The sequence below is a fragment of the Xiphophorus couchianus genome, chromosome 20 (assembly GCF_001444195.1).
Source record: "Xiphophorus couchianus chromosome 20, X_couchianus-1.0, whole genome shotgun sequence".
Classification (NCBI taxonomy): Eukaryota; Metazoa; Chordata; class Actinopteri; order Cyprinodontiformes; family Poeciliidae; genus Xiphophorus; species Xiphophorus couchianus.
Genome location: NC_040247.1, coordinates 27,049,314 through 27,587,763, shown reverse-complemented (window position 1 = coordinate 27,587,763; position 538,450 = coordinate 27,049,314). Strand labels below are relative to the sequence as shown.

Here is a 538,450-nt window from a genome sequence, read left to right as displayed (position 1 = left end):
TTTTTGGTCATGTAATGTAGTATGTAAAAGAATTAGCAAAAATTACGATTAATTTTAGAGTCAAAAATTCAAATTTCCTGCAGAAGTGAAAAAAAGGGTGGTATAGTGTAAAAAAGAGAATATATATATATATGTGTGTGTGTGTGGGGGGGGGGGGGGGGGGGGGGCGTGTGTGTGTGACTCATTATGTCATATATTTTTGCTTGTTGAAAACTTTCAGCTCTTGAAACCAAACTAACCAGATTATTCTAAAAAAAAAAAAAAGAATGTCCGAGTTGTTTTGGCAGAAATGTACTCCTTTAGTCTCTGCCTACGACGCCCCTAATACGATATTTTACTTTAATTTCTGGTGGCTGGATAGAGACAGAAGCAGTGACCCTCCTCCAACCTGAGCACTCTTCATGAAGCCATCATGACACACAGAGAGTTCAGCTCCCCTGAAGCTACGCTAACAGTTTGGGTGGCTGCCTGGCTTTGCACAAAGGCCAGGAAACAGGGGAAAGCTCCACAGAGGAGTCCTGGTTCTACCCTAGAGGTTTCAGGCTCTTCGCTCTTATTCCGATTCAAGTATCCTGGAAAAGTGTCACCGAATGGCCCTGCTGGGACTTCGCGCCCCACAATCACGGCTGCTGAGTCTGCTCTAATTGAGCGAGCGCGACACAGATGTTCCTGTCCTGGCTGGAGGGAGGAAGCAGAGTTCCCCACTTTTCTCCAGAAATAATCCTAATTGGCTGAAAAACAGGCGCCGCATGAGGTGGAGAAACGACAGGACCCAAGCAAAGAGACGGAATCGATTTTTTATTACTGTTAAAGTCATCAAGTCAGTCAAGGAGCACATTACAGAGCTTTACAAAAACCAAAATGCAGGACGGGAGCAGCGGGCGACCGCCGGTTCCTGGCAGAAACACCACATGAACAGTAACATCTGTTGGAGCATGAACACAGACAGGAAGCAGGGCTTCAGAGTCTAACAGTGTTTATTTAACATCAAACACATTCGACCGTCAGCCAATGAAATATCTCTCTGATATTTTCTGATTCAGGCTCTAAGGGATTATTTACCTGGCAAATATATTCACCACCTCCGCCCCTCCTTCCTGGGAACTTACTCAGATCTTCTCACATTTCAGCCTTAAGATTGTAAATTGCTGGGTTTTTATGAGTCAGACTGACACAAAGTGAGTAATAGTTGTGAAGTTGTAATGAAATGTTCTTTGAACACCTCTGAGGCTTGTAGTTAGCCGAGTGAAACCTGTGGAGATGTTTAACCCAGTAAGGTCCACTGTTGTGATATTACATCATCTATAGATTTTAACAAAAACAAACAAACAAATGTTTACTTTTCTTCTGTTTTTTCTCCTCCTAAACCTAGAGATTGAATCCTACAATGTTTCGTAAAACCTTACAAAAGCAAAATATTTTCATCTCTAAAGTGCTCCTGCAAAACCATTTTCAAGGTTCTTCTATGTTTTTCTACGTCTGGGTCTTCCAGGGTTAAAACCAGAGAAGCAGCCGATAGGCCCCTTGGTGACTTTGGAGGAGCTGCGCAGGTCCACTGCTCAGGTGGGAGGTTGAGAAGACTTAAAGTTACACTAAGTGTGGGAAGAAGAAAGACAAATAGTCCCTTTTGAAATTTGTGACGCGCCATGGGGAAAACCAGGAACAAGTCACCAGAGAAGGAGGAAAAAAACAACAACATAAAAATACTTAAATTTCTAAGAATACAGTGATTTTTGTTTTACCGCTAAATCGTAACTAATCCATCCTCTGCTTTAAAAAGCAGCTTCAGAGATATTAAAATGGTCACATTTGTGTTTGGATTCAGAGTGAATCTGAGCTGTTTTGGAGTAAGCAAACGGCTGATTAACATACCGGGCATAATTGGCTATTCACACGTTTTTGGTTTTGGTTTCGGCCAATAAGACGAAAATATGACAGGAACATTATTGGGAAGCATCAATTCCACACTTTGTGAATCTGTAAATAACTTCAAACGCCTCTCAAGGAGATTTATTCCTGGTTTCATTGTGGTCAGTCACATTCAGCAAAAGCTGTGAAGAGGTCACAGCAAACATGGAGGGATGTGTCTGGTCCCTGATGATGACTAACAGTTTTCCTGCAATGATAAGATGTTTAGCCACCATTAGCATGTACACGAGATTGATTGACAGCGCTAAGACTTTCCTCCCGGGCTCTGATTGGTTGTTTCTGTCTGGGGAGGAGCTTAATTTTTTCTTTTTCAAAGATTGTCTGTCTCATAACATACTGTCATGGCATATTTATTGTGACATTTACATACTGCAGTTACAGTTCTTAGAAAATCCATTAAGTTTGAGTGAAGCAAGCCACAAAAAAAAACACAATTCTCTCAATGTCTAATAAAGCACAATAAAGATGCTGGTATAATGTGAGAAAACGTGAAAAAGTTCATGGGGTTTGAATATGTTTGCAAGGAACTGTTAGCATAACAAAATGCACGGTGACATAATGACCAATCAGATTCAATATAATAATAAAAAAAAGATGTTAAATGAACTGTAACTTGAGTATCAATCTTATAAAGCTAATAATAAGAACAGTAGCCTGTTTAATTCAAAATGTACATTTTCATCAAAATTCAGATGTATGTACACTTTTAACAATCAAAGTGACTGTGTGTGTGTGTGTGTGTGTGTGTGTTTGTTTGTAATACCTTGTGGGGATCATTTTCCTGACACATACTGCATTGTTGGGACCGACGCTGTTTTTGGGACAGGGGTCAGATTTAGGACTAAGGTGTGAATTGAGTTTTGGTTTGGTTTAGTATAAAGGTGAGGTTTAGGCTGTAGAAATGAATGGAAGTCAATGGAAAGCCCCGAGAAAGTTAGCCACGCAAACGCGTGTGCGTGCGTGTGTCATCACCTATTGGATATAAATGAAGAAATCGGATCATTGTACCGACAGGCTGCTCTCTTTCTGTGGCCGATGGGGCGGGGGGAAAACATTTTCAGTGTGTGTCAGAACAGGCCACCCACACAGCCACCTACACACACACACACGGACGCGCATTTATCTGACATCAACCTTACGCCGGAGGCCGTGTGTGTCAGTGACGCTGCTGACAGTCGGGGAGGACCACAGACTTCTGCTAAAGGTTACGTGGACTGGATCCAAAAGGACACAAAGAATCACAGTTTCTGCAGCCAGTCAGATATTGCTCCTTTCTTTTTCTTTGTGGTGCGATCACAGAGATCTGGACCTGTTGCTCTGTATTATTAATGCTCGACTGGACTAGAGACAGGAAAACATGGTTCTTATTACTGTTCCTCAAGAATAAACTGAAAATAAGTTGAAATAAACTAAACACACACAGTGTCCCTCACGAGCTAATAAGCACCCATTGTAAAGACAAAGTATCACATGGGTAAATTTATATTAAAAAAACATTAGAAAATAAATGAATAATAAAAAATAAAAGAAAAAATATTGGGAGATAATTAAATATTTTTTTTTAAAATGTTAGAAAATAAACAAGTACATCTAAACAAAAAACTATAGAAAAATAAATGTTACTAAAATTAATATAAAAAAAAAACAATTGAGGAAATAAATAAAATTAGGGGAAACATTATATAGCCAACATATAAATAAAAAGGGGGAAAAAAAACATTAGAAAACAAATTAATTAATTAAATTGAAAGAAAAAAAATAGAAAATGAATAAATGACATTTTCTACAATTATTGAACTTCTTTCTTATGAAAACAAAGAAAGAAATATAAAATAAACAAACTACTTAATAAGTAAATAAAATTGAAAAATACAAAAAGAAAACAGAGAGAGAAAATGTGTGTGTCTTTCTTATTTTTTTTAAAACACAATGTTTTTAACAACATCACTGGTGTCTCACTCCTGGGTGGTTAAAGAGGTGGAAAAAAAATATCCCAAGATCACTGTTAGAGAATTAGAGAGGCATTTTTATAAGCAAAGTGTTAAATATAAATCCGGTGGCTTCCACTAAACACCTAAATGGTCAGCAGGACAAAGTGTTAAAATGTGGCCCGGTCGACCCAGAAATGGTCCAACATGCAGAAAGTCTTCACAGCTCAGCCCACATCACTGTCAGGTGAGCTGAAAAGAAAAGATCATGCTGAAGGAAGATCTCTGTCTGTCTGTCTGTGCCGAAATGTGAAAAACGCTCCGAACCATCCGGCTGGAGCTGCAGAAGGTCTGCGAAATGCTGCAACATTACTAATTATGTATTTTTATTTAAGGCTTTTAGCAAATCTTTACCAGGACTGCCATGAGCGGGAGGGCACTGTTGATAAAACAAAAATTGCAATAAAACGAAACAAATAGCAAAAAGAAAAACTTCAATGAAAAAAAACAAAAACCTTTCCTCACATTCGCCTGGTTAATGTTTTTTTTTTGTTTTTGTTTTTTTAGAAATTATTTTACAGTTTCAGCCAAATATTAAGACATGTGCGGCTTTCAGAGCACAAATGTCAGGATATCAAGTAAAAGCAACGAGGCAAGCGGAGATCTAGCAGAAGAACAGCGGCTGACATCGGCTTATTGAAGGCGTCGGGATGTGGCGAGTTGAGGAAAACAAACAGCTGCCGATCATTTCGATGCTTAAGAACTGCTATGCGTTAAGAACCGTGTTGGTCCTGCTGTGACCACACGGGGGCGGTAATGTGCCACAGCGCGCTCTATGGATGAAGCTTTCGCGGCGTTCGGTTAGACGGAGTCGGCGACAACGTAGCTCTCTACGAAGTGGGAAACGATGCATGCTGTTTTTAGCTACTTCTACAAAGGTCTCTATGTACAGGCTCTTTACATTTAACAGCCAGGAGATTCTTTCCTGAGCAAAGTAGCAAAGGAAACATGGCGTCTGTGTGCTTATGTGTGAAGCTGCCTCGTTCAAAGGTACAGGACCGGGTGTAAGAACTCCCAGCCGCCAGTCTGAGCTTCCGGTGCTCAGTGGACAATAACAGGAAGTAAAGACGCTGAAGGAATGGACAGGTACAATTATTTCCCATGTGGAAAGAAAACACACATTATGCCATGAAGAAATATTCACACCCTTTGATCGTTTTTTCTCGAAACGTATGGAGCTAAATTGTGACCATTAAGTTTTAGATTTTTTTCCCCCACCCCCAACTTGAAAAAAATTGTTTTGAAAGCTGAAAGCAAAGTTTTGAACATGACAAAAATAATTTTTAAACTGACAGTTTTGAAATTGAGAAGTCTTCAAAACTGCTTTCCAGATTCAAGATTTTGAAACTCCCTAAATCATTTTGAAGCTGAAAAATAATTTAGAAACTGACAAAAAAGTTCAAAACTACATTTCAGATTAAATGATTAAATATTTTTATCTATCAAGTTCAGTTATTTATTTATTTTTTAAACCAACTTTATGGCCCCAATTTAGCTCCATACAAACACAAACTCATTCAGTTGGGATTTTTTTTGGGATTTTATGGAGCAGAAAAGATAGAAAGTTCAGACTTAAAGCTGGAGCCAAATTCAACTTTCAGCAGAAAAATGACCCTCAACAAAGTCCGAGCTACGAGAGAGTAGTTCAGAACAAAGCGTATTCGTGTGTTTGAATGGTCTAGTCAAAGTACAAACCTGAATCCGATTAAGAATCAGCTGAATTTAATGTTAACAGATGGTCACCAGTCAGTCTGACTGAGCTTTTTCAGATTTTAATGTAGATATTTTGAAAGCCATAATCACTTCCTGCCGTATTAGTTATGCATTGTTTCACTCTGATTTATCAAAAAAAATCCACTGCAGTTTGTGATGATGAGGATCTGGAACGGTTCGAGGGTATGAATGTTTTTCCAGGCGCAGCACCTTCCTCCATGTGTTTTGTTGATTAGTATGGTGGCCTACAGGGGACCATTTCTGTAATTTCCCCCTTGTCGGCTTATTAAGCGCTAATCAAAATCGGTTTTAATACAATGTCACTCATTTATTTACACTCTCATTACGATTTGCAATGGCAGGCTTTAGGTGTGAGCCAACGGGTTAACAGATGAACTCGTTTGACTCTCTAAAGCTCAAGTTTGAGACACATTTGTTTATTTAACAAGAAAGAGCTTTACAGGTTAGAATAAACAGAAAGGCAGCGCTCAGGGAAGGAAGCACACAGCCTTCATGAGATGATGCTAATGCTGCAAGTGAGGGAGAAGCAGAGTCAGTGTCACCATGCTAGCAGCTAATGTACAGTGTGCAGGAGGAGAGTTCACACAGGGCCGGTACCGTGGGGGATGTGGGCGGGGCTTTAACTCTGCTCATCCATCGCCTCGCCCGCCGTGTGAAGCGCAGCGGAAGCTTCGCCGTTGCAGCGTGACGTGGGCTCGGCCGCCTGCGGCTCCTCGGCCGGGGCCGCCACCTCCTCCGCCGCCGCCTGTTGGCTCTTCTCCTCCCCGGCGGCATCGGGAGCGCCGTCGGGCCCGGCCGCAGACGAAGGCGCTGAGGGGTTGGCAGAGGCCTGGGGAGCCGTGGGGTCAGCAGCTGCTCCGGGGACGGCGGGCTTCGACACGCTCTGCTCAGGCGCTCTTAGTCTCTTCATGATGGTGGTGACTCGCACAGCTTTCTGTAAGAGGAGGAATGGGAATTTTTACACACATACACAAAAAGTATATATATATACTTTTGTTTTTTCCTTAAGCGTGTCCTGTCCAGCATTGTGCCACTCAGAACAGTTGTCCGAGTGTCAAAGTGAGGCCCAGCAGATTTACTTTCATAAACGGAGCATTACGGCTTTTGCCACGATACTCCACTTAATATGCGTACATAAAACTTTGGTAGAAATTGCTTTGAGTTCATATCAAGTGTAAAGGACACGGAGATGGAAAAGAAAGAGAGAAAGGTCAGGAAATGAGGAGACATGCACAGAGGAGAGAAAGAAGCGTAGAGAGAACACAAGTCAACACCTTATTGGTCTGACTCTAAACCTGCAGAAAGAGAGAAAAGAAAACAGAGAAACCATAGCAACAAACAACATGTGGATATGCAGGTCCTTCAGAGTCACCAGGAACCTCTTAGCTCTCTGTGCCGCTCCAGTTAGGAAGGACGGCCATGTCCTCTGAAGAGAGTTGCTTTCTTTGTGTAGGATTAGAGTAAATGTAGCTCAAGACAAATGAGCACTGCTGATTTCCTTTTGTGAAATATGTCCTTTTCTTTTTATGGAAGAGAATTAGGGCCAAATAAAAAATATATATATATGTATTCTGACTTTTCCTCAGAATTCTGGCTTTAATCTTCTGAGAAAAAAGTCAGAAATTTAAGGGAAAGAAAGTATATATTTTTTCTTCCATCAGTGGTCCTGATCATCTTCCGTACCCTTTCATTCTACTTTGTTTTGTTTGTTCAAATAAAACTCCAGTATCACTGTAATTTGTGGCTGTAATGTGACAACATGTGGAAACCTTAAAGCGGTACGAAAGCTACGACAAGGAGCCGTTGGAATCTTTTTCTTTAAATTCACAGCAACGAGAAGTGAAACCTGAAATGCCTTCAGCTGGTGGAGGAAGAGAACAAAAAGGGCTCACCTTCCATTTAGCTCTGGCGAAGTTCTTTTCTATCTGTGCACACACATTTTCCTTGATGTTCTTATCTGAAGCTGCGCCACCAGAGATCCTGCAGAGGAAAGAGGAGGATAGAAAACGATGGGTTACACTCACACCAAAAACAAGTTGCAGATTGCTAATACTTTTTCATAAACATGGGATATTTTAGTCCTATTCTTTCGGTGCAGTCCTAGAAGGTTATAATATTACTAAAGGGTAAAGGTTGTTGGAAATACCTGTCCAGTACAACTAAGCAGACCAAGGGACAATCTGTCCAAAATGTTCAGGATAATTTATCTTGGATTTTATTTATTCATTTTTTTATTTTTTATTTAAAACCTCTTGAGAGGTTTTTTTAATCATGTTTAGCACACTCAGTTCCCGGCACTCTGATTTAGTCTGCACGATATATCAAAAAGTCCTCCGCCTACCATTCATGGTTTATGGCCTCCTGGGCCGTCAGCCTCTGGTCTTGATCCACCTCCATCAAACGAGCAACCAGGTTCTTAGCTGTCAGAGAGAAGTCAGAGGGAAGGAAACGCAACGAGAGACAAAGGGTTTTACTTCCTGACGGCATGACAACACAACCGTAACGGCTTTGAAAAGTCAACAGGAAGGAAGGAAGGCAGACAGGCAGGTTCCTTCTGGAGTGTGTGAAGTGTGTGTGTGTAAAAAGCTGCCACTGAGAGTACCTGAATCGGAGATTTCATCCCAGTACGGAGAGTCGAACTCGTAATCGCCCGCCAGGATTTTTCGGAACAAGTTCTTGTCGTGGTTTTCGTAATCGTCATCATCGCTTTCGTCGTAGAACGGAGGGTTGCCTGACAGACTGTGGTAAAAAAATAAAAAATTTAAAGCAGTGGGGGTCATGAAATCCTTGTAAGATATACAGACCACATTTGAGAACGTCAATGTAGAGATGCACCGATCAGGCCAGTACTGATGTTCCTAATTATTTTGTTCATGTGTGTGATTTTATATTTCTATCATGTTCGAAATAAATAAAATGAATACATTTCTTTTTTATGCCTGATCTAGTAATTCTGATGTAAAAAAAAAAAAGTTTTATTTCAAGAACATTAAAAAAAATTAATAAATTGTAGAACAGGTTGTTTGATAGAGGTGATAGTTTTAAATACAACTGAGATTTCCAAGACTTTTTCCGTTTATGCATCAAATCTCAGGTCCAAAATTAGACTTAAATTTATTTCACACGCAGCTTTGTTTCTGGGAAAATAAATAAAATAAATACATTTTTTATGCATTCTGACCTTTCATCCACACAAAAACATTGTTTAAAATCACTAAAAACAATGATTTATAAAAAGTAATGCGCCAATATATCAACGTAACTGCTTCAACATGATTCCAAATCGACATCATCTTGGGCTTTTAATAACTTTACATAATCAATCAATTAATCAAATTTTATCTGTATAGCTCATTTCAAGAACAAGGGACTACAAAGGGCTTTACGTCATAAAATTACAAATATCGACAATTGAAACATTAAATTATAATAGGCTGTCTAAAAGTATTTCAGCCTGCATGTCTGTCCACACAAATTAACTTCCTTGCATCATGTTTAATTCCAAACAGGAAGTTGTGGTTGGTTTGAAGCAATCTGATTGGCTGACAAGTTTTAGCTCTGCGCTACACTGCCCCCTATGGGTTTGGCGTGTTTAAAACAACAGTCAGGGAAGACTTTGTTTGGGTTCGTGTGGATGAAAACTTCTCTCAAACTGATTCCGTGCGCATGAAATAATTTCTTCTCAACAATATGGCGGATATATTTATTTGTTAGAAATACTCACCTATGTGTGAACAAGGGCTTAGATATTCAGACCTATTAGATTTAGGTCTAAAATAATTTTTATTCAACACAGGAGGTTATTTCTTGTAAAAAAAATTTAAAAAAAAAGAAGAAAAGACAGGCATTAAAAAGAACTATCAAAGAAGAAAAAAAATCTTATTTACATTTTATTAAGTAAAAGACACATAAAAATACCAGCTCACTCAATTTCTATGCTAGTAGTTGACGTGTTTGTTGATCAAAAATAATATAGGTAATTGGTTTTGATGCATGTAATGATTGGGGTAAAAACACACATTTTTCTGTATTTGGACTTCAGATGACTAATTAGAGACGATTCTGATAACTTACAGTATGTACATGATGACACCCATGGCCCAGCAGTCCACAGGCCTGCCGTACCGCTGTCTGCCAACCACTTCAGGGGCTGAACAGGAAAAACATCATCAATGACCCAGAACCTCGTGCTACATTATAACTCTTGAAAATGAGATCTAGATCTCAACGAGGTTTACCTGGTTAAATAAAGGAAATAATTTTTTTCCTTTTAAAAACATAACTGATTCACCACATTTCATAATCTCACCCAGGTACTCTGGTGTCCCACACGGGTCTTTGATCAGCCCGTTCTCCAGCTTGGCCAGGTGGAAGTCACTGATGACGATTTTGGAGTGCTTTAGACGGTTGTAGTACACCAAGTTCTCCAACTGTGGGTGAAGAACAAATTACAAAAAGTGCCGCGCTTACTATGTTTAACGATTAAAATGAATATTTTTGGTGGAGAATCCAAGTAAGTCAATGACAGAAAAAAAAAAAAAATCTGTTTTAATTTGTACTTCATTATAATTCAACTTTGAAACAAATCCTTTTAATATTCCAAAATGTACAGCCACAGCAAGAAACACTTAGAATCCGTCAGATCTGCACAACATTCACGGCTTTGCTCACAATCCTTTCAGACTATGAACTTATTTTCAGACTGTGCTTTAACAGTGGTCTTAGCTCTGTCAATCACGCTAGTGTACGCACTGCTCACACCCTCCAGCTTGCACTCTGCTAGGCTACGCCACAGCTAGCCTGTCGGGAGTGCGAAGGCTAGTTATCATGACCACAGATGACGACAGATAAACAGTTCTCCTGTAACAGTAAGATGAGAATACGCATACACGAGTATGATTGACAGCACCGAGTACCTCCTCCTGGCTCTGATTGGTTGTTTTTGGTCGGGAACGGTTCATTTCTTCAGAAGGCAATAACACCTCAGGGAGGAGGTGGACGAGATCCGTCTTTTCAGATTATCTGTCTCATGTTAAAATGTCACAACATGGTGACAGCTTTAACAAATACCATCACTGAGGAGGGTGACCATATGTACAACATATGTTGTTTATAGCAGTTACATGCTGCAGCTTTAAGAATATTTTCATTTTTTATTTGAAACTTGTGAAAGTCTTGCCTTGTAAATAATAGTAATAAAAAATTTAAATATGAATCAATTACCTACTGTATGCCACCAAGTAATAATTGATACCATTAAGAGTGGGCCTCTCAAAAACCGTTCAGAGGGCCACAAATGGGCCCTAAGCCACACTTTGACCACCCCACAGTTAGACGCTATAAACATAGAAAATAGTAGATTATGTTTTCTGCGTTGCAGACGTGTTTGCTGAAAAACCGCAAAATCTTACCAAGTATTTTTATCCAGGTTCACTTGAAATAAGACAAAACTACAGGTAACTTTTTTTCAAAACATAGGAGCTTGTTTTAAGTCAATAATGTGTTAATATTGATGAAAAAGTTCTAGTTCCACTATCAGATTATTAGCTTATAACAAGACATTATTCCCATCCTGCCAGTGAAATAATCTGGCTGTGGAATAAATATGTTATCATCAATATTAAGGAATTATTGACTTAAAACAAGCTCCTGTATCTTGCTCAAAAGGTTAGGTTTGTTTTGTCTTATTTCAAGTGTGCAGAAATGTCTGCACTGGAAACCAAACCAAAAGAATACGTGGTAAGGGTTCAGTGTTTTCTCAGTGTTGCCGCTGAGCCGTTAACCTTCAGGTTTCTGTGAACGATGTGCAGGGAGTGCAGGTAGGCCACGGCCTCCAGGACCTGCCGCACCACGTTGCTGGTGTCCCGCTCCGAGTAGTAGCCCTGGTCCAGGATCCAGTCGAACACCTCTCTGCCTGTCGCGCTGCGGAGAGGTGGGCAGAAAAAATTTCAATAAAAGGTTTGTTCATTTCTGCAAGCCAGCTACATTTTGCTTTACCTTTTTTTTTTTTTCCTTTCTTCTTCAGTTCATTTGCCACTCAAAAACAAAAGCAATAAAGTCAAAGAAAATCAGACAAATAAACGTGAGAGAAGCTCCTCGTAATTTAGAGAACGCAGAAAAACCGACTTCAGCTACGAGAAGGTATTTCTGTCTTTCTAAGAACGGAGGATCGTCCACGGGGTGAGTGATAATTATCATTTCCCCACGGATGACTCTTGTTTGCTGAATTTTCTGCATAACCAAAAAATCCCTCAGGTCTTCTCAGTGGGAAACATTCATTTCCACATTTAGAATTTCCACAGAAATGCACCCAATTCCCCTAAAACCGGGGGGGCGGGAGAGATTGGGGAAGAAGAGAACGGAGCGACCAAAGCGATCGCATCTGAATACCAAATGATGCGGAGCCGAGAGCCGCTCTCTCGGAATCCGCTCGGGCACCGGTGTTGCTCGGGGCCCGTTCCCCCAGGAGAGCTCCATCTACAGAAGCGGCTCGGTGGGGGTAGAGACGAGCTGGAAGCCTTTTATTCCCCCCCCATCAGACGTCTAAACTCACAGCTCCAGGAAGAGGAAGTACTCCTTTTTGGTCTCGAAGACGTCAACCAGCTGGAGGATGTTGGGATGCTTCACCCTGAGGAAGGCAGAAGGCAGGGAGAGACCGATGTCATTCGATGAGCCAAAGCAGCAAGGCGAGGAAACCACAGTTCAAGAATGTAATTTACGACGTTTATTATTCAGCAGCAATGTTTTGCTGAACTCCCTGGCACGAAGCGGACCAGCCTCGCCTGAGTTACAGAGAGCAAACGGAATAAAAAGTCGTGTATTTCTCTGCCACCTCTTCGGAGGTGACAAGCGGTTTCCTTCGTGAGCGCAGAAGGAGATTTAGACGCGCAGCGGCTGAGTCCTGAATGAACCCAGAGGAGTCATTCAGGGAGAGAAAAATCCCGTGTTGGGACGTTTATGCTGCGCGTCGGCCCCTGATCGGTGTTACTGATTCATAACTGTAATTAAAACATCAGGAGGTTTGAAAAAACAATGGTGAGAGGGAAAGAAAACTTCATTTCCCTTGTAATAGACGAATATAAAGACAAGCATTTTGTATTGAAGGAAAATGATGCTTTGCAGATGCAGCTGAGAATTGTTCTCTATATCATGCTTGAACATGTAAAGGTTGTTTCAGCCCAACTCATTCAATCGAACCAATCCCTGCAACTTGGCGTAAAAAATAAATAAATAAGAAAATTCCAACTTTTTTCATTTCTCACATGTATAAATTCATGCGCCACTTAGATTTTATCAAACAACTTAAAAGTAAGAGCGCTGACAATAACAATAATATTAGATACTTCAAGCTTTTTAAAATATTGGAACAATTGACTGTCTACTTTGTGATGAATGTGTTCTTTTTTTTCCTTGATGATTTGTTTTGCCTTACTTAATTTTTTTTCCCCTAAATTGTACGGACTGCTTTTTGTTTCAAAATAAAAGACTTTCAAAGGTGCTGCAAAATCAGCAATTTTAGAAATGTGGCTATGTGTTCGCAAAGTCTTCAGAAAGAGAAAATAACACACTTATCTCTCTGTCAGCAACAAATAGTCCAATAAGATTATGCCACAGCAGGATTTACTGAATGCCAGATAATCAGGAAAACCAATTTAGATTTAAAAAAAAACAAGTTTAGATGTAAACTTTTTCACTTTGAGCTGCTTCTTTCTATTCACTTTTTATTATCTTGCTTAAAAATGCTATTTAAAAAGGCAAAAAAAACCCAATTTGACAAAGTTTAACGCTGTCCAATAAAAAAACCCCAACTCACATCTTCAAGATGAGGATCTCATTTTTGGCAGCCTTCCGGACTTTCCTCCCGTCTTTCTTCAGGAATTTCTTACACGTGTACATTTTCATGGTGGCTTTGTCCTTGGCCCTGAAGATCTCACAGAACTCCTCCCTGAAAAGAAGCGTTTGGTGTTAAAACGCATCTCTACACCACAATAAGGCAGACTTAAAGATACTCACGATTTAACAATCTGACCCAGGTCATATTTATCCGTCACGTCCGAAGGATTGTGGTATTCCTTCTTTTCCCCAACCGTTAAACAGCCAAATGGCATGGCCACGCCCGACCTGGGAACGACAGAGAGAGACAGAAGACGGGAAAACTTCAGAGCCTCCAACTGCATTGTGATACTTTGGATGATGACTTTGCAAAAAAGAAAAAAAAACAGTTTTTTACTTTTCTTTTATGCTGAGAACGCTACCATACGACGTAGGCCACCAGAGGCAGTTTTAATGCTGCATTTTGTCTCATTTAACTTTCTGTAGCCAAGCTTTCCATAATCCTGTAATATTAAAAAAGAAAGACAAAAAAAAAAACCACAAGACGATATCGGCTTCAGTCCCACAGCTCTGCGCCGCCATCTTTTCCTCAAAGCGTTAGCCTGACAAATTTCTCTCTGCGGGCAGATGGCGAGAAAAGTCGGGGAGCAGGAACCGCAAGAAAGCATTCTAGTGTTTCTATTACTGCATTTCTAAACAACCGGGAACAATACAAGTATGGGACAAGATAAAGAGATGTTCATCAGTCAGAAATCAGTGAACTACTGCGGCAGCTCATTAAAATTTCTTCCCAGACTCTGGTTTGTGCAGCTCTCTCTGAGGTGTTCGCTGCATGTCTTTTTACTGATTCATGCCTTCATCCTAATCTTTGTCGGCCATTCTGTTGCTCTGTTTGGGATCATTGTTCTGTTTGTGACTCTTGGAAACTTTAGCATCCAGAGGAGTTGATGATCCCAAATCAAATCCTTCCTCTTAACTGGCCTGTCTTGAACTTCTAACTTGCAAACTGAGGTCTGGAGTCAGACTGTGGTTATTCTTCGACTAGCCGGGCAAATTCTCTTTCTGCGCAATTCTCATCTCCCGTCAGAGCTCCGTCTGGGATTTCTCCCATTGAGCTGGATTTCATCCTGGCCAATCAGTGAACAGAAGGACTTGTGGTGAATGATGATGTCAATTTTCTGCACTGTTTAGAATTGCAGTCTGCTGGTGTATGATTGTAGTTTGGAAATGGCAGCGGAGGAAGTGAACAGATCCACTCAGTCCGTGTTGATCCATGGGCTTTTAACAAAAGTCTAATTTTGGATGTAGTGTTCGCATGTAGTTTTCGGGAAGCTTCACAGCGTAACTTCCTTCACGGCTGAATACATCACAGGGAAATGCTAGCGATTGGGTAAAATCAGATCCAATTTTTAAAAACTAGCAGAGTCCACGCCTCCAGCAAGAAATCATTTCCAAATGGTCGAGGCCATTCTTGTGTTTCTATTACTGCAACAAAAAACCCCGCAAAACAAAGGGTCAGTTTTTAACAAGCTACTCTGGGAGAGCTGTAGAAATCCAACGCTCAGGTAAGTGAGGACAGCAATCTGTGATTTATTTAATAAATTACAGCTTTATGAAAGAATAGATAGAATAGATAAAAGAATACTGTAGTCTGCCATGGTAGAACATGGCGGTGGCAGCATCATGACACAACAATGTCTTCTGTCGCAACGTGTTGGTCCAGGTAGAGTGAATGCCGCAAATCAACAACTGGATGCAGTCTGCTGGGTTTCCTTAGAGAGAAACTTTTTAAACTACTTTGAATAATAAACTGAGCCTAATGTTGTTTGATTTCTATTGGCGGCAGCCACAGATATATTTGTTATCTAACAGATATAACATATCTGTTATATTTTTGACAGATACAAAAATATAAAATAGTCAAAGTTCAAAGGAAGACTGATATACAGCGAAACTGGCTGAGCTTATGAAAGGGTTGCAAAAGATAATCTCAAAGGGGCTGAATACAAATGCATGCCGCACTTTTCAGTTTTATTTCTCATTTTACTTCCACTTCACCCTATCATCTATGAACTACACCAAAATGTATAGTTCTAACATGGGAATATTTCCAACTAATTTGATGCTACTGATCAAGCGAACATTAACATGCCCTATTTCAGTCCATATTATTCACATTCTTCATTCTCCACTTCTCCCACACAGTCCTTCATACAAGGTGAGGTTTGCTCTTACTACGTCTTCCAAGAGAATGTTTTTTATTTTTATTTTATCACTCTTACAATTATTAACAACGTAGTTGTAACATGTTGTTCATGTGAACCCGACTGAAGACTTAAGAACACATTTCCTAAACAGCGAGTACCAAGTATCAGTCATTTGTCCTGGAATAAGACTAAATAAATAAATAAATAATACTAATATCTCTCAAAAGCTGCACAGCACAGCACTTCACTGATAAGCATCGGATTGCTGAAGGTGTTTGTATGTAAAGCAAAGCAGCGCTGAAAAACTTCAGCACAGCAGATTTTCCTAGAGGGAATTTGGGGTAAAAAAAAAAATATATATATATATATATATATATATATGTGTGTGTGTGTGTGTGTATTCATTTCTTAGCCTTTTCCTTTTCAACAACCATCTGCACTGACACTCTGGGTGATGGATGCTTGAATGTAAAGAAGCACAGCCAGCATGAGAAGTGTAGCATAACGTGGCAATCTGTTCACGGCGGCGCCGCAGCATCACATCTCAATCCAATCTGGATGAACGAGGCTCGGCGAAGGAAGCCGCTCGGGCCGGAGCGAGGCGACTACTGTCTACCGTCTCTCTCTCAGACGAGGCCTGAGTCTGCGTCGTGCAGTCACAGAGCGAGAGGCTGACCTTTGGTTCAGCTGTAGATCAGACAATTCAGCTCAAGCTGGGGGATCTGAGCAGATATGGCAGCTGTAGAAACCATACACTAAAGAAATACAGGGCCGGATTTACAGGGATGTGGGGCCCTGGGCTGGGGACTGTTTTGGTGCCCTATTCAATCAAAAATAGGGTTAATGCTAATTACAGTAACCGGGAATGAACTGATTATGCAAAGTTTAACATGTCCCTTTTGTCAGCAACTCCACGTTGTTCCCCCCCAAAAGAAAACTACAATGACTTTATTGTTTTTAAACACTCGAGTATTGCTCATATTTAGAAAATGAATGATATGAGCCAAATGAAGAGCCCACTGCACTGAACCCCTCTGAAAACCTCTTGGCTTTTCCACCAAATATTGATTCCTGAACTCTTCCTGAGTTAAAACATTAGTATTGTTGTCTCTAAATGAACATGAACTTGTTTTCTTTGCTTTATTTGAGGTCTGAAAGCGCTGCAACTTTCTAATTTTCTGTAAATAAATACTAAATTTTTGCTTGAATTTCTTTGAACTTCCTTTACAAGGTAACAGTGATCGTGTAAAGTTAAAGAGAAACATTCTCATGTTCAACAAGCCGCTCAAAGCCGCTCTTATTTTATTTTATTCTTTTTAAAACACAGAGCTCGTTGTAAGCTGTGCAATAAGTGAACATTTTCCAGTAGCGGGGTGCTGGCCATGTCATGTAATGGAGACAGGATAATGGCTCCATCAGCAACATTAGAGCACTAAGTTCTGACTGCTATCCCCCCCTCGGGAGCGCCAGTCAATGACTCGTAATGCGTTGCAGCACAGAGTGTGACCCGGTCAACCCGCGGGGGCCACTCGGTCCCCCATCTGGTCTTTACGGGAACGGTGAAGCCGTAGGGCTCAGAAAACGACGGCGGGGAAACGTTTGGGGCTCCTTCTTTTCTGACATCGGGTTGGAAGCTTTTGAATTGCTTAGCAATGTTTCGGATTAGGGCAAATGCAGTGCAAAATATGCACTGTCAAGATTTTTTTCAAGGAGCGGTGAGGGGGATTAGTCTACCTGCAGCAGTGGTATAATATGGAAATGCATCTTATAGAAATAAGTTGTTTTGGGTGGTAAGCCTCTATGCAATGAAACAACCCGCTGCATTAATCCGATGAAATAAAATCCTCCAGGACTGGTGGAGGTGTTTTCAGAGGCAGGTTCTGTTTGCACAGGATTCACGACTTCCACGGTTCTCAAGCTGTGGTACGCCAGGTGCAGGACAGTGGCGACTCCAGAGCTTTCATAACTCTGTTTTGCAGCATATTAAACCTGATTTAATAATCCTTTCTTAACTAAGTGGTATTATTCTTTTTTATTCAAAAGATCTCAGCAAGTAAAATACAATTCAGTTCTCTCTGATTCAAAGTTAAGCAGCACAGTGGCCCCCCAGGGTTGCGTCAGTTCGCCTTACCTTTTTATTTTGTACACAAGTGAATGTGTCAGTTTTCAACCCAATCAGCACATAATAACATTTTCAGACGATGCTGTTATTCTCAGTCTCTTAACAGACAAAACCAACAGTCATAAAGCTGCTGTAAATAAGCTTGTTTTATGGTGCGACTCTCATAAGCTACAGATAAACACCTCCAAATCTGTTATTATTTCTGGATCCTAAATCAATCAGTGATCGGAGTCCTACAGCCATCAAACAGGTTACATCTTTTAAATATTTCGGTTTGTACATAGATGGCGATGTGAGTTGGTGCACACATGTGACAAATGTATGTGCAAAGGTTCACCAGCATCTATTTTCTTAAGACGACTTCGATTGTGTGGCATTTCTAAAATGATGATGTTGATTTTTTTTATAGGGCAACCATCGAGTCTGTCCTTAGATATAGCATTACTGGATGGTTTGAAAATCTTACTGTTAAATTAAAAACTCAAATTCAAAGTCTGGTGAAGATGGCAAGTAAGATCAACACTCCGGATCCACAGCCACCATCAGGCAAGCTCAGAACATCGTGTCTGATGGGTCACATGTGCTCGCATCAGAATATGTTCTTATGAACTCTGGGAAAAGGTTCAGGGTTCCCCTGTGCAAATATAACCGTCTGAAACATTCATTTGTACCTCTCTCCATTAACCTGATAAATGGCAGACTAGCGGGGCCTGGACAGAATAACAGGAGGTCCAGACGATGACCAAGAGTAGCATGTAGAGGATGCATTGTATGTGAATGGAAATGGTTATGGGGACTGTACTGCCAATCTGACATTTGTGCTTTTATGTATTTTTTTTGTTTTTATGTATTTATTCATGGTTACTGTCCTTTTGGATGGGCTTTTATTGTCGTATTGCAGTTTTTGCCCCTGCTTTCCAGATAAATTTCTCCTATGGGAGACTAATAAAATTATCTTATCTTATCTTGATTTAGCTCATTTTTGGGATGTACTCATGACATTTGCATTATTTCTAATTTTAATTATTTAAAAATAGTATGGCTTCCCAGCTAAAAAGGCAGCTCAAACTTATTGTCAATGCTAATAATTAAAGTTGTCCTGCTCGCTGCTGGTTGCCTTTCACTGCTTGTTTGACATCACTTCCTCTGGGATGTGAATAAAAGTTCATGCCATAAGAGCTTTGGACCTTATTTGCAGTTTTTATTGTTTTTATTTTGTAAACTACATCCTTACTTATTGTGTTCGTCACACATTTTATTTTTAAGTTGACTGTATTGTATTAAAGTAATCCATATAGGATTATGAAGCTGAGGTTGATAATCGTATTTCTGACTTCCAGGGTAAACTCTGTTAGTTTTTTCATCATCAAACCACATTTTTTTAAATTTCCGTGCAAAGGGAAAATAGATCAACTGTTACCTTCCACCAATCATAAAACTTAAAAAAAAATGTTTTTATGACACTGGACAATAAACTACAAGAGTACAAATTTGGTAGTAATACCATTTCAAAGAAGTACTCTAAAGAGATTCTAACATCAGTCTGAGTGTAAAAGTATCAGTGGCTCTGTGCAACTACTTTCACAGAGCCCGTCAAGGTCTTTACCATCTGATAAACATTTCATTCAACGTTTTCAGCTGTTGTCATGGTGAGCTTGCAAGCTGCTGGAGTCAAAAGGAACCTTTTATATATACATATTTGTCAGTCTGCCTGTCAGCAACGTTATATTAACAGTATGTTTTATATATCTTTCCTGTTGGTGTTTTGTTTTAGCTTTTACTTTATTATTGCTGCAAGATTCCTTTCCTCTGTCAACTGAATCAGTGTGTTTAAAGGAGTGAAACTCAGCTAAATTACCTCAGAGAATTTCATTTTTCCCCCCCCCCTGATAAGCTTTAAGCTAAAACACCATAGTATCTGGGAATACAGAGCACTCCCTGATAAAAAAAGGGAGACTTCTACACTACAGACTAAAATCCATAGAGGTTCTTTTCTGCTTAAAGTGCCGTCATGTTGACGTATCTTTACACAGTAAATAAAGGCAAGTGTTGGCAGGTCCAACATTCAAATAAACTTGCACCAAGTTAAAATTCATCTCAAACATGTCACAGCTAATGCTATTGTATGAACTTTTACTGCAGTCATGTTTGCATTGGATGATTTTTTTTTTTTTACACAAATTCCAGTGATTAATAAGGAGAAAATGGAGGTGGGAAACAAACGTTCACTTCCTGCGAGAAACACACGCTCAAAACAGACACACAACGTAGGTTACAGGTGTGATTAGCTACCTAAGAATCAGCAATATGTTGTTCACGTAAACCATTCAAATATAACTTTTTCCTAATGAGACGGTTATTCTGAAAATCTGAAACATTTCGAGTACGTGTTTCACTCAGGAAGATCATTGGTGTTGCGCCAAATTCAGCCTCCTTTTCCTGGAGGTTGAAGCTGCCGGCGAGAAAATTACTGGATTAAAAGGAAGGTGACATTATAGCATGATTTACCCCAGATATAGAAAAACAAGACAGACTCAACAGTAGCTGCATTTCCAGTACGAATATTCTGCTAATATTCTATGGTCGATGGAAACAGCGAGTGAGACGTTGCACTATGTTTCTCTAGTTAGAAAATACTTTGAATTCATTCTGAATATATGCCAGAAAGGTTGGAGGTGTTGAGTGAGCGTTTACTATAACTCACAGATTCTTGCATTCTCTTCACCAAACAAGGGATTTTCTTCCCTTAACAGAACCTTGCTCAACAATCTGAGGATTGTTACATTAAACTAATAAGATTTCGATCTTATTAGTTTCCTGCTTTAATCTTCTGCTTGGATTTAAACACAATTCAGTGGTTACTGCAAAAATCAAAACATTAATATAGTAGTACGGCCCTTACAGTATTAGAACTCATCTCTAAAACTGGGCAGGACTTTATTGTTTCAAGTCTTAAATGAGTGTTTGTACAAGTAAGCTAATAATTCTTTTAAACTGACCTCCTGGCAGCCTTCAAGAGCGTCACACCGGACCCTCTACTTATCATCCTGCCATCCTGAGATTAGCTGTGACCTCAGCTCCACTCGGAGAACCTCTGCAGCTATTAGGAAACAAACGTCTTTGACATAAATTTTGCTTTAATACCTTCTGATTTCCTGATATTTCCCACGAGAGCCATGAGAGCGCTTTCGCCATCGGCTGAAAAGAAAATAAGGTCAGCACACGCGAGCGTGGCAACAGTCGCATAAATCTCCGCAGCGGGCGGCAGAAGAAGGATGGCTTTCATCGACTCTCTGCTATTACGAGCGAAACCGTTCAAGAAAGCGATGTTGTATGTATTGCAACGGGGGCAATGAATACGAATGATGAGTTTATTTATTAAAGGGGAAAAAAAGTATATTCCCACCAACTTGGCCATATTTGAAAAGTATGGTTGTTGCTGCCAATGAGTGTTTTATATCGATGTGGAGAAATATTGGTCCATTGTTCTTTACAGAATTGTTTTGAGCCACAACTGGAAGGCTTTCTGGTTTCTAATTGAAGACTTTACCAGGCAACTCCAAAGCCTTAACTTTGCTTCTTCGTGTGTGTGTGTCATTCAGAGGTGGACCTGCTGGTGTACTTCCAGACCCTAATCTGTTGCAAAACCCCAGAGTTCCTCAGCTTCTGGTCATAAATTGATGGCCAGACATTTGCTTTCAGGATTTAAGACAGCAGAGCAGAATTTATGATTCTATCAATTACGGCATGTCAACCAGGTCCTGAAGCAGTAAAGCAGTAAAGCAGTAAAGCAGTAAAGCATCCCCAGACCATTAATCTACCACGGCAGCATGTTTGGTATTTAGTATGATAGTTTTTCCCCAACCCCACCCTTAATTTCTGTGTAGATTTACCCCAGATTTAATGGGTGGGACATCTTTGAAAGAATCTTTGTCTTATCACTCTACAGGATAATCAGTCTTGGGATCATCGGGATGTTGTCATGTAATGGTGGTGTGAAGGTGGTGAGGCAAATGCTGTAGACCCAGGTTGAGATGATTAATGGTTGTTTTAATGATAAATAAAGTCAAAAACAGTCAAAACCTAGTCCAAACAACACAGGCAGCATGACTGAGCGGAAGCCAGGGCTCAACGTCGGTAGCAACTGGTATAAAGAAAGGGCAACACGAAGGACTGAGCGCACATTAGACAAGGATCCGACAAAGACACAGACACACAGGGGGTAATTAGGGAACGAGAAACACCTGGGAGTAATCGAAGGGAGAACAGGACAACACGGAGACACAGAAAACTCGAAATAAACACACAGAAAAACACGGAACATGACAGATGTTTGGAAGATGAGCTGCTGGTTTTCCTGGTCTGCAGTTGTTTTTGCCATTGAACTCTCCTATGGATGACTTTTTTGAACATTGTCTTTCATACTGATTTTAACTGAGGCAAGTTAAAGCCTTGAACTGAACTCCGGTGCGTTAGATGCGTTTCTGGGTTCTTTGTGACCTCCTGGATGAGTAGTTGATGGGCTATTGGAGTAATTTGGATAGGCTGCGGACCCTGGTTATGGGTCCCCACCGTTCCTTGTTTCTTTCTTTTGTGAGTAATGGTTCCAATTGTTGGTGGCAAGGTCCCAGGGGTGGATGTAATGGTATTTGTCCGGAGTTCCTTTAGGCTCTGAACGTTGTAGGGGTGCTTTAGTTGATGCCCATCCGCAACATCGCATGGACATAGGGAGTGGTTCCTGGACTGGCAGACCTGGGTGGTAGTGGTCCCCTGGTTTAAAAAGTGGGGCCGCAATGTGTATTCCAACTATAGGGATCACACTCCAAAGCCTCCTAAGTCTACTCAGGGAGGATCATCCACTGGATAGTCGAGCCTAGGATTCAGGAGGAACAGTGTGATTTTCAAACATTGAACCAGCTCTACATCCTCCCTATGGTCTTGTAGACTCAGATGAAGATCCAGGACACGTTGCAGGGACTATGTCGCTCTGCCTTGGTATTCTCCCAGAGAAGTTGGCCCAAGTGGCTTGGGAGAAGAAAGTCTGGGTTTCCCAAGTTAGGTTGCTCCCTCTGCAACTCAATCCTAGATTAAGCAGAACATGATGGATTATCAGATGAACAATTCCTACTGTGGCTCACAGTAGTTCAAAAGCTTTAGAAATGGATTGTGCAGCTCTTTCCAAATGAAAGGATTTCATATGTACACATGTGTAGGAACATATATTTCTCCTCTGGTCTTATATTTGTTTACTGTAGATCATGGCATGATATGATTCCTTCATGCTACCTATTTAATTGGTTTGTTGCCGTTGTAACAAGATAAAATCTGAAAAAGTTAAAGAATACTTTCGCATTACATTTTAGCTTAGATGAAGAGAATAAATTCCTTTGATTTGACAGAAAGCTGTGTTTATTAACTAACTGTAAAGACAAAATGGGACACCAGAAGTAGAGACAAAGTAACACATCTTTACATATTTTACATTATGAGGTCCAAGCTACATTATTTCAGTGCCCTTACACAAAAAACTTCATTCAGTGACTTCTTCCTTCTGCATCATTACAGTACCTCATGTGAATTTATATTTCTTTTTACTTCTGACTTCAAGAAGAAATAGCTTCATGGGAGCACTGACATAAAAGTTTGCATTCCCAGTCTCTAGGGTTCTTTATAGTGCTGATTAAAGTTTAAATGCAGGATATCAAATTTTTTATCTATTCTTATTTTTTGCCGTTTCAGCTTTTGGACGATCAGCGGAGGAATACGGACCTGAACGCTAAGCCAAACCAGCACAACAAGAGACAGAAAGCTGCCTTCATTGTTGGATCGGAATAAAGATGGTGGCAAAAATTTTTAAAAAGTGGGCGAATACATAGTCGAGTTAATTATTCATGTCTGGCGGTCTCTTTTTCCTCTGCTTGTCTCGCTGGGCTGGTGATTCATGTCTTTCTTGTGTCGAAGAAACTGCCGAGTCCCGCGGTGCCTGCTTAGCGGCGCGCTCGGAGCAGAAGCATGGCGGCTTTGGCAGAGCACTAATAATTACCAGCCTCCTCTCCTCAGCCCTCGCCTAATCCCAGTTCAGTGAACCGTCCCGCCTGTCGGTGTCAGCGCAGGCGTCACAGAAAACACAAATCTCCAAAGGACGTAATACAGCCCTCATTTTGTCAGACGGCGCTGAAGAATGGGGGTTCTGTTCTGAGCCAGGGACATTAAACCATTAAGGCACCTTTTAGGAACAATCGCGCCGTTTGTGTCATCGCTCATTCCGAGCTCTGCTCTCCGTCTGAATTACACTGCAGCATTATTCTTATTAGAAAATACTGCAGCGGCTCCTGACTGAATACATTCAGTGCAGATTTCAGGTCAGTTTCTTGCAGCAAGAGGCGACTCAACCAAACTCCTAATAATCTTCTCTGATCAGTTTGGTCAAAGTTCTACAACCATCATCTCAATTACACTGGTCAACATCCCGAAAAAATTATCTGGGGTTTTTCAACTTTCTTAGGGTCATTTTGATGAGCTGAATCAAAAAAAAAAATCACATTGGATTTGCTCAATCAGGTCAACTTTCTGAACTATGGATGCAACATGACTAGAGCCCGGTGGCTGGCTGCTAGGGCAGTCATTCATTCAGCAGCCCGTCATGTTTTTGAGTTAAAAAAATGTTTAAAGTTGACAGGAAATTTTAAAATATCACTTGATAATTATGTGTTATTAAAAGATTGGAAGATTAATACCTGAACAACAACTGTAAAATCTTTAAAAAATACAAACATTTTTAAAAGGCTTAAGACTTAAAACAAGCAATCTTAGCCTGGTGGGGCCACAAGTAAAGCCTGGTGGCCCCCCAGGCTTATAGTGCACTGAGGGAAACCCTGAAAATGCACGACTTGTTCTCACATCTGGATCGCTTTCCTGAGAATCTGGATCAGTGAGTGAACAGCAGGAGGAGAGACTCCATCAGGACAGAAAAGGGACGGAGAATTTTACACAATGAAGACGAAATGTTTGATTTACATGTAATTACCCCTATCAGCGTTTATTATTCAATTTACAGAAATCCAAGTTTGTAACATTTAATTAACACACTCTGTTAGAAAACTTTTTTTTTTTCTCCTAAAACCTTTTTTGGATGAAAAATATTAACAGAAATGATCTGATAAAGTCACAAAAATGTCATCAATTTAGGCAGAAGATCAGATTTCTCTAAATCAAATTAGAATAAAAACCTGACTGAGAAAAATGGATGTCACTTTAGGATTCGGCGGTGCAAAATAATCCTAATTCAGTTGACAAAACACAGACAACTTCCAAAGAATATTTTTTGTAACCCGCTGTTATCATTGGTGGTTTGAAAATAGTTTTGTGGCAAACGCCCTCTCAGTTCAACCCTTACCTAAAGAAGTGCTGCATTTTGCATGCAACGCCCGCAAGTCATGCAGATACGGTGAATATGCGGTTGGGTCACATCAATTATTAAAGCGACTCAAACCAGCAGATAAGCTGACTCTGCCACAACCGCTTGAATAGTAATAGTAAGCTGTGCTTGCATTTTCGGAGGGCATCTCAGGTCTTCAGTGTGGATATTTTTATTTAATGTAGTGTGTCACATTCTAGAAAGTAAAAATAAATAAATAAATAAAATAAAAGATTTCAGCAAAAAAGGATTTTCTTTAGCAGCCACCAGCCTATCACATTGCTGATCAGATTTGGGGAATTCAACCAGAAAAGCTCCAGTGCTGGTGCTGAGGGTTTATTAGAGAAGAAAGGCGGAGCTAGCTCCACCCAGGCGTTTTGCACAGCTGAATGGTTGCCATGGAGATGGAAGGATTTCTCAAAAATGCACGAAAGAATCAACTCCAGGTATTTTTTATTTTTTTGATGACGGAATAACATTAACAGATGATGTAAAGCTAAAAAAATTTTTTTTTCATAATACTGCCTTTTAAGTGTTTTTTTCTGGCAGACATTTAACTAAGTGTTTTTTTTTTCTTATTTCTACTGTTGGATCCTATTATTGTCTTTTCTTGTGATGAGGTCACCTAGTTAGTTGTTATTAAAAGCCATAGAAATCAATAATCAATCACAAATCAAAAATGTTTTGTCAGGATTTCAGGTGATTAACCAAATATCAAGTAGAGCACAACAGTGAAGTGGAAGGAAAATCAAATATAGGTTTGAATAAAAACCTCAAAACACCTGACACAGTAAAATCAAACCTCAGCTCTTAAGTAATGTTCCTGTTGGAAAAGAAACAAATGCACAATTCTCAACCAAGCTACTGCTGTGAAATCAGTGGAGAAGGAACAGCACGCTGCTCACAGCACGTCCTCTCACACGTAACACCATTATGCAGCCGAGATGCATCAGACATGGCTTAATCTCAGTCTGCAGTACTTTCTGCTCCGCTTGTTTTTAGGAGCTCCTGTTGTTGGCGAAGCAACGCTAACAAACTGCTGTAAACATCTCTGTTCTCTCTGAAGGCAGAGGTTCAAAGATCGTGATCCGAGGAGGAGAGAACCTCGACCCGGTTGACTGTGCCGTGATTAAGAGACTTTATTTTTAAAAAACATTATGCCTGTCCATCACCTTAGGCGACATCTGTGACCTGTCTTATTGTTGCCTTAGAGTTTAGAGTTAAAGAAGCGCATAAAACCCAACTGGAGTCAAAAAACAACTCTGGTCCACTAGTTTAAAGGGGCGGTGTTATGGATTTTACAGGCATATTTAGCCAATTTATACCACAGTCAAGTAAATATGTTACCTTCAGCTCTTATAAAAACACTGTAAATATAAAAATTACTTAAAAGAAATTTGACTTTGCTTCTTAGCCATGTCTGACAAATTCCAATTGGGCTTCTGTCTCTTTAAGAACCTCCTACTACTTCTGACACTCCCTCTTCAGCAAGTTGTCGCAACAGGGCTTGTTGCGGCTTAGGAACAGCTCTTCATTGACAACCTGTTCCTCAGAACAGCATCAACCGGGGGTGCTGTGGTGGCACAGGGGCAAAGCACAACCCACGTATTGAGGCCTTAGTCCTCGTGGCGGTGGTCACAGGTTTGACTCCCAGCCTGGCGACATTTGCGGCACGTCTTCCCCATCTGTCATTAGCCTCTTTCCTGTCAAACTACTTTCAAATGAAGGCCACTAGAGCTAATAAAACCTTTAATTAAAAAAATGAACCGTTCTTAGTAGCGTTGTAGTTTGCATGATAAGTTCAGCAGACTCTCAGCTTCACCAGGCGTTTTCTTACTGTTGCTGCCACTAGTCTTGAGGAGCTGTGTGGAGGAACCCTGGGGTGGAGTGCTCTATTAATCTCAGCATTGTGAGAAAAAAGATACAAATCAGAGAAAAAGGACAAAATTCTGATACTAAAGTCAAATTTGAAAGTCAGAATTCTTTGTGTTTTTTCAGTGGCCCTAATCTTCTTCCGTACGCTGGCGAACCAAAGGTGGCTCTCACGTGCAAGTTCATGTTCCATCAGACATTATCTGGGGAAAAAATAATCAAAATATACTTCATTTAAATGTCAGAGAAAGATACTTGTAGAATTATAAACTTTAAACCTACTACTTTAATACTTTCTCTTCAGTAAGTGTTTGTTTCATTGTTTATGTTTTGGTTTCTTCACTGGAATCCATTTTCATAATTAAAAAGTGATTTCTAAACAGTCTCAAGAATTAAATGTAAATTAAATTGAAAGTGAATCTAGGAATTTTTTAACTTTAAGTAACATGCTGATATCTAATATTCCAGTAAACGCTACCAGCGCTTTGAAAATAGCTCAAAATTAATCAAACTGACTCATCTCCATGTCAGCCTACAAGTTTAGTCAGCAGCGAAAATATCCGGCGATTATTGATGATTATTATTGATGTACCATCTATTTACCACTGAATGACCACTTGTTCACCTCCAGCAGATACCCAAGGTTCCTTCTGTTCACACTCAACACACACATTAGATTCCAGCAGTCGATGTCTGATGTTTTTTTTTTTTATAAAACATCTGCTGACAATTCATCCCCAGGCTGAACGGTGTGGTAGCTGAGTAGATATGAGCCCCCTTTATTTATTCCCTACTATATCTGCTGTAGTCGGAGCGTTTTCTGTCCTCTCCTATTTGCAAACAATGCACCCACTATTTCTAATTTTAGCCTGGGAAACGTCTCTGCTGTCAGAAGCAGTGTACCTTTATGTCGTTCCGGTGTGATGCAAGAAAGCGCTGTGAGCGCGGCGAATGAAGGAAAAAAAAAACAAAACCCAACAACAAATAAAACAAAAAATAACCGGATGATAACAGTATTGTCTGAATGTGCGACTGCGGATCCGGCTGATGCCGGTTAATGTGTGGCGGAGGTCAGACCGGAGCAAGACAGACGGCGGACGCAAGAAACCTGGAGCAACTTTAGAGTGAGCGACTGAGCGCTCCCTGATCCATTCACAGGGATAAACAGGGAGAAGGATTCCTCCATGTTCCTCAGATTATTCAGATTTTACGGATTATAAACACAGACTGCCGAAAACAGGCTTTTGCATTAAACAGAAAGGTCAACCTGAGTGATTGGTTCACCGAATGCATCGCAGTAATACGACGGAGGCTCCCACTCTTCGTCCAGCAGAATTACGTTACATATTAGTTACAGATGGAGGCTCTGAGGCAGGCGTGTCAAACTCAGCTTCATTTTGGGCTGGCCCTTTAAGAACCGCAACATTCTTAAAGGGCCGGTTTTGCCAGAATGTATTGATAAAGCCCATTAAACTGTTAAGATATTAATAAATAGTTGTGCCTCCAGGATTTTGCGATTGTTTTGGTGGGGGTCTTTTTGTAATCAAAATCATAGATTTTGAGGCGCCAATTTAGAAATACTTGCAAGGAATTTTTTTTTACAATATTTGCGCTAATGTGTGATGTTAAGTGTGACTTTTTATTCCTCACTGTATCAATCACGGATTACAACTTGACATCAAGTGACGATGAGGCAGCAGTCAATAAAACCCAATGTTTTTGACCAGTTTTGAGAAAAAATGTCAATAAAGTCAGAAAAAATGTGAGGATCTGCTGATTTATCGGGGATTTTGTGTGAATTTTGCAGATCTGTGAAAAACCGGAGGGACTTATCCAGTTGCTGGAAACTGGAACATCAGCAGTTCCAGTTCCAGCAACTGGAACTGCTGATCAACATATTTGATGTATATTTGCTTGACAATTTGCGATGATGCGACGCTGTTCACTGTTTGTTCCATAATTGGTCAACAATTGGTGTTTTTATGACGTAAAGAACATTTGCAGTGCCTTCTCGCTGAACTGTGCTATAAAAATAAACTTGACTTGGTCAAATTTTTGAAGTAAATTAACTTTTGAATAATATTCTAATTTATTGAACGGGTTTGTATTTTGTCACGTTTATCTTGCATGCGGTTAATTTTGATGGAAATGAACATTTTTAAGCTTTATGCTTTAGCTTAAAACTGCTAACAGTTTTGAGCTGATGCAAAATATCAAGCAACACCCTGCAGTCTGAGAGTAGTGGGTTTTCAGATAATTATTTACACTTTGGAGTGAATAAAATTTAATGTGATCTCTGTTCCATTTCCAAGCATATTGGGATTGGCGTTTCTTAGTACATGAGCTCTTGACTCAAGCTCCAAATCATCCTATTCTGCTTTAATCAACATTTTTACGCACTCCCTCACTATCCTTTCTTTCTTCTTTTTTATTGTTATTTTCCCGGGAAGTGACTTACACATGAAGAAGCTTAGCGCTCGTCTGCAGAGCACGAGCCAATCTCATTAGCTCCCTGTTCCTGTACGCTGCTTCAGTGGACAGAAATTTTAATTGCCTCGCTTAAAATCGACATTACATGAAAAATGATCATCCAAAGGCGGGGATAAATAAAACGGGCGCCGCTTTAATGTCCGACCAGCGCTAATTGAAAGTCCCTCCGGACTGCTGACGGGGGAATTGATAGAGCACAGGAGAAACAAATTATTGGCAGTGAACTCGAGAAATGCTATCTATGAAAATAACAAGAGCCGACGTTAAGTGGATTGTATTTGAAGTGAGGGTTTTGGTGCGACGGCCACCGCGGGAAGAGCTGATGCCCCGCGGCAAGGCGAGGCTGTGTGAGTGTTTGGAGACGGACTGCAGCAGAAGGCGACAGTCTAGTGCTGGATCTTCTGTTACAAACACACAGCGGCCCACTTTTAGGACAGTTCTGCCTCACGTCAGGTGTTATACAGTATCCCATTATCTCTGAATGAAACTCAGCACAGTGAGAAATGAGAGTAAAATCACTTTTTAATCATATTCTCTGCTATCGGTTATGTTTGACCGTCCGCTCCTTCAACAAACTGAGAGCGTTCATCTGTGTTTCACCTGTTAGTTTTACTTCACAGTAAAACGTTATTGTATTTTCAGGGAAATTATTGTACACACATCATGACCAAAACAACAAGCCTATTGATGGCTACAGTCAGTTTAGTGTTGAATAGCGCCTAACAGGCACTCAGAGTTTTGTGGCGTCAGTATGGGATGGATTCATCAGCAGCCCCACAGTTGCTTAAGGCTAATGTGTTCTTCATTTCTTTTCCAAAACAGATGCCTTCAGGGTTCACAAAAAAACCCCAAAAAACTCTGACATACAGTAGAGACAGGTTGATTACAACCACACATTTACAGAACGGTCAAATTATTGTATATGTGGCTGTTTTTTGGGATTATTGATTGTGTATCGTACATAGGGCACACTTATCGTACAAATACGATAATTATTGTACACCTGGCAACACTGGCTTCAGATGTACAGACACACTATTCCTAAAACGTCCCGTTTGGTCTCGTTAGTCCAGAGAATGTTTTGGAGGATCATCCATATGTTTTTTGACAAATACAAGATGGGCATTGTTCTTTTTGGTTACCAACTCCGTCCTGGAGGCCATTTTTCCCTCTCTGGAGCCCAAATGCTTCAGAAATTTTTTTTTCTAAATCTGTCTAGCTTGACAGGTTTCAGCGACTTTGTTCTTGAATTTCTTAAGATTGAACCAGGTTTGTTGCTTTTTGAGACCTTACAGCCTGCTTTGTGTCGTTAGACAGATTCTATTTAAAGGATTTCTCAGTTCTGATGCTCTAAAATCAACCCTGGGTTTGGCTAGTGAAATTAAACTTAAAGGAGACAGTTAATGACATATTCTGATCTGATCAGATTGGTTTATTTCATATAGGATTAGTTTTGTTGTTTTTTTTATCCTGCAGTCGGCTAAATCAGACTAGGATCTGAAAGTTCTTTTCCATCCTGTATTTTTATTTTCCACGTTATCTGGTTCCATCTAGTCGTCACCTGCAGCGACAGCTAATCTAATTCACCTGTTAAATGTGTTCTGACTCCCTTCTGGGAAGAGCATCTCCAGCATCCAGCTATATTACTTACCAAACCCGACTTGCTGCTGTGCAGTAAATGTTTTCTGTTTTCCATTGAACCACTAAGTAAAACTTTGTTTGTAAACCTTTGCACCCTGCATGATAAACTGAAGCATTTAAGTTCACAAAAACAAAATCCCCAAACAAAAACACGTCTTTATCACCTCATCTTTTGCTGCCCCGAAATATGGAAATGATTTTTGATTAACTTCATAACCTTGTTTGAGAGATGAGATAACAAGACAGAAAGGAGCAAAATGTTTGGCTTCAAGCATGTCTTAAATGTTATATTTATTGACTTTTAAAGCTTTGTTACAGTGCTTTGCAAAAGTACTTAAACCTTTCTAACTTTTTTACCTTTGGTCACATTACAACCACAAACATCAGGTTTGTTTTTTTTTCATGTTTCACAGTCAGGTCTGTGAAACGTCTGAGGTTTGCTGCAGAACGTCTGTAAACCAACAACATCGTGAAGATGAAGGAAGATAGCAGACTGGAAAAGAAAACATCAGCTGGCAAAAGAATATCCTGATATTGTCGAAAAGAAACACGATTTTACAATTGCTGTGTTTCCATTAAATAAGAAACGCAATTAAAATGACACACAAAAATGTTTGCTCACATGATAAGTCAAAAAGAAGAAAAATGCTGCGCCATCATCCTTCAACTACTTTCTGTCGTCTTCTTCTTTGCGGTTTGTGCCAGTGGCAACATACGGTTGTTGATCATGTGACTCGTGTGATGTGAAAAAAAAGTGTTTCCATTGCAGTTTTGCAAAAATAAACCTTATGAGCCAAAACAACACCTCATCATAGCGTCAAAATGTTTTATCGAACAAGAGCTTGTTTGAAATTGCCGCGTTTCCATTAAGCAAATGTATTTTCAAAATGTCAAATTGCGCTTATGACGCTGATGGCCCAATCTTTGCAGTCATCAACTCCTATGTTTTCGATGGCAACTGTTGACGTTCATCTAGAAGACTATATATAAGGTCAGACACTAATGTTGGACAAAATGGCCTCTCGAAACAGATGAGACCTAGATCCAACCCGGCCCGCGCCCGAACCAAACCAACTACATAGCATTAATTAGAGGCCAGAGCCAGAAGTAAGCCCAGCCCAATTTTAATTAAGCTATTACTGCTTCTGTTTTTAGACCAAAATTTGAGTAAGCAAATTCTCCTGTTCTTAGCTTTTGTTTAACATCTTCCAGCTCCATTTTGTCGCTTGTTGTAACCGTAGGCTGAGTCAAGTACAAACCATTTGGGAGCGGAGCAGGATGGAGCTACGTGTGCATTTATTGTGCTGTGATCTGCGCTTGTTACAGTCTAATGAAAGCCTGCACCTTTCTGCCTTTCCTCAAAGGGGAAAGCTGCCTGCTCCTATCCTCATTTGGTTTTATTCTCTGCTGTATGTATTTAGGCCCAATTTGTCCCAATTTTGGCTATAAATCTAAACTGTAGTGAGATAAGCTCATGTCTTTATGGAAGAACCAGGTTCAAATAGGAAGGAGCAACAACCAAAGCACCGATGAGTCCTAAACTCATTGGTAGAAAATGCAAATGTAGCTTGGCTAATCAGTTAATGTCACTGATACAAGATACAATAAAATAATCCATACAAAGTGACAACGGGTTGACTTTAAAATGTAGCAAGCAAAAGGGCAGCCATTGTTTTCCTTAACTTTAACACAAAAACAAGGTATTTTTTTGCCCCATCTCTTTTTTTCTGTCGCACCGAGTTACACGTTTCCCCGTCTCCAGTGAAAGTTTGTGTCTCATGCTCTCATTAGCTTCTACTCCGTCTCTACTCGCGCTGGCTCCGTCTTCCACTCGCTCCTCTCATTCAGTTTGAACAGCTCTATTCTCCATCTGGGAGAGGATGCTCCTTTTATTCCTCCCTTATATCATTGTTTCACTGAACTGAAAACAGGAAGTTCACAGCTTGAAAAGGGGCTTCTGAGAGAGAGAGAGAGGGGGAAGCTGATACAGAGGCTGAGGCTGATACACCCAGCAGCTGTTGGAGTTTGAGGCAGAGCTTCTCAAAACCCACTTTTTTTGAAAGATGTTTCAAATTATGTCATGAACAATATGTAGCATAATATAAAATAGGATGATTTGTCTAAAGCTGCTGTCTAATGAAGATGGGATTTTAAGAAACGTGTTGCATTGTTAAATTGTTGGCTAATTGTGAGAACAAAAACAGTATTTTGTGGAAAATCAAGTCCTGTCTTTCATGTCTTTGAAAGGTATGTACTTCTTTTGATGTGCTGTTATTCTGAATAGTGCATGTGCACTGGGATCAGTGCTGTGGACTTCACAGTGTTCAGCCTCATCAGAACTGGTGACATTACTTTTCCTACTTTTCACTGTCTTGTTTAATTGTTTTGCTGTCCAAAAAACTCACCGTATGCAAATGAAAGGGTATGTTTTTCCTTACTGTTTGGACACATTCTGTCAAATCAAACGCAGCGCAAGAGTCAATAACTAAATGTTTGACAATGACCAAACACCTAGCATTGCACACCTACCTGTGAGTGCATTCACAGCAAAAACATTACTCACTAATTTATCTTATCTTCACAGACCTAAAGCAATGTGGGGAAATTAGAGGCAAGGAAAGCAAAACTTTATCTTTGACAAACTAAAACTTTTTCAGTCATCATTCTCCTCAGGACTTGTTTTCCCACATAAACAGGAGAGTTCATCTAAGCTAGACAATTGAAACACTCAACAATTCATTTCATATAATGAACATACTTGTTTCATGCGGGACACTGTTGTAAGTCCAGTTTGATGTTTTATTCAGGGTGCTGGCCCTTTCTATCTAGCAATTATCTCCACAGGAAGTTCATTTTTGATTAGAAAGTAATCTGCTAAATTTAAAACAAAATCATTAGATTTATTTTGATGTTTTTTATCCTATGCACTCCAAACACCCTCTTGTAACAGCAGCATTTTTTGACAATGTCAAAGCGTTGTACAAAATCGACATCTAGGAGCTTTACATTATTCCCTCATCCAAAACATACCTGGATTGTTGCCTTAATTAAAGGATTTCTCAAACATTAAAGGATGTTTGAGAAATCCTTTACTCTCCTGTGGCAAACAACCGTTCAGTTGTGCAAAACGCCTGGGTGGACATAGCCCCGCCTTCAAGGTGCAATTCTTAAGAGGAGCCATGTTGTGATGACTTCCTGAAGGCGGAGCTTCAGGAAGACCAGAAGCTTCTAAAAGAAACAGAGGCCCAATTACGAGGTGTTGTATTACAAAGTCTAGTGATATATAAAGCCTCTTTATAACAACTTAAGGTAACATAGCTACTTGATTGTGCTATAAAATAGAATTACACTGCCGCTTTAATGGCAGCAAGAGGAAGTAATAAATACTTGTACATTTCCTCTTATGGGATCCTCCAACATCCTGAAACAGCTCTGACAAATACATCAACTCCATTACACTCGTGTTTGTAGTCACTACTCTGATTTGTCGTAGTTAATAACGATGATCCAGTTACATCTCTCACTCATGCTCATCATCTATTTTTCCAAACACGAAGGAGGCAAAAACTGATTTGCATCAAAAAAAATTATAAAAATGTCAGGATTATGAAGACGAACGATGCAAATTACAACCAAACTCAGCTGAATGCAGCTGTCTATCACTCTGGATTTGAGCGTACATTCCTGAATGCTCACCCCATAATTACGAAGTGAAGCTGCTCTGAGTTGGTGTTTGAAATGCTAAACCACCTCGCTACCACCGTCCCCCACTTTTTCCCTCTGCGTACTGAACACTATCATGAACACTTTGAGCATTTCTCTACCGTTCACTGTGTTTTTTCAGGCAAATGTCGTTGATTTGCATTCAGATTTGAGAAATTCTCAAAATAATTAATCATGCTTAAAAGATTTCCTGCACCATCTGTGACAACCGTTTGCATGGCGAGGCAGAATATTTTGTAACAATATTTCACAGTCCAACCAAAATCACTGAAACTTGTTTCGTTTTTTGTTTGTTTGTTTGTTTTTTTGCTTATAGCCCGAGGAAATAGCGCTGACGAGAACGTCTAATTTATCCCAAACACCGCAAACTGACAAACTGTGAAAATAATGTGTGAAGGAAGAATATAAACTGCTGTACTGAGCAGTAATTATATAAAAAAAACTAAATATTAGCTAGTGTTGTTTGAAATGTGACAAGTAATGCAGTGAGAGGGGAAAGTATGAATCCTGTGGTTTGTGAACTGTGAACAGACGTTTTGAATTTAAAGATAAAAATACATCACAAATGTGCTAAAATGTTGACTATTTTTAAGTCTTACAAAACAATCGATGCCTCTTCAATTTCTTCATATTTTGTCTCCTTTAAAACACAAAGCTGGTGGAGATGTACCGCAAAATGTGAGTCTACAAAATACTGACTCCACGTTTTTGAAAAGCACATATAATTGTCCATTCACTTCACAATTATCTGGTACACTGCATACAGTTTCATACAATATACATGGCAGTTTATGTTTGTAATGTTCTAAAAAAAATGATTAAAGAATCAGGGGGAATGACGCTGTTTACTGAGACAGGACCCCCAAAAAAATAAAATCACCTAAACACACCTTCTTTTTTGAAATGCCAATTTTTTATGCATCACTCCCAAAGAGGTTCTTTTAACTCGTCTGTTCAAAATATTATTTACTCATTTTAAAGGATAAAGCTGATCTGAGAGAGATTCAAAGAGAAACAGACATAGTTTCATAAGTAGGGCACAATTAGGATTAGAACCATTTAATAAAAAATAAAGAAAAAATCATGACCCAAGTATTTGTTGAGGAAAAAAATGCTGATTTTTATTGTGTACACAGATGAACATACTCCTAAAAACAAATCTGCCTCAATAGCTGCATTTCCATAAATCTTAAACTTGCACAAATTTAATTTATGAAAATGAATTTATTTAATGGAAACATAATTAAAAGAAAAAATAAACTCATGTTTTTCGATAAGACGTTTTTGCACTAAGGTGAGGCGGTTTTTCCAGCCATATCGAAATGAGTGTATTTCGCAAAACTGCAATGGAAAGACTGTTTTCGCATCACACGAGTCACCTGATCAACAACCAGATGTTACCACCGGTAACAACCGACCGACAAGTGGTCGGGGGATTGTTTTTATAATGACTTATTACGTGATTCACGTGTGGTTCTAATTGCGTTTGTTATTTAATGAAAACAAAGCAATTGTTTGTTTTTTTTTGTTTTTTTTTGCGACATTAGCGAAACCTGGACAAGGTTTTGTACACATTTCTAATGGAAATGTAGCTACTGTTGCAAACAGAATGACTCTGCAGCAGATTTCCGGTCTGCTGCAAACACTGACCCGGCGAGGAGCGCTGAGCAGTGCGGCGTTTAGCCTCGACGGTCTGGACGGAATCACAGCACTGTCTGCCCAACGGCTAAGCCCACCTGCTCATCAACGGCGCCAAACCAAACTTCATCCCCATACCGGCAACACTTCTATGTACACACAAAATCTAGTTTACATTCCAGCCAGTGCTTAAATTGTTCCAGGCACTCATGCATGTTTTACACCCACAGTGTGATCACTTTTGTCCTTCACATAGGTAGAAGGTTCCTGCTCTTATAGGTCCAGCATAGCACTCCAGTTCAGCTTACTGTTTTATTCAGCATGTTGCAAAGAGGGTGTTATCTAACACATATCTGCAATGAAGTTTTCTAAACTTTCCCCGTTTTTTTTTGTACTCTTTTTTTTTTTTTTTTCACCTCATAACTCTGAAAGTAGAAAAGAGCAGCAGAGAAAAACTGGCAGCAATAAAAACACATTTGTCTCGCGAATGCTTTGTATCCACTCAGCAAAGTTTCGGAAGGAAGTGTAAATCACACACAAACGTGTTTTCAGCAGCTTCTGTCTGGATTTCTAAGAAAAGAGGAAACACTATAATATTAGCAAAACCAAACACCACTGTTGGCATTTTTGTTATTTTTGAGCCTGCCTGTCTCAGGAACGACAAAAATCCAGAAGTGGGAGGCAATAAAAATGAATCGAGTTAAAGCTGCAGTATAACTTTGTTTTTTTAAATATGTGTTTCACACATTTGTTAAAACTGTCACCATGTCATGACAGTATAATACGAGACAGATATCTGTGAAAAGATCGAGCTCTTGCACCTCCTACTGCTGCTACTATTGCAATCTGAAGAAATGCTCCGCACCGCTCCCGACCCTCATCAGCAGTGGCGCAAAAAGTGGGTATGCACTGTATGCAACGCATAGGAGCGCTGCACTAGAGGGGGCCCCAAAACAATGTGGGAACATTTTTTCTAGTCGGCATTTTCTGTATTTAACAGCAGTTTGAGCATGCATGAAATGATCAGCAATAGAGGAACGGCACTGATTATCCCCTCCCCCTATCCCCTGTCTCTTCACCACCCCTGCCGCCCCTCCCCATTACACACATACATATACAGGTAGCTTGGGCAGGCGTTCCTTTGAGAACGCACTGAGGCGCGTTTGTTTTTCTTTTAAATTTGAATAGTAGTAGTGTACTCGACAACAGGGAGCTAAAGATGGCGCGGCAGAAAAAAACTCTGGGGCACAAAACAGAATAAGGACAAAGGGGAGGGATAAAGATGATGGAGGGATGAAGAAAAACTTTTCAAAGTGGTTGAAAGACAGTAGGTAAGTAATGTCAGTGTATCAACAAGAGAGTTGGAAATATTCAGGTTAGCTTAAGCTAGGCTAAAATGACAGGCGACTGTTGTTGTTTTGTTAGGGTTGCCAACCGTCCCATAAACTACGGAATCGTCTCGTATTCGACTGTTAATTGTTGTGTCCCGTATTGAACCGATACCGGGCGCAATTTGTTCCATATTTCTATACATGTCTGATAGACACACCTGTCACACAGATCTCAACAATAATGACCAAAACAAAACACAGGAAATATTAAAGTCAGCTAAATTGTCGTGGTGGGAGCTAAATAGGACCCCCGGACGCTGTTGCCATGGTTACCCAGAGGCGGATAGCAGCTGCGGTGAGCTGCTATCAACCCGCATCTTTTTAAAATGCCCATGGATTCTCCACCGTCCTTAGAAGCAAAACCTCTCGCAAAAATACAGACGTGAGGAGGAAGACACACATTCCAGGCTGAACACTTTCAGTGAAGTTAAATAGGGGCAATTTAAAAAGAAATGTGTCGGTGACATTCAGTGACGCTGACACACCGACAGACCCATTCTGTCTGTATGACAGTGGTTCCCAAAGTGTGTGGTATGGATGAATGAAAGAAAAAAAAAAAACAGTTATACAAAAGTGTTTCACTGTAAAGATGGTTTGTAGTTTGTTTTGTTGCAACCTGAAGTGTGAAATAAACTTCAGTGGAGTTTGAAAACAAACTACGTGTATAGGTTTATGTCTGGTTGAACAATGTGTGTGTCCAGTTGATTCTTTTTTTGTTTGTTTGTTGTTGGGGTTTTTTTTGGGGGGAGGGGTTATTGTAATCCATAAGGGGGCCCAAAAAATCTTTGTGAACCACTGCTGTATGATATCAGACAGAATGGTTCAGGACAGGAACACCGCAGACCCGTCAGAACCTAAAGAACCAGACATCAGCGTCTCTTCATCCCTCAATCGTCTCCTGAGACCGAAAAATATAAATGTTTAATTCTTTTTTAATTGCTTTCTAGCCTGCAATTTAGTCACACATCAGGTAGGAATAATAACATTAGGGAGGCAACAAAAAACTAAATACCATGATGGTTTTAATGTAATTACTGTATTTCATAAGTGCTTGAATAAGGGAGAGCTGTATGGACATATTAAACCTGGGGGGTGGGGGGTGGACGATGTTCACATAGACCTCAGTAAGTATGTAGTTGTGCCCCTGCTCATCAGTGACTAAGTAAACTAGGGGTTGAGGGGAGGAGGGGAAAGCTGTGCGCACATGAGCATGATTGACAGCACCATGAGCATCAATAACCTTTTCTGCTGCTAAATTATTGAGTAAATAGATATATGAGCTGCACAACAATATTTATTTTTTAATCTGGAATTTAGATTATTTAACCATCAGAGTGATTGATTGATTGATTGATTGATTGATTGATTGATTGATTGATTGATTGATTGATTTATGGAGCACTTAAAACAAATTACAACATGGATGACCAAGGCACTTTACAGTAGGAAGTACATCACAAAAGAGAAATACAAAACAAGAATAAAAAAACTAGATAATTGTATTAAACGCCTAATAGAGCATGATTATTCCTATCCAGCTCTGCAGTGTTTCAGGAACTCCTGATCATTCATGGAACTTGATTAGAAATGTGAACTGTGGACGCTGACATTAGGGTTGGTGCCGTCTGTGCTGCTGCTACATGTTTAGCACTGAAATGCTATGTTAGTCTTTATTTTTTAGCAGTAAAGCCCTGTAATGTTTGGCTCTGTGATGAATGCTTAGCCTGTCTCGTACACGCTAACACAACTAGAAAGCAGCTCCACTGCTTTCCAAAAGCTTCCTCTCTATCACAAAAGTCGGACTGGTGCTTCTTTTCCTCCTACGCGGATGAAAAACAAAAGCGGCCCTGACTCTGAACGGCTTCCTCAGATCGATAGTAGCAGTCTGAACCTAAATATACTTCCCTTACTTTGTCTATGCTAATTGACTCTCAATGTCTGATGATGGGAAGAGCGAGAGAGAGTCCCAACAATTGGAGAGCGCCAGGTGTCTCAGGACATGTGACCGGAGGTCAATGCACTGGGAGGAAGTGAGACGAATGACTGGGGTGCGAATCCTCTCCGCTAATGGAGGCATCCATTAGCGGAGTTAATGGTTACAAAGCCACAGTCCTCGGCGCTTTGCAGGATTGTCTGCGATTTCATCATACTGCTAAATTAAGAAGATTCGAGTTCAGTTTTTGTTCAAGTTGTTTGTCGCTGAGGAGGTAAATTATCATATGAATGGGAGTTTTGCTGCCGTCTCTTTCATACAGGCTGAGCTGGAACTGTTGTTCTGAATGATTTTCATTAAAGCTGCTCATTCATGACTACCACCTGCTCTCCCAGCGTATTCTTACTCTTCCTTAATCTGCTGAGCGACGTGTATTTCACAGGTTGAGAAGTGAGCGTCTAATTATTAAAGCAGTAAGAAAATGTAGTAAAAATCGGCAATCTGTTTTTTTCTTCTTAGTGTACATAAATTCTTCTCTAAGTTACTACATGACACAGGTGCCTGACAGATAGGGATTTCAATGCCAAAAGTAGAACTACATAAAACTTAAAATCTATCTTGTAGATCCTTAGAAGCAGTGGAGACATTTGTTCACGCTCTACACAATGAACTAGTTATCTGTTGAGAATTTCTGTCTATTTTTGTGACGTAAAAGTAATTCTGTGATTGAGGGTGTAATCAAAAATAAATTTAAACTCATAATTGTTCATACCCAGGCGGATTTTGATTTTAATCAACTAAGAAGCTTACTTTTTGGGGGGGAAGGAGACAGAAATCTCTCAACAGATAATAAAAGCAATGTGAAATGATTACTGGATATTATTAGATTTTATCAAAGACATTCCAAAATTCATTTTGCCCTTCTTTTAATAGGTGTGTTAAATATATTACATATTGTAATGTTATTCCCTCATCAAAAACAGACCTGGAGTGTTGCTTTGATTCTCTCTTGCATGTTTGAGAAGTCCTGTAATCTCCCATGGCAACCGTTCTGGGGTTGCCATGGCAGTCTCCAGCTGAGCTTCCGCCTCACAGAGCAGCACTACTCGCTTAGCTCCTCCAGACTAGCGTCAGCAGCAATTAGCAACCACCTAGTGAAAGTGTGTATCTGCTGAGCTCATCATATGAACTATTTCTCTGTGCAATGCTCCAAAGAACTTTGTTAGAGACTTTATGATGGAGCATTAGTGTGAGAACATCCTGAACGTGTTGGAAAGATTATCAACTTCTTAAAGACACAGAGGCCCAATTTCAAGATATCAAATTGCAAAGTCAAATTTCTTTTAAGTCATGGTTGATATATACAATATATTATATATTTTTATAACAACTGAAGGTAACATAATTACTTGATTGTGCTATAAAAGAATATTATATGGCTAGAAAATACATAATACTACCCCTTTAAGCTTGGAAGTCCACTTTGCCATCACCCTATTCTTTTGCTCTTTCCACTGATTTTCTATTAGATCCCAGTCAAGACTCTGGCAGGATCACAGCAAAATGTTCATATAACTTACACTCAGAAGAAACATATTGTTTAATTTAACAGTTGACTTTCAACCTAAACCTGCCAGGGGTATGAATAATTTTGGGCCTGACTCCACATGAGCTGCACCAGCCTTACCTAACTTCTTTCTTTCTTTCAGGTTCACAACTTACATTCACCTGAACACGTGAGGTTTCTGTTCCCTCCATCAGAACTGCCCACGGCCACACGCACGCTCGGCCTCTACAGTCAATTTAGTCCTTTATTATTTATGTGACTCTTTTCAGGACATGTTCAATCCATAAATAGCCAACGGTCTGCTTGATTGTAAATACCTCTGTCCTGAAGTGAATTGTCAGGATGTCTGGAGCGTTAAGGTGAAGGCTTTTCTACATTCCCATGAGATGCTGAACTGTCCAAGAGTTTTTCATGCCTCGGTGGAACTGCAGGCACGTCCTTTGGATGGCTCAAAACATTTAGTCTGTTTTCTTTTGAAAGTGCCTCTTTGAGACCAAATCAATGTGAAGGTAAGCGAGCTCCTCGTAGATATTCTGAAGCTGGACATGTAGTAGTCGACCAACACACGACTTCTTTACGAGAATGTGTCCGCAGCGTTTAAATGATTTATTTTCAATTCAGTTCAGTCAAGTTATATGGCGCCAATTCACATCTCAAGACACTTTATACAAAATGTCATTTCAATCCAACCATGCATATATTCCAACTGACAGTTATCAAACACTGCAGTCACTTCAGTTCGTTATTCAAATTGGTTTAAAAGGTTTTCTATCGGTAGTGCAACATTTTATGACTGTAAATAATCTTTAATAATTAAGCAAAAAACAAAATTACCTTCTTAACCCCACACATATGTTTTTCATATTTCACATTAGCCACTTTAATTTTAAGACAATATTTTTTTAGCCTTTTATTGCCATAAAATGTTACCCATTTTCATGACTTGGGGGGCAAATTTATGCTCCATTATATGTTTTTGACTTTGCTCATCCTATTCGTACAACTTTAAAGTAGCAAAATCCGATATTAATACTGAAGCTGATGACTTTGTTGCTTGCGTGTCCTAATCGTTGTGAACTGTAAGGAGATGAAGATGTGAAACAAACTGAGAAACGGTTATCATGATGGTTGGCGTTACCTACCGCTAATTTTGTTTTATGAGTTTAGTAGTTTAGTGTTAGCTTCTGCAGAAATGTATGCGTTTAGCATTAGCTCCTGCTATTTTTTATGTGTGTAATGGTTTAGCGCTAGCAGAAAAAGTTTTTATGTATGGTAATTTATTCTCAGCTTCTACTAATTTTTTCGTGGTTAGCAGTTTAGCATTAGCTTGCGCTATTTTTATGTGTTTAGCGTTAGCTTGCGCTATTCTTATGTGTTTAGCGGTTTAGTGTAAGTGGAGCTAATATTCTTGTTCAGTAAATGAGTGGTTAGTGAACCTAACATTTTGGCTAGCTGAGCTCACCACTGGCAATAACTACCGCCAATTTAAGTGCAAACATATATTCTCTGTTACCACCATGGCAGCCATTTTGAAAGATGTTTGCCAGAAAAAAAAGAACTAGAACCTGACTCAAGCCACGACTAGGGGTCTGAGTAAACTAGAGCAGTATCTATCTTAATGAAAAATAAAAAGTTAATAGCGGTAATCTTTCCGTGAGTACTGAGAATAATTCTGCTAAGACCCTCAAGAGTCACCAGACTGCTGCCTCATAAGAGGGCATTATCATTGGACATCTTTCTAAGTCACATCTGTATTCCAGTTGGTCCATGTTCATTCAGGACACTGCAAAAGGTTGTTGCTCTAATAGTGAGGACTGATTATGCCCACAGGAAATGCTGTTTGCGTCTGTGCTAATTCTTTTTACAGTACAGAACATCTGCTTCTGCTGTGTTTTATTAGATGCTGACATTTATGCTACAACTGGTGCTTTTTTCTTCAACTTTCTTCTCATTGTCTCCCATCTTTCTCCATCACAAACAGTAAAATAGTGTGACTACAATAATTTCCCCTGTAAAATGTGGGAACGCTGAAAGAGGAACTGTCAAATGAAATAAATGAATCATCAGTTTAGAGATTATGTCAGTGGGTTGCTCAATGAGTCTTTTACATCGTCACTCAGCCATTTTCCTTAGTTGTCCAAAGGTCAATGCACACAGGCGATGCCACACACATCACATGTGATCCCAGAACCCACACAAGCATCATCTGGTTGCCGGCTGATGCTTGCAGCTCTTTCTGAACCTGTACGAGGTATGCTACAATACTTTTTCCTGTCTCGAATGTCATGTCTTTCGTTTGTGCACTTTGTGTCCTTAAGACTCCTCTACGTATGGCTTCTGGAGCACTAGAGTTTAATATTGAAAGTTTATCTTGACAGGGTCAAAGATGAACTTTTATCTTTTAGTTCCAGTCTCTTTGATCCTGTCAGAGTTCCATAGATTTAATGCAGTAGTTTAATGTAGGGACTTAGAGTTCAGCAATTCAATAAAGAAATTTTATTATAATTAGAAATATATTTGCAATTTAGCTGTAATGTTAGTCACATTCTCAACAACTCATTTACAGTCAAGTTTATGCTGCACAACATATCCATGATCCCGGTCATATGTTGTACAACTTAAGTTGGGAAAATGCTTCTTTTTTTTGTCTTACTTTCAAAATATGAGTCTTGTCTAAAGAACACATCTTAATTTCTCAGGCTCAATAAAAGCTGAAGCAGCTAATAGAGCAACTTTACAGTGTTTCATGAGATGGACTTAACTGGTAAATACTGTGGGATTTTGTCTTGTTGGATATTTTTGCAATAAGATCTTGTTACATGCAGTGCTTTAAGATGGCCAGTATGAACCGGTATGCAGTACAACCACTTTTAAATTTTGCCCCTCAGCATACTGAGACTTTTACCGGTCTCTTCGCTTCTCTGTCAACATGCATTCCCCCAACAGCGCTGCACACAGGGCTCTCTCCGCACCGCCCAGGCGGCTCGCTCCCGGCCCGTAACTGCCGCGCTACGCTCTAACACCAGAGGACTACGGCAACCATGAAAGCTAAAACATCCTGCTCTGGTGAAGTAAACCCACTGTCCTCCCACCGCTGTCCTGAGGTAGTGTTCAGTCATCGCATAAAACATTGGATAATACTGCTAAGTGGCCATGGGTTTGTTGCGACCAGGCTTAACACTGAGAAAAAAAAATAAAATTGCGTATATATATATATATATATATATACGCAATTTTACTTTTTTTTCTATATATATAAACATATATATATATAAGGGAAGGAAAAAGAAACAGTAGTAAGCTTACTAAAATTTTAAGTCTTAAAGGCACTCATCACTACTTTGTTTTTAATGAGTTTTAGTTTATTTATTTATTTATTTCAGTGTTACTACTTTAACGCCATGAGGACGCCAATAAAGGTGGATCCATGACATTTTAAATTTGGCTCATGAGGAGTTAATTTAGAATTGGCTCTGTTTTTTTGTTCTTTGTATTTTCTGTATAACAGAAAAAAGTACATCCATATTGGTATGACACTAAGCTGAGTATTGGCACTTATTTTTCCACTTAAAGGGGAAGCTTTATGTGTTTTCCAGCCACATAGTGCCATTTTATAACACAATAACTATGTCACCTTCAGTTGTTATAAAAGTGTTCTATATCAAATATTATTTAAATGAAATTTGACTTTGTAATTTAACACATTGAAAATGGGCCTCTGTCTCTTTAAGAAACTTCAGCTCTTTCCGACACTCTGCCTTTGGGAAGTCATCACAACCTGGCTCCACCACTAACCCTTTAACAACATTTTTATCAGCATTTCACTGAGAAGTAGCTCATATTATGAACTCAGCTGATGTTCCACCGGGTGTCTGCTAATTGCTGCTGGCTAGTCTGAAGGATTTGTTTGGGGGAGGACTGCTCCGTGAGGCAGAAGCCCAGAAACTTGGAAACTACAGTTCTGAGGAGGAGCTTCGTCTTAGTCCCTCCACGTTGTGATGACATTAGTCCTCCATTATAACGCACAACGGTATAGGATGAGTCAGATCTGGACCACAACAAACGACACCACTTGTTCTCCATACATGAACGGCTCGCCCACGAAAATGCCCAGAGTAGCAACACGAATTGATGCAGAGGTGAAATATTAATCCGTTTCCATTTAAAATTCCCCTTCAATTTTTCTATCTGTGGATAGTGGGCAGGGTGGCTCTTTGATGCTGCACGCTAGAGCAGCCCTTACTCTAACAATGAGACGCGACCACAATAAAGACACCTTCTGTCTTGTATCTGCTGTGTCTCTTGGGGTTTCATTCAGCACGCCAGGCTACACTCCTGGTTTAATGCACTCTGTTTCCTCCTTAGAAACTGAACTGGTACTGCTGCGTGTCATTGAAGAATAATTACCGCTCAAGCCTTCTCTGATAGAAGCTCGTTTATGACAACAAAGTCAAACTGAGTCAGCAACTTGTTCGGCAGAGCGGCAAGGCTAGAGTCAAGCGGGCAGGAGGCGGTAAAAGGTGAGAGGCAGATGCTGCATCACTCACCGACACGACACAAAACATTTTAACAAGTAAAAACAGGAGGAGGTTAAACGTCATAGCAGTGATCACATTTAACGTTTTTCTTCCAGGTTTCTGTTAATTCAACAAACTTAAGAGTTCGTAGTGAAGGTCTGTGAAGGAGAAACATCTCTTGGTGAGGTAAAGAAATGATTAAAAGCTGAGGTGAAACCAGCTGTTTCTTATGGAAACAGATATGGCTAGCCACTGCCGTTTGTTCAGTGCTATCTGGCTTTCTCTCTGCATATTCCCGTAGACTCTTAAATGTCTAAGCTTCCACTCCAAAGGCTGGTGTTTGCAGCCTGATCTGGTCGTGCATACAGAAAGCATAAGGCAAGAATCTCATAAGTATTCTGATGATCTGCTGGTTTAGGGCATGAATGCCGATGTAGCATAATTTATCCTTTTTAGATTCATCTGTCATCTTTCATTATGTGAGCATCCATCCTTTCATGATGAGATTAGAAGCTCACAGGCAGATTTCAAACAGCCATTTAACAACTACAGATTGTGTTTTTTTTTCTAGTTACCTAACTCCCTTTTCATCTCTTTTTAATCTCCCACTTCTCACAGCGTGGTATTGATCCACTAAAAAGCAGATCACTCTATACTGTACGCCCATCTGCAGGATACATCCCATCTCTCCCTGTGCCGTTCCTCTCGGTGTTCTCCCGTTTCTGTGGCGACGGCTTCGGTCATGTGAGGACAGCTCTGCTTTCTATCTCATGGAGCAACAGCAAACAGCAGCAACGACATTTCAAAACTCAATCAAACAGCGTCCGGCTTAACAGCTGCTTAAGTCACGGCAAATGAATCAACACGTGGAAGCGAGAGTCGACTTGATTCCCTCCGACGGTTTACATGAAGCATTTTGCCCGAGATGTCTGGGAGTGTCACATCGCATTTGCACGCCATTGCATTCTCTGAAGCAGAATGCCTCCGCAGGCTGTTTGAAAACGACTTCTAATGAGCAAATGTTTAATTATGGAACTTCCTTTATTTTACTAACTCATGTAAAATGAAGGAGGCATACTTTGTGTATATGAGACGAGCCTCGCATGCGGGTTATGCAAAGTCAAAATGAGTCGGCCTCTGCAGCGGCAGAGCTTTTGATTTCACTCTTCAAAGCAAGAGACTGCACCCAGAGTCCACACTGAAAGGAGCCGGGTCCTACCTTATTACTGCGGATCTAACTTTTCCACAATCTGGTGGATGTTGTCTCTGCTTGATTTCATTAGGCTTCGCTCTCCTCCATCACACGGAAATCCTCACAGTTACTTCCAAAGGCCCTCTATGGTTACGGTCTCATCGTTTCAAGTGTCAAAAAGTGTAATAAAACACCGCCTGGGGTGAGAGTCTGTCAGCAGCAGTTGACCTAATGGGTGACAGTTCCTGCTTTTGGTATTGAACTATCACGTTCATCCTCCACACGGCAAAACAGCCAGCCTTTTGCACGGATGGACGGGAAAACGTAGACATAAAAAAACAACACAGCCGTATTAACACACTTCCCACTTTATATACGGCGGAAACAATTAATCGGATTAATTGCGATGAATCGATTATTGAAAGAACTAACGTAGTAGTCGATTAATTGTTAACTGGAGTGTACAAACTCAAAGCAAAAGCCATTTGCTGAAAAAAGGGTTAAGCCAGAACTGTGCGTTTCAGTTAAGAACATCTTTGTCAGTACGTTTTACCAAATACTTCTCAAGTGGCTTCCCGCAGTTCAATTTCACTAAAGGAATGCTACGTTATTGAATTTAAGCACTATAATGTTAATCTTCTTATTTAAAAAAGGAATTGAAGGTGCAAGTTAAACAATAAATCAATATAATGTGCCAAATTTTTAATCAGATGAAGCAATTAATCGTTAGCATAAGCAATAGGATACTCAATTTCTAAAATATTCGTTAGTTTAAGCCCTAAATTTATCATGTCACAAATATACATTTTAAAGCATCTTAGTCCAGTGTAGAGAATTTTCTCAACTTTTTTAAGAGAAAAAAATCTTAAAAGTGTTGTGTATATTTGTAATCAGACCCCTTTTACTCTGATGCGGCTAAATAAAATCAAGAATAACAAACTGGCTGTTAGTAATTTAATGTCAGTGTGAATACTGCTGTTGTATGAAGTACTCAGAGGTTTGTTTGAGAATAAAACAAACAGTATCGTAAAGACCAAGGAACATGGGAGACAGGTCAGGGTTAAGGATAAGGAGAAGTTTAAAGCAGAATTAGGTTAGAAAGTAACTACCAAGACATGGCCGTCCACCTCTGATGAGAGGCTGGGCAAGAAGAGCATTTATCAGCTTACAAAGAAAACATTCACACAAGCCATGTTTAGTCCGCTTTAATTAAACTCCAGTCCATTTTTCCTTGAAAATCTGGTTTATTTGGGGAGGGTTAGGGTTAGGGAATGCATAAATCACCAGAAAAGTTAACTGTGGCCCGCCTAAAAACCTATGTCTCGGTTTGGGTGAAGTGAACTCTGGCACGGTTTGAATGTCTATGTGGATGCAAGCGGACCAGAGACCGCTTCTAAAGCAGGAAGCGGACTATAGCGCAGGGAATTCTGGGTAAATACAAACAAAACCAACGCACAAGTCTAGCGGGAGAAATGGCTTTTGATCTTTCACCAACAATGACTGCTAAAATCTGACGCTGCTCCATTTTTGGTGACATTTGGTAAAGGAGGAAGTTGCATTCAGGGTCTTCCTCAGAGTTTTTTTGTGCTGTTTCCTTCAGTGGTTCTTGCCGCGGCGCCACCTCAGGTGAGGTGGGGGGAAGGTTTCTCAAAGGGTTTTGTTCGTTTGACACCGTGCGGTGTGAAAGAGAATCGCACCTCTTGAAAATGTAACAAATGTTGCAACTCCGAGTCTACCGGATTATCAGGTGAGGAAAAAAACACCTGATAAAAATGACATCCGAATGACTCTTTACAATTCAGAATTATACATTATTGTCTATTGGTTTGTTACATATAATCTGAATAAAAAAATTATTTTGTAGAAGCACATTTGTGCTTTTGTAAATCTGTGCTAACAGATCCCAATGCCATCTATCCATACAGTGCAGAAGAATCAGTATCCCTCTCCTCCTGTTCTCTTGTTCATTTGAAAACGTCTCCATTGCCCTCAATAAATCAGCAGCTATTGCAAATTTGTACCCTGACAGTCGCATTTGCAAAGCACTCCTCAAAAGTGTTTCCTTCTCCATATTGCCAGCAGCTCACAGAGAATTAAGAGCGGATGACGAGGGAAAGTTGGAGTCGTTTTCCCCGGAGACCTAATTGTGTACAAACTGGGAGGCCGTGGTGGTACGCTGCCGTTTCCTGTAAGCGGCTGGCTGCGGCTGCGGCCTCGAGGGACACCTGGGGGTCCAAAGGAGATCTTCTGGGTTTGTAAGAAAAAAGTCATTATGCTCAGCTCGCTGGCAACTTGAGGGAACGTCAGAAGGAGGAATGCCATTATAATCTATAATGGTGATGCTCCTGCGGGTGATTTCTTTTTCCTGTGGGACTCAAAGCACGTGGCTTCGCTGCCAAATATACAGTTAGTGACAAACCTCACAAGCAGAACAAATGAACGTCTTATACGAAGATGGTCTCTAACATATTATAGCAGGGCTGGTGGAAAGCGGCACGAGGCCCTAAACAACTGGAATTCATGTGTGTCAAACTCAAGGCCCTGGGGCCAAATCTGGCACGTCATAGCTTTTTATGTGGCCCTCCAGACTCCAAATTACACCAATAAGTTCTTCCAGTTTTTCACAAATCTGTAAAATTCAAACTAAATCAACAAATCTCCACATTTCTTTCCTGATTTTACCACAAATTTTCCCCAAATTGATCAAAAACATTGAGTTCAAGTGACCGTTACCTCAGCCTTGATGTGAAATTGCTGGTAAATTTGTCCAGTTCTAAGGTGGTCCTAATGTTTGTTTGTTTTTTTTATTAAACTGTGAAAATGCTCTCCTTCACAAACACAAGTTTCTGTTAAAAAAAACACCTCAACAGCTATGTAGTAGCAAGTCAAGCCGCAAGCTACACGCTAACTTTAGCGGCTACTTATTAGCCAGCCGTGGGATTCTTTGCTGAAAAAATCCGTTGTATCTCATCACTTCACCATTTCTTCTACATTCTGCCAAGCAAACAGTATAGAACTAGTAGGAGTTTCTTTACACAACAGTCTGGCTAGCCATCTTTATTAGCTAGCTCTGCTAATTACAGCACAGCATCACAGAAACTACTTCATTCCTGCATTACTTCAATATAAGAGTCTCAAACACATGCCAAACAGTTTCAATCTAAACGCATTTTCATATCCAGGGTTCATAATAGTTTACACTCGCCTCACTGTTCAGAGCCACACACAGAGGAACAGGATAGCAGTTTACAAGAGAGATTTCACTTGGCTGATAAATATTGCAGCCTCTTAATATCACGAGATCTCAGGCCACTAAATCTCATTACTCGTCTGTTTTGTGTAGAACTGGTGTGTTTCTAAACCCGTAAATTCAAGCACTCTTGAGGCACCTGGTCAAGCAGAAGGAATTCAGAGTTCACTTATACCTCAGGCCGACTCTGGACTGCATCTTATTCTATTTCTTCACCTGTTAGTTTTCTTTTCCGATTTAAGTTTTTCTTAGAACACTGTTGACTTTCTTCGTCCTCTATATGTGCTAAATAAGGAAACCATCAACTCACTATTTTCTGATAATAAAAACCCTAGCTGGACTGGCAGACTGACAGCTCCTGATCTGTTTCACATTTTAAGTAATTCTGCCACATTCATCCGGAGGATCAGAATATAGATGAATGGATGGAACTCATGAAATAAATATAATCGTGCATAATTTTAACATGGAAACACCTCCAAGAGTTTACATTTTAATATGTAATTATGCAGTAAATAAATTTCGACATTAACACAATTATAATTTTACTTTTAACTGCATTTATTTCCAGTTAAGCATAAATTGTAAGGTAGATAAAAAATAACTATTCTGTTTAATCACCTATGGCGTTCAGAAATCCTGTGCTTTACTATAAAATAATTGAAAATAATTGAAGTTTATTCAATTATTCAATAACGTATCTGTCACTAAATTCCCCCAAATGTATTCTAACTAATGACTGGCTAATCTACAGTTAATCCAATCAATTTTATTGACTGGGTCAAAATAAGCCACGGCCGTTAATTCCGATGGTTAAGTCTTAAAGATTAAATCAATTCCTTGAATTTATTTACTTACCTGATTATCTACTTGAGAATTGATCTCTTAATTTGTTACTGATTTTATTTATTTATGAGATTGTGTCACTTTTGGACTTCCATACGATGCAAAGTTATGAATTTTCATTCAACAACATCAGCCTTTTTTTTTTTTTTTTTTTAGCAGACGTCCCTAAACGCGATGGTTGGGCGGCTGACAGCAGCATCCTCACCGGGCTGCATCATCAGCACCAAACTGCAGAAATGCTCCCGCGGAGCCACGGCGATAATGAAGAGCTGCAATAAACTCCTGATCAGAACTTGCCGTTCCTGAGCCAAATGACGGTCATTTGGACCCTCGGCGATACCTCTACTTATTTCAACTTCATCTGACATGTTGAAATGAATTGGGTTTTCAAGTAAATTTATCAGAACCGGACACAGTTAAACCACGTGTTTTGTAAATTGGTTTTAAGTTGAATAAACGTATCTAATGGTCACCACTGCAGTCAACTTGTTTTTCACTCAAACATCGATTTAGGACACTGCACTTGTACGAAAAAGTGTTTTATGATCCAAAAATGAGAGGACTCGCTTCCTGTACGCACCCAACAAACATTTTGAACGCCTTTCAGGAAGAATCCGAACTTACCTTGGCAGATAAAAACTGCGCCTCTAAATGCGGGGGTCCAGTGACTGTCCGGAAAGTCGACTTTTGTCAACGGAGAATCCCGCCACTTCCGCTGAGACTCAACGTTCCGGCGAAGTTCGGAGGTATAAAAGTACTTCTGAGCCAATTTCTCGCGCTCCTGCAGCCTGTGGTACTGTACCATCTGTTGTGCCTGTGCGCGGCGAGCTCTGCGCGGCGAGGGCAGAGAGAGAGAGGAAGGGGAGAGGAGGAAGAGGAGAGGAGGAAGGAGAGAGGAGAGGAAGGGGAGAGGAGGAAGAGGAGAGGAGGAAGGAGAGAGGAGAGGAGGAAAGCTGGCTGAGCTGGGGCTGGAGCGCGAGCGCGGACACCGGTGGATGTGACAGGGCGCGCGCGCATGGGAGATTCTGAAAAGGGAAATCGATCGATCGACGTATCGCTAATAATTAGCAGCGCGACCACAGAGTCCGTGACTTCTAACATCTTTTATTCGGCGAAAGGAGTCGAATGTTTGCGGGCTCAGTTTGACTCACGCAATGTTAAAGAAGAAAAAATGAAAGAAAAGAAAAAAAACGTTAAAAAGAAAAGCTAGATTTTATTGCAGTAGCATAATCGCTCTTTGAAAAATCCAACCGCACTTTGAGAATATGTCTAGAAGTAACAGGTAAAAGCCAACAATTTTCTTTAAAATAAGCATAATTTTTATTTGTAATTTATCCTCATTATGATGTTCACTTCCGCTTCTGTAGAAGCCTAATGAGGTTCATAATATGAATATTGTAATATCAATAATGTACAGTATAATATACTGTAAAAACAGCGACAGCACGTCCCATGGAGCACCTCCATAGTGTCTGGTCCTACAGACCCGAAACTGATGGTGAAGGTGCAGAAACTTTCTATATTCATAGGTCAGTTTTAAAAGAACAACAAAGTACAAAAAAAGTGTAAAGAAATAAGATGTGTGGAAAAAACCTTGACAAGGTATAAATGAGCAATAGATCCATGATCGCACTTATACTACAAATAGGTTTTCCATATTTGCAGCCCGTCGATTGTGGGCTGATGCTAACCCCAGGTTAAGGAGAGATTTCTTTTTATTGAAAAAAACTAGAAAATATTTGATTTAACCTTCAGTGGCTTATATAAAAAAAACGCTTTATTGGGTGGCAGTGGATTCTCAGACAGCAGATGGTTTCTTCCAACTGTGATAGCTCCCTGTATGAGATCTTATAGTTTCACATTTAATAAATCAAAGATCCAAACGGTCCAGTAGCCCTTAGAACAGGGGTCTCAAACTCCAGTCCTCGAGGGCCGCAGACCTACAGTTTCTAGATGTGCCACAGGTACAAAACACTGGAATGAAATGGCTTAATTACCTCCTCCTTGTGTAGATCAGTTCTCCCAGCCTTGCTAACGACCTAATTATTCTATTCAGGTGTGGAGCAGCAGAGGCACATCTAAAAGTTGCAGGACTGCGGCCCTTGAGGACTGGAGTTTGAGACCCCTGCCTTAGAGAAACCGTAACACCAACAGCTCTGCGCCTGTTGAGGTGTACGGCAGGGTCACGCACATGAGAAAAGCAGGGAACCGAAAACACCCCGACCCCGTCTCTGTGTCACGGGTCTCTCTCTACTTTTTATGCCTCGGCGTTTTTGTAGCTTCGGAGGTGAGAAGTAATGGAAGTTAAGTGTTGCGCGAGAGCCTGCGAAAAAGTGTGAAACGTGTCTCGCGCGCTGACCGAGAAGTCAGCAGACGTGCTCTTTGCAAGTGAAATGAATTGAGTCCCCAGATGTAAACAAATCATTTGTAAGACGCACCGACAGCCAGCTCCTTATCTGTTGTTGTGGAGTTAAGTGGTTTGTGCTGCAGTAGCAGAGATGCAGAGATTCCTCTAACACAGTACAAAGCAAATTTATCACTTATTTTCAAATTGTGGTGCTTTTAACCTGCAGGAGGGTGTGGGAGCAAAAAAGCATATGCAATTTTATTTATTTTATTTTTTTGGAGGAACTCTATTCTGTCTTCTTTCTTGATGCAGCATGGCTTCCATATTCTGCTGCTCTATTTCCAATCTGAAAAGTTATTTCAGCATCGTTCCACCGTCTCCATCTTCCTCCCCGAAGTCTCTTTTTGTCACGGCGTCTCTCTTCAGGCGCCTCGCATCGCAGCGGCATGCGCGGCCTTGTAGCATCGCAGCACTCGAACTGGAGTTGCCATGGCAACGGGCGGTTGGAGGGGTTATTTTTTTGGGCCGGCCGTTTGTGAACATATCGAGGATATGATGGGGAGAGGATGATTTTTCATAATCAGACAGATGCAATCCCACCACACCAGTTTGTTGGTTTGTTTTGGGGATTTTTTAAAGCCTGTTGAGTAAAAAGAACTGCTTTTCGTTTGTTCAACAGTGAATCACGCCAGAACACTGATGTAATCACCATGAGGACGTGGCTGCATATTTTTGGTAGCCATCTATGAATGAATGGCTCTTTTGGCAGCAGCCTCCTGCTGTGCAGATTCCACAAAAACAGGAATTTTAAGAGGGAGACGCGGCTTTGTGGAGGGATTTGACAGCACCGCAGCGCTCAAAATTAATGTCACAACACACCTTCTGGAAGTATTTATGCCCCTTTTAGCTTTTTCACAGTTTGCTTCATTGCAGCCACAATCTTGATGAATTTCATTCAGGGCATGCACCGATCCACTTTTTCCACTTCTGATTCAGACATCTGAGGTTTGGTATTGGCTGATCCCGATCCGAGACAGAAAAATAAAGCTGGATTGACTTAAAACATTTCTTTTTTTTTTTTTTTTAAAACACAGACATAAATGTACTAAATTACAAATTTAGTTGATAACTCTGCACCACTACAGCACACTTTAATACAACAATGTCTTCCCAAAGCTTGGTCAAACATGTAAAAACAACACAACTTTAATGCCGTGAAAGTGAAAGAAAATACCATTTTTGTAATAGTTTTATAAATTGCATCAATTCAAAGGTTCCCCAAAGGTTGATTTGTTGAGTCAGTGTAATTAAAACAGTCAATGTAAAATAAATCATAAAAAAACTGATAAAAACAACAGCTTGACTACATTGGCGAAACATGCCAAATTAAATGCGACAAAACGTCTTTCAAACGGTTCAGAAAGTGCGATTAGGAATTCTCCACGTAATTTAAAATAATAATAAAGCACGACATCGCTCAGAGCACAAAGTATAGAATTCGACTAAATAGATCTGCCCGTAAGAACTGTGGAGCATTGTCATCAATATCTGATCTAGGATTTTTTTTCCAATGTCGGGGCCGATACGGATGTTAATATCGGATCGGTGCCTCTCTACTTACAAGTTGTAATGGGACGATGTTAAAAAGGTTCAGTCAGTTCGAATACTTCTATATCAACCTGTGGGATTCAGCAGACTCTCTCTGCTGAGACGTAGATGAGCATGTTTTGTTCAAATATCCACTTAGAGGACAACAAATCATTCATTTGATGTAAAGCCAAAACATTTCTATGATTGTTGGCTTGTAAAGGGACGTACTTGTATAAAAACTGAGATTTGGTAAAAAAAAAAAAAAAAAATCAAAAAAATTTGATGAACAAGCCGCACAACAGACATCAGCCCGCTGGTAAAAGCCATAAATCATAGACCATATTTGACACCCAAACTACAGTGGGAACATGAAACGCAATAAGAGGCCGCTGAAACCACAGGGATTTTTCTTCATGTTCCCTGCTTCACTGCTCTGTTCGCAATAAGTGCAAGACAAACATTAGATTTTAGATTTGCAGGCTTGTTCGTCCGGCACTACGGCAGCTCATAACAATAATGTCGTCTGGGATCGTTCCTCCTTTCCTCAAAATTGCTCCCCTCGTGATGCATGCATTATTTCACAATACATAAATGTATTTGTCTTCGCTTAGCTCAGCGCGCCAGTGGGGTCCTAACACAACGCCAGACTCCAAAAGCATCCTGCAGATCCTGCAGAAGAGTGTGACGAATGACTGTAATGCCTTTATGGATCTTGTTAAAATGTCAGATTTATGCTGTGCTGGTTGAAGATGTGGCTGCAGATATGCGTCCATCTCTTGTTGAGCTATGTTCATTAGGAAAATAATATACATATAATAGGTGTGACTATTTGAAGTTAGTTACGGTGGACGATTAATCGGATAAAAAAAAAAAAAAAAAATCTGCTGATTTTTTTATTTAACTACTTAAGCCTTTTTAGACAATATTAGAAAACATTAAAATACTGAAAAAGTTCAATTCCTTTTTTTAAATAAGAAAAGGCATTTTAGTGCCTGAATTGCATAATCATAGCCTCCTTTAGTGAACACCTAAATCGTTTGTAGCACAGGATGGATAATGTTAAAATCTCAAGCCTTTCTGCTTGAATTAATATTAATACCATGCAGGGCTGACCTGCTGATTATTTATTGGATCAACAAATTAATAATTAGGTAGCAAAAGGTGCAAAATAGGAGATTTATTCACATAATTTGAGCCAGGTGAAGCTAAAATTGCCACTTTAGTAGTTCTGGGTAGAACGTCATTACAAAAATTTTTATTTTATTTTATCTTAAATATGAAATATATTTTTGTACAGTTTTGGCATAGTTACTGCCATGGGTTGTCATTTAAGCAAATGGACTTTTTTACTCTCCTTTTTCCTCTTAATAAGGATAAATCAATTACTAAATTAGTTGACAATTATTTCAGTAACCGATTCGTCACGATTAATCTGAGTAATCGTTTCAGCCATTCCTTACTTCCATGCATAATATGATTTTTTTTTAAATAAATAGGCACTCTGAATAACGGTGAAAGTTCCAAAGACAACAAACATGTATTAACAATCACCGTTTTACGATTTCGATCAGCAATAAATAGTTAAAATAACAATTTCTGATTTCTTTCACAGAAGTATGAAATTGAACCGAGATTATTTTGATTACAACCGTAGTGATTCATTACTTGTTAAATCACACATGCTAATTAACTACCATGTACGATGTAATTAGTTAAATGAATTGTGATTTTTGGCAGTGAATTTGAAAATAATATGAATGTAATGTATGACTGAAATAGAGTGGAAAAGGGGAAGTAGCACAGAAAAGGAGCCGGCCTTTGAGGTTGTTGGGGAGCGATGGCGGTGTCTGCAGTGGCCAGGGAGTGAGCAGGTGAAAGGTAGAAAATCGTAACATTCTTCGCTGCTAAATTAAGCCGCGCCGGCCCTGGGGAAGCATCAAGGAGCATATAAAATTTTAGAGAAATTGTGGATCTTCGATTATTTAACTCACCTTTAATCATAAGTGCTTCTATGGCGGTAGAATTGTCTTGGCGCCCTGTTTGTAAATTTACAGGAGGTTTTAAAAGATGACCTTAAGCCTAGAGTTAGCAAAGAGACATCTCTGGGACGCCACACTGAAGAGGACCTGGATCAGAGTCGAGAGCAAGTAGAGCAAAAATAGATAGAGAACAACGGTCAGTGAGTGATCTGTGAATCCTAGTTGACTACAGTGTTGACTAATTCATATAGGACGAAGCCAGATGAGTCTTCCTCAATAAAAATAGATTCCCTACAAATCCTGAACTCAGCTAGTTTAGGAGTCTTGTTATGGAGAGCTGGTTAAGTGTTAACCTCTCAGAATGGGGAGGTTAGTTTGGGAGTGGCTGAGCACTTCACACTACAAGCATTTTATTGACTCACATGTAAAACCATCAAAAACAAGTTTTCATTGTGTTGATAGTCATTTTCAATAAATCAGAATATATGTCCCGATGAGTTTCGTTTGTCAGATTAAAAGTTGAGAATAACCCTAAAGTGCGTATTAAACATACTTTTCATTAAGTCCATACTTCTGCTTTTAAAGATAGTTTTTTTTATTGGTCTGATGTAATATTCTAATTTTAAATGTCCTGTTTTCATTAACATTAAAGCGTAAAACCATCACAAAGAAAGGATTTCAAACAATATATCTATCGCACATTATATCTATATAATGTGCTTCACTAGTGATAAAGTTTCTTAACTTTTCAATAGCATTCCTTTTTATCAAAAGAGTCTAGTAGCTTTTGGACTTCACAACATTATATCATGAAGAATACAGAAGGTTTAAAATGAAATATTACACATCCCTATGTTACATGTAGAACATAATGTCTGTTGTGTATAAAACAATAATGTAAAATGGAGATACTGCAAAACGTGCAATGTAAGTATATTTCGTGCGAACCTGCACAGTCTGGTTGAAGAAGAGAAAACGCCACATTCAATTATTCTCCAACACAAAGGCTGAAACTATAAGATCCATCTCTCCAGAAGAAGGATAAATGTTCCCACATCAGAAGCCATTACAGCACTAAAAGGCCTCTTCGCAGCACGTAGATTGATCCACTTCTCTCATGGCAGCTTTTTTTTCTTTTCTTTTTTGTTTCCTGAATACGAGCTAATGGTGAAATCGAAAATAAAATTAGAACAATGGAGAGGCTGTAGAGTGAAGATCTGCTTGAGTTATATAATGGACGCTTTTGAACAATTTCGGTGGCAAACAATTGGGAGCAGCAGAGGAACAATGGCAGAACACATATAGACTTTATTCACCCGCGATGCGGCTAAGCCCGTCGTGGGTCCGTTGTTGATAAAATGCAAAAGAAAATAAAATAAAAATAGGAAATGTGATACCGGCATTGTGTTTTTAATCCTTCAAAGGAATTAGACATGCCATCTCTCGAGTGTCCGTGAATGCTTCACAAATCCCAGTGCGTCAGCATTTTTAACGTCGTCTGAGCAACAAAGACGCTCTCACTCCCCGCTGCACAATGGCGCCGAGATTCAATAATATATGATTGCAAACCACAGATGAAGTTATCGCGTTCTGAAAGTAAATACTCGCTGCGGTCAGTGAGTATTTACTGGCCGGTCTGTCTTTTCTGTGGCCGACTGCTCTGCAGCAGGTTAGCATTTGCAGCGTTTCAGCGCCAGACCGCGGAGGGGTTTCAAGTGTGGGAACACAGCCAAATGCACGAGCAGCTCAACATTCAAATATCTTCATGTCTGTTTATTTTTAGTTTTTCCTCATGCCAGGTAGTGGATGCGAGTGCTCACCAAGGATTTCTGCTATTTCAGACGGCCCCAAAATAACACAGTGAGCTAATTCCTGTGAAAGGCTTGGAGGATTTACTATAGATTAAATGAATGATTAATCATGGCCAGGCAGACTTAAGACTTATAGATTTCTCTCAGAAACGTAACACAGACGCAACTATGTGAAAGCTGTAAAAAAAAAAAAATCATTAAGTCATGATTGCGTAAAAACAATTTTTGTTACATAAAGGTTTATATTTCAATTCATGTGTCTGCCTGAAGAAGCAACAACTGTCCTGGTTATTGAACACAATAAAACAAGTAAGAAAAAGTAATGAGCAATTTGTTGTTGACATCAAAGCTTGTCCAGGGAGTAAAGATGGGTTAGCAAATTTCTTCAGACACGGAAGATCAAGCAACACTTTGGACATGAGCTGCAGCCGACTCATCTTATGACGGCCAAACTGTGGGAGAAATCAGGAACCAATGGCTGCGATTCCATTGACCAAATAATTACGCAATTTCACATTTTGAGAAGAAATTTGATTAGTGGAAACGCAGCAAATTCGAAAGAGCAAATCTTTCAATAAAATTTCAATTAAAAAACATTTTTAACGGTAGGATGAGGTGTTTTTCTTTTGTCTGTAAAGAAATTGGTTTATTTTACAAAACCGCAATGGAAACGTTTTGTTCGCATCACACGAGTCACATGATCAACAACCAGAATGTTGTCAGTGGCGTAAATCATAAAGAAGAAGACAGGAAGTAGCGGGATGTTTTTTAAGACTTACCACATGAACAAGCTTAATCACGTGTGATTTTAGTTGTTTCTTATTTAATGGAAACACCTCAATTGAAAGATTGTGTTTTTCCGACATTAGCCGAATACTGACAACGTTTTATATGCACATTTGTAGTGGTGCGACTTTTTAATCAGCAGTGCCTCTTCTCCAGCCCATATTTAGTCTCCATAACAATTAGGTATTGTTATGAAATGCATCATAGCATCAGGATGTAGGATTTACAGCAAATCCACCACTTCTACCAGCAAGGCAAAGATTTTATTCAAGTAAGTTACTCCAACTGAACAATGGCTCTAAATATGTGGCAAAATTAACTACAAAGTGGTAAATAAAAAACAATGTCATCATTTTTAGAATAAGCATCACAAAGCTTTGATTTCCATTCAATAGAAATTGCTTATGTTCCTTGTCGGAATCTACCCGTTTCACTTTTAACTCTTATTTTACACGTGTAAATAGTGAGACCCCTGAAGATCTCACTGCACGCAGTGGCGACGTTCACTTTTACAGCGACTGTTGTTCTGAAGGAAACGAGTTGGTTTTGAAAAATATTCAGCCACTTATGCAGCATTGCGTAAAAGCCACCTGCAGTGCTGGAGATCCATCTGTCACACTGAGATCATACCAGAATATTAGACAAAATGCCAGCATTTGGTTTCAGTCCTCTTGTGCAAAGCACAGGATGGCAAAAGTCTCCATGTACCAACTGCAACATCCACAGCATCTGAAAATCTGAGTTATAATCTTCATAATTTAGCTCCTACAGTCAAAGATGACAATTAATCGACCGTCATCTGCTTCAACGCTAATTTATTTTACGTTTAGTCACTAAACGTCATGACAAGCAGTTGCTCGGGACCTGGTTTGTTTCACGTTGTTACTCCTCTTTGAGAACTGAGCTACTCAGAAAAGGCTTCGACTTCAGCAGAAGTAGGTAGAAAGTCCAAAAACTGCACTCAAATGAACTCAACATATTTTTACTTGAGTAAAAAGTATGAATCCAAGAAATTATGCAAGAGTAAAAATGTATTTGGTAAATAATAATAAAAAAAGCTACTCAAGTACTGAATAAAAAACAAATAATATTTTAAAGTTACATCTGACGGACCAAAATCTTGACATTTTAAAGACCAACTTGAAAACAATTCATTTAAATGAATTTAAATGTTTTTTAAAGACACACCTTCTCAGATTGGCTTTTAATTTGAGAGAGCACTTGACCAGTTCTCGTTTTTTTTATGTTTCTTGACCGATTTGTGCAGCACTTTGGTTGCCTTTGGCTCTGAGTAAATAAACAAATGAATACTTACAAAATAACAAAATCAGGCAAAAATAAACATTTCCAAATCAATTTCTTTCAACACAAAAATGATGAAACTTTGAGAAAAACTGCAGGCGTGTCTCTGTGTCTGGTGACTTGTTGGTTAAAATATGTTTGTCCTTCATTCAGTGAAGTGACTCAGTGAATTGAGAAGCCAGAAACTTTACTCGAGTAGCAATACTTCATAATGAAATTGTAAAGTACAAAGTAGTGAAAAATACTCCTAAAAGTACTTTTTTTCCCAAAACGTTACTCAAGTAAATGTGACTGGTTACTATCCAACTCTAGATTTCAAGTTGTTGCTTGAGCGATAAAGTTACATATTTTAAAAAATAAATTATGTGAAATTGAGCTTTCCCCCTCAAAGATAGATGCGTGTTTTGTTTATTCTGGAGGTGCATATGGCCGTTTCCTCTGGAAAGGGCCTGTTCGTGGAGAAGACATGGCGTTCACTGCTGGGTGGCGACCATCTGCAAAGGCCCCAGGGAGGAACGGGTCGACCATGTGGTAAATGCGGTTTCTGCTTGTGGTTCCGCTAAAGCACGACTCAAAGCGACAGTGCTTGTGTGTGTTAGCTACCAAACGGCGCAGTTTCATCCAACAAGGGGCAGGATTTTGCTCCATTACGTGATGAGCAGGGTGGGCCAACCCCCTATAGCATCTATTAAAGGAACGGGGGAGTTCAAGGGCTTTTAGCCACGTCAGCAGTAATATAGCAAAATCTGAGTTCAAGCAATGCTGGTGGCTCAGCAGAGGGGATGAGTCCATTGATGAAATGAAATGAAATCCATTAAGTCCGGCCTGAGTGACAGATCATTGAGTTTGAAGGCGGCTCAAATGACGAATCAATGCGTGCAATGTCAATAGCACAGAGCCGCTTTTCACGGGATAAGTTATGATGACTCTCACATTATATCATTCACAACGGATAACTTTGATGAAGCTCTTGTCTTTTTAGCTTCAATATATTGAAAGCCCCATGGTTTGTAGCTTTAACACCCTTCAACCAACCTGCTCCAGTGTAGCGAAACATGCATCATGAGTACATTACAATTAAATGACAGAAAAATAATTATTAAAACAATTTAAAGGGGCAGTATTATGTAAAATCAACTGTTTTGAGCTTTACATTATGTTATAATGTTATTCCCGCATCAAAAACATACCTGAAGTTCTGGCATTTTTGAGAAATACCTTAATCTCCCGTGGCAACCATTTATGTATGCAAAACACCTGCTTCGTCCTAGCACCGCCTTCAAGGCATAGCTCCTCCTCTGAGTTGCAGTTTCCAAGCTTCCGCTTAACAGAGCAGCTCTTCCCCCACTCAGCTCCTTCAGACTAGCCAGCAGCAATTAGCAATCTGGTGGAACTGTGCATCTGCTGAGTTTATTATATGAGCTACACCTCAGTGCAACACTGGTAAAAGCGTTGTTAAGGGGTTAATAGAGGAGCCATGTTGTGATGACTTCTTGAAGGTGGAGTTTCAGAAAGAGAAGGATTTTTAAAAAAGACAGAAGCCCAACTTCAAGGTCACATTCTTTAAAGTCATATTTGAGATAGACAGCATTTTTATCCCAACTGGAAGTAACATCGTTACTTGATTGTGCTGTAAAACGATTCTATGTGATTGGAAAACACATAATACTGCCCCTTCGAAAACAAACGCCTTCATAAATGTGACCTTCATAAAGACAATGCATTAATGAGTGCAATAAAGTACTAAACCTTTGTCAGTTTCATTCCAGAAATCAGTTTGAGTCCAGCTTGTAATGCGTTCCAAAGTCCAACGCCCAACGCCCAAGTATGCAGTAGTTACCCCCAGTGCTTTGTCATTTTAAATGACTAAGAAACACATTTAAACGGTTTCTTTCAAACAGAGTTTAAGACTATGTTTCAGCCACTGATGAGTAATACATTAGAAGAGGTCTCTGGTTTGTAGTTGGCTGCAAAAGCACTGGGTCAAACATATCACATGGTATGAAGAAAGATACAAAACTACATCAGAGAAGTCTACCAAAATATGAGAAACATCCAGCCGAGGTTGAGCAGACACAAGGTAGATGAAATGCCGCAAGAGTTGCCAGTTAAATGAATCGCCATGCCACTAAATAACAGCACTGTGCATTTATATATATTCCTTTATTTAACCAGGTAAACCCCGTTGAGATCTAGATCTCATTTTCAAGAGGGACCTGGTCAAAAGAATTTGCAATACATTAAATTTCCTGCTTTAATATGTCAATAACGTTCATTGGAAAAATAAGCAGAATGTTGGCATCTAAAGCTCATAAATGTGACTGGCATGGATTGCGTTGTGTTTATTGATACAGTGGCTGGGTCTCAGGATAAAGCGTTGCTCATCCCCAGCTGTTAGACTCTCACCGGACTCTATGACGGCACTTGTCAAAGTCTTATTAAAAAAGAAAGACTCTCAGATTTTAATCAGACGTGGAAGGCAGATGCAGTTTATTGCTGTCCGCCTTAAAACCGGTGGGCCACCAGCTTTCATTTTATAGAGACGTTTCTTCTGAGGCCACCAGTTGTGTTTTGGAAAGCTGCACGGCGCGCGATGAAAGCCTGCAGCGTGGCAGGTTGGATCATACTTGACTTCATGAGAGAATTTATAGTTAGATGATCTGAACTGACCTGTTACAAACTACCTCTGAATCACAGCTGCCTCACCAGCAAGGGGTTCTCACACACACACACACACCCACACACACATGCAAACACCGTTTCCATGGCGACTTTATTTGATAAGCGCTCTCGTAGCGATCAAAAGGGGGAATAAAGAGCCACCTTTTTAATAAGTAGACTGGTGAGAGCTACTCTATGACTGCTTAGCAGTGTTGTAGAACTCCAGACCATTTTTTGATGGTCTCGGTCGCTGAGGACTCGGGATTTCATTTCAAGACCAGTCAAGACCGCAACTGTGGAAATATCACTAAACTTAGAGCATACTGTCCACTTTATTTGTTAACATGTTCCCCACCTTTCACTCTGAGACAGACATGCGCAGTGGTTTTCTTTGAGCGGAAGAAGACGGCTGTCTACTTGTCAGGGCTCTTTGCACCTGCCGCTCTGACGTCACAACCGCATGCGCAAATGCGGCTCTCTTTTTTCCGCTTATGACAGCTAGAAAAGACAAAGTCTTATTTCAGACGCAAATAAAACAATACTATGAACATTGCTGCCTTCCTAACATAATGGGCTTTTAAGTTTTCATGGATTTCCAAACGATCCTGAATTAAGAAGACGATGGCTTGTAAATAATATTCGTCGCTGCCAGTAAAAGCTAACACAGCACAGCAAAGTTTACAGCCTTCACTTCACTCCGGATCAACTTCTTCAGCCTAAAGCAGAAGGTAAAGGAGCCTCCTGTGTTATTTCCATGGAATCACTTCTGTATTCAGCCTGAATGATCGAGTTTATGGGAACCAGAGAGCAGACCAGAGCCAGACAGCCGAGCTACTGATCCGCCTGTACACACTGCTGTAAACACCGTCCTGCTTCACAAGAAACATGCAAAACTAATAAAGCGAAATAACACGGAGACCTTAAGGAACACGGCTATATTTTTCTAAAAGCAACAACTTTGAACCTGAACAGTCAGCTGAACTAGAACTCCAACACCAGAGCTACTGTTAAGCTATGGGCTTGTTGTTCCTCAGGCTTCAGAAGCAAAAAGCCTGAACCGTAAAATCCTCGTTACTTGGTCTCTGACACTAATGACAATAAATGTATGTAATATACTTGAAAACAAGGTAAAAACATTGTCCGTTAGAATGGATGAAAAATGTTTAGATACTTAAATAGCATTTTTACAAGAAAAATGTCAGAGAATATTGACTACTAGCATAAGCTAAAGCTAATAATGTTAGCCACAAAGTTTAAAGAAAGTAAAACTAACCTTTGTATCTGTGAATGTTTAACTAGGCATGCATCTTCGGATCGATGTACATCATTAATTGTTACCTTGGACAAGCCCTACCAGCATCCAGTGTAAAGAGCCATTTTCAATAGCTTGGAAACGATCGAGCCACTTTTCCCCGAACGCAGAAGCTGAGGTGCAAAGAGCCCATAAATAATAAATCATAACAAATCCAATGGCGACAGCTAATCCAGCAGCGCTTCGCTTTCACACACGGTGGGGACTACGTCTAACTTTTACCGTCACTTAGAAAAGAAGCTCAAAGAAAGCTAAGCTCCGTTGACGTGATGTTAGCAAAGCTAGCTGTACAGAGACACAAACATTTGTGATGAAAAAAAAAGTCACTCACTGCGGTGAATTATTGTGTGGAGGTGTTGATTAACGTGTCGCACATATGGGACAATAATGTGTCCAAAAGTCTGCAATTTAGTGATGAGACATTCACGAACCATCCGAGTCTCCTGAACTTCTCTTTACTAAGAAGAAAGGACTGGAGCCTCACTGGGAGCCATTCTTTGTTCTTGTAATGCTCTGCGTACACTGCAGTAGCTATCGTTATTTTATTTAATTATATACATTGATATTTATTTAATTAGCAAATAAATAAAACACAAGAATGAAAGAACACGCAGAGCATGCGCATTGATCTTTGATTGTTTTCGTTCAAAATGGCAGCTGTAATGTCTGCCATGATGGCATTTAGTGCTGCCTGGCTTCATGCAGTGGGAGAGAGGGTGAGAGCAGTCATGGTGAGAGCAGTCATGGTGAGAGCAGTCATGGTGAGCGCCTTGTGCTTGGTTACTTCTTGCCTGTTGCTCTTTGGTCAGTGTTCATAGTTGAGCGCTGTTTAGTGTCAGGGTATTGCCTCAATTGCTATGTTTAATGGTGCAGACAGTGGTGATGTCTGACATGGGCAAATGCCCAGGGCATTATCTTTTTAGATAAGCAGAACAAAGAGTTTGTTAATATTGGTTAAATTTATTTCAGCTCTAAGTATTTAATATCTAGGTGTTTTTATGGGAATGTGAATCTTTCAGATCATTTTGATTATATTTTGATCATATTTCACATTTTATTGTGTCATGTAGCGCGGGGCGCTGGTCTTGGTCTTGTCTCGGTCTTGATACACTCTGGTCTTGGTCTTGTCTCTGTCTCGGGTTAGGTGGTCTTGACTACAACACTGCTGTTTAGTGCAATTTGGAGACTGGTGTCCAGTGACAGAGTTTATTCAAGTGGAGAGACAAATTTATGAGTCAAATTAAAGTCTACTTCATAGGTAAGTACAGCACAGTGAAAACATATCTGTGTCCTCGGTTTTCTCTTTTTTTGTTAAATATTTCAAATTATCCCCCCAAAAATGTTGATAGACAAAGAGAACGTCAGGTCATAAATCTGCGGATAAGTTTAGGATGTACTGAAAGTATGAATGTCATTTATTAGTGAGCTCATGTGAACAGAACAGTAGCTCTGTTCTGTTCCCTGTAGGTGAAACTACAGGGAATCATGTTGATAGTTCGATGCTAGAAATGCAGAGAGGACAGGACCTTGATGATGAGCAAGAGACAAAGCAGACAAGTCGGGGAGAAAGATCAAAGGTGTAGCTTTTCTATCAATGTCCTGAGCATTTGGACACTTCCAGACTCACCAAGACGTGGCCATCTACCTAAACTGACCGGTTGGACAGGGAGAGCATTAAGCAAAGAAGCTACCAAGGTCCATACATAGATCCATTACTCAGATGGAACAATCTGTCAGATGGTCAACTAGCTGCCAAGTCTGGTACTTATGCAAGATGGAATATAATCAAATGCTAAAATGTTTATTGGGAGTGAATATGTTTGTCAGAGACTATTAGACTATGTTTACAAAGCAAGCCAATGCGACCCATATCCAATCTTTTCACAGACAAAAAAAAAATCTGATCTGTGCCACTTCCATATGTGCTTCTGTGTTTTCAAAGTGTCTCCGGTATGAATGGCCATGTCGCATCTTATCCGGCTTTTGCGTCACCGACGTGAGACGTGCGTCATAATCCTGCACCAGAAAAGGCCAGAGAATTATAAAGCTGAATAATCATGAACTTATGAAGGAAGTCTGTGTCACTGAAGCGCATGACTTTATAATCCCACAACTCTTGGCTCCGACTGCACATCCAAACAGACTTCTCTACAGAAATTGTAGTCAATGTTCCATGGAAGGCAATCGCTATAAGCTGTGTTTTCTTTTTGTTAGCTTCCTTCGCGTTATGAGCTTGTGATGGTACTGTCGGCTCCCATCGCTGTGTGAACTTTAAAACTGATCCATAAACCCCTCTATCCCTTATTACTTCTGCAAAAGGTGCGCTGCCAGGTGGCGTCTTATGCAAATGCAGGTTGCTTTGGGGACGTAAACTGTTCACACAGAAATCTTATTGAGAATGGGTTTACTTAGTTACATGAATGGCCACACACACACAAACACACACACAAAAAAATCTGAATTCAGCATTAAGGCCTGCTGTGTGAACAGAGTCTTAGTTCATTTTTCAAGAACAAGGTTCTTTCATGTATTATTCTTATTCGATTCAGAATCGTCCATAAGAAAATATTTCAGCCTAAAAGATATGTGACCTTGTCCCGTTTTACACCCTGAAAATAACTCCAATCCCTCCATGTGTGAGGCATGATTTGTCACCATCAGCAAATAAATGCAGCGATCACAGATTGGATGACATAATTTGACCGACGCAGTCATGGCAACCTGAAGAGGCGGCTCTGGCATCTTGATAGGCTGTCGTCTCTGTGGCTAGGCGGCTCAGTTGCATAATGTTCTCAACCTTGATTTTTCTGGGCTCCTCTTTGTGCCTTTGTACCTGCGCTGAATATTTATATAACGAACAGAGAGAGGAGAGGACAGGAACAGCTGCATTATAGAGCAAGAGTGGTGTTCTATTTTCTTTTTTTTCCTAAAATCCAATGTTCTCCTGCTAGTGCGCCATGCAAACTACAGCACACCAAACTCCAGCAAGCAATTATGAAGAGAAACGGCAAAGTCCCTCCTGTTTGGATGGAAGGTGGCCCAGCAAGCACAGCAAGTTTAGCTTCTGTCAAAGCCATCTGCTGGCCCCTTTAATCAAACACGTTTGAACCGTGTCACATTCGTTCGCCCGGCCTCACCGTTTACTCCACCAGTCTCAGCGGTGAAAGATGACAGAGAACGGCGGCATGGGTGGGAAAAAGGATGCGAAAATGTAACGTGTGTGAGAAAGAGCTGCTGGCAGCGGGTGGGTAGGTGGGAGGAAGATAGGGGTGCGAGCAGTGAAAGAAAGACTAAATGTCACTTTAAAATGCAGCGTGTTCCTGCTAATGACCGGCATTACAGCGAATTAAAATGCGAGCGGCATTTTGTCCCTTGTTAGGCAGACCTTTGCTTGTTTCTAAAATATTTAGAAATGTGCTCAAAGAGTTTATAGCAGAGGTCCGCAAACTTTTTGAGACCAACATCTACTTTTTATGTCACCGGCTGGCTGAGATCTACCACATGACACGAAGATATACAAATTGTAAATGAAACTTTTGTATGTGAATACACATTAGCTACAGCAAACACATTCAAGCGATACAAAACCTAATGCAGTTTCTTCCAATTAATGTAATTTCACATAATTATCGCGGTAAGAGGCAACTGTTGAAATACTCCATGAAATATATTTGTAATGTTTGGTGTGAATGGTGCACACTAGCAATCGAACGAGGTAATTAGTCCGATTTTGACGTTTACTGAACATCCAGAAATCACAGCGTCTGTAGGAAAGGTAAACAAAGGTAAAAAAACAAACAAAAAAACCCAAACAGGTGATCAGCTTAAAACCACTGGGACCTTTTTACTCTCTTTGTCGTTTAAGCACACGCGTTGCCTTGGCAACCGGAGTTGTTTGGAGAAACAACTTCTTGACTAAACAAACTAAATTTGAATGAATAAATAAACAATTTTGGACAAACTCCGCATCTATAATATTGTTAAAATAAAACCCTGTTACAATTACACACAGTTAGATGTTTGAAAGCCTTTATTTCTGTAAACTATGAGTGTTGTAGCTCGGTTCGATTGGGGGCCAAAACTGCAACATTTATTACGTTCAGCGGTGCGGTTCACTTTCACACTGCACTGTGTCAAACTAAGACCAGACGAGTAATTAAAGTGTAGAAATATTGCTTTTGTAATATTGTAGATATATAGTACATATGTGTATATATTATTTGTAAATATACAAAACGTGAAGTGAGCTCAAAGTGCCACAGTTAGCATCATCACAATAGATCAAAGAAGTTCTGAGGCTTTGAATGCTTGAATCTCAATACATCAGTTAGGATCCAAACGGTTCTCTGAGATTCGGCTTTGTGCCTCGTGAGGATGTTAAGTCCCTTTGGTTTTCCCACTCGGTTTCGGGCTTGGATACCTAGTGACCACAGGAATGAAGAAACTGTGTGACCATTTCTTTCCTGGAAAGGATTCGGATGAAAGTAGCTCTCGGGATGAGAGCAATTTCTTTTTTAACAAATTTTCATCCGTTCCCGAAGAGCAAACTTACCCGGCTGGGGAGGTTTGTCTTGAACAAGCGACAGATGTCTGTGGAACCACAGACTTTGACTTGACTAAGACTTTACAAGGCTGTACTTAGGACGATCGTACCGTCTTTGAACAAACTAAATCAGCTGGGGAAGTTTGTTCTGAAAGTCGGACAGCTGTCAAAACAACACCAGCGGCTTTACAAAGACAACATGACATGACGATCTTGACTGAGAGGACAGCGGCCAAAGAAAAAAACTGACCCGGCTGGGGAAGATTTATCTGCGGCTGACCTGACAGCAAAAGCCTTTGCTGAACTGACAACGCAAGTTTTGGCTTCATCGATTTCATCTCTGTCTTTGCCAGAGAAGTCTCCATTAAAAGGCACATACACCAGTGTGTTTGAATTACCAAGTTCTCCAAACGGGAAACTTTTCTCAGAGGCAGAGAGTCAACAGAGATGTCACAGCCATGGACTCTGAGTTGTAGGGTATCCGTTGTTTTTGAGAATAACTTTTCCCCGGAAGGAATAACCAACCCGGACGGGGATGTTAATAATTTGGAGCAGACCGTTGGTGCAGACATCCCAGATGTGGAGAGGATGGAAACTGCACAAGGACAAACTCTTGTCCTTGTTGTGCAGGACAAGAGAAAAAAAAATGCATTGTAACATTTCAATCTCAACAACACGGATCCTAACAAATCTAAATAAATATAGTATGGTCACTTGATTTTTATCAAGTGACCTACAACTCATGGACTCGGAGTTGTAGGGTATCCGTTGTTTTTGAGGATAACTTTTCCCCGGAAGGAATAACCGACCCGGTCGGGGATGTTAATAATTTGGAACAGACCGTTGGTGCAGACATCCCAGATGTGGAGAGGATAGAAACTGCACAACAAGGACAAACTGAGATGGTAATCAAGGAACAAATACCAAAACAATTGGGTGAATGCCACTTTTCAAAGTGTCCTTAACCTGAGCATTACCAGGAGGTGTCTCACTCGGGAAAGGGTGTTTGTAGAGGCTTCACTCATCCCATGTTGTGCGAGTCTGATCCACTCAGCAGTTGGACATCCAGGCTAATACCTTTCCCCAAACAAAATCTCTCCAGTTCTGTTGGAGCTGAGAGAAAACGGTCATCAAAGATGGGGAAAGAGTTTGAGATGAAATGCCTTCTGGAGTCTCTCTGTTGGTCTGGCTGGACTCATTTGGTGGTGACACAGATAGGGAATTGTACACTAAAAGGTCTTGTACAAAATGTGAGACAGATTCCCTGGAGCTCCTGAGTAACGGCCTCTTGTTGTCCTTCCACTGGCAACAACTCCCACCGACATACAGTAGCTTCCCTCTTTATCAGGTGGGTATGTTTGGGGAGCAAACGTTACTGTTCGGGGTGCGGGTCAACCTTGAAGAAAAAACGCTTCCTCACCGACAACAATGTGCTAGCATTTTTTCTCCACCGGTCGGCCAGGTGTCATTATTTGAGTCTTCAAGTGATTCCCAATAGCACCACTGGCATTCCTGGAGCTTGTGGGACTGAGCAGTACCACCTGTCCTCGATCATTTGTGGTGATTCTGAACTGGGCCACTTTTATAAATATTTAGTGATTGGACAGGAGACACTAAAGGCCAATGACGAACACGTCTTCGCTGCAGATAGCCACTGCAGTGAAGACATGTACAAAAGATTCATTTATGTTTATGAAAAGGACATAAATGGAGAGGAATACACCACTCAACAAGATATGATGGTTTCTCCTGCCGACAATGACAAAGGTGCTGTTGTTTTAAAATTATTTTGGTAATGGAACCAAAACGCACAGAATTGCGCAACACCTTGTTGAAACTATAATTACTGAGATAATTTTTGTTGGGTCACTAATTTGAAAATGTTTTGTTGAATGTTTTACTCTTTAATAAAGTTGTTTGTCACCGACTGCCGAGATCGACAAAACCTTCTGCGAACAACGTATTGAGCACCCCTAGTTTACAGTGAGACGTTTCTATTCATGAATGGATTTTCTGCAGTGGAAGGTATTAGCATGAACTCGCATACAAGTATTCCTGTGCGTCCGTGACAACAACAAAAAAAGAGGGGTTAGCAGCAGTTACATCCAACAACATCTCTTAAAAGTTGGGAATGTATCCTTCACTATTGTTACACCTTGCACTGTGCGAGACGGTAAAAATATCGACATACTGCAATGCTTCAAGTACGACTTAGACCCAAAATTCACGCCACACCACAGGAAGGGTTAAATGGATTTTCCAGTCAGTCAGAATGTGAGCAACAGCAGCTTTTGATTACGATTGTGTTAGAATGGCCCTTAGCGGCTGGATTAAGTAGGAGTCTTGAGGCAGAGAAACGGTGCAGAACCACTGGGTGTTTATTCACCAACATTTAACACACAAACAACCCTGATTCACAATGGCCTAGGATCTCAGCAGCAACCACTCACAATGTGACTAACATGCAGCCTTTTATAGTCCCTGGCTGCTCCAATTAAACCCACAAAGAAAACAGGGTAAAACAAAATACATACACACAAACAAACTTTGACAAAAATAACCAAATCTTCAGAATAACATATGTTAGCAAATAGTATTCATTTTAAGCACCTCTCAAAAACACATTTCTACAAATATAAACGTAACATTAAACTTCTAAAGTGCATAGTTCTATTGCTCCCCTCTTCCATCTGCATTGGTCTCTTCTGTAACCTTTAAAATGCTCAGACCCATGGGGAATCTTTTAGCCTGAACACCCTGCAGACGAAGCGACGGAGGTAAGACACACAGCTACGCAAAGCCTTCAAACATTTCAGTGCATTCCAAACAGTCACAATACTTATATTATCCATTTGTTTGTTTTATTTTAACAGGACACCATCAGTTCCAGCTGAGATGACACTGCAGAAAAACACACAATCAATAAAATACTTAAATCTGTTTGTCCATGTTTCTTTCATCATTCAATACACATTTTAAGTGATTCCAGCTAAGTGATGAAGACCTTCATTACAGATTGCCTCTCTAGTCAAGACTCTGAAGCAAAATAGGTCTGTGAGTAACCAGCATATTAAATAGGAAGTACTGAAGAGTCAAGAATTGGTGAGCTGCTCATAATTGCACAACTTGACATTTCGAAAATAAGTTTCTCTAATGGAAACGCATCAATTTCAAAAAACCTCTTGTTTCTCGATAAAACGTTATGCCGCTAGGAAGAGGTGGAGTTTTGACCGTACTGAAATTGGTTTAATTAGCAAAACTGCAATGGAAACACTGCATCACACAAGTCACGTGGTCAACAACCGCATGTTGCCACTGGCTCAAACCACGAAGCAGATGGCAGTGGTTGTAGGATCATGGAGCTGCGTGTTTTTAAATGATGAGTTGTCACGTGAACGAACTTTTTCACGTGATTTTAATTGTGTTTATTTAATGAAAACACAGCAATTGCAAATCATGGCCGTTTGTAAATTTGAGCAATATTGACGAAGTTCTGCACACTCTTGTAATGAAACTATATTGAGATGGGTTATCATAGAAAGATCCCAATTAAATACTGTGAATTTTAGCTGTTGTATGGCAAGATGTGAAAGGAATAAGGAATGTTTTTCATAGTCTCATGGGTAAGAAAGAAATAGCTGCAGAGAAGGTTACATGAGGTTAAGATAGGATTTTTTTTCCTGCACCTAAATGACTAGTTCCTGTGAGAAAATAAAAGATTTTCACATGCACTCAAAGACTGTCTGCTTAATACCCACAATCCTCCTTTAGCTCCAACACTGCTCCATTGACAAAACGCGACTTCAGCCCCCTGTGGCACTAACTTTTTTTTTTAACAATGCTCCTGAGGACCAACTGCACCAATATAGTTATTAATACCTCAGCTGTGCGTAAAGTATGCATTCTGATCCGTATGTAAGCGAAGGAAACGGACTGGATCAGCACTTTATCCCGACTGTTTTACAATAACGCCGGAGCTTCACGCTTCCGCGGCATGGTGGGGCTCGAGCCTGTCAAAACACTGCAGTAATGGGAGAACATCAGGTACGTTTTTGCAGAACCTAAGTGGAGATTCTTATTCACAGTCCAAAAGTGATTCCTACATGAGAAAGACGATCTGCATACGCGTTGCCACTGCTTCTCGTCTTCAGCAACTCATGGCGCCTGATGAGTCTCATTAGGAAACGCAGATGGAGCTGGACTGATCTCGGCCCTGCACTTGATGTCAGGGGGACGTGTTGACCTCGTCACCTAACACATGGCAAATTCAATATGGCCCTAAGTGGGATGGACACTCGAACAAATTGCCCTGCAAATAATGCATCAAATAACGGGACTGATTCAATTTTTTACACACACACTCCCTGGAGATGGATTTGGAGAAGTTGCCTGCTAATCCTCGACGTGAACACACACCAAGAGGGTGAGAAGGATAGCAACAACAATCGTTTATTGTGTTCCTGCCGAGAGAAGAAAAATTTTACTCTTAGGCCTGCCAGCATCTTTTTTTGGTTTGCCGGGATCTGTCTTACAATGCCGGCTCACAATGGATTTTTCTATCTTTAAATGCTCTTTTTTTTCCCACAGAAAAGCAGGCGCACAGAGGTGAGGCACTGCTACGCCGTCAATATGCCAGTATTAGCCTGTTAATCCCAAAGCACGGTGATCTTGGAAGCGGGATTACTTGCTGTGTTGACGCTGTGTTTTTTTGGCATAGTGAATTTAGTATCTGGTGGGAAATTGTGAATGAGGCTCACGCTGCAGGGAGACATGTGTGTGTGCACTGTTAGCAGATGAAGATCGTTTTCGCCGCAAATCAGATTTATAAAGTCTCCAGCAATTCACAGAAACTCATCGGCGCTCACCCGTTCTTCCACCCTGCAGGAGTCAGGCCTGTGTTTACCTGTCAGCGAGCTGTGAAATAAAACTCCAAACTCCTTCCAGCCTGAGGTCTCAGTGAGATGCTCAGGTTCTTCATTTCTCCTGGCAGAATCTGCCAGAGGAAAGTTTAAGAAGTGGGAACCTGCACAGACAGGTGGATGATGTGTTTTTCACCAGTGTGTTGCAGCTCTGCAGCCAGAGAAATTTCAGGCATATTTAGTGTGGCATTCAGTTTATGACTCCAGAATTGCCGCATTTGCTACGTTTTTAGACAAAATTTTGCGCACATTTGTAATGGAAACACAAACTCTTCTCGTTTTGACAGGACAGATTGAACAGAACCCACTGGAATATTGTTTAATAACTTAACTCTGCTTTAAACCTCTTCACATCTTCATCACCTACCTCTCCGCCGTGTTCGCTGGTCTCCAGGGTGCAGGAGACAGAAAACTGATCTGTTGGTAGTATAATTTTAATCAGCGAATTTGATTCGTTATTGAATGTCATCTAAACTAAATTGAACTATAAAGTGGCATTTTATTTTGTAATATACTTAAATTATTCATCTCCTTTCTATAAAAAAAAAAAAGCTAAACAGTCCACAGCAGGAAGCGGTACGACTGGGACGCATGATGTCAATCAGGAACTTCCTGCAGAGACCTGGAGGGAGGCGGCGCTCTTTGTGAGACAATCGCTTACAGCCATTCCTGACCTTATTTCCAAACCCAGTAAAGATCCTCAACCTTTTCTGATCCTGAAGAGAAACAGTGAATTAAACCTTCTTTAGTGAAAACTACATTTCTAATTCAGCTTCTTTCAGGCCACATGCATGCAGGCATCAAATAAATATAGTCTCTTTTTCCTGTGTTGTGCTACAATCCTCACATGCACCTGCATCACACACACACACTCCTCTTGGCTTCCTGACTCTGGTGGAATCTATATAAAGCAGCATGACAAACACAGCATACAGAAGATCCACCAGAGTTTTGCAGATGTGTGAACCAGCTGACTTGTTGCGCCTTTTGTTTTCCTTCGTGCCCTGTGGTCACAAACAGCTACTGTTTCCTCAGGCAGTCCGGCTGCAAGTGGTGGGGATGAAACGCCTGCCCACCGTTTTCAGTCGTACTCAAGACTTTCTGTTTTGTTGACTCATCATTTCCCTGGCAGCAGTCCGAATGACCATTGTAAAGGAAGAATTATTTATTAAAACTTTGAACAAAACGTTTGGCTCGTCTCTTCCTTAAAAGACCCGGATCCTCTCGGCGAGCAGCGGCCAGCTGTAAAACGAAACTAAACAAGGCGTGTTGACGTCACAGCTCACAGAGTTTAATTCATACAAAACAACGCATGAATCAGTTAACAAAGCTGCAGAGGTACAGAGATATGCATTTTATCACAAAATAACAACAGACAAAGACAAACACGAAACACACAGACAGACAAAGGCACCCACGTGGAGAAAAGATGGAAAAAACTCTCTCTCTTTCTCTTTACACGTCATCTTAAACAAAAGGGGTGTTTCCGTATTTTAATTTATGCAACGAAGGCGTTCTGTTGTTCAACCAATCAGAGACCTGTTTCGGCCCCCCAGAGAAACTTGGAAACTCCCCTCATTACAGCTCAGATGTCTGGTTTTTATCTAAGTAAGAGGGCGGACCACTTCGTGCTCATCTCTGTCTGGCACGGGCGATCTCGGGCGGAAGAGTCCCTGTTTTGAGATTTTCCAGATAACTCTAACGTCTATCCCCCACATTCCAGCGCCGTTTCCATGGAGATGCTAATTTTATGGCCCTTGTATAGGCGCCTGCTTGTCTCGATCGGGCCATCTCAAAGGGTCACACAAAGCCTGTTTTTCCAATAAGAGTGCTTAATATTCCTTTACACATGTTGTAAGTATTTTAGCACTTAAATAATCATTTTCCTTAACACCACGCATCTGTCGCAACAACTGAAAGTAAAACCTGAACATGAAAATTGGACTTTATCGCATAATCTCTCTAATTTACATTATGATTAAAAATAATGATAAAAACAGAGCGATGACAATCATGTTTAAGTTGTTATTTGCATTTCCAATAATTGGAATGAGTTTCACTTGCTCATTAACCATAATTCATCTGAATTGTAAACTGGAAAACAGACAACATTCCTAAGAAATATTTCATCTCAAAAGTCCAAGCTTTTAAAATTCATTGTGTTTCACGATTTTCATCACGTTTGTTCATGTGTATGCAACACACTAGGTAGCAACTCAATGCTAAATTTATTTTAGAACTTTTTGGACTCCATGATTCATTTTGATCCACCAAACTCATTCTAATGATAAATTGCTGCTAGAACTTAATTCAGCTGTGTTACGGTTTTATTCAGAACTGGAAAATTCTGACTTCCGGGCCTTAATGAAAGCTCAAAAGTTATTTTCATAAGGGACTTTTAATCTGTCAAAGGACACTCATAATTTACTTTTAGCTTTTTTTGGGGGGGGATCGTTTCTAGCAGTTAATTGTTAAATGACGTGCCATAAGCGAGGCCGAGATCTGTTCCGCATCTCTCTTTGTATATGCAAGACAAACGCAGCAGCTCACAAAAAAAGTACAAAACCAAGCAAAGATTTAAAACTTTTCAGGTCACATTTACATCCATAAATAATAAACAGTGGCGGCATCTCTTCTGTCTTGCTTTGGTTCGCTGGACAGTCCACTTACAATCACTGTAAGCAAACTACAGCAGGGATCACCAGAGAGAAAACTGAGACTGACTTTTACGTGAACACTGGTTTAGCTATTGTAAAGGAAAATGATTATTTAAGTGCTAAAATACTTACAACATGTGTAAAGGAATATTAAGCATTTTTATTGGAAAAACAGGCTTTGTGTGACCCTTTGAGATGGCCCAAGGAGACAAGCAGACGCCTTCCACTGTCTGCTTAAAGAGCACACAAGGGCCATAAAGTAGCATCTCCATGGAAACGGCAGCTGGAATGTGGGACGTCAAAACTCCAGGGGAGTCTGCGAGATTTATCTCAGGACTTCGGTGCTGGGGACAGTCGTACCCAGTACCTCTGAGATTAAGTGTTCTTCCCCTTCTGGCTTGACGGAGACCAGACGCCCGTTCGAGTTGGGTGTAAAGGGGGAGACTTCTCAGGTTTCTCTGGGGGCCGAAACAGGTCTCTGATTGGTTGAATTACGGAACGCCTTCTTTGCATATATTAAAGTGAGGAAACGCCTAGTCAGTATAAAGTACAATGTAACGCTAATACAGGGAGAGAGTTTTTCCATCTTTTTTCCCTCTCCACGTGGGCGCCGTTGTCTGTCTATGTGTTCTATGTTCGTTTGTCTTCCCCTGGTGTGTCTTTATTTTATTTTATGAGTTAATGCATATCTCTGTATCTCTGCAGCTTTGTTGTTCATCGCTTTCTATGAATTAAACTCTGTGATCTGTGACGTCAACACGCTGTGTTAGTTTCGTTTTAGCAGGACGCCGCCACTCGCCAAGGACTCGGGAGAGAAAAGAGGAAAGAGCCAAAACTTTTTGTCCAAAGCTAGCATTAAATGATCTTCTTCTTCAACACTATTCACACCTTCCAAAACAAAGCGCACTACCTGACAAGATGTGTACTACAGATTACGCATCTTGAGCAAAAAACCAAACAAAACCAGTAAAATGGCTCTGTGAGCCTGTTCTTTATCTTCAAAAATCCAATAGTAGGGAAAAAAAGTAAACGTTTTGTTTGGTTACTCAAAGATAAAATGATTAGTTTAACTAAAAGAAACATTCTAATTTGAATTCATACCTTTTGCGTTGTGGAATGAGGAAAAACTTATACAAACTTGGAAAACGATCAAGTGAAATTCTGTACCTTTTCAGACTGCTTAGAAACCCTGTGCAGTGCACCAAACCTTAACTGAGCCAATTATGTCCTCCATACAGCTCTCAGAAATAATAAGCTTAAAGCTGTTAAAATGTAAAAACCTCAGCCATTTATAATGAGGTAAACACAAGTGGCTCTGGATTTAAACTGTAAATCCACGCACCCTGACTTCATAAAAGTAAAAGGTAAATTCTCTTCACGAGGCAGTGCCAGACTCATAGGTAGATAATCGGGATTTGAGCATTTGTTCCCCTCCCGCAGCAAACTTCGCACATCAAAACAGGTAAGAGAATGTAAAGTGTTTCAATTAAAATGAATATTAGCGAGGCAGATGGAGGGAGCATCAAGCCTGGTTAGAACAGCAGCAGATTAGATCTGAGTCATACGATCTTTTTTGCAATAACATCACTGCCTGTGCCTCCCACTCTGCTCTGACCTCTGGATAGTTGAGTGCACTTGTTTCAATGTTTTTCTGCCACTCGTCCTGTTGGTATCCAACAGCGCAAATATGTGATGCACACAGTCACTACAAACCCACAAAATGACCTAAAAATACCACCAGCCTAAATTCAAAGGCATATACAGCAAAAACAGAAATGTGGCATCATTCGTAGTTGTGTTCAGGTCTGAGTCCAGAAGGCACAACAAGTCGAACCTCTGAGAAGGGCTGTGTGGTGGGAATGGGTGGCACCAGCGCCAACGGGCAGATTCCACGAAGGGGGACGTTGCTATTTTAGATTCAAGTGGACCCCTGCTATGTGTGTGTGCTCGGATGTACATCATAAGCTAAATGTTCCTACATACAGGAAATTTGTAGTGAGATTTGATGTTTTTCCTGTCCTTTTACACCGATAGTTTCACGGCTAGTTGGAATTCTGCTTCCTTTCAGGACTGTTTTACTTATTTTGTGGCCTGCTAAAAATCAGCGCTTTGTTCTACGCTCCGCTTCGTACAGAGTGTTTGGACTCAGTTATCAGAAACTATTGTTCCTGCTTTGACCTCTAGGACAGCAAATCAAAGCTACGTTCGATGTGCTACGAGGTTCTTGTTTTTTTGAAGAACTTCTTACAACTGTTTTGCTTCCTCTGATAGTATTTTAGGCTGTCTTCACATCTGATAGTCTTGCACACTCGGTTTGATTGGGGACCGAAATTGCAGCATTTGTTACATTTTCAGCTGGTGCGGTTCGCTTTCACACTGCACTGTCAAACGATCCAAACCTTTTTAAATGCATTGTTACAACTGAGGATGGCGCTACGCCACGAACCACTGAAGGAAATAACATGAAAACCTCTGAAGAAGACACTGAGCATAACTTTCGTCTTTGCAAAATGCAAACAAAAATGGAATGGCGTCAGACGTTGTTGTTTGTAAAAGACAGTGAGGGATTTTTCCCAAACCTTATTGGCGATGCTGAGCCAATAAGATTGAGAGTCAAAACCGTCTTGTGGACGAAATAGAGTAACATTTTGAAGCGTGTCTAGAAACGTGTTCTAGAAAAGACGAGATTAGAAAATATAGAAACTTGTTCATACGATACATCAGTGAGGGACTATAAGGACTTTCAGGGAACAAAATATATGTTGGAGGAAACAGCTAAGACACTCGGTGAGGTTGAGTCACTGTTTTGAGTTACGTGGAATTGTTGGAAATGAAGGAATTTGTCTTAAGAAATTAGAACACAGAGTACACACAATATGCCCACGTATGTGGAAGCCTTTATTGTCTTCTTAACATGGCACCACCTGCCTATGTTGTGCGCATTGATCAGAAAAATTATCCAATTTCTGAAAATGAACATTAGGCAAAAACAGGCTAAAAATTACCTACCGTATTTTCCGGACTATAGAGCACACTTCACTATAAGCTGCATCCACAAATTTTTGGGAAAAAACTGGAAACTTGCATATGTTAGCCGCATTGGGTTATAAGCCGCTGGTATCTCCGCCGCTCTCGGTTTTCCACTGCCTCAATAAATCTGCTATTAAGGCCCTGCATCTCCAACACCGAACCATGGATTCGTTCAGGCCAAGCTTGCAGCGGCTCTATTTCCCTCCTGTCCTGCCAGATCGATAGCCTTCAACTTAAAAGCGGCATCTTTTTCTTGGTGTTGTTTCTATGATGTGGGGGTTTGAGTTTGAAGAAATTTCTCCGTCGTGCCTACTACTAGCATGTCCTTGTTCTAAAACAAAATTAGCACTTTCTTTGATTTCCAATTTTGACTTCCAACGATTCACGTCCTGCTAAAGAGCTCCGTGGCGGTTGAGGAAAAATCCACAGAAAAGCCGCACCGGGCTATAAGCCGCATGGTTCAAAGCGTAGAGAAAAAGTAGCGGCTTGTAGGCCGAAAAATACGGTAATTGCTCTGAATAGATATTTATCGGCGCATCATATGGTGTCTCTTGAAGATTAGATTGATTTTGATAAATATACATCTATTTCTGTGCTCCTTCTTTACTTGCATTGTGTTTTGTGTTTCTCTCGTCTGCCTTTGTATCTAAACTTCAAGTCCACATGGTGCATCCAGCAAGTGCTCACCTAAAGAGATGCAGGAAAACTAACCAGCTGAGGGAACTCACAGGGCAGTGAAGCATACCTACTATCACTGAAAAACACAAATTAAGCTCCACAACAGTGGGAGTTGTGGGAACAGAGAAGCTAAAACGATCCTCTCTGTTGGGAGATTGCATGTATTGTGTGTAGAAGAGGAAATGTGAATTAAGCCTACTGATTTACAACTCTGCTCGCTGCACCCCACACAGTGTCTGCACTACAATCAGCTGGTAGGTGGTGAGATGCAGTTGGCGTCTGCTTGTGGGCAGATAGTCTGCAAGTTTTTCTTTTCCAAGGAGACGAGAGCTTCTTCATTGACTCGGAAGATGGACTGCCTTCCCAGAGCCAAAAGTCACATGAGAACATCTGCTGTGAGAAAACAGTGAAAAATATTTTTATCTTCCCTATATTAGAGCGCTCTGATCGGCCCGTTGCCATAGTTATGTGAGGCTGGGGGACCAACATGGCTGAGTAATGAAATTATTAATAAATGAGCACACAACAAGACCAAGGCAGCACACGGCCCGCGTACATACACATTACAGGATGTGTGCAACATATTTTCCTGGAGAAATAAAAAAGAGAAGAAATGTTGGACCTGTGGATTCATTAAAATTTCATGCCGACTTTCAGCAAAATGATGCGCAGAAGATAAAAATGAATTTGAGTAGCAAACCTTTGAGCTTTCCACAGAATAGCTGCATTTATACTGATTAAATTAGGCCTATATTAGGTCATATGGGTCATTAGATTAATTAGATTTGCATTAGAATATCAGATTTTATTCAAATGTGTCTGATTTACTTCTACGTAACAATGCACTAAATTGGGCTGGTATATCACATAAAATCCCAATAAAAGAAAAACGTTTGTGGTTATAATGTGACAAAACAGGGAAGATTCAAAGGTTACGTATTCGTTTACCTGGCACTGTGTGAATTGGACCTACTGTTAGTTGATGAAGATCATGGTTTGTCTGTGCTGGCCATTAGCACAAATAAGATAATGTTACCCTTGGCTACTCTAACAATTAGCATGCCTAGATTGGTCACCTGCAACTCATACATTTTTCTTTAAAGATAACTTTATCGAGAAAAAATGTTTGTCATACAATATCTGTAAGTGACATACATTAGATGCTTTGACGAGTTCTTTTGACATTCCACTGGGTGACATGGACACTAGGCAAGTCTCCATAACTGGTCTCATAGCATCATTTTTGAAAAGTAAGAGTTTCAAAACCACCAAAACTTTTCACCAATTTGTTTTGTTCATTTATTGAAAAGCTCCACAGTCCACAATCACATGCTGACAGCGCAAGTCAGTTTCCCTAGCAACGCTCCCTTCCTGTCTATTTGTTTTTCTCATCGTGAAAGTGGAAGATCCTTCAAGGTTGGACCAGAGTGAAAAGCCACACTCCAAAAACACACATTTCAATGTCACGTAACTTTGTTATGGACTTTTGCGATGCTGTGAGAGCTCTGGTGGAGCCAGATGCTGTCTGGAAAAAAAAAAAAACACAATAACAAACATCTTATTATTACCTTCTGTCGTTGTCTTTTTCATGATTTTTGCTAGTAGTAACATCTGCCTGTTGATCATGTGACTTGTGCAAAAAAAAAAGCTTTTCCACTGCAGTGATGTGAAATACATCTATTTTGATACAGCTGAAAAACCTAACGCAAAAACATTTCATCAAAAACCATGAGTTTTTTCAAAATTGCCGTGTTTCCACTTAGCTAATGTATTTTTGTGATTTCAATTTGTACAGTTTTATGGTTAATGGAGGCACAGGTTTCCAGTTACCAAATGGTCAGCCTGCACTGGAAACCAGGAAAAAAAAACAAAACTAAAAGAGTTTGGGACTCTTCTCTGTAACCTCTGCTGAACCCAGAATCAAGGGCTCTACAGCGTCTCCTGAGCCTCACTTTTCTGTGATGATTTTCTCCATTCACAAGAGGCACTCAGATCAGCCCATGTAACAAAGTGGCCACTCGAAAGCGACAGGACACGAGTATCTTCTGTAGCCTACACACAGAACAGAAGAGCCAAAGACGAAGGTGGTGATGAGGATGATGTGAATGATAAACAAACTGGAAGCTGAATCTTGGCATTAATTTTGCTGGATGCTGCCTTAATATTATTATCCAAGCATATTTTTGAGCTTTGTGAATATTATCTGTTGCTGTAATAGCTGCATCTCTGCAGAGATGTTCCTTTGCTCTAGGGTTGTTCTTTTTTTTTACTCTGACTCAGATGATGGTGATACGATTGCCTGATCTGTCATCCCATTCATTCAGCAATGAGTGCTGTGTTTTCTGTTTAAGTAGTTTCATTGAATTTAAAAAGGAGGAAGAGGTTTTAATCACAGCATTTAAAATAGAAAACATTATATAACCTTTCCAGGTTTGTGCAGCTATGCAAGACTCAAGTTTTCAAAACAAAAATATGTTGTTGTTTATAGAACAGATATAAAACCAAAATGGATAACATTGTAAAAAACTATGTACACCCTAGATTTCTATGTACAAGATGTACTAGATGTTAATGATTTATTCTTTTATTTGTTTTCTAATGTGTCCCATACAGACTGTGTTCTTGAGTGTCAAGGAGAAGCCCAACTTTTACTTCCACAAGTATATATATATATAAACAAACGCTTTGGGTTTACTTCTAGCGCAAGAGGAAAAACGAGGGGAAAAAGAGAGAAATAAGTTGGAAATCTAGACATTCAAGTTTGTACTTTCTTTCTTGCATGACTGCGAAGAACCGTAGGCTAGAATTCAATGGAAGGTCTGCTTTCACCACCATTTTACATGTTTTAATTACTTTAGGGGCTTTTGGGGGGAATTTGTTAATAGGTTCTAAAGTAGTGGATTTAATTTAATTTATCCATCCATCCATCCATCTTCTTCCACTTATCCGAGGTCGGGTTGCGGGGGTAGCAGCTTCAGAAGGGAGGCCCAGACTTCCCTCTCCCCGGCCACTTCTTCCAGCTCTTCCGGGGGAATCCCGAGGCGTTCCCAGGCCATCCGAGAGACATAGTCTCTCCAACGTGTCCTGGGTCTTCCCCGGGGCCTCCTCCCGGTGGGACGTGCCCGGAACACCTCACCAGGGAGGCGTCCAGGAGGCATCCTGACCAGATGCCCGAGCCACCTCAACTGGCTCCTCTCGATGTGAAGGAGCAGCGGCTCTACTCTGAGTCCCTCCCGGATGACTGAGCTTCTCAGTCTCTAAGGGAGAGCCCAGACACCCTGCGGAGAAAACCCATTTCAGCCGCTTGTATCCACGATCTCGTTCTTTCAGTCAAGCTTTGTCTTGTAGTGGTATATAACTGGTATATGAATGTAAATAAAACTCCATATTCCCTCAGTGGGAACATGGAGTTTTATTTAAAAATATCTGAGGCTGGGTAATAGTAAAAATGCTTTTTAGCTCTGTCGCCAGAACACAGACATCTGTATATAGCTGGTCACCTGAAAGAATTTGTCACATAAATATGATATAGACAAAACAGTGAGTGTTCCTATCACTCTCACTGTTTGTCCGTCTTAATGAACATCCTGTCAGTCTTTTGGTGGCTTCATTTCACAGCCAAAAACAGCCATTAGCTCCAGGTGTATGGCACACTGTTGTACTTCCATGTTCAGCTTAGCATCATTTTGCCTCTACTCCTCTCTCTTTTCCTTATTTAGTTTGGGTCGTCAACCACTGATATTATTTCACAGTTCACCAATAATATTTTGTTTTAGCAAAAAAGAAAAAGGCCATTTAGTTTATCACGCTTGAGGCAGTTTATATTATGAGTTTTTTTAAGTGATGTTAACTGGTTGTTAATAAATCTAATCTGGTACTGCGAAGCCTGAGTGGTTGCCTGTTTTAAAGTAAAAAAAACAGGCAAAATGAAACATAGTTTATTTCACTTTGAAGCAAACTATGTATAGTTGCTGTTGTACATATTATTTTGCATTTGCTCAGTGTTGTCTATAAAAAACAATGTGCGTTATGTAACGGTTTGCAGGGGGAAATCTGTCACCATTAAGGGACAAAACAGGTCACCTAACAGAAGAGTTTGTTTTTCAGTCATTGAGCTCATGCCACCTATTGAACCTCGTGTGCACATTTTCAACAAGTTGAGTTAATTCGTGCGATTTTAGTCTCAAGTGATTTAAGATGAGGCCACAGTGGGAACACTTTACTTATCAACTTCTGCCACTTTCCAAACGTCGACAAGTGGAGTTTCAAAGCTTTCCACACCCGTTAATTAAAGACAAGCTGGACAAGAGTTGGCAATTAAAGTGTCTCCTGAACCACTGAAAGTTCCAGAGGACACGCGACTCACTGAATAATTCAGCGCAATAAAGGCGGTTTAAAGATTAATGGGTGAGCAGGAGTTCCTCATGGCACCTCCCTCGGGACAAAGTTGCTACTTGTTGCCTTTGGTCTCCAGTCCTAATGGGAAGCAGTAGCTTTGCTTCCCATTGGGACTGGAGACCAAAGACTCCACATGTCTTAGGCTACAAGAAACATGAGGAAAGTCTGTAGACAACAATAAAAAGTGAGAAATCCAAGAAGTTTATTTTAACTTTGAAATCAGATTTATTTATTTTTTTCTTCATTTTGAGTCTGAAACATCTGACTTGGAAAGTCAGGCCTGGCTTAGAATATCAGCCATGTTAGATTTTCTCAACCCTCAAAATCAAACAGATGTACAGTATTAATGAAAAAGAAAAAGTGGCGACTGCAGAACTAAATTATTCCTTTCCTGTTTTGCTATTTTTCTGCTTATAAATTATGCTGCACACACAGTATTTTACGATTTCCATTAGAGCTTATGATTTCATTGTTTGAATACATTAAAAAAAATTAAGATACCAACACAGTGCCTTGATATTAAGATTATTACAATGAGGAAAATTAGCAGATTTTTCAAACTGAAACCAGAACACGGTTGAGTAAATATCATTACTGCAGGTGAGTGATGACAAACAGGCCAAGAAAATATAACCTTCAAACAACACATCATGTTGAGACAGTGGAGGCAGAAAATACAGAAGCCAACTTAAGTAATAAAAAGCAAATTTGTTCAAATGAAAAAAATTGTAATATCTACAGTTTTGAAACTTTTAAACTAAAACGTCAATATCAGTCGATTGATTTGTATACATAGGTGTTTTAGGGTAATTGTAAATTAAAATAGGTTTTTAAAAAAGGAGTGAATTTCCACCAAACACGTAAGAAAGTTTAAGAATAATTTCATAAATTTTCTAAAAAATAAAATAAAATATATTGTTTTGCAGCTGGTCTTACATCAAATTGTACATCTTGTTTTTTTTAATGCAGGCCAAACACCATAGTCAAAACAATCTTACAGAAAATCCTTTGTCGTTTCAGACCTGTCTAGTAGAAACTCAAACATGCATATTTTCATGAAGACAATCATGGCAGCTATATTTTTGTACATATAATGGTAATTAGTGAACAATAATGTTGATTAGATCTAGTTTAGCTTAACTCAGCCTGTCTGTGGTCACCACTCGGTAATGTAGAGCAATGTTAAGAGAGAAAATGCAGGATAGATAAGGTAGTAGTGGAGGCATGGATGCATAAACTGATTCTAAATGTCATTTTCAATTCCCTGTGGATGCTAATAACCAGTGCTGGCCTTGAGAAAAACTCATCACAATGGCTCCTGCTCTTATTTATGCTATCAACATTTCTCACAATCAATAAACCCCCCCAAGATCCAGAAGTTCACAACATACACACTCGGATGCATCGTGTTCACATATTTCTCCATAGTGGCTTAATTTAGTTTTTCCTAAACACAAAGGTACGGATCGTGCTTCCAGAACAGATTGTGAAGTGACACGCTGCTCCAGCAGACTACACCATAGAAAATGGAGTTAATAAAGCTGCCCTTAAAACACCTCGGTCTCCTCATGCACAACTCCTTAAAATGCACACCTTACCACAGCAGGGTGTGAAAGAACCAACTGATTTAAATAAGCAAAGTACTTCGTCTTCATAATGTACGAATTTAGAGCAGGAGACCAGAATACAATTCAGAGATGTTTGTTTCATTGAAAGATTCAGTTTAGTTTGTCGTCTCCCAGTTTACTCTAATTGTGTTGCACTAAACGCATTTCATGAGCCAGTGAAGCTTATGCAAGACTCCGGCAGAGACGCAACGTTGCCTCTGGTCCGGATCGCTCGGGCCGTGCACACACAATGTGCGACATAGCTCACACCGATCCTAATCCATTATTGACAACATCCATTTCTCTAGCAGATTCTACCAGAGAGGCCCATTTTAATCTGTGGGTTTTTTTTTTTGCTGTTTATTCCTTGAACGCCGAATCTGGCTGACTCCGACCGACTCCGACCGCACGTTCCAGCTCTAACCGGAGCCGTTCGTAGTAGCTTATTTCAACAGCTCAGCGAAGACCCGTTTACCTTTATTAAACCGAATTCTGGCAACGCTTCTGGCATCCTACACGTTTTCATTGTGAAAACAGCGGTTACCGTGGTAACAAGAGGCACCACAATAAGGGCATGTTAGAAGACAAACAAACCGTGCTGCGCCGAGGAGGCTGGGGCCGAATGATACGTTTATGTAATCAAGGACAGCTACTGTACAGCCACTTTTTTTTCTGTCAAATAGAGCATTGCCATGGCAACACATTTGGTCGATCTGTTATTCGGACTCATCCATGCTTTCTTTTACCACCTAGCTCATAACTGACCAGGTCATCTCTCCCTATTTTTTTTTTTTTTTGCAAATGCTCCAGGGTGGAAGCAGGTAGATAGAGAGCTCTGACATCAACATGGTGAATTTCCTCAGCAGTGAAATGGATTTGTGTCCTGCTCATTCACATGGATGCCACTGGCACTTTTCCTGGAGTAATTGGATGAATTTGTACACTTAAGGTGACACATGCACCTCTACAGTGTAGAGATTTTAAAAACCACACAGATTTCAAGTGATACTACCTATTAAAGGGGCAGTGTTATGTGTTTCCAGCCTTACAGTATCATTTTGTACAACAGGTTGTTCTGTCACCATCAAGTGTTATAAAAATGCTGTATATATCAAGCATGACTTAAAAGAAATTTGACTTTGGAATTTATCGCCTTGAACCTGGGCCTCTGTCTCTTTAAGAAGCGCCTGTTCTTTCTGAAACTCCGCCTTCAGCATGTCATCATTCCTCTATTAAGCGTTTACAAACGTTTGTCAGAGCACTGGACTGAGAATTAGCTCGTATAATGAGCTCAGCAGATGCACAGTTCCATCAGATGTTTGCTAATTGCTGTTGGCTAGTCTGAAGGAGCTGAGTGGGGGAGAGCTGCTCTGTAATGAGGAAGCTTGGAAACTACATCACCGAGGAGGAGCTTTGTCTCGACGGCGTTGCCCCAGGCGTTTTACAATCCAGAATGGTTGCCATGGGAGATTCAGGGATTTCTCAAGGTAACACTCCGGTTCTGTTTTTGATGATTGGATAACACTATAACATGATGCAAAGCTCTAAAAAGTCGATTTTACATAATAGTACCCCTTTAAAAGTAAAGTTCAGCTATAACTTGTGAAAACAGAAACACAAACTCTCCATATGACCTTAAATTCTTCCAGATAAAAGAAAAACAGAACCCCTTCCTTACAGTTTTGATATTTGTGGCTGAAATCTTCTGAGTGAGCAGGACTGAATTCTGGTGTGCTGGTGTAAAGATACCTAGCTATTGTGTCTAAATTTAAATATGGCAAACACAGGTTTTTAGCAGCTTTTCAATTTATTCCTACAATATGTGCATTGAATTTCCACAAAGAATAACGCTAAAAGTACTAATGATATTCTTTTATATCTATTTTTCTGGTCATTAGGTTGGAATCTATGTGGCCTTTTAATTTTTTTTACATCCTGTTCCATCCCACACACACACAAAAAGAAAGATCCATCCTCTTTTTTGCTAAATTTTGCGTTTCTTTGTTTTAAATCCTAAAAATTTACAAAAACACCTCCAAAATAATGAAAAATTATCATTCACTACAAATCTTGGAAGGTCATAGTTGCAGCCAAGTGAATCTTGTAACTCTGCAGAGGAAGCCCTGCATGTGTTGACCCGGAGTGCCGCACTCTGTTCGCCTGCGTCAGCAGCACCCATCCAGGAATGTAATAAACCCCACTTCCCCCTGTGCGGCGAACTGAGTTTAGATTGTGGATAGTGCATCGCTTCAAAAGTTCAATGTTAGGTCATTATTTTTTTTTTTTCTTGCCGCAGAAAGCTTTGAGCTTTTCCTCTGATGCTGTGGCATTTATTATTTAGCTTTACAGTTATCCTAAAATAGAAATATATCCCACGAAGAATTACTGACCAACGCAGAGTCGTAGCTCTCTCGTACTTACACGACCAACTGAACAGATTCAAATTAGAGACTAGTAAGTAAATTAGTAATTCAGTTCTTTTGTATGTGGGGGGGAAATGAACAAATGGCACACAAAACTGTCACCATTTGAGTTATTATTAATATCAGCGAAAGGTGCAATTAGGACCCAAATTAAAAGCTTTTCATAAAACGTAAAGAACAGCTGAACAAATACTACTGTTTGCAAGAGTCCAAAAAGGTTTGCTAATGCTAAGCAAATATCAGGATAGCTACGTCTGGCCAATTTAGTTACATAGGAAATTTTTCCTGGTTTTGAAGCTAGTTTGGTCGCCAAGTGAAGAAATTCTGCTCTTAAAATTACGTATTGCACATTAATACAATCATATATACATTTTCTGTAATTCTTACCTGTGAAAGGTAAGGCCAATGGATCTAGTTTGTACTGTAAAACCCTGGAACAATTCGGAGTGAATTAGGGACATCCGTTCACTCTACATCCAACATGGCGGCAACGGCGACGCAGGCCTCAGCGCTCAATGAAGCGCCTGCCTGACAATGGCGCCACCTGCAGGAGGCTTCTCTCTGTCGCCTTTCTTTCTGAGACATTTTCCTCTGGAACTGTTTCGGGTTGGTTGGTTTGTTTTATTGCTGAAATTTTACTCTGACGCCATTTAGTCAAAGGTCTAATGTCTTTTTGTCTATAGTTTGACATCTGAGCCCCATTGTTCAGACGTCTAAGACCTAAGAATGTCCTAAAACGTACGCCGTAGTACGGAGAACATTTCTAGGTTCAGAGTGAACAGTTTTCACAAGGAAATATTACAATACTTCTTGTGGAAATAATGACAAACAAATTTTTGTGTGTGGCTCCGTTTAAGAGGATTTAACACCTCCTTTAAAATTTCACACTTCTCGCTGCCCTTGTTTACTCAGCCAACAGTTTTAAGACTTTTAAAATCAGCTAATTATTTACACGTTTAGAAATGGTGGTCCTCATTTGGTGTCACCCTTGAATTCATTTCTCAGTGCAACGCCGTGTCTCACTAATGAGACGCTTTGAGTCTGAGGGAGTTTAGCGTCGCTGCAGTGCCACTTCAGTTCCTCCTCCTCCTCAAGTGTAATGGTACCAAACATGTTTGGTCCATATTGGCATCGAATTATGAAGCCGTTGAGTTTATTTTTGTTTTACCAATAAAAATTTGTTTTTACATACTGAACTGTAGCTTCCAGAAGGAAAAACTCTTCAACTTTTTCACATTATGCCAAGGTGCAGCTAAAAGAATGGATACTTTAGCGAGTCGGTAAGTAGGACTAGATGTTTTATTGTGGGAAAAATAGAAGGCAAAAAAAAATTAAACTTTTGTTTTTTCTTTTTTCATTCTTTCTTTGTTCACTGAAGATATTAGAAGGAAGTGTTATTCTGGATCAGAGTGATGCACAGATAATACTGCTGAGATCAAATTACTAAAGATGTTTCCATTTAATTTTCATTTTGCTTTTTTTTTTTAAAAATCTCATTCACTCAATAATAAATATGAATAGTTCATGTAACCACTCAAAAAAATCATGACTGAAAAGGAGCAGAAAGAAGGATAAATTTGTAATATTCATCTGAAAATAAAATTAGCTATTCAGTTCAGAAAAATATTAAACATATTTCAAATGCACAACACAACATAGCTTATTCAGTGCCATATTGCTTTGTCATAATAATTTTACATTTTCTAATTCATGCAGAAAGAGATTTAGATAGTTTCATATAATTTTATTTGAACTGCACCTTTCCATCGTCGCCGTCCTGAATTTAGTTTTCTTTTTCTATTATTATTATTTTGAAATCTTAAAGCTAAAATTGGCTACGTTTGTTCCAGTGTCTATGAACCTTTTCTCAAACACCTCTAGGCCTCCTTTTTTGTCGAGACATAACTATCTTCTCCAAACATGCAGAAACTCGCGCGCCATTTGGGAGAGATTAAACGTGAAAGCCCGGCTGAGCGTTTGACTTTGCAGAACAGTTTGCGAGAAAGAGGGCCTGTTTTAATTGGCTCAGGTTGAAAACAACAACACAGCAGACGTTTGCTTGGCTGTACAGACGGAGACGTTTCAGAAAGGAGCTGCCGAGCGTACAGCGGCCGCAGATACAACGCGATCTTTGTCGGTCACATTAAGCTGCTTTTCTCCGATGTGGAAAAACAAAAACTTCTGATGGAAAAGAAATTATTTTCTTACAAACAGGCAGGCATTTCATGAATTTTAATGCTGTGCGTGCTCGTTCGGCTAGATAATTGTTCTGTATTTTTCGTTAGCAGCACTGCCAGCTACTCATTCTGGGGTTTTCATTCATTAGTCCCTTTACAGAATGTTTATCTAAGACGCTCTAATTTCTCTCTTGCTGAAGGTGATTCAGCAACGCCGAGATCCCAAACAGACAAAGCGGTCAACCAGAGCGGCTGAAATGACTCCAACACACTGCCGTGTGCACAAATATGGCGGCGCGTTGGAGCATTACATATGGAAGCACAAACAAGTTTCACGTTGCGATGCAAGACGAAAACATACTCAGAGATAGCCTGAGTTCTAAGACTTTAACTTGTGTTTTGTCTTAGTAATAATACCGTCAGCAAGACTAAATAACATCTGAATGAGAAGAAAGAAGCTTCTGTGTTTTCAAACCACGAGAGGGAATACGTATTTCACACTAGAGACGCAACGATAGCTAGTTTAGAGCAAAGAAAACCTGACTAGCATCTTATATTAGCAACTGGCACTGTTAGCATTACTAGGGCAAGTCAGACTCTCAGAAGGTTGCCTGCATTTCCCAGTCACACCATGCTCCCTGACAGACAGATATTGCACTGTTTTGTCCATTAAAACTGCAATATGTAACTTTTATTTTAAAAAGTATATATATATATTATTTTGTTTTACCCCTCCACGGGGTCTTTTGTGGGCTCTAGTGTCCTTTATATGACAGTGGGCTGACAGGAAACGGGGAAGGAGAGAGGGGAAGACATGCGGCAAATGTCGTCGGGTTCGGGAGTGGAACCCGCGACGGCCGCGTCCAGGACCGAAGGCCTCCAAATATGGGTCGCACTAACCCCTACGCCACCACGGCACGCCCATATATATATATACATATATTTGTTAAAACTGTCACCATGTCTTGACAGTATAAGTTGAGACAATATGTGAACAAGTTGAGCTCCACTGCCTTCTCCCAGTGCTGCATGCGGAAATACATTACTCGGTCAGAAACCAATTGGAGCCAGGAGGAGGGTCTTAGTGCTGTCAATCACCCCCTCCCTTATTCTGCTACGCCACAACATAGCCTGCCAGAATGCTAAGGCTAGTTAGCATTCACGAGAGCCCAGGGAGGAGGCTTAAATTGATCTTTTTACAGATTATCTGTCTCATATTCTATAGCCAGGACATAGTGACAGTTTGAACAAATATGTAAAAAAAAAAAAAAAAAAGAAAACCCCATATGTGATTACGTCCGCGCTGACAGGAGACAAGTGTCTCATCCTGTCTCACAATCTGATCCATCTTTCCAACCCTGAAGTTTGAGATGAGAAGGATTCCAATGTCTGCTCATATCTTTAACATTGATGTCGTCCCTGTTTGTAGAGGGGAGGGCTTTTGTTGTGCAGCGTTGGGAAACGGAGTCTTGTTTTTACATTTGGTTCAAATATAGCAGAAACCTCGGGCGTGCCGTGGTGGCGGAGGGGTTAGCGCGACCCACATTCAGGCAAAACTTAGCCTCGACGCGGCTGTCGTGGGTTCGACTCCCAGACCCAACGACGTTTGCCGCATGTCTTCCCCCCTCTCTTTCCCCCTTTCCTGTCAGCCTACTTTGAAAAAAAGCAACACTAGAGCCCACAAAAAAAGACCCCTTGCGGGGCAAAAAAAAAAAAATTTTAATATATAGCAGAAACCACATTTACGGTAATTACTGCGAAATGTAGGACATGCTCTTAGCTGAGGAAATATATTCATACAGACATATGCAGTGATTCATATTGGTGTCAGGCAGCAACTGAAAACACAAAGGTTAAATGAAATATTTAAAATATGGATCATGGTGGTCACAATGAATGAAAATATTCTAGCAACATTTGAAAAAGTGCAAAGAAAGCAACTTGCAAACACAGTTTCTTTACGGATAAATAGGAAAGTAGTAACATATGGCAGTACAAGTTTATCTTTTTCTGTTCCGGTCTCTGATTTATTCATGTATCTCTAATTATGCGAGTCAAGCTCAGTTTTTTCCCCCTTGGAGTCCCTGAGAGAGCCAGCATGTGTTCAAGGTGAAACATGTTCATTTACACAGCTTTGCTCTTTAGACGTGGAGCAGCTTCGGTGTGTTCCACTCGCCTTTCTGCTCGTTCCCAAGCTTTCCGCAGTTTCAGTAGATTACTATCGGCAGCCAATCTTGACATTGGCTTCTTTTTTCTTTTTTGCAATTGCCGCAAAATTCTTCAGAAACTTTCATCATTTTAGAAGGCTGGTTTTCACAGTGACTTCCATGACCAAGTGCCATGAGAAAATGTAAACCCAAGACAGAGGACACCGCCAACAGTTGCAATAGACATAGCATTATTAGATCAAACTTAAATACTTTTATAACTAATAATAACTTTTGGAAAGTTAAGGTTCACGAAGACAACAGATTTCAAGTTGGGTTAAAACGAGTAACAACATAAACACAATAAAGTAAATGCAACAATGGGGAGTATAATCCAGAACCGGGTCTCGTCATGTAAACCGCTGTTAGAATAAAACTTGCTGTTTTCACATCTCTACTTGTTTGATGCAAACCCCTAAAACCAAAAGATCTGACTTTACAAAAGGCGAATGACCCATTAATCATAACAGGTTTTGTTTTCCTGAGAAAGATTAATTAGGAGGAGCTTAAGAAAATCCCTCAAAGTTTTAGAACTTTTTCACATTAAGTAATTATTTTAGATTACCGGAATACTGGTCAGAGTAAATCATTCTTGAAGTGGGACAGGTGTAGAAAGGTTCAACCTGGGATCATTTCTCATGTCTTTCTTGCTTTTGTAACTATAATTTTTATTCTTATTGGGTTCCAACCAGTATATGTTTGTTCCAAGAGTGAATGACTGCATGTAAATTGACGCTTTGCTACATTTGTTTCTGTCTACAACAGTAAAATAATTTCAGTTATACATCTTGCTTCTCTCCCTTTGAACTGCCTTGGTGCTGAAAAAGTGCTATATAAATAAAACTTCTTCTTCTGTCAGCGCTATCTCAGCACAATAAACCGCAACAAGTAGGAGAAGAGGGCGAGGGAAGGAATTTGATGGATGTGCGAGCAAATCGTAATGATTATTGTGAATTTTAACAAGTCTGATTTTTTTGGTGAAATACAAACAAACCAGCAACTGTGTAACCAGAATAGCCAATTTCATCAGTAAAATGGTTGCTAGTCTCACTTCTCTCTACATAAGGCTGTGCCTCACTGGTGAGGTTTTACTTACACCACAGTGGTCCAGCTGTCAAAACTTCATTGTAGAGGCCCTAAAAAGTCACTTACAGGTGATGCCACACATGTAATTAAGAATTTTAGATTCTAAAACTCAATCAGACGGAAGCTATAGTCAAGCACTCCTTCATTTTGCTCAGACACAGAGAGAAAAAACTGACAAAATGCATCTAATTGCTGTAGCTAAACATGCAGTAGGAACATTTTCAAATTTAATTGTAATCTTGTGTAAAGACAACATATTTCTTGCAGCTAGAGTCTCAAATGGACAAGATAAAACCTGCAGAGCCTTTTGTGGACTAATTATTCTCTCTGGGCCCGACCGCGCTCTCATCCACCTGTGATTAAATCAACAGCTGTTAATGTTTCCCATCTTAAATTTATCAACATTGTAAATTTCAACATCATATGAAGACACAAAATTGCTGTAATGAGACATGAGCTTTGTGTCTGCATTGAAAAATGGTAAAAAGAAGGAAGAAGATAAGGTTTCATTTCATAATTTAAAGAAAAAACACCACCACCATGTCTTTCTTCAGAACAACAAAGCATGATGTAGAATTGGGCTGAAATCTGCATCCACTGTGAAACGTGACATATCTTCTGTTAGGAAACCAGAAGACAAACTGCTGGACGGCACAACGCGGATAAGTAGGGACAAACTGAACTCTTAACTCGTGGCTTACGGACACACATTTCCAAACCTGAAGCTTTTAAAAGCTCACAAACTAAACGCACAGTCGCTTTTCTCCGCTTCGGCATCTACTTGGCAAGAATATTGCCTCGTGAGTTGTCTGTGTTAAGGCAGAATCGTCATGCACTTCTGCTGCTGCCCCCCACAGCTGATAAGCTTCTGTGAAAGTGCAGCTATATTACATGGCTCTCCTTCCCAGAAAGCACAAGTTGAGAGACTGAGGCACTTTTGTGACTGCTTGAAGAAAAAGGATTCAAGTAGGTGGTGGTGCTGGGGCGTGGGGGCCGCATACAACCTTTTGAAGTATAGATTTTCTTGGAAGTGTCATAATATTTCTGCAGAGCTTTAGATGCCCTGCATAGTGTTTTTGGTTCTTTTTTTTTTTTTTTTTTTACAGTTATTGTTCCTGTATATGATTTATTTTTCTACATAAAGTTAAACTCTCACAGGTCTAGCAAGATGAGCCAGTCGCAGCAGTCGATCTGGATACAACGGCAGAACAATGTTGGTGACAGGCTAAACATAAGCGCGGTTAGCAGGGAGTTATTGCGGCTTTATTGTTTTAGACGGCATTGATTGTGTATAGGTGCGGCAAATAAACTTGAGGGAGAATGTCCATTTTTCCTTGTAATAAGTGTGATGTTGCGCAAGTGACAGTAATGCATAGTTGATGAAAGTGTAACTACGTTAGCAAGAAACTGGCCAAGTACACCGCTGTTTCATCATTTCCACATCCAAGCGTTAGCAGCGCAGAGCATTTAGCGCCGTTGCTATGCGAGTCACAAGACTCGGCTGGTTTACTGACTTTTACACTTCAAATAAAACAGACATAAAGAACGCCATTATTTCAGATCAGATACCTGCACTAAAGTGTCTCGTGCACGGTTAGTTGGGACGCAGGGCTAATGTTTGCGATCACTGATCACCATGGTGACGGTTAGCATAACTCTTGCTAAACGCTTTTAAACAAGCCTGCCAGGGTAAGGCTGGAACTCAAGTCTCACGTAACATATAGCACGTAGGTTTTGTTCTTTTTACATTTTCAGTCAGCTTTTTAATTTATTTTCCTACTTAACTGGGAAATATTAATCCTTACCACAAACCAACTTCCACGTGACTTATTGACAAAAACTATGACTTTAAGCTGTGTTATTATTCCACATTTCAGAGGGGTTCATGTATTCTGTTTACATTTATTTACAAGGCGTTACTTGGGAGTCCTGAAGTGTTTACTCTGATACTTTAAGCTTACACGACTTAGGGTGAGAAGGTTTTCGTTTGCTCTGCTTCCTTTTCCTGGAACTTGCTACTGAGCTGACATTGAGATTGACTGAATTTTTGTGTCGCTTTGTGCTTTTACATCCAAACTAAATGTTCTTGATGCTGTTTCAATGACATGTGCCTGTTTTTTTTTTTTTTAATTAGCTCATCATTTTCAACTGTGTTAGGTTTTATGTTGTATTTGTTTTTAAATGGGAAAAGAGGCTTTTAATTTCAATGGGCTTTTATCCTGGTAAAATAAAAAATAATAATAAAAATAATCTCTGAAACAACACTCAAACAAGTTTGCTGCAAGTCTTAACAGAATAAGGTGTAATAACAAATCCAAGCAAAAAATAATAATAATCTTGCCACTGGTGTTTCTAATTTGGGAGACAACAGACCAGGAGGGGTTTTAGTCAGCAGCAATTGTTCATCATCAAGGACAGCTGATGACTGACAGGAATCTTTTAAGTGGGAGGCAAGAGGTGAGATTGTGTGAATTAAAAGCGTCAGAGGAGCTGGAACGTTCACTCCGACCAAACGAACAACGGCGTCACGAACAGCATCGCAACCTGAGGGAAATGCAGCTGGCACGTCGCTCCTGTCCTGCTGTGCAGCTAAATGGGCAACGTTTATCGCCGCTCGCTGTGAAACCATCTGGTGTCACCTGTAGATCGGAGCTAACACCTGGTGACTCAGTCTGCATATTATAACATTTATTATTACATTTAAGAAGTCTACATTTGAGGGATTATCTTTTGTCTGGTCCTCTTAAATGTTTTTTGTTTTACCGTATTGAGAGTAGCATTTACTACATTTTGGTTGACCTTGGGTACTACCAGATACCAAATGCATCTACTGTATTCAGTTTCTGCCTCTCAGAAATGGTTCTGGCCACGCTGGTGGAGCTCAGCCTCGATGGAGCTGACACCATCTCACATTCACAGTTGATGTTTAAGGAAGATTTTTTTTTTTTTGCCACCACTGGTGTCAGGTCTCATTGTGCCCTTGGCTAGTTCTGTGGGCCTGACATAATGTCATCTACACTTTGCAAGTTGAATTCTCTGTATGGCAGTAAAAATGTCTCACGAAGCAGCTAACCCGATTACTGGAGTGAGTCGAAAAAATATACTGTATATATCACTCAGTCTGACACTGCTCATATCATATCCTTTAAATTTGATTATCTTTGTGGAGTCCATTTTGATTGATTGAAGCACTAGGAGTTTATAGGAATTAATTTTCAGAAATGTCAACACAGTTAAAATAAGATTGACATATAAGATTAGAGTCAAAATTATACGTTTATAAAATAAGGTGATTCACTAGTACTTATGGTAGTTAAACATTAAAGCTGCAGTATGTAACTTTTACAAAAAATCTTTTTTCATATTTATTAAAACTGTCACCATGTCATGACAGTAGTATGAGACAGATGAGTTTTTTGAAAAACATTAAGCTCCTTCACCTTCTGCTACTATTGTGGGGAGGTCTGCAAAAAGGCACTGCTCCCAGTCAAAAACACCCAATCAGAGCCAGGGAGAGGGTCTTAGCGCTGTCAATCAACCTCCTGTATGCTGCTCAACAAGCTAATTGTGGAGAAATAACTCACCTTTACAGGAAATCCACTTATCCGGTGTTATCTGTGGCTATGCTAACTAGACTTTGGATTTTTTGGCAGGCTACGTTGTGGTGGACCAGATTAGCAAAGAGCAAATGGGTGAGCACAAGAGTGATTGGCAGCGCTAAGGTCCTCCTCCTGGCTCTGGTTGGTTGTTTCTGACTGAGTGGTGTACTGGGTGTACTGGGAGCAATGGAAGAAGGAGCTCAACCCTAACCTCTTTTTCACATTTTATCTGTCTTATACTGTCAGGAAATAATGATAATTTTAAGAAATGTGTTAAAAAAATATTGACTTTATATATATATATATATATATATATATATATATATATATACATATAAGTTTCATTTCAAAAATAATAGGATTTATTCATTTTTCAAAGCCTCAACTGAACTAGTGACAAACTTCAAGTGCAAAACTCAAATTCCTGCCTCTCCAGATATATCTGGGTGGCAGTAGTAACCAAGTGTCTGGATAAGAAAAACAAAATGGAGGCCTGACTTTTTGGGGAAGTCACAGCTTTTTTATTTATTTATTTTTGTGCCTAGTGAGCTGGCAGGGGCTTGTTTTGCTGTCCTCCCCCTTCGTCCCTAGCAAGTTATAATTATTTTACAAATTGCCGTGGTAGAGCGTGAAAAGCACTGGCTTTTTATTAGCTTCTGGGATGAGTGCTAATTTTAAGGGGGAAAAGGTCTTGCATAACTAATCCATTCTACACAAGATCAGAAAGGCGTATTTATAAGTCAGACGTGGGCTGGAAATGTCTCGGTGATTAAACATCTCCACACGCTACAAACATGGCTTAAGAACAATACAACTTGAGTATTTTACTACCTTAATGCTTAATTATCAAGTTTGACCCATTACAATAAATTTGGGTTAAAAACAAAAAAATTAGTTAAAAGTTACTACTGTCTTATGTTAAGGTTACCAAATAATGGTACGAAAAGAATAACTACTAACCTTTATTACTAAAGATTGCTAAACCCCCCCCCCAAAAAACCATAACATTTGGGTCGAATAAATATTTTTATTGATAATAATGCTGTACTGTGGCTTGTTGTATGCTGCTGTGTTGACCTTTGCACCTAGCAAGACTTAAGGAAACTCAGCCAAAAAGTAATTAAAAATAACTTTTTACCAATCTCAGGTCAAAGAGTGGTTGAAGTAAAGACGACAAAAATCAAAGTTAAAAAAAAAACCCTCCATTTTTGTATCTCGAACGATGCTATTTGGTCTTGAGTGTGAGTGTTTTTAGCTAGCACTACCTTACGCTAACAGGCAAAAATGTAATGCTAACAATCAACAAACTGGTTCTTCAGAGTTCTTTAGTGTTAACTAAAGTCATGAACACAAACGATTTACATTAACATTATCATGTTAACATTAACTATTATTAAGTTAACATTAATTATTAGCATTAGTATAAAGTTTTTCTGGTTATCTTAACCTTTCTTTTTACATTCTCTGGAAGACACAGGTTGTTGTGTGGTTCAAAATGGAAGCCACTGAAGAATGAAGCCTCTTCTCTTAACCCAACAAACTGGGTCACAATTTTTTAAAGCAATATTTAGTTAAAGCTACCCAACTTCTGCCCCACTATGTTAAACCATGTGGGTCAAAGATGCAGCATGGCAACAGTTTATGTGCGTTTGTTCTTTCATTCGGATCATGCGAGTGATTGTATTTAGGCCAACGGGCAAAGCAGCATTGTGTAAAAGGGAATAATTCATTTCAATAATATTCTCTCGAAATTCAGCTGCTTGTTTTGTGTAATTCTCTGTCCTCTCACAGGGTGTGAGGAGAACAAACACACGGGGTCCTTTGACAGGTTGTCATCTTTATCTGCCTGTAGAAGCTGTCTGACTCCATCCATCTGCTGTTTCCATGACTCCCGCTGTCATCTCTGCATCCTACCGCCCTAACTGGCGCCTGGACTTGAAAGACACTCTTTTTAATTGCGCTCTGTTTTGTGACGACCATCTTATCTCCCTGAGGACTTGCTAGTAAACCGTCAGAGGGAGCCAGCTTCAGATTGAGGCCTTTATAGCGAAATTAATGAATCTAAGTTTCTGCTGATTTATAAGTTCCTCTTTATTACACGCATATTTCATTCACTCAGCTCTATATTCTGAATAGTCATGCGTTTTTATTCATATTAATAAGATAACTCTTGCTTTACAGTCTTAATGCAGAGATACTGTATATCATTACAACATTTATAGATGTTACATTTCTATTCCCGTCAAGTTAGGTTGTTTACACTATGGCGATCTGGTACAATAAGTCTTTTATCACGTGTAAAGTCTTTACACAATTGTAAATTGAAGTAAACTTTTCAGCTGAGAACAATTATTTAACCCTTTTTTTTTCCTTTGCAATGTTTGGTGTTTTCTTCTGAATGAAAAGCAACTTTATACCATGACAAACAAGGGCCACAAATTGCTGTCAGAGTTTGCCTGGCATTGCTGTCAAAACACAGGTTTATATGGGCACAGAGTCTGTGGAAAGATTGGACCGTCATGTGGGAGCAATGTTTACACCATTTGGGGTTCCTGTTGCAAAGAATGGCCACACATCCCTGTGCTTCAGAGTTAGAATAACTCACAAGGTGCCCCATTCTTAAAAACGGGAGCAATAGTTACGTTTCCCTTAACCACAAAAATTGTGCGAATTGAAATTATGAAAATAAATTTGCTTAACAGAAGAATGGCAATTTAGAAAAAATTCAGCTGTATCAAAATAGATGTGTTTCACAATACTGCAATGGAAAGCGTTTATGTGATCGACAGCTATCAGCGAAAACACTGAAAAAGATGCACAGGAAGTAATTGGAAGACGATGGATTGTTTTTGCACAATGTGCAGCTGACTCCACCAGCGCTCTCACTGCATAGCACAGTTCATATAAAGTCACATGACATTCAAATGCGTTGTATCCATAGGTTTTCTATAAAATCGCCAACTACAACTTCTCCAAAACGCCGAATGCGTAGCTGCTCCCAAATAAGAAGGACTTGTCCCTCAAACACTTTAATAAGATGCTAATGTCTCCTCCGATGGCTGATAGATGCAAGATGCACCACGACTGAATTATGAATATATTTAATGTACCGTAAGTCTTTATATCCATCACTACTGTGATTTTTAATGATTTCTTTGTCGCGTGAACAAGCTCATTCAAATGTGATTATAAATTCATTTCTTATTTAATTTAGCAGAAAATAGACAAATGTTTGCGCACATTGGTAACGGAAACACAGTTGTTCCAAATGTAGAAACCTACACAAACACAGGCAGATTAATGCCTACCCTAGCAGGGCTAAATGACTACAAATGGTATGCCTGATGATAACCATGTGGGTAGCCTGAAAATAGACCTGGATTAGCACATTATGTTCTATTAACACACCACCTGTTCACTCAAATCAGTCTGAACCAACAGCAATAGTAGCTAGAAGCTCTGAATGTGCTGAAGACAGACGTCTTGAAAGGACAAGTTTTTTCAAGGTGTGTGATGCTCTTGACACTGACGAAAATGAATACAATATAGTGCAACCAATTTCCCTCAGTAAATAGTCTCCACTTATAGCCAACTCAAATGTTGGTTAGAGAATATTAGTGAACGTCCAGCACCATGAAGACCAAGGAACGCAACGGTCAGGTCAGGGAGAAAGTTTAGGCAGATGTAAAAAAAAGTTACTTGTTGATAGGACTGCTATTAGTTATGCTCTTTACAAATCCTTCCTTTGAGGAAGAGTGACGCAAAGGTAGTTGTCGCTGAAAGAAAGCATGTATAAGATTTTCTACTGCTGTATGGTAGAAACTAACGTTGCACATCACCATGAACGCACCATCAAATCAGCAAATTGGGAAATAGGGTGATGGTGGTAGACTGTTCTTCAATTGTGACAAGGAACCTACTAAGAGCTATTGGAAAAAATGGATGAAGCAGTGCAATACAGCTCAATACTGAGTGGAAAAGACTTGAGACTGGACTGGTGTAGAAATTCACCTTTAAACTGGACAATTACCATAAATATACAGTCCTGAGGTACAATTACAAAGTCTAGATCAACGTATATCTATATGTTGGAGTGGCTTTGTCAAAGTTTAACCTAAATCCAATGTGTGCTTTGTAATACGTTGGAAAATTTATGAATGTGAGCAATTTTGGAGGAAGGAAAATGAATGGGCAAAAATTTGAGTCAGTAACCTTGCAAACCTTCCAGAGTCACACCCACAACAATTTGAAAGGCGGTTGTTGAAAATATTTGTCATGTTCCTTCCACCTCACAGTAATGGCAAAAATGTTTTCAATGTTGTGAGAAGAGCAGCTTTAAAACATGCTTTGATGATGTCACTATGTTGGAATGCATTGCATACCTAAAAACACAGGAATCACAGGAATCCATACGAACGTAGACTGATGCAGCTGAGTGTAACCTGTCTCCTTCGTACATTAAGTTAAATTTGCTTCCTATTTGACCTTTCATATTTTCTCTTTATATTTTGACTATGATGATTGTTTTCCAGTCTCATCTGTTTCGGTCCCAGTAATCACTGTACCTTGGACATCTTCTTCAATGGTGTGTTAATTTGTAATCTGGTTGTTGCCACAATATTTCTCATTGCTCTTTTGTTTGGATTTTGCTTCTGCTGTACACTTTGTGATAGTAGGTTTCAATTTTTAAAACATTTTAGTCTTCGGTTCCCTCTTCTTCTATTGAAGAGACATAGTTTTTAAACTGTAGAGAGCAATGTGTGTCTGGGAGGTTATATTTATAATGGCAATAGCTAGCTGGAGATGTGACAATTTCTTTAAGTAAAGTGACAGGCTTATATTTTTCTAGAAGACCTGAGGCAGGTGCCGAGGTCACAAGTTGAATTCTTTCAGTTCTGATGATTGAACCGCCGAAGAGTTAAGCAATGTCCTCCGCAGGACCTATACCGATTTCTCTTCGCCTTTTATAGGAAAGCCTTGTTAGTTTCTGGGAATCTCTCACAACAACAGCACAATAACAGTTGTAGACATAGCATGAGAATCCCTGCGTCAAAAAACTGGAATCTGATGGCTGAACTTCTTCATCGGTACGTCTGCAGAGGTCTGATACGTTCATAAGGAAAGGCATTTGATTCAGGTGTGTTGGAGAAGTGAAGCATCGAAAGGTTGAAGGGTGGTATCACTCGAGAGCCGGACTTGGGCGTGACGCATTTAGGGAGACGATCTGTAGATATCTACTAAAACTAAGACCTGGATCAGTAGGATGTCATCTGCATAGAAACAAACCATTAGGATCCTCTCTGAAAATTGGAGCAATGTATGAAAGTGGCCAAAAATTGTGTTAAATTAACATTATTATTTCATCACCAACTGATGTGTTTTCCTGGTAATGGAAAAATTATGATGGTGTCCAAATGTGTATCCTAAAATTATATAATTTATACACATGGCGGTTGGTACTGTTCCTTCTCAGCTATTAAACATATCAAGTCTCGAGAGCGAGGCTCCAGACTTTTCCAAGTTCTTTCTGTAAGTACTGCAACATTCCACACAGAGAGAGGCTCTCTGGCCTTATAAATTTTGCAGAGTACATTATGGGGCTGAAACTATCAAAAATAAGGTTTCTTGTTGAGTTTGCAGGTTCCTCCACTGATATTACCCAGGTTCCCAACGCATCTCAATATCTCTGAACTGGAAACACCTGAAAAATGATGAGTTTTGGAACCTCAGAAATCTGAGTATTTGTATTCACAAAAGCACACACATGCACATCTTTACTTCGTCTGACCAAAAATGCCACTAAGAAAAGTTAAATCACATAGGTAGATTAAGCGGAAAGATCTTTTATCCCGCATGTGTTGGGTCTTTAGATTTTTAAAGGGGAAATATTATGTGTTTTCCAGGCACATAAAGCCCTTTTACCACATAATTAAGTAACTATGTTAACTCCAGTTGTTATAAAAATGCTAAATTTATCAAACATGACTTAAAAGAAATTTAACGCCATAAAATTGGGCCTCTCTTTCTTTAAAAACTCCTGCTCTTTCTGAAACGGCGCCTTCAGGAAGTCATCGTAATGTCGCTCCTCTATTAACCCTTTAACAACGTTTTTACCAGAGTTGTACTGAGAATTAGCTCCTATACGAGCTCAGCAGATGGTCCACCAGGTGTTTGCTGATTGCTGCTGGCTAGTCTGAAGGAGCTGAGTGGGGGAGGGCTGTTCTGTAAGGCGGAAGCTCAACAGCGTGGAAAATGCAGCTCTGGGGAGGAGATGCGCCTCGAAAGCAGAGCTAGGTCAACCTAGGCGTTTTGCACAGTTGAGTGGTTGCCATGGGAGATTAAAGGATTTCTCAAACATGCATAAAAGAATCAAAGCCAAACTCCAGGTGTGTTTTTGATGGTGGAACAACGTTAAAACATATGTAAAGTAAAAAAAAAACAAAAAACTCAATTTTATCATAACTCTGCCCCTTTCAACCATGTCCAAATATAAAGTTTATCAAAAGACAAAATGCTCTTTGGAGTCAAATGACCTTATTCAGTAAGTTTTTTAAAAAATGATCTGTTGTTAATTTGTGATCAGTTGCAACGTCTAGTGTTAAACTGAATGCATCCTTGTCCGTTGCTTCTTAAGGCACGTCACAGATTACATCCCCCGCAGGTGATATCCTCATTTAGCCCCTGTTTTAGAAAATTTGAGTCTGGAATTTTGAAACCGGAAAATTATCATCATCATCATCGCTCATTTTCAAACCACATTTAGATTCAGATTGAGCGATATGTATAGATGCAAAACAAAGCTGCACCTGCACATCGACTTTGAATGCAACTGTGAGAAAAAGAATTTGAAGTAAAACTTTAAAAATGTGGAGGTAGGAGGTGGGGGGTTAGAGTCAAAGCGTCAGTCAAACTGACAAAACAAACAGTTGCAGATGGAAGAGTTGGGAGCTAGAAGCGGCTGTGGAAATTTGGGAGGACACAAAGCTCAAATTATACAAAGAACTTGTTTGTGTACAGCGGGGAAAGAGACGGCTTTTTTTTTTTGCCGATGTGAACGCCTTGCGTAATAGTCACCCCAGCGCTCTGCCACTTCCACAGATGCTGCAGGGAGAGGTGGGCTGCTGCTTCACCAGCACATCTATTTCCACAGCGCAGCAGTAAGAGCTCTTATCCCCTCTCCGCAAGCCCACACTGACAGGACCGTGAGGCTCTTGACGAGCTGCGGCGAGGCCAGATACCGCGATTAAAAGTGGATGCTGATGTGTGAAAGAGAGAGAGAAAGAGAGTCAGCATGATGCTGCCATATGAAAAAAAAATAAATCCAGTCAGCTCCTTGTCTCTGGATGGAGCGGCTTTCGCAAGCGTCATTGATTAACCGAACGGAGATAAGACTGCTGCGGCTGGAGGTTTTGCGTGGTTTATGCATTCTTTACGAGCCTGTCCCATCCTGTGCATCAACGTGTCAGCTCAACGAGGGGGAGAAGAGGCGCGCTGTCCCTGATGATGAATGGCAACTTGTTGGGATGGGGATGAATCCGTATGCAGCCGATGGCGGCATGAATTGCAAATGTCAAACGCCTGAAAAGCAGGAGGTTTGTGCAGAGGACCGCTTTAGTTGAGCGATAAATACAGTCGGATGTGTTTGGATAGGCTGATTGAAACAGATGCTTTCAGCTTCTAGAGAAGTGTGAGGTCTGCTGCCGATTATTGACGGCACTGATCTCTGATGGAGATATTTTTACAGTAAAAACATTCATATCCTTAAAAATAATTTTATTGACAGAAACTTTCGTGTATATCATCTGGGATTTTAAGTGATAGGCCAGCACCACGCTCTGTGTAATTGTGGCAGCATACAAAGTTTGTACTTTTTTCATGTAAAAATCAATCAATCATATCAATCAATCAATCAGATTGATACTGACAACACTTATTGACAGAAAGTACAAATCTTAGGAAATGTTCACATTTTCACCCTGTTTGTTTTAACGGTTATGAACCAATCAATGCTCGTCTTCCAACTCTTATTTTGTTTATCGTCTCAAACTTAGCTCAAAATATGAAGTGTCTTTTTTATCATAAACATTTTTTCTAAAAGGAAGTTGTCAAACAAAAGCATTATTCATTGCTGTGTGAACTAAAATATCAGCTAAGTCACACAACCACAGTGGAAGATATTGATCATTTTAATCTTGACTTCACCGATGGGTCCCTTCCAGTCCTGTATGTCTAAAGACGATTTTATTTGTCACTCTCTGACCAAAAATGAGCAGAATCCAATCCATTTAACTAACTGGACTAAAAGCTTACATGCACACACACACACACACACACACACACACACTGTTGTCACTGATTAACTGCTGTAAAGCTTTAGAGGAAAATTACCTACTCTGTCACCTCATTAGTTTCGTATAAACTAAAGGATGCGAACTGAAAAGATAGTAAAGACGTATAATGGGGAACTTCCGTTATCAAGCCTGACAGCCACACAGATAAGCCAAATGTGTGCCTTCCTGCTCGCTATTGTGCCCGGTGTTATCACCCTGCGCACCCTTCAGCCCAAATTAGAGCCGCATATGTCCAGTAAAGGCCTTCTTTTCATTACAATGCTTGAATCGAGGATTCACAAAAAAAGCCAGCTATAATTGAGCTCTGCCTCCCGCCGCTTGTACCAGACTTTTGTCCCACCGGAGGCTATTTTCGGTCACCCGTCCTTATGCTACGTGCCAAACAAAGCCCGTCCTCGGTGAGTAAGTCGGTAAAAATAGTGGTGAAAATGGGGGGCGGTGGGGGTGAATGGGAGCATTTACGGTGCGAGGAATGTTTCATGGATGTTCCTGCAGGATGGCGCACAGCTGGGAGTCTTTGGAAAAGGCAGAGATGTAATGAGAGGAACGCTGATGGCAGCTTGTTTCCAGAGAGGCAAAAATTACATTTAATTTGTTCAGTTGGTCACAAAGAGCAGTCGGGAGATTTAGTCGCGTTTTATTTGGCAAGGTATTAGCTAGTAGCGCCTGGCAAAAAGGCTCCACGCTCCCTGACGTTTTTGTCACATTACAACTGAAAACTTTCATCGATTTTATCAGGATTTTCTGTCCCGACGTTCCACAAAGAAGTGCATGTTTGTAAAAGTACGTTTCATCAGGTTTGCTAGGTCTTTTAAGTGTGAAATAGCAAAATAATTTGCCGCTCTTCACCGCTACTGACGCTTTGCCTGAACGCCCGGTTGGGACCCGCAAGGAATTATGGGATGTGGTGGGCTGTGAAGGATACACCGGACCCATCCTTCAAATTTGGGGAAAAGAAGGACGCATTTGAAGAAGTCTTCGAATTCGGACAGGCCTTGTCGCCACATGACGTAATCGGCCTAATAAGAATCAATTTTATGTAATTAATCTATTGTTAATTCTAGTTAAATTTCATATTCATAAATGCACATTTTCTGGCAAAAAGCCTCTATTTGATCTGTTTTTATCTGAATTACAACACGATGCAGTAACTATACAGATTTCTACCAATCCCAAAGCTGTAAAGACTCTTGAAGCCCTAAAATTCTTTAACTATATTTCCTGAAACATTGTCTTATCTCTGTTTGTGCTCCTTGTATTATACTTTCTATTGTTTTTATTCATTGTAACCCCAGGCTTTTTTTTTTTCGTTTCCCCCCATTCTATACATTGTATTGACATTTTGATGCAATAATAATAATTTAAAAATAATAATAATAATAATAATAATAATAATAATAATAATAAAGGATGCAGACCCTGAATTCGGACTCAGCTAATATCAGTGTGGTTGTTGGAGGACTGCGCTACGTCCACATGGGGACGTAGCGCAGTCCTGTCAGTCCTGTGTGTTTCAGTTCAGTTAGAAAATAAAAAAGGCAACTTAAACAGCAACTCTGACAGATCATCAGTGGAGCTTTAGCTAATCTACCACATTGATCACTTATTAATAATCGCAAATAAACTGGACTGCATATTCTGTTTTTTTTTGTGTGTGGCAATATTAATATTACTATTATTATTATTATTATTATTAAAAACAGTAACAATAACAATATTAAATTATAATAACTTTATGTTATATTATTACTACTATCACTACCAATAGTAATAATAATTATCAATATAAATAATACTAATTATTATTTATTATTATACTGATAATTATTTATTATTGTTATTAACAATAATTATTATGATTTATTAGAATTATTTTAGTATAGTACTTAGCAATATAATAATTACTATATTACTACGTATCATGCTAATTATATTTTATATAATTAATTGTATATTGATTAACATACTAATATATTCATATTAATATTGTTATTATTATTATTACCTCTAATAATAATAATACTTATTAATATAAACTAGTTAAATCTTTTTTTCCATCATCCATTTATCATCTAGTGTGCACAAAATCTTTTTGTACTGTGGGAGGAAGCCGGAGCACCCGGAGAGAACCCATTAATGCACATGGAGAACATGCAAACCCCATGCAAAAAGAACCAGGCCGGGATTCAAACCCAAGACTTTATTTGCTGCAAGGCAGCAGTGCAATCGCAAAGCAGAGGTTGAGCACCAGAGAACAAAGGAGATGATTGCTGATTTCAGGAGGAACAAGATTAAATCAAACCCAATTTCCATCAAATCTCCCAAGGCCCAAAGACTCATCTTGATCCAGTCTGTTGTCCAGATGAACACTGAGGTGTTCATATTGTTCAACAACCATCACTTCTTCTCCCAGCTAAAAACTCAACCTCTGCTTTTGTTAAAGAGGTTGAGTCTTTGGACTCAACCACTAAAGTTTGCTTCTTGCTCCCCAACCGGGGAAGTTTGTTCTTTGGGCTCAGAGAAATCGATCCCTGGGACAGATTTCTCTTCGTGGGTGCAGTCTTCTAAAGCTGCTTTTGTTAAAGCAGAGGTTGACTTTTTAGATTGGAGAATAAGTGATGGTTGTTGAACAATATGAAAACCTCAGTGTTCATCTGGACAACAGACTGGACCAAGACAAAATCAGGAGGAGAGTGACAGATGAAACATGGTGTCGGTCAAAATGCGGTGTGTATTTCCTTAACAGGTGCAACAAAATTTTTTAGTGCAACATCTGAATGAACATTTGCTCATTTCTGCGCAATGTCTTTCGTCTTCGTTGCAAATGTTGCAACCGGGTAAAATGGGTCTTTGGATCTTGGGAGATTTGGGAAGATTGGGGTAATTGTCCCCTACGACACATCTGGTCTGGTCTTTTAAGGCCGCTTTCGTCAGATCAAAGGTTGAGTCTTTGGACTCAACCTCTGAAGTTTGCTTCTTTTCACTGCAAACTTCCCCAGCCGGGGAAGTTTCTGCTTTATGCTCAGAGAAATCGATCCCTGGGAGAGATTTCTCTGCATGGGTCCAGTCTTCTAAAGCCGCTTTTGTTAAAGCAGTGGTTGACTTTTTAGACTCGACCGTCTTTTCCCCATCCGGGGAAGTTTCTTCTTTGGGAAAATTAGCTAAGTTGTTCCCTAAGAGGACAGTCTCTACATGCGTCTTGTCTTCAAATGCCTTTTTCTCCAAAGTTGAGTTTTCAGTCTGAACTCTTTGAAAACTCCCACAATGGCCTGATAAGTCACAGCGTTTAGAAAGATTGGAGATGTTGTTCTGTACTACAGTCGTATCTTCAAGAGTATCCTCTTCTGAAAACTCCGTTTGCTCTGAGTTTTCTCCATCCAGTGTAGTTTGCTTCCCATTGAAAAGATAAACATCGTAGTCCATGCTGTCGTCTTGAGAATTATTTATATCAAATTCGACACCAGGAAATAGTGTCTTCACAACCTTCCTCCAGTGGTTGTCAAGTATCCGGCGCCAAAAGATAAGGGAAAAAACAGGGATTTTAATAATTAACTATTAAGTTTAGATTGACAATAGTATATTAAAACCAGTAATTTAAGGTAGTTTTTATCATTCTATCAGGTTTAAAATTTACTTGACTTAAAAATATCTTAAAAGTAAAATTAAATGTTTGGGTTATTTTCATAACCTAATTTCTGGGTAGAAGCTGTTGGGTCATAGGTCAAAGGTCTCTGCCAAATTTGCACATCTAGAGGCTGAACCTGACTGAAGCCAGTTCTTAATGGCGCAAAAACTCAAATCTTTTGAGCCAAGACATATGACAAAACATACTGTATGTTGACAAAAGACATAAAATCTTGCTGCTGATTCTCATGGGATTGAAGTCTGGATTTGACGGGCTCATCAAGGCCAAGTGTCACTGCTGGTGTTCAACTTTTTACATTCTGTTTTTTACCTGACATAAGAACAGGTTCTGACTCAACGGTTCGTCAACAGACAACTGGAGTCCAGAGAGAGTGAGCATTCACTTGAGAGTACATGCCACAAATCCCTCCAGCACACGCAAACGCTGGTCCGGCAGTGAACTCAAAGCTGCTCAGACAAGATTACTACTTCGTTCTTACTTTTTTAAATACTTCTAAGCTCCTACTCACTGTCTTTTTTGGGAGTAAAATATTTAAGTTTGTATTTCATCCCAAAGCGGAAGCATTTTACTTTGGTTGATTGTGGTCTGCAAGGCCCCATTAACTCTAATTACTCTTCTAATTTCTGTGTATATCATCCAACGCAACTTTCTGTGGGGTTAGATGCCAAAGCGGGTCCAGTGTGTGTTAGCACTAACACACGAACACGTTTTGATCCTAGCTAATCCACCTCTCGGCCTGCAGAGGAAGCTAAGGGTGAATGTGCAGGACATTAAAGCAATAGACCCAAACATCATCACTGGAAGGGTGCTGAAGGAGTGTGTCCAATTACTCACCGAGATGCAGACTGGTCTTTCCAACACTTTGCCGTCCCAGGCTGTGGTCTGAGTATGTCTGAAAACACACTCTGACCACTCTAATTACTCTAATGACCAGTGGTTTCTGGTTTCTGGTCATAGCACAGATAAAGAACAGCAGCCACAGAAAGGTGGACCCAGATCAGTTTGCCTTCAGGACAAATCACTCTTTATCAGATGTAGTGTCAATAGTGATCATCTCAACCACTTAGAAAGTCGGGCCCGCTACTCTTTAGCTCTGTATTTACTATTATAGTACTGCAGAGACTGTAAGACAGACTCTTAATGCTTGGTATAACACCGTCTCTCTGGAGCTACATCCTGGGTTTCAAGACAGACAAACTACTGACTGTCAGAATCCACATAAATCCATCTGCCCTGTCACTCTGAACGCTGGTGCACCTCAGGGCTCACTAAACACACCTGACTGCTCAGCTGAATATCCAGTCTGCTGAAGACAACACAGCAATAAACTGATACTGAAACACCACAGAAATGACTCAGCCTATTGGCAGGAGGTCAACAGGGTAGTGGGCTGGTGCCTATAGAACGATCTCTGCTTCAGTGCAAGGAGGATCAAGGATCTCATCATTGACCTTTGGAGGACGGAAACCACCCTTGTTCCAATATTCATTAATGGGAGTCTTATGGAAATGGTTCAAAGCAAGTACCTTGATGTCTAGATTTCCAAGGACTTGACATGGGCCATCAACACCTTCAGTGTCAGGAAGAAGGTTCTCCAACAGCTTCCTCTTCTCTGAGGCAAACTGGATTGCCCCCCACACCACAAATTTCTTGCTATGCTGCATTTGTACTGTAATTTTTTCATGCATGAATGATGGTGTGAGATACATAACCAAACTTTGCTCTCCATAACTTCGACCTCGATCTGTCGACTTGATGCTGTTTGTTCTCTAATGTCCTCTCACAAGCTTCAGAGGCCTTCAGAGAACAGCTGGATTTAAATTACACACAGGTGGCCTCTAGCAATTTAGTTGACCTGTTTGACTTTGACACGTCAACAGCAAGATACTTCCTGTTAACCTTTCAGAAAGGTTGTTGATATTGTTTATCAACTTATGAAGCAAATATGTTTTAACTCCACATCGGACCACAACAGTCATTTCACTTCAAAGCTGCTCCAGCCTTCAGAAGACGTTAAATAATTGAAGGGTTGAATTCAGAGAGGTGCGGAGGAAAGCTACCAAAGGGATGTTCACTCTGCTCAGGCAAGATGGACTCACAGCTTCTGCACATGAAGAACCTTTGATGGAGTATTGATTGGTGCAAACCTTCAGCTTTGCTTCCTGCCAACAGGCTCCAGCGTCTGGGGACTACAAGTTCCTGCATCTGTACTGTATTTTCACTGTTCCTCATGGAAATTTATCCTTTTTAAAGGATAGCTGTTCAACTTTAAATGTTTGATGGAGAGCCTACATCAAACAGAAGAAGGAGATCCTAGTCATATTTAGAATATCCATACATTTCATTTCACTCATCTATGTTTTCTCTCACCGTGCACACTCTCTTTTTTTCTTTGTTTTGTTTTTTTTTGCGAGAGCTAAACATTACATGATGTTATGTTCATGAAACTTCCACCTGTTTTCAAGGAATTCAGGTTTGGAAGCATCTCTTCAGGAAGGCGATGATTAACTCAACCCAGCATGTTGGGAACTTAATAGATGGCGTAGCAGACTTTTTATGTTTTTAGCAGCTGGATTAATCTCCACAATAAAACCAAAGACTAAAGATTCTACAACCAGCACCGTGCAAAACAGAAGGAAAGCTGCAAACTCCACAGTGTTTATTTTTAAATGATTTGCTCAAATCTAAAATAAATTTTTTAAAAAACAGATAATTTTGGGTACATTTAGCTTGTTATTTGTGTCTCTATAAACTTCCATTGATAACTTTTGATTGTATGAGCATAAAGATTTGGAGCTAGATTCACAGGAAGAGAGCAGTTGATTAAAGTAGTTTGTAGTTGTGGTTTACAGTCAGCTTGTTGGCGCTAACTGGTTTTTAAAAAGGGGCTTGTTGACAAGCCAAACACTTGCAACAGTCAGTACTACTCACAGAACCTCAGTCCAGTTAAAGCACTCTGACTCATCCTGTTTCTGCAATTTTGTATGTTCTTTCTTTTCTTTTCTTTTTTAGGATTTGTTCTATTTCTGTGCTCTCCTGTGGCAGACTTCCAGACCTTCACACACAGACCTGATGAAGGGAGAGCACACACCATTTCTACATTTTCAGCAATTTTGAGAGGATTTTTTTTTCTCTTCTTTGTGGCTCCCCCATTTCTTTTTTTAATCGTTTCTCAATTGCCCGCATGTTTGGCACTCCCTTCACCCAGCAAGGTCTTTTTTTGGTGTGTGTTTTTTTTTGTTTAGGTTTATGGGGTTTAATACACTCTTCACCCCAGCAGGGGAGGCGTAAATGAACTCTCCCGTTTTACTTCCTTGTTTACAATTTACTGCCGTCTGAGGGACGGCCAAGGCTCCTGCTGCAGCGCAATAAAGATTAATGGCTGCAGGAAATCATCAATCCAAACCACCGTTTAAAATATGGAGATAACTTAAAGTCCCGCAGCAAATGGCTGGCTTTCTGGACGGACAGGGCCATTCTTTATATTTATTTTTGTTTTAAATGATTGCGTTTGGCTGGAATGAGAGTGATCCACTGAAATAAGCATGACTCATCAAGTCTTATCAGACTTGTAGTCACTTGTGAGAGATCGAGGCAATGTAACACCTGCAGATGATCTTTGCTGTTCCTCACATGAAGAACTAAATAATACTGGTGAGATTATTTCCTCCGAACTCAGCTCACCAGTGTCGGTTGACAGAGGTCAAAGGTGAAAAGGCAAGCTGTTGGAAATGGTGTAAATACTTGGATCGAACATAACGTCTTGCCTCGGTGTTTCAAATAGGGTTGGACGGTAAATGTACAGTGCTGTGAAAAAGTATTTACCCCCTTTACAGCCATACGTTTTGCTTTCTTTTGTGTGCGTCTTATTTAAATATGTCAGATCGAAGCCAAAGGTTCTACAAAGGACAGCTTCATGCAAAAACATAACTCACTTTTTAGATTTTTCTAAATTAAAAAAAAAGAAGAAAAATCCTGTTTCTCTTTGCTTTATTTTTCAACCATTTCCTTCCTGAGTCAATACTACTAACACAGAGCTCAATAAACTGTACTGTCGTAAACTGCTTTACAACCACATGTTCGGATGCCAATTATATCATAAAGAAAAACAGAGCAACAACCTAAGGTGTAAGTAGTGCTCCAAGCAATTAAGGTTGTAGCTATAAAGCTGTACATTAACTCGATGTTAAATTAGCAGGGGTAATTTATGCCGGGTGCTGTCTGCAGTATTCCTCTTACAGTAAGGTGACTTGGTGCAGCCGTAATTAATGCATCAGTTCTATTACATCCAGATGTTACACCACAAACGCCAGTAACGTCACGTTGCAGCAATGTCTTCGGACGACAACGGATTAATTACCTGGCACAAGCCTGGACTCCGTGCATTATATTTTACTAATAAACCAGGAAGCTCAGACAATGTTTTATGCAAACGGAACATGAAGGGATAGAGAAGCATGCACAACATGTTTGATTCCAAAGCTAAGCAGACATTGAGTTAAACTGTAAATATCAAGCGGAAAATGAAGGGAAACCAGGAAACTTGTTCCCAGTATACAGATGTTTGTTGTTTTTTTTAAAGCTTTTACAAAACGCTTTCTTCTGATTTTTTTCTCTCTCCCAGGCATGCACACTGCACAGCCATAAAGACTAAAGACCCACCCTGGGACCTTTTTCCCTGCAGAGAAATGAGCTCTGGAGCCTTTTTTCCACAAAATAAGCCTGAAGCGCAGCGCCTCTGACAATACCTGCCGGTTTCCGAGCAGCTAAGAGGAAAACACTTACCGGGGTACACAGCTCACTGCTGCACAATGAAACTTTAACACAGCAGGGAATAATTCCCTTTTTCTTTTCACAAAAGTTTGTTTTTTTTAAAGGGCATTATTTTATCACAGAGTTTTTCGCGTTTGTGTTGCGATAACAGCGCTAGAGCAGAATCAACAGAATCCCACAGACACTTTACTTTGGCTTTGCCATTTACTTGCAAATGTGCCACCAGCGCGGCATTCTGACGGAAATAATTAGCATATCAATTTCTGAAAGTCTTATTCACATGGCCAATCTCACAAATTGCTGTTTCCTCTTTCTCTCTATTTCACTCTGAAGATCTGGCACAGGAGTCCAGCACCGGTTATTTATGTTTTCTCAAATCTGGCTGCCGTCTAATTCAGCAGCTCATAAACCGCCAGGACGAGAAAAAAAGAAAAAACATCAGTACGTAGTGGATACGTATTATTAGTAGTAGGAATAATAACCTGCATTTTGTGGGATATGCACACAGGGGAGAGGCCATCTGCAAAGGAGAGGATGTGGAAAAGCATGAACTTTTTTTTCTTTACATTTTATCTCATTACAACCCCAAAGTGTATTTTATTGAGACTTAATGGAATGAAATAATACAAAGTAGTTCAGAATTGTGATGCATTGGGAAAACAAAAAGATGATTTTCTTTTTCCCTGATTCCTTGTTGCTATTATTGTTGTTCTTAGGCTTCTTTTTTTTTTTTTACTGTACAGTGTCTTTGAGTGTCAGGATAGGATTCAATAGAAGGTGATGTCTATTTACATTGCAGGAAGTTGCTGCTGCATGTTGGTGAGGCGTTTCCTACATTGATGAGATTTCTATAGGCTGGTCAACCTTGCATCTTATTAGTTTGAAATTTAAATTGTTCTGTCCTGACACAGTGTGAAGAGAGGAAGAAATTGAGTTGTTGAAAGTGCTCTCATCTGTTTTAGTACCGTACACGGGGCTTACAGTTTGTCTCCAAAAGAAGGGGCGGAAAACCTGATTCAGTCATGTTGCAACACTGCTGTGGAAATGATTAGCATACCCCACAAAATGACAGCTTGAGCTGTGCAGCTGGGAAGCAGCGTGTTGGTGCCAGTAATGCCAATAATGTATCCTTATTGATACATTAGTGACCTCTGGTGGAGAACTGGGGAAATCTGTAGTGTAACACTAGGCACACAGATACAGAAGAAGAAATTAGAGTACGAGAAGACAAAGTGGCTGCTGAACTTCTCAGAACTCAACAACACGACAGCCAACCTATAAACAAATAAATATTTTATTACACTATTTCAAGGACAGAAATATCAACAGACTAACTTGCTCATCTTTTATTTACACTGGAAAAACGGCAGAAAATGTAGGAATGCATTTAACGTGACGCTATTGTAAAAGTGAACCACGTAGTGTTGAATAATGTTTTACTCGCCGTTGTGTGGAACAACTGACGCTACAGTCGTCATATTTACACGAATAACAGTAAAACAGCAAAGTTAAAAATATTTCCATGCTATTTGCTTAGCACTAACAAGTTTTGTAAAAAACAAAACATGGCTAAGAGCGGCTAACCTTTAAAAAAAAAGCCATCATGCTAACCATTAGCTAGCTAAGTGAGATGCAGTCTGACTAAAGGCCAGTGAGGTGCTACAAAGCTGTGCTAAAAAAAATGTTGGCAAACTAACATATTTTTCCTTTGTTTGCATATTGGCACTACATGCTGTAATGTGTTAAACTTGTACTGTATAACTATACTACAGTGCTGTTTAGCAACATTAAAACTGATTTTCGCCAATACCGATTTTTTTTTTTTCTTTGTCTGAAAAGTTGTTAAATATGCTGGCAGAGGTAAACGGGACAGTGGCTGATTTTAGATATGATCTGTTTCACATGCAAGTACATTTTGGCTGATCTCCAAAATTTAAGGAAATTGGTGCGATTTACCAACCGGCTGATTTCTCTGGGCATACCCATTTCATTCTTTTCGTTTTGATAATTACTGCTCACAACTAATAAAAAATTACTAATTTAGTTTATTACAAAATAAAAATTTTACAAAAGACCAAAGCAAAGAAAGTTTTTTTAATACGGAAATATTGTGGCCTAAAAAAAAAAAAAAAGAAATTCAAGGTGAAGTGCTGACTTAACTTTTCCCCAGCTGACAGTCAGTGACACACTCCACAGGCAGAGGAAGCAATAGAAGTTCAGCACAGAGCTGCGGTAAAGCAGATTCATGGGAAATTTAGTGGAAGGAAAATGTGTGGTAAAAGCCACTCCCACTAAAGTCCATGATTAAAACAGCTTGGGCTTCCTTAACACCTCCACATCCATTCTACACAGAATCGATGCAGTAATGGGTTTAAAAGGACGCACAAATACTTTCTTTCTTTGTTACAAATATGTTTTAGGTGTAAAACATGATCATCAAAATTAAGAGAAATAAGTGCTTGAAATATATACCCGGGAGTCAAATGAGTTTCAGTCTTTGTCTTGAATTATTTATATATATATATTATGGAGGTGCCGCTTTATGAAAAATACACAAAGTATGATACTTTGGCTCACAGAGGCAGTTTTGAGACGTGACTAATGTTCCTACGTTTTCAAACAGAAAAACTAACGGCTATTGGTCTTGTTCAGGTAACCTGCAGTCTCTTATTATCACATTCATGTTCTCAGACAGTAAGAAGGTACTTTGTTTTTCCTGCTTTGACATAAAACACACGAATGTGTCAGAGGAGAGTGGCTTGTTTGGTTTGCTTGTTTGTTTGTTTCCTGCATCAGGAAGAGTCCGAGTCTGAGCCGGAGTCTTCAGACTCGTCTGTGGAGTCATACTCATCGGGGGAGTCTGTGAGGGCGGGGTACGGCCGCGGCTGGTCCAGGTTCACGTAGGTGACGTTCAGGCTGATGTAATGCTCTCCCTCCAGGCTTGACAGGATGGTGGAGACGGCCAAAACCAGAATGGCGAAGCTGGGCCTGAGCTCCGGATCAGGATCCCAGCACTGCAGCATGATGCGATATCTGGGGAAAAGCGAGGACAGAGTGTAGATCAGGGGTGTCCAAACATGTGGCCCGAGCGCTATTAGCAGCCAGAGGAGTGGCTTTGTCAGGCCCCTGACTGCAGTTCAGGAGTAGTCAAGGCAACACGGTGCATCCCACCAGCCCCGTTTAGTCCGCTTCAGTCGGACTCCAGCTCGTTTGTCTAGAACACGTGTGTCAAATTCGAGGCCCATGGGCCAAATCTGGCCCAGCATAGTTTTTTATGTGGTCCTCTAGATTCCAGACTAAACAGGAAGTTAGTCTTAAATATTTTGTTATCAATCAAATCAATGCAGTTTTTATCTATTTGCTGCCAAATTATAAATTCACACAAAATCAACAAATCCCTGCACTTTTTTACGCTGATACGTAATTGGGAGTTTAGTGCAGATTTTTCTCAAAAATGGACAAAAACAGTCTTACTAAACAGCTGCCTCAGTCTTAATTCACATCAGATTATAGTCCATGATCTATATAGCGAGTAATAAAAAGTGGCTTTTACCATCATAAATAAGTGCAGATATGGCAAATATTTTCAGATGAGTACCACAAATACTTTGATTTTTATTGCAAAAAATCACAAAAAGAATCACGAGGGACTGAAGAGATGTTCAATAAACCATGTAATTTTAAGAATTCATTGATATTTTAACGGCTTGTGAACAGGTTCTGGCACAACTGGCCCTTTAAAAGCCTTCAGTGTCTTGATTTGGCTCAAAACGAAAATAAGTTTGACTGCCCTGGTCTAGAAAGTCCGGTTTGTTTGGGGATCTGTGAATGTGCAATTGAACTCAAATGCGAACCAAAAAAGCAAACTCTAGTCTGGATAAGGCTGCACAGTGGCGCAGTTGGTAGCACTGTTGCCTTGCAGCAAGAAGGTCCTGGGTTCGATTCCCGGCCGGGGTCTTTCTGCATGGAGTTTGCATGTTCTCCCTGTGCATGCGTGGGTTCTCTCCGGGTACTCCGGCTTCCTCCCACAGTCCAAAAACATGACTGTTAGGTGAATTGGTCTATCTAAATTCTCCCTAGGGGTGAGTGTTGTGTGTGAATGGTTGTTTGTCCTGTATGTCTTTGTGTTGCCCTGCGACAGACTGGCGACCTGTCCAGGGTGTACCCGCCTCCCGCCTGGAACGTAGCTGGAGATAGGCACCAGCAACCCTCCCGACCCCATTAGGGACAAGGGTGAACAGAAAATGGATGGATGGATGGATAGTCTGGATAAGAACTTAGGTCTGGGTTTAATAAAGGGAATCCTGGCGCAGTTGGAATTCATGTAAATGCTAGCGCTCCAAAAGCAGGAAGCTAACTGTAGTGCATGGCATTCTGGGCCTGTGTTTAGCTGCTTGTGACAAACTACAACCTGGATTAATTACTTTCCTCCAACAGTGGGTCTGTACTTGTGACTCATTAGTCATGAATTTATTGAGGGATTTGTGTAATTTTGTGAGAATGCTTTTTGACGGAGTGTGCGACAAAACCTCGGTGGAAAATACATGTGAAACGATTGGCTGGTTAGCATTGCCTCTCAAAACGGTCGTTACGGCTGCTAGGAAAAAAGTTTAGTGCAAAAAAAAGTATCATTAAACCTGCTAAAACAAGGAAGTGTGTCACTGAGTTTGTTTTCAAAGTGCGTCGTACACATTAACTCCCCAACAACATTTCATAAGCATGTTAGAACAAGAGTAGTGGACAATTTACCACTACTGGGTTACCATTTGAACTGCTTGTTTCCGCTGGTTGGACTTTGTGTCCAGATCTCCTGCGCTACGCTTGCACGGGGGGGGGGTACTTTATTTCCTATTGGGAATCCACAGTGCTAGCGGCTAATTGCTATCATTCGTGTTACTCACAGTGGGTCAGGGCAGTACTGTGGCTGGGGAAGCCTCCTGCCTTTCAGTAAGTAATGCGTTATGTCATAAGGGTCCACCTCTGGGTAGGGGCTCGCTCCTCTGGTCAGCATTTCCCACATCAGAACACCAAAGGACCACTGCAGGAAAGAACACGGGGGAGCAGCCAGTAAGACACATGCAGAGTCCCACATAGAGGTCCTTGCAGAACCTCTATGTGAACCACACACAGTTCATGAAATGTTTTCAGTGGAATTCATTGCGACCTAATGTGACAAAATAGTACATAGATTTAAGATGCAAGTAAAAGGGCACTTGGTTTTATTTATTTATTTTTTCTTAGAAATTAAAATAGGAGAAATAGGAAAAGATGGACATGAATACATAAATATTTTTTGTTCCACTTCACAAACATGGATATCTCTGTGGTGGTTTATCACATATTATTATCCCAAAAATAAACACTGCAGTGTGTGATTGTTACTGAGGATGATATATTGGCACTAACATCGACATCGGCGGAAATTCAGAATTTTTTAACCGAAAAAAAAAGCGATATTAACAACCAATATTTATCTCCATCTTGTTATCCTTTGTTTCTGGAGATTGTTTGGTCATGTGGTTTTTGTTTGGTCATGTGACGCTGATAATGATGCAGCAAAGGATTGTGGAGAGTTTAACTGTAGCACAAAAACATTGTCAGTGGTGTGGGTATTTTTTTTAAGATGTCGAAAGGATAGTGAAATATGTATATTATCGGTAAGTATTGGTTAATAACAATGAAGTTAATATGGGATATCAATATCAGCCCAAATTTTCATATCGATGCACTCCTAATAGTAACAACACAAAGTTAACTGGTTATGAATACTTTTGTAAGATATGTCAGATCTAGAATAGACATCAATAAACAAACATATTTAACTCTTCTGCCAGCACCGGCATCTTTAATCCCACGTACCACGTCTGACTTGGTGGTGAATTTCTGCGTCTGCAAACTCTCGATGGCCATCCATTTGACGGGCAGCTTAGCCTTCTTGTGATCCTGTACGCTATAGTATTCCTTATCGAAAACGTCTCTGGCCATGCCAAAGTCCGCCACCTTCACCGTGTACGACTCATCCAACCTGAAGGCGGAACAGTGAGCTCATCATCTCTTGAGTCGCTCATTTTAACAAGAGGTCAAAATCTAATAGCGCTGACTGATGTTCGTTTCCTACATGCAGTTGCGCGCAGCGAGATCTCTGTGGACAAACTTCTTGGTTGCCAAATACTCCATCCCCTTGGCGACCTGCAGCCCAAATCCGATGAGATCCTTTACAGTCGGGTTCTAAAAATAAAAATAATAAAAATTCAACAAAAGAAATATGTTACCCATTAGGTAGTTAGCAGATAGCTTTATGAAAACAGACCAGTTCAATCAAATAATGCATTTCCATATTTTGAATGTTTATTAATTTTATCTGTACTGTTCTTTGTCGCAGCAGTTGCTGTTGTTGTTTTTTTTTTGATGCTTTATAATTAAAGTAATAGCAGTACATCACACCCTCTTCTCGCAGCGTATGAAGTGCCGTAGGTCTCCGTGTTTCATATACGGAAGCACCACCAGGGGGAGCCCTTCCTGCGGCAGGAAGATGCCCAGCAGAGACAGGACGTTGGTGTGGTGGAAACCCTTCATTATGATGCCCTCTTTCAGGAACTGCTCCACCTCTTCCACATCCGTTATTCCTGGAGAGTGGATAGATAAAAAAAAAAAAACATAAAACATTATAGATGCTTAGACAATTTGTTCCACTGGATTGACTTTCTAGTTCTCTTGTTAAATCGACATTACTATTCAAAGACTTGACAGCGCAGTGAGTTTCTCTGTTGTTGGAGTCTGATAAGTAACCATGGTAGACAGTTCCAAAATGACCTGCGGGCAAAACCACAAACAGAATGAGAAATGTTGACTTTTTGTACCCTTTGACGTTAATTTTGATGTGGTTCTTCTCACCCTTTCCGATGATGCGGTGGTGCTGCACTATCAGCATCTCAGCAGGAATGAGAACGTCCTTCACCTCCTCCAGCAGCTCTGGTCTGAAGCTGGAGATGGAGATCTTCTCTGTCTGCATGAGTGGGGTGAGGGTCGGATCTCTGTTGCAGGCGGAGTAGGCCAGGCCCCGAAACACCACCGGCCCAATCAAAGGGGTTGGGGGGCTCAGGGAAACGACTGGTGGAAGCGCAGATACGGAGGAGTGTTACTGCTGTATCACTGCGGTTTTGATGTGTAGCTTATTACTGCAAAATTATTAAAACCCCTTCAACTTTTACACATTTTCTCACGTCGGCAACCACAAACTTTAATGTAGTTGACTGGGATTATGTGTCAATGCACTACAATGTGTGTCAAGCTGAAGGTCTGGGGGCCAAATTGCTTTTTATGTGGCCCTCTAGACTCTAGAGAGCATTCACTTCAAAAAGACAAAATCTTACCAAGTATTTTTGGTCTAGTTTCTAGTGGACGATATCTTGGTACACTTGAAATAAGACAAAACTAACTTACAAGTAAGTTTTTAGCAAGAAATAAGAGTTTGTTTTAAGTCAATATTTTCCTAATATTGATGCAAAAAGAACTAGTTCCATTGGCAGGTCATTTGACTTATAACTTGGGAAAAAGGTCTTGTTATAAATAAAATAATCTGCCAGTGGTACTAGTAATTTTTTTCATCAATATTAAGGAATTATTTACTTAAAACCAGCTTGTAGTAATGCAGCTTTTTTCTTGTGATGTTATGACTTTATATGTGTAATTTTATTTTATTTTGTATTTTCTTGTTGTGGCCTTAATACTCCATTGCACAGTAAAGTATGTTAGTCACATTAAAAAATGTGCAAAGGTCCAAGGGGTGTGAATGTGTTTTCTAGAATTACCTCTCCTGTAGTCTCCCGTGGGAGACATTTCCACAGTGTTGGTCACAGAGCGAGTGGCAGAGTGGGACAAACGGGCTTCTATCATTGAGGCTGAAAGACAAAGCTTTTGTTGTTGTTTTGTTTTTAATCATCAACCCCGTCGACCCCCAAAAAGTAAAGTGCATGGACATCCGGTCAAAAACTTGCGTTGTTCTAGTTGAAAGACTTTTGTTACCCATTCAAGACTCCAATCCAGTTTTATAAACAACTCTGATCAAGGTCCACACAAGAAAGAGAGAGATAGAGAGGGAGAAAGAGAGAGGGACCTACCTTTCTTTTTCTTTCTCAAATGTTTCATCACAACAAAGGCCAGCACGGCCCCGGCCACCAGAGCCGCCAGGATTCCCAGAACTACTCCCACCATGTAGTGATTGTTGACCCTCACCACCGTGCCAACATTATGAACCTGGCCGTTGATGGAGATCTGGAGCACAGAAATACACACACACACACACTGCAAGTGTTATTATTTTTGCACATATCTCCTTTTTGATGCTAAGCACTACCTTGCAGTCCTCCAAGTGTTTAAAACAAAGCTGTGTTTCCTGAAGCCTAAATGCTTGACCTGAAAAATTAGACGTTTTTTTTAATGTAATTTGTTTTTGCATTTAGAGGGGAGAAAATATCAGTCATGGTTGTCGTGGTATTTTTAAAAGAAAGTACGCTCTCAGTCAGTTCTAGGGCTTAACAAAAAATAAATAAATCAAAGATCAAAAGACTAGTGTAAAACACGTGGGTGAATTTTCTACTGAGATATAATGTACATCTAAATCAATAAAACTCTGGCGGGACTTGATTAACATTTTTTATTGAGTTAATTGCGGGGTCTACAATTAATTAATCGCAATTAATCAAAAACTACCTCTATTGACAAAATGAGCAACATTTTCAGTTCTAAAACTCTTTTTGCTGCTGAATCATTGAATAAACAGACATGTGAGCTTAATAACAAAGATATTCATTGTTTTTATATGTTGTTTAGATTATTCAACCATCATATTGGTGCAAAGTGGTATGATACCAATTTATCTATCAAGTGTTTCAGGAACTCCTGATCATTCATGGAACTTCTTTAGAAATGTGGACTATGGATGATGCTGACATTAGCGTTGGGGACATCTGTGCTGCTGCAACGTGTTTAGCACTGAAATGCTATTTTAGGGTTGAATATGTTTGCTAGTAGGTCAGGTCCTTTTTGCACAGACTGCAAGTGACAATAGTCTTCTCCAGCACATAGTTTTTTGAAGCAAAAATTAACCCCCAATGGGCCAAGAGGAGCAGCTTTTTCATATACAGCTGTTGCATGCAGACTTGCGATAGATTTACGGGCGTACCAGAAACATGCAAACTCAAAGATTCCAGCTGGAACCTTTTGGCTACAGCCAAAAACTAATCCAGCTAAATATTTCATCAGCCACTGTCCTCTTGTTCCCTGTCACGCTTAAATCTGAGTCAAAGGTCAACTAACAGAGTGTTCAATAAGTGCCTGAGCAGATCGCCTTCACAACATGATCCTGGAGGGCAACTATTCCATAAAAACACAACCTGACCAACCTTCACTGGAAGTCCCTCGCTGGGAATGGTGATGTTTTTAGGGATCCTGCAGGTTATCTCATTATCCAGGACTTTGGCATCGCAGTCGACATCGGCCACCATCATGATGATGGTCATGCAGGAGCTCACCAGGTTCAGTTTCTTATGCTAAAAACAACAAGTCCAACGAAGAACATTTTAAAAGACATTATAAACTCACCGGCCACTTCATTAGATATTCAAGTTCAACTGCTCGATAACACGAGTAGGGAAATAGCAAATCACATGGCAGCAATCGGATACCCTTGGGCATTTAGATATGATAAAGACTTCTGTCTGAAGGTCAAACTGGGCATTAGAATGGGGAAGACAGAGGATTTAAGTGACTTTGAATGTTTCAGAAACTCCACCATCTTTCAGAATTATAGAGAATGGTCTGAAAATGAGACAATATGCAGAGACTAGATCCCTTCAATGGAAGAAATCCCAGACCCAGCAGTTTAATGGGATTAGAATCCAGCGGAATTGCACATGAGGGCAATGGCCATGTTAGCAAAGAACTGAAGGCTGTAAGGAAAGGTATGATTTTCCTTGCAAAAATTGGACAATAACCAAGTAGAAAAATGTCTCCTGGTCCAACAAGTCTCAATTTCAGCTGCCATTTTTTCACAGGGCCGGGTCAGAAAGACGGTGTAATGGAGTGGAAGATGCTGTTTTGGTGAAACTCTTAGCAGCAGCAGCTAAACATTTAAACACCACCGCCTGTTCCTACTGATATTCATCCCTTTGTGATGACAATGTACCCGTGTTCTGATGGACACCTCCAGCGGACAAAAATACAAACCCATACCCCAGTACTAGTGAGGTGTACCTAATCAAGTGGCCGCTAAGGATTTAATTCCAATAGAATATTTTCAGAGTAATTATAAACAAGCTAATCACTTACATGAAGGGACACTTCGTCAAACCCAGGATACAAACTGAGCACATGTCCCTCTGTTTCAAAAGGAATGGGTTCTCCGTAGGGGTGATAGGAGAACTCTTTGTTCCAAAGGCCCGGGGCGCCGTCCATGTCAAACGACAGCAGGCCCTCCTCGCTCTCATCCCTCTGGAACGCCGGAGTGACGCATTCCATCTGAGTGGGCAGGGACTTCCCAATGCACTCCTGGAGCCAAACACCGTGGCATTACTTTAGCTCTCAGTACATGGTAAAAATTAATAACCCAAAAAGATTTTTTAGGGTCACATGCCCCTTAACAAACACAGTCAAAATGTACCGTTGTTACTGCTCTGAGGTGGCTCTCGTTGGGCTTAAAGCGGATTACGGTGCGGTAAACCGAGTCGAGGTTCTCCCCTTCGATCACGATCTTTGAACCTCTACGTTCAGAGAGAAGAACAAAGGCGTTTGCGTTTTCATTCCTAGATTGTCAAGTCCTGTTAAATTCGACATCTTCCACGGTTTGACGTCCTTTTACGTTCCAGATAAAATTAGACACAAGCGCCGGCTGCTTGGGCTGAGGTCTCTGTGTGGCCAACCTGTGAAAGCTGCAGGCGGGCAGCACAGCCGTGATCTTCGGAGTTTCCTTGTAGTAAAACACCTTTGTGGTGTGGACTGGAGATTTGTCGATGAAAACGCTCAGCGGGACATCCCTCACCTCCGAGATGGCCTGGGACAAGCAGATGATGGACGAAACATTGGCTACTGATTTGGACCTGAAGAAACAAAAATGTGAATTCAACTGAAATGCTCTCCACATTTGACCCCAGTTTCCCCATTAAGTGAAGATTACAGTAAAATGAGTTGAATTATTCCTCTGCCTCAGTCAACAGATTCCTAACTAGTAATTAAAGCATGTTTTAACAAGTTTGACTGTTAGGTCACAGCAATAAAAATGTCTGAGCAAATATCATGTCTTTTAATCATCCAACAATTCAAGGCCTTAAAGGGATAGTTTAGACATTCATAAATGAGGCTCTCCCTGAAGGTTATAAGCAGCTAATATCTTTTCAGCAGTATATAACTCTTGGTGTTTTAGTATAAATCCAGACTGAGGCTGGTTATAGGGGCCAAGACCAAAACATGCTTTTTATGGTCTTTAAACAACTCGCAACTTTAAAAATTCAAAGGGGATTTATGGAAAATACCTGCAAACGACTGTCACGTTTGCATTGGGTGGGTATGTACATAGAAATTGATGATTATTTACTGAGAAAATGGACGGGTAGGCTGTGCGCCACCAATGATCTTCCTGAGTGAAATATATACTGAGATGGAAACATGTAAAGCATCTCCAGTCAGAGTAACTATTCACATACATATTCTGTTCTTGGTACGCGTTTCACACTGGAAGGTCACTGATGGTGTACTACACACAGGTTCCGCTCTGACTCTAGATTTTCTGTGGGAATAGCAGCGCTAATGCAATCGTGGAAATGCAAACATGGAAATGGTTTAAAGGTCCTTAAAACCGAATTTCAACAAATCAGTGTTCAGTTTTTGGCCCTTTAGTTTTTGTAGATGCTAGAAGTCGGCCTTCTCAGATTAGCTGTTAGCTTGAGCCTCTGGGACCAAATAATCTGGATGAATAGCAAGTGAAGCCATAAAAAGAGTTATTGAAATTTCCAGTAACTTGTTCAACGCATACGTGAAAATTGTTTGAAGGTCATTAAGAAAGCATTTGCACACACCAATGTGAGGTTCTTGTCACTGGAGTTGCTATAAGATGGTACAGGCTTGTTTGGTTTTGGTCCCGGTGGAGAGAGACATAACCTTAAGCCTCTGGAACCAACTTATCTCAATGTTTTTTGACATTTAAGAATATCAAAATCCATTGTTCACCTTCTCATATGGCAGGGTACTTCATTCAGAGTGACTCTTCTGTTTTTTCCAGCATCTAAGTGGAACCCAGTGATCGTGATGAGTGTTCCTCCGACACGCGGCCCGTAGTTAGGCTGGATTTCTGTGATGTTTGGAACCTACAGGGAAGGTGACTCTCTGTTTTGGTTAAAAGGTTACTTAAAACAATTTTATTTACATTTTAGTCACTATGAACATGTAATTTTCCGGGTCTGACAGAAGGATGAATATAGTTACCACAAACGTGAACCCTGGTACTTCAGCCTTGCCATCAATAGAGTAGCGGCCCTCCACCCTGCCCTCGTGCACATCCACTGTAATGTTGACCGGCTTGAACAGCTCGGAGGTCCCAGAGCGAATCTTACATACTAAACTGACAGAAGCACACGACAGACAAACATCAGCAAGTCATCAGCAAACAACTTGCATCTGATTTTAGCAACAATTTCCTGTTTTAAAAAGAAATTGGGTAAAGTTTTTCTATACACAGAAACATTTAATTTTTTGTGAGTACAATGTAATAAACTATGATAATGGTCAAGATTAAAAAATAAAATTGTAAGCTGCCATGTTGATTTTTTAGGTAACCCTATGAGCATGATCAAGGGCAATAACGTGGGAAAAGTAGTGTACAGCGATCTTGTAGTGTCAGTCCTTTGTACATGTTTTGAACTGGAAAACACAAAACTGTTATGTTTTTTACAATAACAAGTGGAGTGGGAATCGGATTACAGGTGTAACCTTTAGGGAGAAGGGGCGGACATGTTTGGGAATATAGCTGTGGAGTAAAGGACAGCTTTTTTGTAAAGTTATCGAAACTTATAAAAATTCCTAGTACAATCATACTTCAGTGTGTACCTCCTCAATTCAAACATCCTCTGAAAACCTTTGTAGTTCATAAATTGTAATTCTTCAACAGCTTCCAATAATTTCTTTTTGTCATATTCACTTGTTGATGCCTAAATTAGTTTTACTTTTTCATGTTGCTGCTTCAGAGCTCTTCATACTCAGCAGATATGTTTCCCATGTCTCTTTAATGACCATCCTTTCACAATGATAGTTGGCACAATTGCTTCATTTTCTCACAATCTGCCAAGTTTCTCTTTATGTATGACATTAACATGCATTGTCCTAATTTAAATAAATAGGGAATAAAAAATTTTGATTTGTCTGAGTAAGAGTAAAAGTGAGAGGCATGCTGGAGACATGAGAGCTGGCAATCCTATGAGAACCAACAAAGGTTTCTTTTTTTCTGTCTAGAGAAAATTTTAGTTTAATGTTTTGTATTCTTCTAGAGAATACAAAACTATTAACTATTGACTATTAAACAGAGAACGACAACAGTTAACCCTTCAGGTTCACTCACTGCGTGTTGTTGCTTTTGAGTGGAATCACAGAGCAGGCGGTCTGTCCCAGTCGGACCTGGTGGGTCTTGGAGGTGATAGCAGGTCGAAGCGGCGACTGAAACTCCCATCCGCACACCGTAAGCTCCGTTTGTCCATCAGGGGGAGCAGTCCTTGGAAAAAACTGCATAAGTAGGAGGAGAAATTAACGACCTCAATATACAAAGTCAACACCTTGCATTGACATCGCAGCGCAAACCTCACCCCACTGATCCCGGGCGGACAGGATTCATTCCTCCAGCGGCTGTGGCACTCGCTCTTCCACGAACACACTCCGGAGCACCAACCGCAGCCCATGAACTTCGGGGCCGTCAGGCACGTGACGCAGGTCATGAAGTGCTGGCAGCCGGGCCCCCTCTGGGGCACCTGAATCATCTGAACAGAGAAATCAGTCGACTCGTTCAAAGACCGCTTCATTCTGCAACAGTTCATTCCAAACACAGCTTTTCTATTTTAGCTTGTCTAAAAATAATAGAATAGAATAGATATACAGACTCACACAAAGATAGGATAAAGTACATACATAAAGCTGAATAAAGAACAAAAATACTGTACAGTAAGGGAAACATTTCAAAAGTCATGTAATTATAAAAAACACTACTACAACTTATAATGACATAATAATGAGAGTAAGGACGTGGTTGCATGTTTTTCTTGACTTGCAATCAGACTGAAATAATTTTGCAACCATGATCCCCAAGAATTGACGTTCTGATTACTATCTGTGTGAAACGTTCTGTTTTAAACACAACATTTGAACTTAACTAAGCTAATTAAATTTACATTTTAACTACTTTAGTTAAATTCAAATGCATTACTTAGTCATAGACAAGAAGAGGAAGAAAAAATGAAATGTCAACAAAATAGTTTTCTAAAAGAAAGCTGTTAATGTTGATAGCCAGCGCTCCTGCATAGTTATGGTAGAAAAGCCTTGAAAAGGACCAACATGTTTTCAGGATTCCATTAATATTATAACAAAGCCTTTCTGTTGTTAACAGTGCTAAGTTTGACAAATGTAGTAACTGATCTGGTATTTTACATCCATCTACATAGACTGTTTTGTCAAAACATTCAGGAATGGACTGTAATAAAACCTTACAGGAATGTCTTTAAACCGCTGGAGAAAAGTTTTACTCCTTCTACCTGAGAGCTCAACTAAAAAAGGGACAGTAATATAAATTAATTACAATATTTGACCAGAGAAACGGGTTGTTTTACCATACCTTGTCTCCAACTACAAATAGCAGATACTCCGAGGAGTAAACAGCAGCAATAGAAGACACCCTCTGATTCTCGACCAAGGAGTAATTGGCAAACATGTCTGGGCTGGATCTTGTCAACACAAGCTGCAAACACAGACATAGCATAGCATGTGCTAAGAAATTATATATATATATATATATATATATATATATATATATATATATAAGGGTGAATGGGTGAATATATTGATCATCCATCCATCCATCACTGGTACCTATTACTGGGCGAGAGACAGGTCACCAGCAAGAATACTGTTGATCATATCTACTTCTAATGCTGCACTAAACTTGTTTTAAACACTGTTTAAGATTTATTAAATTTTATTCTACTTGTGAAAACACAAGAACCAAGTATTTTTACATGTTTTTTTTTCACATTAGATAAAGATAAAAAGCACAACATAAGGTCTAACTAATCATAAGGATGCACCAATCCACTTTTTTTCCACTTTCGATACCGATGCTGATATCCGAGGTTTTGTATCGGATCGTATCGGCCATTACATTATTTTGTATCGATATGATCCGATACAAAATAATGGCCCTGAATTGACTTAAGATGTTTCATTTTTTTTAAAACAAAGAGATAAATGTACTGAATTACACATTTAATTGATAACTCTGCACCAGCACAGCACACTTTAATAAACTGATAGCTTTACAAGCTTGGGCAAAAATGTAAAAACAACATAACTTTAATTTGTTTTGTCAGTGCAATTAGGAAGAAAATAATAAAGAAACTGACAAAAATAATAGGTTGATTTTCTTGGCCAAACATATAAAAAAATAAGCTGCAACAAACCAAACAAATGATTCAGAATTATATTTAAAATTGCAATAAGCAATTTTAAATATAATGTAAAGTAAATTTTAAAAAGCATGACATCACTTATATACATCACAATTATACTGAATAGATCTGCCCTTATCAATCGGACACATCGTCACTGAAACTCAATCTAGAATTTTATTGAATATCTGGACTGATAGTGATATTAATGTCGAATCGGTGCATCTCTAGTCAATAGTATACTGGATTATTCTAAACTAATGATTACAGACTCTTTTAAAGACAGTTTGTGAAGCCGTTACTCTATTTGTGGAAAAAATCCTAGCTTGGTTTTCCCAAATCTAGTGCTAAAATCTCATCTCTTCTTGTTCTTATGAATTCACAATGTATTGCACCATCTCAGGAGGCGAATGTACTGTAACCCAACACAACCTTGCAATTTGCAAAGCATTGTTATTTACAGTAGTTGTGTTTTATTTTTTGAAACAACGCGACATACCTGAAGCAGACGTCCAGTTGAGGTGCCAATGTGAGCAACGGTTTTGTTCTCTATGGTCGTCACCAGGAGAGAGGTGAGCAGGACGTTGGTCATCTTCCTGTTGAAAAGGTCCACTCTGTAGTACGGCTTTGACACCATGGTGGGATGGTCGTTGCACGTGGCGTTGTTCTCCATGCTCTGACGCCACCAGCAGGGGGAGCAAACAGAGAGGAAACAGTGACCAGAAGTAGAAAGCAGGCAGTCTTTAAGTTCTAACATTGAAATGCTGACAATGTCTGCAAACTTCAAAAACTGCTGAAGTCTTTGAAGTTCAACTGTCAACCCCGCTACTGAAAGAACGAGTCTGTTTTTACTGGAGTTGCTGCTTTCAGGGTCAGATATTACCGAACATCATTTAACATCTAGACAAACAAGCCCATCTGCTACTAAAGACTGCCTGTTAATACTTACAGGCAACTGTTTATAGGAAACTTAAGGACAAGTCAGCAATAATTTTTATGTTAGATTGACGAAAACAATACAAGCCTGACAACTGGGCATGTCATGTTTAAAGCCAGCGTCATAAAAATGATGCACTGTCCACCTTTAGAAGCTGATACGTGTCCAGGCTCAGATGGGGACGTGGGGCAAGGTGTGCTCGTCACCACGACGACCATGAGAAAAAGACCCGGCACACCAGATGCGCAAGGTGATAATGTGATTTAGTAAGAAGCCGTGATCAGATGATGCATCGTCGACAGAGAGATCGCCTTGCAGATAGCAACAGAGCACAAGTTAGATCTAAGCTTGACTAAAAGCAGCTCATTAAATGAACAAATGTTTGTTTGTTACAAAAGAGGGTCAAAGTTAATGATATGGTATGAACTTTGGTTTTAGTAATGTCCATGGAGAATTACATTCCAGTATTCTGATTACCTTATTGTGATTGATCAGTGGATTAATGGGAGTATGCGGGTTTCTTTTGGGAAATGGTTTGTTTGTTTCCTCTATGTACACTGGTTGCTGTGGGAACACTGGCATGCAAAGAACACAATAAAGAGACTTCAGAGATGGATGTTCTCACATCAGGAGAACCTCTTAGGCTCTTTAGCATTTGTGTTTCTGTCCAGTCCTTATTGCTGACAACACATATCTGAAAGTGTGTGCTTAAAAAGTTAGGAAGAGTGGATCACAACATGTCCAAAGACAAAGTGTCAAAAACACTCTACAGCAGATTCTGTTCTGCATTTTGAATCCTTGCAAGGACTGCTCTAAGCTGCTTTTTATATTGACAGCATGTTATATTTTATTTTTATTTTGTCTACAATTGCTACTCAGTGGTGGATGTTGTGTGTCTTGTCCCTATTCTGCTGTAACTGTGAAATAATTTCCCTGCTGGGATGAATAAAGTAATTCTATTCTATTCTATTAAATTACAATGCATTGCTCTTTAGATGATCATTGACTGTATTTCTAGTGTTTATGCTAGTTTAATTCTGCTGTCGGTGTTGTTTTTTATATAGCTAAAGCGGGATTGATGGAGGCTATGTTAGAACTGGTTCTTTGATAGAATTTCTGTTATGTGTAAATGCGACAGTGATACAGCTCATACATTCAGTTTATGAGTTTATGTTCAATAGGTCTAAGTTAAGCGACTTAGCAAATACACAAAAGGTTCCTCCTTAATCAGTGGCCCAAAACCAAAATTTAATTACTTTGTGAGGACTAAAACTAACTCTGGACACAACTGAGTTTTTAATTAAGGATGGACATTTATGTTAAGAATATTTTATTTATTGTAAAAACGATACAATTATTTCCTTTTGCTTAGTCATATAAAATGTACATAAAACACATTTACATTTTACATGTAATATAAAATGTTTTTCAGTTGCAACATGACAAAAATAAAGTAAGGGGCGTGAATACTTTTGCTAGGACGTGTCCAGTTGTAAATCTGTTTGGCAGAGAAAGAGTGAATGATTTTTCATAGAGAAAATAAGACAGTCAACAAACACATTTCAGTCTGTAATATTTTCTACACTTATTGGTGGTTTGGACTTTAGAGTGCATTAAAGAGTGTTGGAAAACACACGTGGCTGGGTAAGAAACACTTAGAGCAGAGGAAGCCTGGGGAAAGGAGTTTTCATTCTAATATTAATAAAAGACAGAATATCAGAAACATTACAAACACCGTTTAATTGTAACATAACTGCATAACTTCAAAACAGACCATTATGAACAATTACTGATCAAGTACTAAATATTAGTTATGAAGTTACTATGGATGTTTTGTTTAAATCACTAACTAAAATGAAATAACATCCCAACTATTAACTATTGTTGCAAAGGTTTCAGCTATAAAAATTCCCCATGAATTCTCCAAGACAACTGTTTACATGGGACTTAATGGAAAAGGTTGTCTCACCACAATGCCCACTTTGTTAGTCCTCCTCCCTACTGGTAGCACTGGTGCCAAAGCAGAGAAAGCATGTATGCTATGGGAAATATGCATGAGAATTGGGAAAATAAGCAGCCTTTTTGTAAGCTTTCCCCTGGAGAATTAACACACCATATGCTGTGAGATGATAATATCCTTAAAAAAAACAGAAGCAATTTTCTGTACATCACTCAACTGTTTCATAAAACAATAGTAATAATAATAACAGTGTGCAAGTAGTGAGACTTTTTCATGACATTTTTTTAACCAAAAATAAATCTGTAGCCCAGACTTCCTCTTCTCCTGCGCTCTAGAAAACTAGAGATAAATGAAGTAGATAAGACAGACAGACAGACAGACAACTTCACTATAATTTTAACTGTTATGAAAAATTTCTTATGATGAAAAGAGTTTGCATTTATTGTTGTCTTTATAAATTCCAAGTAACGATGTTAAAATACAACAAAAACTGACAGCCTTTTCAGAAATGTTATTTTTACTATTTTCCCCGCCTTAACAGGTAAAGAGCTACAGTAATTCTTATAGTTTTTTTCAGTCAGAAATACTTTTTTGGCTAAAATAATCATCGTCGAAATTTTTTGTTGCTCCACTCATTTCAACCAGTCAAAAGCTGTTAAAACACAAAGATACTTTAAAAATTCACATGCAGTGATGATTCTTTATCAAGCTACTGTACCTTAACAGTAATTAAGGAAATATGTATTCCTGTAAATACAATCTTATCGATTATATGACCTCATTCTCATCTTATCATGTTCTCTCTTTCCAGCATAATTCAGATCAGTCACACACACACTCCACCCCTCTGCCGACCAGACTCTGTCTTTACATAATAATACAGTCATGAGTCCCAAATCAATTCTAATGAATGAGGCAAACATTGCATCACATATATGCATGCAGTTTAGTGTCTGAGTTATGAATGTAAATTATGTTCAAATCTGCTTTTTCATTAAGCCTAATTTTATGCAATAACATTTAAACATTATCTTTTTCAGAACCTGTGATGAAGTGCTCCAAATTACTCATACAATTACATTTCCTGTTTTCCTTATTGTCATGTGACAAAACTGGCGACCTCCTCAGGGTGTGACCTGCTTCTTGAACAATGACAGCAAACACACACACACACACACACACACACACACACACACACACACACACGCTCACACACAACAATGCAAGAATACTTAGGTATAGACAATGAATAGATGAATCTTCCCTATCAGATTTTTATGACTTTATGTAAAAAAAAATTGTATGAAAGATATAAACAACAGTTAATGCTGAATTTCAAAATCAGTCAAACTGCAAGTCCTTTTATTTTGAAGAAACACAATCGTCTTTGAAATGGTTTCATGTTAGTAATAATTACACATTTCCCACTCCTTCACTGGAAAGTGAAAAAAAACTAAATATTTCTAAATATTCCAATTTGCCAAATTGTATTAAAAAAAAAATCTAAATCTGCATTTATATTTTCTTATCAAGTCTAAATAGCAAAAATATCCCAAGGCACTTCACCAATTACAGATGGAGGCACAATGTAACGAGTGAGTAAGAGAGAAAGTTGAATTTCCACTAATTGCCAAAGTTAAAGGTTGTTGATGAGAACTGAGTTCCGGACAACAAGTCTAAGTCAAGCTACCATCTCTGCTGTCCATAAGTAGAACTGCGGACCTTTCCGTTACATCAAGTATCACGTCAATGAGGTGGATTTGTTCTGTTGTTGTTGTGAACCGACAGACTCACCTCGTGTGGACAGCTTTCACATGGCTGGAAGTGGCAAAGCCCTCTGGAGAGTTGCTCTGGCCCAGACTGACAGCAATCATCAACGCCGTCAACGATTGCCTTGTTCACACTGTCCATAGGAAAGGCGCACAGAGCCGAGTCGTTCTCCGTGACCCCATTGTCATCAGTCACAGCAAACACCCCATAGAGGATGTCGTCTTCCTCCTCCGCCCCCAGTTCCTCCGCCAGCTCCCTGCCCGCCTTGCCGAAGTACGCCGCCTGGACCACGTTGTACACGATGTCCTTGTAGGGCTCGCGAACGTTCCTCCTCCTGCGCTTAGGCTCAAAGCGACACTCCAGGATCAGTTCACGATACCTCTTCACCTCCCACTCGCTCCGGGGCAGACGTCCCAGACGAGTCTGAAATGGAGATGACTCCTGATCTGGGCTCTCTCTTTGGACCGAGAGGAAGTAGACAAACTCCTGAGTGAAGAAGCTGTAGACATAGTCAATATGGTAAGTCCTCCGGAGGGTAGGCAGGACAGTAAGGCCTCGCACATCACTATAGAAACCATCCTCTGTGGCCAATGGTCTGCGAACTGATATCGACTTCCTTCCATAACGTTGGGTAACGCTATCATTGATGGAGGCAGCAACAAAAAAGTAGACTGCCTGACCCTCCTCTACCATTGAGACTTTGGTACCCAGAGGGCTCGCCACGCAGTCTGGACAATAAGCAGCAGAGTTTGCACTCTTCCTGAACAAACACTTAGAGCGAGAAGGTAGTCCTCCGTTTGAGTTCAGCTCGTGAAAATAGCAAACACCATACTGAGAGCTTCCACAGGAATATAAATACATAAAAGGAGTGTCCAGCAACAACACTTGATTGTCTGTGTCCTCCAGAAAGTTGTAATCCTTATCGATATCGCATAAGTTGCATATGCGACACTTTGGGCTTCCAACCGGCCCAGTGCGGAGCTCCCAGGCCTTTTCCAGACTCCTGTTGACGGCTTCGATGACATTCCGTGAGGCCACGTAGACTTCCTGGTAAATTGAGTTGTTCACTATGTTCTGGATGGGTCCCTGTGCCTGAAAGAAGGGCATGGTGTAAACGACGGAGAAGTTGAGCGGGCTGGGGGTCTGTGAGGGACAGTTGGCCAAGGCGAAGGCCAGCAGAGTCTGGAGCCGGATGCATGTCCCCCACACTGTGGTCCAGTGGACCATCGCCACTCCCAGGTTCGGAGGGGGAACAATTCACAGATGATGTAGGACTACCTCCACGCCTGGTGATATAACAAAAACATCCTTAGCACCAGCTAATGACACCTAAAAGGACAAGGAGAAAAAAATGTAGTTCAATTGTTAAAGGCATCAGTTTAATTTAGGAAATATGACATAATTCTGTTCCTGTAGCCCTGGTTTAGTAATTCTTGCAGCTTATTTTTTACACATCACCTGGCAGGTGCCAGGTGTTCCACAATTTTTTAAAGATTGATCAGAAATTTGAAGTGGGAGTGGCTACTATACCAACAGAAGCAGCAGTCGGCGGTCCCCATGAGGACTTTCCTAGAGTTCTGAACTGGAGTTGTAAAGTATGAAATATCCTGACCAGTTTTTGCTACCTCAAGTAAACAATCAAATTTCTTTGTAATTGCACACGATGCACTGGCCTGTACTCAAGGTGGCAAGAAGAACAATTGTTTTGTGCTTTTTTTTGTATTAGGAAAGAATTGTTTTTTCCCTCTGTTCATCTGCAGTTTATTCCAAGTTGACATTGCTGGCCATCCTGCAAGATAAACAGAAGCTAAATCGCTGTTCTAGTCTGTGAAGATAAAAGTTATAGTCCTAGAACTTATGATCATATTATTCATATTCACTTCTTCATTCTATTACAAATGGGACCATAGGTATCATCACTCTGGTGGAGACTGATGATAAAAGCATCTGTAGTCATAAAGAAAAGAATTTCCTGTGGCTCACCGCAAACACTTAGAAATGTTTATGTATTCCAACAGGGAGCTTCTCCAAACACGACTAAATCTGTTTCTGTTGGGACATCCTGAAAACACTAATCTATGAGTGCTTTGCAAAAGTATCCATACCCCTTTGGAAATTCCACATTTTGGCAGATTAAGACACACTTTAAAGCATGCTCCTGGAATTTTATATGACAGTCCAGCATGAAGGAGTGCATAAATAAGTGGAAGAAAAATAATGCGTGGTTTTCAAGCAGATTATTTCTCTTATAACAGGGAACATGTCTTGTTATAAGTGAAATAATCTGCCAGTGGAACTAGAAGCTTTTTAAAATCAATATTAAGAAATTATTGACTTAAAACAAGCTCCCCTAACTTGTAAATTAGTTTTGTCTTATTTCAAGTGTACTTAGATATTTGCACTAGAAACTAGTGGAAAAAAATACTTGGTAAGATTTTGTGTTTTTGCAGTGTGTTCAGTTTTACTGATCTTGTTTTGAAGATAAGAATTTCAATCTGTCAATGTGCAAAACTCTTAAAAACATAACCAAAAATAAATGCAACTATAATTGTAGTAAAAGATGCTTCTGGAAAATATTGACCACACTCAGCAGGTCTTTGCTTTGTAATTCTGCACTGCTCTGTTTCCCCATGTCTATTTTTGTCAGTCCAAATATGGAAATTCTCCAAATTAGTCGCTTTATGCAGGAGAGCAGAGAACAGGTTAGTCACCGCTGCTGAACTCGAATCCACCGAATCCAAATGTTTCCGTTGGCTCTCTCTGACCCATCTCTGCACAACAACCAACCACGACCCTTCCCTTCATTCTGCACAGACGTTCTCACGTGGATCATTAACTCGACACATTACAGTAGAGTTGCATTCAAGAACCCCCGGCCTCTTTAGTTTGCATTCCTGTCACAACCTCTACGTGCCTCGCGGAGGGGAAAGATGTGCGTGAACTCATGGCAAGGAGACACAGTGTACCTCCTGAAAACTCCCAGGCGGTGAAGAAAGTACTTTTCCGCTCGTGTCACTGAAGGTAATCAGCTCAGAGCGTTTTGTTTAGAAGTAAACAAACTTTATTCAGACCAGAAAAAGGAGATTTTACTCCAGAAAAAAACCCAAAACACTCGTCCTCTACTAAGCAGCCGAACTGAACATTTTGCAGAACAAGAACGTCCTTGCATCAATAATTCATAGGATGCCACTTATGTCGTGTTACATTTTAACGTTTTCATCTCCATGTGAACCTGAGGTTAAAGTGTGAGGACATGGGCGTACATAGTAATGGCACTGATTGACTTTCTTTCTGACTCACGGTGAATAAAGCGGGGAAAATGGTTGCAAACCGGTTTCAGCTCATTGTGCTATTTACAACGCGGCTCCGCAGACGTTTTTTTTGTTTGTTTGGGTTTTTTTAGACCGTTATATTTCCTCGCTCAAAAGATCGGTCTCAAGGACGTGACCCGTGGATCGAAAACGAACCGTCCACCGCGATATTCCGCAGCTTCTCCCGATAAATGGCACTCAGGCGGGCGAGGACACAAAAAGGGAGGACGACGCCGTCACCAATCAAAGCAGAGAATTCCACTGGGATTAACAGAGATGAGTTGTGATTGAAACCGCGTCCCGTTCACATCGTACCCAGAGGACTCACTGAGTCACAGGCAGAAATTGAGTTCCTGATCATTACAGAACCTGCCTGTCGATTTTCACCGTTTTATTCCATTCTACAAAAGGCCTGCAGCAATAAGCAATAAATCAATTAATCGCGTGAAAAAATAAAAATAAACTCAATCATTTCCATTTGCACGATTTATTGTTTTTTCTCTTTTCTCTCTTTCTACCAAAAATTGGATGACAAAAATCTTCAGTCTGGTGCTTTGGTCTCAGCTAGACCTTTTTTTAAGGACAGTTTTCGGAGACCTCATAATTAATTTTATTTGTCATTTCTGTTGTCTTGATTATTTACTTTGGATATTTAAAATGTATTCAAGTTCCAGTGTTAAATGTTCATTAGATTTGAAAGTTTATTGATCTTTATATTACTTGAAAATGGTCTCAACACACCAATATTATCATTTATCGCAATAACTTCTGGTACAATTTATCATCCAGCAAAATTAGTCATAGTGTCAGGCCTATTCCATAAATCAATTCAAGATTAACACCAAAATTCAGATCAAGACACAAAGTTCTTCTGTTGAAAATATCTAAAATTAGGCGTCATTAGTGTTACTCTGCCTTGTTTGTATCACGGGTAAAGTCAGATTGAAATTTACTTTATATAAAGACATGTTTCTCACTATTAAGAATACAAAAGTTATTTTTAAAAGCTGATTTCCAAGTAAATAAAAGTTATTTTTTGTTTAACTATCATCAAACTGAAAGGTTTACTCACATTCCTTTTACTATTTGCTACAATTGTCTTTCAACTGTATGACTTGGGTCAGATGTTTCGGGTTTCCTTGCACAAGGTCATCACATGGTTTGCTGGAATGTTGGCCCATTCCTCCTAACATAACTGGTGTAACTGGTCTGTAAACCGCGTCAATCACACAAATCCCCTCTGGCGCTGAAATTAAAGTTTTATCATGATTTGTCTTCATTAAGCCACTTTAGAACTAATTGAATTGCTTTCTGAGGATTATGGTCCATTTGGAAGATCCGTTTGTTCCGAAGCTTTGCCTTCATGATTGATGCCTTGAGATGTTGCCTCGACATTTCCATATAGATGTGCACTTCACATCTATTTTGCGAAGTGCACTAATCTCTCTTAAAGCAAAACAGGCCCGCAACATGATGCTGCCACCACCGTGCTTCACTGTAGGGATGGTGTTCTCGGGATAGCAAGCTAGCCACTCCAAATCAGGAGTCTACGACCTCACTAAAGCTGAATAAAACTGGTCTAGGGCCACAAATGTTACATGGCCCTTAGAAAAATGACAACCTAATTTTTGTTGCATATCTACTGTAGAAAATGTGATGTCATTTTTAAAGAACAGCCATTTTATTTCTATTTCTAGGTTTTAAAATAAAGAAAGAGTTGAAAGTTTGGCAAGAAAAAAAAAAAGGATACATTTCTCCTATGGGATGTTAACATTTGATGAAATTTATGTGGAAAAGTACATTTGAACAACATCACTGGTACTTTTATTGTCACTGTGTGGTGGAAATTCAGTGTAATCGTTCCTTTAAAATACAGAGAAACAGCAGAAGACCTGCATTTGTTATTGAATTTATATTTAAAAACATTAATTGTTCCTTTCTCATTATTAACCACAGTTATTAAGAGCCATTATGGAAAGTCCAAATGGCCACTTGCGGTTCTGTAAATCCCAGCTCCAAATGGGACATTATGCTGGCCAAACAGCTGCAGTGTTGATCACTGTGATCTCTTATACTAATAGCTTTGTCGCTTTAAGAATAACGGATTCTTCCTCTATGAATAACATTCACATATGGAAATTGCGCCGAAGGTTGAGCTAGATCAATATTTCTCTTCTTCACATTGTCATGATGAAGCAGTGTGTTTGAGATATTGCATTACACAGCATCCACAGGTCGTCCTCCGTTTTCCTCGAATGTTGTTAATGAACCTATCAGAAGAACCTGTCATCCTCATCTGAGCTTCCCGACATTGCCTAAAGGCATAATGACTTTTAGTGTAAATAAACTTCTGAGTTGAAAAAAAAAACCCAAACAAACAACAACAAACAAACAAAAAAAAACGCAATAAAAAATGTAACGACCGGTTATCCTAAAAGATCTAAAACAGGAAAGGTTTAGTGTGATTTTCAGGGCCTGTGAGGGAAAATGCCTTTCTACAGAATGAACTTCAATATTTGGTTTCCTTGTGATAAGGTGTAAGAAAGTTAAGATTCATAAACTGTTTTCCAACTTTCTGCTGAGCTCAGCACTCAGAGAGATATCTACACCTATCGGCAAAAAACAATTAGATGAAAATTTGGAAAATATTTTTGTTCGCCCCAATGTTGTTTTTAATAACATTAGGACCTATTTTAACTCTTTTTTTTTTCTTTTTTTTTTACTTCTGAATGCATACCAGACAGACACTAGTATTTTCCCTCAAGATTACCATAACATGTTGCAAACTGTTAGAAATTAAACAGGGCTTTAAACTAAATTGTCTTCTTCTCGTGGTCCCCACTGTTTCTTAATCCAACAATCTACCTTGAGCACACTTGAGCCACGCCAACGGATCCTGGCTGCAGTCCACAGACAGGATGCAAACATCTGAGCCAACTTGAAATAATAAACCAGGGCAACACCTTATTCTGGGAATTTATTGTGAGTCAGTGATGTTTGAGGTATGCTGCTGCTGCTGCTTAACCCACTCAATTGCTATCGAATTGATGCAGAGAGATAACAGTAGAATAAAGAATAAGTAGAAAACACAGAGACAAACAATGCTTTTCATCTCTGTAATACGTTTATAGCAAAATAAAGAGTTTTAATTTCTTATTTTGTTATTAAATTGTTGTACAACACGAATATGTTTGACATTACGAATTAGCTTAGTTTATTTCATTTTTTAAAGCGTACCTCCAACATCTTCGGATCCTCCGTCCCTGGCCGAGAGCGCGCGCGCGGGGTTCTCACCGGGTCGGGAGGAAAATCACCGCCCGCGTGGGTTGTTGCTTCTCACGTCAAAACTTCAAAAACCAGCAAACCTTCATGTGTAAACTCCTGGTGTCGATGGAAAGCTCCTCCGCCGTTTCTCCGGCTCGCACTCCTCGCCTCCTCTCTGTCCCCCCCGGACTGACACCGACTGCGAGTCCGAACCTGGATTTATCCTCCTTCCGCCGTCTGCGCGCGAGGTCCAGGGGCGCCGCCACGGGGTGGGCCGGAAGAGGGGCCACTGTGCTAAATGACATATATTTGTTAATGTAACAAATATTACAGACATGTTTCAGTTAATGCACTGTACATTGTATATGCACTCAGTACCTGCTTGTTGCTTCTGCATGAATTATGACATTAATGCAGCACGACTGTAAACAGCCTGAGGCTTTGCAGAGGCATTAAGGAAGACTAACCTTCAGTTTGTTGTTGGTTCATTTCTCTCCTTTTTAGGTCAGACGAGTTAAACCAGACATAAATGTCGCAGCATTTAAGCCAGGTATTTTTCCATCCATCCATTTTCTGTACACCCTTGTCCCGTGGAGGGGTCGGGCGGTGCTGGTGCCTACTTCCAGCTAACAAGTTTAAAGCAAATTACAAAACTGTTTAAAAGAAATGACATGGATTAATAGAACCACGTCATTGCGTTTGACAATAAGGCAAGCTCTGGAGTAGAATGAAATCAGAAATCTTGATAAAGCTCACCGGGAAAAAAGCATGTGGTGCATTAACATTTATTGAAGTTCGACTCTCCACTCCTGGTACCTTGATTATTTATTTTCCTATTGAAGTGCTGATCACATGTTTTTATGTGAAAAGGGACTTTGGACATCTCAGTCCTGGTGGAATCCATCTAAGGTTGTCTCTGGTTTTGGAATGGCTTAACCCAATGTAACCAGTAGTTCCCATACCTCTGATGTATCCCCGCTAAACTCTCAAAATGGGATTTGCTTCCCAATCCACTCAAGGATGCTATTTCTGTACTTTTCCCCCCTTTACCACACTTTTTCCTTCCACTAAACTTGAAATTAACATGCTTGGATGCCATCAACTCAGCTGTCTTCCGACTGTGCGCGCCATGACGTAATATTTGTGCTAAAAGTATTTTCTACTAGTCTAAAAATAAGTCACTTTTCCACAAAAGCTGAATTTAGGGTTTTCATCTGTGGCAACCAATATTAGTCAAAATTTCAAATATTCAAAATGCATCTGTTGTTCAACCTATTTAAGCCTCACAATTTGAATTGTACGCATCTTTTAGCGTTATTTTAATTGTGAGATGCATATGTATTGTTGTTCTTAATTAGCAAAATGTGAATTTGTCACTCCCTTCCAGTCCTGCCTTAACCATTTTAATCCAATCTTTATGTGAAAACTACAACTAATACACTTTCTTTATACTAACTTGTCTCCTCCAATCTAAAGTCATATTTTGGAGCGTCGGGGTCTCTTGTTTTCATCGTGCTTCATGTGTGTACAGTTCACCTACCGCTTAAGGCAACAGCAAACATAGCGTTGTGTTTTGTACACGTTTGCATCGGGGCGGAATTTAAGGATGACGAAAGCTTGGATTGGGCTCTTATTTATTAACAGACAATTGTTCTGAGAATGCGGCTTCAATAAATTATCAGCTTTTGCACAAAACTAATGAGTTAAGGCGTGCTTAGTGGCAAACCCCCCCCCAAAAAACAAGATGTAGTGAAACACAGAGGACTCTCGTGGTGTGGCACATGCATTAAAAGGTGTTTTCTCAGGTGAGAGGAATGAAACGGCACGATAGCATTTGAACACTGGAACAGTTTACATCGAGAAAAACAACGAGAAGCTTGAAAACACAGTGAACAGTTTCCAGTCTCTTACATGGAGTATTTTTTTAGAAGAGAGGAGTGCATAGACGGGAAAACGGCAGCGTTTCCTAGAATCAACAGGGCTCAACAGGAATGTGGCCAACAGCCTTGGAAAGACAGTAAAAGGTGTTGCTGCAGCTTGTTAGCGCCACGTTTGCAAAGCCTGGTTTTTTTTTATTTATTCTAAATTCCTAAGAAATGAAATTACAGCTTTAAAAAAAACTGTTGTGCTTTCAGAAGCATGACAGCTCTGTTACAGTGAAATGAGTCTTTATTATTAAGAACTTTCACAACGAACAATTTCTATCTCAAGCTGCAGCAGTCTCTCCTAATTCAAAATAAAACTATTTAAAATCTTCCCAGGTAAAACACTGCTTTAATTCAACTTCTATAGCAAAGCCTGTAAAATAACAAATGAAGGAATTAAATCGGGGGAGTCCCAGAGTCTTGAAATGCATAGCTCTGACAATCAACTTGTCTACGGTGAGATGATTGTGGTTTTATTGTCCCGTGAGGCTGCTGGCACCATGCCAGTAGGTGGCGACAGAGTTGTCTACGATCTCGGGAGGTTCGGCTCAGTATGTGAGAGGACTCAGGATGAAGAGGCGATCCTCCTCCCTCCGGATCCACTTTAGGAGCTTGTTCACGGCAGAACACGCCAGGGCCTTAGTCGCCAGCGGACTGAAGCAGAGGTAGAGCTCGAAGCCGCTCGTCACCTGCAGGCCAGGAAAAAACAACAAAAATGCAGAAAAGGTGGCATGAAAAAGCAGCAGGATGTAACATTCACTTAAACTCCACTACCACAGATATTTTCTTTTTCCTTAAATGTAATGTTTTAAGGAAACAAGATGGTAAAACTACAAGACATCTTCCCAGATTTGAAATAACAGAAACAGCTTGGACTGGTTTCAGCAAGTTCTCATTACACAACTGAAACACTGAGGACATCATACTTTATAAATGTCCTGCTGTGGGATGGCAGGCTGCAGGATTCATCAAGCCAACTAAAACCAAATGAAAGCGTCAAACTCCAGAGAGGCAAAGTCTGTAAGGTAAACAATCCCACCAGTAGGTGGCAGTAACAGAATACTCTCAGAATGCACTCCCACATAAAAAGTTGAGAAGCAATTTAAAGTACTTTATTCAAGAAGTTAATTGATTCAAATAGAGTTTTGTTGTTTCTCAAACTTCTGATGTTTAGTCTTTGATTTTTTTTTAACCTATTTATTTATTTTTAATATGAGGTTGTTTCTGAGTTTTGGAATTACTTTTGATGTTGGCTTCATTCTAAAATGGCATTCTGGGGCATGTAGGCAGAGGAAAGGCTTTAACTGCTGAAACTCTCACCATGAACTAAGCAAGGCTAGTGGCATCAACTGCAGTATCCAGATGCTGACTGATTATGAATAATTATGCAATTATTTTTTTATTTAAAAGAACAATTTTATTTAAACATATTTTATTTTTGTAGAAATCAGCTTTTAGTTTGACATTAACAGAGTTTTTTGTACTTTTTTTTTGTCAAAAAAGCCAAACTGTGTTGATCATGAATGCCTCATTAAGCCAAAATATACTTTCTTTAGCCACTGTATGGAGCTTGAAGTAAAAACAATCAGCTTACTGGATTCTGTGCTCCTCGTGTTTACGCTAATGAATTGAATCTACAATCTGTGCTCCACTTGAAGCAGTGTAAAATTCCTTAATAAAAGCAAAAATGCAGCTTCTGCTGTGATATTTTTACATTTTGACAGAGACATCCACCCACCATGGCCAGCAGGTTCTCAGCTTCACCGCAGCGGTAGAAGGAGCGCAGCGGTCTGGTCGGGTGGTGTAAACAGCTGTGAAGGTCCTGGTAGAGTCCCATCAGCCTCTCCTGCTCCTCATCAGATTGGTACACCTCAGGTATCTCTGGACTGGACACAACCCCCCCCCATAAAAGTACTCGAAAAACGTCCAACATCTCAGTTAAAGGATAAAAATGAGCATTTTCACTAAAGATGCACCGATCCAATCTGAAATACTACAAAGGTGTTGAAATAGCACTAAATTATGTATAATATTGGTAAATATCGGTTACCGGTCATAACAGTAATATTTGACCAAAATTTTCCATATCGGTGCATTGATAGTTTTTCAGTGTCAGGTTGGTGTTGGCTGATACTAAACCTCAGATATCGGTATCGGAACCAAAAAACAAAACAAAAACAAAAAGTGGATCGGTGCATCCCTAGTTTCCGCCGGACGTTGACCTCTCACCTGGTGTACAAGCCTGAGCTTTTCGACTTGTACAGGAAGTGCCGCAGTTCTGGGATTCCAACCTGCACCACCGAGTAGCTTTGGCACTTGAGTGCCTCCTTCATGGCCTGGTAAGCGCTGCGCTTACTCAGCCTCTCCATGAAGCGCTGCTTGCAGTCCGACATGTTGAAGAAGTCCTCCCTGTCGGTGGAGACCAGGATGAGGCAGAGCTCGGAGCCGGGCTCCAGGTAGGAGATGTGGGCGTGGAAGAAGCCGGCCGTGTTGAACTTGGGCAGGCAGATGGGCGTCCAGCCCTCGCCCTCCCGGAACGACGAAGACGAGCCGACGAGGTTGAAGACCAGGTGCAAGTCTATGTGGTGCAGGAACTGGTCCTTCTTGCGGACCAGGGTGACCAGGCGGTCGCCGGCCAGCAGGATGGAGAACACCAGGTTCTTAGCCTTGGCCGCCTGCAGGCTGGACGACACCACGTCCCTGGCGGAGCTGGCCAGGGGCAGGCAGGTGACGGCGCTGAGCAGCAGGCCCGGGTCGCGCTCCAGCCGGTGCAGCAGGTTGTCGGTGAGGTACTCGGAGCCGGCCAGCAGACGGCGCAGGTCGTAATTCTGCTTGTGCTGAAAGATGTGGTTGAGCTGGGTCAGGGTGAGCAGGCTGACGATCTGGTAGTAGATGTACTGAAGCTCCCGGAGCAGCTCCTTCTCCGACTGACCGCTCTTGGTCACGCCTACCAGGACCAGAGGACTCTTGGTGAGGAAAACCACCTTACAGCCGTCTGGGAGCCGAGACACAGAGGGTCAGGTCGATTGGCTGCTTTGCTGAAAGCGTTACCAATCACCAATTAATCGTCCCTGACGAAACTCAGCTTCTATCCGACACAAATCTGGAACAAGTTTCCACAAAACTGCAAAACTGCCAAAACACTAAGTTCCTTTAAATCAAGGCTAAAAACCCACCTGTTCAGAGCTGCTTTTGATTCGTAATAAATGGAACGCTGACCAACACATTTAAAGTGTATTGATGATTTTTGATTATGGCTTTTGATTAATGGTTATGTTTATTGCTTGTATCAAAACCGTATGATGTTTTGGGCTGAAATGTGCTAAATAAATCCTCTTGGCTGCTACCTGTTGCTGGTCAATTGTCGAAACTGTTTTTCATCGTTTAAAACGAGGATCACAGTATGTCGTCTGACCTGATCTGTTCTCAGATTAGAGACGCACCGATCCGGTATTAATATTTGTATCATTCCCAAAACTGAAAAAAAATCCTAGACTGGGTATTAGTGGCAACGTGCCAGATCCATAAGGGCAGATCTACACGGTCTAATTCTTTGTGCTCTCAGGCATGCTTTATTATTTATTTTATACTAATATTTAGATTTCCTAGTTGCACTGTCTGAACCATTTGAAAGAAGGTTTGTTGCAGTGACCGAGACAGACAACCTACTGTTTTTGTCAGCTTCACTTTTTATATTATTTATTTTATATTGGCTGTTATACTCCTAGTTGCACTGACTAAGCAAACTAAAGTTGTGTTGCTTGTACATGTTTGACCAAGCTTGTGAAGCTACTGGTGCATTTAAGTATGCTGTACTGATGCAGAGTTATAAGGTAAATTTGTAATTCAGCACATTTACGTCTGTGTTTAATATGAAATGTTTTAAGTCAATTCAGCACTGTTTTTCTGTATCAGATCGATATCGGCCGATACTGAACCTCAGATATCTGTATCGGCACCAGGAGTAAAAAAAGTGGATTGATGCATCCCTAAATTGAACAATAAAAAATAAAACATTTTTGATACATAAATGAAACTGTATGTTTTAGTCACACAAACAAGCCTCCCAAGAACACATACTAATTACTGAAAATGACTGAAGTTGATATTCAAGCACCAAAAACTAATAAGAACTCATTTGCGTGCATGTTACGAGTTTTTGCTAGATCAAACTATGTAGAAGTTGTAAAAACCTTCATTTAAAAGTGAATACCTATGTTATTTTAAGAAAATTTAAGATAAGCAAGCATTTATTGACTTTACTAAAGTATCACACTCAGCATATCAGGGACAAAACCTGATATGCTGAGTTAAAACCGAAGCGTCCTTTGACCTGCGTGGATGGAGCGGATGATGTTCTTCTCCGCCTCTACAAAAGACACCAGCGCCATCATCACCCCCATGGTGCTTGACAGGGCCTCCTCCGTGCCGTAGCGGGTGTAGATCGGCTTTCCGGCCTCACTCAGCACAAACACGTGCTTTTTGTGGCTCCTCCATGCCTCGCTGGACACGTCCTCCTCTTTGGTTCTGCTCTCGGACGAGGCGTCGCTGTTGAGCCGCTCCTTGGCGCTTTTCTCCCCCACCAGGGCGTTGAACTCCTCTTCATCATGTTCCGCTGAACCGTCTGACCCTGGCGCCCTCTGGGCTTCTTCCTCAGCCTGGGCGGTAAGGTCTTCGTAGGACTGTGCGTGATAGAAAATAGCGCTCTGCTGACCAGCGCCTGCATTGATAAAAGGGACATATTTAATGGAAGGCGTTAAGAGGCCATTTCTACTTAAATAACACAAAAAGACCTGAAATCAAAGTGGTTAACCAATGGTGATTTCTCAAAACATCCTCTTAGTCCCTAACATAAGAACTAAGATTGTGGATCTCATCCATTTGAGATCCACAATCAAGATCGGATTATGACAGGTCTTCATATTCCACAAAAACGAAACAGAAACAACCGAGTTTAATCTGAAAAAACATAAATATTTCTCCTAGTGGAAACATCCAAAGTGATGATATGTCAGGCTTGCATTTTTTTTATACCATACGTGTCATTTGAATAAGATGATGAACATATTAAGGAGTTCTGACGTGGACCAGGTGGGGGCGCCAAACACCACAGAACTACTAAAAGTAAACTGGGAGATAGAAGAGCTTTTTCTTATAACTGAGTATTAAGGCCACTGTAAATAGAAAAGTTTTTTTGTAAATTTCCACCAAATAAATCATCTAAATTTAAAAAAAAAAAAAAAGTCTGAAAAAGTTTGAAAAGTCAAAATTTGGTAGAAAAAAACCCATGAAATCGAGATTTATCTCAGGGATTTTTGAGAAAAACAACAAACAAAAAAAAACCTGGAAATTTCTGAGGTTCCAGAATTTTCCAAGTTTTGAACCTCAGAAATTTCTATCGATGTCTCTGATGAATAATGGGACACAGAAAAATGTACATATTCCACAGATTTTTCATTTAACCACTTTTACCTCTTTTACAGTATTAGAATTACATTAAAATATGAATATAAAACAAATACTTCAGTTCCTTTTTAAATATAAAAATAAAAAGTTTATTTCCTAGAATGCAGTAAGTTTGAATTCCTTTAATGAATCTGGACAAGGCAAAGCTAAAACATTTCCATTTGAGGAGATTTGGCTAAAACATATTTACAGACAATGGTCTGTTCATCTTAAATGCGAAATGTATCAATTTTATGTACAGTTTTTGGCTTAATTACTGCTCTAAATGTGTTATTTTTTTCTGTAAGTCTCCCTTTTTTGAGTCTGTATACTCCAGATAACGATTAATCATTTACTGAGTTAGTTGACGATTATTTCATTAATCGATTAATCATGATTAATAGTTTCAACCCCAATCTAAAGGTTGCAGAATGCTGGAGAACTGGATCGGTTCTCCAGAGCCAGCCAGCTGTGTTGTAGGACGTCTAATGTGAGCCTGCAGAATTCCTCCAGCCTGCTACCAATTCTCATCCCTGGAAAAGTTCTGTGTTAGCATTAGCAGCTGCTCTTCACCGAGTGCTGCCTCCACTTGCGGAATACAAGTGTGCTCTTATGAAAACACAATGACTTGCTATAAACGTCCAAGTTCAACTCATCTCTGCATGTACTGCTGTCTTTCATGACAGGAAGAGCTAAAGCACAGTGTTCTGCATTAATTTACACAACCCTAGAATGTGCACAATCATGCTACTTCACACCCAAACCACCTTCAGCATGACCTCATCAAAAAATATCTCTAGGTTCAAGAGATAAGCCAGCCTAACTACAAATACATTCTTCATTTTTCAAGTTTCAAGTATATGTATATATGTCTTTCAGGTCAACAGTTATTGCTTTTATGTATTCTGTCTTTGCTTTCATCATCTTTCTTTCATCTAGGTCACAAATTCTGTGGACAATCCCACTGAAACCGTGAATAAAATAAAGTTATGGATTTTAAAATCAACTCTTAGCAGACAGTGGCCAGTAAATTCATCTATCAGATGTGGAACTTTTGCACCTAAATCTGTATTACGTTCTGATAAATGAGGCCCTAGTCTGGCAAAGTGGGGAGTGGCATATCCCGAAAGACCTGTAGCAATTGGTGGTTCTACTAAAGTGTTGGGGGTCAAATACAAATCCAAACGAAGCTTTTTGGGTATACAGTCATTGAAAATTCTGAAAAGTTGCTACCAAGGCAGTAAAATACACTTAACATAATCTAATCCAGATTACTCCAAAACTGACCTGGAGTCTACGTGATGTCGAAGCCCTACTGCAGGAGGGGGGAAAAAACAAACATCTGTCTGGGAAATACAGACATGTTGATGTTCACATATAACAGTTTCACGTGAATCCTGAAACAAAAACAAACGAAATCACCCCGGAAATAGTTTCAGATCGGTTTTGGAGAGGTGAGAGCGGGCTAAGCTCAGCTCACCTGGTTCCGTCCCCTCCACCAGACCCGGTGTGGGGCTGTCCGCCCTGTCCGAGCGCAGCCGGTCCACAGGCGCCAGCAAACCGTTCTCCCAGGACACGGTCGCCTTGCCAGTGTCTCCTTCCATCCCTGGGTCAGGGTTAGGTTCACACACCTGGACAGCAGGACCGACACAGACTGAGAGCTGGGTCCAAAGGTCGGGGCGGCTTCGTGACTGCGTCGTTTAAAGATGCACGGGGTTATACCCTGCTTTACTTCTACAGTGACTAAAAGCTACAAACTAGTACCAGCAGTAAAAAAAAAATGAAGTGAAACTAAATTACGGAACCAAAACAATAGTGTTGGGGGGGTATATTGTTCTCTCACATCCTTTATTTAGCTGGAAGCGTTCCCTAAAGGAGAACTTCAGAGGCTACTCTGAACTGCTAACGCCAACGGACGTCAGTTATATCGGAGGCTCGCGACGTCTACTCCAACTTCCCACAGCAACACGAACACTTCACGTCACAAGACGGACAACTGTCAGATTTCTACCTCTCATTTCCACGGCTTTCGTGTTTCAGTCCACGTCTCCTCCACTCATGTAGCTGCCGCAGCAGCTAGCTGCACGAAACTAAAGTACTTCTGCTGCCTGCCAACATGCTAGGTGGTGGAAGTGGGAATTGTGGGATATGAAGTCCCTAGTCCAGAAAAAGAGAAGCACGTGAGTGCTGTGAGGACGAAGTCACATACTTGTTTGTTTGTTTGTTTACGTTTAGTTGATTATCTAAGCTACTTTATGTATTTTGAGTCGAAGTTAGTAAAGAAAACATAAAAAAAACATAATTATTGAGTCAATGACTGAATGAAGAGTTAAAAATACTTCAAATACAAATAAATTACACTTTAAACAAATAAATATTAAAATATTCACCAGATTATTCTTAAAAATTAAAAATAAATAAATACAATTATATGTGATTTTTTTTTAAATGTAGACTGGAAAAGTATGCATTCATTCTTACCTACAGTATAATACATGTTTGTTATTAAAAAATAGAAAGTATTTATTTTATCATATGCCAAATTAACATATGAATATGCATTTATTTTACTGTTTCATCATTCCACGTTTCAGTACATTGTGAATTTATTTGCCAGGTTTATCCATCCATTGGAGATGTTCAAGGAAAACTTATTAATATCTACTCCTGGCTAGTTTTGTCTATTTTCATTGAACAGAGAAACTTCTAATTGAAAACGAGACAATGTTTCAAAATATAATACAAAAAAAATGAAGATGGAATATCAATTTCGTAATGAAATAACAGAACTATCTTCATTTGCATAGGACTTAAAGCAAAAATAGTTCTTGTCAAATATTTGTATCCTTTTTCAAATTGAATGCAACAACCTTTTTAACCCAAACCCAAACTATGTTGATTACTGTCATTATGTGTTTAATGTTCAAAGGGGTGGTATGTATTTTCAAGGCAGATGGTGCCACTTTATAGCACAATCGAGTAACTATTTCACCTTCAATTATTATATATCAAACATAAGTTATGAAATTTAACTTTGAACATTGACGGCATGAAATTGGCCTCTGTCTCTTTAAGAAGCTCCTGCTCTAACACTCAGCCGTCAGCGCGTCATCACAAAATTGCTAACACTGTTGCTAGCTTAGCAACTTCGTTGCTACATTTAGCAACTTTTTTGCAAACGCAAAATCAGCATGTTGTTGTTATCGTATCCATATTTAAAAACAATAGTTGGAATTTTATCATCTTAGCCAGAGTTATAAAGACCCATTGTGGATGATCCAAAGAACCACTCGTGGCTCTGGAGCCGTGGGTTGCAGATCCCTGCATCAGAGGCTTGAGAAGAGTACTTTCACTTTCATTCAGACAAGTTGGGTTGGATCTTTACCCCACTGCCTTTTGACCAAAGTTCTTTGTTTTTACTATCCATCTACACTGTAAAAAAAAAGAAGAAAAATCTTTAATTTATACTAAAATACAAGCAGCTATGGTTGCCAGAATTCTACCATAATTATACGGTACAAATACGATAAAATTCCTGCCGATAGCTGCTGGTATTTAATCATAAATTAAAGACTTTTTTTTTTTTCTTACATACAGTATACATTCAGACTATCACCTATGGTCACAGGTAGTAACTGAACCCCCTGACCCCCATTCCCCTGGCAGGATTAACCTTTAGGGTTAGGGTGAGGATTATTGAGATATTTAGGGATTTGGTCTGATTGCAATGATCAAAAGTAAGCATTTGCATTTGAACAACAACAACAACAGCAGCGCACAAACTCTAGTAAAGATGATAACTTGGGTTTCTGAAAACTTCATTCAAGTTCAAATAAAAACAAACTGTGTAATTCATGAAGTGAATCCGTTTAGTCGCCTCTAAATCAGTCTTGTCAATCAGTAACCTTGTTATCACTGTTCTTTGCTCGCTCAATCATTCACCGGGATTGTCTCTGTATTTTATTCATGGTGACTCTTCATGTTTTTCATAGGACACTAAAACGCTCCAACAGCTGCAGATTTCTAGTTCGGACAATCAATGCCCACTGTATTAGAAATGGTTGAGTTAAAATCAGTCTATGCATGGTTTAACATGGAAAATACATTCGTGTGCTTTACATTGGCTCGATTTAATTCCTATATTATAGCAATTGAACATGGATTTTGTGTAACACTGATTGGACCAGTTGAAACATCAATGGATGGGAGAACCTGCTTCAATGCTAGTTAATGTACATAAAAAACTTTAGATATCAGATGACTGATACAAATGTTTACTTTTATTCCTTATGAAAATGTTCTTCTTAAAACTTTTTACTGGAGGAATCTGTCCTGAGCATGTTGAGAGGCAAACTTTCACTTCCGGGGCAGAAAAAGCAACAACAATGTGAAATACTCAACACTGCGGTCACACGCTGGTCAAAAAGTTTAGGTTCAGTGACTATTAGTCATGAGGTTTCAAAAGCCTTGCCTCCAAACAATTTGAGGTTTAGCGCTTTGATGTACAGAGTAGAAGTAGTAAGAGCAGCCACAAATCACTTCAGTATATTTGTACTCAAATAGAAGCAAAAAAAGTAGTCATCTGGGGGTGGGGGACGTATTAACTTGCTGTTTACCGAGTATCTCTCTCTGACAGTATTTTCTGTTCTTATCATGACCCCTGCCTTCATTCCAGATGACCTGTTGCTGGACCGCCACGCTGCTGCTCACCCTTGTTCCCAGCTGCTGTCAAAGCGGCAACATCTTGGTCATTCCCACTGAGGGAAGCCACTGGTGTGTGCAGCGCCTTCTTAAAGCGCTGCACTCCAAAGGACACAACATCAGAGGTGGGGACTCGAGTCACATGACTTGGACTCGAGTCAGACTCGAGTCGTTAAAATCACGACTTGAGACTTGACTTGAAAAAATGCTCAAAGACTCGGACTTGACTTTGACTTTCATGCCATTGACTTGGGACTTGACTCGACTTGAAGCTGTTTACTTGAAAAGACTTGATATTTTTTACTCAAAGTCTTAAAATTTAAAACACATTATTTATAAAGTGGCGTCATTAATTAATTTTACTCATTCCGTATCAATATGCGCAGACCGTCACTATGGTTTTCCTCCAGTGACGTGCGGTGAGGTTCATAGCTGGTGAGGCACTGACGTCATCAGAATCAGATTTGCAAATAGATGCATAGATTGACAGCAGTTTACAGGTTATGTTTCACTTCTGCATCCTTACACATACAAACTGTAGCTCACAAAACACACATTTCCTTAAAAAACAAAACAAAATAAATGTTATTACTGTCTTACCTTTACTTATAAATGAAGTCCATGCGTCGCTCCTTCTGCACAAAAACATCCGTCACTTTGCGATAGAAGTCCTCCTTATCTTCCTTCAGTTTTAAAAGTCTCTCTGTCTCAATGGAGATTACTGCCAGAGAAGAAAGCCTTCCTTGAATGTAGTCATCCATGTCGAAAGTCGGGATAAGCGAGAGGAAAAAAATCAATATCTCTATTGCTTCCCGAATCGTTTAGCCTAGCTCGCTGTCACTTACTCGGCAGTTGAGGAGTGAACAAGACGAACGTCTGGGATCTTGAGCGCCCCCTGCCATGAGGCAAGAGAACTGCCTGCCTCACCTCGAACCTGTTCTCTGCCGTTTATAATCGCTCATTACACGAAACACGTTACACAAACACAGTTGGTGACAAAAAGCACTGTACATTATATACATAAGCTAAATTATTGGAAATAAGTTCACATATTAAATTTGTTTAAACCATTTTATTGACACCGTACAGCAACATGCTCTCTCCGCTTAGCAGCCAGCGCAGAGCCAGGGGTTGCGCAATCCAAGGTGAGGCAGAGCTCGCTGCTGCCTCACCGGCATCGCTTCCAAGCATTTGAATGGGAAAATAAGAAAATTCAGCGATTTTTAACAAATAAAAATCGAAATTGGTGAAGCTACATGAAAAATAAATATTTTTTAGTACAAACCACCGGATGAATATAACGATTTAAATTACTTTATGATTATATATTTTCTTTCTTTCCATGATGGCTGGTGAGGCACTGCCTCACCTGCCTCCCCTGACCGCACGTCACTGTTTTCCTCTCTCCTTATGTATGTATGTGTACGTAGCTGCAGCACAACCAATCAAATTAACAGGATTTGGACGTTTAAAAAAACGCGGCAAAGCTGCAGAGCTCAGGGAACGAAATACGAAATAACCGCTCGAATATGCTTCCGCGAGTAATTTCTTTTGGCTACGTAGGTTATGAACTTTCGACTAAAAAACGAACTGCAACTTGTAAAACATGCAAGAAGAGAATATCGGATGGAGATGCCACGACGTCCAACTTTGTCCGGCATTTGAAGCTTCACAAAGATCGGTAGGTGGCGCTTTTCTTTTGCTGTAAGATAGCTGACTTTAGCTAACTTCGTGTTAGCATGTGTACTCCGGGTTAAATTGGTGATTATTTACCATAAATCCGGTCCTTCAAATGCCTCCACAAATAATGTGCACCGTGTTAGCTCAGGAAGCCGGTGGATAGTGAGCGGGGCTCCGGAACAGAAAGCAGATTCTGGACCTGAACACAGGGAACAGAGTCTCTCTGTCCCATCATGATGATGAGCCGGGTCTAGTATCATCTAAGGATGGTTGGTGTATTTGAAGACATCTACGTTGGGAAATTATATTGACAATATATTGTTTTGACAGGTATTGAGGAAGATGATCATTTAATGCTAGCTTTGGACAAAAAGTTTTGGCTCTTTCCTCTTTTCTCTCCCGAGTCCTTGGCGAGTGGCGGCGTCCTGCTAAAACGAAACTAACACAGCGTGTTGACGTCACAGATCACAGAGTTTAATTCATCAACAAAGCTGCAGAGATACAGAGATATGCATTAACTCATAAAAATAAAATAAAGACACACCAGGGGAAGACAAACGAACACAGAACACATAGACAGACAACGGCGCCCACGTGGAGAGGGAAAAAAGATGGAAAAACTCTCTCCCTCTTTTTCTTTACACTCCGTTTTAAACAAAAGGGGTGTTTCCGTATTTTAATCTATGCAACGAAGGCGTTCCGTTGTTCAACCAATCAGAGACCTGTTTTCGGCCAGAAGGGGAAAAACACTTAATCTCAGTAAGAGGGCGAACCACTTCGTGCTCATCTCTGTCTGGCACGAGGAGAGGCGCCAAGAAGTCTCTTGCCCCCTATCGGAATGTAAATTTATTACTCTGTCTTCAGCGGGGGAGGAAAAAGCCCTGCTTGTTTAAATGTCTGCTATTGTCAGCTCCTCCATGCTCAACAGAAAACTGTTCCAATAAAAGTGTTAGCTATACCTTTACACATGTTGTAAGTATTTTAGCACTTAAATAATCATTTTCCTTTACAATCCCCCTGTTGAGGTCTGAAAACAACAGACCTCAATAAAAATCTATCAAGCCGCGCAATACACAACCAAAACACAGAACAAACAAAAAACCCAAAATATGAAACAAAAAATAAAACAGGGACATATACAAAAAATTAATAAGAAATGCTCTGCAACTTAAAAGACAACATACATCACAAAATTACAATCTGTCAAAATGAAAAACACACAAAAGTACAATCTGTTGCTCGTCTTTTTCTGTTTTTTTTTTTTTTTTTTTTTTATGTCCATCGATAGTCTCTGAAAAACAAAATATGCAGTCTTCATCAGGAAATGTTCAAAAATATGCGCGCAAAAACGAAAGTCCTTTTTCAGAGTTCGCAAAGAACGAAAACACGCAATAAAAAGTTAATGATGATCCTCTTGCAGCCTGAACCTCCTCGGATGGAAACCTCAGGTTTCCAGCCGAGCGGCCGTTGCTCACTGAAAATTGGATTATTATGCCAATATAACAGTGAGTTTCAAAAAGAAGGTGAAATCTCTTCCTGAGAAACTAGATCCTGTCACGTGACCCGTCACCGGTTTGTAAAACAGACATTTTGTTTCAACATGAGTTTCATTAGCATCAGAAACACAATTACAACATTCTGTAATATCATCATAATCAAACAATGGCCTCACTTAAAAATAAATTTGTGCTTTGTCATTTTCCATCAGGAGAATTACTTCTTACGCTTTTTATCAAATAACGCAGACTTTGAAGGAGATCACATCCAGACGGCACCAGAACACAGCTGCAAACTGAAATGAGAAAGCAGATGTAAGAGTCTCCAAAAGCATCATTCATTTGTGTATACCACACAAATATCTTCAATTCACTCGTGTCCGAGTGAATCCTCCCCGCTCGTGGCTCTGTGGCTGTTATCTTTGAAAAAATGTGAAACCGCTCCTCCAAGCAGCTGCACACCCCCTCTAAGACAACAGCATTTGCCGTAAATTCCAGAGTCAGACTTAGAGCTCGGAACTTCAGTCCAGTCTGTATGTAGAAACCCGTGAGCAGATCTCATACCTGTCTCGTTCTGCACATTCGACGTAGGATGTGATCCATTCAACCTACGTTTCAATTATTTCATATCATACCTCCAACTGGTGGAAAACGCCAAAACCTTGTAATCACTTGCTTCAAAAGACATGTGTCCAAAGTAATGTTTTGCCAGAATGTTAAACAAATGCAGATCTTTTCTTAAACCAATCTTGTAAAAATAGGATTAAACAAACGAAATAAAACAATAACAAAAGCTTAAGATCGTAGTCGTAAAGCTTACATTCACCATCAAAAAATGAATATCAATATGAATTAAACAGTCCAGTATCAATTACTTTTATAGAACCAACGAGATCTTACTGGTTGTTATTGTCTAAAACATTTTACATACGTTCTTCAAACAAAATTCAAAAGAGACAAACCTGGAGAAATTATAATGTCAATGTATCAGTGAACAAATCCAGACATTTTCAAAATATACCAATTTTACCTATGTCTTTTGCCTGTCGAATTTAAAGTTTTATTCAAAATCGTTTTAAATGGATATAAATCAAAACAAAAATCAAATTTAGAAAAATCATTATAATCCCTCATCTCAGGCCCCCTGAGTGCTTCTACTGATTAGTGATACTTAATCAAAAAACAGATTCTTCAAAACATTTATTAAGACGTTTTACTCCATTAAATTAATGCTCTGAAAATGGCCAGCGCAATAATATTTTTTAATTTCTATAATTATTTTTTCCCAAGTTAATTAACCAAAATATGCTTCATTCTCACTATAAAGTTTTCTATTGGTTTCAAAATACTTTAGCCCATTGTCAGAACATTTTCAACGGAGAACAACTCAAATCCATTTAAAATAAGCACATATATCACCAGACCATATTTTCCTTTCACTTTTATGTATAGCACAGATCAGACATGTTTTTCAAAAGTTTTGTTTAAGTACTATAAATTTCAGTAATCTCTAATTAAGTAAAATAAACCCATAACATATTTTCCCCCTGTTGATGATGCATTAGCTATTAAATGCAACATCATTCCCAGTACCTGAAATAAAAATGTTGATGAAACAGGGTTAACATGTTAGCTGAGAACCCCACCGATATGCAATGCTGCCTTTTTCTAAAAAGTAAAGTTTGCAAAACAAACAGAATACGTCATTTTAGCATGTGTTAAACCGTCAAGAATACGATGTTCCCAAAATACTTCACATTACAGTTTTAAAGCTCATTATGTCATCGTATTCTTATGACTTACAAATAATTCAGTAAAAAACGTCTCAAGAAGTTTACTAATTAAGACACTGTGCTGGTCTCGCCTACACCAGCCAGAGAGACGTTGAAGAAAATTCAAAACACAGTTAACAAAGAAAAATCCAAAAAATAAGAAATTGGGCCCAAACTGAGATCAACAGAACAAAACACAATTCAGGTATGTAATAGAACGACTCAAGGCACAAACGGACTTACCAAGACACGAGGGAAACCTAGATAATGGCTGATCAGACCATTAACACACACCAAAGGGTAAGTAAACACACAAACTTAACAAATACAGGTCAGTATATCACTAAATTTACAAATGAAAGAAATTAAACTAAAGACCAAAGTTCCCTGTCCCCTGATGAACGGGTCCAGGAGAAACTAGTAACTCCAAAGAAAAAAATTAATTTGTTATACTCAACAAAATAGACAGAGAACTGACTCGAATAGCTAAATAAAAAGTCAGACTAAGGAAAACAAATTGAAAAAACAAAAATCTAAACTATTCCCTAAACAATATAAAATAATATGAAAAGAAAACAGAAAATCATTATAAAAGGTTTCACTAAATGTAGGAAACCAAACTGCATCAAAATCCGGCGTCATGTGATGATAGTGACTCTCTACAACTTTCCACAATCTATAATGTCAAAGAAAACCCCAAGATTTAAACAGCCAATCTCTATGCACCTAAAAAATGAAATCCTTTGTACTTTTATATTGCCCAATTTATATTTTAAAGCCGCTACACTAGTCCGAGCAATCTCTATTGTCAGACCATAAAACAAAGTCTTAAGCCCACCATAAAACCCCCTTTTGACTTCTCGGAGGGGCCGACTTTATGGCAGGAAAGAGAGCCAATAAGGATTTCAGGAGGAACTCCCAATTCTTTTAATACTTTAGTAGGCTTTGGCACTTAAATCATCAGATATGTTTTAGTTTCTTCTAACTTTAAAATTTGAACTTAAAAACCTTTTTGGGATACTTCTTGTCGTTCCACTACTAAAATTGAAACTTATATACTGATATTTTGTCAGGAGGTACTTTAAATGATGGGAGAGAAAATGATTTGCCTTACAGTTGCTTGTTCTTGTCTGCTGAGCTGCCGTGAGCAGAGGTTACTTCGCGCTTAAAATTAGTGGTATGCAAAGAGGCTTCACATGTTAATTAGTTGAATCCAGTGGGGGTAGAAGTTACAGCCTGAGAAGGAATTATTAACATCTTCATCCACTATGTTAGTTCTCAATTCTATATAAATTTTAGTTAATTTACTTTATTGCTCTACCCAATCATTTATGTACTTATCTATTAATTTGCCAATACATCATTTCCACAATCCCCTGAGATCACAATGTAATTTTATTTATGTATTTCATCCTGTAATAGAACCCATAATTTATTTTCAATTTGTTCAGATGTTTTTATTTTATCCAGATTCTATCTTTCAATAACCTTCCAATCTTAACACTGCAGGTCACACTAACTGCTGTTATTGCCTAATTTTAATAATTTAGTCCAGTTTAACACATAGGGTGTTCTAAAAACTGGAGATTGTTACACCACGAGACAGCACTAAAAAATACTCTGTAGAGTAATTTCTACTTCAACTTGGTGTCCCAAGTGAGAAATTCTTGCCTATGGCATCTGCTGACAGAGGCGCTGTTTACCTTCTCGTGGTATTTAAATGAGACAAAATACCAAGTGGTATCCTATCTGCAGACACACACTTTCACACCAACATGTATTACAACACAAACGAGGACATACAACACATCTGGCCAGTTTTATAGTCAGTCCAAGTGTCAGTCCGTCCCCATTATTTTATCAAATTGCAGTCTTATTTTAAATTGTAGTGAAGCTTCAGGAATTTACCAATGTTTTGTCAACATGTTTCAAGATTTAATTTAATTAATTTTAACTCTAGCCTTCAGGAGCCTGTATTAAATATCGTGCACGTTCACAAAGAGACATGTCAAAATTGTTCAGCAATGAGTAATTTCCCGCTATCTGGTACCAGTATTTTACTTAACCCTTAATTTAAAACCAAAACAGCACGTGTTTTTCTGTACTGCACTTTCAAAACACCACACAGCAAAAATCAACTCAAATCCACACAAACTGCTCCCTCTTTTTTAAAACACAGCGTTCCGCTCAGAGCGATCACACAGATACACACGCAGATACAAACAGCCCCGTGCCGCGGCAACAAGCACACAAATCACCACACAGATACACACAACGTAACACTCCGCTCAAACACACAGCCAGCTCGAACTCGCACACGCGCACACACACGGCCACGCACGCAGACACACACTCAGACACACACGCAGATCTCTGCACACACTTCACACAGAAGAGCAGCTGGCTGCAAAAGCACCACAAACAGACAAACACAGATAACACTAAACAGAATGATAGACAAAATAGAAAAACAGAAGGAGAAGGAAAACAAAAATACAAAGAAAGCGCCGGCTAAAAATAAAAGATGCAACATCAATGCTTACCGCAAGCTATGCTAAGAATTCACCGCAAATCCTTTCCGTCGGTCTATCGCAGACCTGTCTAACTCAAAACAAAAATACAAACCAAAGCTTCCCGCAAGCTATTTTAAAGTGTACCTCACACTATTTTCAAAGCTTCCCGCAAGCTATTTTAAAGTGTACCTCACACTATTTTCAAAGCTTCCCGCAAGCTATTCCAAGAATTTACCACAAATTCTATCCATTACAGCCTTCCCCAGACTTGTCTATTCCAAAAACAAAACACATCAAAGCTTCCCGCAAGCTACATCAAGAATTTACCGCAAATTCTTCCCGTCGGTCTACCGCAGACCTTTCTGATTGTCCAATTATTAGTCCATCGGAGATGAGCCGAAATCTCCCAGCTGATGCAAACTCAAACTAACTTTTAATACACAATTTCCTTTCTATTTGGAAGTCCAAGACTAAACATTCCGGGGAAAAGAATACTACTAAGAAAAACCCGACCTTTACAACAATAGGGTAGCAAATCCTATGTTTGGAACCGTCACGAACCTCTTGTTTCACGTGTATTTCAATCCAATTATCATAAAGACTCTTTTAAAAACACAATCTCTGCATCCCTGCAGCTCCGACAACTCCGCGTGGCTGCACACAGCCACAACAATCAAGCACCCCTCCCCTTTCCGAGCACATGGCCCTGTAGACAACAAAGGAGTAATTAAAACATGTCTTACCGCACGAGCCGAACGGATCGATCGGGGAGAGACCGCCACCCGCCAAGATTCCAGAACCGGACGAAGCCCCCAATTATTGAGGAAGATGATCATTTAATGCTAGCTTTGGACAAAAAGTTTTGGCTCTTTCCTCTTTTCTCTCCCGAGTCCTTGGCGAGTGGCGGCGTCCTGCTAAAACGAAACTAACACAGCGTGTTGACGTCACAGATCACAGAGTTTAATTCATCAACAAAGCTGCAGAGATACAGAGATATGCATTAACTCATAAAAATAAAATAAAGACACACCAGGGGAAGACAAACGAACACAGAACACATAGACAGACAACGGCGCCCACGTGGAGAGGGAAAAAAGATGGAAAAACTCTCTCCCTCTTTTTCCTTACACTCCGTTTTAAACAAAAGGGGTGTTTCCGTATTTTAATCTATGCAACGAAGGCGTTCCGTTGTTCAACCAATCAGAGACCTGTTTTCGGCCAGAAGGGGAAAAACACTTAATCTCAGTAAGAGGGCGAACCACTTCGTGCTCATCTCTGTCTGGCACGAGGAGAGGCGCCAAGAAGTCTCTTGCCCCCTATCGGAATGTAAATTTATTACTCTGTCTTCAGCGGGGGAGGAAAAAGCCCTGCTTGTTTAAATGTCTGCTATTGTCAGCTCTCCCATGCTCAACATAAAACTGTTCCAATAAAAGTGTTGGCTATACCTTTACACATGTTGTAAGTATTTTAGCACTTAAATAATCATTTTCCTTTACACAGGTCAGAGAAAAGAGGAAAAAACTGCTGTTATGGTTCTTTGTATTGTGCTGTGGAAATGTCAGCATTTTCGTCTTTTTTTATTGAATATCAAGTTTAACAGAACTGGGCAATAAAGTGGTCCAATTTAAAAATGTTTTTTATACTTTGTGTTCAGCTACACATGTTCTATCATTTGAGATAAATACATATTTTAAAACGAACAAATGGTCTATTATTGGAATTTTATGTATAATTGCAAATTATAAAAAAAATATAAAATAAAAACGACTCGAAATGACTTGAAATTAAAGGTTCCTGACTTGAGACTTGACTCGACTTTTGCCTGTCTTTACTTGAGACTTGACTCGGACTTGAGGACAGAGACTTGAGACTTACTTGAGACTTGCAACACAGTGACTTGGTCACACCTCTGCACAACATTACCATTGCGCGCTCCAGCAAAAGCTGGTACGTCAAGGACAGCTCCCCGTACTACTGCACCTTCACAGTACCTGTGGAAAGGAGTTTTGATAAGAAGTACACAAGAAGACTCGTAACCGAGTATATCAAATTTCAACGGGGGCCTTCACCTTTGGTCAGTTTTCTCCATGTAACCGTGGGGATGATTGATAAAAACGTTGAGGTTCACAGAGCTGTGAGTGAATTTCTTCCAGCCATGTTAGACGACACGGAGCTGATGAGGAGATAAAACCAGAGCAAGTTCGACCTGGTCCTTACTGACCCCTGGTGAGGAAATGGAGCTATTGTGGCAAAATATCTTAATCTTCCTCTAGTTTACAATGTCCCCTGGTTAAATCCTGAAGAAGCTCATTTTGCCGTCGCTCCTTCACCCATATCCTATATTCCTGTCACATTATCCGGCTATACTGATAAAATGAACTTTTTTCAGAGAACCAAAAACATGATTATATATTTGATCACCCAGATCCAGACTACCTCTGTGAGCAAACTGGTATACCAGCCACTTTGTTCCAAATATCTTGGACCTGATGTGGACTTTGATCAGATAAAGTCTGGTGCAGACATCTGGCTGATACGAACCGATTTTGTGTTTGACTATCCGCGTCCCACCATGCCTAACGTCGTGTACATGGGAGGGTTCCACTGTACGCCTGCGAAACCGTTACCGGAGGCTCTAGAGGAGTTTGTGCAGAGTTCTGGAGAGCACGGCGTCATCATCATGTCTTTGGGAACTTTTGTGCCCAACCTTCCAGACGACATGGCAAAGAAGATTGTGGCCTCTTTTGCCGAATTGCCCCAGAAGGTCATCTGGAGCTACAGCGGAAGCAAATCATCCACTCTGGGGAACAACACTTTACTGGTGGACTGGATGCCGCAAAAAGACCTTTTAGGGCATCCAAAGGTGAAGCTGTTTGTGGTTCATGGAGGAACCAATGGAGTCCAAGAAGCTATCTATCACGGAGTCCCAGTGGTGGGTTTGTCCTTGTTTTTCGACCAGTATGACAATCTGCTCCGCCTACAAGACAGAGGGGGAGCGAAGGTTCTCACCCTGACGACGGTGGACAAAGACGACAACTTCCTGGAAGCTGTGAAAGAAGTCCTGAATGAGCCGTCCTACAGGGCGAACATGCAGAGACTCTCCAGACTGCACAGAGACCAGCCAATAGAGCCCATAGACAACGCCCTCTTGTGGATAGAGTTTGTAATGAGGAATAAAGGTGCTGCTCACCTGAAAGCACAGTCCCATGGAATGCCCTGGTACATCTACCACTCTGTAGATGTTGCTCTGTTCCTAACAGGGGCAGTGCTGCTCATGCTTCTGACTGCTGTCATGTATATCAGGTGTTTAAGTAAATCGGTGTGCAGGGGTAAGCTGAAACGTGACTGGTGATGGAGGAAATATTAGAAGAACAGCAATATATTCTTCTACATTAGGATTGGTTTAAAAGAAAGATTTCACGTTTCAATATGTTCTCTTTGTACTGTTGAGTCAGATTTTCCGTTCACCAATATTTAACGATTTGAAGCGACTACTTTGGACATCACAGCTAAATTCATCTCATAAACCATATAGTTAATGTTGGATTATAATTCTTTTATTTTCTTTGAGAAATTTTTGTTGGGAGTAATGTACTTTATTGCAGCTATAAACTATGTTTTTAATGAGGGCTTTTCGTGTGATGCTATACAACTTGAATGTATTTTTTCTTGTGTTCTCAGCTACATTTTTGTATTTGAATGAGTATCTTAGGTGGATGTTGCAATTCCCCAAAGCTGGATGGATTCTCAGAGTTTTTTATAGCTATGTATGTAGTTAATTTTACTATTATTAAATGACCAATGACATTAAGTTGTCCAACCATCAATCATTTCTTTCAGTGGTTTAAAGCCTTTGGACACAAATATTGTGTTAGAGTTAGAGTGTATGCACCAAACATAAATCCAATATTGTATCGCAATTTGTTTGTAATTTAACTAAGATCTTGTTTCACACTTGTACAGTAGATATTCAAAATAATTTTTTAAAAGAATCATTTTGATTTTCCAGAGTAATTAATAACTGGGGTAACGGCTCTGTAGAAAAAATTAAAAGATTATCATTGACTTCGATTTTAATTCAGTATTTGAAGAAACACAAAATTAAAAGATTAGAAACAAACTGTTAGGATAATCTGCTCAGACAGTAAAATTTTTCTAATGCTCGCATAAATAGGTATACCTTAAAATCAAATATTACGTTTTGATTTCGTCTTCTTTGTATTTTTTTACGATTTGGCGTTTTAAAAAGTGATGTATACAATTGCAAATAACCCCAGGTTGAGCTCCTTATTTGTTGTATTCCCTTTTGCCTTTATGTCGTTTTGTTTTGTGTAGTATATGGTTGACTTCCGGTTTTTGATTTGATGCTTTTATTTTGATGGGAGAGCTTCCGCTGTTTATGTTGTGGAGTGGCAGCTTGGCGGAAGACAAGTTGCAACCAGTGTTATAAAAATGAATCTTATTAGCGGCTCCCTTTGATAGGCACAAGCCATGTTTATTTTGTGAATGAGGATATTTCTAATATTGATCGGTTGGAATTGTGAATTTGTTTTACTGTAATCAAATAGGGTATAATTTTTGAATCAGTCGATTATTTTTAGTAGTGAACGTTATTTTTAGTTTTCAAACGTGGTTTGTTGTAGCTTACACTTTTTGTGTGTATTTGTACAGCTCTTACGGTGAAACTCAGGGTTTACTCCCAATAAACCTTACTGTTCATCGGTAAAGCCACAATCCTACTTTTGGGCGGGGGGGCGGTAGGATGGGAGGCGTCTGCTACAATAATAGTATCGCAAAAAAATCCCATAAAATCTACAACTGGACAAACTGACTGCGACAAAACTGACGCACAAATAGCACCGTGAACGCACCATGTGGGGGCGGGGCTTCCGTTTGAACGTCTAGCGGGGAAACACACAGATGGAGGAAGTGTTGTGTGACTGTTAGCTAGCTATGGTTTGAGTTACAATGTGGCGCTAACTAGTTTCAAATAAAGCTTTACGGATATGTTTAGGGATGCTTGAGGTTGTTACGAAGGACTGTGCTGTAACTTAGCGTCTCTATTTAGTAAGTATGAACACCGGTAATGTAGGTGCTAGCTACGCTGCTGTTGTAGCTGTCACTACGTCTCATGAGACGAGACGACAACACTCATTTTAAATTATGTCCTGTTAAGCACGCTGATAGTTGGTGAGATAATAACGCAGTAAAGTCGTATCGTGAACCGTTTGTTGTTTCTTTCATATAACACGAACAGGTCGAGCCTTTTTTTCTTTTCCGGCTTTTTAAAAAAAAATGCCCATTCGAGCCTATTGTACAATCTGCTCGGACTTCTTTGATCACGCCAGAGATGTGGCTGCCATTCACTGCGGACACACTTTTCACTATGAATGGTAAGACGATTTAAACTGCCCAAATCCGTCAATATTCTCCACAAATGTCAGCACATTTTTTTTGTGTGTGTGTGTGTGTGTGCGTAAAATATATTTTTCTAATTTCGTCCAGTCTTCTTCAGTGGTTTCAGACCGCTCCTACCAAAACCTGTCCTCAGTGCAGGAAACAGGTACTGTAGCGAAACACCCGCTCACAATAACAAAGAAAACATAGCTTTCCGAACTACGTACTCTTGCATATTGATGCATAATTTTTTTTCTTCTTCTTCTTCTTCTGTAGGTCAGCACCAGACACATCATCAACAAACTGTTCTTTGACATTGGAGGAGAGGGGGAGGAAGGGTCTGCAGACCCAGAGAGCCTGCAGGTAAACAAACAGTCCAAGAGAGATTTTTAAAAATTAATTTAAAAAATGTAAAATAATTTGGATAAATTTAATCCATCAGATCAAGGTAAAATTGACAGATTCTGCTCTCTAGCATGTGTTTTTACATTTCACTTGAGTGTGTTCTCTACATGTTTTTCACAGAATGAGATTGATCGAATGAAGGCACTGCTAAGCTCTAAAGGTGCTCCACACACGCACTTAATTTCCCCCTTTTAATTTGAAGGTTGCTATGGCCAGCTGATCGACTATCTAATCGTTTTTGTTTGCTTGCTTTTTCAGATCGAGACTGGCAGGAGAAACAGAAGGCGATGGACGGCTTGAAGGACACGGTGAACAAGCAGAGGAGAGACCTGGACGCCATGCGGAAAGAGGTCATGGAAAAGGAGATGCTCTGCGTCGCTCTTAAAGTACGGCTTTTTGTTTCGAGGCCGACGCGATGAATCCTCCCCGTGAGACCGTCATTGGTCGGCCTGGTAACGTTTGAATGTGTCAACAGAAGCAGATGGTTTATTTGGAGACTCAGCAGAACGAAATTCAGGCGGCGAAGGAGGAGGTCCGCAGACTGAGGGGCAAAATGAAAACCTTTGAAAGGTAAAATGAGGAATTTAAATGTTCACTTTAGCGAAGTGGTGGTGGGGGTTGTGTGTCACAGGAGGCAGCACGGATTTATTCTGATGAAATCGTTTTGACTTTAATTACTGACTTCTTGTGAACTGATGATCCAGCTGTTGTCTTTCCCAGCCTGAATGTGCTGCTGCAGGGTCAGCGAGGCGAAGTGGAGTCCATGATCACAGATATGGGTGTGAGCCAGGCAGCAGTGGAGCAGCTCTCCATTTACTGCATCTCTCTGAAGAAGTAAGTACCAGCTGGTTAGGCTGGATCCTTTCCTTCGATTGATGGATTTTTGTTGTTGTTGTTGCAGGGGTCACTGTCTCTTCATCCATGTCACACATTCTGTTAACGTAACAAAATCTGCTTACGAACAGTAAATAATTATTTCTAGCTGGCAGATTCGTCAACATCCAGATATATTGGCCAGTGTACACACTAGGGGTGTATCTGTTGGAGTTTTTTTGGCTGACAACCAACTTTTAAAAAGCCTGAGCTGCTGATTTTGGCCAAATCCGACTTTTATATGTTTTTTTATTTTTTAATTATTTGTCTCAAAAGTCACCAGCACCAATAAACCGGCACATATTTTTGTAAATTTTTTTGGTGGTTTGGCGGTCACAGAATCGTCCAAAATTAAAAGTCCGCCAGGTGACATCTGCAGTTAGCTGCCTTATAGCTAACCCCTATAGAGCTAACTGTTGATGTGACCTTGGTTTTTATTCACACTATTAGCTTTTGGTATCTCTGCCAATTTTATATTTGTCTTATTATTTTTTACTAAGCTTAATTTTATTTTCTACTTTATCATTTATCTACCTGTGATGATGTTTGTTGTGAATCACTTTGGTCAGCTGAGGCTGTTGTAAATGTGCTGTATAAATAAAGGTTGACTTTGAACGTTGACCTGGCAGACCTTTATTTTGGACGATTCTGTGCGATCTTTTTTTTTTTGGTTTACCCCTATTGCTCGCAGTTTCATAAATAGTTCTCCTGCCACCACTTCTGCACCCAGATCTACCCCCAATCTTTGATAAACGATTCTCAGTGAGACTGGTGGGGAAGGAAAGGCCTCTCATCATGTCGCTCTGCCTCGTTCTCTGGCTTTACCTGCAAGTTAAATCCAAAGCAAGTTGAAATTAGTAAAAGCTGACACACTTTCCTTCCGATTTAAAGAATTGTTCAGCGGTGGGCTGTCTGGAGAGTTTGTAGTGACTCTTGATCCATTGAGGTCAAGACACAGTAATCGGCAGTACTTGTTACAAGATAGTAGATATCACATATCTAGAAGGGCAACAAGTTAATTTTAATTTGACAGAAAGAAAAGCTATCAGAATTAATCATTTTTCTTAATTCTGTTTCCTCAAAACATTTTCATCTACTTCCCTGTACTCAGAGAATATGATAACCTCACAGGAAGACTCAAGTCTTCAAACGACATGTGCGAGAAGCTGAAGAGAGAAGTTCTCTCCTCAGACAGCAAGGTAGCGTCACGCCTGGAGCTTTAAGTGAAACGTCCCAAAAAACATCTTCCTGATTGTCAACCTTTTTTTTTTTTTGGTTGCTTTGTTTTTAGCTGCAGAAGGCTTCCCGGGAGGCGCTTCAGCTCAAAGAGGAGTTGAAGTCTCTGCAGAAAGACCTGGTCGGCGCCGACAAGGAGATCTCCGTAAGAGCAGATCAGACGAACACGTACACTTGCGCTGTCCGAGGAGCTTGTGCTGATTCCTGCTCGCGTTCTGTCCCCAGAGTCTCAAGAAGAAAGTGGAGTTTCTCCAGAAGACTCTGAGCACGCCGACACGCACCAACGAAGCCCTCAGCAGACTCGTCTTCGAAAGGTTCGTTCCCTCACAGCCTCCTCTGGCCTCGAAGCGGTTTCCCAGGAAATTCCATCGGTCATTCGCCCGGGGCTTTTCTCCGCAGCCCGGCGCCTCTGGAACTGAAGCCCCCCCGCCTCCACCAGCCGGCGCACGGCGACGACATCGACCTCAACATGACCTATGACATCGCCACGCCCGACGTCGCGTCAAAGAGACCGGCCCAGGTTCCCTCGAAGAAGATGCGGCTGGAGCGACCTGGGTAAGCTCTTTGAGTCGACGGGTTCGGACGATGAGTCAGTCGATTTAAGGCTCAGATGGAAAAACTTGTTTCGTTTCTAGAACGTCTTCGTCGAAATACGGAGAGAAACTTTCCTCTCTGAGCAAGGTAAGGCTTGAAGCAGTCTCTCTGCAAGACACGTTTCACTATCACCCGTTGAGCGTAACGCAGTGATTTTCTGCCGTTGGCTCAGAATGAAGATTCAACGCTTGATCCTTTTTTGAGGAACTCCCTTCTGTTCAGAAAGAAGATTCTTAGAAGCATGTTGGACCCTCAGAAGAAGGCTGGAGTCGTATGTACAACATAATCAATGTACAAATCTCTTGCTTCTCGAAGTACCATCTGTTTTATTTAGTTTTTGTTTTTTCTTCTCATTAGGTCCAAACTGGCTACGATGGATTAGGAGGACGGACTAAATTCATCCAACCTGTATCCTTGTTTTCTGTTTTCACTCCTGTGGCAGAGAAAAGTTCAAAATGGTCTTCATGAAAGTTACAGATTTTGGCCGTTTATTCATTTATTGAAAGAGGTCTTTTTTTTTTTAGGTGGAAACAAAACACAATAAACCTTTTACCAAAGGTTCTGTCTCATTCCATACTGTTACAACATGATGACATTTTCAACAAATATTTCATTTTCTTTCATAAAAATGTCATATTGCAGCTTTAAAGTAGTTTGTTTGTTAGCGGGTTTAGGGGTTATTTTCTAGTTGTAACCAAGTTTCAGTTGCTACTGCCAATATTAGTGCATCTTGCTAAAGAACATTTAACCAAATATTAGTGGTTGTGTGTGGGTATATATGAGAAAATCCACAATAAATTCAACTTTGTTCTCAATTCTAGCTCTTAAAAAGCACTTAAGGTATTTGCTGTAAATTGACCAAGTTGTGTTTTTGGACCAGCATGTCATCATTCCTTAACCAAGCTCTTTGATCCAGTCTCCTTTATCCGAGATCCGGCCTCTGCTGAAAGCCAAAAGGAAAAAAGTAACTCGGCCTCCCTCTACGATTCCAACATGTCCGACTCTGGACAGCTTCCTGGAATGAAGTCGGGACGTTTGGGGGAGAAACAAATCAGTGGTGCTGCTGTGGCTTAGGAGGGGGCCCACAGCAGGGGGACCAGAAGGAGGGACGGGTCAAGCGGCAGAACTTTGTAATTACTTCTTTATTAAAAGTCAGGAGAATGCACCTCAGAAAACAACAAATGGTGCCTTTATTTTTTAACATCAACATGTCTGATGTATAGTCTTTTTTTGTTGTGTGTTATAAATTTGTTTAGAACACAAATTCAGTTTGTCCTGAACCATAATAGAACCATTATTGTCTGAGTTTATTTTCCCGCTTTCAGATGATTTTCACGGCATTATGTCATAAAGATTCACAGTTAGATTAATTATGTTATAGTTTTTTGTTTCTTTTAAATCTCTCGCTTAATGTCAACCAGCTCAAAAATAAACTTATTTTTTATTGAGTCTGTGTTTTTTACTAATATTTGCACTGAGCGGTGCTCTCCAGCAGAGGGCAGTACAAACTATTTTATTTATTCCTTTAACATTACGTGTCTATTGGTCTGATGTAGTACTTTTTACTTAAGGAACTGAAATTGTAATTTTCATAGCTGTAAGCCATAATCCAAATTAAATAATTTCTTTTCTAATTGAAGAACAAGCTGCAAACAAATTTTTTGTGATGTAAACGTGAATTAAGTGAAGGTAACTGCTCAGTTCTGATAGGATTCAGTTAGTTACTGTGATGTAACACAACTAACATGAAACCATGTTTCAGGTCAAGGTGCTAAACCCAAAAACCAGCAGGATTTGCTAACGATGCTGTTAGCAGTACAAGCTAATACCATTTTATTTCTATCACTAAACATCAAAAGAAAGGCAACGATTTTCAATTTTGAGGATAAGATTAGGTACAAAAAATCAAGATAAACCGAAACATGTTTGACTTCTCTGTTACCTTTTCACACTTCAAACTTATAAATTTTAATTTCTGAAAAAAAAAAAAAAAGGACCGCTAACCTACAGCCCATCCTTCAAACAAAGAAGCACCACCAACGGGTAAAAACGTTTTCTTTAGTTCGGTGAAACAAGAAAGTGAAAAAGTTCAATTCGTGCTCCTTAACTATTTACTCTGTTGTAAAAAAAACCCCAAAAGAAAATCCTGAGATGAATGAAGTTTACAAAGGAAACTAAAACAGGTCTATTAGGCGAACATGAGCTCGTATTGATTCGGTGTCATTTTAATCATTCCCAACATTTCCTCGACTGTATTTTCATCGTGACGAAGGCCGATCGGCTGCGCTCTGGCAGCCACGCAGCCTGACCTTTTCACAGAATGCTTCATATTTTCACAAACAATATGGGGAAATACCAAACATTGTTTTCCAGAATGCTTATGCGAAAGTACCAGGTAGAGAACAAACATCCTGCTCACAATCACCCACGTCCTGTTTGTGCCCCTAAAATGAAGTTTCCACCTAAAAACAAATTAGGTTGTCTCATTATTACATTAGTAAAAAGAAAGAAATATTGCGTGACATAAGCGACTGGCTATTGAGACCAGCAGCGATACAGACATAGTGATATGTTTTAAATCTACCTCCCTCCAGTGTGATACGAGACGGTCATCCCTCATAAACAACGTGTGAAACATTCAGAAACACATGAAACACAGAGACCATGCAGTGCTTTAGGAGCCGCTCAGTCCCAACGGCTTCCACTAACGATGTAAATCTTCCTGTAGGACAAAGGAAAATGCTTTTCTTTTTCCTAAGAAGTATTTCCGAAGGAGCGTTTTAAACTTCTAACACGCATCCATTGTGCTGAGGTATAAGGACAGTCCTGCTGAGACGTTTATGTCCACCAATCGTAGGCCAATCGAGACGGATTAGAACCATTTGAACCAAAATGCTGTTTGGGTGGTTTCTAAACCCAAACAGCATTTTTTATTTTTTTTAAAAATAGAAATTAAATGTGAATTTTTTGTTCTCCACAAAGGGTGAAAATTATAACTATAGGCTCATACAGTATATGTAGGAATGTAGAAATTGTTTTGAAACCCGCACAGATTTTGTACTTCAGGCACAATTTGCAGATGGATGTTTGATCGTTGAAGCAGGAGGACTAGATCAAGATTCTTGAACTTCACAGCCAGTCGCCTGAAACTTGGTCACCTGTGGATGTGACGCATTAAAACTAGAGCTGCACCGACTCAAGTTTTCCAGTCGATCGCCTATCTTTTGAAAAGCCTGACCTGTCGATTCCAATTTTGGCCGATACAAAATCAGCCAAAATTTTGTATTGGCCAATAAAAAAGCCAACTGAAAAGGTTGGCTTTTTTCAGACCAACTTTTTTTTGGTCTGAAAAGTTGGTAAATAAAGCAGCATAGTCAAATCGTTGGCAACGTGCAGATGTGACCGGGTAGAAGATCTGTCACTTAAGCCAGGAGAGAAAAAGGATACACCTTTGCAGAGTTAGATAAGATCGGCTTCTCTTGTAAGTATCGTCCTATCTGCAAATTGTATCGGTGCACTCCTAATTAAAACTGTTTTTTGGAATGCATGAAGCAGGCCGACTTTAGGCTTGTGGAATGAATGCGATTTAAATGTGTTGACCATTCCTAAGAAGAAGAATGGTGAAATATCCGTGCAGAATTATGCCAGAATTATGCTGACTGCCTTAAAAAGTGTATGGTTTCTCTGCGGTGTGCTGAAGGACATTTACTCAAATATCGGCGGATGTTTACGTACGTATTTGAGCTTCTACGTCTCATTTAGTTTCTTTTTGGATTAGAAAATCAACATTGAATTCAAACTTGTGCACCAATTTCATATTTTTAAAATGTAATTAATAACTCCTCCCCTTTTATCCACCTACAGACTAGAGCAGTCAGTGGATAAAGGAGCATAAAAAAACCAGTTGTTTTTCCATTTGATTCAAGACGGCTTAGTATTGCTACAGTCCCTATGTGTGTGAGTGTTAGTTTTTCCTTTGTTTCCATGTTTCCCTCCAGGTTGAATAAAGTTTTCTAAACCTCCACATTTGCTGGTAGTTTGGTTCCACAACTCAAGGACAGAAACAGACGCTCAGATGTTTCCAGCTCTAAATGTCACTGAGACCTGTCCGGTTCCATCTTGGACTCCCCGTTCTGCTTGTCGTTGACCTTCTGGGACAGGCGCGTGGACACGGTGGCCGCCTGGACCACGGCTTTGAAGCTGCGCTTCCTCTTCTGGACGTTCTGCTCCGGGTGGAAGATGATGACGTAGACCTTGGGGATGTAGAGCATGCCCAGGGACACGGTGGCGCTCAGGCTCATGGAGACGGTCAGGGTGGTGGTCTGGATGAACATCTAGAGACAGAGAAACACAAGCAGGGGATCTGGGAACAACGACAAGGCTCAGGAGAACAGGCTGTCGTATTTATTGTATTTTTTCCATTTTAAACCACAGCGGCCAGTGTTCCCTGATGAATGATGTATGTCTCTGAATATGTAGTCTGGAGAAGATGTCCCATTTCTGGGTTTTCACGACATTTTCTCTTCACCGTTTACTTTACTTCTGCAAAAAAAATAGGGCAAAAATAATCAAAAAGTATGACGGAGTACTGCGGCCATACTAAGATAAAATGAGAATAAAGTTGTACTGCGAGGGAAAACATCTAAACAACACGAAAATAATGTTGTGCTACGAGAATGAAGTCTAAATAATATGAGGCTACCGTTGCAATAGGAGAAAAGTCAATATTTTGAGAATAAAGTCGTAATATCGTGACTTTATTTTCGTAATACTATTCTCATAATGTTGGCTTTATTCTCATAATTTCATTTGTCTAGCTTTATTTTCTTAGCGTCGCTAAAAGGTACCAATAACATGTGAAATTATATATTTTCAAAAAGTCTGTCAAGGCAAAAAAAAAAACATGAAGTGTATGTGCCATGAATAATGCATATGTCTGCCATAAATAAGTCACCAACCATCATCCTGCCGCTTCTCAGTTGAGGCTATACCGCTGTCCTCTGCTGTCTTTCGCATGTCTTTTTTGTATTATTATTTATTTTTTCTCGGAGGAATCTTCTTTCTTAGAAAAGCTTTCAGTGATTTTGTGGTACAGTGGAGAGAGAGTGTGTGTGTGTGTGGGTGTGGGTGTGTATATTTGCGTGTGTGTGTGTGTGTGTTTGTGTTTGGCCCCGGGGCAAGCAGGGAGAGGTGCTCAGAAACGGATAACTTTTGCCGCCGCCATGTTTCGGGCTAACAGGTAGACCAGCTCCTCCTCGCGCGAGGCTCTCTGCACGTGACGGCTTGGTAACAGATGTCACTTTCACCACGCCGACAGAAGACGCGGCCTATATTTAGCCATTTCCCCCAAAGTGATGATTAATTGAACGAGACGGTTAAATTGGTCTCCGAGCGGTCCGGATCATCCCGTCGGCTCGTCTGTCCTCCTGTCGTCTTCCCTTCCTGTCTTCATTCACTTCACTTCCAGTTTGTAGAGGTGAAAAGACTTTAAAAGCACCCCAAGGGTTTAATTGTTTCAGCTTGACTGAGTCATAATGCGGCTCTCGATTAGTCAAAGCCTATCCGTATTTTTTTTCTCCGATATTCCTCCATCGGTCCCGTATCTTGCGGCAGAAAATAACCCCAAAGCTAATTTAAACCCTAAGTACAGTGGTGGCAGGATGTTCTGCGAGGGCAGCGGAAAGCAAATACGATTTGACAGGCAGCAAACCGAGATTTCACTTTGAGGATTTGAGGGTTTCTTTTCTTTCACTTTCCAACTGTGAGTGTGCTTGCCTTTGTGTGTTGCAATATTTTCAGCCACTGCACCAATTTAATGCCTTCATAGGGATAAAGGAGAGAGTTGTCTCAAGTGGGAGTCGACAGATCACCCATTGTCTTTTTTTTTAGACCAACAGTCCTTTGCAAACATTTTCACAACTCTTAGTCTCCATCCATCTACTGTTCAACTTCAGCTAGCCTGCCCCATGCCCACAGCATGCTGCCTCTGACACCATGTGTCACCGTGGTGTATGAACGTGTGACATGTTGGATTTCCACCGCATACTCTTTTGGACGTAGCCCAGAAAGTTAAGTTAGGGTCTCCTCTGGTCAGAGAATCTTCTTCCACATGCTTGCTCTATTCACATTCCTCCCTGCGTGTTGCGTTGATCGCCCCCGTGTGGTGAGCCCTTACGACTGAGTTAGTTACACTTTTAAAAGTTTGCCTTAAGCGCACACGAGCCGAGCAAGTGGCCTAGCATTTACATTAGACGCGGACGTTGGTGCGGTATTCTCTGAAAATGGCCCTCATGTAGGGTTCATTGAAATGCCAGTGCAGGCGTACCTGCATTGACAGGCCACAATCCGAATTGTTCAGTATGAGTGACGGGTGGCGCATAAGTTGCAAAAATTCAAAGGTTCGGGGACTGCACTACTTAATAAGGCTCAGTCAGCCTAGGTGTTTTGTGTTTTGATATATCTGCAGTTAAAAGGCAATAGTGTAGCATTCCTACTGTATCAGTTGGCAAGATGTGAGGCAGTGAACCCTGCTTCACCCTTGTGTTCATTGACGCTTAGATTTGTGAATGGTAAGAACATGCGCCGAGGGTACAGTCTGAAATGTCTGAATACAGGATAGTGAAAGTACATTTCACTGTATGAAGTATTCTAAGTCCTCAATAAGACTAGAGGTGATGTTTACTAGTCGTCCTTGCCTAGTTTCAAATGGCCCTGTCATTTGTTTTAATGTCTTATTTCTACCACTTTAATTACAGCAACAATTGACAATGTGACACTTTTAAATCGAAGAAACTTCATAATTAAAAAAATTTCCTCATTAAAAAAAATATCAGCTAGATGTTGGGGAGCAGAAAACTGGGCTCATTCTTGAGTTCCCTACCTTCTCTGTAGACTGTGCTGTTCCAAAAAAGATGGGAACGAAGGCCAGCCAGATGATGCAGGTGGTGTACATGGTGAAGCCAATGGGCTTTGCCTCGTTGAAGGTCTCCGGGACTCCTCTGCTCTTGATGGCGTACACCGTGCAGGTGATCATGAGCACAATGCTGTAGCTCAGACAGAGTATAAGGGACAGATCAGACATGTCGCACTTCAGGATCCCGCGTGCAAACTCCGGATTCGGAGGCTTTAGCTCATCGTAGTCAATGGTAGTGTGAGGGGGAACCACGCCAAACCAAATGAACACCCCCAGTAACTACAGAGAGAGAGTGAGAGAAGCATTAGACTGCTGTAGGTACCAAAGCGATGATGTATGTCACAAAACCATTAACCGGTTTACCTGAACCAAAATAAGGATGAAGGTGATAATCAGCTGAGAAGTGGGGCTGATGAACTTGGGAGGCGTGACAGATTTCTTGCCCTGTTCAAAGATCCGGTAGATCCGATTGGTCTTGGTGAGCATTGCGGAGTAGCTGATGCACATCCCGAGACCTAGCAGCAGCCTGCGTATGGTGCACACACCCGCACTGGGCTCCGCAATCATGAAGAAGGTGATGAGGTAGATGAGAAAGATGCCCGTCAGCAAGACGTAGCTCAGCTCTCTGCCAGATGCGCGAACAATGGGCGTGTCGTTGAATCGGACAAAGGTGGCGATGACTCCAGTTGTGGCTAGGATTCCCAGTATGGACAGGAAGACAGGGATGATGGCCCAGGGAGAGCTCCACTCCAACTTGATTATGGGCGTGGGCCGACAGCCTGTGCGGTTCTTCAGGGGCCGCATGTCAAAAGGGCACATGTCACAGGAGAACTCGTCCAGCAGGAACTGGTAGCCGTCACAGAGCTCACAGTGCCAGCAGCAGGGAACGCCCTTCACCATCTTCTTCCTCTCACCGGGCTCACAGGGGAAACTGCACACGGACTCCGGGATCTTGCGGTCACCTCCTGACCACTGCATCTCCTCCAGCTACAATAGATGTTCAAACACACACTCGTGTGACCAGTCTTGATTTCTGTCATTACGTAGATAACACTAATGGGAAATATTTTTTGCTGAATTTGACACAGCTGAAAAAAAAAGAACTCACAATGTGGCACAATGTGGTATTGCTGGAATTATACGAATGCTAACTATACTCAACGGTTAGCTTAGCATTTAGGGGAACAGTATTGCTCCTTTGGAACAATTAGAACAAGGAAACCACAAAATACAATTTTTAATATTTTTTTTTCCAAGAAAAAAAGATACTGCTTATAACTGAAAGTTACTTGCTTTCAGATTGTGCTGCACTTTATAGAAGAGTAAGTCCTTTTAACAAAATGCTGGAGAAAACCCGACTGACCAGTTTCCCCAGGTTACCTGAGAGATGTTAGCGCTCCCCTTTCCTCCACTTATTGGTCCATACAGCCAGTTGCTACAATCTTGCCAACACTGTTATTTGGAGACCTAAAGAGCACCACTTTCTCCTTCTTATTACGCTAGCACAATTAGCTAGCATCTCTGTCAAACAGGAGGCCAGAGGCTAGCTACCTGAGCAGTTGTCCAAAATTAAACGGATAATATCAATTAGTAAGAGTTTTGTTGCTCTGTAAAGAGCAGAACGAAAAAAAAGCATGTTTATTTAACTACTACTAAACTGACCAAGTTTTTATTTTAGATTTTATGTAGCCACATACTGTGCGTACATCAAGAGGATAGTGATCCTCTTGTTTAGGCGATCACTATCTTGTATAAAATGTATCCGACTACGACCCCTTATGTAGAGTTTCAAAATATTTCTAGACTCAAGAGACAGATTGGTATATAAATAATTTTGTTTTCATAACTGTACACCATTAAAAGTAAAAGTATTAAAATAAAAACAGTTTATTACTTCAACTGTCAATAAGTTTTATGAGGCAATCAGTCAGATTGGGTTATGCAGTTACTTAAGGTTTGAATTTTCTACTTATATTTCTGACTTTATTCACGCCAGCTGATTTCTCACACTGGAAAATGTTGGAAAGGTTGAAGTTGCATAATCCAAATCTTACATGAAGTCTTCCATTGTGGACTGAAGTCCCTCTCACTTAGACTCGCATCTAATTGATTTTTCCAACTTTTTATTTTGTCACTATTATTTTTATCTTCTCTACTGACTCTTTGTCAAAACCAGATACTTTTTTTATTTTAGTAATTTCCCATTAGTTGGTATAAGAGGTCTGAATCGTGCAGATATTTACGTTAAGTCGCAGGTGGTTTGTCCATTGGCCGATGACCCTGTAGCCGGGGTTGCTGACGTTGGATATTTGGTACTGGAAGATATCGTAGCGACCGGGAGCGTCTCCGTTCTCATTGAACATCACTGCCGTACCTGCGCTCCCTGTTGTTTGGAGGAAGACTTTTAAGAAGTTGAACCCACACAAGACGTGTGACAGAGAAATCGAGGATACCGAGAGAGAGAGAGAGAAAATGCCCACACACTGTTGAATACAGTGTTGCTTACTTTAGTCTTGCGCAGTCATTTGAAAGCTAAGTGCAGGATGCTTTTTAGCAGCTCCAAGCGTACAGTCTTTCAGCGCACTCTGCTCTCTTGCCCTAACGTGATTGAATGCTCCTCTCGGGTCCCTGCAGGCGCTCTCAATCAGAAAGTCTTCTATACAAAACAAGGTCGCCCAGGAAGGAGGAAAGTAGTAAATAGGATGCTTTCATAGAACACTTTTTTTATTTCTAATTTTTTTCAAACTGTGTTTCTTTTTCTATAAAAGACGAGAGAGCCATGAAAAGCGGGAGTGTTATGCGCACAAAAGACCGAGGAGGTAGCCCCAAGGGGAGGGGACTCTCTTTGAGAGCAACGTGTTGTGTTCTGCAGTTTGGAGCATAAGCAGAAAGCATCTCAAAGCTTTCACATTAAATCTGGCCTTCCCTTCTGCCACTCTCTCCTTTAAATCATCTTATTTTATTTATTTTTTTTGTCAAAGCTTCCTTTGTGATTCTAAATCTTGATTTCCTTTCAGTTTGTCCTCTTTTCTAAACGTGACTCACCGTTAAAGTTTACAGAGCGAATGTACTGGAGGAGCATTCGCCCCTCCACGGGGTCCATCTTCTCGCAGACGCCCATGGAGCCGGGACAGAGGTCCATGTGCATGCTGTGCAGCGCGTGGGCCATGGCGTACACGGCGTCGATGACAAACTGCACCTTGCCCTCCTGTTCGTACTGAGAGTCCCGGCTGATTCTTTCTTCGCCTGGTGGGAAACATGCCACACACACACACACACACACACACAGAACCGAGGTTAAGTTTCAAACGTGTACGGTCAGTGTCTTCACTGCGGATCGAAACCGTGGCCTCCTCACTTGTGCATTTCCTTCTGTCGGGGTCGTATTTTATGCCAGGTCGAGTCAGTTTGCACTTGAAGTCGTCCTCCCAGAATTCAGCGAACCAGATGTTCCTTCTGTTGTTTTCGAGGGACCTCGAGGTGAAGTACTGGTCAAACCCTGGATCGAGAAGCATTTCGTATTGAGTTCAAGTTCATGGGGGCTTATACGCCAGTGAAACAGACAGCTGGGGTGAAAATCAGAAGGGGGGAAAAAAAGTCATATTTTTATACAAGCATGTTTGAATGTGATTCTGGTTTCCTCAATTTAAGTAGGATGACGATATCAGATCGGACTTATCAATCAGTTGTGAACTATTCTATTGCATTATTAGTTGACTCATCGATGACTGTCAGATGTAATATCCCTTTGGATGTGCACCCAGGCGTCCCACATGTATAAATCTCGCATACCATCAATAGAGGCTCTTTTCGGCAGGATGGTGACCGCTCCCTCTGCCACCTCTTCCTGATCTTCGATGGGGGAGCTTTTGGCCCCCCAGCTGTCGGACCCGACAAACAGGAAGTGGCCTGTCAGGTTGGCTTTTTTCGCAGCCTGCAGCACCCGTCTGAAACACACAAGCACAAAATATAATGGAAAAGAAGTATAATGGATATAATGGATCTGTGGTGGATTTCGTCATCTCTCGTATCGTAAAAGCGGCAGCCAGCGGAGCTCCACTCACTTGATGTCGTCTTCGTTAGCAAAGATGATTACCCCGCGAGCGTTAGAAGTCTCCATCAGTCTCTTGATGATTTTGTCGAACTCGCCTCGTCTGGGCTCTCTGGGGATCTTTATGGACTGAGCGATGCAGAGGCCCCCTGCAAAACAGGCAGTACAGACAATATGGGGACTGTACATCCAATTCAGTTCAAAAATACTTTATTGATTCCAAAGGGAAATTAAATATTGTGCTGTGAAAAGTATTTTACCTTCCCACAAATTTCTTGTGTGTTTTCCAGACACAGCGCCGTTTTATAGCATAATCAAGTAACTGTGTTACTTTCAGTTGTTATAAAAATGCTACAGGCATCAAATGCAACTTAAAAGAAACATGGCTTTGTAATTTAGCGCCTCGTAATTGGGCCTCTATCTTTTTAAAAACTCCTGCTCTTTCTGAAACTCCGCCTTTAGGAAGTCTTCACAACATGGCTCCTCTATTAACCCTTTAACAACGATTATACCAGTGCTTTACCGAGAAGTAGCTCTTCAGCATGCACGGTTCCATCAGATGTTTGCTAATTGCTGATGACTAGTCTGAAGGAGCTGAGCGGGAGAGCGCTGCTCTATGAGGCCGGAGCTCAGAAGCTTGGAAACTGCAGCTCAGAGGAGGAGCTGTGTCTCGAGGGCGGAGCTAGGTCCACCCAAGCGTTTTGCACAGCTGAGAGGTTGCCGTCGGAGACCATAGGATTTCTCAAACATGCATGAAAGAATCAAGGCAACTCTCCAGGTATGACGAGGGAATATCATCATAACATCCTGTAAGACTCAAAAAAGTTGATTTTACGCAGTACTACTCCTTTAAATGTTTCAGGTCATCAAACAAATTTTAATATCAAACGACGAGTAGAAACAAAATCCAGCTATTAAATGATGATTTCATTTATTAGGGGGGAAAAGCTATCAGAACCAATGTGTTTTATTTAATTCTCATTGGTTTTTGAGCATAAATTATCTGTTCATTGTCAACAAAAGCATCTTGTTCCACATGCTTGTTGTGTCCTCTGCCAACTGCAAGCAGGACTATTTCATAGGTGTTAAGAGAACACCTATCAAGAAGCCTTCAGGAAGTTTTCTTCTTGCCACACTTCCGTGAAACACCAACTTTGTGAAATGCACAACCGACAGTTGTCTAGAAAAATCAATATGTACAAGCAGTTTTGCAAGGCTACATGTATGCTGTCAAATATTGATAGGAGGTGTACATGGTTTGGTTGCTGCCCTGGCTTATCTCAAAAGTCAGGCATAATAAGTTCTTAGTAGTGTAGTCATGAAAGATTCAAGAACGTAGGGTCATGCAAGGGGCTCTGAGACTTCTGCTGGCATGCTGCTGTTTAGCAAGTACACTGTTAAAGAGCCTAATTTGGCACGCTAGCTTTTTGTGTAGCAGCACTAAGTACCACCAAGTGTGGCAGCAGGGAATTTACACGACTCCCTCTGGTTTTCCAGTGTAAAAACACAGCTGTTAGCTCTGGATTTGGTGTTAACGTCTGACTCGTTACGATTCCCCGACAAGAAATCGTGACCGTCTGCTCAGTTTGCACTGCACACTATCCAAAACATATCCCCATGCAAACCATTTGGTAAAGATGTGTGAACAGTCATAAAACATTTATCTTTTATCCCAGTTAAGTTATCCGTCAATCAGGAAAAATCTAACTTTTGAGAAATAACTGCCTTTATTTCAATCGTTGCTATTTTTGTGACTTGGCCAAATGTTTCGGATCATTATGAATGCCGATCCGTTTCCTGCTTTCAGACCACCAGATTTTTAAAAAAAATTTAACATAGCATTCTGAAATTACATAAAGTTCCTAATGCCACACACCCCACTGGGGTTCAAAGAAACTTTGGAGAAAGAGAAACATAAGTTCTTGAGATGTGGTGACCCTAAAATGCCATTCCTCCCTACAGTTTTATGTATAATACATCTAATCTCAAGGTGAACAGGAAGTGATTGGTTCTTAGCTAGAATATTTTAGAAACTCTAAGCGACTTTAAAAAGTTGATTTGTTTAAAAACTGTGTTTGTTGCACTTATTTTAAGAGTTTTTTAGCTGCACACAGTGGTGCAAAAAGTGGGTATCTAACGTGACGTATGGCTTGCTAGGTTAGACAGGGCGCCAGAATAATGGCGGAAAAATGATTTCTAGTCAGCATTTTCTGAATTTACTAGCAACAGCTGTTGCCTGTGCAAGTTACATAATCAATAATTGATTAAGTGCCCTTCTGCTCTCACCCCCACCCCCATGTCGCTCGCCATCATTTCATGAAACGACGCTCCAGCCCCTTCGAGAAGGCCCCAATAATAAATTTGCATACCAAAATTTATACCATTAAAACCAATTCCTCCATTCAATTATGAAATTTTAGGATAATATTCCTGCAATAGAAAAAAAATCATTTTAAGCCCTTGTACACATCTTTGCCAGCGGTTTGATTGTAAAAATTGCTATAAACGTCAAAAAGTGGTAGCGTGTCCTCTGTGGTCACTGATGTCTGACTTTCTTTTAATGGTATTGAATCGATATATTAACGGCAGATCTATATGGCGACGAGCTGCAGTTGCTCATCATTGAGTATTAAAGGATTGCCCTTTCGCATTCCAGTCGTTTAATAAGCGAGAGCAGCGCAGCTCGATGAGTAATCCCCCCCTTGTTGTGGCAGCACGTTTACAGTCTCACGGGCAGCGAACTCTCGACCTGCTTCTCTGGATATCTGCACGAAGGCGTCCACGCCGCTCTCCCCGTAGTTGCCTTCGGAGGCCAGCGTGGAGACGTAGTTCCATCCCATGGCCTTGACGATGTCCAGCATGGCCTGGGCCTGGTAGGAGTCCGGCGGCACCACGCGGGAGAAGAACTCGTAGCGGCTGTTGTCGCTCAGCTCCGGGGCGGTGGAGGCGTAGCTGATCTGGGGGATCTGAGGCACACGGGACGGGGTCAGCTGTGAGCAGAGGGGTCGGGTCGAGTGGAAAATGTGAGCGGCGCTGATTATTAGGCCGATGCGTGAATAAAAAGTGAAAAAAAGGAATGACAAGAGGACGCACTGAGCCATGTCAGAGGATGATGCACCACTTACTCACAGAAACACAAAGTCTAAGTGAAGGCTTTCTATATTTATCCTGTCTGGATGTTGAGCATAAAAAAAAGAGAAACATTTGGTCTAGATTTAACTCTTAGTGGCTGACATAGAAATTCAGATGCAACAAGCTAAAAGCATTTGTTTCTGGGTAAAAAAAAAAAAAAAAATGGATATGGAGATTAATTTACTAGTGTGCTACTTCTTTTAATGACGGCAGTGCATGTTGGCAGCCTTAACCCTGAACCTGCTAATGCCATCCAGGGCTTCAGCGTGGCTTATCGGCGAGGCCCTCCGCAGGGAGCGAGGGGGGATAGGGGGGTGAACACAAAGGTAGACACAAGGGCTGGGGAAGGGGGAGAAGGAGAGAGGGGCGAGAACCATTTCACAGATTATCTGGAAGGATTATAGGGGTTTTAAGCAAATTATGTTAAGCACAGAGGGAGAGACGGCGATCAAGAGACTAGAAAAAGGTTAGCATTTCTCAGCTGTGAGCCATACAATAAACGTTGCTTGATGCAGCTCAGCGTAGCAGCTGTTTTGAACCTTTCCAAACTCCTAATTTCCTGTTTGATATTTCAAGCGTTTTTTTGGGTTTTTTTTTTTTTGGGGGGGGGTGGTTCCCCTTCCCACCCCCGAAAAACGAAACCTCTTTTATGAACGTTAATGAAGAGTCTGCACCAGGATCACAGAGCAGATCCAAATGTTTGCATACAAATCGCTAATGAGTGAGACAACGTGTAATCCCCTGCAAATTAATCCCACAGAGGCGTCCGCTCTAATTCTGGCGGTACAATCAATAAGCCACATCGGTGACACAGCAATCCCCTCCGTGAATTCATGAGTCATGAATTCATGAGTCAGGAGGGGGAAAAAATCTGCGTTTCCCCGAGGCGGGTGTGCAAAAGACACAATGACAGATTTTGTGTTGGTAGTTAACTTCCATTAGAGTTGTTAATTCTTACATAAATAAACAGTGAAATGGGTTAGTTATTGCAAACTGAACTGCAATCGCTTTTCATCCTGTCACCGTTTGCCTTGTTTTTGAAGCCTTTTCATTTTTCCCAAATTTTAACACACGAATGTTTTTTGATCAAAGTCGGTGTATGTTAGGGTCACTGTCATGGTCAACGCCCAACTCAAACCGCATCTGACCAGATCTGTGGGTTTCTCAAAACGTGTGGTGTTCATCTAAAGTCGTTTGGTGTCATCTACCGAGAGCGTTTCCTGCCACATCCCCTACAATGTTTTAATTTTTATTTTTTCCCCAACAACAGGTTGTTGTTTTTTTCTTCTTGCCAATCTTCCATAAAAGGTCGGATTCGCGGAGTGCAGGGACTGAAGGTTGTCCCGTTGATAGACTCTTCAGGTTTCTGCAGCTGATCCAGTTGGGCCCCTTGGCTGCTTCTTTGGTTTCTGCTCTTTAAGTGTGTGCAGCTATTTCATAGCAGCAACATGTTTGGAACAAAAGTTGAAACTAGTGTTGAGTGGACATTTGTCAAGGCAGGAAGCCTGGTTTACAGTCATTGCACAAAAATCTACAATAACAGTAACAATAATTATAATATTAATAATGTATTAGACAAAAATAACCCAGCCTGATTAAGATCAGTTGTTCAGTATATATTGTATCTCAGACTAGGAGCCTCTGCAGTCTGTTGCTATCTGGATATCAGGAGCAAATACAGCATTTAGCTAAATGTACCCTACCCAGGTCATAAGTTAGTTTCATCCTGAATCAGCACCATCCTGCTGCTCTGATGCTGTGTTTTTTGTTTGTTTTTTTTTCTTCTTCTGATCCATTGAGCTGCTGAGAGGTTTTTGTTTTATAAGAGGAGGTTGGGATCTATGATTCTGTAGTTCACATCTGCCTCGACTGCAAGCCGCTTCTCATTGGCTGCTGCCTCAGCACGCTCGCTGTGACGCGCGACGTTCGGGCGGGCACGCACGAAACACCCGACTTTGTTTTCCCTCCAAGCTCGGCCTGTCGGATAACCGAACGTGGGATTTCACAGAACGAGCCAACGCCGTACGGAGGCAGCGAGTTAAACATGCGTCACATTTTGTCACGCTACAGTCACAAACTTCAGCGTATTTTATGACTATTTGATTAGAAAGACCACAAAGTAGTGTGTGTGGATTATGAGCTGAAATAAAAACGGTAAATGTTTCACAAAATTCGGAGCGAATGAAGTCTGAAAAAACAAAGTGGTGTTCAGATTTGAGAAATGTTTGACTTTCCAGCACATTTTCCCACATCAGCTGTAGACTGAGGCTCTCCTTCAAAAACACCTCTGGATTCATACCGAGATTAAATTCAATCCATTATGTGGCTTCTAATTACTTACACTGGATTTTATTTAGAGGTATTATATTAAAGGGGACTGAATACCTAAAAGTTTACTGATTTTCATTTTGTGCTACAGTTCTGCACCGTAATAGAGGATCCAGCAGTGAGCGAAAGAGGAAGGGCAGCGTCAACACTGAGGGAGAACGGTGCCAGAAGGGCTAATCACAGGTGAGTGGATGCAGCTGAGGAAGGGAGCAGGCAGAGGCACACGAGGACATGAAAAACAGCTGGGGAGGGGGAATCGGGTGAATCAAAGCAGAGGGGAGTGAAAAGGAAGAATACTGAAACTGACATAAACAGGAAACGGAAAGAAACGTTAAACTACCGTACTTAAACCAGCTTAAAGCAGAAATGAGGAGGATGAATAAACTAATATAAAGGAATAAACCAAAAAGTAGCGACATGTAAGCAAACACGCAGTCAAAACAGGAACATAAAACGAAAACCAAACGTTCAAACACCTATAGATCAAAACAAGATTGTGGCTATTGCACAACAAAACACTTCATTATCAAAATTCAATATGCTAATTTCAGACACCAAATGAAACAAAAACAATATTACAAACACAGATGCTTTCAGTCAAATGGTGGGCTTTAGGACAAAAACAACAACAACAACAAAAAAAACCCAAATATGGTGCTGAACTGGTGAGTTGAGACTGTAAAGGAACCAAAATCAAAAGATAGAGACGATAGAAAATAAGCACCGTTAGAAAAGAGCTGGTCATTTTTGACAGAAGTTATTAGTCAACCCATTAAAGCTGAAGATAAACTGAAAACTTGGAAAACGATACAACAATTGTTGCTTTAGAGTGTTTATGAAGTGGAAAACGTTTTCAATTTTACATTTTTTTTCCCCCCGCTTCACTAACCTTCAGAAATATCAACTAAAGCTTCCATTTGATGTCTGTCACAATCTCTGGACCCATGTAAAGTATCTACAGCTCACTCCTGACTCACTGGACTTTCATAACCAGCACTGGGTTATGAAAAATATTCTTTGGAAGTTGTTCGTGTTTTTTCAACTGGGTTAGGATTATTTTGCACCGCTGAATCCTAAAGTGACATCAATTTTTCTCAATCAGGTTTTTATTCTTATTTGATTTAGAGAAATCCGACCTCCTGACTAAATTCATGACATTTTTGTGACTTTATCAGTTCATTTCTGTTAATATTTCTTATCCAAAAAATGGTTTTAGGAGAACCAAATGGTTTTCTAACAAAGTGTGTTAATTAAATCTACAAACTTATATTTCTGTAAATTGAATAATAAACACTAATAAGGGTAACTACATATAAACTGAACATTTCGTCTTCATTGTGTGAAATTCTCCATCTCTTTTCTGTGCTGGTGGAGTCTCTCCTCCTGCTGTTCACTCACTGATCCAGATTCTCAGGATCCAGATGTGAAAACAAGTCGCGCATTTTGATGCTCATGTTGCTCCATAGTTCAGGAAGTTGACCTGATTGAGTAAAACCAATGTGATTTCTGGATTCAGCTCATCAAAATGACCCTAAAACTGTTGAAAAACCCCAGACATTTTTTTAGCTGTTGACCAGTGCAGTTTATCGCTTCCGTCTTTGTCGGTCAGAAGGAGGACATTCGGGCCACTCAGCCATTTCCCTTCATTAGCAGAAAGAAGTAAAACCTCACCGCAAACAGTCTGAGCACGTTGGCCACCATGATGGACACGGAGCTGCCCGACGCCCCGATCACTCCCACCACCCTCTCCGGTTTGGGGATGATGGGGGGCTCCCCGTTGGAGCAGCGGACCCCTGAGTTGTCCTTCTGGATGAGGGCCTGGACGAAGGTGAGCGACTGCTCGAGGGCGTAGGTGTCCCTGGAGCAGGTGTCGAGGATCCGGGCCCCCAGGGTGATGTTAGGCAGCAGGTCGGGGTCGCTGTTGATCTGGTCCAAGGCGTACAGCATGGCCTCCAGCCGATGGATCCCCTTCTCCCTCTTGATCTCGCCGCAGGGCACGCCGGCAGGGCCCCGGGAGTGCACCGGGAAGAGCCCGCCCAGGGTGATGTCGCCCTCGATTTTGAGGCTGGACTGGGGCTGGGTGCCCAGTGAGAGGGGGCTGGAGCCCACCAGCAGGAGCCAAAGCGCACGAAGCCATGGACGGGACGCCAACAGCGAAGTGGAACGGCAGAGGAGACGGTATAGACAGGCCTCTGGCATCATGATGATGTCCAGCAGAGGTACTGGCAGCACCGGGCCACTCCGTCTACCTGTGGAGCCCCGGGGGCAGAAAACAGGAGCAGTCAGGGGGATAAATATCGTGTTTTATTTCTCTCTGTTTTACGATATTCTTCTGTTTTCTGCTGTAAAGACAGAAAACATGATAACATACAGAAAAACTTGTATGATATTCGTTTGTATGACGTTGTAATGTTTTCTGAAGAAGTCGTCGTTGAAAGTGAGAATTTGTTCTCAGTCTATTTACCTGGTTAAATAAAGCTTACATTTTTAATTGTTTTTTTTAAATTCTTTCTTGATCTCATAAATCTACAGCTCTGGGGGAAAAAAATTAAGAGACCACTTAAAATGATCAATTTCTCTGATTTTACTCTTTACAGGTAAATGTTTAGGTAAAATGAACATTGTTCTTTTATCCTATGAACTACTGACAACATGTCTCTGAAAATCCAAGCAACAATTTAGTATTAATTTGCAGAAAATGAGAAACGGTCGAAATAACGAAAAAACATGCAGCTCTTTCAGACTTCAAATAAAGCAAAGAAAACAAGTTCATGTTCATTTAGAGACAACAATACTAATGTTTTAACTCAGGAAGAGTTCAGGAATAAATATTTGGTAGAATAACCAGGAGGTTTTCAGAGGTCTCTTCATTGTTTCCACAGCTGTGTAGGATCCCCCTTACACAGCTGTAGGGGGGATCCTCAGAAAGTTTCCGTACTCCTTTACATGTTTTCCCACACTTAGACCAACTTCAGATGGGTTTTATATGACACACAAAAGAAGATTGGTGTATCAATTAGATGTTTTGCAAATAAAAACCAAGTGTCTTACGAAGCAGACACTTGAATTGCTGCCCGTTGTTTTGTTTTGTACAGCAGCTCAAGAAAAAAAAAAAAAAAAAGGTCTGGAATTTGACTAGGCCACTCCAACACATGACTGCGTTTCAATCTAAAGCGTTCCACTGTAGCGTTGACTGTATTTTTAGGGTTGTTCTCCGGTGGGAACCAGTTGTTCTCATTACACACAGCGTGTTGCACGGAGGACAGAGGGCTCAGGTTTTTGTCCTGTTACAGGAAACGTACGCAGTGATCAGACCATGACCGTAATAATCAGTTGGGGGTTTTTTTTCTCCAATAAACGTAAACCGAACAATTTGTCGAAGGAGAGATGTAAACGGTCCGCCTCATTTTTACCAACCTCGCAGCTAAATTTGGTGACTCGCTCTGATTTTTGCAGCCAGGACTCAAACATTAGTCAGCGCAGAGAGAAAGAAGGACGGATTCAGAAAGAAATACGCAACATTAATAAAGCTCTTCCCACGGTGAGTCGAGCAAACGTCAACATTTCAGGAAGACGGCAACAAAGAGAAAGCTGCTAAAAAATTTTTAAAAAAAGCAAAAGTGAGAAACCTCTAAAAGTCAAGGAGTGATCCAGAGTTTAGAGTTGAAATTCTGGATCACTCCTTGATTTCACTCTTATTCTACCAGGAAGAGAGAAATCAAAAGATGGTTGTCATGGACACCGAGGTGTGTGAAAGCAAGGGGAATCTCAGGCTTTCATCGTTACATAAATCACAAGAAAACTCCAATTTGGGGGGAAAAATGTTGAAAGTATCAAAACAGTTTTGACATATTTCGGCTACAAAAATCGAACATTGTCACTGCCGAATTTAGGTCACGTGTCAAACTCCAGGCCCGTGGGGCCAAAACCGGCCCGCCGCAGCTTTTCAAGTGGCCCTCTAGATTCTAAACACTAAGAGTGCTTAAATATTATGTTACAAGTCAAATCAATGCAGTTCTTGTTTATTTGCTGCCAAATTGTATCAATCACCTCCAGTTTCTTGAGAATTATGAAAATTCAAACATAGTCAACAAATTAGCAAATGTTTTCTAATACATGATTGGGAGTTTATTGCAGATTTTACTCAAACATTTTCAAATATGTTCTTACTTGTACTAAACAGCTGCCTCAGCCTTCATTGATGTCAGATCGTAGTTCATGATCTATACAGCGAGTAATAAAAAGTCAAATTCACCATCATAAATAAGCGTCACTATCTGCAAATATTTCTAATTTAGTACCACAAACACTTTGATTTTTATTGCAAAAAAAACACAAAAAGAATCACAAAATCCTGGAGGAACTGAATAGATGTTCAATAATATTTAATTTTAAGAATTAATTGATATTTTAACAGTTGGTGAAAGGGTTTTATCAATACGTTCTGCCACAACCGGCCCTTTAAGAACCTTCATGATCTGGATTTGGCCCAAAACAAAAATGAGTTTGACGCCCCTGAGCTAGGTGCTTGTGGTTGCACTGTTTCAGGAACTAACGTTTGTTTTAGTTTTTTCTGCTTTTGCTTTACTACACAACTAAAACAAAACTCAGGAAGAAGGCCAAAACAAGTGCATAAAAAGTAAAGTTGATAAAAAAAAATTTAAAAAGCAACCAAAAAAGCAGAGATAAGGAGTTTTGTAAACAACCTGCAGGATGACACGGAGGGAACGCTGGAAGCTTTTATCGTGAAGGGCTTAGAGCCGATGATGGAAAACATTATAAATTTTGCAAAACCAGAAAACATCACGAAAACTGACGGGGCAATCCGTGCCTCGAAACCCCAACCAGCTTGATTATATCTGCATGAGAAAAGCAAGAGAGAGAGAGAGAGAGAGAGAGAGAGAAACATCCACAGCTGTCTGTGGAGCCTGGACATTTTTACTTGATGTTTTTCACTCCAAAGAAGTTTGAAGTCACTGAATCTGTCCAGATTCAAAATACAAAATACAGGGATGATAGAGAAAGTAAGACAAATCACTTTAAAAAAAAAAAAAAAAAAAAAAAGTTGCAAACAACTTGTATGAAGTCAAGTCATTACTCACCTGCCCATTCTTCATGGATCACTCTTCATTCATTCATCCATCACAGGAGATTCTCCAGGCGGGCCTCCAACCTCGGTCCCGTTTGGACGGACTGCACTTCAAACCCAAGGCTCTGTCATCTCAGACTGCCTGCTCTGCACGGTTAAAAAAGACAACAAAAATAAAATAAAAAAAAAAAACTAAACAAAAAACAAGTTAGAAAATATTTGAAAAAAAAAAATAACGGATGTGATTTAAAAAAAAGCCTAAATGAAGAAGAGGCTCTGGAGGGTTTTCAGAGCGCGGTATCGTGGCAGGAGCAGAGATAAGTGCAACATCACGGCATGAGAATCTCCAAATCTCCGCCAAATCCCTTAAAAGCTCTCCTCCTGTTCTGCCGTCCTTTTTTCAGCCGTGCGTCTCTGTCCAGAGCAGTCACTCCTCCCTCTCTCCGGTGAACACTCGCTCTCTCTCTCTCTCTCTCTCTCTCTCAGAGCACTAATGGCCTCAGATTGGGATTATCATGCAGCCGTCTGTGAAGAAAGCACTAGGTGGACAAGCTCACTTTTTGCTCTCTCTCCCTTGCAGCTGCAGCAAAAAAAGGAGAAAAAACCCTCCTCCCCCTCCATCACTTTGAGAGATTAGATGAGCAGCAATTTGCTCTCTCTCTCTTTCTCCCTCTCTCTCACACAAACACAAACACACCATATCCACTCACTATCACAACCCCGTCAACACACGCACACACACACCCACACACACAGGGCCGTGCAGAGGCCAGGAGGGGCAGGGGCTCAAATTTAAAAAAGGGGCACATTGAACAAAACTCCGTACAACAAGGTATTCATTGATTAACAAGGTATTCATGTTAATCAAGAATCTAATTGGATCCTATTATATCGTTGCCATCATGCGAGGAAATGCAAAGCAAATATAGTCTATATTTTCCCCAACAGGTATAAAGTTTCTGTTTCTGCTGCTGACAGTCCTGGAGGGCTGAGCTGATCTGAGACTGTAGCTGTTAAACAGACCAGAGGAGAGAAGGTCAAAGGTTATGAAGTTATGAAATAAGCTAATTTGCTGCCATTTTACTAATGAAAACCTAATAATATCTGTTAAAAGTCCGTCCGTTTGTTTGGCACTGCATTACCCAAGATGCATCTGTTTTTTTTCTCAGAAAAAAAAGAATTCTGACTTTAAAGTCAGAATTTTGTTTTTCGGTGGCCCTAATCCTCTTCCGTACTCGGTGGCATCCGCGGACATCCACCATCAATCCTTCTTTGGACTTCCGTGTATGAAACCTGTGTGCGTTTTTATGATGTAAGTGTGCAGTTTCATGTCGGATATTTGTGTTTGTGTCGGTTGTTGGCCCAGGAGGTGATGACGTCCTCGTGTTTCTCTGGCTGCCGACAATGCAGGCGTTTACTTATAACAGCTCAGGTTATATACTATACTTTGCCAGATACATATTGTTATTGTATCTGGCAATAACAATATGTTATTGCCAGATAACATATTGGAATATGAGGAATTACCCTCATATTCCCTGATGGTAATACCCTCAGGGAATATGAAGGAATTACCATTCATTCCATGTGTTCTGACGGTTTTTGTCATTTGTATTATTTGTTGCATTTACCCGACTGTTCATTTGTGGTGTTGTGGTGCCCTCTGGTGGATTTCTGTGGTGCTGCAGGCCACTTTCGTCCTGTATCTACGTGTAGCTGTTTATTGCTCGCATGGCTATTAATATGTATCTTTATTGTTTTTCTGTTTCAGATAACCACACATACACACACACACCCCCGCATACACACACACACACACACCCGCATACACACACACACCCACACACCACCATGCTGAATCATTTTTGGGTTTGCCATCTTCTGTAAGCATTCCTAAAACCCTCATTTTCCACCCCACCAGCGGGAGGGGCAGCTCGGCTTAACTGGGTCCGAACTCACACGGTGACTTCCGAAAGACAAGTCGGGTCGCAAAGGGAGCTGGAGAAGGTTTATCCGTCCTGGTTTGCAAAGATGCCACATAAGAGGAGAAGCCACGGCCATCAGAAAAACACCAAGGAGGTACGTTTGATCTTTGCTTTCATTACTAGCCCTCATAAAGTGCCAAACAATGCAATCTCCACAATGACATACAGGACTTTTTTTTTTTTTTTGTGGCACTTTTGGACCCGATTCATCGTCTGCACCACGCAGGAGACACGAGTGACTGAACGTTTCAAAGCTACTAACAACAAACTTGCTTTTCTGTCCAGAGGCAATGATGACTAAGACTTCTGGAACGCTAATGATAACTATTAAGGATTTTGTCTTTAAATTTTTGCGTTTCCAAAAAAAAAAAAAAAAAAAAAAAAAAAATGTACACTGGGTGGAGCAGGTCGGTAAAATGCTGCAAACAGATCGCTGCGTGTGGCTTTGATAAGGAGCCCGAAATTCCTTCGAAAGTTGTGAAACTTTCTGCATCCATTGAGTCAGAGAAAGGAAGTGTTGCAGAGCAGACAGTATGCGGCAAGGTGCAGTCTGCGAGGGAGTGGCACGTCTTTAGGGGAGGCATGACATAAAGCAGGATTTGTTTCTGAGAGCGCAGGAAGAGAAGTGCAGGCTTCAGCTGTGGTCCCTCATGGCGTACGCTGCGTACTGGATGAGTCGTGTAAGTACACAAGCGTTGCTGTCTTTCTCTCTCTCTCTGCTGATTTTTCGTCCCCTCCCACCTCTGGCAACACCGATTTTAAAGGCAGTAAAATTTTAAGAAATAATTGGCACTCCTTTTGGTAGCGGCTCTTTAATGCAGAAAGCCCAGCAAGTCTGAAAACGTCTCGGTTCTGCTGGGTGTGCGTTGAAACTTGACTCAAACTACATGCAGTGTTGTAGCAGCTTTATTCTGTCATCCAGCATTATTTAGACAGGAAGGTGTGTGACTGTTTGAACTGAGATAACTTTCTGAACACTGGATGTTGTTATTACCCAAGTACTGAAGTTATGCAGTTAAGCATAATCTGACATATTTTAAATTAATACTAATGTCATTTTTTCTATTTATTTATTTATTTTTTTTGCCATTTTGTTAGCTGTCTACAATGCAAAGTAGCACGAGTAACCCACTGAAACAATAGGTTGAAATGGCTGCATCCTGTTCACTGAATTCAGATTGAACAATAATAATCATTCTGCCTCCAAAACGTTTGTTCTCATAATAACAAGCTGGTGTGTGTGTGTGTGTGTGTGTGTGTCGGCTTGCGTGTTTCTTCATTCTATCCCTCTGCAGTGTCTTATTATAGCAAGGTACTTATTTCACCTCCTTCTCTCGTCTCATACTCGCAACTCATTCATTTGCACCAGATCGACGAAATATGTTTTATTAATCGTACAAAATTCATGAAACGTCGTTCAGAGGTTTTGGGGATGTTTCAGTTTAATTGAGTGAATAAAATAAAATGTACTGCAGTGAAATTGCTAACTACTCAGCTATTAATTTTGTCTGTTATATGGATGTAATCAGTCTACCCTGTCGGTAGGGTAAGGTTTTGGTTTTCTGTGTTATTTTAGTTGAAAGAAATAAGGGTTTTAAATAGATTACCATTGTGCTGTGTTGTCTAGTAATACAATCCAAAAGTGGGAGCAGCAGACAAAGACTGAATTATGAGACACTCGCTGTGGATTACTGCTTGTTGTTTTATATTAACATGAAAGGGTGTGGGGGTGTGCGTGTGTGTGTTTGTCTCCCTCTGCTGTGTGCAGCCACAGTCAGGTAAGCACGGATTATCCGTCACCTGATGACAAAGACTCTCTCTACAGATTCGGCCAAACTCTCAGGATCCACGCAAAGTTATTTTTTGACTCATTTCTCTTCTGGAGACTTTCAAGGCTTTGGAATGCTTTTATTGAGAAAAATCCAATTTTTATTAAGATTTTTTTTTTGTTCTCTGTGTCTTATAATAAACTTTTCATGTTTTAGGTCAGTTAGGATGACCAAAATTATTTCTACTTGCCAAGACTGATAAGGAGTATTTTTACTACATCCTTATATTCAGATGTTTACACTAAGATTAATTTGCCATTAAATCATTTGGGGAAAACCAGAAGATGATGGGGACGCTTAGGAAGCTTTCTGATTAGCTTAAAGTATTTCGATTAAATAGAGGCACACCTGGTTATATACTCTTGAGCAACTCCTGAAAGACACTGCTCCATTGTGTGACATCATGGGAAACACTAAAGACATCAGCCCAGAAAACTAAGTCTGATTCATTCTTGTTACAATTTCTAAATACATGGAGTTGCCACAATAATCTGTCCAAACAATGACGTTAAAGAATAGACACTGTGGCATTGTCCGGCCTTTGTGTCGTACAGAGAGTAGGCCGTTTTGGGCCTGAACTGGGCAGATCAACCCCAGACCAAAATCAAAAGCCTTTTGAAGAATCTGCCTGAAGTTGATTGTTCACAATCAAACGAGTCCCGCATCAGCAGGTGGGCTGAAAGGCCACCAAGGGAGGAAGAAGCTTTTACTGCGAGAGCAAAACAAAATGGGACAATTACAGTTCGGAAACAGACTCACAGAGAACAGCTGCTTTATAGCGACGCGCTTTCGGACTTCAAAGTCTTTCGCCATAGCGACCACATCGATGATTCAATAAATGGATTAGGTTGCTGCAGTCTCTGTCGGAGAAGCCGTTTTGACGCAAAGCGATGCTGACAGCATGTGGTTTTTGGATTTAATGATGGCTGACAGAACAACTTCCTTTTCAGGAGGTAGAGCGACATGTCCTTGTTGACATTTTCACATGAATTCGCTTTAAGGGTGAACTATGAAGACGAGTTTCATAAACTTTTACTAAGTGTGTGCAGTCTTGGATCGAAGAGCAAAATCTGAATTCACATTTATTGTGATGTGAGATTCACTTTTGACGTGCCAACACTCTGATCGTTCTATGATCGCTTTCCAAGTAATCTGATGTGTTTTTATTTTAATTTACTTTTCAAGTTTCCTCTTTTATTTCTAGACCTCTTCTATCTCTGCTTCTTTTTCTTTTTATTCCACACATAAACATTTCAGATAATTAAACAAATGGTATTTTTTTCAGATATAAATACATAAAACAGTTTTTAAATTCAGTGTTTGTTTTTTAATGCAACCAAGAAAATGATCTAGACTAACCTGGCCCAATGATAAAAATGTATCATGCCAGTCCCCCTCTGAAATCATGAATTACCTAAAATTAGCCACCGTCTTTTGAAAACGTAGTTCGATTTCAACTGGCCACACCTGATTACTTCAGGATCTGTAGAATCAACGACTGACGACACAAATTGGGTTAAATAATCTGAAAACGCAACGCGTCCTGCTTCAATCTAAAGAAATTCAACAGATGATAAAAAATTATAAATGAACCCATTAAACCTAAATCTAAACCCTAAACCGCTTATTAGGTTTAGGGGCCAATTATTTTTTTCCACATATGCCAGGGTGGGTTTGGAAATCATCATTTGCTTTCTGTGTCTCTTCAGCTCATATCTCTGTCTGATATTAAAGTTTGTTTTGAGGATTTGAGGCATGTTGGCATCATAAAACTAGAAAACACAAGAAATGCACAAGGGTGCAAATACTTTTTCACAGCATATGGGAGTGTTGCTCAGTTTGTCAATGTATGAATTACAGCGGGTGAGTCGCAGTGGCTGTTCGGCGGTGTGGCTCTAGATATAAAGAGGAACCCACAGATTAGCAGCAGGGTCCAGTTACATATACCACTCTATCCTAAGACACAGCGACGGCATCTTCTAGTTTCTTATTTATACCTCAGTGGCTGTATTTATATTTGTTTACGGCTGCCTGCTGAAAAACTGAAAAAAACAACAACATTCATTTCAGTGCAGGTGAAACTGCATTCACTGAACTTTCAGATGGAGCTCTGCTGATTTCTATCTAGATAGCTGTTTGGGAGGCTGCAGCGGAAAACATTAATTTCCCACGGTGCACCAGCTTGTTTAGCAAGTGCATTTATCCGCTGTGTGTTACGCAGCCGAAGGCGTCTGACCGGGACCGTGCCAGGGTTTGCTATGTGGAAGAGCCTGTATTGTTCCTCTGTTCCCACATGCTTCACCAATTCGTTTCCATGAGTGCATCTGAAGTACGTTCTGAGATAAAGGTGCCTGAACACCTTTTTTTTTTTTTGACTTTTATAGCTGTAGGGTGTGGAAGAAAAGGGTTTATAAAACGCACACTTGTGTAACTTGATTCATATTGAGTGTGAACACAGTGAAAAGATGGAAGAGGACTAAACTGATCTCAGGGGTTTTTTTCTGCTTTAAAAAAACTGAGAAAAGTCCAACCATTAATTTGAGTTGAAATGGACTCTTGGACTTATGTCATTTCGTGTCCAGAGTTCCTTATACCACAGTGGCAAAAAAAAAAAAAAAGGGCTGTACAAAGTCTTAACAACATGTGACCAACAATTATGGCGCTGATTTTGTTCAAAATAATTTATTTACCTAATGCTCATTCGACATTTCTACAATAGTGAGGCAATACATTTGCGGCCCTCATATCGGTACATTTATTCTTTAGCTGTAATAAAGTCTTATTATCACAAATAGCTGAGTAGTTTGTTAATAAGGTGATGCAATAAAGAGTTGGTGATGGGATGAGGTCATCTCACATGTTAGTAAAGTTCCTGAAATGCATCCCACTCCCATGTGTGTGTTGCTGTTGTGTGTGGGCAGCAGTGGACGCTCCCTGTTGGTTTTATGTCCCTAATACTGATTAGTTTCCATCAAACCTATTGTGTGTGTTTTGAGAGGGGCAGATTTGCTGCTTATGAGGCCTTAATGATTCCCCTGTTGAGACACACAAGCGAGTGCGTTGTTCTAGACTGGTTGAAACTGGTCGTGAAACCGTTTGGCTGTCAAGAAAATGAACTCGACGTTAGGCTGAGTTGTGCTTCGGAAAGGCTGGAAAAGCCCAAACGGCTCAGTTGTCGGACTGAATCAGTCTCGGTGATTCAATCAAAGGATTTTTTTTTTTTTACCTGCGCACCCCACCCATTAACTATTTAAGGGGAGACGTAAAGTTGTGGAGAAACGAAAGCATCAGAGATATGACAGAGATTGCAATTTCTACTCTTGCTCAATTTATAAATTGTAAATGTAACATTAGCGCAGCTAAAAAAAAACCCCCACATTTGTTGTGATATATTTATTTATTTTTGCATATAGCAAGAGGGGTAGGGTAAGATTCAGGACTCTCACGCTCTCGCTTTCAATCTTTGCACATCTGTTTATCTGCGTGTTCGCAGAGAAAACACTCCCTACATTCCTAGCTGTCGAAATCACGCTACTCTGCTTTGCTGCACAATCGCAGCACAAAAACCTTTCTTTCCACGGACTTTATTTTTGCTCACTTAAACATCGATTATATCCAGGGTGTAACCTTTATCGCGTCCTGCTTTTATCTTTAAGAGGTAAAACCAGGGTGGTAAAGAATAAGGTCAAAGTTCTCCGCTCAGGGTTTTTCTTCTCTTTGTTTACTCTCCATGGTGATTCAACGAGGGTGTCGGGGAACATAACACAAGTCTTTTATCCCGGTGTGAACATGTGTTAATGCCATTGGTGTAATAATTGTATCGCATGAAGATATGAAGACTTTTTTTTTCTATGTGCGTATGCCCTTGTGTGTGCGTCCAAACATGATCTGATGTGGCCCCTGGTCAGCTCGCCTCCCCTTATAGCTCAGAGAGAGTTACACCGCGGCCTTCTCCGACTTTATCCAACATCTGATCCCTCTCTGCTCCTTAACCACACCTCCCAATCGTCCTCCCCTCCCCTCTCTTTTTTCATTCGCTGCTTCCTGCCCGCCTGCTGGGAACATGCTGCAAGCCGACAGATAGGACTCGCAGGCTGACAGACAAACACAATCACACACACACACACACACAGCCCGGTTGGTCGAACATGGGCCAGATATTCAGCTGGATCCGAGGCCCGCGGGACGCCCAAGCCCTGCAGGATGTGTCTGTGGAGGAGGTCTGTGCCAAATGTGTTTTATTTATTTTTTTTGTGTGTTTGTGTGCTTATACCATTGTAGCTAATCTAAATGTGTCCACGTGAGGTTTGTCTTGGGACTACATTTCAAACAGCACATTTCTAATTTAATGAGCTCACAGTGCTGTTATCGCTCTTCGTCTGCTTTGTGCTGCTTGTTGGACAAAAGGACATATAGGGGAAACTCGAAGTCAACCCGAGTCAGACTTCACTCTCTCTCTCTCTTCAGGAATGTGCGAGGCTCCAGGTTTGCCTCTGAGTTCAGTGTGTGCGGGGGTGTGTGTGTGTGTATGTGCTGCTCAGAGTGAGATATTCAACCAAGACGGAGACAAGGCCTGCAGTGTCCAACAAACATTAAAAACTATTATGAAAATGTAGTAACCATTCTAATGCCGTTAGAAAAAAAGAGTTTTGGCTAACGTTTCAAAAAGGGTTTGATTTCTGTTTCCCACCCTGAAACATATTCCCATATGCTTATCTAGAGCAGCAGATGAAGCAATCTGACTTGGGTGTGTATCTGCAGTAAGCTTAAATGTGTTCGACTTGTAAAACTGCATGCAGGTCAAACCCTGCAGCCTCAGTCTCGTTATCTTTGGGCTCTCAACCTGACAGCCAGGGTGACTGCGTGCTGATATATCCCAGACTCGATGTCACCAGCCTGTTATCAGGGTCGCTCTAGTTTGCTGTTAGGGGATTTTGTTTGGTAATGGATTAGCGGAAGAGGCCCGAGCACAGTGAGCAGAACAGTGCTGCGGATGGAAGATATGTGCAGATCTCCTCCACTGAAGTGGATCCAAACAGAAGACTGCAACCCTGGTCCTGGAGAGCTATTCTCACCCGCAGGTTTTAGACTTACTCCTGATGCTCTGCAGCAATGTGCAAGCTGACGATTAACAAGAACTAGATAATCTGTGTGAAGTTCAGTTCACATGGGTTGGGGCTAAATTGATTCGCATCGATCAGCACCTAATTAACTAAACTGAAATCGCAATCCCACTATGAGCTTTTTTTTGTCGTTCATCTCTGAATGATGCACATGTCAGTCTAATGAGAAGAATATAAACGTACACTAAGGATAGTAGACCCATATTATTTACCCAAATGCCCACTTGGTATCTATGTTGTAAATTAATGCAGACAATTTTAAGGAAAGCAAAGACTTGCAAGCACTCTGCACTGCCATTTATGTTTTATTTTGTCCTTGTTGTCTTGGAGCGCATGAACTGAAGTATAATTTTTCCAAATTTACAGTAAAGCCGTTTGTCATTTGCAAATATAAGTCAGAATGAAGAGAGAATGTTCACTCTTCATTCTTCAAAATGAAGAGTGAACATTCTCATGCATGAGCAAAAACATGAAGGCAGATTTGTGTGTAACTTGTTGTCGTAAAGTCGTGAACTCAGGAAATTGGAAATTCAGCTCAGGAAGTTGGAGTTTGTCCTGTAACCGGTGGGTCAGCGGTTTGAGCCCCTGCTTTGTTTCTGTGGTCTGCAGGACCGTTTAGCCGCCTTTCCACCAGCTAGTGGTGGTCAGTGGCCCAGTTGGTGCCAGGGCATGGCAAGCTTCTTATATGGTCGCTTACCACCTCCAATGGGTGAATGACTGAATGCGGTGTGAAGCTCTTTTTGGGGATCTCTGAACTCGATGAAGCGCTGTACAAGTATAGGCCATTTACTGACTAAATACAGAGGTGCCCAAAGTCGGTCCTCGAGGGCCCCGGCATCCTGCAGGGTTTAGTTCTCTCCCTGATTTAACGCACCTGGATCCAATGATGGCTCATTAGAAGGCCTAAGAAGAACATTGACATGCTGAAAAGGTTGTTGGTACCACCAGGGAGAGAACTAAAACGTGCAGGATGCCGGCCCTCAAGGACCCACTTCGGGCACCCCTGGACCAAAGTCTCAGTAGTAATAACAAGCAGTGCACATCTGCAGTTATGCACATCTAATAATGTGTGGATGTTAATTGGTTTATTCTGAACAGTGATGCTTTTCGTTGGAATTCACAGCCCAGAAACTGGGTCTAGCCAGTGTTAGCTCTTTTTTATCTAACGTGGGGAACAGGGAGTTTCCAGCTTGTTCTAATCACTTGTGTCCGTCCTGGTTATAGTGCAGCTGCAGCTTCTCCTGCAGCTGCACTACAGAGGATGGCACAGAGCTGACAGCGAAGTCAATGCACTTTAGCACAGACACTGCACAGTACCAAAGAGCTGAAAGAGAAAGTCAGACAAAGGCTGGTGGGCACAGCAAAGCCTTTTTACAGGTAAAGATTTGCAGATTTCTCCATTAGTTTACCGAACACTGACGCGACGCCACAGTGTTCACATTTCTTGTTTCTAGAATTCAGTCTCTGCTTGAACGTTATCTTAGCATTTTGATTAGCTCGGTTGTGTGACACTGTTGATAGGAATGCTTCAGATTTTCTCATGAGACCTCATACAAACAGAACCATTTAATTCCATGTAGACTACATCTGTAAGATTTATTCTAGGAAATGACTTTGTTGTTGTTTATTCAGTGTTATTTAACTCAAATAGTTCAGAAAGCATTTGGCTCAGGTAGCTGATTGCTATGCTAATGCTAGTTATGAGGGTAATCAATTGCGTATTAACTTATTAAGCTCATTTTTACCTATCAATTGCTGGCCTTTTGTTGCAGTTGCACTTGCATAAAAATATTTTTATTGGACTAATGTGAAATTAGTTTAAAGTAATATACTTTATTAAAGTATCTATTTAGTAGGAAGGTATAGATCAGACTTTTGAGGCCAACTTGTAGATATTTTAAACTGATTTGAAACAAAATTGTAGTTTGATTAATTTCTGTTCAAGCTGAAGATACTACAAGTTCCTGTGTCAAAGAGATTTTTACCTTAACTTATTTACAAAAAGACAGCTGTTTTATAACAGTGAATAAAGCTAAAAAATATAAAACAGAGCAACTTTAAAGTTTGTTAATCCTTCCTGTTACTTGCTGAAAGTCGAACTCTCTCTCTCTGTCACAGATATCTTGCAAAAAACCAAAACAAACTCTATTATTCCTTTACTGACACTGAAAACAGCTGTCATTGAGTCTCCTCCCCTCTGAAACAGACTCTACACGGAAGAGAGTTTGCAGGCATGTTCACATTTCCAATGACAGGAAGTTCAGTGCAGCCCTGCTGGGTTGGCAGCAGGAACTGGTGTCATGTGCATTTAACTGACATCATATCACCCAGTGTCCTTATGCTTACAGTCAAAGGTCACAAACATGACCTGTGAAGCAATCTGTGGCCGCAGGTTCTAAGCAACATCAAAAATACAAATAAAGTAAAAGGAGAAATGGACCAAAAGGAGATGAGAGTCGTCAGTGCTGATGAGATGAATCAGCCTGGAACACAACACTAAACTCGGAGGATGTGTGCGGCTCCAGGAGAGTGAAACACAATGTTATGATAAACCCAAACATATCCGGTCCTGCCAAAGTCAGCTAAATGTAATCCTTTAATTTCCTTTAAGTTCTTAAGAATTGCTGCCGTTTTTCACGTCTCCGTCTTGTGACATGTCACTGCAACCCTCCAGACTCGTGCTGTCAGATGTCTCCTGTCGCTGTTCGCCTGGCTTGTTCTTGACTGTTGACCCAGTTGTTATATAAGACCCACTGAGGCATACCTGAGAAAACGCCAGAGGTGTCGTCCTTTGGCGCCAAACTCTATTTGCTTGTGTGCCATGACGATGTTCGCCATGTGATGTTTGTCCTGAAGAGCAGAGTGGAGAAGTAAAGACCCTGCAGCCTCACGCTTCCTGGACGTGTTGGAGGATAATACGATAGCAATTCCTGATGTTGCAACTTGCAATGGAAATGTAAGTTTCAGTTTGATGTACCTTAATCATTTGGCAGGCGCGATTGTAATCAATCCACAGTTTGGTTTATTTATAGATTGATGCCTATGTATATGAACAATAGTGAATTTAAAAGTATTTGTGTCACTTGAACTTTCAAATTGTGTCATTGCAAGTACACACTTGATTGGGATATCATCTGATTTATAAACACAAAGTAATACGTGATGTGAGATGGAAAGAAAGACAAAATGTTTTAAAAAATGTTTTACAAATAAAAATCTGAAACGTGTGGTGTGCCTTCAGGCCTTAGGAGTGGATAAACTTTGAACACTTTTTGAGGCATGTCTGAAATCTAAAGACGGAAACTTTCACCAATTTGACTTTGCAACGTAACTCAAATTAAATCAAATCGAATCAATTTAGTCAGGTTCTGAACCGAAGCCCACTGATCAAAACCATTCTATCTGTATGCTTTAAATACATTGAATATCATTCCACTGAAGTAAATGCATGAAATACGTTGAAGTTGGCTGTGATAATGTGTGGAGAGTAAAAGGCTGAAGTTGATCAACAAGGTTGCAGAGGAGTCTAGTTTTGCTATTACTGTGTTTCTGGTGTGGAATGAAGCATGAGCTAACAGACCATGGCGAAATATGTGAGCAGCTAAATTTAGTAGCAGTTCATGGACGGGCAGCAGGGCAAAGGATATCTGTGTATGACAGAGAGAGTGTGGGTGACAATGATGTAAATGATGGATGAGTGGAGAAGAGTTACACAGTGACACTATTTCTATTTGTGCTGATGCATTAAATCTGTCCAGTGCCATGCTCTTTCCACCAGACTGACTTTTGATGGATGGGGATATCGACACATTCAGGTCAGCGTTCTACAGAAGTGTGTTACGTGGATTTAAAAAGAAAAAAAAGATTTGAGCGCAATGGTAAATTTCAGGTTTGAACATCACGCACTGTCAGATTGTTGTAATTTAGACCTGGCACATTAACAGCAGATCTGAGTTAAAGGATGCTGCACCAAAACTATGTTGTCACCTTCCTAAAACGATGGCCTAAGTTTTTTTTTTTTTTTTTTGTTAAAAGTGATTTTGAAAAGAATTGCTTAATCATCAGAAATGAATTAACCAGTCATTCTGATATTTGAATTGGATAGCTTTCGATCAACTCTGATCAGGTGATCAGCAGGTCAAAAAATGAATATAAAATGTGTTCATCAAATGCATACAGAATAACTTCTGTCTTTAAAATGTATAAAGTCACTAACCAATAGCATGATGATACTTTCTCTCAGTTGAACAAAAATCTGATAAAACATTTCATTTCATAAATACTCAGGATTACTACTGTATTCCTTGAACACATAATCACACAAGGTCACAATCTTTAAATGTATTCTAATAAATTAAAGACTCACACTTTTCACATTTTGTTTTGGAGGGTGGACTTGCAACATGTATTTGCCTTTTCCTGTTTCTTCAAGTTGAATCACGAATCTAAATGCATCGAAACCTCCAAGATACTAAATGCTGTCTTTAAGAATAGTGCCAACATGTTGACTGACATGTCGACAACATCTTTAAGAAAAAAAAACGAACAGTTTCCAAGTCGCAGTTCTGATAGGTTGACCTCTCCGTACTGCGGTAGGTCACCGCTTGTCAACAAACAAGCGTTACCAGGGTTTACTCCGTTAGAAATGTGGATGCTGTGTGGGTACGTCGCCTCTGTGTCTCACAGACAGGAAAGTTCATAGGTTTTAAGCCCCGGAGAAAAGCACAGAGGCTCTGTTGTGTTTGTAGAGTCAGCAGGGCCAGAGCGGTTGGAAAAGATTTGCTCTGAAAGGGTCCTCAAATGCGTGAGAGCTTCAGATGTCTTTGTGCTCGACAAGTATTTTTAGACAAGTGAGGTCAGAGTCGATCAGGCACAAGACAAAATAGTACAAGGCTATGATTAATATATCACAGTCCTGATTATGGTTTGTTTATGTTCAAGGTGGTAATCCCAAATCTTAATCATCAGGTTGTTCTTTGTAATGTTTGAGCAAGTGTGCTCACATTCTTGTCAGATAAGTTTCTGAGAAAAGTCAAGCTGTGTCTGTGAAGACGCCACAGAGGAAAACGTTTTAAAATGATTTAGCATCGAGTCTGTGCAGACCAACACGTGTACCAGCCTCGTGTTCATCCGTAGCAACACAGACACACTGAATACAGATGCTGGACATTTTGCCCATCGTCCAGCAGGGTAGGGCTACGCAATGTTACAGGGGGACAAAGAAAGTTGTTGTTGAACACTGCAAAGACAGAATCCTTTTCCCCGAAATCACTGCTGGAGAGTTTCATCATTTCAATCACTGAGATTAGAGCGACACAATATTTTTTTGCAATCAGAAATGATTGTTTGGGCAAAACATTTCTTAGAATATAAAATAGTTATAGTTCATGAAAATGCTGAACTACTTTAAACTAACATGCAAGTCTTTAAACACGCAGCCACAAAACGGTTTGTTTATAGCTACAAAGTAGGAGTGGAAAGTAAGGAGCTGGTGGCATCATGCATGTGCAAGCTTTTATTTTCCTCTGAGTGCTGTGAGAGTTTTCAGGCAGAAGAGGGCGCTGTTCAGAAAGATCAGCCCTTCTTTACAAGTTTGAAACACTTCCCATGTTGATAAGGAGTAAGTTATCTGCGCACCTAGCTATCAGCTTGTGAATGCTGTTGCGGCTCAGACCGCGAGAGTCCGCAAAGAGAAGAGGGATCACTCTGCCTCGTTTTTCTAAAACCTTATATAAGTTTTGGCTTCTGTCCAGGAGTTTGTTTTTTTCTTTCCTCCACCCAGGATCTGCTTCTGCAGCACATCTGACCACCTTTACTTTTTTTTTAATGTTCTCTGCTCTTTGATAAAATCCTCCCCCTGTTCTCTTACTTATATTTTTTCTCTCTCCTCTCTGCTCAGACACAAACTAACACACTCAGTCTTTGTTGGTGAAATCTGCTGGATTCCTAAGCAGTGAGTGTATGGGACACACCCAGGCTGCCAAGCAGGACTGCTTCAGCACATCCACGTTTGCCTCATCACTGCTTCAACCTTCACGCCTTCTTCCGCTTTAACGCTTCAAGTAGAAGCCATCACACTGGTTTTTTTTTTTTAATACAAAATCAAACTGTAACGTTTCTCCCTGCCCCAGACATTTTTTCTGGGTTAAGCTGGTTCACTCAGTTTTGTCATGCAGGGAGCAGCCAGTGGGTGGGTCACTGTGTGTCCAACCATCCAATCCGACTGAGCCGGCTCTGCTGGCTGCGCGGAGAAAAGAGGTGGAGTTTTTTTTATTGGTTTTTTTTAGGAGGGGCGGAGCAGCAAGTTTTGTGTCACTGGGCGTGTGTTTGCCTGTGTGTTTGTGCGTGTTTGTGCGTGTTTATATGTCTGCATGTGTGTGTGCATGGGCTGTCTCCTTGACATATACTGCAAGCTAAAGTGCTTCCAGAGCAACTGAAGCAGCGGAAGAGGAGCAATCTTGACAGAATCTCCAGCAAACTAAAGGATACACACAAAGAGTCAGATCTATGGTATGTATCACTAACTTTTTGCGTGGCTGGCTGTCGGTCTGTAAAGGCTTCCTGTAAGACTGATGCCTGTCAGATTGTCCTGATAGCTGTTGTCGAGGCTCACACCACAACATTTGACAGCGATTGTACATGATGTAGCGATCAGCTTGGTTCAGCTGGTTTCTGTGCGTCAGGTTAGAGAAAAAAAGAAGATTTTTGGGAAGAGTCAAGGCGAGGTTACCTTGCTGCTGGCACTGTCATGTCTCAGGTAACACTAAAAATTGGATAAAAAAAATAAAGGGAACGGTAAAACTATTCTGTTCTTATCAAATACTTATGAGTTCATCCATATCCTCATCAATATAAGTTTGTCAAATCTGACAAAAGGGGTTTGTATACGCTCCTAGGTTGTTGTTCTGGTCTCACATAGGTGCTACTTTTGATACCTCAGCAAAAATTGTCCTGTGTGGAAAACGGCAAGTGGTTCAGTCGTAAAACGTCGGGTAGTTTTGATTAAAATTGACATGTAACATGAAGACATTTTACATATTTCTTCCACTTTCTCCATTGTGTGTTTCATGGTGAGTTGCCCTCTTCACACTTGGGCCTCTTTTATTTTTATTTTCCTAACTTTTAACCTGCCTACATACATCTGGAAAACATCAGTAGCTGTCTTGCTGTATTTCATCTTTTACTTAAATCCAGATTAAGATGGAAAATTGGGCATAAAACAGAAAATGTGACGTAAACACAAGAGGCTTTCCGGAGTTTCTCCAGGCTTATATTCCCTTCGACAATGGCAAGTATCACATCAGCTCCGAGAGTCTTGTACGGCAGGTTTTTTAATTTGCTGCATCACTCCTGGGCTTACTCAGCTGTCTGCTCGCCCATGTAAGTTTCTCTAAAGTGAGAATATTCCCCTTCGTTCACCTTAGTTCAAGCTGAAGTTCACAGGAGGGAAAGGTCTCGTTCCTTCTCTGAGCTTACATCATTCCCTCTGTTTAAGGGATCCACATCATCACAAGCTGCCACTGCTATTTAAAAGCAGAGTTAGCAGCTAGCCGAGGAGTCGATTTCAGCCCCATTTGTAGTGACGGGTGGGGCAAAGCATTAGTCATCAACTTTCAGAGGAGGGCCGAGCTTCTATGACTGAAGTTGGGTGAGGTATCCATGTCACGCTGCCTGTTCACAAATGACACAAAATGTGACGCGAAGCCGTACCCCGGTTACTAATATTTGTGTAGCTGTTGCTGTGCAGGAATGAATGACGGGCAGACCTCAAGCGTGTCGCTTCCTGTGCGTGTTGAAGACTGCAGGTTTCATGAAGCGCCTTCTTTTCCTGCTCTCTGGTCACGTGATGACTCTGCCAAATTTACCACTCCACTCAGCTTCTGCTGCACCGGGTAGTTCTGTTTGTTTGACCTCCAAATCAAAGCAGAATTATTTTTGATTTCCATGCTTTTTTTTTCCTCTTTAATGGTTTGTGCATTAAGAGTTTCTAGCTGAAGTGCATCAATCATATTAACATAGTATACATCAAGTAGTTGATTCAAGTCATGTTTTCACTTTTTTTTTTTAACTCCTCCAGGGGGTCTTTTGTGGGCTCTAGTGTCCCTTATATGACAGTAGGCTGACAGGAAACGGGGAAAGAGAGGGGGGAAGACATGCGGCAAATGTCATCGGGTCCGGGAGTCGAACCCACGACGGCCGCGTCGAGGACTCAAGGCCTCCAAATTCGGGTCGCGCCAACCGCTATGCCACCACGGCACGTCCCATGTTTTCACTTTTAGCTAAATATTATTTTAAGGTTGCACAATGCTGCTCTGCTGCTGGCTCATAATTTAAGCTTAAAGTCGGGTTCGTGAAAAACCTTCGCTGTAAAAGAGGCGATGGATGTCGATCTGGTTGTTTGCTTGAATCGGTGATCTGTGGTGTTTCAGTGAGAGGATTCCTGATGTTGTTTTGAGGATCACCCAGGAAGAAGTGGTGACATGTGGCAGTGTGGGAGGAACTAAACTTTTAAGAAGAAGTTTAGTTCTTCTAAAATGAAGATCTAAATTGTAGCCTGGAGAGCGAGGCCGGAGATGACCTGTGAGAGAGATCTGAGTTTATTATGCCATCAGCTGCTCTCATTGTAAATTTGCATTATTAAAAAAATGCGTGAAATACTGGATGTCACACATGCAATCTGGAATTTGTCGTCTTCTACCAATTTGTTTACTTTATTCACGATGTAGAGCAATATTTGTTATTTCTGGACCCCAAATAATTTTATGTTTTTTATCAGTCACAATGTCTTTAGTGGATCTGAACAAACCCGGTTTAGTGTACCGATTCTGTCACTGGGTGACAAATGAAGCTCAATGTGACAGACACACCCAGCCAATTCAACTCTCTCCTGACCAAACATGAAGCAGCGACTGAATCTGCCTGGGGAAATGCACAGCCTGGCTGCCTCCGGTACATTATGTTTAATTATTGAGTTTTTCTCAGCCAATGAATGCTTCCAGTCGTTTTTCGTTCACCCCATCCTTCTCTCCTTCTCTTCGACTCTTAATTATTTGTTGTTGGATCATTTTCCTCTGCCGGATATTTCTGAGTCTATTTTGCTCCAGCAACAAGTCTACAGCTTGGCATGTTCTATTGTGCAGAAAGAGATGACTTGATGCTAACCTTGTATCATTTTGCTAAATCAATGTTCAGGTCTGGTACGATTTGATGAGGATTCTTTAGCAGGTCATAAGCCAGACATTGTTTCAACTTTTCTGGGGAAGAAAAACACTCACTGCCAAAGAGTGAATCTTGGAGATGAACGTAACCGAAGGAAATGGAGAGTCAAAATTCAAATACAACCCACGTTATGTGCTTGTCACATTTAACTGTGCAAAATATACGAGACCTGCAGGCGCTTAAATTGAATGTGTATTTTGCTGAAGGGCTGTGGTCTTCATATAAACGACTACAAATGTGTGCTTGTAGGACAGCTTTTTGTCTTTAAGCTGCTGCGGTAGGGGAGCCATGAGGAATGTAGGAATGCAGCAGCAAACGTCACAGCTAGCAGAAACATATTTAGGTTGCAATCAACAGGTGAGCTTCTTTTGTCAATCTTCTTAACGTGATGCCTCTAGTTCTTTAAAAATAAAGATAAGTTCCTCCCTTTCCTATAGGTTTTAGTCTTATCTTGTTGTTTGTCTTGTACAGATATTCATTTTTCAAATTCCACATCATTCTGGCAGATCAGCATATACTATATGTGAATGAGAGAAAAAAAAAAATGGCTTGTTTGGTTGGCCGCCTGCTGCAATGCTAGTTTAAGTGCTGCCTTACCCGTCTTTTCTAAATGGCACCTGAAGGAGGTGGAGTACTTGTGCAACGCTTCCAGAAGGCAGACTTGGCCTCAAGGGGAGGCCATCAAGGTCTCCTCCGTGTTGTTAAAGCCGGCTCTGAAGCTGATCATACATGGACACTGACTTTGCAGATACAACCAGATGCATTTTGTTTTCACCTTTGTGGATTTTAAGTTTGTGACCTTAGCTAGTAGCATCCAGAAATGACACAATTCGGTGATTTCCCCCACTGCCACCTGCCCCGTTCGTAAACGTACCTGAATTTACAGTGCTCTCTATTCAAAAACATTGAAAATAATTTTTGTGTGTCATCACGTATCTCATTTCCCCGTTTCCTTTCCTATTGCTATGAATAAGCCCCGAACTTGCTACAAAAATCTCTTTCTGGCTGATTACTCTATAGTTTTAAACTTCTAAATGAATGTATTTTGATCCAGAATTGATGGCTTGCAGACTGGAGGCTTTAGTTTAGTGCACAATCAGAACCTGTGGAACTGATTACAGCTTCATCGTCATTAGCCAGTTGCTACAAATAGCCGTATCATTTTACTCTGAACGCTACACGTCAGCTTTCAAACTTTAATTGAATCTGCAAGCAAGGATATTCAGCTTTTTCTAGTGCCACTCTCGAGAGAATGCCACCCTGGGCAGAGAGTCATACCTCTCATAGAAATTGCCACTATTCTTAGCTTTGACTGTGCACTTTGTGGACCGCTCTGACACAAATGCTTACAAAACTACAGCATTATACGTAGAATTGGATCTACATGCATTGTGTACATAGATTTACATTAACAGCACTATTTTCTACAATAAAAATCTCCTGTTAATTTAGGAACGTAGATATTTGATGCGGCAAGGTGACTTCCTCTGTGGCAGAGGGGGGGATGCTCTGGGTGCGTCTGACCTCACTTCTTCCTTTATATTACTTCCTTCTCGTTCTAAACAGTCAATCTTCCAACAGTCTGATGGAAAATACAGGAAAGAGAAGTTCTAGTTGTTTTCACAACCATAACTGGACAAATATGGAGTTCTCCTTTTTTTTCTCCTTTGAATTATTGAGGATTTTCACCCTTTCATCTGCTTAGACATGGACATTCTTGAATGTAAATGAGCCAGCTCTTTCAATTTGGCACTGGATGGAAACAAAATGAGCAACGTGCAGTTCACCTTCAGAGACGGGGCTGTGGCTTGTTTTTTGTGTGAAAGGCAACAGCCAATTCTCCTGAGGTGCAACAATTTCTTAATCAGGAGTCGCACATTGCAGATAGTTAAGAGTTGGCTCAACACGTTGTGGGTCGTTGTAACGTTTTTCTTTTTAATACGTGCTACGTCAACGCTTTAAAAAAATGTGGAATCTTTAGAGGTGAAAATAAAAAAGGTGTTGGTCAAAGACAGTATTATTAAACTCGGTTATGAACAAATAAGTGGAGTATGTTGATCGGCAGGCTTGGTTAAGTCTGAATACACAATGTTTCAACGGCACACAAAGCGCTGGGCTGGATGTGAACCAGCAATCACTCATGTCAGGTAAAAGAACTGGGCTGGGTCCTGCTGGAGTCTCTGCTCCACCTGAACAGTGGCATGCTTCCAACATGCAGACGACACAAAGCTTTTATCCTGCACCCTTTTTCCCCCACATTAAGATGCGAAACGCAGAAAGCATTTCCTACAGTCAGAGTGTACCAATAGAGTAAACCTGTGTTCTCTTAAAGCTTACATGTAGTCAGCTGGAAAATGTTACATATAATTAAAGTTATTCACAAACATTTTGATGCTTTCTTATTGGAATGGAAAAAACTAGTGAACTCTTATTGCATAAAATGCTACTGCATGGGATTTCCTGCGTACCTAATGTATTCCTATGGGCAACTCTCACCTTGAAACTCGAATGGTACAATAATTTCAATTATTTATTGGAACAATTGCTTCTTTCAGGATGGAATGATGCACTCAGCAACTTCAACTAGGTCAGAAAAACCAATCAGTTTTGATTCAGAGTTAAAATACACACACTTCCACTAATTGCTTTTTTTCCCCAACCTCCCTTAGCAAGTTGCAGTCGAACCATCAAAAACCTACGTTTCACCAGACCTCTTATCAGAAATGGCTGAGTTTATTTAAATTAGTTGGTTTCTTGTTGCAGACGCGGAATTGATTCTTAAAAAGTTTTATTGTATTAAAAGTCCCAAGCTTTGAAAAAATCTTTGCGGAAGCTTAATGTCAGTCTGCTTTATTGATTCCAAAATGTTCAAAATCTAAATGTGTCATGTACCTTCATTGTTCGGCCTGTTCTGTGAAAGACACAGCAAAACAGCCCCGTAGCATAATACTGCCACCACCATGTTTAGCAGTTGCTCTTCGGCTTGAAAGCCCAAACTCATATCTATTGTTTTTGTTAAATTTTGTGTTTTATTTCTTCAAAAGACTTTTGGTGGTTTACACTGACCGCTGCATATTTCAGTCACCCTCTCGGTGGAGGTTGATGATGAGACCCACTTCACTGTGGAAAGTGGCTCTGGTATTTCATCAGTTTCCAGTGGATAAATTGCTTGAGCCTTGGCAATTCCTTAACATGATCACCATTTCATCTGAGGATGGCTGTTTGTGTCACTATAATTTAAAACCTGTACATAGTTTGCTCTTCGGACAGGTCATAAAAACTAGTTTTTGAATCAGTAAAAGTAACACTGAGGTTGTGGAGGAGTTCCTGACCACTGTGGTACAGTGAGGCCAGGAATAAACCAGTTCAATTAAACTCTGACTTGTTGTTTCAGAAGCTTGTTTCTGGCTACAAAAGCCTGTTGCTAAGAGACATCTGATCAAATATTGGTGATGGCTTATGTATAATGGCGGCGTATGCATCTGTTTGACCGAATAATTATCGTTCTCACCGTGTCTGGATGAGGTGAAAACCCACAACAAATTCAAACTCGAGTTGTCCTTGAAAACGTCTGATGAGAAAAAAAGAAAAATCATGCCCAGGAGGAATGGATGTGATCTTCTGACTGGTGCTGTACGGGTGTTAGCTTTCGACTCAAGAAGCTGGTTTTATATCAAACCTTTACACTGCTTTTTTTTTGTTGTTTGTTTGTTTTTTAGAATGTGGCGACTAAGTCCAGATTACATTGACTGAGCGCTCAGAATTTCTTTATTTCTCTTGAAACTGTTTGAACTTCACTCTGGTCCCAAAAGGTTTTGCCTGCAGTCATCTCAAATTAAAGCAATTCAGTCTTCACTTCAAATACATGTCTAGGAGGGACACTTGAAGCTAAAACACCAAGTAGATTAGCATTTATTTTACTGTGCGACCTCAGCTGAAGAATGGGTTGCTGTCCCTGCTCACTGTTGCCACTGGCAACAATAACTGTGTCTTTGCACTCTGTTGTCAAACAGCAAGCCACACCCTGCAGCCAGGAATGTAGCACTGGACTCATCCATCTCTGACTGGGTTCATGATCACATGACTGCCATGCTGCAGTTCTACTGTTTTGCAAAAGAATTATTAAATGACTTGTCTGCATCTTGACTCTGTATGCAGATTTGTTTCTGCATGTTTTTCACCAAACATGGCGAAACCACCAAACTCTTGTGAAATCTGAATGTTTGTGTTTCCAGCTTCAAGTAATTAAGATTTTTTTTCCTGCATTCTCTGCACATGTGTGACTCTTTTTCCCCTTTTGTATCCTTTTCTTTCTTTCTGCAGTCGCAGTCAAGCCAGTCAACCCCCAAACCGGCACCTCAGGTCTCTACTGGGAGCACTGCACAGTTTGAGGTATCTAACATCCCTTTGTAATGTGGCTCAGCCCCAGAAAACCATTTGTTGACTTCCTGTCTGGCTGACCCCGACCTCTCCTCCCCCCCAACCCCATTATCTGAGCTGTTTCCTTTCCTGCTCCAGAACTCGGTAGTCGTGAATTGCGACATCTTTAAGAAAAGAGCGGATGCTCTTTGCTGTATTTCCAGAGAAACTGGAAACTTAGAAAATGTTTCCTCTCTCTTAATCTAAACATGTCAGAGGTGACTCCAAAACAAGCCTCAAGTGGACTAGATTTTCAAACATTGTTTGCAGATGTTAAATGTTAGAAAATGTCTATTTAAAAAAATTGATTCGTATATCGAATCTTCTGATTTACTGTCTGGCTAAAAAGTGTTTCATCAATTTATAGATTTTGTATTTTAGATTTGCCATATTGCAAAAAACATTACTGCGTTTTTCCTGGGAACACAAAGTGCTGCGTAACTGGGAGGAAAATGATAAATGACTTAAAAATTTTATACAAATAAAAATCCTTAAAGTACAATGCTTTTATATTCATCCCTCCAAGTTATGAAATTATGGAGCTACCTTTTGTGGCTACTTGGGGTTTCTCTTTAGAAGCATTGTACATATGGACACTCCAATATCTACCCATTTTTAGTCAATTTTATGGATCCCTTCTTTGAGGAATTATTAATTTTATAAATGTTATTATTACCATTCAGTGTTTTGCACTTAAGGATTGACCTGTTTTTTGCTTTGTCCATTTTCTCATTTATTCTCCTGACCAACTTCCTTACAAATTTGAAGAAAACCATTCCCATCGTATGATGCGACAGAGCAACCATGTCCGACTTGATTGTTTTACTCGCAGAACACGTTTTACACAATCTCAGACCTTAAATGTTTCTGCTTGTCTATCAACCTGAGGCTGATAGACAACCTGTGTTGTCTATCAACCTGATAGACAACAGGTTGATAGACAACCTGATGCGTGTTGTGACTTTTAGAATAATTCTATTTTTACAGGTTTTACAAAACAGACCAAAATGCAGTCCGTCAGGCAAGCAGAGTTAAAGAGTAACGTAATGCAAGGCAGCTGATTATTTATTGATATGAAGGAATAAATAGAAATGAAGGCTTGTCATAATCTGCTGTCTTAGCCAAAATCTTTCAACTCAAAAGAAAATTTCTGGTTGTTTTCTAACACACACCACCACAAGTTTAGCACTCCTCTAATCAAAGATGAACTATGGTAAATATTAAGCAGAAATGGAGATTTTCCAGTTAGTCGTGCAGTGTGACGGCGGCTGAGAGGGCTAGACCACTTCTAGCCCTCTCTCCTCCTCTCATTCTTTCCAGTATCTGACTATAATTACTGCATCAATAGCCAGAACTCTGACCATTTATTATTGGAGTTATTTACCACTGGGATCTGTCTGACATGATTCCTGGCACCAGCAAGTAGCCAGAGATCTTCCACCAATCGGACGAGTTTTACTGTCATAGCGAACAGAAAATGTTCCTGTGGTGGAAGGGTGTCCAAAGTGTGGACCACGGGCTTTTATGGACCATAGAATCATCTTGTGTGGCCCCCTCAACTCAAATGATTCACTTAATATTTTCAATGATGAATTAAAATCTTCAATTCAAAATGTAAAATGTTCGATACAAAGCAAAGTATTTATTTTTTATTAATCATGTTTCCTGCTTTCAGTTTATTTTCATCGTTAGTGCGACTGCACACCCAGTGATTTCACTCAAAAATAAACTTGGTTGGAATTATTTTAGTAAACTTGACAAAATGCAGCACAGTGACCCATATCCCATCCTTACTTCTTTATATATAATATACCAAGAAAACCTTTGTTTTATTATCTTAGCATATGTTTTTCTAAATGTAAAAATAGGCTTGTGGCTTATCCTGTGGCTTAGAAATGAAGGTAACTGTATGCCTGTCAATGTTATCATTTAGGTGAAAACAATGCTATAAAATTCTTTTCAGCTTAGAAAATGTGCTTTACTGTATTGCATTTACTTGTGGTAAAAATTTGGACACTACTGCTTCAGTGGAAAGCCCCTGTTAGCTTAAACTCTGAGTCTATTCCCTGACTCTCCATACTAAGACTGCTTTTACTTCAGATAATTCAGTACTGGTAACTACCCAACATGCCCTAGATAGCAAAAACTGGTACATGTAAGACATTTTATCCACATTCTGGTTGTTGTCTTGCACATTAACCTAGTAAATATTACACAAAAGTAAGTTTTGAAGGAACCAGATCTTTGGTTGTGTATTAAAAACTGAAACTTTTAAAATTAGAATTAGAATGGCAGTTTAGCATTTCAGTTTTCTGATCCACTTCCCCATACTTGGTGCATTGCAGAAGGCACCTTCAGGATCCACCATGACCACAAAGCCTGGGGTAGTTACCATGGCAGCGGGCGGGGCCACAGGGAGTGGTGTGACAGCAGGAACAGCTGCTAAAGCTGGAACTACAGGAAAGGATTCGCCTAAAGCCAAACCAGAGGTAGATGGATGCTGGGCGCCGGGCTTCAAAATAAAAGTTGAGGGCACTTTTGGGCTGTTTGGTGTAACATCCTGCACCGCTTTCTCCTTTTGGTCTGAACACTTGGTGTGCTCATGAAGGGAACCTGGAATTTCTTGTTCACTGGCTTCATCTCTTTACCATTTACTCCTCTTTATGGTTTGGGCTGCATGTCCTCATCTCACACAGGAGTCAGAAGCTTATCACTCGCTGTTTCATTTTTAAGTGGGACCTCACAACTCATATTCTCGTAACTTTCCACTTGATGGGAATACTCTTTCCTCACTGCCTGGCTGACCTCATGAATAACTTTCTCAATCTTTCTTTACACACACTGGCTGATGACTAACAGTGAGCTGGTTGGTGCTACTGTCAACAGCTGGGACTAATATAATGTCAAACGTTGCAAAGTCATGGACTGTACTTGTTTTCGCTTCTCTTTTGTTTAGTTTTATTAGTAAAAAAAAAGCTCCATCACTGATGAAAGGTCAAATTTCTTGAAAAGTTGAGCCTGAATCCATCCAGAGCTGATGATAAAATACAACGCCTTGAAATGTATTCATTTAGCTTGATTTTGTTTTCTCTTTTTTTTTCTAACCAAAAACTTTAATTTGAAAGTTGATTACAAATAATCCATTTTAAACTCTTTTTTTTTATAACATATTAAAATGTTAATGGGGTGGAACACACGTATTCAGTCTCGTATTACTATTGTATTCCCAAGTAGAATCCAGTGAAACAAAACAAAATGCCTTTGGAAGTCACGTAAATTTACCTGCATGTAGTTTAATCTCGGTATAAATCCAGCTGACTAAGGAACACCGTAACAAATCCGGCCTTTATGCAAGATTGGCAGGAAGGAAGCCGATGTTGAAAGAAAACCTTTGGAACCTCCTGTTTGCACCGAGGCGTGTAGGGGACACAGCAAACATTTAGAGGAAGGTCTGGTCAAGAAGACCAAAATAAGAATCCTTTGCAGCAAACATCTTAGATCAGCGGTGTCAAACTCATTTTTGTTTCGGGCCAAATCAAGATCATGAATGCTCTAAAAGGGCCTGTTGTGCCAGAATGTATTGATAAAACCCATACACAAACTGTTAAAATATCAATGAATTCTTAGAATTAAATAATATTATTGAACATCTTTCCAGTCCCTCCAGGATTCCGTGATTCTTTTTGTGATTTTTGTAATAAAGATCAAAGTGTTTGTGGTACTAATTTGGAAATATTTGCGCTTATTTATAACAATAAATGCGACTTTTTGTTACTCGCTGTGTAGATTATGGTCTATAATCTGACATCAATTAAGACTGAGGCATACATAATCTGCAAATTATGTATTAGCACAAAAAAGTGTGGGGATTTGTTGATTTTGTGTGCATTTCCATGATAATTCTCAAAATACTGGAGGGACTGATTGATATAATTTGGCAGTAAATAGATCAAAACTACATTGATTTGATTGAAAACATAATATTTAAGCACACGCAGCGTTTAGTCTAGAATCTAGAAGGCCACATAAAAAGCTACGGCGGGCCGGATTTGGCCCACGGGCCTTGAGTTTGACACATGTGTCTTAGATACATGACAGCCACAGGGTTGGCAGCATCATGCTTTGGAGACGGTCTTCAGTCCAGAGAAAAAGAAGCTAAACTGTATGTTCGTCTTCCAGCAGCATGGCCCTACAGCCACAGCTTTGATGAAACGGTATAGATTAGCATATTTATATGTGCTAAAATGGGCTAGTCAAAGTCCAGACCAACGTCATGTTGGGGAATCAATGGAAAGATTTAAAAACCGATGTTCTCAAACACTACGTATCTAATCTGAGTGACCTTGGGCTATTTAGAAAAGAGGGTTTGATGGAGATACATAGATAGACCTTCTGCTGTATTTGAAAAACATACTCTCTCATTCCAGTTTCACATCCATGCACTTTTTGTGTCAATCAAATCAAATGAAAGACATTAAAGTTTGTGTTTGCAAGGTGACAAAATGCAGGAACATTTCTGCAAGGTATTGTATTGATAACTCTTTCAGTTTCCTTAACACCTTCAAAGTCTTCCTCATGGACTCCTCACTTATTTGCTCGAGAATGAAAACTTTGGGTTTTTGTGTTGTCACTTGGCTACGTGTTTGTAGGCTTCTCTGGGCTCTCAAGTCAAAGCCTCAGTCCATCCTCCTGCTGCTGGAACGGCTGCCACCACAGCAGAGACCAAACCTAAAGACACAGCTAAGGTAGACTCCGCTATCAGTCCGGGACGGACCAGCTGGGATGCATCATGCCTTTTAAGGACGTCTTTCCTTTCTCTCTTCGTTTCTTTCTGCTTCTTTGAGTTGCAGAGTTTTACATGGTTTGGTTTCTGTCTTTTTAACTGGAAACATCATCTTTAAACCTGGTTGTTGGAATTTTCTTCTTAAGCTTCTTTGATCTCCGTTAAACGTCGACTTTGATCTCTTGGGGCGGTGTGAGTGACCTTGAATCTTTGCTCTCCAGTTCTTTGCCCAGCATGCCTCCACTTGTTCTCCCATAACATGACACTCATCTGCAAACCACAGTCACTCTGAGGAACTGAATAACAAGGAGAGGTGTACGTTTTGTTTTGTTTTTACTTCTACCCTTGCATCACTTTCCTTTCTCATCTTTTGACCTCACAAAGCTTGGAGGAGACTTTTCCTCTCTCTGGATGTCGGGGACTTGTTGTCCTGCCACCTGTGTGTTCGTCACGTGTAATGCACAGTTTACATGTGCACACTGGACCTGTAAATTAGTTACGTCTCTTGCATTTTTAGAGCACAACTGCGACCACAACAGTCCAAGCCGATGCCGGTAAAACGTCCAAGCTAGCTGCAGCAGCTGCGGCTGGAAATGTTTCAGCTCAAGCGAAGAAGGAAGACACTAAGCCAGCACAAACGAAGGTAGACGATCATAATCCGAACTACGACAGAGGCTGCCTGAAAAGAATATGTCATCATCTTGCAATCCAGAAAGATAACATTTGCTTCAGATTGCAATCGACTGTCTGGGCGAAGAAGGCTTTTTCCTTTATGACGCTGATGATAATCTACGTTGCAGGTGCAGGTGGAAGTTCCTCCCACGACAGCCAAAGCATCAGCAGCCAAACAGGTAATGGCGCTTTGAATCGCTATGTGTGTGTTTGCTTTGTGAAGCACGTTGCTCGCTTGCTGCATGCTGAATTGTCGCCTGCGCAGGCCCCTGCTGCGGATCCGCTCGATACCCTGAGCAGCACGCTACCCTCGGCTGATTCTGTCGCTCCCTCACGGCCCGCTTACACAGGGCCGGAGGTCGTAGAGGTACAGCATGGGCACAGCTTTTGCATGCATTTGATCATCCTGTTAATTGTTGATTTAAAAAAAATTAACGCATACTTGCATGGCTCTGCTACGTGTAATTGTGTGGTGCACGTTCCTTAGCATGACACCTTTGAAACAGTCGAGAAGTGTGGAGAAAGAGACGACACGCTGCCTCCGGGATACAGATGGGGAGAGATGGTCAGTTTGCTGCTTCTTGCTAAGGCTTTGTTTGCTCTTCAGCTTTTTCCTCTGCATGCGTCTTTCATGTCTGCTTTCATGAACATTCGCTAAGAAGCTTTCACACTAATGAATCAAACTTAGCCAGATTTATAGAACTGAACGGCTTGTTGACTAAATTACATCATTTTTACACTAGAGGTGGGCAAAGTACTCAAGTAAAAGTAGCACTACTTCAACATATTCTTACTCGTGTAAAAGTCAAAGTAGCTCTCGGAGAAACTACTCAAGTAAAAGTAAAACATTTAGGTATTTTCTTTAATCTAAGGGATGCAGGGGGGGAAATGACACCTGTACGCCATGTTCCAGCCTAGAGTCACTGTGATCAGAAAATGTGACAAAAAGCACCTGAAGGCAACTGACGCATTCAAATGCATACTTAAGTTAATTATTAGAAGTCTTTGCATGTGTGACAAGACGTTCATGTCCCTTTTCAGACATAGTCATCAAATTAGAGATGTATTTGTGTGTAATAGTTTGTGTATGAAAGGTAATAAGGTGTTGCATTTACACTTAGGAATACGTAAGTGCTACTTTTGTTTTGTTTTGTTTTTTTGGTGGAATTCCTGAAATAAATTTACCATCGCCAATAGATGTTTGTACTTTTCATTATTGGATATTTCACAAAAAAATCTAAAAGTCTTTATTATTATTATTTTTTGCATCAATAGAGCAAAATATATATAAAACTAATCTATAAAATCTATAAAACAGATTAATATATAATCTGTCAAGTCATATTGACAAATTAGTTTATAACATTTAGAAGTATCAGAAAGTTGCATCAAAAGAATTAATTTTGTTTGCCATTTGTCTAGTATTTTTTTAAGAGGCTAACAATCTAGACAGCAACAATGGTGTTGCACTTTCACATTGACTAGGCGGATTTAATTGTCACAGCTACCGTTTACATAAAACACAACACAGCAGAAGGTACTTAGCAACCATACAGGAATAAAAATAAGATATGAAAATCAATTAAATACTTAAAATCATCCAAATGTTAGACCCAGGTCACAAAACAACATTAGATGCAAAGATTATACTAAAATATATTTGTATGGTTGACTTCTGAAAACCCGGACCTCCGTAAAAGGGGATTTTATGTCTAAAATCTTCAAGTGGGGATAACTGTGGAATCATTAGGCCTCCAGGCTGACATACTCTGAATGTCTAAATTGTTTTGCCTCTTTATTTCTGTCCTAATATTGAAACATGTATCCTTGTCTTCTCTTTATTTTTAGCCTCCAGCCCCTACAGATGCAAAACCCAAGGATGTTCCTGTAAGCAACCCTTTCAGTACCGCCCTGTGTCGGAGCTACAGCTTCCCGAACTCTGAACTCTATAATTAAACCCAGAGAAAGATCGGAAACTTACTCCTGATACATATTCCTACATGTGAAACCAAAAGAAGCCACACATACACACACACACTCGTGCATGTTTACTGTTTCCACTGTATGAGCTGCAGGTTCCTCTGCTGCTGCATTGCACTGCTACGTGTTGGCTTGGCAAACAGCTCGGAGTCGGATCTACCTCCTCATTTTGGAACTAGTCGATTCATGTCGAGCAGAACGCAGCACTTATATAAATATGTGTGCGTGTACAAGCACATGCAGTACGCCGCACACGCTTGCAGCAGCGCCTCAGCTGTAGTTTAATATTTGCTCCCTCTCAGCACACCCACTCCTACATCGACCTTCTCCCACTTTATTCAGAGGTCACGGTTCTTTGGTTCGTCTGTAATCTCCGTCCAGCCTGATAACATTCCTGGGATTTTAGTTTGCGTTTATCTCTGAGTTGATAAAACGGCTCGAGTTAATGTCCCAAGTGTTATATTAAAAACATTCAATTGTGACTTTTTTTTTTTCTCTTTGTGGAATGTGAGGAAGGGTGTGTCTGTACTTTTTCCTCAGTGTGGGTACATACAGTCTGGTTTGCATTATGTTTCCTTTAGCTTGTGCCATCTAGTGGAGCATTGCATGGTTGTTCTAGAGAACTAATTTGGGCATTTTAGTAAATAAAGATGTGATATTTAACATTTCTGTTTTTCTTTTAACGTCAGAAACCACTGAGCACAGACGAAGCGCTGGATTCCCTTTCGATGGGTTTTACATCCGCTGCTCCATCGGCGCCCAAGAAGCAGGAAGTGAGTGTTTTTCTTTTTTGTTGGCATTCAGCTGTTAGTCCACCCTTTCCGTAAAACCCAGTGTGCTCAAAAGAGCATCTTATGCTTATCTGTGTCAGAGAGCAAAAGAATTTGTTTCCCACAAAGTTTTTCACATTTTATAATTTCAAGCTATAAATTCTAATCAGTCACTTTATTTGACATACAAACACAAATTAATGCATAATTGTACAGTGGAAGGAAAATAACATTTTTAATAACAAAGTTGAAAAGTAAGGCTTGCAGTTATGTTCAGCCTGTCCCAACCAAGACTGGGTGAAGCCACTTTTCCTCGTAATTACCGCTGCAAGTTTTTTGGTGTACGTTTTCCAGCTGTGCACCTCTATATCAAATGCATTAAAAAAAAAACATACCTTTAAAACATCATTATGGTATCATTACAGAAGATTGGAGGTTTTATTCTGGGTTTGTATTGCAGAAAGCTGCTGCAGCTCCTGCAGCTGCTCCGCCTGCTGATAAGAAAGCCAGGATGGACAAAACCTCAGATGAGTTCTCATTGGACGCTGCAGTTTCCTCTCTTCCCTCCAAGGTATTTTCTCACTGACGTATCCCAGCAGCAAAATTGAAATAAAATACCATGTTTGCTTTAGTAACTCGCAGCCATTGATTGTGAAATTGCTGCCTTTGCTTTTGAAAAGTAGAAGTTATTTCTAAAAGCTAGCTCTAAATCATGAGTTTCAAATCAAAATCTGTAGTTCATTTTTGGATTTGGAAATGTTGTGATTACGTTTGATAACTTTTAGACTCTCCCGATAACAATAGGAGGGCTTTTTTTTTTATATATAATGATTTTTTGGATCACTTTTCGAACTTGTAATACCAGAAAAGTTAACTTTTGTTATAAGTTGTTAGACTTTTTTTTAGTTATTATCTTGTTTACATTCAGAAATAAACATATTTTTCAAACAATCAAGTCGGACGTGGTTTCAAGAAACAAACCACCATCCATGACTTTTCTTTAAATAATTTTGATTTGGGGGCTTAAAAGGCCTTGACAAAGTTTATATATTAATTAGGGGTTAAAAAAACATTGATTTGATATTTATTTTGAATTCGATTGGACTGTTATTTTGCTCATGGATGCCAGCACATTATTAATAACACACCGAATGAACCAAATTAGTCGACCATTAGGGCGATCATAGCTCTTCTTAGCTGTAGAATAAAAATATTGATAAGACTTCCTTTGATACAAGCTGTGTGTTTGGTTTCTCTGCACTCATTTAATCTCAGGTTGTAATGTCTGTTCTTGTTAATATTATTCTGCTGTCTGTGTGATATTGTAGAAAACCGTTCCTCCTATAGCTGTGTGCCCCGCTAAGGTCAGCGCTCCGCTCAAGTCCGACAAGGTGAGAGAGAGGCACGAAGTTGAAAACCTATCTATATAGTGAATAAATGAGTCAGATTAACTCACCTTTTGCATCATGATGTCCCGTCAGCAGGGCGAGTCGATCCCTGTGGATGCTCTCGGTGCTCTGGAAGACATGTTGGGACCAGCTGAACCAAAACCGGAACCTCCCAAACTCAGGCCTGAAGACGTCGTAAAGGTCGGAGCTCAAACAGCAGCACGCCCCTGCTTATATCGCCCCTGAGCTGAAATCTGTAGCAGAAATTATTTAGTCCAAAGCAAATAGCTTTTTAAAAAAAAAGTCTTACTATAGTTTTCTCTCATGATTGCGTTAACTAACTTCAACAGGAGGCAAACATCAAGTCGGAGGTGGGTGTTCGCGTAGGAGAGAGGGAGGACACGCTCCCTCCAGATTACAGGTTTAAGAAGGAGGAGTTAAAAAACCTGCCTGCTCCTAAACCTGAGGTAGGACATGGAGAAATGTACATTACTTCTAAAACAAATGGTAAATAGTTTCTAATGGAAGAGGTGAATTTTTTTTTTTAAAAATTGCAACTCTTTTGCTCTTTGCTTTCTCTTCCGGTAGCCGACTTTGGGAACCGGAGAAGCTTTGGACATTTTATCTGGAGACTTCACAACCCCGTCAGCAGCAGCTAAAGTCCAGGCTCCGGTGGTCACGCCTTCAGCCGCTCCTGCACAGGTACGCACTATTCATGTGACAGAGATGCCCGACTCAATATTTGCAAAGTTTGGACCAGTCAAACCAATTTTAGGCAATTCCAGTTTTTCCCCCTGAGCTTTATTCAGCATCATTCAGGTACTATTCTTGCCATTAGAGAACAGTCTCTGTTTTAATATTTTAAAACACAAAAAGACACGCAATTTAAGCAAGTAGCGTCTCATTTTAAAAATACACTTCATTAGCATTACTATATTGAAGAAAGTAGGTCATGTCAACATGTTCCATGACACAGAAGATGGCGACTCTAAAAGGTTAAATATAAAAACTTTGCTACAGACGTCTCTATAAATTATAAAAGTTGCTTCCTTACATTTCTTGGTTCATCTCCGTTTTTCAATGTTTTCTCACTTCTTCGCCGATGTCGCTTGTTGTTGCAGAAAGCGCCCCCTGCTGTCAAGAAAGCGCAAGCAGAAAAAGGTCCTGCTGACCTCTCTCTGGAAGCTGCTGTGTCCGCTGGCAGTGCGCAGGTACAGTACACCTGTTTCACCAAAAGGTGTCACCAGATTAACTCACTCATTCGTAACTATTTTTTTTTTTTTTAAAACGGTTAGGGTTACATTGACAGATTTGTCAATGGAAAAATTGTCAGTTATTTTAGGAGTTTACTGAAGTTAACTGGTTTGTTAACTTTAGTGGAGGATTTAACTTCTTAACTTGATGTCTGATGTGCTATTTTTTTCCCCCCATTTAAAATAAATGTCATGTTTTTTGTCTCTTAGAAAGTGGAGTCCTCTGGAGTTCCTCCTGTTTCTGGGAAGAAGCCTTCAGCAGGAAAATCTGGCCCCGTGGATAAACCAAGTGATCAGGTGCAGTGGCAAAAAGCTTTTATCCTTTTTTTTCTCTCTCTCTCTCTTTGCCCTTCATTTTCCACTTCCCATCTTGCTTCACATTTGCACAGGAGAACCTTTTGATATGGGATCAATATTAATAGATTTTCTTGTCTCTCCTCAGGGCGGCAAAATGTCTCTGGATGCGCTCAGCGCTCTCGTTGACACTCTGCCAGAAGACAAACCGAAACCAGAACCTCCCAAAGTCAGGCCTGAGGATATTGTCTCGGTAAAAAAAAACCTACTGAATGCTCCTAAGCTTTTTGATGCCACGCAGGACGATCTCTGTGTTGCTTATGTATCCTTTCCCTTTTTATGTTTGCAGGAAGGCAAAGTAAAGGAGGAAAAGGGCGTGCGGGTTGGAGAGAGGGAGGACACACTTCCCCCGGATTATAGGTTTAACAAAGAAGAGCTCAAAAACTTGCCCGCTCCAAAACCAGAGGTTAGACACTAAACAAATCCAATCTGAGGGAGTTCAGATTAAAACACCTGCCTCAGACGATGCTCAATAACTTCAGATAATCATGGATCAGTGTCATATCAAGTGAAGGAATCTTCTCTCTGTCCTTTAGCCCAAAATTGGGACTGGTGAAGCTCTGGACTTTTTGTCTGGAGACTTCACAACCTCGTCTTCAGCTGCTCCTGTCCAGGCTCCAGTTGTAAAACCCTCAGCTCCTCCAGCACAGGTATACCACAGATACACCTGTTCAGTGGTCAGACATTAAATTTAGTCCTTTTTTAAAAAAAAATAATTTGTCTGCAAGTAAAAGAGATAAGTTGATTAACATGTAGGAAAATTTCTAGGGTTATCTTGGAGGCAGATATGTGTTTTTTTTTCTCCAGCATTATATTATTTGTTTATATACTTGTATGAACTGAGGGAAGTATCAAAACATGGATTTGCAAAATATCACACTTTCCATTCTCTGTTGTTTTAAACAGTTTGTAAATATATCTTTTTTTTTTTTTTTTTTTTGTATTTTTAGGCAAAAGTGGAGGATTTGGCTGCTTTGGAAAGTCTTGATTTTGTCGCTCCATCTAAAGCGTCCGGAGTCCACGCACCTGTTCCTCCCCCTGCAAAGAAAACTCCAGAGGTAAAAATCTAAACTAAACTACCTGTGATCTCACTAGAGATGACCCCATGAGGGGTTTATAAACCCACATACACATCTAAGTTCTTTAGAAACTGGCGTTTCTTGATCCCAGTCGCATATTTCCTAAAAATCAGTTATATTTTTGTCTTTGAAAACTCATTAGCTTAAAGGCTCCGCAAGTTATACTCTGCATTTCATCTGTACTGCATTGGTGCTGTGATTGAGACATTCTGAACATGTTTTTTTTGTTTGTTTGTTTTTTCTGAGTGACAGATATGTTGTCCAAGACATCTTTTTTTATTTTTTTTTTATTTTACACATTTATTTAACTCTGCTCATGCGACCCCAGTTGTCAGTAAACTCACCACAGGCTACAATAAAACAATTATTTTAAGTTAGGCAGTTAACTGAAATGCTAGGCTAAGTTTAGGATGTTTTCTGGGGTTTTTTTTTTTGCAACCTAGTTTCCGCTTATTGTGAGGAAAAGATGATTGCCTGCTTCATAAATGTAGCGCTTTACTCTGAACAGCATACACTTGAATAACTAGTGTTTCAGCTGCCCTTTCCCTCCACCAGGGGTCAGCAGACAGCAGCTATTTACACCCTGTAGGGTTGAGCTTCATAACTTTGGCCATAAGTATCAGAAAACCAAGCAGTTTTTAAAAAAAAACTATAAACAGATTTATAACATTCATTTCTCGGTGATGCATAAATGTGAAATGTTTTTACAGATATATCTTAGTTAAAATTATTGCCATTTTTAGTGTAGCAATAGAACAGGTCATGTAGATTTTGTGACTCAATGCAAACTTTATTTAGGACTGTAAACGTTTCTCTCCAACCCTGGGGACAGTCAGACCAGGAGCTGCAGCATCCAATACAGTCTCCTTTGACTCCAAAGTAATTGTAAAAGGTAAAACTCTTAGCTTGTAAATGGAGAACCCAGATTTGTTCCATCAATAAAATATTCTCAGACAGCAGAACGGTGTGGATCAGCAATGACCGATGACTTGTGGTCTTCATCTGATGTCCCCCTTTCAGACATGACATCTCCGTTCAAAGATTACAACAATCAACGATATAGTTTCCAATTATAACGTTCTTCTAAAACCTTTCAAAGTTCTCCAGTCGATACGTGCTACAGTGTGCGTCTTTTGTGTGTTTGTGCAGAAGACTGTCCAGAAGAAACCAGAGCTAGCAAAGGTAAAGCTGGCGGTACAAACCATGTTTTTGTTTCTTCTTTTATTTTTCTTCTACTTTGTTCCAATTTCAGTTTGGAGGTGTCATTTCCTCTCTCTTTCCTTCCTCTTCAGGGGGACTCCATCTCTCTGGATGCTCTCAGCGCTCTTAGCGACACACTTCCAGAGGACAAGCCAAAACCCGAGCCCCCCAAACTCCGACCTGAAGACATTGTCTCGGTAAAGAGCACGCAGATGCACACGTTTTTGTTTTTTGTTTTTTGAGGATGTGCACATTTTTGAGGTGTGATTACTAAATTGAATGATTCCTTTTGCGTTCTTCTTCTTCTTGCAGGTGGGCAAAATCAAGAAAGAGAAGGGTGTGTTTGTGGGTGAAAGAGACGACACGCTGCCTCCAGAATACAGGTTTAACAAGGAAAAGCTTGAGAAACTGCCCGCTCCCAAACCGGAGGTGAGACCGAGAACATTTTACCTTCTGGTACCTTCAGGTGTCATTTTTTGTTATTAACCTGGTTTTAGAGTGTGTTAAGTTTTTCTTTTCTTTTTTTTTTTTTTTCCACCAGCCCACCATGGGAACCGGAGAGGCTCTGGACATTTTGTCAGGAGATTTCACATCCTCCTCTGTAGCTCCTGTCAGCCAGGCTCCTGTCGGCCTCCCATCTGTCCCTCCAGCACAGGTACGCAGCGGCGCAGTGTAATCACAGCTGCTTAACTCAGAAATTGACTCTCCTTAGTAAAGACTGTGTCGCTCCATCGTTCTCAGTCGTCTGGTGCCGCCCTGAAAGCCTTGGCGGGAGATTTCGTTGCCTCCTCTGCAGCTCCGTCTGTAAAATCTGCACCTTTCGCTGCAGCGGATGCCGACATACCGGTAAAGATCCACCGCGAGCCAAGCCTGTTTTAGATCTCGCAACATCCAGGAATTAGAAATCAAACTTTCCGTTTCCTTTCTTTCTCTCGTGGACTCAGTTGCCGGCAGAAGCGAACAGCGCCCTCGACGTTCTGTCCAACACGCTAAAGGACATCGCCCCCGCTCCGCAGCCTGCCCCCGTTCCCGCCAAGGCCGTCGTCAAGGTAAGTCCTCCGGCAAGTCCTTAAACTTTCAGACGACAGGGTCACCATGTCGCATCGCCTTCTTTGACGTGTGTCTGCTCTGTCGTTGCAGGAGAAAAAGATCGTCGAAGAAAAGTTGACTAAGATGGGAGAGAGAGACGACACTCTGCCTCCGGAGTTTCGGCCAACTAAGGAAGACCTGGAGGTAAAATGATTGAAACTGCAGCTCAGTAATGTCTTCTTTTAAGTTAACACGGTAAAGACACAATCATAGGGGTTGTTTTTATTTTATTTAATTTTTTTTGAGGTTTTGTGTAGATAAATTAGTAATGGTTCCCTTAGTAGAAATATGTCATATCAGCTTTATTTACATTACTCCCTGTATGTAACTAACTGAAAATGTTAGATTTTTGCCATTGTTTGCGAAGCCAAACATAATCCATATTACTAGGCTGAAATGTTGTTGGTTGGTCCACATCATCAGATTATCAGGACTCTATTGGAAAAACTTTAAAATCCCTAGAAGATTAGGAAAGCGACCGGATATGACATCTTGAAAGCTTTTGCAGAAATGGTCAGAAGCATCTGTGTTGTTATGTAGCACATGTGTTGTGTTATGTAACACAGGACAGTTAGGTGAAAAAAAATCATTTCCAAGCACTGTTATTTTGAAAATCACAGAGTCAGGTGGGATAATATTGTTCACTTTGAATCTTACGTGCGTCTTGTTCATTTTAAAGAAACGGCCAGTGGATAAAGCTGCAGCAAAACCCAAGCAGGTACACATTTTTCAATAATATATTAATAACAAAATATAAATCATCACGTGTTGATAAATGCAGAAAGATTTTTATTCCCTGCTCTCTCGCTCTTTTTCCTCCTCCACCCAGCAGGAGTCTATGGATGACCAAACCGCCTTGGACCTGCTGTCTGGGGATTTCTCTGCACCTCCTCAGGATTCTGCTCCGGTCAACACGGCCACAACAAAACTGGAGCCTCCTGTGCTGGACGCAAAACCACAGAAGGTCACAGGAAAATGAAACTCTACTTGATTTATTTCTAATGACCCACACTTCCTATAGGTTTTATTAGAACGTGTTTTCTGTAAATTTCATCAAATCTTGTGTTTGTCTGAATTAAACCTTGTTACTGAATTTATTTTTTTTTCCCATGTTTTTAGCCCATGGCTGCTCCTGTCCTGGACTCCCTGGCTGACACACTGACCCCAGACGCCATGAAGGCCAAATCCAAAACAGACAAGCCGAAGGTAAAACTGAAATGTGGTCATTAATATGAAACACAACGCCATTTAGAAATGATATCGAACGCTTTTAAGAAACTACTACTGGAGGTTTGAGCCAATTTAATTTAACGTTATTCATTGGAGAAAACTCGCTGGCAGTTGCTGCGTCACCACCACTAGGAGCAGTGTGAACATAACCAGTCTGTCAACTTTGTTGCAGGGCAAGAACAAGTCAAAGTCAAAGTCTAAAGTAAGCTACGCGTCTAGAGCATGGAGCCCAGGTTTAAGGCTCGACTTTTCACACTCTAGCCTCATTCAGCCAAAGCATTTTAGAATTGCACATGTTTTAATCGCAAAGCTCCCGCAAGCCAGGGCAAAAAGCATCCGACTTTTGCAACAGGCCTCTAGGTTAACTGCAGCGTCTCCTGAAAGCTGAAGGTAGTTGCTACTACAAAGGCATAAGAGCACGCTTCTGCACGGCTCCTTTCACCTGACAACAAACAAAAAAGATAAATAAAAGTGAAAGAAACAAGAAGACAGAAAATATCATATTCAGGCTGCTTGGAATGATGTCACCAAAAATGTTCACCGGCCTCTTTGGCCTCTTTGGGAATGGATAAGCTGCTAACATCGTTGGAAACGATGTTAGCAGCTGGTTTTAATAGAAGATGTTAAAGTTATTTTAAATTATTATTCTAATTGAAATTGATGACAAATGTCTGGATTATGAGTGCTTAAGATGCCAAACACCAAACACATATGGGATATATTTTTATTTGTAAGTGAAAATGAAAAAATATATAAATACAGAAAAAATATATATATATCTTTTTTCTTCCTTTGTGCTTTTGGAGGGCACACTAAGAGCAAATGTGATAATTACACAATGTAGAATTTTTTTTAACTTTAGTAAATATTTCTCATATAGTAAAAAAAAAGGTGAATCTTGCCAGCGGCATTTACACGATGCAGCCGAGAATTCAAAGCATTTTTATTTCCCGTTGATTTAAAAGTGGCTTTCTGCGTGGCTTTTCTTCATCATTGATTTAGTACTTCATTTGTAGCTGCAGTCTTTTCTTTTTTTTTTGTTCCCTTTTTGGCAAAATCTTACTTTTCGTTTGCGCATGGATGACCGCGATCTGGAGTCAAATATTTGCAGCAGCAGCAGGTGTGTAGATTTGTCACATCCGCCGCCCTGTATTGCATGTTTGTGCCTGGATGCCAAACAATGGTGCTTATTCGCTCAGCGCATGAGACACTAGGATAGAGCAGGTGCAAGCGATAAGCGATGTGCGAGCTTTTCGGAGCTGAAAGCGGGTTATCAAGCAAAGTCTTCGAGAACCAGAGTATTTGTAAAATTTCTGCATGCCAAAATGTTCCCTCCTTTTTTTTTTTTTGTTTTTCATGGTTTCACAATAACTTCCACACAGAAACAAGACGCCCAACCTGCCGCTGATGTGCTCTCGGCTCAGCTGAGCTCGGATGTTGTGCCCACGTCTACAAAGAAGGGAGGCAAGAGCTAGTTCACTTGGTGAGATGCGCTCCCATCTTTCACAAAGCAGACGGTTTCACCTGACGACCGGCACGTGCTGACCGCCTGTTTCATCCTTTCGCAGGTTGTGAGTGGAATTCCTCCGCCAGACCACAGGGACACATCAGTGAGGGAGCTGCTTTTCGGATTTCGATTCTATTTTTCTAGCTCATCAAGAATGTCTAGTAGTTGACCGACAGACTTGAAAACTTGCTCCAAAAAAAAAAAAAAAAAAAAAAAAAAGAAAAGAAAGAAAAAGCCCCACACGCAAACATATCTGCGAGCACCGACTTATTTCTACGTTTTCCGTTAAAAGATGTCAAAAAACCTTCTTGGTTTCTGTCTTTTGGGGGGGGGGAATGGAACTGAAGAGACTTTTAACATCAAAATGGGTCGACAGAACGAGAGAGAACGAAGAAACTGTTTGGAAACAAACGCAGGAAACCTTTAACCTTAAAGTCCTGCATCTCAGCTGGCGTGACACCTGAACGTCGTGAGGCAACACTTGCGTACGCTTAGGTTGTGTGGGAGCACTGCGGGGCGAGAGTTTTGTGTTGGGATGTACGTATGTGCAATCTTGATGTACACGGAAAAAGCCAAGTTGCCTGTCAAGTTATGGTTGGATGCTATGGAGAACACTAGCGTACAGCTCTGTGTGTGTGCGTGTGTGTGTGTGTGTGTGTTTTAACCAGTGCGTCGTTTACATGTTTAGGACGTCCAGGAGGTGTCGAGCTTATTTCTGTACCTTGGAGCTTTTTGCAAATTCTTCTTCTGTTTCTGCAAACAAATGTCTGTTTAGAGAAGGGTATTTTAGTATGTTTCTTATTATGACAAAAAAAACAAAAAAACTTTGGCATTCACAAGTGTACTTAGTGAACTGATACGTTTACAATGTTTGTGAAGTGCTGTCGTTCATATGCTGTAAAAATGGGGGAAAAAAGACTTTTTGCTCTTTTGAGAAGAACACTGTTTAATTTACAGAGGGTTGCTTCTTTTTTTTTCTAACCAAATAAATCATATTAAAGAAAATGCAAACCTTAGAATCATTACGTTTGACATAATTTGTGCCAAAACGTGAAATTAAAGCCAACATGAAAAGTCTCTTCATCTAACAATGCTAGTGACAAAAAATAAATACAAATCAGGAACAAAAACCAAAACTGGTCCAACGGAAATGTGTATCTTTAGAGCCGTAAGGAACAGAATCTCCTTAAATGCAGCTTTCTCTTCTGTGGGTTTTTCTAAATGCCGTTGAAGCAGCCCGCTTCCTCTCGACTCCAGTGGGTTTTAAAGCGAATGTCTTTGTCTCAAATATTGTAATTTCACAGATTCTCAAGCGTTTGTTACATCTTTGGAAAAATACCATAAAATAAAGAAAAGAAAAACTCACCATGCGAGGAAATTTTGTTTGACTGGAATTATTGAAAGAAAGAGAAATCTTGTTTTTCCTGACCTATAGAGGATTTAAAAAAAAATATCCAAACGTTACAAAAAAAAAACAAAAAACATGCAATATTAAGATTTCAGGTTTTGGTTTTTTTATTATTAGTTTGGCTGCCCAAATAATGTATTAAAATGAAAGAAAACGCACATCCAAGAAGCAGGTTATATTTCAGCTGAACAATTGAACTGTGGTTATATAAAAGCTTGAAGCACAAACAGGAAGCTAAAGTGTGACGGTAAAGTTTGATCTCAGTTCAAGAGGAAACTCAGATCGAAGTACTGTAAATGTGAGCAAAGAAAAGGAGAAACAAATATCAATATACAGTTACAAAAAGGTTAGTTGGAAATATAAACATAATATATTCTCAGTTTCGTCTTCAGTTAACATCAGCAACAATTAGGATTGGGCAAATTTACATGACATAATAAAAAATGCTAACACAGCAGCGCATTGTTTTCTGACATTAATCTGCACCTCAGTTAAAAACTTCATGTCCATAGTAATAAGTTTGGCATAATTAATAATTAACCAAAGCTCTCTCTGTACTCAAAACAGGGAACCGCTTCGGTCACTAAACATTTTTTGCCATACATAATTTTTTTTTTTTTCTTCTGACATGTCAGATTATTAATTTTGTATTTTACAAGCTGTTGTTAAAAGAATAAATTTGTTTTTCTGGCAAACATAAAGAGGGAAATATAGCTGCACTTTGAAAAACTGCAGACAAAGTCACTACATCCGTTTCAGGTGTACCGATCGGGCAGATGTTTTTCAGGAGCCATCATCCTCGGCCTGACGAGACATGTGAATAATTGGAAATTAAAAATAAAAATAAAACTTGCATTTAATACAACAATTTCACCAAGAAAAAGTGTTTCAAAGGACCTGCTAGGCGGTTTTTAAGTTATTGCACATGTGGCCCCGTTCGTAAACAAACTTCAAATATTCTAAAAGACTATCAATCATACACTTGTTCTAAGATATCACAAGTAAACTTTTAAAATTCTGCCTTACAAAGAGCAACTTAAATGCATAGTCGATGCGCTTTTGAAAACTAGTTTTCAAATGTTAAAAAGTAAGACAGAACAATTGCTTTAAAGTGATCTTTATGGCTGAGAGAACAAAACCAAAAAAAAGCACAAAATTTCCCCTTTTAATGCTTCATCCTCAATACTCTAAGACAATACAACATTATGGAAAATGAGCGACTCACTTTCTTTTGTAATGGTGAGGGCATCTCCGAGTCCTCATTTCTAGAAGGCATTAAAAATGAAAGCGGGTCACTTAAACTTCCACGCCAATTATTTCATTTTTGCACAACAAAATTAAATGTCCACTCCAGCTGAGTGAATTATGGGTGCAAAACGTCAGCCGGACTTACTGTTGCAGTATAAAACGGTGATGACGAGGAGCAGGAGAAGAAGGCCACAGCCTCCGGCCAGTGGGCCCAGTATGATCGGAGCACAAAACAGGGCAGGGCCTGCTAAATAAATGCTGGTTTTACCGCCTGTTTTGCTGCGCAGCTTCGCTACTATGCAGATGATATTGTGCTGTGCTTAAAGTTTGCTCTGTGTACCTGACTTATCCTTCTGGTTACAAAGACACCTGGTCGGAGTTGTTGTCTGCCTGGTGGTGGAAACCTGGATTACTGGTGGTTTTGGTGTTGCTGTAATTGGTCCTGAAAAAGGAGCAGAATTTGAGAAATGTTACTCCACACAAAATGTAGCTATCGGCTGGGGATTTGTTGGCGGTAACAAAGCGAAGCTCACCTCGAAGTTGAGTTACTTGTCCAAATGAGAGCTTATTTCCGGTGATGAGAGCAGCACAGGTGTACACTCCACTGTCACCTTTCCTGTCGAAGGACTTCACCGTTAAAACAAAGTCATCACTTTGCTTGCTTACAACGAGGTTCTTGCCGTGGTTGGGTCCAGCTATTTTTAATGCACCACCAGGAGCGAAAGACCCGATGAATTCCATGCCTGAGTCCTCCACCACTCTAAACCAGAACACAATCGTCCCCGGCGAAGGCAGCATACACATGATCTTCACCTGCTCCCCCTCTTTTACCGATTTAGGCTCACCAGCAGAATTGATTTCTGAATTGTGTAAAATGAGAACAGAAATCATTTCCTTCTGTTGTCGTGCATTCGACGCACAGCAATGACAATCATAAGAAAAATAAGATTAAATTGAACTTACTTGGACAAAGAAATAAAAGCAACAGAACTCGTATCGCTTTTTGGTCCATTTTTAACTTTTCCAGGCAACGATAGCCGTCGAAGCCGTCTCTTTGCTATTTACTGAACGCTGACGGCAGATAGTTGAGCGAGATATCAGAAAACCACGCCCCAGCTGTAACCTTCTTCTTTTCTGTGTCGAATGGGATCATTGCAGCGTGAACGCTTGCAGAGCCCTCCTGCAGTACGGTCGTGGTCTGCACGGCGTTTTGAAGTGGAGCCCACCAGATCTGCATTTCGCTCCTCTGCCTCCTGGTTTAGAGCATCAAACAGCACATTTTGATCCAAAAAAACTATTGGCACACTAACGCAGCAGTGTGTGGGCTAGAAGAAGGGGGCTGGTTTGAGGGGGGAGGTAGAAAGCGCAACTATAACTGTAAACAGTTTCTGCCCAAATCAAATGTTTCACCCTGGTTTCACGTAAAGCTGGTTGAAGTTTTCAGAATTCTTGTTTCATTCTTTTTTTTTACTCCCATTGTTGGCGTCCTTTCTTCATCTTTCTTCTGGTAAAACGTCGTAAGGGAGAATCCTTCATCATCCCATACTGACCCTAAAGACTACTCTCAGATTACCTCTGAGGTTTAGGTTATTCAAGTTTGCTGGCCTGCCGAGCACCGTGAAAACATGAGCATTAAGGCAGTTCAGCAATCCTTCCACTAAACTTTCTATTAATATGTGTGGATACCAAACACTGGGAATATTCATCGCCTTTGTGTGTCAGCAGTTTTCTCTGTGATTACGTAGGATAAAATATATATATATATATTTCAGCATTAAAAATCTTTCTTTATTGGTTGGTTTTCTTAGACACTTTCTTCCGGGTTTTCATTACCTGTGAACCACGATCATTAAACTACTTTGAATATAATATTATGTGTGCAGCAAACCTATGAGTTTCACTTTTCAGTTGATTTACTGAAACAAATTAACTTTTCAATGACATTCTCACTTGCTGAGACGGACCTGTACAGTTCTGTCTTCTGTTTTCAAATAGACGTACAGATTTATTTTCAGGGTCAAAGTTGAGCAGCATTGCCCACATTAAGCTGCGCAAAACGCCCGAACTAAACTGCGATCATTAATTATTTCAAGAAGGCGTCGCAGCAGTAAATTGTATAATTTAAACCACTAGATGGCGACAGCAACTGGGTCGCACCCGCACCGCCTGCTGAACATTTGAACGCTGAAACGACACGTTGGTGCTGCAGAATGGACTGACGCTGAAGAAAGGCGCATTGCTGCATTTCTGACCACAGACCCGTCTTGACCTCACTAGTGTTTGGACCTTTACAGCCTGCAGGATGACAAAAGTCCTGACGGCAAACCACCTTCACTGACAGCGGATGTCATGACTAAAAGATGCTGTTGACTTTGGGGTTAGAGTCTGGCAATCTGAAGCAGCGTTAAGGCGGAAAAATGTTCAACCAATCAAATTCAGCAGTTTTGAGAAACGCTCGTGACTAAAAGTCTGGATAACACGAGCTGTACAGATGTGCCCTTTAAAAAAACAACAACAACTCAAGACACAAGAAGGACCCAATCAGTATTTTTTAAGACGTAAGGTGTGTTTTTGATCTGGCTTTATTGAGGAATTCTATAAAACTAATAAAAATAATAAACTAATCCAGAAAAAATCTGAATATTTGGACCACTAGCGTCCCCAGTTTTATACAACAAGAGCACTTCATACAATAATTTGCTAAAGTACTCAAACCTCTTTGAACATTTTTCACATTGCAGGATTCACTGGATTTTAATGGGAACATTTGTTCCAGATCAACATAAAGCTGTGCAGTGAAATGCAACAGATGGCTTTTTAATATGGCCTTTACAAATAAAAGTCTGTAAAGTGTGTCGTGCACATGTGAACGGCACTGGGTCAAGACGAGCGCGTTCAGAGGTCAGGAAGGCTTCTTGCACGCCGCTGAACATTTTCTACTAGCTCAGACGAAAGCTGGCCTATAACAGTTGTGGGGAAGTGAAACTCTTCGGCGAGGGGAGACATGGCTGCCGCGGCGCAACGCGAAGCCCGCCACATTTCCTGTGCTGTGATGGAAAATAAAATAGGCAACGAGTTCTGACATCTTTTCTCACCTGTGGGTGATTTCTGTTCCACTGGTGGGAGGAGGCGAATGCCCTGGATGAAACAGCAGACAAAATAGACACATTAAATGATCACCACTGCTGTTAAGGGACTATTGCTCATTGCCTCATGACAACTGAGGATGAACATTATAAAAGTGGAAGCTATTCAGTTTCATTAAGCTTCTTTAACATCTATTTCAAATTGAACCCGGATGGAAAGATGTCTGGTTTCAGTCTTAGCAACGTTTTCAGTAAGCAGGGGATTCTGTTGATGCTCTTTTGTCGGAGGGTAGACAAAGTCAGAACGCGCTCAATTAGCCCACTTCACCTTTCCATATCTCTGTTTCAGGCGTGACTCACCCACCGAGGCGCACCTGCATGGGCTTCCCTGTCTTAGTCACGCAGGGGGGGTCTCCAAACTGAAACTCTCATATGTGAGCGCTTCGCGTTGTGGGTGACCAGGGGAAGCCGGTGAGAAAGAAACGCCGGCTCCCCGAACATGCAGGCAGAGGACCGGTTGGTGCAACATTAAAGCTTGAAGCGACTGCGGGTCGTTCCGTCTGCTTGCTGAGAACCATCCGGTGGGACGTGGAGACCAAGCAGCAGATCAAGAGGAGGAAGAAGGACTGGAGAACTCTGACAGGGAGGCACTGGAAACGTGCAGAAAGCTGGGCACACCAAAATGTCTGCGCATCTTTTTTTTTTCTTTTCTTTTTTCTGCCTTATTGAGACTTCCTGTATAAGGATTGTTCAGACTATGGTAGGTTTTTGGAACAATGTTATGCTCTCATTTTTTTTTAGACATATAAAAGCTTAAGTTTGAAATCGTAGAATGCTGGGAATGTGAATTGTAACTATAAAACACGCTAGAGATGTTATGTAGAAAAACACGTCACAGGTGGAGCAAATGCTTTAGACCTTCTGCATGTCGAGGCCCGATTCACTTCACTGATGAAGTGAAACATGAAGTCATTCATTCATTTGTTAATTCTTACATTGTGTGTGAATTGTGAGACAGTTATTTTTTGTTTTTAAGCATGTGCACTGACTGATGGCACCTTTTAAATTTCGTTGTCCTTGTGACAATGACAATAAAGATTTATCTTATCTATCTTATCTTATCTTATGAGGCAAAATTTCAAAGAAGAGATTCTAAAGGGAAACATTTTTTTTAGTCTTGAAATGTCGTAGAAATTGAACAAATCATTTCCAGAAATAATCTGTCAGTACAAGAAGAAAAAGCTAACACGTTCATAGATGTCAAGTTTTATTATGTATGATGATGAATACTTATTGAAGTAGAAAGCTAAAAGCAGGCTGAGAGACACCACTTACACAAAGTTTGAAAGGAGATGGCTTGTATTTATTTCAACTTTCTTTTATGACAAGATTGTTATTAAACATTTTGCAATTAGAAAAAAAAAAAACATTTTAAAGCTGTTTAATTATAGCACTGGTGGCTTAAAGTTTCCATCTGATTTCAGTTATTTATCGGAAGAGATTAGAAAAATAAATAATCAAAAAGCACACAGTAGATACGGGTCAGATTGTTTGGTTTGTTTAAAACAAGAAAGCAGCAACTATTCCTAACGTGACTCACATAATAGAAAATATCGATTATATTATGTTGTATAATGTGTATATTAATGTTCGTGATAACCTTTTTTTTTTATAAATGGATTATAACAAAACTATTACAAAATACATGCACTAAAATATTACGTCAGTCAAATTTGTTGTTCTTCTAAGCAAAATTGCAACGTTTTTATTTCTGCCGGCAACAGGTATGGGAGAGGCTGTGTGTCATAATCAGAGAAAACAAAACAAAACAAGACATTTTTTCCACACTTTATACGGCACCTCATGAAAACTCTTGTCTATGTTTTTATGACGACCCAACACATCATTCCCCAAATTTCTGATCCAGTCTTCCACACAGTGGAGGACAGGATCTACTGGTCCCCTCCTACGGGGCACCAAAACCGACAAAACTGGCTCAAAACTTTACATTAATTCTCAACAAAATAAAAACTGATACGCCCTAAATAGGGATCTGGATTCCTAAATAGGGACCACTAACTTAAAAAAAAAAGACAATGAGTGGACTATGTGTAATAATTAATCTATTTTTCATCATTTTCATGTTTCCTTACCTTCCCCATTTTAGATTCGTCTACCCATCGCTGGTCTTCTAACATTTACCAATGTAATATCTCATCACCCTGTTTCAGCAGATTTACATCGGCACCCTGTTCATTTTCATATTGATTTTAAGATTATTTTAATTGCTTTTAAAATTTTAGATAGTTTGGCACCTAATCATTTAGCTGTTCTTGTTTTACAGTCCAAAAAGAGCACGGACATGCAGCCAGAAGCCAATGGTCAAATTAAAGCGCAGTAGAGATCAAGCTATTGTCTCTGCAGTCCCCAGACTCTGAATCAATCTGACCCTTCATATTTGTACTGCAGAGTGTGTACAGTTTTTTTTTTAAATCCCTTTTGAAAGCTAATTTTGCCAAACTTGCCTTCGATTCGAGTTCAGACCTGTTTGACTGATGTCCATTACCTCAACGTTTTATTCTATTTATTGTTCTTGTTGATTTTTATTGCTGCCTTTGAGCGTTGTTTTCTACCCTTAGTCAAACACTTGGGTCAACACTGTTGTTTTTAAATGTGCTTCTACAACACATTGGATATGAAATGGAACGGTACGATGGAAAATTTGTCAAAACCTGATTGTAACTTGACACAGGAAACTGGGCCATGGCCAGTTCAAAGAGACCGCTTGAGTGTCGGTTACTGGCTTCGTCTCCAACGCTGCCTGATACATTCAACAATTTTAAGTTCTTAAACGGTATTTAGTTTCCTTTTTTTGAAAATGGATTATTTTTTTTACACTCACTCAGTAAAGTTGTCCTGAAACTCAACTTGTTGCCGCGTTTTCCCGCATTTCTCTGACTGCATGCATGAATAAAAAAATAAAACGTCGCCGCCTCTGTTTCCAGGTATTCACCAAATACGTGTTGATACTACAACAGAAATAAACCGCAAAACAGTTTTTCTTAATATTGCATCACATTATTTATGATAACATAAATTATAACCAAAAAAAAAAAAGGCTTGTGAAAATCCTCCACTTTGTTTTATTCATTCTCACCTTCGTTGACGTGTTTTTCGTTTCCAAAGAGCCTTTTGTGTCGTCGCCTTACAGTCTCTGTGAAGCTGTCAGAGCTTGTGGTTCTGTGTGGTTTTCTTTGCGGTCGCTTTGTTTCAGAGACGAGATGAGGAGCTCAAAGCTGAGCGGAGCGATAGCATCTCCTGTGAGCATGGCTCTTTGTCTCCTGTGTCTTCAGTACACAGGAAAAGGGGCCGCGCACCCCCCCCGACCCCCCAACGAGACCCGCACCACCACCAGCTCCACCGAGCCCTCTGCACTCCCCAGTCACACAGGTGTGAACTCGTGTATGTGACTGAGTGGTGTGTGTGTGTGTGTGTGTGTGTGTGTGTTTGAGGCAGCAGTAGACACGCATTTTGCTGTAAAATGACCTTAGACCCTCCACTTACAGTAAAGCTCCAGCACGCACATATTGGCTGCAGCTAAAACAGAAACTGAATATGAGGCAAGTCACAGATCAAAACCAGAAGAAGAAACCAAACCCTGTCACTCACCTACTCAACTTCCGCTCAACACAATATTGACAATGGAAGTACAACGCCCACTTCCAAGCCTCTCCAAACGGGGTAACACGCAACTACTCGGCTCAATTTTATTTTTCCTTTTTTTTGAAGCAGAGGCCTTCTGAGAACCTCAAGAGACCGAATACGTCTTTATCACCAGATCCTAACGCTGCGTCGAATTGTTACCCTCCGTCCATCCGGAGCCGGTGACAGAAACTCTCGTCTCTCTGCGATGAGGTGGAAAAGCAGAAATTTATTCATTTCAACTGCAAACAAAAACGTGTGTTTTCATCTCTGGGACCCAGCATGTTCTGAAATGACGTGACGCAAACAAATAAATACAAAAAGGCGAAAACGATACAGAGAATGAGCGCAGGTTTGCAGAAGATGTCCGGCTGATTTGTTTTTAACTGGAAATGACAGTCTTTTTGTCAAAAAATGGAACAATAATACAGAGGAATTTATTTTTTAGTTCAAGGTAAAATGGCTAAATGATAAACACATTAAACAGTGACACATGAAAATAATCTATCTAAAAGAATCTGCCTGGCTTATGAAATATACAGCAGTGATTTCTTAATATTTGGCAATATAATACAACACTGTCCTGCCGCCGGCTGTGGACATGTTCTCCATTCAAAGGTAATTGCTTTTAGCAAAGAAGATCTTCAGGGTGCTTCAAGCTGCTCAGCTCATCTCCAAACGATGAAGAGCTGCAGTAAAGCGATCTCAAATGCTGCACCTGCAGTCAGAGGAGCCAGCTTTGTTAGTTTTCAAATAAATGTAACAATTATAAATGACCCAATGCAAAGGATACTTACTTAAGGTTCGTGAAAAGCAGAAAATGAACTTCTCTAGTTCATCAGCCTCTTCCTTGGTAACAGAAAACAAAAGTAAACATCATCAGTATGCTCAGTTTATAGTGATACATCTGAACAGAATGCCGATAGAAATAGAAGAGATAAAACCGTTTTGTTTTTTTTTGTAGAAAGAAGCCAACAGTTTTACATCTGGACTTACTTCACAAAGTGGTGGCGACATTTTTTGGGCAATCCTGTTTGGGAAAAACAGTGAGAAACAGTTTGAAGGATTAAAAAAAAAAGAAAAAAAGATGTGACATTTGATGATAAAATGTTTGGTGATGCGGATGTTTTCCCACAGAAGAAGCTGCGTAAAACAGCGCTTACGGTTGAAATAATACAGCGTGCAGAGAAGACCCAGACCCAAGCCCGAAACGACTCCGACGAGCGGCCAAAAAATCAGGGAGTCACAGCCATCTGGAGTAAACAAGCATTACGGTTACACTGATTGGGATTTACTCAGTCTTTTACACATAATTTAGCTGCAGTCTTGTACAATCTGCCATCATAGGTACATGTTCTGTCTTCTATTGCTTCGGTTTGATTCCATTCTGACAGCATTTGCACCCTCCAAGCAACGAGTGATGATCGTGTGTCATCATTATATCCAGACTGGTGAAGCTGCTGAAAACCTCACGTACCCTGAGGCCGGTTCTTCGGAGAGCAGGGACAGATGGGTTTGGGTTTCGGCTTCGTGACTGGAGGCAAAGTTGGACGGGTCTCTGCCGAAAAGAACCATACATGTGAAGTTAGAAAGAAAAAAAAAGAAGGTCATTTTACATGAATTATTGCAGCAAATTCTTACATACGAGGATCCCCGCATTTATTTAGCACCGCTGGTGAACGATTCGTAAAAACCCCGGCTTTAAATGAATCTTTTGTCGCTGAAGCACCTCACCTTGAAAATCTAGGATGGTTCTCCAACAGGGAGTGGTTAAAACTGCGAGATGACCCGTTTGATTTGGAATAATATCAAACGGGTATTATTAAACTAAGCAGTCTTCAGGTATTTCAGCTTTGGTTCCTTGCGTACGATGGACAGGTGCAAAGTTTTGAGATCAAAATAATTATTTGATTTTATTCTCAGAAGATGAAACGTTGTTGAAAAGATGCATCAATGTTTTGGCAGCAAAACATCTTAGTTGCAGTTTCTCGCCCTCCTGAATTACCTTACGCCGTATTAAAGAACAAGCGGTCAATTACTAGACAAGAGTGGTTGCATCATCCTAATAACATATTTGGTTCATATTTAGCAGTTTTGCTATTTAGAAATTATGCACAGAGATAAGACAAAAATAATACACCTGAAACTTTCGTCGAGGCCTACACATCTTCCTTACTTAAATGTCATGCTCTCTTGTCTTTCCCTTTTTCAGTGTTGCTTAAGAGAAAGTGAGATCCAGAGAACAAAATGTTTAGATCCCCAGAAAAGAGAAAGTCATGGATTTTCTATGTCTTTTCTACTTGCCTAGCGCCTTCTGAAGTCCAGAGGACCCCAAAGCGCTTCACACTGCATGCAGTCATTTGCTCTGTTCACGCCATGATGGCGGTGAGCTACATTGTAGCCACGGCCGCCCCGGGACAGCCTGGCAGGCCGTGCACCCTCTGCCCATAAGCAGAAGGCAAGATGAGTGACGTGTCTGAGACAGATGAAGCAGGGATTCAAAGGGACGACCATCGACCCAATAAGAAGTTCTGAATGAAGCGTTCCTTGACACTTTAAAAAAGTGAAGTCTACTATAAGTACACTTATATTTGCTCCGTTGGTGGACCTTTTAAAAAACATATATTTTTTATGTGTGGCGTTTTTAAAGCTTTTGGCATATCTTCATCAAGCGGTCAATAAATGTGGAGGGTGCAGTACTTTTGCTATTTTTATAAATAACTAATCAAAATTTTAAAGACCCAAAAGTTTTCTTGCTATATGACGTGCACTTTGGGAGACTCTCCTTTTGCCATGCTGAGCATTTTTTTTCTTGCATTTCTATCTGCAGACATTTAATGAGCTGATGAAAAATCACGTCCAAACAGATAAGTGACATCCAAAGCTGATATCTAAGATATACGAAACCTATGATTATTTTACATTTGCAGTTCCAAGGAATCGACATTTTGGAGTTCAGTCAGAATCTGTGATAGGTTTCGTGGGCTCCATCGAAGCCCACGAAATGTCTACGGCATCTTTACGTCTCTCAGGAAAAGCAGCAAGAGAGCGTTCGTGAGTCCAGCATGGCCAAACAAAGAAAACAGAAAAAGGAGGGCTGAAAAATATCCTCTGACCTTGAAAGAAATTAACAAGGGAATATATTGATTCTTCATGTATAGATTGGTTGTAGTTTTTAAGAAATACGGGAGTAGGTGGAAGCTGAATTGTAAAAAAAAACGAGAATCTGACCCAAAGTTCATTGGACATTCTTAAACTGATTGCACACAATTATTTCCACTTGTGAGTTCATTTGTCTTTTTGTTGTTATAGTACAAAAGATGCCATCCATTTACCTACTCCCCTTGTGCCTATAAAAATCTGACAGAGATTGCGTTGAAACCTTTCTCAACACACATTAATAAACACCCGAGGCTTACCGAAGCAAAACAAAGAACTTCAGCATACTAACCTCCTGGCCGAAAAACAACCCCAGGATTAAACGTCATATTTTTAGAGGCCGTTACGATGCACGAGTAAATCCCTGCGTCCGCTTTAGTCACATTGATGATGCGCAGGACAAAGGTCGAGCTGCCCCTCTTGCTTAACTTGAAGCGATGTTTGTCTGCCTCGTACGAAGGCCCATGGTTAGAACGGTCAGCGTTGTTGGATCTGCCAATAAACTCTGCTTTGCTCTCGCTGGGAACAGTTCGGAACCAGTAGACAGAGTCACAGCTGAGTTTACCACAGTCACATTCAATGCTCTCAGTGCTGCCGATCGCGGGGTAAGCGACTTGTTGCAGGTCCAGGCACGAACCTAGAGAACGAAAACATAAAGTTGGAGATTATAATAAAGAAAGTCAAACACCAACAACTAAAAAGGTCTAGCTAAGAGTAGTTAAGATCATTTCATTTATTTACCACTGAGTAAAACGAGGCAAAACAAAGTCTGAAAAGATTTTTAAAAATGTAGACTGGGGCCTCCATCTGCAAAAACCAACGATTGCTGTCTGTAAAGCTTAGGGAGCGCTTCAGTATTTTTCCTACAATTCATGCAGTAATGATGAAAACACCACAAACTCAGGCGACTTTAGGGAAACACTGCAGATGCAATTGAAACAAAATGTCAAACTCAGAGAGGGTGACTTTTGGAAATGGAAACATAGAAAGTATCAAATCTTTAAGCGAGAGGCCTCCATCGGAAGATTTACTTAATCTAAATTCATAATGAACTGGGAAGCATTTTACGCTTTGTTTCTTAAGTTTTTTTTTAATGTGCACATATTTCAATTGAAATTGTTTATATTGTGTAATACAATGTAAAGGTAAGCGGCTGACAGTGAGGGACGAGTTAACGGTCGCTTGTTGTTGAAAGATGATTTTCTATTAAGGATTTATAAAATGCACAAATTCAAGAAAACAAACAAGCAATCTAAGAAAATATCCAACTCGCTGCCAAATACAGAATACAAATACTTTTTATTTCGATGCCACTCAAAAAAAGGAGCTGACCTCTATGAAGGCCTCCTGCAGTGAAGGCATCAATAGTGCAACAGTAACAACACACAGATCTGTACTGCATACATATATTTATATAATATCCATTTAAAAAAATCACATAATAAATTATAGCACAAACAATTTATTATGGTAGAAGAGCCAAGTTAAACAACAGACCGGCATCAGTTTGAGCCGCCACTACGGAGTCTGCTATGGAGAAACAATGCGTACAACACCGCAATCCAAAAAAAAAAAAAAAAAGTAAATAAAAAATGTTATGATCTTACCAAACATCCACATCGAAGCTGCTGTCAGTAGAAGCCGAAACAGGAGCGGAGCGTTCATTTTGTCGATTCGCCACTGTGTTCAACAGTGTGTAAAAGATGAGAGTGGTCGATGAAGGCAGCTGCCGACACTTTCTGTTCCTGCTATCTGCCTGTCAGTCAGTCGGAGGAGATGGGAGGAACTGTGCTGACAGGCCAGTCTGTCTTCAAAGTTACCACCCCGGTGTGACACACACAGGGCCTATCAGGGGGGGCCCAAACACACGCCGGGAGGATTGGGCCAACACAACGCTTTCAGTGTAATCGCAGTTTACACCTATGTAAATGCTATAAACTGAACATGTGCTTAGTTTTGAGTTTAACTCGGCGCAGTTTCAAGATAACTTTAAGATTTACAGGCCAACTTTTTGCTGACACATAAAACTACTTCAATCTGCGATTAAAAACCTGATGCTTATTATTTTTATTAAATGACATTACAATTACTTGTTGTAGTCTTTCACCTCAAGCAATGAGTGTCTCATCGCCACGATCGTTTAACGATAAGAGCTGCCATGATACCGCATGTCAAACAGTGAAAAAACAAAACAAAGCACACATCTGTATTGCCAGAGCAGCAGCTTGCAGCGCTGTGGTCTGGACCCAGGTGTGTGACCTAGAGTCTAGCAGAGCCCTGTGTGCAGCTTCAGGAGCTCAGTGCACCAAATGGAGAGGGAACCGCGACTTACAGAGCTGGGATATCTATCAATTAGTGATCATAATATAAAATAGTTTTTAATAGTTGCTTTGTGCATTTATTTGTTGTATTTCTTCGCTTAAGGCCACGTGGAACAAGCATAAAGGGGTGGGACTAAGACGAAAACTGCACGCTTTTAGTTTTCTCAGCCCAGTTTTACTTTGAGAAAACTGATATGATTTAATGTAAAGATTATTCTTTCTTTGGCAAAATAGAAATTAACATCTGAGACAAAGTGACAGTGTTTGCAAATTATGCAGAGCCTCTTTAAACCTGGTTTAAAGAAACTATTTCAAACCGCGTCGCAGCACATGTTTTGTTTTATTTTTCTGTTAAAGAGATCAGCTGTGAAAACCAAACTGATTTCAAATAAACGTCGCCTTTAATTTCAGCATTAAAATCCAGAATTCGATTGGTAAACAGACCATCAGAGCTGCCTCTGGCTGGGATTTCTGCTGCTGTCTCGCCGTGCAGTTTTGTAACGGATCCAATCCACATTTTTAGGTTTTTAGGTCTGTAACTGAACAAAGCATTTTTAGTATAGTTGAATTTCCTATTTAACAAGAGAATGAAGGTGGAAAAAACAGCAAAGCAGAGGAATTTACTGGGGTGATCCTCCAGTAGAGCGTAACTAATAACAACCTGTGTGGTTTTGTTGCTGATAATCTTTATATAGCTCAGTACTAAAAGCAGGATATTGCTGCATCATTTGTGTCCAAATATGAAACCCTAAGGTATTTCTCTGCACAGCACTGACTTCATTTCTTTGTGATCTATATGAATAATATCTACATGAGACGCATTATTCATCCTTTTACCAAAGTAAAGCAGCCTCCTCATGTCTTGCTGAAACGTCTCAGTTTTTACTCAGAACACTGCAGCTTTACAGTACAGTATGTCCTCGTATTTCGTCCACGTCCCCGTTGTCCTTTGGATGGAACGGGATTCTTAGATCGCTCACACGGTTCATATTAGCCAAACCACCAAAGGACAACTTTACTGGTCAACCTGAATTTTTAGAACTGATCACAAATCAAACCGATTTGGGGAAATTACAATTAGAAGAAGCTCAAAGACTAAAACTAATCAGCTATGAGTGGCAGAAAGAACACCCTTAACTTCTTCTTAACTTTTCCAACTTTCCAAACAGGCCTCGAGTTTGATACAGGTGAGTTACACAGTGAAAGGGTTACTACAATTTGCAGATTTTGTTGGGGGAGTGTGTGTGTGGGTCGGGTGGGATGACGGAGGGCAGAATGAAAGGCCCATCAGCGCACCATTTCCATGGGAACCGCCACCGCCTCTGACAAATATCAGATTTACCAGATATTGGGATTTACCAGCAGTCTATTCTTCAGTGATTATAAATTAGCCCATTGTCAGAAAGTGCTAGTGGGGTTAATCTGAACCATGATGACAGCATTTCAGCTTGTGATGATTGTACACTCAACACAGAGAAACCTGACATTTCAGTTCCCAAATGTTTTCCAATTTCTTTATCAGGTCAGGTATAGTGAGAAAAAAACAAACAAACAGGATGCTTGGACTTCCTATTTCAGGTTATATATACTGTATATACTGTATATATATATATGTTTATTGCATCTGAGTGAGTTGTTGTTAAGAGATGAATTTAAAATAGGAATTCATACAACTCAGCTTCCCTGTGCTTTTAGTTGTTATTAAAAAGATAAAATAAACTCCGCTTCAGACGAATTATAAAAGTTTTTATAAGTAAAACTCCTTCAAATCCAAACTCTGAATGAATGTTCTCTATTGTGAATGAGTGCCGCTTAAAGTTGGTGTAAATACGCTAAGAAGTGTGAATAAAGTGACTTGGAGATTTTGCAGATACCGAAATTGTGTAAAACTCAACTGCATGGAGTAGAAAAGTGAACTTAGAGGTTCAGCTCTGTCGTCTTCTACTCAAAGCGTAGCGACGGAGACCAACAAAGACTTCAGAGCTCCGCGGCGCGTTGAACGCACCTCTGAAGCCCCCTGAGATCTCCTGTTTTCAAAGAATCCTGTGGTCTCATTCCCCGTCTCGCTCTGAACTTCGACCCCCGTAGAACTGTAAGCTGCCCACATCCTCTCACTCTAAGACCCCCGCCAGGCCGCCCCAACAGCGCAAGCACTACTTAGTTTAAAGGATCAGACGGTTTATTGGCAGAACATGATGTTCTGGGAATAGTCTGGCATTTGTTCTTGAATTGTTGCTTTTAATGTTGGAAAAACATTAAAAGGCTAAATGGTACTAAATACCTAAATATTGCCAATTCACGACTTGTCATTTTGAGGAACTTTACGGAAAAAAAAAAGTAATTTCATTTCAATCACACATCAACTGATGCTAGTTATGAAACAACGCTTTAAGTTCAGTTCATTTTCCAAATTGCAGAGTAGAGACACAAAAAGGATACAGCATGTAGGAGTTTCTTTCTACGTTAATGAAAAGTAAAAAAGCAATAGAAGAGTGAAAGCGTTGTGTTGTAGCATTGTCTCAGCCGGCGCTCCCCTCCAGGAAGTGATCACGACCAAACAGAATGCCAGATTATTTGTCTCAAATCGATTTCCCCTCATCAATATAAATTAATAGTCCAGATTAAATTCTTCTCCAAAATGTCTTCAGTGAATTGTGTTGATTGAACTTCCAATCTTGTCAGATCCTAACCCAACTTATAACCTAATATATATATAACCTAACCTCCAGGTACTATATATATATATATATTTTTTTTTTTTTTATATGACATTCACATTAATTGAGACATTTACTTCCATAATCTGAGTCTAACAGTGACACCTATATATTGGAGAGATTCATTACACACAGGCCTATTTCATGTATTTATTTCTGTTGATTATGAGAAAGTGGAAGCATTGCATAAGACTGATAAAAAAAGTAATTTTAATACTTAAATGTATCGACCTTGTAAACGCTTAAAGGACGCGGAAGAGTCCTGACAGACGGTCATTAACACCCTCAACAAGACGGTGTCAAACTCAAGGCCTGGGGGCCAAATCTGGCCCTTCATAGCTTTTTATGTGGCCTGCAGAGGGACGCGTAAAAAGCACCTTAAAAAACAAGTTGTGGTAAAACGTATCAGTCAAATCAAAGCAGTTTTTATCCGTACACTGACAAATTACATCAATTTGAAAAGAAAATGTCATATTTCATTTTAAGAAGTACTTACTGAACTGCAGAGACAGCCATTTGTTAATATTTTAAGTTTGTTGATGGGTTTTATCAAAAACAAATTGTCATAACCTGTCCATGACATTTATGACCTTCATATGGCTCAAAATAAAAATGAGTTTGACACCTCTGCTCTACAGTACAAGGAAGTTAGGTTACAAAGGTTCACTGATAAAGAAGCTTGTTGTTCAGAAGGCTGTTTAAAATTTGAATGAAAAGTTGACTGGAAGGAAAAGCTGTAGTAGGAGAAGACGAAGGGACAACATGGAAACAGCAGCGTACTGAATTATTGAAATAAACTGACATGTTGAGCTGGATCTGTATAATATATTCTGAAAACCCATTTTTCAGGAATTTTGTTAAACCAGTGGATTCCAGTTGAACTAACGCACTATTCTGAACACCTAATTTATCTTTGTGTAAAAAAAGAACAAATATTTTCTATTGCAACAATAAATGATACAATCCTCTTCTAGCCTTAAGCAGTGTGAGCTGCCTCATTTGAACTCGTCGCATGCCGTTTTGAACATATAACTGAGGTTTGCCAAGAGTTGTTCTCATTTGAACCCTTGCACCTGCACGACCCCAAACGTGTGTGCAAATACATCCACATCACATGCTGATGCACGCGGTGCAGTGCGGAGTTAAAACTGCCTCAGCATCCAGTTTCTTGCTCTTCTTCAGACATTTTATGCGGCGCAACAAGTCAGGATTGGCTTGAAAATATTCCGCGGCACGCGTTCCAAACACACCGAACGCCTCGCCACGTACGGCAGCGTTCCTTCTGTCTGCGCATCTTCGAGCAAAAACTCAGAGAAGCTTGAAAGGAAAGAAATGACTAAGCTTTCAGCATCCATGGGCTTTTATTTCCTCCACTGAGGTTCTGACTGAAGCTCAATATCGCCAACTGGAGGACACCGAAGGCACTACAGTCAGTTCTAGATTGGGGGGGATCACAATCAAAGCAATTTGTTTCAAGGTTACTGTGGCATGGTTAGCAAAACATAATATAAATAAATATAAACTTTTCAGCTATATTCAATAATTGACAGGGATTGTGAGTGATTATTAACACTCTAGACACACATTTCCTTAAAACCCCAGACTTAAGGCTAGCCAGCTAGCACATCATCACATTAGACCTTCAGAAGTGATCTGATTTCCTTTTTAAAACTGCTGCTAATAACAATACATAAATAAAGTTATACTGCTCTGTTTGATATGATCAATTTAGGCGTTATAAAGTGACATTTTTGACAAACGTAATCGGAGAAAAGTAATAATATTAGTGTGATTTATTAGTCTTAACAACCCAGAATCGAGTCGTCCCACAGCTTCTCCTCCTCTGTCCTTGTGTCAACCACTTCCTTAGCTTTTTTCTTCTCTTTCCTGGGTTTGCCTGACTTGCTGTGTCCACTCTTGCTGCATTCAGCATTGGTTTTAGTCTGTGAATGTGAGCTGTCAGTCGTGTTTCCTCCCTGGTCCGCCTCAAAGTCCTCCTGCTGACATGTTTTTTGTTTCCGTGTCCGCTTGCGGTGAGCTTTAAGCTTTTTCCCGCTCCTCTCCTCCCCCGATTCCCCAAACTGCTCCCGTCTCCTGTCCTCAGAGTCATAACTCCTCTCCATCCTCTGCCTCTTCGTCCTCCTCTCCGCTGCGTCAGACTCCTCATATTCCCTATGTCTTTTTGTTCTTCTCCTTTCTGTGTTTCTGCTTTCACATTCGTCGCTTTCACTTCCGTCTGAGCTGTGAGAAGAGAAGGAGGATGATGTGGTGCACGTGGAGGAGGTAGAGAGTCTTCTTTGCGGTCCAGTATCTGTGGGCCGGCCGATAAACTGCGTGGAACTTGGGGAGGGGAGGAGAGGATGAGGAGGAGGAACGCTGTAGGGCCAGCCAATGGGAGGCCAGGATGGAGCTGGAGCGAAAGCAAACCGCGGCCCAGGATTAGGCTGAGGAGGAGGGAGGGAAATTTGAGGGAAGTGAGGCAGAAAAACAGGCACTGCAGTCAAATCGCACTGATTTACATCTTTGTGCTGCACTTCCTCTTCTTCTTTGCAATTGTCGTTCTGTGTGTTTTCTTCAGGGAGACCCTCACTGGTCTTGGGGGTAATTCCTCTGACCTTTTGCACTTGGATGTAATCGGCCAGCTCATCGGCGAACGTGCTGTAGACTTTTGGCTGGGATTTAAAAAGGATCCTCAACTTCTTCTCCCTGATCCAACAACAGACAAACAAAAGTTGGGCTTATTTTCTTTCACGTGAATATACAGTACAGACCAAAAGTTTGGACACACTTTCTAATTCAATGGGTTTTCTTTATTTTCATGACTATTTATAAGGCAAGAAATCCCACTTATTAACCTGACAGGGCAGGATGACCTATGAAGTGAAAACCATTTCAGGTGACGACCTCTTGAAGCTCATCAAGAAAATGCAGAGTGTGTGCAAAGCAGTAATCACAGCAAAAGGTTGCTACTTTGAAGAAACTAGAATATAAGGGGTATTTTAAGTTGTTTTACACTTTTTTGTTTAGTGCACATTTCCACATGTGTTATTCATAGTTTTGATGCCTTCAGTGTGAATCTACAATGTCAATAGTCATGAAAATAAAGGAAACTCATTGAATTAAAAGGTGTGTCCAAACTTTTGGTCTGTACTGTATATTAAACATATCATGTTCATTTCACTCAGTTTATCAAAGCACCCAGCATTAAGCAGGCAAAAAGGAGTACCGGTAGTTTATACGCCGTTTGAAAATCCAAACAAACTATTGGAGAAGGTAGAGGGGCGTATAGATCTGGTCAGGTTGAGCCAACAATATTCAAAACCGGTGTGAAAACATCTGCAGTTGCTTACAAGTTAGCAACTTACCTAGCATTCTGACTAAATCAGCATGAATCAAATAAAACCCCTGTTCTTTTTTCTCTTCTGGCTGGATTTTACTTCCCACACAGTTCTTTGAGGTATTCACAGCATTGTGAATACCTCTTGGCTCCACAAATTCTAATGTGCTTTTCCAAATGTTATGTGAAAGACCAACAATTTCAGCAAAGTTAATCAACGCAATCCACTTTCGCTCCATCTTCGTCTGACATTAGTGAATGCTGCAAGTCAGTGATTCCGTGCTATCCGATGGTTTTCCTAAGATGGAAAACTTTTTTATTTATTTTTTTACCAATTTGAGTAATAAACTAAACTTGACTGAATTGCTTGACAACTAGTTGACTTGGAATCTGACTCAGACAATATTTGTTGTGAATTTATGCTCTATAGATAAACTGAATTGAACTGAATTGGACAAAAAAGTCTTGATCTCACCTGATCTGGTGTTTGTTTCCCTGCATGTGAGCCTGGTACATCTTTAGGGAGTTGGTTGACACGCCACACATCTGGCACATGAAAGAGCTCCCTGAAGACAAAACAAATGGCATATATCCCAAGAATATCACAAAGTAGTGCAAAGGCATTAGGACAAGATAGAAGACGGTTCACTTCAACCTGCTACCTCAAACAGGAAACATCTAATTCACAGAGGCTGTAAATAAGAATCCACTTTACAATAAATAAAGAAAAGTGATCTATAGGTGCACACGTATGTCTTCAGTTTAAGTAACCAAGGCAAAGAAGAAGTTAAAATGAATTTATTTAAAGTTGGGTAGATTTTATGTATTGCGACATAAATCCATTGTCTTGCAATACCTTGCTGTGCATCTTTTCCATGTGCTTTGAGGAGCTCCTGTCTGGCCATTTTTTTCTGGTGTTTGCGTCCGTTGTAGTGCTGCAAGGCCATCTGAGGGTTGTTGAAAGAGGCAACACACAGGGCGCAGTACTTGTTGGGATCTTTGAGATCAACCCCAGTGTTCGAGAAAGCTGAGATGTTTGAAGTGGGTGTTGGCTCGGGGTGACACTCCGGGTCGTCCTCCTGGGACGAGTTCTGGTCGGAGTTAACGGGATCCTGGGTGACAGCTGGTGAATTATGCACTGCTGTGTCCTTGACTGTGAGTTCAGTGGGAAACAAAGTTCAGGTTAATTTGTGGCTGTACTTCAACATTTCTGAGAACACAAAGAGTATGAACAATTTTCTTTGGCAATAAATATGGAAATAACCTCAACAGATTCCTATTTAATCAAACAAAAAGTACTTGCCTGACACAAGAAGACTTCGTTTACGCAGATTTTTTGCGTGGATTTTGCCTTCGTAGTGCGACTTTGCGACCACGTGTGAACTGAACACCACGTAGCACAACTCACAGAAACTGTTTTTATCGTGGGACATGTTCTGTTGCAAAAAGCCAAGAGTCATGAGGCAGAACAAGGGCAGAAAAACTTCAAGGAGTATCAACACTTTTGCATGCAACTGTGCATGGAAACAAGTTTCATGTAAATCCTCCTTTCTTTGCCTCATTTACTGTTCAGTAGATGAGGCCCCAAAGTACAATTTTAAAAAGCGGAATAGGTACCAACCTGGCAACCTCTCCCCAGATCTGCTCTCATAGCATTCAGATAAGTTTTGACTTTCTGAGAGTGTTGTTTTCCCTGCAGTTGGAGTACATAGCAGATATTACCAAACACAGTCACGTGATCTGTTACAACAGCACATTCAGGCCAAAAATCCACAACTACGACTTGGACATCGCTGCTCACCTCATAATGGGCCACCCGATTGGCTTCAAACATCAGGTTAGAAGAGCAAATGTGGCAATAATAGTCAGTGAGGAGACCCTGTAGCAGCTCTTCGTCGCTCTTTTGTTCTACACGACAAAAACAAATTAAAATACAATTAATCATGACGACCAAAAAACGCAAGCAATGCCTTATGAAACGCTTTGTTCTGAAGTTTTGCCACGGCTCCCCTCAGATGTTTCATAGAAAAGAAAGTTTAAGAACATTATGAGGACAAATTAAATTAACTCTGTCAGAATCCACCTGCTTCTCTGGCTTCTGTTCGATTTTATCTCACCATAAATTTCACATAAAAGTCTATAAAATATTTTCTACTTTGAAAATTTAAAATAATAATATTTCTACATTTAAAAAGTATTCAGAGAACAATTCAATATAACCAACCCGAATTAACACTTTGGCTAGAATACCAGTAAAATATGGTTTATTTACATTAATTACTTTGTGTGATTTATAATACAAATCCATAAATCTGGACTGCAAATGTATCCCTACATACAAATACTGCTTTAAAATCAAAACTTACCTATTAAGATTACTTACAGTAAGTTGTGTGATTGTACTGCACATAGAAGAAAATAACTAACCATTTATTGGCATCACAGGATCAAGTCTGAATTTCTATAACTTGTTCCCACTCAGAAAAAAATACAATAATTATCAGTTCAATAAGGTTACTGAAACATTCGATTTACCACGCATGAAACTAATTGTTTATATTGTTTTCTCATATTTTATGTTAATTTGTTGCTGTTGTCGATGCTACTGTTACTGTAATAGCATTTCTGTACAACTCCAATTAATAATGAGCATGGTCAAAAGAATATATTTTTTTGTGTCATTTAAAAAATAAATGGCTTTGGTTGCATAAAACATGGTGTTTGGTGTCACTATTACTGTCTAACGAATTGTTCAATCCATGATTATTTTTCTAGTCTTTTACGCAGCTTTTATGCAAAAGCTGTTCATAACGGGCTATTTTAAAACAAATGTCCAAAAATATTGAAAATAACTTAAATTTGATAGACTAAATGATATGGTGTATGGCCTTTAGAACATGACGGATACATACTGGGGCCAAGATGAACACTGCGTCACTGAAGCTGTAATGGTGAACCTTTCAGGTAAATGTTCAAAAGCAAAGCTGCTCATAACGTCAGTAGTAATCAAGTAGGTATGGGCTTGTGTCAAGGTTCAACAAGATTGAAAACAAATAAATCAAACCCACAGACGTTCTGCCATGTTGTTTCTACAACACAGCAGGTCTTCTAAAACGGTGCCAAAGAGAGAGCAGAGTAATGCCGTTCCCCCTCCCCCATCTGTTGCTGCAGATCACCAGTCATCCGGAGGTGTGCACTTCTTACATTTTTGCTTTTTCAAGAAAGACAGAGGTGGCTTCTTGGGTTATTTTCTAGTAATACACATAATCAAGAGTAGCACTGATGTCTCTTAAAAACATAAACCTTTAAAAAAACAACAAAGCATCAGTGAGCAGATAGCCTGATTTACATGCCAATTTTGGCAAGTGCCATTGAAATATACTGACCTTAGTACAACAGCATACAGTAATCTCAGAAGACTGCTTTGATATTGCTGGAGGTGAGGCACAAGAGTCATTGAACTTAAAAATAAAAATGACTATTCCAGAGTATTCTGTGTAGAGCGTTTGAATATAAACACTTTCAAATAAGATCCTGATTAGAGTTTGTTTGTTTTGCTCCTGTTGTCATACCCACAGCAACTTTCTGGCCTTCACAGAAAATTCACAGAAAACCAGCTGATGGTTTCACATTAGAGTTTACCTCGTCACTGCAAAACATTGGCTTATTAAGTTATTTTTAGGGAATCAAAGCAAGATATTAGCCCCTTCTGATATCCGTCTGTGAAATAAAAAAAATAATAATTGTGAATAAATTAAGTCATTTAATTGGGAAACGCCTTAAACACTCCTACAACAGGCCTCATTAAAACACTGAATCTTCCCTGCAGCGGACGTTAGCCTCTTTAGCAAACAGGAGCTAACTAGCTCGAATGCTAGCCAGCTCGCCGAAGAAGCTAACGTTGGCTAGGAAAGTAAGGGCATTAGCCGGCTCAATGTTTACATTCCAGACACAACTCACCTTTAACCATGGTACTATCAGTTTTACTGTTTATTACTGTTTCAGAATCTGTGACAGAAGCCACACTAAGGGAACCTGAAGTGTTATTTTTAGCGTCTGACTCCGCAGGCTGCAGAGCACAGACAGCTGAGGCCTCCATCTTTGTCCCCTGCTGCTTTGAACATGCGCAGTTGAAATAACCCGGAGTCGCAACGGGCAGAAAACTCAGCGCTCATTGTGTTTTTGTCAGGTATTATTTTATCTTAAGCATCATTCCAGCATCTAAATATTGACGTACAAACAACAGAAGTTGACACTTGCAATACAATAAATTAACATACCACAGAAAGAAAAAAGAAAAACTGGGTTGCCTAACTGCTGAAAACTGACGGACAATATCCTATATATATATATATATATATATATATATATATATATATATATATATATATATATATATATATATATATATACAGATTTGCTAAGCAACCCTTAACCGGACGGGACGTATATTTAAATCTTGGCCACAATTTTGAACCTATGCTTACATTATGACCCTTTTGGGAGGATGTAGTTGTAATAATCGCCCATTTCCTTATTAACGTTTTTTTGTTTGTTTTGTTTTTAAACCGTTTCCAAATAGGGTCATATCCAGTCAAAAATCGTCAATGTTTTTGGTTTCGGTACAGCGCCTTTTTCAAAGTCTTTTAAAAATAACAATCTGAAAAATGTCAAACACTTGTATTCCTGCTTTAGTTAATTAACCATTAATCATGTGGCTGCATTTCCAGCAGAGAATAGGGTTAGAGTTAAGTGGGGAGATGGATGGAGCCAAATCAGTCCTGGAGAAAACCTGCTAGAGGCTGCCAACCGATGACTTCAGACCAGCCAGTGTTTAAAAAATGACCGTACGTTAAAGCAAACTCATTTGTTAGAAAGACCCGATCACACTCCAGCTAAGAATCTGTGGTAATGCTTGAAAAAAATATCTTCACAAAAGAAAAAATGTGAGTGTGTTATTTCAATTTTATTTACTAGCCCGCAAAACTCTACCTTTTGTAAATGTTCAGAGTTCGGAGTACTTTAAAAATAGGCATCACAAAGAGGTTAGTATCAAAACAGACACTTTATTTTGGGCTATACACTTTTCATTTTGAGTTGCCACTGAGAAAAAAACACGTCAGACAAAACTACACAGAGTTGTTCCAAGATAAAGACACAGGAGAACATGGTCACCAGGTAGAAAAGCATGCTGGAGACAGGAAGCTGTTACTTTCTCTTCTGGAGCTCTCTGGCCAGCGCATCCAACTGTGAAGAGAGTAAATTAACAAGACGTTACTGAGGCACTAATTACATTTTATAAATTCAAATACAATGTTGTTAATATTTAAATGAAATCACTGATAATCTGATCTCTCTATGTTAACTCACCACAATGTTTCTCAGGGTATTCCTCCGCTGGGGTCTCAGATAACTGCATTCCCCTGCCTCACACAACTTAATTTCCTCTGACATCTGAAGGAGACAAACAAGACAAAAACAAACAAAAAACAGACGGCATAACCACAAGGAGAAAAAGGGTGAAAAGTTAAGTAGTCTCAATGAATGACTAAATTATCAAATTTGTTAGATATATATATATAAATATATAAAACCTCTGATGCTCCAAAAGAGTCCAGCTCCCTTTTTCCTCCAGGATACCAGCCGTGGGACCAGTGCTGAGCATCTGAGAGCTGAGCGCTAACACACATAAGAAGCACGAGCAGCAAAACTAGTCGAGACATGACACTGACACATAAAAGAAAATGGATCATTAAATTAGAAAGGAATTATTAACACTAAAATGTTTTATCTAAAGCTATATGTTCAAGTTTTGTTTTTTTTTTGTTTTGTTTTTCCGCTTACAAACTCCAAATTGTTAGAAAGTAATCCCAAAATATGATATAATAATACTGCAATTTGTAATATTTGGAACAATGGATATTTGCTTTCCTCATTTTATCTTCCTTTTTTTTTGCCACATCAGCAGCATTCTCAAGCTCTCAAGTTGACTTTAGGAAACAACATTTGAGTTAAAAGATAAAATCAGATTAGTTTGACCAAAAGATTTCAGTCACAATAAACCAGAATGAAAATATCCTTACCTGTATCTCTCACAACTAGATCCGTAGATGTTCTATAACGATGTTTCTATAGTCGCTCGGAGGGTCCGGCCTCGTTGTGGAGCTAAAACGGTGCTTTGATTCTCAATATCCTACAATTTTCACAGATACTTTTATGTTTCTCTCCAGCTTCTTCCTCCTCTTTAGTATATATACCCCATTTCCAAAACCCTGGCCAGGTCCATTACTGACCCCTTTGGCTTGCTATGCCCCTACAATTAAAATGAAGGGTCCTTGAGGACAGTAGGTCCACAAGACCTGACCGAATCCAATTATCCCCTGCAAACAGTCCTGAACGTCCTGAGGTGCTCATCCAGGGATGTGACTCACACAAACTTTACCCATACAATGTTTGATTTTCATTGAATATTGGGTACATTCTGTTTTTTCACAAAAAAAAAAAAGGATCAATCTGTATCATTTATTTATTTTTTTTAAATGAGCTATTTCGTTCATTCGTAAGTCCTCGCAGAACCACTGGTCTAGTCAAAACAATTTCTCATTCCTGTAGAACTGGACTGGGATTGCGTGTCTGATCTTGCTGGGTTGTTATGATGAAGATGTTTAACTGAAATGCGAGGCGCCACCTGCTAATGCTCGTCTGAAATGTGACCGAAAACAAGTCTTGTTAACGTTCATGATCTACTGTTGCTCATTGAGAAATCAAGACATCTTTGAATTAGTTGATTCGCTGTGAGCTTAATTTTCTTTGAATGTAAACTCATTATATTCAGCAGAATGATTACACTTCTGTTCTTTAAAGTTGAATGTGAAAACAGCAACAACCATGAAAAAGTTATGTCCTGTTTCATATTTTAGAAACGAAGAGAATTCTTGAACGGCGAAATAAATTCTTCACTGGATTGCTAATGTAGCACAGCTTTAACGTTAACCCTCGCCGACATCTGACTGGCTGAGCAATCCCGTGTGACGAATCCTTCCTGGAAACACATAATCGAGAAGGTGCTCATTTAATAATTTTCCTTAAGCGCTTTTCTCTTCAAATCCAATTTATTTTCATAAGCAGTCCACACATTTGGTAACCTTCATGGTCATAGATATAAAGTACAACAACTTAAAAGCAGGCCATAAAGAGACGTGCCTGAGAGTCATTTTTGACTCATTTCAGGTTTTAATCAGTTTAGATCACAATAATTTGAACTTTCAGTTCAACATCACTCATTTTCCTTCATATTCAGAGACAGATTATAATTTGTGTTCATTTTTATCTAGTGCTCATCTTTGTTAGTTTCTGTTCATTTTGTTCCCTTCACTTAGTCGTTAGTGAGACATTTGGGGAATACACATTTCATTCTTGATTTGACTGATTTCTAGCTCTCATAGATTTTTCTTATATGTTAGCACTGATTTAAAATAAATCCAAATTGTTTTGCTACAGAGGTTGCTCCATGGGGGCGACTGTGGCGCTTTGGTAGAGTATTGGAAGGTTGTAGGTTCGATTCCACATGTCGATGTGCCTCTGGGCAAGGCACTTAACCCCAAATTGTCTACCGATCTGCGTATCGGTGTATAAATGTGTGTTTGTGAGTGTGACTGGGTGAATGTGACTCTAGCGTAAAGCGCTTTGAGTGGTCAAAATGAGTGGCTATATAAGATCAGTCCATTTACCATGGAACATTAGGATTAATCCATTGACAGATTGGTTCATGAACACTGATATAATTTAACATGGCTTACTATTTCCACAAGAGGACATAAAGCCAGGAAACAACCAATTTCAAGTGTTTACTCTTTTTTTTTATTCTCATCACACATGATCTCTCAGACCCTACTGACCTCTCAGTGATGGAAAAAGTCTGGGCTATGTGATGGCAAGGGGAACAAACAAGAAGGATTCCTGCTCAGGGTTATATTTACTTTTTAGCAGAATCTCTTAAGGCTCTTGATGCAAAGTGATTCTGTGTAACCCGGTAAGGAAATGGTTAAGTGCAATCCCTGGTCTTCTAACAAAAAAAAAAAACAACAAAAAAAAACAAATATGGACAAAGCTTGATTATACTTTGTGGCATTTTTCTAAAATATTAGAATTAGCTCAAACCCTCTTCCTCATCTTTCAATCATTTTCCTCCAAAGGATAATTAAATAAAGCAGTTTAAAATGTTTACCTATCATGTAATGTAGATGTCGTCAACTCAAAAAGTGCTGCTGACTATCTGCTACATGGCCACTACTCACCCGTCACTTTGTGGTTTGGTTCAGTCATGAAACAAGACAGGTTCACATCCCGATTAGACTTTTACTTTCAGGTCGGCACTATAGATGGCTACATAAAAACCAACCATCAGAGACTGTTTCTTCCCCCAGGCTGCCACTCTGATGAACACCACGTATAATTACACTATTTGTAAATACTCTTTTGTATAAACTATTCACAATATACATATTTACAAGAAAACCTACTACTTATCATTAACATTATTATTCTCAAGAAAAAAATAAAACGGTTTATTTCCTAAAATTATATATATATATATACGTATATATACTGTATATTTTAAGGATTTTCTTGTACTTAGCAATTAACCTGATCATTTGAAACCTAAACAACGCTGACCTCTAGTGGCTAAAACTTGTATTAATGAAGATCCACATTCTAGTCATGGGATTCAGAGCTGAAATTATACTAATTTACCCTAAAGTTGACACATACTTTTCTCTTTTTTTTAAACCAACAACAAAAAAAGCAACTTTAAATCAAAAATCCTAATTAGGAATAAAACAGCAATTGTTCTACACAAAAGCATCTAATCATATTTACAACAAATAAAAGAATGGAAGTGTAAAATAAGATTCTAAACTTTTTTTTAAAAAAAACTGTCCCCCTGTGATGCAACATAGCAAATATAATTCAGCCGAACAAAAAATAATCACCTGCTTCCATACGTTTGTAGTCTGGATAAATCACGTCTCATAACAAAAACTAATGTCTAATTCATTGAGTAAATTAGCCAAGCTAAAAGCAATTTGTCAACACATTCATTTAAAGAGGCATGCATATATTTTGGGCAATGAACTCAGAACAAATGTTAAAATTTCAAGCACTTTATTAGGTTTGAACAGTATCTTGCTTATAAAGGCCATTTGGCATTATATAATTATATATAATTTTATCATATATATAATTATATATATATACATATATGAATAACAGAAACACTAGTAAACTTGAGCAAATAAAAAAAAAGATTTGCTTAAGACTTTTATACCAAATTAAAAATGGCCAAAACGTCTAACATTTCAAATGGTCCCGATACAGTTCAGTTAACACCGTGATAAAAAAAAAAAAAAGGGTTGAGGGAACAAGAGAAATCAAACAAGCGAGGCAGCAGACAACAATGACATATAAATAACCTTACATTATGTACAAAAGAAGGGTGAAAGTGGACCATTTAAATTGTCCCAAAGACAAAGTTGGAGGAATAAGCGGATCAGAGGAGAATAGTTAGATAAAAGACACATGAGGGTGATGAGAAGATGGATTATATGCTCTCAGCTGCTTCGCTTTGATTCTGTCGAGGCGCCCAAAATGCCCACGTTGGACATATCAAAGCCATTTCATTATGACAAAAGAAGCAACTATATTTCTTACAAGGGGAAAAAACAAAACTATACATATTTACTCATAGAAACCCACAACTGATTAGTTGTCATGGACCCATATTCAGCAGATATGGAAAGGAAGCCAGAACAATTCAAATTAAATCAATCACAAAAGCATCTAAGGGTTAGTCTCATCTATTCATACAAAGGGATGCAACCGAAGGGAATGTGAAGAAAAGAATGATCGACACAGTCTTGGATTGTGGCTCCCCGTCGATATGCCTCACAGAGGATTCCCCATCGGTTGGACAGGCGGTGGCTCGGGAGGTGCATGTGGAGAAAAATAAAAGTCATTGCTTCCACTTGTGAGGGTAAAGCCTGGAGATTCAACTACCTTCTTTATAAACCTACCATTGAGGCACTTTTTAATTCGGTTTTAACGTTAGATCATATGTGGGTTGGCACAGTGTCATGATTGGCTTCCAAGCAATTCCAAACTCTGCGACAAACCCGTGTAACTTAAACACAGATTAAAAAAACAACCAAAAAACATCCACTTTTCTATCAAATAACAGCCCCAGTAAACGGCAGCACAAATGAAGGAGGAGCACGGCACTTAAGAGACGAGTGCACATTTTACACCTTTAAGACAGAAAATACGAGGATGCACAGTTTCAGTGAACGGTCAAACTATCTGCTACTTTTGGATCCACATATGGCTCTTAAGAGGGGAGCCCTGAGACCTGAAGGAGCTTCGGAAAAATTTAAAGACGGCCTCCGTCTTCGAATGGCAAGACCACATTTTCTCTCTCTCTACCTCTTGTTTGATTCGTCGATTTAATAAGGGCTTTACATTTTAGTGCAAATATTGCGGGAGTGCTCAGGCAATCAACATGACGCATTCACCCGTTCTCAGACTTAGGCATGCACTTTCCAATCGCAGGAAGATAATATGATTGTGCTAATTCCTTTTACAAAGGTCATCGAACATCAGTGGGGTTCATGTTTTGTAGATTGTGCATGACAATTGGCTGTGCTTGGTGTGAAACAGATCTAAAATAATAATAAAAAAAAGAGACTCCCATTGAGGAATATTATCTCAGTACCTCCAGTTCAGTCAGAGAGGAAGAGAAACTCTGAATTGTACAACCAGTTAATTCAAACAATGCTCATGTCGGCCATTTCCAAAGCGAGCTCAAGTGAAATTAGGAACATCCTCATGGTTTGAATTGACATCATTTGTCTTGCATTAGAATCGCAAAGGGAAGAGCCTCAACAGTGACCTCAGTTGTAAAGTCACTGCAGCTCAAGTAAAATAATATTTAAAACCAAACAAAAAAAAAAAAAAAAGTGAATCTCAAAATCTGAGCAAACGAGAAGGGTACAGCTCTTTTTGTAAGAAATGAGTGGGAGTTATCCTCTAAAGAAGTGATAAGTGTAGTGTGAATGTTTCTGAAGATAAAAGAAAAAAAGAACGAAGCTGAATATGTCAAACTTACTGAATCCAATAACACAATAAAGTTGTGGCTTTGCTCATTTCACAAACAAGGTGCTGATGCTAAACGCATTTTAGACCATAGACCATATTACTTGTTCAACTTATTAATTAGAGAACCTGTTGACCGGGCGATCGGAAACTCAAAAATCTGACCTTTCTTGATTGATAGACGCTTCATACCTAATTTGTAACAACACCACTCTTTGGTGTAGACATAGCAAATAAAGGAAGGAGAACTGAACTTTGCTATGTTTAGCTCCAGTGAAGTCAGAAGACACACAAAAGTAGGAAACTGTACTTCCTGTGAAGTTTTGAGACATGTCTGCGGCTCATTCAGGCTACGAGAGAGTGAGAAAAACTTAAAGAGAAAACGAAAAATCAGTTTTATTCTTCTGCGCTTTCAAATATCAGACTTAAGGTAGGGCATCTACATTATAAGCAATGCACATTTTGAGTGCTGTTTTAGTAACAAAATCCTAATTGCCAACACAAGATGCTAAACTCTGTAATCGTTTTGCCTTAGTTTTGAAATGGTAAAGCCCTGTTTTACAGTAACTGCTCTCCCGTGAGTGTGACTTCGCCTCTTCTTCTTTTCCAACTAATTATTGACTGCTCACTGCAGGAAGGCTAGAAAAATGTCTTCAATGATGCTCTTACGTCACAGTTCTTACAGGAATAACTGACTCAGCTAAAATCGGTATCGGCAGGTCAAAGCTTTACAATAACCAGACTAGATTGTGGATGGATGCGTCTCCACCGCGCCACTTTGTTCTGAAAGTCAAAAGGAGGTCGGTAGTTTCTCAGACTTCAGAGCTACATGAGTGAGTGAGGGACTTTGGCACACAGCAGACAGTAATGGGAAAACACAGTGGATCTGTTCTGCCAGCTTATACGTCAGCGTAACACACACAAACTCACGCAAATTCTCCCGATATTTAATGGGTGCGTGAAAAACCTGAGATTATGAGCTACGTCAAGGAAACTCAGATCTGCAATAGTGAATCAGCTTCCCACCCCTGAAAAAAGAAAAAGAAAGACGAAGAAAAGAAGTCGCGGAGGTCTCGATTTGCCAAATTAGATGGTGCAGAGAAATGGCTTTTACCGTGTGTGTTTGTGTAGCAACATGTGGGAGCAGAAAACAGGTCAGGGTTTTACTGGGAGATGTTGAAACGTCTGCTACCTGTTGCTACAGTGAGGCTCAGGCGAAGTCAAAAATAATCGTAAGTCTTTGTCCCTAAAAAATAAAAATAAATCCAAACATCATTATCTTGACGCTTGATGTTGCACATTAGCCACCAAAAACATTTGGTTTGTATTCATATATATTTATATTTTTTATATATCTGTATATACCAATAAAATACAATACAGGTGCCACTTGAAAAATGCAGCCAAACTCAAAACTGTGTCTGAAAACAAAGTGATAAAATGCAACACAGTAAGTATATATACATGTTTGTTGGTTTGGGGGTGGGGGGGACGATGTAAAGCAAGAAAAGGGTGATGGGTTGTTATCAACATCCTTACAAAAGATTCAAGAAGGCATCTCAGTAATTTTGTGTCCATCTGCACTGCCCTGTCCTCCAGGCGTAGACGTCGGTTTCCTGTTTCGGCGGGTGGTAACTCCGATCCGCTGATTGCGTAATCAGTCCGTCTTCATCATCCACGAGATTGGGAGAATGCAGTTGCTGCAAGACATTTGTGTGTGTTCTGGTACACGCTTGTACTTGTAATAGGTGTATGTGGATATCCATCCGTTAATCCGTCCATGGCAAGGCCCTACTTGAAGTTGGCGTAGTCAGAAAATGCGTCAATGTATTCCTGGACCACTTTGTAGCAGAACTCGTACTGCTCCTGAGGAGACGGTGGGAGAGGAAATGTCAGCTACAAGCACCAACACAATGCGCTCAGATTGCATTTAGAAAGGTTTACAAAACATAAAGTGATGTTCCTGAGGTTGTTTGTGCACAAAAACAGTAGTGCATGCAAATATATGTAAAAACTGTCTTAACTGGAAATAATTTGAGTAATTTGATTAAAGCGTGACTTGGCTTAGTAAAGGTATAACTCCCACATACAGGCTCATTACAGAGTGATAGATTTCAAGTCTATTTCTCTTAATTTTGATGATTATGACTTGCAGGTACAGAAAAACGCTTATATAAGTGGGTAAAGGCAATAGATGGCTGACTGAACTGAATATTAAAATAATTAGAAATTGGCCTTTCCAAAAGTAATCCCATGTACTTGTTCAGCCTGTTTCTCTGTTAAGGAAGTCCTGGTGGCTTTAATAGCAGCATTTATCTCATCTTCATTGTCAGTCTGGTGTCTCTCATCTTCCTCTTGACAGTACTCCATAGGCTCTCTGTGGGGTTTAGGTATATAGATGATTGACAGGCTCTTACCAGTGTCTGCACCATGTGCGGTCTCTGCAGTCTGAGGCTCTTCACGGTCTGGAAGACATCCAGGATCCCCTCTGCTTTCACCCTCTCCAGAACTGTACTAAGAGCACAGAAAGTCCCTGTCCGGCCCGCACCGGCACTGCAAACAAATATCACGGGTCAAAGATAGCAGCTTGACTAGCCTCTCTGTAATAAATAATAAAAAATAACTTCTAAGACCACAGGCATTATCATGGCACACAGGATCATTGCTGCTAGCAGTTGAAACATCTGAAAAATTGACCTTTTGATTTCAGAACCATTTCTCCAAAGTTCCTAAAAACGAGAAAAAAATACATGTGTGTTTTATATTCACACCTGCAGTGCACAGTGATGGGATGGTTGCCAGACTGCTGCTGCTGTTTCTGCACCGCCGCAATTATGTTGATCATGCCTTTACCGTCTGCAGGGATGCCCACCTCTGGCCAGCCGTGGAAATGAAACTGGCGCACAAGTCGAGCCTTGTTCTCCTGTATAATGATCGACAAAAACTGACTGAAAAAGAACAACAACTTTCCAATATGGTACAAGGCCAAGACACTGCTGAACTACCTCTAATTCAAACAGAGTTTAAGATGTTAGCTGAATGCACTCATTCAAAGTTACCAAGGAAGAAGTCTTCTGTTTGGCATTTTAGCATCCTTCCTTACCCTGCTGTTGGTGACCAGGAGGTCGCGCACCGTGTAGCTCTCGTTCTCCTCCTCCCTTTTAAGCTCGACGATGATGTCGCCGTGGGACACCACCCCGTCACTGGGCCAATACTGAGCACACTTATCCTGAAGGACACAGTGGAGATGCAAATATCATGGAATTCACAAAAACGTCCTGGTAACTTAAATATTTAGGCATGTTTTGTAATTTTAACTGTATGTATTAGGGATGCAAACAATTAATCAACTTACAAATAATTTTCTATTTATGGTTTATTAGGTTCAAATTAGTTCCAATCGATTAACTAGCGACATCCGCTTCGATCTTCTGTTAGTGTTGTAGTTTGGACGCCACCTAAAAAAAAGGGCGCCACTGGTCATCCCTAAGAGCAGCTGTTGATACAGAAACTATTAATAGTTAATAGTACAAACAGAGTCTTTTTTATTATTATTTGTTGTGATAGTTTCTTCGGTCCAAACAGAGCCTGTAGTGGGGTTAAAAATTTACTTTACGTTGTCCTGTTCTGAAATAAACACACTTGACAAGCTGCGCGTTAGAAGCGCTCGTTCAGCCGAACTTCATAATGGAGCAACGTTGACCTCTCAACCAAAGGTCACTGCCGTACTACGAAGGCGAGGATGTGATGATAGGAAAGCGGAGGGAATGATGCTGAAAAATTGTTACATGATTGGAAAAAAAAAACCCATGACGCCATTAAGCAAGGTCAATTTTGAGGACTGCAGTGAGTTAATGCGCTCCATGGAGCGAAGTTTCCGCATTCCTTGAAGAGCAACCACAGAGAGTACTTCTGCATGAATATCTCTCGGTTTATGGGGAATTAAGTGTTTCACGTATTCTATTCTATTTTATTCTATTCATATATTTTTCTATTCAGTAACTTAAGAGGTTCCTTTTTGTTACATTTTACAAACAAGTCTAAGTTTAAGAAGTTGAGAAAACCACAATTTTCTGTTTATTCAGTCAGCACTTAAAATAATGAATACAAAATATTAAACTTGATTTACTTTTTTTTTGTATTTATTAGTGTATTATGAAAAATATTCTCCATTATGTTATGAAAAGATGAGTAGCTGGAGTCTTTTCTTCATAAAAGAGAAAACTCCAGTTTTTAAGAAAATGGCTGCTTATCAACTAATTGTTAATCAGCCAATAAATCAACTTTAGATTGATCTTAAGTCATTAATTGATTACTTGCACCCCTACTATCTATGCAGTCTAAATCTGACAGTTTAAATGAGACATGCACTGATCAGCCATAATATTATGACCGCCTGTCATAATAGCGTCAATAAGTCAAAACAGCCACGGCCTTTTGAAGCAGTGATTTCAACAGACCTACAAAAGTATGCAGCGGCATTTGGCACCAATGTGTTAGCAGCAAATCCTTTAAGTCCCGTAAGCTTCAATGTATAGATTGGACCCGTTTGTCCAGCTTGTAACACAAACACCCGTTTGAAATGGGAAATTTGGAGGTCAAGTCAGCAGCTCAAACCTCTCCCTGTGCTAATGAACCCATTCCTGAGCCGTTATTCTGATGAAAACCCCAATTAGTACCTAGATACATATTGCAGTTCTTACACACACACCTGTCCTCTCTCTTCCAGCTCAGTGAGCATCACAATAGAGCAGCTCCTCCACTCCCAGATCATCCTCCAGAAGTCTTCTATGGTGTGCATGAGGGGCCCCTGACTCGCTATGTAGGCGTCTTTCTGACGGTAACCCTGTGATTGACCAGAGAGAAGCAAAAGGGAATTAAAATGTCCAGAGTGGGAAGGATAAGTTCAAACTCTGAAGACGTAAAACAAGTTTTTCTTAAACACTCACATCAATGAAGGAGGCGTTGACGTAGTCTGTGTTCTCCTCTCCTCGTTTGACTGGAATGATTACTCTGTTAAACTCATCTGTCAACAAAAGAGCACAGATGTATTTATCCTGAATGAGAAAGCTGGAAAGATTTCATTACTGTAACAGGCAAGCAGGCCTGTTACGATTTTCCTGGATGATAAATTGTAGTTATCACGATAAACGACAATGATGTTTCGCGACCATTTTCAAGTGTGTCACATTGATGATGAAATAATAATGCAAGTTCACTGCCTCAAACACCAACAAACTTTACAAAGAGCACTTCACACCAGAACTGGAAGATATTTTAAACATCCAAAGTAAAACACGACAAATAAAAAAAAAAAAAGTAAATAAAACAGAAAAAAAAAATCCACACACTCTAAAACCATCCATCCATCCATCCATCTTCTGTTCACCCTTGTCCCTAATGGGGTCGGGAGGGTTGCTGGTGCCCATCTCCAGCTACGTTCCGGGCGAGAGGCGGGGTACACCCTGGACAGGTCGCCAGTCTGTCGCAGGGCAACACAGAGACATACAGGACAAACAACCATTCACACACACACTCACACCTAGGGAGAATTTAGAGAAACCAATTGACCTGACAGTCATGTTTTTGGACTGTGGGAGGAAGCCGGAGTACCCGGAGAGAACCCACGCATGCACAGGGAGAACATGCAAACTCCATGCAGAAAGACCCCGGCCGGGAATCGAACCCAGGACCTTCTTGCTGCAAGGCAACAGTGCTACCAACTGCGCCACTGTGCAGCCCCACTCTAAAACCAAAATATAATAATATTATGATGTACCCAGAAATTATTGAGCTCGTTTTAATTCATTATGTGATTAATTGCTCACTGTAACAGAATTAGCAACGCGCATCAATAATACCCCACACCACAAAGGAGAAGCTGCTTAACTCACAAGGAATGATCTGCAGCACTCTGTTCTTCTTCATGTTATCAGGCAGGTTCCCCGTTCTCATCTTGTCATTCTGAATCTTGATGGATGTTAGTTTCTGGAGATTGCAAAAATGCTTATTACAAACATACTTCTTTATTAGATGCTAACATTTTCTGCAGGAAGATGCAGTTTAACCGATAGGTGAAGAATCACAGCACACACACGTACCTTAAATTCAGCCTCCAGACCGCTGCAGCCGGCTCCGGGGGAGTTAGCACCGAGTTTAGCTAAGTGGCACTCTAGCGAGGTCACCTCTAGTTCCGTGTCTCCAAACAGGTAGTGCTCTAACAACGCTTGGAAGATGAAAACATACTGCATCTGTGGGAGTAAGAGAGAGAGAGAGAGAGATGGCTCATGATTGATGTCGCTTTGTAAGACACTCGCTGTATGAAGCAAGCGGTGACACTGAACTCACATCAGTCTGGACCATCTGACTGCGCTGGGCTCTTATCCGGGTGACAAAGCCAAACACGTCCACCTTCCTCTCTGCATTCATCATGTCCAACATGGCATCAATCACTATAAAGGTACCTGTCCTTCCTACACCAGCACTGTCAGACAGGCATGTCATCTTGTAAGTGGTATGAATCAATCTAATGATTCACTTAAAAAACAAACAAAACAAACAAACAAAGCCACACACTTACCTGCAGTGAACAACAATGGGGCCTGCATAAGGAGGATTGCAGTTCTTGACTTTCTTGAGGAACTTCAGCATGCCAATCGGAGTGAAGGGAACCCCAAAGTCCGGCCAGCTGGTGAAGTGGAACTGAGTGACGAGTCTCTGAGGTTTCTTCCCAGACACGTCGCCCACCTGGGACACAGAAGACTTCGGATCAGAGAGCAAACCACAAACTCAAAGTCCTCTATCTAGTGTGTTTTGAGCATACAAGATGAACCAAAAAACACACACACATATATTGATTTATGTCATTAAACCAGAGTTAATTGCTGTAATAAGAAGCAAATATATGTTTGAGTCAAAACCTAAAGATTTTTAACAAATGGAAAACCAAATAAATCACTAACAGCCTTTCAAATTTTAAGGCATTCAAATATTTTTAGACAATCGTTTCTGCTGTAAAGAGGACATTCAGAGTCACATCCCTCTGAAACGTAAAGGCTTTACTAAATATGGATGATGTGTTCGTCTGACACTGCAGAATAAAAAATTTAAAAAACACATTGTTTTCTGTATAAAAAGACAATTTTAACAGAAATGTCACTAAGCGATGTGTAACCGCTTAGTGACAACATTAAAAGTGAAAGAGTCAAATGTTTGACTCTCTAGAAAAGGTGAAGCAGGTAGTGGCGGTAGTATTTCTCCTCACTAACAAAAACACTGCTAGAAATATTTTTACCACAAGATTATATATAAAAAAAAAAAAGATCTTCAGCAGAAGCAAGAACCCAAAACTGAGGGGTGGACATGAATCTCTTCATGCAAAAGCAGATAATTAGCAGTGAGGTGAAAGGTCACGGAGTACAAGAAGAAAGGAGGTCTATGTCACAACTGGTAAGGTCATTGAAAATGTATCACAATTATCACCTGTACAATATATCCTAATGTTGCACAACCCCGTTTAATTGAGTAGTTTTAGCAGATGAAGAGGCTTTGAACCAAAATGCAATTAAATATTCCAACCAAAAAAATGCTGATAAAAAGTCCAACCATCTAATGATGGAGTGTTACTGACATTAGTGACAATAAATTTGTCCAAATCTGAAAGAACCTGAAACACATGATATCACGTCCAACGTGGCATCAATCACTGTAATGGTTTCTTATAAAGTAAAAGTGTTGAACAGTTGCAGTCAGGTTTGCTGTGATACCTGTTGGATGCAGAACTTGCGGACGGTGTAGTCCACCAGGACCACTGCGTCGTCAACAGACACGCGGATGTTCCCGTAAGTCCAGCAGCCCTGGTCCGGCCAGTACTGCGCACACTTACACTAAAAACATAACAGTTGATTTAAAATAAAACAAAAACAACGCGGTTCACGCTTTTCCACCGCAAACATAGATTTCAAGAAAAAATGTATTCATTCTTTCCTCCCATTTTTGCATTATTTAAAAATGCTAAGACTTACTTCTTATCGGCATTTTTAACTGTTTGTATATTTAAATAAAAGTTTGATCATTTCAATTTTATTATTATAAGGCTGCAATTTTCTTCCTCTCTTACCTCTTTTCTCTCCTTTAGATTGGTAACCATCACAATGGTGGCTGTATTCTGCTCCCAAATCATCCTCCAAAAGTCATTTACCGTTTCCTCCTTTGGCCCTAGAAGACGAGGAGAAACGCAGAAATCAGCACAGAAGGACCTTGAAGTTCATCACTGAACTGCGGCAGCACAGTTTCTGCGACCAACCTCACCTTGAGCTGCAATAAACTTATTCTTCTCCTGGTACCCCTGCGACAGAAGGAGACCATAAAGAGAAATTAGGGAGTTACTTGCAGGATGTGCAATATGTGATGAAAGAGGAATTGTTTCTCATGGTAAAAATGTCAAACAGATACAAACATTTATAAAAGAAGCGTTGATAAAATCAGAGTCGGGGACTCCTTCCAGAGAGGAGAGATGAACCCTGGAGTGATCATCTGAAACAGACGAAGGATTATGAAGGAGTAGAGGCAAAAGAAAGAAAAAGAGCTAAAATAATCATTTGTTCTGGATGTTAAATCAAGACGCTCCAAAATATTTCTAACTCTTGGTCAGGAACCTCGAACCAACTTGAACTCCTGACTGTAGTTCAATATAAACACAGTCAAAGCCCGACAGCATTCTGTGATCCTTACAAGGCAGGATGTTGATGTATCGGTTCTTTTCTTTATTCTCCTCTTTGGAAGCTGCGTCACATGATGCCTGAATGGGACAGACTGGCAGCGCCTAAACAAAAACAAGAACAAGCATATGATGAAAACCAGACATCCATCTCACATCTTAAGAGGATTCCTGATGATGTTTTGTCGACATACATTATGTAAATGACAGCTATTAAGCCGTAGTGGAATGTTTTATAAATTCACAATCTCCTAAAAATCTTTTTCATACTTTCTTTTGAGTAAAGATGAGTTTAAAATATTGTAGAAGGATTTTTTCCCCACTCAAGATTTAACAGATTTAGTTTAGTTAGTAAAAGGTTGCTGGAATTAATTAAGCAATCTGGTTTCTGAAAGACTCATGTCTGCTTATAACCATGTAATAAATGGTTTTTGATTAACAGCAGTGCTGTTATAATTTTATAATTTCATCAGGAGAAGTTAAAAGACTTTCCAAGCTGTCAGTTGAGAAAAACTACTTTAAGCTCCAGACTGCGGTGTGTAATCAGAGGATGTTTGCTTGAGTGTGCCGTACATTAAACTCCTCCCTGAAGAGCTTGTTGTCATCAGCCATGCGACGGTTCATTTCTTCCTCGAGTTTGTCTATGGGAATGGGTGGGTACTTCCTGTTTGTGCTGGGAGACCGAGCCAATAGCGGCACACTCTGGAGTTCTGCTCCGAGGGCCGGGAAGGAAGGAGGTGAGAGTGAAGAGAGGAGGGCGGGCAGATTGGGAGGAGACACGAGATAAAGACATGAGATAATGTAGAAGAACACGAGAATGCAACAGCCCACATGGAAACCTCGCTCAGACATTTCAGAGGCAGCTTGTAAAAAAGCCCAGCAGAGGGCGATGTGAGGCAACAATCCAGCAAAAAAGAGGTCTATGGTAGCCCTGTTGATTAGGTAATCACAGCAAAGAAAAGCCTCTTAAAACCCTTAGAAATGTTATCAGTTGAGGGAACAAAATCAAATCAGGGTTAAAAGCAAGATCAACAACTTTGATCCAGCTGCTGGTGAATACGACTCCAAACAGCTACATGTACATGTGGACGTTTCACCTGTATCATCTGATCTGCCGTTGGTCAATCTGAAGGCATTTGAATGGCTTCCTGCTTGCTTGTACTTCTTAAATCTGTCAAAATCAAAGCATATAATCAATTAGGTTTTTTTATTATTCATTATTAAAAAGAACAACAAATTTTGTCTGTCTGCTTCTGTCGCAGCAGGCCAATAAGGCATTGTCATGGTAACGGCAGCATTTCCAGCTGTTAACACAGGTCCCTCCTCTCTCCCCCCAAAAAAGAAAGAAACAGACTTTCACTGACCTGAGCATGTAGAGGATAATGATGATGAAGATGATGACCAGCAGTGATGACAGGGCCACCATCACAGCGATTACTGCTACTCCTGGGACAGAAAAGGTTTTAAAAACAGTCATATTATATTAGTTCGATGGTACTAGATCTGGAAAAAAAAGAAAAGAAAAAAAAAAAGCAGGAAACACCAGCAAAATCCCATCCTCAAGAACTGCTATCACAAAACTTTGAGGTGCGTTCCTGCTTTGATACATTTGAATCAAAAAGCAAAATTCCCCAGAATGTCATTCAGCTCTGCAACTGCAGGTCTTTCATTAGAGTAATGGTGTGCTGACAAAGGGATGCATCTACAAGTGTTGTGGCCATTTATGCTAAGGTTTTGTAGTTTATAATTTCTACCAATTATTTTTTATTTCAACTAAGTTACAAGACCTTTATTTCTACTTTTGCTATAAATGAATCAAGTCAAAGTGCGTACAAATCCCAAGCCACCTGTTACCACCCACAGCCTTTCTTGGAGTTTTATTTTTCGCTTTTTTGGAACGAAAGGCTGCGACATACAAGCTACAAGATAGTAGCTCTAGAGGACTGAACTTGACTTAAAAGACTTGCATATCACATTGAAAGTCTCTGTTGTGCCGTCTGCCTTTTGCAAGACTGGCCCGTATCCTTGTGTTCCATTAATGGTATCGATGTCAATTAGGTACGTCCCAGTTCAATCCCGGGTATGGGCTTGGATCCAGATCATTTTAATTGATTGGTATCAGCATCCCTGAGTCTGACAGAACTTAATTCTTCATACATGTTGTGGTTGTACGGTCAGTGATCGTGACCCCTGTAACCATGTGATCACCTTGGTGAAAGCTGGAATAAAGGCCTTACACATTGTTTTGGTGATTGAAATGATGCCAACAGTGACAGAGAAACTGTATCGGTCGTTGCATATCTAAATGTTACCCTCAGTGTTATTGAAAGCTGCTCCGTTCACTAAAATGTTAAATCTTCAAAGCAAAGACTTCAAGTTAATAAAGCAGGAGAACTATTTCTCTTTAGGTTTTGTCCATGTATCATCTGTTACAAGATAAATTACAGAGCCATATTAAAACAGAGAGAAAGCTTCAGCAAAAAGTTCACAGTCAAAACAATTAGTAGGAGTGGAACAACATTTAAAGTTGTTTTTACAAACATGTAATAAAGTAACACCAGTGTTGGGCAACACATTGTTTGAACATTAGTCAGTATCCTGGCTTAATTCTTCTGCTGCAGGAAGTACATTGTTGCTTAAACTCCAGTAGGGAGAAAATACCAGTGGCTGTCAAAAACCATAGACTGTCTGGAAATGTTATTGATGAGTCAATCACAATGCCGTTGGCCAAACAATGCTGTTGGTGCTATACTGATGAAATGTAGAGTACGACAATACAGCACCTTGAAGCTACCAAGTTATGAAGAATGAAAGCTGGCATCGACAATGAAGTATTTGATGGGATTTTCCATCCATCCATTTTCTAACACCCTTGTCCTTAGAGGGGATGGGAGAGGTGCCGGTGCTTATCTCCAGCTAACGTTCTGGACGAGAGGCAGGGTCACCCTGGACAGGTCACCAGTCTGTCGCAGGGCAACACAGAGACAGACGGGACAAACAACCAATCACACACACACTCACACCTATGGAGAATTTAGAGAGACCAATTAACCTGACAGTCATGTTTTTGGACTGTGGGAAGAAGCCTGAGTACCCAGAGAGAACCCACGCATGCACAGGGAGAACATGCAAACTCTGTGCAGAAAAACCCCGAGCCGGGAATCGAACCCAGGACCTTCTTGCTGCAAGGCAACAGTGCTACCAACTGCTCCACTGTGCAGCCCTTGATGGGATTTTGTTATCTGCAAATGCTTATCATTTAAAGACCCTTTGGTATCTGGAACAAAAAAAAACCTTATTGGGATATCCATTATGTCAATATATTACTGCTTTAGAAAAAAAACAAAACACTAAACAAGTTGAGAAATGACCCGGTTTCTCTCAGAGTAAACAGATAAGTCACATTTTAACCAAGAAGGTGAACCATTCACCTCAGTAACAACCTGTATCCACGATGACAGCAGATATAAGGAGCTGTCAATTTTATTTCAATTATTTCAAAGTTTTGGTATACAAGCCTTTCTGCATATCAAAATCAGAAAAGTATTCTGTTTAGATTGAGGTTGGTGCTAAAGAATGATTACAGATTCGACAGCACAGCATATATATATATATATATATCCTCCATTTTGCCTCTCAGTCAGATAACAATGGGTCACTTATTTGTACACATGTCTACCACGTGCCACAATTAGAACAAAAGATGAGATCTGTTGAACAATAACAGGGGTTTGGGGTAAAAAACCCACCTGCTCTTTGTGTGCTGTTGGTGATTCAGTAAGACACATCACCGAAGAAAAAAACGTCCTTGCCAGGGCTGCATCTAAGCACTGTTTTAATCAATTAATCCATTGATTATTCTGACAATTAATTCATAAATCAGACAAAAAAAATTGACACATTCTTAAGATTTTTCATAAAACTACTTATTCCTTTTCTATACAATATTGGAAATACATTAAAAGATGCAAATAAATATTTTATTGCCTAAAATGCCAAAACATAACCTTCCTTTGGTGAATTTAAACTGGGTGAGGATTTTTAAAAAATTACTCCTTGGGAGGTTTTGTGTAAAACACATTGGCATTTATGCGGATACAAGTTTTGGCTTAATTACTACTTTGAACATGTTGTTTATTTATCAGTAAATTATCTCTTTTTTTTGAGTCTGTATACTTCAGTCAATCGTAATCGATTACTAAATTAGTTGATGATTATTTCAACAATCAAATAATCTCAATAAATCCGTTTAGCTCTACTCCTGGCAAGCGTCACGTAGTCAGAACGAGATCGTCGCCTGATTTTGAGAAAGTTCCTTTGTGGCAATGATGCTGTCTGCGCGTTGAGCAGAAAGCATCATTTGACTTCATGCTCCATCGGCCCTTTCTGGGACTTTTTTTGTTTAGGAACAGCAGCAGCAGAAACGGTGCATTTTTTCACGCACAATTCGCAGGACGTTTCAGTGTTCTCCGTCGGACAATATGTGCATTGAGGAGAGTGTGAGAACAAAGCGCTGCGAGTGTCATGTGGAACTGACACAGCCTTGACGGATCTAATGGCATTTAGAGCGGCTCGCTGCGCTCCACTCCAGGCTCAAGGATGTCCAGAGAGAAACAATGGAGCAATTACATAATACCTACGGAAAGGAAAGCGATCACGTTATATAATAGGGGTATTATATAGTCGAGTCACATACGTCTTATTCAAAGCGACTGGATAATGCCGATTAGTTGATGCTTAGCACTGATGAAATCCTTGGATAAGTTCCCAGGATCAATGCCACAAAAAAAAAAAAAATCTTTCATTTACACAAAAATTCAAGCTAAACTAGGTGCTTTTGTATACCTTGAATCAATTGGGTGATTTGGGAACTTTTCATAGGTCAAGCATTAATAATTAATGTGAAAGAGCAGGGTGGGTGAGTCACATCTTATACGAAGCATCGTCACTAAAAACTTTGAAATATTTTCCTCACGTTTACAACACTCGAGTCAAAACTGTGCAAATATTTCAGGTCCATAAACTGCTAGCTTAATTTAAACACTCCAACATTTTGCCTTTTTCTTGCACTACACCCATGAAATTTAGCTTTTTTTATTCGGATTTTGTGTTAGAACAACACAAAAAAAGTGAACAGGTGTGAAGTGGGTTAAAAATGGCTATTTTAAAACCAGACGGCAAATATTTTCCGATAACCCCACTGTTACAATATATAAATATATTGTGTGAAAACATTTAAATAAATACTAACACTGGGAAAAAGATGGAGGAACCTCCACACCCGCCTGTTGTTGTAATTGCAGGTGTATGTTGGTGAGCTACTGTATGTCACCACCAGATTTGTACATTTAGATCTGGAGGTTGTTTCTGAGAATTTTCCTCACAAAAAAATACAACTTTGACTGAGCCATTCTAATACATGAATATATTTCGACATAAACAGCTCTGGCTGTATGTTGGGGTTTTTCGGTCTGCTGGACGAAGCAGCACATGACATGGAGGACGGCGCTGGTGATGCTAAAGCTCCCAGAAAACAGATAACAAATACAGAGAAAATTGGGAATTTATTACAACTCATTGGTGTATATAGTAATGACCATAAGTCCCTAACCTTCTGCTGTTCCTTGGATAATGTTCGCTAACACATTTAGTTTTAAAAGATCAGCTGAGAAATTGCAAATTTGGTTATTGCGAATTCAATTGTTTGCATTACATTTTAATTATTGGATATCAAGTAAAAAGGGGTAAAGTACAAATATGCATCATACGTTGCTGATTTTTATTTAATAAATGGTTTTGAGATGCATGAACTTTCCTTTCATGTCACAGTTACGTGCTACAACTACAAAAAAATAATCCTAATGACAGATTGTGGTGGCAAACGACAAAGTTTAGAAAACTTGGGAGATACAAATACATTTGTGAAGCTGTGGCCTTGACTGCCTGCTCTCCGGAAGGCGGAGGGCTCCGTTAATGTGGTGTTTCTGTGGATGAATGACCAAATGAAGCAATATCACGTAAGGGTATTTCCGGAACGGAAACAACGGAGGCTAAAAGCAGAAAAATCTTCACCTATATAAAATATTGAAGGTTGAATCTTGACCACAGAACTCGCTTGCCTCACTCACTTGCTCTTGGCAGCGCCATACCGCATGAATAACACAGAAACCACTCAGGATTTTATATGAAATTTCTCTAACCTCGTCTGCTTGTGAAAACCTTTTTTGAGAAAGGCTTTCAGACATTAAAATGCATCTGAGCAATATAAACACAACATTAATAATTAAAGGCTTTTTAAAAACTAAAAGATTTATCAGAATCTTCAACCAAATCCAGCCGAAACAGTATCAACTTTTAAAACCAGGGTGTGCTCAGGTGCATTATTCAGACGTGGTTAAATCACCTGAAGATAAAGTACAATTACCCACACTTGATTAATCACTTGGTCTTATTTAAAAAACAATAAGTAGAAATTAGTCACACAATCAAACAAATTAGCAGCGACATACGGTCGCAAGCAATGTCACAAGCAATGAGCGTAAACGATCTGCTTTTAGTTTTTAAAAAGCCTTTATCGATCTGCTTAAATACTTAAAGCCTTGTTCACTTTACCCATCTTTAAACTGCCTCTAGTCAATTTCAAATCATCATTCAAGTTGATCAGACTTGATTTCAGATGTGAACTTTCACAAATTGAGCAGGCATTGAGGAACCACTGGAGGCACGGAGATGTTCTGAAGAGGACTGATTTAGAGAACGGTGCATGAAATGTGTTTGACATCTGCTGTTCTCAAGGATGAAACATCTGTGATCCGTGACATAGACAGAAAAAACAACATGCCTCTATTATTTAAAAAAAAAAAAACAACTTCAGACACAAGATGGTTCTGGCAGCTGGATACCAATCATTTCATGATGTCAAAAAAAAAAAAAAAAATCCAGTTGTGCGCTTCAGAGCGGCCGGTTCAGTGTTCAGATGCACTTCAAATGTCAGGACACGGTGACCCTGTAGAGTTTTTGTATTAAATGGATGGTATACATTTTACAGCCATACACTGCCATTTTATAGCACAATCAAGTTACTATGTTACCTTCAGTTGTTAAATGCTGTGTGTATCAAACATGACTTAAAAGAAATTTGACGCCTTGAAATTGGGTCTCTGTCTCTTTAAGAAGCTTCTGACATTCTGCCTTCAGCACGCCGTCACAACAATGCTTCTCATTATGGTATTAACAGGAGTGCTGCGCTGAGAAGTAGATTGCATGATGAGCTACTTCCAGGTGTTTTCTAATTGCTGGTCTGGAGGAGCTGATTGGGGGAGTTATAGGAGAAGGTCGATTTTACATAACACTCCCCCTTTAAATCCTTTAGCAGGCTGGTTGCATAGATTATATGCTAGAGATGGGTGATACAAATGTTTTATCAGATAGCAAGCAGCAAACGAAAGAAAAAAGTCTGCATTAAGGATTATCCGTCTTGACTGTGCTCACAAACATCCAAAACTGGGATTGCCACTGGTCTGTTTGATTCATTTCTAACTTCTTCTTGCTCTATGCTACAAAATATGACTGTAGACTATTATTGTGTCTTATTCAGAAGGATTAATTAGGCTTACAGTGTTTTTGATAAGTACATTTTATTTATGTAGTAATGTGCGTGAAGCTCCATCTGTAAGCTGTAACAGGTCCACAGTTAAAAAGAAATGTTTAACTACCGTACATCACAAGCCTATCCTTGAACCACAAAGTTGGAAAACGCTGATATAAGTTGACGTTTACACGGCTGAGAAAAACAAAGGGAGAAAAGCAACCAAAAGAAGCACTATAAAATAAAAATTAATTTTAAAAAAAGGAGTGAGCTCTCAGATGCACAGATCAACCCAAATGTGTGTGTTGGAAACAGTGATGCGAGAGTTGAAGTAGTTTTCGAAATATTATTGGTCTTATTTTTATACCTTTGGGTATCTGGAAACATCAGACTGCAATAAAGTTTGAGTGATCGCTTTCAGCTGGATCTTTGAAAGACAAACCTGATTCTGATGGGACAAAAAAAATACAAAGTGGCAAGCACTTACCATTATCGTTATTGTCTTCGATTTTGGTTGTGGTGGTTGTGGTAGTAGTAGTGGTGCTTGTGATGCTTGTGGTGGTTGAATTTACTGTCGATGTTGGTTTGGCAATAGATCCAGTCGAGGCCTCATTCAACTCAGTAGCTGTTGAAGAATTAGTAGGAACTGCTGTCGGTGTGTCTTTGGGGGAATCATTGTTTTCAGGTGTTTTTGTCGCACTGCTCCCTTCTTTTACTGGTGAATTTGTTGCTGATTGTTTGGCTGTAGTGGGTCCTTGGATGGTTGTTCCATACGAGTTGGATTGTTTAGTTGTGGGAGCTGGTGAGGCAGGAGCAGCTGAAAGAGCATAAAACAAAACAAAAGGACGAAGTGTGTAAGTGTGAGCCATCAAACACCATGCAAGTGGGCTTTTGGTGGATGGCGTTCATACCTGTGATGTTTTGTGGATCCTGGGCTGAGGCCCCGAGGGCTACAGCAAGAAGCAGGAGCAGGGGACACACACCCATTCTGCCCTGCAGAGAGGGCACACAGAAGAGACACGAGTCGATCAATAAAAACAAAGATGTAATTAGAAATCAGGTGGTGACAGAAATCAGACAATTCTAAGTTTGATTATGTGTGACTGCCCAAAACTAGTAAATCTCATCATGCTTAATCATTGGCGGTTTGTACAAACTACACTTCAGTGAGAAATTTGTTAAAGTATTTAGAAGTGGTTAAAGAGAAAGATTTAAGAAGCTAAGGGAAGCTAAATTCTCTACAGAGGAATGCTAGCTGTTCAAACAGGTATCAAACTGAATCGTGCAGGTAACAGGAACGCTGCACGATTCAGAGCAAAGTTGTTCTTTTGAATCTTTTTGAGATTTCAACCTCGAATATGCCCGATTTGGAAAAGATGGCAGCCTTTGGGAAATCTCAGACTTAAGACAATTATCTACATTCTATGGGAACATGTACAGAGTGCTGCAATTTTCTACTAATGACGATATTTTCTACAAAACACTTTCCCCAATAAACGTTCACATTTTTGTTCTACTACAAATTTGCAGCTCAAAACTTAGCACTTTGAAATACAAATGATGGCACAGAAGTGCAACATATCGGCATTAACATCAGTATAAATCGGATAAGTAAACTGGGAAGATATTGATAAGCATTGTTTATTTCCAGCTTGTTGCTGTTTGTGTATGTTTGGGAAAACTTTGACTTTTTAAAGACTTTTATTCCTGGGACCTTTTTGACAGTAATTAAGACAGACAACTGATTATTACAGGTGACTTCAATAATTGCTTTAAACATTTTCAGCAACCCTGTTTAGTGCTACAAATACCAATCATGCAGTTGTTTGTTTTCAAATATTAGTAAAACCTTAAATTTTAAGAAAAAGAAAAAAAAAAAACTCTTCGAAAAATATTTTAACGGTGACTGAAAATGCATTACAATCAAACCAAAATTTTGATGATAAAATATTTTTCACAAGGAAATATTTCATATCTTATACATAAATCTAAAGAAAGGTAATTTTAAGAAGAAAGAAGGAAAAAAACATGAGATCACAGGGTTAGCTTTGGTTTACCTGAAGAAGCGAAGTTGGCATCAGTCACTCATTCGCACAACTTGGTCCTGAAAACCAACAGAAACAATAAAACGTATAAGCTACTTTTTGTTGCTTTTTTTGTTTACTATAAGCTTGTCATGATGAAAATCTACACATTTTATTCTGCATTAGCAACAGCTTGGCACAGAAGAAAGTTCCCTTCACCAAACATCATAATCTACAAACTACAAGAACTGATATAATATCTAAAAACAACATCGTTGTGATCTTAATTCCTGCTCATGTTTCATCATTACTCCATTAATATTTACCCATTGCTGAGCTTTATTTGCTCACAGCATGCCCAAAACCAGAATTAGTGTCACCCTAAGATTCCTTCTATAACAGAGGATCTATTCAACCATTCAACGCTCATATGCGACTTGAACAGTTTAGGAAACTGTCAAGTCTTTTTTTTTTTATCCCAGAGACCAACTGCATTGCAATAATCCCTGGATCTAATCGGTCTTGACCCTGGAATAATTCAGCCTGCCCGCCGTTGCTTACAGTGATGCTTAAAAACAGCTTTTTCGACACTGAGCTGAGCCAAACACCGCAGGGCTGCCACACACAAACAGACCGACGCTTTACATCTAGGATTATGGCATCAGTGGGCAGAGGATGAACTGGGCGCTAAAAGCTCCAACGCTGCCAAAATCTGAGGCTCTGCCGTTTGGAACTGAGCTCATTCATGGTGGTGCTTACACTTTGTTTTGTTTTTTTGTGTGTGTTTTTTTCCCCCCTCTGTTTGGAGCTACCAATTGGGCCTGCTGAGCAAGTTATGTGGTCAATGAGGATGCTATTAACCTACAAATCCAATTGCTGCTCTCCAATTCTCCATCACTAACCCATGCCTCCACTTAGCCGACAACTGTCTGCCTCCAGAAAACAATTCAACCCCTCATGCATTTGAAACTGTGGATTAGGAATTCAAGAACAGCAGCGTTGGACGGCGGATCATACTTCTTAATATGAAACTTTTTTAGGGACGCCTTCTGACATAAATAGGGAAAAAAATTAGTACGTTTTCCAGGCATTCTAGTTTTATTTTGGATGATTACATTAAGTTGCTTTGCACAAAGAAACCAAATTAGTTCACAAAAAACAGTTCAAATATTCACAGTTATGACGTGCTGTTTTAATAGTATTTTCATTTTAAAGAGCTATTACTAACCATAAGAACTTTAATAGAGTAGCCATGGAAACCAGTTTCAACCACATTCTACAAATATATTTAAGGGCGCCAAATAAATGTGGCAACAGGGATGCATTTCTTAACTGAGGGTTTTCTGTCCTCCACTGAATACATGTCCTCAAATTAAAAATGTATTTTTCCTAAATCTTTAGTTTGAGTCTGACTATTATTTTTAAAGTTAAAGTAGATTTAGCAAAACTGGTTGGATACTTCATCAGCATATCCACTAAACTTGGTCTTATAAAATGAACATGAATGAATACCACTGTAAATCTGCTCTATGCCGACATACTTGTTGACTCTTTTTAGCTTAAAATGAACCAGCAAAATGTATAAAACTTTGCAAATATTCTAACTAAACAAAAGCATATATAAGAATTGTGTAAAAAGAAGCCCTGTAGAGGAGGTACTGTCCCTGAAAGACAAATAACTTCATAACAAGTTTTCTAAAGCTCAACTCTTACTATCCGTCTCAACAAACTGACCTCTCATCAAATTAGCATTATAGAGTGTCAGGATAAACTCAATCTCACAGATGGGTGTTGTCACCACCGAGCTTTTTTTCCAGTCACCTTTTCATAAGGGACCATGAGTCATTGTTTCTGGTGTGCAATGCGCTGAGGCTGAGAGATGCGTTGGTGTTAAAAGGTATGTGCCAATCCTGTTGCTAACTTCTACATCCCAGATGCTGCTCGGACCCAGGAGGGTTTCTGTTTTTTGTTTTTTTTTTGTATCCCCCTCCCATCTAGAAGCTTGTGTAGCGCCAAGAGTATCTCTCCCCAGAGATGAATCTTAATGTGCTGTGGTCTCTTTAGAAGATGTCATATTCCAGTTTGTGTGAGCGTAAATGCAGGCAATCTTTTTTCAGCCGTCTTATACGTTGATGGAGGACATCATTTATTTATTAGGGATTGGGGAAGTGCTTCTATCTGGGACACTTTTAGGTTCTGGTGCACTCTTGGTGTTTGTGCAATTCACACGGAGGGTGGGCAGTAAATAAAAGCATTGATTAAATGGATGTTTGTATACTTATTCACTGAGTTACTCTTTTTAATCCATAGTTGATGCGTAACTAATGGTACCGCAGACGGTAGAAAGATAATAAGAGAGAACATTTTAGAATAACAGAACTGTCTGCATTTATTTAACTACACTAGCTAGCTCCATGCAACTTTCCATAGCTTTGTCCTTAATTTATTATTATTATTTTAAAGTATTTTGCACAGCCAACAACTAAGTCACTACAGGGGATTTATCTGCTGTTACCGATGTAAAAATAATAGAGACTTCTGCAGCAGATTTCATGTGCAGCACTGTGCATAGGCAGCAAAGAGGATTGAAAGAGGTTTTGCGGTCCGACCTGCTAATTCTGATTTTGACTGATTTAGATTTTCAATTCCTAAAGAATACATAATGCAAAAGAGATACTACTGGAGGTTTTTTTTTAACAGAGGAAGCTGATTGAAGGATTTACAAGATTATCTTAATTTATGCATTAAATGATATACCTTACTAAGCTACAAACGTTCATGGCTTTAATGGGTAAGAAAGAAAAAACCTGATTTTTCAAGTCTGTTTAAGGGAATAATTTTAAGTGACGTGTATTAATCAGAATATTTTAGAGCTGATGCCTGAGGTGCTACTTCTTAAGCATTTTTAAGTATTTACAGATAATTCCTGCTAATTCCACCAGAACTGCTGAAAAAAGTTTTTGTCATTTTTGTCGGCATTTTTTAAAATTCAGTTTTTGCATCTTTCCGTCTTGCTGTGAAGAAGCTTCATTTAAGAAATTTTTTAAAAAGCCATATATGACTGAGTCCAACTCGGAGTGTCATGAACTGAAATGAGACGCGCATACAGAGATATCACCTGGACATCGGCTGATGTTATGATTGACCGGCTCTGACCGGTGACTAGACCCTCATAAATTACAAATCCAATCTTTTTTTTATGATCACTGAGCACATAAGTGCCAACAAGCAATGCTGACAATAACACAAGTTTCTATGCTTTGGGGCAGGATTTGCTTGGGCAGCAGAAATGTCTGTCATTTTCAGCATCAGTGAGAGGTTGTAGAGAAGAGGAGGAAGGAAAAAGCTGTGCCACTTTTAAACATGAATGTGTTACAGCAAACGGTTACTTTATTTTAACCTTTTGGGCCAAATTCTGTTAGAGAAAAGGCTTAAGAATTAAATATATTTACATATATCCCAGGGTATATGTGGGTAATGTTAACCAGGTCAACATGGGAGACACTGATTATAGTATGTATTGAAAAATCCCCTTTATACTAACTGGAAATGTATGAATAATTTAACAATTTAAAACACACAGGAGCAAATCTGAGATTTACAAATATAAAAATTATTCAGACACCCCAATATTCAGTTCATCTCTTTATTAATACAGCTCTTAATGTTCACTTATTTATGCCTAAACTTAAATTGTGTTTGTCACTGGAGAAGAAAATGATTTGATTTCACTTAAACGCCAATAATAAGCCTCATTTTACCGTCTAAAGGGTAAAATGAGGTAAATTTTCCATTTACAATAGCAAGATCCTGCTGTAGCATTCTTGATGACATTGTTGGGTTCTCAAAGACTTCTTTTAACGTCTTGCAGTCTGCTCTGAGGGTGACGGACGTTTGTGTGCATATTGGGAGCCATCTTGACTTTCTTCCACTTGTTGGCTTTTTTTTAATTTTTGACAATTAGTTTTAAACAAATGTTTTTATTTTGAGATCTTTTTTAATCTTTTATCACCAAAATGTTGAGTTTCACTTTAACAGTCAGGTACGCCAAGCTAAACGTCTGACGTTTGATCAAAATACTGACTGACGGCGTTCCCATCACTGGCGCCTGCGGTGAGGTTCAGGCACATTAAGAAGAAATTATTTGTTGCTCACCAGAAGTTAAATCGCTTTAAGATTTGAAATGCGTTACATTTTTTAAAATATTTTATAAAGTTATTTTAAACATTCATGTGTTAAGCTGTGCTTGAAAAACACACAATCATTTCCAGGGTGTACTAATTTTCAATCATGGCAGTATACCAACATGGAAATATTTATTTTTAAATAATCTTAAAGAAAAATATATCTCGGAGTATATTGCATTTTGTTGAGCTGTAAAATAAAAGGACAAAAGTTATTAAGCTGTCATCTGATAAGGGGTAAATGAGCAGTTCCGTAATTTTCTTCAGGGTTTTATTTGTACAGATACTTCCATCTTACAATCTATGTGATTTTACAGCAATTGTAAATTCATAAAAATGTCAAGAGCGTGATAGTTTTAAGACATTTACAACAAAGAAAGTACAGGAGAGCATTTGTTTTATGTTATTATTATTATTTTTAGTTATTAAGTGAAGGCAGTATTAGCAGGTTAGAGCTCAGTCAATGGTCTCCGGTTGGAGGAGTTTCCGAAAGAACAAAAAAAGTCAAACTAATCTGAAAATCAACTGATTCCGGTCACTAGCAGAGTGATTTATATAATGTATGCTGTTTTCTCCCATCTCTGCCATCAACATTATTAATTTTAGACATCTGCTAAAGGGAGTGCCATTTATCAAACCCTTTTGTTTGCAAAAATAAAATAAAAAAATCACTGTTTGCAATTTAAAATGCAGAGTTGCATCCTTGTCCAATTTTTTGCTTACTTCAGTTACGATTTTTCTTCACAGCTTGATAGCAACACAAAGTAAAACGATTAAAAGTCTTTTCAGTTTATTTGAAGGTTTTCTCAGTTGTAAGAAGTAGATGTTTATAGGCTTATTTTTGTATTGTGAAAGGGAGTTTAATGGCCCGACACGAATTTAGTGAATCGGAGAGCGAGCTTAAAATGCTTAACTTCTTTTTGTAACTCCTGAAAAAAATTCCTCCACTGCCCGTCAGTCAGAAAACATGTGAGCTTTGAATTTCTTTCATCTTGCTATGTCCAGATCAACCTTTCAAATTAAAACATGTTCCAAAATGGTTGGTAAATTCTAATGTGCAAATGTACTCATGTCCCACAATTGTTCCTATGGGGGATCAGAAAATATGCAATAATCATAAATTCTCAAGAAGAATTTATGTTTTTTGCATATTATGAGCCATGCGAGATAACACAGTTGATGTTCACATCTTCTAAAAGTAGTGAAAAACTTAAGATTTCCTGTATCATGGTAATTTCATCAACACAGAACGGTCTGCGCAGGTTCACGCTGCTGTGGGGGTTCTTGTGCTTAATGAGCTCCGCTGGCTGATGAAAATCCTCCTCTGGCTCTTTGGAGCGCAATCACACAGTTGTGAAAGGGCCTGGCTCTTCCCGTCCCATTTCATTCACGCAGTAACAGGAACATTTAAAGGACGAATATAAAGGAAGTCCAATTGCATCTCCATGACAACAAAAAGGCCACGACATTGGGATCAGCGCAGGATGCTTTTTGATATGGTGGCCGCACTCAAAATGTGGTGATTTTGGTTGCTGTGGATTTATTTGTCACCTTAGACCCCATTGTGACAAAATCTTCAATGCAGTAAATAACATAAGTATGTGAAATTTGGCTAAAATTTATATTTGAAAGGATTAGAGTCCTAAAGTGTTCTACGGATCTCTGGAGACAAAACTTCTTGTTGCTTATGATTACATTTGGTCATGTTTTAAACGAGATTCAGCAGAAAGAGAAAAATACAGCCCAACACTACTCATTATTCTCAATCACAGCCCACCATGCACTACCAGACTTCAGAAACAACAATACTCTTCAGTATAGATGTTGTCACAAAAGGAAGCAGATTTTTTTTACTCTACCCATTTTTATCATAGTTCAGTTCAGAGCTAAAAAAAAAAAAAAGTAAGATCAAGTTCAATCATGAAAAAAGCTCAACGGAAACTGGATTTTGAGCCATGTCTTCCGTTTAAACAGGCTCAGAGAGAAATATTATTGTGGACAGAAAAGCAATGTGATGTTACCCCTGCTCATAAAATGAATAACTTTTCACTGCTTACAGCAGGAAGATTAGAAAAGTGTTTAAGACGATCCTCATATCTTCATATTGCATCGTCTCAAACAGAAATCAGGCAGTAGTCGAAGTCGAAGCTTTACAAAATCCTGCGTTTGAAAATTTGAGGGTTTTCGATCTACATTAAGATCACTTGGAAGACAAAGTACAATGTACTGAAAGTCCTTAGGAGAGATGGAGGCTGGGCTGACTCCATCGCCTCACCGATATGACACAAGCAGTTCTTATCAAAGGGACTTACCATTCATGCAGAGAAATATTTCCTCTGGCTTTCTTACAAGGCATCCTGCTCCACTGGCTGCTGCAGCGCTGGATAATGCCTGTCTGTCTGTCTCCATTCATGGCATATTAATACTGTTTCTATGTCTTCACTGAGAGGGGGGGGGTCTAAGGCAATAGGATCGCTGTGAATCCTTCTCTTCAGGGGAGACCGAAGTACGACTAACTCAGGCCTGCGAGGACTCCTGCTCCGAAACAGACCACAGATTATATGTCCCTAGTGCCACATACAACAGCCATAATCCTCTGGACTTCCCTTTCTGAGGGATACTACTCCCTGCTGGTGCGGTTTGTGTTCCCGCTGGCTTCATTCACGAGCTGGCGGAGTTGATAAAAAAGATGACGAAAAGCGTGGGGCTGCTATTCCGGCTAATTACAAGGGCGAGAGTGACCGCGCTGTCTCTTATTAAGCCTGTGATGATGATTCTGGCCCATCAGGCTGAATGAATGGATCAAGAAAACTCACTTGTTTTAATGAGCGAGACTGGTGAGTCATTGAAGCTCTGCTCCGTGTCTGCTGCTTTGTGGGGTTTCTCACAGGAGATGCCAGGGGCCTCTCAAGCTTTCCCACACTGGACACAGAGAGGATCTAAAGGCGCAAACCCATGGCCTCCCCACAAAAGCCACTGTGACCTTCAACTGGGTTTCCAAGCCAAAACGATGGCTCCCGGGCCACAATGAAACTTGATTCACAATCACCTCTGCTCTTTGAAACTCAAGCAACAGAACCGATTTCTAGATGCGGCTCAAACCGGATGTTGGATCTCATTTTACTTCATACAATGAACAAAATGTGCGGGTTCCGAAACACACGGCTCTCCGAATGCAGTCCCAACATGGCAACTTTAGGTGGCTTTATTGTCCTGGCTTCTTCTCTGTTCAAAATCTTTATATTAACTGAAACCTGTTTGAAATCCATGCGCAGTTCTTTAAATGTGCATCGTCATTTTAAAAACAGCTAGAGATGTACAGGTAAAAGATTCATAGTTGACCTCTGATGGCTGATTTTGTAAAGCTTTGACCAGCTGATGAGGTTTTGAATTCCTCTTTCAGAAATAGAAATGACAAAATACTCTTTTTACTTTCTGGATAAGCCGAAAACTTGGTCTCTGACAATAAAATATTCAGAGAGAACTAAGACTCCCCCCATCCCACCCCAAAACAGCAGAGTGTTACAGATCAGTATCTGTCTACGTCTCTAAAAACCGATAAATACAGCAAAACCCTTTATGTTATGAAACAGTTTTCTATATGAATGTCAAGACAAACTGCATCACTTTTTTTTTTTAATTTTTCTCTTTGTGCACACCATAAAACATAATAAAAGTCCATCATATCAATAGAAAATAATTTTTTCTACAGGACCCATTAAAAAGAGAAATAATAACTGCTGTGAGGTTCTGATTTACAGTGATCTTTTATCTTAATTAGTTGGGATTCTTGCGAAGCCGGTCAAAGGACCGGCGGCAGTGTCACACTATGTGATGTGAAAGCAAAAGTCATCACACAGCCTTACTGTTAAACAGGACTTTCATATTTCACAACGAACATGAAAGCATGCCAGAGTTCACATTTTAGGCAATCTTTAGCATTTTATGCTAACGCTAAGCACAATCGGTGTGCTTAGCATTGGTAGCATTTCTAACAGCTGTCCCTGTGTAGAGTAAGAGTTAGCCTAAGCTAACAGAAAACAACAGAAATTTCTGCAGGACAACCATGTCACATATTTTCTCTTTGCTTTGATAGGACTCGTTGGTAATTTGAATTCCGGCATGCTGCGAAGTATTTCCGGTTAATCACGCGTCAGTCAGATTGTGACAGACAGAAAACTGTGGGAGCCAACAGAGTCTCACTTTCACTGTTTGCGAGCGTGAAAAACTCTTTGCCTGGTTTCACACTGCAGAACCTCATGCTTGGTTTTGTTTTTGGCCGAGATCCGATTTTCTTTGTGTAGATGTTTACATTATGATTTTAATGCGAACACCACCGGACTCCTGCTGTAATTAGCTTGTACTTAGCATTGTTCGACACAATTAAATAGAGAAGCAGTCCCAATGTCTGCCAGGCTTGTTTTGTCCACTGTTTACACTTGATTATGCCGCTTCCTGCCTCCTGCAGTGTATAGTGTGTGACTTTTCTGTCACACAGAGTGACAGAAAAGTCTGATGAAATGGGTCACACGTGGCCTAGAAAGCCAGATTTGGGCTACTTTTGCCTGCAGAGTGACTGTAGCCAAAATTCATTCAAATTTTGAGTTTCATTTGTTCCCATTTACTAAAACCTCTTTTTAGTATCCCTAAAACCAAAAAAAAAGGTTTTAGTAAATGAATTTTGTCCTGGACTCAATCATTTGCGTTGTATACTCACCAGGAAAGTCCTTTGGTCCGGCCCAAAAGCAAACTTTTTTTTTTCCATTTGGTGCAGTTCGCTTTCACATTGTGAAACGTTTAGCATACGGACTATAATTTGTAAACGAAGCTATGTGGGTAATGATCATTGCTCCCACTGGATAGAAATAATGGGGGGCGGGACAGAGCACAGACACAGAAAAACAAACTTTGGAAGTCCTGCTTGCTGCATTTCTGTTTTCTGCAAACTTTTGCTGTTAATAATACAACATTATTATTATAAGCCTAAAAGCCTTTAATAAGCCATTATTATAAGCATTATAAGCCTGGCGGGTCACCAGGCTTTACTTGCGCCTCCACCAGGGTAAGCATTGCTTATTTTTTTAAGTCTTTTTAAACGTTTGCATTTTAAGGATTTATAGTTGGTGTTCAGGTATTCTTCTTCCAAACTTTTAACAACACATAATTATCAAGTGATATTTTCAAATTTCCTGTCAACTTTAAACATTTTTTTAAATCAAAAACACCGCGAGCCGCTGAATGAATGACTGCCCTAGCACCCAACCACCGGGCTTTACGCAAGTTTTCTAAAGGAAAACTTGAATAAATAAATAGATAATAACTTAATGTAAGTACATTTCAGTGTTTATTGCTACACAAAGTGGCAATGGTACAGTTCTACTATTATTAAAGTTCATATTGTCTCCAACAGTTATTTCTTTGCAGGAATACAAAAAGAAAAATGGCAGCGTAAAACTGCTGTTTTAAGTTTTCTTCAGCAGATTCCAAAAGTTATCGCAGCCCCTGTGACTCACTGCGTCTGAACTCAACATTTAAAAACAATGCCTCATGCTCAATGAAGCTCTCATTCATAATTTGGAGCAGATTCCTGGCATTGTTCTCCCGTGTGAGATGGTATTTAAAGGAATCAAAAGCTACGTACTGACTCAGTAAAAGCCCTGAATAACTTGTTGCTGTCTAATCACTGCTGCCCTTTTGCAACTTCAACATGTCACTTAAAATCCTAATTAAAAGTTGAAGATCTCATTAAGAAAAAGGAAGAAAATCTGGAAGAAAAATGTTTTGCTGCAGGTTCAGAACGGGCAAAAACAAGCATTTGTTAAGATTAATAAAAGCAATGAGCAAACATTTTAATTAACAGTTAAACGGGGAGCAGAAGAAGCCGTTTAACTTGGGCTTGCTGTAGTAATTCAGCAAGCCTAGGTTTTGTATAAGAAGGGAAAATCACCCAAAAGTGACAGTGATGATGTCAGACGTGAACATCCCACTGCACATGTCCCCTCCTTTTCCTCAGGAAGATAAGGAAAACTAATCAAAAAGACAAGAATCAGAAGCTCAACTTTAAAAAACACGTCTTGGCAGCGTTTCATAACCCAGTGTCTTCTAGTTAGACTTAAAAGAAAAAAAGTTCCAGTAGGGTAAATTCTTATCGGACCATTTTTTAAAAGACAACACTCACGCCATAGGGAAATATAAATATTCTCCAACTATGGCTCTCAAAAATGATTGAAATCAAGTGAAGTCTGGCACCAACTGTGAACTGCTTGGTTTAAGAGGTGAGGAGTAACACAACTAATTTTCCTTCACAGTCAATATATGGTAAAAGTCAATCAGCGCTGCTCTAGACAAAGCCCTGAACGAAGGACGAAAACCAGAGTTTGATACTTTAACTAGATCACATGAAACTCCTGCCACATCAAAAGTATGAAGATTTGCTTCATCGTGTGAAGGAACAACATGACAACAACTGCAGACAGAGCAAAGCTGAATCATCCTGGATAAATTCCTTCCATGCATTTGATTCTGTTCATCGTCGATCAATCACTAATGAACACGCATTCACTTCTTGTACCTGTGTAAAAAGCAGAATTGCAGTGCTGCTTCATACTAAAAAACCTCTTGGCCTATTGGTGGAAACAAAAACATCCCTCCAGCCCCACCCAAAGAGCCAGCTCACAATATTGTGCCACAAACCTGAAATTGTGACATTTCACAACACCGACGTAATCTACATACTGAAATCTCCCACAGAAATCCCACGAGGCAGATTTTTTCGAGCTACACTTCTTATTTTTAGAAACTAGGACAATTGTAAAGTGTGATGCGAGTATCAGTCAGTCTTCCACTGAAAGGCTTTCAGCTTCCTAAGTCAGAAATAACTCAGGTTTCCTTAAAATAGCCGAGTAGATGATGACAGCCCTGTTCCCCTGTGTCATACGGGCAAGGCGCACTTCTCTCTCTTCTGCAATTTAGTGCCGATGACAAGGTGCTGCGTGACAAGTGGACGTGGCGCAACAGCTTCTATGGGAAAGCAGCGAACGTGTTTGGGCCTGACGAGCAGAGGTCAAGATACAGGTCTGAAAAAGGGAGTCACACGGGTCGGGAGGGCGTGCGGCTGCGAGTTTTGCGACTGGACGCCGCAAAGACGACACGACCTCCGTGAAGCTGGTGTGGACAAAAAGGCAGAGCGAGGAATCGCATAAATGAGCTGCAGCGCGTTGAACCGAACCAGATGTTGGGGGTTTGAGATCCGGGGGGCAGATATGACAAGTCAGGGATTCCTCCTGGCATCAATTCTGCTGGGAACTTCCGCACCATCGGCTTGAACTTTTACACATTTTGTCTCGATCTTACATCTACTTGAATTTATTTCATTGAGACGTTATGAGATAAACCAACACAAAAAAGGAGAGCGTATTTTGTAGTCGACGTGTGAGGGAAATAAGTGGTTTTCGACTATTTTATACACATAAAAATCTGACAAAACGTGCCATTCATTTGTAATCAGACTCCCAGGTGAATACTTTGTAGGACCACTTGTTTTTTGCAATTCCAGCTACATGTCCATTTAGATACGTCTGTACTAGCGTTTCACCATTACACACTGATATTCTTATCCAGTCCTGCCGAGAGAGCAGGGTCTGGACTTTGACTGAACCTTTCAAACACTTGAATATCTTGTGATCCAAGCCGTTTAATTGGAGCTCCGGCTGTACATTTAGGATCGCTTTCCTCACTGTAAGCTGAAACGCCACTCCTCGCTCAAATGTTTTGCATCGTCAAGCCGACTTTCTTCCACGGTAACCCGGTTCCACTGTAACTTCTGAAGGAAAGCATGCACACAGCATGATGCTGATGCTGCCACCACCATGTCTGCCACGAAGACGGCCTCATCAGGGTGCAGAGTTCATTTCAGTGTTCTGCAAGACGAGAGCACACTCTTTGACGTGTTTGTTGTGCTGCCTACTTGGCTTGTGGAGAACTGCAAAGAAACCTTCTTGGTGACGTCCTTCAACTCTTCCGTAAAGAGTGACAAGATGATAGTTGTGAGTTACTTGCCAGTTTACGTGGACGGGCAGGTTTAACTAGGTTAACTAGGTTTCCTTAAAGCTCTCCACAACTTTCTCCTTGGTCTAAACCTCTGAGGCCTTCACTGAACAGCTGGATTTTATTTAGCTGAAGACAGATGCACAGCATGTATTAATTTTCTTTATATTGGTCTACCACGTAAAATCCACATTAAATACAGTGACGGGTGTGCTTTTAACGCGACAAAACGTGGAAACGTTCAAGGGGCGTGAATACTTTTGCGAGGCAAAAAAAAAAAGTTCGACTTGCCATTACTGGTGACTGTTTTGTTTTTTTTGTTTTTTTTCCCTTTCCTTCTCCCTCATAATCTGTACCCGGAGCTTCTGCAAACTGAAAGCAAAGTAATTCATAAAAAATAAAACTGATATGATTTGCTCGGTTACACCCAGTGCTCTGACAGAGAGGAGGGTATTAATCATTACTGAAACTTTTGGGAGAGGCTGTAAGAAGGGGGGGGAGGTGGAGTGTTTCAGCCAGCATCGGAAGAAGCGGCAGTGATTTGATGGAGAACACATTTGAATGCTAGTGACGACCTAACCCCACGAAGAGGACCCACAGCTCTCCTCCACCCACGGACCCCCAGCTAAGCTCCCCACCCTCAATCTCCATATGTGTAATAACAAAGCATTGATCAATACAGCGGACTTTCCAGTGAGCCAGTCCAGAGACCCCCCCCCTCTCCTCCTCTTTGTTCCCGTGCCACCGCAACCGCATCCGTGTTGGCACAAGAACCCCACTTCTGCCTCTCTTTTCCTATATAGCTTGTCGCACTCAAGAGTTGAGCCCCCCCCCCTTTCTGAGAGCCCCCTTTGCTTAAAAAAATTAAAAAATAAATAAATAAATCCCTCCCTGCCTCCGAGCTACTTCTGAAATGTTCACGGTTTACCACCATTAAACTCAAGCCCGCTTCTTGTCCATTTCCACTGACATATAAGGGGCTCTCTGTGAGCCTGAAAGGAGGAGGATTGGGGAGGGAGGGGGGCACAAAGTGCTTGTTTGTGGGGTGATACAGTGTTACAGCGAGAGGAAACATGCTCGTACACAGCGACATTGTAACAAGTGGGGATTCGGCTTTTTTTTCTTTTCTTTTTTTTTTGCGCAACAAAAACAAGTTAACTCACCACAAGTCCTGCGGCGCACAGATGGGAACCCGTACCTGGAGAAAAGATGGCCAAAAGAGGGGAGAGTGGGGACGGGGGGGGGGTTTATGCGCTCCTTCTCTTTCCACGTTTTTCCAACCCGGCCCCTGTCTCCACACCCCGGGAACAGAGAGGAGTGTGAGCGGGGTTGGGGGGGAAGCGCAACCTGGGACACACTGCCAACACTTCGCAGTCAGTTTTTCCTGCTAAATCCAGATAAAGATGGCTCCCCCTGAAAAGCGCACCAGTTCTCCAGGATCTGCTGTCCGGTCGGAGGTTCCTTTGTTTGCCTCCTTGGATGGTAAAACCCCCCACAGTTTATCCGCTGTATCCGGGCGCGTCGGTCGACTATTCTAGTCCGCCATGTTGTGTGTCTGTCTGCATAGGAAGAATGGGAAGGAGAGCAAAAAAAAAAAAAAAAAAAAAATTCCCAGGCCAGGCCCCGACTCCTCTCCAATCTGTTTCTCCATACCAGGCAGCGCCCCCTGCTGGTAGAGCTTCATTTTGGACGCAACACACTGCAGCGCTCAGCAGGGGCATGTCCCAGAACATTTATTGCACATCTAGCAAGATTTTTTTCCTGTATTTATTCACGCAGAAGGATACCAGTAATTATAACTTGAGACTATATATATATATACTGCTCAAAAAAATAAAGGGAACACTCAAATAACACATCCTAGATCTGAATGAAAGAAATATTCTCATTGAATACTTTGTTCTGTACAAAGTTCCATTTGCACAACAGCAGGTGAAATTGATTGTCAATCAGTGTTGCTTCCTAAGTGGACAGTTTGATTTCACAGAAGTTTGATTTACTTGGAGTTATATTGTGTTGTTTAAGTGTTCCCTTTATTTTTTTGAGCAGTGTATATATATATATATATATATATATATATATATATATATATATATGGCTTGAAATTAATCGTTTATTCTGTTTCTGTTTATTTCCCGTTTATTAAATGGTGACACATTGCGACAGCTTTTGGTGGAGGCAGTATGATGATGTGGGGGCAGCATTTCCAATAATGGAACAACAAGGCGTCATCACCCGAGTCATTCTCAGTGCAGAGAGACATCAACAAAGGTTTCTGGAAGCAGTAGCAAACAGATATCTATCCATTTTTAGGGCCTGAACTACTGTATATCGTCCAAGATGGCTGAGCTTGCTCTGGGGTTATTTGGGGGAATATCTCCAGAATTTGGGAGAGGAAAAGATGGGCTGATCTGCTTGCAGTCTTGATCTCAACCCCAGCTAGAACTGCTGTTCAAGCCAGCATGATCCAACACTGCCAACATTTCTGTCTGGCTGCTGCAAATGCCCCAACAGCTGGTGTTGGGGCATTTGACCAGCAGAAGGAGAAGGTGCCAGGCTGTTTGTTGAATGAATAAACTATTAAACTGCCAGGGTCTGGTTTCTTTAAACTGCAATCATCATTTCCTGCAAATGTCACCAAACTGGGTGTCACATGGCTCAGTGGTAAACCAGGCTGACAATATGTTCACAAGTTTGGTACAAAAAAAACTTCACATCACCAAAATAAACCGTGTCCAGGTAAAAAAAAAAAAAAAAAATGGCAGTAAAAATAACATTCGTTAGGCCACTTTTCTTGAAATGGAGCAGGTTTTTGTCAAAGAACTCAGTCATTTTTGAGCCAAAACTTTCAAATGTGCGCTAAAGTAAAGATAACTAGTTTATTTAAGTGCAAGCATACATTCAGATCAACTAATCATAACCCAAGAAACTACAGAAGTCCAGAACTAAATCTGACAGAAAATCTGAGCAATAAATCGACCAGATTGGGAAAGTGAAGCCAACAATTTGATAAAGACACAGCCTTCTGATTTACTCAACCAAATGAGACTAAAATTGAATCACAGGTGCTTTATTTGAATTAAAAGGGCATGCACACTTTTGCAACCCAGAAGTCAGAGGTTTTTTTTTGTTCATTTTACACTTCCCTCTTTGTCAGTTAAATTTTCAACATATACGACACAATAAAAATAATTAATTTATTATGATCATATGTCTTTATCTCGCAAAAGCCTATAATTGCAACAAGGATGTTACACTTTTGAGATGCCCAGTATATCACCATTTTGTATTAGATTATTGGAGTTGATTACTTTTGCTTAGGAATGTTCTTTTTTTCCCCCCAAAACCTTTACATTTAGTAACATAAAAAGTATACATAAATGTAGTTAAGTAGTTTATATTACAGGATTTTGAATGGAATGTGTTTGAGAGCCAGACTCTTATTCGTGTTCTTCTGCTTTAATGCTTTAGATCACAGGCGTCAAACTCCAGTCCTCAAGGGCCGCTGTCCTGCAGTTTTTAGATGTGCCACAGGTACAAAACACTGGAATGAAATGGCTTAATGACCTCCACCTTGTGTAGATCAGTTCTCCAGAGCCTTAATGACCTAATTATTCTATTCAGGTGTGGTGCAGCAGAGGAACATCTAGAAGTTGCAGGACTGGAGTTTGACAGTCCTGCTTTAGATGAATGAATACTTGCTAAAGAGTAAGTAAAATGTTGTCTAATTGTCAAATATTCTATGTGTTTTACTGAATAAAACCATGGTAAAAAACAACAACATTAAATGCCTTAAAAAACACCCTTTGTATGAATCTACGTTTAATGCATCTTCTATTAAAAGCTTTCGGGATTCAAACTTATACAGTATGAGTAATTTCCAGGTGATAAAACATACAGAAAAAAGTATATTTAAGGAAGTCTTTAAAAGCTGATTATCTAAGTTGAGTTTGGGTTAGTCTTACTATTTCAGTAGGCAAAAAGGTTTAATGAACTACTGAAGACATTCTGAAAACTGGCGATCAATATGTTTGCAATACAGTACAGCGTAATCCGTGTGAATCTCTCCAGCTCTTGTTGTCCGGTATTGTACTTCTGCAATCCTGCTGGGCGACAGCAACATCAGCCATAGTTCACATGTGACTAACACAAAGATCCTCATATGACTCCTACACGGCAGACTTTCCAGCTCCACCTGATCGGCATGTGTCAGGAAAAGAGGAATAACTAAGTTCTAGTTGCTCCAAGGAAACACATGCTGACCAAAGCCACCCACGGCTGTGATGAACCTTTAATACCACTAAATACTGCATCAGGTTTCCATTAAGAGTCATGAGACTGCTTCACACTCTTGCTGTTACATCTCATTTTTTATTCACATTTCGCCATAAGTGAAGCGATATGCTAAAAACCGACGTTAATAAATAATCAGATGTATAAATCCATCACGTTTTGACTGCTGCTTAGTGACCTGAAATAAAGCCATTAGGCAGAATTTTACAGTTTTGAGAAAGCAAAAGGTTGGCGTAGATGATGTATGCTTGCAACTCTTATTGTTTTTCTTCAAAATGTCACTTTAAACAATGTTTTGTGAACATAACGGTGCAGATTTTCTGTGTTTTGTAGTACATTGTCGAGACAGTGCACAGTCCATGACAGAAGGCAAAGAAAAAAACAGAATGTGTGCGTGTGTCTCAGCAGCTGACAGATTTGCATTTACAAAGCTATGACTGGCAGGTTAGCAATGACGGCCCGGGTGAATTCATCACATGTCGAGTAGCCCCCCAGGTCTCCGGTGCGCACCTACCGCAAACATAAGGACAGCGTGTTACCATGTGCACAGCTGCTGCAGCACATGCCCACGTTGCAGTGTCGTGGCCTGCATGTCAGAGAGCCTTTGATACAGTAACTGTACTCACAGAGCAAGCCGAACAGGACGAGTGAGTAAATGTCGCTGCAGGGAAAACATCCGCTCTTCAATTTTTTGATAAGTTGGAAACGCGTCTGTCTATCAAAGCTGTGAAACAGAGCAATGCCTTTCAAGTGTTCCTGTTGGCTTAGATATTTGTGGTGTACATCTCCCTGCTCTGGGCTACGTTGCAGTGCATTTCTTGCCAGCCTTTTATTTCCTTCCACTTAACTTGCCGTTGACAAAGCTGGAAACAGCTGACCATGAGTGGTTAACTGCTTTATCGAGGGACTTTTGTGACTTACCCTACGTGTGGTTTCAATGACTCTGCTGTTTTACAGTGAAGTCAGCAGTTTCCCATGATTCTGTAGGCCTCGACAAAACATTTTTGCATTTAAAATCATTCTTAGTGATACTTTGCCATCCAGAGGACCTGAATGTGGGGCTTTTTTCTGTTGTAAGCTGCAGTCACCAAACACAAGCCGACAGATATAAACTTGAAATCTGTCACTCATCAAAATGAGAATGTGCATCCATATATTCTTCTGCGAGTTCTGTTAAGGAAAAAAACCCAAAACATGGCTAGTCAAGTGCTGATGGAGAAATGCCATGATATCTTTTCGTTATGCTTTTACATTTCTGTTATACGTCAACATGTTGACAAGTCAAGGTTATGTATTCTTATAAATTAGTTTTATGGAAGTGATATTTTAAGAACGTTAAACATATCACCTGCCAGAGAGGTGCCTTTTGTACAGAGAACGCTGACAAATAAAATCTCAAGGGAATCTTACATCAGGGGAATGCTGTCTCCATGGATCTTGACAGTAATTCAGTGCTTTTTCTTCAGCCTATGGTGCTTTCATCGGGCAAAATTACATCAGAGTAGAAATGTTGGAAGCACCAATAGCCTGAATAAAAATACAGTGAATTAAGTCAGCTTTTGTAACGTTTCTGTGAACAGAGCACATTATGAATAATGCATTTTATGTAGACATACAGTATATATAAATGTATATATATGTGTGTACTTTACATATAATGTAATGATATGACATTATATGTAATAATCTAGCTGCTTCACAAAAAGATTTCTTATCAGTAGGCAAAGTTAAAATGTAGCTCATGACAGTAGAAATAGAAACATGAAGGAAGCATGGATTTTTGCATAAGGTGTATCTCCCTTACATCAATTAGAACTTTATTTGGTTGTTGCTTTTTTACTAAGTTATGTGTCCTTCATTACTGACTGGAGGTTTTGCCCTTCTAAACTACAATATAATGAATAAACCTTAAGTGAAAAGTCTACAAAAGCACAAACATATCCCATATGTTACCATGAATGTAGCGACACTCAAAGGCTTCCTATTCATTTTCCACATCAAAACTCCGTACTATTTATATACCAAATTTCAGAAGTTTAAAAAAATGTTTTTTAACTATGTTTAGAACATCTGAGTGCAAACTATTTGAATAAAATGCTTGGATAACATAACATTGACTCCTTTTGAAGCTTTTGATGGCATGTGAACTAAAGTAGATCTGTTTCATTTCAAAATCTAAGATTCTTGCCATTTTGTTGCTTTGTACTTGTGACGTGCAATGACAATAAAGTTGAATTCTAATTCTAATTAATCAAAATTAAAATGTTTTTTATTTTTTAAACATTTAGTGTAAACTGATGCTTTTATACTGTTTGTAAAAACAAATGAAAATATCAATGTTTAAACCACCGTAGATTAGAGATGGACAAAAAAAAACCCTCTAAAATTGTCATTTTATTTTGGAATGTGTTTGTGCCGATTCTCAAACAGAACTGAAAAAACAGAGTACTGAAAGTCAAAATGTTAAAATATAGTTATGATGTGGCAAAAAAACCCTTTATTTTAATCCTTTAGAAACTGGAATAAAGTCTGAAAATAAAAAGACTTTTCTACCACAGGCTTGGGAAAATAATAAAGAGGCAACCTTTATATAGCAGCTTAGATTATGTCCATTTAGAAAAAAATCGCAAGGAACTGACTAGATTAAACCTGTAACATAAGTTTACCTATTAATATAACCCAAAATAATGGAAATGCTAAAGTTGAGAGTGATTATGGAGGTATTTGAAATGTAATCAATTACAAATTTATTGATGTAACTTGACTTAATGATTGATTCTATATTGCATTGTGATTCTGTGTTTGTAATGATGTAAAGCACTTTGAAATGCCTTGCTGCTGAAATGTGCTATACAAATAAAATTTGATTGATTGATTGATTGATAAAGGGACTGCAGGCAGGGAGAGGAAACAGAAGACAAAAAATATGGGATGGAAATCTGCATAAACTGTATTTGTTTTTTCCACAAAGTGTCACAAATCACTGCTTTTACATCGGCTCAATCACACATACATTAAACATAAACATTGGAGGCCACTAATGTCAAAGCAGAGTAACACATATGGGACACAATACGGAAGTGGGGAGGGTTTTCAGTCTTAACATGCCTTCAGGTCATGTTAGGATCAAGGTCCACATTTAAGGCAACATGAGGAAGGTGGGATCTTATTAGGTGGGTGGGTGTTGCAGGTTCTCCACTACTGCTTGCACAAAGTCGCCAGTGGTAGAGTACCCGCCAAGGTCTCGTGTTCGAACCTAGGATGTGCACAAAACACATGTATGCAAACAACAGACACACAGAGGTCAGCGGGGTGCAGGGACAGACGGGAGTGACAGGAAAAGAAGCGGAGGAGCAAACGGATGACATAAGGTCAGCTTTTTAAGGATTTTGATATTTGCCAATAGTTTCACAAAAAAACAGCTGGTTGGGGTGGTGGGAATTGGTGTTGGAGGAGGTTGCACAGCTGCAATGAATTGCATCAAATACGAGCAATGCTGTCGGGAGTCAGTATCAACATGCTGTACCCGTCACAGTAGCATGCTTCTTGCATTCAGCACACATTAATGACCAAATGTGGGGCAGCTAAAATATTGGGCCGCGAAAAAGTATTTCACCAACTTTTTGTAATGTTTTGTAGAAAGTTGTGGCCTTTAGTAAGGCACTCAGTGAATTTAAATTAATGCCAATTCAAGTTTTGTTCACATTATACCTGGAGGATGTTTTACTGAACATATATATATTTTTTTGATTAATCCAGGTACACCCCAGGGTTAGATTCTTGGCCTGTTTCTTTTCAAATAATACGGACCAATTTGTCTGGTAACATCTTAGTTTCTGTTTCAAGAAATGAAGCTCAATATTTGGAGACGATTGCAGTTTGTTTTCCCAAATGGCACAATTTTTGTGGAGGTTATTAATTTACATTTACAAATATTAAAGTAATTATAAAACAAGTCTAACAAGCAATATATTTAAATCTAAATTATACCGTTAGAAAAACAAACTATATAGGTATGAATTATCACCACCAACATTTATTTAATTTAGTGGTATGTGTTTTATTATTCACTACTTTATTTTGTGTTATTGGGTCATTATGGGTGTTTTGTTTGCACTTTACTTTGTATCTTAAACCTGTAGGTCATGGACAGAAAATATGACCTGAAAGAGGATAATAATTACGAACAGCAGAGAATAAAAATGTTAGAAAAATAAAGCATAATAGAAATCCAGCAGGCCTGACACAGATGTTAGTGAATCAAAGGCTCTCCAACACACAAGTTGTTAGTCAGGTTGTTAAATTTGCAGACCAAGAACTGCTAATGTTACACCACAAACTGATCAGAGGAAAAAAAAACTGTTCAGACTTGCTCAGTCAAAACATAGACTGGAATTTGATTCTTATGGTATACTACATGCACAGGATGCTTGGAAAGATAACATTTTCAGTTACTGACCTGCAAATTGGAGCATAAAAGTATGTTATTTAAAGAGCATGAGTTTCATTAATAAGCATGAAGTCTTCAAACTCAGCGAGTACCACAAACAACTGTTACCTTTCCCTGTTTGATGACTTTCTTGACAGCTTCTGACACCATTTGGGAGTGGTACTCCAGACTGCAGCAGAATACAGGAAAAGTTAAAAGGCAGGCCAGGAAACAACGTGTCCTGTGGCTGTTCATAAATAGATTAGGAAACTCACTTGAGGTGCCTCAGCATGTTAGCAGCACTGAGGAGCATTGCTGTGGGGTTGGCGATGTTCCTGCCCACTGCTTGCGCAAAGGGGTGGCGAGCTCCCTGGAGGAAAAAAAAAAGGCAGGAAATGAAGCAACCAATGAAAATGCAGTAATCCAAACCGTCCCTAATGCCACGTTTTCCCCTTTCATCAAACAAATTTTGACCCTTAAGCAAGAATGAATATTTTTGATAATTATTTTTGATTCAGGATTTGTAGAGTCAAAGCAAATGAGTAGAAAATAAAAGTTTGATAACAAGCAGATAAATTTTCAGTCACCAACTTTAGACTTATGCATTTACACTTTAATCTTTAGGGCCCAGTATAGGACCTTGTGGTTCACCACTAGGAGCCTTCATTAAACCAGAGTTAATATAGTTTATTCAAATATAATATCTATTGTTTAGAAAGCTTTTCATCTAAGAATGTGGAATGTGTCTCACACCAAATCTCTCCAGCTCTTGGTCTATAGTGTCACTAAAACGTGCCACAGTAAATTTACTCTCATCTATTGCTTTTGCTAGATATTTTGCGACGTAAAACCAGCTGCATTTCTGTTATGAAGGTGAACCTGTGTCACTTCTGTGTGTCGCTGCTTTTGAAAATAATTAGGATAGTTTCCTGCATATTACTTCTATGTTGATGATGGAATTTAATTGATCTAAAAACAGCGCAGGTTAATTTGTTACTTTAACTCTTGAATGTTTAGCTTCTGCCCTTACAGTGTATGTGACAGACGCGTCACAGACTCACTGAACTTTGACTCAAACAGAAGGAATTGATTTATTCAAGAAACTCACAGTTTCAAAAACAGCATATTCTGCACTGTAACTTTCCCCTGGAACGACTCCGGCTCCTCCAACCAGTCCTGCTGCCAAGTTATCGATGATATTTCCATACAGGTTGGGCATGACCAGTACGTCAAACTGGTAGGGGTTCTGAACCAGCTGTAAGAATGAAACAAGTAAATCTTAAATTAAAGTTGAAAAAAAATGAAAGAAAATACAACACCAAAGACCATGGCAATACTGTAGTGTGGCGAGGTAGAGAGAAATAACGCACATAAAAACAGCAGGGTGAAATATTAAGGCTGTAAATACCTGCATGCAACAGTTATCGATGATTATGTTCTCATGTTTGATTTTGGGGTAAAGTTCCGCCACCTCTGCACAACTCTGCAGAAACAGCCCATCGCCTAGTTTCCTGGAATAACACAACAGAAAAGGATGGACATTGCTATAAGTGTGGCACAAATTATCACTGCAATTGACAAAGTTTGAATAATCAACAGACAAAGAAATTAATTCCAATTTTGAATTAATTTGTCCTAAAGATGCCCTCACATGATGTTTGCTTTGTGAACTGCTGTGACCTTGCTTCGACCTGTCTTAGTGGCGTAGTCAAAGGCAAACTTGGCGATGCGTCGTGACTTCTCTCTGGTGATGATCTTCAAACATTCGATCACACCGGGCACACTCTACGAACAGTTACACGGTGATGGTTTTAATTGGTGAAAGAGAAAAGAAAACTAAAACATTGAAATAGAGGAATCAAAAATTTTATGACAGATATTAAATCCAGTCTTTCTGTTAGAATTTTTCAGATTGTCTGGCAGCAGTAGACTTAAGGGGAACTGTTTACCTCGTGCTCCAGGGAGCTGTACTCCCCCTCGGTCTGCTCACGAATGATGACGAGGTCCAGGTTGTTATGGCGAGTGCTGTAGCCGGGCAGGCTGCTCACACGGACCACGTTAGCAAACAGGTCCAGTGTGCGCCTGGGGAAACAACCGAGACGTACGATAATTTTTAAACAGCAGATACAATTTTTTTTTAAAGAGTGTCTATGTAATTACCTTAGTTTCATTTCAAAAGACTCCAACTCCCCTTTGTTCTCCATTGGTGAGTGAATCTTTCCTAGTTGACAAAAAAAAAAAAAAACAACAACAAACAAACATAAAAAGCAGATATGCTAAAGTTTATTATGCATTATAAAGTTACAGCAGATATTTGGATGGATGGATGGATGGATGGATGGATGGATATGACAAAAAAAATCTAATCATGCAAGTAAAATCATAATCACAATCCTGTTGGATTACTATCTACTAAAGGCTAGTAGTGCAAGAAAATATCTAAAACAATAAAAACCTAATAAGGTTCAGCTAAAGTTCACTTTTGCTATGTAACAGTATGAACATTTTGTATCATGATTATTTTGTGCAACTTAATCACACACATGAATTCAGACAATATTTTAGAGCAGAATATGTTGTAAGCAGTGTTTATTAGATTTATGCTATTTGTAGTTCAGGGCGCTTTATACATGAAAAAGGCTTCTGTTTTGTTGACCAAGGTATCACTGTTTTAGCTGCCCTGTGTAATCAGAGTCTCAGATAAAATGCTGGCAGTCCAATAAAAATGACATGCTAGTAACGTCACGAAGAGTGAAAACACCCAGTTAAATGTAAACCAGCTCACCATTAGCCGCCAGGCAGCGTAGTGGCAGCTGAAGGAGAACGCTGGTCTTACAGGTGCTTTAAATATTCCCGCCTTGCTTTCCCTCCCTTCTGCTCAAGTGGATCACAATATGTCTGAGACAATGTGTTAAGTGTTACAACAGCGCCAGCTACTAGATCGGAGACTATAGGATGTTTCAAAGACAACTGAGCGGATCTAGATCTTGAAGAAGCTTTCGCAAAGACAAGAGTTAAAAGAACAATATCCTTAGGTAGAGGTAACAGAATATATTGTCAGAGTTCAAACATATTTACTACACTCCCCCATAAAATGAAAGGAAAACAATTCAAAATCTGTTGCGTTTCACAATAAAGTGAACATGATTTGGATGTCAACTCTATTCTTTGTTTTATTCATGGCAAGAGTTTGGAACAAGTGTGATTGGATGGATGAATCTTTTTAAAGTCTACAAACAGATTTTCCATACTGATCCAGACTTGAAATGCTCTATCAGACCCGTAGCAACCTACTTTATTACACATTTCAAATCACATATTCTTAGTGACTGCAGTGCCGCAGAGAAATGGACCTTACCTTTAATAGCCACTCTATTGCTTTTCATCGAGTCCAATAATTTCTCTAGTCTTTCGTCAGACGCCCTGTTCTGCACTTCACTGATATAGAACTCATCGAATTCAACAGGGATGTCACCTGCCTAAAGAGAAGGACAAATAAAATTTGTATTAAAGACACACCAGTATGAACCTATGAAACTGTGGAACTTTTGTCTTCAAACTGACTCTGACTGCACATTATATGGAAACAGGAGAGAGGAGGCCGTTACTCCAATGCTGTACCTTAAAGACATCCTTGACTGCAGTCATCAGCTCAGGTCCCACTCCATCACCTGGAATCATAGTGACTTTGAAGGTACTATCAGCACGGGCAGGTGGGGCTTCAGATCCACAAAGACTTGCAGAAACACTTAGAGGTCTAGAGACCAGTTGATGCAAGCGGGCGCCTCCCAGGCCCTAAGAAATGTCAACAATAGTTTACATTTTTCCACTATCACAGATGCAAATTTCAAAGCATAAAAAAGGGGGGGGGGGGGGGGGGGGGAAGCTGGGATTTTCCTTTTTGTTTCCCCTACAATGAATTACTCAAATCCCAGGAGGGTTGTTTCCAAAGTGAGCAACTCCAACAATTCTAACCTTTCTGCGTTTCATTTTAAATATATGAAGCTCTTATGTGACTTAACATGTTCAGAAACATCAAGATGTAAATAATGACTTACATATGATTGCAGGATACTTGCACAAATTCTCTGTTTGCATAGAAAAACGTTGCTGTTTTATATTAAGGTACTAACAACTAAATACAACTGACGGTGAAACTGGGGATCATCTTCTCCCACGAAAAAAACAAACAAACTCTAATTAATTCCTTGCTTGTGCACACAATCTTGGCCAATAAATCTGATTCTGACGTGTCATATTTAAGCAAATGTGCTAATTACACAAATGTTAGTGTTTTAAGTCATTTATGACATCATCATCCAAAAAAGCCACGGGTGGGTGACCGGGTAGGTTAGCTGGATGCTAGGAGGGATGGAGGGTGTGGCCGTGGGTGTGACTTTGAAGTCCAACCTTGAAACGGGTAAAAAAAAAACCTTCGACTGTTGAAAATTAGACTGATCCGTTACTTTGATGTTCTCCAGTTATATAACAATTAGCAAATAAATCAAGCTAACAGGATATCCCAGAACGGCCGAGATACTTTTAATAACTAACTGATACAATACAGGAAGATAACTCTGCTCTATTGACCACCAAAGTTAGAAGAAAACGTTTTATTTATTTTTTTGTTAAACTTTGCTGTGGTGTGTCTGTCAATTTTCCGAGGACGGCTCTTGATTAGACATATGCCACAAGTTGACGTTTTCTGCAGTTTCTGTGACAGCTGAAAAAAACCCCTTTGCCTGAGTTTGACAAACCTCCCTTCTCCGTTCTAACAGGTGTAATAACCCTGTTATCCTGTCAGCATCCTCTCAGGACTCACCTTGGCCAGCGCTAATGCCGTTCCTCTCAAGGCGGCCGCCATAGTTCCTCGAGAAGCTGGATGACTTCTTCTGTGGCAGATTACTGGCGCAATGACCCAAACCACGAGACAACACCTCCCCCTTCAGGACACGCACTGAATGACGTATTTTAGGACAAAGAAGATAATGTTGAAGAAAGTTGTATTATTATATAATTATTATTTATAACAATAATAATAATGTTATTATTATTATTAATATTAGTAGTAGTAGTAGTAGTAATTAATTAATTTGTTTCTCACAATCACACTAAATTATTTCTCATTAAATTGTATGTACAACTTATATACATATATATATATATATATATATATATATATATATATATATATATATATATATATAATTGTAAAAAATATTATATTTATTTTTAAAATACATTAATTCTGTCTCTGGATACAGTTGTAGCACTTGAGTGTGTCTGAGAGATAAACATCTGTCATTTTAAGATTCTCCTAATATTATATTTTTCTGTAGTTTTCTTTGTGTGTCCTATTTGCATGGCATGGTAGATGTGTGTGTATTTTGATGGTCTTATGCTTACACATAGCTGGTACATGTGTACTTGTCAATCCATGTGTGCGCATAATTTATTTATATGTGTGAATATATGTGCATATTTGTCCAGTGTTTATGCATACTGTGCACTGTTTTTGTTTGCTATGGAAAGAAAATATTGTGCAGTTACAACACAATGAGCAGAACTTTAAACTAGTTACTTTTATGGAAGCTGGATACAATTATTTCCTTCTCCACTAGGAAGCTTGCCAGCCAGGACCAAGACATTCTGAAGAGAAGATATTAGGGAGCCAACATGAGAACATAAAACCTAAGCCCCCAGATTACATGTAACCAACATATATGCTGGGATGTTCCCACACATGAACATGCAATGATCTACATCAGAGGCACCCGAGCCTATCTGGATCTGTCAAGTGTTTTGATTCATCTTGCCAAACCCACCTTAAACTAATGGGTCTGTATGGCTCTGGTGAGGGAATTCAGCCATTTGATTCAGGTGTTTTAGAGAAGAGACGAATCTACAAGTTGCAGGATGGTAGATATACAGAACAGGACTTGGGCACCTCAGATCTACATCATTCAATTGTTGATCTGATTGTACATTTAGAGTTTCTGTCCTGCAGAACGACTTATGGCCCCAGTCATAAGTCAGAAGACTTAAAGAGCTCGGAAGATGGATGAGTTGGTCTGACCAGCTTCCATTTCCGTCCTGGGGGAAAAAGAATCATCCTCATATCATGATGTTGCCTCCATCTTGAATGGAGTGTTGAGGGGATGTGCAAGGTTTCCCAGCTCACATGGAGACCAAAACACCTAAGTTTTGGTCTCATTTGATTAGAGACTCCTTGCACATGTTTGCTGTGTCCCCCACATGGCTTCTGTCAAATTGCATATGGCTGAAAGCAGGTGAAAAAAAAGACAGATTATTTTCATATTAAGCTTGATGACCTAACAAAGAAGATTATCATTATCTATCTTTTAGGATGAATATGTCACAACAAAACTGTCTTCAAATTTTCTATCATCATTGTAACAATATATTTGCTTCCGTTGATGCTCACTCTGAAATTATCCTAACCCATATAGGTCAGGGGGATTACCAGTCCTATTCCAGGCTGGTGATGCTTTCTACTGACAGAATGACATGATAGACTTTAAAAACCCTCTCCTGAAAATGTAGTTCAGGCATATAACTATAGGTCAAGTGTTAAGCTCTTAGTAATTTATTGTTTGTTGGGGGTTTTTTTGCAGTAACCCAATGTCAATATTCCTTAGCTCTGAGTAATCATTTTTGAAGGGAAAATTCTGTCGCATACTGTGTTGTGTATGAATTTAATCGGGTTTTTATCATTAATCATTTGTAGTTAGAGTTTTTCTACTCTCTTCGATTCTCAAAGGAGTTGGTTTCTTTGTTTTCTACAATACATATTAAATAAATGTGTCCTACAGCAAACATGTTCTGTTATCAGAAATTAGGACAGAGGAAGCTGCTATTGAGAATAACCTTTTACCTGTGCTTTATCAACGTTGGTGATAAATTGCAATGGAGCCTAAAAGACCATATTTAGGTGAAATTGATCCAAATCGCTGCAGCGCACCGCTACTGGCTGACAGCTGCAGCGCATGATCTAAGTTTACCATATATGGGCAAAGCCAGGCAGAGCGCGAGCTGGGGCCGCTTCCGTGTTTGTGTGATTAGGCAGGGCATTGCACACAGCCGGGGGAGCGTCTCTGTCTCCACAGATTCATTCATTGGAAAGACTAACCATAAGCTTAAGGCCAACAGGAATAATGCCGTTTGAACTGAGTAAGTCTGCGTCGCCTTATGACAAATGCTGAGTTAAACAGAGCGATAACGTTTGCTTTGAAGCAAAATCTAGTGCGCCGTCTCTGCTAGTCGTCCAGGTAGTTCCCAGCTAGCTAGCTAGCCTCGCCCATTCTTGTGTGTATCTTTTTTTTTGTGACATTTAAGATTTTCCGGGTGAAAATAAAACAGCCACGACTTGTTAAAGTGAAAGCCACGTCTGACTATCGTGACTTCATGGAAATGTATTCTGGCTCTGCTTTCAGCCTGTTGTGGGTTGTTTTAGTGAAAGTTAGCGTCAGCTAGCGGAGCTTTAACGTCACAAATAGGAAATAGTTCAGCTCCCGTCGTGTTGTTGTGACATGTTCAGACAGCAGCTGTCAGACGAGACGTGGCTGCTTGAACACACACCGTTTCGCACACAAATGTCACATTTTACTGGTGCGAACCAAAAGAAACGTATCTAAAATTGTTATTGTGGCTTGCGAAAACCTACTGGGTGCACCAGCCTGTTCTCAGATGCTGACATCCGATAACTCTCTCTGCCCAGTTATTGATTTATGACGTTGCGAGCTTTTAATTTAGAGCTACAGCAACCAAAAATTGATCAGAAATTAATGCAGTTTTAATGACCAGTGGTATTTCTTGTTCTGATAGTATGATAAACCTGTTTAGGAATGCAAAAAAATAGTTTTCTTTCTCGTGTTGTGGTTGAACCCTGTGCTAACTTGAAACATGCAATTGAATCTTACTAAGACAACTCGGATTTTTGTATACCTATATGTCTAAAACGTATTCTCGTTCTAGTAGCTTTACACTTTTATGCATTTATTCCATAATTCTCCATCTTCAAGTTATTAGAGAGAAGTTGGATGTACTGTACTTTCTACAGTAAACTTAAGATGTGAGTTTTTTTTAATGAAGATAAGAGAATATAGGATTAAAATATCTTTTTCTTGTAGTGAATTATTTATAATGGAAGTAGTGTCATTAAACCTACATGGGACAGCAGTGGCTGTGCATAAGGGTTTTACTAAGATTAAAAATGACCAACAAGACATTTTAAACTGTCTTTAGCTAGTTCTCTTGGTGCTTGGCTATACTAAAACACTAGTTTCTGGATGTACTTTATTCACTTGATGAGGTAGATCCTTATCTGAAATCCAAGATTTCCAAAACGCTGTCAGCATTTCCAAATCCAGCGTTTTCCAGTTACAGACAGTTCCCAAAATATAAAATGAAGACCACAAAGGGGAAGTTCTCAACCAATCTCTTGTGAACTTGTAACATTTATTTTTATTTTTATTTTTTTTCAGAGCATGTTTTTGCCAGCCTCCCCCAGATGGAGAGGGGAGTTGCGAAAGTAATTGGTGGCGATCCCAAAGGAAACAACTTCCTCTACACCAACGGCAAGTGTGTCGTCATACGAAACATCGAGGTAATTACTTTTCTCATTAAGCCTTACTAATAAACGCTGCTGTTTTATTCACTGTTTGTGCATTGCGTGAGTCTGTTTTAAGTTGTGAAGTAAATCAGAAGTATTTTTAAGTTTGGTTTGTTTTCCCTCTACAACGTGATGCTGCAGTTGCTTGTACTCTAAAATCCTTCTCTGTTTAATCACTCTCCTTTCCCATGGTGCTCTTGCACACTGGTTTAACCAAAAATAAGTGTAATTTTTGTTTTGACTTAGTTTTGCTCAAGACTGACCCCAGTGTGTATTAAACGGAGTACAATAAAATAAAAATAACATCAGTTTCCTCTATTCATCAAACCACATTTATTGCATGTTCTTGTCATTCTGTTAGTGGGTTAGATTGACCTTTTTATTAAGAAGCATCGTCTGTCCAACTGTCAAACTATGTGATATTATGTTTGTTTTTTTATTCAAGAATCCAGCAATTGCGGACATTTACACTGAGCATGCTCATCAAGTTACTGTCGCCAAGTACGCCCCCAGTGGCTTCTACATTGCATCTGGAGGTATAGATCCCTTTTAGACACTAATATCTACAAATCTATTTTGTACTGTGAATTAGCTGTTTTTAACAAAAACTTTTTCTGGCCTCTCAGATGTATCAGGGAAGATCCGTATCTGGGACACCACCCAGAAGGAACACATGCTCAAGTACGAGTACACCCCCATTTCAGGGAAAGTCAAGGACATCGCCTGGACAGAGGACAGCAAGAGGATTGCGGTTGTAGGCGATGGACGAGAGAAGTAAGAGTCAAAAGTTTTGTACCTGTGCATTTATAATGCGATCAAACATAGTTAAAGATGTCTTCAAATGTTCATTATGCTGTTGTGTGAAATATGGAAACCATCCAGCCAAACAACCTCTCTGTCAGAAAAGCTGAGTGTGTATGTCTTCTGTTGTAGGTTTGGTGCAGTGTTCTTGTGGGACTCGGGCTCATCAGTGGGAGAGGTTTCTGGCCATGCAAAATTAATCAACAGTGTAGACATAAGACAGAAACGCCCCTACCGCCTTGCCACTGCCAGCGACGACACCTGCGGCTCTTTCTTTGAGGGACCTCCCTTCAAGTTTAAATTCACGCTAAGGGTATGTTTTTTTCTTTCAATCTTCAGTATTTGAATGAATTTTTTGTGAAGGGATATTTGTGCTTAACACAGCATTTGGGGTAATTGAGTTTTTTTTTTTTTTTTTTTTACATTAAACTCTAGAAATAGGCAAGTCTCTGAAAACTTCCTCAACCTGAATTCTCATCGGTTAACTTTGTTTTATGCTTTCAGTAACTTTAAGCTGCTGGTTATTTAGTGCTGTTTACTCATCTAAAAGCTGTCACACCCTGGTGGCTTTTAACAGTGTTGCCTTGTGTTGCTGCTTCCACATTATATAACGTCCATCCCACTCAAATGCTTGGGGTGTGTTTGGCCAAATTCATTCAGGCCTCTCATTTGTTTCAGCATTCTGTCTTCTTTTCCTAGAATAATTATTTCTTGTCTTAAATTTGCAATCTGAATAGCCTTTTTTCCCCAAATTATATACGTGTTATTTGCTTAAACTGTATTGAATTCAGATTATGCAGGTATGCTCCAGTCATGCTCCTCCCATGGTTTTCTTATCGGTCTAAGTGCCAGCCACAGGAAGCTACTTTGGATTGGGATGGTCTTCCTCATAATTTACTTTCACACTGGCCTCAGTTTCCTACTGTCATATGAAACCCAAGTTTTCACCAGCAAACGTGAACTTAAATAAGGAAGAACCGACTTCCTGCTTGCATGCATGCAATTTTACAAATGCATTGTTTTGAATATTTTGGGCCCTTTTGTTTGTCCATAGATGCTTGCCGGCAACCGTGTATGAGAATGCATAGCTGTTCCTGACTCTTTGCAAAAACACTCCAACAAACTAACTGCTGTAATGTCTGTAGCCATAAATGACAGATTAAAAGCAAGGGTCGATGTTAAATGCTGTGCTCGAGCTTCTCAGAACACTCTGCTGTGAAGTGGATGTAACTGTGAGAAATTGAGGTTCATTTATCAGAATAGATAAATGGTCAAAAAATGAAATGTGTAATGCAAGAAATGTGATCATTACAAAAAGTACTCCACTTACATATTCTAGAGAAGGAGAAACTTTCCAAAGGATGCCCACTCTTTTCTGACAGAGGGTCAAAGCTCTAATGCAGGGGTGTCCATGTCCTATTATCCTACAACTTTTAAGTGCATCCCTTCTCTGACACGAGGTAGTCAAATTGAGAAATTTTCTCATCGGCAGTCATTCAAATCTGCAGAGGACTGGTAACAAGCCATTCGTTTGACTAAGGTGTTTTGGAGATGGGAGGCATCTAAACGCTGCATGATGGAAGCTCTTGGGAACCCCTGATCTGAAGAATGATGCAGAGCAATTTTGCTGCACTGCAAAACACAAAATCGAGTATTCTTGGTCTAGTTTCTAGTGCAAATATCTTAGTAAACTTGAAATAACAGTAACTTACAAGTAACATTTTAGTGAAATATGAGCTTGTTTTAAGTAAATAATTCCTTAATATTGATGAAGAATTTGTAGATTATTTAACTTATAACAAGACATTTTTCTCATGTTATAAGTTAATCTATCTGCCAATGGATCGAATAGTTTTTCATCAATATTAAGGATTTATTTACTCAAAACAAGCCTCTATATCTTGCTGGAAAGTTACTTATAAGTTACTTTTGTCTTATTTCAAATTTAATAAGATATTTGCACTAGAAACTAGACCAAGAATATTTAAGATTTTGTGTTTTCGCAGTGTGTTAATCTATTTGGCCTTCTGAAAAATCTGTAGCTGGAACTAAAAAGCAGACCTGTCTCAATGTTTAAGGAAATGGATTTCTTTTTTTAAAAATTGTATCTCTCTGCTTCCTGACTTAATTTGAAATGACTCGCTGATGCTGGGGGGGGGGGTCTGCTTTTCTTTCAGTGAGGACTACAGAATATATTTTGTCAGCACAACTCTGTAGTGCTTATATATGGTGTGTTCACAGATCAGAAAAAGATGGGGAATTTGAAATTAACAATCTAGTTACTGCTCAAGGAAGATCAAAATAAATGTCTAATTTCAACCATCAATTTTACTAGAACATCTCTAGTCAAAACTCTCAAAATGTTAGTGGACTTTTGTAAAGGGGACTTGAGAGAAAAGATTTACATTTGTCCACATTCTGTGATTTATTCCTTACAAAGTTTAAATGTCTAAGTATTAACTATGTACATAAGGTCAAAGTAATGTAGCCCACTTTAAACAGCACAATTTTTAGAAATTTTAAAAAATATTTTCAAAATATTTTTGTGCATTCAACCTTGTTCAATTTGCTATTTAAGTAATGAGTCTTTTTTTCTTTTTCTCTTCTTCCCACTCCGGTCTCCCCTGTGACTGAAGGACCACAGCCAGTTCGTCAACTGCATTCGTTTCTCTCCAGATGGAAGTCGACTAGTCACAGCTGGAGCTGATGGCCAGGTCGGTGGCAAAATGCAGACCGTGGGCATGCAATTACATAAAGGCAAATCTGAATACTAAAACTGAGATTATCATTTCATCAAAGTACAAAACTGTTTTGTTTTTCCCGTGTAGAAAGGCTTCATGGAGTGTACTGCAGTCGGTCTAATCAAATGACTAAGCTGTAGATATTTTGCCAAACTGTAGAATCTTGCAGAGAATACATTTTAATTTACTTCAAACGTGACTGCTTTATTAAGCTTAAACCAATAATCATACCTTTTATGCAAATAATAAACTTGTGGGAATAGTTAAAGAATTGAAAGTTTAAAATTAAAGTGACAAATTCTCATGTTTCTGTATATAAAACTGAGGAAGGAAGTTTAGACATGTGAAAGGGCAGTTTTAAAGAAGTGGTCAGGCCAGTAAGCGTGTCAAGCAAAATATGTTTTCTGAAATGACTAAGGAATATTAAAAAGGCATCTGGAGAACACAATCACTCTTAATCTAAGCAGTTCTGTGGCATTTTCTTTTTAATGCGTTTCCTTAGCGTGGCAATAAACCCGAGGGATATACTGCCATCTGGTTAAATAGTCTGTGATGGCTGGCATCATGAAAAGTTAAATTCCAGAGTTTATCAATTGTGGTTCTGAATTTTTGTCTTTTAAAGTAACCCCAGTTTTTCTTTGTGTTCTGATTCACATAACTTATCACATTTTTGCTGCCCTGAAGGAGACAAAGCTACGTTAGTTCCCAGCCATGTGGCCACTATCTAGCTTCAGGCTTTGCTTCTTGCTTGCAGTAGTAAATGGTTTAGGTGTTAATACAGTAAATTATCGTGATATAAATATTAAGCTCAACTTTCTTTGTTCTAAACTATTATAACTGAGTTCTTCATAGAATAACTTGTACAAAATTCAAACTTGATTTAAAAAATAAAAGGATGCTTTGACTTCTTGCTTACCTGCAGATATTCGTCTACGATGGAACAACTGGTGAACGGGTCGGCTCACTGGGTGGAGAGAAGGCTCACAAAGGAGGAATCTATGCTGTAAGTACTTGAAATTTTGAACCAAACTACTGTAGCAACACAAAATGAGAAATATGATGTTTATATTTTAAGCCTGTCACCTGACTTGCATTAATTTGTTTAGATGTGTAAGCTTTTTGTCAAAGCTGGTGTTCCAGGCCTGCCGTTCTGTACTCCTTTGAAACATGAATGTCTCATTTCCTAGTCAAATTATGGACATGTTTCCTTAAACTGCCCCTCTTCCTCTTCAAAGTCAATGTTTGTTATTCCCTCTGCCCCAACGACTAGGAAATGTGCTTTCCTAGTGACGGATCACAAGAACACTTTTAACATTTTCAATAAAAATAGTCTTTTCTTAACCTTTGCTTCATGTCGTGCAGCTCAGCTGGAGCCCTGACAGCTCCCAGCTGATCTCTGCCTCAGGGGATAAAACCGTGAAGCTCTGGGACGTTGGCGCAGGCACGGCCGTCACCACCTTCAATATGGGCTCCGATGTGAGCGACCAGCAGCTGGGCTGCTTGTGGCAGAAGGACCACCTCCTCAGCATCTCTCTGTCAGGATACATCAACTACCTGGACAAGAACAACCCTGACCGGCCCATTCGCACCATCAAGGTCAGACTATAGAGTTTATGAATGTTGTCTAGATAGTGAGGTTCTCATTTCTTTTTTTACAGTGCCAATTCAGTAACTGGTAGCAAAGAGGCTAAGATTTTTCTTTTTTAATAAGTAGGGACTCCATATTGCCATTAGTTGTTGATTTTAATAGATATCTTGATCTAAGTTGTGTAATTGTTGTACAGAGTGGTTAAAACTAATTTAAGAATTTAGCTGCCTGATCCAGTCTGAAATGTTTTCCATAAACTCTGGAATGACCTTCCAGGGTAAATTTGTGCCAAGTTAATTTAGTGTATGCTCTAAAGTATATCTCTGTTTGCAGGGTCACACAAAGTCCATCCAGTGTCTGACGGTTCATAAAGGCGATGGTCGATCATACATCTACTCTGGGAGTCATGATGGACACATCAATATCCTTACATAGTCTGTTATTGTGAAGGTGACTCTGGTAAACAACATTTGGGTTTCTGCAGGGCGTAAGAGATTTTACTATAATCTTGGCGTATGATTTTGAAATGCAGTTGGTTTATTGCTACGTATTCTAAGTATTTACAATTGTAGTTTTTAAGAAATGTGCTGGCAGCAGTCATATCTTGTAGTTTTTGACTGAGGTTTGATTCATCTGAACATCCAGCTTTCCACATGAACTTGTAAATGAATTCTTCAATCTGAAACTTTAAGATGGAAATCATACTTTTCTTTAAATAAGTTCTAATTCACTGGACCGAACAAGTTTGTGAATCATTGGTGATAAGTTGTTTGAAGAGGTTTCTTAAAACATTAAACTGTACTTTAAGAGCTGCTGTTAATTCTTAGTTTTTATTTCAAGTTCCAAAGCCATATGATTTGAAAAGTTTTTTTTTGAAAATCATGTACAACTGGATTATGTGTTGATCATGAAGATGTAATTTGGTGGCTCAGCAGTGGAAAGTTTTCGGTCTGGACATCAGTTCTGAGCATCTTCTAAAATGGAAGTTTACATATTCAGTCAAGAATAGTCATGAATTGCTTCATGGTAATTTTACATGCTGCTTCCTTCATATGATCTCATAGCTGTGCTGTTGCATGTTGGCTCAGGCTGGTTCGTTTTTCTAATTAGGAAGTCTGCTTTCAATACTGCAGTTACTTTCCACCTTGCCTTCTCATTTCATCTTTCAGCTCTTACACTTGGTTGAAGACTTGCCTTGCTAATTATATGCTGAGTTTAGCGTGCTGTAAATGTAATTTTAAAACTAATCTGGTTTAACTAATCTGCCCATAAACGTCCTGTTTGAGTTGTTTGATTGCTTTTAGGAGACTTTAGTAGCTCACTATGGTGGATTTGATAAAAATAATCAACTGGTAATTATTTAAATATGGCAGACATTGTAGCCAGTTTTGGTCAAAGTAAGTTAATTGTTTTCAAAGGATTATGCTAAATTTAAAGCTGTTTCTTTCCTTCACAATGCAAGAAGTAAAATCTGAGAATCTCTCTTTTCAAAGCATTTTCACACTCTGATGAATTTGGTACTTTCAGTGATGATGGCTTCAGCAACTACATCTTATTCCTTGAATTGCTCCCTTGTTGGTAATGTGGACTATGGATCAAGTCACTTGCAAGCAGATCTTTTCTGTTTGTCAAAACAGGAACCAGAGATTTGGTTAAAGTGTGCTGCAGGATGCACATCGACTTTCATTTAAAAGGGTCAAAAATATTAGTGTGATTTCTTTAACTCCTGCTTCACATTACTGGGATGCAGAAACTGGTGAGAATGACAGTTTCTCAGGGAAAGGCCACAGTAACCTGGTGAGCAAGATGCAGGTGGATGAAGCCAATGACCTGGTGACGTGCAGCATGGATGATACGCTCCGCTACACAAGCCTCAGCAAGAAAGAGTACAGGTATGGACTGTTTTTCTGTAAGAGATTCTAAAATTTAGTTGTGTGTTTCTTTTGGGGGCTTTTTTGTTTGTTTTTTGAAGGTCCCCTGCAGTTTTTAGCATCTTCCTTAACTGTGTTGGATATACAGACAGTAACATGCATTTAAGGGAAACGCATCTTGTTTGGATCGTGTTCGTACGCCAATGTTGGGTGTAGCTGTCGGAGCCGGTTTCCCTCTGTAACAACTCCGTCTGCTGGCTTTGCAGTGCCTCTGATGTGGTGAAGATGGACTCCCAGCCTAAAAGTGTCTCCGTATCAGGAGGGTTCACTCTGGCTGTGTGCATCGGTCAGGTAATGGCCTCTGCTTTTGGTTGTGGTTACCTCCAAACTCATTGTTTCAGTTACCTTTAGGAGTAGGGTGATTACATTTTACTTTTTCTTCTTAGCTGGTCTTGCTGAAGGACAAGAAGAAAGTCTTCACATTGGACAATCTTGGCTATGAAGCAGAGGTTGGGGTCATCCATCCTGGTGGCACCACTGCTGCTGTTGGTGGAAATGTGAGTGGAAATCTTCTTAGAAGAGACGCTTTGCTGCTTTTGAGAATGCTTTCAGACTTGTGTAGTTTTAATCACTGTACCATTTTATCAGATCTTGTCAATACTTTTTAAAATGTTTCCTATCTTTAGGATGGAAAAGTCCACCTCTACTCAATTCAAGGCAACACTCTGAAGGACGAGGGTAAAACTCTTGAGAATAAAGGGTCCATAACCGACATGGCCTACTCCAGTGATGGAGCCTACTTGGCTGTCATCGACGATAAGAAGGTCGCTACGGCCTACTCTGTGGCAGACGGCTACTCGGTAAAACTAGTTTTGTCCTGCAAAGCTGAGTTGGTCTTTCGGTATTGGATGTTAATTTTAATACTTTTTTTTTTTTTTTCTCCCTCCAGGTAAAAAATGAGTTTTATGGGCATCATGCCAAACCAGTGAGTCTGGCCTGGTCACCTGACAATGAGCACTTTGCAACCGGTGGGATGGACATGATGGTTTACATCTGGACAGTTGGTGATGCAGACACAAGGATCAAACTTCCCGGTTAGTGATAAACCCGCAAACCTAAGCATGCCAGTCTCATGCATGCGATATTTTTTTAAATACTGTTTTCACGTTTGTTTCGGGTTTTTTTGTTGTTTTTTTTTGGCTAACTTTAAGCTGCACAGTTAATTTAGTTTGGAGGCTTTTCTAGTTATTTGCACACCTATGAACATTTGCTGTTTCGCTTTGCAGTAAAGGACTAAACAAGTAGATCCCTAATTGGAACCACTGTTGCGTATTTTACTGCAAAACAAATACGAATTCAAATGATTACTCTGCTCAGATTTCTTGCTGCACTTTTTACAAGCTGTGTTTCAATGATTTAGTTGTGCCACATTATTTGCCTAGTCTTAATCTAGGCTTACATCGCAAATTTGTATTCAGATGTTCTGCAAGTACAAAGCTGATCTTTATGGTCAGACAACGGATCTTATTGCTTGCAACAACTTTGTCAAAGGTGAATTAATTAGCATCAAAAATTGAGTTTGCATGACAAATGATAGCATAGTGTCATATTACCTTGATGTTTTGCGGCTCCAGCCTGTGAATAGCACAAGGAGTGCTTGGCAAGCAAAATAACCTGCAGAGTAAATTCTGCAAGCTCACGCGTATCTATAAAGCTGCATATAGTCACTGAAGGAACTTTGTTGTAGTTTTTTTTCCCCCCAATTAAAACCTGTTTGATTCAGAATTCCTTGAACTAAGACTTTAAAAGAATTATTTTTATATATAACATCAGATGGAGATGAAATCTAATTTATTGGAGACATGGAAGAATTTGGAAAAATAAACAATAATGTTTGTTCTTTTTTTGTTTATACAATTATTGCGTCTGACCTGCAGCATTAAACCCGACCCAGGACAAATATTCACCTGGGTGTAAAATGATCTTCTCCTAAAGGTGGAAGAAAGCTTGCATTTTTCCCCCAGGTTCTAAAAGGGAACTCTTCTTTGACTTTTAGTCAGATTAATTTAATCATGTTTTTTAAAGTCTTTATTATGGAGCTATAACGCCACAAAATTTAGTATTTTCTGTAGAACTCACAGGATCAAGATGCTGCTATTACCTACACCAGTGTAGGTAATAGCAACTCATCACTGATCAGACTGAATAAAAAAAAAGATTTACTAAACATGTTTCTTTTGTTACACTGGCCTTTTTTGTAATGAGTTTTTTTTGCACCGATATCTGCAGATGCTCACCGTTTGCACCATGTCAGCAGCCTGGCCTGGATCGACGCTCACACTCTAGTCACCACCTCCCATGATGCCACTGTCAAGCAGTGGACAATTAAATACTGAGCTGCAAGCAAAAAATTCACATCTCCAGGGACAAGGACTACTGTAGAAATCAAGCTTTTCTTTTTTTTTTTTCTTTTTTCCGTTAATGTACTGTTAAGCATCAAAACTTTGGTCTATGCTGTCTGTAACATCTGAATTGTAAATGGTTATGCTAGTGATGGCGTCCAGAAAACAGTTTTAACACAATTAACGCAAGTCTACACGCAGGTGAAATGTTGAATTATGAAATGTAACCATGAGTGCTTTTACAGCTCTTCATGGACGCAAACATGTTTGTAATCATTCCATAGTTTACTAAAATCCTTTTCTGTGCATCGGGCCCTTTAAGGAGGAATAATTAGCTTTTTACCAGAGCAGAACATGTTTCAATGAAATAAAACCTTTTGGTTACATTCCTGAAATGAATTGGTCTCTGCAGCAGATGTGCATATTTTTTTTAAACAATATTTTACAGTTTTGTTTTTTTTTTTGTCAACATTCAGACTTTGACTCTGATCTTTGGGATCGGAAGCATTAAGGAAATGAGAGAACAAAGAATACAATCAGAATGCTGTCTTTTCTGTTAGGTCTTGTTAGTGTGTAGCTTGTCTCATTTATTTTTTTTAATGTCTATGAATCGGTGTCTAAAGAGGAACTTGGTTAATTATAATAAAAGGTAACTTTTTATGCATTCATCTTCTCACGCATTACTCTTAACACTTTAAGGCAGACAACATACACATGTACTTCCTGCCATAGCATTTTGCTAACTGCAGATAATCCCTTTTGTTTTAAAGCTATGAGCTATTGGTGAAAACTTTAGTTCAAAAAGCATGTCTTTGATCCTCTGTGAGGTGGCTCCGGATGTACTGAAGGCTGAAGTTCGTGCCTTTTAAATGAGATTTGGTTTTGAATCCTCTCAAAACACATTTTCTAGTGTTTTTCTTCCGTTCAACTTTCCAATATGACCCTCTGCCCCCAACATCTTTATTTGTAAACCCAGATTTGTGCAGATGTTTTAGGAATGCTAACTTAGTGATGGGGAGGGGAAGAATTTCAATTGTAGCTTCCATGTTTTGTTATACGAGTAACAATGCCTGAATATTTTATTGTTAAATTGCTTTCACGCCAGGTTTACTTTTGCTAGAAGACAGTGTTCTTTATTTTCTTTTGGGTGGGGTTGTTTTATTCAACAGCAGACTGAACATTAGATATCGTATCAATGACATCCTTTATCTTTGTTTACCCGAGGTGCCTGATAAAACTATATAGATGAAGGGCTTTAATGGCTCAGTCGATTTGAAAAGCCTCATAAACTTGTATTGGCACAATCCCTATCCGATCGAGAGGAAACAAATGATTATCTCACATTTACGGCACCTATCATTGACATTTAACCCAGTAACTCTGTATTTACGCCGCTCTCATTAAAAACGCCAGCAGGAGCTCTCATTCTAAACGCAGTAGTAAGCACAGTGAAAGGTGCATGGTAGACACCTTTTATCATTGCAGCATAAATTTCCACCCCAGTCTAAATTTTACAATGCTCTGTGATAAGATGTTCGTGGATTCGAAACTCTTTCAACACGATTGCTGCTCTCTGCTGTAAACTGGATACATCATGTTCATTTAGTCTAGAGTTTTATTATATTCATGCACAATGCAGGATCAAAGTAATTTTAGACTCTGATCTATGATCAGTAATTGTGGAAGGAAATGCATTTAAAGAATGATTCATTAGTTTGGGATTTTTCTTTTATAGAATTGAGGATTTTTAAAACAAGAGGATGATGTGAAAGTCTTAGTATCTCGACAGATTTCTGCTGTCAAAACTATCAACAAATGCAGCTGCAAGCTTTAGAAATACTCAAAACAACTTTACCTTCGTCACAGGATTCAGCCTAGAGCTGCTGCAATAAATATTAAAATGCAGGCAAGAATAAGCAAGAACAGTCAAGATTTCCAAAGTTTTACATTCAAACTTATTTCAGTTCAACCAGGAAATTTGTCACTGAAGGCAAACGAGACACACATCTACTATAATATTAAAATAAAATTGTAATATTGATCAATTTTCTTTCTTTACATTTTTTTAAACTATAGGATTGTCATTTTAAGCTCCCTCCACACAGATTCTATTCAGGACTCTGGCAAAAACAGCGTTTGACTGAAGTGGTGATGCTCTGATCAACAGGCACAGACTAATATTTAATGCACAACATGCCTCACGGAAGTATGCTGGAATTTTTTTTTTTATTGTGCAGTTTGAAAAACAAGTTTCTACTAGAAAAAAATGAGAATAAATAGGAACAATTTGTTTTTACCTGTTTATCTTTGCAGGGTTGCAGGTTGGTGCCTGACTGGAGGTGCAGCCTGGACACAGACAGTACAACCTCACACGCAAACACACACCTAAGGGTATTAATTTTTTTTATTTATAGAGACCAATTAACCTAGCAGCAGTCATGTTTTCGGACTGTAAGCTGCGAGACAACAGTGAACTGGTGATAAATAATCAGAAATCAGTACAGAAAAAAAACAACCTGTTAAAATATTCCAAAAATGCTAAATTATGATCCTGACAAATTGTGTTATCTCTTACTTAGCGCTGGTCAGTAACAGATTCATGTTCCTTAACGAAACAAACCTTTCGATACCAGCGCAGTGTTTCTTTGTTGCTCAAGGTGGAAAGTAGCTTCAAGTTTGCCAAAAGGGTTGTATTATTTATCTTAATAATATTGTTGCTCAGTTTGCTGCCAGAGGAGACCCAGTAAAACAATCCGAGAAGCGCAGCGCGTGAGCATCTCTTTTGGGTCAAACCCGGATGTTCCCACAGTTCTCTGAAACCCGGATGTTCCCACAGTTCTCTGAAACCCGGATGTTCCCACAGTTCTCTGAAACCCGAATGTTCCCACAGTTCTCTGAAACCCGGATGTTCCCACAGTTCTCTGAAACCCGAATGTTCCCACAGTTCTCTGAAACCCGGATGTTCCCACAGTTCTCTGAAACCCGGATGTTCCCACAGTTCTCTGAAACCCGGATGTTCCCACAGTTCTCTGAAACCCGGATGTTCCCACAGTTCTCTGAAATAAAAGAGTTGACTCCAACCAGGAGATGCACATCCTGGGATTCCTCCTGCATCCTGCAAACATATAAAATGCAAGTAGAAAATGTGCATCTGTGCTGCTGGAGTGCAGGAGTTTGCTCTAACTGTATTCTGCGACTGGATTAGAAGTAAAATTTTTACTTGTAAAATTTTACAGGTAAAAATGTATCATTTTAAGAAGGGGTTGAATTAAACAGTTATGCTAACATCGCAACTATTAATCAGGAATTGGACAACGGTCTGTGCTTAATGGGGTTTTTAAGCCCTCAGTTATGTTTCATATGCTAGTAGCAGTAGCCTGCATAGTGCTAACAGGGGAAATGATTGACTTAAATGTTACATAGGTGGGCTCCCTCAGCTGCACTCTGGTTACACCGTGTCTCCGATCACATTTGCTTCAAATCCAGAGTCAGTAAATTAAGTTAGCCAGCTAGTTGTCATGTGATAAATGCTGCCTTCTTAATTAGATGCCTACAGTGGTTTTTGTTTGGGGTTTCTACGAGACAGGGAGAGTCCAGGCGGCGGAAGGTAAGCTTCCTTTTTCTTGTTTTATACCTTTCTTTTTTTTTCATATTGTCTTTTATTCAAATCTAGTTTTGTTCCACGGTCAACGAGTCTGTTGTCAAATGCCTTCGTTGGAGCTTCGGAGTTTGTCCTACAATTCACTAAAACTTTAAACTCTCCTGCAATGCAGCACTCATATAAATGTAGCTTGAGTTATTGTGTATAGTAGTCTGGATTTGTATTTAAAGGAAAAACTACAGCTCTAATCTAAAGTTTGGATAAATTCAACATGGACATAAATATCACATTCATTTGAGTCTTCCTTTTAAATACATTTTCAATTTGTTGGCAAACTCTTTAGTCAAAAATTACTCCAGGACTGTGTTGGTGGCTTAATGTGTGGTATCTTTAGGACTTGCTTTGGGACCAGATCCAGACATTAGAGTGGTGATATTTATTAATATTTGAGTTTGTATGTGTAATTCTGGACCTCTGTAGGTTTAAGAGAACCCATGTTAAATGAAATCTTGTTAGCCCAACCACTGAAGTTCCCTGTTAAATCATTCATCAGAAACAAAAACAACAGCTCCAGTAATGTAGCACAAACCCAATGTAAAAACTGCATTAAAGTTCATGCTGACTGCATGTAAACTAGCTAGAATGTGAAATAGCAGGTTTTAGCTAAACAAAAATCATCAGATTAATATAAAACATTAAAATCATGTAAAGTGTACAGAAAATTGGTCACTTTGCACTTATGTTTCAAGCACATGGATTTTCTTTCTGGTAGCATCATGATGACGTTACTGGGTTAGGGGGAATGCTAAGGTCAGTACTCCTGACTTTTGATTTCCACTTCATGTTAAACAAACTTTAGCCAAATGACTCATGTTACACACTCTCAGGTTGTTTCAGCATTTTACTTATGGCTGGTATTCTTCTTGAAATGTAGGCTAGTCTTACATTATGGACATAGTTTTTCGTCAAACAATTAAAACTTAATGCTGCTCACGTATCATGAGCTTTTAACTGCTCTGCTTTGTAGCAGAGGGTTTCTGGTCAGGGCTGAAGTTCAAAGTCTCACTTGTTATGTAATATAATTTCATCAGGGATGTGAACGAGTGTGTCTAAATACAATTTGGCACACAAGAGGATTCCAGGAGTAGCGAGGGATTCCTAAATGTAGATTTTAAGGAATGTTTTTATTCATTTCCTCTGCAACAAGTATAAGAAATGATTTGGGTGTTACAAACTGAGGCAATAACTGCTGACAAATACAGAGGCATTTCAATAAAAAAAAAGTTAAATTAAGATTGAGTCACTTACAGCTAATGAGGACTCCACACTCTCCTTTTTTGAAGGTTACAGTATTACAAACACTAATAAAAAATAATTTTACTGTAGAAATGCTTTGCTTTGATCTACTGCAGGGGTCTGCAACCTGCGACTCTGGAGCCGGATGCCTCTCTTTTACATTCTACAATGGTTCTTAATGGCAAAAGTTGAAAAGAATCAGTTAATATTTTTAACCATTTTCAATTATTTCCTGCAACATTTGCACTAAATTTCCACAAAGAATAAAAATACCAGTAATAAGTTTTTAGATCTGTTTTGTTTGTCGTTAAGTTGGAATATATTCTTTTTTAGGATGTGTACTGGGCCGGATTTTAGCAGGGGCTTACCGGGGCTGCACCCCGGGGCCCCGGCATTTCGGGGGCCCCGAAGGATGTTTTATATTTTTGTGAATGGATAGTGTCAGAATTTAATCAATGACTACGATGATTTTGACAGCACCGATGAAAAATGTTCCAATTTGTTCTGGCAAACGTCCATCTTGAATGCTTGCTTGTTATTGGTCCACTTTTGACGCATCTTACGCATTGGGGAGGAGGAGCGTCAAGGGAATATTATTTTACAATGGCGGACAACAGAAAATATGACAGCGGAGCGCAGAAAAGAAGGAAGAGAAAAGAAAAAGAGCATCGCGCCAAAGAGGCGACAAACAAAATGCCTAAACTGACAGGCTTTTTTAAACCTGTTAGCGGAGATGGAGCAGAAACATCATTATTCCCCGCTCCTCGAACCCTTAGCTATGCTAACACCGGCACTAAGATCCAGCCAGAACCTTTAACCGTGACTGAGTCGGTGGCTGGACTGGCGTCTGTGGAGTCAGAGTCGGTGGAAGCGGGATCTTCTTCCGCAGATGGAAAGACGACTGTGGATCCGTCCAGTACCGATCCGGCGCATTGGGGGGAAATTGACGAGTCCGTGCGAGCTTACTGGGCTGAGCGAGGACTGGAGAGCTGTCAAAATATGAATGTTGGCTTTCAAGCATCAGAACCGGGTGTACAAGCATCAAAAGCGTCACTTCTCCAAATCTCACTTTAAACGCAAGATTTTATATGGTGAGTACATCGAAAGACCGTGGCTGCTCTACTCTCCATCCACCGGAGCTGCATTTTGTTTTGCATGCCGCATTTTCAGCAATGCTAATGCTCAGTCAAACTTTGAAACTGGTTTCAGTGACTGGAAGCACGCAACTGAACGCATGAGAGAGCACGAAAACAGCGAACATCATAGAAAAGCAATGCTGACATATGTTTCACTTGCAGCAGCCAGCGGGAGGATAGACACAGAACTGCAGAAACAATTTGAATCTGAGTGTTCATATTGGACTGAAGTGTTGAGAAGAGTTGTGTCTGTTAAGTTTTTAGCACAGAGGGGACTGGCTCTGAGAGGAGCCAGTGACAAATTTGGAAGAACTGATAATGGGAATTATCTGGGAATACTGGAGTTAATCAGCGAGTTTGATCCTTTTCTGAAGTCTCACATAGAGAAATATGGAAATGCAGGTTCAGGGAAACCCTCATATCTTTCTTCCCAAACATGTGAGGAATTTATTCAGCTGATGGGTGATCGTGTTCTATCAGAAATAGTGAGTGAAGTAAAAATGGCAAAATACTTCTCAATCTCTGTTGACTCCACGCCAGATGTGGCACATGTTGATCAGTTAATATTTGTGTTAAGATATGTGTCACCTGAAGGACACTCGCAGGAATGCTTTCTGAAGTTTCTACCAATTGAAAGTCATACTGGGGAAGCTTTATGTGCGTCTGTACTCAAGGTTTTGGAAGAGATGGGGATTGACATTGCAAACTGCAGGGGCCAATGCTATGATAATGCTGCCAACATGTCAGGAGTATATAAAGGACTACAAGCACGTATGAAAGAACTCAACCCACTAGTTGAATGGGTTCCATGTGCTGCACATACCCTAAATTTGGTTGGAGTTAATAGTGTTAACTGCTGTTTTGAGACAGCTGATATTTTGTGATGCAAGCATCATATTCTAGTTTCAACCCCAACATGTGGTTTAGTCTTTCTAGAAAAGAGTTCAGAGTTGTTTGTAGTTTGTGACAACTGGCTTATTAAAGTTGTAAGTTGTCAAAACTTACTGTTCGGTCATTTTCTGCTCATCCTCTAAAACAAAACAAACACATACTATATATATATATATATATATATATATATATATATTTTGACTCTAGCCCAGGGGCCCCCATCCTGACTCCAGCCCAGGGGCCCCCATCCTCCTAAATCTGGCCCTGGATGTGTAAGTTACAGATTCCTGGCCTACACATTTATGTCGAAGACTTTTGACTTGACAGGTGTTCAGAAGACAGTCACTGACGCCATCAACAAACAGAATAAGCCTCAAATTGCAATTCCCTAACAATACCGCTAGTTACAATTGTTGTTTTCGAGTATTATTTATAAAAAAAAATTGAGTGGAAGGACAAAGGTGCAAGGAAATGATATTGGCCTCATTCTTTAGATCAGGGGTGTCAAACTTTTTTCATTTTGGACCAAATCAAGATCACGAATGTTCTTAAAGGGCCAGCTGTGTCAGAATGTATTGATAAAACCCATTGTTAAAATATAAATAAATCCTTAAAATTGAATAATATTCAGCCCCTAAAGAATTTTGTGATTGTTTTTGTGAAATTTTTTTTTGCAATAAAAATCAAAGCGTTTGTGGTACTAATTTAGAAATATTTGTGCTTTTTATTACTTACCGTATCATTATGGATTATAATTTGACATCAAGTAAATCTTAAGGAGCTGTTTAGTAGAAGTAAGAAAAGTAAAAAGTCACTTAGATCCAAAAATCTGCAATAAACTCACAATTATGTATTAGTTCACAAAAGATTCATTGGTTTTGTGTGAATTTCCATGATAATTCGAATGGAACGGGAAGCAGTAAATAGATAAAAACTGCTTTGATTTGATTGATAAAATGATATTTAACACTCCCTTTATCTTGACAGTTCTATTTATGTGTCACATTAGAGTCTAGAAGGCCACATAAAAGTGTCTTATCTGGGTTGAGGACACAATGAACTGGAGTCTTGCTCAATTGTCCAAAGTCTTCTTTTCTGATGAAAGCACATTTTGAATTTCATTTGGAAATCAAAGTTACAGAGTGTGGATGGATCAAAGAGGCACAGAAATGAAGTTGAAGTCAAGGTCCAGTGGGAAGTTTTCACAGCCATTGGTGATTTGAGGAACCATTGCTTCTGCTGGTCTTTGTTTGCTTGTTTGTTTGTGTAGAATGAAATCCAAAGTCAACGCTGAAAACTTTAGGGCTCTTCACGGTTTCCTCTGCTAAAAAGCTTTAGGGGATTCCGATTTTAATTCTGCAGCTAGACTTTTTCATCTGCACACACTAACAAAAGTACCTGCTTTAATTGCTGTGGTACCACTGGGCTTGATTGATCAGCCAACTGGCCCTATAAAGAATCTGTGGAGTATTGTGAAGAGAAAGATGGGATCTGCCCAACTCAATGCAAACAAGCTGAAGGCTACCATCATAGCAACCTTGTTTTTTAAGACCTCAGCGGAGCAAGAAACCAATGCTACTACACACTGATGCAGTAAAACCCAACCAAGTATTCAGCACTTTTTATGAACCTAACTTCCATTAGAGCAGCATTTCTGTATTAAAAATCCCTTTTTATTGAAATGAATGCTTAAAATCTCTCACTCTCTGCATACAAAGTCTATGTAATATGTTAATTTTATTCTTGGAATTGAATTAAAGAAAGAAATGGCCTTGTGCCAGCATAGTTAGTCACTGAGATCAACTTGTAAATTGTGGACAGGCCAGCTTCCACTGTTCAGCATTGGAGTGTTGTTGCACTTAAATCCAGTAGGGGGCAGAGTCACTCTGTTATCCGATGCGCTGGACATCTGTGGATTTTCCACACTGTGTTGCTGACAAAATCTTTAATTTTCTCTTATTTGAAGGTTAGAAACAGGCAGTGATTCATGCTGTAGTCTGGTTGGGTTTTATCTCTTATTTGAATCTTATTAAAACTTTACACGGCGGGCACTAACTCAGGATTCCATAATCCTGAGCTGCTCTGCAAGCTTCTGCATGCACAGTCACTTCCTTTGCAGCAGATGTTTCCATCAGCAGCTTGCATAAAAAAAAATTATAAAAAAATCTTACTTCCCCAAATGTTGCTGTGAAATGACCCCAGCACCCCTGTGGGTGTTCCCTAGCAGCGACGTTTCTCATATGATGTATTGTGACCTTCTCGTTTTAGGTTGCTGAAACTCCATCATGGACAAGCAGGACAGCCAGGATGACCACAAAATGAACGACTCACAGAAAACCCCTGAAAAGGTGAGCCTGATACAGGTAGAAGTTATTTTTTCCTGATAAGCGCCAAATGACCTGGAATGGTAGATGTTTTTTCCAAAGAATTATGTTCTACTGCTCGATTATTGATGGACTCCACGCATGGCACCTATAGCGCTATGTAGGTCACCGTTGCTGCTGTTATCTTTCAGGTGTGTTGCCACCTTACTCTGACATGGGCAGTGTGTGATGTTTGTACGTTTCTGCATTTGTACTGCACTTTTGATACTTTGGACCGATATTTTCGCCCCAATTTGGCTCTTTATAAGTTGAACAGTGTTTGCCCCACAATCATAAAAATGATAATTTTTATGACGACTTGTATTAATATTCAAAATGAGATTATATTGTTGTTATGGCAAAATGCACTTCTGCTTCAGGCAAATTAAATCACACATCCAGGACACTTGTTTATTATTCTCTTTATGACCATCTGTGTTTGTTCATTAATACTGTTGCTATTCATAAGGGCTCTCTTCATCTTAGCCTCCAAAACTTGTGACATCTATAAGTATTAAAGCTTTGATCTAGGAGCACATCCTGTGCTTTTTTTTATTAACAACTTCAACCCAGTCGCTCATTAATTCCTCCAAGGACGTTGCTGAGTGGAGCTGTTAAGCTGCATTGGATCTGGAAAGTCTACACACCCCATTAAAATGTCAGGTTTTTGTAGCTTAAAAAGATGAGACCAAGATAAATAATTTCAGAAGTTTGATGTGTTATTTGTCTTGTGCAATCTATCTGAAGAAAATGGACACATTTGAGAGAAAAACATGAGAAATAGAAATATTTCATGAAACCTGATTGGAGGAATGTGAGCACCCTTTGTTAAGTTAACTTGGTTCACGATATTTTAATTAAAATTCAGCCTTCAAATCTTTTGGTTGCACTCTGTAAGTATCTCACAGTAAAATTTTCTGTATTCTATCCATCCATCAAGCCACCTATCACGGATTCAAGGCAACTTTATTTATTAGCTCCATTATTACAGAGGGCAATCAATCCAAGTTGCCCTAAAGGACACCAAAGGCAAAGAGAAGACATTTCTTGAAACAGAGTCAAATGTCAAACCATTAAAAGCATTGTATAAAAGTATTAAATATTAAAATAAATATTTAAACGCCCCCTTTAAATCACAATCTAACATTTAATCTCATGTTATCGAACTATTCAGTTGTCAGATTGTTTGATTGCCGTAAACAAAGGTGTTTTAAGTCTTGATTTAGAGGAACATCTCTGTACATCTCAAGTTTTAAGGGAGTTTGTTCCAGAGATGAGGTCTATCAAAACTTAATGCCACTTCACCTTGTTTAATTTCAGTCTTGAGGTTTCTAAAGGGGTAAGGAGGATACTTCATATTTAACAAACAAATCAGAAACGTGTTTCAGTTCTAGGCCACTGGCTGCTTTATAGGCCAATACATAGATTTTTCAAATCTAGTCTTTGAAAAACTGCAAAACTGCCATTTTAGTGAACTGATGTCATCCATTTACCTGACGAACTACTTGCAACTTGTTGTTGAGGGTCATGTCTGTAGTTGGCATTGTGTAATAATACATTAAAATCCAATGTAGTGACAAGTCTAACACCAAAACTCACCTATAGTAGAAAATGGCTTTTGAAAAACTGTCCACTTCAAGTGAAAAGGGTTATTTTTTTCCATTTTAAAGAGAGAGTACAAGCGAAATGGGCATCACAAATCCTGACAGCCATGGAATACATCTTAGATATCTCGTAACATCCAGACAGCCTTAAAACAAATTCAGTATGTATTAAAAAAATTATCCAGTTCCATTCAGTTCACATGAATTGTTAAGGTCAGACATTATTAATGCACAAAAACCCACTTCTTCCTCACCTAGCGAATAACAATGTACTCGAACAAAAGACCAAATTTCTCTGCATTTTTAATGCCATATGCTGCTACTGCAGTAAAATGTACATCTATTTGCAGGCTTTATTCAAATCTTAAACGAACGCCCATAAATATGGAGTGGGCTTTACTTCCATTAAATTAGGTTCATTTTGCCGAAAGACTGCTATCAGAAGCCAACCCACTGAAAAGCTACATAGTTGTCGTGAAGAAGGATAATTAAAAAAAACAAAACAACTCAAGCACAAAAAACAAGATAAATGAGTTACATCTCAAAGGTCATCTTCCTGACCTCAGGAAACACTATTCCAAACTGGGATAAACCCAATGAGAAGGCGAACCAGTTAAAACGGAGAGCAACAAGGGTAAAACAACATGGACAGGCAGTGAGCGTAGCAGGGAGGTCGATGAAGCGCCTGACAAATGATTAATAGAACCGATGAATAAATACACCGGTCAGGAGTAATATAACCACTTACTTTTGAAGTGAAAAACAGTCATCATCTCTTCTCATCCCACTTGTTCGAAGGTGGCATATATTAGGCAGGAAGTTGACATCATGACATCAAAGTGTTAGATTCAGGAATAATCGGCAGGCACAACGATTTGAGTGGGTTTAACAAACTGTGGCAGGTGGATGTCTGGGTCATCCACCTGCCACACGTGGATGACCAAAGAAGAAACTGTGAACTGGTGAAAGGGTCTTGGGGGGGGGGTCAAGGCTTTTGATATGAGGAGCGAGGAGAAGGTTTGAGCTAACCAACAAACTACTGTAGTTGAAATTGCTGCTGAACTTATTGCCAGTTATGCTGGAGAAGTGTCAGAATACACACTGCAGACGAGTTTGCTGTGTATGTGAGTGTAGAACCACAGACCAGTCAGTCTCATACTGGTCATAATGTTATGCCTGATCAGAGTGTATGGTGTGTGAGGATAAAATGCAATAAAACATGCACAACATGCAACACATTGTGCTTATTTAAAAATTCAGGTTTGATTAAATAGGTATTAAATATTATAAATGTTACTTTACATGGATTATTTAGTGACTTTTAAAGTTAAAATATAAGTAGTTTTTATGTCTAACTGGCCGTAAGCCATTGTTTATTCCATGTACGCAGGTGCTCTTCGGTTGAATTTATTTTCAGTGCCCAACAGTGCATAGAGTATGTCATTGTGTTGTGTTTGCTTTGCAGTGTGCACACATATCCCACATCTCTAATTACCATACTTCATTCTAGCAGGCTTAGTTTCACCAGCCCTTTGGTCTGTCTGTGCAAAATTCAGACCCTTCCTTTAATATTGCAAAGAACTCAATGACCTTGTAATTACACCGATGGCGCAGCATTCTAATAAACACTGCCATGAATTATAGGATTGAAATTCAAACTGAGAGCATTTCTGAGACAAATAGAAACGATGAACTGGCCCAGACCTGTGGTGAGACAAATCAAAGCTCTTCCTACCAGAATAATGTGTAAAGGGATATATAAATATGACACTATATATATATATATATATGTATATATACACAGTATATATATATATATATATATATATATATATACTGTATATTTACAGTACAGACCAAAAGTTTGGACACACCTTTTAATTCAATGAGTTTCCTTTATTTTCATGACTATTGACATTGTAGATTCACACTGAAGGCATCAAAACTATGAATAACACATGTGGAAATGTGCACTAAACAAAAAAGTGTAAAACAACTTAAAATACCCCTTATATTCTAGTTTCTTCAAAGTAGCAACCTTTTGCTGTGATTACTGCTTTGCACACACTCTGCATTTTCTTGATGAGCTTCAAGAGGTCGTCACCTGAAATGGTTTTCACTTCATAGGTCAACCTGCCCTGTCAGGTTAATAAGTGGGATTTCTTGCCTTATAAATAGTCATGAAAATAAAGAAAACCCATTGAATTAGAAGGTGTGTCCAAACATTTGGTCTGTACTGTATATATATATATACTGTATATACATATATACACACACACACATATATGTGTGTGTGTGTATATATGTGCATATATATATATATATATATATATATATATATATATTTACTAAGAATCCATTTGCTAGGAAGTTAAACATACTGATGAGCAATTTAGACAGTTTGTGACCTTTGAAACAAAACAGTGCAAGAATGCTATAAAATCAGCTTTACTTAAAAACTACCCTCTCCACAGTACTGAATGTCTGCACAGTGACCCCATGTGTATATAATTGTTCGAGGAACTAACAATGTGGAATCCCACTTGCAGTGGTAATAAGTGGGTAAAGTACTGGCAGTAATCACAGCCACAGCAGCTGTTCATCTAAAGTAGCATGATCCACAGAGAGTTTCTTGGTTAGTCTTGCTCTAAAAAACATATAATTTCTTCTGCCCTGCCACTGAGTCTGACAATGCAAATAGAAATTTCTGTTTCAAGACAATTGACTGAAAGGAAAATTGCATACCATCAACTTCTCCTTTGCCATTTAGATTTCTGACCCCGTGATGGAAAATGGTCAGATCAAACCGTAAACAGAAACTCATGTATGGAAATACTGAAATTGTTTCTTGGACTATTAATGTTTATTGTGGCATGGAGAAAGAGCGTGATGTTATGCAGCTATACGACCACATAAGATTTAAAGAAAATTACACTTGTAGATCTCTCATTAACTCTCTGTTTTGTTTCTTTAAAATCTTCTTTTTTAAATTTGTGCATGACTTAAACAATGTGGACAAAATTGTTTGTACCCCAAAAAGCCCACTATGGTCACTGAAATATATTGAAACCAACAAAAGCAATAATATATGTTTTTTTTTCTTCCAAAAACTAACCAATGACAATCAGGCATTTCTTATGAATTGTAGTTCAACTAAATCGTTTAAAAAAAAACTAATGAAACAGGCCTGAACAAAAAAGAACTTTATATTTTGTGACATAAACGTTTGAGGCAGTCACTGTAATCCCTTTTCTGTAGCTGTCAATGAGACTGAGACTGCAGCTATCCACAGATATTTTGGCCCACTCCTCATGGGCTCCAGTTGTCTCAGGGTGCTTTCTCCAAATGGCATGTTTCATCTCCTTCCTCAATAACCTGAGTTTTGTCTCATATGTCAAAAGGACACTCTCTCCGAAGCTTCGTGGCTCGTAACTAGGTCCAGTCCTTTTCTCCTTGGATGTCTCCCATGAAGTTCGCTTTGGCTTAATGACAACAGATGGTGCGATCTGGCACTGATGCACCTTAACCTTGAGATTTACCTTTACTTTCTTTGGAGGATGTTTTTTAGGGTCTTTGGTTAACACTCATATTATCCTTCTCTTGAATTTGTCATCAATTTACATCAATTTTCTCCTGCGGTCACAACCAGGAAGGTTGGCTACACCATGTCACCAAACAGCATACTGATGACTTGTCAACCTATAAATAGACTGACTGGATGATTGTAAGCTTGAAACTGTCATGAAGTGCGGTGAGTGGTGGTGGAGGCAGACGCTGAGACCCAGGTAGGATGGATGATGATGAATTTAATAATGAAAAAGTAATCCAGAGAATCCAAAGCACAAAGTCCAGACAGCACAAAAGAGCGAATGCAAAAGCTCTCAAACTAGACCACAGGTAACCGGACGAACACGACGAGACAAAGACGCAGAGACACAGGTGACACTAAATACACAAGAGGTAATCAGGGAATGAGACACACCTGTGAATGATCAAGGGGATTATTCCCAGGACAACATGACAACAGGACAACACGGAGACTCAGAGACAAAGAAACTCAAAAATAAACACACAGAAGACTCAAACCATGACAGAAACATACCTGAGCTCACATTGTTTAACATTTTTCCAATTTTTGTCCATGTCTGTTTCATTAGTTTGTTTTTCTTAAAATAATTCTGTTGAGCCACATTTCAAAACCAATGTCTGATTTTCATTCGTTAATGTTCAGTACATTTTTATTTATTGCCTTTTGTCAGTTTCAAGTTGGTTCAGTCACCATTGTGTTCTTTTCGGTCATTAAAAGAGAGGTACCAATAGGTTGTGTGTTTTATTGTTCCATGTGTGTATAGGAACAATAAAGCATCTTCATGTGTTCATATTATCAATAAATCAAACTTATTGGAAGAGTAAATAATAACAGCGTGACCGTGGACGGTTCTGATGCTGCTAGTTTCTGGGGTCATCCCTCCTAAAAACACACACAGAATATGTCTAACCCTATCAGCACCTATATCAGACTTCAAAGGGTTATATTTTTGTCAATTTCACAGTATTATTTAAGGCATAATACTTTTCAGAAGAAGCTCCTGGAAGATTTAAAACATTTAAATATCCCTCGAGCCTTTTTGAGCCATAACTATTAGCCATACCTAACACATCAGTGTTAAAGTATGAGTCACGATGCTCATTAATACTCCTCACCATCTTCACAGTCTTACTCCCTAAATGCCATTCTTGCATTCTGAATATGTGATAATGTAAACGCACCATGAATCTGCTCAGTACATTCATATTCTCCAGAGCAACATGGCCTAATGATGCTGTGGCATTTCTTTCTGCACCCTCCATTAGGAGAAACATTAGAATTTTGTCTGAGTGGCAATACATTTTTATCTATGCACGGTTTATAACTTTTAATATGTTGAATAAATCTTAAGATGTTTATGATTTGCAACATCTAACATGTCTAGGAGTGTGGGACAATATTCTGATTTCCTGCATTGCATATTGAGAGGTTTTTGTGAGCTATAATGTACAGGATTACACTTGAGTCTAACATAAGAGTTCATTCACTTCTAAAACTGAAACGTTAGATCAGTCATCTAACATCACATCTTGTTCACATAAGAAACTCAGGGCTGCTGGTTTATAGCATTAATAGAGTTCATGTTCAGGTGGTTTTTACTGTGGCTTACAAAGGCATTTATTCTTCTTGATGCTTAATCATGTTATCACTTGATTACCACAAACTTTACAAAATAACACGTTACTGACATCACTGAACCTCACCCAACTTCAAAACTCTTCTCAACTTTCCCCCCTGATGTCTCTAGTATGTTTCGTGGTATTCAAGATATTGTAGATATACCAATATTCTTTAATAAGTTCAGATTCTAGGGCTGCACAGCGGCGCAGTTGGTAGCACTGTTGCCTTGCAGCAAGAAGGTCCTGGGTTCGATTCCCGGCTGGGGTCTTTCTGCATGGAGTTTGCATGTTCTCCCTGTGCATGCATGGGTTCTCTCCGGGTACCCTGGCTTCGTCCCACAGTCCAAAAACATGACTGTCAGGTTAATTGGTCTCTCTCTCTAAATTCTGAGTATTCTGAGTAAATTCTCCCTGTGAGTGTGTGTGTGCATGGTTGTTTGTCCTGTATGTCTCTGTGTTGCCCTGCGACAGACTGGCAACCTGTCCAGGGTGTACCCCGCCTCTCGCCCGGAACGTAGCTGGAGATAGACACCAGCAACCCTCCCGACCCCAGAAGGATATTGATTGTGCTGGATTGTTTCTAAATACAAATGCATGTCTTATCTATTAAAGTTCAATCGGCAAAAATATGAAATAAGACAAATTGATTCTCACCCACAAATAACCTTGGTGTGTGTTTCCTCAAAACTTACTGGTAACCTTAGTGGTAAAATGCAACTACAAGCTTACAGCTATGATCCCTGAAGAAGAATACAATAATGAACCCAACAAGAATCTAATATGATGTTGGTGGCAGCACTAGCAAAGTGTTGTGGAGATAATCTGATGTTTTTTTTCTGTTCAGCTGTGAGAAATGGTGAAGATGGCAGTGAACTAAGAGGCTGAACAGGAAATAATTTTAAGCACTAATTCTTATTTGTGTTTTGACTTCTGAAGGCCGTTGGTTGCACTGGAATTTTTTTTAAAGGATTTCAGTATTAAGCAGGTTAAATATGTCAGTTTTTAGATTTTTATTGGTATAAAAATTCAAAATCCCTGTGTCACGACCCTTCAGTTTCACAAATATGCAGTAGTTTGTGTTTGCCTACCACACTGAATCTCAAATAACTCAACTGAAGTTGGAGCTTTCAACATGGCAAAACTGAAACAGACGAAAGCCTCAAAAGACAAAACCCAGTTTTTTGACCTGATTGTCTAAAGAACGCTTCCTGTAGTGAGTTTGGTCTTGACATTGACTTGACTTTCTTTGATAAATCTTTTGTCTGTTTGACTAGCATGAAAATCTGAATTTCGTCCCTTCTGTCTCTCTCTTAGAAGCAAGCTCTCACAACCTGCCTGTTCAGCGCAGCCTTCTTCGGGGCACTGGGTTCATCTTTTCTTTACGGCTATAACCTCTCTGTGGTCAATGCACCTGCTTCGGTGAGTAAAGTGAAACTATTAGCTTGCCTTGGATAGCCCGTTGGCTATCGAAAGGAAGCAGCATTGATTTATCTTGTTTTCTCTTTTCTTATCTTGTTAGCACTGCTAGAAATCAATAAATGTTAATCTAGATGTGGCTTTACATTCAGAGTCAGGCGTTGCTAACACTTCAGCTGAACGAAGATTAATATGGTGCTGAAAAAATAGAACTTAAATGTTTATTACACTCGCCTATAAAAACTTAGCCGAAACACAGAACTTGCTGAATACCATTTATGATGCACAGCTGAACAGAAGGGAGCTGCATTGATGAATTGATTAAATTTCGCCCCATATGTCTAAAGATTATTGCTAACTCAGTGACAGTTCTGGTGAAACTATCATAGATAATGGTAACAAATATCAATGCAGTGCAAATTTTGGAGTGATACTGATGCTCCAAAATCGGACTTTTCTCATATTTTTGATCAAGACTGTTAAAAAGACCTTTATCATGACATTTGGCAGAGTTGAAATATTCTTCTACCCTGCAGCTGATGCAGGTCGATATATCGTTAAACCATGTCTCAATGCAATTTATAACCCTGAAGCTCTAATGACCCAGACTATTTAGATGCACATCAGTGCCTTTCAAATGATGATCGCCTATGTGAATGACTTCATTTTGCTCCAGCAGAACTTAGTAAGTTTTTAAAATAAACAATAACTAATTCATAATATGTTATCACCATTAGAATATAAAACGTAATGCATTCTTTTGGAATAGGAAATGCGAGTAACTTTGTGCTGAGCTTCTGTCTGCAGCCAGTGATATGTTATTCAGTTTGTTGTGAGACTGTCTCTCCTCTGGAAACATAAACAATAGATAGGAACAGTATCATCTATCTTTATTAACTCAGCTCTCAACGCTGAGTCAGACTAAGAAAAGAGCACAATAAGAGTTAAATACGAGCACAGTCCACCTTATTAGTACAATGTAGGTCATAAACTTGCATGTTTTTTCATTAAGTGAGCACACATGGCAGTCTTTGAAACAGTGTATCAGAAGGTTAATCCCAGATGTCAAAACTATTAAACGAACAACACTCCACAAATTTACTTCCGTATTTACCTGAAACCAACTTTTTCAATTTAAGGCAGGTACCTTTCATGCTTTCACTTATGAATATATGTTTAGAAATTGCTTAGAGTGGAAAGATATTTGCATAGTCTTTTTTATTTTTGGTGAATCCAATTTTCAGGAGCTTTTCTGTTCCAGTCCAAGAAATAGAAACATTCCTGGCATTTTCAGAGGTTAGACTTTCTAATTTAGCCATGTGTTTGTTCAAAGGTAATTAGATTCCCCACAGGTCATTTAATTAGTACTCAGAGATTACTAATTAATCTCATTGGTTGCCCACACAGACAAAGGCAGCGCTGTGCATAACTCAAAATTAAATTTTTTTTTTTGTCGCACCTTCTAAAAGCACATGAGTGTGTGAACCCTCAGTTGTGGCTTTTCAGTCTGTTATAACCTCAGAACTACAGCATGCTGTCTCACTTAGTAGTAAAGACTGTAGCTGAAAATGTAACAATTTTTCTGTACTGGTTATTGTGATACTGGTTGTGACAGTATACAAGGCTCATAATACCAACTACGAAATATACATATACATGCATGGCTTTTGTCTGTAAACAGAAAAGATGTGATGCTAAAGCTATTCAGTGCTGTCTTGTACTAAAATGTATTTGGCACAAGACATTTTTTCATTGTGAATACAAATTGCAACATATAAAAATCTGAGCACAAACAAATAAAACTATTCCTAAAGCCTTTACACAGTTGGTAAAATACATCAGTCATGTATAACATTATGACAGGGGATGTGTATAACACATATATTTACTTCATCATAAGCACATTACGTCCTCAGTGACATTCTCAGTGAAAAAAGTTTTTTTTTTATATCCCTTCAGATCAATTGAACTTCTAGGGATACAATTTCAATGAGCTACAATGTCCCATAAGTGGTCAGAAAAGTTTTAACCAAATTAATCAGAAAATAGATTATGCCTTCAGTTTTACTTTGAACTTCAAATATCCAGCAGTTATAAGTAAGTAAAGATTCTTCATAGCAATGTGGGAGAGCTGTGGTTCTTACACTGGGGATACATTGACAGTGATTCATGTGGCGATGAAATTGTGCTACGCTACAATGTCAAAATGCTTTCCAAGATGATCCTGAAGAGTCTAATACTCCTGGGTCAGAGCATCTCACAAACTGCAGCCCTGGTGGGATGCTTCCTGTAGTGGTCTATTAAAAGAGGTTCAAGGAAAAAGGGTGAAGCAACAGTCAAGGATCATGGATGCACCTGGGGAGCTGCATCAATGATCATCTGTGAAATCCACACCGAAAGAAACAAAGCTAGTGTTGCTCATACTGCTGAAGAAGCTAATGCTTTTTCTGACGGAAGAAAGAGGTGTGAGAATACACTGTGAATCACCGCTTGTTGCATATGGGAATACATGGTCATACACCATTAAAAGTGCACATGTTGACCTCTTTCTGCTGCCAAAGGAACCATCAACAGGTTCCTTTGTCCAATAGGACAGTTGCATGGCCTGATGTATTAAATTTGGTTTTACATCGCATGGGTGAAGGTAGTTTGCTTTCCTGGAGAACACCTTGAACCAGGGTCCACAGCATTTGGCATTGTTTGGGCTTGGCCAATGTTCTGCAGAGCAACCTAGATTGCCATCCGTTTGGTTGTTATTGTGACATAACCAAACGGTTATTGTTAGGTATTGTTGCAGACCACGTTTCACAGAAACAGTTTTGCTTGACGGTCGTGGTCTCTACAGCATCCTACCAAAAGCAAGAATGATTTATTTGAAGAATAAAACAGGTGGTTAAAATTCAAATAAATTTCAAGCCACCCAAGCATTTGTAGGATAGAAATGGACAAACAAATCTGATTCATGGACTTACATAACCCAAAGAATCTTCATCTGGCACCACAATATTGATGCCAGGTATTACTCTCTACACCTTAGGCGTCTAGTGGAGTCCATGCCTCAACAGGTTGATGTGTAGCAAAACTGTGAACATACCTTTAGGCAATTGGTCCCACTGTAATTTCTGCTCTGTAATTTCATAAACTTTCCTATTTCCACTATGATGTCTCAGACATATTTAGGCGTTTGTTTCACCATACTGTACATGCTGCTTTCATCTGCTGATTTAGAAGTGGTGCTTTTAACCTCTATCAGCTCTTCAATGGAGTCTAAAATGAACTATGTGTTCATTGAAGAGTGATGTTCACTTAATTAGATCTTATCTGGATATGTTGATTAAACTACATATTGCCATGCTAACTGTGATTGATGGATTCAACATAGTAATGAAGGGGGCTGTGTAGATTAAAGGAGAAAGCCTGCCTACTATGTACAGAGCCTGATTATTAAAAGTTTAATCTTGAGAATCAGTGCTGTGACGTTATATAGTGTTCTCAGGGTTTGTATCACCCTCCATTTGCTCCTGGTGGTAATATCAAACTTGTATCTTCTAACAAATCAAAATAGTTCAATAGTTCACTGTGCTTTCATTCTGTCCTTTGCAGCACTTTGATGAATTGCTCAAAAATCCCATCGGCACATGAAAGAGATGAAAGAGTTGAGCGAGACCAACTACATACTTTGTTAATATGACAAAACAAAGTCGAAGTTTGGCAAAAGTTAGAAAAAATCAGCTGAAACTTGGGAGAGATATACCCAGAATATTAAAAACAGTTTTTTTTTTTGTTTTTTTTTTTTTAGATTGGTGAGGGTTTCTGGTGAATTATCAATCTGCACAATTATTTACAAATAATTTTGCAGACAAATGGGAAAAGGGAAAAGAAGTCCAAAGCATAACAATATAACAGAGGAAAAAAAAGACCATTTGTAAAAAAAAAAAAAAAAAAAAAAAGCACTGCTGGGACGGGCGCTTATTGAGTGGAAACCAGCAATCTGACTAAGAAAACAGAGAAAGGTAGCAAAACATGCAGTCATTGTCAAAACATTTGAGGGTTCCACAAATACGTTCTGCGATGCTTTGTGACTTTTGATTTTTTTGGTAAAAGTTGACACATTTTCAGATACTGAGCAGATGCATATGAAATAATTGTAAAGAAATTAATTAGCATCAAAATCCTGAGTGAAGATGTGAAAGAGGAAATCTGAACCCACTTATCAGTCTAATTAGCAGACTGATTGCTGTAAAAAAGGAGCAGATGTGCTTGATATGATTGTCTTCTTTGGTTACAGAGGGGTACCTGCAGCACCTCATCAATATAGTCTCCATACAAGGAAATTGCTGATAAGAATATCTCTCTTTAAAATAACAGTCTTCAAGAACGTTCATAAAAGGGGAGAGTTGGTAATTAAGAACTAGGTATAAAGTTTGAAGGTATTTCTCTTTTAAGACTGATGTCTCAAATCCTGTGGAATGAACTTCCTTAGTTTTCATGTTGTCTTGAGTGGACTCATTTAAAAATAAAAAAAGGACAATCCTATTCAAACACTCCTTTCCTTAGCATATTTTGACATTTTGTGGTATTTATTTTTTAAATCCTTTGTAACATTTAATTTTCTCTTTGCTCTCAAAAACACTGATCTACTAAAGTAGGTTATGTCCTTCTGTAGATGCAAGAAAGCCTCCGTCTTTTTAGCGTGTCAAGCAATTGCTCATTGTTTATCTTCCTTTATAGTCTCTGCCCACCAGGAACAGCAGCTGATCATTAATGTATTGCTGACTTCTGTCGATCACTGCAGGGGGAACCATCATGCTTCCGCTGTCTTTACAAAACTCATGGAAAATACATGAAGCTCCCTTTTTAGTTTATGTTCTCCCACCACACCGGTTCTAATCTTCACAGAGGGAGCCTACTCTCTGTTCTCATCTGTTTCTCAGCTGGAAAAGGGTGACTGGAAAAAGGTAGTGGTGGAATTTATTACAATAAAACGTCTGTAGCAGAAAGCCTCTCTATGCACACACACCAAACCGCGCCGTCTCACAAAGGATCTTGATTAGCCTTTTTAGTAGCAATCTATCAAAGCAACAATAACGTCTTCAAACAGCATGTCAGACCTCAACATGCATGCATAAACCAACATTCAGTTGTCTTGATGCACAGTAGGTCCATCTGCAGCAGCTGGTCTTTTTTAAAATAAATGAAGGATTTTTTTTTATTATCAAGAGTCAAATATGAAGTAAATCTTGAGAAATATTTTGTTAAGACATCTCAAACTAAATATATAATTAGTCCCCATCTTCTTGGCCTGAAATGCTCTTTTTTATTTTAACTTACTGTGTGTAGCGTAGTGGATTGAAAGGATTAACCTTGAACATTACACAGAGATGGAAGTTTATGTCAGTAGTACAAATCTAAGTAAGCTTTTTTCCTTTTTAGTCGTTGTAAAACTTTTCTGAAAAACCTGAGCTGTTTGGAGGAGTGGTGATCAATGACCGGTAGCTACAAGTGGAGAAAAATGTGATTAGAAACAAATTTCTCACATAGCACTATGTCTTTGGTAAACTACTGCCATTTTTGTGAAAGTTTAAACCGTGGGCTGTATAGGAATGGAAACTCTGCCTGTAGGTAGGCATAATAAGGCATAATTAGCTATTTACCCATTTCATTTCACTTACTTCTAATACAATAGTTGTTTTAAATATTTTTAAAAGGGAATAAATGTCTGAGTGTATGGAAGGACCCAAATTTTAGCTGACATTAGCAATTCAAAACAATTCAAACAGAAAATGGGTGCATCTGTATGACACAGCAATCTGTTACAAAATCAACCATCTTTTGCACTTTGTCAAAAGTAGCCCTAAGGTTTCTTTGTTTCCGATGGTGTATGAACATGCCCAGTCAGCTGATTGAGTCTGTAAGAATTATTTGCAAATAACTACATGACCTTGGCACCTGAGTATGAAGCAGGCTCAACCCATTTCAGTTCTCCTAATGAGATTTGGCCACCACGTCTCATCAGTTCTGCACGAGAAAGGAGTAATTTTCTGAAATGATTGTCAGTTGTGAGGAAGCATCAAAGGTGACCTTTGCTTTCCAGATCAGTTAGTCTTTTGGAGAATCAGCCTGCTGCATTTACGATTAGCTTAATCCACCAACTCAGCTGATATTTCTAAATCACTTTAAAACTATGCACAGCTAAACCTTTTTTTTTGACCCCGGAGGTTAGAATCTTGTTCAGTGTAAAACACCTGCCAAGTCTGTGTGCACACAGCTATGGAGTGGGGGTGGGTGTTATGAAGTGCCAACCCCCGTGAAGGAAGTTCAAAAAAGGACAACAATACAGCTGCAATTTTTTATTTACAATTTACAGCTTTATGTAGAAAGTTGAGTGCAGTGATGCATATGGTACCGCTGCCACTCTGGGTACTCGGAATTTCTTCCACAGTCCAAAAGGACGACAATGAGGTTAATGGGTCTGACTGTTGTTTGTTCTGTGTGTCTCTGTATTGCCATGTCATGGGCTGGCGACCTGTCAGGGATGCATCCCAATTCTTCCCCCAGTGACTGCTGGAGATTAGCACCAGTGCTTCCACAACCCTGCAAGGATAAGTGGATATAGGAACTAGAGGGATGGTTGTAGAAAGAAGACACTTGAAACCTCTGTCTCATTGTCATCATGTCCCATTAAAAAAATTCAATGTGCAGTTGCATCTTATTGAATGTTCCTTCTGCTATAAAAAAAAAACTTAAACATGAATCATAAAGTCTGAATGAAACCCTACTAATGTACAACAAAATGCATAACATTTGCAGCTATCAGTGTTATTTTTCTATTGTTTTTTTAGGATATATTTGTCTTGACTGAACTATAGCTGAATTTGTTTTCTTGTGTTTCGCAGTACATTAAAGAATTCTACAATAAGGCCTGGATGGAGAGATATGGGGAACCTATTCCTTCAGAAACATCCACTCTTTTGTGGTCCATAACTGTGTCCATATTTGCCATCGGAGGCCTTCTTGGAACTCTGTCGGTCTCTTTGATTATTAAAGTAGCTGAGCGGTGAGTAACACAAGATCATTTGTTCAGCGTTTTACATTTCAGGGCATGATTGTTGTATCAGTTATGCAATAAGACGTGAAAAACAAGATGAGTCTCTAAGGCTTTTGCAGGAATTAAGATAATAAGTTGCAGCAACGTGCCGTTTGGTAAATGCACTTCATTTAATTGAGCATCACTAGTGGGGAGCGTCTCTGTTGAATTTTAAATGTTGCCAGCCAATTGATACTCGTTCAGATCTATCATGGCAGTGTTAACAACCGATGACTGTCTTGGTAAAATTAAAATATGTTGCCTTGAAGCCATTTTCTATTAATTCGTATTTCATCATTTAGCTGTTAAAACATTCATCCACTTAAAGGAAACACATGGAACACATGTCAGTTTTCCCAGTAATGGACTCCCCAGTAAATTCACCCCAGGGACAGACTGTAGGTTGGTTAGAGAATTTGCGAAAAACAAGCCTGTTAAATGATTAATTGCATAACCGATGAGGCAGAATTACCATTCAGCAGACTCCAGAGTGGATCAAAGGATTGCAGAGTACTTACTACTTACTGGCATGTTGAAGGCTTTCGTCGGACGTCGGCATGTAAAAAGTGTTTTCTGCTCACAGTGTCGCCTTGTGTGATTCCAGACTCGCCTCACAGCAACAAGGTCACTGCAGGACTCCTGCAAAACTCACATTACATGTCACATTGCACCATCGAGGTTCAGTGTTTTTGGATTTTATTAGACAAGGTAGCACAATGTAAAGCATCCAGTGCCAATAAAAGATCTTTACCGCTTCTTCATACTTCACATTGACAGATTTCAGATACATGTTTATTCTTTTGGCAGTTGGTGTTGAATTTTATTTGATGTGTCTGAAATTTTCTGTACTTGTCTTTTTTTTTTTTTTTTTGCTTTGCCTGACTTTTCAGGCAATGTTTCAATATTTGTTTTCCATGTCTTTTATCCCATAACAACAGACATTTATTTATATGTTTTACAGTCATCAGTGCTAGTATATAATCATATTGTGCAAGTTGTAAAAAAAAAAAGAAAAAATCGCAGCATATTACTTTCCTCCTACAACTGCAACATCGGTGAGTTTTGTTCCCCTCATTTTTTGCTAACACTCAGTTGGACAGACAGCTTGTCCTATTAAGTGCAGGTCTTCAAGACCTATACAGGTTTGGAGAATCTTGGAGAATCAGGGAGAACACAAGCGTGTTCTCCAGCCCAAGACTACAGCTATTATGTGAAAAAGATTTTTTGGTGACTTATTATACTGCCAGCGATGTACTACTTAAGTTTAGGGAGGAATGCGAAAAAAAAAAAAGAAAGGAGTTGCTTTTGATCTAGCAGTGGTGCCTTGACAACTTATTCTGCCTGCTGAGATCCAGTCTCACAGCTAGTGTAATGAGTTTCTCAGGGTTCAGACGAGTCAGATAGTTTCACATCCTCTGTGTGCAGAGCTCTGCGTCCTGTGCCCTTCAGGGACAGACTTGAGCTTAACACAATCACCTCCTATGCTTCCAAACTAATTTTGATTCACAAGAATCTATTAACCACTAGTTATTAGGATGACATTGTCAAAGCAGAGGAAGAATCATGTATCTGATACTTTGATTCTTTCTTTCTATTTGAGTCCACTACAATACTCTTAAGATTCGCCTTGACTTTCTTCCTCTGGATTTCTGTTGTGTCGATTGAAGGTACTCATTTTTTCTTTTGTGTTCTCTGCTAGACATTAGCGTCACAGTTGGTTATCTGGGAGAGGCTGACATTCAGATGTCAGAGTGAATATAGAAAAGCATCAGAAGACACAGGCAGAGATCAAATAGACAGCAACTTTGTAAGAGTGACCAAGGAATTCATTAAAAGTTTTCAAGTAAAGCTGAGGTTAATGGCTTTTTTTTTTACACTCTGTCATAATGAAGACGCGACATGAAGGCAGCATCGCGTGTTGTTTGTTCTCCAGCTCTGGCTGCCCATGAGACGACGTGCATTTCTGCAACAGCAGTTAAAATGAACATCTACTCCTTTGACCTTTGACATTAGGCGATGAAACTCCTCTGTTTAATTCTTGCAACAAAATTATTATTATTTATTTTTTAGTCTTTCAGCTTGTTTAGTCTCAGTTCAAAGTTTGGGTTTTGACTTTGATTCTTAAAATGGTAATGTCTTCACAAGACAGTCTTGTGTGCATGCAGATGAATTCATACATATCCATAAGGCCTGTTTCATTTTGTTGACTTTCAGAGGTGTTCTTGGAGGGCATTTTGAAGAAAACCAATTTTCAAAGTTCCAGTTCTGAGGGTTTTCAGAATTGGATGTTTTATAAATGAGGTTATGAATCATATATGAACAAAACTCTGTTAAATTTAGAATATGTATAGGAACAGTATGATTGAGTTTGGTGTATGCATATGTGAGTGGGCCGGAGGCAGCTAGGAGTCAGAAAAACTATCCGAAATACCAATAAATAGCCCTAGATGACTTACATTAGGAGAATAATATTTGTTCAAGTTATTTATTTATTTATTTTTAACTTTTAACCATGCCAATAATTTAATGCAAATGTGGAAGGTCAAAATGTTGTAAAGTAGCAAGAAATAAGTAAGATAATTCTCATACAATGAACTAACTTCAGTTTCTAATGTCAATAATGTTGTTAAGCAATGTCCTTCCACCAGTCTGTGCACCTTCTCCATGGTAACCAGCTGTTGCACTGGTCAATGAGTAATACTAGCGTCAAATACTTGTATCACTACTATGCCCTTTGTGTTTTAATGCAGGTATTCATTACAGTATCAGAATTTAGGTTGTACATCATTCCAGCTACTCTGTGATCTGGATTGGAGCATGGTACTGACAGTGCAGCCGCTATTAAACTGGTCAAAAACAAAAATACAGCAGTCTGTTAGACACTGACTGATTTATGCCTAGCCTTCATTTGTAATAGTTATGATTATTTTTATTGCATTTTAATGCAAAAGGTGACATTTCAGATTAGAATATTACATCCTATTCAAAGACATTAATATAGAAATGTGGACTAAGGGAAAAATAAAAGGTTATTGGTATTTTTAATCTGCCTAAGGAGCCTCATCAGGAGCATATTCTAATTTGTTGAATATAACTAGATGGAACCATTTTAGTACAAGTTGGACTTCCTTTTACCACAATAATTCTTCTTGGCCTAGAAACATTCCTTAGAGATTTTGCATTGGTACAAATCCTTTCATCTAAAGATGTGCCTTTTTTTTTTCAAAACATGTTGAATTTTTCAGACCTCATTCACCACTACAGAAAATATGACTTTGATCTCTTCTCAGTCATGCCAAAAATAAATAACTCCATGTCCACACTAGCTGACAGATTGAAGTATAATACAGCTTTTTCGGGTAGATTTAGCTCAAGATTACTCAGTAATGATGTCAGGTCGCCCAAGGGGCAAAAAGAATCACCTGCTAGATTAAATTTGAAGTCTCCGAGACGTTTCAAAGGGAAATTTCAATTTCATTTTAGGTGTGAAAGGAGGGGCATAATATGACAGTCTGTGCTTGCTTTGTAGGACATGGGAATTTGAAAAGCCTGACTGAAGTTCTTTTTGCCTTAACTATTTTTCTGGGGCCCTTTTAGCTGGAAAACTCTTTGATAAAGTGTATTTTGTAACATGTCTGCAAGAGCTGCCTGAATGCACGGTTTGTGTAGATCTCTTTTCAGATTTCATTTGTGAATAAAAAAGCTACCGACACCATTATTAGTCGGATCATTCCTCTGACAGATGATTAGGTCGATTATGATTACACACATTGACACATTCAAGCATCTGTTCAGAAATGAGTGGTTTAACTTTCAGTTTTTCTTGGTCTGTGAAAAAGAAAATCAATTTAAATGAATCCTCCATGTATTGTTCTCCATCCACTTGACACAAGGGGCCTCCTACATTAAAACCTTTTTCTGCTTCCCTGGCCTTGAAGAATCCTTCACATCCAATGGTTTTTATCCTTTTTATGAACATCTAAAGCCACAAAAAAGTGAAGTTATTCTCTTCTTCTTTTGGCTGTCTCGAGTCCCGTCACTCCTGATTGTTCTTGCTTTGGAGTGCCTTGCGGAAATGTTTTGACAGAAGTCAGATATGCTTGCTGTTCTCCTTCTTTTATCACAATTAAAGCGCTGCAGACGTTTCAACAAAGGGCTCGAATAACTGGATTAGAATTCTATTCGGGTTTCATTGCCATCATGTCTATGCTGCTGATCTTCTCCTCTTTCCTTTGTCATATGGAGTCACGTCTTGTCTTTCTGTTTTCCAGAAAGGGAACCTTGCTGCTGAATAACTGCTTTGCTGTGACGGCTGCTTTGTTGCTGTCACTGGGTGAGATGTCAAGATCTTTTGAGATGCTCATCATCGGCCGGATCGTTATAGGCGTGAACTCAGGTCAGTGTGCAATTAAAGGAAGCACATTTTGTTGTTATTGGTGTACAACAAATTTTTCAGGTTTTGCTTATTTTGGTGAAACAGTGGGGGAAAAAAGGTTTAATTAACTATGTAAACATTTTGATACCCCTACAAATAATTAAATAATTTAAATTATAATTTTGATACCCCTCCAAATAACACCTAATGGCTCAGCTTTTTATCGCAGGTAAACAAATGCAGCAGACTGTATAAACCTGAGAGACCAAACGCATCTGCAGAGAAACACTTTTCTGTTTCTTTCAAAATGCTCTAGCCTGAAATAATAATAATAATTTTAAAAAATCAGGTTTAAAGTTTGATCTTTCCAAAGACTAAGGCTGCTTGTCTGCATAAATAAAACAAACAAAAAAAGAAAAAGAAGAAAAAAAAAAAAGGTAAATATATTGGTCAAGAAAGTGTTCGGAGTTCATCAAGAGACAAAAGCAATAAAGATAGGCAGATGTGCAAAATAACTTGCTTATCAAATATGAATTTGGTGGTGATCAGAGAGCAGAGAAGCTCTAATTGCCTTCTGTTCTGAGAGTTGCACCCAAACCGCAGAGGGAAAAAAAACAGCACTTAGTCAGAGAATGACTCCAGGACAGCCTTGGCAACAACCATTCCTTACATATTCACACTATCAACAGTATGGGAACTATATGCTCGGATGCTCTCATCACCTAAACAAAACAAAATATATATTTCAAGCTGCAATAAAAACAAAACAAACGAAATACAAAACCAGCTCTCCTCACTTCAAGTGGATAATCATGAAGAACTTTTTTCTTACTCAACTAAACCTGCAAACTTGACTATCTTGTATGGAATTGCTTTAATTTGATTAATGAATTGACATTTTGAAAGTCATCGGCTTTACTAAATGTATTGATTTTCTAAAAGTTGTAGATTTTATGTGTGCCATTTGATAGAAACTGTTAGTGCAGCGTATTTTTACGACATCCTCAGGTCTCAGGAAAACATCTCTAAACATCAGACAAAATGACCTCAGACCTTAGAGACAGCTGACAAAAAGTATCTATCAGGTTAACAGATTAAATGGCATAAGACCAGATGGATTCAGACAAACCAGCATGATAATAATGGGACTCAGACCTAAAGGTATATTCTCAAATAGACTAAGAGCAAACTGAGTCAGGTGAAATGATTCGGACCAAACAGGTGTAGACCAAATAGACTAAGACCACGTCATATACTAAGCACCATCAGAACAAATGAACTTAGACACAAAACAATCATTTTTGGACAAAACAACCTAATTTAAAATGACATCAGATCAAATGTAATCAGACCAAGCTGACTGCTTGTGCCAGTACAAATTTATTAGCGCTCTTGTCAAGATCCTATAAGGCTTAGAACAGAGTTTTACTGAGTTTACTAAACACAATAGAGACCAATATGTTATGGGGTAATTCTCTTCCGCAGATTATGTGATCTTTTTTGTTTTCTTACTTGTTTCTACTCCCTTTTTACTTGATTCTATTACGTGACCTTTGTTTTTTTTTTCCTCTAGGTATATCACTTAGTGTCCTCCCCATGTACCTGGGAGAGATTTCCCCTAAACATATCAGAGGCTCCATTGGCCAGTTCAACTCCATCCTGATCTGCTTGGGCGTGTTCACAGGACAAGTGTTGGGTCTGCCCGAGCTCTTGGGTCAGGTCGGTGAGCAAACAAATATAATGTGCCCTCATGTGTAAGCAGTGGATTTTTACAATTTATCACTGATGAATGATTGTTATTGCTTTGATGAAGTTGGAAAATTAAAGAAAAGGCATAGAAATCACATAATCCTTGAAGTACAGTGGTACATATGACTGCAGTGTTCTGTGATTGGATAAGGAGCTGATGTAATTTCCAAATCCAGGTGGAGAAGCTCCTTTCATGGTCTGCTTTAGTAACATGTCATGGTATAACAGCAGAGTGGGCAGAGTGTGAACACCTTTTATCTGGATTTCAGCTGCACAGCAGCATATCTATCAAATCTGCTGGATCATTTACACGCCTGTCTGTGCATTAATTTGCAGGTGGCTGTTGGTATTTTTTTTTCCTCTCAGTCTATTATATAAATTCTTCAACATTTAATAACACAATAAACCTTGATCGCTCTGACAGATAATCAGTTTTTCCGGACTCCTTTTACCGGTGAATGATTTCCCCTCCACGCTGGCCTGACCTGAACCATGACAAATTATAGCTGAGAAAAACATTACCAATTGCCTCTTCCACTATGAAACATAGATTTTTTAAAATTTTTTTTTAGTTTAATAATGATTTCTTATTTTTTGTGTTGATTTGTTTAATTTCCAGGTCCGCTTTGACAGTTCACTGATGACTCCTTATATATTTTGCTGCATTCTCTTGTGTTTGCTATAGACACTTCCCTTGAAGTCTATTGAATAAGTCAAGTAGAAAACAATGCTAAGGGCAGCTGGTGACACAGTTGATTACTGAAAAGGGTATATGGCAAGGTGTGAATAAGAAAATGTTAAAAACTTGAAGGCATGGTCCGGTGTTCATGTAAAAATAAGTTTCAGCAAATGTTCAGCTTCTGCGAACATTCAGCTTCTTCATACAACCTCCATACGGTTGCTGTTTTGTTCATATGCCACCAGCAAAACATGACACTTTCAGGATTTTGTCATTTGCTCCAAATCTCTTAGTTCTACTGGGTTGAAAAAGAAAACACACACAGCTGAGCAGGAGATGCTTAGGTGGTCCCTAAAAATGAGTTATACTGACTAAATCTCTGCTGACAAAGGAGTGGTGCTGCATACTTTTTCTAACACATTTAGCTCAAACATAGTAAAATATTGTTGCAACTCAGGGTAATTATTGTGGCTAATCATGCAACTGTGCTTTTGTGGGAGATCAGTTACTGACTCAACGTCATCTGCAGACATCAGCAGATGTTTAGCTCTGACAGAGGGCACATAAAAGTAAAAGACAAGATTTTCCTACCAGATGAACAACAGCTGCGGTTGCCTTGCGGCAAATCAGTCAGCATACACCCATGAAAAAGGTGTTTTGTTTCAAGAAAACAGAACACGTCCTACGTACAACAAAGGTTCATCAGAATCTGTGGTTTCAAATTATTTTCATGCATGGTACAAATAACTTCCTGTTTCAAGAGAGATGTAGCTACAAAGGTTCTTTTTTTTAAATTAAAAACATTGGTAAGGCTGGTAGTAATTAATTTAATCTTTTATACTTCAAGGAATTAAGGATTAGTTCTTTACTACCATTTAGCTTTCACACTAAGAACAGCCCTACCCCTTAGTGTTAACATGCAAAACTTTGAAAATAAGAAATTGGTGTAATGAAGAAAAGTAAATAAATTAACTCAACTTTGTAGATTTTTTAATCAAATGACTTTACAGTGCAGCCACGTTCACCCATGAACATGTAAAAGGAGGAAGCCGGGATCGAACCTACAGCTTTTTGGGCTCTAAGACAAGTGCTCTTAATGATCCACTGTCACCCCACGACGGTAAATGAAATCATGTAAAAATAGTATTTTACATTTACTTAAGTTATTGTTTGATGTTAGAGTTTGTTTAACCTGAAACATTTACTGAAATATTTTAGTGCCACAACAAAATAAAATTCAAAAGACATCTGTAACCACAAAAAGTACTTTTTCACGTCACTGTAAACCTGAAAGACCATTCGTTTGCTAGTCAAAATGGTCTGAGTTAATAGTATACACAAAATAAAGACACAAAAACAGAGCTTGATACCTAAACTTTGTCAGGATTAATGGTTGGTTTAACATTGAAACCAACCAGGTTTGTTTTATAGTACAGTTAGCTGTTCTATAAGAACTATATTTAATAAGCGTCAGCCACTTTGGTGCTGAGCCAGATATCTGCTTTGCTAATAAATCACCTTTACTTGTATGCATTGAAATGACCTTGCTTTCCTCTCCTCCCTAATCTCTTATATTGAATTGCAGTCGGGAAAGCACACCGGTCATAAATTGTGCAGCACCAGGAAGTTTTTCCCACGATACCAGAAGAGTTAACATTATGCACGACCACTCTTCATGTTGCTGTGGCTATTTTTAGCATCAGCTTTAATAATTCATCACCTGCAAATAATCATTAGAAGGTGCAGTTGAAACCAGATACAGAACAGCTCAAAACAAAATCTGACTAATTTTTTCCTTTTTAGCTCAGTTGGGATGAAAACAAGTGAGCTAGTGGTTTCTATTTGGCTTCTGTTTGCTTAATCCCAAAAAAATGGACTAAAGAATTTTTTTGTTTTATTTTCTTAAAAATCCAAATATTTCCAGAAAGACATATTATAATACCTTCAGACAATTTGGGAAAACTCCAGTGAGAATGTCATGACTTTGTAAGCTTTGGAATAACTTAAAAGCAACATCAAACACGTCATGAAAATTTCCATTGAAGTCAGCCGACATTTCAGGAAAAATGTCCAGCTATGAAAAGTTGTGTTTTGGTGCAAAAATGTGTGTCAACCCCAGAACATGAGCAACAGTGTGGGAGCAAAGCAAACTACAAATTTTATGTAGCAGTTCGGTCAGGAGTAAGGGACAAAATTCCAACAAAGTTTTGTGAGGAACTTGTGAAAAGATTCCCAGAAGAAGTTGCAGTTTAAAAACAATTTTAATAAATACTAAGAAAATGCATATAAGCTTATATTTAAGTGTTCCCCACAAACCCTTGCTGCTAAAACATACAAGAATTATTACAATCCTGTTTGTACAACAATGAGTGAAAATGTGCATTTAACATTCTGTATTTACAGACATTAGTAAATAAATACAATAGTTCTGATCCCATGGGATATTTTCCCATTTTTGCTGTTTTTATAAATCAATAATGATTAACAAAAAAAAAATTAATAAAAAAATTCAAAAGAACCCCTTTAATGTAAAAGTGAAGACCAATTTCTACAAAATAATCACAATGATTTTATTTTCCTTCTGCATCAATACACTACTTTCTGTTCATCTATCACAAAACGTTGCTCATAAAATACACAACATTTAGTTGTAATCTTACTCCATCAAAACTAAATGACTGTTTTGTGGTTTATCACACAGCAGAACATGCAAAGGATGAAAATCTACTAAAGGAAATGAAATTGTACACTATCTTGGATGAATTACATGATACTGGGGATTCATATTCGAGTTATTCTGTGCTTACAAATGCTTTGAACAATTTAAGACAACAAAATCATCCTATTAAAGAAAAGGAAAAAATGATCTCTAACATTTTATATCTATTTTCTATTTTAAAATACATTTAATTTGACTTTTAAACATTCTTAATGAAACTTGCATGTGTTATTTGTAGGTAGAATACTCATATTTACTTTTTCTCTTAACATCCACTTTTGGCCCCCTGGCATTATGCCTAATGAGTTACCTTATGAGGCCATCCGAACAACTTTCATGATCTGGACTCTCGTATCAGCCGGCTACCCCTCCACATCTTCCTTGCGACATTAATGTAAGAGTTGGCCACAAAGGTTTAAATGCCAAGGTCTTTCTAACTGATGAGGTCTCACAGCTCTGCTCTGACTTTTTCAACTCCGCGGCCTCTCAGCAGATCATTCCAGTTTGGCTTTGACATTCAAGCCCGAGCTGGTGCTGGAGAGAGCGAGAGGGAGAAAACCCATTTCTGCTCACACTTAATTATTTTTCTTCACTTTCCCAGGCTAGCTGCCAACATCGCCCATCAGGCACCTCTGTTGGAAAAAAAAAACTTTTACCCTTCACTTCACAGTACGTGTCTGGGTCTATCTGTCTGTCTTATTTCGTTTAGATAGCACCAGAAATTGTCAGTCACACCTTGTTAACCCAGAGGAAGTGTTACTCTGTCCCTTCACACCTTATTGGCTATTGTAGCAAAAACATTGGGTATGATCGGTGTTGATTCCGCTTGCCACTGAAAGATTGTCATGACAGGGATCCATCATATGCCCGCTCAATTATTTGCGTGCTGCATTCTTAGTTTATCTTTTAGGCCCAGAAACAGACATGAGCCTAAGGCACAGGAGCTTTGAAAGCCAATCTGTTATGTCATGAGAACAGAGTGCTAATAATCAACAGCTCTCCTCTTGGCACACTTTGTAGACTTTAGATTACCAGTTACTTTTGGCACTGTATTAAAAAAAAAATTAACTATGGAATATGTCTTCTGAAATTAATTAACCGTTTTTATAGCTTGCAATTATATCTGTTGGTACTTGTTGATGTTCAGTTGCGATCAGTTATGATCGCAAAATAAAAACTAAACAATGCAGTAAAACTAAAATTAAAATGAACTTATATTTAAGTGTTCCCCCAAAAGAGTTCAGAGAGCTTTTGCTTTTCATGATTTCTAGAAATTTACATTTAAAATGTTTTGGACCTGGATCCGTACATGTATACATACGTACATCTCTTTTCTTCTGCTCATCCAAGATCTATTTGGAGTTTTCAATTAAAAAAAATAAGGATGTACTATAAATTCAAACTTGTGCATCTACTCCTCCTTTTAAAATTTAGTGAAGTTGTTGTATCATCATTGCACTCTGAAAAAAGAAACACATTTTTAAATGCATCACTGAAGGCCAAAAATAAATGACATTGTTGGCATGACGATTGTATGCAAACTTCTGACCAGGACTGTAGGTACTTATGACCCAGTGAAGATACTTTTATACTATAATTATGTTTTATTATATTAAAACATAATAATGCGTGCTATCAAGGACACTGTTGAATATTATTGAAAAGTTAATTTATTTTTTTCACACTACGCATATTAATTACACACGGACTGAATTTGAAGCCATTATTTCTATTAAGTATTAGAATTTTCTGCTTGGTGCAAATTAAAACATGACATTTAAGATTAAAATGTTACATCAGACCAATAAAAAAAAAAGAAGTCATTTTTATACAGAAATGTACCCTTGATGAAAATCTATGTTTAATCTTACAAACAAGCCATCAGAACACATTTCAATTTACTGCCATGTACCTGTGTAATGTCAGACTCTTGGCTACTTGAAATTCATTCATTTGGGAAAGTGTGTTGAATATTATTGTCTCAACCACTCTTAGCCTGCCTGGTTTTAATCTAATTAAGGGGTTTTTGACTCTTAAATGTTCATTAACAAAACATTAGGACATGGTGTACACCGTCTGATTAAAAATATTGCCGTCATTAAAATTATGAACAAATATTTTGATATCAGGTCTCTGTTTCGTTATTTGTCTGAAACTGAAGTTGATGTATTTTTGTAAAAATTGAACGCGGGAACATAAGCCTTTAAATCCTCTTTCTGCGTCATGTTTTGTATGGTTTCTAACCTTATGCCACAAATATATGTAATGCACGCTTCCAGCAGAGCACTTGAACCCATTCAAGCATTTAAAATAGGAGTGACAAAAACCTTTTCAAGCCAGCGAATCTTGTATGATGCACCTTTTTACATTATGCCAATGGACAGCCCATGTAGAAGGTTGATGGTTGTGAATAACCCCTTTTCTCTTTCTTGTGCTATATCTTCCTCGGCTGTGCCTTGCCTGTCATTCAGCAGAGCATATTGATTTTTAAAGAACTTATTTTGCTGTGGATCTTTTCTCTGAGAAAAATAGCTGCCACATATTTGTCAGAGGACGTGCTTTTTAAAGTATATATATTTTTTCCTGAAATTATGTGGTTGGATTTCTACTTTTTTTTAATGTCATCCATCTGTCGTCTATACCCGCTTATCCTTGCTGGATAAAGGGGCGACTAACAGTCTCTGGATCCATTACAATGCAACACAGAGACTCACAGGAATGTGTGTTGCAAGCACATTATTCGTTGCTAACGGCAATTTAGAGAGACCAATTAACCTTACAGTCATGGGTTAGGACTGTGTGACAAAGTCAGGGTAGCCTGAGAAAATCAACGCATTCAGAAAACCCTCAAGCCAGGATTAAAACCCACATCCTTCTGGCTGCAAGGCAACAAACAGTGCACCACCAGGCCACTTGCCATATGTGTACAAAGAGTTTAGATGACAAGCAAAGTACATGGTTAAATTTTGCTCTGTTGCAAAATGTGGTTTTTATCTCACATTTATAGGTTCATTCAAGGTCTGACTTTAAGTTCATCAAATCAAAGACACTTTAAAGTTTGGAACAGGGGACTCTATTACTCAACCAAGAACTAAGTTTGTCGTGATAGGCAATAAATCAATTGAATGCATGACAAATTAAAACAAGCTCGATAATTTCCATTTACAGAATGGTTTGTTTTTCTCGCATTTCTTGCTCTTTCTACCAAAGACTGGATGATAAAATACCTCAGTCTGGTGCATTGGTCTTTACTTGATCCTTTTTTGAAGGACAATTTACAGAGACTAGTGTCTCTGTAATGTGCATTTCATTTGTTCTTTTGATTGTTTTGGATATTTAAAATGTCTTCCAGTTTCAATGCTAAATGTTTGTTAGAGGTTTATTGAGCTCTGAGTGGGTGTACTTGCATTATTTTGCCATTACCATTATATTACTTCACAGTGGTCTCAGAAGGATTTATTGCAATAAGTTCTGGGACAATTTATTGTTCAGCAAAATTTGTTATTGTGACAGAAATACCAAGAACAGAAGATTTGTTTTTTAAAAAGGCAATAAAAATGTGGAACTCGTCAGAGTTACAGACTTCTCACACAAATGTGCAGAAGCAACCCCTAGATCAGTGGTTCCCAAAGATTTTCTGCCCCCCCCCCCCCCCCCCCGGGATTACAATAAAATCCCCCCCAAAAATGGAAAAAAAAAAAAATATATCAACTGGGCACACACATCGTTCAACCAGACATAAACTTATACACATATTTTGTTTTCAAACTCCTCTGAAGTTTATTTCACACTTCAGGTTGCAACAAAACAAACTACAAACCATCTTTACAGTGAAACATTTTTGTGTAACTGTTTTTATTTTTTAACACGCCCCCCCTGCAATGGCACTGCATCCCCCAGACTTTGGGAACCACAGGTCTATACGGTGAATCAGCTTTTCAGCATCTGAATGTGTGAATCTTACAGTTCTTACAGGAATGTTCCAGGATTGCTTCTCTGCACCACATGTCCAATAAAGTATTGTGTCAGACATGGTAGGAATGCAGGAAAGGCTCAGACACACAGAGATCAGGGATGGGATGAATTGAGGGCAAAGGTCGGAATCCGTGTCCAGAAAGCAGAAATAAACGTAGAGTCTAACGGGAAAAAGACAGAACAAAACAGAACCTCAATAGAGCAGAACACAGGTGAGAGGCAGAAGAATAACAAGCAGGGAGAGGCAGACTGTGTAAACTGATTTCTGCCTCACAGGCGAGCAAGAAATGGAAACCAAACGACTGAAGCATTACAGACTAGATTCTTAATCTATATATATTGATTTGACCCATGTCACATTTTAAACTATCTTCCTAAATACAGTATATTATGGTTGTCACGTGTCTCTCCGAAGCTGCTATGAATTCTGCCATTTCGGACTTAGGCGAGAGATGATATGTGGTAAATGCATCAGCATACTGGGTTGGCCTTTGAACGCGGACTCCATCAGGCTTCCTCTCCATGACGGCTTCTGTTAATGGGAGCTGGTCCAAGATGTCATTCGTTGTCGACTGCCAAATTGTGATAAGCCGTGACAAATGATAATTAATGTAACCTTGGCGCTCAGCGTCTGACCTTTTCCCAGTAGAGAGCATGTTTATTTAGGTTTTGCAGGAGCAGGCCCTTAGCCAGTCTGTCACTAATGGCCCATGGGATTCCGAGGCCATTAGCATGCCTCAGACAAAGACAAAGGTTCAATTTAGCTGCCTTAATGAGCTTTATTTATACTCTGTGTTCTCCATCAGTCTATAGCTTCAGAGAGTTGCGCAAATTGACAAAAAAGGTTGATGGATTGTTTTAGCCTATCGGGGAACTGTTATTCTTGTTCACGCTAAATAGTCAGTACTCTTGGTTTTACACATTGAGATCAATGAAATACATTGAACAGGGTGAGATTCACTTTTTGTGTGACTGAACTTTAAATTGTTGGCTGTGGAAACATGGATGGTGTTGAACATGGCACAAGAGCTTTGCTAAGCTACATTTTCTGATGATTGGTATGTGGGTCCACACACTTTCTTGTCTCTTGTCAAACTCACATTGTCAGTGGAGATGAATCGCTCAGTTTTTGACGTGCAGAAGTGCTGCTGGTGAGATTTGATTGGGTTAAGACCTGTGGAAGCTTTCTACAACACCAGTGTATATCCTGGGAGATTGGTTATCTGCAGTATCCATCATCTTTGCAGCAAGCTTTGCTGCAAAGATCTGAAATCTGATTCATGGAACTAGAATATTGAATAGAACTTTTCTTTTTAATTTTGTCTGATTTTTATGTTGAAAATAACCTTGTTGAAATGTAGAGTAAATATACTGTTTGTCTTACACTACTTACTACTTAACAAGAATTGTGCAGTTGGTGAACTTTGCAGGCATTTCAATGGCTTGCATAGCCACGCAAGCCATTGCGTAATGCTCAGTAATGCTCTCATATGCATTACTGTAGCATATGAGAGCATTTCATGTTATAGTATAAAATAGTATAGCGGGCCCCAATGACAAAAAGGTACATGAAGAATTTTCATTATACAGAAGGGCAAAAAAGGACTAACCACCATTAAGTTATTTTCCTTAAATAATGTTATTATTGTCAGACCATTAAAGTTGCATTAAAAGAAAGAAAATCCAATGTAACTATCCCTACCATCCTTTGATTGTACAATTACACTAAAGAAATGACACATTTATTCTTAGTTCCACTCAGTTCATAAGTGTCGGGTGTTTTTTCTGTGATTGATGAAGACATAAAGTGCTTTGGGGAGCCCAAATGAGGTTCAAAGGTTAAAGTTATTTTTATGTGTGGATCAGAAAACAAACCTGTTTCATAAAACACACTGAAAATACTCTAAAACATACCATACCTTTACTCTAGGTTTGATAAAACATAAACCTTATGATAAAAGCAGGTCAGTTATTTTCCTTATCAGATTATTTTTTGTAGACATGTTGCTCTTGCTTCTACTCTTCTTGTTGCCGATGGTGACTTCATATTAAACAGACATGCTCCAGATGACAAAAACAATACAAAATTACAATAGACATCATCTGTAATTAACAATAGCAAGATGTCGTCCCCCTCCTGTAAGGCGTGAGTCCTAGCATATTTGCTTCCAAATAGAAATTGCTTTTATGATTCTAAGAATGGGACCACATCACACATCTGCAAGGTCCAGCTGTCAGCTTGTTCCCCTGACAGACCATCAGCAAAATAGGCTTATAGGGAAGGTGACATTCATCACAAACAGCTGCGAGTGGACGAATGATAGGCTTCTCTTCTGATCCTAGCAGATGCACACATAAGATCATCCAAAGACATTTACTAACCAGACTCTCACTTTGCGGACGTTCTGCCGTATAGTTGTGCTCTCCAGCTGTTATTAAAGAAACACAGCTCAGCAGAGATGTTTATCTCCCATGTAACAGGCAGGGTAATGGGACTGTGGGGAGCTACACAAGCAGGCTTAAGGGAAAACGGACGAGCCATCCGTATAGATATCAAATCAAGTTTTTACATTTCATGTCATATAGAATACCACATAAAGGGGAAGTTTATTTTCATCTACTTTCTAGTACACTGAAGGAAATGCCTTGTGCAGTGATGTACAGCTACTGTAAGGGTGAGTGGAAGACTTTATCTCCGTTCTGTGGGGTAAAACTTTGAAGAGTTTGTCACAAAGCAGACTCATTATGCAGTTAGACGATGCAAAGGTAATTTAATTATGTCTGACCCAGTATGAAGGAAAAGCGCGCTTTAGCTAAAATAATTGGATACGCAGCAGATGTGTTCCACCTGACGAATTCATTAGCCCTGTCTAAGCAAGCTGGGTGCTGGGTTTTAAATTGTTTTAAAAGAAGCCATGACTGCAAGAAATTATTTCAATCCGACCAGAAGGCCTTGAATCCTTTTATTGTATTTTGAATAAAGTTTTAAGAACCGCACACCTCTAAGTAAAAAACCAACCAGCTCATAAAATCACTGCAAAGCGATGCTCACTCCTCGTCTCAGCTGATATTTTGAGGGAGTACTTTATCATTAGAGTTGATAAGTGGACACATGAAGCCTGCTGCTGTTAAAAAGTATCACTGGATACCAAAAAGTATGCATCGCATCACATACTGTATATCTGACGGTGAAACTTGACACAGAAATCAATGCTGGCAGGGCAGCAAATGTTTAATCAGCCGCTTCACCTCCTGCTGGTATGAAATTGTCTGTTCCTCAGCATCTGAAGCGTTTCTTTAATCTGCTAACATAAATACCATCCACAAGTAGTTAAGTGCACAAAATAACTGGTAGGAGCTGTGTTATTACCAATAGAGACAATCCAACTTTCTCAGTCAGACAATAAAGTATCCTCTTTTATATTTTACCAAATATCTCAGATGGGCATAATTGAGGAACATAATTAATGGCTGTGCTGGAGACAAACATATTTTTCCATGTCTTAGGCTTCTTTTTGTATTTTGTTACTTTTTGTATTTACATATTTTTTCATTCCTGCTTTTGTTTTCAGAATTATGTGTTAGATTGTGAAGAGTACCAGTCTATTAGTTTTTTTGAGATGGTGAGAGAGCGGGCGGAAAATGTGAAATTACTTCACTTTTTTTCAGATTAGTGCTGGAAGGAAGGCAACAGGCTGGTATGCATCTAGCAGGCAATACAGTGATGTAGCGGTTACCACTACTCTGTCACACGGTTCAAATCTCTGGTTCTACAGCTGTGATCATTTTAAATTGACCTTAGGTTTGAAAAGGCAGGACAGTGTCCTGTTCAATGAAGTAGGACATGCATTCTGATGAGGCTCATTTATCAGACTACAAGTACATTTTGAAGGCACGTTTTAAATGTACGTTTCAGCTACATTACGTTTCTGATGGAATTTTGTGTAACATTTGTATTTGTCAATATTTTGGAGAAATACTTTTTTGACATTGAAAGGTTATTTTCAGTCAGAAATGCCTATTTTTGTTGTTGATCATGACTAATAAAAACAATAAAAAAGGGTAATGAGTACTTTTAATAGGGTCTGCATTATTTACTTATTGCAATATATGTATTCTGCAGGTTTGAACAACAAGAAGGTGTATTTTGTCGAACAATGTGCCCTTTAACATATTTAAAGTATGTGCTGCTGTTGTTAAGCTCCTAGTTTGAATATTTCATTTGTAAAGTTGGTCATTAATCAGAAATGTGATAGTAGTAGCCCTGTTTCAAACATCCTGTGTGCCACTGGGTGAGTAAATCTTCATCAGTGCAGACAGGGCCTATGCATTGTGCTGCATGAGATTACGTCAGGTTATTTTTGTTTTGCTGCTGCAATATGTCTTTAGCACTTTGATAAATTTCATACCAACATTTTAATGCAAGACAGACAAGATGATAATTTAACTGTAGTATAACAACAACGTTGCTATAAGTCAGAATTTAACTGCTCTAGACATTTCAGATAGAATGAATGAAGTTACTGAAATCAATAAAACAAAAATGCAAACCTCCATGTGATGTAAAGACAAACATGTAAAACTTTGGCCATGATTTGCTTAGATATTTTAGTCTTATCATTTATTCCTTTTATTTTCTTGACATTCTTGACTTTTCCATGTACAGGCAGGCTTTTATCGCTGGCCTTCTACATCTAAAAAGCTCTCTGGTCTTAATTACAAAAGCAGAAACCATTCAACCCACACTCACTTTTCACATCTATGACACAAATGCACACACTTTTAAATACACATTTTATGCAGCCATTTTTATTAACATATTTTAGAGGACATATGCAGTAGAAACACCGTAAATAACTTTGTCTTTTAATCAAAGCCCACCATGCACGCACTCATTCGATGGAGTGTTATATAACAGCTGCAACGTCCAGCTGTTCTGCAACATGTCTGTGTTTAATTTGTTGTAGCTCTCCCGTGTCCGAGGCTTTGATGTGACTGTTCTGTTCATGTTCTGACTGCAGGAGTCCAGGTGGAACTACCTGTTTTCCTTCCTGGCGTTTCCAGCAGTGCTGCAGCTGTGTGTCCTACCCTTCCTCCCTGAGAGTCCCCGCTACCTGCTGATGGAGAAGAAGGACGAGGCAGGAGCAGAGAAAGGTAGAGAGCACTCTGTCAAATAGATTTGCATGATGCACACAAGCATTACATTAAGGGGAGCAGCAGGTATCGCAATCTCATTATGCTTTAATGTACTAAAATAATCTTTTCTCAACCTTATTTCCAAAACTGATGGAAGACAAACGAGTGAAATATTCACTTTCACATGTATCTTTATGACTACACTGAAGAATGCATTTTTTTTTCATAGAGCTTCGTGTGACTCCTGAAGTCTAGCTCTGTATTTTAGGTTCTTTATATTTTATGGAACTATTCAGACACAAATTACCTTATATTGTAAAACTTTTATTACTATTCATTTCAGCCGTCCCAAGTTGTGATTTCTTTTTTTTAAACCCAGTCGTATTGTCTTTTTTTTTAAATATATATATATATACCTAATCTCGACCAATGCCAGAATGAGCTATTCCCCCCACCTGCCCCTACAGCTGGCTCATGCATTTGAAAGATTTCTAATTTTATTCTTTGCAAAAACAGACTCACACTCTACGCATACATGTGAACCATAGCAAAGGCTTAGTTTAGCAAACATATGGAAGCGTGAAAAGCATTCAGTGCCAGTCAGAAATTTACATTTAGTCTGTGAATTTTAAATGCTAAAATTAGGTGAAAATTATATTTATTGATTTTCCCTGGTGCAGTCGGGGTCAAAATTATGAACACAGTTCCACTTACACCTCCTCTAATAGTTTGACAGATATGAGTTGCACCATGACTACATGCAATTTTCATTTCTTAGCAAGCATCTGGCTTTAAAATCTGGCTGTATATTTGACCACACATCAGAAGTGGTAGAGTTCATTTGGGTTGGTTGATTTCTTTGCACCACTTTTAAAAATACCACACACATTCGTAACTGGGTTGAGGTCACGGCCATAGAGACTTAAGTAGGCTGTAACCTTGACTTTACTTCAAGTTACACCATGTTTACCCGTGTAAATGTGACTTTTACCATATTATGCTGTCTTTTCTGATGCTGAGGTAGGTCATACAGCTACCAGAATAAGAAACAGTCCAGGAATTAAGTCTGTCTTTCACCAGAAGTTGCTATAACAGTGTCACTGTCCACAGTGAAAAGAACTGAATCAACTGAACTCAAAAAGTGAAGACCGAAAAAGAAGCACCTACTCCAACTTCTTTTCAGATCAACAGTTTAACAGCTGACACTTTAAGAAAACTCCCCAAAGGACAATGATCCCAAATTCATGTAAGACTGGTCAGGTGGTAAACAGATGTCCTTAATGTCTGCAGAATCTAAGCATGTCCATGTGGGTAGTGACTTGGTATTTACAGCAAGGCAAATATAAACCTACTAAAAAGCAAAAATAGCAAATATAAAACACAGAAGCTGCATTTTATGTCAGTCTACATGAAACCATAATTTACACAACAATAAAATGCTGCACAAAAGACATTTTATAACTGGCTGCTTATCCAGTTAACATAAAATTAAGTGGCAAGTTTTCATTTTGTACAATCAATTTCTCAATTTCACGAGTAAATTTTCTTTTCTGGTATTACTAAGAAAGGTCTTTACTGAAAATGGATTTCTGGATTTATATTGCAAATAAAATCTGTTCTCAGAAAATCTCATTTAATATTTAACATGTTTTATGGTCCATTGCACTTTCTTTTATTAATCTCATTGAGATTTTAAATCTACCTGGTGGTTAAATAAAGTTTATATACATACAAAATTTTCTAGTGACATCTTTGAGGAGCCTATCGCTTCTGACGAGATGCCTTATGCTGATTTGCATGTATAATAAAGAACACATAATGTCAACATGGAACTGCTGGAGACTACATTTACAGAGATGTGCTGTGAATGAAATTTTTTTTGTTCAGATCTTATGGCACGAGGGAGCAAACAAATATTTTTCAAAATGTAACAGGGATACGTCCCCCTTCGCACAAAACTATTGCGACGTCCATTGCTAAATATAGACTAAACTAAGTTACATTCATATCATAATTCATTTGCTCTGACCGTGATCCTCTGTCGCCAAGTCATATTTTTTTTTGTAACGCCAGAAACTAATGAAATGTTTACGGTGCTTTCTGATGCAACTTCCTCTAACTTTTAAGCACTTGAAATCTGTTTTAGGTTTTATATACTTTTGATTTTTTAAAAGTCAGAAAGTCCATCTTTCTCTTTGTAGGTATTTCCAGCTTTCTAAATGTGTACTTATCAAAGTCCTGAAGTGAAGCAGTCACATGATTTCTTCTCGCAGCTCATGTGCTCCAGAAGCATATAGGGGAGACGGGACTTTGATCAGTTTTGTTTCCTGGGTTATTTGCCTTTTTCATGTCCGTGTCTATACATTATAAAAGGAAACTCTCGCATGGATCGCCTTTGCTCTTCGTAACTTTGAACGTTACGGTTGTGTCATTTCAACATAATACGGTTATGTCAGTGAGAAAAAACTTATCTTGAAGGTTCAAAATTAACATAAGGACATATGGTAAGTTGAATTATTTTAGTAGTTTTGCAGTTCATCAAGTGCAATTTCTGCCATCTTTATTTACTTACCACACTCATTCATTATGTGCTCTTTTTTTTTTATTTTGAAAATCTCTACTATTTAGAATTGAGGAAGAGTTGAATTAAAAATAAAGACTTTAAATGTGGATTTAGAAAATGTTTCTCAGTATTCATAAGAATTATTCAGGTCCCAACCCGGTAACAAAGATATGGACAATACAAAGAGAGGAATAAGCAGGTATTCACTTGGTCATTACAAAGTAAAGAAAAAACTAAAAAAACTACATAGTTTCATTTATTTTGAAATTCACCATTAACATATTTTAATCTATTCTTTTATTTTTCTTAGGGTATGAATGTCTATTAGTCGTGTTTGCAGGCCAGTAAAGGAACTCAGAGGTTTTAAAATTAAATAACTCTGCCGTAGCTACTTTGAACTATGGCAGAGAACCCAGCTGAAACCTGCAAGAAACAAGGAAAACCAAAAGCTTAAATTTAGGCCTAAGGACAAGTGGTACAGGTTTGGAAACAGTATAACTAATATCGATGCAGGGTTAGAGGTGCTTTTGATGTTATTGATTTAATAAGAAAATGTTTATTACATTTGTCGACTCTGACTGGGGAAAAAGCATATCTGATTTAGACTTGGGATAAAAATGACATCTCTCTGTTACAAAAATGAATCCTAGCATTTACTAGAAATCAATCTAAAACTTCAATACCAAAAGTAAAGCATGTTGGGTCTAATTAGTCGTGTAGGCTGCTTTGGGCTGGAGCTAAGTCAAATCCTGTAGCTGCAGATCTGCTTTGGAACAGACGATCAAGACTTTTATATAAAAAAAATTTAAATAAGGAAGGAATTGTTGATTAATAATGCAATCTTATTGACAGAGCTCCTCCATTTACTTTGGAAAGCGTAATCCTTTGAACGTTCTAAAACCTTTCTCCCTTGGAATTAACGACATTGGTTGCAACTCAGTGGAGCATGTTTATTTATACCGCCCTCACCCATTGTGCCATTTGTGTTTCATTGCTTCCATCACCAAATAGATTATTCCAGCCTGGAGTTATTTCAGCCTATTTGAATTGAAGGAATGTGCTCTTTGTCCTTTTGAAAAGAAAAAAAGAATTAGGAATGAGAACTAAATAATTCCAGAAACACCATACATGAAGATGGCTCTCACTGAAATACTTCTGTTTTCTTTCTTAACACTCAAGCTTGAAGGTTTTCTTCTAGTGTGAGAAGAAAACCTTCAAGCTTGCTTCTGTGTTGTGATGTATTTTTTGTCATAAAAATTAATCACTGGAAATGGCTATCTATAATTTAAGGACATCTAGCTTGACACCCTATCATCATTACCAGCCAACATTTTGCTGGCACCAGCCTGGATTCCCATGCTGTAGTTGGCATGTGTCTCTGCGTCGCGGATGAGGGACTTGTTGTCGATGCTCACAGATCTTGCTGACGGACTCCGCGGCGTCCCATTATCATCACAGAGTGTGAGACAGGAACAGCATGTTCTCTTGCTGCCCAAGTTGTTTTCCTGTCAGGCCACATAGCTGCCGTGGTCCTGACCACCGAGTAATGCTCTCAGAGTTTAAACATGAGTACAAATCTACATTAAAGTCAGTCAAGGAAATTGGCATCGCTGTTTTTCCCAATTAATTTCACAGTGCTTGCTTTTTCTTGTCCATCTGATATTTTGGTTTTACCAATGCAAAAGTGTTTACACTTTTGAGAATTTTTTTATTCAGTTTGAATGTTTAGCAGTGCTGCAGGCTAAAATGCTGCTCAACATTCGATTCATTTTCACCAATACAATAAATCAATGTAGATATTTTGTCACATACATCTGTGGGAAAAATTAAAAGTCCACTTAAAATGATCAGTTTCTCTGATTTTGCATTTTATAGGTATATGTTTGAATAAAATGATCATCGTTATTTTATTCTATAAACTACTGACAGCATTTATTTGGAGAAAATGCAAAATGGTCAAAATAGCAAAAAAGATGCAAATAATGCCACCCCCTGCCGGACAGTCAAACCCCATGTCCACTTCGCTTCCTCTAAAGAAACTGCCATCATCCCGGGCGGCGCTCGCAGCAAGAGAAACTTCAAGCCTTGTGATAAAGCCTGTTTTCCGGCCTGTTTTTTAAGAGACTCATTCTGGCCTGTTTTTTAAGAGACTCAACATCAATCTTGAGAACGGCATCATAAATGACTGTAGCATGCCGAACTCAGATCACATGAGATGAGTGAGCACTTGAAGCACAGCTGGGACAATCTACCTGAAACTGTTGCTGCTTGTGAGCAGCGGCTTTTATTGTATATATATAAATATGTATGTATTTACAATAAATATATAAGAAAACAAGTTCATATTCATTTAGAAACAACAATACTAATGTTTTAACTCAGGAAGAGTTCAGAGATCAATATTTGGTGGAAAAGCCAAGAGGTTTTCAATGGGGTTCAGTGCAGTGGGCTCTTCATTTCTTTCTGAGCTGTACATGCCATTATTCTTTCAGTTTTCAGCCCTCAAAGATGATTATATGTGCAGTATTTTTCTTGAACACATTCCTATCACAACTGACAAAAGGAAGAAATAGACTTATGCTACAATACACAAAACTGTACGGTTTACGCTTTCTGGCATTTTTGCTGGGGTTACAGACTTTTTGTGCATGATACAAATCTTTAACGTAGGTTGGTAGAAAATTCTCAATTTGACCAAGTCGGCTCTCTTGCGCCACTACATATTTTGCAACAAAGATCATGGACAGCTGGGTACTGCCGGCTCTCCTTTCTCTGGGGAAAACACGAGACCATCAAACCATTACCTTACATCCTAATTGATTCCTACCAGTAGAATGAAACAATATTTTTGTACATTGTGAAGCTCTGCTTTTTATACACATTGTGTTAGATTTGTGAATATTTAATATGTTACTCTGCACTCTTAATCTATTGCTAATTTCTCAAAGTACAAACTCATTAAACCAGCTAAAAAAAAAATAAATCAGTTACCCGAAACTTTGAATATCTTTGTTATTCTAACCAGCTACTGGTGTTGATTGAAAACAATCGCCACCTTAATACATAAATCAATTTATTCCCACTGTCTAAATTGTTGAACTTTTCTCCACCTTCTCATTATGTATTTAAATTACAATACAGGATAATTAGAAGGTCGTTAAGTCTGTAGGATTATTTTAAACCTCTTTGTTGAGTGACATCAGTTCATCTTATGAATTCAGCGTGGAGCCTGACTGTCCTCCTGTGAGGGGAAAAACACACCGTGCCCAACAAACATCAATATCCCGTCATTGACATGGACAGCCCCAACGTGACTCTGGAGATAAGTAGCTTACCGTATTTTCTATCAGCAGGGAAGAGCAATTATATCGGTATATGCGTGATTATCATCACATTGAAGAAAGATTTTCCATAAGCCTGTTTTATTCACCACTGATAAAAGGACATTTTTAGATTAAAACTCTCCATTTGAAAGAGAGATTAGAGGTTATTTCCTCTGTAGGTTTTCTTTACAGGACCATCTGCATCTACTGCACCAAAGCGGGTGTTATAATCATTTTACACTTTTGTAGTGTCGATATGTGCAGTAATAATGCAACACAAACAATGAAAATTGAAGCTGGTTGCATCACACCTGTGTTGTTCTGGCATATATATTTTGTGGCATAAAATCCCCACAAAATATAGTTTTTAGTCAGAAATATACATTGTTCCTTTCTTAACTCATTGCAGTAGTTTATTTTTTATATATATACAGTATATATATTTATATATACTGTATATATACTGGTGCATTCAGTCAGACTCTAAACACACACTCACACCGTCCTTGTACTTTGCAATTACTGGACCAGACATCCCAGGAGAACTTGAGCCTGGTTTCATGTTGGCAGCTCTGTATCTTGTGTGGTCAGGGTCCACACCGTCTGCCATCAAACCATCGCATCCCAATGAACCTGCCTTTTGGTCCCTTTTGTTCTCAAAGATTTTCTATTCTGGGTTGTGTCCTTAATCTTCGTCCACCTGAGTTTTTCCCACAACCTCAGGGATTCACCTTTAGGGGCGAAAGGATCAAAAACGCAGGGAGAGGTGCCTTTATACCCTCTTCTTTTCTCTAGTGCTGAGGTGAAAATGGCTGCCAGAAACCTGGTCAGCTCTGCCTCAATAAGAAATAAGTGTGTATTTCAGTTTTTTCCCTGGAATTTAGAAAGAGCACAACTGTAGACAGTAATTTTTTGATGTTAATATATGGTAAATCTGACTGTTTTAATGTGATAAAATGCTATAGAACAACTCAGATCAAAAACAAATTTTCCCTAAAACTTTGTTTGGTATGTTAAGCTAACATCCTGCAGGAAAAGCAACATGCACCATTTTGCAGGAGCATCTGCTGGGTCACAATTTCTGGAAATTTCTTGTGAAAATATTTAAATAGGTTGGCAAATAATAAATAATGCCAGTCGATAACTTAACGAAACCTCTCCAGACTTACTGAGAGGGGGAAAAAAATACATCATTCATAAATAAAAAGATTTTTCACTTTAAGCTTTTGGATTGGTATTCTGTTCTCACATGTTTATAATCAGTGCAATTTTAACCAGAGGATTAGCATATAACCTAGGGACATGTTTAAAGTAACCATCCTATCAAGTATCAAGTCTGCTTTAAATCGACTTCAGAGTACAGTTCAATAAACAATATGGTATTAAATCCTCCCTTAAGCAGTCGCAGTTTAAATGAGCTCTAAAAAAGGAGGAATTTACAATTTCATTCAGAAATATGTGGGCACAGATTTAAAAAAAAAAAAAAATCATCATTTTCCATAGATTGGCTATAAAACGTGGAGATGGATTTAGACTTGGAGATCACAATTTAGAACCAACAATAGATTTATAGCTTTTTACTTGTGCTTATTCCTCCTGCTGGAACTGAGTGATAATGATAATAATAATAATTTTATAATGGTTGGATAAAATATTCCAAACACATTCTCCAAAATGAGGGCAGGTGATGATGTGTGATTTGACCAATATGAAAAAAAAATATATATATATTAAAGGGGATTTTTACTTGAGGGTTGCAACATAACCCAGCATTTAAATTCCACTAATCGCTGCAGGAAGCGCACCGAGTCATTTGCACCGCCGTAAAACCTAATTTAGTGTTGAGGATATTTTAGAGGAGCATTACAGCACAGAACATGACAGAAGTGAAATGCAGCCTCGGGATATTCACACTTTAAAGAAATCCCACTGCGTTTTTATGTAATTACACAATGATCTGTCATTTGCTGCTCCAGTGAGTGTATATAAATAAATAAATGAATGAATAAATAAGGGTTTTTAAGAACAAAGTACCGTATATGTAATGGAATATGGACTCAACAGCTATGCCTTTTTTCCCCTTTTGGCATTATTAGTCATATAGTTGTGGAGGAATTTATGGCCTTTTTTTTCTTTTTTTGAGTTCATTGATATTCACAACATTTATTCATGAACAGATCCTCTCAGCTTTACACAGTCTGAGCTTGGGCTGAGTGGTAAGGGATGCCACACTCATCTATCTGAACACACCAACACTCATGTCCATACATCTATGTGCAGATGAGTTGGCAACGTGGGGTTTAGAGTCCCACCCAAAGACACTTTCACTTTCACAGTAGATGGATGTGGAGCAAAATATATTGGAGATGGTCTCATGCAGAATGACATATATAGGTCAAGCCCCGACAGGGTGCAGCACGGGTTTGGTTTGGGACTCGTACTAAAAGATGAGCTTGCAGTTAAAGATGGACTAATGATATCGCTCTAATCGTAGTTGCCACTTCTGTGACATGCTTACCTTCAGCTATGTTCAAAGAAGACGTTCACATTCAAAGTTAAACGAAAGCAAAAGAATAACTTCACTTTCGTCTTCTTTCCTTTAATTTCTACTGGACCCTTTGGACTATTTCGACCACACATTTTGGAGCTCTGAATCCATTTTGTTGTCCGATACAAATGGTGTGGATTTTGATATGTTTTTTATACGCTGCAGTAGAAGATTTAAAACATTGAAATTTGTGTTCCTGTAACATGTTGGGTAGCTCATTCACCCATCAGTAGACTTAAATTTTGTGATGGATGTCTGAGGAATAAATTTACAGACTAAGTCTAAAAGCTGTGTCAAATAGATGCTACAAACTTGCACAATTCTCTGTAAAAATTGAAAAAGAATCATTTCCTCTATCATTGTATTGAATGTTTGAATGTAGAAGCTGCAGAAAACACATTTACATTTGATGTATTCCAATTAGACGTTCAAGTTCTAACAAGCAGCTCTGTTTGTGAGAATATACAATGTTCTCTCTTGCTGTGCAACTCATTCCCGTTTATCTTTAATCCCAGCATGACGGCTGTGATTGATTTTTCTTGCTCACTCTGTGTTTATGACTGTGTGTATGTTTGTGTGGGCGTGCGTGTGTGTGTCAGCTTTTCAGAAGTTTTTGGGGAAGACGGATGTGTCCCAGGAGCTGGAAGAAGTCCACGCGGAGGCACGAGCTCAGGACAACGTGAACGCTGTCTCTGTGTTACAGCTGCTGAGGAGCCCAGCTGTTCGCTGGCAGCTCATCACCATCATCATCACCATGGCTTGCTATCAGCTCTGCGGACTCAACGCTGTAAGACGTGGCCCCCATGTTTCATCAGGTTTTCCGTTTAATGCTGTTTTATATCCATTATTTAGGTGTTTTCGTGCACCATATTCTGAATTTTTAATAGTGAACTAAAACTGCAGGCTATTTAAAAAGATTAGTAAGACATTTGTGTAATCTACCAAAAAAAAAAAGATTTCTTCTATCTGGACATCCCTCCAGAAGATACTTTGTCACACCATTTTAGGAAGCTTTAAATCTCAGTCCACTGACAGGATGACAAGAGAAATGATTCACTACATTGCCAGAAGTATTCACTCATCTGCCTTCACTCTCATGAGTTTGAGGGACATAATCCTAATCCATAGGGTTTAGTAGGGTGTCAGCGAGTCCTTTGCAGCTATAACAGCTTCAGCTCCTCTGAAAAGATTTTTCATAAGTTTTAACAGTAAGTTTGTGTTTTTTTTTTTTTTTTACCTTTTTTTCCCCAGGAGAATATTTATGAGGTCAGGCACTGATGTAGGATAAGAAGGTCTTACTCAGTTTCTGTTCTAATTTATCCCAAAGTTGTTGTATTGAGTTTAGGATGAGGAGTTTAGGCCAATCAGATTTTTCTAAACTAAGATTCTTCATCCAGGTCTTTATGGATCTTGCTTTGCGGACTGGTGAGCATCCCTAACTGCTCCCACAAAGGAGGAATTTAGCCAAAATTTCTCAGTGTGATGAAGTTTTAAATTTCTTTCACTAGGCTAAGTCAGACTGCTGTAAAATAGCTTCATCTTGTTGGGCACCAAACCTTACGTCTGACACAATACAATCAGATCAGTGCTGTTCTTCTGGCCATTGCTGAACCCAGACCCGGTTAATGTATTACAAGACAGAGTGGCCTGATTTGCCACTTGTATCGACATGTTTCCTCTTCTCTAGAGTCCAGCGGTGGCATTCGCTTGGTAATGTGAACCTTGGATCCAGCTGCTTGGCCATGATAATCGATTAAATGCAGGTGTCTATACAATGTTCTTGAGCTAATCCGAGGAAGTTCACGCAAGGTTTGAAGGTCTGCAGCTTTTGACTCTGTAGAATGTTGGCAACCCCTGCACACCATTAGCCTCAATATCTCAGTTTACTGTGGAGTGTTTTGTAACAAGGAAATATGATGACTAGACTCATTGCACAGAAAGCATCCTCTCATGGTGCCCTGGAATCGCTGAGGCTGATTTATCTTTCACAGACATTTAAAGAGACTTTCTGCATGCCAGGTTACTCAATTTTATATATATATTTAGCCATGGAAGTGACTGGAACGCTAGAATTTAATGATTTGGAGGCGTGACCTAATATTTTGACTAATATAATGTATTTTTACTTCATGAAAACTTTATTGTGTTTTCTTTTTAAGGGATAATTTGCTCTGTTGTTGCACTTTTAGCAGTCTTTGAAGGATTTTTGGGCGATAATAGGAGTTAAGCTGTTGGCTTTGTGACCGTCTCACTAACATATCCGAGTTAGAATCGGCCTGGTAAAAGCAAATGCATTCGCGCCAATATTTCTATAGGCATTCCAAACAATTTAATAATTCACCAGAGATGCTGTGCTGGACAAAAGAATGACATGACAGTCGATTTTCTACTCAGCTGCTCAGATGTGCTGCCCAATTTATGTCCTAGAAGTGACAAAAACATCAGAAACCTCTCGTCAGGGGGTGGATCAGGTGTAGCGGCACACCGTTTTGTCGTACCTTCCCTTGGGAAATCTACATTCACAGTTGTGACTGCAGATGAGAGATTTCTTCCAAAATATGTCCTTTCTCTGCTCTATACTCACGATAAAATCCAAGGATAAAATAGGTTATGTTTATGGATTTTCTTTGAATGTCCATCAGGAAGACTTTGTTAAAACGCAAACTCAATCAGTTGAAATTCGGTGGAGAATTGTAACATGAATGAAGAAGATCCGATTTATTTTTACCTTTGCTAATAAATGAAAATGTGTATTTGGGAAACAATTGTTTGCCTCCTTTCATGAGAGGGTAAAAGATAAGGAGCAGTTTTTCCCTCTGACTAGAGGAAGTACTCTCTCCAGGTTTGATCATTATGAATCAGAATTCAAGCAGTTTATAATCTTATCCAATTAGGTGAAAGCATGAGCTTTCTATCGATCCAGTGCTGTCCAGTGATAATGAATGTTTCCCAAAGAATTGAAAGATAACTGTACATTTATCTCTTTAGCAAACACACAGAGGCCAAGTAAACTCCCACATGCTGGCAATGAACATTTATTGCTGCAGCATTTCAGCACTGAACAGTCTTTCAGCACTAGACCTTCATCAGGCGATATGCAGTAAAGGTTTTTGCCTGGTGGAGGCCGGCTACTTTCATATCACAACAATAACTCTTTGTTACAAATTTTAAAAATGTGCAGAAGCTTGTCCTGACACAACCTGTCCACAGCTGCTCACTGTTTTCCATCTACAACATCTATAATAAGGAAACAATCCTCCTGCAGGAGCGATGTGTACTTGCGTTGCGCCAGCAGTTGCGGTCTGAGCTAAGCAGCAGCATGTTCTGATTGCCACTGACTCACTTAACAACTTAATCATCTGGAAAGGCACTGCTGCCATGTGTGCTGTTTAAGATGTTAAAAGCGTGATCTTGATTGAAATTTAGAGACTTTGGTATATAAGTGTGCTGTAATTGCTGCTCCCTTTAAAGTTTTTATTCTCCAAGAACCTTTGCACTTTCTCATGTTACCACCACATATTTTATTGCATGCCACTGTGTGTAATAGACCAACACACAGAGCTCAATATCAGCCAGTCTGACTGGAGAGCATCTGTGAGAACATTTGTTTTCACGTCTTACCACACATTTTCAATTGACTTTGGATTTGAACTAACTGGGCCATTCTAATACGTGGATATTTTTGATCAAAACTATTACGCTGTAGTTTTAGTCGTATGTTTTTGGTGCGGCAGGTAAACTTCTGTCCCAATTCCAAGTTTTTGCAACCTCTAAACAAGTCTAAGTTCAGGATTGCCCCCTATATAGCGCCATCTGTCTTCTCTATCAACTCTCCACAGCTTCTCTATCCCTGCTAAAGAAAAGCACTCCTTCCGCATGACGATGCTGCATGAGTGTCGCAATAATTATGTGTGCAAGGGAACATTTACCCCTCACATTTGAAAAATGTTTGGTTGGATCTCGCCACATTCATGATGAAATATTATTTCCCTCTTTACTATTGCTTCACTAAAAGAATCCATTCCACTTTATTGACAGGAGAATACTCAATAAACCAAAACTCAACTTGCGTGCAACAATTCACCGCACCGCATACTCCGAGCATGAACAACACCAGACACCAACGGCACTAGCCCAAATGTTCAAAACTTCATATATGGTTTTAAAAGCCTAACTCCACTCTAAATTTCAGCTTTCCCCTGTTGTCTGTGTTCCTTGATCTTCATGATGTGTTTCAATAATGTTTACTACCGAATCCCTGAAGCCAATCACACCAAATTTCTCATTTTAGGAGAAACGTGGTGAAATCAAATTCAGATACTATTGTTCTTTGCTGTTTCTTTGTAAAAAAAAAAAAAGAACAAAGTATTTACTATTGTTTGTTACCTTGTGTTAATCTGTTAAATAAAATCAAAATAGAACACAATAGAGTTGAAGTTAGTCATAGCTAAAGGTGAAAAGGCTCCACCTTTCCTAGCCGCCGCATGTGGCTAAAATTTCAGATCAAAAACCTTGTTAAATAAAAGGTTGATGTGCCTTTCAATCCAGGAACATAAGATCCAGTTCAATCTGGAACGGTGCAGTTTAGTTCCTCTCTGTGTCTCTCCAAATTGCTCTCATCAAGGATGAAACTGTTGAAATCACTGGAAGGATGAATATCTGTGGGAGTGGAAACGGACGGTGCTTAACTGAATATTACAGGATCAAATTCCTATATTTGATATGCTGGTGGAAATGTCAGTAATTTCCATTTAAGCAAGAAATGATGAGACTGATGTAAAAAGTCAAGGATAAGAAGATGACCTAATATACACACATTTCCTTTCAGCAGAGACAGGAATGTAATTTAGATTCCTGATGGGGTTTTATTGGAAACACGATGCCGTATTCATAAATGTCCAGTAATTCCAGTAAATGCTACAGACTGGAATAATTCAACTGTGTCCCGGCTACTTGATGTTCTCTACAATATCAGTATTTCATCCTGTTTGTGCTTCTAATTCCAAAAACCATTACTGAAATCATTTGTAATGTTGGTTTGGAAAAATGATGAAAGCTTATAGAAAAAAATCCATTATTTTTTAAAAATAGGATATGTGTTTGAAGCCTGAAAATGACTCCAGGAATGCTTCAACAACTCACCAAAAAGGTCACAAAAAACAACAACAAAAAAACAAAAGTTTTGAGGACGATCACTTTTGATCATATGCATTATCTACAGTATTTGAGCTTTTAACTATTCAAACATCTTATCTTAATTTCGAACCTCACTGGTCTCGGTGTTAATCGTGTTACTGGGTGTTTTGATGTCTCCATCTGAGTAATCTGTCTCTGCAAGATCTAATCTCATTGCCAGTCCTGGTTTTATGCCATTTTCTTTTCACTTAGTTCACGGGTGATAAAAATCATAACAGAGAATAATTCTCTACGCTTTAAGACTAAAGACATGACAGAGATTGTTGTAGCAAATCTCTACAACATCTTTGTTGTAGAGATCAATTATGTTTTAATCATTAAAACATTGTTAATGTTTAAATGATTTTTTAAAACATTAAACACTTTATTGATGAATAAATAAAACTATCAGTAAAACTTGATTTGTTTTCTTGCAGATCTGGTACTATACTAATGGGATCCTACGGGACGCAGGGTTTGCAGAGCACTTGCTCCCTTACGTCACACTGAGCACGGGGGGTATAGAGACTCTGGCCGCCATCTTCTCAGTGAGTACGCCTGATGCCTTTACTTGTTTAAACTCAACGCAGTTCTTTTTATGATGCTGAAATTGAAACATCAAGGAGAAAAGAAGTTGACTCAGGTTGAAAGGAGGTGATTCTTGTGTATTTTTATTCATCTCCAGTGAATACTCCAGTGTGCCCAAAGACACTGCTGCTGTTAGATATGCAGCAGTTAGACACAAGCTACTTCAAATAAGATCATTTTAGTTTCAAAACTGCACTTAACAGTCTGAAGAAATTCGGTTTGGTGTTCTCTATGCTCTGGCTAGACAATAACACATATTAAGGTTAATAAATGAGGCATCAAAGATGTCAGAGTGAAGAAGTAATTAATGCCAATTGATGTCAGTGTTACTAATGTCACAATCGAAATATATAATCCCATAGTTACAGAAACCGAAGGTTGTTATTATGCCCACCTTTACACAGTTTGGCTGACAGATCCAGAAATTCAATAACAGGAAAATAGTCTTTTAATTTAAGCACATCTACATACAACTACATGTTGTTCATGTTATTTATGTTATCAAAACATAGCTTTTAAAATTCTTGAAAAGGGTAATGCTGAGGTGCTAGGTTAATGCTAATCTCTTGAAAATCCCATTCTTAACAATTAGCATCAATGCTGTACAAATGATACTGACGTGTACAAACTTAACACATTAATATGAGTTTATATATTTACAGGCTTATATTCCCTATGGTCTGAGGGATGGAGTAGCATGTTTTTAATCCAAGTGTGTAAACTCACTGAATCATTTAATGTGCACATGTTGGGGAGAGTTCTGCTTGTTCAAATCAAAAAAAGATAACGCAATAAGTCCGCAGAAGAAATTTTTTAAATATGCGGCAAAATGACTTCACCAGACCATTAGGTGGAGATTTCTGCGAATGAAAAGCCTTTTACTGGGCAGAAAATTAAAGAAATATTAAAAACTCACAAGCTTTCAAAATGACTTGCTTGCATTAATCAAGTTTTGTTTGACATTTTTCGGTGTTGTTTCTTTTTTTCTGTCTCTTTCTCTCTTTTTTGAAAATCTAACTAAAGAGAATCTTCTTAAACATTTGACAACAAACAAGCTATCCAACTTCAGAACCTTTCTTAGCTAGCTGCTGTTTTATAATAAATTGAACTTCACAACAATGGCAAAGCCTCATTGCACTTCTTTACAATTAATGTATGGTAATTCTATGCACAGCTTTTCTTTGCTTTACTCTTTGCAGCACAAACCACATGACACCCTATCCTCTATCACATTAGTTTATCTCTCGCTTTTATCCAATTTAACCTTAATTTGATCAGTGGAAGGGAGGGCGTGGAGAGGTGTTATTGCCCAGAGTGTACGTCTGGCTTTTATTTTTTAAATTTACTTCAGAGTGACATTAGTGGCCATTGGTAAGAGCTACAGATGTAAATGCAATATGCAGCAGATTTTACATTCTTCTCAGATGACAGCTAACAAATACCTCAAATACTCATTCTCACAAGGTTTGAATGCTTTTATAATATGTAGTGCAAAATATAATGTACATGGTACAAAGTACTTTTATTATGTGGATCTCAGCTGTCCCATCAACTGAGTACCAAAGCTCTACTATGGTTGGTAAAGGGAGATTCTTCCATAAATCCATATTATTTTTAATAAACATGTTGATGTAGTCCACTGAGTTGTCCAAATTCACTCTTCAAAAGAAACAATTAAAAAAGTTAAATATTTAATTTTTGTAGTTCACCACAATTAATAGTGGTAGTATATTTACAATACCAAGTGAATTTGCTTCATGGGATAAATTCATCCAAAAATAAACGTTAATAATTTATTAGGTTGCACCAACACTGAAACCTGACCTCTGCCAGTTAATTTCTGGTTGCTTGCTTGTCTCCAATTACTTACGCTCAGTGTAAACAACTCTAGCCAAGTGCTGCCATCTCTTCAATAAATGTGTTCTCATTCATATGTTTTAGTTTTTAGGTTGCCAAAATGCCTTAAATATTGTGACTTTAAACAACTATTAACATCACATTTTCAATCATAGTTTCTTCCAAGATTAAGCCCTAATATGCCAAATATTAAATCTGACACCTGACTTTGGATTAAAACTGATTTTATGAGTCCAAAGAACCTGGAGCAGGTTCTGAGCCTTACTAGAGTCTCTCACAAAAAAGATCTAACTAAGTAGCTCCTTTAAACATGAGGTTTTAACCAGAGCCACTTAACAATAAATTAAATCAACAAACAAAATGAATTATGTAATTTAGATCTATTGAAAGTGAGTCATATGGTTTTTAAATTAGATATTAGTTTATCCTCTATGGGCCTCAGACAGGTTGGGCATTGTATAACAGATTTCTTTTGGCACTTTTCCCTCCAAAGGCAAGTGTTTCTTTTTTCAAACAGAAGCACTTAACGAAAAGCAGTGGGAAATGTTCCCTGTCATCTCCCCTCATTGAATAGGTGTGTTACTCCTCGTGTGGGATTCTCAGAATTTCTTTGAGTCTTGCGAACATTTGCACATTAGATACAATCTTTGATCTTTGAAAGATCAAACCTGAGCTGAGTCACTCAGGCCTACGGTAACTTGGTTTCAAGAGCAGGTTGACTGACTTTTGATGTGTACAGTCCTTTATGTTGCTAAAAATGATGATTCACTAGATAGAAATACTTAAAATGAGAAATGTTATTTATTACAATAGTCCCCTTTAATAAATTTGTGAATTTTTTCTAGCTTTACATCATGTTATAATGTCAATCCCTCATAAAACACATGCAGAGTGTTGCTTTGACTCAAGTCGTCTGTTTGAGAAACCCTTGAATTTCTTGTAGCTTTGGTGAGAATGATATGAATTGTGGCATCAGATGGTTCAAATGACATTAGTCAGAAGCTCTCACTTGGTTTCAAGATGCTGTTTTGTTTAATTTAGATTGTAATATTCAATGTGTGCATTTTTGATTTTGGAAATGAACACCAGAAGAATCGGTTGGCTGTAGCTTTTGCTGGTTTCCAGAAACAGTGGCTTTCCATAACAGGAACCTTCCACAATTCACAACAAACACTTCTTTCACACATTTAACATTTTTTAAATGTAAAAAATGTATAAATTGTGGGCAAATGAAAAGCTTTCCTGAGTCAGGTGACTTATTTTGGCCCAAATGTGACTTCCAACAATCTGTAAGGAAACATGAGCAGTCTGTTGGCATCCTCCAGTTTGGATTTAATGAGCTTTGGGAATACTCTGGCTCCATATGGGCTGACCCAGAACACACCATCTTTTTCTGGTATTCCCCCATCATGTACAATAATATATGGCTGCTTCCTTTTGTTTTCCACCAGACTATCTTTGAAAATAGAGCAAAACCTTTTAGCTGCAGTGTATTTATCTTGCTTTCTTCTTGTGTCCTTGAGTGAGCTTTGATTACCCTTTATTATTTAATAAAGGGCAAATAAATTATAAATTTAATATACTGCCCTCCTATTACATTTATATTTGGTACATTGACAGCTTTTTGTATAGAAGCCAATGCTTTGGATCTTTAAATTGTGTTTGTGTTCTTTTTCTTTATGGGTTCTGATGAACCCATAAAAAGCATAGACAACCATACAAATCTGTCATAAGATTTGATTCGTGGAAAGGCTTATTAAAAAACTAACTGTTTAAAAGTCAGTATTGGCCCAACAAGAGGAAACTATTTTCAGGCTATGAGTAGGCAATGTTTGTCCTTCTGCCAGAAATACAATTTTTTTTTGCCTTCGAGTTATTTTACCACCTTATCTTTTCAGATTATTAAATATATCAAAGAGCATTTTGAGGCGCCAGCATTTCTGTTCCATGGGCATCAATTTGTGAACCAAAATGCCATAAATATAAGACTTCTATTCGAATAGTGTTTTCCCATTTGAGTTATGCAGATGATATTGAAGATGATTGTGTTGCTTTTGTTTTGGTTAATCTGACTGACATGAACATGTTTATGTGGGCGTGGAGAAATTTGCTGGGATCTAATGCAGTGCAGATTTAGAAAAGCTTGCATTCAGCTGCGACTGTTCCCACAACAATTCCCCCCCGATCCCCAAGACAAATGTAACAGAAGCATTTTATGATTTATTATTTACTTTCAAAGCTGATCAGAGTTTCTAGGAACCTCTTACTAGTAATCCATTACTCCGTGTTTCCCTGGGGTATAGATATGTCATAACACAGAGGCCTAATTCTTTTAGCCAGTGGCTCGAGGCTGATTGAGGACACATATTTATCTTGTCACCTCGCTCTGCGCTCAGGAACATTTTTTTTTTCCCCATCCCCACAAAACACATTTGTACTCTGAAACGGGCTGTCCCTGCTGTATTTCTTAACTCTCTGATCATTTGAATATGTTCTGCTTGGAGGACAAAATGAGGTGGAACATTTGGTTTTTCAGCACAGCCATCTGTAAGAAGGACTTACAAAAGAAACGGTAAAAACTTCCTGAAACATGTTGGGAAGGTTGATTATTTTAGCTCAATAGTGAAACAGTTTGCTGTTGGGCATCTGGAAAAGAAGAAAAACCAGCCTTTTGAGTTTTTATATCTTGTGAACATCACTAGACATTACAATGTGAATTAAAAAAAATCTATTTCAGATAAATTTACCTTCTGCAATTTAATTTTATCTTGCTTTGTATGCACTTTCTATCTCATGTATCAAGTTTATTGGATCTGTCACATATTGTTAATCATTTTCATATTATGGTTTGAAATTTGGATCTTAGCTTCTTTTGTAACCCGACAGTGACTTATAAAACTAATCATGTCCCATTTTTCCATTTTATAGTCGCAGATTTGAATACATTTAATACTGTGATTTTCTGAGGTGAAGGGAAAGGGAAAGTCTAAGCAGTTTACAAAAATCAATAGGTTTTAATAGATTTCTATTCAATCCCCTACTATAACAACCTTCATATAAACCCAGTGTAACCATTCACCTTTTAAGTAAGCACAGTTCATTTGTGTGCAATTTAATCTAACATAAATCCAGTTTGTCAGTAAAGTCTTAAGAGATTTCTTAGATAATTTTAGTGAATAAAAGCATAAAGGATAAAGGAACACAGCAGACAAGTCAGGGATGAAGTTGTTGAGAAGTTTAAAGCCAGACTGGGTTTTGAAGAAAATATCCCAAGATTTGAACATCTAGCACTGTTCAATTCATCAGCTGAAAATACACAGAGTATGGCACCAAGACATTGCAGTTCACCTGAAACGACTGGTCTTAGAAGAAGATCAATAATAAAATAAGCTACCAGAGGTCCAGGGTAGCTCTGGTGGACCTACAAGAAACCAAACTTCAAGTGTGAGAATCTGTCGACAAAAATGGCCTTGGCAGCAGTAGTATAGCACTTCTTACAAACAGCAGGAAACATAATAAAGAAGGTGACAAAATCGTGGCCTTGTGCAAAAATAAATAACATTGAAACATGGTGGTGCCAGCGGATGTTTTTCTTTTGTGTGAACATTGAAAACTGGTTATATTGGATTTGTAGATGGTAATAATAAAGCAGAATAACCTGGGAAGAAAACCTGTAGAGACTGCAAAAGACTTGAGACAGAGATCAACCTTCCAGCAGGACAGTGACCCTATAAGAGTCCAGCTCCAGTTATCAAGGGCCAGCATCCTCCTGCTCCAACACACCTGAGTCAAATGGTCCAACTACCTCCTCACCTTGTCAATAATCTGCAGAAGTCTACTAATGAACCATCATTTGAGAACTGATTTCAGATATTGCTGCTCTAAATATACTGGAACGGATTAAGTAAAACATATTCATGCTTTTGAGTGGCCCAGTCAAAGTACACACCTAAGTCCATATAAGTAACAATCTGTAGCAATCCTTGAAAATTGCTGACTGATTTTTACAAAAAAAGAATGAGCAAACATTATTGTCCCTATGTAGAAAGCTGATAGCTGGAGCCCTGAACAGGTTGCAGATTTTACATACGTAAGACATACGTAAGTCCACAAAATATTGACTCAGAGGAGCTAAATCTAAATCACACGTTTCTGATTTTCATTTGCAAAAAACATTTAATACCTTTTGTGATGTCTCTTCCAAAACTGTTACTATTGCTGCTTTGTGTGGATCCAACAACAACTTGTTCCAGCATAATACGTGGAGAATAAATATACTGCTCAAAAAAATAAAGGGAACACTTTAAGTGTTAAACACCTGTTTAAGTGTTCCCTTTATTTTTTTGAGCAGTGTACTTTTGCAAAGTGCTGTATTGTGAGGCAGCAGAGCGAAGCAAGAAAAAAAAGAATACTGACACAGTTGTGAACCTCTAAATGCAACATGTTATCCACTGACCTCCTGCTCTCTTTTCTAATACCCCACTGGGCAAAAGCCCTTTCTATGCAGCACGCTTGTCACTATTCGACTGGATAATAAACCAGAGCGGAGGATTTTGTGCCACTCCACATCAATTCACACACTCCTGGCCATGTCGTCACAATCTGGAGCCCGCTGGCAAGTCAGAGTTTAAAGACTAACAGGAAACAATAGGATGCAAAAACTGACCTTGGTGTGGTAGTGACGCACATTATGTGACGGACAAAAACAATAGGCGATTCAGAAACAAATACTTATAAGTGAAAATATTTTACTGAAAGTATCTGTGTTGAGTTGATAAATAAAAGAGTGAGAGAAGAGTAGGATAATAATCTTCATTTTGCAGGAAAGGAAGTTTTGAATAATCTGTTCTGCTGATACCGCAGGGCCTAGTGGGACATAAAACAACAACAACAACGGCAAGCTGCTTAATTTAGCAATAAAGTAAAAAGCTACTTAGTTATACATTTGGCCTGTGATGCAACCTGAGTGTAAAAATGGCCACAACTGCACTAGTAAGCTCGATTTTTGACTGAAATCCTAAAGGGGTGGAATAAATGGAAGGCTGGAGCTCCCTCAAGCTGCAGCCAGTTGTCTTAAAATGACTCATCTGCTTCCTGATGTGATGAATTGTGACCGCACATTTTAGTCCCTCCAACTGAGAGGCCTGAACTCACCAGACTGTTGTGTCTGTCAAGAAGTAGGATGGAGCATTGACTTGTAGGCAGGGATGCACCAATCAGTCTTTATCACCGATTAGTTTCCAGTTTTCTCTGAGATCTTACCTGCTTATCTGTATCTGGTTGATTTCTCAGGTTTTCCAGGAACAAAGTGTTATTTCATGGCACAATCGAGTAACTATGTTACCTTCAATTATTTTAAAAATGTTGAATATATCAAACAAAACGTTACAGAAACTTAACTTCGTTATCTGATGGCTTTAAATTAGCCTCCGTCTTTTTAGGAAGCTCTCGCTCCTTGCGACACTTCGCCTCCGGTTCCTCATCACAATGGTGCGTTTTATTATGTCCTTTATGAGTATTCTTAGGACAAGTGTTTGTAAGCTCAGCAGACGGCATTTCCACCAGGAGTTTGCTAATTCCTGCTGTCGGTGGTTTTGAGGAGCTGAATGGAGGAAGCATGCTACCTGCTACTGTTGCTAACAACACTTGAAAGCTGAATGGGTATAATAGCTGTTTGCAGTTTCCACCAATCGGATGGTTGAGTAATGTGAATGACAGATTAAGAACAATAAATATCTTTTTTGTTTGGTTTATATGTCTTTTTTCAATAATTCAACAAAAATGATGAATGACACCAGCTACTACAATAGTTGTTGATAAAAATCTGCATTATTTTGAGTAACTGCAACCCTGCAATTAACTCAATTTAAAATACAAAATCATTCATCAAAATATCATTAAATAAATGTCATAAACAAAATTTTTAGGATTGCAATATTTATATTAGTTTAGCAGAACCAATGCAACTATTGTTTCTTTCACAATTAAAGAAGAGGCAATGAAATCCTGTTTTACATTTTGATTATATTTTAGTTTTTGTTGTGTTATGCCATAGTTATTTTTCTACACAAAGTTATCATATGATGAGAAACTCATACTGACCTATTTCTGCTTACAAAATCATGTTGCCGTTGAATCAGCTGGGAAAGAGCAGCGACGCACCTAAAGCTCGGAGTCCCGGTGATAAGTGTGTCTGTAATTGTCTTATTTTTGTTGGTAAAATAGAGCAGAACTATAAGAACAAGATGCGTTTGTCATCTCTCCTGCTTTGTTTTAGTAGCAGGGGAAGCCGCTTCTGTCACAGAGCTTTTAGGAAACACAATAATTAATGATAACACATGCAAACAGAAATCTCAAATGTTCAACCGGCTTCATGTACATGGAGGATTGAACACTAAATGAAGCAGAAATTCACATGATGACTGTAGTTTTTGTCCCCACCGTGTCGTATGAAGCTTGTGATAAATTATTCAGGTCCACAATAGACAAACTTCTGTCGCCTCCCTAATAAAACTCTCTCTCTCCCTCCCTCTCTCTCTCTCTTTCTCTCTCTCTCTCACAGACATACACGTGTTCAGCCTCATAAATATCCATTCTCGCAAATCTTGCGGGACCCCTAATGAGCTGTGTGTTAGCTGGCGGTTGATGTTTGTGCGAGAACGCGTGGTGCTGCGGTGTGGGTAGTGTCTGGGAGAGAAATGTTTCGTGTCTGCGGGGACAATGCCCACCGGGATGAGCACAGATACACAAGTACACATTCAGGAAATTGAGTAAATTACATCGCATGTAGAGGAAACCCAAATCGAACAGAGGCGCAGTCTGGGGCATACCAGCAGGAAAGTGTTAGGAAAACATGGAGGAAATGAATCAGCAATTCCCTCCCCTCCCAAGAAAACTCCACTCAAACTGATCCATCCCGGTGGAAGAAGGACACATTCTATACAAAGAGCAATGACTTCTTTTTTTTCCCTCTTCAATCTCATGAAATCCCTCAGGTTCAGAACTATTGAAGTGCTGCTATAAATTCTTAACGTCTCACAGGCAGAAATGAAACGAGGCCAGAAGCTGTAGCCTCTACTCTGCTAAAGCCCCGACCTCGTGCCCACTGCTTCATCTGAAAACCCGAGAGGAGGCCAGGTGATGACTGAAGTGGCCTCAGAATTATTGATGAGACGGAAACAGTGTGGTGTATGAGTAAATCCACAGAAAATTGGACAGGAAGAAGAAAAAAAAAATCACACATGAAGGCAGCAAATGTATTGTTTATAATGATGCCAGAAATTAGCTCCACTCTCACTCAGAAGGCTTCTTACCCTTGAGAAACAACTTAAAGGACAGAGATATATTTTAGTTGCGATAACTGTACTATTATTACATAAAAATAGGAAAATACAAGCAATATACTGAAATAATAGAAAATTTTTAAAAAGCATGCAAAAAACAACAACTAATGTTTCGGCTTGCTGAACATCCGGGTCACCTCATTGTTGTGAGGTTTGGCTATTATTACCGTTAACGCAGAAGGCAGACACAAAGGTTTGAGTTTCAGGCTGTTTTTCTACCACTTGTGGCCTGTTTTCTGATGTGAGAAAGAGTCTGTGTTGATCTACAAACCATGACGGAGAACAACATGGAAATAAAGGCCGAAACAAGTGGTGACAAAGATAATTGTCATCTTCAGAACTTAATCTTCTGGTCCGAATCAATTTCTAGTCCATTTGGTTTTGTTTCACTTGATTGATTTCCTCAGCTGTTGCCCTCTCGTAATCTGCTGTCTTTACCTCAGTTATGACAGGTCAGCACAGCAGTCATACATATGATATATAAATCAACTCTGCAAATTCCATAGCTGGAGCAGACGACATGCTGTTGTAGCTTGTGCATAACTGAATCAGGTAATTGGTTCGCTGCAGCTCACCTTGGTCTTCATGTTGCAAGACAAACATGTTTTGGATAATGTCTGACTGAAAGTAAAATCTGTCCATTCTAGTTTACCCCTGGTCAATTTCATGACCCTCTTACCGGGCGTCTTTTATTGTAGCAGTATCTGAAAACCTAGTGCTATGCTCGACACATGGTTTAGACTCTTTCTGCAGCCATGCAGACTAAAACTAAACCTCGATGAAACTAAATGATAGTACCTCTTTGTGTGTTAGACATATCAAAGCTGCTTTGTAGATTAATTCCTACTATGAAGTCTTGAGTCAGGTGCGTAGACTGCAGAAGCTTGTTTGTTTTACATTGAATTAACAAAACAAATGTTAAAGTTCAACTTCTCTTTTATATATAACAAACTGCATTTTTAACAGATTTTCAGTCTTTTCCTTCTTAAAAACAGCAATATCAAGCAAAATGGCATAATATCTACCTATCTTTAAAGCATTTGAAACTGCCGTGCCTTGGATTTCACATTAGTTATTAATAAATATGACCTTATTTTCTGTTCGTGTCTCATCTTTAGGGTCTGGTGATTGAGCGGATTGGGAGAAGACCCCTCCTTATATTTGGTTTCTCCTCCATGGCTGTATTCTTCAGCCTGCTGACAATTTTCCTCAACTTCCAGGTGAGCCATTTTTCCTACTCTGCAAACTAAATTGTATCTGAAGTATAATTACAGCAAATACACACACGCACCCACCCCCACATGCACGTACACGCGCACATGCACACACCCCCCTCCCACCCCCCCACACACACACACACTCAAGTCTGATTGTTACCATCAAGATGCTAATGGTAACAAGGTTTCTCTCTGTTTGAGAGAAACCTTGGAGTGGAGTTTGTACAGATACTTAAAAACTTATATATATGTTTTTTGCTTAAGAAGTCTCACGCTTTGTCACATTAAAATCATTGACTTCCATACATTTTTTATTGGGATTTTATGTGATACTCACAAAAAGAAGGTGATAGCTGTGAAATAAAAGAAAATTTACATAAAGTAATTTGAGGCTTTGTTAGAGAATACTGATGATCAAATAGAATCATGAGAACCAAGAAGGACACCATAAAGGAAGATGACAAAATCAAACTTAAAGAAGCATTAAGACATGAATCTGTATATCAACATTTTATTATTCAAATTATCGATTTATAAAAAGTGAGGTTCAGGTCAGCCCATCTGAGTCCAGGTTTTCCAGAACTTCCTTTTTTGGCAATTAAGCATTTTGGGGTATGTTTCTACCAGCTTTGCACATTTTTCTTCAGTGTAGCTCATGATCGATAGAGTATTTGTGAACATCAGTTTAAAGTCTTGCCACAGATTTTCAATTAGATGTGAATCTAGACTTTGACTAGGCCATTATACCTAGTCAAAACAACAGATGCTTGTTTTGGGGTCATTGACCTGCTGGACCATTAATTGCTTCTTCAGTTGAAACATTTGCTGCCTCAAAACTGGTTTTCTTCTAGGATCAGCTTGGCTTTATGTCCAATCACCTTCAAATTAACTCTTAAGTTTCCCTGTTCTTACTAGAGGGAATTTTCCCCAAAGCAAGATGTTTTCTGCATTGCATCAGAGGATCTTTGAGTTATTTGACATTAAGCATTTACATTGTGTCGTTCCAGGACAGGGTTTCATGGATGCCATATCTCAGTTACAGCTGCATACTGGCTGTCATCGCAGGCTTTTGCTTGGGACCAGGTAAAACCACCTCTTTCCCACAAACTGCTCTCACATGATAAACTGCATAAGTATTGTGCAGATCTGAACGAGTGGGCGGATTTCTTTTTTTTTTTTTCTGCAGTTATTCTGGGCAGTTGGTTAATCAATAGGGCTTTCCCATCTGTGATCCTGAATAATCAGCTAACTAGCATGCCACAGTGAAGGATGGTGTCCTATATTTGCATACTAAACAGGACCTATGCAGCGCTGTATATGCATGACGCTGCAGATACAAGAATGTGAGAGCGTGGGGTCTTGGTGAGAGGTTGACTCTTTGTGTCAAGGTGAAGCCTTCACTGTAATATTCATGTCTCCTGGGAACGTTCGTCCAGCAAAGTGCCTGTAGAATGGGAGGAAAGAGTCTTCCTGTTCATTACATATGGATTTGGAGGTGAAGCTCATTAGATCATCTCCTTTAGTCAAATAAGGGAAAGAGAGGAAACTCAGAAAGGTAAAATGTCTTGCAAAACCTTCAGCTGCAGGCAGCACAACACCGCCACCGTACTCTGGAGAAACTTTGTGGTCACCAGAGTCTTGCTAAAGTGTGGTGTTCATTGAGAAAGATTGCTGTGTAGCACACAGATAATTTATAGCCCCTTGAAATGAGTAAAACTTCTCACTGGGAGAGAAAAGGAACGTATTCACAAGAGGGAAAGCCCCAGTTGTGCTACGAGCATTTGAGTGGATAAATGAGGAGCCACCCTTACCTCTGAATTGGCTTCAGCATGGGAACTGTGGCCCAGATATTTCACTAATGCTCTGAAACATGAAGTTAGTTTCTTTCTGTAAGAAAAAGTGTGTATTCTTTTCTTAAGTACAACAAAGGGTATGGTCACAGCTTTTTTTTTAAAGTTCTTACCTATACATCGCTCTCTGTTTCAAACTCTCTTCCACTGACTTTCAAAGGGTTTTTTTCGTTTGAATTCTGTTTTTCTATAATGAACCCATCTATTATCTATGACCTACTTCGATATGTTCACAGATTTGTGGCTGCATTATACCACATGCGGGGTTTTCTACTGAACCAATCTTTACATTTTCTCTTTGTTAACTGAAGCTCGCTGCTTTTTCCTTTGTTGGTAATTGTTATTTCCAGTAAGTATGCGTTTTCTTCCTGGGGTTTACAGAAATGTTACAGAGCAGAGTCCAGTTAGTGACCCAGGCACATATTTTGTCCTATGGATAAAATACTGTTCAAAATATACTGTAATATTTAAAAGTGAGCTTTCCCTTTACCCCTGATGTGAGTGTGTAGCGGATGTTGTGCTGACACTGTGAAAGTTTGTGTTTGCAGAATTGCCCTATAAAAATATCAGATTCCTTTGGGAGTTTCTTCCTGGCTTTTTGCAGGCTTTAATACGTCTGCTGCCAACGAGGACAACATCCAGCTTGATGAGAACTTCATTTTACTTTCTTCTGCACTTGGGTGTTCTAAAATTATACTACAAAAAAAATGAAACTGTGCGCATCTGTACTTGATACGTGGTATACCTATTACAAATTCAACTTCTGGATTTGATTTTATTATATGTCATCTTGTTATTCTGCAACAGTATGTATGAAAGCAGTTTGTGTAGATTATGAAAAAACGAGAAATGTGAATGGGAAACGAAAAAGAGACACAAGCAACATTATGAAAATTGCTGAATCTGTAATGAGAAGACAAAAAGCCTTTTCTTTCAAATACACATTAAAAACTGTATGGAAAGGTGTTTAATACAGGCATGCAGAATGAGAGAGGGCTAACACATAATGGAACAGGAAGTCATGAACGGGCATAATTAGCCAATTTGAACTCTTGAAAGAGTTATTTGGTAGGTACAATATTTGCTAGGTTGCCCCAGCCTCCAGGTTGTGTGTTACGGCCCTGCGTTTGCCGTCAGAGCGCAGCTCACAGCGTTCCTCCTGCGGCTCCACAACTCAGACGTTCCGCTGCACAGATTTGTGACACTTATCTTAATATTAATAATTATAATGGCGTTAAGTTGCTCAACTTTACGGACTCGATCACCCGTGGCTGTTTTCACATTTATTGCGCTGTTCATATTAGTCTTGATGTCTGCAGTTTTCTGGAGCTCAACACGAAGCTCGCCGTCATTCACAGGTAATATATTAACTTGACAAAGCGGGACGGATCGTCTGGGAAATGATGGACATAACGGGACAACTAAAACTAACTGGATGTCAGACAAATTCTGGGGCTTATGTCTGCTTATTTGCAAGCCCAAAAACCACAACCCACGACTCATGAAATCTTCAAGTGACTTTAGAAAAAAAAAACAAGCCCAAAGCTGCTCATAATAATCGGACTTGGCGAGCGAAACTCAAAATAGTTCCTGTTTTTCCAGCAACAAAATGTGCACTTCCCTCCTCCCTGCATTGTTTACATTTCTGTCGCCGCTGATACTGCCGCACAGAAACGTTGGTCAATCGCCAAGACGCGTAGAGGAAATACAATTTTATTACAAAAGAAAATAGTAACGCAACGTGATTTTGATAAGTAACTGTAGTCTGACTACTGGATTTGAAAAAGCAACGCGTTAGATTACTCGTTACTGAAAAAAGTGTTCAGACGTAGGTAACGCGTTACTGACATCACTGGTAGAGACATATTGTTCAGCAGATGTATTCTTTTGTCTTTTCTTTGTGCCAGGTTTTTAAATGTCTTATAACCTAAATATTTCTTCATATAGACTTTTGCTAAGAAAATCAAACTGACATTTATGTTTCATGCCCAAAACTTAAGATGCAATTTAAACAAAACAAAACAAAAACCATTATTTACTTTTCGATTTATTAACCTTCTTTGTCCCTCCTTCAGCAGTCTGACACAGTTACCTCATTAAATAGCTCATTCTCTTGCTGTCACGACTGTGGAGTTTGCCCCCGTTGTCAAAACAATAAAAATATTGGCTTAAGACACCACCTCCCCCAAGCTGTCCCACAACCAGTGTAAATGGTCTGTACATGAAAGCTAACAAGACCACATCCAACAAACTAACAAGATGGGAGACAAGAACAACATCCCGCTGCCCTGTTTTGCATTCTGCAGGCTGTACAAGATGACAGCTTGCATTCTGATAGAACATATCTACATATGGCCTCTTTTATCGCTCTTGCTGTGTGGTAGCATTCCAGCAGTGTGTGCTTTTCTGCAGCAATGTATTTTTCCAGATGCTCTTCTCTCACCATGGTGTGCTTGTCCCCCAGCATCTGACACAGACCTGTGACATCAAAACTGCAGGCTGCAAAGGAGCGCCGCGGTGCGTGTTGTCAGCTGGAGCAGTTAGTTCATCCATTAAGCACTGAGACAGGACAGATTACTGGACTCTATGTTTGAACACCTTCTTTTGCTTTGAATGGGAAAATATGTTTTGGAGATTTTTCCCACCTCCCAAAACAATTCTTATTAGATGTAATAACTTTCTATGATATAGATGGAGTGCCATTTTTTGTGCTGAGATTTTTTTTTTTCTCTAACTTTCTGTTGTGTGCCACATTCATTTACTTTCACTCTATAACATCAGTATTGATTTTGTTTATATTCTGTGGAGTGTTAGCTGTATTTTGATGCTGCAACAAATCAAAGAAACCTTGTAGTTCAGTTATTTTCAATTTATTTTTGACCTGTCATTTTCTAGCAGAACGCTCAAAAAGAGACCCAGGATTTAAGGTTAAATGTATCTGAACATGATATTTCTGTCTTCTCTCTGTGATACCTATGGAATATCTTGAAAGCATGTCTGTGATAGGACTGGAAAGGCCATTCTATCCCTCTTGTGTAAAAGCGAAAAACATACTTTTTGACGCTATTTCTATGTCATAAGACACATTCGTAAATGTGTAAGGAAGTGTTCATTAGTTTGGGACCAGCGTCTCCTTGTCTGTCCTTCATCTTTCTTTCTTTCTAGACGTTGTTTTTCTAAAGCGGTTTCTGCTTAAACACTCCAGATGTAATTCTGAAAAAAATGGAATCAAAACATGCCTTCCTAATATTCAGTTTATTCTATAGATTGAGGTAAAAAAAAGTGCTTTGAGTTTTGTTAGAGCCTCTGCACCAAATGAGGTTTTGAGAGGGGCAAATTGGTGGTGGTGGGGGAGGCTTGTTTTGCGTGCCAGACTGATTATGCATTGCATCGAATTTGGAAAACAAATTATGGTAGACCACATTTTGTCCCAGCTGACCCTGCGGGTGAGGTTAGGTAAACTAAGGATGGGTCATTACTGACACAGTGTTGTGCATAAATACATTCATGACTGGAATGTCAAATTTTTCAGAAATTTAAACTGAACAATGCTTTTTGTTAATGTGACAAATGTGAAGTAAGCACAGCTGATCTAGGAGTCATTTAGTAGCCTTCTATTTGGGGCTGAGAGAAAGATTTACAAAGTGTTTTTAGGAACAGACTTTGCATATTTTATTCAGAACAAACAGCAGCATTTTTCCTTCAGGCGAGCGATGAGTAACCGCTGTATGTCTGTATGTGTGCTCATTGGCAGGCCTTTCATTTTTAAGCTTGATTTCAGGTAACACATTAGTTGACTGAGAACTGTTTCAAATTGGAGCTGTGTTCACAACTCTAAGCTAGTGAACTATGAACATGAATTTATTCTTAAACTGACTGAAGGAGATTTAGAACCAGTTCTTGTACAAACCTGTCATCATATTGATTTAGACAACCAGATGAACACATGCTTAGAAATTTGATATACTTTTCAATTTCTGCGAGCTGTTGGGACTTTGTCAACAAGCATGTAGTCATACATTGATGAGGCATCACAATATGACCACTTAAACCAATAAAACTTTGATCTGCCTTTTGTTGGAAAAAAAAGAAAAGAAGAATCCTGATTCATAGAGGATTGGACACCACTAGATCTCTAAAGGGGTTCTGATGTATCTGGCGCCAACGTTTTAAGCGCAGATCCTTGAAGTTATGCAAGTTGGGATTACGTGTTTAGGACTTGTTTGTCCAACACGTTCCTGACAAGCTGAATCTGACTGAACCCTGGGGAATTTCAGAGAACAAGTTAGCGCCTCAAAATGGTTGTGCTTACCAAAGCATTCCTGGACCATTCTTGCTTTGTGGCAGGAGCATTACCATCATGAAAGAGACCACAAATATCAGGGAATACTGTTTCCATGAATGGGAATGCAGTAATTTCTTCAGTACACTGAGCTGCAGTGGCTCAGATCATATGGTGACCCATATGATCTGAGCATATCGGACCATATGGCTCACCCTTCAGTCCCAACATGCGTAAATTAACCTTGAATGACTCTGTTATCAGGTCAGCTCTTGTCTTTCCTTGGATCAATTTTGAAGAAAAAACACTACAGACCAGAAAGTTCCCAAAAAAGGTGTAACTTTGGGGATACTTCGACCCAGTAATCCAGTCATCATAATTTGCCCGTTGTCAAAATCATAATTTGTCCATTTTCAATTCAAGAGCTACTGCAAAGTATAAAGTCATTAGTTTACAAATCTCTTATTGCTTCAAGTACATTGGGTTTGATTACAAGGCATTCACCTGGTGTCTAATATAAAAGACCTAGTAACAGTTGCTATGGTGAAGAAATAATCAGTATTATTCACTTCACCTGTTATTTGCCATAATCTCATGTCTGGTCAGTGTGTTGATATTACGTATTGGTCACACAGCAGTTTTGTAAAAGGAGCTTAGTAGTTTTTCTTCCTGCTTTTGTGGCTCCTGGTTTTCTCTCCTGGCCGTTTATATGGCACAACTTATAAAATAGACGTATGTGTTGCTGATGCAAACATTTGGCACAGTCACAAAAATCTGGTCTTCACATGGTTGGCTCAAGAGAGATTTCTGTAGAGTAGGGATGATGAAATTCACTCCCAACAAACTTTGCTGTTGAGCAAGCTGCCAAGTGGACCGGGAAGCATTGCTAACTGGACGATTTATATTTACCAGTTCCTCTTGTTGGAAAACTCACTGGAAGAAACCACAGCACATGGAGAGAGATATATGTTTTATTGATCTTAGCCAGCATCGTTGGGGGAAAAAAATTGTATCAGCAAATGATCTTTTTTGAGGGAAACTGAGTCATACCGAATACAGAAAAGTAGCATTTATTGTGGAATACTGTGCTCTTAGCTGCACCTGAACCATTTTGAGTCACGTTCTCCCTAAGTAAACTGCTACAGATGGCAAATTCACAGGCCAAAAGTTATTCTATACTTGGTTTGTGAGACAATTTGTTTCTGCTAACTGTGGAGACACCTATTATCTCGAGTGAATGCTGCGAACTGGACCGCCACTCGGGGCTGGTTCCTCGTTACCTACGAATAGACACACTGATGCTGTGAGGACCTGTGCACTTCCAAGTATTCAGGTGTCAAAAGACATTAGCCACAGGGCCCACTGGGGTTTTCACTCCATCTTCAGGAGCTGACTTCAGCACCTTCCTCCTCCTTTCAGAGCTCCTGATGGTTTTAAAACAATGGAAAATGTTGCAACACTCTGCAGAAGCCAAATTACTGCGAGGCACAAATGACCTGTGATGTTTTGCCTACATACCTGTCATGTTCTTTTCTGTCACCCGCAGTTTTATTTAAAGTAAGATCAATTTTCGGTCTTGACTGCATTTCTTCACTTTTACTCATGTTTCTTTTAAGCTATTCTCACTTCAAAATTACTAAAAATGGTTTAGTGGACATGCTTCACAGCAAATGATTAATATATTCAAGACATTCCTCAAATTCCTTTATTATTCATTTACTGTTCAAACAGGATGAGCTGATTATTAGAGTCTATGGGGCTGATTTGGTTTGCAAGGTTACAGTCTTAGACTCATCTTAGTGAAAATAGTCGAGTTCTTAACACTGGGAAGCTAAGGAGATATACTGGGGAAAGACAGGGAGGAAACACCACGGAGCTGAAAACACCTCTAAAACAAAAGAAAACACTAATACTAAAGAAAACCTGATAAACTAGAAGACAAAAAGACATGAGGGAAAAACAAACAAACCTAAACAGAAAGAAGGCTGATCTATCAATAATAAGAATTAGGTAATTTTAGTTAGGTAATTAGAATTACCTAAATAAACCTAAAGTGAGAAAATAACTGGAAAAACTACTGAGGGAACTAGATTAAATAAAAATAAACTATAATCACTAAAGAAGCTCGACCTAGACTCAGACATACAAGAAAAACAGAACCTAACTAAAGAATAAACCTAACTAGAAACACTAATCACACTAAATAACCTCAAATAATAAAACTGAAATGACCATGAAGGGCTAACCTAAAGTGAACTAAAACGTAATGATAAATAAGATCAAAACCAAACCCAAAAACCCAGAGTCCTGACAAAAGCATTACCACTGTATTTGCTCTTTGTTAATCAAATCCCTGACTATTTGGATAAATGAATCAGATTGTCTTTATCTGCAACAGAAAGAAAAAAACACACAAAATAAATGTGTTGGAGGTGTGATACTGTGAAACATGGGAAATGTGTGAATCCTCAATCTAATTTTATATGCATTTTAAAACTCTACACGACATTTTGCTGTGCATTTGGTTGCTAGTTTCAGTTCTCTATATATGCATGCAGATTATACGATTTATTGGCAAAATATTTCATTGTCAGTATATTACAGGTAGAAAATTATGGAAATATAATGTATAATTTAATGTATAGACTACATATTAGGTTTTATATAGAGCTTTACTGGTTGTGTACACAAAGGACACACCAGCTGTTTCAACATTATCTGAGAGGCTTGGACGTTTTGGACCGTTCTAAATAACAACGAACAAGTAAAACATTTTATCTGCAATCTCTCAGCCATTGCAGCAATATATATTTAATCTCAAACAGCAGAAATATAGCAGATATCTTCACCCTTGCTGCAAAAGAAATTCAATCAAACAGGAGGTTTCTTGTTTAAAATAAATTCAAACTTCCTCGGCTGCTAAATCGTATTCGGCTTTTTCTGATTCAAGTGAAGGTAACACACAGCAGAGCTGGAATTGAAACATAATAACCTCCACTGTAACGATCTCTATTCAGCCTATTCTTTTTATCACATCACATTCTATATGATCCCTGCAATTTCTTCCCTTAGATGAAAATCCTGCAGTGGTGCAAGGTCTTACTCTCATGGAATGAAAAAAATATTAAGACCATGCGAATGCGGCAGATAAACCATAATCAGACTTTTACAACCTATTTCAAAGTTTTCCATCCTTAAAATAGATACAAATCTTCAGACGCTAGTCGTTTTCATTTTTATTTCCTTGATGGAACATTAAACAGCAAGCAGCAAAGTGGTTTACACAATTGAACGATTCTTTTGGACCACATGTAGCCCTTTTTACTGTGTTTTTCATTTGTTGTGTTTTAAACATAAATGGAGCGTTTTTACCTTCACCCACACACAAATAAACTTTTTGGGAGTAACATTAAGGTTTGATGTAAGCCTAAGGAGTCTACCAAAAAGTCTATCAAGCTAACCATGTTACTTGATTTTCCATCTGGAAAATGTCTTATTGTTCATTAGATTCGTGTAAGGAATTAGTCATTATTTACACATTATTTTAACAAGGATAAGTCTCTTATGAGCACATTTTTATATTAGGAAGAAAGTTAGCTGAGAAAGAAAATCTAATGTAATGCTAGAGAAGTGTATCCTATTAGGAACCCCCACTGCTTTTGAGAAGAGAGGGTTGAACGTAAAGCACAACCAGCACGGACCGAGGTCAACATATTTTTCCTTTTGAGAATAATTACAGAAAAGATTCAGAACCTGATTTTTATGAGAGATTTTTTTAAATATTTCATTTTGCTCTTGAACAAAAAAGTATTGACATGAGTAAGTCAAATTAGATAACAGCGAGATTTGCCATTTAATTTGTTGCTAGGTACTAGTAGCAATAAAAGCCTATAATCATTTCCCCCCATGTTTGTGTTTCCACATTGAAACACAAACATGTAAACATTAAAAGCCACATTCTCCTCTGGATGTTTTAAATGTATTTTGGTTGTAGTTCTTCTTTCTACGGCTGTTTTGTGATTCACTTTGCTAGGTCTCCCTGTAAATGTGGAATCACACGTAGAGCCAAACACAATGCACTCTGCATGTTTTTAGATACAACTACGGCGAGGTAATATTTTGCTCTTCAGTTATTAGCTGAGTTATTTTTAAACGACTTAAGGATTTCATCTTTGAATGTAAAGATCTTTACCTTTGCAAAAACATGATGACTTGCTTTTTTTCGTCCTTACATGTCCGCTCCGTTGAGCTGTAGTGGTTTGTTCGCTCCTCTTCTTTAGAATGTAAAGAAATGACAAGCATGAAAAGCACAGCAGATGGTAAGCTGGGTACCTGTGTTCAGACAAACTACGTACTGTAGCTGTATTATGAGAACAGATTTCTTTTTAGAGAAGAAAACAGACTTCTTTTTTTTTATTTTTAGCTATGACAAAGATAAAAAGATTTAATCAATATTAAGCTAGGGTGACACTGGTGACTTCAGAAGCTCAGTGTAAAAGTCAGCCAGTGTTAATGTGTTATGCTAACAGACAGCAGCATTGGTCTGGGTGCAGCTCTGCCAAGATGTGCAACAATTGGAACGAATGAATATGCTGGTGATGTTACTAACTCATAATAGATATTCATTTAACTTAGCATCAGAGTATTTTTTTAATGTCCTGTTTTGTGTTTTTGGGAGCTATGATCTTCAGCTTTTGATCAGCTGATGAACAACTTGTTTGATTTTAAATTTGGTTTTCAATAAACTGTCTGCATTGCAATCTCGATTTTTTGGGGGTGTTGTTCTTGTCAGTTCTTTTGGCGTTTTCAGGTCGCAGTTTACAAACTAGTTAGGATACAACAGAAACAGTGCATTTGAAGAAAAGTCTTCAAATTTGAATTTTCATAGAAGAACTCCAGCCATTAGTGCATATATCATTAAAAGAATTATGTAACATCTTTGGAAGCAGTCAGATGTTATTTTCCAATTGAAGGAGTATTGCTGCATATTTTCCTCCTTTGCCATGGAGGTTAGAACATATCGCTAAAGACCAGACACTTTAACGGCAAACTTTCCCAAATTGAAGCAAAAGGCCACAATAATATTTTGCTGCTTCATTTGTATGCTGACCTTTTTATTAATTAAGTTTCAGTTGCGTCTGACTGAATAGTTTAGTCCCCCGTTTGCCTGATGAACTGACCACAAAGGTTGAGACACATCAGTTTGTTAGGAATCTACATGATCCTTCCCCAGTCATGTTCTGTACTCGAATATCCAGTCAGTTTTAAAAAATATTCACCCACATGCAACCGAGTGTGTCTTCAGAGTCACCCACCTGTTTATTTCTATTTCCCTGATATGTATTTTTGCGATAAAATGTAAATGGCATTCTTTTATGCAGGCCAGTGAGAAGCTAACTAACTTGCTGATTATTGAAAAGCAGCTGAGGCAGTCACTACAGACACTCATTCTCCGGTGATGAAAGGGATATTGTTGCTGTTTGTCAAATCATGCTGAACCTCTCATTGTCCGGATGGAAATTAAGTCTCAACCAAAGATAATGACTCAGTGCAAACCATTGAAAGTCAGGTATTGGCAAGTCCAGCTGTTTTCCAATTGCTTCTCTTCCATATCTATTTCCCAGAGAAGTATTTGACACCTGAATGTGGCAAAACACTAAAATAATTAGCTGATTATCCGTTTATTTTATGTTGAGTCTTCAAATTGAGAATCACTGTAAAGTTAAAGCTTTAAAACAGAAAATAGGGTTTCAAACTTTTTTTTTTCTGTGCCACAACCCAACAATCACACAATTATATGGCATTTTAGAGAACAATGGCGCTTGAAAAGAATGTGCTGCTAATTGGGACCAAAGTCAAGATGGCTGAACCTGAAGCCAACTGATGACAACTTTAAAAGTATTGTCACTACATCACTGTCATTAGAAAAACCTCATATATTGGCTCATTATTAAACTTCTAAACAAAACAGAAAGACAAAAAAACCCCAACATCTTATTACTCGGCTTTTGCAAAACCGCTTTGTAAAGATCATCATGCAAGCAAACATAACAAAAATCATTTGTTACACAGTTAGGGCTTTCTAGCTATAACCTTGTTTATCTTTCAATTTCAAAATCAACTCAACCAAACCTGCTTTAGACTAAACCAAGGTAGACCACTTTCAGTATGCTGATGCAGTAAATATATTGGAAAAACTGTCAACATTCAGATACTGTACATTAACCATAGATGAGTAGCAAACTAAAATTGAGAATAAACGTACAAAAAAAGGACTCATCTTCATAACCAGGACATAAAACATAAGAGCAGAACACATTATGGTGAACACAGTATAGCACACGTAAACCTGCAGACTGGTTAGCTCTTTAACAAGTACATCTAACACGAATGTCAGTTGAGTCACATGATCAAGCAGATTTCAAACTGCATCTAATCACGGATGCACTACACATCGCTTGCATCATACACACGCAGGTCCATAAGCATCAAAATTTTTGTGTACTTCAGATCCCTGCTATGCATTCACCAAGAAAAAGGTATATTTATAATTTACCTACAATTTGGCTGATATCCTCTTGGATAAGTTCAATGCATTATAGTCCCTTCTCCTTATTAAGTACTACATATTGCCATAAAAGTACTGAACTCACTCATTCGTTTGGAGTGAGTTACACCTATTTCAACCAGGAAAGACTCACACAGAGAGAGAGTGGTATTAGAAAGTTTAATTGACAAATGAAAGTCTTTGGCGCTCAGACCCAGGAGGAAGACGTTGCGCTGGTAACCGCTGTCGGAGAGGATGAGCCGCTGTGTATGAAGATCAGAGACGTCTTCCTCGGCTTGGACCCGGACACAGGTGTTGGAGAGGATGCCGAAGACCAAATTGATATTGAAGAAGCCACGAGCTGAAGGTGGAGGAGGGATGGAGGAGGGTTGAAGCTTAGCCAACGAGCGGAAGCAGATGAACATCTGGACTTTATCAAGGGAGCGACGCTTGATGATTGGAGAAGGAGACCATCACTGATAGGTTGGAATCAAGGCACGTGACGACGTCTTTGGTTGAGCAGGTGAGATGAATAGAGTCTTCCAGTTTGAATTTACGCCTAGGCTTCATTTGGCAACAAAATCTAGACAAATACTGAGGATGCTTCTTACGGAAGCTTTGAGAAGTGGTTTTATAAATCAATGCTGCAACACATCGATGTGCTGGCCGCAGAAATAATTTTTTACTCTTGGGAGATTAAAATTGTAAAAGTTTTATGGATCAGTTTGAAAACTGTCATCAGGTGACAAACCCATTGTTGATGTTACCTTTTTGTAAATTACAGTTTTTTAATACAGTACGGTTAAAGGCTTTGTCTGTGTAGACAGAAAATGCAGGATTAATCCATCATAACGCAACTCTCTGAGGTCACAGCAGATTATGCACATTAATCATGAGCATGAAATAGATAACTTCTTTTTTTTTTTAAATAAGAAGGTATGTGTTTTAACATTTTAGTCTCATTTTATCTGGATGGTGTTATACATTCATCTCTCATGCAGAGGCGACGTTGCCAGGACAAAGAGAAACAGATAGAGCGTGCTGACAGATAGGCTTGTGTGGATAGGACAGAAAACAATTGAACAAGATGAATCACCTCACACTAGGGAATTTGGTAATAAACAAGTTGGATGACCAGCAGTGTGAATGAATGACTTAGTTGGTATAGAGAGATATTGGAGTTGTTGTGGAGACACTTCCTGACAAGCGGACGCGAGGAACAAAACAATTAGATTCTCATTTCGGGAAATGTGAAATATAATGTTGTAAGGCAGGCATTATTTTATTTTATTTTATTTTTTAAATGAGACTGGGATAGACTCTACACCCCCCAAATGAGTTACATCTGATTATGCAAATTGTTTTGGATTACCATCTGATTTGGTTAAGGCATAATTGTTATTTTAACTCTCGGTTAAGCATCTGTGCAATGATGGGAGGATGAAGGGGAGATTGATGGGCAGATAGGGTCCTATTCTGCAGCATTGCCATCCCTGCTCCGCTCCACTGTTGTAGAGGAAAAACTGAGCCAAAAAGCAAAACTCTTAGTTTTCTAGTCTGCCTCAGAATGACCAAAAATGGCCATACGTCATTATGACGGAGATAATGACGATTGAAATGCTCTTTCTTTTCTGGATGGCAGAGCTTATTTTAAGACATAAGGTGAAGAGTTTCATTATTCAGGGGAGTTCAGTGCAAAGCTGTGGCTCTTCTGCATTTAAAAAGGTTAGCCAGGGTGGTTTGGCCATCTGATTGCGATGCCTCTTTGGTGAAAAAACTGAAAAATTGTAAAGGATGGCGCAAGCACAGATGCAAGTAAGGTGTTAGATTTATGTGATTATGGAATTCTTCTTTGATATGTGCACTTTAATAAGATTTTCTTCTGCGGGTTCAATAAAAACTACAAATGCAATTTTCTATATGAATACATTATCGTGATAAAAGATAGTTGTTTTGATGACAAAACATTTTTCAAACATTAAAGAAAAAATAATGGAGTTACTATTGACATTAATAACCTTTTAATTCAAACATCATATCCTTTGTTTCAAGTAGAACAATAAAAGTCATTTAGATGTGCAAATATCTATGTCGCTATATATAAGTACAAATGATAACTGCAAAATTGGAGTGGGGAAAAACAGTTTGATTCAGTAGTTGTAAAAGCTAAGGCATGTCTTAGTTTATACTGTGAAGAATAAAGCCAAAAAAAAGACATTATATTAGCTGTGTGCAGGATCTTCTGTCATACTGAGGAAATCTTTGACTAAAGACACTTCTTAGTTGTATGGCAGCTTCATGAAGAGGCTGCTAAAGGTTTTCATCATTTTGTAAAACAGCCTTCATCATATCCATCAGTTAACAGAGCAGTCCCAAGAACGGAGCAAGGCTTTCATCAGCTTGTAGAGATTTTTATGTAACCAATGCTTCCCCAAACAGGGGATGGAAGAAGACATAGTACTCTCCACAGCAGAGTTGCTATTCCAACTCCTGTGCTTTTGCCACTACTTTATTAACTACTGTCTGTTTGTATAGTTAGAAATCCAGGCAGAGAGATGTTTCAGTGGCGAGATGTTTGACCTGTGTGACTGATCTCGCCCCTTAATCACGCTGCTTACTCTTTTATATACAACGCCGTATCAAATGTCTCGTCTACATGTTCTCTGCTCCAGTCAACTGTGGAGTGGAGTGAACCTGTAAGCATATGAATGAGAGGTCAGGCAAGCTGACGGTGAAGAGTGGAGATCAGAAAATCCCGCCTCATAAAGCCCGGAATAGAAAAACTAGCCTTATTAAAATCTCGGCAGTCACGAAACAGAAACCTTGCTCCTGCTCGTGATACATACATTAAATCTCCTCATCCAGCAGAGCGATGTGCAGCACAGTGGCTCTAGCTCATTATGCAGGGCTGGCAAAAGGTGGCATGGGGCTTTGAGGGGAATATAATTAAGGGGCCCCTTTTCATGTTAGGTATATCACGACAAACTGCCAGTGACTCTGTTGTAAATCTGATTTAAAAAAATTTTTCTTTTATTGTTTCATTAAGTCAGATTTGAGAGGTAGGTGTCTGTGTCAACAAAGTATGAACCAAGTTTTTATGAACTTAATTCAGCTCCTTCTCTGCAAATTATGCTTTTCAGCTTTTTCAGAGTAAAACCTCATAATAATATAATTCAAGTAAAAGTAAAAGGTATGGTGTAGTAAGGCTATTAACTTTTCTCTAAAAAGTTACTTCAGTAAATGTAACTGAGTAAATGTAACTAGTTACTACCCACCTCTGTCTACAGGAAGCAAATTGAGTGACTGCAGTATTACAACATTCTGCTACACAATTGTATAGACTAGGGTCATTTTACACGATTCAAGAACATTTGAAGGTGAGCAGATTTGGCAAGCTGTGCAGATAGAAGCAAGTGATTTGATATTCATAGATCCTCGCATATTAAATGAAGCAAAGGTGTAGATGTAGGTGTAAGACATTTTGGGTTTTAAAGAGACGATTATCCTTTAAACATTCTGGAGCGCTGTTCTCTCCAGTGTCACACACACACACAAAAATTGTACGTTTTTGCAATGTACTGAATGTTACTTCTACTATTAAGCAAAATACGTGCAACAGAAAATGACAGGCTAATAAATGCTGGAGACGTGATTAGTGGAATCAGGATGAAGTGAGTCATAATCAAGAGAAAATACATGGCACCTGGGAGAGAAGAAAGACAGAGGAGATTTGGCAAAATTGAAAACAGACACATGGCAATAAAAATAATACAAGTAAGCACAGGGAAATGTCTGATAAAAATGGGATTGCTAGGACTCCAAGAATACACAACAAATATTGTGCTAAATAAAAACTGAAATAACTCAAAACATAAAAGCCAGAACATGGAACATAATTTAAATCACACTGCGAAGCAACAGGATTATGACTTCAAAGTAAGGTTTAGGCTTTTTATCTTGCCTTGATTCCTGTATATCTGATATTGTTCTTTTCTTTACTAAATGTGAAGAAGTAGCACACAAGACGGTAGCTTTCTGTGAAAGAGAAAGCCATGATTGGCTGCTCCCCCCATACTTACTAATCACTTCACCATCTGAGGATACATATTTAACGCTCTGTAGTCTCAAAGTGTCCCTACGTGTAAAGTAGTAAAGTAATTATGACTTCTTTACTTTTGCCTTTGAATAGTACATGCACAAATCATCAACAGTAGTGTATCTGAGTGGTAAATATAATGTCTGTAAGTTGCAGCACCGCATGTTTGATGTTTGCAGACATGTCCAAAGAAATCCATGGAATCTGTTACCTGGAATTCCATTTTCATAAGCTACAGTAACAGATGATTTTAAAGGTGGTGTGTTATTTGTTTTAAAGCTGTTTATCTGTAAATGGTGTCCAATATGTGTGACAGGTATTAACTCATGCATCAAACTACGAGAGTGCAAATTTATTAGTTTCATTTTCCTATTCTTTTGATAAAATGTAAAACTTTAAATATAAAAATTCTAGTCCTTCTATTCCTAGAAACCTTTAATAACAAACCAACAACTTAAGTGTTGCTCTTTTTTCTGCTTTATGACACTTGTAAAGATTGCAATACTGAGAAATAATGTTTTAATAAATCTAAAATGAATCAACACATGGCACCATCTGATATTGTGCCACCACTATGATTCTCACCCTGCAAGAGTTTCTAGAATAGCTAAATTAACAAATTTCCCTTACAGCCCCAGAAAGTTATTTATTTATTTTCTATTTTTTATGTTTCCTCTAAATCAGTGGGACATCTATCATAGATACAATGTGTATCACTTTGTCTCCTATATGGAAGAATGTCAGCCGCCAGCGTCGCTAATGGCTTCAAATAGATTTAGAAGTGCTGGCAAAGAATCTGTTGAAAACAAATATTGAGCTCTTTTTACTTGCTGCAGTGAATAATCCCTGCTTTTATCCAAGGGACAACCATTAGCAAGAAAACTTTGGTGCATTTGTTTCCTGCATATCACTTCTAAGCCTCCTGTTTTTCTCGTCATGTTTCCTTTTCCCCCTTGGTTACCTTTTATTGTTCTGTATTATTGGGGGTTGTCTGAAAGCCACTCTTCATTCAGTCATTTGCATTCTAACTGTGCCACCCAGAACATACCTCCATAGGCCTATATTTCTACTTGGATCGCCATGGATTAACTCCATTATACAAAACTGAAAGGTATCAATAAGTTATCAATAAGAGCTGAAATCAGGCAATGGGTGTTTGACATGCTGACCATTTTTGTGTGCCATCTAATCCACTACATGAATGAGCACATGTTTGGTTTTAATCAGCAAGCCGCAACGTCTTATATGAAGCTGTTACTGAACTGAAGAGTTTCTTCAGTGACCGACCTTCTGTTTTCCAGGTGCTCAAGAGAGCGTTATAGCAGATCCTTTCTCCCAGCAGTCATTAGACGCTGAAGGTGTTTACATCCCTGTTGGCATTTGCACTGTTTTGACTAATTTTTAAAAAGATTTCTGCTGCTATTGCACGTTTGATTTTCTGTACTACACTCATATGCTGTATTGTAAAAAAAAGACTGCTGCCTTTGTATTGTTCACATTCAGATTATGTGCAATTTAAAGAGTCATCCTGCTCAGTTGCACATCCCTTGGTTAGCGATTACGATGTTTCTATTCTGATAACTGCACAGTATTTTTTATATCATCTTGTACAGTGTAGTATTATTATTATTGTTAATCTTGTTTTTTTTTTTACAATTTTAAATTTTTTTGAAAACATTTTTTTATGTTTTGTTTACCATGGATTAGCTCCATTATACAAAGCAGAATCAACATCCCTTGATGCTGCTGCTACACCTGAATTTCCCCACGGTGGAACCATAAAGGCTATTTCAGTGCTATTCTATTAATAAACATCATCTTGTTCAAAGTATGGGGTGTTTTTTTTCTCACAAGCAATTATTTCCAAGGAGATGCTAAGCCTTTATGTCATAATTGTAGCTCCTTGTGTTCAGCTGAAAATGCCTTTGTGGTTTTTGTCTCTTTAGCTACAAAGGACAACAAATTATTTGCTGACAGGATGTAAAGCATACATTTTTATTGTATTAATTTTTTTGTAAACTTCTTTAATGTTTACAGACCAGCCTACTGTTAATTAGGCAGTTTATATTATCATGCCAATAAAACATTCTTGTGTGAGTACACACACATTTAGTATATTGGATTTAGGATTGAGTTCAACTAGAAGCAAAAATGTGTGTGGCCACGTAGCATGCGTTAGAATCCTTTGCACAAAACACTATCATCACTTACATCAAAATTTCTCCAGCCTTATTTCAAACCCACCAGATAACATAAAATCCTGATATAAAAAAAAATTTGAAAAGGTGACTCAAAGTTTCTTTCCTGTTGTACTGCCTCAAACCATGTAAACAGATTATTTCTGAAATAGACTAAGCAGCAATTACAGCTGCTAGGCTTTTTTGGGGTATATCTTTATCATTGCCAAGATTTTTTTTTTAAATCCAGTATTCTTAAAATAGCTCAAACCCAGTCAGATTGGATGGAAACTAGCTTCTAGTTTTGTTAAAGTTTCTAAATTGCATTTAGCTCTAATCCTCCACTTGCTCAACCCTACCAATAAATCTGCCCTCGTCTCATCTTGTAGATCGTAGATCGCTGTATGATTAGGGTCACCGGAGGGTGAAGCTCTGCCACGGTCTTGAGTTAAGAATCCACATGATGACTTATGGAGAGCATTGCTATTAGTCCCCCCTGTTGACACATTGGCCCACCTCATCAGTGGATCTCTTCATCTCTGCTGTGTTATGATGGGTTTCTCTTTGCCAGGCCTGTCAGCCATGCCTCTGGTACGTTTGTAGTCGTACTCTTTCCAGGTTGGGATGATGGACTGATCAGTGCTCCACGAGATGGCTGAAGCTTGGAGTGTTGTTTTATAACTCAAACCCTTTTTTAAACTCCACCACTGAGTTTCTCTGTCTTTATCTTTGTTCACTGAATACATCGGTGTGGGTTTTAGCTTTGAGTTAGGTTGTGACCTGGTTATGATTATGAAGGATTAGGCTTGGCAATCCATGAGGAACAACGTCATGACACCGAATTTGATATGGAGGTTCACATAAAGTAAATTGAGTACTAAAATATTTCAAAGATAAATGTGAAAATGAAGGAACAAAGAAATGGAATAATGATTTTTTTTATGGATACGATGCTACAGTCAAAGACCTGAGTAGGTGTTGCCAGCTCTCCTTTTGAACTGTGTAGCTTGTTAGTTTCTTTTCTTTATCTTCCCCTGTTGTTTGGTTTTCCTTGAATATGGACAGTATCCCAACAGCTTTGTATAAGGTGTAGCATAGGAAACCTTTGAACTATTCTAGTCTTTTGAAGTTTTGCAACTGTTCCTAAGAGTTAAAGTACTGAACTTCTTTTATCGCATGAGAAAGAAACAATAGGTTGACTGCTCGTGTTACTTTTGCCCCAATAAAGACAGAATAATGGAAATGTACAGGTCATCCAGCAAAGGGGTTATAAATTTTAAGTTGAGTCATATTTCAGCCAAAGAAAAAGCTAATAGAGACCTGATATTAAACTCACAACCTCAACTTACAAAGCTTTCTGACGTGTTTAATAGTTACTGTAATGCGCTTTCTATTGAACGAAAACTATTTCACTAATACAATTTTGTTATTTATTGACACTTTGTCACATCACTGCGTATAATGCAAAGGAATACCTTTTACTATGGTAACTCTGCATGTTGGCATCAAATATTCAAAATCCTGATAACCATTATTTAATAGTTATAGCTGGAAATTTGCTAAACAACTTTCACTATTCTTAAAGAAAACACTGACTTGACCTTGCCTCACGGGGAAGCATCTGTTGTCTGTCCAGCTGCAGAGCTCAAATAAAACCCAAACCAGGGATTTCCTTCATATTATTATTTCTACAGTATCCCAACTGCAAAAAAAAAGACATTGGCAAGAAATGTTTTACTCATAATTAATATAATGAAACCACATTTGTGTTTTGGTTTGTGTTTTATTTTACTTCTCTTTCTGAACTCTTTTTACAACTTAAGTTTAAAAAAAAACCAAACTGAATTAGTAAACAAATTATGCCTCACTGTCTGGGTTTCACCTGTGAATTCAATGCAGGCACATTAAAAGTACCCTCAACATTGGAATTAGGTTTGTTGGTTACTTGATAGGTGTAATGAATGCACAGTGCAATGAGGTGCACAAAAATGAGACACACAGCCTCCTCTGTGTTTAGTGTTAACCCATAGATTGAACGATTATTCTTAACAAAAAAAAAAAGTAAATCAATTTGTATCGACTGTAATGATAAATGCATTTGAGTTTGCATAGTTTTGAGCTTCATAAAACCTTTTGACATAATGGCTTTACATTTAAACAGCCATTTTTTTCACTTTGTTAAAACATCACAGCAGCCATCTAACAGACAGAAATATACCTTCTGCTGGAGTTTTCATTTTGGATAGGCCCTTCTTAGACAAACCGTACGTGTTGTGTGCCAATTAAGGAGTGATTTTTATCATCTGCTCTGATTTCTGAAGATTTTAGCAGAGTTGCAACTATTTGTTTTCATTTAGTTTGTTTCAGAACAACACATAGTTGAAATTAAAGTCAGGAAATTTAAGGTACGCGCCTTATTGTGCTGCTGAAAATTTAGTCCTACAGCATAAATTGCTGCAGAACCTTTACAGATGCTAGAAAATATAGAACAAATTCATAACCTGCACCAGTCTTTGATCTGCAGCCTGCAGCGAGAGCAAACAATAAAAAGTTATGAAGCACCTAAAGGGCATTTGTTTGTTTACCAAACTAAAACCATTTGTTTCTGTTAGTTGCTGTCAGCACTTTGTTGTAACTGATGGTTCATATATCTTTTTTCTCTCTCTCTCTCTCAGGTGGCATCCCATTTATCCTGACTGGAGAACTGTTTGAACAATCCTACAGACCTGCTGCTTTCATGATCGCCGGTACTGTGAATTGGTTGTCCAACTTTGCCGTGGGCCTCTTATTCCCCTTCATTCAAGTAAGATCTGCTGTCTAAACAAAAAGATGCACTCACTGTTTATGATTTATGGTGTTGGCAGAGATTTGAGTAATGCTAAAAAAAATAACCGTCGCAAGAGAAGGAACAGTAATCGACTGAAGTAAATGCAAAAAAGTCACTAAAATATATCCATGGAGTGAAGTTTACACACACTATATATTTATATGTGCTGTAGTTACTTTTCAGTATGAAAGTGTGTGGATTGATGAAAGGATGTGAGGTGTTACTCTGAAATTAGCTATGCAAAATTGCAAACCCTATAATTTAAAGTGCAATAACTTCAATCACAACATTTGAAATATTGAATACTGAAATATACTGTAACTTCTTTAACTTCATTTTTCCACTGTACTCATCTTGTCTCGATACACATGGGTCCAAAAGGAGAATTTGAGTTCCATGTTGGAACTAAAAAAAATCCAATCTTTCACTGATTAATAAACGCACCATAACAAATCACCACCAGATAGTGCAGACAACAGTAACTTAAGCAAAGAGTCTTCGTTCCAGGTTCAGTTAGGTGTTTAAAAATCAATACAGAGAAAGTTCAATAGGTGTAAGCTAATTAACAGGAAAAGTAGAAACATGTCCATGGTTCATTTAGCTGCAGGAGAAAAAGAGAGAGAGATAACAGCAGATAACAAGAAGTTTAAATGTATGGGAAAATTACATAAATGGAGTAAAGCAAAGTTGTTGTTTTTATTTTTAATCTTTTGAGCCTTTAACCTCTGTTACAAATTTGGAAAAATTGACAGCCTATTGAAAATCTTTGAGTCACGGTAAGGATCTACATTCTCTGGAAAATACAGAGGTTACTGTTTTAGAAGTGCTGGTTGAACTGGTTTTACCATCTCCAAGCTGGGAATTAAAATTAAATCATTTCACACACCCTTGCTTCTGCCTGTGCCTCAAAATGCTACAAAAAGTCCCTTAACATCAGTTTTCTACGGCGTTTGGCTGAAAGAGACTGCTTTGTTTGAGTGGTACACAAGCATGGCACTTTATTGAACACTAAAGGCTCTGCAAGGGAGTGCCTGCACTGTCAGCTGCTTTGCATAAGAACCATAGAAGAAGTGAGTGGAAAGCAAAGGAGGAAGGTTGAGCATGTACCAAAACTACATGGAGCATACATTAGAAGAATAAAGACCAAGGTGTGGATCACCCACCCGCTGATGACAACCTAGACATTGGTATTCAGAGAAAAACGTGGAAATGGGGGCATGTATTAGAACAAAAAAATCATGTTCAGATGGATATTTTAAGGTTTCGTTGTGTAACAGTAGCTGTTATTGACCTGCCTATGAACTACAAACACACCAGGTACAAACAATTTGCTAAATAATTTCAAAAACATCAGTTAATGAATCAATATACTGAGCTTTTCATACCTTCAGTTCTTGAAATTATCTGCAGCTGAATGTGATGGGGTTTGACAGCCAGGACTTCACTCTGGACATCACAGTAGATGCTCTCAGTATTGTGCCAAATAGAAGATTTCTTAATTTAATAGTCTGAGCACAATTAGAGAAAGATATCTTTCTGAATACCCTTCATTAAAAGACAGTAACAACTTTGCTTTTTTTTTTGTTTGTTTGTTTTTTTCTGCTGTTTAATATACGACCTGGCCAGAGCTTAGAAAACACAAACATTAGCTCTCCATTATTGCGACCGTGGCTGCCGCCTTAACTGGCACAGCTGGTAAAGCAAACAAGCCCAAGGGTTCAGTAAGGCGTTTGCTTTTATTTCCCAGCCAGGATTAAGGGACAAACTTTATTTGCCTTTTTAATAAAAAAAACATCAGAGGCCTCACATTACATGGAAGAAAGCACCAGACTTAAAGTGCTGAAATAAGTTATGCAATAAATATTACAGCTCAGGGAAGATGATTACATTTTAAAAATAAGATGTCAGAGGAGTTTAAGATCTGTCGTAAAAGAGGCTGTAAATCATTATTGTCGCAGGGAAACTAGTTCTTGAATCAAATCTCAAAGGCTATGTGTTTACGTTTGGTTTGTCTTAATGGTTACCTTTTTACTGGATGTTAGCATCAGTAATGGCCGAATTATCGCCAATTTTCAAATCAGAGTCACTGTGACTTTATTTATGCTGCAATGTTTGTCCTGAGATGATTAAAAAAAATAAAAAATAAGGACACTGCTGTAGGGTTTTATGTTGCTGATTTGCTGTTTTGTCTGCAGAGTGTTTATAAGGTGAAACAGGTGAAAGGTGAAACGTGACAGGATGATTAATACTTAGACATGAGACCTGCTATTTTCACTGCGCTATACACATACTGGGTTTATATTTTGTTTGTGATTTTGCTTTAAAAATAGCAATAAACATGTCCATGAGGCTGGAAAGCCTCCTTGACATCACCCCAGTCTTTATCTCTCTGCACATAGGGAAAGTTAATGCTATTTCCAGTCAGCAGGAACATGTTGCTCAAATAAAAAGATAACTCTGCACTCAGAATGCGCTACACAAGAAAAACATAGTATAAGGATGTTATTCTGGCCAGCTGCAGTAATGCTTTTTATCATAACTTCCTCACATGTTCCTAACTACTCTACTGCTCTACCCAAGTTGTTTGATTGCAGTTAATAAGATTTATATCAGCACCTGAATTGTTATATTCAGCTCAATATTTCGTTTAACTAGTCCTTTGTGATTTGATATCTCAGTGAATGATAAAACTAAACCTGCACAATTCAATAATTCCCATTTGATAAATTTAAGTGTTATTGAAAAGTTTATGTATTTCCTTAACTTCATCACTAAATGAAGCATTTCTTAAAGATTAATTACACACAGACTGATGTTTTCAAACCTTGTCGTCCATTAATTGTAGTGATTTCCCACTTATGGTTAATGAAAATATAACTATTAATCTCTAAGAAGATTTAGAAAAACAAAATCAAACCAATGATTGTTACACTTTCTTATTAACTGGCTCAGAGGATTAAAAGCGATGGGCTTCCTTTAAACCTTTTTACCACCTACGTCTTTTTAGGAAAAATGGAGGGACATCAAGAAGGCATCTGCTTGAATCGCTATGTGAAATTAAATTGGGACAGAAACAGCAGAATGTTCAAACCTAAAGAACAAACAAAAAAAAACATTTTGTGATCCAGGTGCACCCCAAATACACAAAAATACATTTCTGAGTTTTGTTAGCTTTATTGTCGTGTTTTGCCAATGATCATAAATAAATATGATCATTGCTTCAGAAAAAACGTTTTTTTTCTGTCTGCACAACAATTCAGATGCTAATCTTCACATTATGATTTTAGAAACGACTCAGCTGCAACATAAACATGCCACAAAAACCCTTGAATGAGACTTTTTCTGGTGCTTTTATCTCTCTGAATCAGACTAGATGTACTAGCATCTACATATCGCCAAGTGACAAAGAAGTTTTATGTTTTCACATTTCTACTCCTTGTCCATATTAATCTCTTAAAATAATCTATCCATGTTATTTCAGTTTTTTAAAATAATATGCCTAGAAATTTTTTTTTGCTGCAATTCCGATTAATTGTCAATAGCCAACTTATCTGTTAAAAATTTTTTGTTGCTGTGCAGCTATTTATAGACCTTCTTTTCATTTGCATCTAAATCGTCAGTAGTTTTTAATTTTACCCGAGGTTTAAAATGTTCTCTCAAGAAGTGTGGGCTGAATGTTGTGTGTTTTAAAGGCTCTGAGACGATGACAGTTCAGCAAACATCACTAGACATCAATGCTCAGGAAAGTAAAGCTTCAGTTTCTTTTGCATGGGAAGAAGGCAAGACTTTTGGTCTCGGTTTAGTAACTGTTTAATAAAATGATATGAGACGATATGAGATTGCACCAAAGGTCACCGCTTCCCATTTATCATTTTTTTTCTAATTTATGGTCCTCTTTGAAGCACTCCACATTCTCCCAATGAGCCTCTTAAGATGTGCTTAAGAGCAAAGATCTGGGTTTAAGACAGAAAACTGGCTGCTGCTGCAGGCATGTCTACATTGTCGATACATTGTCTCTCTGCATTTTGCACTATTTTCACAGCTTTTGTTCCAGTCAGCAGGAAGATGGTGGTCAAGTTAAATCTGAATTGTTCAGATCTTTGAATAATTTTGGGCTTAATTTTGAAAATAAGAGATGAAACATTGTTTTGGCAATTTAATTAATAATCCTACGTATTTGATAGGTAGGAGATTACATAGATAAACACAGTAGCCAATGAGGCACAGATACATAGAGAGAACTTTTATTGAAGTATATTTACAAAAGCACCGGTTCCCATTTGGTCTAAAGAACCTGGAACTTAAATCAACTACAGCAGATAGTCCCTCCGTAGTTTAATGTTCTTATCAGCAGATACAGAAAACTGCTTTAGCTCAAGCATGCTGTAGTCTATTTCTTGCCGTCTTATCTCATACTCGGCTCGACAGCGAGCGAAGAATAAAACAAGTAGATTTAGACAACCTCTGAGCCGCGGAAATTAGATTTATTTCTCGGCTCATTCATCGTCTGTAGCGATAAGCTCAGCCGCTGTATTGCTTTTCTCAGATCCAGGCCAGACTGTCAGGACAGACAGCTGTAAAGAGATTAGATACTCTTGGTAATCTTCTCTGAGTTTGTGGAGTCAAATGTCCTGAACTGACATTCCCTCGAGCGAGGCCCGTCATGCAGCGGGACCCGTCGCAGAATCAGATCCGTGGCCCAGGTGAACATTTAACCTTTTAATCCAAATCAATATCCTCCAGAAGCCGGTGGGTGAGTCACCAACGAGAGCTAAGCCTCGTTAATTCCATACCGTCACTGGCGGAAAATTTGGACAGACACCTCATTTTACAATTTATCCTCAGAAGAAAATTGAGAATCAAACGGCTATCCATGAGCTGCATTGACACGTCCAGATCAAATTAAATATCATCCAAAGGATTTAGGCAGGCTTAGGTATTGGTCACACCTCAAAGGGCTCTACAAGTACGAGGTAGAATGAGCTGGTGTGCTTTCTCACTGAAGGATTCCTGCGTGTGTGTGTGCGTTTGTTTCTAATACCTTGTGGGGACCATTTTCCTGACATATACTACGTTGTGGGGACCCACTGCTCCTTGCGGAAACGCTGTTTTTGGGTCAGGGGTCAGATTTAAGAATAAGGTGTGAATTGAGTTTTGGTTAGGGTTAGGTATGTAATGGGTAGGGTTAGGATAAAGTTAAGAGTAAGGTTTAGGCTGTAGAAATGAATGGAAGTCAATGGAAAGTCCCCGCAAAGATAGCTGTATGTGTGCAATGACAGGAACGTCTTTTACTCACATTTTATTGTGGACTTTTTTTCTCCCCTGCAAAATCAAAACACACAAAAAGGAAACACTCTCATATGTCAGCGGGTAGCAAAACTGGGGGAAAAAAAATACTCCTTGATGAATTTATACACACAAAACATGATACAGTTACAAAAAAGGTATTTCTTTAGTTTGGGGCCAATATTTGCATGTCATGGTTGGAGATTAAACTAGGAGCCAAAAGATGCAGAAGAGGTACAGGCAGCGAGTGAATATAAATTATTCACTAGGAAAAAAAATTAAATATTATAAACATGAACTTACAAAAACTAATGAGATCACAGCGAGCAACATTGAGGGAGCAGGTAAATGCAGGATTATAAGAGGAGAAAGCAGCAATGAGAGAGTGAAAGGCAGGTGGTTCAATACTGGGAGTTTGAATGGTGGAACAATGGACCCGAACTAATTAACTAACAGGTTGCAAGTGTGAGGGGGGAGAGCAGAAGGCAGGCTGAGACGAGAGAAAGAGGGCATGTGTGAGTATGGCATACAGGCCTACGCACACACACACACTGTTTGTGATTACTAGTGAGGAGTAATCACAAACAGGGGAGCTGGAAAATCAAATCTAACCACAAGTAAAAGATATATACAGGATATAAGCATAACTTGACTAAAATAATTAAGACCACACTGAACTAAACTAAAATAGAAACAAGGCCGATCTAATCAAAATAAGAATAACTAAGGAGAACAAATAACAAATGTACTAAGCTTTAAACACAGAAAAAACCCAATAAACCAAAATCTAAACAAAACCTGGATGAGTTACGATGATGCAGGGTTTGAAAAGCAGGTTACCAGGGAATTTTAATGAACTTAACACATAAAATTTGAGGTATCATTCAGATTCTGAACAATACAATCCTAAATCAGACAACATTTCTGATATTCATTGATTATGGATCAATCTCAGCAACAAAGCAAAGCACAAATTTCAGTTCTTCATCTGCCTTAGACACCTTTCCCAAACTCTGCCTGTAGATTTGGGGAGAGTATACTTTCTGGATTATACTAGTTTGGTCTAAAAAGATTTCTAAAGGAAACAACACCTGCTTTGTGCCCAACTTGGAATATCATCCAAGATAAAAGGTGGGCATACATAAGAAGAACAAAAACAGCTATGAAATGAGAAACTGCTAAATGAAATGTCTCTTGACCTTAATTCAGAGTTTCAGTTCACTAAATTACCAACAGATTGATCAGTAGCAAGAGGAAGCAAGAACAATATGACTGCAAATCCATGGCCAACCAAGTAGCAAGTTCATGACCTTTGTAGATTTTGACCTATAGATTAGGAAACAGATATTAGCTTCCCAGTAAAACCAAAAGAAGTAGCGTAATTTAAGGACTGCAAAGTGCACCTGAACATAGCCCACCCTCTAACTTTGGAAAAGAAAAAAAAGGTACATATAATGACTGCACTTGTCTGTAAGTTGTAGGTGTCCGTATAGTAACATAAGGTATTTACATAGAACTTTTTTTTCTTACTTTTAATTAAATAAAAACTCCAAATGCTTTTTCCAAACACCTGTAACATAACTGCTTTAAAAAGAAAAAATAAATAAATAAATCCAGTAGCCTACAGGGAAAAGTCATTGATTGCTATTTTCCTCCTGCAATCAGTGAATGCATCAAACAAACTTCATTCGACATTATGCTTGATGTGCTTTTCCTACACACTTTGTGAAGCACTTTGTGATTTTATCTGTGAAAGCTACATAAAATTGTTACTTTCTTACTCACTAAAACCACCAAACGTGTCTTCTTTGTTGTTGGAATTGAACAACTTCACTTTCCTTTTGCTCTTGGGCTTCGAAACGCAGCAGTGCAGCCTTTCAAATCAAAACATGTTGGCAAAAAGCCATATATTAGCCAGGGGACAAAAGTAGAAGATTACAGTCCAGAAATTACAGAATTACAGAATTACAGTAAGAGTGCTGGACCACCCGTCATTTAACCTTAGACAGCTCTGGAAAAAACTAAGAGCCCACTGCACTGAACCCCACTGAAAACCTCCTGGTTTTTCCACCAAATGTTGATTCCTGAACTCTTCCTGAGTTAACACATCAGTATTGTTGTTTCTAAATGAATATGAACTTGTTCTCTTTGCATTATTTCAGGTCCGAAAGCACTGGATCTTTTTGACCAATTCTTATTTTCTGCAAATAAATACTACATTTTTGCTTGGTATTTCAGAGACATGTTGTCAGTAGTTCATAGAATAAAAGAACAATGTTCATTTTACACAAACATATATCTGTAAAAAGTAAAATCAGAGAAACTGATCATTTTATGTGGTCTCTTAATTTTTTCCAGAGTCAAAATCCTTCAACTTTGAATGAAGCTTAGAAGCAAAGGGTTAGCCTGTATGGCTCCTTGTTAGCTTGTTATTGTCAAGCAGGACAAATAAAGATGTCACCACAGCAGCACTGGGAGGAGATGATATTCCTACCAGTGCACCAAATACAGGAAGAAGAATACCAGTCTCTTGGTTTAGTCCTTTTTTTTTTACTCCAGGCACAGAGGGCTCACTGCCCTGCAGAGGAATTTAATTTTGGTATACAAAGATGCTGCACAGTGTGAGTGGACGCTGCTTAACTCAGCAGAGTTTGGGAAGCTTCCAACAGTGTTACAACCTCAGTGGAGAGGAATTAAGCCTGGGGGGTAAGTGCAGAAACAGCAGTGAGGGTGGAGGGAGGGGGGAATCCCCATTGATGTACCACCCGTGTGTAGTTTTCTGTTACACAGAGCAGTAAAAGAGCCATCACAGTGGCGTAGAGTGATATTGCCTCTGCCAAACCTGACTCATGCCCACAGGAGGTCAGATGATTTCCTCAGCAAAGACTGATTACAGCTCCTCAGTTGTGTGCTGAGAACATTTTTTCAAGCGCGTCCAAGGTGACGAAAAATAAACTTGCAAGTGTTTACGAGCTATTAACTCGTTTCTTCCTTAAACACTTGCTGCAGTAAGCTTGTAAAAACTAAATAATTGACGGAGGAGCAGATGGCAACTTGGTTTACGGTTTCAATAACGTTTCAGCACGCTGGACCTCAAGTAATTCTGCTGAGCCCTGAGCCAAAACTGGGCCTAGAAGCATGTTTTACTGAGACTTAGAAGACACATTTAGTAGATACATTTTGTGTGCTTTTTTTTTTGGAAATGCAGGATTATAACAGGAGAAAACAGCAATGAGAGAGTGAAAGGCAGGTGGTTCAATACTGGGTTCATGCCCAGTCTGTTTTTCAAAGCTTTAACTGCTAAACTCATTTTATAAAAACCACGGATAAGACTTTTCTGCTTAATTTAAATGTATTTTGGGATAAACATAGACAGTTAACTGAACAAGGAAAGAGAAAATGAAAAGCCAATGACAAACTACTCTTTAGAAGGAAAGTAAAACAAAACATAAAAATGAACAAAAACGTAACACCTTTTAATCATGAAGCTCAGGAAGAATATTACAAAATAAAAAATGATTTATATAATTAGATACATAGAGATGAAGATAATTGTTTGAAACGACAAAGACTAATTTGCTGGCGAAAAAGAAATAATACATATTGCTCTTGTTTGCTACTTTTTAGACAGTAAGAATGATTAGCAACTAGGAGCCTGGATCATCCACTGCTCCTGATCTGCATTGGAAATGTGTGGAGAGGATCTGTTCTCCAGTAGATGTTAGTGTTCTATAAGATAGACCAGGTAACAACGCTCCTCATAATGTTTGTGGATATTCTCAGTTTCCTTCTGGTCTCTTGCTTCCTTCACGTTTACCTTTGATCTATAAAGTGATCTTTAATGTTTTGCCAGGGGTCCTTAGTGGGCATGTTCTTCATCGCAAGTTCACAAGCTGGATCCATGTAGCTGTGACGCGCTTTGAAGCTACTTTAATCATCCTTTATGGATTGGTGTCATGTCTGCTTGATCTCAGGGAGAAGGCTATAAATATAGGCTCAATAGCTTTCCAGATAATCCCAAAGACTGAACTGTCAGATAAATTGTCTCTTAATATGCTATATTTTAACCTTTTTATTCATTCTTAAATGACCCATAAATGACCTATTAAAAACGCCATAACTGTGAAGTCGTGAAGGTAATTGCGCAATGCGACACGCATCAAAGATGTTATTGAGTTGGCGAATAGGATGAATAAGGTCGTTTTATTTGAAAACCAAACAAAATTATTCACTCTACTTCATACATACTCATTAGTCAGCCTCTTCCTCTTCCTCCTCCAGGTTGATGTCATACCCTCTACCTTTTGTTGCTGCGCAGTAGACTGACATTCTTTCTCCTAGGGAGCTTTTCATTAAGCAGATTCAACTGTGTCCTGCTCCCTTCACCTCTTTTAAATTTTCAAGCCGCCATTAAAATGGCTTTGTGCCCTCCTCCTTTTGCTGTTGCTCTTTCCCCTTTCTTTTTAACAGAACTATATTCTCCAATATAAAGTAGATCCAGTAAAAAGAGCAGTTTGTGTTTTAGTTAAACATGCTCTTCATATTTCACAATCTTACAAGTGTAGTCCTCGCACATGCCTTGACCTTAATGTGAGCATCATCCAGGTGTTGATTCATACTGTTTTTATTTTTGCTTGTTTGTGTTAAAGTTGGCAAAGGTTTGTCTGAAAGTCAAATCTGAAGTCGGCTTTATCCATCATTCTGGATGGATGCGAAAGATTTTAGCCTGCAGCCTGATTGAAATTCCTAGCAGACGCCTCTGAACCTGCTTCGCATGTTTATTTATTCCCGGTTGAGTTGATCTTTTTCAATGCATCAATCTCCCTTTCGCTAATCTAATTTTGAACAGTTAGTTAAATGGCTTGTAATTCCAATTGAGGAGTTTTGATTACGACTTTTATTTTGGGGTTTTTTTTATTCATATTTTTTATTTTATTTTGCGGTGTTCATTCTTTTTTGTTTGAACATCTACAAATACCTCAATGATTGTTTTCAACAGTGAAGATTTCTACTGCTGTCAAAAATGTTGATAGTGATATTGGAGAACCTTTTTTCCCTCTGTTTTGTTGTTGCAAAGAGTGATTTTGATCATTTTTATTCAACACTACAGATAACATGAAATGAAAAACAACCCCAAAAAAATTTATTGTTGGTATTTTATTGTCAATTATTAATTTATGACGTAAGTGAAGTTGACACAGTACTGCACAAAATACGAAAAAGTATAATAACTTTGTATAATATAGTAATAAATAATTCTCGTACATTTTAAGAAAAATATCTTTTATGTTTGCACAAGGGTATATAGGAAATTAAATGAAATAATCACAATAGTCTACTGGTTTTATAATAATGAGCACTTTTTATACACCTAATATACAAAAGACACACAAAATATTTCCCCAAAACTGTAATTTTGGAGCTACATTGTAACTGATCCAAATTTCAGCCTAAAGTATACCATAAACAGCAGTCTGACGTTATCCAGATGGTTTGGGTGTCGTATCACAGCTGTATTTATATGCTTTCAAGTGAAACGTTCTTTTAAAACCATGCCAAACTGATAAACATTTGATTCTGCGCCACTGGAAAGTGTTATTTTCTTCCTCTCCCCAGGTTTAAAGGTGAGAATATTTGGTTCAAAATGCATTTTGCCATTACCAACAACTCTCAAACATGTATTTGAGGAAATTTACACAGTTAGCCATGAATGTTATCCTTATACTGATCTAGGCTAAACATATCTACAGGGCTCAGCTGCGTACTATTTGTTATGACCTAAAATGATACCAATTACTGGAAATACTCAGTGATACCTTCAGGCAAAGATAACATAGTCACACTTACGTGTTAATAAGATCCACTTAAAAACAAAGCTAGCAGAGCATCTTCTTAATGTGTCAGGCTCTAAATATGAGAATGTACAATTTCTACATGAATATAGGGTTTTATTATATTTGTCTTATATTTGGCCTCTGTAATAAGAATAAAAACCTTTATAAGTCCTGTATTTTTAATCGTCCTGTGAAGATTTGCAACAGTTTGCTGTTAAAGCAGAAGTTTCAAGAGCTTAATTTACATGCTGAGTTATTTTCTATTCACTCTTTACAAGTTAGTTTAGCTTCAACTTCTTGTTCTAACTTTTAGGATCCTTCATGCTCAGGCCCCCAGTATGTCTCTGACATGCTTATGCCTCAGTCTTCTGCTGGTCCACTGAGTCTGTTGATACCTAAACAGACTCGGCTTAAAATCCGTGGGAATCGGTCGTTTCTGGCCATTGCACCTCGATTTTTACTTCATTTTGATTCCATTGATTATTATTTTAAAAACACAGCTAGCAATATATTTGTACAGACAGGCTTTTAAGTCATGTGAAATTTATCTTTGATCTGTTTTTCTTTCGTGACTTGTGTAGCATTTGTGATTTTAGCTTTGCAAATATAATTTACTTATTTACCCTGAAAATATCTTAGGCTAAAAAAATAAAAAAAAACCTCCACAAAAAAGTAGTTAATTCTTAAGGATTGATACCTTGATGAATCTGATTTATAATTCAGTGTGTAGTGCATCTTTATTTATAGCTATATGTACACGTGTTTTTCATGTATGTTACATCGAACCGAATGTCCAACACGATGCGAATGTGACAGCTCCTTTATTTACAAGCGCTCCTTGGTGCCTTGAGCAAGTGTCACATGAATCAAGAGAGGATGTGAGAAGTATTTCACTCCAGGCGTTTAGCTCAGAGCACTCAGCCATATGGATTCATTTCACTCCTCACTGAGGTAAACTACAAACAACACAAGCACTCAGTGTTTCAGCCATGATTACGAGCGTAAGACCAACATGAATTTGTATAGACAGACATAAAGATTAAGCTATCTAGTAATCTGCCGTTGAGCTTTGTTTAGCAGTAAATCTGCTGTAGTTGTTGAGAAATTGAAAATTAGTTGGGGTTTTTTTTTATACCAATTTCCATCGCTTCTTGGGAAATAGAGGTGGCTCTTGCATTAGAACTAGTGATGCACCAATCAGTCCGCCAGCATCCTGACATCAATCATGTTCTCCCTTTACTTCCTGATGGATTCAAAACGACGACCTCGTGGAATACATAGTAAAGTTTAAACTTTATTAGGTAAACCTGTTTAGTCATTTGTTGTCACAAATAGCAAATCAGCTGAAACTCAAATCAGTCAGAGAACGTGATGTGGGAAGACGACTTGCTGAGATTTAGCAGGCATCAGAATGAGGAAGGAAGGGATTTTAGGTTGCTTTGAACATGGTGTGGTTTTGGTCACCAAAACACTTGCCACTTTTGTTCTTTTATATTCACACAAAACTGCCTCTCAAATTTAAAGAGAATCAAACTTGTTGTATTATAATTAATTAAACAATTGGTTAAAGAAGTTTGTGAATGGCAAACAAGAAGTAGCTTTTGGAGGGTCAAAGGCTATTTATGCACAAACATAAACTCCCTTTTAACTGGAAGGACATTTTAATAGAAGAAAAACAAGTGTTGGAAAAATAAGTCAAAGCAGAACCTGAAGATGAGAGTATCCACTATTTCCTCAAGACATAGTGGATACTGATGTTGCTTTGACCTTCTGTCAAAGGCTGTTTGCCTGTTTTCTCTTCAGACCCTCAAGATAAACCTAATTTTGTCTCTTCAGCCGTGAGTGTCGTGTGTTGAAGGTAAAGAGTGAAGTGAACTTAAAATAGCTGAAAATCACAGTGTAAGAAACAAATTCAGACTCTGGTTTCTTAGAGAAGAGGGTTGATTCAGGTTTTTGTAATTTGTATTTTAATCCTTCCCGTTTTCAAAAGACTGATAAAACTGAAGTGAGACGGGTTCAGACCAACAAGGACAACACATAGCTGCGCTGTTCAACCACAGTAATTATATGCACTCATGTAGTTTTCCTTTATTTAATCAGGTAAACCCCGTTGAGATCTAGATCTCATTTTCAAGAGGGACCTGAAACAAACTTCACTCCCCGTCGGGGAATCGAACCTCGGTCTCCCGCGTGACAGGTGGGGATACTCACCACTATACTAACGAGGAGAATAGTGATAGGTTAGCCCCCTGCTTCTCATTGGAAAAACACATTTATGAGCACAAATATACATTTTCAAAAGCAATTTTGTACTTCTTGAGTTGGTCTAACGGTAAATAGACGTCTCCTCCAGTTTTCACAGACAACCTACCAAGCAAAATACATGCGAAACACAGAGAAGCCGATGAACAGCGTGGTCAACCCAACCTGAATTATACCAGCCACACGATGACTACAAAACGTGTGTGGTCTATCTGCACCATGCTAAGTGACATTTACCCAAATATCAGCGCAGGTCAAATGTATTTATTTGAGCATCAATTTATAATTTTGAAAAATACTAAATTCAAACTTATACATTCAAATCTTGTTTGTAAAAATCATTGAACCAATAGACATGTCTCTAAAGAGTTCAATGTGTTTGTCAAATTGAATGTCACGTCTCCCAAGGGAGACAAATAACTTTGACTTTGACGGTCATTCGGTACGGTTTGCTTGAGTACATGTAAGTAACGACCTGCAAGAGTAAAAGTCACAGAGGCAAAGAGAAGGACCCGGGAGATAAGGCTGACCAAAGTGGGTGAGGTGTGGACAAGTGTGAGAGACGAGAAGCGACAGAAGGTTATTTTTAGGCCGCGTGTGCCGCTGTTATTGCAGTATTCGTTTTGCTGTCTGCCTCGTTCAGGACCCGCTTATACTCCAAGGCACAGAGCGGGCATCCAGATCACAGCGGTGACTCACTGGTCCCTGACTTGCACCTGAAACCAGCTCTGACCCCTGTTCAGACGACACGCTCTTGCACTTTCACAACCTTATACTGACATGACAGAACGCCACAGAGGTGTCACATGGGCTTCTTGTTCGAGGGGATCCTTGAAAAGTTTAGACTAGGGATGAAGCGAAACATCTCTCAAGTACGTAGAAAAACCAATAGAAATATGAGTGGTACGCAGGTTAAGGAGGGGTTTTTTCGCATTTATATTGAACTTTTTTATCCTTGGTCATATTTTGATGCTTTTTTATCAATTTAAACTTCTACTTGCCATTTCTGTACTTACTTCTAAAACAATGGTAATGTGCTTTTTCCTCTGTATGCTGGTGAGGCTGTTCCTCAAAGTTAGATGAAGAACACCCCCATCCTCATCTTGGAGCCGCTGGCATTAATAATTTGAAGCTTATTAACTTCTTTATTGCTGCCTCAAACATTTATTTAATCCTTTCCCCCGCCCCCTTGTTTTGTTCTGTTTTAGCATCATTCAAACTTCCCAGGTGAAACACGATGATGAAAATCAGTTTTGGTTTTTCCTGTCAGGCTCAATTATATAGAGCGATATAAACCCTTAGAGACTGATTTTGTTGTTGGCCTTTTGCAAAATATTCTAACCCTGTGTTAGCAAGGTATCATTTGCTTATTCAAAGTACATTAATAAAAAACATTTATAACTGTTTTTTAAAAGAATGGCTCTCAATGACAGTGAGAGCCATTGCCCTCCAAATGGATACCAAAATTACACCAAAAGTGCACCAAATACTCATCCAGGCCACAAAAGGAAATATCTCAAACATTGCAGAATTTGCCTGGTTCATGATTTAGCGAAACAAATGAGACGGCATCTGCGGAGGAGTTCAGGGCAATTTTTGACATCAGCGCGGATGTCAAAAATTACAACATTTACCAAAAATATCTCGATGATCCCCAACACCTTTTGAAAATATTCTTCAGACTAAAGTGAAACTCACTGGAAGGTGTGCATCCCACTGCATCTGGCATAAAACTAACACGCCATTTTATAGAAAGACTACTGCACCTACAGTAAAAGATAATGGTGGTAGTGGGCCCCCCTATGGATTACAATAAAATCCCCCCAAAAAAGAAAAAAAAGAATCAACTGGGCACACACATCGTTCAACCAGACATAAACCTATACACATATTTTGTTTTCAAACTCCACTGAAGTTTATTTCACACTTCAGGTTGCAACAAAACAAACTACAAACCATCTTTACAGTGAAACACTTTTGTGTAACTGTTTTGTTTTTTGTTTTTTTGTTCATTCATCCAAACCGCTTCCCACGCCCCACACTTTGGGAACCACTGCTTTAAAAGGAGAATATCCTGACATTAGTAGTTTGTGATTTCAAACTTATGAGCACTTGGAAAACATCAGGACAATGATTCTAAGTACACCAATAAAGTCACCTCTAAATGTCTAAGAGAAATCAAAATTAATGTTTTGGAGTGGTCTAGTCAAAATTGGGACTTAGATCCAATTAAAATGTTGTGCTGGTACCTGGGGCGTGCTGTGGTGGCGCAGGGGGTTAGCACGCCCCACGTTTGGAGGCCTTAGTCCTCGACGCGGATGTCGCGGGTTCGACTCCCGGTCCCGACGACCTTTATCGCATGTCTTCCCTCCTTCCTGTCTGCCTACTGTACAAAAAATACAAGCCTTCTCTTCGGAGAAAAAAAAAAATGTTGTGCTGTTACCTTAATCAGGTTGTTTATGCTCCAAAACTCTAACGTGTGGATGAATTAAGTCAGTTCTGCAAAGTGGAGTGTGCCACACCTACTTTACAGTGATGTGAAAGAGTAAAAGCCAGTTATTGTCACTGCTTGTTGATAATTAAATAAAATCAAAATTGAAAACCTGTTTTTTTTACTTACGTAATGAAGTTATTTTTACCTGATTTTAACCATTATTTTATGATCTGAAACATGTTAGGCTGATAAGGAAAAAACAAGACAAGTAATTTTTCAAAGCATATTTTTCTTTTTATGTTTCCAAAAAGAAAAATATAATTTAAAAATAAAGTCAGTTCACCTCTAGTGTACTTTTAATGGTCTATCGTAAAAAAAGAACAACAATTATCCAGACATGGATAATGTAAATTGATGTAAATTTCATGTAAATTGAATATACGCAAACACAGTTACGCGAGACTAACATAATACCCGTATGGAGATTAATCTAAATTCACTTCAATAAATTTTGGGTTGTGTTTTCATCCGAGGTGAACATAATTTCATGGTTTAGTAGCCTTTCAGCTTCTTCCGGTTATGATAAATCGACAATATCTGCAGCAGTGCAGCAGCAGACCTTATTTCCTGCTCATTGGGGCAGGTTTTGATGTTATTGCACCAAGCAACTCGGCGCATTTTGTCACACAGAAAGTTTAATTCGAAGGTCCCACAGAGATCTTACCCATTCCTTTATTTAATCATGCCTCTTTGTTTCATTCTGCAGACACAAATATTCATTTGGAAGAAAGAGGCAAGAAACAATGGGGCGATTTCTGCACAGGTTATATAAATTAGAATATAAACACCAGGCAGGCGGAGCACTTTTCTTTTTTCCTCAAGATGGAGGTGGTGGCCCTTTATGCTGTGGTGGATTACTGGACCAGAACTGAGCTAAATGTGTGGCTTTGAAAGCGTTCCAAATTATAGTTCAGTGCGCAGGCGGCGAGGCATCAATCATGAAAACTAACTAGTTGACACTACAAACACCTCACAGGGAACCACACTGCTGTTATTTAGTGCAGCAGTACATTTTTAACAAATGAGAGGAACACATGTCAGCGGTAACACTATTCCTGTCTGTATACAAACGGGTTATACTCAATGCAGCCTGTGATGTGACTGCTACTTTTTACTGCTATAAAAGTACAGGTGACTGTGAGGCAATTCATTTTATCAACGTATTTGGACATATTATTATTTGATATGAAGTTTGGCAATACTGACAAACTCAAGAATTGTAAATAATAGGTAAAAATTGAAGAAGATACCTTCTAAAGATTTATTTGTAAAATGTAATTAAAAAAGGCAATTTCACATATGGACATATGGGCATTTTTACTCAGCATTTAGAAGGTTTGCCATGTTTAAATGGCAGACATTTAGTTCTGTGTGCTTCTGACTGTAGACATGAGGATTGACGTCACAGTGAGTTCAGTAGATCTGCCTGAGCATCTTTCACTGAAAAAAAAAAATAAAAATCATGTTTCCACTTTTAAAAAACAAAGAATACACACACATAATTCTATTAGAGGATGGAAGCAGCTTCACATTGAGAATTTTAAGTATGACAAACAATAAAGATTGAAATTGATCATTTCTGAGCTACTTTTTACAACAGAGGAAATAAGATGCTTGACCTCATAACACAGAAACATAATATTGGCATAGAAATTGATAGTCACAGAAACACATTAGAAAACAAGCAACATGTTATCTTTATATATTGTTGTAAATGTTGTCTAAAATGCCAGCTGGTTAGCTGAAATGGGCATGAGGGCCGAGAGAGTCTGGACTTAAAAACTTAAAGGTTTGGTGAAAAGGTTGGTGCACAGTACAAATGCTAGTGAGGAGAGAAAGCTTCATTTAATTAATGACATTAAATAAATAGTTACCTTCTAACATCAGACTAAATGAAGACTTTAATAAATCACCTCCACATTAAATTAGACCGTAATGAAATGCTCTTACACCAAGGAGCTGTTCAAGGTTTCATGGGTATTTTGTAAGATTTATGAGTTTGTGAGGAGTAAGAACCACCATAACTATGATCCAAGGACAAAATGTTTAATTTATCGTCATGTATGCAGTTTGAAATAATTATTTGATAATCCATGAAAATAGTGAATGGTCCTGTCTGGATGGTGGTGTTTTAATCTTGTGTATTTCCATCTAATCTGTTTGTCCGAGACACTGTTCAGGGCTCTGGATGGAAATAGACAAGAGACACTCACACTCACCCACACACACACACGCAGACGCAAACAAGCACCCACCCACGCAAACACACACAACTCCATTCTGTCTTCCACTGCAGCACAGAGCTCTCATCCACCGAGGATGAGTCACTGTTGCCCCAGAAACTTGTGACTGTAAATTTTCAAGCATGGACACGTAGTAGACAAGGTCATTTTTAAACGTCATCATTAGGTGGATGTCTGTAGAGAAGATTTAAGTTCTGTCTTCTCCTGCTGTGATACAAACACTTAGTCTCCTTACACTCCTCCTTACTTATGTGATCTCTTTTATTCCGCCCATTTTTTCAACCGGTTCTAATTTGTTTTGCCACGTTGTTGCCTGAAAACCTGATCTTCTTCCAAAGACTTTTATAATAAGGGTTTTGTTGAGCTTACTGGGTACAAGACATGAATTGTCCTGGTTGTGAAGGTACTGGTAACACATCAGTTTCGTTGTTTGACTTCCTGTGAATTACCAGAAAAAAGATGACGGTTGGGTAGAACTGGTGGTAATCGAAAATTACTTGAATGTGTGGCTGAAGCGAGCGCTAAGTCTAGTTACCAGCTACCAATGTAATTATCAGCTGGCTGTGTTAAAGGTAATAAATGTGTAGTTTCTGACATGAATCCGTCAGTCACCCATGATGATGGATGTTGCATTTATCTTAATGTCTCACCTAACAGTAAAATTTAGATGTAAAAAAAAACACAAAGAAACAAGTAGCACCAACAAACTACCAAAAGGTCTTAAATTGACAAAAAAGTAAAGCAATTTTTCTTCCACTTCACAATTATGTACTTTTTGTTAGTTCATCACAACATATCCACAAAAAGGTATCAAAACTTTTGGTAATGTGACAAAACGTGAAAAGGTTCCAGCAATGCTAATATTTCTTAATAATGTGAAGTACAGTAATTATGCCTGTTCTGCAGCACAGGTGGGACAAGCAAAACTAAACCCCAAAATAATAAAAATCAGCACAATGCACTTTTAAAAATCAAGGTCTGCGTTATGTTGACACTTAAGCAGCCTTGTTTTATTTTCTCAAGCAGGTCATGGCAAAAAGTTCAAAGAATATACATAGAATATATACGGTTTTTGTCACTGTAACATTTTAAAACCATCATAAATCTGCTAATGCCTAATCTTAACAATCGAATCTGGACTTCACATCACTGCTGATTATACATTGAGAGATTTTTACTAATGTATAAGTGTAGCATCTGATGGATACTTACATCCCTGGTTAATTATTTTGTGCCTGTGCCTCAAATTGAACCCAGCTGTTTCACTGCACCAGATCAAAGGTTTACCCAAAACGTCTGCCTAATTCTCCTCCGTCTGCCGGGCTTTCAAATTATGATGACCATCACGGACAGGAAAGTGCTTTGTTTGCACAACAAGTCCTCCTTGAGGACAGCTGGTTTGGGTACTTTACAAGTTCCCTTTTTGTTGTCAATAACTACACTGGAAACTAAAAAAAAAAAGCAGTAAGTAGATTTTAGGGTTCTGCGGACATTGGATCTCTATTATCAGGTTGATTGCACCATTTGAGGGCTGTTGATGTATGAGAAAAGGGATTACAGCTTGGCCAAACACTGCTGAGAGGCAGTCAAGTAGCTCTGTCTCATCTAAAATCCCTGTGACATTCCCTCCCTCCTAAAACCTTTCATCCAAACACACACACACACACACCCACCCCCACACACGCACACGCATAAAATCCTCTCTCTGTTTCTAAATCTCTCTCTGGGCAATAAGTCACTGTGTAAATTTTAAATCTGTCACTAATCTGTGTTATTGGCGAAACACTCTGGACAAGGTTAGCTTGGGTAACATAGTACCAATTCATTAAAACGAATACAAGGTATATACATACCAAAGTGGTTATTCCAAATCTTTGCCTCGTTTGTCAACTCCGATCCATGCTGCGGGAAAACCTTCCTCCAATCAGAAGACTTCATTTGGTGGCTGAGTCCCACCCAGTTATGGTGCCTTGATGTTGCAACTTGCTTATCATCCAATGTGAGGTTGTCAGCTAAACTTTCGTAGCTCGTAGCCATTTCTAATTATATTTATTGTAAATGTTAAAGAGTTGTCTGGGTTTTTTTTTAGCAAACAAAATTATGTAAAAAAAATCTAAATGTATAATGCATATTAGTTTTGAAGATGAGTAAATATACAAACCTACTGTTATTTCTATATTATGAAATATAGAAATATAAGTATACAGATGCAGTACAAACATATTTTAGTACTGCGTCATTTATAAAAGTCATTAAATCCTGCCACAATACAGTAATAATAATTGTGTTTTTAGATGAAGTAAAAATTGTTATAATTACTAAACTTTTAAAAAACAAAAAATTTTAAAACGATTTTAGGGGGAAAAAAATGCTGGAAACTATGATTGAGAGTAATTACACAATCTGATGTCAGCAGGGAGTAAATTCTGCCTGACAAACAGGTTAACACAAAAATGTGTTTAAATATTCAACACATCCAGTGCATTATAATGTTACAATGTGCATTAAACACTAGAACTACCAAAGATTCCCAAAATGGGAATCTTCGTCCAGGTACCAGAGAGGGGCCAGTTTGGCCCTCCAAGAGAGGGTGTGAAGAGGCGCCTTTGTTATGTAAATAAGGCCATTACTATCCTATTCCAAGGACAATCAGCGTGAAAGTTGATGTAGTGAGTTTGGCTCTCCTCCCCCCTGCTCATCTACAGGGATGCTAATTAGACCATTCAGAGTCCTCAGTTTGGCCACATTTGGATGCTAATAACCCAGTTTGGCCCTCTCTCGGAAGTTCTAGGAAGATACCCAATTTGACCCCTCTTGGTAGAGATAGGAATTTCTCAAAATCCTGGTAGTCCTAGTGTTAAAGGTAATAACACATTTTTTGTGTTATTTTTTTAACACATCTGTTCTAAGAGAGTACAGTAGTTTGATTGTCTAAATACTGTATATCTGTACATAAAAATACACCTGACCTTTTTTATCATTATTAAAAAAAAACTTATGAAACAGGGCAAGCAAACATTATTTGGGTTAATGTTGCTCTGGTCTGTCAAAAATGTAAGAGTTGGTCTTTTTCTTGTGTGCTTGTTTATGTAAAGCTTTTGCGTGTTTCATCTGTCTGTACATTGTCTTTCACTTGCTGGAGCAACACTATCCAGTTCATCCCACCCCGTGCTCAGGCCAGAAGTTTCATAAAGTGCCTCAAGCGAGCTCTGGGTCTACCCCAGGGTTTCCTTCCGGTGTGTGGAAAACCTCGAAAGGGGGCTTCCAAGAAGGCATCCTGATGAGATGCCTGACACACATGGAAGGACTCCTTAAGATGTCGAAGAGCTACTTCAAGCTCCTCCTGGGATGATTGACATCTTCTTCCTCTGCAAGGTAGCTGGGTCCAGCTTGCAGAAAAAGCTTATTTCAGTCAGTTGTTTTTGATACTTTATTCTTTAGGTCATGTTCTGTATCTCATGACCACAAGGCAAGGGTCAAAACATGGCTGGACAAATATCAAAAGCTTAGATTTTTGTGTAAGTTGTTTCTTTACCACAACATGTCTGCTTTGTCCCACCATTACTGGAGAGGAAGACTGTGCTGTATGAAGTATGAAACTGTCTCCTGACTATGACGGCGCCAATTCACCGCGACATCACAGATGGTTGCAAACCATTTTAATAAATAACGTCTGAAAATAACGTCATCTGCAAATTTCTTTGATGGTATCCTAAGGGTCTTAAACCGGAAACCTTCCTCTCCACTACTCAAACTTGAGATTCTGTCTATCAGCACCACAAAAAAGACTGGAGACAAGAAGCAGCCCCGATGGAGTCCAACACACACTGGGAACAAATTTAGCTTTGTGCGCACGGTTCCTGCGTTGGGTACACTTGGACCGGAAAGCAGCCACACACCCACGGATCCTCCACAATATTCCTAAGAAGACACGGTGATGAGCCTTCTCCAGATCCACAAAACACATGTGGACCAACTTCACTAAGATCTAGTTTACCTTTCCACAATAAAAACCACTGATCCTCCTCTGGCCTTCATGCATTGTTTCACAATCAGCAAAAAAGAAGTAATTTGAATTGAAAATGAACTTAAATACGGGGTCAAGGTAGTCATCGTGATAGGAGTTCGACTTGCAATCGCTCTCTGTCGTTGTGTCCTTGGGCAAGGCACATCGCCCACCTTGCTGGCTGGTGGCGGTCAGAAGGGGTGATGCCATCGGTATATGGGCGCTTCGCTTGTGACAGACTGCCACGGGCATCTGTGGCTACAATCCATCATCAATGTGTGAAAGTGTGCATGAATGGGAAAGACTGATTTCATTGTAAAGCATCTTCGAGTGTCCTGTTAGTGCTGTATAAGTCTGATGTCATTTCAAATGTAAATTTGTCATTCCTTTTAGGTTTTCCAAAGCTCGAAACTTCAGACCACTAAATTGGTGTGCATGATAACCACCATAATCTTTGTGGAGTTGACAAGAGCATAAAAAGCCAAGCAGTTTCAGGATCTGTCTTTGTGGATGGTAATTAAGGAAGTGGTTTAAAGAAATGCAAAACCTAAAAAAAAAAAATTAAAAAATCTTTACTACATGTCACATTTAGTTGGTTCCTCTTAAGTTTAACTGATTTGATGCAGTCGTTCATGAGCTAAAATAGTCTAAAAATGATTTGTTCTCATCTGTGCATCTTTTTCTGTTTCTGCAGGAAAAGCTGCAGTCATTTGCCTTCCTGGTGTTTGTGGCGGTCTGCACCCTGGGATCCATCTACCTCTGCGTTGTCCTCCCTGAAACCAAAAACAAAACCTTCATGGACATCAGCCAGAGCTTTGCTAAAATCAACAAAATGCCACAGCTTTCACCTGGCCAGGAGATGGAACTGGTCCTGTCCATTACGCCCGAGAGCGAGAAAGCGGCAGATGTCAAAAACATGGAGAGCTCCTTATGAGCTAACGAGCGACACTAATTATAGAAAAAAACAGGGCAAGACATAAGAGGATATAAGAGGGAAATGTTGTTTTTATATATTTATTTGATTGTTTTTCTTAATGAAGTTGAAATGTGTACTGTTTGTATGTTTTGTTGGACTAGGATATTCAAGAAAACTACAGTATTACAAAACTATTTCTACATCTTAATAGACGAGGTAGACCAAATGATCTGTTTCTGTTTATTGATAAAGATTCACGAGGTCATCCAAATTTTGTCATTTCCATACACAAGTGCATTTGGAGACATCGCATATTCACTTCCAAAGTAAAACATGAAGGAAAATGTATAAGACTCTTCTATAGAAAGGAAGGAACCAAGAACATCGGGCTGTTTAAAGAAAGAAGTGTCTGAATGTTCCTCTTCATAAATTTGCTATGTAATCTGAAATTGAATAAATGTTTAGTTTTCTTGAGAAACAGTCAACGAATGTTTGATTTTTGAACTGATTTGGAGAACTTAATTAGAAAAAAAACTGTCTAAAATTTAGATTGGTCAAGATGTAGGTAAATAATAAATAACCTTCTGCAACTCAATGTAATTGCGTTTTTCTAAGTCACATTTTAATCAAACAGCATTAGCAAGCATACATTTTATGAACCCCCTCTGAATAATCCGAAATGTAAAAAATACATCTGATACATTTCAGAGAAAGAGAGCCGCAGCAAAGAGCGCGCAGTGATGACTGTTTTAAATGTCCTGGTAAGAAATCATGAAATGTTGGCGGAGAGTGATGAACAATCCCATCAACAGGGTCGATGATGCTTGTTGTTTATCACCGCGTCACAGCAGAAATACTATTAGAAAAGTTGCATGCATTGACATTGTGAGGGGAAAAATGATTTATTTCTATTAATTGATTTGAGTTTGGTTGCGAGAAGTTCGAAAGCCAAGTTTTGAAGGACACAAAACTATTTGAATTGCTGCCCGTTTTGACTGCTACTTGTCGTTGTCATATGTTTGGTCCTCATTAGCCTGGTAGAAAAGTCAGAACTCTTAACAATATAAAGTCGCTAAGCCTCAGGTATTCCTAAGGCACATTCTGTCACTTTACAGCCTGATTACTTCAGCGTGTTGTATTGGGATTTTCCATGACAAACCAACACAGAGTGTTTATGAAATGGAAGAAAAATCTGAAACGTGTGCTCAGCCCCGTTTTACACTTGTACCTTGAAATAAAATCAAGAAAACAAACTTTTGGGTTCACATCTATGGTTCATATTTGGTCATTTTCTATACTGGATGTGAAGGTTGTGGAAAAATTGGTGTCGGTAGAAAAGCGTTCTCTGGGGAGTTAACTTTCCAATGAAGACATCAAGTAATAAGGAGGAATACGGGGGGGGGGGAGAGATTGCCAGGCAGTTTTCTGGAGGGTCTCCAGTTCTTAAAGGGGGTCCGGGCTACTAACCACCAGCTGGCAAGAGCCAGCGGAGGAGCTGATCTGAACAGAAGCAGACAAGCGTGGCATTGGATAGCGTTCACAGTTTGCTCCCACAGTTGGGTGTACTCAACGTTTTAAAGCCCACTTCCTTAAGAGCTGACACTCTCGCTTCCACACAGAGGTGTGTGCTGCCTACCGTGCCACGACGATGCCGGCTGAGTTCGCGCTCTGAGTTGTGGAAGGAAGGTGGAGGAACTTTAGCCCATCATCTTCATCACCACTATGGCTTCAATTTTAACTCCAGATCGTTTTCAGCGGGCTGGGACCACAGTTCACGTTTCCCACGATGGCAAGCAGGCAGATGTGATGCGAATAGTAATTGGTTTTGTCTCTCTTATCTCTCCTCCATCATCCTACTCCTGAAGAGTCCTTTCCTCAGACGCATTAGTTGGTGGGTAATTGAGGGACCGAAGATTGCTGGTGGGGACGTAATTATGATGCTGTCGATCTGCAGCGAAAAATGCTACACTGTATTTTGAATATGATGCGCTGTGGAGTAATGCTGCGCTTCTTTAATTGCTGCTCTCATGCATGTTCTTAACAGATTCTCTCAGGATGTGGGATAAATTGGTTTCCCCAAAAAGATGCATGGTAAATACTGCAGATGACTCTGCTGGGTGGGTTTTACTTATCAGAAAGTCCCGTCCCCTTCCACCACACCTGAGGGGTGGGGGAATAAAATGCTATTTTCAAATTAGGTTCACTAAAATGTCATCATCAAAGCAGTTTTGAAACTGGTTAAAAAGAACCATTGTTTTTGCTTTTTGAATGGATGAAAAGCATGAATTAAATTTAAAACATCCACTTCTCAGCTCTAGAGTATTGCATTATTAAATTATAAAAATCCTCTATGAAACGTTTACACTCTTTTTTTTCTTTTCTTTTTTTTAATACAAACTGATAAAACGATCTCTGGTTTTGTCTGCACTACAAAACATCTTTTCAGGCGTAAATCCAGCGGTACTTGTACCCGTTGAGATTCGTCCCTTCAGTGGTCTGTGACGTTTCTCCTGTCGCAGTTTCACCTGAACAGATCAAATTCAGCTTCCGTTTACAGTCAATTGCTTTCTTTCTTAGTTTAAATGAAATACCACAGAGAAGCTTTGTCATCCCTAACAGATCCAGCACTCATCTGACAGGATTATGCTTCCAAAATCGTATATTGACTCGTCTTTGATTTTCTTTCTAATGTGTTTTTTTTTTTTCTTCTCCTGTCTCTTATCCCGGAATCACATAGGAAAATGCCCTCACAGCTCTAGCTGCCAGGAAAAATAAAAACTTCACTATTAAATAAATCTTTTATCAACGCATGAAGCCATTAGTTGTCAAAACATTCTGGTCTGTTCGAACACAGTTTCCCTTTTGTCGCGTCACTGGTTCTTCAAAGATGTTTTGTTTATTGCTGCTGCCTTGACTGCTTAAAAGCTCTTCTCCCCGTACCAACTTTTAAAAACAACGTGGCTCTGCTAAACGATGCATAACGCTTGCCTCACTTATTCATGCACTACAACAGATGGCGTACGACGTCTGGATTTTTTTTCCCTAAATGTTATTTCAGAATTCACATGTATTTATTTCCATCCACTCTAATCTGTTTCTCTGTTCCCGCTGAAAAAAAAAGCCCCATCATGATATATAACATTGTTTAATTGATGACAGCGGAGACACTTTTCCTTCATGCCTTCGACTGAAATGCACGGATGGTCAAGGGATGGAATATTGTTTTCTAATCAAACCGTGAATCAACGTTTCCAAAATGATACCCTTTTTGTTCTCATGAAAGGTTTGTTTATTGAGGCCTTCACAGAACAGATTTATTTATGCTGAATTTAAACTACTATCACATCGGCTACATGGGATTGCACCGGATTTATTTACCGGTAACGTAGTGTAACCGGGGGGGGGGGAGGATCAATACGACGACGGTAAACGCTTCTGATTCTATTTGTAGAAGTAGAAAAGATTTTTAGGATTTTCCTTCCACCTCACAACGTTGCACTGTTGCTCAGTCTTATCGTGTAAATCTTGTTAAGGTAAACTGAAGTTTGTGTATGTGAAATGATATCAGCATGAAGGCCTTTTGGTAAAAACCCAAGTTATTGCGCTGTATTTTGTAGACAAATTCTCCGGTTTGAAAGATTTTAAGAAAGTTTTCCTATTCGTTACGGTTGTTTCCTGACTCAGAGCAAACGAGTCTCTGAGTCTCTGAGTCTCTGCTGATTACGGGGTTAAGGTCAGATGTGATTTTCTGACTCTGCGTCAGAGTTTATCTGTGGACTCCTGGTGCTTTGCCTTAGCAGCAGTGCTCTCCACTCTGGAGCTCTGTTACTTTACTGATAAATTCAGTGGGGTTTTTTTTTCTCTCTTCCTCCATGTAGTCTGACTCAGCACCTCAGCTGTGACATCCTTGCAGGTCATCATAAGGCAGAAATCGGTGGCCGTTCAAGTGCAACATCACTTATGTCTTCCTGCTGGAAAGCATCAACTTTTTCGCCATGTTCACTGGGCTTTGCTACAAAGCAAACAACATAACAAACCGTATTTTATTTTCTGTGCATAATGTGACAAAATGTGTATTACCTTCATGTAAGTTGGCAATAACTTCACCGCTCCTCTATGTTACTGATGGAACAGGTGTGTTTCTTAAGCGTTTGGGATGACGCGGCATATTCTTTCTTGTGGGTGGCATAGTTGGTAGCACTGCCACAATGCATGTATGTAAATGCAAATGATTGTAAATTACTGTATATGTAAGCACATATTGCACCATTTAAAAATTTTTTACTGGCATTTAATGAGAAAGAAGAGTCAGTTTTGCAAAGTAGCATTGACCTCTTGCATGCCAACCTCCCACATCAGTGTCTTGAGGCAAATTTCAGCATCTTCATAGTAAAACTCCTCTGAGCTTTCTCTGCTTTCCTGACCAGAGAGCTGATTGTTTGAACCCTGCTACCCAGCAGAAGAGGTTTAGGGGAGCTTTTTTTCTTCTTTTTTTTTTTTATGAAGATTTGATCATTTCAGCTGTGTTTTTGATGATATAAGGTCCAAAGATCTCTGCCGTCATCTGCTCCTAATGAAAACAGAGATTTGGCTTCGGGACTCTTCTTACTGCAGCTCCATTATGAAGCCTGTTGTGCTCCGAAGCACCTGCTTTCTCTTCTGGTTTCTGTGGCGCTCTGAGCTTCAGCACTCTGGACAGCTACAAGCAAATATTGAGACAGGACAACTGTCTGAAAATGCGGGTGTTTAATGACAAGACGAAACTGCCGAAGAAAAGAAGAAGCCTCCGCTCGGCTGGTATACAGTATTTGAAAATCTTTCAGCCGTGATTCATTTTGATTGAAACTTTTTTCTTTTGGTTTATTTTACTAGCATGTCCTCACAGAAGAATTAGGTGGTAATTCCAACTCGACTGATCCCGACCGGTGACCAGCTGGATGGAAACTCAAAAATCGTATCTTTTTGCAATCACTGAACCAGACCGAAGCACACCACAACACTCTTCTGTGTGGAAGATGTTACTGATAATGGAGAACTTAAAGCTATCTGCTGTCAGTACCAGTGAGTCAAAAACCAATGGCTTCCCAGGATTTCTTCTTTTTAACTCGAGCCTTGATTGATATATAGTATATAGTATACTGTATATATAATATAGTATTTATTTATGTTAAAAAACTATTGACTTAAAACAAACTTATTTATCTTGCTGAAAGTTACTTTTAAGTTATTTTTGTCTTATTTCTTGTGCATTACAATATTTGCATTTCAGGGTAAACAAAAACACTTTTTTTGTGTTTCTGCAGTGCACCGTTTCTTCCCGTCTGAAGAATCCTTGCTGTAATATCATTACAGTCCTACTGTAAATTTATTACAGTCTGAGTGTAATTTTCTTACAGTAAAAGTCATCGTCCCTGAACATCATTGGTGGTTTCATTAAAAGCATGTTTAAGCTTTCAAAGGTGATAAATAAGCACTAAGCGTTTCCCCTGAAGGGTGGCTTTAGGTAAGAGGATTTACAAAATCAAACCTTTTGTGCGGTTTTTAGACAATTCAAATTAATTTCAAGATGAAAAGAAACCCAAAACAGAAGAAACGTCCATATTTTTCGACATCTTTAAGTAAATAAATCTTTTTAAGTGCAGAGGATTTCTGCGGCCGTGTTAGGCAGAAATGGTGTCAGAGAGATGAAACTATCATGCAATAATTACTAATAGGGGCTGACATAAGCTGGCATGAATACATTATCAGCAAGAAATGAAAATCCAGGCTTGTTGTTGGCTGTTGACAGGCCTCCATAGGTGGCTTCACTCTCCAGAGTGGGGCAACTTTAATGAAACTCTGTCCTGCAGGTAAACATATAAAGCTCCCCAACATTCCAGTTGTTCCACTAAGCCCATGCTTTCTGTGGAGGTGAAAGCCTCCGACACATAAGGATTCACCTTCTAATAAGCTACAACAGACAGACTGAACCCCTGAAGGCGTCTCTCTCTCTCTCTCTCTCTCTCTCCTGCAGTGACACAAACTCACAAATAATGATGAGAAAAGCATCACTTACCACCATCCCAGCTCTCCACGGGTGTACCGTGTGCAGGGTTGGGGATGGTGGTGGGAGGGGCGGGCGGTGCTCTCCAGTTCATGCCTGACTGACCTTGCACAGTGCAGCAAGGGCAGAGCAGCCAGGCAGCAAATCATCATTACCATCGTGGGACCAGGAGGAGGGGGGATCATGGTACCGACGAGCCGGTCGAGCTCACGAGCGTTCCTCACAGCCAGCACGGCTGCCAAGCCTCAGTCTTTCACAACACGGGAAAGTCTGTAACGCCACATTATTTTCTTTACAACTATCTTTTTGTTTGCTGCGCTATGTGGCACGTTGATCCTGCGGGGATTCTGCATTTTTTTTTTTTTTCTGAATTACAAAGCAGAGTTGCATGCATAAGGTGCTTTAGAAGAATCCAGCTGCAATCCAAATATGATCCGAGATAACAGACGAGATGAGAGGAGCATATGCTATCACAATATCCCAAAGAAGACAGTTTCTGTTGCACTGCAGGAACAAAACATCAGCCTCCCAGAGTCTGGATGCTGTTTCTATGAGGTTTCAAATAAGAGCAGAGAGTTTGAGTGCCAGAACGTCCTTCTACCACGCCTTCGGTTTGATTTCCCATGGCTCTGAGGCAAAGTTTTTCAGTTGGCACAAAGGTAATGTTTTCTTGTGCAACGCCTTGCAGAAAATATTCATATTTGATAAACCTTTGCAGATTTATTCATGGTGCCGTCGTTGATGCCATTGTGTTTTTATGTGGACGATTGGTGATAGACTGAAACAAAAAAAACAAACATGATGATGATACATCAGGTTACAGTTTTTTTTTTTTTTTTTTTACAAATATAATTTTATGTGGATTTGGATTCATTGTTTTGGAGATTCTTATTTTGTTTTGTGCTGCAATTACCGCTAAAAAGATGTTAGTTATTTCCTTTGCAGATCAGCTCAGGCTCAGTCAGAGCTGATGCTGAGTGTCTGTCAACATCCATGTCAAGTCTTGCCACAGATTCTCATTTGGACTCAAGTCTGTAGCTCTGGCTGGATGCTTAGTTTTCCTTCCAGGACTCGCCTTGAGTTTAGCTCCATCAGTCTGTCTATCTGCTCTGATCCAGCTTCCCTGTCTCTGCTAAAAAACAAACAAACAAACAAAAAAACAAGCAGTGCCACAGTGAGATCTTGACGCCGCCATGTTTTACTGTGAGATGACTCCAAACACCTGAAACACTCATCTTACCAAAGTACTTTTCTTTTGCTCGTTTGCTGGGAATGCGACGACTGATGGCTTTTTTTTCCTCCTTTTTTTCTTTTGTACTTTACAGTTATAGACCTTGTTGTCCTGATCTATCATGAATTTCAAATAAAATGCATTGCACACTTTTGCATGCAGGATTATAGTTTGGTACTCGATAAAATGAGAACATTTTCAAAGGCTGTGTATACGGGCGGAATAAGTCTGCTTGAGAATCTCCTTTTCATTTAAAACAAACGAAGCGGTCTTCTACTATCTCTCTCCAGTGAACTTCAGCCTCCATATCTTATTTTGCAGTCAGTTTGGCCTTGAAGAAATCCACTTTTGTCGTGTTCACTGACATTTCACCTCCCATCCAAAGACTTCTTTAAGAAAAAATAAAGGTGTAAATGACAGCAAAATAATGAGATTACACGTCTCTATGTTTATCTTTGAATTCATTTTTAAATATTTTTTAGAGCAGGGTGCGCTGCACATTTTTTCCACCGTGATGGTACCAAAATGTTGAATTCAAGGCAACAAAGGAGGAAAAGAAAAAAAAACAGGTAATCATTAATACTGCATCTGTGCCAAGGTTACCATGAATTTATTCAAAACACATCTTGGAATTTCATCCGACGGTGAGAAAGAAGTGGCGCACACAAAACGACGCAGACGTCTCATTAGAACGACTCGAACTGACTTTTAAATAGTCACACTCTCCCACGTAGGGGAGTCATAATGTCAGTGAATTTGAGTTAAGGTGACTTATTGCATGTAATGTGAGAAGGATGTAATTCATTCCAGAGCAATTTGTACGGTGACCTTTGGAAGCCGAAACAGGAAGAGAAGACACCTGATTTGGATTCCGGTGCCGAGTTAGTACAAAGAGAGCTTCAGATTCACACTGCGCAGGTTAATGTACTTGATTATTAATGAAAGCTGACGGCTCATTAAGTTTGCTCTTAACTAATCACTTGATTCAAAGCAAGTAGGACAAGAAATGATTAATAAAGTAAAGCCCCCCTTGCAACTAAATGCTGTGTAATTAAACTCTGTGTGACCTCAGGCTGCGGTGAAATGCTGGAGGTTGTTTACCTGTTTGTCACGTCATGTAAATGTTTGCAGACTCTAAAATATTGCTCTGACAGCTGGTGCTTTCGCAGATCATTGAGTGATGGCCCATAACGCCGAGAAAATCCTTAAATGTGTATCATAGCTGAGAAAAGACTCGGTAACGACAGGGTCATAAATGCGGGTCCTGTGATTATGCGTAAACCGGAGGTGAGCCGTTCCCACTGGTCTGACTCTCAAGCTTTATATCTTCGATCTCCTCTTATTTAATACATCTGGTGGTTTTCCCACTTTTCGATGCCATCTTCGGTTGCACTAAGTGACTCTGATTTGCATTTCTTAATCACTTTAATTAGCCAGGCTTGTCCCAGAGCTTCAGGATGTCGGAAAATAAGCATTGGAGGTAGTTTAAAAAATAAACAAAAAGATCTAGTGCCTGTGGTTGAAGCGATGAGATGCTTTCAGCCCCAAATCTACTCCAAATTTTAGTGAGAAAGAGCATCCGTGAGACTAAATGCATTTTTTGGAACATTACCAAGAGGTGGGCAGAGTGCACGAAAATTGGACTTAAGAGTGGAACTGCTTCAACGTATTTCTGCTTTTGAAAAAGCAAAAAAGTTGTTATCTGAAAAATTATTTGTTTAAAAAAAAAATCATCTAAATTCTTTATAATTCTCCACTGAACTCGTATAAAGTTCTACTTTTAGAAGAGTTCATAGCATCGGATCCAGGATTACAAAGCATTCAAAGACTGTGAACAGCAGGTCAAAGTGAAAACAGGCATTTGAAGATTTAAAGAGATTTCTCAGGAAGTGTGTCATTATGCTGTTTTTTTCTTTCTTTCTTTCTCCCTAGCAGGTGGTTTGCAGCTGCAGGCAAAAACGTATTTTTTTTTCATGCAGTTGGATCCTGCTGACTGTGCAAGAAAGAAGAGGATTACACAGACACAGCTCAGACGTGGGCTGAAATAGAACATCAGAGTATTTGTTTCGTAAATCCAGAACTATTTGGCCCGTGACCTCGGTCCCCTAATTTGTGCTGCAGGATTTAAGAATATCCTGCCTTCATGTCTGTTTATTGTGCTACAGATTACAGTGTCTTCACCACTAAACTGTTGGTTATGAGATTATTTAGCCCAACAAGCTGTTTATCGAACTTCTGGTTCTTCAATTTACAAAAAACTCTCATCCACACATTTCTCTGAGAAGCTGAATAAATTGTCATTTTCTAAGCACGCTGCTTTGCTTCACTTATGAAGAATATTGTGGCCACTGCATACAGTGGTGCAGGTTTTTATCAAACATTGAGAAATTATGCAATTCACAATAATGTAAGTGCAATATTGTCGAGAAATGCTTTGTACTTCAAAAATGACAAAAACACCAGCAATTGGCCTTTCCAAAACTTTTTACAGATCTAGCAGCTTCCCAAAAAAAAGGATAAAAAGTGTTACTTCTACAAAACATTTCATTTGTTTATAAGATAAGCACATATATTATTAATGGAACGTTGTGACATTTTTGTCCGCTGGTGTGTTTAAACAGAATCAGGATTTTATTTCTCACAAGTTTTTGAGGTAGGATCAGAATTTCCTTTTCAGTAGCCGAACAAATATTGTTGAAGAAAAGCAGGAAACAAAAACAAATTCTACATTTTCAATACAGCAGTTTTTAAAAAGTTTGCTAAAAAATTAAAATAAATAAACATAAGCAGTGCTGCAAGGAGTCGTAAAGGCAGACAGATGGTCTACAGCAGATTTGTACGTCACTCAGGGGGAAAGTCAGCAAGCAAGGAAGACAAACAGTCGCCTGTTGTTGTTCTGCTGTAATAGGTAACAGATTCTGCAGAGGTCCAACAAATTAAAGTTTTCACCCACAATCGTAAACAAGGTGGGCTGGCTAACAGATCTTTTGGTGGCTTTAGTGAACACTCTGTTGGACAGGTGTCTTTTAGAAAAGTCCAGTGTAGACTTTCGATGTATCTTCATCCAGTGTGAACGTATTTTACAGGAGGAAGACATGGGAAATATCATTGCATTTACAATTTGTTTGAGCTAGAACATAATTTATGATCCATGAGGAAGGATGACAGTAAGACGCTGAAATAAGCTATGATACAGATATCAGACAGTGCATGAATCTGTTTGTATTATTGTTCAAGGTTTTTCCTCGGTTGGTTTTCATGAATGTTTGTAACTTGTGAACGCCGTATTATTCTTCTGTTGTCATGGGACGGCAGTCATTCAGCCTCCACTCTGATTGAGCACACCAGAAAGTGCATCAGCAGAATGGAGAACTTTGTGACTTGTGCATAACTGAATCAGGTCGATAGCATTTGTAATCTGAAATATTCTTTGGATCATGTTCCATATTCATCCAGTTATGACCCATCATCAATATGTCAGTAAGCTTATCAGCCCGAACTCGGCTGTGGCAGGTGATGAAATTCCTCCCTCTGATGGATTTAGTTGAGCTGTCCACTTTTTTGCCTTTTTAATGCTTTTGTTGTTAAAACATCTGGAAATCTGTGCTGAGTTCTAAACACGTGGTTCAGGTGTTCCTGTGCAGACATACTAAATAAAAGTAAAACCTTCTGAAGGACAAATGGGAAATAAAAACAAAGACAAAACAATTTTCCTTTTATAACTGATACTGGATGATGAAACCAGAGAACCTGAGGTTTTGACGTTACAAGACAGAAAAGTGAGCTATGTAAAAAAGATATCTGTCACAGATACCACCCCTTTTTTCCTGTAATTGAAGTCTTTAAAAAAAGAAAAAACAAAAAAATAAAACACCCCAGGATATTGTCCATTTACTTCTAATAGGTGTGTTGCTCAGAGGATGCACCAGCTTGACTAAGACAGCTCCTCCAGAAGGCCGGATGGGATTTAATGATCGCTTTTGTTCTTGGCCTGAGCAATCAAAAGATGTTAAATTGTGTCCCGACAGGAAATGGTGTTTTTTTTTTGTTTGTTTGTTGTTGTTTTTTTTAGCTGTGAAGATTATATTTATTTTTGTCAAGATAAATGTGAAGTGCTATTTTTGCCTCATAGTTGCAAGATATTGGTTATTTACTTAAAAATTCGATTTTGCTAACCTTCAGTGCAACCTCAGGTTTCAGGACAATAGCAGCAAAATGCTTTATGTATCAAAAGTACTTTTTAAATAGCTCCTAAAAGGATGCCGAGTTACATTGATGTAGTGTGAGAAAGATTTTCTGCCACTGCAATATGTTGCATGTTTAGCTGAAATACTATTAAGACTAAAAATGACATTTCCCTCCCCCCCTCCATATCTGACATGTCTGTACACAGACCAACAGACATAAATTAATTACAAATAAAGATGAGTTACCAGCTAAGGACTTCACTACCTCTCAGTGACAGACAAATGAATGTAGGTCAGACTGTGTCTGCTGGTGTTTGAGAGGATAACACCGTTCATCTCCTGAAAAAGTTTCCAGCGTCAGTGTGCCAGTGCGCCATCTGTACAGCTGCTGATTGCAGCAGCCTAAAAGAACAGAAGGTTAAAGTGGAGCGGCGCCACGTCCTACCTCCCAGCTCCACAAATAGGCTGGCTGATGTCCAGGCGCTGAAAGTCTTTCTCTTACATTTTATCCCCTTAATCCCAAAATGAATACTTAAAACCTTACACTTCTATACATGCAGATACTCGGGGTTGGGAGGTACTTTTTTTATTTTTTATTTTTTCATCTGAAATGATTTACTTGTTCCAGATGAGCATTATTTGCATACTGGGGCACCACCTGACTGGAAGCTCTCACGGTTATTACACCGGATTATCTTTTGTCTCCACACTAAATCCTTGCAACATGCAACGTGCCCGAAATGATTACAATTCAATGAGAAAATTAGTCCTTTTATAACATCACCAGACACACAATCTGTGGCTGTAGTCATGTGCAGCTCTGATTGCTGGGTGTGCATACTGCTGAAATGCTTATGGGACAAATGTTTCTCGTGCCGGATTGTACTAAACAAACCTGTTGAGTTAAAAGGAAGGACGAAAAAAAAACTTAAAATGGGTTATGCTCACCCGGTTCCCGATCCTGGGTTTGATCCAGCATCCTGGGTGAGGAAAACTATAAATGTATATAATGTTTAAACAACAAATCCCCCCTTTGCTTTGGGTCACTTGACCTGCTGATCCAAATTTAGGTCTGTGTAGCACAGTCTTATTTTTCATATTTTCACTTTGAATAGCAGCGGTTCCACTCTTCTCTTCAGCAAATGGTGAAGCGCAGTTGCCTGAAAGTCACTCTTAACATCAATCTTTGTTTGGTTATTTTGAGCACCTTACAATAATTACCTCATTGTAGCATAGAGACCCAGCATTCAGAAATTACCACTTCATTCTGGTCAGGCAGGTGGCTTGCTACCTAAGTGAATTAGCTTAGTGTGTCAGAATGCTGATAGACACAACTCTGTTTTTTTTTTGTAGCTTTACTATTTCATTGAGTGCTTCTCGATATCTTTTCAACTATTAAGTTAAGAAAAAGAGGAGAAGATATGAGTCATGACATCTTTATATAATCTAGCCCTTTTATATCAAGATATGTCTCATAAAAACCCTACATGTTTAAAGGTGATTTATTCATGTTTACATTATTGTGATGTACTGTCTCTGAAATATGGTGAAATGTTGAAATGTTGTCTATAAGGCATTGATTTTAGTTTACTGTTGAGTAAAACTGATAAGAGGGTAAAAATGTACAATTGAGCTCAAAATATTTCCCAGCACAGGCAAATTTAGAATTTTTAATTTCATTCAACCAAAATGTTTGTGACTAATGGGAAATAAGAAATGCATCTCGACAATAGAACAGAGTAAAAGAAATATTAGGTTTATCTGCTTTTGTTGACTTTCTCATCAAAGATGACATGTCAAAAAAAAAAAAATAGTTTTTGGTTTTTGCACTCCAGAAACCAAAACCCTTTATTGATTTATTTGTATTTTTTTACTGTATGGACTCATTGTCTGTCGGTCCCGGTCTCAGCAAACGCGCGGCGCAGTGCGGTATGAACACAGCCGTTGGCCTAACAGCTCCACTTTTGCAATGCAACCTAAAAACTCTTGGAGCTGTGTGACCGTGCAGACCACCATGTCGCTGCACCGCCGCTTGACATTTAAATATGCTGACTGGCATAAACAACCGACTGTTTTCAGATTCTTCGACACAACAGCAGACTCTTTGTTTAGAAGTCAAATAGGTTTTCCGAGCTGTTCCCCTTCATAAACAAATCTAGTCAAGGATTAATTTCCTGATCCAGTAACTTCACACAAGGTGCACACAATGACAGACCGATGATATGGAAATCCATTTTGTTGAAAGGGAAAGATATTAAAATTAATAATTTTTTTCATTTATCTCTTGAAAGGAAATGGCAGGATTCTTGTCTCTCTCATTCGAAGAAAATTAGGCAGCAGTCATCTGAAAAGTATTTCTTTCTAACAAAGGAAAAAACTGACATCACAGCAATTAAAATGGACAATATGAACAAATATATATATATGTTTAAATTGTCTAACAGATGCAGAGGATGCCTGACAGGTGCGAGAATGATTTTACTGCCATCAGTCTAAAAGCACTTTCTCAACATAAAATTGTATTTATTTGTTCAACGTGAGCATTCATAGAATATGCTTCTGTCAAATGGAAAAAGTAAAAAGCATCTTTAGGCAGTTTTCTTTCTTGTATTGCTTATTTAAAGGAACAGAAAACTTTAAAAAAGCAAACACAGAAAATCATAAAAACCTGTAAACACAATCCTACAATCATCACAGTATTTTCCTGCTAAAATCTAATGCCAAATAACAATACTATCAAACATATATGGTAGGACTTATACAAACTATTAATAGCTGAAAGAGTAATAATATTATAAAACATGTGCTACTTGCTACAGATGTTTGTTTCTTTAGAATTAAATAGTAAATCATGAGTAGATAGTAAATATTTAGAAGCGTTAGATAAAACCTGAACTGAATTATACATCTGTTACTTCATGAATGAAAAGATTAAAAACTCTCGGCGGCCCTCAAGTCTCCAGAACGGCTGCTGAGGGCCAGAAGTCGTAACGTTTTTCATGCGGTTTTAAAAACTTAAACTTGAATCAAGTATGACGCATTTTCTTTGACCTGATCGGACGGGTTCACGGCTAGTGCTCCGTGTTATTCAGGGAGTTTCTCTGCCTAGAAATCATTAGTGAAGATACTTTCCTTTCCACGTTTGACAAGGAAACACGGAAAGGCATACAGGAGGAAATGTAAGCATTTCCATACAATCTGCCGGCTGATTGTGTTCAGTGAGACAGGAGTCAAAAATTGCACCCAATTTCTTGAAGAGCAGCAATAGAAAGATCTTGTTATTTCAGAATAACTCAGGGTCCACATTTGATCTGACTGTTCTTTTTGATCCTTGAAGGCACTTCACCTCTCTTCCGAGAAGCTTCGGAGGTTCACAGCTTAAGAAATTCGCCCACATTTCTTCTCTCCAGGCATACGATTAGCATGTTAATTGTTCCTGTAGCCGGTTGATACTTCTGACAATCACAGAGCTTAACTTTCTCTGTGAGGACTAGAATAAACCAAAAGGCATCGCTTTAAAATGTTCCTGAGCTGCACTTGACTGAAACATAAAAAGCAAGACATTAACAAAAACACCCAAACAAGCTCTGTATTTGATCAATATCTCTGATGCCTCAGACTAGTGTTTCCCTCAAGGCTGACTGCAGGTTTTAGGTGTTTCCCTTCTTCCGTTTGGGAAACTTTGCCTCACAACATTTTCCTGGCAACTTTGTGTGGATTAATTTCTCTCCTCGAAGCAAAACTTGTCGTCAAATTGGCTTGATAAGAACCTGGAGGATAAGAGAAGAGAGGACAGGATTCATCGACAAAATCTATGGGCCCTCAGGCAGCGAGGCGTCATATGTTGCCTTTTTGCATTTAATGACAGTGATCAAATGTTCCTTCCACAGAGTAATATGCTGGAAAAAGCTATCCCAACCTCAGCAAGATGAAGCGCAATAAAATTGCTCCAGCTGCATTTTTCCCTGTGAAGTTCGAACAGTAAATGTCAGGTTTATTCTGCTGTTTTCAAGGTCTTGGTTTCTGGCTTCATTTCATCTCATATAAGTATGTGGTGACCCCGCGCTTCTGGTTTTAATATTTGTTTGTTTGGATAACACACGTCACTTCGCAGTGCCTTGCCTCTTCAACTTTTTGACATTAATTTCAATATGTTTTACAGGGATTTTGGTAAATAAATCAAAACACAGCAGCAAATAATGAAAAGAGGAACATGATATTTCATTAAGCTGCCATGAATCAACATCATTACGTTTCAGTAGAATTTGTGCTGGAAGTGTTTGAGGCTGTTTCTGTTTCATTTTCCCTGCATTGCTTTGGGAAATTGTTTCCTTTTTGTCAGCCATGAATCACGTCTGTTAGCTCTATTTCAAGTCTTGTCACAGATTAGCAATTGGATGCAGGTCGGAACTTTGACTGGACCCTTTCAACAGAAGTATGCGTTGACCCAAACCATTTCATTGTGGCTCTGCCTGTTTGTTTATGGTCTTGCTGGAAGCTGGACGTTTGCCACAGCATTGAGTCTTTTTGCAAATTTTAATAAGTTTATTGCCAGTACTGTCATGTATTTTCATGTTTTCATTTCTTCTGGTCAGAGTTCCCATAGCATTATGTGGTCACCACTATTCTACACAGTAAGGACGGTCTGTTCAGACCTGAGGTTGCGCTAGACTTTGCCTGTTATTTTGACTGACAAGGCAAAAAAGAAAACAAAATCCAGTCATAAGCTATTTTTACTGGTGTCGGAACTCGTTCAAATTGTTTTAATTGGGTTAATCGCTGGCTCTATAATTCATTTATCACAGGTAATAGCATTTTTATCAAGTTGCACAAAACGTGCTCTTGTCCCTAACTTTTCAGTGTACAGTCAGCCCCCAGAAAGTGAGATGCATTGCCGTCAATGTCCAGGCCAGAGATGATACTTACATGGAAATGTTCCTTTTCTGAATGTTTCAACTACCTCCTCGATGTACTCTTGGTGTAAAATTGAAAACATTGGCTCGTCTAGAGGTCAGGCGTTTGAATTAAAATCTCTCAAAACAAAAGGCGGCCTTGAGATTTTTCCATCACCGCTTAAAGAAAACGGTCAAAGATGATAAATATTCTGTTAACCCGACCCCTGGTTCAGACTGATGTTTTACTCTCTATGGTCTTGTGTGATCATCTCCACACAGAGGGTCCCAACAGCAATGTGGGTTTTTATAGGCAAACAGGAAATGCTGTCCTATTTCAGCAAACATGATTTATTCCAAAATACTATATTTGATTTTAAACAGTCAGATGGTTTGTCCATTAGGCCAGCCTAAAACACACTATGATGTGAGTTAAAATCTTTTTCAAGCAGATGTTTAAAACAACTAACAGAAATCACAGGGGAATTTCTGTGTATTGATGATTCGTCATGTTCCCCTCAGAAAACCGCCAGAGTGGGAATAACTGCATGCTGGTTCACTGGATCAGTAACACACATGCTGCACCTTTAATCCCTCAAAGAAACACATCAGGTCGTCAGAAAATGACAGCCAGTCAAACCCATAGAGACTAATGCAAACTGACGACCTGAAAGCTTTCCATAAGTTTGAAAGGTTTCCCAATGTTTCCCAAAGTATGAACACAATATTCAGAAGCTTTATTGAAAGACAGCAAAGGAGCTGAAGGCAACTGTTGCAAGGTACTTTTAGAAGCTGTTCAAATGGTAATCCTATGGAAACTACTTAAAAATCCCAAATCAGTTGTTGTGGGGGGGGGAAAAAATGTATTGCCAAGTTCTGTTTTGTTTCAGCTGTGTATATTTTTTTGTATGAAAAATGCAAACTAACAACTAAAGCAAACATGTTGAATAAAAAAGTAAAACAACATCTCACAAAATATTTTCTATAAAACTTAAAACAATACATACAGGGATGGTCAGTAAATATGGTTCTGATATTTACTAAAAAGTAAATTTTTTAAATATGCAGACACATTTCTGGATTAAAATGTTTTTTTGTTTATTGGTCTGATGTATTCTCATCTCAAATGTTTAGTTTTCATTAGACGTAAGCGGAAAATGACCATCATAAGCAGAAATGTGCAAGTATTTGGGTCACTGACATCACAAATTGAGCTGATCAGTTGGCATTAATAAGTGAGGGTATAAAAATAACACCCCGTTCATGATGACAATGATGACGAAGCATTATCGGGACAATTACACTTTTTAATTCATGTTGTTTCATTACATTTTCAATTTCACAAATCACAGGTCTAATTAGCGTAGAATAATTTGGTAATTCATTCCAGGTTTAACTTGTCCATAGAGTTTTTACTGCCCCATTTCCAAACAACAAAAAACAAAGAAAAAAAGAGTTACATTTCTCCTTTTACAAAAAAAAGAAAATAGAGAACAGGTGTTACGGATCTCTAACTGGTTTCAAAGAATCTCTGATCAGTGTAGCTTTACCCAGTTCAGGTTTGTATATATCTTTGGTTTTTTAGGATTTTGAACTATACCTGGGTAAATGCAGCTATTAAGAAGGAAATTTATTAGGTTAGCTTAAATTTTGGAAACAGCATGGCTCTCTTTTCCTCCTGTTAGCCGGGTCCCGAGCGGATGCCGTCACGGCTGGAAAAACAGACGGCGAGGCTCGATGACGTCACAGAGATATAGAGTTTAATTCAATAGAAAACACCGTATGAATTTAACAAGAAAACTTCAGAGTACAAAGAAGTACATTCTTTACCTGAGACAAAAGAATTAAAAAAAGAACAAAGGCGCCTTTGGAGAAAGCTGGTTGCTTAAAAGCAAAACAGGGCAGTTGTCTGAATTCTTATTGTTGCGCATTCCCTTTTCTAGTGAAGGCGTTTCTCTTTGTTAATATATGCAAATAGGGCGTACCTCTGTTTTGACCAACCAAGAGCTACCTTGGAAAAAAAACTTAGACCTTCCCCTGAGTTTTAATGACAAATATCAAGAGTCATTTTAGTTATTAAAGTTATAAGTTATTTTCACAAAACCTATCTTGCTCCTCTGCAGTCAGCTTCTCCAAAGATTTGACCCTTTGCCTTATCACAAACAATAATGAGATAGAAGTCTTTTCAACCTGTGAAACATAACATTCAAATCATTCTCTTTTGATTCCGATATTGTCGTAGTTAGTACATTTTCAAATACATTCGATTTACTAGATTAGTACTTGTAACTTGGGTAATATACTTTAATCTAACACACTATTGCTACCAATATTAAAAAGGTGTATCAGGAATTAAACCTTTAAGTGTTTCGAAGATTCCTAAGCTGTGATCAACTCCAGATGTAACTCTGAGCTCCTGGGAAACCCCCGACCTCTGACCTGTGAGCCGGGGAAGATATTCTTTATGGCCTACTAATTTAAAGCCTTTCAAGAGCATAGTGTTTTATGGCTGCTCTAAGTTACAGCCTTGCCAGGAGAATGTTTATCTCTGATCGTTTACCTTGCATCAGCTTGTCCAAATAGGAATGTTGATCTACTTAAACGCACATGGCATTAGCTTAACTATATTAAACAATCAAAAATAGCCATATTTCCTTAACACAGCCTAGACTTAAAAACTTTGAATAACCCATTAATTTGTTGCTGATGAGAAGCTGCAGAGCAGATGTGAACTTTGTCATCTGTGATCACAGTGACAGTATTTTCACAATTTAAATCATATTTCCTGTTAACTATTTTTGCTTAAAATGCCCAAAATGTTCCCAACTGTTCAATTTCAAAGCTGCAGTAGGTTAACTTTTCTAAAGATGTATTTTTTTTGCATATTAATTAAAATTGTCACTATGTCCTGACAGTTAAATATGAGACCGATTGTCCAAAAAGCGTCCAGGGATCTCGCGTATGGCTCAAATGTTTTGCTGCTGCCGTACAGAATAGTGTAAACGTGTTTGAAGAAAAAAAATGTGCAAATGCAATTAGTAATATACCGTAAAATATTGGAGCCATACTTAGTTGTGTCTGCTCTTTTAAGTCAGAGTGAGTTTTTTAGCGAGTTTTAGATCTTGAACCTAAATGTGTGAGTTTGTGAAAGGTAAACTTACAGTCCTAAGCTGTGATAACTTTTTATTAATATTGTCAAACCTCCAAGAGTTCAATAAACTGGCGTTTTCAGGTTAGCTCTTAAAAATACTGAAAGAAGAAAAAGACAAGAGTGGGAACTATTTCCCAGAATGCTTAGCGGCATGTTTTTGTATCCTGAGGTGGAAGTGCGTTACATTGATCTGACTCTTGTGCTTATTAAGGGAAAGGCTCATTTTATTGCAAATCTTGAGGATAATGTTCCGTTCGCACTAAATATTTTTGAGCAGAATTCATTGTGGTGTTCAATAAAATTCATCATCAGATCAGAAATTTGGTTCGTGCAATTTGAAACAAGAATTTAAATTATTCTAAAGCAAGACAAGTAGTTACTTTAACTGGACATTGTGAGTGAAAATAATAGAGAAATGTGGCTCTTTAACTAGACTCGAGCTTTGTTTTTCTTGCATGTTGTGAAATTAATATTTACTTTAAATGGCAGCTTTAAGTCAAAACTCACAATTCAAGATTACAATCCAATTCAATTTTCTTGTTGACTTAAACTGCATTTTCAAGGCAGCAGGCGGAGTTTCACTTGCAAGTTAAACCACTTTCAAATGTTTTACAGAGTATTCATATGCAGAAGAACTGTAAGGTGCCCTTTGATGACACCAGGGGCATTTGTGCATGGAGGTTTTGTTTGGAGCATTTTATCTCCAATAAATAATCATTTACAACTAAATAGCAAAACAAATACAAAAACTGGCCATGAAGTGTAGCTCTATAGGGCATAAACTCTATCCATTGTGAGTTAGATTGATTTTACAGAAAAGTCATGCTAGTAGCTTTAAGACCTCTATTAACTGTGTTCTGATGATTTGTGTGTGTTTGTGTTGTTGTGTCATAAAAACAACAGAGTGTATTGATCGATTCAGCGTACAGCCGTGGCCTTTAGCGGCGGCCCTCCACCGGTTCTGAAACCCGAGCCGCCGCTGTTTACACAAAATTATGATGCCTCTCAGGGTGATTGTTTTAAAGATTGCAAGAAAACTGTTTTTTTTATATTTATTTTATTTCCCAACCAGCGGTAAGGTGGGGCGACCGACACACCGACTGAACATTGAGGCACCTTATCTCACGTCAAGCTGTATTATTAGTTTCATGAAGTGTTTTTTGGACCTCTAAAGGGCCATTGAGATTGATCTCTAAAGGAGCAGCTTTCTCCCTTTGTACATCTCAGCCACATAGACGCTGTTGTCGTAAACGTTGGGCTGAACAATAAGCGTTGAGCATTTAGAGTAGAGTAGAGTAGAGCGTGCTGTGGACTAAATGTCCTATTTAAAGATTACCTCAAGTTAATTCTGCCTCACCGCTCCCTGCAGAGCTATAACAGGAAAGGACTTTTCTTTTAACCCTGAAGATGTGCTGACCCAAGCAGCTCCTCAACCTCTCCGGGAGTCTTGTCCGTAAAAACAAGCTCTAACGACAACCTGAGACCCGTTCAATAAAAACCTCGAGGAAGAAAATTAAACTCAATTGAGCAAAGTGAAACATTTATGCAAAGCTAGAAGTTTTATGGTCGAATAATTGATTTTTATGTCGATTTAAATGGATCACTCGTCTTGAGGGCGATTTAATTTTTGCATGTTAAGGACGTGTTTGCTGCTTTGCAGAGATGAGAAAAAAACCCTTTAGGCATCAGGCCGGTGCGTGCGATAAAGTGTGGGAATGAAAAAAAAGCACAAAAAAAACACTTTAGCTCAGTCTTCTATTAGGAATAAATAACACATCAAATAAAATACTATAAAATAAAAAAATAAAAAAACAAGAATTGTGTTTGAAATTATTATTATATTATTTTCTCTAACCCACACTGGAATAAAATTATTTGTACAGCCTCAAATTTACACACATTAATATTTTAATGCAGTCCTGCTACTGGTCTCTAAGACTAGTCCACATACCTTCAGTATCGTGTTCGGTGAAGGTTATTCCAGATAGTTAATGTAGCCCTGCTTGACTTGGCCCAAAACCAGCTTTTATGAATTTGGGATCATTGTTGTGTTGGAACATCCAACTTGGTCAGAATCACTTAGCTGCTGATTTGAGGCGAATGTGAAGACTCCAGAGGTGGAACGCTGTTTTGTTATTCCATGCATTTTTCCAATCCACTGGTACCACTGGGTTCAGTCGAGTGTGAAGGAGCTCAGAGGGAACCCTCAGATTTCTATCCCTCATATTTCAGGGACAAATAAACATTTAAACCTCTTGAAGGAGTCACTAATAATATTCTTAAACCACGTTAAGCTCCTGGTGAACCCATGTCGTGTAAAACTTGCTTTACTGTGGTCAGTGACTCTGATGTTTTAACGTCTTTCAGTTTGTGAGTTTGTTTGTTTTTTTGTTTTTTGTGTGTATGTTTTCACATGAAGTTAGCATAAATCTTCTGTTGTGAACTGAAAATTTATTGATTTTGTTACAAAATCCAAATAGCAGCTTGTTTGTTGCAACATTGTCTTTCTAATTACTTGTCTCTGTGTGGATTAAAGAAATAAAAAATAAAAAAATAATAAATGAACGCTTGAACACCTAATTTATTCTTCTGTAGAAAAACAATATATAAACCTGGAATAAGTAATTGAAAGGCCAAATTTAACAAGGCATTCTTGCCAGTGATGAAGTAAATCAAACTTTTCACTGAAACTATGAAAGTTTCCGTCTTACCTCACCAAAATATGATCTGTTCTCTTCTTTTCTCCTTGTTAAACATCAACCAAAGTCCTCAAACCACTAAATACCCCGAACAGAGAACACAACAAACATGTGTTGCCATTGATGTTTTCAACAATAAGCATCTTTCAACTTTAGATCGACAGTTCACAGTCAACAGGAATGCAGGACTGTGGCAAAAAGCAGGGCACATCCTTCACAGTAATGAGGAAAATCAGGCCTTGCTGAGCCTGCAAGCTTTCCCTGAACTCATAACGCCGGGTCAGCAGGATTTCTGTCCGGCAAGGGATGACCGACAGCTCTCTGGAGCTCTGGAGCTGAAAGAACAGAAAGACGACCGCCATTAACCTCTATAGCATACATATTCCATGAATAAGTAGCACAAGTAACACAGAGGAAGGCCTCTGCTCCATCAAGACTCAGGAAGACTGCAGAATGTCAAGCAACCTTTTGAGTTATAGATTACGTAGCCTCTGGGATGGGTTTCCAGTTCAAGCATATATCACTTTTATTTTGTGTAAAGTGTTTTAAAAGGCTTCTTAAACTCTTAAGAAATATTAAATTTCATAGTGATTATTGTAATATATAGTGTATATCGTACACCTCATTATTGGGGTGGAAATTACAGTATTAAAATATTCTGTTAAATCTTATGTACAACAGGCAGCAAATGTATCTGGTAGAGGAAGAAAATGGCAGCATAATCAGATTAATCTTAATTATCTTACATCTGTAAAAAAAAAAAAAAAAGAAAAAAAACAACAATTCTGCTTGTTTTTCTACATTTAAATCTATTTAAAGAGCATTTTTCTCATATTCCAGGGACAGATAAACCTACACCTCTTGAAGGAGTCACTTATAACATTCTTAAATCATGTTAAATCTTTCTAATGTTTTGTAAAGCACTTTTGCACATTGCACTTTTTCCTTTTCAAGTATTTTTTGTCATGAAGTGGTGAGGTGAGGGATGGTGAGGCAGATGCAGTGGACCCAGGTATGATGAATAATGATATTTACTGTCGAAAACACAGTCCAAAACAACAGGCAGCTCGCACAGAGACGCATCGACAAAACATTGACAAGGACCCGACGACGAACAAGGAACACAGGTGGAGTTAAATACATGGGAGGGTAATGACAGAACGAGACACACCTGGGAACAATCAAGGGGACGACAGGACAACAAAGAGACTTAAGGACAGAGAAAACTCTAAATAAACACAGAAAAACACAGATCCTGACATTTTTAAAGAGAAAATTGACTTTAGGTGGAAGGAAAGATTACTTTATTTGAATAAAATAAACAGCTATGTTACTTTAGAGCTCTTCAATTTCTCACAAGTAAAGACTGAACTGTCTATATATAGAGAAGAGAGACTTTTGGCTGCTTCTATTCACTGTCTATAGACTGCTAATATAAAATGTTGCGGCACAACAGTCTTTGGAAATAATGGGAGCAATAAACACCTTTGTACATCAGAGTAACACTGCTAGTGAGCAAACTGACTTAATATATTGATTTCGACCCAAATAAGTATTGTGTGTGTGTATATATATATATAAGATACAAATATTGATTATTTTTGACAATCATTTTCTTGCCTGCCTTCTTTCTGATGCTTCTTTATGTATTATGAATTATTCTCTCATGAGCTGCAACCCACAAACAAATGAGAACATGAAAAATTGTAAGAGAAAAAAATGATGCTATATACCTTTTAATAATAAGCATGTAATAAAATTCAGGTCTGTTTAATCTTAAGAAGCTATTCATGCTCCCTCACTCATGCACCCTGTGATCGCCAGCAGATGGAGGTTATATCGTGCTTCATCTGCAGACCTGGATGTTCATCCCCGTTACTCTAAAGGCACATTCTCAAAATGGTTAAATAATTCACCGGGGCCATTTCACATCTCTCTGTTCCGCTTGTCTAGAAAAAAATAGCATAAAGGAAAAGATTTATTGACCAAATTGCCCACAGCGAAACTTCATGAAGATAAAGTAAATCAGAAGTCTGAAATGCCACTTTGACAAACAAGCCTGCTGAGAAAATGCAATAAAGTATGGTACAAACAGGAACCTTTTGCCATAAAATAGCTTAACATTTGGTGGGAAAGTGTAATTCAGTCGATCTTTTCTTAATCATGCTTAATACTTAATATGTCTCTGTCTTCTGCTCTTTTCTTGGTGGTTTTGCTGAGTTTATGGTTGGCTCTTTGCTACTGTTTACAAGTTTGATATAAAAATATCTACTGCTTCTGCTTTTGCACCGTCTCACTTTACTGATTCCAACGTCTTTCTTTGCTTGACTTGTCGTCTTCTAAAACAAACTTTATCTCACATTTAAAATTTAGTTTTATCTACATTATGCATTTTATCTACTTCTCTCTGTCACAAGTGATCCTTCCCACATTTTGAACACTGTGACCAAGTTCTCCTTGTGAAGATCTCCGTTGTTTTTTTTGCATAATTTTTCCCTCCACATATGCTGCAGTTTTGATCAGTGAATTTTTTTGCTTTTCCTCAGTAGCATTTGATTCCATAAATACACAGCCTTCATCATCTCAAGACATAAAGGACTTCACAACAATCATTCAGGGACAAAACAATTATAAGATCTGTCAAGAGGTGTGCAGGGAAAAGACACGGACAGCCACTAGAGAAATGTGTTTTTGAAGACTTGAAAAGAAAGTCAAAACTTACAGGACATGAACCAAGATGAACAGGACATGGAACATGGACAGAGTTACAGGCAGAGGAGTGGAAAAAACCAGGAAAGAAAGACTGGAGAACCAGGTCCTGAAGGTTTCTGAGAGTCCTTTCAAAGAACTCCTGTCTTAGCCTAAAATCCTAACTTCAGAGTGATTCAGTCAGCTGCTGAGAGCAACACTGAGTGAGGAGTTTACAGAAATTCATTAATGAAGAGCAGCAGTGGTTTGGGCATCTGCCCAGGACGCCATCTTGTTGGGGGTGAACACCTGACCAGGTCCAAAGGGCACCATTACCTTCACAGGTCATTTTATGTACAAACCAAATGGCCATCTAATCAAAAACTGACTATCAGACGAATATCAAAATACACACATCACGTTAGATCACTGGATTTAAATACAACATTAAAAGCTCGTGCAAATTCATAACAGAACAGTCTGATCCTATACCTTAATAAACACATGGGGAAGGAGGGAGGTCCCGGGATCTCTGTGGGATTTATTGGATGCTTACACTGCTTGTAATATGAGACTTAGTTTGACAGAGCATCAAGCCAATTCCTCAGAACAAACAGAAAATGGGCCATTCTGAAGAGATGTTTCTCCATGCGCGGCCGAGAGCTTACAGTGGAAGGAAAGAGGACACACACTCGCCCCCAGCATCCCAAGAAGCTGTCACATTGATGCAGTACACTCAGACAAAATGTTCAGAGCGCACAATTCCCTCGGCTTTCTAGCTACGTGCTACTGAAGTGTAAAAAAAAAAAAAAAAAAAAAATTAGAGGATCCCTTCTTTTAAGAGGAAGCAATCATCAAGAGGTTGTTACACGTGCAAACTTGCTCCAGAGGCATCAGATGGAGCCGTTTTTGGATCCGGGGAGCCGAACGCCTCTGCCGCCGAGTCCTGTTGGTGTGTTAACGTGTGTGTTTGAGTCTCAGAGGGACGGTAAGCCGGGGATTTAGGGCACGGTTATCTGGGTTGCAACTAAATGCCACCTGTCTGTACCAAAAAAAAAAAAACAACAACAAAAAGAAAACACAGATAGACAACTTAAAAAAAATAAATCTAAGTTTTTACGTTTACAGAAAAAGTCTCTCTCTTTCCCTTTTGCTCAGCGCTCTTCAAAAAAATGAACAAAAACCCAGATCTGACTGAGTTATAGGTCAACACAATCTTAATCAAAGGAAAAGATACTGAGAGACGTCTTTCTAAAAACTTGCATGAAGTTATGTGACAGTATGCGGCTGATTTCACCTCTTTATTAGTCAGCCTGGAACTTCTTTAGGCTAAAGGTGAAACTTCCTGAGATCTGCCTTTAGGCATGGGGTTGTTATATGTCTAAAACTAACTTTTTGATTGATTTAAAATGATTTTTAAAAACAGAAAACCAAGCCGTGTGCTGCGGTTTGCCTCATTATTCTGCAACCTCTGTGAAAATTGCATCAGTTATGAAAGCGTAACTCTTGGGCATAATTTTCTTCACCGAAAACATAACAAGGTATTCCTCGTGTTGTGCAACAGAAGTCTAGATTTGGCTTAATAGTTGCTAAGGGCAATTAAAACTAACTTTAATCAGTTAAATCAAAATTACTAAGTGGGGGCACCACCGGATCAAGACCGCCAAAAATAAATAATAGCCAAATGTTTCAGTCTCACTTACTGTTTATGAATATCTGCCTGATAAGCTTTATGAATAATAGATGAATCCATAAGCCCAGCGCTGGCGTTATCTGAACAGAAAGATGCTTCACATCATGCATGGTATAAACACAGACACTTCTCTCAAATATACAGAATTCAACCTTAAAGTCAAGTACTTTATTCAACAAATAATATAATTGTTAAATTAAAAAATCCTGAGATCAGGGACATTTTTATCTGCTTATGAAATTGTTTTAATGTTGGAATTGACTCCAAGACTGAAAGGTTTCGATTATTTTTTGGGTTTTTTTTTTAACAAGTAGGCTTATTTCACAATAAAAGGAGAAATTTGTTGATACAATCCTACAAGAAAAATAATAAAATAAACTATCTCTTGTTTATTCCATACTCATTTTCAAATACTCAGATTTGTCCATTGATTTTATTGCATTTCTTTTTAAATAAATAACAAATCAGTTCTTCTCACAGCTGTATTTGTTAAATCCAAAAACATCCAAGTCCATTAGACAATAGCTATTCATTTCTTTTCTTTTCTGATGAAGCAAGCGGTTGCTTCAATGAGCTGCAAAAAACAAAAAGTGTGTCTCTGTATCTGCTGTATTTATATACAGGCCCAAACAGAAACAAAGGTGGGGCTTTCATACTCTCAGACAACAGGTTGACGTAATTCATCATCCAACCAGCACCTCTAAATTTATTATTGGTAACATTAGTATTATGGAGCCTTTCTTGATAGTTTTAAAACCCTTAAAAGTTTTTAGATATTCACAAGAGAGGCGATCATTCTTCCTAAATCTCGATTTTAGACCGATAACGATCTGAACAACAAATTGCTCTAAGATTTCCAGTAGATTCTCTGAAAGTTGTGAGCAGCGCATCGCGATGACGCATGCGTTTCTCTTCCTAATCGCTCCAGCTCAGGCGCTGCAGACGAGAATGTGGCCACAGCAAACGGAACCACTCACGTCAGGCGGGCGTTCTCTTGACGGCCACCTCGCGAGTAATTTTGCCCATTTCCACACGAATCCGGCCGCACCGCAGTTTAAGACCTGAACAATGCAAGCAGAATCATCTACACAACAGCCCAGAGCCACCAGATCCAAGTACAGTGGGGTGAAATTTATAATGTTGCCTTTGTGCATGTCACACACCGCTTGCTCACTGAAAGAATTAAAGAGTGACTCATTTGAGCAGGTCCCCCTTTTCACACATTATTATTAGTGATGCCAGTGTTTTTAGATCTGAACTCTTGAATATGCATTTTTTTTATGAGGGAGTTGTCCACCAGAGCCTCTCTGTCATATACCTTCCTCTCTAAATAGGACGCAGAGTTCTTCCTGGCAGTCTGAGCACATCCTGCACTGACATTCTGGAGTCACCTGAAGAGGAACTCCATCACATGCGCATTATGCTCTTGTTCCCCACCACCTGGGACTACTTGTCTGTGCGTGTCCCACTGATCTAAATGCCTGCATGTACAATGAATTTAAAGTGTCCCTTTTTCTATCTTCTTGCACCCAGGTGTGCAGAGCCGCTCAGCAAACATGAGACTGACCTCAATAGTTAAGGAAAAACACCAGACACCCAGATCTGCAAGGCAAATTGTCACCACATGATCCTCTGGAATGACTGTGAAGGACAACCAGTGTAGCCAATTAAAATTTTATTCTCACTTCATACTTTTTCATCCCATGCAACCACACCTTACCAAACCAAGCTATTTCATGGCAAAAGCACATTTTGTAATAAAGCACTCAGAGAGAAGAGACGGATCACTTCCGCTCGTCATTTTAATGCTTGGCCGCTTTCCCGGATTATGGGAAAGTTAATGTTCTTTTACCAACAGGAGGAGATTCCAGTGAATGTCAAGGTGAGCACATTCACTTTACAGCCCCTCTTTTGGATTCAGGGAAATATTTTGCAGATTGGAAGAGGAGGAGAGTATGGAAGCCCGTTTCCGCCACTCTGTTAAAAAAAATAAATAAAATTATCTCATTATAATGAGATAGTAACTCAAAATAATGAGTTACTATCTCATTATTTTGAGTTACTATCTCATTATAATGAGATAGTATCTCATTATTTTGAGTTACTATCTCATCGTAATGAGATAATTTTATTTTTTATTTTTTAACAGAGTGGTGGAAACGGGCTTCCATAGGAGAGCCTTCTGTGATTTGCAGCACAACACTTTGCGCTGCGTGCCGGGAAGCGCAAACGTCTCTGGACTGTCAGGAAGGAGGCTACTGAATTTCACTTTTTCTTTTTTTTTTGTTTTTGTTTTCAAGACATCCACTACTGCAGAGAGACATCCAAAATACTCGGCATCCATCAGTCAAATGTTTGTGCATTTCTTCTCTCCCGGCTCGACTTTTCATCACTCAGCTGGACGACGCTCTGCAGTTGAACTGTTTTTCTTAAGCCTTTCTTTTTTTTTTGTTTATTTTGTACCACTAAAACCTCACCCCATTCTTTTGGGTAAAATCCTGCTCATTCTGTACCGAACAAATAATGTAACTCTATGGTTCATTTTCCAGCGGGTAATATTTTAAATGCACTTTTGTATAACTCAGTGGAAGACAATTAGAGTCAGCGGAAGGTTCAAGCACTTTAACAATTTTTTTAATTACACAATAAACTAGGTTCAAACAATAATGAGTGACTCCCTGTTCAGGCTCCGCTTTCCTTTGTAGCTGATGGTAGATTTATTTCAATGCCAGATATGTGTAAAAAAAATAAAAAGATGAGCACAAGACAAGCAGCCAAAAGTTCAGTATTAATATTAAACTGAACCCAGTCATTTATACCAAAGACAACAGGCACCGCAAAACTAAAAATAGTGATGGCAAAGTCTCTGGCTGCAATTTAGTCAAAAATCCAAAGTCAGTTCATAATTTCTTCAAAATATTTCGGGCCACAAAAAATGTCTTTTCATGCTCATGGTTCACCTGTCTTGGTTGTACAGGAAGTTGAAAGGCTTGTATGTTTTCTGTCATTTGGCTCACTCACTGAGAAACAAAGCAAACAAACAAATTACTGCTCCGTCTGGTTTGCTGAGAGTGGTTGTTTTTTTTAAAAATCGATTTATTTAATGACACGACATGAGATCATCAACAAAAGTTTTCATGAAAAGCTGTCCAGGGCCATAAAGCTGGGACAATGAAATCCTCTGCTTCCCAAATGTATGACTTTGCCTCTTGGCTGCGCAGATGTTGTGTAAAAGAAGACAGATTTGACACCTGTTTGGTTTTCAGAGAGAAGAGATGGAGACTGAGATGGCAGAGATTTCTCTCTATGGGCTTCGACTGAAGATTTAGTGACAGAATTTGCTGCCTTTAGTCTTAGCGCCTCAATGCAGTGGAACAACGGGGATTTGGATTTGAAGTAGTCTTTCTTCCAGTTGAAAATCCCTGCTTAGCTCGTGGGCTCCGTTAGCCTGAGCTTGTTCTCAGAGCTCTCAGTGTCTTAGCCAAAGCTAACGAGCCCAGTCTGCCCACCCACAGTCTGCCCAGTCTGCCCACCCTGCACGGTGCAGCCCACCCATAGAGCGGCTGCACCGTGCAGCCGCTCTATGAAAACACCGGGCGCTGGGGAAATGTCTTACAGGTAAATAAAAACTGTTAAGTACAAGGAAGGGGGTCCTTAAATCTGAGTGTAAATTTGTTTTAACTTTAGATCTAAATGGTGGGGGGAGGGGGGAACATATATTCTGACAAATGAGGAAAATGTAAAACCAAAACTGTTATTCAAAAAAAAAAAAAGAAGTGCAATCTTTGTCATTTGCTATTTGTTAATTTTTCATCTTTTCAAATCATAGTGTAAACAACAATATGTGCTTTTAGTGACTAAGGAAACACAAAAAACTCCAATTCAAATTGGACATTGCTTTTAAAAGCAGTAGAATTACATGATAATAAATCTTAGATTTAATGTGAAATGTATTGATCAGTGAGTATCTGAACTATTAGCATCGGCCTAAAAGGTTATTATGTTTAGTACTTTGTTCTTTGCTGTCTCAATTTTGTGTAAGTTCACTTTTTGAGCTTGTTGTTTAACTCTTGTATGAATTAATTTTGTTAGGTAAAAAGAGACAAAGATTAATAATAAATATTTTCTATAGCTGATTTGAAAGACCTACAAAGAAATGCAACCAGAAAAGGCAGCACCTGATTGATGTGCATGGTGCGATTATTTCTCCCAGGTCAAATTTGCAGGTTTTACTTCCACCTGGTGTTTGCTTGGTGACTGATATTCCTCTCGATTGCTTCCAGTTTGTGTCACTTTACAGAATACAAACAGATTTTTTAAAAACTCAGTTTGCACATCTCTCAAGTCAAAGAGATTTTCTTTATCACCTCCATAAGGGGGATTTAAAAAAACAAACAAACTTGTGAATCTTCCACATAAAAACAATATAAAACTGTTTAAACGTTACACAAAAGCGTATTTTCTTCCTTAACACGGGGTACGCCTACAAGTTGTAGGAACCAAGTCCACATCTGTTTGAAAGCATTCTAATCCTGTGTCTGTTATAAACTTTGAAAATTGATCCATACATTCAGCCACAGGAGGTGAACTACATCCCTCTTCTTCATTGTCTCAGACAGCAGAACCTGCCGCATAACCTTATCGCTCCCGAGCAGCCATGTGGGTCAGGCTTACTCACTCGATCTTTTTGGTCGACTTAAATGCCACCCGATCGTTGTGGCAGACTTTGGGAAATAATATGCTTCTGCCAGTGTAATTCGAGTGGACCGTCCAGCGCAGCCTGCTACCAGTAATCCTGTAAGGCTGCAGGACGCGGAGAGGAAATGATGACCGCAGACGGTGTGTTCTGGATCCTCTTGCTGTCCTTAAACCTGTGGCCCACTTTCAGCTAGTAAGAGAAAGATGCACACGCTAAAAAAACGACTGCAAAAAACTTTGATCACCATATTGCAGGAGTCTGCTTAACGTAAGAAAAAACAAAGGTGGAAATAACGCATGACAGATTTTGTAATTGTTTATGCCGGCACACATAAATTACTGTACATATTTGAAGTTTATTTGTGCTGATGAACCAGATGAGGTCTGGGTTGCTGAGTCGATGAATTCATCAAAGGCATCTGTTCTCAAATGGATGCACACAGACATGTTTTGCTTAAATGGCTTCAGCAAACAATGCATGACAGAATACACCAAATGAAAAAACCCGGCATCAGCAATAAAGAAAGAAGAAAAAAAAGAGTATCTGTTTTCAAATTTAGCTGCATCCGTAGAGCGAAATGTGAATCCACCTCAACAATAACCTGCTGAACGTCTTCCCTCGTGGGGAAAAAGAGGAGAAAGGCTGACAGCCGTGGCAGGTTGCTGAAAACTCAAACCGCAGGGAGCTGAGAAACAGGGACAATGTGGCCTGACATCCCAGTGAGTCAGTCTGTTAGTGCAGCGACTGGAAACATTTGTGGTTTTAGTGCCGTGTTTGTGGCTCTTTTTTTTTCAATTTTTATTTTTACTGGCCCTCATATGTGGCACTCTAGCACAGGTCAGAGGTCACATTCAGCATGTCTTTTATTCATGGACAAGATTATTAAACTAATACCATTTTTAATATTACCTGCTGCAATGCATCATCGCCAAAATTCAAGAACAACACTGGTCAACAGCCAAATAAAAATTGCCTGGGGTTTTTCAATTGTTTTAGGGTCATTTTGATGTGCTGCACCTGCGACAGACTGGTGACCTGTCCAGGGTGAACCCCGCCTCCCGCCTGGAACGTAGCTGGAGATAGGCACCGGCAACCCTCCCGACCCCATTAGGGACAAGGGTGCACAGAAAATGGGTGGATGTGCTGCACCCAAAAATCGCATTGGTTTTGCTCAACCAGCTGGAGGTCATTTTTGGATTCAGCGGTGGAGAACAGTCCTAATTCAGTTGAAAAACACATAGACAACTTCCAAAAAATATTCTTGTGTAACCCAATATAATGTAGTTGTAGTGTGAGAAAACGGAAAAAAATTGTGCTTACTTCATCGCTTCTTTCCTTTCCTTCTTTCTCTTCCCGTGTCCTATTTTTAGTCTGAATATCTTTCCTTCTACTGTCCCTCAGTTTCTCTTCCCTTCTTTCCTTCCTCCTGACTGTCTTCTCTGTGTCCTTCTTTCCTTCCTTTCTTTTGTGCATTTTACTTCCCTTTGTTCTTTGTGTCCTTTCTTCTTTTGTTCTTCCCTTTCTTTCTGATCTTATTGCTGTTTTCCTTCCTTTCTCAGTTTTTTTCCAGTATCTGTAAAGCCTGCCGTCTTACAATAACATATTGCAACCTGTAGCACTGGAACCCAACAAACATCTGATTTGATACCCATAGCTGATCTAATGCTGGCTCTATGCTGCAATCCTGTAGCTACACAACAAAGACTTTTTCAACAATTACCATCAACCACTTCCTTAGTTGCCTTCCCAGACTCACCGACATTTATTCTTCTGTAACAATAGCGTTGCTGTAAAGGACGTAGTGTTGTGGCACGATTGAGAGATGGATCACGCTTCAGCTAATTAGACGGTGGTGGAAACAGGATCCGTTAAGTGTTTACATACGTTGCACTTGCTCTCATGGGTCTGTGCTCCTGTTCTCACGCTTGACTCGAAGCTCAAGCGCGCATGCAAACTCACTCACCTTCATGCACAGAGACGGTGTCATGTTAGGTCGCTAAGTAGCAGTAGTAGTGTCTGGAGGCTGCCACCAGTAGGCAGATGTTTTCCTAGTTACAGTTCATATCGCAAGTAGGAAACACAAAGAGGCCCTCAGAGGTTTTCAGTCATTGGGAAAAGGCTTGTGGTGTGCTGTGAGAAATAAAGTTAAAAAATATATATATATATATATATATATATATATATATATATATATATATATATATATATATATATATATAATTAGCGAGTGTCTTAAGTGGCTGTAAAGCTTTGGAAAATGTTCAGGCTTTGAGAAGGGGCCAAGAGGAATGAGACGTTTGCGGCATACGGTCAAGGAGAAGAAAATCAACAAGGAATAAACATACTAAAGGAACTACTATCAAAAGCGCTCAGTGCCGAGAAGCCTTTAGAGACACAGAAAAGTGAAAGGGATTAAAGTCCAAGAGGAGTCAGACATGAAAGAAGCCAAAAGGGATTCAAATAAAAATAGTGCCTTGGAAAGCAAGAATGGCCCAAGATGGCAAAACAGAAAAGAGGGTCTGTGAACATCACATCAGAGTCCCCGGGTGGGACAGAGATAACATCATCAGAGGTTGAAAGGAGGAAAACCGGTCCCTGCTTTTGTGGATAAATTGTATTCTTTTCTAGACTGTGACTAACACACAAGACCATATTAACATTGGTGAGTACATAAGCAGCATAATTGTGTCTGTAAGTGTACATATCAGGATATTTTATCCAACAAGATGTTGAGTCACAAAGAGTCATAAAATTAGAACGGTAAATTAGCTAAAGTCTCATTTCACACAAAGGTTTTGGACTAACTTTAGCTTCTTACTTAATAATAGACCGCTAACAACAACAGTGGGAGATGAGTTCCTCTGTTTTCTTTATATTTTCCGGTTTTACTTGTTTCATTTGTTCACTGGATGCTTGGAGCCGAACCCAGAAGCCAAGAGGTGACAGACTCCCTGAGCGCAGCAAAATAATGACATTTCAAAATTTGTTCCACTTTCATGTGTGATATTTGGTCTGTGAAATTCAAATGGAAAAAAAATAAATTAAACGGCTTGATTGGATCCACTTGGACATAGAAAAGAAACTCCAGAGCATGACGTACAGTCCTGTTTTTGTTCCAAACAAATCAGAACCATTATAGTTGGATTCTTGATTTTATGTAAACTGAGGCTAGTCCAGGTGAAGTCAAAGAAACAACCTAATAGTTGATCTTATTCTGTGTATAATGCAGGTCTTTGTATGAAAAGCTGACACAAATGTAAAATGTTCATATTTTACGACTAGTAAGTATAAAAGTCTAATATGCTGTTGTAAGGGAAAGAATGTGGTCACATTGGAAATCCTAAAAGAAGCAAAGTGTATCAACTTACTCCTGGACTTACACCGCTGAGGGTTCAACTTTCACACTCCTGCTTAGTTTGTCACAGACTGTCTGGGTATCCAGGAAGAGAGAGCATCTTCACAGCATCTATAATACGTTTTTAGGCATCAAGCTTAGCCACGGATTAGTTGGTATTAATGCAGAAAACTTCAAAGTGTCGGTAAAAGCTCCTGCAAGCTTATTACTCATTGAAGATCCAGTCTGACTCGTTTACAGATTGTTTCAAGCAAAATATAAAGACGTAGCTACCTTGTTGACAAAAAACAAAACAAAAAAACCGTAGGTTTTCAATTTAGCGATTTTTGATGTTCAAAACCGCAATTAATTTTTTGACCTAAGACATTTTTATCTGTAGTGTAAGCTTAGCCCTAATCCAGAAGATAAATTAAAAAATAATTAAGCAGAGCACCACTGTAAAACGTCTCCTGACTCACTGCAGCAAGCAGCAACAAGCTCCTGCACAACGTTTTGTCTTCACTATATCTCCCCTTTATTCCCACGAATAAACAAAGTCACTGGCATAAGCGTACTTCCAGACTCAGTAGGTAAGACTTTGAAAATCTGCAAAGCGATACAGAAATAGACTTCTCTTGTTCGGCAAAGAATGTTCCCAGCAGCTCAGTAAAGTGCTAACATCGTGAGGTTATTTCCTGGTAGAGGAGCAAAGACGTCCATCTCTATTCATCACACTCTCCTTATATAAAGATCCAGCCTTAAACATGTTCTCCTTGTAGGCTTGTATTAACTGATAATCATCAGCAGTCTATTATATTGGATAAATAAAAGAGTTTCTCTTCTTATGCCTGCACATGCAGCTTTTTCCTTTCCCTCATATCGGCTGTCTATATAAAATGATTTGAAAGCTTTGTGGAAACTCTTCACTGAGACAAAGTAATATCACTTTCCATTTGTCAGAGGAATGCTTTGCACTACTGAGCAGGCAATCGCTGTTGTAGCAGAGATGAAAGAAGCAAAGCGTATTCATCTAAACTACGGGACGTTTCTGCCAGATCTAATTTTCACCAGGTCTTTCATCCTCCTGTAGCTTATGACCAATTGTTCTTTTATCAGACCCTGATGAAAACCGTCTGACAAGCAGACGCAATTAGTTTGATTTTTATTATTGAAGAGTACAGGAATAGTGTTTTTTCTAAGCTATTGTACACAATGTTGCTCCGATTTAGGCTTTCTTTCAAGCTCACATCATTTGAGCAACAGATTCTTATACAGACTCTTCTGTATAAGAATCACGGTGTGGTCAGCTGTTGATTTGACAAAAAAATGGGAAGGCTTTCCAGTTTTTCCTGTTCAATGAATAGTTGTAGACTTCAAAACTTCTGCCCAGGTAAGGCAAGGTAAGGACTATGTAACCCAGGTAAGGTAAGGAAAAGTAATTTTATTTTTATAGCACATTTGCAGCAACAAGGCCATTCAAAGTGCTTTACATTAATAAGAAAGAAATACAAACAAAATAACAAAAGAAAAGCAAAAAGCACTCCACAATTTATAAACTAATAGAAAAGAAAAGTATTGGTTCCCCATGTTTAATAAGAAAGAGTAGTCTGTAAATTATAAACTAGTAGGGGTTTCTCTTGTTCTGATAAAACTAGATGTTGGCTCTCCATGTCTGATTCTATGATGTCTGACTTTGTTCTAGTTTTCTTTAACTAACATTAGCTTCTTTCTCCGGTATTAAAAGTTTAACGCTAAATGTTAATCTACAGCATGAATGCTAAGTTTGTTTACATTTCTCCTTGCGGCGGATAAGCTAGTAGAAGTTTATCTGGATACACTAATAGGAATTTCTCTGGATAATAATCTAACATCATCTAAAAAAGTATAAAGATCTAAAGTAATGAGTACTCAGTTTCTAAAAGTCTTGAAGTAGCAGTTGCCAGAAGAAAGGCACTTGCCCCTCTGCATTGTGTAAGGTGTAATATTTGGTGCAGACAGGTTTGTGGTGTATGACTATTTTTTGTAGGAGTTTCATTAAGTCCCTGATTTCATATGAGAGGAACTTAATGCAGCAACACACCATGATGATTTGTGGAGGATTTGTACCCGAGTGCAGAGAGGAGGATGGCAGTCGTATGCTAAGGTGAAGGTTTATCTAAAACCTTCACCTAAAATAAAGGTATATTCCTTTATAAATTGGAGGAATAAACATCTGAGAAGCATCTGACTGGAAAGAACAGGGGCAATGGTGACAGCCTCCACAGGCATGGAGGATTCAATAAAAGAGGTATCCAGCGAGGAGGTAATAACAGCGAGAGGCTTTTAACAGCGGGGATGCGATTACTGGTACAAGACGAGACTAATAATCAGAGTGCAGTCCGGCCAGGTGGGAAACTGAACTGAGGCGCTGAGGGAAAATCACTACCATAGAAATGAACACAGAAGCGTCAGAAAGGGAGACAGAAGGACTTTACTAAATGGGAAGCTAAAGTCTGGTACCAACGTAAGGATCCAAACCGAAACACATGATGTCCTGAAGTGGTGATGGAAGGTGGTGAGGCAGATGCTGGGGACCCAGGTAGGTGTGAGAAAATGATGATTTTAATGAAGAACCAGGAATACAAAGTCCAAAATCCCAGGCAGCACAGCTGAGCGGAAGCCAGGGCTCAACGCCGGTAGCAACTGGTGAAGCAAAGGATGACAGTACAACAGCTGACAGATACGACAAGGACCCGACAAAGACACAGAGACACAGGTGACAATAAATACACAGGAGGTAATCAGGGAACGAGACACACCTGGGAACAATCAAGGGGAAGACAGGACAACACGGAGACTCAGAAAACACAGAAACTCAAAATAGACACACAGAAAAACACAGATCACGACACATGAAAGAAAAATCACAACAACTGAACTTGACTACAAGACAAGACTCCATCACTATCATGCTATTTTATTGGAAAGCGATACCAGTAAGTCCACCAAAAACCAGCTTAACAGTAGGAACTGGAAAGACTTGTAAAGAACTCAAAGGCGACATCTTGAAGTAATTGAGATGCCACAGTAGCCATTTAAAAATATTTCTCCTTTTCTGTTCTACGTGTTTATTCCAGTCCAGTTACAGTATTGCAGTATTGATTGGTTTAGGAAAGTTCCCAATTATTTTTATAAAATGTTATTATAATAACTCCAACTAAATCATTTTTATCCATGATTTTTTTTTTCTCCTTCCAGATAGTTTGCTACTTTGAATTTGTGTTGGCACTAACCTGCTTGAAACAATGTGAGATATTTAATTTACGCTTTTCCTGCCCAACCAAAATGGATTATTCATGACTGACCCTGGCGATTATTTGTCGTTTTCCTCACTGTGTCTCTGAAGTGTTAATGAAACCTTCACTGATATAACTACATGTGGTAGCAACATGTTTGCCCACAAAATTTCTTATTGTGCAATTTTATTACAGGAAAGAGAATAATGGATGTGTTTACTGAAAGTTTATAAAAGTTAGTGTAATGCCAATTTTCAAATGTTGTTTCATCTGTCATGAGATCCAGAATACTGATTATAAGTACCTGATCCCACTGATGGGCAGGATTTAGTATGACTGCCACTTGTCATGAACCTCTGGCAAGACTGAATGTCATCTGGCAAATAGCAGGGAGCCACTTAATTTCACAGTTGAATGTTTTCAGACATCACAAGCAGGGACTCCAACTAGTGCAACTAAAAGCAGCCTGCAGGGTCACAAAAGTTGAAAAGATTTTCACTTTATTCTAGCCTCAGATAATGTTGAGGGGTGAAGGATGAGGGGGAGAAATAAGTGGATGCACACTCAAAAAAAGACGTTCAACTTGTAATTGCGTGTTTCATTGAATGACTTCAAATTCTCGATAATACCCACAGTGCGTGATGCAATTGTCTGTCTTTGAACACAACTGGCCCAGAAAACAGCTTCATTTTATACGCTGACGTACAGGAAGGAGCTGCTGAATTAACACTGGGGTGATGAAAGTGTGCGCCACAGTCTGCCGGGGAAAGAAAACCTTAATGGAAATAAAGACCGGAATAAATCACGGGAAGCTGAGGTTTGAAAGTCAGATCAGAAACACTTTGATGGATAGTAGAATATGAGAGATGGATATGACTTGCTGGGAAAATCCATGCTGAGACGAAAACATACAGGTGCAGGCAAACTTCTTGGTAAGTGGAAAATCCATTAGAATAAAGTCTAGTAAATATTTAGTGGAATAAGAAACTCTTACATTGAAAACTTTTGAAAAACTCCAACCTTTAAATTAGGTGCATATACAGTATATATATATATATATATATATATATATATATATATATAGAGAGAGAGAGAGAGAGAGAGAGAGAGAGAGAGAGAGAGAGAGAGAGAGAAAGAGAGAGAGAGAGATGAGTTGATGAGTGTGAAAATGTGGAAACACCACTACTAACTAACTCATATCTGGTGCAGGATCTGAAGATGTATTTTCCAACTAAATAATAATGGATTTGATCAAAGTTTGTATTTTTTTTCCCAAATCTTTGAGTGTGAGATTTGTGCTATTACAATAAAAAAAAATGTACGAATTTTTACACATCTTTAATAGGGTTAATGTCAGTGAAAAGAATACTCAAAATTAGCACCCCACTGTAGCTACCAGGTCTAAAACGTGAGGTAGACGTATCCAGAAGGTACCTATGACATAAAATATTCCAATGTGTCAATATGTGTAAATGTCAAAATGACATTAAAAGTCTCAACCACAGTTGGGAGCGTGTGTAAAAGGTCTTAGAATTATTTCCTTCTTAAATTTAACGTTATTGTGTTATAATAAAAAAAATGTAATTGCTGCTGTTCTCCAACAATGAGCTTCTGTCTCTCTGTCTCGGGACTTTTGTCTCTCTTTACAGCTTATTTGTCACAGTTCCAGCTGTTTTGAAATTCATCACTATTTTTGAAAGTTTCAGTAACTGGCTATTTTCCAAAGCAATGTTCTGACTGGTGAAAATAAACATGCATCTGCCTCGTTTGAATGGCATGTTCTCTTGTATTGTTGAAGAGTGACTTAGAGAAATGGGCCTTGGTGTCACGTCATATTTACTTCCCAGGAAAACAGGAAGTAATCAATGTTTCTTCAAAAGATTTAGCATTTGTTTTAACGCTTTGTTTCTCCTTTAAATGGTTTAAAATTAAAAGTTTAGTTTTTCTAAACTGTTCCATTTGATTCATCTCAAACAGAAAGGTCTTAATAAATCTCAGTAGTGCTGTTTTTAAATCCCATTCTTCGTCTTATTTATTAATGCTTGACTCTGCATTACAAAGCAGCTACTCATTCTGCCAACCAAACTTTGCCAGTTGATTAAATAGCTGTTCAAATGTAATGTTTCGCTGTACTTCAAGACAGTTGCCCTCTGCAGGAACCCACCTGCATAATAAACAGAAACATAATATCTTGTGGAAAGAAAAGTATTGGCGCTAGCGCAATGATTTTGGCAAGAGCAGGGGGTCACCTTATTAGCGGCACCACGGGGATTTGTCACTTACTTATTTGTCATCGAAAATATCTGTAAGAAGGTGCTACAGAGGACAGACAAATGTTTCCCCTGAGCGAGAAAAGTGTAAATTTCACACAACACATTCAAACGGAGCATTGTCCCCAGGGACCACATCCATTGCTGTGGAAGTGACAGAATGAATGCCACACCTACGAACAGCAACATGTCAGCAGCAATTAAAAGCATCCAGCTACCACATGAGCATCGACGCCTGTCATGAAATCTGTCTCTTCCACTGGATTTATCTGTCCGCTTATTAGACCGCTAACATTCATGAAATTAAGCTGCAGACAATTTCAGATCTTGTGTGTCGGCGGTGCCGTCAGGTGTTGTGACTGCATCCTGTTTAGACGTCACACAAAGAGACAGGGACTACTGGTAAACAAACTCCACTGCAACAGCTGTCCCTTTCAATGACCCAAGACAGGCAGAAGCAGATACAGCGGTGGGGGGACAATAAGAATGTAACACACCCCATCACGTTTTCCCACCTAAAAAAACAGAGAGCTACGTCATTTTTATCCTAGGCATACCTCAGCTGTGAGAAACAGAATATATAAACAACATGTCTGCGTGCAACATGTCTCTCTACCACTGTTGGATAGAGTCTTGCTTGGTGACGGACGGGCCGCTATCCAGGTACCAAACAAGATGAGCGTATTTGCCTCCCCCACACTCATTTGAGGTTGAACTTTTGTAACCCCAGATGCAAAAGTTCAAACTTTACTTGTCTCAATTTTGTCACGGTAGAGCAGGTAGATCGATAGTATACTCTTCAAATTAGAAAGTACGCCCTGTCAAATTATCTCATACATGTAGTTAACAGATTTGCTCTAATAATCACTGATAACTTCTTGCTGACTCATATTTTTATTGCAAATACAATAGACAAGTTACTTCTGTCTATTAAGCATTTCATTTAAATACATAAAGAAGGCCAAACGAGCGGGGTAACATTACAGTTCATATGCTATTAATAATATCCTTAATGAAGTTCTGCTCAGTAAAACTGGCGTACGTAGATTAAGTTCTAAGATTAAGTTTTTTTTAAAAATCAGGGCAGTATAAGTTTCAAACTTGACACAGAAAGTTCAGCTTAAAAGCTGATGGTGAATCAGTGTTCTATCTTTACAACTATCTATAATAATATTTCATTAAATGCACTTAAGATGCAATCTTTTCTAAGCTGGTTTATTTTTCTTTGTGTGGTCATGCATCTGGATTCCACAAGTCGGCGTGTTGTATGTTTGTATGTTTTCATTAATACATATGTATAGGACAGCAGGTTGTTGGCAGTAGGTTTCTGATCATGTATTTCAAACTTACCAATTATTCTCGACTCTTTTATTTGGACAGTCAGTTTTTTTTAATGAAACTTCAAAGACAAAAGTCCGTATTTTCTTGTGCGAGTGTAAATAAATTGTCAATGAGATTTAGAAATTTGTTCAACCAAAACATCTGCTAAGAAAAAAGCATCTGCTCCACAAATGTTTGTCCATTTCACTGCAGAATCCGGTCTTTTTTTTTTCTGTGTCAAACACTTATTTAGTGCAATAAAATGTAATAAAATTTAAAATTGTTATTTAAAAATCACATAATGGGATTATTCCTTTTTTTATTGTCATTATTTATTGTCTTATTTCTCACAGTTGAAGTTTAGACCTCTCCATTCTTTGTAAGTGGGAAAACTTGAAAAATCGGTGATGTGTTGAATACTTTTTTTTTTTTTGCCTCTCATGTGCAGAAACAAAACAAACAATACACGCAAAACTGAATTTGTGTGGATTATGCTGCTTCTAAACATTTAATGCGCTGGGATTATTTGAAACTCATCTAAAAGCTGCAACTGCACACACACACACACACACTGTGCTTTTATTTGCAAAACTATGCATGTCTCTTGGACTTTATCACACCACGCCATATTACAATCACAACCTCTGAGTGTTTCTGTTGGATTAAACCAACACAATAGAAATTTAGAAAGTGGAGGGATAATATCTAGTTTCCAAAAAATCCTTCAGATACAATTTTAAAAAATTAAGGCTGTGCTTGCAACTAGACAAAATGTGAAAAAAAATTCAAAGTGTATGTAAGCGATTCCATGGCACTGAAACCTCCATGGGATTTAATATGCGGATCGTAGATCTGATTTCCTCGGCGTGATCAGCAAAGCAGAAGGGTTTGTTGATTTGTCCCAGTCATAGTTATCAGCTTTTCAATGAGCTCTGCCTGTTATCAGACATGGAAATTTCACCCCCCATAAAAAACAAAAACCTGGGGTCTGTCTACTCCTGGGTAATAACTTTAACGAGAGGAAATCATTGTGCTTTGTGGCTCCACTTCTCTTCACTTTTGTCACAATTTCCTTTCAGCATGGTTAGCACTGTATTTGTGCGAGTGACCCATTGGGTCGCGGGGGTGACCTGTGTGACAGGAGGCGCCGTGTGGTTTTGTTAGACAACAGGAAGGCTGACCTCAGACCGCTTCAAGATGAAAAGTGTGTGACGGTCGAGATGTTGTTTTTCTTTGAATTCCTCAAGGATCCAGGCGGGCAGGGCTAACTTTTGTGGTTCCTGCGTTTCATGGCAGAACAATGATGGAGGGATGTCAAGTGGAATATTTTTTTGTTCCCATGACATTTTGTTCACCACAGATCTTTGACACAACAAGCGTTGCTGTCCTACATACAGGCTTCAGAAGAAAGAACACACAAGAAAACACACATAGAGTAATTGTAAATATAGAGAAGACCCCTTCAAGTTATTTTTTTAACTGTTACTGTACAAAAGAAAAATAAACTATTCAAGGATATTCTGAAAATATAAAAGCAGTACAGCAAAAAAAATAAAAAATAAAAATAAAATCACCGCACTGATCAATCTAGGGACCTATGCAGACAATTTTCCGTTTCAAGCTGTCTTCAGGGTACGTGTAACAGAACTAAAGTGAGAGAAATGTGGAAGGGCTTGAAAATCTCAAAATATAGGTTGGGTATTTTTGTGCCCACCTGCAAGAGCAATCAAAATAGCAAAAATGCTAATACTGTCATTCAAAATCATGAACTACCTCATTCAGAGTGTTTCTCTTAAGGATGTCACTCTGTGTCAAACATAGCAGTGGCATAGCCTCAGTGACAGTTTACAGTACGGGATGATATGGCTCACCGTCCAGGGCAGCATAACCTGAGGGGCGTCAGGAGCACTTGACAAAGATTTAAATATATATATATGTATATATATACACTGTATATAATATTTTCTTTAACTGTCTCCAGTTGAACTGTACAGCAATCCAAATTATTGTCTGAGTGCCAAAACAATAGTTTCACAGTTTTACTTACTGGAGCGTTATGGGGAGAAAAAAAAACAACTATTTGAATTCACCTTTCAGCCAAAAGCAAATATGGATTTGAGTGAATGTGAACAGGGCACGATCATTTGGTACATTATTATTGTTCAAACAATTCAATTATTTTAATGTCCTTTTGGCTGTTCGCTTTAAATTGTAGCAAATTTACATGATATCAACCTTGATTAACAAGGACATTAAGATGTTTCTCTTAGGTTCATCGGTGTATTTCCAGAAAACTTGAAGTTTGTCTCAAATTGTTTCATTTGAGACAACGTGTTGGAGCTCCACACTCAAGTAGTTGTTGACCCCCCCCCCCACACACACACAGGGAGAGGATACTGTGTGTGGTTCCTGGTTGGGGCTAATGGTTGTGGAGTTTGCATGTGCAAATGTGAATTATCAGTATGCACTCTGGCTTCAGTTCACTGTCTAAAGGCCTGTTGGGTTAATAGCCCACGCTGAATTACCCCTAGGTGTGAGTGTGTGTTTCACACTCACTATCCACCTCTCCAAGATGAGCCAAGACTGTTAGTACACTAGACAACCACCAGCAGCCTGTAGGATTATAAAATAATTCATCCTAAGCTGTGGAGCGCATCGTCTTTAAATTTAAAACATTACTTTTCAGGCTGACGCCAAAGAGACAATGTAGGTTTAATTGAATTAAGTGAATGAACTTGAGCACCAAATTAGTGCAATAATTTCCTGCAGACTATCTGTGATGCAGATGGCACTTTGCAGCTTCTGGCCTTTTCACTGAGAAGGTTGTCAGCTGGATGTGACCTTCAGTTTCCTGACTTCCTCTCTCCTCTCTCAAGGTCTTTGGCTAAGTTTGACTGACGATAGCGAGGAACGCTGGGACAGACACAAAGGACTCTGTCCATATCGATTGGTTGCACATCCATCCTTTGGATGTATCTAAGCTGTTGGTCCATCAGATTACATGTACGATTGTCTTTTCTTCATCAACCAGAGAGGAGCAAGCATGATTTTTTTTTGTTAATCATTGTCTAACAGCTCTCTCCTCTCTCCTCATCGCCTCTCATTACAAATCAAATCTGTGCTACAAATTACCTGAAATGTTTCGAGGGGAAACTCTTTAAATGTAATGGTGCAGCTACTAAGACCTGGTCTTGATTTGCAGCAATAGCACATAACATTAACTCTACGATTATTGCTCCTCTGATAGCCAGTGGGGATATCTAAATACTGAAAGTACAAGTATGGTCTGTTAAAATCCGATTCGCACCGCATTTATCTGCAAAAAAAAAAAAGTATACACCCCGAGTATACACATATTTAGCTAATGGTGTCAATTTGTGTACAGTTTTAGTTGACGGGCCAAGCAAAGAAAACATTAATCAGAAATATGATGTTCATATTCACAATTCTGGAGGCGCTGCAGGAATCCACAGCTCATTTGAGAAACATCTGTTAAAAAGACAACTGTTAGTCATTCAGTTCACAAAGCGGAAAGGTTTTGTTGGGAACAGGTAGAAGAAGTTATGCATACAGGCTGACATGAGCCATTTGCGCACAGCAAACATGATGGAGGCAGCGTCATGCCTTGTGGATGTTTGGGGAGCTTTTTGTTGTTTTTGTTTAGCAGGTATAAGTAATGGGAAGACGGAGGAAGCTAATCGCAACATACATTTCATAATTATGTTTGCAGTTTATCGGCCTATTATAAAAGAAAATACCTGAATGTTATTTTCCTTACACTTTTTGCAGGTCTCTCTGACATAAAACCCAATAAAATACACTGAAGTCCTTGGCTGTAATATGACAACAGAAAACTAACTTGTGAATGTTTTTGTAAAGAGACGTACGTACACAGAGCCCAGATGTGTTTTATGTCCCTCTGTGCATGACCATTTTTGACATTCAAGTGGAGTCAGGTGATTCTCCCAGCAGACAGAACCACAGACCCAAGAGACTCACCACTCAGCCATTAGAGAACCAGCCCTGGCCCAAGAACCTGGTAGCGGGTCGGCACACCCGCTACCAGACCTTGCTTGTGCTCTGCTACGAATCGCTCACCATAAAAAGCAGATGGCTCACTGATGGGGGGTTTTTTGTTTGTTTTTTTTTTTACCAATAAAATCTTTTTTAGTTTCAGTGTGGGAGCAGGCTTTTTTAAAAACCTGTTTAGTCTTGTATGTTGAATTAGCTTACCGGCTAATAACTCAACCTGCTCCTGCTTTTCAAAAATGGCAAGACCACAACGCTGCTCTGAGTAAGAGGCAATAGATTACTATTTGTTCTTTACGATTCCTGTTGTTGACAAATGTTTATGGCTGAATTATCTCCACGCAGAGAGGTGGGTGGACTGAATAGATGTGCCTATGTTCTCCAGGGATGTGTGTGTAATAGAGGACAGGAAGTTTACCTGGATTTTTTTCCCCCTGCTGTGACAAACCTGAGAACAGCTGAGGCTGAAGCCTTTGGTTTGGTGTACAATCTAACGAGTTTGTTGTGGAATTGAAAACGTGGTTTGGATGCCTCAATCAAACAGACAAAAACATCAGATTCCAGTCGACTGCATGGTCTGATGATGAGAGAGTGGTGAAGCATTCCATTTACCAGAAAATGTAATGGTTTTCTAACATTTCGTTAGTTACACTGGTATTTGGAGTTACATTGTAATGATTTCTGTCATTTTTGAGTTATTTGGTTATATTTTGGGTCCCCTGTTTTGTACGTTTAAGGCTTGTTGAATTATCTTTATTTATTTCCAAATTTCTGCTTCCGTGTTGAAATATTTCTGTAACTCAGTCTTGATTTGAGTTCATTCACTGTGTCTGCTTGCACAAAATATGAGGCTTTAAGCAAATTCTTAAATCATAAATAAAAATGTGTACATGTTTTTTTGGAGATCAGTCTGTGTTTCCGTTTCTGGCTTTGAGTGTTGGGTATCGGTTGGTCACAGTAATATTTAAACTGGCCATTTTGTGGTGCAGCAGAGTCATTTTTGCACAGTGGGAAGCGATAGAGCAGCCCCCGCAGTCAGCTGCTGGCATGCATATGTAAGTGGAGCCAGATTCCCTAATTTAAATATCTACATTTACCAAATGTTGAAACACACAAGCACAAAAAGAAATAATTTTTCTCCAGATAGTTTTTAAAATCTGTTGTAAAGCCATGATAGATATTTCTACGTGTTAAAAGTTGAATTTAAAATTTTTAAGACACAGATGACTTTTTGAAAAGACTCTTATGATTCTATGCATCAGTTTAATCTGTGTTTGCCTTTAATTTATGAATCTTCCCCTTAAGGTTCCTCCTTTATCCTTCTTTTCCTCTGGAAACATCTCAGGTCCTAAACGTTTAGAGAAATAAACGATGCAGTTCCCCACAACTAATTAAGACAGAAAGTTAGCACTCTTACCAAGACCTTATCCTGTACTTAGAGATGAACTGAATCTGTTGGTCATTTTTTATATATTTTTTTTTGTTGTGAATTATTGCCGTAAGCAAGGGATCCAAATCCAAAACAGCTGCCATGTGTGCTTCATAGATTACCTATGAAGAAGAATCAATAATACTTTGGAGCAATGCATGACTAACCCGCACGCAAAAATGTTTGGCCTGTTAGATCCATATTTCCAGCTCTTTACATCCGAACTGTATGTATATTTTTAGCCACTGAGATGCTAAAATTTCCAAAATCGATAAGCAGTGTTATGAAGGAACAAAAAGAAAAGAGCCAAGAACAAGAGGAGGTAATCTGATCTACATCGTCCTCCCAATTGTACGCAGTGGAACTGCAGCTACTTGTTTGTGAACATTGTGCAGTCCTTGTTAGAATGTCTTAATAAAGAGATACAATATGTTAATTTACTAATAGGAGGAGGTTATTCTCTAAAGACCCAATATGAAAGAGAATTTATGCGAAAGGTTAATTTTCTTTTCTTCAGTGCGAAAACTGAAACGATTAGGAAGGTCAGCGAGTTTGAAATGGTTAAGAGCAGGAAGGGGGTGTTTGAATGATGGAGTGAGAAAAAAGAAAAAAACATAAGCTGGCAATTGCTTTCAGAAAATTACAATCATCACTCTGAATAGTGAAGTCCGAAGCTCACTCATGTCATCATGGGTGAACCAGCAAATCAAAAACACTGTGGCACTTTTGTCTGGATTTTTCCCCTCACATTTGCAGTGCGATCATTAGATGAATCATTTTTGCGCTGTCCCACTTAACTCTGAGGTCGGTGTTAGCTGTCTCGCTCTTTTGAATTAATGGCAGCTGAAAAATGGGTCCATGTGTAGAACCAGGTATGTAAACTCATTTGTTCACCAAGAGACAAGCAGTTAACTCCTGACATCTGACTTACACCCCCCGATGTGTGATTGATTATTATAAGCAAGTACATGCAGAAGTAATAACTTCAATCAGCAATAACACAAACCCAAAAGGAAGAGTAAATTACAGTCCCTTGCAGATATATTGACATATATTGAACTCCTTCAAATTGTGCGACAATACAGTGACGATGTTTTGTTGTATTTTATTAGGATTTTGATGACAGACCAATACAACGTGGGACATTATGAGAAGATGGAAGGAAAATGACGCATGGGTTTGATGTTTTTTAACAAATAAAGATATGAGAAGTGCATTTTTGTTCAGGCCCCTGAGTCAACACTGTCTTTGGGGGTATTCCTCCACCACCTCATTTTTTTTTTTTTTTACCCCTCCAGGGGTCTTTTGTGGGCTCTAGTGTCCCTTATATGACAGTCGGCTGACAGGAAAGGGGGAAAGACATGCGGTAAATATCGTCGGGTCCGGGAGTCGAACCCGCGACGTCGAGGACTCAAGGCCTCCAAACATGGGTCATGCTATCCCCTACGCCACCACGGCACGCCCCACCACCTCATTAGATTGAATAAAGAGTCTCCATAGACAGCAATTTTCAAATGTTTTCAAATAGTTTGTACTTTGACTGGGCCATTCTGTCACAGATAAGCTTTAAACGGTTGAAGTGAAGCATCCTAAAGGCTTGGTGCTGCCGCCACCCTTTATTGTACATACGGCGTTTTTCAATGTGATGTGCACATTAGTGTTAGTGTTCTTCCAAATTCACATGGTGACCAAAAAGTTTTGGTTTCATCTGATAAGAGTACCTCTTTCCATGTTTGTTGTTCCCCCATACATGGCTTATAGCAAACCACAAAGGATAACTTGATGGCTTTCAAAATGCAGTTTGAAAAAGTAATTCCCATCTAATCCCACAAACTGAAAATGACTGACATCAAAATTTCTTTATGCTAGTTCCTAGTGTACTTTTCTGTTTATGTTAGTTTCTGGTTTTAGATTCTCTGTGTCTCAGTGTTGTCTATCTGTCTCCTTTCCTCAGCCTGCCAGTATGCTTCCCTTCTCTGCTGTTTTCTTCTAATTATTACTGTGCATGCTGTAGACATTCACATTCTTGAATTCCTCCACTTTATTTCAACCATTCAACTTTCCCAATATTCCACTCAATCAGGACATTCTGGCTCTGTCTTTTGGTACTGACATCTTCTGTGGTTTATGAAATATTCAGCTCTTTTGTGATCATCAAATTGTTATGAATGGAACGGCCCATAAATTCTGAAAAATTCTGTTAGAAATTTCGCGCTTTTTCACTTTCAGCTGGAAACGCCATTCAAACATTGAAATTTGGTCATGTCCTTCCATAACTCCTGTTTGTTTCAGCAGTTTCATATCTTTTAAAGATCCCTCTCTGAGATTTTGCTTTCATTGTGCTCAAGAATGTCTCCAAAAAACAAACACTGTCACACTAGCTCTGATGGTTCCCAGTCTAAACCTATTTCCAAGGTTTGAAGCCCTCCAAACCTTAGAGGTGGGAGGAGGGTTGGAATTAGAGATGGGGATGGGGTTAGGGTTACGGTTAGGGTTCAAACCCTAATTGCATGCCTCCATCAAACCTAGCTTTTTTTTTAAGCTTATAAACTCTTGTGATCTTACAGTTTAGCTTTGTAAACAGTGCTCTGCATAAATTTGTAATACTCTTTGGGTGGGATTTTTACATTGCCTGAAAGTTTTCACTAATCTTCTACAATTTTTCTATTTGAGTTTTGCAAGCTTTTGCTTTATCTTGCTGCTTCTGCCTATTTTTTTTATTTCTACAAGTCTTCTGCAGTTGACTTCAAATGTTCCTGCAATTTTCAGTCAACGTTCACATTGCATTTTCGCAGAAAATGAAAATCTTTCTAGTTTCCTCTGTCTGCCATCCCTCTCCCACATATCTCTATACTTGCCTCTTATTAATCCCTCTGGTTCTCATATCAATCTCAATCCTCAGTACGTATAGCTCTCTTTCTTCATTGTTCTCTAATGGCTCCTTCTGTGATCTACTCTGCATTAACCTCTGTGATTTAACCTTCTGTCCCTGGTGTTTTACTGCCTGTCCAGATCTCTGTGAGGTTTTTCTTTACTATCACTAGATTGAATGGTCTTCCCAATCTCTTTAGAGGTCTGAAAAGGTCTAAAAAATAATTAAAGGGTTCTTTTCACAACAGTGCAAAATTTTAATAGTGCCAATAAATTGAGGCATTGGTTATTTTTAAAAGGTCAAAGACACGTTAATTGGTCCCTTTCATTTCGTACGACGGATTTTTTAAAATAATGAAAGAAACAATCTTTGCTTTGTATGCTTTTACATCTGTGTGTAGGCGTGTGGGGGTGTGTGAGAGAGAGAGGAAGTTAAAAGAGTGATTTTGATGAATGTGTCTTGACGGATGGTGTAACCCCCCCTTAAGCCTTCCTCCTCATCCTCTCCAGCTCTTCTGTCATGGTCAAATATGGAGGTCAGTCAACCTGTTATAGCTGCTCCCCAGTGCAAGGGCACAACTCACAAACTCAATGGCATGCCTACAGGGAGGGCTGCTGTTTTCATTCATCCATTCATCCAGTCAATTGTTGGGAGGGAAAACTGAGACAGAACATGAAAATTACTGCTCTCTTTTCAGTCTCAGTTTCATTCGGAGAAACATATTGATAAAACGTGAGGCTCCTCTTCCTTAAGCCCTCTGGGATCTCTTCCTTTTATGCCCTTTACAGACACAAAATATCATATTTTCCTAATTGCCATAAAAACAACATTGATCACCCTACTTTTAATCCTTTTTATGTCTGTCCTCGCCATTAGTAACAATTAGCTGTGAATTATTCTCAATTTTAACCCATCAAATGCTTGCTATGGCAACACAAGTTACTCTTTATTTTAGAAAAAGCATGAAAAATGGATTATTTCCCATTCGGTTTGAAGAAATAAGATTTTGCTGGTGGGTATTATCTGAGCCGGAGTGTCAAACATAAAATCTGAGTAATATTTGTTTTTTTGTGTTGAAAGTTGTTTATAATTAAACTTTTCCTAAACCTTAGGACACAAAACAGTGCTTTGCAGAGAAACATTATGGAACAATTTTTTTTTTTTTCAAATCTGTTTTCCATTAATGCCATTATTAAAGGTTTCCCTGTAAGGTGTATGGAAAACATTAGTGGAAACTGTGATGGACTGTTTGCCAAGAGCCAATAGGTTTATTTATTTAATTTTTGCTGGGGGTCGGGGCAGGGATGTAATTAAGTCTTTGTCATCAGAAAGATTACAAAGATTTTAAAGGTATTTCAGTGACATAAATTCCATGAACAGCAATCAAATTGCTATGGTAACGTGGTCGAAAGTGCATTTCTAATGTGAGTCAATGGCATTAAAATGCATGAGGGACACATATAGCCCTACTGGGTTTTTTTTTAAAAAGTACCAAAGTACAATTTACCTGCACAACAGTTCACTATGTAGCATCACAAGCTATCTCAACAAAATGCATCGGATTTATATTGATAATCTGACAACATTTCAAAAGATCGGAGGGGGTTTGAAATATTTGCAAAGTACTGGAAACTACAGAACCACACATGTAGAAATGTAGCTACGAAATGAAAATCATTCCCCTGTGCTCTGTTGTTTAGTTGCAGCCCAATGTGCTTTTTGCTGAGAATTCGCCCACTTGCCAGGTCTGACAGAAACAACGGGCTCATCTGAACATTCCCCCAACCCTCGTCATCGTCTTCTATCCCATCGGAGAAACGCTGATTGGTTAAAGAACTGGGGTGAAAATGGAGGATAACCTCCTCAGGGCTTCAGTTAACAGGCTTTCCTCTTAATGTCATTTTGCCAGTGATCAGGGAAAATTACCTATTGTCATTGAGTCAAGGTCCATTTGCTCATCAGAGACTAAATTGCATTGCTCTTGCTCAGTTGTTATACATGAGTGATAAAATTAGGATTCTCAGTTTGCAAAGTTACGTTTTCTTATATGGGGCTTGGCAAAAACTAAGCACATCTTCATCACAGGCTCTTTTAAACTTCCTCTCTAAAATTATTCAAAACGACATTATTTAAAATGGCTGATACATATAAAATTAATTGAATTCTAAGATTAAACTATCAAAGGACATAGAAAGTGGTATTTAAAACTTTGTTTTTCAGCATCCTTGACGAAGATTTGTGAAATTCTTTCAAAGAAATTAATCTTTTTATAGCAGACATAACCTCATTCTGATTATTTTTTTCATTAGCAAAGTCTAACCTTTATTTTCAAGCACATTTGGTCCAATTAAATCACCGGAGCAAGAATGATTAGCATCCATGACATTTAAAATAAGATAAATGTTACGGTAGCTTTTTCACTAACACTTTTACATTTTACATGCTTGACATTGTCTTGGAGTTTTTAAAACTTATAACTCTTTCTGTCCGGTTAGTGTAAAAACATTATTTGACACAGAGGACCTGTCCTGATCTGTTCCAGCCATTCCTCAAAATGGGAAAGACAAATTCCAACCACTGATATTTGTGTGTAAATCTTCATTTGCCTAAATTTACCTACATCTCTAGCAATAGTGGGAAAGGTAAACAGTGGGAGGAAAAAAGTCTGTGTGAGATATATATATATATATATGGCGTTTATATATATATATACAGTATATATAATACTTTACCAATAAACGTTGGTTCTCACACAGACTTTATATATATATATATATATATATATATATATATATATATATATATATATATATATATATATATATATATATATATATATATATATATATATATATATATATGGTAATGGCGAACCAACCAGACATTGTCGTAGTGGATAAACAACAGAGGAAAGCCGTTGTGGTAGATGTAGCAATACCAAGCGACTGCAACATCAGGAAAAAGGAGCACGAGAAACTAGAGAAATACCAGGGCCTCAGGGAGGAACTGGAGAGGGCCTGGAAGGTGAAGACCACAGTGGTGCCTGTGGTCATCGGGGCCCTCGGGGCAGTCACCCCCAAACTGGACCAATGGCTACAACAGATCCCAGGAACAACATCAGACATCTCAGTCCAGAAATGTGCAGTCCTTGGCACAGCCAAGATACTGCGCAGAACCCTCAAGCTCCCAGGCCTCTGGTAGAGGACCCGAGCTCAGAGGATAAGAACCACCCGCGGTGGGTGAGAAGGGAATTTATATATACATATATATATATATATATATATATTTATATATATATATATAATACCAACATTCTAAATATGTTCCATATACAGTATATATTCTATATGTCCGCCTGCATGTCCAAGGGCCTCATGCACGCTCCGCACGACCTCGACCACGTACTCTTCTGGGACCTCCCGTCCTCTGGGAGTGCTGTCCCACTTCTCGGTACCGACAAAGACGATCTTCCTTTGTTGGACATAACAGTCCACTTCATCATTCCCACGCCAATGAGCTCCCTCATGCGTGTGTGCTCTTTGATGCTCAACTTCTATCTCCAACTGCATTTTTAGCTCAGCAATCTTTTTCCACAAATCTTTGTGTGCCACGGGCTTGCCCTTTGCAGTCTCGAAACCATTTTCTTCCCAAATGGCCAAGTCCTCTCTAAGGGCCTGAGCACAGTAGTAACTGTCAGTTACTAACCTGGCACTCTTGATTTTCCTTTTCACCAGCTCCAGCAATCCTTCCAGTACTGCCGTTACTTCTCCGGCTTGAGCACTACCGGGAGCTTTTCCTTTCTGACGGCATCTCTCTTTGCCGTCTTGCTTCAGAATAAATCCCCAGTATGCCGACTGGTCGGACCCCTTTCTGGATCCATCGGTGTAGATTGTCCATTCTGGTTGTTCTGGCTTGTCAGATGTTTCTTGCGGTCGTTTCTTACTGGTGGGTTGTGCTGGCCCAATTTCAAGCTCCGGGTCCAGCAGGATGTCTTTAACCATGTCTGCGTCTGTGTGATGATGTCAGCTGCTGGTGTTGTTCCTCTGTTGCCGGATGTCTTCTCGATGGCTGCAGTGGAGGACGCGGTGTGCTTCCTCATCCATCGTCAGCTGATGATACTTTTCTCTGTTTCTTGTGCATGCTTGCTGGCTGGTCTTTTCTTTTCTTGTCAGCATTACATCACAAACCACTCCAGCAAGACTGAGCCAACTTTCCTTTGTCAGGGGTTGATGTTTCAGTTCCTCATTCTTGGAACCAACTCCCCCCCTTGCTTCAGGTCTGAGTCACAGTAGCTGTGTAGAAGCTGATGCAGTTCTGTTGAGTTCTCCTCACTTTCCAAACGATCTGGACGGCCGGCTTCCTCCGGTTTCTTCCCCAGATTTTCCTCCTCGAAGTGATCATCCATCACTCCGTCTCTCTGTCGGTTCGAGTTGTCTATCCCCCAAAGCCTCTCTTTAGCCTTCGAGCAGGGATGGGTCTAGACTATGTTGGCTACTAGCTTCACTGTCTGGATCCGGTCATTTATCCTCAGTAGAAGCTTTCCCTCACCTGTATGCCATACAGTTACTGCAAGGGTTGTGACTGACGGCCTTATCAGTCACCATTAACTCTATTCCCTAAGAGTTAACAAACCAAGTGAGCTATTCAGATCCTCACATCTGTTTTTACTGACTTGGCACATAGGGCCATCCTACTCTGTTAGATCGAGCCCCACGTTGGGCGCCACTTGTTGTTGCGCAACACCCCCCCCCTCCTTTCTGTCTCTACTCTCTCACTCTCGTACTTCCTCTTCTGAGAGGGGAGATGTGCTACCAGCTCTCCTTCTAACAGGTTAATTGAGTTTCCTAAATCTGCTGGGATTTACCCTGTCCAGAACTGAAGTAAACTCTGTTTAAGCTGGTTTCGAGAAACGATTCGCCTGGTTATCTGACGGCCTACATCCAGGTGTCCCACCCTTCTTCCCCCTGTGAATTAGCCAGACTGAGCAGCCTACAGCCAACTAGTTTCACAGAGCACACCTGTTAACGGTCGCTCGTTCTCTATTTTACAACTTGCATTTGTTATTGAACCAGGTAGGTTTTAGTGACTCGGGCGAGTCCCAAGGATGATGTTTTACATTTGGGCTACCAGCAACCTAAAAACATTTTCCACCTCTTCCTCTCCAGAATCAAACATCACAGCTATTTTACAACCATCAAAGAACTTTAAGGTGACTCATTAACTGAATGTCCACAACATCTTTTAGATTTTCTTTATGCTAAATATTTTATTAGTAAGGCAGTTTTGCAAGGGTCAGTACAGCTTAATTCAGTAGCAGAAATAATCAAATAAGTAAAATCAATCATCTAGTCTATCTTTCCCTACTGCTGACACTGAGAACTAAAAAAGGGAACCTTTGAGAGAGACGGACGGAGTTTGGCGTCTCAAACCCCAGACCTGGCCCGACGATGAAGAAGGTGTTGCAGCTGGAGGAGGAAGTTGATCGGTGGAGGCAGGAATTTCTGTAGGTCTGATGAGCTTCTTCTCCGCATGGATGGTGAGGTCACACAGGACTTGGTGCTGGCAGGAAAAAAGGCACCAGTTCTTCTTCTTTGTCTTTGCCTTTGTCTTTGTCTTTGGGGTCTGAACCCAGCCGATGAGAGAAGTGCGATTTGAAGCCACAGATTGTGGGCCAGACGGGTTGGTCCCCATGACCAGGACAGTCTTTGGCTCCGTGGCCCCGGCTCTTCTTCAGCTGCAGAGTTCTTTGTCCATCTCGATCTTGGCTCGAAGCTGCCCGGAGGATCCAACAAAAGGTTTCTCTTTTGCACCCACCTTTTATAGGGTTTATCCACCCCCCTGGTGCGCCTGCTGTCTGCTTAGACAGATGATCTCATATTCATCACTGTCTTACAGACATTTCCTGATGTCTGTGCTAATGTCTCAGGGTTGCTCAACCTCCTGTGTCTGTTGCCTGAAATGTTTACGTTGTTCAATCTGTTTCTAAATAAGGCGCTGATCATCTCTGCTCTCCTGTTAGTTCCCCTTTTTCCCTTATCCTTTCACCTTTCACCTACCATCCACCTCCAACATATCAGTGATGTTTAATTACAGTTACACCTTTTTACACCATTTCAAGTTCAATGTCAAAATCACATTTATATCACATTTATTTTCTTTAGCTTCTCTGATTTAGCATTCATTTATGATTTTATAACTATAACTTATTAGTTACTCTTATTATAATCTTAATGTGAGTTATTACAGATGTTTTCTGAAAAGAAACCAAGAATAATCCATGATTCTAATTATTTAATACCAACGTTACAGTTACTTGTTTTTCTTGTAGGTGTTCTCACAAATGTAAGTGTAAGTATTATTACAAGTAAACCAATATTAATATAAGTATTTTACTTTGAATCTTATGAAATTACTCAAAATGTTTAGATTTCATTCTTAAAAACTTTCATGCTTTAAACTAAGGAATAGTCTCAGCTATTTTTATAAATCTGCAGGCTGGAAACATACTTCCTCTTTTTCCAGGAAACCTGCTTTTCCTGTTTAATGAATCTCTCTGACTGACTATGATTTCTTATGATTAGATAGAAAAAAGTTGAATTAAAGCAAAGTTTGCATGAGACAAAAACAACACACACAACCAGATTTATTTTATTGACACCTAAGTCTACTGTTGGGCCTTGATGTCACTTGAGTGATTCATTTTAAAGATAACTTTATTTATTATTACTGTTAAACTAACTTTATTGACACTTAAGTCTACTGTTGGGCCCTGATGTCACTTGAGTGATTCATTTTAAAGATAACTTTATTTATTATTACTGTTAAACTAACTTCTCCAGCATGGGGAAGTGGGATGAGCTCGGATTTTCTTGACATACTGTATGTATATATATATATATATATATATATATATATATATATATATATATATATATATATAAAGTATTATAATGGAGACCAATGGAGATCGCACTGAAGTTTTACAACCATGGATCTAAAGAGACTGTGCAAAGAGGAGTGGTTAAAGATCCTGTAAGGTTTTGGTTTTTTCTCTGTTAATTTAGGTTTTTGTGTCGTTTTTACTTAATTGAGTCTCTGTGTTGTCCTGTCCACCCCTTGATTGTCCCCAGGTGTTCCTTGTTTCTCCTGATTGTCTCCTTGAGTATTTAAACTCACCTGTGTTCCTTGTTCTATGTGTTGTTTGTCCAGATGTCTATTGTTGACTAGTTGCTACCAGTTTTGAGCCTTAGCCTTCTGCTCATTCTGTGCTGCCTGGATTTTGGACTTCGGATTTGTATTTTCACCATTAAGTCACCATTTATTCTCTACAACCTGGGTCCGCCTCACCACCTTCATAACCGCACTTCTTGAAGATCCATCTTTGTGTATACTCCAACCTTGTAAAATGCCATAGAGAAAGGGTGAAGTGTTGTCCTACTAGCTTGTATTTAGTTTATAAAGCTCCAGTGCTCTGTTATTTATCTAGGTTCTGCCTCAGGAATTAGAAAGAGTTACCTATATATACAATAGAAGTACGCACAGTGAGAAGCTTTGTATGTGTGTTTGAGAAAGGGAAAGTGTACAATATAGTTTTCAAATAACACTTGAAAACTGCAAGAAAAAAGCTGTACATTTATCAGTTTAAAAAAAAACAAACGAGAGAAAAGACAGCGCCGAGAAAGTTTTAAAGAGTTAAATTATTTTGATAATTATTTGCCCTGTTTTCTTGTTAAACAGGAACATGTTGCAGTAAATGGGCCTCCTGAGGGTATGCAGAACTGTAAGATGAGCTCAGTGCCTGAATGCACAGATTTGGATCTTCTCTTTGCAGATGCAGTAATTTGGTTTTGATATCCGGTGATTTCTCTGTCTGTGTGACTTGTTTTCAGCATGATTTAGCAAAAACGTTGAGCGTAAAACGTCTTGGCACACCGGAGAACAAGTAAAATAGAAAAGCAGAAAATTTAAGGCTGCTTTGCTCAGAATCGCTGCACCATATTTGCAGTGGCGGTCAGGCTCCACATTCTGCACTAGCATAGATTTCTATAGCAGGGTTTCACAAATACAAGGCCTTGTAAAAACTGCACAAAGGAAGTAAATGCTTTGTGGTGGCATTAAAAGAGCAACTAGAATTGAGCTTATCAGCTTGTACTAGAAAACACTGAGGAAGATGAGCAACTTTTGACAGATTTCAACATGGATTCTGAAGTTTTCCAGAGAGTCACGGATTTGAGCCAGTATTTCTTGACCTCTGAGCCAAGATGGATGACGACACGGATAGTTGAGCTAAAGTAAACGGTGACAATTTCAACATTCACTTTCACAATTTTACCTGATGTGAAACTCACCATGTTAAAGTTTGGCTTTTTACATCCAATCAATTTTTTGAGCATATTCATCTTTGTGTTTTCAAGAAAATGCTGTGTTCTGCTTGTATTACTTAAAATGAAACAGAGCAGAGTAGCAACAGTAATTTAAGCTGCACACTTATATCAAAACCATCTCCATCTCTGACTGCTGAGCAACCACATTTTCTTTTTTTGTTCTTTCCTCTAATGCTGAATATAATGATACGGATAGAACAGACTGTACTGTGTGGTAGGATGGGGCTTGTTGAATGTCAGTCTACCCGCCTGACAATTGATTTAGATAAAAGTACAAGAAAATACCACTGGAATATGAAATTTGAAATATAAAATTTAACAGAACACATTGACCATACAGTATGTGTATGTATATACAGGTATGGAAAAAAATTAAGAGCCCACTGCACTGAACCCCATTGAAAACCTCCTGGTTATTCCACCAAATATTGATTTCTGAACTCTTCCTGAGTTAAAACATTAGTGTTGTTGTTTCTAAATGAATATGAACTTGTTTCCTTTGCATTAGTGGCATCTTTTCCATTATTTTGACCATTTCTCATTTTCTGCAAAGAAATGCAAAATTGTTGCTTGGAATTTCGGAGACACGTTGTCAGTAGTTCATAGAATAAAAGAACAATGTTCATCTTACTCAAACATTTACCTGTAAACAGTAAAGTCAGAGAGACTGATCATGACTCTTAATTGTTTCCAGAGCTGTATATATAAACCAATAGTTTTGTCTTTATGGAAAACAATACTTCAGGAAGATACTCATGCACTATACTCCACTCTGAATGACAGCCTCTTTTTTATTAGACAAATTATGACACACTTCACCGTTGAAAAGGACAGTAAATACATTCAGATCAGGTCATCAGGATGTGGATGTGATATCCAGCTGTGCTGTCCGATTGGTTTCAAGTAATGTCTGGGAGATTTTATTTTTATTATTATTATTTCTTTATCTTTTGGTCTTTGAGTCTGATCAGACAGAGATAGGTCTGGCTCACACAGCTGAAGCGTTACACAAGTTTTGGCCACTGTGTGAAATTAAACATCGTAGAAAATAACTCTAACAATAGCAATGTGTTAAAACAATTGTTATTTTAAGACGCGAGTTAGAGATTCCAGCGCACGCAGGCTTCCTCTGTGTATCCTTCACGTTAGATTTTGTGCTTTTTGCCTTTCTATTAAAAAGCCTGTGGCAGCTCAGATTAAAGTGTCCACATGTCCTGAGCGCATGTGCTAAAAAGAGAGTCACCTGGGAGGTTGGTGTGGCGAAACGCTTCAATAATGCATTTTGGCATCACGTAACTTAAACTCTACAGGACACATTCCTTTCATGTCTCAAATCTCTTTGTTCGCCAGGCTGTAAGGCGCTAAATTGACTGCATTGGACTGTTTTAGTCATACTGTCTTGTAAGGCTTCCCTCAGTTTTCACGCTCAATGGAAAGGTGGGCACTGGGTACGCTTGATGGTTAGTAAAGAGGCAGAAAGTCCCCTTTGTGAGTCCTCGGAGTAGATGGACGTTATAGACACCGGCGCACCGAGTAAAGCCTTTTAGTTAGCAACAGTTTCAGCAACAATGAACCTTTGAACGAAGGAACACGGACTTTAACTGTCAAGTAAATAAACATCTACACGTCACGTTTTTTTGTTTTCAGAACAGGACAACAACATCACGTTTTAGATATGATGTAAAGCCATAGCAGGGTGGTCTATCGTGTCTACGAAAAGGTCATCAGACCCCACCATCGCCCCAGCCTTGGTGCTCAGTAGCTCAGGGAACCCCCATGTTGTGTCCCACTCCAATGGAGAGGGGCTTCTGGGAAAATTAACGATGATGGAAGCATCAGAGCCGGCCCAAGGCAGGAAATGCAGGAGCTTAGCTGCCACGCCAGTCGGCCTCAGGGCTCCTAATAACACTTAGGATCATAGGGGAAGTTGACAGATGTGGAGATATTTAAAAAAAAAAAAAAACATCTAAACTGCCTTACTTTTTTTTTGCAAAAGCTTACATTCCTCTTGAATCTTTCCAGATTTCTTAACATCAAAATCACCAGCATCAATGTCATTTATTGGGATTTTATTTGAAAGACCATTACAAAGTATGAAATGGTTGGGAAATGTTGCGTGGTTATACTTTTTGTATGTAATTGTAAATCTAAAATGTGTGGATGTGTGGATTTGTATTCAGGTCCCTCAAGACAATATTTGGGGGCATCCACCTTTAGTTGCGATCACACCACCATGTTTGTTCCTCTAGCGTCTTTGCCCATCTAGAGATGGACATTTTTGCAGATACTTCTTAGAATAACAAAGTAGCTGAAGCTCAGTCAGATTGCATGGCAAGCATCAGTGAACATAAATTGTCAGGTCTTATTTTCTGAATTGGATTCCGGTGTGAACTTTGATCTCTGATCACTTAAAAGCATAGACACACTTTCATCTAAACCATTCTTCTGGTCGTCTGTTTAAAGTCACTGTCTTGCTGAAAGGCAAGCCTCCACCCCAGTTTCATGTCTTTTACAAGGTTTTTGGTTTTTTTTAGGATTGCCCTATTTGTGTCCCTCCCCTGAGCTGTACATCTCTGAAGTTCCTCCAAAGTTGCCATAGTCCTGTTGGATGCTTCTCTGATCTATGCTTTCCTTTCCCAGCTTGTGAGTTTAGGTTTGCCGTCAAATATTTTAATATCTCAATTTTGCCCTCATTCCCGCAAAAGAAAATTAGCTTTCACACCTACTGGTAAAAACGGGGTGTTTTTTTACTTGTAGAAATTTATTACATATGGATTTTGTTTTATCATGACTTGAAGAAATGTGCTTTTATTGAGACAAAAAATGTCAGTTGAATGATTTTAAATGATTAGCCCATAGTTTTCAGCCAGGTAACAAAGAGATGAAATAAGTTAGCCTTTCCTATAACAGTTATCTTTAAACACAGGGCTAATCTTTGCATAATTTAAGGTAATAGTTCTTTAGAAGGACCGTGTGGCGGCTAATCACCTATACATGTCCAGAACACACACTGCACGCTTTTTATTTAGGTGTACTGGTATTTTGGTGGGTTTGCAGCCTTGTGATGCATTTTCCATTTTCAAATTAAGATCTAAGAAGTTCAAAGCTTGCCGTTCTGTTTTATAACATAACAGTAAGCTTCTCTACGGTATAAATCAGCTTTATACTTGATTTGACAGCTGTGTTCATTGGTCTTTGTGAAAATTGGGACTTTTACCAAGATTAAATTACAAAAAGATGGACTCTCTTTACTATTTGGGTGACGTCTGGTGGATTTTTTTGCATTTAAATATTTTTGTCTTGGTCAATCACATAAAATACCAATTAAATTTGTCTATAGTGTGACAAAATGTAAAAAAAAAAAAAAAGAAAATTCAAGGGTCGGGAGTGCTTCTGCAAGGCACTGTAGTTACTTTGACCAGACTGCCTGAGCACAGTTGTTCCACAGTGTGTTTGCCCAGTGTAAATATCTTGCTTTTTACCTTTATAATGAATTAATTCAAACAATTTGAAGGTTCATAACTTTGTGTTCCCATAAATCTCTATGAATATTTTGAATCTGAGGCTGTCCTTTGATTCTCTTGGCCCAGCTCTGATTATTTACCCTTTAGCTGATAAAAATCTGAAATGTCAATTTAAGGATTTGTTTGTTTGTTTGCTTTGGCTGACTATTTTCATTTCTGCATTTAAACCAAGGTGTTCAAATGTGGAATTTAAATAATGATGGAGCATGGACAATATAAAATCGTGCCGCTTTAGTTGCTGATGGATGTTAAACTTAATCAGAAGTGGGCCTCCGAATCAAATTCTGCCCAGGGCCCCGTATAACTTTGGGCCGGCTCTGAGAATCACCAACACACCCAGTGACGCACCGTGTGAAGTCAGTGTAATCCGTTTGGGGTGAAAGGTGACAACCTGTCCAGACTGATGTCCGCTTCGCAGTCCTCCAAGTCGCAAACGGAGTCTGTGGCGTTGTCGTTGTTGTGAGAAAACTGTGAGATCCTGTCGAACGTCTCTTCGTGCTCCATACATTCGACCACGTTGGGGATCATGTTGACGTACGCGTTGGCGATCTCCTTGTGGATGATCGTGTCCTGGTTGTAAGAGACCAGCTCGTTGCTGATGTTCACCGTCTCCACGGGTGTGCTGGAGCAGAAGTGGCGACAGCCCAGGAGGCTGGCGAAGGCCTTCCTGAACTCGTTGTTGAAGGCGTAGATGATTGGGTTGAGGGATGAGTTGGCCCAACCGAACCACACGAAGATGTCAAAGGTCGTCTCGCTGACGCACGGCAGGCCCGCGTCTCGGTCCGCAGCCGGCTTGTTGCAGAACGGGACCATGCAGTTCAACACGAAAAAGGGCAGCCAGCAGCACACGAAGACGCCCATGATCACCGAAAGAGTTTTAAACACTTTGGTTTCCCGTTTGATTGAAGTTTTCAGCGTGTTGTGGTGTTGGCACTCTATCCTGTTGCTTCGGCAACTTTGCGCGTGCTCCGCCGCTCTCTCCAGGGACGCTATCCTTCTGATCTGGATCTGAGCAATCCGATAAATCCTGGTGTATGTTACAATCATGATCGCCACGGGAATATAGAAACTTATGAGCGAGGAGGAGATTGCGTATTCGCGGCTCAGACTGGAGTCGCAGTTTTCCTCCAGTTGCCGACTCGCGGAGGAGTTGTGCGCTCCGGCCAACCCGTCGGCGGTGGCTTTGTGCCAGTTCAGCTGGACCGGTATGAATGAAATCAGCACGGACAGTGTCCAGGTGATGCTGATCATGACAAAGGCGACCCGCTGGGTCATTTTCCTCTCGTATCGAAAGGGGCTGGAGATGGCCCAGTACCGATCCACGCTGATGATGCAGAGGTTGAGGATGGACGCGGTGGAACACATGATGTCGAAGGCGACCCAAACGTTGCAAAAAGTGCCAAACGGCCAGTACCCGGCCACTTCTGCTACGGCCTTCCACGGCATCACCAGCACCGCCACGAATAAATCCGACAGAGCCAGGGACACTATGAAGATGTTGGTGACTTTGGTCCGCAGGTGGCGAAAGCGCAGCACCGCGGAGCACACCAGGATGTTCCCCAGCAGAGTCCAAAGGATGAGCAAGGACAGCAGGCAGCCGGTCACCGTGCGCACCACCACATCCTTCCCGCCGTCGTTTGTCGCCTCTGTTTCAGTGCTGTTCCACATGATCTCTCCGAGGGGCGCCGGCAAGGAATCGATCCCCTGCACCGAAGAGAGATACCTGGCCGGGTTCTCCATTTCCCTCCCTCACCTCTTCTCTTCAAGTAAAACTACAGTCCGTATCTCCGTGCGTGCGAGCGGGCTCAGCTTTCAGCCAGTCGCCGGACTGTCCGCGATGACCCGCTGGGCAGCCACCTTGATGCGCAGCACAGAATAGAGGGAAAGCAAGAGCAGGGAGCTTTGGAATTAAACCAAACGACGCACACGGCGCGCTGAAGGACCCAAACGCGGCGAGCAGGGGGGGAAGCATATTGGGGAAAACCCGGTCGCTCCGGTCGTGTGACCGGGCTGCCCCTCTGGATCCGTCAGTCCAAGATATTCTGAGCACGGTGAGGACGAGAAGGGAGTCCCTCCAGCTTTACTCTCACACACATCGACGCACGCTCACACGAACACCCAACCAGGTCTTGGCGCATGCACCATTACGCCTTCTTTGTGCGTGGCGTCAACGCACAATTGCGCACTGGGGACCAACAAGATGTCTCGTTGGGACACTCCAAAGGGCGTAATTAAAGGCTTCACAATAAAAGAAGAAGAAGAAGAAGAAGAAGGAAAAGAAAACGATTTTCTTTTTTTCTTCTTGTGGTAATTTTGTGCCTGCTTTATATTTAACGCCATGCAGTGAACGAAAAATAAATAAGAGAAGCAGCAAGGCGTTCCACATAAGATAACCGGGTTGCAACTTTGCGAAAGTATTCACACCCCTCAACTTTCTCATGCTTGAGATACTTTGAAACAACAATAAAACAATATAAAGCTAAATGTGGCACTCATTTGCATCCAGCCCGGTTTGCTCTGCTACACCTAAATCAGATCCAGTCCACGAAAGAAGTAAACAGAACAATCCTGTGTGGGTTTAAAATCCAAGTAAAACTTCAGGTGTTCTCCGTAGACCTAAGATATTTGTTGGGTAACATTAGTGAGCAAAATACACCCTAGACTAAGAAATGTCGAGGGATAACGGGGCAACGGTGTCACAAGCGTTAGATATTTCAACAAAGCTCTGTTGGAAAGAGTATGCCACGACTGCAAAACCGACCAAGACACGACTATCTACTCCATATTGACAGGCAGGTCAAGGAGAAGACTGTGGCGCAGAGATCCGAAACTCAGGTGGGAGAATCTGTCTGTCATAAGAACTTTCCCACAAGCCCCACAGAGAACACGGCAAATACACACACGCTGGTAATTTGAGACCAAAATGTAACTTCTTCTTTTTCTTTCTTTTTGGCCAACACGCAAAACATTGTCTGGGGGAGAAACAAATGGCGCACAGCAAACCATTCCCAGGCTGAAACCAATTTTTATTTGTAAGAATAATAAATAATAATCATTAAAAAAAAACATGTATCCTTATCGAGAAAATGTAGGGGGAAAAAAAGGTCAAACGATTCGAATAAGGCTTTGTACTCTAACACAGCAAACTGCCTGACAGTTCGCTGAACAACCAACACAGACTCTGTCCGTGGTGCTGAAACGCAGGCAGCCCGCAGCAAAGACAATCAGGATGTATTTTAGGAGCAAACAAAAAAAAAGCTCACGTTCAAACATATTTTTAGCACTATAGTTTAAGAAAATATATCCTTCATTTTTATTTTTTATTTGTTTTACTTATTTATATGTGTATATATGGGCTGCCATTTCGACACTTCAGTGTGCTGGAACATATTTCTCGGACTATTCCTGATCCCAGGTGCTTGTTTACCCCCCGCCCCTCTAACAATCCCTGACTGGAGGTCAAAGCTCACCCTCTTCAGGGACTTTTCTTTTCAAAGCCGGTGAGTCACACACTCGCACTCATCGGGCTCGGAGAGCGAGGAGCGCCGCGTCGCCGTGTGTCAGTGCAGCGGCAACATCGGCGCGGCTTCCGCCTCTGAAACGTCACGGCTATTTTTAGACGTGTCTGCGTGCCTGTCAAATCGTTCAGACACTCTGCTGGAATAATCCCCTTGACGTCCGGTGCCAAATTCTCTCGGAGTAGCCTGACCCATAATCTGCGGGGATCAGGCCACGCCAGGAGGCGAAACGGCAAAACGGCGTCCCATCCAGCATTTAGGATACCTCTGCACTTCGCAAACGTCACAAGGGCGTTATGCATACATTCAAGTGTTGTGAGGGAACCTTTGTTTTTCGTCGCTAAAGCCGCAATGGACTGATTTCTTTTTCAAACAAACGGGGGGGGAGGGGAAACAACAACAGAATAGCCTATCACAATTTAAAAATTCAACATGAAAAGAGAAATATTTGTTTCGAGTTTCTTTTTGCTCTTTGGAAGTCGCTTAAAACTAGATTTGTATTTGTCAAAGATTTTATGGGCTCCCCAAACACAAGCATTTAGTGAAAAGCAACACGCTTAAGAAATAAAAGTGGCCGTTGTGCTTCAAACCAGTCTGGCTCCACCCAGTGGTGTGAATGGGTGCTGCAGTCGGACGTACATCTCACTGCCTCACCAACAAACCCTTGACTGATGGAAAACGTCCGTAAACAGATTTCACTTCCAACACGATGATGTTCTCTAAACTAAACCCATCTACTGCAGCTCGGGTTGTATGCGTGTGTGCGAGTTGGAAGGTGAACTTCCACCATTGTTTGCAGTCTCTAACAATTTTCCCTGTGCTCCGGTTCATCCGTCTTGCCACCAACTCTTGCCAACTTCCCTGTCACTGCTGGAGAAAAGCATTCCCACGGCATAAAGCTGTTACCACCATGTTTCACTGTGCGGACGGTGTGTTCAGGGTGATGAGGAGTGTCAGCTTCTGCCTCACACAGCATTTTGCGTGTGCAAGCAGAGTCATCGCACGCATTATTTTCTCCCACTTCACAATCATGCTATATTTGTTGTTTAAAGTCCCAATAAATGTTTGTGGTTGCAAAGTGAAGTGGAAACGTTCAAGTGGTATCGGTCCTTTGTAAGACAGAAAAAAAAAAGGAAAATATGATAAGTCTTAAGTTTGAAAAAGAAAATATTTTTTTATTGTATGCACAGAGTATGTACATATTGATGTAATCTCTTGAAAGCAGAATTTAATCAAGTAGACAAAAAATGTCACGGCAGCTGAGAGATTTTTTGATCAGAGTAGCAGAATATACAGGACTACAGTAATATGCGAGAATAATTTATTTTTTTGTTGTTTTTTGTTTTGTTTTTTTTTTGTTTGCTTGTTTGTTTCCCACAACTTGGCACATAGAAAACCCGAAAGCATAGCACCAGGCTGAGAACTCAATCGGACACCTGAATAAAACCTTCGGCAGAATTTCATAGTAACGTCTTTAGTGCAAAGTTTTGTCCCAGGCTGTGATTGTTTTTATTGCATTTCCATTAGTGACAGCACTCATCTGTGGTGGCTGGTAATGGCAGCAACGATATTTTCTGGTATGAAATTAAAGAAGTATCTATCCTGACACGTGATAACAGTGTGAATTTTATCTGGATCACAATTAATGTAATCATTTGAAATACACGTTCCAATCAGATGAACAGATTATAGATTCAGAGCGTACAACGACTCTGATGGCTGAGAGACGAACGAGCTGAGAACTTGAGTCCAACTAGTAGCAAAATGCAAAAAATGTAGTGATAAGATTGTAAATGCAAACTTGAAATTCTACTATGCATTCTGGTTTACTACTCAGTCTAAACTTTAAACATTGATAAGTGAGAACGTCATCCATTTACATTGTATGCAGTGGCTGCACTGTTAACTTTTGGATATTGTGACTCGGTCAGTGTTCTACAGTCTGTATTTAGTCACGATTATGAGAATATATAATGTGCATTTCAGATTAAGCATTCAGTTCTACAATGGATTGTACCCAAGTTGAAACAATTATCATAACAGATTAGAAAGTACTAAAGATTCCCTATAAATATAGCAAAATATCTATATTCTCCATATAAATATATATAAAACGCTTTCTGTTATTCTTCAAGGAGCACAGGCTCTATGGTTTGTCTCTCCAAAGTTTATTTTTACTTTCAAGTCTGCAGCAGAAGTGACCCTGATGGCCTCCTGAACAGTTGACCTGCGCTGCGCTGTGGTGCAACGGCTGGGGACTGGTTGTTGGATGCTGGCAAGGGTTCCGGTGCATCTTGTCGGGCAGCGTTCGCCGGATCTTCGGTCAGACTCGGCGAAACACCTCGAACAGGGAGGCCACGGAGTGCATGCGGTAGAAGAGGCTGAGAGGAATGGCAAAATTGAGAACAGTGGTCCACCTGCTGAAGCCGAACGTCTCCTCTTCCAGGCCGTTGTCGTACTGCGGCCTGCAGCCGAAGGCGGGAAGTATCCACAGCTGAAAGAAGAAAAGGTGTGGTTTTTAAAAAAAAAAAAATTTTTTTTAATGAAACAAGGGGAAACGTGACTCACTGTTGCAGAAATGATACTTTACACTCATTATTACCGGAGTCATATGTCCGTCCGGTTGAATAGAAACCCTTTCACATTTTGTCATTAGAGTTTCAAATTTCAATGTTTCAATATTTCGGTAGCGAAACACAAAGGAGTTTTTCATTGGAAAGTAGAAGAAAATGACAGATTGCTTTCAAAGTTTAAAACACATAAAACTCAATCAATGTTTGCCGTGCACATGTACTCAGCCCCCTTTACTTTGATACTCCTAAATAAAATCCAGTACAACCCCTTGGTTTCTAAACCAACCTAATCAGTGAACAGATTCCGCCTATGCAGTCTCTAAGGGCCTCAGAGGTTTGCTGGACAACAGTAGTTAACAAACACCATCATAAAAACAAAGGAACACAGGACACGTCAGAGAGAAAGTTGTGGAGGAGCTGAAAAAGCTCGGTTAAATATTCCAGGCTTTGAACATCTCACAGAGCTGATGTTCAATCCATCACCTGAAAGTGATGAGAGGACAGCATAATTAAAAACCCAACAAATCGTGGCTTACGCTACGCTGACAGACTTGGCTAAAGTGAGCATTAATCAGAGCAGCAGCCAAAAGGTCCATTGAAACTCTGGAGGAGCTGCAGCGGTCCAAAACTCAGGTGGGGCGTTCTGTCGCTATTAGCTGTGCACACACAGAAAAATTGTTGGAAGAAAGCCACAAGAAATCTTGCTTGCAGTTTGCCACAAGCCACATAAAGGATACAGAAAAATCAGCACTAGATGTCAGCCCAAAGAAAATGGTAGTGGCAGCATCATAATCGGGGGTTGCTATTCCTCAGCAGAGGAAGAGTAGTTGGACAGAGTTGAAGGGAAAATGGACAGAGTTAACAACAAGGAAATCCCGTAGAGGTAAGACTTGGTTTGTCTTCCAACCGAACAAAAACTTAAATGTACAGACATGTACATTTAGTGACAAAATGTGAAAACATTTGTTTTGTGAGCACCTTTGAAAAGTATGATACTCAAATAGTTGCATACTTCACCAGAGCGTTAGTAACTCTGGAGGGAATGCTATGTGCACATAATATCTTGTATAAATTTAGGATTTTCCAGTTGCAAGGTTTCTAAAAGTTTGTTTTTTAAGTATGAGACTGAACCAAGACAGTAATAGGCAACACAATATTTTTTTTTAAATGGAGGGAGACAGTCATGTAGTATGAAAACACTAGTTCTTCAATTCATTGCAAAACCCAAAATAAGTGCCACAAATTTTAGGCAGTAGATTATTACTACGACTCGAAAGTTTGATCGAGTTACTTTACAAGCTAGGTTGTGAATCCTGTTTACATGGTTTTGACGGTGTGTAGAAAAACGTACCGAAATATTGCACAATAACAGGAAAACAGCAATGTTCTTCAGGACGAGCCTCTTCATATTTAAGGGTTCCGCAGCGTGAATGTCAATGGGCAGCGGCACATTCGACTGCTTCCGCTGAGATCCGTACTCCTGTCCGTTCTCCTCCTGCTCGTTCTCCATGGAACTGGAGCCCTCACCTGGAGACTCGTATGCCTGGTTGTCAATCCCGTTTAAGGGAGGCAGAGACGAAGTCACCGAGAAAACCTCCGGATTGGTGGGCAACTCCGGGTCCGCCTTCTCTAAGCTCTCCTGCTGGCGATAAAGGGACTCGATGATGAAGAGGTTCTGGATGTACTTCTCCAGAATAATTAGGAGGGAGTAGATTAGGTTGGTCCAGCGGTAAGGAGGGTCACTCTTGCTGCTCAGTACTGACACGATGCTGCACCAGGACATGAACCAGGAGCCCAGGGCCGACCCGAACAGCAGCTCCGTGTCCAGCTGTCTCGAAGGGTTCTTTGATGCGTCAAGAGGCATGTGGTTGGCGCGGTAGATGAGCAAACCCAGAGCGCCGGCAGAACACATGACCACCAGCACGACGATGCCGTAAATGTAGAACATAGAAATGGCTGACAGGTGAACTTCCAGGGGGCCCGGTAACCGTGTAATGTAGACCACCAGTATTCCTATAGTGCTGACCAGTGCGAGGAGACCTAGAATGGGGCCTAAAGTCAACCCCTGGGTTTTGGTGACCAGACTTTTTCTGTTTGAGGATATGTCAATGGTGCGTCCGATGTTTTTCCACATGACGAAAAGCAGCGCAGAGACAAAGATGTGGTACTCGATGTTGAACGGAAAGAGGTACGTGAAGCTCCGGGAGAACAGGGCGCATGTGGCTGTCGTGCAGTTGCACTGCAGCGCCGGCTCCTCTGGAAAACAGGTAAAACAAGAATGCGTACAAAGACATGAGAGACAAATTGTGAGTTACACAACAAAATATCGTTGTTATGCCAACCATTATTAAAACACGCCCATCTATTGAGACGTAACAATGGAAGAAACTAAAAGGCTTAAAAAGTGTCGCAAGTACTGTGAGTTTAGTGAAGGGCAGAAAGAGTCTGTGAACAGATAACAATGACATGATGAAATCTAAAACAAAGGAGACTTTTTAAATAAAATAACAATAAGTGTGCAGGAGTAATTAAGTAATATTACCACACTAACCATAACATTGCAATATTAACCAAATGGATACAGAGAAACTCATCTGAACAGAATTTTTGTAATTCAATGAGATTCCAACAAATCTTGTTATATTTAGGCCTAAATATAATATTGGGTTGACTAATATGCAGCAATTGTTGCTATTTTGATGTGCAGATTAGATGTTTTAGTTCAAAACATTTTACAATATAAAGTCTCATTAATGAAGACACAAACACTGGTCTCTAAAAGCAACTCTAATGTAAGGGATATTAAGAATATGTGAGGAGGTTATTTGCACAACGCAAATGTTCACTCTTAGCAAAGAGTTCAAAATGCCTAACAGTAACATAATAATATTAGATATAATATTTAATCCAATTTAGTTTATTTATGTAGTGCCAATTCATAGAACATCTTTACAAGGAAAAAAGTCAATTCAATCCAATCATAGATATATTTCAGTCAATCCTACTTATAAAGCAATGCAGTAAAGTTAACTGTAATTGGTGCATTTTTATATATATATATATAATCAGTAGGTTTGAATTAGTTAAATGCTTCTTGGGAATTCAGTGAAATCAAATATATCACCTGTTGCTTTGCGTGTGTAGTTGCACATGTTTACGATCCAGCAGCACGCTATTTTATCTGAGAATTATCAATCTATCAGTTTATTCGCTCAGTTTAACAAACGCCATCATTAAGTCACAAAATCACATACCTGTCATTTCTAATGGAGTTAAACAAAAGGCCGTTTGCCCTCCCATTCTTCCTGCTGTACATTTGGTGCCCTGCTAGGCGTCGATGACATTTTAACCCTACACTGTCAGGCGGAAATAAGTGAGAAGTGTGCTGCTGTTGAGTATTGTAAAGGTAATATCCAATACAAAAATATAATAATAAACTAATTTGTAACATCTTCAAACGTGTGATGTTTTCCATCATATTTACACAACAGGGACATTATTAAACCCAATAAGAGTTCATTTCTGTCATCCTGGGTCTACCAGGCCAGACGGGATTCCTAACTGGTTCCAAAGTTTGCTTTGGAACCAGTTCTTATAAAGAATATCAAGAACATACTTTAAAATATTAGACCAGTCAAACCAGTTCAATTAGTTTTTAATAATCTCTTTTTACGCACTAAACTGGTGCATAATCAGCATTATTTCAGCAGGCTTCAACTTGCCAACATTTCCATTCACTGTTTGAGTAAATCCTCCTAAGCCGCAGCAATGTTTCTAATAAACAAACACAAATGGATCAAACACTGGATTAGCTCCACCTCCAGCAACAGAACAAAACGTGATTACATAAAAATGTGATTACATAAGAATTTGTATTCTTTTGAAGTTGTATAAGGTGTATATTGAAATGAACAAATATGTACATTTTAAGTTAGGGTTTTAAAACAACTGGTAAAATGATATATTTACACACACCGTGTGAAAAGACGTTTTCCTCTTTGACATTAAATCAGTTTTTTTATATATATTTCAGGTTAGTCAGGATGAGCAAAATGACAGAATAATAAATAACATAAGAGACATTTTTAGAGGATTTCTTTCCACTAATTTCAGAAGTTACCTTTTCATCTTTCTTTAAGCAGTTTTAAAAAAAGTTCATATGAAATGGCTTCATAAAGTTCTGATTCAAGTTAAATAGCGCATTGGCGCACTTTAAGGCAACACCTCAAAAATACGACTTCCTGCGTCCTTTTGTAAAAATCTGCAGACCTTTCTTTTTATGAGACATTTTCTGTCATTTGATGAAACAAACTGTAAGACTTTTAGCCATAATGAGCATCAATGCATTTGGAGGAAAAGAGTAAGCTTGCCAATCTCTGAACTTCATCCCAAATGTGAAGCATGGAGGTGGCAGCATTATGTTGTGGGACTCTTGCTTCCCCTCTTCTATTTTATGAAGGGGGAATTTGTTCCCTTCATAAAATAGATGGCATCAAAAGCATCAACATTTCAAGACATCAGCCACACTCAACGTTTTGGAGCGATCATCACAAAGCTCTCATCTCAGTACCAAACCATTTGACCAAAGTCGTACAATTTAATTTTAATAATGCTAAGAAATGCATGTCAACTTTTTTTGTCCTAGCTTTCTGTTGTTCCCCCAACTTTCTGACTTCATATTACTTTATATATTGCATGTCTTTTCAATTTCAACAAGTATTTTTTTATGCCATATTTCGACTTTTCTCTGGAACTGAACTCATTCTTAGGTATATAATATTAAGTAATTTTCCTAACAACAATAAATCAAAGTTCTTCACCTGGACAGTTTTTGTTGCTTTTCCGTGTTCAGTCATAGCAGGTAATATTCTACTGATTTGAAATTTCCCCCGTTACCTGAACGCACCTGCAGTTGAATGTATGTTTTATACTTACCCACTGCGTGTAAAGCCCACTGTGGTTATTGGTTGCCCCCAGGGGCACACCTTAACAAAACCCTGCCATGTGCCCCAACCCCCCCACCCCCAGGAGGTGGAGCTGCACCTTTTAATTAAAAGGGGACCAGTCAGGGTGCAGCCACCCTCACAGCCAGCCGGATATGAGGAGGAGCAACTGAACCCCCCAACCCCAGGCTTAGATGTATCAGTTACTGTAATTGCAGCACCCTTGGGACTAAGCAGCCTTGGGATAAAGATGTCTAGGGTCAAGCGGGGGGGTTGCCAAAGTCGGCAGCGGTGGCTGAAGTGTGCGGAAAGGGCCAGGAAGGGGGCAGCCAGGACCAGCAAATCTGTGCTCCACTGTGAAACCTAATAGAGAGATGTTCGACACAAACAAGACCTACTGGGAGGCTAAGCTTCCCTCCCTTCCCCTCTCAGACCCTCCTCTCTTTTAGTTTTCTTTCATCCATTGAAGCGAGCTCTCAAGTGGACAAGTGTACTTTTCTTCTGAGGTACAAGGCAGCAATCGACCTACTGGCCCTTACCTGTGGTGATATTTTGAAATTCCAGGCCGGAGGTTTGTCTGATGTGGTTGTTCATAAAATGCTCGGTCTCCGACATCACGCCGTTGCACCACAGGATGAGGTTGGTGAAGACCGCGTGCATCACTCCAAACCTGAGTAAACATTTATGTCATAATCATGTAACAGCGTGTGGAAATGGTTGGTGTCTTACACTGCAAGTATTTTTTAGATACATGGTACAAAAAGTCTGAAAGGTGGGATGTGCGTTTCTATTCTTTTAACATGACTCTCAAATAATAAAACACTAGAGTTCAAATACCTTTCAAATGTCTCAAAGCTCTTGATCACATCCTTGATGTGAAACCAGAGAAAATGTACCTAAAAAGTAGAAAAAAGAGAGAAGAAAAAAAACAACACAAAAGTAAACGTCTTGAAAGGCTTGTAAAAACAAAATCAAATTAAGTTCACAGTTCCGGCATTTGGCACAAATGCCACCGTTATATGTTCAAAAATGATTACTAATCTTAAATTGAGTGTTTAAGTCTCTTTAAAACACAGATTTGTGGGGTGCTGTGGTGGTGCAGCACAACCCACATATTGTGACCGGTGGTCACAGGTTCAACTCCCAGCCTGGCGACATTTGCCGCATGCCTTCCCCCTCTCATTACCTTCTTTCCTGTCAAACTACTTTCAAATAAAGGCCACTAGAGCCAACAAAACTGTTTAAAAAAAACCTTTGCCATATGAGGTTACACTCAAATAACATGGAAAAGGAGATGATTACAGTGTTTCTGCAACAAAGGGCACTTCTTTATCCAGGGTTCTTTGGTGGTACACACATAATAAGGACCTAGCTGGTAAAATGCTGAGAAAAGATTATCACGTCGATGATATTAAAGCAGGTTTGTAAACTTACCTGTGCTATGGTGTGAACTACATGGGTGACAGGATAGACTACGTACACTTCCGACAAGCACAGCCGATATCCGATGTAGTATCCGATTTTCAACGCGTCCATGATCAGTGAGAGGACAGCGAGAAGAGTTAAACCACCTACAAAGGAAAAAAAAAAGAAACAAATTCCACAATGTTTGTCATTTACAGTGACTTGGAAAAACAGCCATAAGCACGAAACGGTTCAGTGTCTTCTGGAAACTGATTTGACAGAAAGTAGCACATACTGTAATTATAATTTTTTTTTTGTTTTTGTTTTGGTTCAAAATGAGGCATGAAATTATATGATCTATGTTCGCCATCTACTGTTGCCAGTTTCCTCGCAGCATGATGGTGACATCATCATATTCCACCATGGAGGACGGTGTGATCAAGGTTGATACAAGAAAAGAAAAGAGAAAAAAAGAGTAGAATTTCTGTCTAATTTGACCAGAGCATCTTCTTCCACATATCTGCTCTTATAATTTTTTATTTAACTTAAAGGTTTCTGGTCTTTACGACACTCACTCAATTTTCACATTTAATACTGTTTTCTATTAAAATGTGACTTGTTGAGGTTGCCTAGGATCTTATTTAGGGGGCGTTGCAGTGAAGGTTGGCGAATATGTAAGCCACACTTTCCAGATTTTTGTTTGCAGTTGCAGCCTAACGTCGATCTGTCACATAAAACCACATCGAAATGCATTGAAACAGACAAAATGTGAAAAAAGTTAAACGGGTGTGAATACTTCTTCAAGGCAATGCATATCAGTATTTAAACATAGAAAAACCGCGTGTATGCTTTTGTCCCCCTGATGAAAAAATATATATATACTGCTCAAAAAATTAAAGGGAACACTTAAACAACACAATATAACTCCAAGTAAATCAAACTTCTGTGAAATCAAACTGTCCACTTAGGAAGCAACACTGATTGACAATCAATTTCACCTGCTGTTGTGCAAATGGAACTTTGTACAGAACAAAGTATTCAATGAGAATATTTCTTTCATTCAGATCTAGGATGTGTTATTTGAGTGTTCCCTTTATTTTTTTTGAGCAGTGTATATCCATAAATGTCCACAACTTTCTCTCCTGCAGATCATCTAACGGGACGCTTATGCATCTGATTGCCTCCTCTAGCTCACCTCTTATCCAGCATGTAGTGGCATTGACGTCCCTCTCGGTTCGTGTTTTCCCCTGGCTGCGCCTCACCAGGATGTACCACATCATCCAGATCAGCTGCAGTATCATGAGGCTTGTGGTGAAGGACAGCAGGTCCTTCTCCTCAACGGAGGCCTTTTGTTGCGCGATGGCCAGCATCAGCGCCACCCCGACCAGCAGCACGTTTATCCCATACTGAGCGCTGAGCAGCTCCGCGTTCTTCCTCGGGTAGTCCCCCGACAGCTTGAGCTTGGCGAAGACCTTCTTGTCCCGTATGGAATCGGAGGATGACGAGGAAGAGGAGCTCTGGCTGTACTTGTTCAGGGACATGATGCTCAGGCCGCCGTGTTCCGCCACCTGCGGGTTAATGTGCAAAAGCTGCAACGGTGCGAGGAAAAAGTTTTTGCGCGCTATAAGTGCATCAGAGGGAGGCCAGGTGAGCTGCGGATTTCCACAGGGCGCTGACTCAGAGGGATACAAAGAGTGCCAAGCATGAACTCGATCTTCAAGGTCCGGCTCAGTGGTTACGCACAAGCTCCAGTGTCCAGCCTCGTCCGGGATTGACTTGATAGATGCCAGTGTCGCCTCGTGGGCCTAACCCCGAAACACAAATATCTGCGCGTCTAATAAGCCCGCTGAGTCACATCAAATGAGGGTTTTAATTACGTTCATAGGTGATCCCAGGGATCCGCCTTGTGGAAACACCCATGTTCCTAAGAAGCTGGTTGATCTCCCTGTGTCAGCCATGTCGACTATTCATTGTCTAAGAAAAGCTAAGACCTACCACGTAAACTTCACCCACACAGCAGAAAAACACGTTTCGCCCAAATCCTGCGCCTCAGTCCAACTGGCGGACACCGTCTCGCTGGCAGCCGTCCAGGTGTTGAGCTGAAAGACAAGAGGACCAGTTCACACTCCGTCTACCGAGAGTAGATGATACGAGGCAGATCACTGATGTTAGATGATCAAAAAAAAAAAAAACACCATCTATTGTTTAATTCACAATGGCTTGTTGTGCAGTCACGGAGATTTAATAGATGATCGGAATACAGACTGGTTAAAAGCGGAGGCGTCTGCAGGTAATTTGCGTAACAAAGGTGGGACTGTCCAGAAAAACTGAGAGAAGGTCAGATGGGTGAAAGATTGGATTTTGAGAAATCTTGTCTATATAAACACATACTTTTACAGTAACCTGCAAGCACACCCATAAATAAAACGGAACCTGGATACCTGGTGGGACTTTTTATTATTACTTTAAAAAAAAGAAAAGAAAAAAAGCTTGGGTTAGTTGTTACCTATCCTCAGGGTTTCTCATTCCTTTTTTTTATTATTTAAATGCATAAAATATGTTGCTAACATTTTCTCATTATACAACTAAGGCAAAATGACAATAATTAAAAAACGTAACAATTATAACAGAAATAAATTATCCAAGGTGAACTCGGACGATGACGTTGGGGAAAAAAAGACATAAGCTGCTAATCTCGAACACACACACAAAAAAGATTTCCCACTGCAAAAGAAAGAAATTAATACCTGGAAATGCTATTTAAAAAAATAAATTGAAAATTAAAAAAGCAGCGCTAATAATTCTTTCATGATTTAAATTTAAATAGAGACGTTTTCAGAACATTTTATTTGACATCAAAAAAGTAAATGTAGTCTTTATGACGTGTCATATGGTTTTAAAATAGTGTTTTGTTGTTTTGGTGAACGTTCGTATAAATATGCTCCATTTATGCAAAAAAAAAATATATATATATATACATATATATATATATATATAAAGTAGGCTCAAAATGAAACACAAAAATTGAGGTTACAGTGATATTCTAAACTAGGACAAAATTAAACAAACGAAGGCGGCTCCCCGGAGCCATGTGGAAAAAAACAACCGATGACTAGACGTGTCTGTGTCCTGCTGAACATTTGTTAAATCACGGGTCTCGCTAATATGTGATATGTTACCGACGCGATGCAGACGACAACCTCGGTGCTGCAGCAAGTGATCACATTATCATTCCGGCTCCCGTCTAAGTGGGTCAAACAGATAAAGTAGACACTGCAGCGGGACGTCCTAAATGAGTGAATGAACAGCGTGGCGGAGAAGATTTTCCCAGATTTGGAAAATTCTTTTGTTTTCTGGTGACAGAGCACTTTCTCAAGAAAAGAAAAAAAATCCTTCAGTGGGATGAACTTTGTGTCACCGCTGCAGATTACAGTCGTCCGTTTGAGTATTGACTTGATCACTGATGATCAACGAGACGACAGAGAGAAGATCCGTTCCTTATCAGCAGGCTGTGTAGAGGGACAGATTAAGTTGGAAGCACTGATTGAATTTTTCCAATCAAGAAAAACAACTCGGTGACATTTAGGCCACAATGGTCGGATGCATGTTTGGCCTTTTGCTTGACGTCTTCTGCTTGCTGAAGTTAGCACTATGTGGGAATAAGCCACCCATCGACTTTCTGTATTGTTTTAACTGTGTTTAAAGCAGAATATCACTGACAATATGAATGCAGCGACTCTGAACGTAAGAGCCAGAGCTACTGGTTTAGATTGAAGCATATTTAATGTTTACTGGTCCAGTCAAAGACCACATCTAAATTCAACCGAGCATCTTCTGTGCAAAGATTTGGCACCTGATGTGCTTCTAATCCACCTGGGCTAACCTGAAAGTTAGAAATAGCAACAAAAAAGAAATTGTCTGTAAAACTCAGACAAATCTGGTTTTGATAACACCACCACCCAAAATGTTATGTTTTGTTATTACTACAGCTTTCTCTGCATTTTTAAACCCAAATATTACACACCTTGTCACACTGACATATGGTTTGGCACTATACAAATAAAAACTAATTTGATTAGACCAGTGGTTCTCAAATGGGGGTACGTGTACCCCTGGGGGTACGTGGAGGTACTGCAGGGGGTACGTGAAGCTTTTCAAAATATCTTTAAAAAAATCAGTAGGCTCCTCATAATAAGTCTTGGGAAAAATTATTTTGTAAAAAGTTTGATAAAATATAAATGTGTGTTCATGCACTGAATTTTATATTCAGTATTTAGTTTCAATATCCTTTAAAATAAAACGGTTTGACTGGTTTTATACCTTCCTGGTGGTCACCGTCTTCTGTTTTTCTTTTTTGTTTAACCATGCAATGTTTGCAATATGGATGTATTTGTCAGGTTCACTGATATAAGTTGTTTGGCTTTAATAAATCAGACAGTGATTTTACAGCACTGTACCTCTTTTTAATTCCAAAAATGTTTTGCCCGTGTCAGGGGGTACTTGACTCAAAATATATTTTTAAGGGGGTACATCACTGAAAAAAGTTTGAGAACCACTGGATTAGACTAATAAATTAATATTTATGCGCATAGAGTTCTACTTATGTGGTCATCTGGATTCTAGCTGAGGCGGGCTGGAGTTTGTTTTGCCCGTGGGTCTTGCATTTGACATGTGCTCAACATGAATCTGTTTCTGGGGGAGATCCTATTAAAAAAAATATTTAGGCAAACTTGTTGCAGGAATGGCGATAAGAGCTATTGTGATAAGCCACCAGGACCTCATTATCCTCTGGTGCTGACCGCCTCCCCGCCCTCCACCTTCTCCAGGAGTGTACAAAAGTGCAAAGTGTCAAGTGCTTGAAGGCACATCCAAGAGAAAACGGGCCAAAACTCACCAACCGGTCTCTGAAATTTAGTTGGCTGGCCAGAATAGGACTCAAACGATGTCGGATAAAATGTCTTCCTGTGTTCCGCTGCTTCGATCCTACTGAGAATCAGCGGATGCCTTTCAAATTTTGAGATTCACGCTCAGAAGAAAGTGCGTCTCCTTTGTGCAACATTTTGGACGCAGCAGCTGCTGTTTCAGGTTAAGGTGATGACGAGCGGTTCAAGCGAAATATCAATCAATCTGCATTCAAAGGCCGAGACAGAACTGATATTTTTAACAGTGTGAGATTAAGCCTGTCATGATACATTTTGCTGGACGATCAATTCAGTGACGCAAAAAGTGGCTATGCAGTGAATGCAACGCATAGGGGCGCTGCACTAGAGGGGGCGCAAAAACGATGTGGGGAATGTTTTTTCTAGTCAGCATTTTATGTACTTAACAGCTGTTTGTGTATGAAATAAGCAATAACAGAGGAACAGCACTGATTAGGCACAACAGGTTTATTCCGTATTCCTATAAATGTCTGATAGACACACCTATCACACACATCTCAACAATAAGTGTAATAATAATGACCAAAACAAAACACGGGGAATAGTAAGGTCAGCTAAATTGTAGTTGCGGGACCTAAATAGGACCCCCCAAAAAGCCCCACGAACTGACGCTGTAGTCACGGTTGCTTAGAGACGGACACTACGCAACCTCGTCTTTTCAAAATGTCCACCCGATACCACACCGTCCTTAGAAGTAAAACCTCTGGCAAAAATACAGACGTGAGGAGGAAGACGCCCATTCCAGGCTAAACAATCACAGTGACATTTAATAGGGGCATTAAAAAATATGTGTCGGCGATTTTCAGTGGGTTGTTTGATATCAGACAGAATGGGTCAGGAGAGGAACCGCAGAACCTAAAGAACCAGACATCAGTCTCTTCATCCCGCAGTCATTTCCTGAGACCGAAAAATAATATCAATGGCACTTTAAAGAACAAATCATACAAATAGATTAATAAATAAATTAATAAATGCGAAGAGAAACCGTTTATTTTTTCAACAATAAAAACACGTTTGTTAGGATTGTGTAGGAAAAACGTTGATATCTTTTATAAATACAGTGTTTTGTGGTCAATATTATTTCACCATTTTATTAATGTGGGTTGGGAGTTTGGATCAGGCTTCCTATCAAGCTATAAGAATGATAGAAAACATGCTAACAAAAAGCCTCAGACCTGCAGCCCAGGCGGTTCTAGACAGAAGTGGCTCTTTGGCTCACGTATGTAGTGGATACATTTTCCCAGTAACTATTGCAATAAACGATAATATTGTTGTTTTATTGTTATTTATTACCTTCTCAAGTAATATATCGATAATGGCATAATAGCACAAGTTCGCCCAATAAACGACCAATAAACTTTCATTTGGTAAAGTTCATTTTACAGTTGAAGCTGAAGAATAAAACATGACAACCAAAAACAATAACTGAAATGGAAATGAAAACCACACACAACCGAAACCGTAAATGAAATGGATAATGGTGTTTCTGCAAACAAAATTGCCCTTCACAAAAATCACTGAGAAGGTTCACAATGGAAGTTATTGAGCTCCACTTAATTATCATTCAATTAATTTATTATTGCGACAGGCTTATCTGAGAGAAAAATCACTTTGTAGATGACAGAAATGTTTTGTTTGAGAATATAATGTATCCCAAAGGAATCAGGCTCAGTTAACACATTTACATTTATTTTAATTTAAAGCTGAGTAAAGTTCACACATTCTTTGAAAATGGTTAGAAGAGTTTATTTAAAAAACAAACAAACATTAAAACAGTAGAAAACACAAAGTATAAGCAGATGTCTTAACCTAAAAACAAACATCTTTCATTTTCTAGCATCAAGTATAAAGACATTTTGCATGTTCACAATACCTGTACAAGGGTGTGTTGAGAACACAAAAAGCAGAAGGATACAAAGGAACGTCACAATAACAATACCACTTTAAAACGGTGAGTTTGAATCAGCCTTTTGTTTGTAGATAAACTGAGTTAGTGAGAGATTTAGAGAAGCGGAAGACCCTGGGGAGACGCCTTGCTTTTCTCATTTCTGGTGTTGTGGCCTAAAAAAGATCAAACGGAAAGGATGACATCATATTTTGCAGGTGAAGAAGGTTCACAATGAATTGGAGAACAGCAATGCTTTAACTAGACTGTCTGACTGCAGCATTTTCTTAAAGCTAGGGTGAAAAAGAAATTTTATGCTACCAACAAATTCAGAAAGTTTCTTCCTTTTATTTAGACTTTATAAGACTCGAGTGGTAGCTGAACAGTTTTCAGTCCTCGGTGTTCAACTCTGGTCTCATTTTGCACCACTTTCAACAGAAGACCAATATGAACTGAAGGGATATCAGCCAGAAACACACACTGTGACTGTTGTAATGCAAAAAAAAGAATTGTCCCATTTCACCAGACATAACCTTAAGGTGTATATCCAAAATACAACTATGGCCCTTTGTCTGCACTGATGCATGGGACCCATATGCCAAAGACTGGCTTTGTACATGTTTGGCACCAAACAACAAAAGTGTGTGTGATTTTCAAGATGCAAGCTGAAACATGGACTCGTTTGACCACAGAACACTTGTTCTCTGTCTTTCAGTCCATCTGAGATCACAGGGTTGACTCCAAAGAACTTAGTTGTGTTTTTAGGCAGAGCTGATACATGTTTTCCTCCTTATGTAATAGTTTCCTGTTTCATTACTGCTACCTGATTCACATTTGCTTCCTAATCCCAAACCCACGTGGCTTCTCTACACCGCTTTCTGAAGTTAGTCCAGTTTCACGTTTTGCTTTCTAGATGTCCAGAAACCTACTGTTTGCAATTTTGCACTAATGAACGGACAGATATTGGCATGAGACATTTGCCTTCATAAAAATAGTTCTCCAGTGGGCACAGCTTTCCCAATCATGAAAGACTGATAACATCATTATTTTCAACATAGAACTACTTGAACTTTTCTGTATTTTCCCTCCTCATTTCGGGTGAGTTGTTGTAAATAGTTTCTAGATTTGTGTGACTGTTCAAAATAAAGTTATTCCATCAAAGTTTTTTTTTTTATTGACTTATTTTAGGTATATACCAAAAAAGAAGGCGAACCAAAGACTTTTAAATGGTGTTATGTGTGGTCTTAAACTTAACAACATCAAGGTAAAATTGCACAGAAAAGCTTTTTTTAATATAAAACCCTTTCTGTAATGCTTGATATCTTCAACAAATTAATGACAATATTAATACATTGTATGAGCAAACACAAAAACAAAGTCAAACATGAGCACAATGCTTCATCATTCCCACCTTTCATCATTCATCCAAGCAAAGAGATGAACATGACGACGCCCATGAACTGTGTGAAGAGGATTAGTGGAGTGAAGAAGGACCACACTGGCCACAGTGCAATATTAAAGCTGCAAGAAAAACAAAACAAAACAACACATGTAATCAAACTTAACAGATCTGCCACTGAGTGGCTAAGTGAGCTTTTTACAGGCTGTCATTGCAGAGCATGCAGAGATGAATATTTGGAGGAACTAAACTAGCGTTTCCCAACGGGCTCGTTCAGAGAACGGCAGGGGGCGCTGGCGGAAACTTTTACAAAAGGGGGGCACTGAGATTCCTTTGGGGGACGTTTGCTTGAAGGTAAACTTTACAAATTAAATGCACAACAATACCAGTTTAAACTTTGAGCAACTTGCTAAAACGGTGTTGTGTAACATTAAAACATGCTGCAACTGTATCGTAGCTCTTCTTCTCTTCAGTGTTTCTGTTAGCTTCTTGGCGCAGCTCTGTTCTCCTGCTACTGGTAGCTTCACTGCATCAGTTCAGCGTCACACTGGTTGATGACGTTGCTGTGATTCACTTGTCAGGTCGTGTCTGATTTTCAAACATTTTACGTTTTATTGAGGATTTTTGTACATGCTGTATGTTTTGGCAGTGCTGTGATCATGTCAAAGCAGCAACTTATGTTGAAAAGTGTTTTGATGTCCGTCTGAATGCTGCCCGCTTCCATGGAAGGACAACGGAATGTCGCTCTTATGAACATGCAATTACTAAAACCACGATACCCTCACTGAGTATCCCTCAGAATAATGAACCAATATAAATAAAGAAACCCTTCCACGCTCTCTGTTTATTTTAAAGAATTAATATCGGTGCTGTAAGGGATACGGTATGAACCGGTAGTACAGCACTTCTGAATTTTAATCATCAGGATACCGGGATTTTTTCCGTTGTTTTAAAAGGTTTACGTCAATCTGCTTTTTTTCGGCGATATGCTTGCAGACTGCTTTGCACCTTGTGGGGTAAAAAAAAACCATGCACATTGCGCAAAACTCTGAATCAAGAGAACCAGGACTTAGAACGGAGCAACGAAGTAACTACAGTAGATGTGAATCAGAATCAGAGAATCCGGCGGTGAATAGTGAAAAATCAATATGAGTGTCAAATCAGGTGAAACAGAAAGATTACTGGTGGTGAGCGTCAATACAAACGAGAAAATAAAACTAGAAACAGGAAATAAACTAAAGAGGATATAGCAATAAACCAAGGAAAGATAATACTAATCATAGGAAAATAAATGGAAATGAATGAAGAACAAAATGCAAGAATAAACTAAGAAACTAAAGTAAATACAGAGGAATAAACTTGTATGGCAAGACCTTTTGAGCAATAATTAGTACAAAGAACTGTATGGCAAGAACAAACAGATACTGTTTTCAGATAAAAGGTAAAATAATATTGTTGAAGTGCTATGGGCAAGGTAAATGCCACGTGGGTGAAATTTTATAGTTGAAACTATAAATGGAAGGCAGCTGCACCACAGAAGCACTGAAGAGAAGAAGAGTTATGATTGATATAGTTGCAGTTCTATTCATGTTTTAATGTTGCAGAGCTCTGTCTTTTTGGAAATAGATCAAAGTTTAAACTGGCATTGCTGTACATCTTTTACCTGGTAATTTTGTGCAATAATTAACAACTAACATCAGAAAATTGCGCAGAACAGGAATATTTTTTTTCCACTCTGATTGGCTGCTGTTAGGCCTACTGATTTTAAGTTGAATGTCCATTCATTGCATTTTTTGTTGACGCCTGTAGAAATCATTTCTATTCACATGGCTTTTTTGTTCTCTGGGAATTTATTTTGTATAAGTACAGAAACAACCATACAAATCAAAACATTAACAATAATGATAGTAATATTAATCATAAAATAATATTCAGTGAAAGTATTCTACATCTTCTTTGATGGGGGGCGGTGAAGAATCTGGATAATGGATAGGGGGGCGCTGGCCCAAAAAAGGTTGAGAAACACTGAACTAAACACTATTATATTATGCAATGTAACTGGGAAACGTAGCCAGTAAGTTACTAAAATTAAATAGCAAAATAAAATTGAATGAATTATCTGTAATTTATTTAACTATGTGATGAATAACTGCAGCTCTGGAAAATCTAAAATCTAACCAAAAAGTTAAATTACCGGTTCACCTCAATGTGTTACAATACACAAAAGTTTATGTAGTTCAGTTTTGCAATTAAAAAGTTTCTCCCATACAGTATTATTGCATACACAGTGATTTATTTCAATAATTATTTCTCACCCTTTAAATAAGGACAGCCTGAAAGTTCAGTTTATTTTAAAATAAGAATATTGCTTTAAGCCAAAAACAAAACTAAACAAGCAAAAAAAAAAAGTTAAGAACTACTGTTAGCTATTTTTGCACACTGTATAATATATGCGCTAAATACTGCTGAATCAAATCATCAGTGTTGGGTGGCATGGAGCTCATGGCTCCGCTAAGGCGTTAAGGAAACCCAATTTACTGTAAATGTACGCTTCAGCTTGTCTGCATTGTTGGCTTTAGTGTTTCTCTTCCTCTTGGCAATGCTGCATAGTTTTTCTATGAAGTTTAAGTGAGGTCAATTTCCTTGTCAAATAAGCACAGTGATACCACGGTCAAGTAACTATTGGTACGTTTGGCAGTGTGGGGACATTCCAAGTCCTGCCAGGAAAGAACATCCGCAGCATCGTCAGCTGGTGGTGTGTCAAGTTTTGCCCAACTGTGGCTGTTTTTGCTCTTTTTTTCCACACTAAATACCTAAAAGTATCCTGTAGTTTTTGGCCGTTCTACGTTCGATATCCTTTACTTTTCATCCCGAAACCCAAACACTAGAATATATTTACAGGTTACATTTTTTAAAAAGGCTTGAATCAAAGGCTGACAGCAAAAGTCAGCACCTCTTTAAAATCAAACACTCCCACAAAAGTCGGCTGATATTATTGATTTATTTGAATGTAAACTCTGTAAAACACTGATGTTCATGGATGGCTGAGTTAAATCAGGTATTTGCAACAAAAAAAACCAAAAAAAAAACCTCCCACCTACACAGACACTATCACTTAAAACATTAACACATCAGGGACTACATCAGCCACTTTATTCATCTACCACATTGTGCTATGTTACTTCTGGTTATCTTACATCTTATTTTATTGCTTGTTTGTTGTTATGATGCTGGCTTTCAGATGCTGTTTCAGCATGTTGCAGCGTGAGTTCGTGAGGACGGAAATGTCAAGTTGGATCTATGTTAACAATAAAGCTGACTTTGACTTTTGACTTTGAAAATCTTAAAACTGCAAAGAAGTGACAGAAAGAAAACAAAGGGGATATTCAACCATTTAGTAACATTTTTTTTATTATCCTCCACTCTTGGTTCTGAGTTTGCCTAGAAAGTACTACATCCCTATCAATGTCACTTTGTACATTTCTACCCTGGCAATCTGATTTAGTCCTGGATTATGCTGTGGAAGTGATCGTGGGAGAAAAATTGTACCAAAAAAACTTGTTATTGGAAAAGGTTTGTTAATTTGTTAGATTTACCTTTATAAACATAAAGTCTTTACAAAGAAAATAGCAAGTTAACAGAATATACTGGCCTCTTAATCAAGTTAAACTAGTGTTGAACAACTATATAACCCTTGTTTTTTTAATGCAAACCTATTACTGTCTTGAAAGCAAAACTCTACTAACAAGACTTTAAGCATTTTAGTACTTGGGCCTCAAATATTCTTTAGAATTTTTTTTTTTAAATATTGTGGTATGTCTTATCAATCTTATCTTGTGTAGTACAATTTTTATATTTCCTACTATAAAAAAAAAGGTCATTTAAAGGGGAAATATAGCTACTTTGGATGGGGAATTTTTTCTATATTGCAGAAGCAAAAATCTGTCCTTGAATTTCAGATGTTTTAGAACAAAATGCAGCAGTATCTAACATTCACATGTACTGGCATTTTTCTCTCCCTTTCTGTGTGTTTTACCTGCATGATGCAGCAATAAAGGCTGCGGTGGTAATGGGAGGAATGGCTGGATACTCCTGGTCATAGTGCTGAATGCCTTTGAACCACTCAAGGTACACAATGCAAAACATAGCCAGAGACAAGCAGATCCCAAGGAGTATCAGACCGACGTTAAACCACCAGCTGAAAGAACAAGGAAAGGTGCATTTATTCCATCGGCTGTACAGGTTCAATAGAAACAGAGCAGGGTATCACATCATGTTCTCCATGTCGTATCATATGTCAGTGGCTTCTTTTGTATTGAATCCACTGTTCCAGAAGTTTGTGAATAAAAAAAACTAATGTTTGACAATGACTAAGCACTATTTGATCAGAGTTCCTTTCTTAAAATGTGAATGTCTGAACTTGACAAATATATATTATATAAAGAATAGAAATAAACAATCCTTCATCCTTTTAAGCTACCTGTCACAGCAGAAAATAAAGATACAATGTGGTAATTTTATCCTGCGCTTTAGTGTACACTCCCATAAAATACACTTTTTAAGAAACCTTCCATTCAGTCTTCCTTGGTAGAAGTCTATTAGTACGTCACATCGATCTATCTATTCTTCGCAAAAGTTTTCAGAGCATATAAGATCCGATTAGTCCACTGCCTGCTACAGGTGACCTCTTAAACCTTCTGTAAGATTTATCACAAGAAAAAGAAAACAACAATAAAGATAAGGAAACATGCCACGACGCTACATGGTATTAAAAGCCTGTCTAAAGAGATGAGTCTTGAGCTTTGGGGTCAGAGGTGGAGTGAAGGTGTAGAGGGAGATTGTTGCAGAGTCGAGGTGCTGCCACTGAAAAGGCCCAGACACCCCAATGCTTTAGCCTAGTTTTTGGGACATCTAATAAAAGTTGGATCTCCCTGAAGAGTAAAAGGTTCAGAGAAGTAAGGTTGGGCAAGGCAGTTATGAGCTTTAAAAACAAGCAGTAACATTTTAAAATCAAATTCTAAAAGGAGCAGGAAGCCAAAGAGGATAAAACAGGTGATATGCTCACATGTAGAGGTGTTGATTAAAGGTTCAGAGCACGATAGGACTTCAACTTGGTGTTCTTTTGCAAATACACAGCATTTCATTTGTACCAAACATACATTGTACTACCAGATGTATTCCTTTGTCTGCCTTCACACACATATGAACCATTTTCAAACCATAGGATTTAGCATCACCCTTTTCATCTTTAAGAGGTTTTTAATTTTTAAATCTTTTTTAAGAGATGGGACAACTTTAACCTAATGATTTGGAGTGGTGAGCAAATATGTTTGGTGTGCTTTTGTCAACTGTGGCCCAAAAGTTCAACTTTGGTTTTATCAGACTAGAACACATTCTGTCACCAGGTTTTGTGAAATTTCAGCCAAGCCTGGGTGTTTTTTTTTTTTTTGTTTAGGGTTTTTCTTTTCCCTGCCGTTTCGCAACCAGATCCCTTTCCTCGGATCCTCCAGTGTTGCTGCCACCTTTTCTGGCAGTCTGCTTGACAAGCTCATGTCTCATCTTTTTATAAGTTCAGGAAGAACATTCAGTTTCTGTAATGTCACTGTCCCATTTTGTATCTGAACTTTTAATGACTGTCTTCTTTGTACCATTGTTATACCCACAATGCTTTGCTTGACAGACTGACACGTGAGTTGACGCCTTTATAAAACGAGATCCTTTGGAACTTTTCTGAAAACTATGGCTTTAGCTAAAAAAAATTTTAATGAGTATTTACAAAAAAAAAAAAACAACCCTGGTTCACTTAACCTTACTTTAAATGAATCGGATAACTGTAAATCATGACAAGATGAACTTGAAAACATCAAATGTCTAAACGAATTAAGTAGATCATGAAAGATTTCCACGCCAATCCAACCAGGTTGCTGCAGCTTTCAATTCTTGTACATTTTTCCTCAAGTATGGTAGTTTGTTTTTTTTGTCGAATTGCACAAGGTCAAAATGAAAGCAGTTTTCTAAAATTATTTATCTCACCTTAATTTTTGTCCTACTGAGTTTGACAGAGGTGTATAATGTTTGAGATTAACTGTGGTTTACCAAATTGTAAACCTACCTTCAGAGAAAACTTTTTGAAAGGCTAAAGATAAGACAAATTGTCTTGTGATTTTAAATTTGCTGTGATTTGGCAATCCAGTTCTCAAACCTTACCCTCCTTTAATACGTTTTTTTTTTTAGCAATTTTGTTCTGTGTTTAATCTCAGCTTCACCAGATTTAATGGCTAATTCGGGATTACCTTCCTAATAATGACTCGTATATTATAATCAGTATGCCACAGTGCAAGAGATGATCTAAGTCGGACTTTAGCAAAAATGAGACATGAATATATTTTGAGGAAATGTAAAGCTGAAGGGTCAAGAGCTACATACAGGACACAAAGCATAATGTCTCTTCTAATGGAAAAAAAAACCTGGTAGGCAGTACATGAACATATGCTGAATGAGTTAATTACCTTGTGTAACGGATCCTCTTTGATCATGATGTGTAAATGTTTACTTCTCTGTGTAATCTATATTGTAAAACCATTGTATTCCATATTATTAAACATAGTGAATAAAGGACCCTAATATTACAAGTGTTTGACTTGATCATGTCCTTTTTATTTAGTATTACAATTGCAGAGTAATTATAAGAACACTGACTGCTTTTATTTATGCTTTAGGATGTAAAATAGTATATCTGGAAAGGGGCTTGCTTTTTTGTCACTTATCTACACCACTTTAAAGCTATACTGTCTCTATAGTTACGATAACATAATGTCTTCATGCTTCTGCTCTGATTTGGGTAAAAAATATCTTAAAACTCACAATGCTAAAGGAAGAAATTTTATGCCTACTAAATCTGGTTTTGACTTGTGCTAAAGTATTTTTGGGAATCGGTTTTACCTTTTGACATCATCGTTCTCCACAATGACGTGCAGGAAATCTGCATAGTAAGTCACAGCTACCGATGCCACGATCCAGAAAACGGAGTGCTTGTTGATGCGAGGGAGGGGCTTCAGATCTTTTTCCTCCTGACCTGAAAGGTGACACGTGTCAAAAGTTGGAAAAGTGTAGCAACTTAATACATCCGAGAGTAATTTTGTTCCAAGAAGACTTCAGTCTTCTTGGAACAAGAACAAGAACGTTTTAAAAACAAGAACTTAATGTGGATTTACCTTTGTGGATCTAATGCACCTTGGGTCAAAAGTATTCCTACAAATACATACCGTACTTACAAACAACATTAATATTTGCCCAAATGTCTTTTTAAGAAGTGGCTGATTTTTGTAATCATCAAGCATCTGTTGTAATTCTGTAATCCTGGCAGAATTGGTAAAACTCACTTAAACTGATTGTTTCCAGGCACAGACCACTATTCCCAAATAGTGGTCTGATGATCCCCAAATCCTGAAAAGTTTTAAGATTACATTTGACCCTCTTTATTCACTCCAAAATTAGTTAAAATGATTGTTCTGTGGGCAAATCTAATTCCGTGTCCAAGTTTCAGCCATCTGACCCAAACTCTCACCCTCAGAAACGGAACGATTGCTTGGAGAAGTCGGGCTGAGGCTTTTCGACCTAAAAACACTGCACACACTGTCATGCATGGTGGTGGTAGTATCATGGAGTGAGATTTGATCACTGGCAGCAGGACTGGTGAATTGCACATTATGGGTGGAATAATGAGGACAGACAACTTTCTCCAAATCATACATCTTTAATCAGATGTAGATGAGTTTGGTCGAAGTTTGGTTTTGATGATCAAGACAAGGATTCCAAACACACATCAAAACTGCTTTTGGGAAGGATAAACATGGACCATAAGGCTAACATGAATTTTCCGGAGTGGTCTCTAACTCTACCCTATTGAAAACCTATAGATTACACAGTTAAAGCCAGGTATGTACCAGTGCACACACCAGTTTAACTGATCGTTGGTAGTTTTCCCCAGAGCGTCGGTCAAATATAAAACCAGAATTCTGCCAGAAACGTTCTGATGGCTAAAGAGAACTCTCTAGGTTCTCTGTGACTTGTTATGGATCATTTAAACAAATATTAGTCATGGTGTATGTCAATTTTTGAGGATGTAACCTCAATTACATAAAATCTACTTTCAATTATTGTTGTATAATTATGCCACCACAAATAAAAGCCATTATATGTTTAATGTTTATAATAATAAACAGTAAACGCTCATAATATGACATTCAAATTGATGGGTGGATGTAAACCTCCAACCAGAGCTGTATACTTGAACTTCAAAACTTTCAAAAAGAATATATATGTTATTTTTTTACTTTTCTTTTTCTTTACTGTTGTGTAACCAGGTTATTGTGTGTTGCAGATTTCTGCCCAGGTCCCTCTTGAAAAGGAGATCTAGGTCTCAATGGGGTTTTACCTAGTTAAATAAAGGAAGTAAAAAATTTTTAAAAAGTATCAGTATCGATGAAAACTCAAAAGGAAATACTGGAAAGCTACGAGAAACAGTGTCTTATCTTATAGTATGGCTTTTACAAGCAAATGTGAGCTTTATCTTGCCTTAACAGAATGTGCAAATCTCCTTCTGTCAGATTTAAGCAGCTTTTGAGGTGAAACCGATAGGTTTCTTGAAGATAATCTTGCCTTTCGGAAAGCTATTAATCTCTATAATTTACTGGCTGATTAAACGTCTCTGAGCCTGTTTTTGGCTGCTGAAATGGTTAGGCATGCTGGACTCCTCTGTGCAGAGTTCCCAATGAACTCACTGGCCTAAAAAACATAAGCTGCACTAAGATTTAAAGTTTAGAAAAAATATGTATAGCCATTGAAAAACATCTTGTCAATCACCCATAGGAATATATGAGAGCAGTTTCTAGATCATATATAAGAGTTGACAAAGTTTCTGATTACAATTAAAACAATTATGAATTGCTGGATTTGTGCCAGTGATGGCTTCAAAGCTAGAAAATTGCCCACTTTCCTAAAAAAAATTATTATTAATAATAATAATAATAAAACACAGGAAAAGAAAGAAGTAACATTCAGTAGTGACATCCATTCTGCAATCTAGTGGAGGACCAAGATTTAATTGATAGCATGTTTTTAATGTAAAATTTGGTAAAAGACTGTAAAAGATGGTCTAACTCTGAAATTTGAGATAAGGATTGTGGTAGTCAGATGAATTGAGAATGGTCATTTTATGTGATAAGCATTTTTCTACCTCATACATGTTTTCACATCGTGTAAACAACAAACCTGAATATATTTATTTTACTGGAGTTTCGCTACAGACCAACATAGACTTACAGCATAATTAAAGGGGAAGCACTGATTTTACAAATAAAAATCTAAAAAGACTAGTCTGTATTAGTACAAGATCTGATTTACTTTGATACCCTTAAACGAATTGCTTTACAACTAACTGACTTCTGAAAGCCTATATAAGACATGCTTAAGGATGATTAGGTTACTGAACAATTTTCCCGAGATGATTGTCCACCTAATATGACAACTATTAAAAGGAAAGCACTGTTCAAAGAAAGCCGCAAGAAGTTCCATTTTGAGGTCAAACAAAATCATTTGCTTCAATGGTCCGACTACAGTCCAGACCAATTCCATAGGTAAATGTAAAGAAAGGTTTGAAGATTGACACAGAGGCTCACTATCCAACCAACTGAACTTGAGCTACTTTTAACAACAAAGAGCAAAAATAAAAAACTATTTAGCAAATAATAGTTTTAAAAAGTACTGAGTGGGCCATATCATTTTCCTTCTACTTCACACTAAAACACACATTTGTACTGGTCTGTCAAGTTAAATCCTAATAAAACATATAGAAATTTGTGGTTGTCAGGAGTGACACAATCGGAGCATGAAAACCTTTGCAAGGAATTGTGGGCAGGATTGCACTGCTTGCAAAATCGCAATAATCCCAAAATGTTTAGAGATGCTTACTATAGCATTACAAAAGCAGCCAGCCACCTTGAGACGTGTTTAACCTTCCTGAATCTCTCCCTATTGTTAGGCCAAATAGGGAGTTATCTATTCATTCATTGCTTTGAATGAATAGATTCAAAGTTATCTATTCATCACTTTATGATGAATAGATAACTATTCATCATAAATTCAAAGTGATCTATTCATCATTTTATGATGAATAGATCACTGGGCTATGCAAGAGGTGTCTAATTATTGTGCCTTTTGTGTCATGTACATGGTTTATTGCAGTGAGGGGAAACGGTGCATAAAAACAAAAACTGTCATAAACCCACAAACTAAATTACTTCCATGTCAGCAGTACACATCGACAGAGGCAGCAAGTTAAAATGACTAACATTAGACTTTAATATAAATAAATATACATGTCTGTATTAATGCACCCCTTAACTTTTTTTTTGTTGTCTCATGTTAGCAGCGTGTCATACTACTGTGTCTAAAACTACTTCTCTAATGACAAAACATTTGACGGGAACAGACGGAGGGGTGAACGTGAACTGGTTACCGTCTTCCAATTCCAACGTTCCAACACACTGAACCACTTCAATAAGCTAACGTAGTTAGCCGGCGTAGCATTTTTAAGCTTACTCTTTTCACCATCGACGGCCGACGTCGTCGCCTGCATGAGCAGCTCCGCATCTCTCTTGAATCTGTTCCGCAGCGTCGCCAGCTCGCTGTCATTGAACATTTTTTTTTTTTTATTGTTGTTCTTCTTCTTCAACTCGCTTTAGCTCCGAAAGCCAACTGAATTGAAGACACTTCCTGTTGGGACGCAGCGTCGCTTGCCAATGACGTAAGAACGAGGACAGTTGTAGTTTTTAAAAAAAAAATTGTAAATACGTAATTACCATAAAAATACATGACTAAATTATTGTACATAATGCCTCTGTACTTTGAAAACAGAATACCTTATTGAATACAGTTAACATATTCATAAGTGTGACAATCATTAATTTTCTAAGATAAAGTACAGATTTTAGTAAGCTAGCTTCAAATTGTTTGTCTTTGATACCTTATAATTTAGCATCTCATAAATCTGAGATGCAACAAAATTTGAACTTTGCATTTCATAATTACAACTTAGCTTTCTAAAGAAAATGAACTCGACCACCTTTCAACTGATGGGATACACCAGAAGTCTCTCTTAACTTGCCATAACTATCCAATCGACTGAACTTGAGCTATTTTTAACAACAAAGAGCAAAGATGTGATTAATTTCATGCAGGGTAATTTTTTCCAAGAAAAAGGTTTACTTTATATGTTCTCTGCAGCATGTAAACAAAGGCTACCGTGCATCTTATCTATAAAGAAACAGCCTATCTGACTATCTTGTGTCAAACAGAAAATTAAGATTTTTTTTAATGTTATTTTCCTTCCTTCAGTAATTAACTTTACAGAATACATAGTAGCTGGCTATGTGCCACACCTCATCTTAAGTTCACTGTATACCTTTACATAGAGCAAGAATCTGACACGGTTGTCCTACTTCTGAACTCTCTGAAGGGAGAAATTAAAGCGTACACACTGATAAATAGCGAGTACTTTCTGGTTCAGTTTTATTTTAGCTGAAAAACAGTTATAACTGACCACCTTGGTGGTCAGGTAGTTAATCTTATAACAAGAACACTATTCCAGTTGGTTGACAACTAGAATAGTGCTCATCATTTGATTGCTAGGACCTTTTGACCCTAGCAACTTATGACAAGTTCCTGTAGTTTTATGGGAAGATATTTAAACTGAAAGAAGGCAACGTTTTTAAAACAACCCCATGCCTTCAAAACAGCAAAGATGTGATTAATTCAGTATCCTGTGTGGTCTGGATCAAAATACAAGACTTAAATCCAACTGACGCAGGCTGAATGAGAAAACAATTTTAATACTAGCAAACTTGAGTAACAGCTCAACTAAAACCCAGAGTATGCCATATAGTGTTACAGGTAAGTAGCGTGATGAATGAGCATCAGTGTTAAACCTTCTGGGATTAGAGGAGCTTCATAAAGCTGGGCAGGTTTACTCATTCTCTGTAAGTGTGTGTGTGTGTCCTTCTTTTTCTGCTTATTCTAGTCGTGGAAAATCAGAAAGCATTAAAACTTCACCTGAGGCTGACACCAAGCGTCTTGCTTCTATGGAGCTTCTGTGTCTCCGGCCAAGTGAACCCCGTTCGCAGTGCGGAGGAATGTGCATTAGCTTCGTCCCGTGTGAGAGTCGGATTCAGCTCAGGCGCACCTCTCCCTGCGTCTCTAACCCTGTCCCCCCTCCCCACGGCAACATCCAATCCCACAGATAAGGTGCCATTAGCAGCCTTCCGTTGCAACCGTCATTTTATACATTAAACAGAACTGGCGTGTTCCAAGCGTGCGTGTATTGATTACAACGACCAGGCTCACTGCGTAAAACCATTTAATCTTCGAAATTGTTCATTTGTATAAAAAGCCACCAAGGAGAACAGCGATAATAACGTTCATTTAAATCCATGGAGAACATGCTGTTAAAGGAGGAGTCTACTTCAAAAGCTTCACTCTGTCTTTTAAAACTCTAAACTTGGGGTTTTTGGTGACCTTTTTGTTGAAAAGTGCCAACAGCTCATCTTCCGTTTTGAAATTTCTGTCACCAGCGAAAGAGTAGTAGGCTGCCAAAACCTGCAAAGGACAGAAAAATAGACTCCTTACCCAATGTTAAGTTATGATTTGTATTTAAAGATGGCCACATTCAGGGTAGAGGACAGATGTCAAGTTGAATACGTGTGTCATGCAGACAGCTTTCTTTCTCACCTTCTTTCTGAGTCTTTTCACTGACAGCTCCTGGTCAGGCGACTCTCTCAGCACTGCCTTGATGTTTCCCTTCCAGTTGAATTTGCCTGTGTGGGTGATCGGAAACATAGTTAGGTTTGGTGAGGGTCATTTCCTCAGGGAAAACAAAGAGCCGACACTGACCTCTGCTGGAATCTTAATACAAAATATTTTCTTATTTCTTTGGCGACGTAATTAACAAGCCACACACATATTCATTAAAGTGTGATGCCAAAATGTGCCAGAACTTTAAGTGAATCTAAGGCCGTGTTACCCTGAGACATGGCTTGATCTTCAGTTTCCTCTGACTCTGCAGTGTCATCAACTGCAAAAGAACAATATTTAATATAAAATCTGAAGCAAATATACGTACAAACAACTTAACATAATTACGACAAGCATGCTTTGAGAGCACACTATTTAAATTTAAAGGAATAAAATGTTATTTACTCTTTATTTTCTTGGAAACTTCTTCAGCGCCGTTCTCAGTCTGGTCTTCATCTCCTTTGTGTTTTCTCTTTCTATCCTTCTTTTTCTGTTTGCCTGTCTGGCCTTTCTCTGGTTCTTCTGCAGTTCTTTTTTCATCTCTCTTGGGAGCTTTTCCATTCTTTTGCTGACGGGCCTCTTTGCGCTCCCGTTTGTTCAGCTTCTTCTTCTTCTTCTCCTCCTCAGTGTTCGACTGGTCTTCTTGGTGCTCAGTTCCGTTGGTGTCCACTCGGATGTCAGCCTCCATGTCGGCAGGTTCTTTGGTCATTTGTGTGGCCGGAGGAGACTTATAGATGGGTGATAAAAAATTAAGTACATTTTTAAACATTTTTTTATTTTTTTACATCCATTATTAAACAAGCAGACATATAAATTAATCTAGGTGTGCATATAAAAGGCCAGCGCTACAGAGCGCAAGGCTTCATTTCTCGTTGTAACATATAATTATTAAAATAGCAATACCAGCAACACTAGGGCTCAAGTAACATTAACACATTAAGTAAAGCAATAAAGTGCTTTTGTAGGCCCTTATCAGAATATTTAAATACAACTTATAAATATACTGAAATCTAAGCCTTCAGACATCTTTTATACAAAAAAGACATGTTTGCTTCTAACTGATCAAAAGGTCCAAAGCACAAAAAAATGTGGGACGTCCAAGCGCATGATGGTTATCTTGATAAAACAAGCTAAAATAACTTACACTGTCTGCAGCAGCAATTATGTCCCACACCTCCTCCTGTAGCCCAGTGTTTGATATTTTTAAACTGCTTCTCATCCAGTTCTGAAGAGAGAGAGAGAAAAAAATTAATGTATCACTGATCATGTGGTCTCAAGGCATTCATTCACCCTTAGCTTTCTTCCGTCATTTAAAGCACTTTAAACAAAATGAAAGATTTTAATGTTGTACGTAATACCAACCTGAAACTTTGCCTTTTTCCTCGGCACATTTTCATAACCGCTAACTTGGTAGAGCACATCCCTCAGCTTAGCGCTGACCCCGGGTTTGTTCATGGCTTCATTGATTCTCTGCATGACAAAAGCACAACAAGACGAGCATTAAGAGAAGCAACCCTCCTTACTCACGCATATGCTAATGTTCAATGAGGGCTGCTCACCTGTAACCACTGCTTCTGTTTCACGTCTCCTTTATTCGCCTTGGCCTCGTAACCTTTTCCACCGTATTTCTGATCCTCGCTGATACATTTAGTGTGGTTTTTGTAGTCCTCGCCCCTACGTGTGACACGACCAAGATGAGACACCATCTTAAATGTGGTGATGTGCCTTGCAAAAAAACGTTTCAAACACCTGGAATTCTTTTCACATTCTGCAATGTCCTGTTCCAGCCACTAATTATAATGTATTTTACTATGATTTTATGTGTTAGAATTGCACGACTCGTCACAAAACATGAAAGGAATAAGGTGCTCTGACACAAAATTGTGTAAATATCAAGAACACTGCATTGGCAGCATTACACTTAATATTGTGTTTTTTTGTTTTGTTTTGGTTTTTTTTAGTGGGGACACAGAAGCTGGTTAGAGTTGATAGGAAGATGAGCTAAATGGAGGGCAATCCTGGATAGGATCTGGTTTGGGATATGGGAGAGGTTCCTCCATGATAATGACATGAAGCATATGGCCAGTGTCATTGGAATTGTTTAAAATGAAGCACATTTACTGTATGCACAATACTGCATCTAAAAAAAAACCCAGCTGGTAAAAGAAAACAGTTATTACCAAAAGTCTTTTCCGCAGTCGATACAGGACAGAACTTGGCACCCACGGCACTTCATTACATGTTTATCGACTTGGGCTTTTTTCAAGGATTCGCCACATGCGTTGCAGGTGAAGAACACCATAATGATAAGCTTCTCTTCGTGTCTTCTTTGCCGTGGACTCTTCTCAGGCAGCCAACGTGCGGGATAAATTAATAGCACCCTGGTAAAACCAACCAAAACCGATTAAACTTACACGCTTAAATAGGACCAGGCTGGCCGTTTGCTCGGTTAAGCTAATGTCGTTTACCGTTAAAAACAACGGCTGCACGTAGCGACGGATATCAGTAAACTTTCGGCTTAAGCTTCGGTGAAAACCACGCGAAGCACACGTTCCTTTCCTATCAACTTTTCAAAACACACGTGACTTAAGAACTACAAGGTTAGCGTTCCGACGTTAAACGCATCTCAGAAAAACAGAGTTCCTGGCTCAACTGGACACTGGAGAATCGTCCGTCAATGCTACCGCCATGTTGTGAGTGGCTTTAGGTCAACAGTGCCAAGAATCGGAACACCTTCAATTTCTTTTTCTTCTTTTTTTATCAATTGCCCCCTTTTATTCTTTGCCTGGATGTAAACTTTTGAATTATTTTATTTGGAAAACTGTTTTCAATGCTACTTCCGCACTTGAGCGATGGGACGTGCCACACGCAATATGGCAGAAGAGCTGACGTATCGTTTCTAAGGGGCAAGGAAAGCATCTATAGCGTTTGGGCTTGTGACTGGAAAAATCTTCCGTAGTTTTATGAAGGTTTTTAAAACATGCTCCACGGTTAAAGTTTAAGCGTACAATTTTCAAGTTTTGTAAGAAAACTGCCACTGTTTGAGCCATGTTTCGATAGTTCAAAATGCGTGATGTACCAGGAAGTGACGCAGTGTTTATGCTGTAGTAAAGTGACCGATCATCCCAATAAAAGGTGGGGAATATTTTTCTTACAGTTTGGACTAATTTAAGATCTGCTTTTACCAAACGATTGACAATGGGGAATATCTCTTTGTTGAATCTCTACATTTTCGCAAAGTGTTGCGCGATGTAGGCTTACGTCACCTTCTATGGCCTCGACGCCACCTCGACTGTTCCGTCCAATTTTTGCATGGGTGGTCTCGTAGCTCAGACTCCGTATTCCGCGCTGTTGTTGAACGGTATAGATGTACATTATGATTTTTGAAAGTGCTGTTAGGTTACTAGTCAGCCTGAGATGCACAAGAAGAGGTCTGTGTATCCAGCAGTTGTTCTTGACTCGTGACTCTTGTGTTTTGTTTTTGTGGAGTAGTTGCAGCAGCTGCTTTGACCATGGACGCCCTGTCCGGCCACAGCTCCTATCTCCTCCAGCAGCTCCAGGAGCAGAGGATTCAAGGGCTTCTCTGTGACTGCATGCTGGTGGTGAAAGGTGTCTGCTTCAAGGCCCACAAAAATGTCCTGGCTGCTTTCAGTTCCTATTTCAGGTGCCTTGATGTCTTTATTTATTCAATTTGTGTTCAATTTCAGTGAGATGTTTAAAAAAAAAAACAGCAACCAAATGAGTACAGGTGCAACTCAACCAAATCATCAAAAAGTTCATTTATTTTAGTAATTCCATTTAACTTGAAATTCAGACATGATATAGAATCATGGTAAGATTTTTTTTTTAATACAAGAGTTATTTTAAATGTTTATTATTGTTCATTTATATATAATTATAGCTAAGAAAACGTGTACAATTAGATTTCACAACCTCTACACACTGCCTACATTTCTTCAATCTAATAGAGAAGCTGTAAAGTGAACAAAAGATTAGGGTGACGGCAAAGAGGCCTTCCAACCGGAGAGCTCATCACTGAAAATAAATCATCGCAATGCCAATAGAAACAGACAAAACGATGGTCAACAGTTACAAAAAGGGTTTGGTTGTTGTACGTACAAAGGTTGTTTTTTTTTTTTCTATTGATTGTTGAGAATATTCTTCAATAACTTTTGCCTTTTTCATTCTTTATTAAAATATAAAGAGAAACAGAAATCCCTCGCCCCCCAAAAATTAACCATTTACATTGATTTAGTATGTTGAGATATCTGTTGCATTTTCTAGCCGAATTAAACTTCTAGGCTCAACGAAGGTAAGTTTACAAGGGACTGAATCATTTTTATGATTTCGTAAGAATCTTTTTTTATTGGTCTTCAAATTAAAAATTTTTTGGGAAAGTTTGGTTGTCAATATCTCAAAGCCATAATCAACCAAAATAAAATCTATTAATATATATCACATTTCAATGAAATTACAGCAATAAATAAACAGTTCGATGGTATTCTAATTTCCTGAGATAATCCTGTACATGTTACTTGAGCTCTGGATTGATCTTTTCAGGTCTTTGTTCCAAAACTCTCCCAGTCAGAAGAACGACGTGTTCAACCTGGTGACCCAGGATGTCGGCGGCATCGGCCAAATGCTGGACTACATGTACACCTCCCATATCGACATTAATCAGGACAACGTGCAAGCTCTCCTGGACATTGCTCAGAGTCTGCAGGTCCCGAATGTGCAGAGCATGTGCAACGCTTTCCTCAAACCCTGCCCGCCTCCCGTAGAGATGCCTTCGTTTGCCCTCCCAGGCATGCTGAGCTCAGAGCACGACTGCCTTTTGGGGAGTAACCTGCCACATGATGTTGACCTCCACTGCCCGCCTGACCCCCAGAGGTCGGGCTATTACGGTGACATGGATCACACGAGGAGGATGCCGGGGACGGGGTCTCACAGCAGCTCGACGTGTGACGTACAGAGCGGCTCCCAGGCGCCTGCAGAAAAGCAGCTCATTCACGGTTACAAACTCCGTAATTTCTACAGTAAGCAGTACTTCAAACAAAGTGCACTTCAGACAAACAGCGCATCCTCAAATCAAGGGCCTCTGGTATTGGTGGAAGAGCAGCAATGTCAGCTCGGAATGACTCAGGGTGGCAATAGCGCTCCTGTGATTTTAGGAAACACGGTCCAGCCCAGCCCTCCTTGCACATCTGTAACAGCAGAAAAAAATGGCGTCTCTTCTTTGACCCCTTTGAATAATTTAAACACCCCCGCCTGCGACCCGACCGACTCCGCAATCAACAAGCCCGTGCGTCCCAAGAAGACCGTTTACCTGAAGAAATACAATTACCTCCGGTCTCAGAAAGCCTTAGAGGAGATGTGCGCCGAGTCGGTCGCCGAGCCCGTCCTCAGCTGTCCCAAAGAGAGCCTTCGAGGGGGGCCCGTTGCCCACGCTGAGGCTCCGGATGAAGCTCCGGATGAAGCTCCAGAGGCTCCCATCGGCAGCAGCCCTTTAGGAAGAGAGGAGTGTTCTGAGGCAGCAGACACGCAGCTTCCTAGTCCCCCACCCGGAAACAAAGAGGAGCAAAATCTGAAGCCTCAGTCGGAGCCTCCTCACCAAGCGGGGCACAAGCAGTACTGCTGCCAGTTGTGTGGGAAGATCTTCAAACATCCGAGCAACCTGGAGCTGCACAAGCGCTCTCACACCGGTATTACATGTCTGCACTAACGTACTTCATCTTTAACAATTCATCGGACTGTTTCAGACACAAACTGAAATTTTCTGCTTCCAGGTGAGAAGCCGTTCCAGTGCAACGTCTGCGGCAAAAACTTTTCTCAGGTATCCTCTCCGCCACATAGTCTCATATTTCACCTTTGTTCTTAAATAGTTGGGTCGTAAAGAGACACCGAGGGGATTTTATCTTACAGGCAGGCAACCTGCAGACCCATTTGCGGCGACATTCCGGAGAGAAGCCGTACATATGCGAGCTGTGTGGTAAAAGGTAGTACAAGTTAGTTTCTAGATCAGCTCATTTAATAATTCTCCTTTTCACTTTAATGTGTCGATTTTAGAAGCTTGTTAATTTACATGGTCCCAAAAATAACAATTGAGTTTTTTATTTATATTAGATTTAACTTGGCTTTCTTTGTTTTTTGGGGGTTTTTTCATAATGTCCAGAGTTGGGCACAATAAATGTTTTTAGAGCACACACATATATATATATAGCTCCTGAATTTGGAATTTATGGCTATGCAATAATGATCGGTATACTATCAAAACGCAGTGACACCTGTCACTAAAAGATTTCTTGGCACTCCAGGTAGATTTATGTAGCAGTAATTTTTTTAATCACAATACCAAAATATCATTTTTTTTAAAAATCCGACCTTTAATTTTTTTAAGAAAAAAATTCAATTTTGAGAATTACTTCTTTTTTTTGTTTAATACCCAGTAGCTCAAATGTTGGCACCATTAACAAACCCTTTAAAATATGTGCACCTAAAGTATTATTTATTTATATTTTTTAATGTTGATCACATTTTCTGGGGATTGGCAATCCATGACTTTTGCTTCTTGGGGGTATAAAAAAAAATGACATGACAGCGATGAATTTCCTTCTGATCCATATGTTTTTCCCACTGTGCATAGTAAGCATGGTAAATAACTAATACTTAATTTTGTACTTGTCCTCACTAACTAAATGTGCTCAAATTAAATTTTTATACAATTTTTATAGTGAGATGAAGCCACTGCAAGAAAAACCAAATTGATAAGGCATTTTGCACATCTAAAAGATGGGTGCTGTCAAATGTGTCCGTCTGTACAAATTGGTGTACAGTTTGGGATTGTACGCAGCTTTAAGCTAAATAACAGATTTTAATGTTAGCCGAAATCATTGTTTGCCAGCTTTACTGCATCGGGGGACGTCCAGCGTCACAAAGTGGTTCACACAGGAGAGAAACCGCATCTGTGTGACATATGCGGCAGAGGTAACGTTACATCTCTCGGCGTAAACAAACACGTTTTTGTCGCTCACATGTTTCTTCGCAGGCTGAACTGAACTTGTGTCTCTTGCTTAGGATTCACCAATTTGAGTAATCTCAAGGAGCACAAGAGGACTCATGCAGCAGACAGGACATTCACCTGCGATCAATGTGGAAAGTCCTTCAACACACACAGGAAGCTGCTGAAGCACAAGGCCCGCCATACTGGAGAAAAATCCCACATCTGTGCCACTTGTGGTAAGGAATTACCTTTTACCAAGAGATTAGATACAGAGTGGTTGTTTTCTGGCTTTTTTTTTTCACAATTACATGAATTTCCTTTGTGTCTGAGTAACCGAATGCATATTTGTAGAGCATATAATAATTAGTTTTTGTTACCTGTCACTATATGATCATTACGTAAAGTCTAAGATAGTGGTCATGATAAATATGATAAATAAATCAGTCAGGAGGAGCTTCAAACGATAACGTTCGCTGCCTGTAATTTGTTTCTCGTTCATATCATTGTGATGCAATAAACACACAACCACAAACCCATCCATTTATCCAGACAGGGTGTAGGAACAGAGATCCTACATGTCATTTCAAAGTATTGAGAAGTATTCATACATGTCTACTAGTCTAAGTATATACCTTGAAAATGTTACTTTTCTCTTATGAAATCCCAGCTGCAGAAGTCAGACTAGATTCCCTTTAGTTTAAATAAAATAATAAGCTAAAAATGTGTTCATAAGTAGACTTAAAAAGCGGTTAAGGTGGTAGAGATGAAAGTTCAGTTTTCAAACTGATTACAGTGTATTTAGTTCTGTTGGATAGAAACGGTTTTTACTTCTCACTGCAACCATTGAAGTTCTTCCTTTCTCTCTCCGTTTGTCCGTTTTATCGAACCTCAGCTCCCCCGGGATGACGAATCCCACTAAAACTAGCGGCTTAATGTGAAATCCAAGCGGTCTTTTATATCTACGGTGTTTTCCTTCATCCAGGAAAGCGCTTCATTGACTCAGGAGACCTTCAGCGTCACATACGATCACACACTGGTGAGAAGCCTTACATCTGCAACACCTGCGGAAAGAGCTTCACCCGCTCCGCCATGCTGAGGAGGCACAGCAACATGCACTGCAAGGGTCCGTCTGTCCCCAGCCCGACCGCAGCCAGCTCTGAGCAGACTCAAAATTCGAATGGATCGGCCTCGTTTACTAAATCACTCCGCCGGAGTAAACCATCAGCTGCTGCAACCGACCGGCAGTTTTCTGCCGTCGTGCCTGACACAGATTTAGGGAAACCCTCATCGTGCAGTCCTCCGCCCACACAAGCAATACAACCCATAGAGACTCCAGGACCCAGCATGCACCTTAACCCCGCACTGACCTCCCTTCCAGAGCTGCGCTCCCTGGTTCCCCATCACCTCCTTTCGCCCGGCCACCAGGAGAGAAGCGTCGCTCTGCTGCCCGCCGACCGCCTGAAGCTGAACAAACCCACTCAGGAAGCCGTGTACGGTCCGTACGTGGAGAACGGCAACACGTGTCTGGACAGAGACCCCGCTGGCAGACCCTACCTGGCTCCGTCAGACAATCCCTGCGGTTCCTTCACGGGGTCCGGCAGGCCCCACAGGTCGAGCGAAGGCCAGTTTATCTCCAGTGTGACTCTGTGGGGCCTGGCGATGAAGACGCTGCAGAATGAGAACGATAACGACATGGAGCAGTAAACTGTTGCGTCGTGCTTCAGCACAGGAGCAGCTTAGCCACACTTACAAGTTGCTCCGTTCTTTAAGGTTGACTTCATCATGTGAACAGTTGCTTTTATCTCAGAGAAAATTTCCATCAGAGTTACTACAAGTCAATGAACTGAGAAACAAACCCCAAAAAAATCCTAAACTTCTGAGAGCTCTTTAAATACATGGGTGTTGTTTCTGTGGTAACAACTCAGTCTGAATGATGAAACGGCAGATGTGTAGCTGATGACTGCTCAACGGGACGCCCACTATTTACTAAGATGTGCCACACTGAACCTTTAATTGTTTACTAGAAAATGAATTACTGTTATATTGGCATGAAAAGCCTGTAATGAAGCAAAATGGTTTATCTTTTACATGCAGCAGTGCACTTTTAAATCATTGCTCAAGACAGATGTATTTTCATGCGATATTGAATATCAGGTAACAATAAACCAGCTGTTTTTAATAAGAGCACTTCTCTGCACTATTTTCTCGTCGATTTCAAATGAAAATCTTTGTGACTGTATGAATCTCCTTCATCAGGTTATCTGGCTTGGAAACACGTTGATCAGACCCAACAATACATACTCGCGATCATTGTATATGTAGAGTGAACTTTTAATGTTTTAGCATGTCAAGGCATTTTTGGGCAATTTCATGCTGAACGCATCAAAACTGGCTTTGGATTGGATACATTTCTGGAAAGAATCTGACTACACCGCGATTGAAAATGGGTGAACCACACTGGAATTATTTTTTTTATATATATATTTTTGTACAAAGCAATTTAAATGAGTTCTACCAAGATAGGTTGTCAAATACCCACCTAGAATTAGAATTAGCTCTTTGGCAAC

General features: G+C 39.3%; 19 protein-coding genes, 4 long non-coding RNA genes and 1 pseudogene across 46 annotated transcripts; 7 read left to right on the top strand and 17 right to left on the bottom strand.

Annotated features, from left to right (window-relative positions):
* Nucleotides 1-6,046: 6,046 nt before the first annotated feature.
* On the bottom strand, nt 6,047-52,203 carry LOC114136196 (caM kinase-like vesicle-associated protein). 2 transcript variants are annotated; one of them, XM_028004042.1, is made up of 11 exons: nt 51,915-52,203; nt 13,665-13,772; nt 13,465-13,596; nt 12,205-12,279; nt 11,435-11,573; nt 9,961-10,081; nt 9,726-9,801; nt 8,254-8,390; nt 7,993-8,071; nt 7,544-7,631; nt 6,047-6,585 (listed from the first exon to the last, which is right to left on the bottom strand). In XM_028004042.1, exons 2-11 carry the CDS (start codon nt 13,757-13,759, stop codon nt 6,271-6,273), a joined length of 1,257 nt encoding a protein of 418 aa, XP_027859843.1. In that variant the 5' UTR covers nt 13,760-13,772; nt 51,915-52,203; the 3' UTR covers nt 6,047-6,270. The 2 variants fall into 2 exon arrangements, with proteins under 2 accessions (XP_027859843.1, XP_027859844.1); XM_028004043.1 differs by lacking the exon at nt 51,915-52,203 and adding an exon at nt 13,882-13,987.
* A 40,341-nt stretch (nt 52,204-92,544) lies between these two features.
* Nucleotides 92,545-108,982, bottom strand: LOC114135328 (uncharacterized). Its single transcript, XR_003593581.1, has 3 exons — nt 108,896-108,982; nt 105,619-105,621; nt 92,545-92,555 (listed from the first exon to the last, which is right to left on the bottom strand). It is a non-coding gene; the product is annotated as an uncharacterized LOC114135328 (long non-coding RNA).
* A 7,466-nt stretch (nt 108,983-116,448) lies between these two features.
* Nucleotides 116,449-142,362, bottom strand: mst1rb (macrophage stimulating 1 receptor b). 3 transcript variants are annotated; one of them, XM_028002531.1, is made up of 21 exons: nt 142,083-142,361; nt 135,559-136,863; nt 131,367-131,543; nt 130,039-130,161; nt 129,020-129,190; nt 128,779-128,939; nt 127,650-127,785; nt 127,395-127,531; nt 126,092-126,268; nt 125,833-125,932; nt 125,502-125,720; nt 124,577-124,723; nt 123,293-123,446; nt 122,984-123,073; nt 122,067-122,282; nt 121,905-121,985; nt 121,617-121,798; nt 121,291-121,400; nt 121,032-121,197; nt 120,074-120,210; nt 116,449-118,205 (listed from the first exon to the last, which is right to left on the bottom strand). In XM_028002531.1, exons 2-21 carry the CDS (start codon nt 136,759-136,761, stop codon nt 117,965-117,967), a joined length of 4,128 nt encoding a protein of 1,375 aa, XP_027858332.1. In that variant the 5' UTR covers nt 136,762-136,863; nt 142,083-142,361; the 3' UTR covers nt 116,449-117,964. The 3 variants fall into 3 exon arrangements, with proteins under 3 accessions (XP_027858332.1, XP_027858333.1, XP_027858334.1); XM_028002532.1 differs by having other exon boundaries at nt 135,559-136,820; XM_028002533.1 differs by lacking the exon at nt 116,449-118,205 and having other exon boundaries at nt 120,070-120,210; nt 142,083-142,362.
* Nucleotides 142,363-143,726: 1,364 nt separating this feature from the next.
* mon1a (MON1 secretory trafficking family member A) lies at nt 143,727-151,647 on the bottom strand. 5 transcript variants are annotated; one of them, XM_028002535.1, is made up of 6 exons: nt 151,491-151,647; nt 150,960-151,110; nt 148,368-148,754; nt 146,264-147,029; nt 145,773-145,920; nt 143,727-144,723 (listed from the first exon to the last, which is right to left on the bottom strand). In XM_028002535.1, exons 2-6 carry the CDS (start codon nt 151,081-151,083, stop codon nt 144,583-144,585), a joined length of 1,566 nt encoding a protein of 521 aa, XP_027858336.1. In that variant the 5' UTR covers nt 151,084-151,110; nt 151,491-151,647; the 3' UTR covers nt 143,727-144,582. The 5 variants fall into 5 exon arrangements, with proteins under 5 accessions (XP_027858336.1, XP_027858337.1, XP_027858339.1 ...); XM_028002536.1 differs by having other exon boundaries at nt 150,960-151,170; nt 151,491-151,634; XM_028002538.1 differs by lacking the exon at nt 150,960-151,110 and having other exon boundaries at nt 151,491-151,633.
* A 2,454-nt stretch (nt 151,648-154,101) lies between these two features.
* On the top strand, nt 154,102-166,926 carry LOC114136120 (UDP-glucuronosyltransferase 2A1-like; annotated as a pseudogene).
* On the top strand, nt 166,541-171,915 carry traip (TRAF-interacting protein). Its single transcript, XM_028003915.1, has 16 exons — nt 166,541-166,708; nt 166,899-167,034; nt 167,147-167,204; nt 167,315-167,401; nt 167,564-167,603; nt 167,702-167,829; nt 167,919-168,013; nt 168,164-168,277; nt 169,428-169,515; nt 169,608-169,697; nt 169,778-169,866; nt 169,952-170,107; nt 170,188-170,233; nt 170,319-170,417; nt 170,504-170,554; nt 171,063-171,915. The coding sequence occupies exons 2-16, from the start codon at nt 166,937-166,939 to the stop codon at nt 171,168-171,170; spliced, it is 1,347 nt and encodes a 448-aa protein (XP_027859716.1). The 5' UTR covers nt 166,541-166,708; nt 166,899-166,936; the 3' UTR covers nt 171,171-171,915.
* A 1,102-nt stretch (nt 171,916-173,017) lies between these two features.
* On the bottom strand, nt 173,018-192,225 carry LOC114136118 (metabotropic glutamate receptor 6-like). Its single transcript, XM_028003913.1, has 11 exons — nt 191,673-192,225; nt 188,242-188,819; nt 183,860-184,076; nt 181,124-181,259; nt 180,852-181,006; nt 180,418-180,558; nt 180,105-180,305; nt 179,303-179,442; nt 177,423-178,046; nt 177,027-177,338; nt 173,018-174,480 (listed from the first exon to the last, which is right to left on the bottom strand). The coding sequence occupies exons 2-11, from the start codon at nt 188,770-188,772 to the stop codon at nt 174,241-174,243; spliced, it is 2,697 nt and encodes an 898-aa protein (XP_027859714.1). The 5' UTR covers nt 188,773-188,819; nt 191,673-192,225; the 3' UTR covers nt 173,018-174,240.
* Nucleotides 192,226-199,534: 7,309 nt separating this feature from the next.
* Nucleotides 199,535-232,448, top strand: cast (calpastatin). The gene is made up of 34 exons (XM_028003563.1): nt 199,535-199,693; nt 214,139-214,207; nt 216,580-216,723; nt 218,884-218,979; nt 219,535-219,660; nt 219,818-219,868; nt 219,955-220,056; nt 220,177-220,254; nt 221,538-221,576; nt 222,359-222,442; nt 222,900-223,010; nt 223,768-223,830; nt 223,924-224,028; nt 224,178-224,294; nt 224,416-224,529; nt 224,949-225,038; nt 225,291-225,377; nt 225,523-225,627; nt 225,724-225,840; nt 225,971-226,084; nt 226,385-226,492; nt 227,663-227,695; nt 227,806-227,910; nt 228,026-228,142; nt 228,255-228,368; nt 228,455-228,559; nt 228,658-228,762; nt 228,854-228,946; nt 229,482-229,520; nt 229,635-229,766; nt 229,922-230,008; nt 230,205-230,234; nt 231,415-231,515; nt 231,601-232,448. The coding sequence occupies exons 1-33, from the start codon at nt 199,622-199,624 to the stop codon at nt 231,505-231,507; spliced, it is 3,045 nt and encodes a 1,014-aa protein (XP_027859364.1). The 5' UTR covers nt 199,535-199,621; the 3' UTR covers nt 231,508-231,515; nt 231,601-232,448.
* On the top strand, nt 201,553-205,131 carry LOC114135902 (uncharacterized). The gene is made up of 2 exons (XR_003593680.1): nt 201,553-203,184; nt 203,271-205,131. It is a non-coding gene; the product is annotated as an uncharacterized LOC114135902 (long non-coding RNA).
* LOC114135900 (uncharacterized) lies at nt 206,744-210,339 on the bottom strand. The gene is made up of 3 exons (XR_003593678.1): nt 208,788-210,339; nt 207,957-207,964; nt 206,744-206,754 (listed from the first exon to the last, which is right to left on the bottom strand). It is a non-coding gene; the product is annotated as an uncharacterized LOC114135900 (long non-coding RNA).
* On the bottom strand, nt 214,823-216,573 carry LOC114135901 (uncharacterized). The gene is made up of 2 exons (XR_003593679.1): nt 215,180-216,573; nt 214,823-215,123 (listed from the first exon to the last, which is right to left on the bottom strand). It is a non-coding gene; the product is annotated as an uncharacterized LOC114135901 (long non-coding RNA).
* Nucleotides 232,449-233,040: 592 nt separating the features above from the next.
* cd8a (CD8a molecule) lies at nt 233,041-236,876 on the bottom strand. Of its 2 annotated transcripts, none has more exons than XM_028003571.1 (6): nt 235,159-236,876; nt 234,729-235,055; nt 234,536-234,637; nt 234,341-234,442; nt 234,173-234,212; nt 233,041-233,751 (listed from the first exon to the last, which is right to left on the bottom strand). In XM_028003571.1, exons 1-6 carry the CDS (start codon nt 235,205-235,207, stop codon nt 233,703-233,705), a joined length of 669 nt encoding a protein of 222 aa, XP_027859372.1. In that variant the 5' UTR covers nt 235,208-236,876; the 3' UTR covers nt 233,041-233,702. The 2 variants fall into 2 exon arrangements, with proteins under 2 accessions (XP_027859372.1, XP_027859373.1); XM_028003572.1 differs by having other exon boundaries at nt 234,341-234,439; nt 235,159-236,875.
* Nucleotides 236,877-241,192: 4,316 nt separating this feature from the next.
* cd8b (cd8 beta) lies at nt 241,193-245,937 on the bottom strand. Its single transcript, XM_028003573.1, has 7 exons — nt 245,750-245,937; nt 244,435-244,779; nt 242,461-242,541; nt 242,147-242,236; nt 241,980-242,013; nt 241,781-241,832; nt 241,193-241,701 (listed from the first exon to the last, which is right to left on the bottom strand). Exons 1-6 carry the CDS (start codon nt 245,805-245,807, stop codon nt 241,814-241,816), a joined length of 627 nt encoding a protein of 208 aa, XP_027859374.1. The 5' UTR covers nt 245,808-245,937; the 3' UTR covers nt 241,193-241,701; nt 241,781-241,813.
* Nucleotides 245,938-250,522: 4,585 nt separating this feature from the next.
* On the bottom strand, nt 250,523-256,650 carry zmat1 (zinc finger matrin-type 1). 6 transcript variants are annotated; one of them, XM_028003566.1, is made up of 8 exons: nt 256,478-256,650; nt 254,319-254,425; nt 254,139-254,210; nt 253,821-253,956; nt 253,374-253,670; nt 252,993-253,083; nt 251,700-251,886; nt 250,523-251,624 (listed from the first exon to the last, which is right to left on the bottom strand). In XM_028003566.1, the coding sequence occupies exons 1-8, from the start codon at nt 256,614-256,616 to the stop codon at nt 250,983-250,985; spliced, it is 1,671 nt and encodes a 556-aa protein (XP_027859367.1). In that variant the 5' UTR covers nt 256,617-256,650; the 3' UTR covers nt 250,523-250,982. The 6 variants fall into 6 exon arrangements, with proteins under 6 accessions (XP_027859367.1, XP_027859365.1, XP_027859366.1 ...); XM_028003564.1 differs by having other exon boundaries at nt 250,523-251,886; XM_028003565.1 differs by having other exon boundaries at nt 250,523-251,886; nt 253,821-253,953.
* Nucleotides 256,651-257,563: 913 nt separating this feature from the next.
* On the bottom strand, nt 257,564-258,736 carry gnrh2 (gonadotropin-releasing hormone 2). The gene is made up of 4 exons (XM_028003574.1): nt 258,601-258,736; nt 258,112-258,244; nt 257,888-257,971; nt 257,564-257,764 (listed from the first exon to the last, which is right to left on the bottom strand). Exons 2-4 carry the CDS (start codon nt 258,238-258,240, stop codon nt 257,726-257,728), a joined length of 252 nt encoding a protein of 83 aa, XP_027859375.1. The 5' UTR covers nt 258,241-258,244; nt 258,601-258,736; the 3' UTR covers nt 257,564-257,725.
* A 2,929-nt stretch (nt 258,737-261,665) lies between these two features.
* On the bottom strand, nt 261,666-295,824 carry ptpra (protein tyrosine phosphatase receptor type A). Of its 2 annotated transcripts, none has more exons than XM_028002162.1 (22): nt 295,425-295,824; nt 282,030-282,076; nt 280,884-280,965; nt 280,460-280,789; nt 273,749-273,830; nt 273,482-273,555; nt 272,958-273,094; nt 272,399-272,489; nt 272,124-272,200; nt 271,976-272,012; nt 271,785-271,882; nt 271,432-271,551; nt 270,246-270,412; nt 270,014-270,149; nt 269,767-269,916; nt 269,560-269,653; nt 268,615-268,691; nt 268,377-268,511; nt 266,769-266,894; nt 266,437-266,588; nt 266,083-266,218; nt 261,666-265,531 (listed from the first exon to the last, which is right to left on the bottom strand). In XM_028002162.1, the coding sequence occupies exons 2-22, from the start codon at nt 282,048-282,050 to the stop codon at nt 265,457-265,459; spliced, it is 2,397 nt and encodes a 798-aa protein (XP_027857963.1). In that variant the 5' UTR covers nt 282,051-282,076; nt 295,425-295,824; the 3' UTR covers nt 261,666-265,456. The 2 variants fall into 2 exon arrangements, with proteins under 2 accessions (XP_027857963.1, XP_027857962.1); XM_028002161.1 differs by having other exon boundaries at nt 295,390-295,823.
* Nucleotides 295,825-298,485: 2,661 nt separating this feature from the next.
* idh3b (isocitrate dehydrogenase (NAD(+)) 3 non-catalytic subunit beta) lies at nt 298,486-307,904 on the bottom strand. 2 transcript variants are annotated; one of them, XM_028003607.1, is made up of 11 exons: nt 307,771-307,904; nt 306,570-306,743; nt 306,307-306,427; nt 305,109-305,169; nt 304,898-305,030; nt 304,600-304,733; nt 304,357-304,459; nt 304,057-304,203; nt 303,224-303,318; nt 303,078-303,138; nt 298,486-299,029 (listed from the first exon to the last, which is right to left on the bottom strand). In XM_028003607.1, the coding sequence occupies exons 1-11, from the start codon at nt 307,810-307,812 to the stop codon at nt 298,943-298,945; spliced, it is 1,158 nt and encodes a 385-aa protein (XP_027859408.1). In that variant the 5' UTR covers nt 307,813-307,904; the 3' UTR covers nt 298,486-298,942. The 2 variants fall into 2 exon arrangements, with proteins under 2 accessions (XP_027859408.1, XP_027859407.1); XM_028003606.1 differs by lacking the exon at nt 298,486-299,029 and adding an exon at nt 301,447-301,775.
* Nucleotides 307,905-309,979: 2,075 nt separating this feature from the next.
* On the top strand, nt 309,980-321,647 carry wdr1 (WD repeat domain 1). The gene is made up of 15 exons (XM_028003268.1): nt 309,980-310,139; nt 311,453-311,574; nt 312,026-312,116; nt 312,207-312,354; nt 312,514-312,694; nt 315,018-315,095; nt 316,045-316,125; nt 316,485-316,718; nt 317,044-317,131; nt 318,446-318,602; nt 318,848-318,932; nt 319,028-319,138; nt 319,268-319,441; nt 319,531-319,675; nt 320,871-321,647. The coding sequence occupies exons 1-15, from the start codon at nt 310,124-310,126 to the stop codon at nt 320,975-320,977; spliced, it is 1,818 nt and encodes a 605-aa protein (XP_027859069.1). The 5' UTR covers nt 309,980-310,123; the 3' UTR covers nt 320,978-321,647.
* An 8,489-nt stretch (nt 321,648-330,136) lies between these two features.
* On the top strand, nt 330,137-434,130 carry slc2a9l2 (solute carrier family 2 member 9, like 2). Of its 5 annotated transcripts, XM_028003875.1 has the most exons (13): nt 330,137-330,255; nt 338,397-338,501; nt 345,395-345,555; nt 349,857-349,981; nt 351,534-351,679; nt 364,104-364,236; nt 373,252-373,439; nt 378,265-378,375; nt 388,734-388,835; nt 389,840-389,915; nt 410,460-410,587; nt 433,130-433,249; nt 433,431-433,564. In XM_028003875.1, the coding sequence occupies exons 1-12, from the start codon at nt 330,193-330,195 to the stop codon at nt 433,211-433,213; spliced, it is 1,422 nt and encodes a 473-aa protein (XP_027859676.1). In that variant the 5' UTR covers nt 330,137-330,192; the 3' UTR covers nt 433,214-433,249; nt 433,431-433,564. The 5 variants fall into 5 exon arrangements, with proteins under 5 accessions (XP_027859676.1, XP_027859674.1, XP_027859677.1 ...); XM_028003873.1 differs by lacking the exon at nt 433,130-433,249 and having other exon boundaries at nt 433,431-434,130; XM_028003874.1 differs by lacking the exon at nt 433,130-433,249 and having other exon boundaries at nt 330,149-330,255; nt 338,400-338,501; nt 433,431-434,130.
* Nucleotides 434,131-492,619: 58,489 nt separating this feature from the next.
* On the bottom strand, nt 492,620-497,860 carry drd5a (dopamine receptor D5a). Its single transcript, XM_028001763.1, has one exon. The coding sequence runs from the start codon at nt 497,110-497,112 to the stop codon at nt 495,730-495,732; it is 1,383 nt and encodes a 460-aa protein (XP_027857564.1). The 5' UTR covers nt 497,113-497,860; the 3' UTR covers nt 492,620-495,729.
* Nucleotides 497,861-500,039: 2,179 nt separating this feature from the next.
* otop1 (otopetrin 1) lies at nt 500,040-513,132 on the bottom strand. 2 transcript variants are annotated; one of them, XM_028001848.1, is made up of 8 exons: nt 512,705-513,132; nt 509,806-509,909; nt 509,006-509,378; nt 507,841-507,977; nt 507,244-507,302; nt 506,946-507,076; nt 502,815-503,719; nt 500,040-501,384 (listed from the first exon to the last, which is right to left on the bottom strand). In XM_028001848.1, exons 3-8 carry the CDS (start codon nt 509,349-509,351, stop codon nt 501,214-501,216), a joined length of 1,749 nt encoding a protein of 582 aa, XP_027857649.1. In that variant the 5' UTR covers nt 509,352-509,378; nt 509,806-509,909; nt 512,705-513,132; the 3' UTR covers nt 500,040-501,213. The 2 variants fall into 2 exon arrangements, with proteins under 2 accessions (XP_027857649.1, XP_027857648.1); XM_028001847.1 differs by having other exon boundaries at nt 509,006-509,909.
* A 955-nt stretch (nt 513,133-514,087) lies between these two features.
* Nucleotides 514,088-526,839, bottom strand: tmem128 (transmembrane protein 128). Its single transcript, XM_028002939.1, has 5 exons — nt 526,637-526,839; nt 522,977-523,109; nt 520,071-520,232; nt 516,047-516,156; nt 514,088-514,811 (listed from the first exon to the last, which is right to left on the bottom strand). The coding sequence occupies exons 1-4, from the start codon at nt 526,734-526,736 to the stop codon at nt 516,057-516,059; spliced, it is 495 nt and encodes a 164-aa protein (XP_027858740.1). The 5' UTR covers nt 526,737-526,839; the 3' UTR covers nt 514,088-514,811; nt 516,047-516,056.
* A 1,593-nt stretch (nt 526,840-528,432) lies between these two features.
* lyar (Ly1 antibody reactive homolog (mouse)) lies at nt 528,433-531,568 on the bottom strand. Its single transcript, XM_028002938.1, has 9 exons — nt 531,352-531,568; nt 531,064-531,264; nt 530,443-530,557; nt 530,246-530,353; nt 530,028-530,108; nt 529,289-529,610; nt 529,113-529,163; nt 528,821-528,906; nt 528,433-528,688 (listed from the first exon to the last, which is right to left on the bottom strand). Exons 2-9 carry the CDS (start codon nt 531,183-531,185, stop codon nt 528,551-528,553), a joined length of 1,023 nt encoding a protein of 340 aa, XP_027858739.1. The 5' UTR covers nt 531,186-531,264; nt 531,352-531,568; the 3' UTR covers nt 528,433-528,550.
* A 151-nt stretch (nt 531,569-531,719) lies between these two features.
* On the top strand, nt 531,720-538,070 carry zbtb49 (zinc finger and BTB domain containing 49). Of its 4 annotated transcripts, none has more exons than XM_028002936.1 (8): nt 531,720-532,018; nt 532,376-532,547; nt 533,444-534,585; nt 534,670-534,716; nt 534,806-534,879; nt 535,785-535,867; nt 535,958-536,119; nt 536,866-538,067. In XM_028002936.1, the coding sequence occupies exons 2-8, from the start codon at nt 532,396-532,398 to the stop codon at nt 537,585-537,587; spliced, it is 2,382 nt and encodes a 793-aa protein (XP_027858737.1). In that variant the 5' UTR covers nt 531,720-532,018; nt 532,376-532,395; the 3' UTR covers nt 537,588-538,067. The 4 variants fall into 4 exon arrangements, with proteins under 4 accessions (XP_027858737.1, XP_027858738.1, XP_027858736.1 ...); XM_028002935.1 differs by lacking the exon at nt 531,720-532,018 and adding an exon at nt 532,157-532,244 and having other exon boundaries at nt 533,468-534,585; nt 536,866-538,070; XM_028002934.1 differs by lacking the exon at nt 531,720-532,018 and adding an exon at nt 532,157-532,244 and having other exon boundaries at nt 536,866-538,070.
* The last annotated feature ends 380 nt before the right edge of the window (nt 538,071-538,450 follow it).

Excerpts from the sequence above, each read along its gene's own strand:
- mst1rb (XM_028002531.1), bottom strand. The coding sequence starts at position 136,761 with ATGGTCCACTGGACCACAGTGTGGGGGACATGCATCCGGCTCCAGACT. Across the intron at positions 129,191-130,038 it reads TATTTGTAGTTGGAGACAAG|ATGATTCAGGTGCCCCAGAG; the intron begins GTATGGTAAAAC and ends TTCTCTGTTCAG. Across the intron at positions 120,211-121,031 it reads TCACCACCAAGTCAGACGTG|TGGTCCTTTGGTGTTCTGAT; the intron begins GTACGTGGGATT and ends TCTTTCCTGCAG.
- cast (XM_028003563.1), top strand. The coding sequence starts at position 199,622 with ATGGGCCAGATATTCAGCTGGATCCGAGGCCCGCGGGACGCCCAAGCC. Across the intron at positions 221,577-222,358 it reads CAAAACCCAAGGATGTTCCT|AAACCACTGAGCACAGACGA; the intron begins GTAAGCAACCCT and ends TTTTAACGTCAG. Across the intron at positions 224,029-224,177 it reads GGCCTGAAGACGTCGTAAAG|GAGGCAAACATCAAGTCGGA; the intron begins GTCGGAGCTCAA and ends TAACTTCAACAG.
- wdr1 (XM_028003268.1), top strand. Across the intron at positions 311,575-312,025 it reads TCGTCATACGAAACATCGAG|AATCCAGCAATTGCGGACAT; the intron begins GTAATTACTTTT and ends TTTTTATTCAAG. Across the intron at positions 316,126-316,484 it reads ACAAAGGAGGAATCTATGCT|CTCAGCTGGAGCCCTGACAG; the intron begins GTAAGTACTTGA and ends CATGTCGTGCAG.
- slc2a9l2 (XM_028003873.1), top strand. The coding sequence starts at position 330,193 with ATGGACAAGCAGGACAGCCAGGATGACCACAAAATGAACGACTCACAG. Across the intron at positions 330,256-338,396 it reads CACAGAAAACCCCTGAAAAG|AAGCAAGCTCTCACAACCTG; the intron begins GTGAGCCTGATA and ends TCTCTCTCTTAG. Across the intron at positions 373,440-378,264 it reads AGCTCTGCGGACTCAACGCT|ATCTGGTACTATACTAATGG; the intron begins GTAAGACGTGGC and ends GTTTTCTTGCAG.
- ptpra (XM_028002162.1), bottom strand. The coding sequence starts at position 282,050 with ATGCCAACTTCGCTTCTTCAG. Across the intron at positions 272,013-272,123 it reads TCAACGCTTCTTTTATAAAT|GGGTACCAGGAGAAGAATAA; the intron begins GTTTGTATCTGT and ends CTTCTGTCGCAG. Across the intron at positions 271,552-271,784 it reads ATCTAAAGGAGAGAAAAGAG|TGTAAGTGTGCGCAGTACTG; the intron begins GTAAGAGAGGAA and ends TTATGTTTTTAG.
- LOC114136196 (XM_028004042.1), bottom strand. The coding sequence starts at position 13,759 with ATGCCATTTGGCTGTTTAACGGTTGGGGAAAAGAAGGAATACCACAAT. Across the intron at positions 9,802-9,960 it reads TGGGACACCAGAGTACCTGG|CCCCTGAAGTGGTTGGCAGA; the intron begins GTGAGATTATGA and ends TTTCCTGTTCAG. Across the intron at positions 8,391-9,725 it reads GGTGTCATCATGTACATACT|TCTGTCAGGCAACCCTCCGT; the intron begins GTAAGTTATCAG and ends TTTTTACCACAG.
- idh3b (XM_028003607.1), bottom strand. The coding sequence starts at position 307,812 with ATGGCGGCCGCCTTGAGAGGAACGGCATTAGCGCTGGCCAAG. Across the intron at positions 305,031-305,108 it reads TCTTTTGAAATGAAACTAAG|GCGCACACTGGACCTGTTTG; the intron begins GTAATTACATAG and ends TTGTTTCCCCAG. Across the intron at positions 303,139-303,223 it reads AACATGCTGAGGCACCTCAA|TCTGGAGTACCACTCCCAAA; the intron begins GTGAGTTTCCTA and ends ATTCTGCTGCAG.
- lyar (XM_028002938.1), bottom strand. The coding sequence starts at position 531,185 with ATGGTGTTCTTCACCTGCAACGCATGTGGCGAATCCTTGAAAAAAGCC. Across the intron at positions 530,109-530,245 it reads GGAAAAAGGCAAAGTTTCAG|AACTGGATGAGAAGCAGTTT; the intron begins GTTGGTATTACG and ends CTCTCTCTTCAG. Across the intron at positions 528,689-528,820 it reads TGAAAAGACTCAGAAAGAAG|GTTTTGGCAGCCTACTACTC; the intron begins GTGAGAAAGAAA and ends TGTCCTTTGCAG.
- LOC114136118 (XM_028003913.1), bottom strand. The coding sequence starts at position 188,772 with ATGATGCCAGAGGCCTGTCTATACCGTCTCCTCTGCCGTTCCACTTCG. Across the intron at positions 184,077-188,241 it reads ACGTGCTCAGACTGTTTGCG|ATCCCCCAGATCAGCTACGC; the intron begins GTGAGGTTTTAC and ends CGTGTGCCTCAG. Across the intron at positions 180,559-180,851 it reads GAAAAGAGCCTCTATTGATG|GGTTTGACCAGTACTTCACC; the intron begins GTATGCGAGATT and ends TTCTCGATCCAG.
- cd8a (XM_028003571.1), bottom strand. The coding sequence starts at position 235,207 with ATGGACCAAAAAGCGATACGAGTTCTGTTGCTTTTATTTCTTTGTCCA. Across the intron at positions 235,056-235,158 it reads GCTTTTATTTCTTTGTCCAA|AAATCAATTCTGCTGGTGAG; the intron begins GTAAGTTCAATT and ends TACACAATTCAG. Across the intron at positions 233,752-234,172 it reads CCTCACCATTACAAAAGAAA|GCCGAGGATGATGGCTCCTG; the intron begins GTGAGTCGCTCA and ends ATGTCTCGTCAG.
- traip (XM_028003915.1), top strand. The coding sequence starts at position 166,937 with ATGCCCATTCGAGCCTATTGTACAATCTGCTCGGACTTCTTTGATCAC. Across the intron at positions 167,402-167,563 it reads CAGACCCAGAGAGCCTGCAG|AATGAGATTGATCGAATGAA; the intron begins GTAAACAAACAG and ends TGTTTTTCACAG. Across the intron at positions 167,604-167,701 it reads GGCACTGCTAAGCTCTAAAG|ATCGAGACTGGCAGGAGAAA; the intron begins GTGCTCCACACA and ends TTGCTTTTTCAG.
- otop1 (XM_028001847.1), bottom strand. The coding sequence starts at position 509,351 with ATGTCCCTGAACAAGTACAGCCAGAGCTCCTCTTCCTCGTCATCCTCC. Across the intron at positions 507,978-509,005 it reads CACTACATGCTGGATAAGAG|GTGGTTTAACTCTTCTCGCT; the intron begins GTGAGCTAGAGG and ends TTTCCTTTGTAG. Across the intron at positions 503,720-506,945 it reads ATTTCAAAATATCACCACAG|AGGAGCCGGCGCTGCAGTGC; the intron begins GTAAGGGCCAGT and ends CCTGTTTTCCAG.
- drd5a (XM_028001763.1), bottom strand. The coding sequence starts at position 497,112 with ATGGAGAACCCGGCCAGGTATCTCTCTTCGGTGCAGGGGATCGATTCC.
- gnrh2 (XM_028003574.1), bottom strand. The coding sequence starts at position 258,240 with ATGTCTCGACTAGTTTTGCTGCTCGTGCTTCTTATGTGTGTTAGCGCT. Across the intron at positions 257,972-258,111 it reads ACTCTTTTGGAGCATCAGAG|ATGTCAGAGGAAATTAAGTT; the intron begins GTTTTATATATT and ends TGTCTCCTTCAG. Across the intron at positions 257,765-257,887 it reads ATACCCTGAGAAACATTGTG|TTGGATGCGCTGGCCAGAGA; the intron begins GTGAGTTAACAT and ends CTCTCTTCACAG.
- mon1a (XM_028002535.1), bottom strand. The coding sequence starts at position 151,083 with ATGGAAGGAGACACTGGCAAGGCGACCGTGTCCTGGGAGAACGGTTTG. Across the intron at positions 148,755-150,959 it reads GGTGGAGGGGACGGAACCAG|GCGCTGGTCAGCAGAGCGCT; the intron begins GTGAGCTGAGCT and ends TTATCAATGCAG. Across the intron at positions 147,030-148,367 it reads CATCCGCTCCATCCACGCAG|ACGGCTGTAAGGTGGTTTTC; the intron begins GTCAAAGGACGC and ends CTCGGCTCCCAG.
- zbtb49 (XM_028002934.1), top strand. The coding sequence starts at position 532,196 with ATGGGTGGTCTCGTAGCTCAGACTCCGTATTCCGCGCTGTTGTTGAAC. Across the intron at positions 532,245-532,375 it reads TTCCGCGCTGTTGTTGAACG|TTGCAGCAGCTGCTTTGACC; the intron begins GTATAGATGTAC and ends TTTGTGGAGTAG. Across the intron at positions 532,548-533,443 it reads GCTTTCAGTTCCTATTTCAG|GTCTTTGTTCCAAAACTCTC; the intron begins GTGCCTTGATGT and ends TGATCTTTTCAG.
- tmem128 (XM_028002939.1), bottom strand. The coding sequence starts at position 526,736 with ATGTTCAATGACAGCGAGCTGGCGACGCTGCGGAACAGATTCAAGAGA. Across the intron at positions 523,110-526,636 it reads GGCCGTCGATGGTGAAAAGA|GTCAGGAGGAAAAAGATCTG; the intron begins GTAAGCTTAAAA and ends GTCACCTTTCAG. Across the intron at positions 520,233-522,976 it reads GAGAACGATGATGTCAAAAG|CTGGTGGTTTAACGTCGGTC; the intron begins GTAAAACCGATT and ends TTGTTCTTTCAG.
- zmat1 (XM_028003564.1), bottom strand. The coding sequence starts at position 256,616 with ATGGAGGCCTCAGCTGTCTGTGCTCTGCAGCCTGCGGAGTCAGACGCT. Across the intron at positions 254,426-256,477 it reads TGATAGTACCATGGTTAAAG|AACAAAAGAGCGACGAAGAG; the intron begins GTGAGTTGTGTC and ends TTTGTCGTGTAG. Across the intron at positions 253,671-253,820 it reads ACGAAGTCTTCTTGTGTCAG|TCAAGGACACAGCAGTGCAT; the intron begins GCAAGTACTTTT and ends CTGAACTCACAG.
- cd8b (XM_028003573.1), bottom strand. The coding sequence starts at position 245,807 with ATGAACGCTCCGCTCCTGTTTCGGCTTCTACTGACAGCAGCTTCGATG. Across the intron at positions 244,780-245,749 it reads AGCTTCGATGTGGATGTTTG|GTTCGTGCCTGGACCTGCAA; the intron begins GTAAGATCATAA and ends TTCGTTCTCTAG. Across the intron at positions 242,237-242,460 it reads TCCGAAGAACCGGCCTCAGG|ATGGCTGTGACTCCCTGATT; the intron begins GTACGTGAGGTT and ends TGTTTACTCCAG.